The sequence below is a fragment of the Aquarana catesbeiana genome, linkage group LG01 (genome assembly GCF_042186555.1).
Source record: "Aquarana catesbeiana isolate 2022-GZ linkage group LG01, ASM4218655v1, whole genome shotgun sequence".
NCBI classification, from domain to species: Eukaryota; Metazoa; Chordata; class Amphibia; order Anura; family Ranidae; genus Aquarana; species Aquarana catesbeiana.
Genome location: NC_133324.1, coordinates 85,959,309 through 86,399,183, shown reverse-complemented (window position 1 = coordinate 86,399,183; position 439,875 = coordinate 85,959,309). Strand labels below are relative to the sequence as shown.

The window sequence follows — 439,875 nt, the reverse complement described above, 5'->3', positions numbered from 1 at the left end:
GAACATGCCACATAGTTTAGACTGGTCGCATATTATCCTCTTATTGGGTGTTCCAAGATTGCAACTAGGACTTTCTACTATACTTACCTTGGGTTTGTGTGCTTTGGTCAACCTACCACTAATGCCCCCAATACTACCCTCTGGAATATGTTCCGCGCTCTCTCTACCTCTGGACCCCCCCCCATCGCCTAGTTGAAGAAAAACCCCTCTAACTTTTTGGCCATCTTCATTCCCAGCTGATCTGCACCCTCCTCTTTTAGGTGTAGTCCGTCCCTTCTATAGTACCGGTTATCGACTGAGAAGTCGGCCCAGTCCTCCAGGAACCCAAACCCCTCCTTACCACACCAGCTCTTCAGCCACTTGTTTACTTCCCTAATCTCCCTCTGCCTTTCTGGTGTGGCTCGATGTACCGGTAGTATTCCTGAGAATACTACCTTGGAGGTCCTTTTCCTCAATTTAGCTCCTAAGTCAGTAAAATCGTTCTTTAGGACACTCCATCTGCCTCTAACTTTGTCATTGGTGCCAAAGTGCACCATGACAGCTGGGTCTTCCCCAGCCCCTCCCAGTAATCTGTCCACCAGATCCGTGATGTGCCGAACCTGAGGGCCCGGTAGACATCATACTGTTCGGCGCTTCAGGTCTTTGTTACAGATTGGCCTCTGTCCTTCTAAGAATTGAGTCCCCTACCACCAGAATCTGTCTTTCCTTTCCCCCCTCACTGAGGAGTTCTTCTCCTGGCAGCTAGGAGAGTCCTTCAGCTCCAGCAGTGCTGGTCCCTGACTGGTTTCACCAATGTCACTCAATGGAGCATACTTATTGGGATGCTCCAGCCCTGGATCGGCCTCCCTGGCACTTCCCCCTCTACCCTTCCTGATTGTCACCCATCTAATCTTTGCAGGTGCCTGCACCTCTTTGTCTCCACCCGCCTCTGTGCTGGCCCCAGCCGGCACCTGCCGTGTACGTTCCTGGCTCTCCTTTAGTATGGAGGGACTTCTCAGTGCTGACAGTGGCTTCCCCAGATTCAGAACCTGGGCTTCCAGGGAAACAATGCATTTACATTTTGCACAGCAGTATTCACCCTCGATTGGATGATCAAGGAACGCATACATGCCGCAAGATGTACAAGTCGCCTCTCCACACCCGCCGGGCATCGTACCTGTTACATTTTTTTTTTTTCCAAAACAAAGTGGTGTTTTATTAGAAGAGTAGGTTGTATACAGTACATATTCAGACAGCGGTACATTAACAGATTGATCGATATACACTTAATGTCAATATACAGGAAAGAGTAGTAGGTGAGACATGTAGACACAATATGTGGTATTGAGTGAGACAATATGTTGTGCAGTAAATCTATATTACGTATTCACTATCCATTATGTCTAGTGGTGTATATTAATTTGCATATTTTGGGTATTTTATTCAGATATTGCATTACAAGTCGAGGCATTACCTATCCAGGTGTCCCAAATTTTACCATATTTTGCAGGGCAACCCCTATGAACATATATTTCTTTCTTATACGGTAAGACATTATTTATAGCTGAGATCCATTCCTGAAGTGTCGGAGATACAGGTTGAAGCCATTTCCTGGCTATCAATAGTCTGGCCATGAAGAGTGTTTCTTGAAGAAAGATCTTATGGAACTTATCTGAGTCAGGGTCTGGGAATATCCCCAGCAGACATTGTTTGGGGCATAGTGTGAGAGGGGACCCCATTTCATCGTGGATGAATTTCACTATTTTGGACCAATAATCCTGTATTATTGGACACGACCAGAGAAGGTGGAAAAACGTGCTAGAGGGGCTGTCACACCTGGGACATCGCGGGTTCTGGTTGGGTTTATATTTAGCCAGACGGAGGGGGGTCACATATGTCCTGTGCATAATGTAAAGTTGTGTAAGGCGGTCTGATAGCTTTGTAGAGACTTTTTTGCAGGTATCTAAGGCATCTTCCCATTCATCATCCTCCAACCCACCTACATCTTCAGACCAGGGGATTTTTAGCCTATATGCAATGTGCACCGCTGTAGGTCGTAGTAAAGAATTGTAAAATCCTGAAATCAGTTTACAATGATCTGAGTCTAGCATAATATAGAGTACATCTAGCTGTTCCAGTTCTGGGGGGCCATCACTGAATTGCGCTCTTAGGGCGTGTCGGAGTTGCAGGTAACGGAAATGCATATTGTTAGGGAGGTTGAATTCCTCCTTAAGTTGTTGGAATGATTTAAGTATATTGTCAACATAAACATCTGACAAAAACCCCACTCCATGGTCCAACCACAGTTCGTGATCTGGCACCTCCAGCAGTTCCCTTAAGCTCGGATTATTCCATAGAGGGGTATGAGAATGTATAGCTGGTGTTTTGAGTTTTCGTTGTACCACTTCCCATATTCTGCAATGGTGATATAGTAACCCTTTCTTGTTATCTATTTTACTGGTGCCACGGAATATAATCTGGAAGGGGTGTGTGAATCTATGTCCCAAGGGGGAGTTCATTAAGGATAAATATCGTTCCTTATCATGCTTATCTAGATGGAAGAAATGGGACAGTTGTGCCGCTAAATAGTACAAATTAAAGTCAGGTAATGCCAGTCCTCCCAACTCCGAGGGATTTTTCAGAACTTGCCAGGACAATTTGTGACGACCCGATCCCCAAACAAAGGAATTAAGAATAGTCTCAATGGATTTAAATATCCTTAGCGGAATATATTGCGGGGTGTGCCATAGGACGTATAGGAATTTGGGAAGGAGTACCATCTTAATTAGGTTCACACGACCCATCACCCCAAGTGGTAATTTAGCCCAACTTTGCGTTTTCGATTTCAAGGTAATTATTAAGGGTTCTATGTTAAGACGGATGTAGTCTTCCGGGGAACGGGTCACCACAATTCCCAGATATGTCATGGCGCTGACCCTGACGAGTGGGGAGCTGGCCTGTAGTTCAGTGGGGGCACTTATGTCTAATGGGAGGATTTGGGATTTATCCCAATTTATCTTTAAGCCCGAGTATCTACCAAATTTTTTAATCACTTCCAAAGCCACCTGTAGAGAAGGGCCAGCGTCCGACAAGTATAGTAACATGTCGTCCGCGTACAGACTAATTTTTTCCAGTATATTTCCTCTGCTCAATCCCTGAATGCCCGGATGGGTCCTAAGGGACGAGGCGAGGGGTTCCACCGCGAGTGCGTATAGTAGGGGGGAAAGTGGGCATCCCTGCCTCGTGCCCCTGGATAGTGGGAAAAGATTGGAGGTTTTACCATTAACCAAGACCCTGGCGCGTGGGTTCTGGTACAACAACTTGATCCATTTAATGAACCTGGGCCCAAAACCAAATTTAGCAAGGCATTCCCAAAGGTATGTCCACTCAACAGAGTCGAACGCCTTTGCGGCGTCTAAGGAAACCACAACTCTGGAGCCTAGGGAGTCATGATTGGCCTGGATGTTCATATGAAGCCTACGTAGGTTATATGCCGTATTCTTAGCTGGCATGAACCCAGTTTGATCTGGGTGGATCAATGTGTGGATAACGTTATTCAGGCGGAGCGCCAGGGCCTTGGCCAAAATTTTGATGTCCAATTGAAGGAGAGAAATTGGGCGGTAGGATTCTGGGCATTCTAGGTTCTTACCTGGTTTGGGGATTAATACAATATTTGCCTCTGACATAGAAGGGGGCAGACTCTCGGATTCAAATATGTGTTGAAATAATTCATGAAGTTTGGGAATTAGGCATTCACTATACGCTGTGTAAAATTCCAGAGGTAGCCCATCTGCACCCGGAGCCTTGGATGGACTGAGCAGAGATATCGCTTTAGTTATCTCTATTTCAGTAATGGGGGCCTCAAGTATTTCTACCTGGGCTGGGGTTAGGGTAGGTAGTTCTATGTCTGACAGTAATGAGGTAATTTCCTCTATGGGGTTATTCACAGTGGATGAATATAAAGATTCGAAGAATAAACGGAATTCTCCAGATACCTGCCCAGGGTCTGTCACTAGGTTGCCATCAGTGGTCCGAAGTGAAACTACCGTAGGGGGCCTGTGATCTAAGTGTGCTAAGTATGCCAATAAGCGGCCTGCCCTTTCCCCACATTCATAGTGTCTTTGTTTGCTATAATATATTTTCCTATCAGCTTTTTCAAAGTGCAGGTTGTTTACGACCCTAGCCTGTAGCTTCATTTGATCTGCCGTGAGCGGCGAAGGGTTGTCTGTGAAGTTCTTTTCTGCTTCTATTAGGGATTGTTCAGCTTGTTGGAGGATTTGGGAAGACGCCTTGCGGTAACGTGAGATGCGGTGGGACAGGACAAGGCGAGCATGGGACTTAAAAGCGTCCCATACTGTGCCAAAGGGTGCCGTACCCCTATTTGTCTGGAAAAAAAACTCCCACTCAGTGACAACCTCCTCCAAGTCCGGAACTGCCGTCAGCCAAAAGGGATTCAGCCGCCAGTTGTATGTTGATGGGGGTGAATCAATTTTGAGTTTGATCCAGTAGGGGGCATGGTCTGATAGGATACGGGGACTGAAACCCACCTCTCCTAGTAAGGGGGAGATGGTGCGGGATATCAGGATTAGGTCTATACGAGACATGGCATTGTGCGATGCAGAGAAGCATGAGTACGCCCTAGAAAGCGGGTTGCGACATCTCCACGTGTCCACAAGTGCCAGGTCCGTAAGGGTTCTACCAAATCTAGTATCTGCTTGAGGGGGTTCAGTGTGAGATAATGTAGACACACGATCTAGTTCTTTATTCATAACGTTATTAAAGTCACCAAGCCACATGGCAGGCACAGTAGGGAATTGGGACATGAACGCTAGTCCCTCGTGTATTGCACCAAATTGAAAGGGGGGGGGTATATAAAACGCCAGTATCAGTATTTCTAACCCATTCAGCTTGGCATGCAAAAATAAAAATCTACCCTGGGGGTCAGACCTAAGGGTTAGTAGTACAAACTGCATTGTTTTTGCTATCAATATTGCTATACCTCTGGAGTTGGCCGTAAAGGGAGCTTGGTATAACCATCCCACCCAGGGTTTCTTGAGTGACATCTGCAGTTGACCTGTAAGGTGAGTTTCTACTAGTACCATGAGACCTGCCGACTGTGACTTGAGGAAAGCGAGGACTGCAGTCCGTTTAGCCTTAGCTCTAATACCCCTCACATTCCAAGTGATACATTTAATCTCCGGCATATTATTTACCCCGGTAGAAGCTTGTACCAGGAATTCGCCGTCCAGAGCGTCGCGGACTGCCCCAAAATCGGGGGAGTCCGCGTCGTCTCCCAGCGACCCTCAACTGTGGGCCCTGCAGGGTGGGACAGCCAATTCCATACAGGATGACAAACTTCTAGGTTGGACATATCTCCAGCCAGCTGTAGTGCAATTGCATTTACATATAAACACCTGTTACCGTTACTCTTCAATATGTAATTCATGTAATGAACACCAACCCAATCAGAACAAGCTGATTGAAACTGTAACAACGCACCAGAATGCCCGGGTAAACAATGCATCCAGTATATAACAAATGCAGTTTGTTGAAACCAGGCAGACCAGGGAAACCAACTTGCAATTATGAGAAAATAAACGTTGCATTGAAAGTGAAAAACAGCGGGTTCCATACAGATACCCGTATCTAGTGGGGCGAAACTTCGCTGTAAAACAAACAGTAGCAGCAAGGGGGGGGACTACTGGAATAGGAAACCTAGTGTCCAGAGTCCTCTTTTTTAAGTGTCACCTCGGGTTAACCCCTGCCATAAGGATTTGGATAATTAAGTTCAGTCGCTTGTTCACGCGCTGGGTATCTGATCAAATCTCTCCAAAGTGGGGGGGGGGACATTGCACTCCTGGCGAGGGATATGTACGCACCCAGTGTTTAAATTCAAGCGCAGGTTCTGAAGTCAGGAGCGACAGTGGGACAAAAAGCAGGGGGGTCAGCGGAACTTGTGGGGAGGAGGGACAGGTGCACGGATGGCATGACAGCAAGGTAGAGATTGATATCAATATTATAGTACCTGAGTGAGGCAGTTGTTCCGAGTGCTGTTAGTATTGCAACTGGCAGATGTCCCTCTGTGCATGTGGTGGCGTGGGAAGGGGTTTGGAATAGGTCGAATAGGGTCAGGTGGGCCCGCGGTCCGGCACTGCTTTATCCTCCAGCCAGGCAAACACCGCTTCTGGTGTGTCGAAAAAATGAGCGCGATCCTCACCGACCACTCGCAGTCTCGCAGGGAAGAGCATCGCGTAGGTGTAATGGCGAAGCCGGAGTTGACGTTTGGCTTCAGTGAACAAGGCCCTCTTCTTCTGAACGTCTGCAGAAAAGTCCGGGAACACTTTGATCTCGGTGTTCTTGAAGGGAATATTGCCTTTTAGCCTGGTGAGCCTGAGGACCGCGTCCCGGTCTCTAAAGTTAAGCAGCTTGGCGATGAGTGTTCTCGGCGGTGCACCCTGGGGAGGAGGTTTCGCCGCCAGCCTGTGCGCCCGCTCCACCACGAATGATGTGGAAAACTCGGTCCTCCCAAAGGTGTTGATTAGGAGGTTTTCCAGAAAGGAAGGTGGATCGGGGCCCTCCGACCCCTCTGGTAGGCCGACGAACCGCAAGTTACACCGTCGTAAGCGGTTCTCCATGTCGTCTTGTTTGGCAAGAACCATGGTAAGCTGGTGTTGTAGACGCTCAGTGTGGATTTGTAGGGGCGGTATCTCATCCTCCATATTGCTGATTCGGGTTTCCGTCTCAGTGACCCGGTCTCTCAGTTTTTGCAAATCCTGGCGGATTAAAGAGACATCCACTTTTACCTCCTCTATTTTGCTCGTAAGCGTGCTCTTACAATCCGAGATGGCCTCGAGCACACGTGCCGTGTCTTCTGCAGCCGCATCTGTGTGAGAGGAGGATCCGGCGCCATTTTCCCCTCCCGGCTCCTTGTCCGTGTTGCGGTATTTAGCCAATTTGGCGGCGGGGTCTGTCTTCTGCTTCGGCGGCGACATGATCCCTATATGCAGGAGACTGAACGGAATCCAGCGGTAACCGAGAAAGAGGTAATTTTAAGCTAGGATGTTTAGAAGCGGATTATGGGCAAGCGGAGCTCCCGATTCTCACTCCTTACGCCATGCCAGTCCAGGCCACGCCCGTACCTGTTACATTTAATGAGGATTGGGGATTATACCCTGTCCAAATTACCTAACAACTAGCTTCCTGACACTAATACTCAAGACAATACACAAGTACTCAACAAGACAATACCCAGAACTCACAGACCTACGTGCACTCGCAGAACTACATGCAGTCGCAGATAAAGTAGGTAAAGTAGAAGGAAGATTAAAAAAAACAGTATCTACACCACAAATCTATCCATTAACCATATAGGGGGTGGTGTGGAGAGAGGGGGCGGCGCCCAGGCCACCACTGACTACCTCTCTTGAAGCAGCAAGATCTCCTGTTCCTCCTAAATGGTTGAGGCATACTGAAGACATGGGGGTTTATTTACTAAAGGCAAATCTACTTTGCACTGGAAGTGCACTTGGAAAATAAACAGCATTTTTGCTTGTACATGATTGAATGACAAAATCAGCAGAGCTTCCCCTCATTTCAGATCTTCCCCTCAGATCTACAGCGACTGCACTTCCAAGTGCACTTGTAGTGCAAAGTTGATTTGCCTTTAGTAAATTAACCCCATGGTGTTGTCCAACCAGATCAGAAGGCCCACCAAGAAGATGATCTAGCGATGAAGGATTCACAGCTCCTGAAATGCTAGGATGTTGACTGGAAGATGAAAACTGTACTATGATGGTAGGATCTTCCAGAAGGAGGGAAGGGGAGACCTATCCACCATAACAGAACTACCTGATCCTTAGGGGCAGTCCATTTTGTCTGCTCAGAAACACAGCCAACTTGTCCCAAAACAACAGTGTATTGCTGAGACAGTCTGGGAAGATACTAAAGGGGCTGCTTTGAAGCTGGAAATGAATGTTCAGTCTTGTAGCCCCAGAGAAACACTCTGCACCTCGGTGCCTGAAGTTACTTTGCAGGTAGCTAGAGAAAGTTTGAGGCCTAGACATACACCTCAGGAGTAAAACAAGTAAAAGGGGGAAGACGCAGTAGACTTTTGCATTCTTACACCAAGGAAGGCGAGTGCTCTTACCTCCAGTGACATCCATAATAAAATATCAAAGGTCTGTCTGAAGAGACATCCTTGGAGGACTATGCATATTAGGCGCTACTTGAATGTAGAGTGCACAAACCAGCACTTTACCTCCTAAAAAAATATTCCATGCATGTGTATTCAAAAAAAGTCTAATATAAGAGATGCTCCTAGCAGGCCATCGCAGCTGAAGCTCAAGGTTCCAGCCATATTGTTCTACATGCCTCATCAGTGAAGGGTCTACTACTGCAGTGGGGAGATCTCTTTTAAAGCAGTATTAAACCCAAAACCAAAAAATGAATACATTGCAGCTTACCACTCATTAGATGTGGTGGCTCCATTAGTTTTCTTTTAGGCTTTTTTTTTTTTTTCTGATGATGATCTGGCCAGTAACAAACCTATTATATTAAAGTGCCCCCACTCTGGATGCATGAGCTCAGCAAACAGCAGCATTGTCAGTCTGGGGGGAGGGTAGTGTTAAATGTGCTAGAAGATTTAAATACACTATCAATTTGAAGCCAAACTCCAGCTCACACTTTATAATCGGTTACAGCAAACAGTTGCTTCTTTGTGGAATAAAGGTTTTACATGAATAACTAAAAGCTGATCATTGCATGCACCCTGTCAGTGTTAAATGATTTATCCCATCCCTGGAAACTGATGCATCTGGAGCTTGTTCTGTTGAAAAACAACAGATTTACCGGCTGCATCACCAGATGAAAATAGAAGAAAGCAAGCCGAAAAAAGAAAACGAACGCAGACATCACATCTAAGAATTGGTAAGTTAGAATATAATACAGGAAAAAGTCCTGTATTGAATTGTCTCGTCGCTATACTGTCTGCCCTCATGTTGTAATGCAATGCACAAACTGCTGGCGCTATATAAATCCTCTATAATAATCTAAGTTCGCTTTCGGGTTTAAAGTAGTTGTAAATGCAGGAGTGATGTCATCGCGGCTCCGGCCAGTCACAGCACCGGAGCACGTGATACCTGGAAGTAACGCCGGCCGGAGCGGTGCACGAGGATTGCTGCGGGGGCTTCAATCTAAGGTAAGTAATTCATAATGAGCTAGTATGCACTTTGCATACTAGCTCACTATGCCTTTGTTTTGCAGGGTTTTTTTTTTTTTTTTTTCGGGGGTGGGGGGTTTACAACCACTTCAATACTGCTTTAAAACGGATTTTAAACATTCTGCCTTGGTTTAACACAGGGGTCTCCAAAGTACGGCCCGCTGGGGCGTTTTTACCGTCCCCCAGGTTGAGTCATCAGACTCACTGCATGGTCAGTTCCTGCTCAAGTTATGTCGGGTAGCAGGAACTGTGCTTCATAATCACCTCTAATAGTATGCAGCGCAGATCCCGCAGCCCGACAGAGCCTGTCCAACCTGGCGCCTCACTAGTTGTTGATTGCTAGGACCTACTGCACCTCCCGGGGTCACGCCCCTCTGTTAGCATCAGTGTCCTTTACGGCTGTGCTTTTGGCTACAACGTGTCCGTAACAGCCGGGCGGGAGCCGGGAGGTGCAGCAGAACAGCACTGAACTCGGACACAGATTTGACTGCTGGTGGTGATGGGGACACAAATGTGCGGCGGGGGCTCTTTTGAAGGACACAAATGTGGAAGGGGGGCTCTAAGTGGGACACAATTGTGTAGGGTGCTCTAAGGGGGACGACGCAATTGTGCTGGGGTCTCTGATGGGGGCATAAATGTGGAAGGGGGGCTCTAAGGGGGATACAATTGTGCAGGGGTCTCTGATGAGGCATAAATGTGGAAGGGGGGGCTCTCTGATGGTGAGGGACACAAATATGGAAGGGGGGCTCTGATGGGGACACAAATATGGAAGGAAGGCTCTGATGGGGACACAAACGTGTCAGGGGGCTCTGATGGGAATACAAATATGCAGGGGGTTCTTATTCGGGCACAAATATTCAGGGGAGGCGCTCTGATGGGGACACAAATATGAAAGGGGGCTCTAAGGGGGACACAATTATGCAGGGGGGGTTTTGATGAGGACACAAATGTGCAGCGAAGGATCTGATGAGGACCAAATGTATGGAGGTGTGTGTTGACGGTAATACAGATGTAAGACCCTGTGCACATTGGAAGTTTAGCCCCCGTGCATGAGGTTACAGCTTTTAGGTGCGGGCGGAGGATACAGGTGCACCATCAAGCTCTACTGCTGTCAGCCTGTCAAATTCTATTTTATTCTGCTGCAGATTCATTAAAAAATTGATTTTTTTTTTATCGGCCCGCTAATATGTGAAAAATGCATAATGTGGCCCCCGAAGTGAAAAGTTTGGAGACCCGGGGTTTAACAAATTAAAGTCACAGGCAGAACAGGGTGAAGGGCAAGGTCTACCAGCAGTAGGTGTAGTCCACTGTTTAACAAAATCCATTACAAACGGCAATGTCAAGGGAAACTCAGAGAGCATGTGCAATGAGGTTTTTAGCCAAGAGGCACCTCCAGATTCAGAGTAGTGCGCACCCCATGAATCGGAACCGAAACCGTCTAAGGCCACATTAACATCTTTGCTTAGCGGGAAATCATGTTTCTGCTCGCATTATTTTGGGCATAGTGCATAAGGCAGCCTAATCACTTGAATGGGCTGCCCTATGCTAAAAAAAAAAAAACTCTCCAAAGAAGCTCCAGAACCTTTTCGAACGCAGAGCGTTTTTTTCAGCGCGTGGCAAACCATAAGCTTGCAAGGCACCCCAAGCATGATGCAGGTTTGCAGCACATTTGCCAACTGCCCTGCAAAATGTGCATTTTCTGTGCACTTCATCACGCATTCTGGAAATGCGGAAACGTGTGAATGAAGCCCTAATTCTGGAGAAATAGCAGAAGACTTTTTTTAAGCATAATCTCACTGGGGAGACAAGAGCGACTCAAAGTCACTACGACAAATGGTTCAGAAGGCCATAGGCAGATCAGCTATAGACTCTGTGGGGGAAGGAATGGGAGTGAACTTGGAACCCAGAAATCATTTATATTAAAGTAGAACTATAGGCAAAACATTATTTTTCATTTTGGGTAGAGCAAGTGTGGGTTATAACCCATCAGATTTCTTTTTTTTTGTCATCTGTGTCCCTATGCAGAGATTTCCCTTTACTTCCTGTCCCATAGCCAAACAGGAAATCCATGCAAATTAAGGGAATTCCTTGGGGACCCCAAGGTCACCACAACTAGTGTACCCATTGGAAGATTTCCCCTCTATTACTTTTCCGCTGACAACACAAAATTTGGGATTTTCTTTTGCTTTCACTTTCAATTGTAATAGTAAACAGGACAAATAGAGAGGGTGAATCTTCCCAACAGGAGCACAGACAGCAAAAAAAAAAAACTGACAAGCGTTCTAACCCCTCTCCACTCTATCCAAATCTAAAAAAAGAAAGTTTTGCCTTTAGTTATACGTTAAGCCCTTTTGCAGTAGAAGCTGCCATAAAAGCAGGAATTTTAAATGTGCCCAACTAACCAAACAAATGAGATAGCCCAGTACTCAGCTCAATCTGCCTACTCACAAAGCGAGTCTGAGACAGGGCAAGTGCTGGGGCAATGCCAAGGACTCTGGACCTGGAAAGCACTGCATGGCTAACTTGTTACAAGGGGGTCTGGCAAGTGCCTCATACGAAACCCAGTGCCTGAAAGTTACTTCCAGGCTAGCCCAGCAACATCCAGTTAAATCCAGGCATGGCACTCCAAAACCTAAGCTAAGTAAAGGTTGCTCAGGTTAGCTGCACTAGCAGTTACCAACTCTAGTAGCAACAATTAAAGTAAAAAGTACTAGCAAAAATAGTCCCCACCAGGATATGAACAAAAAAAAAATAAAGCATGCTGGTAGTAATAAAGGTTATCCTGAGCTGCTGTACGACTTTGTTTGCCGTGACCAATGCTCTTATATGGAGTGGGGCATAAAAGCACAGTAATATATTCCTTTAGAGTGTAATCTCTATGATGAGTTCCCTTATCCTGAAAGCAAGGGTATATTTTTAAACAGGATATCCCTTGCAAGGTCCTGAGGATAGGACAAATAGGGAGTCTGTCTTCCCGGAATAAACTGTTGCCTCGAGGTAGACTGATTGTATTTCATTGCCTGGACATAGTAAGAGCCATTTCCTTTGGGTGCTTTGTAGCAGGGCACAAGGCTGGAAGAACTATGTCTTCATTGCAGTGGAAGACTGATACAACCTTAGGAAGAACAGATGGGGTCTTGGGAGAAAGACTACCTTGCCTTTGTAAAGAATGATGAATGGCTCCCAACAACAAAGAGCTGCCAGCTCAGAGACACATCTGACAGACATGACAACACCAAGAAGGCCACTTTTCAGTAGGGGGTAATCTAGGAGGATATCCTTGATGTATTGAAAGGATGTTTTTTTTTTTTTTGTAAAGTCTTTATTTTAGTAACATTTTGGTACAAAAGACTACACACATTATACAAATGTTACGCCGAACATGTAAAAAAAAGCATTTCAGGTACGGTCTAGAGCTAAAAGGTTAAGGTGGACCCAAGGTGCCAGTGGGGTCAGGAGCATCTAATGAGTTCCTGAATATAAATGGTCATGAGACCTTAAACCGGTCAGATTTTGGCCTTAAACCTCCAGAAGAGGTATATGAGTTGGAGTGGTTACATGGGGGGGTCATCCTCCATCAGCAAACCAGGCAGAGGGGGGCAATAGCCTCCTACAACCTCGCCCTTCTCGCTGTTTCTAGGAGGACATCTCTCCCCCTGCCCCGTCCGACAGGAAGCGGAAGAAGTATGCCTCCGCCTCTGTGTGACGAGGCAGTTCTCTTGTTGCCAATCATCTTCACCTTGAGTTCAAACAAACAGGAAGTATCGTAAATGAGAACCGCCTGATATCAGAGACGTTAAGTAGTCCTTTAAACAAAAATATGAATAGTAATAAAAGGTGGAAAAGAAGTAAGAGTAAAGGAATAGCGGGTAGAAAAGGGTCAGAGGGGGAGAAAGGTAGAGGGGAACGGATATGGAGCATACCTCTTAGCCTAAGAAGGCTCTTTTGGTCTGTGCCGGGCGAGTCTCCCAATAATATATCTTCTTTATAGCAAATAAAGTTAAAGTATGTCTTTCAATGGCTCTTGTTTACGTTATCTAAGCGGGATCGTAAGGAGGGTTCTGCTAACTCTAGTAGTGCCATGTCTAAGCTTGAAGACATATGATTCGGATCGAACACATAATCTTTCCATGGGCCCCATATAATTTCAAAACGTTCTGTCCTTCCTTTACATGATGCTATCCAATATTCTGCTTCCCTAATATCGTTCACTTTTTTTATCCAATCTTCTTTTGTAGGAACCCTAGATTGTTTCCAATAAATTGGAACAAGGCGTCTAGACGCGTTTAGTAGATGTGGAAGTACACTCTTTTTATATCTACCAATCGGTGTCAAGGGGACATGCAGGAGGAAATAGGCTGGGGACAGAGGAATATCTAGATCTAGGATTTCTTTCACACTAGACTTGATGTCTTTCCAATATGACTTGATCAGAGGGCACTCCCACCAAATGTGTAGGAGTGTGCCCCTGTGGCCACATCCCCTCCAACACTGATCCGACACCGAAGGGTAGATACGAGCCAAATCAGCCGGTACTCTGTACCAGCGTGATAGAATCTTATAGTTTGTTTCTTGGGTTTTGGATTCCATAGTGCTCGAATGAGTAAGTTGGTATAGGTGCGTGAGTTGGGTTGTGGAAAAGTCTAACTGTAAATCCCTCTCCCACGCCCGTATGTAAGTTGTTCTGAGGTTGTCAGTGGTACCTAGTAAGCGATACATTTCTGAGATCAGGTGCGGGATCGGGTCTTCCTCAATAAAGAGTTGTTCAAATGGAGTAAGAGTGGAAATGTCTCTTATGGAACGTCCATGAATTTAAAAAAAGTGGTGGAGCTGCCTATATCTCCAAAAATTCATTTTGGAACCTCCATGTTCACGTTATAGTGTTTCATAACTCATCAGTTTGCCATCTTTCATTAATTTTCCGCAACTGGCATCTCCATCATCCACCCATGGGCCGAAAAAGGCCATTTGTTCGCCTGGCGGGAACCAAAGGAACCCTCCTAACGGAGCAAGCGGGGATATTGGTGGAGATAATTTTAGAGCTATGTTCACTGTGTCCCAAACAGAAAGAACATGGGTCGTCAACGGGGAGGTAGTATCTGACAACCCTCGGTATTCACGTGGTAGCCAAGGAGCAAAGGCCAGGTTCCTGCCGGCTAACCACTTTTCCAGGGAGACCCATAATTTGGACCGGGTGTGGAATCGCCAGTTGAGGATCCTCTGGAGAGCGATGGCTCTATAGTATTTTAAGATGTCTGGAATCCCCAAGCCCCCTGTTAGTTTAGAGCGCTTCAGGATGTGCATAGCTATTCTAGGCTTTTTTGCATCCCACACAAATCCAGTTATGCTATTAATTTGAGAAAAGAAATGTTTGGGCAGGGGAATTGGTATCATTTGTAGAAAAAAAAGTATTCGGGGCAAAATATTCATTTTTATGATGTTGATGCGACCTATCCATGTAAACGCGGTCTTTGTCCAGATGGACAGATCTTTTTTAATTGTGTTAAGTAACGGTGGGAAATTTGCAGCATATAGGGTGTCAAGACTATCTGTTAATTGTATACCCAAGTACCGAAAGGAGGTTTTGGCCCAGGTGAAGGGGAACGAAGCTTGTAAGCTGTTAGTCAATGCGAGGGTCAGGTGGATCGGCAGAATTTCAGACTTGGAGAAATTAATTTTAAAATTAGAAAGTGATCCAAATAGTTTTAATTCTTTCATCAGGACTGGCAACGAGATCAGGGGTTCTGAGAGGTGAAATAATACGTCATCTGCGTATGCGGACAATTTATGTTCATTATTTCCTACCTTCAGGTCCCTAATGTCAGCATTTGCTCTGATGGTACTCAGTAACGGTTCCAGCACTAGAGCGAAGAGTAGTGGGGAAAGGGGGCACCCCTGTCTCGTGCCATTTCGAATCGCGAATTGGGGGGAAAGCACTCCATTCACCTTGACCTGTGCACAGGGGGTAGAATATAGGGCTAAGATAGACGACATCATGCGTGTTCTCAGCCCTAAGGCCTCCAACTCTGCTTTGAGGTATGACCAATCGACCCGGTCGAAGGCCTTTTCGGCGTCTGTGGAGAGGATGATGTAAGGTTTAGGGTTAGGGTCTGAGCGGGCCCAATGGATAAGTTGTATTGCTCTTATTGAATTGTCTCTCGCTTCTCTTCCTTTAATGAACCCGGTTTGGTCCGGATGGATAATGTGGGGCAGAAGACTCCCAAGTCTATCTGCTAAAACTTTTGCCAGAATCTTAATATCAATATTAAGGAGGGATATGGGACGGTAACTTTGGGGGAGCGTCGGATCTTTACCATCTGTTGGTAACACAGTGATGTGTGCCAAAAGGGCTCCTGGAGGGATGGGTGACCCCTCTGCTGTGGAATTAAAGTAGGTGCACATGTAGGGTAATAGGAGAGGCAGGAAGGTTTTATAATATGACCCAGTATATCCATCCGGCCCAGGGCTTTTTCCTGTGGGAAGGGACTTCACCACCAATTCAATCTCCCTAGAGGAAATTGGAAGTTCGAGGTCAGTACATTGGTCTGCACTTAGGGGTGGGACGCCAGCTGAGGTTAAGTAGTCTATTATGGCAGTGGTTCTGGGTTTCTGAGTATCTGAAGGGTAATCAGGATTTAGGTTATATAAGCCCGAATAGTAATCTCGGAACCCCGAGGCACTTTTGGAGGACTGGATCAGAATGTCTCCGGATGGAGAGCGAAGCTTTTGTACATAGGTTTGAGCATGTTTCTTGCGGATAGCCCTCGCAAGCATACGGCCGCACTTATTGCCATGTTCGTAATATTTGTGCGATAAGTGTCTGGCTTTCTTGCGAGTCTGCCGATCAAGCTAACGCAGGAACAAGTCTCTCAAATCATTCCGTCTCTGCAATGCCTCGGGGCTCCCATTTTGTTTGTGTTTGAGTTCAGCGTCTTGTAGAGCTGCTAACACTCTGTCAAAGTCTGCCTGAAGCATCTTTTTAAGTTTTGCACCAAGGGATATGAACTCCCCTCTGATCACAGCTTTATGGCCTTCCCACACTATGCCCGCGCTAAGGTCATCTGTGACATTTTCTTTGAAGTAATTTGTGATAGTTTCTGACACTTTGGCTACTGCTGCTGTGTCATCTAGCAGATTTTCATTCAACCTCCATGTCCAAGCCCCACGGGAGCCGGAGGGGAGGGTGAGAATCACTCCCACTGGTGCATGATCAGATATGGTAATATTCCCAATGGTGGCCGATTGCACGAGCTCTAGTGTGGGGCGGTCCACGTAGATGTGGTCTATGCGAGTGTACACATCATGTACAGCAGAATGGTAGCTAAAGTCTTTCTCTCTAGGGTGAAGAACCCTCCAGCTATCAAGTAACAAATGAGAGTGAAGGGATTTTCTAAAATGTTTCAAGAATGCATACGAATGTGTTTGACTGGAGCTAGAGGTATCCATTGAAGGGTCTGGGCTAACGTTAAAGTCCCCTCCTAAAATGACAAAGCCTTCTTTAAATTCTGTCAGCATTTCAAGGGTGTTATCTATGAAAGTGATTTGGTCCGTGTTGGGTGCATAAATTGAGGCAAAGGTAAACTTTCTTCCTGCTATATTACCTTTCAGGAAAATGTAACGGCCCAGTGGGTCTATTTTGCTGTCTGAGAGTTGAACGGGGCAGGTCCTATGAATTGCGATCGTACTGCCTTTAGATTTAGAGGAAGGGGAGGTACTATGGAACCATTGATTAAATATGTGGGTAGGAAGCCTAGGTATGGAATGATGGGTGAAGTGGGTTTCCTGTAGGAAAACCACTTGAGCTTTTAACTTTTTAAGTTCCCACCAGAGTTTATTTCTTTTCCCGGGGGAGCAGAGGCCTCTAATGTTGTATGATATTACCTTAATTGTAGACATATTGACGTAGGTAGCAGGGAGGTCGCTGGGTGATCAGACTCGCCCGACACAGGATCCAAAGCAGTAGAATGCTCCTAGGGAGAAAAGAGGAGGGTGGACAGATGGGGAGAGACAAGAAAAACAGATGGTTAAAGGAACGTAAGAAAAAAACTGATAGATTAACAACAACGATCCAATACAGTAGTAACGAAGTCTGTAAACAAAACCTCGGTGTGTTAGGTGGGGGGTCTCCCCTTCTAAGAGGGAGGACCCCAGACCCAAACCTAGTGTCCCGAAAAGGGACCATACCCAATTGAGGGTGGCCTACGTGGGGAAACGTGAGCCTGTACATAAAGGAGAGGGAAGAGACCTCATCTCCCATCACCGCATCTGAAAAGAGGCTGGAGAATGGGGAAGGGGGGTATATTCTGCTAGGCAGCTCATAGTCTACTATATCCTAAATGGGACCAAAGTATTCATCAGATAAAAATACATGAAAGGGGGAAAATTGGGAACGGTGAAGAAAAAAAAAAAAAAAAAACAAAAAGGGAAAAAGAAAAATCAAAAATTAAAAGAAAAACTGTGTTTCCTGTCCCTCTCTTTTCTTCTCTCTTTCCTTCTCTTTCAAAGACTGTGAGTCCCATCATAGTCATGAGTTGCCATGTTCAGCAGACTGGGTTGAGAGATAGAAACAGACCATCTCGGAAGGATTTCAGCTCTAATATATGTAGGGTCAAAGTTCAGCTAGGAAGAGCTCTTCATTCCAGTTATAGCTTGTAGAGGGGACGCACATCAGGGGTATCTGATGATGCTTCTGAGTCAAAAACAGGAGGTGACGGTGGTCTCCAAAGGGGTCTGGAGGGGTCTCTACTTCAATCAGGAGTCCTGGTTCAGGTGCTGCCTGTCTCTCCATCTGTTTTTGCGTGCGACTGTCGACCAGGTTTGCGAGAGATGTTGCACTGGTGCATCAGATGGTCCTCTCCAATCTGGAAAATCAATAGGACCCAAACCAAGAGTTGAGAGAAAGTGGGGTAGGTCATCCTTATTACGTAAAGTGACTTGTCTGCCATCTTTAGTCACTTGCAGGTAAAAGGGGAAGCCCCAACGATACGAAAGTCCTGCTTCCTGGATCACTGTCAAAAGGGGGCGCAGAGCCCTGCGTTGCATTAAGGTGCGCCTAGATATGTCTTGGTAGAAGAATAAACGTGCTTCGTCGAAGTCATAAAATGGCCTGTTGCGCATTTTCTGCATGATGCTGTCCTTGAGAGTGTACTTGTGAAGCTTGCAAATTATGTCTCTGGGATTATCAGCATCTTGAGATGGAGGTCTTAACGCTCTGTGTGCCCTATCTATTTCGATGGGTGCAGAGGCCGGTAAACCCAGAATGTCTCTGAAGATGTCTGTTAGTGTAGGAATAATATCTCTGGAAGCTGTGGCCTCCGGCAGACCCTTGATCCTGATATTAGCCCTCCTACTACGATTTTCAACGTCATCCAATTGACATAGCAATGTTTCAATTTGCTGGTCTTGTATTCTGCACCTAGATTGCAGTAGAGCAATGGTGGGGAGAGCCTCCTCTAGTTTCTCTTCCAGAGATTCCACTCTGTTGCCCAAGTGTGAGGTATCGGCCTTAAGCTGGGCTATGTCCTCAGTGAATGCTTTCTCCACTCTAGATGTGAAGCGTTCTAGGTCTTCTCTGGTAGGGAGGGACATAATATGGCGTCTAATGTCCTCTTCACTTAAGAAGTCTGACACTTCAGAGCGACCATCCAGGGATACAGGGGACGTCGGGGGGACAGATTCACTCACCGAGCTTGGGGATGGAGCTTGTGAGGCCGGAGAAGCCATTGCTTTTGATGTCCGACTTGTAGCTGCAGCTGGCTGGGAAGATTTGACTGCCTTCTGTGTTTTCCCGGCCGGCGCCATCTTGGAAGCAGCGCGGCCTTGTCCTCGGGTCCCGGGAAAGTAGGATTCTAGCTGTCCCTGCCGGTATTTGTCCGTCCGCTGTGGCTCAGAAGACTGCTGAGCCCGCTGTGACATGTGGGGAGCCGTTAAACACCGGTATTCCCCGTTTTAGCTGTGATTTCTGCGGCGGTGAGACGGAGCTGAGGTGAAACACAACCTCACTCCTCCATAGCCAGGACACGCCCCCCGAAAGGATGGTTTTCTGCAAGGCAGAGACAAACAAGTTGAGGTCCCAAGGTAGCAGAGGGTGCTGTAAGGGGCTCCTAATCCAGGATACACCTTGAATAAAAGTAATGACAAAGAAGAGCAAGGCCAGAGGTTTTTGGAAAAAGAATGTACAAAGCTCAAAACCTGTCAATATCCTGGGAGCACAGTATGAGCTAATGGCAGTGAAACAAACTGGAAATGATTGTCACCTACTGCAAAGTATAGAAAACGCTGATGAGGTAGATAAATGGGAATATCCATATAGGCACCTTGGATGTCCATGGATGCCAAGTATCTTTCTTGTATCAGAGGTAATAACTGTCCTTGAGGATTACAATACAAAATTTTAGAAACTGAAGGTATTTATTAGAGGATTTTATGTCCATGATAGGACAAATACACCCATTGGACTATGGTACTGTGAACAGTATTGGACAAAATCCAATGAACCTGTCCTGTAGGGGTACTGGCACAAGGTTTCCTTTGGACAAGAAAAGGTTCAGGGCATTTTGCAAATCTAGCCGCCCTTGGGCAAGTTTTGGTGGTTTTGAAAGAATACAGTAAGGGGGTAGAATTTTGAACATTACTTTGTACCCCTTTGAAACCACCAATTGATAACACAGGTTCGGGACATCTATGACCTAGAGAGAAGCAAACTAACAGACATCCTCCTCACTCTTAGGAGTGAGGGTGTCCCTTGATTGGGAAAGGGTTTTAGGGAAGACTTGATGGGATTTATGACCCAAGCCCTCTGCAGATGATTCTATGCTGAGGTGCTCAGCATTTTGAGGTAGAGGCTTCTGAAGGGGGGGGGGGGGGACATATTCCACTGTATGAGAGTCTTTCCTCTTGTGACATCTTTGCTGAATTTGTCAAGTGACTCATCAAAAAAAAACATCCCTCTTCAAATGGCATGTGTGTGAAGCATCTTTTACAAGCAGCTTCAGTTGATCATGGCTTTGAGTCACAATATTCTGCGCATGTGAATAAGCGATTAGAACATTTCTCAAATTTGTTGTCATTTAATGTTCTAGGGCATCACACAAAAGAGTAGAGCAGGAGTTAATTGCTGTAATTGCACAGTTAAAGCACGGCCCTGAAATACAGGCTCATGTTGGTTGTTCGCTGCCCTAGTCCAGTTACAGTGGATATAAAAATCTACACACCCCTGGTAAAACGTCAGGTTTCTGTGATGTAAAAAAAATGATACAAAGAAATTATTTCAGAACTTTTTCCACCTGTTTAATGTGACCTATAAACTGTACAACTCAATTGAACAACAAACTAAAATCCTTTAGGTGGAGGGAAGTAAAAATAAAAAACTAAAATAATATGGTTGCATAAGTGTATAAACCCTTAAACTAATAATTTGTTGAAGCACCTTTTGATTTTATTACAGCACTCAGTCTTTTTGGGTATGAGTCTATCAGCATGGCACTTCTTGACTTGGCAATATTTGCCCACGCTTCTTTGCAAAAATACTCAAAATCTGTCATATTGCAGGGGGCATCTCCTGTGCACAGCCCTCATCAGATCACCTCACAGATTTTCAATCAGATTCAAGTCTAGGCCATTCCAAAACTCTTCTTCTGCTGAAGCCATTCCTTTGTTAATTTGGATGTATGCTTTGGGTCGTTGTCATACTGAAAGATGAAGTTCCTCTTTATGTTCAGCTTTCTAGCAGAAGCCTGAAGATTTTGTGCCAATATTCACTAGTATTTGGAACTGTTCATCATTCCCTCTACCTTGACTAAGGCCCCTGTTCCAGCTGAAGAAAAACAGCCCCAAAGCATGATGCTGCCACCCCCATGCTTCACGGTGGGTGTGGTGTTCTTTTAGTAATGTGCAGTGTTTTCGTGCCAAACCTTTCTTTTGGAATTATAGCCCAAAAAGTTCAACCTTGGTTTTATCAGACTATAACACATTTTCCCATGCTTTTAGGAGACTTTAGATGTGTTTTTGCAAAATTTAGCCAGGCTTGGATGTTTTTCTTCATAAGAAAAGGCTTCAGTCTTGCCACTCTACACCATAGTCCAGACAAATGAAGAATAAAAGAGATTGTTGTCACATATACCACCCAGCCAGTACTTGCCAGATATTCCTGCAGCTCCTTTAAAGGGGTTGTAAAGGTGTTTTTTTTTTTTTTTTAAAATAACAAACATGTCATACTTACCTTCACTGTGCAGCTCGTTCTGCACAGAGTGGCCCCGAACCTGGTCTTCTGGGGTCCCTCGGCGGCTGTCTCAGCTCCTCCCCGCAAGCATTTACCACCTTCATGCGAGCTCTCTCGCACGGTGGTGAGTGCTTGCGGGCGCGCTCCCGTGATACAGCCGGCGGCCATAGCCGCTCGCTGTATCACTCGGCCCCGCCCCCCGGCGCGCCGCGTCATCGGATGTGATTGACAGCAGCGCGAGCCAATGGCTGCGCTGCTTTCAATCCATCCACTGCAGCCAATCAGCGGCCAGGGTGAGCGGAGGAACAGATGTCGGGAACGCGAAGCTGACTTTCGAGGCGTCAGGTAAGTAAAACGGGGGTGCTGGGGGCGGCGGTTCTGTCAGAAGTTTTTTCACCTTAATGCATAGAATGCATTAAGGTGAAAAAACTTTTACCTTTACAACCCCTTTAATGTTGCTGTAGGCCTCTTGGCAGCCTCCCTGATCAGTTTTCTTCTCGTTTTCATCAATTTTGGAGGGACGTCCAGTTCTTGGAAATGTCACTATTGTGCCATATTTTCTCCACTTGATGACTGTCTTCACTGTGTTCCACGGTATACCTAATGCCTTGGAAATTCTTTTGTACCCTTCTCCAGGCTGATACCTTTTAACAATGAGATCCCTCTGATGCTTTGGAAGCTCTCTGCGGACCATGGCTTTTGCTGTAGGATGCGACTAAGACCTACTGGAACAATTGAATTTTATTTGGGGTTAATCAGAGGCACTCTAAATGATGGCAGGTGTGTACTGACTCCTATTTAACATGAGTTTGAATGTGATTGCTTAATTCTGAACACAGCTACGTCCCCAGTTATAAGAGGGTGTGCACACTTATGCAACCACATTATTTTATTTTTACTTCCCCTCTCTAAAAGATATTGACATTTTAACAGGGGTGTGTAGACTTTTTATATCCACTGTAGATGCAGTTTGACAGAAATTGCAGTGATACCGGGTTTGAGAATCGGGCCAGCAAGTTTAGAGTTGCTTTTAAAGGGTCTCAAACTCTCCTATCTGCAGAATCTTTGAAAAAGGGAACATTTCCAATTGGAACAGTGAAATATTTAAGACTGGGACAGCAGGATCTACTACCAGGCAAATCACTTTTTGATGAACCAGTTCTACTAGCCAGAGAACTCCGCAAGGAGGAGTGAAAATCTTTCTGGATTGATCCAATCACCATAAATTGTCCATCCTATTTGTTCATAAAGATGAAATGTCTTTAGCATGTCTCTTTGTACTCACAAGGGGCATAGCGAGATGGAAGAGAATCACGTGCAACAATTGAGGCTTTTGCACACAGAAATGAGAATATCAACATTGGCAAGCATATTACATGGAGCTGCAACAGATATATAGGAGTCTGGGGGGTGAGAATCATGCACTGCCTCCGGGTCCTCTTCAATGTCCATCTCTTCTAGTTTGGGCATATTGGGATCCAACTCAGATATAGACAGTGGAGCTTGGGGGGGGGGGCTGCTCCTAAAGTGCCCCTGCCCATTGGTCCAACAAGCTATTGTAGGCATTTGTGTTGTGGTTTCAACAAACCAAAAGCACTCATCAAACATGCCGCAAACGTACATAGGGCATTTGGGGAAGCATTTTTAATGCTCATTAAAAGCTTATTAACTGCACCTATTAACGTGCTATCGGAGCGTTTGATAAGTGTCAGTGTGAATGAGCTCTTTCTGCTGTGGGTCCCCTTCAACTGGTTTCCGCCACAGCTATGGGTAAGGGTATTCTCTGTGGTGTACTTATGGAGTAAAGTGCAGAATATAGGGTAAGCGCATTCAAAGGGATATGCAGCAACCAAGGTGCAGACTCTCCTGTAGCAAAGACCTTACAACAAAATGGCAAGGAGAAGCGCCTGAGTACTTTATAAGGGCTCTAGGCAGAAGTGGTGGTAAAGTTTGAGACCTGTGGTGCGATGTAATAGTTGGTCATCCACCTGAGACTAAGCTCTAAATGGTTGAGTATTAGCAGTGTAAAAGGAACACATTTCAGAGTCCTGGTCTTTACAGTGATGGTCAAAGATACAGTGTAACCTTGTCTCACCTGTCCACTAGGGCCATGCATAGGGTCCAGGCTTTTCCCATTACAGTGGGCATACCCCTAAAGGGGACTCCAGGGTCTGTCCAATAGCCCATTAGTTACTAGCCCATTAGTTACTTTTTTAGGATCCTGTAATGCAGGGTCATACCCATGTCTATTGTGTATACAATGTAACTCCATGATAAAAGGCAAGAGCATGACCCAGCCACATAAGGGGTATGATATAAAAAAAAAGGTTATTACACTTGCCAATCATCATATGTAACATATGCAATAAAATGTCCAAGTGGGTTACTCGACATACGAGAGACCATTCAGAAAGTTAAAGATAGGATAGCAAGAGACAAATTGATCCGGTTGCCTTTATTTTTTAGAGAAAGGACATAGGATTTCCCAATTTAAATTTATGGTGCTGGAGGGAATTAATAACAATAGGAGGGGTGGTAAAGCAAGAGGTATATTGGATTAATTTTCTAGATACTATTGCCCCCTAAGGGGTTGAATACAGATCTGGATTTATATTTGTTTATTTAGGTGATAATTCATTCGATGTGATGGCTAGATAGTGATACATTGTGTACATGTTTCTTTTTGACAGATTAAAGAAGTTGAAGGCTTCTGTTGAAATATGGGAGGGTTCTACGCTTTGCTAACCATTTCCCCACCTGTGATATAAGGATGTATAAGAAAAGGATTTAATTTGTATTCAATTGATTACTAATCACATAATTGATTTCAAATGTGTAAATTTATGGTATTTAAGCCATGTAACTTTGACTTTAGCTGTGTGTTTGATCTGAGGAAGGGTGTAAGCTTGTGAGCCCAAAACATAATAAACTTACACATCATAGTTACATAGTAGGTGAGGTTGAAAAAAGACACAAGTCCAACCTATGTGTGTGATTATGTGTCAGTATTACATTATCTATCCCTGTATGTTGCGGTCATTCAGGTGGTTATCTAATAGTTTCTTGAAGCTATCAACGCTCCCCGCTGAGACCACTGCCTGTGGAAGGGAATTCCACATCCTTGCCGCTCTTACAGTAAAGAACCCTCTACGTAGTTTAAGGTTAAACCTCTTTTCTTCTAATTTTAATGAGTGGCCACGAGTCTTGTTAAACTCTCTTCTGCGAAAAAGTTTTATCCCTATTGTGGGGTCACCAGTACGGTATTTGTAAATTGAAACCTCTCAAGCGTCTTTTCTCCAGAGAGAATAAGTTCAGTGCTTGCAACCTTTCCTCATAACTAAGATCCTCCAGACCCTTTATTAGCTTTGTTGCCCTTCTTTGTACTCGCTCCATTTCCAGTACATCCTTCCCGAGGACTGGTGCCCAGAACTGGACAGCATACTCCAGGTGCGGCCAGACCAGAGTCTTGTAGAGTGGGAGAATTATCTTTTTATCTCTGGAGTTGATCCCCCTTTTAATGTATGCCAATATTCTGTTTGCTTTGTTAGCAGCAGCTTGGCATTGCATGCCATTGCTGAGCCTATCATCTCCTAGGACCCCCAGATCCTTTTCCATCCTAGATTCCCCCAGAGGTTCTCCCCCCAGTGTATAGATTGCATTCATATTTTTGCCACCCAAATGCATAATTTTACATTTTTCTACATTGAACCTCATTTGCCATGTAGTCGCCCACCCCAGTAATTTGTTCAGGTCTTTTTGCAAGGTTTCCACATCCTGCAGAGAAGTTACTGCCCTGCTTAGCTTGGTATCATCTGCAAATACAGAGATTGAACTGTTTATCCCATCCTCCAGATCGTTTATGAACAAATTAAATAGGATTGGTCCCAGCACAAAACCCTGGGGAACCCCACTACCCACCCCTGACCATTCTGAGTACTCCCCATTTATCACCACCCTCTGAACTCGCCCTTGTAGCCAGTTTTCAATCCATGTACTCACCCTATGGTCCATGCCAACTGACCTTATTTTGTACAGTAAACGTTTATGGGGAACTGTGTCAAATGCTTTTGCAAAATCCAGATATACCACGTCTATGGGCCTTCCTTTATCTAGATGGCAACTCACCTCCTCATAGAAGGTTAATAGATTGGTTTGGCAAGAACGATTCTTCATGAATCCATGCTGATTACTGCTAATGCTACCGTTCTTATTACTAAAATCTTGTATATCGTCCCTTATTATTCCCTCCAAGAGTTTACATACTATTGATGTTAGGCTAACTGGTCTGTAATTCCCAGGGATGTATTTTTGGCCCTTTTTAAATATTGGTGCTACATTGGCTTTTCTCCAATCAGCTGGTACTATTCCAGTCAGTAGACTATCTGTAAAAATTAGGAACAACGGTCTGGCAATCACTTGACTGAGTTCCCCAAGTATCCTCGGATGCATTACATCATGTAATGTTTGTTTGAAATTTGGTTCAATAAAGAAATTTTAAGTGCAGCTATCCTCTGTACTTTTTTTTATATATACCGTATTTCTCGGCGTATAACACGCACCCCAAATTTAGGAGGGAATCTTAAGGAAAAAAAACTTTTAGGAGGGAAGTTTAAGGAAAAAAATAAACTTACATTTAAATGCCCATTAATGCAGCCTTATCAGTATCCATCTGCAGCCTTGTCCATCATTGCATAATAATCAGTGACCATTTGCAGCCATTTGCCCAGTGCCATTTGCAGCCATTTGCCCAGTGTCATTTTAAGCCATTTGCCCTGTGTCATTTGCAGCATGTAATTTAAAATTACCGCCGCCGCCGAGATAGACAGAGCCTGTGTACTCGGCTTGTCTATGATGGACATAGCGCAGGTCCAATAGCGGGACTGGGCGGGACTGCGAGCGGAGCCAAGCCTAACTGAGTACACAGTATGGCTCAGTCTTTTTCAGCAGCGCTCGCAGTCCCCTCAGAGACAGCAGGGAGGCGGGACTACGAGCGGAGCCAAGTACACTCGGCTGTCTTTTTTATGGTATTTAAGCTCGCTACTCTTCCCCTCACAGTGGGGATCGGCGTATAACACGCACGCACGATTTTCCCCTGATTTTAAGGGATAAAAAAAGTGTATGTTCTACGCCAATACGGTATATATATATATATATATATATATTATTTTTTTTGGGGACATTTGCTGTGTAACAATACAGTGTAAACTAACAATTGGATTTTTTGTACTTACCTGTAAAATCGATTTCCTGAAGTGATCATGGGACACAGAGGAGGCTATAATCATGACCATCTGGGTTATGTGCCACCTATAGGTGGATGGACACTGGCAAACAAAAACAGACAGGAGGTCCTCCCATACAGAAAGCACTTCAGTTTTGTAGAAAGCAATTAGCCTCTAGAAAGCGGGAAGGGACCTCTGTCCTGTGACGTACTCTAAGAAATGGATTTTACAGGCAAGTACAAAAAACCCAAATTTTCTTTATTGTACATTATGGGAAACAGAGCATGTTATAAATCATGACCATTTAGGATGTCCCAAAGCAATGCCTCAAGGGGGAGGGAGAGGCAGACAAAAAAACCCCCAAAAAAATAACTATTTTGCCACCAGCAATACGCTGTGGTCAAACACAGTATCTTCTGCACCTCCAACATCCACTTGGTAAAACATTGTAAAGGTATGTACTAAAGATCAAGTTGCAGCCTTGCAGACCTGAGACACTGATACTGGATAGCCCAAAAGGGCTCCCACACTCCTAGTAGAGTGTGCTTTTATATGAAAAGGCAGTCTTACTCTTGAAGCCACAAGCTTGAGTAATTAAAGTGGTTGTAAAGCCACTTCGATAAAATGCTCTCATCCCCTCTGTATTAGAATAAGTTCCCCTTGTGTCTGTGTTATATAAGAAATATGCTTATCTGTACAGATAACACAGTGTCTTCCTGCGCTCAGCTGCCTCTTCTCTCCTCTGCCCAGCTGCCAGTGCCAGCGGGCGGAGCCGAGCAGAGCACTGCTGCTGACGACAGCCGGGGAGGAGAGACAGAGCCAAGGAGTCACATGATCGCAGGAAGACACTGTTATTGGTAGAGATAAGCATATTTATTATACAACGCAGACACAGGGGAACTTATTGTTATAATACAGAGGGGATGGATGCTTTTAATATTGAATATGAAAGCAGCAAGAACAGGGAGCGGGTACTGACACAAGCAGACAGGGGAGGGGAGAGAGGACACAAGAGACAGATAGCATCCTGTGGCTGACGGAGGCAAGTATGCTGACAATAACAATAGTCTCTAGCTTAAACCAGAGGAGGGGCGGTTCAACAGCCCTGGAAAGGGGACAGTCCCCACTCTCACCTTCTGGATACCAGCCACCGGGTCCCAGCCTAGGTCCCGAACCAAGCACCGCTTCAACTACAGAGAAATGGCAGCAGACGGGCCACCTGAAGGAACAGCTCAAGCGGGACAGAGATCCCTGAATCTGGCACCAGCAAGACTCCAGCCACAGAGGGGGCAAGTCAAATTTGTTACCACAAATTTATTGTAGGACTGTAATTGGAATGTAATTCACCCCGGAAGATAAGCTTGGTCCCTGATATTAAGCAGTCTGTAAGAGAGATTGGCTTAGAGGAGCGATTGCTGGAGACAGTGAGAGGGGTCTTATTCACTTACCTAACTGTTCCTCACACGCCCCGAAATACCTCTAACATACCAGAAGAGGGCCTCTGAAGTAGCTGGACTGTAAGTCTTGGCAAAAAGAAAAAAAAATTTTTTTTTTGGGAGTCAGGCCATAGTAAAATTCTAACAGTGTCTTAATAATATCCTTATTGGAACTGTAAAAAACCCCTAAAAGAAATATCCCGGATATACCCAGGCAACCCCAAGGAACAGCCTGTGAGGGACTGACCGGAAGGAGGGTTTTATGCTGGAACCAAAATATACATATAAAGGTTAGACCCTGTTATGAATAAAACACAGTCCATGAGAGAGACTGACAAAAAGGAGAGACCCGGAGAGCTGTGAAAGGGGCTAGGGAGGCTTGGAGTCTGTAAAATACCTTAAACATCTCAAATGCTACAATGATACAAAAATGATACAAAAAGCAGGCAAGGAAAGTCCGGGAAAACAAATGGGCGCTGCAAAAATGGAACATGGCAGATTATCCGCTGGAATAGATAATTCAATGATAATAAACGAAGATCAAGAGAACGACACAGAATCAAGAACAAAAAGACAACTTTCGAAAGGGAAGCCAAGGGCGAAATTGGCAGAAATGTTTTCCAGACCGGAACTATCCTTAAAAGGGAAATGGCAACCTTACATGGAGACCTGAATAAGATCCTAAAAAGAATGGAAGAAACAGAGGAAAAACTAGATAAACAAGGGGCAGAAATGAAAGAACTTAGGGAACAGATGGAGGAGTTGCAGCGTGAGCAGAGACATACGAGGTATAAAACAGAAGATCAGGAAAATCGCAACCGAAAGGAAAAACTTAAGAATTCGGGGCCTACCTGAAACACAGGGAGAAGTTTTACAAGATAAAATGGACAAAGTATTTGGCCCCTTGCTCGGAAGATCTTTGACAGAAAAAATTATGTTTGAAAGAGTACACAGAATAAGAAAACCAGCGGACATGGCAGCGAGATTCCCTAATTCTAAAGAACAGATATTGGAGGGCCTAAAAACCAACCACCCCGTAAAACATGAAGAAACAGCATTAAAGGTCTTCCCAGATCTGGCAGCAGAAACAGTGAGGAGAAGAGTATTTATGTATAAAACCCTTACTAGAACAAATGAAGAATCACTGGATCCAGTACTCATGGGGCTTCTCGGCCTGTTTAATAGGGCGTGAGGAAGTTCGTTCAGCAACCTTAAGGTTCCCAGAAGAAACGGATAAATTCTGTAAAAGACTGGACATGCCAATTATAGAGGTCCCCGGTTGGTGAGAGAAAACTGAGAAAACAGTAGACAGTGTGGTACAGCAACAGTGGAACTCGGTAATAAAAAAGAAAGCCTCAACAAAGAAGAAAACAAATAATGAAAAGAAGAGCATGGACAGAGGGGGGAGAAGAAAAACAGGAATGGGGAAGCTGGGTGGGCTTGGGAGCGCCCCTAAATATAGGCGGTAGCGGCTCTGACCATAGGTGCTAACTCGGAGCTCAACCTCAAGGGGAGAGAATCGCAAGGCAGGAGGGAGTGGAAGGCCTTGGATCATTGGTCAAGAGATGACTAAAATTCCTCAAAGAGGGGGTGGGGGGGGGGGGTGGGAAAGGGAGGGGGGATAGAAGAACCACCTCTCAGAACCAAATAAAGAAACGCCGTGAAGCCGTTGACTCCTCTTTGCTGGCTGAACCCCCATCAAAACTAAAACCTTCGGTAAGTGGTCATAACTACACCAACCTAGGAGTAGGGAGGAGTAAAGAAAACAGGAGCAGGAGAGGGGAACTCAGCAAGCAAAGATGAAAGTGAACTTTCTGACGTACGATGTGCGTGGGCTAAATACATATATAAAAATAAACATATTAAGAGAAATTAACCAACTCTCTGGAGAGGTAATTGTAATGACACCACAAGTATGAAAGGGGTTAAAGCCGTTTAGGACATTCCTTTTTCGAACACAAAGGCAGCTAACGAACACTCCTATCAGCCGAACAAGAAACCCATACGAATAATTCCCCCCCCCCCAAAGTACGAGTCGAGGCTCTGTACGGAGGGTCAAACAGGAATCAGACTCATTATTAGAACCAGAATACAGTCTTATATACAGTAGAAGAGGAGATCTCCCCTCCTGCTCATATTACTCTAACAATACAACTGTAACCAGAAACAGAATTAACATGAACTAATTAACTAACCCCTTAAAGCAGCCGATGTGACTCCGTGCCCTCCTGGGCATTGTATGATTAATCAGGATTTCACTACAGGGTCAGACTTGCTTCACACATTAATATAAACACATAACACCTTCTCACAATAGCAGGAGCTAATTACAATTAACAATACAAACAGTATATCCTCTAGTGCACTAGAGGAGAGGTTGGTGGACCCGGCGGGGCGGTATTTGGCTCTGAGGGGAAGACTAAATGAGATGAACTTTACCCTGGCAAATATCTATTGCCCAAATAAGAAATCAATAAAATATTTAAAAGCAGTTATGGAGAAATTAATGGAGTTTAAGAAAGGTGGATTAATAATAGCAGGGGATTTTAATTGTACTATGGAACCTGAGATTGATGGTACATCCCGGGTACAGGAGACTAGGAATGCCCAACGGAGGATATTAAAAATGAAACTGCATCAGAACCAGCTGATGGATGTATGGAGGATGCAGCATGCTAAAATATGAGACTATACATTCCGCTCCCCTGTACACGGGATGTACTCAAGAATTGATTATTTCCTGATAGAACATAGGCTATTGGAGTCAGTGATTAGTACAAATATAGAAGTTACATCCTTTTCAGAACATGCCCCAGTGACAAAGAAAATGAAGATAAGCGGGGCCCAAAACAGGGCAAACATATGGAGATTGAACGAAGAACTAATCCAGGGAAAAGAAGTGGAAGATAGGATTAAAAAAAAAGTTATATTATTTTAAAACGAATGACACTGGAGAAGTATCAGCGGCAACACTGTGGGAGGCCTATATACAAGGAATCCTGATAGCAATGGAAGGGGGGGGAAAAGAGAGAGTAAGAAAAAGGGAAGTACTAATGAAGGAAATCTATGACTTAGACCAGGAACATAAAAAAAAAGGAGAGAAAGAAGTATACCATGTGCTCACCCTAAAAAGAGATGAATAGGGATAAAAGAACTAATAGAACAGGAACCTGTTAGATCTTTAACCACTTACCGACCGCCGCACGACAATGTACGTCCAAACTTTGAACGGGGATATCGTTGTTATGGCAGCAACTAGCTGCCATAACCTCGGTATCCCCATTTTCGTGCGGCGGCCGGCTTTCAGATAAAAGTGGTCCCTGCGGCGGATTCGCCGCGAGATCACTTTTATCGGTGGTGGGAGGAGCAGCCCCCCTCCTGCCGCAATCCGGTGCCCTTACCGGAGCCGTCGGTAGCGGCTGAGGCAATTGCGTCCTTCCCTGTGGTGTGCCTGGAGACGAGTGAGGCTAAGATGACGCCCACTCGTCTCCATGACACTGTTGGGCGGAAGCGACGTCAAAACGTCACTTCCGGAGGGAGGAGTCTGCTAATGGCGCTGTGCAAGGGAGCGCCGTAAGATCCCTGTGAGCCCTCGCTGATGAAGTAGCAGCTGTCTAGCAGGCTGGAACCTCCAGCTGGTCGGCGTCAAACCCCTTCCTCCCCCCCATGGATATCAGACCCTTCCGAGTGGCAAGGTAAGAAAGTTTTTCCCTGGGATGACTGAGAAGGGGAGAGGACTGAAGTGACAGAGGCAGTGATCCGAAAACACAGCGGCGGACTCCGGCGGCAGCGTGGATGGTCAGAGCAGTGTCTCTCCACCTCCCTCCGGAGATCCCGGACAAACCACACAGCCGGCAGGCATCGGCTTAACCCCACCGCACCACTGATTCAAATTGCTTGGAGCAGTGAGAAAAGAGAGGATTAAACAGATACAGAGATCCTGCTGGGAGATCACCTCTAAACACAACAGAAGAGAGAAGAGAAATCTGATAAAGGAAGAAGATTCCACCCCCCCCCCCCTCAAGATAGGTAAACTAGTAGATCTAAGTGAGATGTGATTTATTTCTGTTGGATTGAAATGTATGAATCATATGAGGGTGGGATGTGGTAGGGGGGGACCCTGAATCCCCCCCCCCTTCTGGATCGCAGTCTCAGTGGTTTTTTGGAACCGCACTGTTGTCAGTTACCAGATAAGCAATAAGCTGTATCTTAATGCTGCGAAGGAAGAACACCAAGGCTTCCCCAGATCTACTCCTGTCAATTGATGCAGAAAAAGCATTTGACAGGGTAGACTGGGGATTTATGATGACCACATTACAACATCTGGGTCTAGGGCCTAAAATAATGAAATGGATCAAGAACCTCTATAAAAGGGCCTACAGCTTGTGTAAAGGTAAATGGTAAGATGTCGCCAGTGTTTGAAATGCTAAATGGAACGCGGCAAGGCTGTCCGCTCTCGCGTCTTCTATATGTTCTGTCACTGGAGCCTTTCCTCGCGACTCTGCGAAACAACCGAGGAATAGAGGGGGTGAGAGTTGGGGGAAAAGAACACAAAGTCGTGGCCTATGCCGACGATATTCTTGTCTACGTAACTAAGCCTAGAGAAACCTTGTTAAATCTCCTGAAAGAAGTCGATAAATATGGCGAACTCTCAAATTTCAAAATAAATCCCATTAAAACAGAAATACCATTGAGATGAACTATAAATTCCTGACTAGGTGGTATATGACCCGGAGAGACTCCACAAAATCAACCAAACGGGATCATCATTATGTTGGAGAAATTGCGGACAAAAAGCCACAATGATACATATATGGTGGGATTGCCCGAAAACTAGTGCATTCTGGCAAGAAGTAATCATAAGCATAAAGGAAATTACGGGTGAGAAGATATAGAAAAAAATAGACTGACCTGCCTGTTCCATGACACCGATTCTTCTAGAAAGAAATACATGGAAAAAATAACGCCAAAACTGTTAAATTCAGCAAAGGGTATGATCCCAAAAAATTGGTTAAAGAGACAAGGTCCAGCTTTAAGAGAATGGTTTAGACAAGTGGAGTACTACCACAAAATGGAATTACTTTGTTGTAAGGATAAAGGGCAATTAGATAAATGTAACTCGGTCTGGAATGGATGGGAAAGATACAAAACCTCGGACAGTTATTGGCAGAAGAAGTTAGAAGGCATAGATAGTAAGTAGAAATAACATTAGGGGAAAGAGGGAAGGATCAGGGAGTAAGGTAAGGGGGGTGGGGGTGGAATTAGAGACGGAGGGGAGTAAGGTAAGGGGGGTGGGGGTGGAATTAGAGACGGAGGGTAGTAGGTGGGGGGTGTAGGTTGGGAAAAAAAAAAAAATTTTGTTACGGTTTTTGGTATTAATAAAAGGAAGGAACTATTGTTTCTCCTGTTCTCTTCAGTGCTTGTGTATAGATACCACAATGATGTAAACTTGAGAAGGGACGGGTTTTGAACGTTAAGTTGAAATAAGTCTCTCAAAGAGAAACACTGAAGTGGTAAAAAAAAAAAAAAAAAAAAAAAAAAAAAAAAAAAAAAAGAAAAGAAAAAGTAACTTCCGTCCACGCCTCTTAAAGGCACATTTTTTCAAATGTCATTTTTTTTAACTACTTTAGCCCCGGACCATTATGCTGCCTAAGGACCAGAGGACTTTTTCCAATATGGCACTGCTTCGCTTTAACTGCTAATTGCGCGGTCATGCAATGCTGTACCCAAACAAAATTTGCATCCTTTTCCTCCCACAAATAGAGCTTTCTTTTGATGGTATTTGATCACCTCTACCGTTTTTATTTTTTGCGCTATAAATGGAAAAAGACCAAAAATTTTGAAAAAAAAAATAATATTTTCTACTTTATGTTATAAAAAAAAAATCCAATAAACTCAATTTTAGTCATACATTTAGGCCAAAATGTATTCGGCCACATGTCTTTGGTAAAAAAAAAAAATGTCAATAAGCGTATATTTATTGGTTTGCGCAAAAGTTTTAGCGTCTACAAACTAGGGTACATTTTCTGGAATTTACACAGCTTTTAGTTTATGACTGCCTATGTCATTTCTTGAGGTGCTAAAATGGCAGGGCAGTACAACCCCCCCCCCCAAATGACCCCATTTTGGAAAGTAGACACCCCAAGGAAATTGCTGAGAGGCATGTTGAACCCATTGAATATTTATTTTTTTGTCCCAAGTGATTGAATAATGACAAAAAAAATATATATATTTACAAAAAGTTGTCACTAAATGATATATTGCTCACATAGGCCATGGGCCTATGTGAAATTGCACCCCAAAATACATTCAGCTGCTTCTCCTGAGTACGGGGATACCACATGTGTGGGACTTTTTGGGAGCCTAGCCGCGTACGGGGCCCCGAAAACCAATCACTGCCTTCAGGATTTCTAAGGGCATACATTTTTCATTTCACTCCTCACTACCTATCACAGTTTTGAAGTCCATAAAATGCCCAGATGGCACAACCCCCCCCCCCAAATGACCCCATTTTGGAAAGTAGACACCCCAAGCTATTTGTTGAGAGGCATGTTGAGTCCATGGAATATTTTATTTTTTGACACAAGTTGCGGGAAAGTGACAATTTTTTTTTTTTTTGCACAAAGTTGTCACTAAATGATATATTGCTCACACAGGCCATGGGCATATGTGGAATTGCACCCCAAAATACATTTAGCTGCTTCTACTGAGTATGGGGATATCACATGTGAGGGACTTTTTGGGAGCCTAGCCGCGTACGGGGCCCCGAAAACCAAGCACCTCCTTCATGATTTCTAAGGGCGTAAATTTTTTATTTCACTCCTCACTACCTATCACAGTTTTGAAGGCCATAAAATGCCAAGATGGAACAAACCCCCCCAAATGACCCCATTTTGGAAAGTAGACACCCCAAGCTATTTGCTGAGAGGCATGGTGCGTATTTTGCAGCTCTCATTTGTTTTTGAAAATGAAGAAAGACCAGAAAATTTTTTTTTTTTTGTCTTTTTTCAACTTTCAAAAGTTTGTGACAAAAAGTGAGGTCTGCTAAATACTCACTATACCACTCAGCAAATAGCTTGGGGTGTCTATTTTCCAAAATGGGGTAATTTGGGGGGGGGTTGTGCCATCTGGGCATTCCATGGCCTCCAAAACTGTGATAGGCAGTGAAGAGTGAAATCAAAAATTTACGCCCTTAGAAAGCCTGAAGGCGGTGCTTGGTTTTCGGGGTCCCGTACGCGGATAGGCTCCCAAAAAGTCTCACACATGTGGTATCCCCGTACTCAGGAGAAGCAACAGAATTTTGGGGTGTAATTTCACATATCCCCATGGCATGTTTGAGCAATATATCATTTAGTGACAACTTTGTGCATTAAAAAAAAAAAAATTGTCTTTTTCCCGCAACTTGTGTCACAATATAAAATATTCCATGGACTCGACATGCCTCTCAGCAAATAGCTTGGGGTGTCTACTTTCCAAAATGGGGTCATTTGGGGGGGGTTTGAACTGTCCTGGCATTTTATGCACAACATTTAGAAGCTTATGTCACACATCACCCACTCTTCTAACCACTTGAAGACAAAGCCCTTTCTGACACTTTTTGTTTACATGAAAAAATTATTTTTTTTTGCAAGAAAATTACTTTAAACCCCCAAACATTATATATTTTTTTAAAGCAAATGCCCTACAGATTAAAATGGTGGGTGTTTCATTTTTTTTTCCACACAGTAATTGCGCAGCGATTTTTCAAACGCATTTTTTGGGGAAAAAACACACTTTTTTAAATTTTAATGCACTAAAACACACTATATTGCCAAAATGTTTGATGAAATAAAAAAGATAATCTTAGGCCGAGTACATGGATACCAAACATGACATGCTTTAAAATTGCGCACAAACGTGCAGTGGCGTCAAATTAAATACATTTTTAAAAGCATTTAAAAGCCTTTACAGGTTACCACTTTAGATTTACAGAGGAGGTCTACTGCTAAAATTACTGCCCTCGATCTGACCTCCGCGGGGATACCTCACATGCATGGTGCAATTGCTGTTTACATTTGACGCCAGACCGACGCTTGCGTTCGCCTTTGCGCGAGAGCAGGGGGGGACAGGGGTGCTTTTTTTTTTTTTCTTTTTGATTTTTATGTTTTCCTTTCATTTTTATGTTTTTTAATCATTTTTATTGTTATCTCAGGGAATGTAAATATCCCCTATGATAGCAATAGGTAGTGACAGGTACTCTTTTAAAAAAAAATTGGGGTCTATTAGACCCTAGATCTCTCCTCTGCCCTCAAAGCATCTGACCACACCAAGATCGGTGTGATAAAATGCTTTCCCAATGGCGCTGTTTACATCCGGCGAAATCTAAGTCATGAAATGCTCATAGCTTCCGGTTTCTTAGGCCATAGAGATGTTTGGAGCCATTCTGGTCTCTGATCAGCTCTATGGTCAGCTGGCTGAATCACCGGGTGCATTTTCAGGTTCCCTGTTGGGACAGGAGAGCCAGAGAAAAACATGGAAGACGGTGGGGGCATTCCCTCCCACTGCTTGTAAAAGCAGTCTAGAGGCTAATTAGCCACTAGGATTGCTTTTACATGAAAGCCGACAACTGGCTGAAAAGAATGATACCAAGATGATACCTAAACCTGCAGGCATCATTCTGGTATAACCACTCAAAGTCCAGCAACATACCAGTACGTTGCTGGTCCTTGTTGGGCATATATTGTAAACTTTGTTTTCATGCAGCCTGTGGGCTGAACGAAAAAAAAGATATTGATCGGTGGGTATGCCCACCATTAGAATACCTCCCTTCATCCACCCACTTCTAATGATGGGCATACATGCACCATTTATATATGCCGAAGCATGGGGGCATCCTCCCGCAAAAGGCAGGAGCAAATCGCTCCTCCACCCACTGCTACCCCCACGCTTCGGCATATATGCTGAAGTATGTAACTGTGGTGGTGAAATCACCTCCGACAGCGCTGGAGTCACGGCTTTATGTATCGTGGGAGCAAACGCTGTTGCTGTCAAGATAAATAAATCCGCTCTGCAGCTGAATGGCGTACCTGAAAACAATAAAATGGTTACCAACTTGTAAAGTATAAAAAAATTGCATATCTGAAAAGCAAACATGGTAAAACATAATAACAATAAAACATTGCAGAATAGAATACAGTAAAAAAGAGCAGAACAATAGAGAGAATAGAGAGAGAGAGAACAATAAAACAACTATTTTTGTGTTTTTTATTTTATATTTTTTTTTGTGTTTTTATTTTTTTTATTTACACGTTTTTTAGTAACTTTTAACTTTTGTAACTGGTACCAGGTTTGGGTCTCTCAAAATGCAATGGCATCTTGGGAGACCCTGTGAAAGTGTGTCCTAGTCTGTGCAGTGCTGTACCCTACGCGAATACTCAACTAGTGAATGGTAGCGTTCAAAACATTCACCCATGCAAAGACCAGGATTGCCAGGACAGGAGGGACAATAACACCGGGTGTCACGCCTAAATCCGCGCTTGCTGCAGACACGACATCTTTTTTGGGGGGCTTTTTGGGTAGGGGTACTCGGGAGGGCATAAGGAAAATGCCTCTCATACAGCCGGCTTACTGCATTTGGTTGGGGATGGTGAGGTGGAGCACCGTCTGGATACAGAAGGGCTCTGACAATCTCTTCCTGGAATTTAAGGAAGGATCCAGTCTGTCCTGAAGCTCTGTATAGCACATAAGCATTCAGCAAAGCCAATTGAAATAAACAGACACTTTTTTTGTACCAGCGTCTGGCCTTACGGGCAACTAGGTACGGCGCCAACAACTGGTCGTTGAGGTCCACCCCTCCCATATTTTGGTTATATTCGTGGACACAGAGGGGTTTCTCCACAACACCAGTCGCCGTAGTAATTTGGACCGTCGTGTCTGCATGAAGGGAGGTGAGAACGAAAACATTCTTCTTATCCCTTCACTTCATAGCGAGCAAGTTATTACACTTCAAGCAGGCTCTCTCCCCCAGCCTAAGACAGGAATCTACAAGCCGCTGGGGAAAGCCCCGGCGATTAGGTCGCACGGTGCCACATGTTCCAATCTGCTGAGCAAACAAGTGACTAAAAAGTGGCACGCTCGTGTAATAATTGTCCACGTACAAGTGGTACCCCTTTCCGAATAAGGGTGACACCAAGTCCCACACTATCTTGCCAGCGCTTCCTATATGGTCAGGGCAGTTTGTCGGCTCTACGTGACTATCTTGCTGGGAAGGTACTGTTTGAATGACAAGCGGCCAGAAAATTTAATCAGGGACTCATCAACGCAGATAACTTGATGGGGAGTAAACAAGTCTGCAAAACGTTGAAGTGGTTTACGAGGGGCCGAATTTTGTAGAGCCGATCGTATCCAGGGTCTCCACGAGGACGACAGAGTTCATTGTCATTGAAGTGCATGAACCGCAAAATCTGCTCGTATCGTGCCCTGGCCATGGAGGCAGGGAACACAGGCGCATGGTAAATTGGGTCAGTGGACCAATATGACCTCAACTTACTCTTTTTATTCAAGCCCATGTTGAGGGAAAGGCCCAGAAAAGATCTTAAATTCGGAGACCGTAATTGGTCTCCAATCTCTGGCAAGGGAGGACTGGGGATTAGTGCGATGTGTTGACCAGCATATAAATTGCTTTGGTCCACAATAGATCTATAGAGATCCTCGGTGAAAAACAGCAAATAAAAATCCAGTGGTGTAAAATCAACTGTTTCCACCTGAATTCCGGGTTGGCCAGTGAATGGGGGAAGTACGGGTGCTGCAGAAGTGGTGGGTTCCCAATTCGGATTGGCGAATGCAGCAGGAAGGGCACTATGGGCACGATGGGCCTGTCTTTGTCTTCTTGGTGGCAGCGGGACACTACTTGTGCTTGCCACCTCGCCAGCTTGAACTGCACTTATGGGACTCGCCACGTCACCACGTGATACTGTAGTGCTGGATGTAAGACCAGGGTGTACTAGGCCGCTGGTGCTTGCCAGTTCACCAGAAGGAATAGTGGCACTAGTACTGCTCTGCTCCATACGAGAGCCCTGCGGTTCTTGCACTTCAAGGACAGAAGAAGAAGATTGGGGTCTGGTACGCCTGACCTTGGCAGGGACCACAACTCCATCGTCAGAGCTATCTGTCATGGAGCCGCTGTCCTCTACAGGATCGTATTCTGAGCCTGAATCTGACAGATGAGTGACTTCCTCTTCACTATCTGTCATGCTCAGAAACGTGTAGGCCTCTTCACTAGTGTACCTTCGATTTGCCATTTTGGGCTCTAAATTTAGGGGTACACTAGTGAGACTCACAGGCAAAAAAGCTCCTGACTGTCAGCGACTGTATCAAAACGCTACCAAAAAACTGTTAGCGATCGCAGGGATCAGGCCTGACTCTGCGAACGCTGCAGTTATGTGTGCTTAGTGTTTTGTAAGTGTCAGTGATCGATCGATACTGCACTTGGGTGGGCTGGGCCGAGGGGCAAAACGCAGGTGCTAGCAGGTATCTGGGCTGATCCCGCTAACACTGCGTTTTTGGGAACCCTAAACTGCTGGGGAGTATAGATCTGATCGGATCAGATATCGATCCGTTCAGATACTATAGCACTAAGGGAGGTGTATGCTGCGTGCATGGATGTTAGCGGTACTGGCGCTAACCTGACGCTGCCTGGGGCGACGCAGACCTTATCTGACCCTAAAAACTTAACTTATATCACCAATTAGGGGGTTAAACCTTTAAAGGTAATAAACGGCGGGTGCCCTAAAACTGTAAAAAACAAACTAACCAGCGTCACCCGTAACACTTATACGGTGATCGCTGGTGAAAGGGTTAACTAGGGGGCAATCAGGGGGTTAAAACCTTTATTAGGTAGTATATGGGGGTCCCTGTCACTATAAAACACTGACAGCAAACCTATATACTTACCTCCTTAACTAGCGTCACCTGTGTCACTAATACAGCGATCAGAAAAACGATCGCTTAGCGACACTGGCGACGGGGGGTGATCAAGGGGTTAACCTTTATTAGGGGGGGGTTAGTGGGGTACCCTGGACCTAAAGGGGGGCTAACCTAACTGCCCTAACACTTATAACTGTCACAAACTGACACCAATGCAAAAAAAAAAAAAAAACTGCTATTGGTGTCAGTGTGACAAGGGGTACAGGGGGGTGATCGGGGGGTGAAAAGTGTGCCTGGCGTGTTCTACTGTTAGTGTAGTGTTGGTGTAACTTACATTGATGTCTTCTCTCCTCGGCGCCGGATGGAAAAGACCGACTCGAGGAGGGATGACATCACTTCCTCTCCCTCTGTTTACATTACAGAGGGAAAGGAAGCTTTTCATTCGCCGGGAGCGATCGGGAGGGGGTGGCCACGAATGGATGGCCTCCCCCTCACCTCTCATCACCCGGGAAGAAATGGCGACCGCCTCGGGGGCACCGGGGGGGGGGGGGGGGTGTCCGATCGGACCCCCCACCCGCGGAAGGCAGATCACGTATATGTACGTGATTCTGCCTGTCCGTGCCACCTTGCCGACGTACATCGGCGTGAGGCGGTCGTCAAGTGGTTAAATAACTATTTTTATTGCATTTTAGTGTAAATATGAGATCTGAGGTCTTTTTGACACCAGATCTCATATTTAAGAAGTCCTGTCATGCTTTTTTTTCTATTACAAGGGATGTTTACATTTAAAACAGTGTAAAAATAAATAAAATAATGTAAAATAAATATAAAATTAAAAAAAAAAAAAACCCCGTCCCGACGAGCTCGCACGCAGAAGCGAACGCATACGCGAGTAGCGCCCGCATATGAAAACGGTGGTCAAACCACACATGTGAGGTATCGAATACGGTGCAAAAAAAGTATTGCAAAGACCGCCATTTTATTCTCTAGGGTGTTAGAAGAAAAACCATATATAATGTTTGGGGGTTCCAAGCAATTTTCTAGCAAAAAAAAACCTGTTTTAAACATGTAAACACCTAAAATCCAAAATGAGGCTGGTCCTTAAGTGGTTAATAGGATTAAGAAAGAAAGGTATCTAGGAGGAGACAAGACAATCCAAACTGGGGAAATGGTAGTTAAAACAAAGGATATAGCAGGAGTATTCCCCAAAATTTTATGGAGAACTGTACTCAATAAAACAGAAACTCCGGGTCATGAAAAGGTGAGGATAGAGAAAATGAAAATCTTTGAGAGAAGTGAGCCTAAATAAAATCCCAGAAGACAGACTAAGCGCCAAATAAGGTTTAATGTTGGGATACAAAAAACAGATACTTCCAGCACTAATAGGTCTTCAAAGGTGTGGAGTAATAGATGTCAGATGAAATGGTGGTGTGAAAGGTATAGATGGTATCCAAAACTGAGTGGATGCTGCTTTCCTCAGATGGGGTAATCCAAAAGGAACTACAAGAAAAACAGAAATGGAAGGCGCGCACACCTAGTGCATTACCAAAGATAATTTAATACGTTTTTATATAAAAGTGGGTACAAAATGCAACTGACAAAAGGCCATAAACAGTGCATGGACATGCACAGAACACGGGGTACAGCTAACGTGCTTCGGGGCACACCCCCTTCCTCAGAGCTAGAGAAAGCTAAATTATCTTTGGTAATGCACTAGGTGTGCGCGCCTTTCATTTCTGTTTTTCTTAAGGTTTAATGTTAATAAAAGTAAAGTTATGCACTTGGGGGCTAAGAATATACACGTATCATACATACTAGGGGGGGAGTACAACTGGGGAAATCCATAGTGGAGAAGGATCTGGGGGTTTTGGTAGATCACAAGTTCAATAATAGCATGCTGTGGTTTCCAAAGCGAGAAAAGTCCTTTCTTGTATTAAGAGAGGTATGGACTCCAGAGAGAGATATCATTTTGCCCCTGTACAAATCATTAGTAAGACCTCATCTGGAATATGCAGTTCAATTTTGGGCACCAGTTCTCAAAAAAGATAAATCGGGGAACTGGAGAAAGTGCAGAGAAGGACAACCAAACTGATAAGAGGCATGAAGGAGCTCAGCTATGAGGAACTAAATCTATTCCCTCTTGAGAAGATGAATTAAGGGGGGATATGATCAACATGTACAAATTAGGGATGCAACGAAATTTCGGCGGCCAAAACATATCGGCCAAAAATGGCGGTTTCGGCACTTTGCCGAAAGAGAAATCACGCCGATAATGGAGCCGAAAATGGGGCAGGGCCCCGTCCCTGGTGACGCCCATTACGGGGGTGTGCTTCTGGCGCTGCGCAGTCCTCTCCTTGCCACGATCTCCGTGTGTCACGGAGCTTAACTACACAGACCGCAGTAACAATGTCCCGCCTCCTGAGACAGACAGCACACTGATCAAATGGTGGGACATTGAATCGGTGGGACATTGAATCAGTGTGACGCGATTACAGGAGGCGGGACATTATTACTGCGACCCAGGCAATTCAAATGCAGCTCCGTGACACACGGAGATCGCCGCTCTGATTCGGGAACTGGCAGGCTACATGACGGCACTGGCAAGCTGCATGACGGGCACAGATGGGGCTGCATCTTATGGGCACACGCGGGCTGCATCTGAGGGGCACTGGGGAGGCTGCATTTATCTCTTGTATCATGTCCGCAGTCTCTGACCATCTCCTGTACCATGTCCCCAGTCTCTGACCATCTCCTGTACCATGTCCCCAGTCTCTGACCATCTCCTGTACCATGTCCCCAGTCTCTGACCAAATCCTGTACCATGTCCTCAGTCTCTGACCATCTCCTGTACCATGTCCGCAGTCTCTGACCAAATCCTGTACCATGTCCTCAGTCTCTGACCATCTCCTGTACCATGTCCCCAGTCTCTGACCATCTCCTGTACCATGTCCCCATTTCCTGCATCATATCTGCTAGAGGTGCACCGCATGGAAATTTTGCTAATACTATTAGCTATGAGTTATATAAAAATGTATACATTTTATTTAAAATATATAAAAATATTTTTTTTAACCACTTAAGGACCGCCTAACGCCGATTTACGTCGGCAAGGCGGCACGGGCAGGCAAAATCACGTACATGTACGTGATTTGCCTCTCGCGGGTGGGGGGTCCGATCGGACCCCCCCCCGGTGCCCGAAGCGGTCCCGTTCTGTTCCCCGGCGATCCGAGATGAGGGGGAGGCCATCCGTTCGTGGCCCCCCCCTCGCGATCGCCGCCGGCCAATGGGAACACTCCTTTGCTGCTGTATGCTAAACAGCAGCAAAGGAAATGATGTCATCTCCCCTCGGCTCGGTATTTTCCGTTCCAGCGCCGAGGGGAGAAGACATCAATGTGAGTGCACAACACACACACACACAGTAGAACATGCCAGGCATACAAAACACCCCGATCCCCCCCCCGATCGCCCCCCGATCCCCCCCCAATCACCCCCCCCCCCTGTCACAAACTGACACCAGCAGGTTTTTTTTTTTTTTTTTTTTTTTTTTTTCTGATTACTGCATAGTGTCAGTTTGTGACAGTTACAGTGTTGGGACAGTGAGTATCACCCCCCTTTAGGTCTAGGGTACCCCCCTAACCCCCCCTAATAAAGTTTTAACCCCTTGATCACCCCCTGTCACCAGTGTTGCTAAGCGATCATTTTTCTGATCGCTGTATTAGTGTCGCTGGTGACGCTAGTTAGTGAGGTAAATATTTAGGTTCGCCGTCAGCGTTTTATAGTGACAGGGACCCCCATATACTACCTAATAAATGTTTTAACCCCTTGATTGCCCCCTAGTTAACCCTTTCACCACTGATCACCGTATAACCGTTACGGGTGACGCAGGTTAGTTCGTTTATTTTTTATAGTGTCAGGGCACCCGCCGTTTATTACCTAATAAAGGTTTAGCCCCCTGATCGCCCGGCGGTGATATGCGTCGCCCCAGGCAGCGTCAGATTAGCGCCAGTACCACTAACACCCACGCACGCAGCATACGCCTCCCTTAGTGGTATAGTATCTGATCGGATCAATATCTGATCTGATCAGATCTATACTAGCGTCCCCAGCAGTTTAGGGTTCCCAAAAACACAGTGTTAGCGGGATCAGCCCAGATACCTGCTAGCACCTGCGTTTTGCCCCTCCGCCCAGCCCACCCAAGTGCAGTATCGATCGATCACTGTCACTTACAAAACACTAAACGCATAACTGCAGCGTTCACAGAGTCAGGCCTGATCCCTGCGATCGCTAACAGTTTTTTTGGTAGCATTTTGGTGAACTGGCAAGCAAGCACCAGGCAGCGTCAGGTTAGCGCCAGTACCGCTAACACCCACGCACGCACCGTACACCTCCCTTAGTGGTATAGTATCTGATCGGATCAATATCTGATCCGATCAGATCTATACTAGCGTCCCCAGCAGTTTAGGGTTCCCAAAAACGCAGTGTTAGCGGGATCAGCCCAGATACCTGCTAGCACCTGCGTTGTGCCCCTCCGCCCGGCCCAGCCCATCCCACCCAAGTGCAGTATCGATCGATCACTGACACTTACAAGGCACTAAACGCATAACTGCAGCGTTCGCAGAGTCAGGCCTGATCCCTGCGATCGCTAACAGTTTTTTTGGTAGCATTTTGGTGAACTAGCAAGCACCGGCCCCAGGCAGCGTCAGGTTAGCGCCAGTACCACTAACACCCACGCACGCAGCATACGCCTCCTTTAGTGGTATAGTATCTGAACGGATCAATATCTGATCCGATCAGATCAGATCTATACTAGCGTCCCCAGCAGTTTAGGGTTCCCAAAAACGCAGTGTTAGCGGGATCAACCCAGATACCTGCTAGCACCTGCGTTTTGCCCCTCCGCCCGGCCCAGTCCAGCCCACCCAAGTGCAGTATCGATCGATCACTGTCACTTACAAAACACTAAACGCATAACTGCAGCGTTTGCAGAGTCAGGCCTGATCCCTGCGATCGCTAACAGTTTTTTTGGAAGCTTTTTATTGAACTGGCAAGCACCAGCGGCCTAGTACACCCCGGTCGTAGTCAAACCAGCACTGCAGTAACACTTGGTGACGTGGCGAGTCCCATAAGTGCAGTTCAAGCTGGTGAGGTGACAAGCACAAGTAGTGTCCCGCTGCCACCAAAAAGACAAACACAGGCCCGTCGTGCCCATAGTGCCCTTCCTGCTGCATTCGCCAATCCTAATTGGGAACCCACCACTTCTGCAGCGCCCGTACTTCCCCCATTCACATCCCCCAACGAAATGCAGTCGGCTGCATGAGAGGCATTTTTATGTGCTCCCGAGTACCCCTACCCAACGAACCCCCCCCAAAAAGATGTTGTGTCTGCAGCAAACGCGGATATAGGCGTGACACCCGCTATTATTGTCCCTTCTGTCCTGACAATCCTGGTCTTTGCATTGGTGAATGTTTTGAACGCTACCATACACTAGTTGAGTATTAGCGTAGGGTACAGCATTGCACAGACTAGGCACACTTTCACAGGGTCTCCCAAGATGCCATCGCATTTTGAGAGACCCGAACCTGGAACCGGTTACAGTTATAAAAGTTAGTTACAAAAAAAGTGTAAAAAAAAAAAAAATATATATAAAATAAAAAAAAATAGTTGTCGTTTTATTGTTCTCTCTCTCTATTCTCTCTCTCTATTGTTCTGCTCTTTTTTTACTGTATTCTATTCTGCAGTGTTTTATTGTTATTGTTATTGTTATTGTTATTATGTTTTATCATGTTTGTTTTTCAGGTATGTAATTATTTATACTTTATTGTTTACTGTGCTTTATTGTTAACCATTTTTTTGTCTTCAGGTACGCCATTCACAACTTTGAGTGGTTATACCAGAATGATGCCTGCAGGTTTAGGTATCATCTTGGTATCATTCTTTTCAGCCAGCGGTCGGCTTTCATGTAAAAGCAATCCTAGCGGCTAATTAGCCTCTAGACTGCCTTTACAACCCGTGGGAGGGAATGCCCCCCCCCCCCCCACCGTCTTCCGTGTTTTTCTCTGGCTCTCCTGTCTCAACAGGGAACCTGAGAATGCAGCCGGTGATTCAGCCAGCTGACCATAGAGCTGATCAGAGACAAGAGTGGCTCCAAACATCTCTATGGCCTAAGAAACCGGAAGCTACGAGCATTTTATGACTTAGATTTCGCCGGATGTAAATAGCGCCATTGGGAAATTGGGGAAGCATTTTATCACACCGATCTTGGTGTGGTCAGATGCTTTGAGGGCAGAGGAGAGATCTAGGGTCTAATAGACCCCAATTTTTTCAAAAAAGAGTACCTGTCACTACCTATTGCTATCATAGGGGATATTTACATTCCCCGAGATAACAATAAAAATGATTTAAAAAAAAAAAAAATGAAAGGAACAGTTTAAAAATAAGATAAAAAAGCAAAAAAATAATAAAGAAAAAAAAAAAAAAAAAAAAAAGCACCCCTGTCGCCCCCTGCTCTTGCGCTAAGGCGAACGCAAGCGGCGGTCTGTCGTCAAACGTAAACAGCAATTGCACCATGCATGTGAGGTATCGCCGCGAAGGTCAGATCGAGGGCAGTAATTTTTGCAGTAGACCTCCTCTGTAGATCTAAAGTGGTAACCTGTAAAGGCTTTTAAAGGCTTTTAAAAATGTATTTATTTTGTTGCCACTGCACGTTTGTGCGCAATTGTAAAGCATGTCATGTTTGGTATCCATGTACTCGGTCTAAGATCATCTTTTTTATTTCATCAAACATTTGGGCAATATAGTGTGTTTTAGTGCATTAAAATTTAAAAAAGTGTGTTTTTTCCCCAAAAAATGCGTTTGAAAAATCGCTGCGCAAATACTGTGTGAAAAAAAAAAATGAAACACCCACCATTTTAATCTGTAGGGCATTTGCTTTAAAAAAATATATAATGTTTGGGGGTTCAAAGTAATTTTCTTGCAAAAAAAAAAAAACTTTTTCATGTAAAAAATAAGTGTCAGAAAGGGCTTTGTCTTCAAGTGGTTAGAAGAGTGGGTGATGTGTGACATAAGCTTCTAAATGTTGTGCATAAAATGCCAGGACAGTTCAAAACCCCCCCAAATGACCCCATTTTGGAAAGTAGACACCCCAAGCTATTTGCTGAGAGGCATGTCGAGTCCATGGAATATTTTATATTGCGACACAAGTTGCGGGAAAGAGACAAATTTTTTTTTTTTTTGCACAAAGTTGTCACTAAATGATATATTGCTCAAACATGCCATGGGAATATGTGAAATTACACCCCAAAATACATTCTGCTGCTTCTCCTGAGTACGGGGATACCATATGTGTGAGACTTTTTGGGAGCCTAGCCGTGTACGGGACCCCGAAAACCAAGCACCGCCTTCAGGCTTTCTAAGGGGCGTGAATTTTTGATTTCACTCTTCACTGCCTATCACAGTTTCGGAGGCCATGGAATGCCCAGGTGGCACAAAACCCCCCCAAATGACCCCATTTTGGAAAGTAGACACCCCAAGCTATTTGCTGAGAGGTATAGTGAGTATTTTGCAGACCTCACTTTTTGTCACAAAGTTTTGAAATTTGAAAAAAGAAAAAAAAAAAAAAGTTTTTTCTTGTCTTTCTTCATTTTCAAAAACAAATGAGAGCTGCAAAATACTCACCATGCCTCTCAGCAAATAGCTTGGGGTGTCTACTTTCCAAAATGGGGTCATTTGGGGGGGGTTTGTGCCACCTGGGCATTCCATGGCCTCCGAAACGGTGTTAGGCAGTGAAGAGTAAAATCAAAAATTCACGCCCTTAAAAACGCTGAAGGCGGTGATTGGTTTTCGGGGCCCCGTACGCGGCTAGGCTCCCAAAAAGTCCCACACATGTGGTATCCCCATACTCAGGAGAAGCAGCTAAATGTATTTTGGGGTGCAATTCCACATAGGCCCATGGCCTGTGTGAGCAATATATCATTTAGTGACAACTTTGTGCAAAAAAAAAAAAAAAAAAAAAAAAAAGTGTCACTTTCCCGCAACTTGTGTCAAAATATAAAATATTCCATGGACTCAATATGCCTCTCAGCAAATAGCTTGGGGTGTCTACTTTCCAAAATGGGGTCATTTGGGGGGGGGTTGTGCCACCTGGGCATTCCATGGCCTCCGAAACTGTGATAGGCAGTGAAGAGTGAAATCAAAAAGTTACACCCTTAGAAATCCTGAAGGCGGTGATTGGTTTTCGGGGTCCCATACGCGGCTAGGCTCCCAAAAAGTCCCACACATGTGGTATCCCCGTACTCAGGAGAAGTAGCTGAATATATTTTGGGGTGCAATTCCACATAGGCCCATGGCCTGTGTGAGCAATATATCATTTAGTGACAACTTTTTGTAAATATTTTTTTTTTTTTTTTTTTTTGTCATTATTCAATCACTTGGGACAAAAAAAATAAATATTCAATGGGTTCAACATGCCTATCAGCAATTTCCTTGGGGTGTCTACTTTCCAAAATGGGGTCATTTGGGGGGGTTTTGTACTGCCCTGCCATTTTAGCACCTCAAGAAATGACATAGGCAGTCATAAACTAAAAGCTGTGTAAATTCCAGAAAATGTACCCTAGTTTGTAGACGCTATAACTTTTGCGCAAACCAATAAATATACGCTTATTGACATTTTTTTTACCAAAGACATGTGGCCGAATACATTTTGGCCTAAATGTATGACTAAAATTGAGTTTATTGGATTTTTTTTATAACAAAAAGTAGAAAATATCATTTTTTTTCAAAATTTTCGGTCTTTTTCCGTTTATAGCGCAAAAAATAAAAACTGCAGAAGTGATCAAATACCATCAAAAGAAAGCTCTATTTGTGGGAAGAAAAGGACGCAAATTTCGTTTGGGTACAGCATTGCATAACCGCGCAATTAGCAGTTAAAGCGACGCAGTGCCAAATTGGAAAAAGACCTCTGGTCCTTAGGCAGCATAATGGTCCGGGGCTCAAGTGGTTAAACAGTCATTTTCGGTATCGGTTTTGGGCCTAGAGCATTTTTCATTTTCGGCACCAAAAAACCCATTCGATGCACCCCTAGTACAAATATATAAGTGGTCCATATAGTGAACTTGGTGTTGAGTTATTGACTTTAAGGTCATCAGAGGACAAGGGGGCATGCTTTACATCTAGAGAAAAAAAAAGATCTCCAAAGGTTTCTTCACAGTAAGAGCTGTGAAAATGTGGAATAGACTCCCTCCAGTGGTGGTTCTGGCCAGCTCAGTAGATTGCTTTAAAAAATCCTGGATTCTTTCCTAAATGTACATAATATAACTGGGTACTGACCTTTATAGGTAAAGTTGATCCAGGGAAAATCCGACCGCCTCCCGGGGGATCAGGAAGGAATTTTTTCCCCCTGCCGTAGCAAATTGGAGCATGCTTTGCTGGGGTTTTTCGCCTTCCTCTGGATCACCTGTGGGTGAAGGATTGTGTATATGGGATTGTTTTGGTTGAACTAGATGGACTTGTGTCTTTATTCAACCTGACTATGTAACTACGTACCACAAACGTTGACAGATTGCACTTAACACCTCTGGATGAAGGGACCATTCTTCCGAAATCAACCATTGGCAACTGTGAAAGCCCGCTTTTCAGGTTTCCACCCATGAAATATGCACAGCTGACAGAGCTAGAACATGATGTTCTGCCCATGTTGGACAGCCCGACTCCTGGTGTTGCCTTGATGACTAATGTATGCCACCGCCATGGCCTTTTCAGACTGGACCCTGACAGAGCCAACTGTACAGTACAAAGCTGCAGAATGTTGATGAAAAAGATCCTTTCCTGAGGAGATCAAGTTCCCTTAACCACTTCCCGCCCGTAGGACATTAGGTTGAAGTGGTAATATCTGGACAATGCGTGCAGCTACAGGCATTAACCAGATATCTTTGTTTTCATATGGCGATTTCCTCACTTGTAAAAGCCATCCCATCGGCTATTCAGCTGCTGCATTGCTTTTACAGGCAGCGAGAGTGGATGTCTCTCCCCCTCCCCCGGCGCCTCTTCCGTCTGATCGGGAAGCCGGAAATTCAATGTCGGCGCCGGTTTACCATAGAACTTACTACTGAGCTCTTATTGACCCCAGATGTCTCCATAAAGAGGACCTGTTATGCCTTATTCCTATTACAAGGGATGTTTACATTTCTTGTAATAGGAATAGAAGTGATAAAAAAAAAATAAAGGTATAGTGTAAAAAAACAAAACAAAAAAAACCTTTTTTCTTTTTTTTTTTTTAAAGCGCCCCCGAACGCATATGTAGGTCGCCCCCACAAACAGCATTTGCACCACACGTGAGGCTTCGCCGTGAACATTCCAGTAAGAGCAATAATTCTAGCACTAGACCTCCTCTGTACCTCTAAACTGGTAACCTGTAAAACATTTTAAAGCATAGCCTATGGAGATTTTAAGTACTGAAGTTTGGTGCCATTCCTCGAGCGTGAGCAATTTTAAAGCATGGCAGGTTAGGTATCTAATGTATCATATTGAGTATCTATGTACTCAATATGTAACATTTTATATCATACCAAAAAATAGGATTTTTTTAGTCATACTTACATGTAAAATCCTTTTCTTTGAGTACATCATGGGACACAGAGTCAGGCTAATATTCATTACCTGCTGGGTTATACTCCATCTCCAGGTGAATGGACACTGGTAGACCAAAGGTCTTTAGACAGTAAGTGATCCCCTATATAACCCCTCCCACACAGGAAGCACTTCAGTTTTGTAGCAAGCACTAAAATCTCAAAAAAGGAGGGGAGGGATCTCTGCATCTCATGATGTACTCAAAGAAAAGGATTTTACAGGTAAGTATCAAAGCCAATTTGATTTCCACAGCTGACTGTAGAAAAGAATTCTCCCAATCACGTATTTCCGCGGATGCCATTTTTTGGCTTCACACCAAGCAATAGAAGTCTTCCAGACATTATGATAGATCTTCCAAGTGACAGCTTTTCTAGCATTTACTATGGTAGACACCACTGGTGTCATGCCATGGTCCTTTAACACCCTGCCTTCAAAAGCCATGCCGTCAAATTTAGAGACTGTAAATTGGGGTGGAATATAGGACCTTGAGACAGTAGATCAGGGCGATGTGGAAGCGTCCATGGCCCGTCTATTGTCAGTCTCACAATCTCTGGGAACCAGGAGGGCCAGGCTGGTGCCACCAGAATGACTGGAACCCCCTCTCTCCGAATTCTGCGCAACAAATGTGGAAGGAGAGGGATCGGAGGGAAAGCATAAACCATGGAGTACTGTCTCCAGGGAACTACCAGAGCATCTGCTCCAATTGCCAGAGGAGCTCTTGTTCGGGACACAAACTGCTGTAGTTTGCTGTTGAACCTGGATGCCAGTAGGTCAACCTCTGGCCATCCCCAACGTTGGCAAATTTCCTGGAACACCTCTGGGTGTAGGGACCATTCCCCCGGGCAGATGTGCTGGCGGCTGAGATAATCTGCCTTCCAGTTCTCTACTCCCGTATCTAGGATCAGACCTAAATACTTTAGACTTTGAGCTGGTTTCAAGGCTGACTTTTCGGTATTTATGATCCAGCCTAAGCTTTTCAAATACCGCACATTGCATATTATGCTCTGTTCTAGAGCCTGTAATGAGTGATCTCTGAGCAGGAGGTCGTCCAGATACCTGAGCACCAAGATCCCTTGGGCACTTTAAAGACCCAGTATTGGGGCTTGGACCTTTGTGAACACCCAGGGAGCTGTAGCAAGCCCAAAGGGTAGAGCTGAAAATTACGTTCCTCTACTGCAAAAATGTAGAAACCTCTGATGAAGCTGAAAGATAGGTATGTGTAAATATGCGTCCTTTATATCGATGGAGGCCAAATGATCACCAAATAAATGTTCCCCACTTGCCAATAACTTTTTACAAGGAAGCTCGGCTGACCAGTTCTTAAGTCACAAAAGTCTGCGCATATGTACAGACAAGAGAGTCAAATAAGAAACCTGCTGTATTGAATGCTTTAAGGTGTCAACAGCAAAACACAGCGCTCGAGGAATATCTCTTACTTTCAGGCCGTTTGACCTGATCCTTTACGGACTGGCAGAACTAGCTGAACTGGCCAAAGAAAAGGAAGCCTTTAAAAATGACTCCAATTTCTTGTCAACAGGGTCTTTCAAGTCCTGTACGTTATCTACTAAGTTAAGTTAAGCAAGAGACTGCTGAATTAACGGCCGGCATGCTCCATTTTTTAACAAACTTTTCATCCATGGGATATAAAAGGGAAAACCTCTTCGGAGGAACAAAAATCCTGTCAGGATGTTCCCAATCAGCATACACCACCTGTTCCAACAGGGGGTGTAGGGGAAAAGCCTGTGCGGCCTGAAGAGGCCTCAGGGATCCCAAAGAGGACCAGGAGGGCTCAGTCACCTCTGCAAGAGGCAACTTTAAAGGCAGAACGAACCATTTCGGTCACAGTCAGGATTAAAAGCGTCTGCGCCTGAGAGGTAGTTATCAACTGAATATCTTCTCGTCCAGATTGCTCGGAAGCAGACTCATCTGCCGGGCCCTCCACAGAATCCTGAGCTTTAAGCTCTTCCCCATCCTCAACCCATTCCTGCTCCAAAATAGGAGGCTCCGGGGAGGGGGATCTGTCATGCTTCTTGCCACCCTGTGGGTATGGAGGCAATCATGCCAGCAATCCTGTGCTCTAACCTGGCTAGGGCCGAGGACAGTTCATCCTTGGTGATAAAGGGTGAAGCAGCAGCGTTGACTGTAGGCACAATACCAGATAGGCGCAGCGGCTCAGACTGCCCGGAAGCCTCTGGTCCTTCAAAGGATACGACTAGGTTCATCAGGAGCTACTGACATAGGTGTGCCCTTCCCTGTAGAGTTAGTCCTCTATTTTGAAGACATTTACCAGCCACAAAGGGAGTATTTGGGTGTAGTATTAAACACCTCAGAAGGGAGACCCTTTAATAGGGCTTACCAAGCCCCTATGTAACAATCCTGCTAAGCACCTTTAGCCTGCCAAGCAACAATTGGTGACTCACACGACCTGGGTAAGGAAAAAATGAACCGCTGCAAGTGTGTTCAGAGCCTGCTCTGTGTCCCACAGCTGCCTTCTGAAAGTACCGCATGCTTGGCCTACACAGCTTAAAAAAGCTGGGTGTGCGCCGGAACGTTCTGAACGTGCGAACGCGGGTCGACGAGCGGGCGTGGCTATATTCGTGTATGAAGCAAATCTTCCTGCGCCCAGATAAAGGCTACAGCGCATGTGCGGCGAAGCCATGTGCGCCATGGCCACCAAACTGCTAAGTCCAGCAGCGCTTTTGCGAATGCACATGCGCCATGGCCGCCAAACAACTGCTGAGCACAGCGGCACTCTTGCGAATGCATTTGTGCCATGGTGAACCAAGGCAAAATGGCACACCATTGTGCGCCATCATACAGGTAAAAAAAACAGCCAGATACAAGCAAAAAAAAAAAAAAAAAAAAAAAAAAAGGTACACTTCGCAAACCCCCACAGCTAGCCCAAAACTCCCCAATATGGTCACCGCACACAGGTGTCCAGCCTCTAGCTAGCTTGACTGATTGTTACACCCTACAATAATAAGTAAAGGGGTTTCACTTACCCACTTTTTCACTTACCCGTCCAGGCACAGCGCTGCTTAAAAAAACGAAGAGCCCAAACTTCACCCATCAGGGCGGGTTCCTGTCACTTGAGGACCTTCAAGGACTGGGTACTCTTTTCATGTTTAGGGTCCACTCCCTTGGACCTGTACAGCACCCTGCAGGAATGCATTAGCGCTGTAGTGTCCAGGATCCACTTCGCAAGGTCCAGTGTCCGGAGGCCGAATTACAGGCAAAACCTCACAGGATCTTGAGTCTTCTTTGCGAGGCTCAGGTACCATTTATTTAAGCCTATAAAGCCTGTGTCAAATGGATCCAGTCGTTCAATCCCTTGATTCATTTAAGAACTGTTTGTGGGACTAGAGACCTAGAGCTCAGAGAACTCAAACAAACCGTGCCATCCACCTTGCAGACACTGGTGAAAAAACTGAAGTGCTTCCTGGGATGGGTTATATAGGGGATCACTCCTGTATAAAGACCTTTGGTCTACCAGTGTCCATTCACCTGGAGATGGAGTATAACCCAGCAGGTAATGATTATTAGCCTGTGTCCCATGATGTATGAAAAAGAAAATATGTATATATATATATATATATATATATATATATATATATATGTGTGTTATGCGATACGGCACTGCGTTACTTTAGACAATTGCGCGGGCGTGCAACTCTGCACCCAGATAAAATTGATGTCCTTTTTTTCCCACAAATAGAGCTTTCCTTTGGTGGTATTTGATCACCTCTGCGGTTTACACTTTTTTGCGCTATAAACAAAAGGCCGACAATTTTGAAAAAACAAAAAACAAAAACAAAAACATTTTTAACTTTATGCTATAATACATTAAAAAAAATGTCTTAATCAAATTTAGGCCAGCATGTATTCTGCTACATATTTTTGGTAAAAAAAAAAATCCCAATAAAGTGTATATTTTGACTGGTTTGCGCAAAAGTTATAGCGTCTACAAACTACGGGATATATTTATGGACTTTTTATTTTTTTATTGATTTTACCAGTAATGTCAGTAATGATCCTAACAGCCCATATTGTGAGCCACAGCAAACCTACTGCCCCTAGTGGAGAAAAGGACGATGATACTTGGCATCCCAAATTTTCTTAGAGAGACCCTGCTAAAATGACTTACAAATCCTGCCGCAGGATCCTGTGTCTAAATAAAAACCAAAAAAAAAAAAACACAGGGATCCAAGCTTCAACAACCACAGTGGGTTTGGTCACCAAAGACTTTCAGGGACTCTGTCCTCCTAGCTCTGGGGTCCACTGTACAGCACAAAACTACCTTGGCCAGTGCTGAACTTCCCAAGGCTCCATAACAGAGAGACCAGCGCCTAAGGCCGTACTACAGGTAGGTCTTCCATCTTGTACTAGCATCCAGGCTATAAGAATGGATCCAGTCAACCAGTCCCTTGATCCCTATTGCAACCATTTTGAGATCACTAGTTATGTAAGGGGGGACATCCTGTCGGATTCTGCCAGTGTCCATTTACCTCTAGGTAGCACATAGCCCAGATGGTCATGATTATAGCCTGCTCTGTCCCATGATGTATGATAAAGAAAATACATTTCTCCTGTATCTTGTTAAATATACTACTGAAATTATTATTTTTTTAAAATAAATCTGTTAGCTTTTCATGTAGCCAGAAATTTTGTGTACTGATAACTTCCTGTGCTCAGTTTCTAGACTATCAGCATTGTTCCATCTTTGTGGACTACTAAAGATCTCCCCATTATGGAGAAGAGGTTTTATGCAGTTCTCACACTCTGCCTGTCCTAGGGAGACAAAGCTGATCAGTATGGTTGCCACTCCAAGACAGAAAATGTGGTAATGGCAGGATTACCAAGTATAATAAAGTGTGAAAAAAATTAAAATAATGCAGCCACTACATCTAAGGGCTGGTAAGATGCAATAATGGGATTTTTGTACTCACCGTAAAATCAATTTTGCAGAGTTCAACGGACACAGCGCCTCCTTAATCTTGACCATTGGGTTATATCGACTCTGCAGGAGTAGGACCAGGAGGAACATAAAAACTTGGCTATGCCCTATGGACTGTCCTCAGTCAGCAGGGAGGGGCCCTGCTCCAGGTATTTAGTTTAGTAGCAAGCAGTAAAAGAAGTATCAAAACTCCATAGTGGGGTGGGTGCTGTGTCTGTTGAACTCAGAGAAATGGATTTTACAGTGAGTACAAAAATCCCATTTTCTCCTTAGTTCGACAAACGCAGCACCACCTTAATCTTGACCATTGACACGTCCAAAAGCAGTGGCAAAGAAAAACGAGGGGTGGGGAAAATAACCCAAGGCTAACCACAAGAGCCCTAACCAGGACACAGGCACCCCATCTGAAAAAATACAAATTTGAAGAAAAACACCCCTCAAGATGGAACCCCACCTCTTAAACAGCAGCCTGCAAAACCTTGCGGCCAAAAGAAGCATTTGCAGATGCCAAAATATCTACTTTATAGAATTTAGTGAAGGTATGCACTAACGACCAAGTGGTCGCCTTGCAAACCTGTGATATTGACGCTTGATGACAGAAGGCCCATAACGTACTAAGTGCCCGAGTAGAATGTGCACTGACAGGGAAAGGAGGAAGCCGCCCTTTATTAGAATAGGCCGAGTCACCGTCTGTCTGATCCACCTGGAGATGGTTAGCCAAGGAAGCGGCCAGCCCTTTCCTTGGTCCCTGTGTAACCAAAAAAAGGGAGTTTGACCTCCAGAAGGACTCCGTGGCTGCCAAATACACCCAAATCGAATGAACCACATCCAAGGTATGCAAAACAAATGGGATGTGGGATGGTCCAGCTTGGCACACAAGAACGGAAACACAATGTCCTCATTCAAATGGAAGTCAGACAACCTTGGGCAGAACAGGGACAGGGACGAAGAACCACTTTATCCCTATGAAATACTAAATAGGGACTATGACAGGATAATGCCAACTCTGAAACCCAGGGGGCCAAGGTAATCACCACAAAGAATGCCACCTACGGGGACAACATAGGTAAAGGAATCTCCTAAATATTCTTGGTTTCTGGAGAACCGATAGTACCAAGTTTAAATCCCATGACGGCAAGAGAGACCGTACAGGCGGAGCCACATGCCGGACTCCTTGAATGAAGGTACAAACTAAAGTGAGTGGCTAGGGGTTGCTGAAAGAAGATTGCTAAGACAGACGCCTGGCCCTTGATGATACTCAAGGCCAACCTCTGCTCAACGCTCTGTTGCAGGAAGGCCAAGATCTGACCTATAGAGAAAAAGAACAAGGATGAGCGCCAATCGACTCACACAAAGAAATGTACGCTTTCCAAGTATGATGGTAGATCTTACTAAAAGTCGACTTCCTCGCCTTCAACATAGAAGGGATCTCTGATCTCGACAAACCTATCTCTCAGTACCTGGCTTTCAATAGTTAGGCCAATAAAACCATCTGTAAAGCAGGATGGTAAATCATCCCTTGGAAGAACTGGTCCTCTCAGATTTATCTCCCAAAGGATGTTTACAGCCAGCCACCAGAATGACCAGAAGACTTTCGCCCTTGGTTCTTCGCAGGCAAGGCAGAAGAGGAAGGTGTTGGCTCCGCAGTGGCACTAGAACGACTGCGGCGTCTACCAGAGGAACCTATGAGATTGAAACGGGTCTCGGTAACTTCCTGTTGAACTAAACCTGCTGAAGGAGCAGAAGTTTGAGTAGAAAAAAAATACTACTCTGGTCAATATTAAATCCAGAGTCCGACCCAGGTAATTCAATTTCCTGGACAGGGATAGAGGAGACTTTGGGTAGTTTGGACGTCACCTGAACCTTTGCAGGAACTACAGTATCTCACAAAAGTGATTACACCCCTCATATTTTTGTAAATATTTTATTATTTCTTTTTATGTGACAACGCTGAAGAAATTACACTTTGCTACAGTGTAAAGTAGTGAGTATACAGCTTGTATAACAGTGTAAATTTGCTGTCCCCTCAAAATAACACAGCCATTAATGTCTAAACCGCTGGCAACAAAAGTAAGTACACCCCTAAGTGAAAATGTCCAAATTGGGCCCAAATTGTCAATATTTTGTGTGGCCATCAATATTTTCCAGCACTATCTTAACACTCTTGGGCATGGAGTTCACCAGAGCTTCACAGGTTGCCACTGGAGTCCTCTTCCACTCCTTGGTGACATCACGGAGCTGGTGGATGTTAGAAACCTTGCGCTCCTCCACCTTCTATTTGAGGATGCCCCACAGTTGCTCAATAGGGTTTAGGTCTGGAGACATGCTTGGCTGGTCCATCACCTTTACCCTCAGCTTCTTTAACAAGGCAGTGGTCGTCTTGGAGGTTTGTTTTGGGTCGTGTTTGGGTATCATGTTGGAATGCTGGCCTGCAGCCCAGTCTCCAAAGGGAGGGGATCATGTTCTGCTTCAGTATGTCACAGTACATGTTGGCATTCATGGTTCCCTCAACAAACTGTAGGTCCTCAGCGCTCATGCAGCCCCAGACCATAACACTCCCACCACCCTGCTTGACTGTAGGCAAGACACACTTGTCTTTGTACTCCTTGCCTGGTTGCCCCTACAACACGCTTTACACCATCTGAACCAAATAAGTTTCCAGTAATCCATGTTCTTAGTCTGCTTGTCTTCAGCAAACTGTGGGCTTTCTTGTGCATCATCTTTAGAAAAGGCTTCCTTCTGGGACAACAGCCATGCAGACCAATTTGATGCAGTGTGCAGCATATGGTCTGAGCACTGACAGGCTGACCCCCCACCTCTTCAACCTCTGCAGCAATGCTGGCAGCACTTATACATCTATTTCCCAAAAGACAACCTCTGGATATGATGCTGAGCATGTGCAATCAGCTTCTTTGGTCGACCATGGCAAGGCCTGTTCTGAGTGGAACCTGTCCTGTTAAACAGCTGTATGGTCTTGGATACCATGCTGCAGCTCAGTTTCAGGGTCTTGGCAATCTTCCTATAGTCTAGGCCATCTTTATGTAGAACAATTCTTTGCCATCAGGTGCCATGTTGAAATTCCAGTGACCGGTAAGATCGTGAGAGCGATAACACCAAATGTAATACACCTGTTCCCCATTCACACCTGAGACCTTGTAACACTAACGAGTCACATGACACCGGGGAGGGAAAGACTAATTGGGCCCAATTTGAACATTTTCACTTAGGGGTGTACTCACTTTTGTTGCCAGCAGTTTGGACATTAATGGCAGTGTTATTTTGAGGGGACAGCAAATATACACTGTTATACAAGCTGTACACTCACTACTTTACGTTGTAGCAAAGTGTCATTTCTTCAGTGTTGTCACGTGAAAAAATTGAATAAAATATTTACAAAAATGTGAGGGGTGTACTCACTTTTTTGAGATACTGCATATCGACATAAGGAGACTTAGGGCCCCCTGAAATGGACAAACTCTCCCCCTCTTCTTTGGTACCCCCAAAAGGATCAATTCGTTGATCCCCTTGGACGCTAACGGAGGTCCACAAAGCTAGAAACCAGCGAAGATGTCACCCCACACCAATTATGGGTGAGGGCAGACCTTTATGCTGAACGGGTCTTGTCTGCAGGACTGGAGAAGCCAGCTTTAGGCTTACCAGACCAATATTGCTTGGAACCTCCCGGGAAAGGCTTGAGAGATTTGTTTCCCTTGTCTGCAAAAGAATTTCTTAGGGGCTGAGAAGGAAGGCCCACGTTTGCGAGGGCCCTTCCCTTTCTTAGACTGTGGCAGGAAGGTACTCTCCCCCCCGTGACACCCTTAATGATGTCATCCAGGGTAGCCCCAAACAGGCGATTGCCTTGAAAGGGCAGATCAATGAGAGCTTTCTTACAGGCTTGGTCTGCAGACCAGCTCTTAAGCCACAGCCCGGGTCTAATCACTACTGCTGAAAAGGAAAGTTTGGACAGCAGGGGAGTCCTATTCAAAGATGCATCACATATAATGCAGCCCTTGGACCAACTGATCCGCCAGATCAACATAAGCAGCAGAAACCTGTTAATTCCCCAGACGTTGGCGCAAAAGCTTGGCCCATTCGGTTAAAGTCTGAGACACCAGGGCCGAAGGCAGGACCAGTCGCATTGCCATCCTGCCACAGTAAACATGCTGCGCGCCACATACTCTGCTTTCCTATCGGCCGGGTCTTTAACCGCTTCCATACCGGGCCTAATTTGGCACTCCTCTCCTACATGTAAAAAAATAATCATTTTTTTTGTTAGAAAATTACTCAGAACCCCCAAACATTATATATGTTTTTTTAGCAGACACCTTAGGGGAAATAATGGCGGTTATTGCAACTTTTTATGTCGCACGGTATTTGCGCAACAATTTTTTAAACATTTTTTGGGGGGGGGGGGGGGGGGGGGAGTTTAATGTATTAAAAAAAAACAACAAAACAGTAGTTAGCCCATTTTTTTTGTATAATGTGAAAGATGATGTTACGCCGAGTAAATAGATACCCAATATGTCACGCTTGGAAACTGCGCACACTCATGGAATGGCGCCAAACTTCGGTCTTTAAAAATCTCCATAGGCGACACTTTAAATTATTTTACAGGTTACATGTTTAGAGTTACAGAGGTCTAGTGCTAGAATTGTTGCTCTCGCTCTAACACACGCGGCGATACCTCACGTGTGGTTTAAACGGTGTTTACATATGTGGGCGGGACTTACGTGTGCATTCGCTTCAGTGCGCGAGCACTTTAACTTTTTTTTATTTTACTTTATTTTTACACTTTCTCTTTAATGTTTTTTTCATCACTTTTATTCCTATTACAAGGAATGTAAACATCCCTTCTAATAGGAATGGTGCGTGACAGGTCCTCTTTTATGGAGAGATATGGGGTCTATAAGACCCCATAATATCTCTCCTCCAGGCTGAAAAGCATAAAAAAAAAAATTAAATTAAAGATTCCATCCTTTGCAGCCGCTTTGTTTACAATCGCGGCCCGGACGTGACATTAAAACGTCGCGCCCAGGCCTCCGACAGTCATAGAGTTGACTGACGACCATATGGTCACTGGAAATCCGTATGCTTGTCATCCAGCGGCGGCGGATTCTTTCTCTGGGTCCCCGATGGCACGGGAGAGACCGGAGAAGCACCGGAGGGGGGCATTATCCTGTTGTAGTCCCCATTTAGTACTCCATAGGGATAAAGTGGTTCTTCGTCCCTGTCCATTTCAGCCCAAGGTTGTCCGACTTCCATTTGAATGAGGACATTGTGTTGCCGACCTTGTGTGCCAAGCTGGCCCATGCCAAGGAATTTGCTTTGCATACCTTGGATGTGGTTCGTTCAATTCGGGTGTATTTGGCAGCCATGGAGTCCTTCCGGAGGTCAAACTCCCTTTTTTTGGTTACACAGGGACCAAGGAAAGGGCTGGCCGCTTCCTCGGCAACCATCTCTAAACTTATTTTTTGCTAACTAAAAAGACTGAAAACTAAGAAAAAAATAAAATGTTTTTCATAGTTTGTTACAAACTTTTGCAAATAGGTAATTTTTCTCTTTCACTGATGTGCGCTGATAAGGCTGCACTGATGGGTGACACTGATGAGGAGGCACTGGTGGGCACTGATAGGTTACACTGACAGGCAGCACTGATAGGTGACAGTGAGGAAGAGGCACTGGTGGGCACTAAGTGGCAGCACTGGTAGGCACTGTTGGGACTGCACTGATCATCAGGACACTGATTATCAATGTAGATGTCCCTTTCGCACAAGTCGGTTGCAGGCCCTCCTTTCCTCACACTGTCAGCGTGAGGAAAGGTATGCTGATAACCGGTTAGTGTTTACGCTGTGATTGGACACAGCTGATCACGTGGGTAAAGAGCCGCTGATTAGCTCTTTACCCCGATCTGTGAGCAGCTGTGTCCAGGGGACAACGTGATCACAGAGCGTGTTGCAGCGGGCACGATCACAGGAGATCATATGATGCCCTCCCAGAACTGGCTGGCCACGCTGTAGCCGTCATTCGACTATAGCACGGTTAGCAAATGGTTAAAGGGCTAGTCCAACCTTTAGCAAAAAAAGCCTATACAGTTAAGGGATGTCTGTACATGAAAACAAGCTGTGCCGTTTTGACCAAAATTGAATAATACCCTTGCGATAGGTGTAGGCCATTTATGTACCTCGAGCAGACAGACCTGAAAATACCCAGGACATTGCCAGGGCGTTGCTAAGCAAGGCCTACCTATTACAATTTACTTTCACCATCACAGAAGTGTGCTTTCTGATTTAAATCCCTTCACATTCCCCAAATGCAGTAGCTAAGAGTTTGGGAGATCACTCCTGTGATGAACAATAATAGGTCTTGCTTAGCAACATCCTGGGAGTTTTCTGGTCATGCTTCATGAGGCAAGTAAATGGCCTACACTTATAGGAAAGGCATTCAATTGTGGTCAAAGTTCCACGGTTTGTTTTTATCTACAGATGACCTAATATGAATAGGCAGTTTTTTTTGTAGAGGTGAACTAACCCTTTAATACAGACTGTTAAGTCACAAATTGAATGAGCAATATCTTGTAAGGTAATATCCTTGAAACAGGAGGAGGACAAACTTTGTACTATAAGATATTACATTACTTTGGAGTGGCAGATTCATGTTCTGAAATTATAAATTCTTTATTTAACATTTTTAGCAGAATGCAAAATACAGTATATTAATGTTCTGACATTAAAAAGAGGAATAACTTAAAAAAAAAAACATTCTTCAGGAAATGAACTCTAACGGCATTTCCATAAAACGTTTGCACTAGTGAATCTTGACAAGGCATAAAACTGTAGTGCTTTAAAACAGTGTTCTGCAGGTGCTAATATCAATTCTATGTGTACTGGTTCTACTCTACAGTTTCCAGATTAAGTAAAAAAAAAAAAAAAATTGGAAAAATCTTAAACCTTCAAGATGGTTGTACTTTCCAATACACACCAATAGATGTGTTGCAAATCGAAGTAGCAGTAGCTCAGTTCCAGGAGGTTTCTGGGCCCCTGAATGACTCAGCCAACAGTGGACATATGAGTCTAGAAGGATCTAAAACTTAATTCCTTTGGTAATTTACCCACAGCTCATAACTATACATGAGAAAATGTATCAATTATAACCAGTAATCAGATCACACAGAATCTTTAAACGTGCAGCCACTGACACAATCCATTTCGACCCAATGATGTAAAACGTCTTAACAGGGCCAAAAGGACATAATACGTGTAGAAGCATGACGTAAAACAGTAACCCATGTATACATTTTAGGACTTACCAAGCAAAAGGCCAGAAGTTAGTGTACCTGTTATTTTTAAACCTCTCCTCATTTCAAAGAAACTCTGTAGGTGAAAGAAAAGGGGAAACAAAAACAATCTGCAAAAGAACAGACTTCACAACTTACCTTTTGCTTTACCTGGCCCTTTCAAGAGCAAAGTTGTTCAAAGAATCTGACACACTGTTGGGCCTGTCAGGCGCCTGCATTTCCCTGCCACATGGTGTGGCTTCACTCACCGGCTCCTTTATCACTGCTGTGCATAATAATAAAGTGTTTGTTGGTGGAATCACAGTGAATGGACATGAGACACTCCTGGAAGTGTGTCAGATATGAATAATAGTTGGGTGCCTTTGCTCTTCAAGAAAGCAAAGATTCCATGAATAGAAGGCAAAGAGGCAAGTCTATACTTTTGCTGGGTGATTTTGTTTCCAGTTTTTTTTTTCTTTTTTTCTTTTTTTTTTTAGAAAGCATAGGTGATTTTCCCCCCTGAACTCAGAATCTGCAAGCAACCACCAGATCATTTTTTTTTCCACTCAGAAAGTTTTCATCAATGACATTCTGTGTGATCAAAAAATGAAAGAAATTCAAACATACAAGGAATAAACTAGTTTCTTTTTATATCAAACATTCTTGAAAAGGCGTTTGGCACAGTGCTAAATCATATAGTTAACACTAAATATTTCAAGATACAATAAAATCGGGAGTTAAATCGTGTCTATGCCCTTTAAAAGGGATGAAAATAAAGATACCGGTTATTTTCAGGCTATACAAAATGTATAAACAATATTTTATGTCTTGCGTCCAAAAACTTAACTTTTACATAAAAGACTGCAAAATAATATAATTGGTTCTTAAAACAGCTTTACATTTAAGAAATTCAAATGGAAACAGACAGGTAACAAAGAAGTAAAAAAATTTATTGCAGTATTGTCGCCAGCAGGTATTCTCGGGATCCCTTTTCGTGTATTATTTTCAGGGTGACCTTATACATCAAAATCTACATTTACAAAAAAAAAAAAAAAAAAAAAGAAAAAAAAAAAAAAAAAGAAAAATACAAAAGTAAAAAATAAAAAAAAAACTCCTGCAGATAGGTCATAGATACTGCATGCTTTTTTTAAACCCCAACAGAATAAATTATATACGTCCGAAATTCTGCCATTTTACAGCCTGGGAAGAAAAAAAAACCCCAAAAAGAAAAAAACAAAAACAAAAAATAAAATAAAATTTGATACTTCCCTTGAAACCGGGCTAAACTAAAGAAAGCCATCCGCTGCTAGGTTAAACTCCAAGAACACTTTATTAAGAACATTAACAGACTAATTTTCAACATTCACTTGTTTATTTTTTGTAATTTTTTTTGTTGGTTTGTTTTTTTTTAAACAGAAAGTATTTTTCAAGATATAAACAAATTTTTGTTAAACTATAATACAGTGGGAGTAAAAATGTACTGAGAAGTTTCTGCTGTACAACAGCGAAGGAAGCTCCCACAACAATGTTTACCAAACATTTCCTTCAGGCGGCTAAGCTCCATCCTTAACGCTCGATAAAATTGTTTTAATTCTTGTTTCTTTCTTTAAATTTTTGCCAGAATGTTGATATTTCAAGTTTTTTTGTCTGCTCTCCTGTAAATTTGGCTGCAAATATACAAACATATTATTAGCTGGAAGTTCCCTCCTTGGCTGCATACAGCGATCGTAAAGTCTGAACAACTTTATTAGTCAGCTTATTTCCGCTCGTTAGAGCAATTTTTTTGTAAATGATGTCCGACTCTTTGATAGTATCAACCCAAGGCACAAGCTTTCGTCCATCACGGCGTTTGGCCTCAGCCCAAGTGCCACTGTAAGAGCCCGCCATCCACTGAATACTGAATCCGTGGCTGGTTTTTTTAACAACTTTTGCAATTTGTGGTCGGTCTTTGTACTTCGGACAACAAATTGCAATAAGATCCTGGGCATCGACGGTTTCATTCATCTGCGCTGCCACGTCTGAAGAGTCTGATAATCTTTTTGATTTTCTTAACTGTGTCAGGAAGGGTGTGGCAATGGAAAAAAGAAAGAGGAAAGGTTTTGTTTAGCTGCAATGCCAACATCGTTGGAACAAAAAGCAAAAAAAATAAAAAATCTAAAAGTCGTAAAACCCCTGGCACCACGGTGAGACAGCCCACACAGACACCATCCAACCAATGGGATGCAGTTTAACCTTAACCACCAGTGCCTAAGGAGCGTCAGGTCTTAAAACGTGCGATTTACCAAGTTTTACTGCAATTGCATTCAAAATTAAAATCTATAAACGAGTTACAAAAAATTAGATATAAATATATATTTTATATATATATATATATATATATAGCAAGAAATAGGGACAGAATAGAAAAAGAGGAAATCTAAATTAAAATTACCTTTTACTTTGGATAAATCTCAATGTCTACGTTTTTTTTTGCCTTTTCCGCTAAACCCTTTCTACAAAAAAAGATGTATAAAAGGTTAAGTCTAGCTATGGAATCGCTTCTTACCCCCACAGCAAAATGTATTCAAATACTCCTGACTTAAAAAAAAAAAAAAAAAAAAAAAAGACCACAGCACAGGGACCAAACAATTAAAAATCACATGTCACTCCTAATAAAACACAAGCACAGTAAATATACATCAGGTTTTTGTTTTTTTTTTCCTTGACTAGATGGAAACCTTTTAAAAAATTCCCAGTTCAGTTAGGGAAAAAAAAAAACAATCATTGCTTTTAATAGGACATTTACATACTGATAATACATTACACCTGATGCAATGAAGACAAAAGGCTGGGTGCAACAGGAAAGTAGGTCACTGCTGTGTGATCGACATCCCTCCAGCACAAATTAAATTAATGTTAAGCTAATGGGAGCTTCGGAATAGCCAATCACATGGGGTCAAGAGTTTTATTCCTCTTAGCCCAAGAACATTTTATATGGCTTTCAATAAAGTAACCACGAAAGCTCTCATAAACCCTAACATAATCATGGCACAGAACACTACAGTCTAAAGCGATGGTATGGAACAGGCTGTTCTCGTGATCAATAAAGGCCTTCTATAAAATATAAGGAATACACTATTGAAAAAAGAAAAGCCAGTGGCAGACCAATAATTTGAAAAAAAAAAATGGATTTTAGTCCCCAATCTAGATTCTGATCAGTGCTGTGGCAAGGGAAGCGTTTGAAAAACAGCCTCTGTTGTTAGAAAACCCAGCCAAGAGACTGACCTAGCAACAGAGGCTTCAAACTAATCAGGAAGAGCCAGGTAAGAGGTAATTTGGAAGTAAATGTAAGCCTTGTCCATTGACCATGCATACAACATACTACAATTAGTAGGGAGAAAACACAAAAGGGTCTTTCAGGCAGCTGTTGGCAGAGGAGCAAGGAGGCTTATAGCTTAGGAGGTAAGAAGCTAGCAACAGACTAAAAGGTAGGAAGGACGAAGCGGAAAGAGCAAGGGTTTGTTTTCTTAAAGACCGAGACTCATACACTCAGGATACAGAGCAGCAAGGCATCCCAAAGGGCTTGAATTAATCCAAAAAATGTTCTGCATGCAAATCCTTAACCCAGCATTATCCATCATACAATTATTATATGGTGACGCTACAGATCAGTATGACATTTACATCAGAAGGATGCACAACTGGTGCAAACTCCAGCAACAATATTCAAAATGGAACTGTACTCAAATGTTAAAACGATGCTAAATGTCTTGCTGCAATGGAAAAAAAAATGATAATTAAAGGGCTGAGTTTTTTGCCTTTCTTGAACTGAAAATTTAACTGAATGGGAGGATCAGTCAAATGTGAACCATTACATCCTCATCAGCAGATACCATGACCACATAAACTGCATAAATATTACAAGCCCAATAATCTATCTGTTCCAACAAGACGAGCAACAAAAAGCTTTAGGTTATCACTTGAGTACAGATTTAGTAACTGAGGCACCACAACCACCAATCAGAAGCAAACCTTCACATTTTACTAGAGCTTTGAACAACAATGGTGGCTATAGGGATCAGACAGTCTTTACTGTAATGTTAAAAACAATAAGGCTCATTACGGAACCCAAGGTACTTACAGAGCAGACAGCCATCTTGTGAACAGCCCATATCTGGACAAACACTAATATACACAAACTAGCCAGCTACTCAAACATCACCAGCTTATATCATTTAGGAAATATGTTAGCACATGGGTACTTACCCCTGATGCGCCACCGGCTTTCTCCTCTCCCTCACTTTCTTCTTCCTCTGTCTCAGCCACATTATTTTTAGGGCTGTTACCCCCAAGCAAATTGGTAATGGCTTTATTTCGGGCATCTGTGCTTGCCGAGACCTCGCCTTCCTCCTCTTCTTCATCAGGGTCTAAGTGTTCCATTAACAGCTTGAACTAGAAGGATAAGCACAAAGAAGACCTGACATAAGACCACAAAACACCATCAGAAGGAAACAAAAGAAAATCGTTTCTATGCTGAGCTTGTGCTCTCATCAACTAAAGATCGCAGATCAGCAGGAGAAGACAGGAGGGGGTTACCTAGTTTTGACAGACACCCGCTCTTAGCTTCTGCTCCGACCACCTAGGCCAGGGGTCTCCAAACTATGGCCCTCCAGTTCAGGAACTACAGTTCCCATCATGCCTAGTCATGTCTGTGAATGTCAGAGTTTTACAATGTCTCATGGGACAGGTAGTTCCGCAACAGCCGGAGGGCCATAGTTTGGAGATCCCTGACTAGGCAATCGGTATTTGTAAAAGAGATTATAGATAGGGGTAAGTGGCGCTACCTTTATCAGGGTTCCTAATAAAAATAAATATAAAAGTAAATATAAAAGTAAATATAAAATAATCCGTACTCATATGTGCAGAGCGACATTCACTCAGCCAGAGACCATTATTTAGTGAATGTGAGTGTGCACCTCTTAAACCTAGTGAACCGTGCTAATGTTTGCAATCCCATACCATACCCTTAAATATATATAAGGTGTAGCTAACCATCCAAACCAATGTGGATACTATAGATAAATTAAAATAAAAATGGAAAATTCAGTAAACGCCACCATCTATAACATAGAGAGGAATCTGCCCAAATAGAAATCCCTGCCTCTTCTTGCCAAGATCGGGGGCTGTTGGCAGACAGAGTCCACGGAACCCGTGGACACGCTTCTGCGACGCGCGTGCCAGCGGCGAGCTCGCGCCCGCTATCCTGCTTTTGTGAACTGACGTACAGGTACGTCAGTTTGCGCAGGAGTGCCAGTCTGCCAACATATATCGGCGTGAGCCGGTCGGCAAGCGGCTAAGGGACCTCATTAAAAAGTAATTGGAGATGATTTAGTAAAGTAGTGCATGTTTACTTAACAAGTTTTCACTTTGCAAGTGAATTTTCATTTATTTTTTGAACGAGGTGAAGCTGTGCCAACGTCAATCGTCCAATTATGCACAAAATCCTGTGATTTTTTTTCCTTTTAATTTTCCTTGCATGTTATTGGGTATTCTTTGCACAGTGAAATATAATCAGATTTTATAAGTGAAAATTCCCTTTCAAAGTGAACATGCTATACGCCTGCAAGCCGCTCCCTGACCCACACAACTCTAGTGGCTCCACTACAAATTCTTTCTCCATCAGCAACTTCCATAGTTTCCAAAATACCTGGTTCAGAAGCCTAGAAGGCATGGCAACTGGGACTAAGAAGCATATTATAGGCGAAGTCACATATTGTAGTTCTCCATAGCCCTGTCGCACAAGATATTTTGCGTCAGCTACAATAAAGGAAGGAGCAGCTTTAGAACCCTTTCTTACTGAAGGCGCTTTTCAGGTGTTTAAAAATAGCGCTTGTAAAGCGCCTCTCAAGCCTTCCCAGTGTGAAAGCCTAAGTGCTTTCACACTGGGGTGGTGCACTTGCAGACGGGAAAACAAAGTCCTGCCAGCAGCATCTTTGGGGCGGTTTGGGAGTGGTGTATACGCCGCTATCCAAAACGCCCTGCCCATTGAAATGAATGAACAGCGCTGCCGAAGTGCCTGCAAAGCGTTTAGGCAGTGCTGAAACGGATGCTTTTAACTCTTTGTTCAGCCGCTAATGGGTTAAAAATACCCCACTAGCAGCCGAATATCGCCGCTAAAACTAGCGACGCTTTACCGCCAACGTGGTGCTGCCCCAGTGTGAAAGGGATCTTAGGGAATCACTGGAGAAGTTAGTATAAAAAGGACTGTGAGGGCCTTACACAGGCAACATTTTTACCCTGAGGGGCCAAAGTTTTTAGCTTCTCGAATGAACTTATAGTTTACGAACAAGTATTTTGATGCCATGTATAATGTAAACCTTGTCAATTTGAATGACTCCTTGTGCCATTGGTTGCCAAAGGAGAAAAGAAGATAACCTCCAAGTCCCAGTGCTTGCAATGCAGTAGAGATTGGACTTTCAAAGAGCACTTCACATTGCTAAAAGCAGGGAAAGATTGTTGCAATAGAAACTAGCTGATCACATAAAGATTACGTACAGTTAGGTTCATATATATTTGGACTGGTACAATTTTTACACTTTTGGCTCGGTTTGCCACCAGAAAAAAATTAAAACGAAACAATCCAAATTAATTTGAAGTGCAGACTTTCAAGGGGTTGAACATTATATTTTGTTGAGAATCCTTTACTGGCAATGACTGCCTGAAGTCTTGAACCCATGGAAATTACCAAAGACTGGGTTTCCTCCTGATTCTTTGCCAGGCTCTAACTGCAGCTGTCTTCAGCTCTTTGTTTGTGGGTCTTTCTGCCTTTAGTTTTGCCTTCAGCAAGTGAAATGCGTGCTCAATTGGGTTGGGATCAGGCGAATTGATTCGGGCCATTGCAGAATATTCCACTTTTCCTTCAAAGGCTCCAGAGTTGCTTTTGCAATGTGTTTTGGATCATTGTCCATCTGTACTGTGAAGCTCCGTCCAATCAACTTTGCTGAATTTGGCTGAATCTGGGCTGACAGTATATCTTTAAACACTGCAGAATTCATCCAGCTGGTTCTGTCTTCACATCATCAATAAAACATCAATGAACCAGTGCCACTGGAAGCCATGCATACCCATGCCATCATATTGCCTCCACCATGTTTAACAGATGACGTTGTGTGCTTTGGACCATAAGCTGTTTCCAAGCCTTCTCCACACTTGTTTCTTCCAGTCATTCTGGTACAAATTAATCTTAGTTTCATCCATCTAAATAATGCTTTTACAGAACAGGTCTAGCTTTTTTAGATGTTTTTTGGCAAAGTGTAATCTGGCTTATCTATTCTTCAGGCTTATGAATGGTTTGCACCTTGTGGTGAAGCCCCTGTGTATTTGCTCTCGTGAAGACTTCTCTTGATTGTAGACTTTGACAATGATACGCCCACGTCCTGGAGAGCGTCCTTCACTTGTCTGGATGTTGTGAATGGGTTTTTCTTTATAATAGAGTGGATCCTGTGATCATTCAACTAACAAAGGATTATACTAACGGCCAAAACCAATGGACATTATTCTGTACCTCTGCTCCTGGACCTCTCTGCTGCCTTGAATGCGGTTGACCACCCCCTCCTCAAAAAACTTCACGCCTTTGGTCTCCGTGACAGTACTTTTCGCTGGTTCTCTTCCTACTTATCCAACAGCACCTTTAGCGTTACTTACAATTCTACTACCTCCTTTCCTTCTCTGTTGGGGTCCCCCAAGGTTCTGTTCTTGGGCCTCTCCGATTTTCAATCTACACCTCAACCCTGGGTTAGCTGATAGCTTCCCATGACTTCCAATACAACCTCTACGCCAACGACACCCAAATCTATTTCTCTACCCCTCAGCTCATTCCTTCAGTCTCCTCAGGTATTACTAATTTACTATCAGATATATCAGTCTGGATGTCGCACCAATTCCTCAAACTTAATCTATCCAAAACCGAACTTATTTTTCCTCCCTCACATGCCTCTTCCCCCAATCTCTCTGTCAAAATCGATGGCACAACTATCAGCCCATCCCCGCATGCAAAGGTCCTTGGTGTAGTCCTGGATGCTAAACTCTCATTTTTAGCACCACGTCCAATCACTATCCAAATCTTGCCATCCCAACTTCTGCAACATCTCCAAAATACGCCCCTTTCTAACCAATGACACAACAAAGCTCTTAATTCACTCCCTGGTCATCTCTCGCCTTGACTACTGCAACTCCGTCCTCATTGGCTTACCTCTACATAGCCTATCCCCCTTCAATCCATCAAGGATGCTGCTGCCAGACTCATCCACCTTACCACTCTGTGTCTGCTACCCCCCTCTGTCAATCCTTCCACTGGCTTCCGCTCACCCAACAAAATAAATTCAAAATACTAACAACTCCTTACAAAGCCATCCACAACTCAGCACCCAGCAACATCACTGACCTAGTCTCAAAATACCAACCTAATCATTCTCTTCATTCTTCTCAAGACCTGCTGCTCTCTAGCTCCCTCACCAGCTCCTCCCATGCTCGCTTCAGGACTTTTCCAGAGCCTCTCCAATCCAATGGAACTCCTTACCCCAATCTGTGCGATTATCTCCTATTCTATTAGCTTTTAGATGATCCCTGAAAACCCTTCTCTTCAGAGAAGCCCATCCTACCCACACCTAGGAACTGTATTTTCATTTTCTCCATCTGATCATCCCCACAGCTATTACCTTTTGTTCCACTTGACCCTCCCTTCTAGATTGTAAGCTCTAATGAGCAGGTCCCTCTGATAGCTCCTGTATTGAATTGTATTGTAACTGTACGGTCGTAACGCGCTGCACAAACTGTTGGCGCTATATAAATCCTGTATAATAATAATCCACCACTGTTGTCTTCTGTGGACGTCCAGGCCTTTTTATGTTGCTGAGCTCACCAGTGCGTTCTTCTTTCTTCAGAATGTAACAAACCGTTGATTTGGCCACTCCTAATGTTGCTATCGCTCAGATGGATTTGTTTCGTTTTTGAAGCGTTACAATGGCCTGTTTCACTTGCATGGACAGCTCCTTTGAACACATGATGTAGGTTCACAGCAATAGATTCCAAATGCAAATACCACACTTAGAATCAACTACAGACCTTTTAGCTGCTAAATTAATGAAGAAATAACGAAGGAGTGGACCACACCTGGCCATGAAACAACTTGATTCAATTGTCCAAATACTTTTGGTCCCTTGAAAAAGGGGGGATGGCTATTAAGCGCGGTATATTCTAAACCCTTCCTCCGATTTGGATGTACATGCCCTCAAATTAAACCTGAGAGTGTGCACTTTTAACCTATCATATAACTATAGCTTGAATATGTTTTGGTAAATACCTGAAAAAACAAATTGTGCCTGTGTCCAAATATATATGGACCTGTGTACCAGTATCTGAAGCTGCTAGTAGCACAGTTGGCAGCTCATACTGTAGTGATCTGTTGCAGCAAGGCAAGAAAAAAAAATAACCCTTTACTGGAAATTGTTAGTACTGTAAAATCCTTAATCAGAGTCCTGATCGGGAACCGATCAGCAGACCTTTTTCGGACCAACTGCAGTACACACGGGCCGAATGTTGGCCAGTTTCTATTGAACAGGCCGATGCCGCCCAACATTCAGCCCGTTTGTACTAGGTTTAAGTGGTGGCCTTGCAAACTGGGAAAACTGTAGCTTGATGCCAAAAAGCACTTCTAATTCTAGTGTACCTTGACAGGAAAGGGCAGAACCCAATCCTTGAGATCTAGGATAATGGTCTACGTAAAACTGGCTGAACGAGAAGCTAATGTACTTTTACAGAGATAATCCAGTATGCCAACAAAGGGATTTGGTCTTCTAGAAAAAAGCACTGGCTGAGACACACGCTCAAAGCCCAGAACAACATGCAGACAATGGAAGTAAATTTCCTTCTGAAAACTGGAGCCAGATGTGAAAGAAAGAAACTACCTAGGCAAAGGAGGAAGTCCTGGGCTTTTAGCACCACCATGTCCCTACATAAAACCGGAAAAAGTGCCTTGTTGGAAACGGCAGCAAGTTCACAATATTGTCTTGCAGATGTGATGGCTACAAGCAATACCACCTGGTGGACAAGAACAGATAGGAATGTCTATAATGGGTTTAAATGGCTATTTCTGAAGCATAGAAAGAACCCGATTCTGACCCCATGGAGTCACAGGGGTGTGAACAAAGCTATATTGGAGACTCCCTGTACACAGATCAAGGAGTGGGAGGTCAATAGTCTTTGAAACAAGATTTTAAAGGTAGAAACCTGATTTTTGCTAGTGCTGAAAGTCAAACACTGGCCAAAATACAGCTGTAGGAAGAAGACGATTGGCAGCACAGAGAAACTCCTAGAATGGAAGCCCGAGAATTACATCAAGTGATGTATGCTTTTCATGTGGTATGATGAAACTTGTAGAAGGTAGACATTTGAGCTTTTATTGTTGTAGAAATCATTGATTCAGAGATGGCCCTGCCTCTCAGAACCTGGCCTTTAACAGCCACATCATTAAAGTCAGCAACGAGGAAGCAGGATGGTGAGAGAGTCCTTGAGACAGAAGACCCAAGGGGTCCGGATACAGCCCACAGTGTCTGCCAGGGGTCTTACAAGGGTGGAGTAACACAATCTGCCTGAGCAACCAGAAAAATGAGGAACACCGGAATTCCTTTCATCTCAATGTTGCAAAATATAGGCGGAAGTAGATTATGGGGAGGAAAGGCATAGATCAGAGTGTACTGATCCCATGTAGTCATGAGAGCATCCACTGCTTCCGTTAAAGGATCGCTTTGTCTGGAGACCAGACCTTACCAGCTGAGGAAGTCTGCCTGACAGTTGTCTACACCTAGAATTCAAACTGTGGACAAGGCTGGAACATGAAGTTTTGTCTGCGCCAAAATCCATTCTACCTTGCTTGCTGCGGTGAGACTTCTAGCTCCTCCATGATGATTGATGTATGCCACCGCCGTGGCGTCGTCCAACCAAATTCGGATTGGATGACCCTCGAGCAGGAGGATCCAATGATGCCAAACCATTCGACCCTCTAGGATAGTAATGAGGAGACAAGACACCTCTGATAACAAAAGTTCCCTGCACAGTCTGGGTGCTCAGGACACGTCCCCGGCCTAACAGGCTGGCTTCATTCTGAGGATCTTCCAAAATAGAGGAACAAAGGACTTAAGATTCAAGAGCTACCAATCCAGGGACAACTTGGTCATCGGTGTAAAAAAAAAAAAAAAAAATCGGTCTTGTTCAGGTACTGATCTGACTTAGAATGATACATTTTAAAGGTTTGTAATGAAACTGGACAAATGGAACTGCTTCAAAAGGAGGCTACCATCAGAGCGAATACTCAAGCAAAAGTGGAGAGTCAAACTACTCCTGCCCTGGAGAGCTTGAATCAAACTGGAGAGCCTGAAGTTTCTCCCATGGGGGAAACACTCTGGTGTGTGCTGTGTCTAGGTTTGAGACAGATTCTTCAGTTAGTTCAAATGACCATTTCAGACGTTTCAAAACCAAGCTGACAGAGTTCACGCCTCATCACCTAAATATTCCATAATGGGGATGTCACAAGAGCGCAGCGGGGCTAGTACTGAGACCAGCACCATGGTGACAATCCAAGGTGAAGGCAAAAGGCTGAAGGGCAGGACTACTAACCGGTAGTGTAGGGTCCCCAAAAGAAAGCAAAGCAGGAGACCCACTGGTAAAGGTGAGACAGCAAGACGTAATAATTCTAATTTAAAGCCACTTGCTCCAAAAGTTTTATGATCAAGGGATCAACCACAGCAGAGGCAAGAACCCTTTTAAGGGACTTTTACCAGTCAGTGAGGGTTTGGCAAAGCAAGGGATGAAGATAAGGGCCTCTCAGTGGTAAGAGAACAGAAAACAGATACGATACAGAATCTACAGGGAAAGTGCAGTGGCCCCTGAGCGCAGGCTCAGCATATAACTGGCTAATTTGGTCCATAAAGGCCAACTCACAAAGTGAGTCTTCAAAAACATGACAAGGGCAAAGGCAATGCCCTTGGAACTTGTTCAGTGGTAGCTTTTACCAGGGCAGAGTCTGGAAAGCGCCCTATGTGAAACCCAGTACATGAAGGTCACTTCCAGGCTAGCCCCACAAATTCCATTCCAGCGGGGTCCAGAAGTGCCACTCCTGGAGCCAGACTGAGGACAGATGTGCTGCATAGCTGCAAACAGGGAGAACTGCTCTAAAAGTGTAGAGAAGAGTCTTGATTGAAGAAAAAATGTTGAAGAAATATGGAGCTAGCAAAACAGGTTAATCTTTTATCTAACAGAGCTGAAGAAAATCCATCCTCCTGGGACACTAGCAATAAACTGAGGTCTGCTGCTACTCCGAGCAGGTAACCCGCACTGGCTTACAGTTTTTGCTGTTTGCCAGTGTCCAAAATGAAACAGTATAGTGAAAAAATGTCATGTGCTCCGCAATAGATGAGAAAGAAAGCTAGGCTGCTAGAAGAAGAAGAAGAAGAAAAAAAAATAAAATAAAAAATAATATATATATATATATATATATATATATATATATATACACACACACACACACACACACACACATACACACACTGTGCACCAAGAGCTTAACCTGCAAAATTTTCTTTATCTACAGCTAAATCAATTAATGATTTTATAATGCTCAGCTGAGGACACACTGTAGAATATCTTATAAGGTAGGCCCACACACTAGAGGACTGCAGTGCCTCCTATAGAATAAGCAATAAGGGGCTTTTATGATTAAATATGTTACTCTAGAATAAACCATGATCTCTTGAGCTGTGGCTTAATTTTTTTTAAGCTACAAACTCTTAGGGCAAGTTCAAGTGTTTTACATATTTCTGTGCAATAGTTGAAGCCCCTACACAGCGCTGCATATAAGCATGTAAAATAACTATTATTGTTAGACAGCAGGTTCAAAAAAATGAATAGCCAATTCCTAAGCATCAAAGAGATAGATCTTACATCCAGGTATTGTTTTGCAATACTCCTCTTGATGTCGTCATTAATCTTTGCAGTTGCCATATCCCGCTTTAGATACTCCAGCGTTTGCTTAGGGCTAAACTGGACCCCTGTTTTCCGGTTGATGGCCTTGTCATATACTTTTGCTGACTCCGATGGTGAATACTTCTGGATTTTACTAGGTAACAAAATAAAAAGAAAAGTATATTTAAAACTCATGAAATCATGTAAAAAATCTTTTAAATATTTCAATTTGGGAAAAAAATGAATTCCAAGCAAGCAGCTAAAGGGCTCAAATACCAACGTGAACTAGTTTATCTGCAAAGAGAAGTAAGTCTTGTGCTTCAGGACAGAAAACCCCCACCAGACAGCACAAATCATTGACTTCTTTTGCAGCACAGCAATGGTTAAGAACAAAACTCCAGCCTTCTCACAGGATAAAAATGGAGCAGCAGTCTAAAAAGAACATTGCTCTCTCCTTCAATTTACATGTTCATTGTCAGCACATGTGCATGCAGTAGAACGTGATTGGCTCAGAGCGCAAACTGCATTTAAAAGACAATATTTCTAATGAATGCATGACTATATTAAAGTAGAAGTACAGTCAAAGCTTGTTTGGCTGTACTTCTCCTGTGGATCACAGGAGTGCAGCCTGCTGACTTCGAAGAGCTGGTCCAGGCTCAAGAAAGATCGGGACCATATGGTTGGGATCTGCCCTTATGCTTGGACCAGCACCAGGCTCCACCTCTCAGCGACTCACTGTCACCAGCTCTCTGCTCAGGAAGCTCTGAGAACTTAGCGATCAGAGTTTGATTGCTCGGTTCTCGGTGTTTGTGCCGGCAGGGGGACCAGATGCTGCATCCACCTAGGCAAGTATGATTCCAAAAAAAAAAATAAAAAAAATAATTCCAATACATGTCATTAAACTAGTTGTTTGTACAAAAGCCTGGGGCTCAATTTTACACAAAAGCAATACATAATATAAACGCAGGCGAGATAAGTGCACAGACATCTAATGCAAATAGGGATTAAAGGAAAGCATAATGAACTAGAAAAGCTACAATTTCTGGGGAAATTGTGAAATGTGTTCTTGCCTCTACAACTGGAGTGGGCCGAGTAACTGGGTGGAGTGGCTTGAGTAATTGTGTGGTTGGAGTGGCAGGAGTAATAACTAGAAAAATCATGCTTTGGCTGATCATGTTGTGGTCATAATGTTTTGGCTGATCATGGGGGGGTCATAATGTTTTGGCTGATAATGGGGGGGTCATAATGTTTTGGCTGATAATGGGGTGGTCATAATGTTTTGGCTGATCATGGGGGGGGGGGGTCAGCTTTTGTCATACCTTCATCTAGCAGATGAAGGTATGACCACATGCAGTTGGGGGGTCTCAGCATCTTGTGTTTACAACCACTGTTTCCTAGCAACGCTCATGTCCTGTTTATGCTTCACAAATACTGCTCAATACACAGGACCATGATAGATGTAGTAACTGTGCAGTAATTCAAATGGCCGTATTTTAAAAACTATAAACCCTACAGCGAAGATCCTTATATTGTGAGAATCACGAGACCCAGACCTAGATTTTGATGTATAGTATGTCTCTGAAATATTAAAAATGGAGGCACGGTCGCAGTTTAGAAATTGCCCTTCAAATTTGAAAGGGCTAGAGTGTAGTTTCAATGAATGTCAATGGACGACGTGAGTTGCAAACAAATGGTCATATTGTGAAAACTATCAGGACTATGGCTTAGCTGTGGACATGTTTAGTGGCAGCAGGGATAGCTGAACGTTTTGATATAGGATTTGTGTAGGTGGGCTTGAAAATGAGGGAGTGGTGGTAATTTAGAAATCATGTTCTGATTTTTCAGCTTTTGTCACCTCCCACTCTAGTTTCCCCATTCATTCCTATGTGACCAATTTTGCCGCAAAAACGATGATATTTCGTGAACTATTCGGCGAAACGTTCCACAAAGTAATAGCACACCATTCGGGAACAATCCGCACGTTTCGGTATATTACTTGTCTATGTAGTGTAAAAACTGTGGGAGGAGTTAGGGTGGTAAATTTGGCTATAATAATAATAAGAAGAAGAAGAATAATATATATGTGAGATAACAGTAAGTGGTCTTGCTATGCAAGAACACTTAATTAAGGGGTGTTTTCCGGGACCTTAATTTTGTTTTGCACAAGAATATTAAATCTAAAAATCAGAGAAGACCATTTACACAGGTCACCAAAGGAAACTACTAAGGCAAACAGCATGGTAAGGAGCTGCCTTTTGAAAATGAAATGCCCTCAGAGACCAGAAATGTACCTTATTGGTGCGTTAAATACCTGTCTGAGAATCCACAGAGGTTTTTTAAATGCTGCTTCAGCATTAAAAGCAAAAGGATCCCTTGTGAAGCATTTGCAAACTCAATGAGAGGAGCAGGAGCGCTTGGCAGACAGCTGAGGATGTAATCTACATCATCCTCATCATCAGAATCTGAATTTGCTGCTGCTGCTGCTGCTGGTCGCCGCCTTGTTTTTCTCGGCCGAACAACTTCCTCTTCGCTTTCGCTGCCACTTTCTTCTTCTGATGATTGCGCTTTTGCTTTTTTCTTGTTCGTTCCTGCTTTTACCATTGACTGTGAAAAAAAAATATTGCTTAGTTGTGTGTTTAAAAAAGATCAGCCTTCATGAATGAAAGAAAAAATAATACTATCACAAAGTATAAGCATCCACTTGTGTTAAAATTTATCTAGAGAGAAAACGTTTTCTTTCTTTCTTTTGATAGGTGAAAGGTTAGAATGCTTGTTAGGTTTTGCTGCTATCTGGGGCTCAGAGAATCTTCCCCCTTTTTTGTACTACTAGATCGAAAATGGGAAAAAAACTGCAACAGGCCAACAGACATAAAAATCTTAGGAGTTCATGTATTCCCTGTGTTTACTTACCATAAAATCCACTTCTCGGAGGGACACAGGATGTCATATACTGTTGCCTACAAATTGACTCAATGGCAAAATTAGTAGGCTAGCCCAGGATTAAACCTGTATTGAACATACCTCAGTTTGTAGCAAGCAGCACTAAAAGAACATTTATAAAACACAGAAGAGTGGGAACCTATGTCCATCAATGAACTCAAAGAAAATAGAGACCTTTGGCTTGCCTGTAAAATTAATTTCCTTGAGTAAAGTACAGGACACTGGCAGACTCAGAGATAACTGGATTATAGGTCGATACCTGTAGGCCCTGCCATATAAGCCTCAGCCACACTCACAGAAATCCTCAATTCTTTATCAAGTAATCAAGGACATTAAAGAGGATGGCATCCTGTAATGTACTCCAAGAAATTGATTTTACAGGCAAGTAAAACATGGTAAAAACATGAACTGAAGACCATGTTGCAGCATGACAAATTTTAAATGCAGAAAATTGATGCTGAAAAGCCCAGGGTTCATCAACAGCTCTTGTAAAATGAGCCTTCACTGGAAAAAGAGGAACCTTATCTTTTTGCCCAGTAGGCTGGAACTACAAACTGATGGATCCACTTAGCAATGGTGGAACAAAGCACAAGGAGCCCCCTGCGAGATCCCTCTGGGAGTATAAAGAGGGAATCCGATTGTCGCAGCAAGGTAGTCTCCTAAAGATCAAACCACACCCAGCGAATGGAGGGCCACCTCCCAAGGGTGTTTAGGAGCAGGAGAAAAGGATGAAAGTACGATGTCCTGATTGAGGTGAAAAGGCTATACAACTTTAGGCTGAAGGACAACCTTGTGGGCTTATCAGGAAGGGCTCCTTACAAGATAAGGCATCCAGCTCTGAAACCCTCCTGGCAGATGTGATAGTGATCAGAAAAACCTCCTTGCGAATAAGGCCAAATAAATATATATATATATATATATATCCAATGGGTTCAAAAGGAAAATTTTGCATTGCCAAAGGTTTTCACCAGTGTGAGGACAGTGGCTGTTGAAAACAATTTGGAAGAGAAAAGGCACATAGGGACTAAAGCCATGTTGTCACCAGTGCATCCACAATGAAAAGTCTGCTTGCCAGTTTTCTACACCTGGAACATGTACAGATGACAAGGCCAGAATGTAATGTTTTGCCAAAAGTCTGCTTCCTCTTGAGCTGACCAAACTCATGTTGGTAGTCCCTAAAGGTAAATAAAAATAAAAAAGCCGCGCATTAAAGACATATAAAATAACAAAATATTGATTAACGATGAATAAATTCCTTGTGAGTAAATGTCCAACAGCCAAAAAAATATGAACACAAAAAAATCCTCAATAGTCCAATAACTGATAGTGGAGGTTCAGGTAAAGCAAGATTTCTGTTAGATGAAATGCTTACCAGATAGCAAGCCAAGTAGGGCAGATGGCTTTAAACCCAGCCTGGGCCTTTGGGGAACCAATCCCGGTTGTACTGAACGGGTCACACTTGTAAACCGAATTGGATTCACAAAGATTTTACCCCCAAAAAAATTATAACAACATAGCGTAATAAAGACACAGATTATGTGATATAAAAAAAAGGGGGGGGGGAATTTTTTTGTGACACTCCACCAGTGATAAAATCATGTAAAATCATAAACCACCCAGTGCCTATAGCTATAGGCACAAAATAGGGTTATTAAGTGAGTGGCATGCAATCCATGCAGTAAAGTGAATGATCTCCTATTTGGAGAACTAGTGCAAAAACCTTTCAAAAAAGCCGCTTACCAGATGTTAAAAACAAAGGAGCATATAATTAGCCACCGAATAATAAATAGAAAAGAGGATATCCAAAGCCGCTTACCAGAAGTTAAATAAAATGAGCATATAACTATCCACCGGATAATAAATGGAAAGGAATATCCAAAGTGCAGCAAACCACATAAAATTCCTGCTTACCAGATAACAAACTCAATATAGGCAGACTGTCACAACCACAGAAACAGCTTCCTGGCATGGGGCGGCGTGGATCCGTAATAACATCCATTTCTCAGGCTCCACGATACACATATTATAAAGAATGGTGGTCGTTTCAAACTGTTTTATTTTAAAAGAAGTAACACTTACAATAAGAGGAAATATAAAAAAGACACTGCCGGGCGGCATGCAAACGAACTCCCGTCCTCAATGGGGCGACGTGTCATGGTGGATCCACGCCGCCCCATGCCAGGAAGCTGTTTCTGTGGTTGTGACAGTCTTTCAATATAGAGTTTGTTATCTGGTAAGCAGGAATTTTATGTGGTTTGCTGCACTTTGGATATTACTTTCCATTTATTATCCGGTGGATAGTTATATGCTCATTTTATTTAACTTCTGGTAAGCGGCTTTGGATATCCTCTTTTCTATTTATTATTCGGTGGCTAATTATATGCTCCTTTATTTTTAACATCTGGTAAGCTGCTTTTTTGAAAGGTTTTTGCACTAGTTCTCCAAATAGGAGATCATTCACTTTACTGCATGGATTGCATGTCACTTAATAACCCTATTTTGTGCATATAGGCACTGGGTGGTTTATGATTTTACATGATTTTATCACTGGTGGAGTGTCATAAAAGGGGAAAAAAATTTTTTTTTTGTATCACATAATCTGTGTCAGTATTACGCTATGTTATTATAAATTTTTTTTGGGTAAAATCTTCGTGGATCCAATTCGGTTTACAAGTGTGACCCGTTCAGTACAACCGGGATTGGTTCCCCAAAGGCCCAGGCTGGGTTTAAAGCCATCTGCCCTACTTGACTTGCTATCTGGTAAACATTTCATCTAACAGAAATCTTGCTTTACCTGAACCTCCACTATCAGTTATTGGACTATTGAGGATTTTTTTGTATTCATATTTTTTTGGCTGTTGGACATTTACTCACAAGGAATTTATTCATCTTTAATTAATCAATATTTTGTTATTTTATATGTCTTTAATGCGCGGCTTTTTTATTTTTGTTGTTGGTGTGCTACACTTATAGCTGCAGCTTCACCTACTGATTTCTAGCGCAGTTTTTTTCTTTCTTTTTTGTAAGTCGGTAAAGGTAGCTTGTCACCATAAAGGGCGACTGAGTTCCAGGATGATAGGAAGTTGGGATTCATAAACTGACCAGTTCCCTGCACCATTTGCTTTTCCGAGCACACCTCCCCAGCCCGACAAGCTGGCATTCACTGTGATCACCACCCATTTTAATTGGAGAAAAGATTTGTCCACATCCAGTATCAGATTGTGTATTCACCACATTGAGAGTGTGGCCTTCAGGAACAGGTACATAGGGCGATCCAGTGAAGCAGGTTGCATGTCCTAAAATAAAAATGCAGTAAGGCAAGGACTGGGGCCAGGATTTTTGTGATCAGGAGGGGCCATGCACAGGCCAAAATGGAGCGTCACAAATTGAAAATGTTTACTGCCTACGGCAAAGCTGTCGAAAATATTGGTGCAGAGGATAAATGGGGACATGAAAATAAGCATCTTTAAGTCCAGTGAAGCCAGGAAGTCCCCCCCTGTTGAATACAGGCATTGACTAACCTGGTGGATTCCATGTGGAATTTTCTTATTTTCAATTTATTGATAAAAACCTTGAGATCCAAAATGAGGTGCACATTTCTGTGCAGTTTTGGAATTGTGAACAAACTAAGAGTAAAAACCCTGAAGCCTTTCTCCCACCAACACTGGTACACATACCCCTAAGGACAGCAGTTGATAAAGGGCAAGATGGAAAGCCTGGGCTAGCTGTGGCTAGGAAGGCAGGTTTGAAGTCATGAACCTAGGAGGAGGGGGGAAGGGGGAAACAAACTATCTTGTAGTCTTGGGTGACAACTGACTGAACACAAAAATCTGGAATGTCCTGAACCAAGATGGCCAAGAGGGTCAACTGACATCCACTACTCACAGAAGAGAGGGCACTCCTTTAAAGTGCAGCGTGTCTGGAGCCAGGCTTAGAAGCCCAAGGTTTGCATCAGAACCGCTTTCCTTATGTAGACTTGGAAGATGAGGTCTGTGAGGGACAAAAAGGAACCCTTCATCTGTGTAGAGGTTGGAGACCTTTAGGAATATTAGTCTTGCATTCGCTAGACAACAGGGTGTTCTTACTAAAAGTGATCTTTCTGATGACAGAGTTGAGTTCCTTACCAAAGAGCCATCCTCTCACAAAGGTAATTCGCTCCAGCTGCTTTCTATAAGACTGTTATGGTGACTAGTATTTTAGCCACAGGAGAATGCACATTTGGACAGAGAAGGCCTACTCTAGACATCTAATGCCAGCCAGCCTTATCTACGCAATACGTCAACATAGTCGACAGAAGAGCCAAGTGTTAAAGAACCTCAGCATCTGCAGAGCTGGATCCTGGTTCTTGATACATGCGTGTGGCCCATACCACCATATTAGCAATAATTGGTTGCATTGGTGAACCAATTAGAGCAGAAAGAGGATTTGAAGAGAACCTCAAGTTTCCAAATCATGGCAATCTTGACAGCCAGGAACGGAATGTAATCCATTAAGACAGGCAACAGCTGGATCAACCTTTGGGATCACCCATCTTTTCAGAAATGAGACCTCTTTAGGTACTGTATTTATTGGCGTATAACACACACTTTTTCACCCTGAAAATCAGGTGCAAATAATGTGTGTGTGTTCTATGTCGATACTGCAATTTAGGCTGCCTAGGAGGGAACAGGGAGGGGGAAGGGACGAGCACCGTCAGATCACATACAGCGAGAATCTCCTGTTTACTTAGCGGCCTCTGTAATAGGAAGTCCCATCTCCTGGGCCGGCATTGGACCAGTGTTCTGTCTATCATAGAAGCCGGGCCAGGAGGCGGGATGCCACCGAGTAAACAGGAGATTCTGTGTAACGTGATTCTGTGTAATCTGACGGCAATCGTCCTGCCCCCCTCCCTGTCCCCTCCGAGGCAGCAGTAATCTGAGGTGAGGCTGCAGATGTGTACTGATCAGGCTGCATTCATGGCAATGGTGAGGCTGCATATGGGCATTGATCAAGCTGCATTGATGGGCAATTGTGAGGTTGTAGATGGGCATTGATCAGGCTGCATTGATGGGCAATTGTGAGGTTGTAGATAGGCATTGATCAGGCTGCATTGATGGGCAATTGTGAGGCTGCAGATGGCATTGATCAGGCTGCAGATGGGCAATGGTGAGGCTGCATTGATGGGCACTGACCCTTATTTTGCTTCAAAGTTCTTTATTTAAATGCAAGTTTTTTTCCTGAAACTTCCCTCCTAAAATGAAGGTGCGTGTTGTACACCTGTGCGTGTTATATGACGATAAATATGGTAATTGTTGAGCAAAGCACTTAGGCAGAGCATGAACCTTTTCAGGGTTTTTGCAATGAAGGAAATCTAGAACGTAAAAGAACGTGTCCTGAAAATCTAGAATGTAGCCCCAGAGACAAAGTACCAACCCCAATAGGCAAGGGATAGTCTGTTAATCTATTCAGTGGCACGGGGAAATTGTTTGTGCCTACATTCAGGAAAAGCTAAAGGAGGTAGAAGGGACTTGCCCAACCAAGTTTTTAAGCAGAGGCTGGTCAATGCTCTGACCTCGAGTGATATCCATCATGGTTATGTCTGAAGAGACTGCATCTCTCAAAGACCAGATATGTAAGGCACTCCTTGAAAACAGCATACACCTCTCAGCATCTTAACCAGAGTTCTCTACATAGACAACATACCAACATGGGGCACAAGCGTACATGCTTCTAGCAAGCCTTCACAACTGAAGAATAGGGTTCCAGACATCTGCTCCACAAGCTTTATCAGGAAAGGGTCAATCGTGTCAGTGAACAGATCGAGTGTCTTCACCCATTCTGCCCAAATCTGACAAAGTGAGATCACCGCCATAACAGGACAAAGGGCAGAGCTTGCCAATGAAAACTGGATGTTAAGCAGGAATTCTAGCTGTTGGTCAATACAATCCTTAAAGCGGTATTAAACCCAAAACCATAAAATCTATTATATTGCAGCTTACTAATCAGATGGTTTCCACCTGGTGATCCGGCCAGGAACCCACCCTCTGTATTTGTGAGACACAACTCTGGAGGAATGAGCATAGGAGGCACAGCAGACCGTAGAAGTGTCAGTCAATGGGGAAGGTAGTGTTATTATAGCAGATTTAGATACACTAACAAATTGAAGCCAAATTCAGGCCCACATTTTACAGTTTTAAGAAAAAAGGCAGATAGAGAAGACTGTCAAAAGGATCATAATCCCAAGCCACCAGGGTATAGTGACAAGCATTCAAGAATAAAGGAAATGTGATAAGTCTACAAAAATAATTAAAAAAAATAAATGATCTTTATTAATACAAAAAATTCAAATAAGCAAAGGGTATAAACAGGAACCACCCACCATCACCAATAACAGACAACATGGTCTAAAAAAAAACTCAAAAAAAGGTGTGTCCACACGCCATTCTCACTTACATACAAGCTCATACATCCATTATAAGGTGAGACAACGTTATTAAACTAATGGTGGCTGTATATTAATTCCACCTGGGAAATCTCAGCATTGTAGTGCAGCAGCAAACAAATACTGCAACAGCACTTAAACACCTATAACATAAATCAAACTAACATAGGTCAATAGCTGAACATAACTGTTGCAACACCTATCGATGATAAACCACGGGTATAATGATATACCATGAAGTACAGGGCATACTGCTAACAACTCTGGGTTGCTGATCAATCCAATAATCAACTGGATCACGTATGGCTAAAACTGCCCAATAGTGTATTCCGGACTGGAGGTAAGTTCAGCATCAATCCTAAAGCAGAGCAGCTAGATTTCAACAGGGAGGCACCTGAAATGTATGATAGGTTTAAAGAAAGGGGTTACACCCATAGGGTCTTCAAAAAGGCTAAGAAAAATACCTCTGCGGGAGATCGATCTACATTATTGGAAGACGGGTCCACTTTCTCCTCTTCTCAGGAAGGTGCCCATGAAGGAGTCAATGGGCATCCGATTAGATTACTCAGTACAGGACGCAGTGGTCAAAAGTAAAGTAGGTCTTAATTTAATACTGGCCTACACTAGGTCGTTTCCCTCTACTTTCCAATATTGTGGGTGAATTTCCTCACATGGTCGCATGTGGGGCCCCCCCAATCTGCCAGATATGCTCACTCAGTCTGAGTATACGCAGTCTTCGGATGATTCTTGGTTGATTTCATTTCCCAGAAGAGTGGGGATGATCCCCTGCGGTCACTGTCAAATTTGTAAGTTTGTCGAACGCATTGGGGTCTTCACCTCTGCGGATGGTTCCAATGTCTACTCTATCAAAAGCCTTATTAATTGCGCTACCACTCGGGAAATTTATAGTATTCAATGAAATGTAAGAAAATATATATACACAGTTAGGTCCAAATATATTTGGACACAGGCACAATTTTAGTTTTTTCAGGTATTTACCAAAACATATTCAAAGCTATAGTTACATAATGGATATGGGGCTGAAAGTGCACTCTCTCGGGTTTAATTTGAGGGTATGTATTTACAGGAATTACAGCTCTTAAGAATACCACATCCCCCTTTTTCAAGGGACCAAAAGTAATTAGACAATTAAATCAAAAGCTATTTCATGGACAGGTGTGGGCTACTCCTTTGTTATATCTTCATCAACTAAGCAGGTAAAAGATCTGGAGTTGATTCTAACTGTGGTATTTGGAATCTATGGCTGTGAACCTACAGAAGAGGAGGATCCGGGCTGTTTTGTGCAAAACCACTGCACACAGCATGTAAGTATAACATGTTTGTTATTTTTATAGAAAATAAATTAGACTTTAGTATCACTTTAACTAACCATATGACTGCCTCTAGTTGCACAAATAATTACCTTTAAGGCCGGGTTCACATACAGTTAGGTCAATATATATTTGAATACAGGCACAATTTTACATTTTTTCAGATATTTACCAAAACATATTCAAGCTATAGTTATATAATGAATATGGGCTGAAAGTGTACTCTCTCAAGTTTAATTTGAGGGTATGTACATCCAAATCGGAGGAAGGGTTTAGGAATTACAGCTCTTAAGAATAGCCACCCCCTCCCTTTTTCAAGGGACCAAAAGTAATTGGACAATTGAATCAAAAGCTACTTCATAGCCAGGTGTGGGCTACTCCTTTGTTTTTGTTTTCTTCATTAAGCAGGTAAAAAAAGATCTGGAGTTGATTCTAAGTGTGGTTTTTGCATTTGGAATCTATTGCTGTACACTTACATCACGTGTTAAAAGGAGCTGTCCAAGCAAGTGAAACAGGCCATTGTAAGGCTTCAGAACAAATCAATCATAGAGACAGCAGCAACATTAGGAGTGGCCAAATCAACAGTTTGGTACATTCTGAGGAAAGAAGAACGAACTGGTGAGCTAAGCGGCATAAAAAGGCCTGGATGTCCACGGAAGACATCGCAGGATCCTCCCTATGGTAAAGAAAAACCTATTCACAACATCCTGACAAGTGAAGAACAATCTCTAGGAGGTGGGCGTATCATTGCCAAAGTCTACAATCAAGAGAAGACTTCATGAGAGCAAATACAGAGGGTTCATCACAAGATGCAAACCATTCATAAGCCTGAATAGAAAAGCCAGATTAGACTTTGAGAAGCATTCTTTGGACGGATTAAACTAAGATTAACCTGTTTCAGAATGATGGGAAGAAAAAGCTGTGTAGAAAGTTTGGAACAGTTCATGAACAAAAGCACACAACGTCCTCTGTAAAACATGGTGGCGTTTGCAATGTGTCGGCATGGGCATGCATGGCTTCCAGTGGCACTGGGTCATTGGTGTTTATTGATAATGTCACAGAAGACAGAAGCAGCCAGATGAATTCTGCAGTTTTTAGAGATATACTGTCAGCCCAGATTCAGCCAAATGCAGCAAAGTTGATTGAACGGCGCTTCACAGTACAGATGGACAATGATTCAAAACACACTGCAAAAGCAGAATATTTAAAATGCAAATGGTGCAGCACTAAACAAAAACAACCATGTAACCATGGAAGCAGATAACAAAAAAATGTAGAAAAAAAGACTAATGAAATTCCCAAATCAACAGTCCATATGTAGAAGGATGGAAACAGAAACCAGCATCCGTGAAGAGAGAGTGATATTCTTTCACACCAGAGAGAATCCTTCTCCACACCTGGTGAAAAGCATATCCTGCTTACCAGCTGCCTGTGACCACTAAAAAATTGTCTCGCCAAGCGCAGGGAATTGGGTCTCCCCAGAAACCTTATTACTTGCTGGAATACCCACTGCTCACATGGAACTCGGAAGTAAAAACAAAGTGCTCCCATAGTGCAGTACATCACATATCCAAATTTAATGGTAATAAAAGGTTGCACTGGTGTTATCTCAGATGTCCCACTTTAGCAGCTGCATCTGGGACAGCTTTTATTACCATTAAATTTGGATATGTGATGTAATGCACTATGGGAGCATTTTGTTTTTACTTCGGGTGGGAAGGAATTTCTATCTCCACGTTTAGCTCTTTACCCACACAGAGCACGGATGCTGGTTTCTGTTTCCATCCTTCTACATATGGACTGTTGATTTGGGACTTTCATTTATATATTATCTGTGGAGTCTGTATTTTGACTTTGGGTGCTGGCAGCTGAATTTCCATCTGTGTTTTTTTTTCTAGCGCAGCGTAGCCTCGGCTTGTCTTTGCATTACACTGCAAAAGCAACCCAGGAGCTTTTGAAGAAAAATAAGTGGAATATTCTGCAATGGCCGAGTCAATCACCTCATCTCAACCCAATTGAGCATGCATTTCACTCGCTGAAGGCAAAACATCAGAAAGGAGGTCTTTGGTAATGTCCATGGGTTGCAGACTTCAGGCAGTGATTGCCAGTAAAGGATTATTAAAAATGAACATTTTATGATTATATTCATTTGTCCAATTATATTTGAGCCCCTGAAAATGGTGGGGCTGTATAAAAAAAAGGTTGCAGTTCCTAAAATTTGTACTTGATATTTATGTTTAACCCCTTGAATTAAAGTTGAAAGTCCGCAATTCAAATTTATTTGGATGGTTTCGTTTTAAATTTTATTCTGGTGGCATACAGAGCCAAAAGTATGAAAATTGTGCCCGTGTCCAAATATATATGGACCGAACTGTAGGTAAGATTAAACGCCAATTACGCATCTGCATTGGTGAACACCTCAGAGACATTAGACAGAAGGAGCACGAGAGCCCCCCCCCCCGGCACATTTCCTCCATTACCATCAGGCCAAAACAGATGGCCTTAAAGTGGAGTTCCACACATTTGTTAGTTTATTAGAAGTCAGCAGCTACAAAAAGTTTAGCTGCTGACTTTTAATAAACAGACACTCACCTGTCCCACGCTCCAGCGATGCAGCCGCCCAAAGCCTCGCTCCTCTCCCCCTCCTCTCTGCCGGCGCCCTCATAGCCACTGTGGGCACCAGGCCGTGAAGTGCTCTGCTAGTGGCCAGGCAATCTTCTGTGACCTGTCACGTGTCCCAGAAGATTGCTGGCAGGGGGGAGAGGAGAAGTCTCCTAGGCGGCAAGGAGCAGGAAGAAGGAAGTGGAACAGGAAGTCCCACTCTAAACTAAGTATCCACTCACCACCCAAAAAAAATGACATGCCAAATGTGGCATGTCAGGGGGTGAGGAGTGCTTAAAGCGGAAGTTCCACTTTTGAGTGGAACTCCGCTTTAAGGTCAAAGGAATATTTGCCCTTAAATTGAGCACTAAACCAGGTGATTTTGACAGGATTCTTTTACAGAAAGAAAAAGTCTGGATTTATAAACTAAATACCCTTGTGAACAACAAATTGAATAAAGAATTGATTTTATAGGTCTTCCTAGATTAGGATTATGATATATGACAAAGTAAGGTGAGGCCTTGGGATATTGGTTCCTGTGGATCGGTTTCTTCCACCTTCGGCTTAATCTATGTATTTACCAACTTTTGACGAAGCAATTCCTTCTTTGCTGTCTTTTCACTTATGCACCAATGGACTGGTCCATGTAGAATGCTCTGGAAGCATGTTTATCCACTGATCGTATGTGTTTGGATGTTAATTTTTAATTTAGTGTACTCATTCAGTAGATTACCAAATTTGCTGCTTGTCCCCTTAAGGAATTCTGCAGTCTGGGTCATAAAGTGTATTTAAGCACATTCCAGCTAGGGGGCATTACATCCTAATTCGGGTTTTCCGGTGAAACACGTTGACGTCAAGCAGACGTGTGCCAGACGTCACTATTCACGCCCTTCACCTGGCCTGGGAGGCATTGCAGGATTCCCGCACAACCACGGCCAATGTTTGGCCATATAGAATACAGCGTGGCTATGGCAGGCAGCGGGGTGTAGAGTGATTACATTGAGCGGCACGCCCGGCAGGAACTGCATTCACCATCAGCAATGTATTGGGGCTGTACAAGGATGGGTGGTACACGTGAGCATAAAGCGGTTATCTCATACAGTGCATAGAGGTCGAGTTGCGAAGCGCGTGGAATGTTTTCCACATATGATACGATTTATACATCCTCTAATAACGCCCTCTGCTTCGCATATCTATATGTGCTCTGCTACGTGCTTTGGGTCCGGTGTTGGAATCTGCCATCCATCCCCTGCTGATGCTCAGCTGTGCCTTCTCTATGCTTCTGCTTTGCCTGCACTTGCAATAGTCACTTTATGTGGAAATCTGTGGATATATCTGTGCTCATGTGAGCAGTATATGGACACTAGCCGCTCTGCCTCCGCTCTGCCTTTAGGATTGGTGCTGAACTTACCTCCAGTCCGGAATACACTATTAGTTAGTTCTAGCCATACTTGATCCGGTTGATTATTGGATTGGTCAGCAACCCAAAGTTTTTAGCAGTATGCCCTATACTTTATGGTATATCATTATACCCAGGGCTTATTATCGATAGGTGTTGCAGCAGTTATGTTCAGCTCTTGACCTATGTTGGTTTGATTTATCTTATAGGTCCGTAAGTGCTGTTACTATATTCGTTTGCTGCTGCACCACCATGCTGATATTTCTCAGGTGGAATATACAGCCACCATTAGCTTAATAACTTTGTCTCACCTTATAATGGATGTATGGGCTGTATGTAGGGGTGCAACGGATCGTCATCAATCCGTGATCCGATCCGCGGAGGTTGATCCGTACGGGACACCCACGATCCGCGGAGCGCTCTGTGGCCCCAGCCATAGGAAAGGCCGCGGCTTTGGCCTAGCTCCGGCCATCTTGATACACCCGGCGGCCGTTTAGCAGTCAAATGATGGAGCGATCACTTGTAACAAACCGGCGTCATGTCATGACGCCGGTTCCTCTCTCCCCTCTGTGTACTGATCTGTACAGTGGAGGGGAGAGATCGGATGGCAGCAGTGCCAATACTCTGCAATGCCCTGCCAATACTCTGCAATGCCCTGCTGCAATACCCTGCCAATACTCGGCAATGCCCTGCCAATACTCGGCAATGCCCTGCTGCAATACCCTGACAATACCCTGCCAATACTCTGCCAATATACCCGCCAATACCCTGCCAATATACCCGGAAATACTCTGCCAATAGGGAGATTGTGGCTATTACAGTGGGGAACATTTTTTTTTGTTGATCCGAAAATGATCCGAACCGTGACTCCTGATCCGAACCGTGAGTTTTTTGATCCGTTGCACCCCTAGCTGTATGCAAGTGAGAATGGCACCTGGACGCACCTTTTTTGGGTTTTTTTTTTTTAGACAATGTTGTCAGATTTTTTTTTTGGTGATGGTGAGTGGTTCCTGTTTATAAACTTTGATCATTTGATTTTTTTATTAATTATTATTTATTAATAAAGATCATTTATACATTTTGGTAGATTTATCGCATTTCCTTCATTCTTGTATACTTGTCACTATACCCCGGTGGCTCGGGATTATGGTCCTTTTTGCAGTCTTCGCTATCTGCCTTTTTTTCTTACATGCTTATAGATTGGCCATAGAGCCCACTTTAAATATATAGTGAGTGGGTAGGTGACTGGTGGTATCTGTTTGATACACTGTATTTTTTGGCTTCCTTTTTTTGTTTCCACACTTTACAGTTACAGCATACAGTGTTTTGCCTTTTTGGATAAAAGGTTTTGCATGAACAAAAGCGAATAATTTTAATCACCCCTGCCAGCGCTAAGGAGTTTGTCTAATCCACGTAAACTTATTCTGCTGAATGAGAGCTTAAGCATGTGAAAAACAACAAAAACAACAGACTTGCTGACTGGATCACTAAATGAAAATAGAAAAAAGCAAGCCTAAAAAAGGAAACCAATGCAGTCACCCCATCCAAGAATTGGTAAGATGCAATACATTAAAGGTTTGCTTTTGGGTTTATTACAGTTTTAAAAGCAAGAACACCCTCTACTGGCCTAGTGGTTTCCTTGTTAAGATGGGTTACTGACAGATCCACAGTTGGTATAGAAGAAGGTTTACAAAAATACCTCCAAAGGGGAACAGATCCTACAAACAATCTGGTAGTCAGCATAAAATACATTAAATAGCAGGTGTAGTGAAAAGGTATTCTCACAGCTAGAGGGGTTCTAAAAGACCCCAGACTTGAGACAGGCTCCTCCTCCAGATGCAGTGTAGTACATACCCCAACAATATTGGCCAAAATGGTCTCTTGTATGTCTGACGTAATGGCAGGGTACAGCGATTCCTCAAAAGCAATCAGAGACTGTAGGGATCTGGAATCTGAATCAGATATCGTCACTGCAAATGGTGGCCTGGCCACCTCTAATGGGGAGAGCAAAGATGGACTCTTCAAGGCAAGGTGTAGGAGCCTCTGCAGTCAGCCTCTCACAAGAGATAGGGTGAATTTGGCCTGTGTCTTGTGTGACTGCAAGAGAGGACATTGATGACAAGGCCTTACCTGACAGGGCTAACGGTGACACTGATGAGATAGACCCTAAAACCATTGGGTCATAGAATTCCAGATGTCAGAGTCTTCAGAAGGCAAAGAGAAAGTACCAGAATCATTAGAAAAGTTTACACTAAAAGGTCATGCATTTCAGTGGGACTGAACCCCTACGTGTCTAGATACAGGCATGTCGTGATCACATGGCACTACTGCAACTAGCTCAGGGTATATAAGACAGAGCCTCAAGTTCTCACAAACCCAGGCAGCTAGTAGTCGATCAGGGACGGAAAGAAAGAGGTGAATAAGGTCACTGTAAATGGAAGATAGGAAAGGACTGGAGATTAGACTTCCATGTAGCTCTTTTGCAAAGCAACAGCAGGGTGATGCTTCCTCGATGCTTAACAGTGAAGAGCATGCATGCAAAAATCCACCCAATGGATGACATCAAAGCTCAGTCCTTTAGCATTAACCCCTTCCATAGTAAAGCATGCAGAAGTGGGAAATTCAAAGGCACCCAGCATTGCAAATAGTAAGATAGCTCCCGATGCCCAGCCTGATCAACCCAATTTAAGAGTGAGTGCTCAGAGATAGGGCAGGAGCAGAGGCAATATCTGTAGCTCTGCACCTGAAAAATAATCTGCAGGTGAAGAAAGAGTCCAGAAAGCTCCTAATGGGGAACTCGGGGCCCGAAGGTCACTTCCAGACTAGCCTGCAACATCCAGTCCAGCTAGATTTTCACGTTCCCTTGATTTTGATAGGATCAAGGCTTTGATTAAAAAAAATTATATATATAAGGTTCATTATATTTGTATATGCAATACTTTTGTTATGATTTTAGGCAAACTGCTTTTTTTTCCCTTTAGGGTTATGTAAGCTTGTTCTTTTTTTGTAGCCATAAACTGTATACATATTTTATGATTGTAAATATGTACATGTTTTTATGAAAGCCTTTGATTGCAAGATTTTAAAACAAACTTTCCAGTCAGGTACGGCACTTCAAAGCTAGGCTGAGAAAAATTTGATCCAGATAACTGCCATGTAGAGACCAGATCAAGCAGAGATGTAGCAAATCAATAAAAGAAAAGGAAAGATGGCGCAAAAACCAACTGACTAATAACTATACAAAAGAGGGATAAAATACAGTGAATATAAAAGGGGGTAAAAGTTAGTTCAAAATGAAAACAGTTTCAGTTCAAATTCCAGTTACACTGGCGGCTGCAACCCTGAGAGTGGAAGCACAACTCTGGAAGACAAAATAGAACAAAGACAAGGTGCGCCAGAACTTCTGGTTAGCTAACTCTCTGAAGAAAATGAGGGACGGGTTTCCGCGCTCACGGACCTGAAGGCTTGCAGCCTCCCCTTGCACTTACCCCCGAAGGAGTGAGTTAAATAGTAAAGGAAAGTTAATTAGGGTTAGATGGCGCTACCTTACCAGGGTACCTTGATTTATAATATAATGAACCTCAAAGGAAAAAGAAATCAGAAAAAATTAAATACAACCCCTTTATCACTCATTAGGTAGTGGATCTAAGTGTCCAGCATTACCTGAATGGACTGTACTAACAAGTCAGTCTCATACCTGCATGCAGGTGTACACCGTGTGGCTAATCATCATAGATTAATTAAGTGACAACTTGTAAAAGTTATTATATATGACAATCCAAGAAATAAATAAAATAAAGTAAAATAAAATAAAACACCACGGTTTAAAACCTATGTTGATCCCCAATTGTGTCCAAATGTGCTTTTATGCATAAGGTGAATTAAATAGTCCCAACATTAGGCATATAGTGCAGGACTGCACATTAAATTATATAAAAATGGTGAAAAATTAGTGAAAAAATTGGTGAGAGAGATATATATTAAAATGTAAAAAATTAGTGTATCAAAGTCCAGTATCAAGAAGTAAATACGTCTGTGGTAAGTGACTTTCGTGGAAACAGCTGATCAGATCCAGTGACTTGCGGTGCTCCCCCTCAAAGATCCCCACTCACCAGCTCCCTGCGCCCTTGCAGGGGTAGTAGGCATGTAGTACCAAGCAGCAATATGATGTGTATGGGTCCTCAGGGTCCACCGCTCCAGCTGTGAAGTATCCTTCAGTATATCCTCATATAGAAGAAACAGGGCTCCATAGTGTGATACGTTTTTAAATAGTTTATTTAGCTATCATAACAGCACAAAAAATAAGGCAAATAAAAGTAACTAAAATTAAAATAAAAATTAAATCCGGGCTATATCTAAAAGAGCCAAATAGTCACACAGCGTGTAATCTGTTTCGTATGGAGAGTGCAGTGCGTCTAGAACCATCAACGCCGCGCAGCTGATGGTTCTAGACGCACTGCACTCTCCATACGAAACAGATTACACGCTGTGTGACTATTTGGCTCTTTTAGATATAGCCCGGATTTAATTTTAATTACTTTTATTTGCCTTATTTTTTGTGCTGTTATAATAGCTAAATAAACTATTTAAAACGTATCACACTATGGAGCCCTGTTTCTTCTATATGAGGATATACTGAAGGATACTTCACAGCTGGAGCGGTGGACCCTGAGGACCCATACACATCATATTGCTGCTTGGTACTACATGCCTACTACCCCTGCAGGGGCGCAGGGAGCTGGTGAGTGGGGATCTTTGAGGGGGAGCACCGCAAGTCACTGGATCTGATCAGCTGTTTCCACGAAAGTCACTTACCACAGACGTATTTACTCCTTGATACTGGACTTTGATACACTAATTTTTTACATTTTAATATATATCTCTCTCACCAATTTTTTCACTAATTTTTCACCATTTTTATATAATTTAATGTGCAGTCCTGCACTATATGCCTAATGTTGGGACTATTTAATTCACCCTTTGCAAAAAAGCACATTTGGACACAATTGGGGATCAACATAGGTTTTAAACCGTGGTGTTTTATTTTATTTTATTTATTTCTTGGATTGTCATATATTAACTTTTACAAGTTGTCACTTAATTAATCTATGATGATTAGCCACACGGTGTACACCTGCATACAGGTATGAGACTGACTTGTTAGTACAGTCCATTCAGGTAATGCTGGACACTTAGATCCACTACCTAATGAGTGATAAAGGGGTTGTATTTAATTTTTTCTGATTTCTTTTTCCTTTGAGGTTCATTATATTATAAATCAAAGTACCCTGGTAAGGTAGCGCCATCTACCCCTAATTAACTTTCCTTAACTCTCTGAAGAAGCAGTGGAAATTGTGAAACGCGTTATCTGATTGGCTGCCCAAAAACGTCACTTCCAGTCCTCGTAGCTTGCGTTCCATGCTGACACGCACTTCCGATTCCGGTTGTCTTTCTATAGAGAACTTCAGCGTGCTGGTTTTCAAGCCTCCTGGATATCCACAGAGGCCTCATTGCCATTCCATCTTCCAGCGGCATACCACCCACTATATTGTGACCAAGCCAGCCATTTACTACACGGATAGTGGCTCGGACCACAGAGCGACCCAAACCCCGGACCATTTATTTGCTTGAGAATACTGTCTTTCTGTGAGTAGCCATTTGGCTTGTTTTGTCCTATTAAATGAACAACTTAATACTGCACTGAATCTGGCACACCTTGTCTTTGTTCTATTCTGTTCCAGAGATGTAGCAAAGAATCCAAATTGAAGAAAAAGCTTAAGAATAGGGGGAAAAAAAAAAAAAAAAGCTACCAAACATTTTTTCGATTTTTAAGGCTGAGCTGAAAGGAAAAAAAATCCAACCTCTTAGCACTAGCAAAAAACAAAAAAGTAACATTTTGGGTAGAGGAGAGAGTTTCCCTAAATGGACAAGAAAAAACATTTTTGCTTCTGTGTGGCTGTTAGAGAGAATTTCCCTCACTTCCTGGAGCCTCCAACGATAGTAAAATCTGACAGGCGTTCTAATCCTTATGCACTATGCCCATAACTAAAGAAAAATCATTTTGGTTACTAATACAAACTAAAATTGATTATAAAGATCCCCCCCATCCCCAAATAATAAACATGTTATCAATTACAAAAGGCAATCAGCGCAAACTATACTGTAATGAAAAATGCAAGCTGAACATTATAGGATTCACCAACCTAGATAGCAAATAATAAAACAATACTAGTGCAGCGCAAATGGTAAGAAGAAAAAGTCCATATGATAACACATATAATCAATTCCTATTGGCAAAGGGAGGCTGATCCATTTCCATAAGGCACCAATATTCATCAATTCAATCATAAGAATGCGCTTCTTATGATTGAATTGGACCAATTACAGGAGGTCATACAAGCCTGGGTTCCATACGGACTGGGTCTGTACAGCTATACTGGATCTGTGGTCAGCAACCTTCAGCTTGCAGCATCTGTACATCACAGAGGAGTTGACAGGCTGCACGGTGCTGAATGTACAGACGCTGCAAGCTGAAGGTTGCTGACCACAGGTGAGATCCAGTATAGCTGTACAGCATTTACCCAGTCCGTATGGAACCCAGGCTTGAATGACCTCCTGTAATTAAGAGGTCCACCTTTTCCGGTAAGCGCATTCTTATGATTGAATTGATGAATATTGGTGCCTTATGGAAACGGATCAGCCTCCCTTTGCCAAGAGGAATTGATATGTGTGATCATATGGACTTTTTCTTCTCACCATTTGCACTGCACTAGTATTGTTTTATTAATAAACATGTTATACTTACCTGCTCTGTGCAATGGTTTTGCACAGAGCGGACCCAAACCTCTTCTTCTGGGTTCCCTCACTGGGGATCTGGACTCCTTCTCCTCTGTGTCTGCCCCTGTAGCAAACCACTGGCTTTGGGGGCAGATGTGCAAGCCCATTCTTAAACTAGAAATTAGGCTGTGTACGTCTATTGACACACATAGCACAGCTTGGCCCTGACCCCCACCTCACAGGATTTTATCTGAGTCCTGTGAGCAAAGAGAGAAAGAGCATCACTGGATCAAGATCAGGCTCAGGTAAGATTTTAAGGGGGGGGGGGTGACATTTTAAAACCACTTAGTATCAGCCTTTAAAAAAAAAAATAAATCACAAGATTAACCTGGGAAAACCACTTACCTCTCTGAATGACTGCAGGAGGTTACTACCTGAAACCGATAATGTAATGTCTATGTGGTGCATAATGAACAGTGGCTCCTCTTGCGTTTGATATGGAAAACCAGCTAGATTGTCCGCTAAATACAAGAGCATATTCACTTCCGTTTTCTAAAGGGAAAAAAAACAAAACAAAACAAAAAAACAGAACTCATTAAATACACAGAGCATCACCACTGCCTCTTTAATTATGACACTTGCCATACATTTTCTGTTACGTCAAGCTTTCTGAAGGAAATAAAAGATGTCAGAAACTTTAGAATTTCTATTCCAGTTAGTTTTTTTTCCACTATGGGGCAATGTAATTAAAATTTAGGTCACAGGTGAACGGTTGTGGGGCAGTTAGCAGCATGTACCTCACTGGAGGTGAAGGAGTGAGAGGTTACAGACAAAGGCTACTCCATCTACAAACTGACCAGGGTGATGTTCAGCTACGGATGAGGCACACACACCAGTAGGGTGCTAGAGTTAGGAACCACTTTTATTCCTGCCAGGTGCAACATACAGAGATATGACAAAACCAAAGATGGAAATTCTAGCTGGTCTGATATAGACCTTCCATTTATCACTCTTTTAGCAACACATTCTGATGGGTGCAGAAGTGATCAAGACCTTTCGAGCAGTGCAAATCACCTTTTTGTTTGATAAAAAAACTAGCTAAAAACAAGCACTGTTGCAGAGCCTTAGAATATTGAATTTGCCCTTGGTAGTCAAAGGGTTAAACACAAACAAGTGACTAAAGGAAATCACTACAAAAAATATAAAGTAGGCACTAATTAAGCTACATGCATCCTAAAATTGACGTGCTGAGTAATAAAGATTACATCCACTGTAATAAATCACTATGCGCAATACCAAAAACAACAAAAAATGAACAAAAAAGTTGCACAAAAAAAAGCGTCTGTGAGCTGGAAAGGAGAAAACTTGGAACCCCATGCTGGGAGATTCATTACACATGCTTTGTGGTCTCTAGACTATACAAAATAAAAGGTTTGACTTTAGATACAATTTAACCTGTCGAGTGTCTCACATGCCTGGACCTTGGGCACTTCTAGCAGCTTGTAAATTTTCAGTAACAGATGGGCTAAAATTTTAACATGCTGCATATTGTCACAGTTTTATCTACAATTGTATTTTCACTGCAAATAGTGTAGTACAATTATCATGTTTTGACAGCTATACCTGATTAACTTATACACAATTCATATGAAGACTGATAGACTATTATTCTATCAGCTCTCTGTAAGTTAAAGTGATTGTAAAGTCTTCTTTTTCTATAAAAATAACAAACATGTTATACTTACTTGCTCTGTGCAGTGGATTGGCACAGAGCAGCCCAGATCCTCCTCTTCTTGGGTCCCTCTTCTCTGCTCTTGGCCCCTCCCTCCTGTTATGCCCCCACAGTAAGCAGCTTGCTATGGGGGACACCAAGCCAAGCTGCAGTTCGGCCATGCCCCCTCTCTCTCCTGATTGGCCAACTGACTTTGATTGACAGTAGTTAGGGAATATAGGTTCTCTTTAACAATAGGACACCTAAATAAAAGTACAGGTTGTTTTGCTTACCGCAGCATCATCAAATAGGTTAAGCAATGAGATCAGGAAAGCTCGCCGGTGCTGTCTGTTCCCCCGAATCATAGAATAGAGATGAGAGCACAGTGCACTGGTGGACTCGTCCTGCCGGAACCCACGCACTATACGCTTTGCATCAGAGATAATAGCTTGCTGGACCTGGTATGACATCTTTATGCCAGCCACCGCTTTCATCTAAGACAGAGAAGAGTGTTATAGAGCAGCCAATCACCCCACGACATTACTTCACAAGGCAATTGCATTGATTAGCACTTACATGAATGAATCCAGTGTATTTCTTGTCAATCTCTACCAGCTGCTGATCTGATTTGTTCCGCATGGACGGCTCAGGGTCTGTGCCCATAGCAATTAGGTACGGCACACACTAAAAAAAAAGTAACCAAAGGAAAGGTCAAGGGAAAGAAAAATATAATTCGGAGGGGTAGGATATCATGCTTTACTGTCACTGTCTATGCAGAAAATGTAACTAGGATTGAAAACTGCCGAATTTTGTCACAAGTCTGTTACAAGCAGGAGGACCAACATTCTCTCCTGTCCTCACTCTGTACACTGCAAATCAGAGGCATGCCCTGTGCAAGATATTTCTACATACATCAAGTCCATTGTGTATGCATATGACTGTCATCTCTGGACCATCTGGACATCTTAGCATAGAAATATAATAGACCAGGACATAATTCTGCACAAAAACAGAACTAGTTTTCTGGGGAGAAAGAAAGAATTGTCTATGGGATACTGTGATCTATGTGAGAAACAAATAGCTGTAAATGTTAAATGCAAATTATAGAATACATGCATTTAACATGGAAAAACAGATGCAACAATAGGTAACCTTTTAAAGAAAGAAATTTAGGCTGTCGCTGTCAACTTTCTTCACCTAGCTTGTGTCTACCCCTGATCTCTACATTGTTCCAAGTCAGTGACATTTTAGGGAGAGGTGAGCAATCGCAGCTTCTTCAGTACACACACACACATCTGGTTGTGTATATAAGATATCAGAAATCTCTGTTGCTTAGTGGCTAGAACCCTGGCATTCAGACACTGCCTCTAAAGAGTTGCAAGTTCCTTCCTTAGTTTGTGACTCCAAGTACTCCAATTTCCTTAAAGGATAAGTTCACCTTTTGCAACATGGTGCACCCATAGTTAAGATGTAACAAGTGTACCAACCCCCCCTCCCGAATCTTCTCCCCTGCTCGCTGCCACAATGACCAGGTCATTCATTCACAGTGTTCTATGAATGAATGACCTACAAATGGCCGCTGTTGAGCGCTGTGGTAGTTCATTCATTCTTCATGTCAGTGTAAAACTGCCTGCCTGTACTACAGGCACACATACACTGACAATCTGCCGGAGACCTGCATGGCATCAGCGACCTGCTGCTCGCTGGTGCAATGCTTTTTAGTCAACAAAAAAAAAAAAAAAAATGTATTTACCTCCAAAAATTTTGCATCATTTTTTTTTTTTTTTTAAAGTAGACCTATCCTTTAAAAAAAATTCAAATACACACTGAAAGGTGTATGGGATTTAAAATGAAGAAAACTGTCCCTAAAAAAACACAAGACAATGTGCTCTGCTGAAGAGAATGCAGCATGCAACATGCTGTATGTGTCACTTTGTAAATAAAGATGCTGGCATTTCTCACCTGCACAGGATGGATGAGGCCCTGGTTGAGCGTCAAGGCGATGACATTGAGAGCATAATGCCGCACACTAGACTGCTTGTGGAAGAAGGACTCCAAGACCTGTTTGAGGTAAAGCTGCATAATGGAGCTGCTCATCCCTGAGGAAATATCTCCCATCTCTTTCAAATCTTCCTGCTTTGAAACTTTTTTCCCTGAAATAAGAAGAGACAAGTTGTTGGAGAAGATGCCAACACCAGCCTTGTGTTGCTTTGGGAGAGCAGGTGCAATAGTCTTATTAGCACAAATGTCAGACCAGCCAGGGACTACTCACAGTCTCGGTCTGCTTGCTGCATTCGTGTGTCTTCCTCTTGCAGATAGGTCTGAAGATTCTTTAGAACTTGGATTCGAAGATTTACTGAGCTGCTTTTGTCAGACATTATGTTATTGTACAGGTTTTTTACATCTGCCTCAAACATGAGAATAGGATGCTGAATGAATGTAAACCCTGAAAGAACAATTAGGAACATTAGTGTACTAGAAATTAGGGCTTCAGAATGTAAATCACAGGTAACCGATTTATACCAAATTTACCACCAAGAACATAATGGGAAGAAATAGAGAAGGAACAACTGCTACTAACTCATGTTGTCAGGAAACCAATACCATGATTACCATTTTTCATAATCGAGGTCTGCTCGCGTTTCATTTAATACATACTAAAGCAGCACATTTTTCTTCACAACCATTTGTCCTACATGCTGCTTTTTCTACCTAAATCCCCTTCAGTTCCAGGGTGTTTATTTTTATTTGTGTGGGCAATGTCTCAGTTCTGCAAAATATATCTGCGTCTGTAGTATACCTGAAGGTACTTCGCATTGTTTTTTTGGGATAGATAGGACTTTAATTTGGAAGCAAATATGGATGCATTTATTATTTCTTTGTCTTTTATTGGGAATAAATAATTTAAAAAAAAGTATTTGCCTACAATTTTTCCAATGCTACATGTATGTATGTATGTATGTATGTATGTATGTATGTATGTAATTCGCACGCTATAATATATTTACTGCTATTCAGTCTGCTGATTAAAATATTCCAGTAGAAAGACTTCAGTAAAGTAGTGTAATGGAGTTCAAAGCGAACACATTAACTCAAAAAATTTGTTGTATGGAGTCCTTAAAGTGGGAGTAAACTCCCTTTGCTGATCTTTAACTATAGGTAAGCCTTTCATAAGGCTTACCTATAGGTACAGTAAATATCTCCCAAACATGCACCGTCTAGGAGATATTTACTTTAGAAACAGCCAGTGACTTCATTGCGACTAGGCTATTTATAAGGCCGAAGCCCATGAACTCGGAAGACCAGGTGAAGATGGAAGCGTCCACAGTGCACTGCTGGAGGACTTTGGGTTTTTTTTGCTGCAGTTTACTACCACTTTAAGATGTCCACTGAGAAGCTGAGAGCATGTGGAAAATCCTCCAGGTTTCTGCTTAAATCAGTATCTCCACTCCTCTCTCGTCATGCAACTAGCCCAGACCTTAAGGCTTTGACACACGTCAACAGCTGCAACTGCAAATTGTAAAGCTGCTCTCACCGGTGCAAATGAGGTCTTGCATTAAGCCTCCAGACCTTTGAGGTGTCTTTAACCACTTCCCACCCTCCATACGTGTATATATACACGTCTGCAGCAATGATCGAGATTCTGTATAATAAAATTATCACTTTTACAGGCGGCTGAAGAGAGCACTCGTGATTCTAGTTACAGTCGGAACAATGTATACACTGTGCCTGAGTGAGCACTCACTCACTGGCACAGCACTCCGCTCATTCCTCCAAGCAGCTCCATGTCGGGAGGAGGAAACTGGAGTGGATGAGAAAGTCAGCTGATCAGCTGACAGGCCAGTCTAGTGAAGGGGGGAGGAGCTCTCCCCTGTGTGAGGCGCAGACAGACCCCCATGTCATGAGATCAGTTACTGGAGGCACCGAGTTTGCAGACAGAGAGCACTGAGCAAGAAGGGGGACTCGACTGACACTGAAAGCAGGTGAGTGCCAGTGTCATCCCCCCCCCCCCCCACCCCTCTGTCTGATCTGATTCCTCCAGCACCACCCCTCTGCCCCGATCCCATCCCCCACAACCATCCCTCTGCCCCTGATACACCCCCCACCACCACCATCCCTCTTGCCCCCGATCCTATCCCCCCACCATCATTCCTCTGCCCCTGATCCCATTACCGACACTGATCCCACTCTGGAGGCATTAAGGGGGCACTCTGAAGGCACTGTTTTAGTACCTCCAGAGTGCTCCCTTACATCCTCCAAAATGTTCCCTACTAATAGTAAGGTCAGTGGCAGAACTACCAGGGTCTCAAAGATAGGACGGCAGTAGGATGCCTGAATCAGAACATGAGACAGTCGTAGTTACGCCTCTGGTATAACCTTATCCTCATGGATATGAAGATGTAATATGTCCCATGATGTACAATAAAGGAGAGGTTTAACCACTTGCTGACCAGCCGTCGCAGTTTTACTGCGGCAGAATGGCATGGTTGGGCAAAACAACGTTATGCAACGTCGCTTTGCCCTGTGGCCACTAGGTGCACGCCGGATGCTCGCACCCGGAGCCGATGCCAGTGCCCGGCAGTCTTGATCACTGGTGACACAGTGAGAATCGGGATCTGTGTGTGTAAATAGCTTCCAGTTCTCTGAGAGGAGACGAGACTGATCGTCTGTCCCCTCCTCCCTTCAGTTAGAACACAGAGAGGGAACACAATTAACCCCTTCCCCGCCATTTTTACAGTAATCAGTGCATTTTATAGCACTGATTGCTGTATAAATGCCAGTGGTCCCAAAAATGTGTCAAAAGTGTCCGATGTGTCCGCCATAATGTCCAGTCCTGATAAAAAAAACACAGATCGCTGCCATTACTAGTAAAAAAAATAAAATAAAAATGATATAACTCTATCCCCTATATTGTAGACGCTATAACTTTTGCGCAAACCAATCAATATACGCTTATTGTGATTTTTATTACCAAAAATATGTAGAAGAATACATATCGGCCTAAACTGAGAATCGCAAAAAATGGCCTTGTCATTCAGCAGCCAAATCTTCCGGGGCTGAAACGGTTTAACCTTAGATTGGGAAAAAGGATTCTTTTAAAGATGTGCAACACCCTCTCCCAGAAAGTGGTACAATCAGCATCTCTCCTGCTCTGCTCCTCCTCGCTTATACAGCGCTGAGTTCTTTCTGAACAGATTGTCAACACAGAGCTCTGGGCTGTGATTGTACACAGCCGATCAGCAGGTCCCAGCCATGAATCATTGGCTGGGACTTGAACAGAGATGCTACTCAAGGTAAAGCAGCACATAGTAAACAGATTTCTGTCATCAGATCAGGTAAAAAAATATTTTTTATTGGTCACCATGGGTCACTAATCACTGCTTCTCAATTTACAGAATAAAGAGACATCCTGCGGTGACACATTTTCAGGTTAGGGTTTTTTTTTTCGGTGGGATGTGAAAAAACATGTACATCAGTGGTTCCTCATTCTAGTGGCCAAATCAATTCTTTAAAAAAAAAAAAAGGATTATGGAGCAAATATGAATAAAAGTAGATGAATGAAAAATGTTGATCCCTTTAGCAACCAGAGGGTTTAATTTTCTATCCTGCCTTTTTTGAAGGCATTTTGTTATTCTTTTGCATGTTAACACAAACTCTAAATGGTAATTTAGCTCCCCGTTCACACTGGTGGGGCTTTGAAATTGTGCGATTTGCACTGCCGATTTTATTGCGACTTCATACAACAGAAGCCTATGCAAGTCGCAATGAAATTAATAAAAAGTAATGCAGAAACCTTTTTCATAATCATTGCGACATGAATTGCGGCGATATGAACTGTTCCATTGCCGGCAATGGGGTGCGACTTGTCATGCGATTTGGAACTATCAAGTCGCACCGGTGTGAACAGGGGCTTACAGACTAAGTTCAAAGTTACAGAATCACAACAGCAAAACTATATAAAACAAAAAAGCTACTGTGTACAAATATGAAAGGAACGCTTCGATATACAAAGAAAAGGAAATAAAATCCATTCTCTTTCTTACCAAGACCAATGAGGGCTTTTGTCTGCACTTCTTCATCCGAATGCTTTGTGAAATACAACAGCAGCTCCAGGACCTTGTCTTTTATGTTAACCTGCATGAAAATCCATACAGAGAGATTTAATATCAAGTGTTACAAAAAAAAAAAATGAACAAAAATTAAATTTGAAGAAAGTTGTGGATATTTAAATGTGAAGTGTTTTGTAAGGGGCTCAGAGCAAATAAAGAAAGAAAAAGACAAACAAAAGAAAAAAAAAAAAAATTTTACAAACCGCGATATTTACTTTGCTGCTACCCTTGAAGTCTTCTTGATCAAAGTCAAAATGGCGACAAAGTGCTCCAACAGTAAAAAGCGATCGCAGGAGAGCTGATTTGTTTGTGGTCAGAACCGTACTGTTTGGGTCCTCCTGATGTTCCGTTTTTAATTTCATAAGTGCACCTAGGAAAAAGACAAAAAAAAAAGGACAATATTTTAATGAAAATAAATTGAAGGAAAATGTCTGAATCCACACAAGAGGGCAAAGGGTAAAAAAAAAAAGCAAACATTAAAATGTTACACCGTTATCAAGCTTGTAAAGCAACAAAAACTGCTTCAGTTGCTATACTGCTCGAATCGCATCAATCTGCAGACTTGGCTTCAGGACTTAAAAATGCTTCACAAAAGAAAAATGGCGGGGCATTAATATTGATAGTTTTTTTTTTTCTACTGGTTGAACCAGAAAAATAGGATTTTTCACTTGCTCAGTTGTAGCATGCAGTCCAAGACAGAACGATAGCTCATAAGAGGTGCTGACCCAAAACGATCAGATTACAGCTTGTAGCTGAAGCTTGTATCAGAAGGAGCCTGGAGATCCACCCGGTAAAACTTTGAAAATGTAAGAACAGAAGACCTGGTTGCAGTCTTGCAAACATGTGAAATAAATGTTTGAGGGCCCAAGAAATGCTAACAGGTCTGATGGAATGAGCCCTGGCAGGGGAAGGAGGAACCCTTTTCCTTGAGGATATAAGCTCTGGAAATGAGCTGTGGAAGAGGAAGCAGGATACCCCATCTTGGGAACTTCGGCAAGGACAAAGAGGCACTAAGCTTTTCTTAAAATTGTTGAAAACCCTTACATATACCCAGTGACTAGCTTCAGGTGATACAGACATAACACAAATCCTCCTACATAAATTGTATTTGTTTATCTCCAGCCATTTCTTATCTACAGATTTTACACAGCATCAGCTCTGAAAAGCAGGGGGTGGGGATTTAAAGACACCCCTTTACACAACACAGGGAACAAGCACATATGAGGCTGTCCATCTCGGGCTGTGTGTTGGAGGTCTCCTCACACATCACCAGTTATCTCTTGGAGTTGGGTAAACTTGTCAGAAGGGAGTCATGCAGAAAATAAAGGAACCAGGCAGCAGAGAGAAATCACACTTAGTGCTTTGGATAGAGATACGTACACAGTATAGAATGATGTGTGTTTTTTTTTTCATTTTTCACGTCTGAGGTTTACAACTTCTTTAAGGAAGATGCTGGAAGTATACCCCAACCGCTCTGACCACATCCAGGCAGTGGAGTTGAATGTTCTTGGCATGTTTCAGGGCAGGACATAGGGAAAGGAGATTAAAATCACCAACGTGAAAGGAGACCATCTTTGTCTCAGAACCACCTTGCCTATATGCAAGATAAGAAAAGATTCCTTACAAGAAAGGGTCACCATCTCAACATGCTTGACGAGGGTAATGGCCACTTTTTGGTGAGATCCTCCAATGAGATATCCTGAAATGGTTTCAATATGGGAGGTTTTTGAAGAATCAATAGTACCAGATTGATATCCCAGTGAGACATAGAAGGTCTAAGTGGAGGATTGGCCTAAGCAACTCCTTGTACAAAGGTCCTGACCAGAGTTTGAGGCCAAAAGTTTCTGGGATAAAATGGACAAGGCAGAAACCTGCCTCTATAGGAGTACCTAGAGCCAGATGGTGGTTCAGGCCAGAATGGAGGAAATGTAGGATGCAAGGGATAGAATATTTCCAGGGACTGGAAGAGGCAGGGGCTAGTACCTATGTTTCAACAGTCATTCCATTAAAGCCAGCAACTGAAAAGCAGAATGGAACAGAAGGCCTTGTGACAGGAGGTCTGGCCTGCTTAGAAGAGGCCAAGGTTCATCCGACAGAAGCCTGGGTTTGTCTGTGTACCAAGTTCCCTAGGGGCAATTTGAGGCAATGAAGATCACAGGAATCCATGTTTCCTTTACTTTATGTTGTGCAGTAGTTGAACAATCCTCACTGGATTCACCACTACAACCCCAGCAAGAGCAAGCGTATCCACAAATCTGTCTAATTTTTTGATGAATCTAGAAGCCATGATGACCACATCTGGCATTCCGCATTTATGACAGAGAACCAAGATTTCTGGATGCATGGACCACTCCCCTGAGTCCACGTATTGCCAACTCAGGAAGTCTGCATTTCAATTTTCCATTCCCAGTATGTAGCTATCAGAAAGAGCTTAAAGGGTAAGTTCACCTTTACAGAAAATCTGTAAGGTGAACTTACACTGGATCCCCTCCCCATCACCTCCGGTCCCGTTGTACCTGAAGCCGGCGATCACGCGCTAGGAGACAACGGGCCGCCGCTTCATTGGACCAGGGATTTTAAATCCCTGTGGCTTAATCTCCTAAACGTGCCTCGTAAACAGGGATTTCAAATCCACCCACCGGCGACCCAATGTCTCCTAGCGGGTGAGCACCGGCATCAGGTACAGCCGAGGGGGGTGTTAGTTTAAGGAGTGGGTCCAGTGTAAGTTCATCTTACAAATTTTCTGTAAAGGTTAACTTACACTTTAAATGTGTTTCTCTGACCAGGGGAGAATGCGGCTTGCTTCCTTCAGGGTGAGGTGACTTCTGGTACCCCTTTGGTGATTTATGTAGGCCACATCTTTGCCATTGTCTGGCTGCATCCTGATTGGGTGACCATGTAGGAGAGGGGTCCAGTGTAGGAGAATCAGCCGTATTTCTCTCAACTCCAGCATGCTGATGGAAAAATTGACTCCTTGTGAGATTCAGGTTCTTTAGGACAGTCAGGGAATTGCAGACCCTGCCCCAGCCCATCAGGCTTGTGTCCAATGTTGCCACTCTTGAAAGAGATGAAAGGAGCGATTTCCTGGATTCTAGGGCAGAATTAGAAATCCACCATGCCAGGGAGAGTTTTGCCTGGCTAGAGAGCAGTAATGGGTAATCCAGAGAGGGGATTTGCTTGTCCTACCTGATGAGAATGTTGATCTGCAAGTGTCCAAAGTGAAACTGAGCAAAGAGGATTGCTTGCGGGGGTGGCTTGATGGGGCTGGCTATCATTAAGGCACAGAACCCTCGAGCAGAAGCGAGTCTTGGGATGTTTGGTTGACCCGAGAGTCTGGCAGCTGGACCTCAAAGAAACAATCTTGATAGGAAAAGAAAGGTTTTGCATGTACCATGTCCAAGATCAGCCTCAAATACTTAGGACAATGTGAAGGCCAAAGAGCAGACTCCTTCAAGCAGTTGTATACCTTGCTTTGTGATTTTTACCTACAGGTAAGCCTATAAATCAGGCTTACCTATAGGTAAAATGAATATCTCCTAAAGGTACACCGTTTAGGAGATATTCACTCTGCATGCAGCCGCTGACATCAGCCGTGCATGCGCTCTGAAGCTACGGTGTATCAAGCTTCTTGCTGGAACCGAGGGCGCCTGTGCGCATGCGCAGGAGTGACGGTATTGTGGCTCCAGCCACTCAGAGAACCGGAGCCCACAAACCCGAAAGAAGCGCCGGGGAACATGTCAGCCCCCTCAGAGGTGACTGGGCACCGCTGCGGGGGCTTTATTTTTAAGGTATTTCATAATGTGCTAGTATGCAATGCATACTAACACATTATGCCATTGCCTTGCAGAGTTTTTTTTTTTTTTTTTGGGGGGGGGGGGGGGGGGGGGGGGTTCCCAGCGGTTTACTAACGCTTTTACACATCTGAAAGTTCGAAGGAACTGCACTGTCCTTCGAATGTCAGAAAACAGGTCCATGGCTCAGGAATCTCTCAGTAGGTGGTCATGCCCTGAGAACTTGAAGCCAGTACTTTTGTGAAGACCCTTGGTGCAGAGCAAATGCTGAAAGGCAGGGTGACAAACTGAGCGTTGGTTTCCAATTCCTAATAATATAAAGCATTGAATGGGGAAAAGTTATGAGTGATCAAAGATTGCTTAACGCTCATTTCTCAGTCTCACTGGAGTGCTGGGCCTTGGAGGGAGTATGAGCAGCTGGCTCAGCCTGTCAGCAGTGTGCTGAGCTGCCAGTGAAGACATCTGGGTGGATTCCAACATTAATGTTTGGATCTCTCCCATGTAGCCCGCTTGTTGGTTGAATACGAGTCACATGGGTACAGAATGAATTGCACTCCTGTGATCCCCCACAACCAGGGACAAAAAAGTTTTAGCCATACTCCAATATTTCAGCTGTATTTATACTCTCTAGACTTCTTGCTCCATTCATGCAACTTTCTGTTCCATCCACCATGAATGATACATGAACTCCCCACAGAAAGCACAGGTTCTAACTCCTCCCCACACTATCAAATAATTAGGTTTTGGATGCCGTTTCACATTAATATTTACCAACTGATGTCACATAGTCTGTGTAAATTATAAAACACAGGTACTACCAAAGGCAGTAAAGTGATTTACAAAACAGCTTACTCTGAAAACACGGCAGCTTATGAGCTACTTTGCTTATTCATTGAATACTGAGACAACCTAACAAAGTATGTCCGGTCAATATTCCTCCTTCTCTTGAACTTGGATGTACATCTGCACATTTCAGGTAACAGTATTTATTTTGACCCAATGCTAGTTATCAGTATACTAGTGAAATTAGCAAAGAACTGTGACCTCTAGTTTCAGGGCTTATTCTTTGCAACATCTTATTTTAAAAGTAGATCCAAGATTCTCAGTACAAGCAATCTATATTAGTTTCAGCGATTACTATTCACTCTACAAAAGAGTTTTATCAAAACGAGCAGACTATTTCAAAAGTATTACATAAATGCCAACACAGAAAAAGAAAAAAAAAAACAAAAAAAAACTTACCATAATATCTATTAAAACACGCCCAGACAAACTTATAGTTTTGTGTTACTTTGTTTACGACAGCCCCTAGGCAGCTCACACAATGCTGCACCACCTAAAATAAATACAGAAGAGGGTTTAGAGTAGAGAATAGTAGCACATATTAACATGCTAGAAAAGTGATAGTCATGCTTTGGAATGGTGACAAATTCCGGTACTTAAAAATCTACATAGGCGATGCTTTAAAAATTTCTACTGGTTACCAGTTTAGAGTTGTATACAACCAATAAAAATGCGCAACCAAAAAGGGCATATATAAATGCAAACGTGCTGTGATTATTAAATGTGCTGAGACATGCTGAGATAAATCAAAAACAATATTTAAACTGTGTAGTCCAAAAAGTGCTTGACCCAATGTGAACAACCAGGACGAACTTTTCAGAAGAACAAACAATTTTTCTGTTCATCTAACAAAGTAAGTAAAACAGCGCCGCTTACCGAATGTGATGGATCTCAAATTATAGAGATAAAATAGGCACACACAGGAAGGATCACTTGGCCAAGACACAGACTCTTTCAATTGCGGCTTTCCTCTGCTGCGATGTTCCTCACAGAGCCTTTGGCAAGAAACTCCTCCAAGGGAAGTATTATGAAATGGAAAGAAGAGGCTTCACGGTGCAGTAATCGAATTAAAAGGTGTTTATTCTTAAATCATCATAAGCACTGACATCCAAACAAAATGGCATTCAGTGTATTCAAACCAACCGCGGCTCAAGCCAGCCAGCTGGTGCGTGGTGACGTCAAGACCTGTAGCTCCACCCAGCGCGTTTCCAGTACAAGGCTTCGACTGGGAAAGGAGGCTGTGTCTGGACATCACACGCCATCACATGCCTGACGAAGGGGTCCTGAGTGACTCCGAAACGATGCACCTTCTTGTGTTGTGATCATGCAATAAATTAAACCGTTTGGACGCCACCTTGTGCTGATCCTTGGTGTGCTGGCAAATATCTACGTTGGACACCACACCCCACGCTATTTATATATACACAAACAGGAGAGACACTGGAACCACCATTAAGCGCTACATATTAAGGTGTCATTAGCATATACTACACACACTAGTACCAATTGCTCTGCAAATTCCACAAAGGATTAGTTTGACATTTACACAACATAATGGAAACCAAATAGATATGTTAAACCATTACATGTACCTGTAACATATCTATTTGGTTTCCATTATGTTGTATAAATGCAAACTAATCCTTAATGGAATTTGCAGAGCATTTGGTACCAATTGGTACTAATGTGCGTAGTATATATTAATGACACCTTAGGCTTTAGCGCTTAATGGTGGTTTCCGGTGTCTCTCCTGTTTGTGTATATATAAATAGCGTGGGGTGTGACATCCAGACACAGCCTCCTTTTCACAGTCGAAGCCTTGTACTGGGAAACGCGTCGGCTGAAGCTACAGGTCTTGACGTCACCAAGCACCAGCTGGCTGGCTTGAGCCGCGGCTGGTTTGAATACACTGAATGCCATTTTGTTTGGATGTCAGTGCTTACGATGTTTTAAGAATAAATACCTTTTAATTCAAGTACTGCACCATGAAGCCTCTTCTTTCCATTTCATAATACATCCCTTGGAGAAGTTTATCTTGCCAAAGGCTCTGTGAGGAACATCGCAGCAGAGGAAAGCCACTACAGGAGGGATCTCGCTATTGGAAGAGTCTGTGGATACATCTTTTTTGGCCAAGTGAACCTTCCTTCCTGTGTATGTCTATCCGATCTCTATAATTTGAGATCCATCACATCTGGTAAGCGGCGCTGTTTTACTTACTTTATTTGATGAACAGAAAAATCGCTTGTTTTTCCGAGAAGTTCGTCCTGGTTGTTCACATCGGGTCAAGCACTTTTTGGACTACAGTTTAAATATTGTTTTTGATTTATCTCAGCACATTTATTAATCACAGCATGTTTGTATTTATATATGCCCTTTTTGGTTGCACATTTTTATTTGCTGAACACATTTATGGACTGAATATTCAGGTTTTTTTTTTTTTTGCAGCACCGTGTTCACATACATACATATATATATATATATATATATATATATATATATATATATATATATATATATATATATATATACACATATACACACACACTTATTCTTTTGGGTTTAGCGCAGATATCCTGCTATTACAGATCTTTACCAGTTTATAGTTACAGAGGAAGTCTTGTGCTATTGGCTCTCCCTCTAACGATCCCTCACATGTGTGGTTTGAACATTGGTAATGCACGAACATGGAGGGATGGGGCGCTTTCATATTTTTTTTTTTTTTTAATTTACCCTGTCTCTTTAAAAAAAAAAAATTCTCTGATCACTTTTATTGCTGTCACAAGGAATGTAAACATCCCTTGTGACAGTAATAGGCAGTGATAGGTACTCTTTAGGGAGAAATCTGGGGTCTATAAGACTCCAAATCCCTCCTTTGCACTTAAAAGCATTCAAAATGGCAAGTTTGGCTGTTCTGAATGTTGTCTTTTTTTAAAAATTTGGCGCCTTTAAGTCTTCCGACTTAAATGACATCGCTTCTGGGTTACTAGATTCGAGACCCGATCTAAGCCAATTACGGCTTTGCTCAGGTCTCCGGCCAGTCGGCGGACCTGCTGGCTGGTCGCTCAGGCCTCCCGGTGGGACGGGAGAGCCCGGGTGAGCTGTGGAAGGCGGGGGGAGGAGACATAATACATGTTATTAAGATTGAGTGGCTGCTTATCCGCATCGATTGTTATAAGAAAGCCGAGTGTCGGCTCTAAAAAAAAAAAAAAAAAAAAAGGTAACCGGGGTGATGCCTGCTGCGGGGGTACAAACCCTTCAAGCCGAAGGCCGCATATTTGCGTTACGTCGGTGTGAAGGGGATAAGTTACTAAAATAAATAGGACAAGATGCAAATACAAACACATGAATACTGGGCAACTTAAACACAAATAAGATAATCAGGAAATAAACCTGTTGTGGAACCCAAACAGTATAGCTGCTATTTATCTACAACTTGAAAGCTTAAATCTTATTGGCTGCTCCGGATACCTCAGCTTTTCTATTTCAATCCACTGTTATATGGAATTGTAAATTGGACCTTGCATGAATTGAACTGCGTAAAAGCGTACTCTTTAAAGGCTAAAACTGGCCACACACTGACTGAAATTTAATCACTGTCTGGGCGTCCCCACTCAACAGAAGTTGATCGTCTTCTGTCAGAGACAAGCTGGAAAACTTTTGTCGATCAGTGGTTGCATTCCCCCTCCAGGTTGTGGGGGATGTATTCCTCCATACACCTTACTTATGTGGCCTGACAAATCAGTTTTATATTTTTAGACTGGGCTGAAAGAGAAAAGCAAGTGAGGGAGGGTGTAGGGGAACGTGTATAGAACATGGATTATCAGGTGCCAGCAGCAGCATAGGATACAATAACGTTAGGTACGCCTTCTGCAACTGATCTAGGTGGGGTACATATACAAACAAAAAACAGCTTGTATGTCTGTATATTTGTGCTGTTCTTCTGGTTATTGTGTTGCCATTGTGCATGCTCCTCCAGCTCACAGGGAGGAAGCTTTTCATTTCCTCCTTTTACCTCTGGAAGCTTCCCCATGTGACTATCAGCCTGAGGAATTCCTCCAGCAGGGTGAATGGCTTCAGCTCCCTCTCCTCTGCCCACCTGATCTGTGTGTGCCTGTGGGGTGGCTCAAGCAGTAATTTATAGGTATCCAAACAAGACGACTCGCTGCTCTAAGTGAGGTTTTGAAAGCCTGATGATCTGGACACGTGCCTGCCTCCGTATATCATCAAAAGAAGAAATGGCCGCACTTTGTACTCAATCAAAATTCCTTTATTTAGAATATCCCAAAGTGTTGACAGAAAGCTGGTAGATGCATTTCACACACTCCAAGTGCGCTTAATCATTACTAATGATTCTTCTTTTAATGATTTATAGGTGACAACCGCTCCAAATGACACACACTGTTGTGAGGCTTAAGGGGAGGGTCTTCAGTGGGTCGAGTGATTGGCAGCAGCTCCTGCAGGGAAGCTTGATGCCAGCCTATCATAAGAATAGACAAAAAAGCTTCCAGAAGTGATGTCTCAGGCTTCATCCCAGCTTTCCAAACATATTTTTTTCATGCGTGCTATAAATTTTTGCTTTTAAATGTTAGATGTCATGAAGTTCCATATGTATTTGCTACAGTGGCTTTGCTGAAACTTTAAAAAAATAAGTTGACATTCTTACCTGTCCCTGCAAATTGCTCAGAAAAATAACCAGAGTCCATGGAGGGACACAGTTAGTTCGATACAGTGGGGTTTATAATGCCGCGGGACTGAACACCGGCATACAGCACCCATATAACAACCTTCTCTACCCAGTTTGCCTTCGTTTTGTGGTAAAGCGGTACCAAGAGAAGAAAACAGAGTGATGGGACTCCAAAAAAGGGATTTTACTGTAAGTACAAAAATCTTATTTTTTTTCCTGTCCATTGAAGTACACAGGGATTCAGTTACAGTTGGAATGATCAAAGCAATCACTATCAACTCTCACAAAGAGGATTGTGTACTGCTTGCAGCAAAAAAAAAAAAAATAGAAAAGGATGTGGACCTGGGAGCCCAATCTCAATAGAAAGTGTGAGGGGTGCCGCCTACAATTAAGGGGAGGGTGTCTCCGTGTACAAGTATACTGCAAAAACAAAAAAGAAATACGATTGACCACCCAAAGGCTACTTCCTCATAATTTATTCTATGGATAAAACAGCATCATGAAAAGAAAAAGGCTCCTACAACACACTAATTCCTCCCTCCTAGAAAAACACCACCATCTCCCCAATAACCTATACCCTCCCAAACCAAAACCCAGTGTACTGCTTGCAGCCCAGGATTTGCTTTAAGGACCAGTGAAAAACTATGAAACCAGATGAGGTGGAGTCTCCTACTAGATGGGGGAACCTATCAACAAAACCTAAGCAACAACATAGAGAATAAACCTGATGTACAAGACCAGAATAAATAAGGTCACCACCACAGGGGAATGACTCCACAAAAGGAAACACTCAACCAGAACCCATCGTAACAGAGGAAACAAAAAATTGGGGCAACTTCCAGAAGGAACTGGCCTCAAGAGGGAACCTAATGAATAATAAAAAAAACAAGTAAGTCCAGGTGAGAAAAACCAGCCAGTCTACATAAGGCCTGAGGCCTTAAATACATAACCCTTAAGACTAAGGGGATGGAAACTCCATGGCAAAAAATGGTTGCTTAGCTAGACAACCAATCCCGCTTAGCAATGTATACCAAAGGATTTATGGTACCAGCACAGAACAAAGCCTTATTCATTCCGACCACAAGCCATAAGTCTAAGTTGCTCTGGATCCCACGAGATCCAGCATAATGTCACCAGCCATGGAGCTAGGCACAAGTGTCTTGGCAAAAAAGGCCAGTGTAAGAAAGGGCATTGAGAAAAGGCATTGGGCCTTATTCACAAAGTGAGTCCTCAGAGACAGGGTCAAGTGCTGAGGCAGTGCCACAGCTTTGGACTAGAAAACTCTCAGGTTAACTTTTACCTGTACATAAAGGTTTAGAAAGCACCACAGTGCAGATTCCAGTGCACCAAGATCATGTTACAGGCTAGCCCTGCATGTTCAGTCCAGCAGGGGCTGACATGACAATCCAAAGTTAGGCTTAGGAAAGGCCAATTTGGATGGCTGCAATATAAAGAGCAGCATGTAGTGAAAAATCTTGATTGAAGTTAAAGTGGTTGTAAACCCTTACAGACCACTTTGACCTACAGGTAAGCCTAGATTAAATGTAGGTCCAAGAAATATCACCTAAACCTACACGGTTTAGGAGATATTTGCAAAAAGAAAGGCACCGCTGTCTACGGTGATATGCCATTAGTGGCAGCTCCCGTGCGCATGCGCGGGAGTAACATCATTGCGGCTCCGGCCAATCAAAGCGCCGGAGCCACGATACCCAGAAGAAGATGGACGTGCCGTACCAGAGAGGACAGCGGTGGCATTGCAGGCTCCTGTGTCAGGTAAGTGACACATAATGGGCTACTATGCGATGCATAGTAGCCCATTATGCTTTACCTTTGCAGGGAAACAAAGAGGAAGTAAACCCATCAGGATTTACTTCCTCTTTAACAGAAAAGGAAAAAACATTTAGAATGAAAAAATGCCAACAAAAATGCGGTTAGACTTTTCTCGACAGCTGAAAAAAAAAGGCTCATCCACCTAGGAAACTAGAAAAAGATTGAGGCTTGCTGGGTAGAGGAGCGTTATACAGGAGCTGACTTACTTTTCTATTTGCCAGTGTGCAATCCTCTTGTAGGCATCAGTATTACCTGACTGAATACCTGTGTCCCTCAATGAACGAGAAAAAAAAGTTGATTGCCAGGGGTGCCCATTTTGCTTATAACCAGGAATTTTAGACACAGGTCTTTCAGCCTTGAAGCAATGGGTTTACATCCTTTCTTCCTGCAACAGCTGCTCCTGATCACCAGTAAAGGAAGCTTTGTACTGGGTCTGCATTTGGATAAATTAAGTCAGTCGTCTTCACCTACAGTGGGGAAAGTTATTATTTGATCGCCTGCAGATTTTTTAAGTTTGCTCACTTACAAAAGAAATGAAGAGTCTGTAATTTTTATCATAGGTGAATTTTAAATGATAGAGACAGAATATCAACCAAAAATCAAGGAAAAAAAAAAAAAAACACACAATACAAATGCTATAAATTGAGTTGCAGTTCAGTGAGTAAAATAAATATTTGATCCCCAAGCAAAACATGACTTCGTACTTGGTGGAGAAACCCTTGTTGGCAAGCACAGAGGTAAGACGTTTCTTGCAGTTGGTTACCAGGTTTGCACACATCTCAGGAGGGATTTTGGTCCACTCTTCACAGATCTTCTCTAAATCCTTAAAGAAGAACTGCAGTCTGCTCACATAATTTGTGATAAAAACACCTTTGCCATTCTGAAGCTTCTCTCCAACCACTTTGCATATTATTTTATATATACTGTGATTCTGTACTTGCCAAATATGCTGCAGAAATCACCCTCCACTAAGTCACAAGGCACACCTCCAGCTCTGCAGCTCTAATTGGCCCTTTTATGACTCATCCTCCCTCCCTTCCTGGCAAACTCTCACAAGTGAGAGACAGAGCTGCATATGATGTCAAACCCCTAGGCATTTTACCAGACAAGAAACAGGAAGTGGGCTGCATAAGTTATTTACTGGCAGAAAAAAATGTTTTACTATCCAAAGTTAAAACAACAACATGGGCAGAAGATTTAATAGATGGAAAGATGAAAAAAATGACTGAAGTTCCGCTTTAAGGTTTCTTGGCTGTAGATTGGCAACTTGAAGTTTCTGCTTCCTCCATAAATTTTCTATAGGCTTAAGGTCTGAGGACTGGCTAGGCCACTCCATGACCTCTTCTTGAACCACTCCTTTGTTGGCTTGGCGGTATGTTTTGGGTGATTGTCATGCTGGAAGACACAGCCACAACCCATCTTCAGTGCTCTGGCTGAGGGAAGAAGGTTCTCAACCAAGATTTTACAATACATGACCCCATCCATTCGCCCCTCAATGTGACAAAGTCGGCCTGCATCTTTAACAGAGAAACAGCTTCAAAGCAAGTTTCCACCTCTGTGCTTGACTGTAGGGATGGTGCTCTTAGGGTCAAAGTCAGCATTTTTCGTCCTCCAAACGCAGCGAATCGAGTTATGGCCAAAGAGCGCAATTTTGGTCTCATCTGATCACAACACTTTCTCCCAATCCTTGTCAGAATCATTTAGATGTTCATTGGCAGACTTCAGATGGGCCTGTAGACGTGCTTTCTTGAGGAGGGTGACCTTGTGGGCGCTGCAGGATTTTAATCCATGGCGGCGCATTGAAACCAATAGTTTGTTTGGTGACTGTGGTACCAACTGCCTTGATTGAGATTATTCACAAGCTCCTCATGTGTAGTTCTGGGCTGATCCCTCACTTTTCTTATGATCATCCTTACCCCATGAGGCAAAACCATGCATGGAGATCCAGACCGAGAGCGATTGATGGTTATTTTGTATTTCCTCCATTTGCGAACAATCAATCCACCAGTTGCCTCCTCACCAAGCTTCTTGCTGATGGTCTTGTAGCCCATTCCAGCCTTGTGCAGGTCTACAATCTTGTTCCTGACGTCCTTTTGACAGATTTTTGGTCATGTCTATGATGGTGAGCTTTGAATAGAAGAAAGATTCTGAGGCCAGTTGTCTTTTAGACACATAACAAGTTGTCGTTATTTTAAATTTATAGGATTAATCTGTGCACCACATCAGCACATACAGTAGCCAGACTGAGATCCAGAATTAGGGTTGGTTGGTAGGGGATCAAATACTTATTTTACTCACTGAACCACAACTTAATTTCTAACTTTTGTATCGTGTTTTTTGGGGGGATTTTTGGTTGATATTCTGTCTTTATCATTTAAAATACATCTATAACAATTATAGACCCTTCGTAAGTGGGCAAACTTACAAAATCTGCAGGGGACCAAATTATTTTCCCCACTGTATTCAGCTCCCCTCTACTGATGGTCAGGAGAAGCTGTTGTGGAAAAAGAAGGATGTGTACACTTGTGCAAAGAGCCCCCCCCCCCCCCGTGCCTGAAACTCCAGGTAACAGCACACAGGATTCCCTTGCAACTGACTTTTTTAAACAAGCTGTAGCAACAAGTATGAATAAAGACCTGAATTGTACACCTTTAAAGTAAACCTTTGAGCACATTTTAACTGGTCTCTCCTGGTACCTGCATGCTGCCTCAAACATTGAAGTGCCCAAGTATCCCTGAAAACCAGGCACACTATATTATGCGGAAGTCAGAAAAAAGTCGCGCTGAAAACTAAAGTGACGAAAGGCAAATGCCTGAAAAGTGATGTGAATGTGGAGATTGAATGTGGGTCATTAAGTGAAAGTGTCAAACACTATGAAAGAAATTAAAAATGCTATTTAAGTGAATAAAATATAAATGAGAATAATTGTGTATATGACAAAAAAAAAAAACAGATATTGCATATCACAATCAGTAAACAATATGTACCTCTAGTGTCAATATGTACATTAATACAGCTTAACTGTAACCACAGAGCTAAACCATAATAGTGTAACAACATAAGAAACTGAAAAACTGAAGAAAGTCCGTGATTCAAAAAAGCAGTATTAAATAAAGTCCATCCATATTACATTGACATGCATAAGTTAAAACTGATCTCCAGGTGCTCTGTGAGGTAATGTAACAGGATCTCGCTGTGATAGGATATAAGGTGCGTAGATAAACCTCCACCTCCAAGAAAAATTGCTGCCTCTTACCAGATGGAAATGGTCTCTAAATTACAGGAGACCCAGGAGGCAGATGGCTGTACCCCAGCCAGGGATCCTTAAGCAGGCACTCAGCGTACGGGACCTAGGACTCACTCCACATAGCCTCAGCATTTATGGAAATATTGCCATGTAAAAGATAAATTGCTCCACATAGTGTAAAATCCAGCGATTTATTGTATAAAAAATATAAAGGTTGCACTTACAAAAGCATCGTAAATTGCAGGCATGTAAAATAGAAAGCCGGCCGGCTCCAAGAAAACTCGTGTCCTACGAGTCTGTGTATCGCGGTGTCGTCGGGACGTAGCTCCTCCTCCCTACGCCGTTTCGTCACAACACGTCCTGTTGTGACGAAACGGCGTAGGGAGGAGGAGCTACGTCCCGACGACACCGCGATACACAGACTCGTAGGACACGAGTTTTCTTGGAGCTGGCCGGCTTTCTATTTTACATGCCTGCAATTTACGATGCTTTTGTAAGTGCAACCTTTATATTTTTTATACAATAAATCGCTGGATTTTACACTATGTGGAGCAATTTATCTTTTACATGGCAATATTTCCATAAATGCTGAGGCTATGTGGAGTGAGTCCTAGGTCCCGTACGCTGAGTGCCTGCTTAAGGATCCCTGGCTGGGGTACAGCCATCTGCCTCCTGGGTCTCCTGTAATTTAGAGACCATTTCCATCTGGTAAGAGGCAGCAATTTTTCTTGGAGGTGGAGGTTTATCTACGCACCTTATATCCTATCACAGCGAGATCCTGTTACATTACCTCACAGAGCACCTGGAGATCAGTTTTAACTTATGCATGTCAATGTAATATGGATGGACTTTATTTAATACTGCTTTTTTGAATCACGGACTTTCTTTAGTTTTTCAGTTTCTTATGTTGTTACACTATTATGGTTTAGCTCTGTGGTTACAGTTAAGCTGTATTAATGTACATATTGACACTAGAGGTACATATTGTTTACTGATTGTGATATGCAATATCTGTTTTTTTTTTTTTTTGTCATATACACAATTATTCTCATTTATATTTTATTCACTTAAATAGCATTTTTAATTTCTTTCATAGTGTTTGACACTTTCACTTAATGACCCACATTCAATCTCCACATTCACATCACTTTTCAGGCATTTGCCTTTCGTCACTTTAGTTTTCAGCGCGACTTTTTTCTGACTTCCACTATTTTCAGCTTACTACTTTCTAGTCGCAGCTTTTCTCTAATCAGTGTAAGCGCAGTATTTACTTTTTACACTATATTATGCAAATAACCAACCACAGCTTCCACGATCAATATTTTACCCAACTCCTCTAAGTACCAGTGCCTTCCTAATGGCTGCCAAACATACTGGGTGATCTCACTAGGCTCTAGGTAGAAGCAAGGAGCAGAAGGTTGCAGGCCAAACATTAAGAGCACCTACATTTTAGGGATCCATGGGAGTTCTGAATATAAAATATGCATAATTCTAATGATCTGTTGCCATCTTACAAAGTTACTTGAACTGACAGGATTTTAAATCAAGCAACCTTTCCTGACTATCTAGTTTTTCCAGAAGAATTTTACTAAACTGCTTATTAATTAGATTTGCTTTAAACAGTTAGAAATAGTTTGCTAATCAATCCATTTGCAGGGAAAATGAGAATAAAGGACAGTTAAGCATCTTACAGTCATGCCATATTTGATGATGAGCTTCATTAGATCTTCTTCTATCGTAGCAAGGAAGGTCTCGCTTGGGTGCTCCATCAATGGCACAACTAGTTCCAAAATTTTTGCAACATTGCATATTACCATGAAATCATTCTGATTCTAAGGAAGAAAATTGAAGTACTGTCAGTAGAAGAACATTTCTTTCAACAAAGTACATGATATTGCTGTAAAGGATGCTGTCTGAATTAATAAAAGTGAAAGGTGGAGCCTGATCTTAAACTGTAGCCTGGAAAAAAATTAGAAGAATCAAAATGGAGAAGTTTGTTCAAAGGGAACTTTTAGGAAAAATTAAAAACCAGTGCCAGACTGGGACTTCACCTACTACAGACCCTATGGCTATGTCTTCTATTGCACCAATGCCTTAGGAACAGGTTAACTCTGGAAGGTGCAAAGTAGCACTGATGTTACTGAACTCCACTTCCTTTGTGCCCTCTAAGCAATGATAGCACCGCAACCTATGACATTTTATTGTGGTACCACAACTACAGCACATGAAGCTATTACCCTAACTCAGGGATATGCAATTAGCGGACTTCCAGCTGTTGCAGAACTACAAGTCCCATGAGGCATAGCAAGACTGACAGCCACAAGCATGACACCCAGAGGCAGAGGCATGATGGGACTTGTAGTTTTGCAATAGCTGGAGGTCCGCTAATTGCATATCCCTTCCCTAACTGATTCATGATTAGGGGGGCCTAATTGTACAAAAAAAAAAAAACACAGGTCTCAACATTCATGTCAGGGTAACGAATAACAGCTGTAATGTTTGTAATAACTTCCTCTAATATTCAATCCTGAAAACAGTCCCAATGACACTTGACAATGAGAATTAAAGAAGAATTCCAGGTAGGGGTATTTTATACATAGTTGCATTGGTCGAGCTTGGAGTAATGTAACTTTGAATATGCCATACCTGGCAGTTCTCTCAAAGCTGGAAATTAGTGAAGCAGACATCGCCACTTCCTGTGATTTCCATCTGCTTCTGGGCCCCCTGCCAAACAGCTGCTCTGCTGCATTCTGAACACAGGCGGTCAGCCACTTGGCAAGGGTGCCATTAAGTCAAAGCTTTGCATTTTCTGTATGAATGCAAAGCATTCCCCATTTGGACAAGGTGGACAGGCAGGTCGGTGTAATCAAAGAAAAAAAAACGGCATGGGGTCTCCCCAAAATTCATATTAGGCCCTTTACGTTCTGAAATAGAGGTTAGAGAGAGCCCATGAGAAAAAAAAAAAAAAAGGCATAGGATGGTCGCAAATTCCATACAAGACCATTCAAGTCTGCTATTAAGGGGGACACACACACACACAAAACTGTTGGAGAATGTTAATTTTGTTGTTAGGACTTTTTCTTAGCGAATGTTACATTCACCCTGCAAAAGGCAACTGAGAAACTATTAGACACGTATTAAAAAACATTACGGGCATTATTCATTACACTAGTAGGAATGTTGAGACATTCCAGAAAGCAAGTTTTTATAGACAGTCCCCTAAGTATCTGATTATCAGAAGCCTGCAGAGCAACACTACTGAGGTTAAATAGGTTGATTAGTAGAAATGATTATAGACAGAAATACACTTTGCCTTGGCTTCCACATTAAAGCTGTATTAAACTAAAATGTAATATATTGCTGCTTACCAATCAGAGCGGTGGCTACATTAGTTTTCTATTTTTAGGCTTTTTTTCAAAGCCGCACTAGTGTGAGTGGGGGCTAAAAGAGAACACTAAAACCAATTACTTCTGTCAACAACCCCACAGATCAAATTCCGATTTATTCTTGTCCTGCTAAAAATTTGCCAGGTAACTGGTTTAAGGCAATAGCTCCCATTGTCCATCACATCCATTGCCTGATAAACGTCTCCACTCTTATAAAATAACTTAAATTTTCATTCTCTCTTTATAGCTCCATGGAGACTTGTGTTATTATTTAACTGGAGGACATTAATCAAGTCAATTTGCATTCCCATAAAATATATAATATATGGTGGGTAAACAAAAGCAGAGGATATATACACCATTGAAACCTCTTTCAAAAACTTTTTTTTTTATTATGAAAGCCAGTCTGACCAGTCACAATCATATCATGACATGCGCAATATTCCACAATAAAAGGAATTATACAAGTTTAGCCATAATAATATGTAATTACCATGAAATACATATTTAAAATGAATACAATGCAAATTACTTACACTACACTTAGTGGTAAGGTATGGCTGCATGGTCATGGCGTGTTTTACCATCAGCTGGGGCCTGATTTTGCTGAATAAGAACAGAGTGGTAATACAAGCAACTAACAGACCCGAGTTCACACCCTTGTTGTCAGTCTCTGCAACAAGAGAAACAAGTTTAATTCTTCTGTTGGGCACGATTCTGTAACACGAAGCTGAAAGAAAAGCAAAAAACAAAACGTCTTTGTACCTGCCATGGATTCCTCATACTTTAGTATGTGTTCTACCAAATTGTCAACCAGCTGTGTACAGGCTTTTTTCACCGGTTTGTATGAGGCATCCTCTTCCGATTTTAAAAGCTGAAGAACACAAGATGACACATTAATGATATAGTGCAGAGGCAGGTGATGTTGAACATTTAGAACAAAACAGAAGTAATTTATACTCACATTTTGAAGAAGCTGTTCAAACCAATCATAGCCAGTGTCTTTGCAAGCTGCAACCTGCATAAGAGATCACACCATCAAACCTAATGTACATACTTGTACGAGGAAATACACAATATTTATTTTTTTTTTAAAAAAAAGCTCTCACCACATCTGTTATGTTGAGGATCTTTCTGGTCATTGCTACTTTATCATTTTGAGGGGTTGGAGAGAACCAGAGTTTCTGGAATGTTTCATTTACTAGTTTCTGAAAGGTAGATAAGGATGGGTAATGTAATATGAGGCTATAACGTTAAAGCAACCCTGTCGCTATTTTTTAAAAGTGGTAAAAAGTAGACACCTGAAAAGCAAAAATAAATTAAACTGTCCCACTGCAAGCAGCAATAAACTCTGAAATAACTTGTGCTGAACGATTGTCGAAACTTCTAGGTGTGTCGGATGGTAGTGTACCCCACTGCACTGTGGTTGCATCCCCTGGCCTCCTATGTCTCTAAGGAACCAGTAGCAGCAGCGCTTAGCAGGTGACGCTATTGGCAAGCAACACACTGCGCACAGCAAGATGTTCATGGCCAGACGGGATGGGGGAGCACTTTCACCAGTCTTACCTTAATGCCCTCTTCATCGTTGACTCTGCGGATCATCTTTACACACATCTCTGTGATTTTTGGAAACGTTGGTTGTTCCAAACAGATATCCCGCAAGATCTTTATTACCCTCTTTCTTACACTAATACCAGTGTCCTGTAAGATAGAAGAAAACAGGAACTGTTAAATTTTATGAAATGTAAAGTGATAAATGCATCTAATTTTGAAACCATTTGGAACCATAAAAACACTAAAAAAAAAAAAATCATGCTTAAAAGTTTGTGCACATAGGCACTTGATAGCAATATGAGCGTACAATGTTTTAGAAGATCCAAGCACACATTAAATTCCATGTCTGTGAAAATGCTTCACCAACTAACGTTATACGGTCCTTCCACATGGGACGGATCCGTGATGATGCGCCCCGTGAACATCCGCTTGCTCAGCGGGGATTGCTTCGTTGATTCCCACTGAGGCGGCGGATGACAGGGCGGTCCCTGCACACTGTGCAGGGACCGCCCTGTCAGATCTCCGCTCTTCCCTATGGGGGGATCGGATGAACACGGACCGTCTGTCCGTGATCATCCGATCCGCTCTGCAGACAGATAAAAAATAGGATTCTCCTCCGTCTGCAGAATAAGACCATAGCGTGGACGGATGATATGTTCATCCACTGACACCCACTATCACATAGGGATGCATGTATGTCCGTATTTCATCCGAAAACGGATGGATGAAATACTGACATACTGTCCGCACGTGTGAAAGGGGCCTAAAACAAAACACAAATGCCCATTAACTAACCGTAAAAAGATAAATTCACTTTGGAAACATGTTACATGTTCCACTCATTTTTTTAAAGTGAAACATGCAACATTGTTCCCAATGCAGCAGCTGCTGCCTCCACTCCCTGTGGCAGCAGTGTGGGGGGTGGGGGTTCCCCATACAAACTGTCACTTTTTAAAAACAGTGCGGCCATGCAGGGCTCCGCCCACATGGCCGTGTCATTCACTCACCCAGCCCTGTGTGTAAATGATCTACAAGCCCTAACATACTTTGCGGCTGTCAGGTACAGATACACCGACAGATAAGGTGATCTGCTGATTGCTGGTGCAATGCTTTACAGCAGTGGTCTCCAAACTGCCGCTCAGGGGCCAGATGCAGCCCTTTGCTTGCCTTTATTTGGCCCTTGAGACAGTGTTCTTCTCACTGATACAAGACACTATTACAACCACTGACACAAACGATGGGGCATAACTCCTCCCATACCAGGGATAGGGTATTATTCTTCCTATTGACACCAATAATGGGACATTATTCCTCCCACTGACCTCGATTGAGAATTATTCCACCCATTGACACCAATGTCTGCGCCCCCCCCCCCCCCCCCCAAAGACAGTAAACTGGTCCTTTGCTTAGAAAGATTTGTGACCCCTGCTTTATAGGCTCCCAAAAATAAATAATAATACTTTTTTTTAAAACTGCAAAAAAAAAAAAATGTGCATTTATTATTTTTCTCTAAAAGGTGAACTTCTCCTTTAAACTGAAGTTGTCAATCTAAAAAATGGCCAGGCTAGCAATGCTGCTAAAATGCAGGCACAATGTGCTGTATTTAAGTACCTGTGACAATCTCAACAGCAATCTCTGGGAAAGCCTGGTAATTTAGGATCTAGCTATATACAGAGCCTTTATTTTTCGCACGAAGACCCACTGCTTCCACAGGCAAGCCTCATTCTCACTATTCAACTGCCAAATGCCAAAATCTGAGTGGTCAGTAGGGGCTCTACCACTGGACTCTGACATGGTAGAAGGGGGCTTAATTATAGTAGGGGTCTTGGACAAAAAAAAAATGTAGGCCTTTTCTACAGCCTGAGCTTTGAATTCAGGGGCTCCACAGTAAAGTTCATCTCAGAGTACTGACAGGTTTGCTGTGTCTGCACTTTAACAGTACCGTTCGCTAAATCACATTTTTATATTTACCAAGTTCACTTTAAGCTTTGTTAATATGAATAAATGAGGATTTTTGGTTTACCTAAAAAAAAAAAACTTTATTTGGAGTACATCAGAAAACATAGGGTATTTCACATGCATGACACCTGGTTATGCTGCCACATTAAGGTGAATGGACACTTGTCAAAAAAAATAAAATAAAATAATAAAAAAAGCAGAAATTGCCAATCCAGGGTTTGGGAAAAAATTATGGCAACACAGTGCCCTGGTTCTGGTGGAATGAAGAAACCACCTGAATCAGGTTGTGTTGAGACTAAGGCCTCAATATCATACCTTGCCCCTTTTCTTCCGCAGCAACCTTTGGAGTCACCCCAGAATTGGGTTTCCCTACACTGAATACACAAAGAGAAACACACAGCCCAGTAATCTAGGACAACAAGACATTCTCTTAACCCCCTCCCTACTCCAAGCTAACAGACTGACTGGAGAATGCATTGTCCAGTGTGAAGACTGGAAGTTCAGGGAAGCAGCACTGAAAGAGCAGGAGCCAGCAGCATTGAAAATGTAAACTGCAAATGCTAGCATAAGAGTTTTAACAAATAGTTTACTGGGGAAAGTTTATTTTATTGCGCTCAATGTGTACAGTTGAAAAAAAAAAAAAACTTGGGGTTTAATACTACTTTAACCACTTAAGAACCGCCCCGTATATATTTACTGCGGCAAGGCGGCCCCTAAGCGCAAAATCAACAAGGCAGACCGCTGTTCTGTCACAGAGGGAGAGAGATCTTGTGTTCTTCCTCCAGTCAGTCCATCCCCCACACAGTTAAAAATCACTCCCTAGGAGCACACTTAACCCTATGATCGTCCCTGTTAATCCCTTCCCTGCCAGTGTCAATTATACAGTGACCGTGCATCTTTTTCACTTCACGCGTTTCACGTGTCAGATTTGTCCACCGCAATGTCGCAGTCCCGCTAAAAATCGCTGATCCCAATTACCAGTAAATACAAAAAAAATAAAAAGTCCATAAATCTATCCCATAGTTTGTTAGACGCTATAACTTTTGCGCAAACTAATCAATAAATGCTTTTTGGGATTTTTTTTTTTTTTTTTACCAACAATATGTAGCAGAATACAAATTGGCCTAAATTGATGAAGAATCTAGATTTAAAAAAAAAAAAAAAAATATTGGATACGTCTTATAGCAGAAAGAAAAAATATTGTTTTTTTTTCCTTTCAAAATCGGTCTTTTTTGTTTATAGCGCAAAAAATATAAACCGCAGAGATGATCAAATATCACCAAAAGAAAACTTTGTTTGTGGGGGGACATTAAATTTATTTGGGTACAGCATCGCACGACCACGCAATTGTCAGTTAAAGCAACGCAGGGCCGTAACGCAAAAAATGGCCTGGTCAGGAAGGGGGTAAAACCTTCCGGAGCTAAAGTGGTTACCCACTGCGTCTTTACAGACCAGGACCTCATCCACCAGGACTGTCAGGGTCTTGTTCAAGAGGAAAAATCACAGATCAAAGGACGCAAAACTGTATTGCTCCTCCAAGGGAACTGCTTTGGTGGTGAAAACTCCTACAAGTGAGCCCAATCAACATACATTAAGTGCCTGCAAGTAACGGTGCACAGGAAAAGATTTTGGATATTTTAGTGGCCGTTAGGACCCAAATCCAGTGACTTTAGCAGAAGAGGGCTTGGGAAGTAGCAACTTCAAGTTAGTTCCTCTCCACGTTGGCCAGGCAGCCTGCTGTGGTCTTCTGTGTCTGAGACAGCCCCAGACCCCATAATTTCTCCTGGAAGAACGCTACAGAGGATTCCCCTTCTTTGACAATTACCTTCTTTTCCTCACACTGAGGATGTTCTTCAGATGCCACCTGCAAAAGTGGAGGATGGGGAAGGAGAGCTTCCATGCTTCCACCCTATGTGTTCCAAACCATTAAGAACCCCTAAGGGTGTCCCCCACAAACCACAAATGGCTGCAGAACATTCCTCCCGCACCCCACAGAGGAATTGGAGGACTGTGCCCCCGGGACAGTGGAAATAACAGATAAGAGAAGGGATGCAGAGCTAACCTGGCCCTTAGGGGAGCCATTACAGGGCAACTATGCAGTGGATCCTCCTATGTGTCACTCCACACAAAGATAGCAGCCTGGATGACTCAAATGCACCAGGGAACTCTTTAAGGAGAAAATGTCACATGCGGTTTCACAGAGGCACTCACATTCCATTTTGCAGGGCAAGAGGGCTCATTCTTCAACCCACAGGGACTCAATAGCCCCCTACCAGAGAAGTCACCGGATACATTGTACTGTGGAGATGGCTGCCTGCAGGACCCAGTGCTAACATTACAGCATGTCTCTCTGTGATCCAGATAAAGCCTTTCCTTAACCCTGTGGGGATGTTCAGAAGAGGCCATAGAGATCTTCAGAGAGACATCAGCAGGCACATCCATCACCTAAGGACACTACCTAGAAGCTAAATCTTCTCTGACCTGGTAATAAAAACCACTTAACTGCCTGCTCTCCGCGTTCTCCAGCGCAGCTAAGCTTACAGTGCCAGTTTGCCCTGTGTGCCAGGATGACTGGCTCTTGCACATGTGTAGGAGCGATGTCATTCTGCGCCACCCAATGAAGCTGGCCAAAAACCAGCACACAGAAGAAGATGCTGGCACAGGATGGGACTGTTAGAGGAAAGGTAAGTAAAGCTCCCGTTTAGTTCCGCTTTAAAAAATGTAATTTTCCCTGAAGGCACATACATTTAATAATCTACCACTGGAAAAAATAAATAAAAATTATATATATATATATTTTTTTTTTTTAAAGTACAAATGTTATATACTGTATATCACTACCCAACTTAACATAAACTCAAGTGTAGGTTAAAAATTATTTATAAACAGCACAGCTGAGAAATGAATACCTACAAACAAGATATTATCACTCACCAGAATCCTCTCAACGAGCATCTCATAATACTGCTCAGCAAGCTGGGGTCTACAGAGTACAAACTTTCCAAGTAACTCCACAGCTGCTTCTCGCACACTAGTCGAGTTGTCCATCAGCCTCCCGTGCACACCTCTCTGCATATCAAGCTGCGGAAGTAAAAATGTATGTTATTTACAGCATTCAAGGAGTGGCCATGGCTTTGCACAGCTACAAGATGCAGAACTTACCCTGGCAAGAATGCTTGGATCTACAGCTACCACTTCAGACAAACACTTCATGGCTTTCGTACGGACTGCAATTGCATTCTCCCCAAGTACCCGCAGAATCTGAAAAAACAAAAAAGAATATAAAACACTGTTATTTGCTAAAGCAAAGACACCAAACTTTTTTTTAGCTTTTAATTCACTTTGTATGTACCGTATTTATCGGCGTATAACACGCACTTTTTTCCCCTTAAAATCAGGGGAAAATCGCGGGTGCGTGTTATACGCCGATGCCCGCCGATCCCCCGCTGACTGTGAGCGGAGGAGCGATCGCCGCCGACATTCATACATAGCCGAGTGTACTCGGCTAGGTTCGGCTAGCTCCGCTCACAGTCACGCCCAGTCCTGCCCTAAGATGGACATAACACAGGGACTGGGCGTGACTGAGCGGAGCTAGCCGAACCTAGCCGAGTACACTCAGCTATGTGTGTATGTCGGCGGCGCTCGGCTCCGCCCACAGGGCTCCGAGAGGTGCGAAAGCAGCCCAGAGCCGCCGAGAGTCTCTGCTGCGCCATATTTAAAAACGGCAGTGTCACTGGGCAAGGCTGCAGACGACACAACAAGGCTGCAGACGACACAACAAGGCTGCAAACGACACAACAAGGCTGCAAACGACACAACAAGGCTGCAAACGACACAACAAGGCTGCAAACGACACAACAAGGCTGCAAACGACACAACAAGGCTGCATTGATAGCAATTTAAATGTAAGTTTTTTTTTTTCCTTAAAATTCCCTCCTAAACTTGGGGTGCATGTTATACGCCGATAAATACGGTAATCCCTAAGAAAGGAAGAATTACACGTAGAATCACAAAGACCCTGAGCTTCTGGTTTTATACCAAATCAAAGGAAAAGCTATTATGAATAGCTTCTTGAGCTTCCATAGTGTGTGAAAGGACCAATGTTACTTCAATGTGCTTGTCAATAAATCTCCAATAACACCATTACGATCAGGTAAAGCTGAGGATTACTTCAGCAAAGCTAGATGTTGAAGACCACAAAAAAGTTGGCACTTGCTATAACCTTTATAAAAACTTTAAACAAACCAAAGATGGTATTTTAGAAGAACCTGTTATGGGCTCTTCATGTCACTATCAATTATATACATGTGGAATACTTCAAAGACCACTTGAGTGTGGAGTGCTGTAATCTATGAAGTGGAGGCAGTGAGCGCAGACAATATTCTTCATGTAGCCAGGTCCTAGACTGAATACTAACTACTCTTTCATTAAAAAGGGGGAATACATAATAATTGGTCCCTTTAGAGATTTCAAAAGCGTCTCATGTAAAAAAAAATCTGCTCTGACAATAGACTGAAGTTCCTGCGTGCAAAGCATAGATGTTCCCAAGATCAGTAAAAAAAAAAACAAATTATTAGAGAAGGATTTCTTATATTTACCTGGGTCAAATAAATATCAAAGCTCTGGGCAAACGGCCTCATAGAGGCCAAATAACGCACAATCAAACAAGCATCATCATAGTCGACTATGTCAGAACTTGACCTACAAGACAGAGATGAATGTGTTACAGCGTTGAAGTAAAAAGAATGCAGTAAAAGCCAACTACTATTTAGTTCTTACTTCAAAGTGCTAAACTGTGATGGTGCTGTTCTAATGATGCTACGGAGGAACTTTTTCCTTTTTTCCGCTCGTTGCATTATCTCTCCGGTGGATTCAACCTCTTTTGCATGATGTGCTCCATCGGAGTCCTCATCCTTCTGGGATTTCATGGCTTTCTCTGTCTCCATTGTAGTGTCACGAAACCACTGTGCTATATAAAACTTCCGAGAAAACTGAAGAGGAGACAGAAGGATATAAATAATAAGATGTAGGTTCAAAGCGGAGCTCCACCCAAAAAGGGGAAGCGCCGCTTGTTTGCACCCTCTCCCCTCCACACTGCCACATTTAGAACTTCTTTGGGGGAGCGGGTTCCTGTTTTTGACAGGGACCCGCTCCCACTTCTGGGTACATTTTCGGAGAAACCATTAAGTGCAGCGCAACTCACGCATGCGCAGTAGGAAACAGGCTGTAAAGCCGCAAGGCTTCACTTCCTGTTTCCCTTACTACAGATGCCGGCGCCTCAGGTTGGGGTGCAGACATCACAGGATCTATGGACAGGTAAGTGTCCTTAAATTAAAGTCAGCAGCTACAGTATTTGTAGCTGCTGACCTCATTTTTTCTTAAGGAGCCTGGAGCTCCTCTTTAACCGCTTCAGCCCCGGAAGAATTTACCCCCTTCCTGACCAGAGCGTTTTTTGCGATTCGGCACTGCGTCGCTTTAACTGAATTGGTCGTGCAACGTTGTACCCAAACAAAATTGACGTCCTTTTTTTCCCACAAATAGAGCTTTCTTTTGGTGGTATTTGATCGCCTCTGCGGTTTTTATTTTTTTGCGCTATAAACAAAGCGACAATTTTGAAAAAAAAAAGCAATATTTTTTACTTTTTGCTATAATAAATATCCCCAAAAAATAAATAAAAAAACATTTTTTTTTTATCTCAGTTTAGGCCGATACGTATTCTTCTACATATTTTTGGTAAAAAAAAAAATAATCGCAAGAGTTTATTGATTGGTTCGCGCAAAAGTTATAGCATCTACAAAATAGGGGATAGTTTTATGACATTTTTATTACTTTTACTTTTTTTTACTAGTAATGGCGGCGATCAGTGATTTTTATCGTGACTGCGACATTATAGTGGACAGATCGGACACTTTTGACACTATTTTGAGACCATTCACATTTTTACAGCGATCAGTGTAATTAAAAATGCACTGATTACTGTGTAAATGTGACTAGCAGTAAAGGGGTTAACCAGGAGGGGGCGCTGCAGGTGTTAAGTGTGTCCTAGGGAGTGATTCTAACTGTGGGGGGGCTGGGCTATGTGTGACACAACACTGATCACCGCTGATCACAGGGAGCTGTGATCAGTGTCACTAGGCAGAACGGGGAAATGCTCGTTTACATCAGCATTTCCCCATTCTTCCTCTCCGTGAGACGATCGCGGGTATCCCCGCGGACATCGAATCTGTGGGCGGACTCACGGAGCCCGCTGCGGCACGCGTGCGCCTGCTATCCGGACCTCACGAGTTCACGTACAATAACGTGATTTCGTGCAACGGAGCCAACCTGCCGCAGTAAAACTGCGGCGGCTGGTCCGCAACCGGTTAAACTTACCTCAAAACTTCTTTATGGGCCAGAGATGTCCCTATTAACATCAGAACACAAAGTGAAACTCACCACTAGTGATGGGTCGGTCTCTGTATTCTCCTCTAGATAATCTAGTAGAGCCTTTTGGAGCTGTTGGATCTCATCTTCTCCTTCAGGAGCCTGTAGAAAATAACAAGGGACACAACATACCGGTATTTAATGAAACAATATCTTCAAAAACACAATTATACAGATAATGAAAATCTTACTGACATGGATTAGGAATGAGAAATCCTACACTTCTTTACTAAGAATATTTTGGAGAGGAAGTGCTTTGCATAGCCATGACACTGTGGTAACATGGAAGGGAGGCTTAACAGATGGAAATGGACTCTAACCAGCTGAATGACATTTTCTAAATTCAGTTAAGCCACACCCTGGACCTAGGGTAAAGGCTATAAAAAAAATGGTTTCCTAGATCTTTTTCACAGTGCCAACATTGTGAAAGCTGTGAAGGGGGCGGGAGGCTGAGGGGCTGAGCTAGCTGCAGGTCCAGGCATCTGGGAGGAGCAACAGACAGCAGTGTGATGGCAGTGGACGGCAGGCTTTCCCTGTCAGCTGGAAACGAGTCATAGGAGTGCAGAACAAACTGCACTCCTGTGATCCATAGAAGTAGGGCCTAAAAAACTTTAGCCATACTTCTCTATTAAAAAGGCAGTGAACATTTGCTTCAAAACAAAACCTTAAGGTTTATGTGCCCACATAGCCATGTATTCATTAAAGAGTTGCTCCACTTTTGTTGAGGAAAAAAATATTCCCCTCTGGGTGGCCATTGCAGGGATATTACCAAAATTTGTTGCAGATTCCTACCTTTTCTTATTCTGAAGAAATAGCTGTTTATTTGTGCATGTGCAAAGTGGATGAGAACAGGAGTGACTTTATAATTACTGCTGCATTTGCAGGGTTCTAATGAGAAAACTAGTAGGGTCTGCATCCACTTTGACACGATTTCCCTTTGGGAGTCTCACCAGAATATACATTTTTGTTGCAGAGGAAGCCCAAAATCTGACTTGTATCTTAGTGCAGACTTCTGGGAAACCAAGTAAGCCAATCACACAAACAGGAAATTACATTTCTGTAATTGTAATTCTGGGCATTCTGTACACCATGGGTGCCCAACCGCATGTGGCCCACGGCGTCCTTTAATGTGGTTCGCGCCTCCTGCTCTGGGATGGCGGGTCGGCAAGCCCAGATTGCGGGATCCTGACCCGCCATCCCTGAGCATCAGTGGGAAAATACGAGGCGGCGCTTCCTCTATAGCGCCAGCTTCTGTCTCAGGCGGAGTGCCGCCTGCAACAGTTCTCATTGGGATACCGGAAGCATCGGCTCTGCTCTCTACTGCAGCCGCATGCTTCCTCCAGCGCCGCTCCTGTCACACTGATGGCAGGTATGGGGGATCAAGAACCAGCCAGCAGTGCCCACCAGTACCCAGAAATACCAGCCAGCAGTACCCACCAGTACCCAGAAATAGCAGTACACACCAGTACCAACCAGCAGTCCCCACCAGTACCCCACAGCCAGCAGTACACACCAGCCAGCAATACCATCCAGTACCAGCCAGCAGTACCCGCCAGCAGTACCCCAGCCAGCAGTACCCGCCAGGACCCCAGCCAGCAGTACCCGCCAGGACCCCAGCCAGCAGTACCCGCCAGGACCCCAGCCAGCAGTACCCGCCAGGACCCCAGCCAGCAGTACCCGCCAGGACCCCAGCCAGCAGTACCCGCCAGGACCCCAGCCAGCAGTACCCGCCAGTACCATCCAGCAGGACCCACCAGCCATACCCGTCCTGAAGGACAGCCAGCAGGACCCACCAGCCACACCCATCCGGAAGGACAGCCAGCAGGACCCACCAGCCATACCCGTCCTGAAGGACAGCCAGCAGCAGCCACCAGCCATACCCACCTGGGAGACCGCAGCAGCAATACCTGCAGGAATCCTGAGGAAGAAGTGAAGATTGAGGTCAGTTAAGGTGCAGGTAAACCGCAGTGGATCAGTGTGAAAGCAGCCATAGGCTGCTTTCACATGATCACCTCTATAACGTGGCAGATTTAAACTGACCTGCGTCCTTTTACACCTGCCCATTTCCAATCCGATCTGCTTAAAGAAATCAGAAGGGAATCTGTCCCCTTCTGTCTGGGCGGATCGGAAGGCCCATAGAGTAGAGTGGGCTTTGCCCCTGTCTGCTCTACATATGCAGAGTGGACACAGACCTGTCATCTGCCCACTCGCCTAATTGTGACCCACGACCAGCTGCCAAGTCGCTAAAGTGGCCCCCGCTGTTCAAAAGGTTGGGCACCCCTGCTTTACACAATCTGTGTACAGAATGCCTCCATATTGCATTTTACAGAAAATTACAGAGCTGCAGATTGAAAAGGAAAGATTTTTTTTAACAGCATTCAATTACAATATGACTTGTGTAGCAATTGTATATGCTATATTTTATTTTTTTGCTATTTTTTTCCCCCACGAAAGTTAAGTTACCCTTTAAGATTGCAGTTATATGAAACTCTGATTAGCCAAGTTGAAGAGTATTGCAATAGACAGACAATTAGTAAGCTGATGACACCTTACAATTATCATTTCCAACCAAATTCTCATTTCAAAAATGTTTTTGTATTATCACTCAAGCTTCATCTAAATAGATTAGTAGTACAGCCAAGGTCAAAAGTTTTGAGAATGACACAAATATTATTAATTTTCACAACATCTGCTGCTTCAGTATTTTTAGATCTTTTTGTCAGATGTTACTATGTGTTACCATAGTGAAGTAGAATTACAAGCATTTCATAAGTGTCAAAGGCTTTTATTGCCAATTACATTAAGTTTATGTAAAGAGTGTTGACCCTTCTTTTTCAAGACCTCTGCAATTCGCCCTGGCATGCTGGTAATCAACCTCTGGGCCACATCCTGACTGATGGCAGCTCGTTCTTGCATAATCAATGCTTGGAGTTTGTCAAAATTGTAGGGATTTTTTTTTTTCACCAGCCTCTTAAGGATTCAACACAAGTTCTCAATGGGATTAAGGTCTGGGGCCAGGCCATGGACCCAAAATGTCAATGCTTTGTTCCCCAAACCACTTCGTTATCAAATTTGCCTTATGGCAAGGCGCTCCACCATGCTGGAAAGGCATTGTACGTCAAACTGTTCTTGGATGGTTGGGAGAAGTTGCTCTCTGTTTTTGTACCATTCTTTATTCATGGCTGTGTTATTAGGCAAAAGTTGTGAGTGAGCCCACTCACTTGGCTGATAAGCAACCCCACACATGAATGGTCTCAGAATGCTTTACTGTTGAGATGAAACAGACCTCATGGTAGTGCTCACCTTTTCTTCTCAGGACAAGGTTTTCTCTGGATGCCCCAATTGGAAAAGGGATTTATCAGGGAAAATGACTTTACCCCGGTCGTCAGCAGTCCATTCCCTGTACCTTTTGCAGAATATCAATCTATCCCTGATATTTTTCCTGGAGAGAAGTAGCTTCTTTGTTGCCCTTTCTGAGCAAGCTTTGCACTGGTGGTGCCCAGATCCCGCAGCTGAAGCAACTGTAGGAGATGGTCCTGGTGCTTGCTGGACTTTCTTGAGAACCCTGAAGCCTTCTATACAAATGCACTGGAAATGCTTTTCATGTCATTAAGTTCATTTTCATGGCAAGGAAGGGCTTTGCAATTCATCTGATCACTCTTCATAACATTCTGGAGTATATGCAAATTGCCATCATAAAAAACTGAGGCAGCAGACTGTGAAAATTTATATTTGTGTCATTCTCAAAAATTTTGGCCACCGCTGTACTTTAATCAGACTGTGTATGGAACTGCATTGGTTTCACTCAGGTAGAATGACGTGACATCTGCATTTGTCAATGAAATATCACAACGTTATAGATGTAGTAAGGTATAGTAAGGAAAAGTAACTGGCCATGATGTCCATTCTTTCTGTACCTGTTTGAGTATTCTGTCTATTAAGCCTTGGTCCATTTTGCTGGTAACTGCATCCTTCCTGAGTCGTGCAGCCACAGTACCCAAGTAATCCAAAGAAGCCACACGAAGAGCCATCTCTGTTGACTTGTTGCTGAACTGATGAACCTAAAAAAAAAAAAAAAAAATGAAACACATAAAAGGTGTTATGGACACAATTAAAAAGGCCCCAAAGTGACCACATGGGACTTTCTTAAATGAGACTGCAAAGAAAACCCTATATAAGCAATAACAATTAACAAAACCCCAGAACTACCAGATACCACCAGCAGATGGCAGTGGTGAGCTCTGTAACTGCAGACCTGCCAGCGGGTAACCTGGAACCTACAGCATGGAGCTCATTCTTAGTGTAACTACACATGCAGGCCCCAAAAAAGGGTAACAATCTACCAGTTTTAGATCTGTTTACCACTTATTACCAATAAACATACTTAATAAATTAAAGATTCCTACCAACAATCTTCCCAACAAGCTAAGCAAGAGCTCAGCTGCTGGCCATTCAGGTTTGTTCACAGTAGACAGAAGGTCCTGGACAAAGTTCTCAAACAGCGGCCTGTAATCCTCCTCCGCTTGCTTGCTCCCGCACCTAAGAACAAGCATTGTTAGTTAATAGAACGAAAGCCAAAAAATTGATGCGCAGGAACAATTCATGTAATCAAATGAATAGGTCTACAAACTTTTTGAGGAAAATGGACAAAAAGTTCTGAGCAGTCCTCATGGCTGTTTCATATGAGTTGGTGACAAAAACATCCTGGTCAACCTGGAAAGAAAGGGGACACAAGAATTACCTACGCTATGGTATACCTTTTTGAAAACTGCATAGATCAGAAGTGCAAGATGGAAAATCTTACCTTTTTATTGGACTCTTCCTCTGCCTGATCTCTATCCGATGGTAAGTGGACCACACACTGTATTAACTGCAAGACCAGTGCTGTCACCATCTGAATGTACATAGCTTCTCCATCATCATCACTGCTGTTTAACCTGGTTGTCAACAGAGTTAATTGTAAGTAACCAGCATTCAACACAGGTTTACAACGGTACTTGAAAAACAGTTTTTAAAAAGAATATAGGGGAATACAATGCAAGAAGATACTTCCAACTGAAGGGGAACCTGTCAGTATAACTGGGAACTGTTACAGCCATGGATTCCCTTGCCCAAAACCCAGAGGGGGTGCAAGACCCACTGAATGTTACTGCGCATGATGCTGAAGAGTTGGACTCTGAATGCTGTAACTGCACTGATTCTGAGATCTGGGCAACTGCAGCTTCAAAACTGAATAAAAACTTTAGCTGTAACACAACCGTTGGGTCAGATTTTTAAAAAGTGGAACTAAAATCCAAAATACTTAACTCTGCTTAAACAGTCTGCCACCTGTGAGGTGGCGGTCTTTCGACATCTTGATTGGCTGGTGTGGGATGACATCGCTCCCGCACATGCACAGGAGGACAGTCAACCCGACATACAGGCACTGTTCTGGAATTTACACTGAGCTGTGCATGTGAAACTCAGCATATATTCTGCAGAAGACTATGGGCAGATAGGTTATTTCATTTCAGAAGAGACATTGCAGGTCTCTTCTGCAATAAAGAGCCTGCCTAGTCGAAGTTTTTTTTCTTTTTAGACTTTAGTTCCACACTTTAAGGCTACATGCCTACGGACATTTTAAAAAACAGGCTGTAAAGCCAGTACAGACACCAGGAAAAAAGCGGCATTAAAAACGTGATTTTATCTGCGTTTTGCATTGAATTCAATGCACGTTACTCCGCACTGGCTTTCAGTCGCGTTTCTCTGTCTATTCAAAATCAATGGTTCCCTATGGGAGACCATTGATTTGAATAGAGGTCGCACCAGAAGTCTGATCAAAGAGGATCCAACTTGCGTGCTGAGAATCTTGGAGGCAACCGAGTGAAAATTTAAAAAATAATTTGCGCGAGGTTCCCCCCCAAGATGATACCAGACCCTTAGGTCTGGTATGGATCTTAAGGGGAACCCCCACACCAAAAAAAAAAAATGTCGTGGGGGTCCCACCCAAGATCCATACCAGACCCTTATCGACCCTCATCTGAGCACGCAGCCCGGCAGGTCAGGAAAGGGGCGCGAGCGAGCGCCCCCCTGGACCATACCAAGCCACATGCCCTCAACATTGGGGTGGGGGGTTGGTGCTTTGGGGCAGGGGGCCCTGCGCCCCCCACCCCAAAGCACCTTGTCCCCATGTTGATGAGGACAAGGGCCTCTTCCCGACAACCCTGACCATTGGTTGTCGGGGTCTGCAGGCGGGGGGCTTATCAGAATCTGGGAGCCCCAATTAATAAGGTGGCCCCCAGATCACGGCCCCTCACCCTATGTGAATGAGTAGGGGTACATTGTACCCCTACTCATTCACCTGGAAAAAAAAAAAAAGTGTCAAAAAAAAAACAAAAAAAAAAAAACACACTACACAGGTTTTTAAAGTAATTTATTAGGCAGCTCCGGGGGTCTCTTCCGACTTCGCCGCACTCTCCAGTGTCTTCTGCTGGGCTCCTCCGCTATCTTCTGCTCTTTTGAATGCTCCTTTGCTAGCGGTTGCCCGTTCTTCTCAGTTATCGGAAGAAGAGACGAGGGAAGAAGACAACGGAGAAACCTCTAGCAAAAGAGCAGAAGACAGCGGGGGAGCCCGGCAGAAGACACCGGAGAGCGCGGAGAAGTCGGAAGAGAACCCCGAAGTCGGAAGAGACCCCCAGAGCTGCCTAATAAATTACTTTAAAAACCTGTGTAGTTCGTTTTTTTCCCCAGGTGAATGAGTAGGGGTACGATGGGTATGATGTACCCCTACTCATACACATAGGGTGGGGGGCCGGGATCTGGGGGCCCCTTATTAAAGGGGGCTCCCAGATTCCAATAAGCCCCCCGCCCGCAGACCCCGCCAACCAATGGCCAGGGTTGCCGAGAAAAGGCCCTTGTCCTCATCAACGTGGGGACAAGGTGCTTTGGGGGGGGGGGGCACGCCCCCCCCCCCCCCCCCCCCATGTTGAGGGCATGGGGGGGGGTATGGTTTAAGAGAGGGAGGTGTGACGTCATGAGGGGCGGGGTCACCAAATGACATCACACGGTGACCCCGCCCCATGACTATATAAGTCGTTGCACACCTCGCACACGGCATTACAGCGGGAGAGAACGTAGACTCACAGAGTCAACGGAAGAAGAGAAGAGGGAAGAAGAGGAGAAGAGGGAAGAAGAGGAGAAGAGGGAAGAAGAGGGAAGAAGAGGAGAAGAGGGAAGAAGAGGAGAAGAGGGAAGAAGAGGAGAAGAGGGAAGAAGAGGAGAAGAGGGAAGAAGAAGAGAAGAGGGAAGAAGAAGAGAAGAGGGAAGAAGAAGAGAAGAGGGAAGAAGAAGAGAAGAGGGAAGAAGACAACGGAGAAAACCGGGCAACCGCTAGCAAAAGAGCGCGCAATAGAGTAGAAGATAGCGGGGGAGCCCGACAGAAGACACCGGAGAGTGCGGAGAAGTCGGAAGAGACCCCCGGAGCTGCCTAATAAATTACTTTAAAAACCTGTGTAGTGTGTTTTTTTTATTGACACTTTTTTCCCCAGGTGAATGAGTAGGGGTACGATGTACCCTTACTCATTCACATAGGGTGGGGGGCCAGGATCTGGGGGCCACCTTATTAAAGGGGGCTCCCAGATTCCGATAAGCCCCCCGCCCGCAAACCCCGACAACCAATGGCCAGGGTTGTCAGGAAGAGGCCCTTGTCCTCATCAACATGGTGACAAGGTGCTTTGGGGTGGGGGGCGCAGGGCCCCCCCTGCCCCAAAGCACCAACCCTCCATGTTGAGGGCATGTGGCTTGGTCTGGTCCAGGAGAGGGGGGCGCTCGCTCGCCCCCCTTTCCTAACCTGCCAGACTGCGTGCTCGGATAACGGTCTGGTATGGATCTTGGGGGGGACCCCCACGCCGAAGGGTCTGGGCTCCCATAGGAAACCACTGATTTTGAATAGAGACAGAAACGCCGGACGAGGCTTTTAACACAGCGTTAAGCCTCGTTAAATCGCGTTTAACACCTTTTGCCGGCGTCTGATATTTTTTACAGCTCTAGTGCTGGAGCGTCAGAACGCACTGATCCAGCTTAAAAACGGCAATGCATTTACAGCTTAAAAAAGCCATGGTGGGCATGAGGCCCTAGGCTAACATGGAGAGGCGTTTTTAAGACGCAGAAAACACTCAAAAAAGCGGCTGTAAAAAAGTCGGTGGGCATGAGGCCTTAGGGTGAGGCAACAGCTTAATTGTATTGCAGAAAAAAACGGTTGTGCATTAGATCCGAATTTCTTTAAATTTCAAATCATAAATATTAACAAGTGATTGGTTGCTTTGTTGCTTTATCATTCATATATACAGTGCCATGAAAAAGTATTCATACCCCTTGAAATTTTTCACATTTTGTCATGTTACAACCAAAAATGTAAATGTATTTTATTGGGATTTTATGTGCTAGACCAACACAAAGCGGCACATAATTGTGAAGTGGAAGCAAAATGATAAATGGTTTTCAAATCTCTTTACAAAAAAATATCTGAAAAGTATGGCGTGCATTTGTATTCAGCCCCCTGTACTCGGATACCCCTAACTAAAATCTAATTGAAACCAATTGCCTTCAGAAGTCCCTAATTAGTAAACTGAGACCACCTGTGTGTAATTTAGTCTCAATATAATTACAGCTGTTCTGTGAAGCCCTCAGAGTTTTGTTAAGAGAACCTTAGAACACAAACAGCATCATGAAGGCCAAGGAACTCACCAGACAGGTCAGGGATAACGTTGTGCAGAAGTTTAAAGCAGGGTTAGGTTATAAAATAATATACAAAAGAGAAAATTGAATGACTCGCGCTATATGGATGTGTGTGTGGCCAAATTCGTCACACAAAGAGCACTAAATACAATATCAGTGAATATATAAACCATCTGTGTAGTGATATATCACAATCAGTGCAAACAGATCACAAAAATGATCAATAAAACATAAATCATCAGTGCAATAATATATCGCAATCAGTGCAAACAATTAAAAAAATAAAGTCCAAACAGAATACGCTGAAAAAAACCCATGTGAAAGAATCAAAAATAGTCCATAAAAGGAACTCAAGACAGCGTGAGTTGGCAATCACAGGTCTTGCAACCGCATGGAACCTCAAATGTGTAGAACCACCACCAAAAGTAAGAGCCTGGCCGCTTACCAGAACCCCATGACCCCCGTTACAGAGGGTCTAAAAGGGCTTTTGAGATCCTAGTAGTCCGGACTTCCCAGGGACGGAGATGGAGCAGAGATGGGAGTGGAAGCTGGAAAAGGGCGTCAGGTGCTGGAGTGGGAATGGATGGATCCACAAGAAGGGGGCTCAACCCTCAGCATAGTGGTGTCATCATAGGAGAGAAAAAAGGGAGGGCTCCCATAGTGTAAAATCAAATGGTAATTTATTGTAGAAAAAAACAAAAACACTCACATGTAGGTAAGACAATCAACATCATCAATCGGAAAAACGAACTGTGGCACCGGCCGGATGACCACAGATAGCTCGTCCTGTTGAGAATACAGCGACAGTGGGAGGTGGCGCGATGATGCCGCTCAGCCCTACGCTGCGTTTCGCAAAAGAATTGTGTCTTCCAGGGGCACCTGGAAGGGACACCACTATGCTGAGGGTTGAGCCCCCTTCTTGTGGATCCATCCATTCCCACTCCAGCACCTGACGCCCTTTTCCAGCTTCCACCCCCATCTCTGCTCCATCTCCATCCCTGGGAAGTCCGGACTACTAGGATCTCAAAAGCCCTTTTAGACCCTCTGTAACGGGGGGTCATGGGGTTCTGGTAAGCGGTCAGGCTCTTACTTTTGGTGGTGGTTCTACACATTTGAGGTTCCATGCGGTTGCAAGACCTGTGATTGCCAACTCACCTTGTCTTGAGTTCTTTTTATGGACTATCTTTGATTCTTTCACATGGGTTTTTTTCAGTGTATTCTGTTTGGAATTTATTTTTTTAAATGTTTGCACTGATTGCGATATATTATTGCACTAATGATTTATGTTTTTTATTGATCATTTTTGTGATCTGTTTGCACTGATTGTGATATATCACTACACAGATGGTTTATATATTCACTGATATTGTATTTAGTGCTCTTTGTGTGACGAATTTGGCCACACACACATCCATATAGCGCGAGTCATTCAATTTTCTCTTTTGTTCATTTATGTGTTTGTGTCACATTTAGACATCGCTGCTTTTTTATTATAATTTTAGACATTTTGAAGCGCAATTTTTTTATATATTTTTTCTATAAAAAAATATAGTATAAAAAGTGCAGCGCAAATTAAGTTCAATAGCCAGTGCGGTTCTTTTGCTTGATTCCGAGCATGCGTGGAATTCGATGTGTCGGAATTGTGTACACACGATCGGAATTTCCAACAAGTTTTGTTGTCGGAAAATTTGAGAACCAGCTCTCAAATTTTTGTTGTCGGAAATTCCGACAGCAAATGTCCGATGGAGCCTACACACGGTCGGAATTTCCAACAACAAGCTCACATCGAACATTTGTTGTCGGAAATTCCGACCGTGTGTATGCGGCATTAGAGTCCGCAAAAGACTTGAGAGGTGGGCAGAGGTTCACCTTCAAGCAGGACAACGACCCTAAACATACAGCCATAGCTACAATGGAATGATTTAGATCAATGCATATTCATGTATTAGATTGACCCAAAGTCCAGACCTAAATCCATTTGAGAATCTGTGGCAAGACTTGAAAATCGCTGTTCACAGATGCTCTCCATCCAATCTGACAGAGCTTGAGCTATTTTGCAAAGAAGAATGGGAAAAAAATTCACTCTCTAGATGTGCAAAGCTGGTAGAGAAATCCCCAAAAAGACTTGCAGCTGTAATTGCAGTGAAAGGTGGTTCTACAAAGTATAGATTCAGTGGCGCTGAATACAAATGCACGCCACAATTTTCAGAAAAAAAAAATGTAAAACCATTTATCGTTTTCCTGCCACTTGACAATTATGTACCACTTTGTGTTGGTCTATCAAATAAAATCCCAATAATACACATTTACGCTTTTGGTTGTAACATGACAAAATGTGGAAAATTTCAAGAGGTATGAATACTTGTTCAATGCACTGTACATTACCATTGGCTGAAAACACTTTGAAAAATGTGAACTGAAATGTGCATAATCTAAAACGTGGCACAAACATGAAATGAAGCAGGTGACTTGGGTTTCTGCAGATGAAATTGAATACCTAAAATTCCGCAGGCTTCTTTTACTTGTCGGCAGTCTGGCAAGTGAGGTGAAAAGCTCCTCCAGAATAAGCTGCCTGTGTTTCTCGTACCTGGAAAATACCTGTGAAGGAATGACATTATCCTAATGAGAGGTACAGGTACAACCAAAGATTGCAAGGTCTACATAAGCACGAGTATATCTCAGCCTCAAGAAGAACAATTACATATATTAAATTAAATGGAAGTTATTGTGAGCACAAAGCAAGTGTGGTAATGCCATTTTGTTGTTAGTTATCCTATAGACATGGCATATGCTGTGTGCAACTAATGAGCTAAGGATGACATGTTAGGATAGGTCTGAAGCTAGGGTCATGGTTTTCAAAAGTTGGAGGGTGTGGAAACAATTAATAAAGTTTAAGAAAACAGCAGTCATGCAAAACGGAAGACATATCAAATAAAAATGTAATTTTCTTACCGCAGTAACCAGCTTAATGCCACAAAGCTGCAACTCACTGACACTTTCTACAAAAAAAGGGGTTATTCCCATTGAAGAAACCTGCCAACAAAATGAAAAAGGTAACAATAACTGAAGGGTCAGCTACAAAAACAAGCATTGTAGAGATAGAGTTTGGGGCCACCTGCTAGCTACTGATAGTTTTGAGGAGCTCAGAGATAACACTACACCAAAATGTAGATCTTGCTACAAAAATCTCAATACTGTTGTTTTCTTAGCATTATAAAATAAAATAATCCAGCAGGAGAAAACTGAGAAACCCCCTCAGATTTGTCAAGTCTGGTGTGCAGACCTGGGAACTTGGGTACAGTGTGGAGAATCCATAAAAAGCTGCACCAGAGACAGCCAGCAGGTCATAAGTGATTAAACTCACTAGCACATAATAAAATTTGAAAAACCCACTTAGATGCAACTACTTTATAACGCAAATAGTCAGACAGTAAATCATGCTGCTGCAAAGCAATGACCAAAGCATGCACACCTGCTTTTGGTGGTTCAATACAACATGATTTGTGTACTCGCCGTAAATGCTTTGCATTTTCTCAACGAATGCAAAGTGTTCTCTGATTGGATGAGGTGACGTTACGCTTTCCAACATGTCCAATCAGAGAATGCTTTGCATTTGTTCAGAAAATGGGTAAGCTTATATGTCCTATGAGGCATGGGCAACATGGGTGAAAAGCTTGCCACCCAATCCTGTTCTCAGAAACAGCTTTATCCTATCAAATCATAGAATCCATGCCAGAAAGAATTCAAGTTCTGTTGCAGCCAAAATGACATCCCTATAACAAAGGTGTATAGGATCACCAAGAGTATATTAGGGAAAAATGAATTAAAAACATTCTAATGGTAACCTCTCTAGGATGGAGTGCATACTGTAGGTCTGTTACTTCACCTGCAGGATAGTTGTGTCTGTAAGCAGTTGAATTTCTAGCAGTTCAGACAAACTGGCCACAATATCACACACTTTGTTGTAGAGCATCACGATTACTCTCTGCTTATGAGTTGAGCACTTGGCGCGCTTAGCTTTTGAACTCATCAGTCCTCCTGCAAACAAACATAATATCATGAGGGATATTGAGAACAGTACTTCTAAACTGTAAACAAGCAACTAAAAGCAATTAGTACTTTATCTCTAAACTTCTTAGGCATGCAGAGATACCAAAAAAGTGTCGTATAATAAGAGTATGATGTATACCTGTGTGTCAAAATAGTATATGGGTAAAAAAGTAGTCAGTACTATACATGTCAGAACAAGGATTCTGAATTGTCCCTTGTATGCGGACATTCAGTTGTGGCCTAAATTCATTATATAGAGTCATGTGAAAAAGTATGTACACTCCATTGAAATTGCTGCATTGAATTTTTCAAAATATTAGGACAAACATTAAATCTTTATTAAAATGGTGCCTACAGACACAAGGTGATATATTTGAGCAAATTAAACATACAAATGGGATGTGTTCATTCTGACAATCTAAATTAACACCAATGCACATGAAAAAAAATATACACAATATCACATTTACAACTTCAAAAAACATGAAATTAGAATCAGGTATTCCAGATTAGGCGCTAATGATTAGTACCTCTTTGGTCCATTTCACACGGGGCAGACTCAGATAAGATCAGCAGGGGATCTGTCCGCTGATCTGAGCAGAGCCGGTGGATGATGGGTCCGTGTCCACTCAGTTTATGCAGAGCACACATGGACCGCGATTGTCATGATTTGAATTTTGTTGAAATGTTGTAGGGGAATTTAAAACTGAAATTTTTTGCAAGAAAACACACAAACATCTTTTGCAACTGCAGGAATTTTGTATATGAAGAGCAATCACAGATTTCAATATTTGAGAATGGTAAGCAACTAGAAGCAATTTATTTTAAGGGGAGCATTCCCAGCTTTTGGCGTCAAGGGTTTACTTACTTTTTCCACAGTACACAATTACCAGGACAGCTCTAGGATCGTTGGTTCAAATCCCAATCATGGTACTGTGTGGAGTTTGTATGATCTCCCTGTGCCTGTGAGAACTTCCTCTGGGTACTCTGGTATCCTTCCACACTCCAAAGACACGCTGGTAGGTTAATTGGCTCCTGTTTAAATTGGCCCTAGTATGTATGAGTTAAGGCCCTTAGATTGTACGCTCCTTGAGGGTAAGGGACTTATGTGAATGTACAATATATATAAAGCGCTATGTAAATTGACGCCACTATAGAAGTCCCTGTAATAATAATTACCATCTATTTAAATTTTTGTTGCACAAATAACTGAAAAGGCCTTGTGCTTGCATCCACCTTTAATTGTAGGCACTGTTCGAATGAAGCTCTAATGCTCGCCTGTGCAAATATGTTGAAATCAACAATTTCCATGAGATGTGTTTACTATTTCACATGACTGGGTGCAGAACATTTAGAAATGCTAACACTTTACTTTTATTAATGTATCAGACAGACTGAATAAAGCCGATTTTCCATGTATCTTATACCCTAATTTGGGACGTTCTTATTCAGAGATGCTATAACTATAATGCCTGAAACTGACAAAACACTAGCATGAGAAGCAGAAACACCCTGTTATGCAAACAAAAAAAAGCCACTTTGTAAATGGAGCTCCAGGAGCCACTGCTATCGGATACCTTTGGGTGTGTCAAATACAACGTCCAACCCCAGTAAGACCCTTTCACACTGGGGCCAGGGCCGCAGCTGCGATTAAAGCGCCGCTCGCTTTAGTATCTCTTTACTGCTGTTTAAGTGTTGCTTTTCAGCCGCTAGCAGGGCACTTTTGTCCCCAAAGGGGTTAAAAACAGAGCGGAGCTTCCAAAGCACTGCCTATTCATTGCAAAATGAACACGCCCCAAAAACGCTGCAAGCGCACCGCCTGGGTGTGAAAGCACCCATTGCAGAGAATGGGAGGCAGTTTTCAGGCGTTTTACAAGCGCTATAACTCCTGAAAACTGCCTCAGTGTGAAAGGGGTCTAAGAGCTGTGTTTTCTCTCATTGGCCGCTCCCTCATTACTCTTGTCCTGTAATGGAGCAGCGGCCAGTGGGATGACCCACAGAAGCCGATGAGAGATGCTCTGACACCCACAAGGAATGTTAGATAACTGTGGCACCTGGAACTCTTCAATAAAAGGATTTAATTTGCCACTTGATGGAGAATTCAAGTGGAACTGTAATAAAAAAAAAATAAGAAGAACAGGCAGGTTTTTTTAATGCAGATGAGACATGTTATGTCTCTTTTGCATTAAAGCTTCTTACCTGCCTATCCGCACTGTACACTGAACTGCGCAGCTTATAGTGTACAATTTCGTCATCTGCCGAGATGAATGAACTCCTGCGCATGCACGAGAGTGAGGTCATTTCAGTCCTGAAAATGCAAACGGCTGAAGATTGATACCCAGAAGTAGACTAACCAAAGATGTCAGCAGGGGCACCGGGACACTGCAGTGCAGGGGTTGAGAAGAGTATAGTGCTATTTTAAGTATTCAACCTTCATTTAAACAGGTAGGCTGTTATTTTATTTTTCATTGAGGGAACCATGAATGCCAACATGTACTGTGACATACTGAAGCAGAGCATGAACCCCCTCCCTTCGGAGACTGGGCCGCAGGGCAGTATTCCAACATGATAACAACCCCAAACACACCTCCAAGATGACCACTGTCTTGCTAAAGAAGCTGAGGGTAAAGGTGATGGACTGGCCAAGCAGGTCTCCATTTGAGGGGACAGCAAATTTACACAGTTATACAAGCTGTGCACTCACTACTTTACATTGTAGCAAAGTGTCATTTTTTCAGTGTTGTCACATTAAAGGATAGAATAAAATATTTACAAAAATGTGAGGGTGTAAAACTCACTTTTGTGAGATACTGTACAAAAAACTCAGACGACTCAAAAAAACAAAATGACACTCCAGATGATATTTTTAAACCCAAGATTATTCAATCCCACTACAAAGAAAACTACACAATACAAATGTCATAAAACTTGATTAAAGGCCAAATGTTAGCATAATACTGGTTCAAAGACCAATAGATTTCCAGCACAGATAGGCACCTTATATTCTAACTTTTGAATCTGCAAGTATTTGTAGTAAAGTTTACATAATATAGTATAAATAATCAAGGTAGAAATTTAAAACAACCCCCCAAAGATGATCATCATAAAACAGTAGCTCACCTCCATGAGGATCCACCCTATAGACAGGATCGTACTGTGGATATAGTGTGTTCTGTAGGTGGAATTTAGTGTACTGGAGAACACGCTCTATCACATCTTCGATATATACTGCCTTGGGCATGCTCGGAGATGTCATGATGTTAATGGCTGTTAAACAGGAATCAGCTGACTTTGTGACTCTCTCCATAATCAGATCCCGCCAGAGTTTTTCTTCATCTTCTGTGTCGTTCTATAGAGGCAAAAACAAAAGACCAAAAATGAGGACATTAAAAATAAACAGAACAAGTACTCTTCTGTTGATCCTCTAAAAATGTTTGCATCTTACAGATGGAGGACTTTCTATTATGTTGTCTGCACTGTATTGGAGCAATCTTGTAGCTTATTGGCAAGGAGAAATATTACAATAAAAGTAGTTCTAAAGGCTACACCTTTTTTTACTCTAATGTAATCATAACATTAAGGCAGAAAAGTCCCAGTACTTTTACAACCCCTCTACTGTCTCCAAACACTCACCTGGTGTCCTCATCGCGGCCGCCGGTTACAAGATTCACCAAGCATTGTTCCCTGGACTTTCTGTATCCTTAGCAGACATGGAGGGCAGTCAGCTCCTGCTGACTTGCCAGCGCTGTGTAGGTCTATGGACACACACAACTCAGCATGCACAGGTGTCTCCCTAGCACACGGCTAACTAAGGAGACACTCCTAAACAGACAGCAGCTACAGAATGACAGGGACATTTTAGTAGAGGATTACACATAATAAGTATGTGTGGACTTCCTCATTTGGCATAAAAAACCCCAGAGGTTTTAATATTACTTTCTAGAGATCCACCAAAATTTCGGGCCGCTGAAATTTTTTGCCCAAAAATTGGGTTATCTGCATTTTGCAGATAGAGAAAAAGGTGCCGATAATAGCACCAAAAACACACACAATTTTACTGTGCTTATGGTGTGTTTTCATAGGTCATGTGACTTTAAAATCGCATCAAAAAGGTAACTCTGTGAATTGATGCCATCATGCTGTGTTTTCAATGCATTTCAATGGGAGGTATGTTTTTGGTGCAGTTTTTTTAACTGACCAAAAAATGCAGCGCCACAAGGGAGGCGCAAAGGACCAGCGTGAAGACATACATAGAGTTTAAAGGAATGCATTTTTCTTGATCTTTTCTTGCACTAAAGGTGCCGATAATGGCCAACAAATTCATATTCATTTAAATTCATGATAATAATTAAAAAGTTGAATACAATTATATACATAAAAAAAATACGTTTTTTAAAAACAAATTTTCGGTTTCAGCCAAGTGCATCCTGAATTTTCGGTTTCTGCACCAACATTTTCATTTTGGTGCACCTTTATTACTTTCACTTATAAGCCAATAACTGTTCTAATTCTTCAAGAATAAATATTATAAGAAGCAACTTATTGTGATTTACCAAACTGTCTGGTATGGGCTACATTATCCCTCAAAAAACACAATTTTAGATGCCCAAATATTTTCAGGTTCAAAAGAAAAGCTGGAATGTGACCGTTTGCTATAGCCAACTCAAAAATCAGACACACCAAAAATGAGGTCCACAGCTACCCACTTAAACAATTTAGGAAGGATCCAGCTCCTAACACACATTTTTAACATAAAAACACACTAGGGGAGATTTACTAAAACTGGTGCACAAAGAATCTCATGTAGCTATGCATAGAAACCAATCAGCTTCTAACTTGAATAAAACCTGGAAGCTGATTGGTTACCATGCACAGCTGCACCAGATTCTGTGTGCAACAGTTTTAGTAAATCTCCTCTATTGTGGCAATTCTTTAGACTACACCAAAGTTCTACTATTTGAAACAAACAGATATGCATATACATATAACATACACTGAAATACAAACCATGTTAATTATGTATGCTTGTAGTACTGCTTCACAGATGTGTATACCATTGCAGAAGCAAGTCAAAAGCCTTTTGTGCTACAAGTAACGTTGTACTCTGAAGACGTTAGGAGCTTTACTGAGAACTAAACCTTTATTTCAGCTGTGTTGGATTCACAGTTCTAATATAAAAAAAAAAAAAAACTTACATGGTTTAGCATAGTTGACAGCTTTGCACCATCCTGGATATTCTTCTCAAGAATTCCCAGCAATTTGACCAGTTTTTCAGAAGAGATCTGTCATAATGATAAAGTACCAAAGTGTTACAACATATAAATTTGGTGGAAAAATTTTAAATCACACAAGTAACTTGGAGGTTTTATTTTACCTTATTCATGATGCCCATAGCTTTGATTTTAGCAGATTCACTGCCCAGTTCATTGAGCTGATGTTTGCCTAGAAGAAGGTCTGCAGGGATCTCATCATCATCGCCTGTAATAAGAGGAAACAGACATGTTACCTTAGATAATGCTGCTCTGATATCAGATCCTAACTAGTAATACTGGCTCCTCAATGTACCTGCTTTATTTAACTACTTAAAGCGGAGTTCTCCGCTTAACAAAAAATAAATAAATAAAAGTCAGCCGCTACAAATACTGCAGCTGCTGACTTTTAATAACCAGACACTTACCTGTCCCAGGGTCCAGCGATGAACGAAGCCCCGCTCGTCTCGCTCTCCTCTCTGCGGAGCTGGCATAGTCACTGTGGGTGCCCGGCTGTGGCTTCACAGCTGGGCACACGCTGCGCGAGCTGTGTGGTGCGACGTGACTGGCCAGGCAATCATCTGGGACCTGTGACATGTCCCAGATGATTGCCAAGGAGGGAGGTGGGGGTGGGGGGTGGGGGTGGGGGGGAGGTGATCTCCCTTCCTGTGCCGCGGTGCGCCGGGAGGAAGTGGGAGCTGGAACCTTCTAAAATGAGGGTACCCCCCCAAAAAAAAGACATGCCAAATGTGGCATGTCGGGGGGTCACCTTCCCTTAAAGCGGAAGTTCCATTTTTTGGTGGAACTTCGCTTTAACCTCCAGAAGATTTACCCCCTTCATGACCAGCCCATTTTTTTGAGAAAGGGCACTGCATTAGTTTAACTGACTATTGCGCGGGCCCTGTGACACTGTACACAAATAAAATGTATGTTTCTTTTCCCCCCACAAATAGAGTTTTCTTTTGGTGGTATTTGATCACCTCTGAAATTTTTATTTTTTGCATTATGAACAAAAAAAAAAAAAAAAAAAAAAAAAAAAACACAACAATTTTGAAGAAAACACATTTTTCACTTTCTGCTATAAACTATATCCAATAAAAAAAAAAAAAAAATATATATATAATATCGAATTTCTTCATCAATTTAGGCCAATATGTATTCTGCTACAGATTTTTGGTAAACCAATAAGCATACGGATTGGTTTGCACAAAAGTTATAGCGTCTACAAACTATGGGATGTATTTATGGAATTTATATATATATATATATATATATATATATATATATATATATATATATAAATTTATATTAATAATGGTGGCGATCAGCAACTTATAGCAGGACTGCGATATTGTGGCAGACAAAACGGACACTTTTGGGAACCAGTGACACCAACAGTGATCAGTGCTATAAAAAAAAAAAAAAAAAAAAAAATATGCACCGTCACTGTACTGACACTGTCTGGGAAGGGGTTATCAGGGGCAAGCAAAGGGTTAACTGTTTGGCTAGCCTGCGATTGTGTACTGTGGGAGGTGGTTTTACTCGGGGAAGGCATTGGTCCATGCTCCTGCTTTGCAGGAACACAGGATCAATGCCTTCCCTACTGACAGAACAGCAATCTGCCTTGCTTACATAGGCAGATCACCGTTCTGGTTCTCTGCCTAATGATCGGCGGATACTGGCATACATCGAGTCCGCAGTACCTGCAGATCAGCTCCCGTTGCAGCGCGCCCCAGACCCGAAAGTAGAGGATCATGTACTAGGTACGTAATCCTGCACAGCAGAGCTGCCTTATATGCAAGTTATATGGTCAGCAAGCGGTTAAAGAAAAAACTGCCATGAGAGAGACAAGAAAAAATTGCTACGAAAGACGTAGTAGCACTATAGTAGTTCTACAATACACCGCTCTAGATCTTACCAAATGTTGTGAAATCCATGTCTTCCAAGTTCTCCAAAATATTTTCTACTGCTGATGAAAATCTCTTGAAGGTTGAGGAATCCATCATTTCTGAAAGATGCCAAAGAAAAATAAAAAAAATGAAACCGCTCTCAGAAACACTGGTTACCTTGCCATATTACATCTGCAAATCAGTCTGTTTTTTAAAACTTTCATGCCCCATTATAGAACAGCATCACAGCTTAGACCTTGAGGCTTAGTTCACACTAGTGCGATGCAGGAAACCCTGCGAATCCAGTGCGGGTTCCCACATCGCACCCGAATAGCCGGCGGTTCACACTGCCCTCTGCGAACCACTGCCGGTGTCAATACAAAGTTAATGACACCTCCAGATCGGTTCGCAGATTGCAGTGCAATCAGATTCCAGTGCGGACCAATTTTCGTCTGAATGCGACGCAAATTCAGCCGTACAATCCGTATTGCTGAATTTGCATCGCACAGACATCGCATGTGATCTGCACAGCAGTGCAAATCACATGAGATGTCTGACATCGCTATAGTATGAACCGAGCCTAAAGGGAAAAGTTTTAAATTAGCACAGCACTAGATTTGAAGACTGGTGGGGATTCACAAAAGCTGTAAGCTGACTGCACCATCAACACATACCATCTGGAGAGCATCAGGTCTCCCTGAATATTTTTTGAAAATAGAGGTAACTGCACAATTACTATCAGAAGGTGTTGGTATTTCACGAATACAGCTGCATAATAGGGAATCCATTTCTAAACATGCAGGGCACCCCCGTTGCCCGATTATAAATGCTACATACAAATATTTAAATGCAGCTCAGAACACTGACTCTCACAAATTTTCAGAAAGCATGAACTGGTTTAAAAAAAAAAAAAAAACACAGTATAAAAACTTTGAAGAAAAAAAACCCAAAAAACTAGCATGTAAACAAATTCTCCATCTTTACCTTCAGGTGTTAGCTTGGGCTCATAAGCTTTCCTTTTTTTCTGTCGCTCTTTCTTCTTCATTCTCCGAGCCACTAAGAGGAAAATGATATTATTGGTATTATAATACAGATCTGGTCTCACTATAGACATTGGATTATCTATTTACTGGTCTAGAGTTATAAATACGTTTTGTTGAAATGTAAAGCCAAAACTATTGCTTGTTTTAGAGTAGGGAAGGGTTAAAACCACGGATTTAGCCCCCGTTCACACTGTGCGACTTGTCGCACCCCATCTCTGGCTATTGAACCGTTCAAATCAGTGCCACCCTGACTTGCACTGACTTTGTGACGGTTCTTGCACAATTTTTGGCAATTTCATGTACGACTTGCATTGGCACCTGTGCATAAAGTCACACAGATGTCGGCAATCCCCACATGAAATCGCACTGTCTGGCAGCTTTGAAATCGCACTGAAGTAGTTATTTGTGTACTACTGGGGAAACTTCCAATCACTTCCTGACCAATATACACAACATGTAAGTTATAGGAAACCTCTCAAAGTACGGTTTCCCCACTGAAAAATTGCTCCTTACCTTTTTTTCTGGGGACAATTCTAAAATTTATGATTTTCCTTACTCTGTTTTAGGGACAATAGTCGATCAGAACAGTTTATTTTCCCCAACAGGGACACAGCAATAAAAGAGTGAGAAGGTCTAACTCCCACAAAACAAACATTTTACCCTAGATACACTTTAAAGGGGTTGTAAACCCTCAAGGTTTTTCATCTTCTATGCTGAGGTGAAAAACCTCCTGCAATTTTCTAGCAAAAAATTATGATTTTTACATGTAGGAGCGAAGTGTCAGAATTGGCCTGGATGGCAAGTGGTTAATGCAACAGATTAATTTATCTCCACCATTGGTTATACAGAGATAAAAAGGAGTGTGAACATTATACAGAAAACATGCATGTAATCTTGCCTTCACTTAGACTTGGAGCTGGAGAGTCGTCCATGTCAGAATCTTCTGGACTCCGGTCCCTGTAGCGAGTACTGCGCCTTTCATTACCACCACGCCTATGATCACCAGAACTTCGCCTTTCACGTTCTTCGATTTTCCATTCCGTATCCACTTTTCCTTTTTTGTGTCTTTTTTTGGAGGCTGAAACAAATCAAAGTAAGAGTGCTTAATACATGTTGTGGATGATGGGAACAAACAATAGGCTCAATTGACAAAGCTAACACACCAGGATATGTATTAGGATTGCACCGATACAGATATCGGTATGATACTAAGCATTTGCACGAGTATCCGTACTTGTGCAATTGCTCCGATACCTTAATGATACTTTCAGGCTCGGTTCTTTCAGCTGTCAGCGGAACTCCCCCATTGACAGCTGAAATGTAAAAAAAAAAATTGACAATTTTCTGTTAAGGAGTGGGGGGGCGCCGCATCATTAACAACAGATGACTCATTCAGCTGTCAGTGGGGTTCCCCTGTTGACAGCTGAAGTGTAAACCAAGTCCTGGCAATTGCAGCTGTCAAAAAAAAAAAAAAAAAGCAGCCACCCAATGTTTATCAACAACATTGTTCAGCCACAGGAACAGAAAGGTAAAAAGAAAAATAGTTTCCTTTTGTACCTGTTTCTTCATCTACAGATCAAAGGGATGAACTTCCATCTGCAGATGAAGTCAGTTTAAAGGCGAAGTTCACTTTTTTTTTTCCAAATTCCTGCTCCCCCCATGTCCCAATATAGCATTAATGTACTTTTTTGCAAAAATAAAACACCTTTCCATTAATTCCACACAGACTTACCTCACTCTCTTCATAGCTGTTTAAACGCACTGCTCGATTACTTCTGCCTTACTTCCTGGACAGACTTTAAGTCATGACACAGGAGGGAGTTGACCAGCTGAGGGTAGATGATGCAGGGTGTGTGCTAATGAGATCAGCTGGTCAACTCCTTCCTGTGTCTTGACCTAAAGTCTGTCCAGGAAGTAAGACAGAAGTAATCAACCAGTGTGTTTAACCACTTCGCGCCCGCGCTATAGCCGAAAGACGGCTGCAGCGCGGACGCTATCTGCCGGGAGGGCGTCCCTGGACGTCCTCCTGTTTACTTCCGCGTTGCGCGCTCCCGCGGGCGCGCATCGGGGAAGTTTTGTGCTGGCCGTGTCCCTTGGACACAGCCAGTCACAGATCGCTGAAAACGGCCAATCATAGCGGCCGTTTTCAGCGCGATCGCTCTGCCAATGAGAGATGATCTCAAATGTAAACATTTGAGATCATCTCTCATTGCCGGCTCTCCCTCCTCACACAGAGACAGCGTGTGAGGAGGGAGAGCGATCTGTGTTACTGTTACTGAGCCTACTGTGAGTTACTGTGAGTAAAACACACACACTGTGCCAACATATCTGCCAGTGCCATCTGCCAGTGCCATCTGCCAGTGCCATCTGCCAGTGCCATCTGCCAGTGCCATCTACCAGTGCCATCTGCCAGTGCCATCTGCCCGTGCCATCTGCCTGTGCCATCTGCCAGTGCCAGTGCCATCTGCCAGTGCCAGTACCTCTGTCAGTCCCATCTGTCAGTCCCATCTGTCAGTCAGATCTGCCCGTGCCATCTGCCTGTGCCATCTGCCTGTGCCATCTGCCCGTGCCATCTGCCCGTGCCATCTGCCAGTGCCATCTGCCAGTGCCATCTGCCAGTGCCAGTGCCATCTGCCAGTGCCAGTGCCTCTGTCAGTCCCATCTGTCAGTCAGATCTGCCCGTGCCATCTGCCCGTGCCATCTGCCAGTGCCATCTGCCAGTGCCATCTGCCAGTGCCAGTGCCATCTGCCTGTGCCATCTGCCAGTGCCATCTGCCAGTGCCATCTGCCTGAGCCACCTGCCAGTGCCATCTGCCAGTGCCTCTGTCAGTCCCATCTGTCAGTCAGATCTGCCAGTGCCATCTGCCAGTGCCATCTGCCAGTACCATCTGCCAGTGCCACCTGCCGTCAGTGCCACCTGCCATCAGTGCCACCTGCCGTCAGTTCCACCTGCCGTCAGTTCCACCTGCCGTCAGTTCCACCTGCCGTCAGTGCTACCTGTCAGTGCTACCTGTCAGTGCTACCTGTCAATACCATCTGTCAGTACCACCCGTCAGTGCACGTGCTATCTGTTATCAGTGTCACCAGTGCCACGTAAGAGTGCCAGCTATCATCAGTGCCTTCTGTCATCACCAACAATGGCTAGAAGATTATATTCAGCTGAGGAGGCGTACAGTATTCTTGCGGGCGACGAGAGCAACGGGGAGCTCTCCGCTTCTGATTCCTCCTCATTTTCCGACTCTGAGTCTGACGTGGACTACGAGCCTGTCCTAACCAGTGGTACACTGACAGCCTCAGAGGAGGATGAGAGTCCGCCCGCCAGACGAAGGCGTACTGGTGAGGAGGCAGTGCCATCCACCAGCACCGCAGTGCCATCCACCAGCACCGCGGTGCCATCCACCAGCACCGCAGTACCTCGGCAAAGGCCACGTACCAGTGGGGTGTCACCTCAGGCCCAAAGGGTTAGGTCCCATGCCAGCCTTCCCTATTCCCTTCAAAACCCCTTGTGGCTGCCACCCAATTCAGGGGAAGCTAACGTTCCCCCTTTCACTGCCCAGCCAGGAGTCCAGGTGGACACAGAAAATTTTTCCCCGATAGACTTTTTCCACCTTATTTTTACTGAGGACATGCTTGCATCTATTGTTGCCCAGTGCAACCTATATGCCCAACAATTTATTGCAAGCAACCCAACGTCCTCTTATGCCCGTCCCTACGAATGGAGAGCCCTAACAGTGGAGGAGTTTAAAATTTTTTTGGGCCTCACGTTCTGTATGGGACTAAACAGAAAAAATCAAATACGTTCGTATTGGTCTACCCTCCCCATCTACCACATGCCCATCTTTTCCTCAATAATGCCCAGGACCAGATATCTCATGATTATGAGATTCCTTCACTATAACGACAATACCCAGTGCCCTCCTCGAAATCACCCAAATTTTGACAAGCTTTTTAAAATTCGCCCCCTAATAAATTATTTTTCAGAAATCTTCCCCCAGTTGTTTACCCCAGGACAACACATATGTGTGGATGAGTCCCTTATCAAATTTTCTGGCAGGCTGGGCTTGAAACAATTTATTCCCACCAAAAGGGCCCGCTATGGGGTGAAGATGTACAAGTTGTGCGATCGTGCTACAGGGTATACCTATGCCTTCATGGTATACGAAGGGAAGGACACCCAGCTACATCCCCCTAATTGCCCAGAATATATCGGATCGAGTGGGAAAGTTGTTTGGCAACTCATAAACCCACTTCTGGAGAAAGGCTACCATCTATATGTGGACAATTTTTATTCTAGTCTGCCCCTGTTCCGAAACCTTCATAGCAAGAAGACTCCAGCATGCGGCACCGTAAGGACGAATCGGAAGGGCTTTCCTCAAAGCCTCGTCAACAAAAAGTTAAGAAGAGGGGAGGCGGCGAGCTTACGGAATGAGGAAATTCTGGCTGTGAAGTGGAGGGACAGAAGGGATGTCTACATGCTTTCTTCAATCCACAACAACACATTTGTTGAGATCAGCAGGAGGAATGGCCCAATTCAAAAGCCGACGTGCATCTATGAATACAACATGTATATGGGGGGTGTCGACTTCAACGACCAGATGCTCGAGCCCTACCTTTCTACCAGAAGAACATTCCAGTGGTACAAAAAAGTTTCGATTTATTTATTTAATTTGGCCATTTACAACACCTATGTAATTTATCGCAACTCCACCGACAGACCCAAACCCTTCCTTGGCTACCAGGAGGAAATCACCACTGCCCTTATATACCCGAACGGCCCACCAGAAAACATTAGATCCGATGTAATTAGTAGACTCTCTGAACGCCACTTTCCCGATAAAATCCCTCCCAGACCAACAGGCCAAAAACGACAAAAAAAATGCCGGGTGTGCTCCAAACGAGGGGTGAGAAGAGACACCACTTATCATTGTGCCCAATGTCCTTCCCAACCAGGCCTCTGCATAGTTGACTGTTTCCGCCGTTACCATACTTCACTAAATTATTAGTGAAGTATGGTAAACATAACACTCACTTCCTGCCTTCACACCCCTTATGCCTCTGCTTGCTCTGTAACTGACCCTGGCTTGTTATTCAACCATGCTTCTGCCTACCGATTCTGTTTATATCTCTGCCTGATCTGGAACTGACCCTGGACTGTTATTCGACCATGCTTCTGCCTACCGATTCTGTTTATATCTCTGCCTGATCTGGAACTGACCCTGGACTGTTATTCGACCACGCTTCTGCCTACCGATTCTGTACATACCTCTGCCTGATCTGGAACCGACCCTGGACTGTTTGACCATGCCTCTTGCCTGCCTCTTGGACTGATCTTGTACCCTGCCAGTGGACTAGTGGGATTCAGAACACAGGGGTCTCACATATGTGAGGGGCTCCAGAATTGTTTTTCTGGATGAAGAAAACAATTTCATTTGTTTTCTCATTCCTAGATTAGGGTCTGGAGACTCGGAGGCTTCAAAGAGATTTGGGTGGGAGAAGCCTCTACCCCTGTCCCCATTCTGTCCTGAACGAGGCCCTACGTCTCCCTGCTGCCTGTAGGACCTATGCCATCATGCCTCTGCCTGTCGCATGAACTGACCACACCACATGGACCTGCCTACTACCAGGACCAATATATTGGCACTGCTGACAATCTCTGCCTGCACTGACCCTGGACTATATATGGACAGTATCCCTGCCTGCTGCCTGTACTGACTATGGACAGGATTCCTGCCTGTTGCCTGGAAGATTGCGTTTGCTTTTGCTGACCAAGTCCCTGTCTGCTGCCTGGACCAGTGCTATCCTCCTGTGTACAACTGCGCTATTACAACCACAGGTAATCTTTTGTTTACTCTTTGCTCAGCATAATGTATTTTGGGGTGTAATTCTTGGTATGTGAATGCTATGTGTCCATAGAACACCTGATGGTGTTCCTTGCATGTTGGGCCTCTGTATGTGGCCAGGCTGTGTAAAAGTCTCACACATGTTGTATCGCCGTACTCAGGAGGAGTAGCAGAATGTATTTTGGGGTGTCATTTTTGCTATGTACATGCTATGTGTTGGAAATATCTTATAAATGCACAACTTTGCGTAAAAAAAATGCGTTTATTTTTTTTCCACATTTTCCAAAAACTTTTGGGAAAAAAATGAACCGTTCAAAAGACTCATTATGCCTCATAGATTATACGTTGGGGTGTTAGCTTTCCAAAATGGGGTCACTTTGTGGGCGTTTCCATTGTCCTGGTGCTCCAGGGCCTTCAAAATTGTAATAGGTGGTTGAGAAATGAGATGTGTAATTTATGCTCCTAGAATGCCTGATGGTGCTATTTCAATATTGGGCCTCTGTATGTGGCCAGGCTGTGTAAAAGTCTCACACATTTGGTATCGAAATACTCAGGAGGAGTAGCAGAATGTATTTTGGGGTGTCATTTTTGCTATGTACATGCTATGTGTTGGAAATATCTTATAAATGCACAACTTTGCGTAAAAAAAATGCGTTTTCATTTTTTTTTCCACATTTTCCAAAAACTTTTGGAAAAAAATGAACCGTTCAAAAGACTCACTATGCCTCATAGATTATACGTTGGGGTGTTAGCTTTCCAAAATGGGGTCACTTTGTGGGCGTTTCCATTGTCCTGGTGCTCCAGGGCCTTCAAAGGTGTAATAGGTGGTTGAGAAATGAGATGTGTAATTTATGCTCCTAGAACGCCTGATGGTGCTATTTCAATATTGGGCCTCTGTATGTGGCCAGGCTGTATAAAAGTCTCACACATGTGGTATCGAAATACTCAGGAGGAGTAGCAGAATGTATTTTGGGGTGTCATTTTTGCTATGTACATGCTATGTGTTGGAAATATCTTATAAATGCACAACTTTGCGTAAAAAAAAATGCGTTTTCATTTTTTTGCCACATTTCCCAAAAACTTTTGGAAAAAAATGAACCGTTCAAAAGACTTATTATGCCTCATAGATTATACGTTGGGGTGTTAGCTTTCCAAAATGGGGTCACTTTGTGGGCGTTTCCATTGTCCTGGTGCTCCAGGGCCTTCAAAGGTGTAATAGGTGGTTGAGAAATGAGATGTGTAATTTATGCTTCTAGAACGCCTGATGGTGCTATTTCAATATTGGGCCTCTGTATGTGGCCAGGCTGTGTAAAAGTCTCACACATTTGGTATCGAAATACTCAGGAGTAGCAGCAGAATGTATTTTGGGGAGTCATTTGTGGTATACACATGCCATGTGAGAGAAATAACCTATTACAATGATAATTTTGTGGAAAAAAAAAAAAAAAAAAAAAATCTTCATTTTGCAAAGAATTGTGGGAAAAAAATGACAACATCAAAAACCTCACAATGCATCTTACTGAATACCTTGGAATGTCTACTTTCAAAAAAGGGGTCATTTGGGGGGTATTTGTACTTACCTGACTTGTTCGGGTCGCAAGAAATGAGATAGGCCGTCAGTACATCAGGTGTGATCAATTTTTTATGATTTGCACCATAACTTGTAAACTCTCTAACTTTCACAGAGACCAAATAATATTCACTAATTTGGGTTATTTTTACTAAAGATATGTAGCAGTATAAATTGTGGCCAAAATTTATGAAGAAAAATTACTAATTTGCAAAATTTTATCACAGAAACTAAGAAAAATTCGTTTTTTTTCAAAATTTTCGGTCTTTTTTCATTTATAGCGCAAAAAATAAAAAACCCAGAGGTGATCAAATACCACCAAAAGAAAGCTCTATTTGTATGAAAAAAAAGGACAAAAAATTCATTTGGGTACAGTGTTGCATGACTGAGTAATTGTCATTCAAAGTGTGACAGCGCTGAAAGCTGAAAATTGGTCTGGGCAGGAGGGGGGTTTAAGTGCCCAGTAAGCAAGTGGTTAAACAGCTATGAATAGAGTGAGGTAAGCCTGTGCAAAATTAAATGAAAGCTTTTTTAATTACATTAATGCTATATTGGCATATAGAGGAGCTGGAAATGAGTAAAAAAAAGAAAAAGTGAACAAAGGTGAACTTAGCGTTTAAAGAAACCTGTCAAGAAAAAAAAAAAATTAAATGTTTCTGTTTTAACCCCTTATTAACTGTAATCAGCCTTAATTACCTCCTTATTCTCCTTCTCCATTTTATTATTTTCCTGATTTTTTTTTTTTTGTTCACTTCACTATATTATAAACTATTAATAATTAAAACTTTTTTGTTCGTTAATATTTTTTCACCATTTCAATATTTTTTTTAAAGTATTTAATTTGTAAATAACTCTTCAAAGCTTTGTGCCATTGCTGACAGCTGAAGTGTAAACAAAGCAGTTGCACTAGGTATCGGTAACTGGTATCGGTAATCGTTATCGGTAACTGGTATCGGTAATCGTTATCGGTAATCGTTATCGGTAATCGTTATCGGTAATCGTTATCGGTAATCGTTATCGGTAATCGTTATCGGTAATCGTTATCGGTAATCGTTATCGGTAATCGTTATCGGTAATCGTTATCGGTAATCGTTATCGGTAAGTACCAAAAAAAAAAAAGAAAAAAATGGCAGTACTCGGAAAATAAAAATGCCATCGGTGCATCCCTAAGTATACATATTTTCCACAAAAAAGTAACCGTTATTTCCTGCTCAGTCCAGATAGATTTGTAAATTACAAACACATGACTGAATTAGGGAACCTTATTGTAGCGTTAAAGCAGAACTAACATCACTTCCGCAAACTCCCTAGTTGGTGCCAACATCTTTTCCCTGGGTTCTTCTGGACACGGGTCTTCAGCTGTCTTGGCCAGCATTGGATGACTTACATCACGTGTATTCATCCAAGCAGAGAATGTACACTGAGCTTGGCATGCCTTTTCTGCAGTAAAAGGAGTCTCCTGGCTTGTAATTCTTTTTTAAATTTTCATGTTGCTCTAAATCTTTGTGAATTTAACCTACTGCGTGATTAATATTTTCAGGCTGGGTGGGTAAAAGTTAAAACACCTCCCTTGATTATTACTGCCTGTGAAATCATTTGAAAGATTTTCACTCAATTTGTCTTGGGCTCTGTTCACATCTAGGTGTCCCAGATCACGGGCGAAATCGCCCGAATCACAGCAAATTGCAGGACGCCCTTGAGATCCCCGTCACTTCCAATGACACCCTGATCGCGGTGCGATTTTGCTGTGCTTGTCGCCCGACGAATCATGGTAAAATCGCGCAAACAGACTTGTGATACGCCTGTTGCCCAAAAGAGAACTTCCCTTTGGGCGACAGGCATACCGTGATTCTGTTTGCGTGATTTTACCGCAATTCATCGGGCAACAATCGTGGCAAAATTGCACCACGAACGGGGTGCCATTGGAAGTAATGGGGATCGCAAGGGCGTCTCGCGATTTGCTGATTCCACACGCCTATCAGCGACACCTAGATGTGAACGGAGTCTTGATGAAGATCAATACAGGAAACTTAAAAATCAGTCATCCAAGAGCAAGAAAAAACAGACCGCAAAATAAACACTGCCAGAATTTCTAGCCCGTCACCAATTTACTAAAAAAGTCTTCTTGTTTTCATCAGTTTCTGCCCTGTGAGGATGCAAGAGGAAATCTCAATAGGGACACAGACGCAAAAAATAAAATAGCTGATCAGCCCTTCCTGACTCTAGTCAACAGAAAAAGGAGGGACCAGTTCTGGTTTGTAAAAAGGTATATACACCAAATAGAAATGTCCACAAACTAAAAGGATAAATATTTCTGACTACAGAGCAAAAATTGCAGGGTAATGCAGTTTACTAGAACAAATGACCGAAAATATTTATAAAGAGTAACTAAGGGTTTAGAAAAAAAAACCATAGCAAAGAAAATGTGAATACAAGAAAAGACTTCTCTGTGCTGGCTGGTGTTTCATCAGATTTGGCGACTCGTCAATGTGTAATGGAAGTGACGTCGCCATCTTGCTACACCCCACGTTCTCCCACAGTAAGGATAGAGTGGGATGGGGCAAGCGGACATCTTGTTACGCCCACCGTAGTTTTGCATTTTACACTTATTTTTAACTGTAAACTGAGGTAATATAGTGAAATACAGCATTTAGAACTCAGTTTGACTGTTTAGATGTTGAATTTTTAAAAGCAGCGGCAAGCCTGCTGATCTCACAGATTTGCTAATCTGACAGACGTTCGCTGCTTTTCAAATTCGATATCTAAACTGTCAGACGGAGTTCTAAGTACTGTATTTCACTATAGAACCTCAGTTTACAGGTAAAAATAAGTGTAAAATGCAACACTTCTGTGGGTGTACAAAGATGTCCGCTTTCCCCCTTCTCAGTGTATCCTTACTGTGGGCGAGTGCGGGGTGTAGCAAGATGGCGGTGACTAAACATCACTTTCGTTACACACTGATGGGTCGCCAAATCTGACGAAACACCGGAACAATTATTTTTGGCGGTGTGAACACTTTGTTTACAAAAAAGGACTTTACAACCATTTGTGTTGGGAGGCAAAAATGGCAGCTTTATAGATTGGCATGGAAAATCCTCTTTAAGTTGATCCTATGGCTTGAATATTTTGAGCCAATGACTTAGAACAAGAATGCAGGAAGCAACCTCTGAGTTAAAGGAGAAGTACAGGCAAAGCTTGTTTGGCTGTTCTTCTCCTGTGGATCACAGGAGTGCAGTTCGTTCTGCACTCCTGTGACCCATTTTCAGCAGACAGCGAGCTGAAGCCCGCTATCAGCTGACATCACAGAGCCAGACCAGGCTTGGGAAAGATCGCGACCATATGGTCGGGATTTGCCCACATGTCTGGACTGGCGTCGGCCACCCCCTCCACAAGCCCAGCACTCCAGGGAGCATTGGAGTGGCAGAGCAGACAACGGTGACTGACAAGCACCAGCTCTCTGCTCAGTGAGCTCTTAGTGATCGGCGGTGTTTGAACGCTTTGTTCTCAGTCTTGGAGCAGACGGGGGACCGATGCTTCATCCACCTAGGTAAGTACGATTCTAAAAATAAAAAAAAAATCCCATACTTCTCTTTTAAAGTGCTTGCCAAATGAGAGAGTCAGGTACTAAAGCCAGCAAGTGAGTTAATATAACAACCAGGTAAATAGCAGAGGTAGTTCCACAGTGATGACCCCCATATCATCACTACATGTTTGCTTCTAATATGCACAATAAAGACCTGTTTGTGGCCATTCCTCTTGGATTAGTGGGATTTCAATCTAATGATGTAGTAACAGGTACCCTGTTTTTATGTCTAGGAAAGATGTGAGTTTAGTCATGTGTAAAGATGTGAACAGTTGTTTCATTGACAGCTCCATATTTTTTTTAATGAACATCCTGCCTTTCCATAAGATCACAATTTCCTTTAGGATCAAATACAGCAAATTACTCACGCTCAAAGTCGTCTTCGCTTTCATTGTCTTCTGAGCTAATTTCTGCATATTTAGGCTTCTCGTTTACAGTGCTGCGTTTGCGTTTGTTCATTTTTACGCGTTCACAAAGCGGCATCGATGACTCGATTTCTGCTACCAATTCAGGAGGAAGTTCCTTCAGGACAGACTGATCAATGCCCCCTACAGAATTAAAAAAAAGAGCCATTACTCAACCACATAACAGATACAAGAGAACTTCTACGACACATAAAATGCTACCTGTGAAAAAACTAACTGCATTAGTTCAACAATAGGAAAATTGTTTTTTTGTAACGTTTACAAAACCCCAAAACACTCACCAATTAGCTCTTCACCAAAAAGTAATGAAATTAGAAGGTTAGTTACTTAAAATATATGTAAACCATCATACCATTTTTTTTCCCTTTTTTTAAGTGATATTACCTCTGTTCTAAGCTGGATAAGGGGCTTGGAGAGATGGGGAGAGGAGAAACAGCAGACCCTTGCCAGTGAATGGCTGTTCAAGAGGGGCTTGTCAGGACTAGTCTGATCATTTAAGAAGAGCAGGCTGAGTTCCCAGCACAGTTAGAGAACTGATCCGCTGTGCTCTCATGCCTGGTGTGATCAGTTTTTAAAAAGGAAAGCAGAGGGACTGGTATGAATAACAGGGATTTCACACAAAGGAAGCAATACAAAAAACAGGATACATTTTCATACAAGTACATGGTACAGCAGGCACTTATTATGGCACCATTATGAAATGTTGGGTTTACTCCAATTCTTAAAACACTGAAATACTTGGCTAAACCAGCTAGTTTGATTGCCTTCAGCATTGGTCCTGGTGACCAATACCCTCAGTACAGAATGTGAAAGGAAATTCAAAAATGTACCAAGTAGTCACAGAAACAGGTTGTCAGAGACCACAGCTATTTGTGGCTCCCTGCACAGCCAGCGATTACCTGCGGTGATCACCTCAGGTAATTACTGGCTGTACAGACAGCTGTGTACAAATATATATATATATATATATATATATATATATATATATATATATATATATATATATATATATATATATATATATATATATATCTGCACTATGGGGCGAATTGTAACAAGGGAAAGAAAAGAAATGCTGATGCCTCCACTCAAAGCCGCATCTTAGGTTGCATTCACACATCGAAGGAAGGGTTTAGGAATTACAGCTTTTAAAAATAGCCAACCCCCCTTTTCAAGGGACCAAAAGTAATTGGACAATTCAATCAAAAGCCGTTTCATGGCCAGGTGTGGGCTACTCTTATTTCTTCATCAATTAAGCAGGTAAAAGGTCTGAAGTTAATTCTAAGTGTGGTATTTGGAATCTATTGCTGTGAACCTACATCATGCGTTCAAAGGAGCCACCATGCAAGTAAAACAGGCCATTGTAAGGCTTCAAAAATGAAACAAATCCATCAGAGATAGCAGCAACATTAGGAGTGGCCAAATCAACAGTTTGGTACATTCTGAGGATAGAAGAACGCATTGGTGAGCTCAGCAACATAAAAAGGCCTGGACGTCCATGGAAGACAACAGTGGTGGATGATCGCAGGATCCTCTCTATGGTAAGGAAAAACCCATTCACAACATCCAGACAAGTGAAGGACACTCTACAGGAGGTGGGCGTATCATTGTCAGTCTACAATCAAGAGAAGACCTCACGAGAGCAAATACAGAGGGTTCTCCACAAGGTGCAAACCATTCATAAGCCCATAAGGCCTGATTAGACTTTGTCAAAAAACAAATAAAAAAAACAGACCAGTTCTGGAAAAGAATTCTTTGGACGGATGAAACTAAGATTAATCTGTACCAGAATGACGGGAAGAATAAAAGTGTGGAGAAGGCTTGGAACAGCTCATGATTCAAAGCACACAACATCATCTGTTAATCATGGTGGAGCTTCCAGTGCGATGGCATGGGCATGCATGGCTTCCAGTGGCACTGGGTCATTGGTATTTATTGATGTGACAGAAGATAGAAGCAGCCGGATGAATTCTGCAGTGTTTAGAGATGTACTGTCAGACCAGATTCAGCCAAATGAAGCAAAGTTGATTGGACGGCACTTCACAGTACACAGATCGACAATGATCCAAAACACACTGCAAAAGGAACCCAGGAGCTTTTGAAGGCAAAGAAGTGGAATATTCTGCAATGGCTGAGTCAATCACCTCATCTCAACCCAATAAAGCATGCATTTCACTTTCTGAAGGCAAAACTAAAGGCAGAAAGACCCACAAAGAACAACTGAAGACAGCTGCAGTTAGAGCCTGGCAAAGCATCAGAAAAGAGGAAACCCGGTCTTTGGTAATGTCCATGGGTTGCAGACTTCAGGCAGTCATTGCCAGTAAAGGATTCTCAACAAAATATTAAAAATGAACATTTTATTTATGATTTATGATTATATTCATTTGTCCATTTACATTTGAGCCCCTAAAAGGGGGGGAGACCGTGTATAAAAATTATTGCAGTTCCTAAAATTTGTACTTGATATTTATGAATTAGCGCTGAAAGCCTTCACTTCAAATTCATTTGGATTGTTTTCTTTTAATATTATTCTGTTGGCATTCAGAGCCAAAAGTATGAAAATTGTGTCCAAATATATTAAGACCACATATTAAGGCCACTTTGGTTATTGGATTATGGACGTGTAAAGACTTATTATACCAAAGTTCTATGAGCACTCTGCACTTTGGGAATATTACATGAATTTCTGGTAGATTTATTTATGAAGGTTACATAGAGTATTCTGCACTTAGCATATTTGCACATGTCACTTCATGTATATTGTTTTTTTTATTATGAGGTAATGAATTGAGACACTTTCATTTTGCACACATTTTCAGTTGTGGTTTTCTTCAGACAGCACAAACAGTATTAGGACTTAAAGGGGAAGGGTATAAAACCACACTGATACATTATTTTCTAATAAAATAGGGGGCATTGGATCAGCCCTTATAGCTATCACTGTCCTTGCAGTGCCAGATCCACATTTGCAGACATTAGCCCACCATAGGACGCTTGCTAGATCACCAGGTGAAAATAAAAGAAAGTGTATAATAAATGTTTGCTTTTGACCTTGCTTTCTAAAGATGCCTGGCTGTCAAGCTAAACCCTTGCTTTAAAGTGTTACTAAACCCAGGACCCTGCATTCACTATATCTGGTCTCCCACAGTACATGGAAATGCAATTATTTTAGTAAATATAAAGTGCTAAAGACCTTTTCTCGTCAGCAGTATATAGCAGTCTTGTGACTTCTATCAGTGTCTGTTTAAAGCTTGTAGGAGGAGTATTCATTCTGCTCTGACTGTCCTATGAGGCTGCATGACCTCTGCCCCTCTGTCTGGACAGTGCTGATTGGCCTTGTGCCAATCACATGCACTCCCCCGGGGAGGGGAGGGGGCTCAAAAGCAATAAACACCAAACTGAGCATGTGCCGCGTGCCCTCAAGGTTCTGTTCTATAAGTGGATAGATTGGGGACTGTGGAAGAATGGGATGATCAGAGAAGGCATCATCAAACAGCCTTTACACAATGCAGAGGATTAACCCCTTAGGTTCCACCGTGATTATAACAAGCATGCTTTACTACATATACAGACTGATTTTACCGTTTGTGTTTAGTAACATTAAGTCCTGATATCACTGACCTGGGATATGAACACAGGTAAGCACTTTGACCAATACCTTGATCAGCATGCTTTCTCCAGTTTAGTGACTTACAAAATAGTGAAGCCAGCAAGCAAACAGAAGAGCAAGGCAACTAGCATTTGCAACCAGTAGCCAGCAATGGAACCCTCAGTATTTTCCACATGAAAAGTGTACTTTAATATAAAGCTGGCCATACATTATCAGGAAAAAAATTTAACAGATTCTGCCATCCACACTATAAAGTGTAGATGGACAAATCTGCCACTACAACTATTGTATTCTGAGAGCCCGTACTAGAAGCTGTCAGAATACTCAAAGAACAGCTGCATCTGATTGGATGCAGCTGCTGCTCAGTGGACAATTTCCATTTGATCCTTGATATTTTTTTTTTTTTAATTGAAGAGTATTGGGCAGGAGGATGTCAACAGGGTTACCCTATGGAGTGAATTTAGGCCAGCTCATCAGGACCAATGGATATTCACATCGCGTATATTGCCAACTTGAATGGCAGAAGATGAAGAAAAAAAAAAAAAAAAAAGCTTAGCAGGTTTAACGTGCAGGCACCAATAGATTTACCTGTTCTCTTTATGACCAAGTAACGGCCTGGCCTCAAAGCAGCACAGCCTCCTCACCCATGGGTTAGCACTAGCAGCCCATAATGGGGAGGTGGGAGGGAACAGCCAAGCTCTGACACTACTTAAAAGTGATGGAGCATTTTCCATTCAGATTACCCCTTCCATCCAGGCATGCAGTAAGCAATTAAAGCTGCTGCAGCACTGTACACTTTTCACCTGCTAGCAGCTTTTTTTTTCCAAAAAGTAGAATTATATGCAAAACTTGTTTTTTCATTTTGGATAGAGTAAGGGAGGGTTATAACTCCTGTTTTTTTTTTGTTTTGTTTTTTCCCCCACCATCTGTGTCCTACTGCAGATATTTCCCTTCACTTCCTGTCCCATAACCAAACAGGAAGTGAAAGGAAATCCATACAAGTTAATTCCTTGGGGACCCCCAGGTCACCAGAACTAGTGAACTCTTTGGAAGATTTTACCTCTATTTCTTTTCTGGGTATAACCCGAAATTTGGGATTTGCTTTTAGTTACACTTTCATTGATTATGGTAAACAGGACAAACAGAATCTCCTCAACAGGGACACAGGCAGTAATAAACAATATGAACACAAGTCTGGTGCTAGGGGACCAGGACAAGGACAAAGAATCCCTCCCTGGTGGTGTGTAGCGTTTTGCTTGAGAGACCATAAAGCAGTTCTGTACCAGGAGCAGTGCTGGAAGACAAACCAAAAACAGCCACCAAAAAAACCCCACAAAACAGCGCTAAATGGAATCTCTTCTAGAAAATGCAGGTGACCATTGTAAACACTGAAAGCAGATCTGATGCCAATAATGTTAAAAAACAAGAATAAGTTTATTTAAAAACAAAAATATAAGACTGACAAGCCAATAATTGCAGAGCTCTCCTCAGACAGATGGAAATATGTCAGAATCTAATCCCTCTGCACTCTATCCAAAAGAGTACATCAAATCTATGAAATATAAATGAAAATGTTTTGGCTTTTAATATGGCCGACTGAGGCTCAGATCTAGGCCTGGTTATCTGAGGGTTGTATGTAATATAATGATTCGGATCGAGGCTTGGATGTTTGTGTATTGTATAAAGTGTGGTGGACAACGTCAACCTATGACAAACCGCGTAGGGCGGAGCGACGCGCTGACATCACCAATCCCACATGTATCCTAGGACGACAAATTATTTTTGTGTGCTGGCCGACACACTAAACCAAAGGCGCACATTATCAGCGGATGTTGTAAATGCATTATTTTAGATTTCAATAAATTTTATAATTATTTTACACCTTGTGGTGCATTTTGTTTTCTAGGAGAAAAACACAGTGCCAAGGGGTGATCCTGTGTTGAACAATCAGATCTGGAGAAAGGTCTTGGCTGGGCTAAGGCCACAAACTTAAACAATCCCTTGTAATGAGGGGTCCACAGGAGCTGGTAAGCGTGTTTTTCAGCTGTTGGTGGAGGCACTGATGTTTAAGGTCACTACAAGCTGGTGAATGGTGAAGACTAACACAAGGAGTCTACATAATCTATTATCACATCACTGGTTGAGTGTATATAATTTACCAATATTTTTGATTAGCGCGATCCTATAATTTTTTTTATTTTTGTATTTGGTATAAAAAGTGCAAGGAAAAAAAATGCAAATAAAGGCTGTTGTCAAAAAATCATTGTTGTGCTATGTATAACCCGACAATTTTTTTTTTATTATTTTTTTAAGTTTGCCATCTGTGTCCCATTGCAGAGATTTTCCTTCGCTTCCCACAGCCAAACAGGAAGTGAGAGAAAATTCCTGCAAATTAAGGCAATTCCTTGGGGACCCCCAGGTCACTAGAACTAGCACTCCCATTGGAATATTTTCCAACTACCGTATTACTTTTTTCTTAGAACAACCCAAAATTTGGGATTTTCTTTTACTTTCAAGGATAATGGTAAAAAAAGTTTTGCCTTTTAGTTATACTTTAACCCACGCAGAAACCACAGAACATTCCATCATAATTTATATATGAAACTGAAATACAAAGTATTCTTTTTGAAAAATTTCTCAATATCAAACAGCCTCTAGGGAAAAGTGATGGCTGCATTAATTTTCTTATTTTATGCCAGGTACATTTTCTATAAGTACAGAAATGTACCTGTTAATAGAAATCTAGTGTTCTTGTAACTTTCGGCACACTGAAATCTCAAACTATGCTTTCTGCCTATCAAGCGATCTTCTGTGACCTACATAGCCAATGACACTAGTTCTGGTGACCTGCGGGGTCCACAAAGAATATCCTTAATTTGGAGGGATTTTAACTCACTTCCTGTTTTTGGCTATGGACAGGAAGTGAAGTTAAATCTCCCCAATGGGAAGCAGATGGCAAAAAAAAAGTTTTGCCTATAGTTCTTCTTTAATGTGTAGGATCACCTTTACAAATACAAGGTACTTCAGAGTAAAGATTCTCCTAAGGCCTTATTCACACAGGCACTCTTGTGTTTATCATTTCTTCTTCCAATAGTTTTTATTGGGTTTTATAAGAATTACAGGGAAAAAAAAGAGCACATAACACAATGATCATGCACTGGTCTATCAATATCAAACCAGATGATATAAGCAATAAGGCATTTAATGCATTGTGTGCAATAAACATTTTTGCACACAAATGGCTGAGCAGAGTAACAGCAACACTCAATTCTGGCACAAGAAAGTGCAACTAAGTGGTGGTTCTCTTTTGGTTTACACAGGAGTGCAAAGAGCATAAAATAAAAACAAACAAAAACAAGTAAACTAACTTGTACAGTCAGATGCATTTATCATTTCTAAATGCAGAAGTGATTTGGGAAGTTTAAACTTTTATGCTTCCCAGATCACTTTTCCCAGTATTTAGATGTTCCTGTTTTAAATCAGTTTTAGCCGCATTTACATGTGTTTAGCCACGCTTAGGCCCCATTTACATGTGTTTAGCCACGCTTAGGCCCCATTTACATGTGTTTAGCCACGCTTAGGCCCCATTTACATGTGTTTAGCCACGCTTAGGCCCCATTTACATGTGTTTAGCCACGCTTAGGCCCCATTTACATGTGTTTAGCCACGCTTAGGCCCCATTTACATGTGTTTAGCCACGCTTAGGCCCCATTTACATGTGTTTAGCCACGCTTAGGCCCCATTTACATGTGTTTAGCCACGCTTAGGCCCCATTTACATGTGTTTAGCCACGCTTAGGCCCCATTTACATGTGTTTAGCCACGCTTAGGCCCCATTTACATGTGTTTAGCCACGCTTAGGCCCCATTTACATGTGTTTAGCCACGCTTAGGCCCCATTTACATGTGTTTAGCCACGCTTAGGCCCCATTTACATGTGTTTAGCCACGCTTAGGCCCCATTTACATGTGTTTAGCTACGCTTAGGCCCCATTTACATGTGTTTAGCCACGCTTAGGCCCCATTTACATGTGTTTAGCCACGCTTAGGCCCCATTTACATGTGTTTAGCCACGCTTAGGCCACATTTACATGTGTTTAGCCACGCTTAGGCCCCATTTACATGTGTTTAGCCACGCTTAGGCCCCATTTACATGTGTTTAGCCACGCTTAGGCCCCATTTACATGTGTTTAGCCACGCTTAGGCCCCATTTACATGTGTTTAGCCACGCTTAGGCCCCATTTACATGTGTTTAGCCACGCTTAGGCCCCATTTACATATGTTTAGCCACGCTTAGGCCCCATTTACATGTGTTTAGCCACGCTTAGGCCGCATTTACATGTGTTTAGCCACGCTTAGGCCCCATTTACATGTGTTTAGCCACGCTTAGGCCCCATTTACATGTGTTTAGCCACGCTTAGGCCCCATTTACATGTGTTTAGCCACGCTTAGGCCACATTTACATGTGTTTAGCCACGCTTAGGCCCCATTTACATGTGTTTAGCCACGCTTAGGCCCCATTTACATGTGTTTAGCCACGCTTAGGCCCCATTTACATGTGTTTAGCCACGCTTAGGCCCCATTTACATGTGTTTAGCCACGCTTAGGCCGCATTTACATGTGTTTAGCCACGCTTAGGCCCCATTTACATGTGTTTAGCCACGCTTAGGCCCCATTTACATGTGTTTAGCCACGCTTAGGCCCCATTTACATGTGTTTAGCCACGCTTAGGCCCCATTTACATGTGTTTAGCCACGCTTAGGCCCCATTTACATGTGTTTAGCCACGCTTAGGCCCCATTTACATGTGTTTAGCCACGCTTAGGCCCCATTTACATGTGAGCAGTTTGTAGCTTGAAACACAAAGTTACAAAACTCTCAACAAAATGTAAACGACTGAAGTTCACAGATGAGCGCTCAGGTGCCTGTACTTCGACGCCAGAGGTTCCAAAACCTACATGAACTACTTTTTTGAGGCAGAATTGAACTTTTCTTTAGCCCAAAAGAATTGAATGGGAATGCCTGTAAATGCAATTCTGGTGTCAACTGTTCCTAAAAGTAGCTAAACTGAGGGTACCTAAATGTAGTAAATACCCAGTGTGAATGGCACCATTAAAAAAAAAAAAAAAAAGACTAAAAAAAGAATACATGCATTTATATGCCTTAAGATATGTCCTCTAAAGCAGCCTTAAACATTTTTTCCATCAACAGCACCCTTTGAGAATATGCAAAATCTTGATGAACACCAGACAAAATGGGGTCCCCTATATCACATCATAAGCCCCCCCCCCCCCCTTTTCTGATCAGAGTCCTCAGTCCACCCCCTTCTTTCACATACGTGTCCTAAAAACCCCATACTTTTTTTTGCAAGGGAGTCCTACCTTCTAATATTCACCACAGCATAGCAGTGGGTGGGAGGCGAAGCAGGATAAGTGGAGGCGGACTTCCACCCCCTTCTCAAGGCTGGGGCTGCCCTGAATGCCACCCCTGGGCCATGAATACACATTGTAAGTTTCCATGGTGCTGGAGGTCAGCAGATCTACATCATAAAAATACCTGATGCTCAGGGTGGATAAAAATCGATGATTTAAAAAAAATAAAAAATAAATAAAAATCTTTTTTTTTTTTTTTTTTAAATCGGATTCTTTTGATTATCAAATTTATTTTAATAAAATGCTTTTGGAGTAAAAACCTAAGTAAAGATAGTTTTCTATTTAAGATACATTAATCATTTTGTTTATTCAGCATGACATGGAGCTTGGTTATGTAGCATGAGGCTGTATATTCTGCAATATTTACATTTTTGGTAAACTCATTCAATGAATCCAAGCTCTGCAAACTGAGATAACACTGCACTGCATCGATGCATTCACACAATTTCACAGTAACCATGATAAAACAAAAAAAATCAGGAAAATTCCTTTATCCCATTGTTTTGCAAATCTATGTACACTAAAGTCTGTATGATTGAATCGGTTCTGATATCGCCGTTTTACTAACCTGACAGCTTATTATTCTAAAAAGGAAACCTTCATTTTGTTTGCAAATATTAAATATTCTAACTACCAGCAAGAATAAGTTCTCACATTAAAAGAGCACCTGTCATTTCAGATCCATCATGGCAGCGCCCGTTAGTGGCATCTACTCACCTGCTGCTGCCGCCACGTCCCTCACCTTGTTGTATCACTGCCGCATCACCAGCCGTCCCATTAAAGTGAATGGGACTGTCAATGCCTTAACAGCAGGTCAGAGATGACAGTTGCCAGTTAAAAATTATGATTTAATTCGAGTTGATTTAAATCAAATTCACCCTGCTGATGCTGTGTTAAAGCAAGACTGCACACCTCAGAACCCTGGATGAGAAACGCTGCTCTAAACGCATAAAATGCAGGTTTCCAAATGCAGGACGGTGACTGGGTTCTTTGCTACTATAGCACAGGTTTTCAGTTTAAAGCGGAGTTCCACCCAAAAATGGAACTTGTGCTTTTTGGACACCCCCCCCGGTGTCACATTTGGCACCTTTCAGGGGGGAGGCCGGAGCTGATACCTGTATAATCCAGGTATTTGCTCCCACTTCTGGGCATAGATAGCCGCAGTATCCATGGATATCTATGCCATATCCGGTGCCTTCTCCGCCACCCGCAGGCTTCTGGGAGACACACAGGTCACAGAAGACAGCAGGGACCAGTGGGATCGCACAGCGCTACTTGCGCATGCGCAGCAGGGAACCATGCTGTGAAGCAGCAAGGCTTCACTTCCTGATTCCCTTACCAAAGATGGTGGTGCCTCCACCCGAGAGCCAGATCGGCTTCGGGTGCAGACATTGCGGGTGCCCTGGACAGGTAAATGTCCATATTTTAAAAGTCAGCAGCTGCAGTATTTGTAGCTGCTGACTTATAGAAAAAAAAAAAAGGCGAAACTCCGCTTTAACTAAGTTACAATAGTTATCATGCACGCAGATTTTTATTCCAGTCCGACGCAATTGTAATTTGTTCACTGAATGACCATCTTAAAGGAAACTTGTACCAAAAAATATGGAGGCTTCCATAGGAAGAATTAGATTAAAGAGGCATGGCCAGGCAACAACTAAAAGGAGGAAATCTACAAAAAAATCAAATGCATTAGCCATGTTTTTATAGGATTAATAAAAAAAAAATAATAGTTTTGACTTAATTATCACTTCAAGTCACTCCCAAAATATTTTATGTATGCAAAGTGGTTCAAAAGTACATCCAGATACTGGGATACTTTGATAAATATAGCCTGAAAAGAAACTTAAAATAACAAACCTAAAGCTATCTCAAATATTACTTCCCCACAATCATTTGTTTACTAGAGTCTCTACAGAGGTGGCAGGGTGCCCAAAGTCATACAATGACCTCCCATTCTGACTGTAAATAGTCAACAGTCATTTTATATCAATGGGCACACATTTAGTCAGTGTGTACGGCAGTCGGGTCCGCTTGTGTCGAAGAGTCATGACCAAAAAAGGTCTGTTGACCGGTTTCAGATCTGCGCTCTGACCTGAGCTGTCAGTTTTTTCCATTCATAACGCACTGTATGGGGTTTGAACTATGGACACCAGGCTTAGAAGGGCCAAAAAGAAGGCTTTTGGACAAGCAAATCCTTTTACTATAGAAGCACAGAGCAGCCATAGGGGAAGATTTAAAAAGGCCTGGTTCACACCTATGAGTTTAGTGCTTTTTGCAGAAACGCACTACAGTCCATTTAACATGGTCTCCTACGGGACACGTTCACATCTGCACTTTTTCCAGCAGATGCATTTTTGGAAAGGGTCAGGGACTTCTTTAAAAGCAAAAACGGTGTGGTTTGGTACGATAGACTTCAATGGAGAAGCATGTAGTGAGTTTTTGTAGCGATTTGCATTTTTTAATTTGCCAAGTTAACAGCAAAATTGGCAAAAAACAAAAAAAAAACAAAAAAACAAAACACCCAAAAAGCACTGCATTAACAAATCAAAAGCAAACGCCATAGGTGTGAACCAGGCCAAAAACTTAAGTGTGTAAAATCTGTTACAGCTGTGCATGTAAGCCAATCAGCTTCTAACTTCAGCTTGTTCAATTAAAGTGGTTGTAAAGTCAGAAGGTTTTTTACCTTAATGTATTCTATGCATAAAGATAAAAAGCTTTCTGTGTGCAGCAGCCCCCCCCCCCCCTCACATTTACCTGAGCACCCCTCGATCTAGCGATGTCCACGAGTGTTTCGGCCGTCCGAGACTCTACTCCCTGATTGGCTGAGTCACAGCAGCGGCACCATTGGCTCCCACTGCTGTCAAAGTCAACTAGCCAATGGGGGGGCACGGTTGTGTCTGAACAGAAACGGGGAGCTGTGACTCGGCTCGGGTGCCCCCGTAGCAAGCTGTTTGCTGTGGGGGCACAGGAGCCAAGAGCACTGAAGAGGGACCTGAGAAGAGGAGGATCGAGGCTGCTCTGTGCAAATCCACTGCAACAGAGCAGGTGAATATAACATGTTTTTTTTTTTTTTTTAAATATATATTAAAATAACAGAGACCTTACCATAACTTTAAAGCATTTGTTAACCAAAAATAAAGATCCTGTTCCCTTAAAGCATGTTATACAGCACAGTTCCCCGTATCACCTGAAATACCCTCCCTTCTGCAAACAGACCTCGATAATCATGGCTGCTGTGCCCTGACATCGTGGTCCGTTTGCACGAGTCCGTCAGCCGCAGCCTGCTATCTGTCTCCTTCTCCCCCCTCTGCCTATCTCTGCTCTACCAGTGCCCGCCCCACTCCTGCTGCTCTCATCTCAGCTATTAAATGCTTCCATGCTCTCTGCACCATTATAATAATTGTCCCTGTGCCTGTGTTCTGTAAAAAAACAGCACAATTGTACCTGTATGAGCTTCGCTCCCGCCGCTCAGCTGATCAATGCTTGCTCTCTCCCCCCTCCTTCCCGGCTGACATCAGCAGGAGGGCTCGGCCCTGCCCACTGCAGCTGTGAGCCGGAGAGACAAGGGTGGGGAGGAATCAACTGAGCGCCAGGAGCGGAGCTCATACATCTACAATCATGTTTTTTTTTTGTTTTTTTTTACAGTACACAGGCACAGGGGCAATTATTTTAATGGTGCAGCATTTAATAAAAGTGGGTTAACAACCACTTAAGCTTTGTTAAAAAAAAACAAAAACTGGAAGCCAGTTTCTATGCAGAGCTGCACCAGTATTTGAACTGTAGTTTTCTTAAATCAACCCCTAAATGTGATCCTAACAACATTTATTCTTTGTAAGAATAAGACTTAGCTCTTACAAATATTATATGTTTCTATTCTAAGTTACATTTATCCTGATCCCATTCGGGATGTGAAGATTGTCTCGTGTGATATGAATAGATCTATCTTTTATCTCATTATGTTATGTTAAATATACACACGAAAAAAAGACCTACATGAACCTATTGTATCTGATATGACTGTACCTCATGTATCTGTTAATATTGTCTCTTTTTACTTTTATTCCTGATTGTTCATATGGTTTTGTTTCAATAAAATAAGATTGAACTAAATCAACCCCCAAAGTGTCAGTGTATTGGAAGCTGCTGTGCAGAAATCATAGGGAAAAGATGACAAACTCCACAGGGAAAGATTAGTCAGCCTTTTTCAACCCGTGGAACCCAGGAGATAATTTTCAGATCTCAGAGAACCCCTGCTAAAAATTATACCCACAGCTCTTGGTATATTAGCATGATATGCAAGTTGTGGACGTTTTACATGACAGAATAAAATACGTGGTGTATGTACCTAGAGTACGACACCCAGGGCAGATCTATTTCAACACCGCCTGATGGATATAAACCTTTTTCAGTAATAATCTTAAAATGAAATAAATAGTGGTATGATTAAAAGAACTGCAGTCAGTAAAACAACTCTGGATACTCCTAACATTAGTGGTCAGAAATGACCCCTTACATCGGTACTCAGAAGTATATTTCCCCCTATTGTTGGGTCAGTATAAGAGGGAGATCAATGCTCAAAGCAACACTAACAACCTCAAGAGGAGCCCTGGCTGAAAAATCCTGGTTTAGGGTCTGTTAGGAAACTGTACTCTAATTTTAGGTGCCCCCTTTGCTACCCTTTTTATTTTGTCTTTTATTCTATTTTGTGGTAGACTTAAGGTCAGCAGTCACTTTAAGCTGCTGTCCTGTTTTATCTTATACTTTGTTGGCAGCGACATCCTACATAAAAAGGTGTCCATACTGAATCTGAACTCATGCGAGAGTACATCCTTGAGCTGAAAACGCACTGTTGTTGCTCAGTCTAGACATGTAAACAAAAGTAAGTAGTCAGTGAATATATACTATGCCTTTAGTCACTGACTGAAGACAAAGGTCATTCATTTCAGGGCGGACATGTCAATACCAATAGGTGTGTAATGCGAGGCACTAGCCGCTTTAGTGATGTTGACAGGTCGACCAATAGAGCCCTCTGTAGACTATGCAGGTAAACATGAGCTTGAACTTCTATATACGCTCAGCAAAAAAACATGGTATGGCAAAAAAACTCTGTACTGTGGACACAGATTTTTCTATATGGTTTCCTCCTACACTCCAAAGACATGCTGGAAGGTTAATTGGCTCTTATCTAAATTGGCCCTACTATGTGTATGAATGTGTTAGGGACCTTTGAATGTAAGCTCCTTGAGAGCAGGGACTGGTGTGAATGTACAATATAGATGTAAAGCATTGCGTAAATTGATGGAGCTATACAAGTACCTGTAATAAAGGTTTGTGTTTTTTTTTTTGTTTTTTTAAGCAGCTCCAGATTACAGAGCTACTTTTACAGCTGTGTGTATGGGCCCCCATAGGATAGAACATAGCTGTGCTGCAATCCGTAAAACAAAATGCATTACAAATCGAAATGATGTTTTGGGGGTTTTTTTGTGCTGTGCACACAGGTCAAAGGATAGTATCAAAATATTCTAATGCAGAAAACATATGTCCTTATGACTAGAGACTGGTGAGGCGAAAAGGGTGTTGTCAGCAAAAAGGTGTCGATAAAGGCGCCAAAAACACACAATTTTACTGTGCTTATGGTGTGTTTTTCATTGGTCGTGTGATTCAAAAATCGCATCAAAAACTGATGCGTTCTTGGTGCGTTTTCAATGTATTTCAACAGGAATTTGCATTTTTTTTTTTTTGTTTTTTTAACTGAACATAAAAATGCTGCAAGCAAGATTGTTTAACACCACGACAGAAGCGCACCGGACTAGTGTGAAGACAAATAGAATTTAAAGGGGTGCATTTTTCTTGAGCTTTTCTTGCGCTAAAAGGTGCCGATTATGGCTGACAAAAAATACATATTCATTTAAATTCTTGATATTAAAAGGTCGAATGTAATACAATTATATATAAATACAGTATCTCACAAAAGTGAGTACACCCCTCACATTTTTGTAAATATTTTATTATATCTTTTCATGTGACAGCACTGAAGAAATGACACTTTGCTACATTGTGTAATGCGAGTGTAAATTTGCTGTCCCCTCAAAATAAATCAACACAGCCAACATCAACATATTAATGTATAAACCGCTGGTAACAAGAGTACACCCCTAAGTAAAAAATGTCCAAATTGGGCCCAATTAGCCATTTTCTCTCCCCAATGTCATGTGACTCATTAGTGTTACAAGGTCTCAGGTGTGAATGGTGAGCAGGTTTGTTACATTTGTTGCTATCGCTCTCACTCTCTCATACTGGTCACTGGAGGTCTCTGAGGATCTGAAAAAAAGAAGTGTTATTCTACATTAAGATGGCGGAGGCTCTAAGAAGATTGCCAAGACCCTGAAACTGAGCTACAGCACCATGGCCAAGACCATACAGCGGTTTAACAGGACAGGTTCCACTCAGAACAGGCCTTGCCAAGGTCGATCAAAGAAGTTGAGTGCACGTGCTCAGCATCATATCCAGAGGTTGTCTTAGGGAAATAGATGTATGAGTGCTGCCAGCATTGCTGCAGAGGTTGAAGGGGTGGGGGGCCAGCCTGTCAGTGCTCAGACCATACGCCGCACAATTGGTCTGTATGGCTGTCGTCCCAGAAGGAAGCCTCTTCTAAAGATGATGCAAAGAAAGCCCGCAAACAGTTTGCTGAAGACAAGCAGACTAAGGACATGGATTACTGGAACCATGTCCTGTGGTCTGATGAGACCAAGATAAACTTATTTGCTTCAGATGGTGTCAAGCGTGTGTGGCGGCAACCAGGTGAGGAGTACAAAGACAAGTGTGTCTTGCCTACAGTCAAGAATGGTGGTGGGAGTGTCATGGTCTGGGGCTGCCTGAGTGCTGCCGGCACTGGGGAGCTACAGTTCATTGAGGGAACCATGAATGCCAACATGTACTGTGACATACTGAAGCAGAGCATGAACCCCTCCCTTCGGAGACTGGGCCACAGGGAAAAATTCCAACATGATATCGACCCCAAACACACCTCCAAGACGACCACTGCCTTGCTAAAGAAGCTGAGGGTAAAGGTGGACTGGCCAAGCATGTCTCCAGACCTAAACCCTATTGAGCATCTGTGGGGCATCCTCAAACGGAAGGTGGAGAAGCACAAGGTCTCCAACAACCACCAGCTCTGTGATGTCGTCATGGAGGAGTGGAAAAGGACTCCAGTGGCAACCTGTGAAGCTCTGGTGAACTCCATGCCCAAGAGGGTTAAGGCAGTGCTGGAAAATAATGGTGGCCACTCACATTTTTTATACTTTGGGCCCAATTTGGATATTTTCACTTAGGGGTGTACTCACTTTTGTTGCCAGCGGTTTAGACATTAATGGCTGTGTGTTGAGTTATTTTGAGGGGACAGCAAATTTACACTGTTATACAAGCTGTACACTCACTATTTTACATTGTAGCAAAGTGTCATTTCTTCAGTGTTGTTACATGAAAAGATATAATAATATATTTACAAAAATGTGAGGGGTGTACTCACTTTTGTGAAATATTGTATATACATTTTTTTTTTTTTTAACTGACATTCTCGGTTTCGACCAAGTGCATCCTGAATTTTTGGTTTCGGCACCAAAATTTTTATTTCTGTGCATCTCTACTTACGACTGTCCTTGTGGAATAAGAAAGAAATCTCCCCATCAAGGAAAATGGATTACAGATACACAGGGCATTTGACGTTTGTCTTGCTTTGGAACAAACTTTATAGACACGTTGTTTTCCTAGGTAGATATGTGAGTGCAAATTTTGAACTTCCCACAAGCTAGTATATTTTAAACATTTTAGAACCAGTACAGAGAGAATATGAGATCCAAAGTAGTCTTCTAAACCGTGTGTATAATGTAACGATAATTCGAAAATGTGAAGCCGTTCAGCAATTCATTCAAGAAGACACAAACTGCTTGTTCATAATGGAGAGCCAGAAAAGTAATAAATTACAATGCATAAATCTTGATGTTGTACATTTTAAAGACAAACAATTCATGTATGCCCTGCAAGCAAAGTATTATCTTTAAGAATTTAAAAGAAAGACATTCTAAGCTTTTATGTGATTTAATTAAATAAGGAAAGCCCCCTGTGCTTTGTCCTCACTGAATACGATTACAGAAATGATTATGGTTATTGTCAAAATAAAAATGGTTACTTCAGCAAGATATGTGACCTGCAGCTAATACACCACTTGTGAAAGATGACAGCTGTTTTAGATGTGTCAGATTCATCCTGAGACGTAAGCTTAGAACTCACAAAATATATTACTGAATCACAATTTGCTCATCAATAAAAGCTCTCACAAACTGGTGATACCTAGGGCAAGCTGTGCTATTTTTACTTCCCTCTTATCTAATCAGTGGATGAACTGGTTGTGTTTTTATTTTTATCAATGAAAAGTACCAGACAGTTAAAACACGTGCTGCATGTGTTCTGCCATATCGCCACCTTGTGGCAGTTATTATAATCAAAACACTACAAGAAAGAGGGAAAAAAAAAAAAATTGTTTTCATTTTGCTTAACCCCTTGTTGACTGCAGATATCTTATGTTGCATTTTAGCATTATTTTACTTCTCAGGTTGCTAGGTTTTTAACAGTTCTGTGAAAACATTTAGGAAAAGACTATTTTTTTTCTTATCTTTAAATCTATTAAAAATATTTTCCTTTCAATAGCTAAAACAAAAATCATGGAAACACGTTTCACACAACAATGCACCAAGATGCCAATAATATTCATATTAAATAGCCCTAAAAATGACAAGTGTTTAGTATTTGATAAAACATAATATGGGTAGCAAAAAAATGGTAATAAAAAAAAAAAATAAGCTTGGCAAAGAAGAAATAAACTTGCAGTATGAAAATATGTGGACCTCTAGCACTTTTGTAGCAATATTTATTTTGGATAAGGTAGAGAAGGGGGTTATTAGCGCCAAAAACTTTTTTGGGGGCGACAATCTTCACACAATGCGGTTTATCAGCATTGCGGCCTGATTTATCATGTGACAATCGCGGCCCAACCGCACCACGTTTTAAGGTGCCATTAAAATGCATGGCATCTCAAATGCACATTGTGCGATTCATCATTTTGAAAACCGCAAGGCGGATTCAAAACACCCAGGTGTGAATGTTTCCTTATGGAGATTTCCATTAGCCAAAATAGGGAGAAGAAACCTGAAAGTGAGGCAAGTCCTAGCTGGCAACAGAAGTACAGGCAGTCCCCGGGTTACAAACATGATGGGGTCTGTAGGTTTGTTTTTAAAATGGAACTTCAGTCATTTTTTCATCTCTCTATCTATTAAATCTTCTACCCTTGCGTTGGATAGTAAAACTTTTTTTTTCTGCTAGTAAATACCTTATACAGCCCACTTCCTGTTTCTTGTCATTAGCCTAGGCTTATGACATTGTGCACAGCTCTCTCTTGTAAGAGTTTGCCAGGAAGGAAGGGAGATGAGTCATAAGAGGGCCAATGAGAGCTGTAGAGCTGGAGGTGTGTCTCTGTAAATCCAGGAAGTGAGCAGGCAGCAGCTTTAGCTGCCCACAGTTAAAGTGGTTGTAAACCCTTTTAAAAAAATTCCAAAACAAAAAAAAACAACCTGCAAGACAAAGGCATAATGAGCTAGTATGCATAGCATACTAGCTCATTATGAATTACTTACCCGAGATCGAAGCCCCCCGCAGTGGTCTTCTTTCACCACTCTGGCGGCCGACAGTACTCCCGGGAGCCGCCGGTAACGGCACAGTGCAACTGAAGCAACGGTACGTACATGGTCATTGCTTCAGTTTGCTTAAGGGAGCATGTGCCGATGTCGTTGGCACATGCAGATAACAGGGGATATCTCCTCAACCGTGCAGGTTGAGGAGATATCCAGTGTAGCTACAGGTAAGCCTAATTATAGACTTGCCTGTAGTTTAAAGTGGTTGTAAAGGGTTTACAACTACTTTAAAATGGTTGCAGCCAGTCTCAGTGGAGGGAGATTTCTGCAGCATATTTGGCAAGTAAATGATCACAGTATATATAAAATAATATGCAAAGTGGTTGGAGGGAAACTTCAGAATAGCGAAGATGTTTTTATTACAAATTATGTGAGCAGACTGCAGTTCCTCTTTAAGTTGAATTTATTTGTAAGTCGGAACAGGTACATTTTTTAATTGTAGTTCCAGCCAAAAAACTAATTTTTATGTTTTTGGATAGCATAGGGAAGGGTTAACACGCCTGTAACATTTGTTTTACTGTCTGTGCCCCTGTTCAGAAGATTTCACCTCACTTTCTGTCCCAATGACAATTGGATTTTGAAACTTTTGGGTTGTTGTGGAAACAAGGATTTTTTTCCATAATAACTCTTACAGGGGTGAATTTCCCTTCCTAGGGGTAGATCTCCTCTCACTACCTGTTGTCTCCCTTCGTTTGTAAGTAGGGGTCGTTTGAAAGTTGGATGTTTGTAACTCAGGGACCGCCTGTAGTAGCTGGATAATTTCTCCTCTATTACTGCTCTGGAAACAACCCAAATTTTTGATTTTCTTTCACTTTCAGTGATAACAGTAAACAGGACAAAAGAAACACAGACAGCAATAAATACCTGACAGGTGTTCCAATCCCTCTCCAAAACAAAAAAAACACATTGCCTTTAGTTTTTATACTTTAACACCAACTATGTAGAAGGCAAGAAGCTGCATCAGAGAGCTCATCTGTGTGAACACAACCAAGAACTGCACAGGCCCCAGTAATTACAGGTTTGTGTCATTTATGAGTTAGCGTCTCAGTCCAAGAAGTAGACACTGACCCTGTGCGATACCTTCATAAACATGGTGCCATCCTTAAGCTAAAGGGAAAACAACAAAAGGGGGGGGGACTGCGGTTTAGGTGTCAGGTAATACTTGTGTTTAGTCGGCCATACATGGACTGAAATTTGGCTGATTCAGCAGGCACCATCCGAATTATGATACTTGTACGAGCTCCCCATCACAACCATCGTGTCAGGTTTTTCCCAAGCGATTAGTGCAGCCGGCAAAACTAATCACTGTGTACTGCCAGCAGAACATAATAACGCTGTAGGGGGCAATTCCCCCATCAACACTGACTTGTTGATGGAGGAATCAAGCAATTTTCTTTCCCTCCACCTGTGGAGTTGTAGCAGTCCTGGGACTTAAAACCCCCGCTCTTCTTCCTGGGACGGAGCAGAGAGATTCTGATTGGTCAGTGCCAGCACAGAGCATCCATCCTGGAAGTGCTGCACAAATAACAGCAGGGATTTCAAATCTCTTCAACGCTATAACAGATGAATAGAAGACAAACACATCTCAAACAATCATGTACACTAGACCATTTGGTCACAATACCAATGCAGCTCATCCTGACACTGACATAGGAAAGGCACTTGTAGAGCCAGTATACAACACAAAATCAAGAGTAGATGTCTGGTTACAGCAACCAAGTCGCATTACAATTACAATAACGCATAACGTTACAATCCATAACCTTCCTGTCCAATACTGTGTGCCATAACTACATAACAGTAAAAGTTCTGTCTGCTGTAAAAAAAAAAAAAAAAAAACACCACCATAGCAAAAGTTTATAGAATCACCTGGAAAACTAATATAGTCTACTTACTGAAAGTTTTCAACCTTTCTGGTGACAGCTGAAGAGAAATAGGTTTACCTATCCTTAAATACTGCCATGGAGTGGTAACAATCATTTAGAGACCTGGGGCTTTCCAGCCATAGATACCTTATTAGTTACATGAAAACAAGCGAAGTGGATTACGTTTTTGCAGAAACCACACAATGGAAGAGATAACACAATATCAACACTGAGGCAGAGCAAAAGAATTATTACAAAAAAGCTCACAATTCGACTTTTGTTAACGATAATCAATATTAAAATAGGATACTGAAAAGTGTTGGTATAAAAAAAAATTCTATATAACCATTAGGCCAGATCTTCAGTGCCTAGCAACCAATGCTCAATGGTACCTCATCTTCTTTGCTATCACTCGGTAATTTAAAAAGACAATATAAGCTTTCCTACCTGCACCATTTGTTTTTCACCAACTTAAGATGGGCATTGATCATGTAGTTTCATGGGGTCAGTTTTTGCCTTGTATAAACAGCCTATAGTAGAGTCAACCTTCACATTTCTGTGCCAGTGGTTTCTGTTTGTATGTAAACATGGAGCATGCGGCATGGCACAGGATAAAGCATAACTAAAGGCAAAATAATTTTGTTTTTGGATAGAGTGGAGAGAGATTAGAACGCCTGTCAGATTTTTATTGCCGTCTCATTAGGGAGATTTGCCATCTCTATTTGTCCCGTTTACGATTATCATCAAAAGTAGAAATAACCAAAAAAAAACTCAAATTTTGGGTTGTCACTAGAAGAACAAAGGGAAAATCTTCCAATGGGGACACTAGTCCTGATGACTACCATGGATTCCCTCAATTTGGAGGGATTTCCTCTCACTTCCTGTTTTGGCAATGGGACAGGAAGTGAAGGGATATCACCTCTAAAATGAAATTCTGCCTTTAGTTCTACATTGATGCATGATCTCTGTAGTCTAAAAATGGACACTCCCTGTGAAAAAACTATATAGCCCACAATACCCGGGTCTCTTAAGCCAGTGTTCTGTCAAAATAGCCAATTCATCGAGATCTCCAATCATGTCACTTAGGGTTACTGCAAAGCATCAGTAATTGGAGATTTAGATGAGTTGCTGTTTTGACACAACACCGGAAAACTGTACACGAACAGTTTGCTGTTTTGACAGAATAGCGGCTAAGGAGGAAAAAACTTTTTGCCGCCTTGGAGGCGGCCATGTTGTTGGTTAGTATCGGGTGAACTAACAATGTCCGCTCATAATATCATGTATCGGAGTGTACACGCCACGGTTGTCGGTGTTGTGTCAAAACAGCAAGTCGTCTAAATCTCCAATTACTGATGCTTTACAGTAACCGGAAGTGACGTGATTGGAGATCTCAATGAATTGGCCATATATGGATCAAAATTTGGTTCAGCAGGGACCAGATGAACTTCAATCCATGTACGGGCAGGCTGTTTGTACAGCAGCCTATCTACCTCTGGGCAACCAGCCTGTCGGCTATAGTTGGCAGCGCTGACTAGTGTATTCTGATGGTGGGAAAAATCTTCCCATTGTCAAATTACAATAGATCAGCGGGGTGGGAATCCCCATCTACATTGAATGTGTGGATGGGGGAAGCAAATCTTTTTTTTTTTCTCTTCAACATGATGGCTGAGGAAAAAAGAAAAAAAAAAAAAAAGACTCATCTATGGGCTGCTGTGGTCTAGTTCTCTACAGGTGAGAGATAAACAGTAATTAGATCTGATTGACACAAACAGACAGAGCAATTAACAGAGATCACCATGCAGTCTTTCATCACATTAGCACCCACATATTTGTGGGGCAACGCGGAGGAAATAGCCAGGCATGGATTGGATGCTGTCTGACCCAGAAGTAGTAGTTGCCTGTCCGTTCAGCAAACAGGGATAAGTTAGGTGAATGAATATATGGACAGGGGAGAATCAATCAGTCAGTCATGACACTACAAACTGCAGCCACAACATGCAAGCCCATCAATACATGGTAAGATAAACAAACGACATACTGAATATAACTACACTAATACCTAGTTTAAAAAATAAAAAAATACATTTGAAAGTGTACAATGCCTTTAAACTTATATGGCTCCTTAAAATGCCTAAGTACTTGGAGGCAAAAACAGTAACATGGTTGTGATCCAGGTTACTGCAGTTTTTATGCACAGTTTTTCCACTTGTGCAAAGATTAGAATAACTGGTAAGGGCACATCTGACAGCTTACTTCTGTACATGAATGGATGAGCAGCCCTGCATGTAAACTCTCTGCAATGCATTCAGTCACTGACCTGGAACAAACATGCCGATTAGAAAGTCAGAACTGCAGATCTGTTCCAGATATGTGCCTCAAACCCTAAAATAGGTATTCGATCGTCATAACAGCCAAGCAATTAGCATTTTCAACAGTTTACAAACAATCATCCATACGCTCTCAGTACATGTTCCCAATCAGGGTGAATAAAAATCAATGATTTTTTTTTTTTTTTAAATATCGGATTTTTTTGATTTGCATCTCATTTATTTTCATAAAATGCTTTTGAAGTAAAAACCTAAAGAAAAAAAATCTAAAGAGTTTTCTATTAATGACATGGAGCTTAGTTATGTAGCATGAGGCTGTATATTCTGCAATATTTACATTTTTGTTAAAATCATTTCAATGAATCCAAGCTCTGCAAGCTGAGATAACATGCACTGCATTGATGCATTCACACAATTTCACAGTAACCATGAGATAAATCAAAGTTCGGGAATTTTCCTTTATCCCATTGTTTTGCAAATCTATGTACACTACAAACTGTATGATTGAAGAGAAATGCATCTGTATCAGGCTCTAAATCTAAGGAGGAAGGGCAAGCAGTAAAATGAAAGTGAAACCTAAGCAGCTTATAAACCCTGTGATCTTTCTGTACATAGCTTAAGATGCTTTATTCCTCCCTTGAGGAGCAAAATGGCAACAGGCCCTAAAGGAGACCCAGTTTGGGAATATTTACTAACCTGACATCTCACAATTCTAAATAGGAAACCTTAATTTGAAAATATTAAAGATTCTAACTACCAGCAATAATAAGTCCTTACATTTAAAGAGCACCTGGCATTTCAGATCCATCATGGCAGTGCCTGTTAGCGGACATCCACTCACCTGCTGCCGCCACGTCCCTCACCTTGTTCTGTCACTGCCACATCACCAGCCGTCCCATTAAAGTGAATGGGACGGGACTGTCGGTGAGTCAACAGCGGGTCAGAGGAGGAGCCACTGTTGAACAGAGATGACAGTTGCTCTTTAAAAATTATGATTTAATTCAAGTTGATTTAAATCAAGCCTTTTCACTAGGGATTTAAATCGACTTGATTTAAATCAAATCGATCCTGTTGCCAATAAACTTTTTTTTACTTAAAACAATGGATTACAAACAAACATGATTGATATCACTAGTAAAAAGGCTTGATATAAATAATAATTTTTTTAAAGAGCAACTGTCATCTCTGTCCCTCCTTCTCTGACCCGCTGTTGACTCACCGACAGTCCCATTCACTTTAATGGGATGGCTGGTGATGCGGCAGTGATACAACAAGGTGAGGGACGTGACGGCAGCAGGTGAGTGGATGCCCGCTAAGAAAAGTGCTACCATGATGGATCTGAAGTGACAGGTTCTCTTTAAATGTAAGGACTTATTCTTGCTGGTAGTTAGAATCTTTAATATTTGCAAAAAAAATGAAGGTTTCCTATTTAGAAAAATAAGCTGTCAGGTTAGTAAAACAGCGATATCAGAACAGATTCAATCATAGTTTGTAGTGTAGGCAAGGCAGAGACAGTGTTTCACCGCTCAGGTGGACACAGACCCAGGTGTGAGATTGATGTAAGATTTTCAGAGTAGAAGAGTTCCAGGTGCTGGCTGAATGCTAAGTGGAACAGGCTTGAAATGAGAAGATCTGGATGCCGCACACCGGATGTGCGGCATCCAGATCTTCTCACAGTTTGTAGTGTACATAGGTTTGCAAAGCAATGGGATAAAGCAATATTTCTGAACTTTGATTTATCTCATGGTTACTGTGAAATTGTGTGAATTTATCCATGCAGTGCATGTTATCTCAGCTTGCAGAGCTTGGATTCATTGAACGAGTTTCCCAAAAATGTAAAAATTGCAGAATATACAGCCTCATGCTACATAACTAAGCTCCATTTTATTACTATACAGGATTATATAGCGTCGACAGTTTGCGCAATGCTTTACATTAGGGCAGACAGTACAATTACAATACAATACAGGAGGATTCAGAGGGCCCTGCTCGTTAAGAGTTCACAATCTAGGAATTTCATGCTGAATAAGCTAAATTACTAAATCATCTTAAATAGAAAACTATCTTTAGACAGATTTTTACTCCAAAAGCAGTTTATTCAAATACATTTGATTTAAATAATAAAGATGTGATTTAAATAAAAAAGATCTGATTTAAAAAAAAAAAAAAAAAATCTGATTTAAATTAAAAAAAATCTGATTTTTTTTTTAAAAGACAAGGTTTTAAATCATTGATTTTTATCTACCCTGAGGCTACAGCAGGTCCCCTATAGTATGCACCAGTGCAGAATACGTTACAGCATTTTATCCAGAGATAAGTCTGTTGTATATAAGAGTGTGCAAATATCACGTTTCTTAGTCATAGCAAATAATCAGTTTCCAATTGTCACTTTTACAGTCCTGACCGGCAAATTACACAAAGTCATCATTTCGTTGCCAACAAATTAGAAACATCACCCTCAGAACATACATCAGGCTACAGAATCCAGCAACCAACCGGCCCATCTAGGACCCAGAAGAGGCACCTTTACAGGGCTGGAGATAAATCCTCCAATAACATTGTGTTAAATCACCAAGAATCTACCAGGTCATTTTGAAGCGCCATAATAACATTTTTGTGTTCGGGAAACAATGAGTTTTGCCAAAGGAAAAAAAAACGCTCATAAAGCAACATAACTTGAGATTCAGAAAAGACATCAATATTTCTACACGCTTCCATGCTACAACGCAGAGAAAGTAAAACAAGTGCTCAGAGTACACATTTGTGCTAAAATAAAATAAATGTTTCAGCAAGCACCTGAAAACCTGTAATCTTTAATGGCAATGTTTTTGAAAAGGACAAAGGCTGGACCACCACCTTCATATTGGAGGCAGTATGGGTAGGCAACTACACTACAAATACTGAAGATGAAAGTGAGAAGTTTTTTGGAGTCTTCAGCACTTACCAAGTTTTGATCAATCAAAGCCATGCAAACCAACATTTATACATGATGGAAACAAAACCTACAAGTAGAAATTTTTCTCATCATTAAAGCGGCATTAAACCCCAAAACAGAAACGCTTACCAATCATTAGATGTATTGGCTGCATTAGTAAATTTAGGCTTCCCCCCCGGTGATCTGTCCAGTAATACACCTCCTTTATTCCTTTATTATACAGACACCACTCTGGATGAAGGCATACAGGGGGCAGATTTAGACAGCAGCATTGTCAGACTGGGGTATGTTAGAAGTACTAGCAGATTTCAAGTAGAACTATAGGCAAATCTTTATTTTCCCCATTTTGGATAGAGTAAGGGATGGTTATAACCTGTCAGGTTTTTGTTTTTTTGTCATCTGTGTCCCATTGCTGAGACTTCCTTTCACTTCCTGTCCCATAGCCAAGAAGTGTGAGGAAATCCCTGCAAATATAAAAAGGGAATTTTTGGGGACTCCCAGGTCACCAGAACTAATGTCCCCATTGGAACTTTTAGGCTATGTTTCCACTATTGGGACCCAAAAGTCCTGCGACTGAGTGCAGCTTTGACCCAACTTTACACTCTCTGGATCAAAGTTGCATCAAAAGTCGCATCAAATTAGTGCAGGGACCTTTTCAAAGTCGCTGCAACTTTAAGTCACATAGATTGGAAAAGGTGCCATTAAAATCAATGGGATGTGACTTGTCATGCGACTGTGTCCAAAGTCACATGACAAGTTGCACTAGTGGATACGGAGCCTTACCCTCTGTTACTTTGTTGGGGACAACCCAAAATTTGGGGTTTTCTTCTTACTTTCACTGATCTTGGTAAACAGGACAAATAGTGAGGGTGAATCTTCCTAATAGGGGCACAGACATCAATAAAAACTGACAGGAGTTCTAATCCCTCTCCACTCTTTACAAAACTAAAAAAAAAAAAAAACTTTTGCCTTTAGTTATACTTTAAGTTTTTAGATCAGTTTTAGTTATACTTTAAATACAGTAACACAATAAAGTAAAATTCCAGCTAATACTTTATAAGTAGTTACGATATTTTTTTTCCTTTTTTGGGATAAAGGTTTTACATGATCATTTTAAGCACCTCTGCCAGTGTTCAATGATCCATCTCATCCCTGTAACTGCAAGAGAGCTCTTCTGTTGAAAAGATGAAAATAGAAAAAAGCCAGCCATAAAAAGGAAACAAATGCAGCCATCACATCTAAGAACTGGTAAGCTGAAATATAAAAGTTGCTTTTGGCTTGAATACTGCTTTAAACAATATATAAATACCAGCTTTACTTAGCACCCCATAAATATTTTGTTGGCTTACATTAATGCAGTTTGAGTAGGATGAAGATTTTACTGATTCAACAACATAAAAAAATGAATATACACCAAATCTCAAAGCAACATAGAACCATTGAAACTAAAAGACATACACAGTGCAATGCAACACAAAAGCAGTAGCAAGTATTGTATATATTCTTGGTTATTTTATGTGTATGTGAAACAGAAGATGGAGTGTCAGCATTTTGTACACACTGGACAAATCAACAGCCAAATAACTAGGTCTCAAAATCAGCTTGCCTCAGAATATGCATATCTAAATGCTGAAGTGGTACGGACCGTTATTTAAAGCAGAACTAAACCATCCGTCAAGGAAGCTGCCATTTTCGTCTGTGTGGTCTGCAGTTTCCATGGTGTTGCACATGTGATAAATTATGACGCCAGCCATTTGATAGATTGGCGGTTGTGAGCAGAAGCAGCTGTGACAGTTATTTATGGCATGCCTTGAATATAACGGTTTTGGGAAACCGCTAAAGTAGTAATCATGTTGGCAGCAGCACTGGCAGGTAAACAGAATCTCGGACACTATAGCAGCTAGAATTTGCATTTTTACTACGGGCTTTGTGAAGTGATTTGGGGCCAATCAATTTGAATACAAGATTTCCTCTGCTTGCAGACGTGGCGATAGGGGCAGATGATGTCCGGATCTCCACTTCAGGTGCCACCTTACATTCAATGATAAAAGTACAAGGCTTCTCCTGAATGGCAGAGATTAACTTAAAGTGGTTGTAAAGCCACTTAGTCATGATTAAACAATCGCCTCTGTTAGATAATAGGTGCCCCACTGTATGTGCTGTATTAAAAAAAAAAAAAAAAAAAATCTGATTTTTGCCTTATTTTAGAGCGCCTTCCAGCGCTCACGTGACTCCTCGCTGCTCTCCTCTCCCAGTCTGACAGCTACAGTGGAGGGGGGGAGTGGAGGGCTGAGAACTCCAGCTGTCGTCAGCCTGAAGGAGAGGAGGAGGAGAGAGGCGAGCAGTCACGTGAGGTAGAAATCGGCATATTTTTTATACAGCACATATAAAACAAATAAAACACACAACAAAGCAAAGGTTCTTCACAAAGTAGCACAATAAATTAAACGAGAAACATTCCCATAACAATTAAGGTAATGTAGGGAGCTCAATTCTTAAGGGCCTGGAAAAACACATTAATGCACAGAAAAATTTAAGACATTTTATAAATTACCTTTGCTGGATTTCGATGGCTTGTTTTTGTTGGACTTCAGTGAACCCTTGGATTTGTCCTCTCGTTCTTTAATTAGTTTTTGTACCTCATCCAAAGACAGCTTTTGAAGAACCACAACAGGCTTAGCACCTTTATTAATATCTTCCACAAAGCCCGCTTTATCCCCCTGGTTTTTCTGATCCCCTTTTAATTCCGATCGCTTGGACTCCTGGGTAACATTGCCATCCTTATCCCGTTTGAGTTTTGGAATGACAAAGTTTTTCAAGGAACCCTGATTCCCACCCAACAAATAACTTGGGAACCCAGCCTTGTTGTCACCATGGCCCTTATTGCCATCCACCTTACTTTTGTTACCATCGGTCCTTTTCTCATCTTTACCATCTTTACCAGAAGGCGATCTCAATGTAGGCTTATCAGATTTAGGTTTGTTTGGGTCTGGTTTGTCAGATTTAACCCGTGGGCTTCCCGATCTTGACTTCTGCTCTCCAGAAGAAAGTCTGTCCCTTGATTCATCTGAATCATGACGATGCTTTCTTTCACTTTTATCCGTTTTTGAAGGATCAGGTTTATTCCCATGCTTTGTATCCTGTTCATTTTTGTTGAAAGATCTTAGTGACTCAGGCTTCCTAACTTTTGAAGGATCCCCCTTGTCATCAGATTTTTGCTTTGGATTCTCAGAATCTCGCTTTGAAGACTCATGGCCTGGTCTTCCGTCTACTCTTGACTTTGTCCCATCATTGCGACTTTCAGATCTCACCCTGGGAGAATCAGGCTTAGAATCTGTTTTATGCTTGGATGAATCAGATTTCTTGTCGGAAGAAAGCCTGAGGGAGTCTCTCCTGTTTTCATGTTTGTGTTTTGGGGTCTCAGAGCGTCCTTCACTCCGCTGTCTAGTCAAGACATGGCGCTCATCACTTTTTTTGTGACTCTCTTGTCGGCTCTCACTCTTTTGCTTAGGTGTTTCAGGCCGGCCATCGTTCTTTTGCTTAGGTGTTTCAGGCCGGCCATCATTCTTTTGCTTAGGTGTTTCAGGCCGGCTTTCACTTTTATGTTTTGGCGTCTCTGGGCGCCCATCAGCCTTTTGTTTAGGAGTCTCTGGGCGCCCATCGGCCTTTTGTTTAGGAGTCTCTGGGCGTCCATCAGTCTTTTGTTTAGGATTATCAGTGCGTCCATCAGTCCTACTATCACTTTTCTGTTTAGATTGTTCAGACTTGCTCTCACTCTTTTGCTTTGCTTGTTCTTGTTTACTCTCATTCTTTTGTCTTGGTGTCTCTGGCTTTCCCTCGGTTTTTTGCTTAGGAGTGTCAGACTTTCCTTCACTACGCAGCTTTGGGGTACTTGGAGTCGGTTTCTCTTCCTTTTTCTTCTCATCCTCAATAGTCTCATTGCAACTTTCATTTTGCTTAACCTCCTCCTCCTCCTCCTCCTCCCCCTCCCCCTCCTGGTCGCATGGTTTGGATTCTTTAGCGATATCACCATGGTTTGCCTCCGCTTTTACATCCTCGCTTACACACTCTGCTGCTTTACTCTCTACCAGCTCCTCGTTCTGTTTACATACTTCAGGTTTGTCCTCACTTTTGCCATCTTCACAAATCATAGCCTCCTCCGTGCTCTCAGAAGGCTCGGCTTTGATGTCACACGGTTTACTTTCTCCCTGTATTTCCTCCTGCGTGTTTTCGCTGGAATGCACAGGTGTGCTCTTGACGGGCTTCTCAGTATTCTCAGTTTCAGACTCTGACTTCTTTTTCGGTGTCTCCGGATGGTTTTCCGGGACATTTTTTATAACTCCAGTAGGGTCGTCTGGTACGGCAGGAACAAATCCATCATTACATTTTGCTTCTTCTGGCTTCTTTACAAAGTCTGAATCCTGAGTTACATTTGCCTGAGAGTCCCCTCTGCCAGTGTGCAGAAGATCAATGCTAACCATTAAAGCTGGCCGTGACCCATTTCCTGCCACGCTTGCCTCCTGGGAAGCTGGTCTGTTTCCTCCAGTAGCACCTCCAGCTTCTAATGGGTAGGAATCTTGTTTCCTCTTTTTTAAGGGTTTATCTAAAATTGGAAACAGAAAAGATCACATGAGAATGTAGAACTATATGATGGTTATAATGTATTACTAGAACCTGGACATTAACTTTTTTTTAAATGAAATGTCAACACAATATATATATATATAATTTTTTTTTTGTCTTTTTTTTATTTGTTTAGCAGGAAATAAAAATCCCAAAGGTGATCAAATACCACCAAAAGGAAACTCTATTTGTGGGAACAAAATTATAAAAATTTTGTTTGGGTACAGTGTAGCATCACCGCACAATTGTCATTCAAAGTGAGACAGTGCTGAAAGCTGAAAATTGGTCTGGGCAGGAAGGTGTATAAGTGCCCTGTATTGAAGTGGTTAAAAATATAGCATCAGCCAGGTAAACAGCATTTTCTTTAGGAGGGCTTAGTAATGGCATCCTACATATTTCTTTCTTGATTTTATATAGCCGATTTGATATATTTAACAATAGTAAGGACCAAAAGTGTCAAATCCAGTGGTCATAAAAAAGGGTTTGATTATTTGGCAAATTTAAGATGGCATGCAGATTTTCCTATAATTTTTGCATTGACTTGTTCTAGGCTTTAAACAGCAGACCCGCAAAAACAGACAAAAACAAATATTTGACATTTGTATTTCAACCTATGCTAGCTAGCTTGATAGCTGGTAATAAGCCCCACTTAGCTGGAGATAGCATTGGAGTTTACAACCACATTATTATTTTGAAAATAATCACTGCATTTCATTACATGATCAATATCATACCTGCTGTATAATTTAAGATATACCCTAGAATTTATAAGCTTATTAGGATGCAGTGAAATAAATTTCACTTCAGTTGTGGCTTTTTACTTTTTTCAGCTAAACCATCGGTGCCCAACCAGCGGCCCATGTGGCCCGCAGGGCCCTCTGATGTGGCCTGCAATCTCCTGCTCTGGTATGGCTGGTCAGCAAGCCCAGATCGCGGGTTGCCGACCCATCATCCCAGACATCAGTGTTGTAGATTGAGCCGGTGGTAGAGGAAGCAGAGCCATATAAGTAACTACTTTCCCTATAGTGCCAACTCCTGTCCCAGGCGAAGTGATACCAAATGTACTATGCCTGGGACAGCAAGTCTACAGCTGGCAAAGCCTGCAGATCAGAAAGTGGAGGAATAAATGAAAAGTCAGCGTATGTACCATTCACAGTTTAGCAATGGGCATAATATCAATGTTGACAGTTCTGCAATAGTTATTAGCCTGCTTTCAAACTGATCCGCAGGTGCAGCGCAGTACACCTGCGGTTGAGCTGCACTGAGCCATAGATTTCTATTATGCGGGTTTGGTACACCAAAACTCCTGACTGCAGTAGTTTTGGTGAGCTTTCAGAGGGTGCACTACACCTGCAAGATATAACAGAAGTCTACAGCAAAGCACAGCTAACCCGCAGGTGTACTGCATTGCACCCCCAATGCGGGTAAACCGCAGCGTATCAGTGTGAAAGCAGCCTTATAGGGGGCTCAGGACAGCAAGAGCTTGTTTAAATTAAGGTGGGGGGCGGTAAAATCCAATCGTTCATTGTGGCCAGCGACTGGTTACCAAATCACTTAAGTGGCCCCCGCTCTTTAAAAGGTTGAGCACCCCTTAGATAAACAGTATCAGCAAAGTGATTAGCCCTAATCAGTACTACAAAAGAATTTCAGTCGGGAAGTTTATTTATAATTTAAAGCTGTTTTAATAAGTCTTGTATGCCTATTCAGTATGCAGACAGTGATTAATGGCAAGCAATCAGAACTCATTTCTTAACTACTGTAATTACAGTAAGCTGAAATCTGACTAGTGGCTGCTGCCGGAAACCGCTGTGAAGGGAGCAGTCTGATGTATTGTAAAATGAGTGTGTCCCACTTTTATAGTGCAAACCACAGTAGTGAAAGGTGTGAACTAAACTCACAGAGCCAAAAGGCAAATGATCTTGTCTATGCATAAGGCCTAATGTACACAGGATGTTTTACAACCTCCCCTGAACGATTTAAAACTTGACAGATAGTAAACGTTTAAAAACATCCGTTTTGCGTTTACATGCCGCGTTTAAAAGCTTTTTTTTTTTTTTTAAATCGTTAAAAATTAAAAAAAAAAAAAAGAAAAAAAAAAACGCCTGTAAACGAAACGTGGCTAAATGCGAGTTACCGCGTTGACAAGCTGTTACAGGCATTAGTCATTTCAAATGCCTCTGAATATCCGTCCTGAATGCTTTTTTTTGTTTTCCAAAAAATGCTTCTAAACTCAACTGCCTAAAAACCACTATAAATGACCCTGTGTACATGTACTGATAAGATAACAGAGGAGAATTCAGGGGAAGCTGAAAAAATGCCCAACTGCTCCTAAAAGTCCATTTACCAGCAGCAGTGTACATGAAGCCTTAGACAAGGCTGTGCAGCTCAATGTATATGGTGTGAATGGGCCCTTAAATTCCTGTGCTAAATAAGCCTGCAAGCTTTTTTTTTTTTTGCGTCTACCACAAATTCTGCAATAATATTGAGAATAATAAATGCAGCCAAATCACACACATCTCCATATATACAGACATTATTACGGCATGATACAGAAAGGGGCAACCAGGGTCACATCGTGGGAAATGCTGGGGCAACCCGAAAATGGACAGGCTCTACTCCTCTTTCTGGGATATAGGTACACTGCCAAACTACAAAAGCAGGGCAAAGTAAAGCCTAATACAAGCCTAGAGCTGCAGCATCCCCTGCAAACTGCTTTTAGTTTGCTGAAAATCCAACTGGTCATTTATATGGGTGCAAGCTGGCAACTGTCAACCCCACTACTGTCATACAGGAAGCATATCAACCCATTCAGGAAAATAAGGTTAGAAAAAAGGCAAAAGAGGTAAAAAATTATTTTGAAACATTAATTTTAGTATCTAAATTGGTGAGCATTAAAAATATGCTGCCTAGTTACTATTTTGGGTATCATATTTTGCTTATTCACAAGTGCACGCAATTCTATGTCTAGATTTACTAGGAGTCTTCTTTTGGAAAGCATGGAGTTTAAATTATACTATAATAGTGTAGGTCAAACTTTTTAACAACTTCAGCCCCATAAGAATTTGCCCCCTTCCTGACCAGGCAATTTTTTGCAATACGGCACTGCGTCGCTTTAACTGACAATTACGCGGTCGTGCGACGCTGTACCCAAACAAAATTGATGTCCTTTTTTCCCCACAAATAGAACTTTCTTTTGGTGGTATTTGATCACCTCTGCGTTTTCAATTTTTATCGATATAAATAAAAAAAGTGTGACAATTTTGAAAAAAAAAAAAAAAAAAAAACAATATTTTGTACTTTTTGCTATAATATCCAAATTTAAAAAAAAAAATTAAAAAAAAAACAAAAAACTAATTTCTCAGTTTAGGCCAATATGACCACCACCATTATAATGTAATTTAAACTCCATGCTTTCCAAAAGAAGATTATTTAATAATCTAGACACAGAATTGCGTGCCCTTGCTTATGCAGAGCAGACAGACACAGCCTACTGTCCTCTATGGGCAGTCAGAGGTAAATAGACCGCCTGTCCGTTTACATCCGATTGTCATCTGATCCCCCATACTTCCGTTTTTAGTGGACAGGATCAGACTGGATGTCGGCATTGTCCATTGACACCCACCGCTCAATAAAGTGCAATGGATGGTCCGATCGGGTGGGCCTAAAAAACTGGCAGGTGGACCCGATCAGTCTGCCCATGTGAAAAGGACCTTAGTGAATGTTATGCTACAGAAAGTTGCATACATGCAGCTGGAGATAGTTAAGGACTTTGAGCATGCTAGAAGAAATGGTCAGAGACTAAAACATGCTGTAGGAGTTGTTCGGAGGCTGGAGATATTTCAGAAGAATGTCACAAACTGGAGACACATTACATTAGACTGCTAGAGATGACGGCTTTTACGCCTTTTTACAATTCAGTAAATTCCACATTTGTGCTCCCTACCCCCCATTTAAAAATTAAAAATAAGAGCAGAGGGGGAAAAAAAAAAAAAAAAGCGAGAGAGAAAAGGTGATGGACATCAAAAGTGTGAAAAATATAAACCAAGCCATTTAACTACTACAAGCCAATCTCAATTTTTTATCACAAGCCTAAGAACCTAGGTAAGGAAAATACAAACGGCAGTCTGCAGGGGCCCTGAGGGTGGGTTGGGCACCCAGGTGTTTTATCTAATCAACATCCCCAGGCCACAGGTTGGGCGCCAGCGTTTTACAGCTTAAGGCCGGCCATACACTGTTCGAATTTCGGCCGGTTCAGCAGGATCCGGCCAAGACTCGAACCGTTAATGGGCAGGCTGAATGTACCAAAATTGATTGATCAACTTGGGTACAACCAGCCTGCCGGATTCTCTCGCGCTTATCGCAAGTGGCTGCTAGCGACAATCACTGTCTTTTCCCGGCGGGGACGGTGATCCTTGCCCGGCAGGAGGGATTGCTGCATCAACTTTCTTTATTAATGGGGAAAGTCAACTAAATTTCTTTCCTGCTAACCATGGTTGCTCCATGTATGGCCGGCCTTACTCAACATTTAAATGCAAAAGTATTGTAGGATGTACCCACTGTGTTTCTAAAGGACCTCTGCTTTCGAAAGGCATACGGTTGGGGGTAAAGGCTGGTCCAAAAACAGTTTAACATGCATGCTGGGAAAAGGAACTCTGTTGGCAGCAAAAGGGTTCATTCACACCTATTCATTTTAAACCTCACATATTTTATGTGCACTTTCAGGGTGTGTGCTTTCTAATGTGCCAAGCTGTGTGTTGCACAACATAAATGTAGATGCAACTGGCACTTGAATGAAAGAGGCCATTGGGCTGCCCATAAGCATTTAAGGGGTGGTTAACCGCTTGCTGACCGCCCTGTAGATGTTTTATTGCTACAGGGTGGCAGCTCAGCACAGGGTCACGTATATATATATGTGATCCTGCATGGAGGGGCGGACCACCTCTGCAGTGATAATTCTTATGTTACCAAAAAACATGTAGCAGAATACATATTGGCCTAATTTATAAAGATTTTTTTTTTTTTTTTTTTGTATTAGAAGTGTTTTATAGCAGAACGTAAAACATTGGTTTTTGTTTTTTTTTTTTTTTTTTTCAAAAGTTGTCGGTTTTTTTTTTTTTTTTTTTTGTTTATAGCGCAAAAAATAAAAAAAGTAGTGGTGATCAAATCCCACCAAAGGAAAGCTCTATTTGTGTGTGTGGGGTGGGGGAACGACAAATCTTCCGGAGGTCAAGTCGTTAACTATGCACGCATGATTTGGTCACATCTAGAGCAGCAGAGCTCTACATAAATGCACATGTTCAGCTCTGCCACCCTGGCAAGTTTATGTTTATGGAGAAAAGAAAGGGAAGAGGCAAGCAGTGCAGAAAGATGTAGCAAGCAATGTTTATCCCTGGGGTGGGGGGGGGTTTAGGGGGGTGGGGGGTGCGGGTGTAGAGATGGGGAGTATTTTTCCTGTCTGAATCACCAATTTTCTCCCCAGAGCTACTAAGTAGCTACCTGAGCAGAGCTGTTTTTGTAGCCTCTGAAAACCCCCCAGATCAAGCAATTATTATATCGTGATTAGAGACTGGCTAATGTAGCCTAGAAATGTTCTGGATAGTCAAAGAAAGTGCATGGGTTTATAGCTCTGCAAAGTCTAAGCTTCACAAAGGAGCACTGTACAGAAGATAAAAATTCAACTACATGCACTATTTGTTATCAGTTGTGGCATAACCATCCTATGCTATTTATGATTATTAAAACACACTAACATTAGGACTTGGCAACAAGGGATTTCTCACGCTAGTGAGTGATTAAAAAAAAAAAAACCTCTAAAGTAGGGAATCTCCAGCTGTATAAAACATAATAGAAAATAACCCCACACTACCTTTATCCTGAACTTCTTTAGAAAAGCGCTCCCTCTCAATAGCAGATTCCCGTTCTATCCTTTCTATCTCCGCCAGAGCATCCAGTTCCACTTCGTCGTATGGCGTTATGTTTCCTGTTGGTTGAGTTTGTGACTGAGCCACGGGAGGTTGAGACGGTTTTGCAGACATGTTGGGCTGTAGGACGGGCACTTGTTGTACTTGCAGGAACTCAGTCTGCTCTTGAAAACAAGCAGCAGCATTCAAAGGGCGACTTATGTCCTGTGGAGTGACTGGAGTTTTTGATGGGTGCCCAGGGTACTGATCATTGAATGAGGGGTCGCTTTCACTGACATTACTGTTCTCCATGCCAGGAAGCATGTCTCCTTGCTGGTCCATTTCATTAGATCTCACACGAGACAGTCTTAAAGTAAGCTTGGTGGAGTCTTTAGAAGGAGAGCTAATAATATCATACATAGCTGACTTTTCACTTGGCTCCTTCTCATCTTTACTCATCTTTAACTTTTTCTGTCTTTTCAACTTTCTGTCGGGTGAGTCCAGCAGTATGTCAGGAGGAGCATCCCGTGGGGAGGCATAGGGAGGAGGCTGGGATTGAAGAATTAATGGCCGTGATCCTACAGAAAGGAGAACAGGTATAAGAACAGATTTTTTTTTTTTTTTTTTTTAATTGTGAAGGCAGTTTTATTTAAAAACTGATCTAAAACTTAAAGTATAACGAATGGCAAAACATTTTTTTAGTTTTGGATAGAGGGGATAGGGATTAGAATGCTTGTCAGTTTTTATTGCTGTCTGTGCCCCCCCCCCCCCCCCCCCCCCCCCGTTAAGGAGATTCACCCTCTCTATTTTTCCTGTGCACCATTATCATTAAGGCCTCATGCACACTGGACGTTAAAATAACATAATAAAAACGCCAGCAGCTTTGCAGTGAGTTTTTCAACAATTTTCAACGTTTTTGCAATAGCGTTTTTCCCGTTAGTGGTTTTTAGCGCTTTTGGTTTTTTTTAGTTTTTTTTTTTTTTGAATGGATCAAAAAGTCAAGAAAAGCTGGTGAGCTGCGTTTTTGAGCATTTATCAGCATTTGACGCTAGAGCGTTTTTAAACGCTGAAAACAGCTGAAAAACTCCTCTCAGAACCCACTAGTTTTGGGGGTTTTTTTAAAGCCAAAAAAACGCCCCAACAAAAACTGCTGATAACAGCCTATGTGTGTATGGACACCTAGGATATCATGATGGGGAGTTTATTGACTGTAGAAAAAAACATCTGAAGCCAAAAACAGCTGCTGTAAAAACGTCCAAAAACGTCCAGTGTGCATGAGGCCTAAAAGTGAAAGAAAATTCCAAATTTAGGGCTGTCCCCAGAAAAGTAATAGAGGGGAAATCTTCCAATGGGGACATTGGTTCTGGTGACCTGGTGGTCCCCAAGGTTATTCCCTTAATTGGCAGGGATTTCCTCTCACTTCCTGTTTGGCTACGGGACAGGAAGTGAAGAAACATCTCCGCAATGGGACAGAATCAGACGGGTTGCAACGCTCTCTTACTCTATCCAAAATGAAAACAAAACAAAAAAAAAAAGGTTGTTGGCTATTTCTCTACTTTATAGCCAACCTGGTCAGGTTATGAACATTCATATATTTAGAACTACATTTAAGTATCTTTGAAAACCCAAAACCTGTCTTGCCATTTTTCTGAAAGGGACATAAACATGAATTAAAGTGCAATTTACTCGCATTTAGTGGATGCATATATTTTCGTATGTCTTTCCCAATGCAAAAGTGCTACAGCCTTAATTTTCAATGTACATGACAATCCCTGATCGGGCAAAGGGGTGGGTGAATGCCCTGCCTCTTTACCGGACTGTGGAAATTTATTGGGTGTCAGGATTCCTTTTCCTGAATGATCTTTAATTCTGCATAAGCTCCTACATGAAAACTATGCAAACTAATTTTTTTTTTTTTAAATTAGGATGTAATGTTCTTTGCATGTTTCCAGAGTAAAGAATGTTTCATAGGAAATGAAAGGTTGGAGAAGTCCAACGGAGAGAATGCAGTAGGCCCTACAAAGAACCAGCGGGTGATCAAAATCCACCCAAATTGGAAATATCAGCTTTGGGTAGTTTTTGGTTCGCTAACCAAAAGTACCTTGTATAATTAAAAATGTCCTGCTGTTTTGCCTGTACACAGGGCATGCATTCATACCACTGACTGGGATTTCTTTTGTAGTCTTGATGAGTGTATCTATACTTGGCATGCCACAGTGCTCACTTCCAAACCCTTGTTACAGCACTGTCAAAAGCCAAATAGAAGCATGTGGCATTTTGACACGCCTCTCTTATTAACCTACTCTTTTTATCAACAAAGAGGAGAATGTTGAACACTGCTAATTCCATAAATACAAACCTCTGAAGGTACACAAAAAAAAAAAAAATGGAGAAAAAATGGACAATATTTACCCATTTCCTGACAAGTCTGCTCTACAAACACAGTAACCGTTTGCTTACAAAGCTCAATAGTACAACTGCTCTTATTCCCTTTGGCAAGATGTGAAACAGCCTTTAGACATTAGTGTTGAATTGTAGGCCGTTTACTTATATTGTTAACTTTAACAGCTTCTCATTCACTGTACCTATATAGACGTCCTCAGATGGGAGTGGTGATATGAGGATCATAGCTGCAGCCATGGTCCTGGTATCATTCTTTTCAGCCAGTGATTCTCTACAAAGCAAAAGTGATCTAATTTTACAGCCCCATTCCGCCACTTATCCTGGTCTCTCTTGTCCCTGCAGGGGGCCTGGGACTGATGCGACCTGTCGCATCAGATGCACTAGAAAGAGTGGGAGGAATTTCCATTGTTCTTCCCCTGTGACGTCAGAACAATGCGACAAGGACTTTGTCACTTCTGGTTTGTTTACAAGGCCTAACCAGATTGTAAAGCAGTCGATCAAAGAGGATCTGTCTTGGCCCATGCTATCACAAGGGAAGTTGTTAATCCCTTGTGATATCAGTAAAGTTCAATGAAAAAAAAACAAAAAAACACAATGTAAAACAATAAAATAAATTACAGGAGGCCTCCCTCCCCTTGTGCTCACACGCAAATGCAAACGCATACATAGGTCTCGCATGCATATGTAAATGGTGACCACAACACACATCGCTGTGAACATCATAGTGAGAGCAATAATTCTAGTGCCAGACCTCCTGTGTAACTCTAAACTGGTAACCTGTAAAGGCTTTTAAAGTGTTACCTATGGATAATTTAATGTGCCGTAGTTTCTTACCATTACATGGACAAACGTAATTCTAAAGTGTGACATGGGTATTTATTTACTTGGTGTAACACCATCTTTTTAATTTTACCCAAAAAATTGGCATTATATTGTGTTTGTGTGCACTAAAATTCATTAAAGTCCATTTTTTTCTTGAAAATTTGTGTTTGATAAAACAAATACTGTTTAACATAAAAAAAATAAATAAATAAAATCACAACATCCAGCACTTTATTCTACAGGGACTTTGCTTTCAGAATATATATATATATTGTTTGGGGCTTCTAAGTAACTTTCTAGCAAATAAATTGCATATTTCATGTGTGAGATAAATATCAGAATTGGCCCAGAGGACAGGTGGTTAATATAGCCACTATAAAAAAATTTGAAAGGGGTTGATAAAAATTATTCCTGCTACACACTGATAGAGTAATCTGAAAAGAATTTGGGTAATTTGTTCAAGGGGAGTATTTAAATTGGTTGGAAGAATTAGACAATCGTTTTTTTTTATGTTTCAATGAATTAAAAAAAGAATAAAAAAGGCATCTAGTACCCATTTAATTATTCTACTGATAGAAGGCCCTATTTGTCTTGAAAAAAATATTCAAATTATTACAGAATATAAGTGTTTTTAATGTCTGAAGCATCACTTAAAGGCAAAAATTGCTGTGGTGCTGATGGGGTTAAAGTCCACGAATACATCTTTGCCATAGAAGAGGGAACTGGAGCACAGCAGAAAAGAAAGCCCACTCAAACACTGAACATGTGCATAACCCATACAGAGTATGTGATGACTGCAATCTAACCAAAGCTAATATACCACAGTTCTAAGCAACTGTTTCCCTACCAGCGATAAGCTTAGGCATATTCAAATTCTGGTTCAAACTCACCTGAGCTATCCTACCAGTAAGCTTGCCAGTGCATACCACTAATCATTAAAGCGTTAGTAGACCCAACATTTCATATTCCTGATATGTGGCTGCTGTACCATGCACTTGTATGAGAAAGTATCCTGTTCTCTTTGTATTGCTTCCTTTGTGTAAAATATCTGGCCCTCCTGCCAGTCCCTCTGCTTTCATATTACAAACTGACCATACTAAGCAGGAGAACACACCATGGTCAGTTCTCTAGCTATGCTGGGAGCTCAACCTGCTCTCCTCCAATGCCCAGTCTTGTCCTAACAACTCCCCCTGCACAGCCTTTCATTGGGAAGACTAGTGGTGCTGCTGCTTCTCCTCCCACAGCTCTTATGCAGCTGAGAACAGAGGGAATGTGATCACTTATAAAGGGGGGGGGGGGGTTATATCTATACCCAAATGTTTTACCCTTCATTTCTATTTTAAAGTGAATGGCTTGATAATCACTTTAAGCCCACCCAGCAGCTGAACATATACACGCCCTAGAACACATGTGCAGCTGCAGGGCGGGGAATGCCTCGGCTGCTTATAATTGGCTCAGTACAGTGACAGCTTCCTGGCAGGATAGCTCAGGTGGGTTTGGACTATGAACCAAACATGACCGAGTTCATTCCCATTCCCTACCATGTCAAGAAAAATGTATATCAAATATTAAACTAAGTAGAGTGAAATATATTTAGTAAAATAACATACCTTTTGGAGTCCCATCACTACCAGCAGGGGAACATACTGACTGTGGGGATCGTAGGGAAAAAGAGGCAGCATTTCTTATTGAAGAATCACTATCCTGTAATCACATAAAAACATGCATGAGCAAAAATACATAGCTCACCGTAACACAAAAAAGCATTATAAATCTTTTTTTTTTTTTTTAATCTTGAATCCACTTGGGCTGCAGTAGTGCTTAAACCTCACAATCTTCTACCTTCATAAATGTATCTAGAAATCTCTGTATAGATTTTAATTCCAGGTTTTAATGAAACACAAAATAGAAAAAGTATTGATGGAAGTGCAAAACTTTACACACGTGTACATGCATCAGAATCATACCAAACAAGTGTTTAAAGCGGGAGTCCAGCTACCAATTTTTTATTTTTTTTAGGTCATTGAGACACTTTGCTAATCCCAAAATAATATTTACAGTTTGGGTGTAATATTGCCGCCTCTGTCTGTTTTCGTACTGAAGAATAACTTAAAAAATGTGATGCTGGCTGTTTCCATCTTGCTTGTGGGCATGTGAAGCCCACAAGCATTGATTTCCTGGATGCAGTGAATGCTGTTCATTCACAGCTTGTTCACACGCATGATCATTGTTTCCGCATTGAATCTTGGGAAGCCTGACACTAAGCTCCCAGGAGACAGTGCGGCACCGGGGAAAGGCAATATACACGCCTACTCCCATGGGAGGAGAGACAGGAAGTGCCACAATAAAGTACAATATAAAGGTAATTACAGCGATAAAAAAAATTTTGTGCAGCATTTCAACATCTATGCAATTAACTGAAGAGGGTAAGTTAAAAATTTGAGTGGAACCCCGCTTTAATTTTAGTAGGCAGATAAAGAATAATTCAGGTTTTTTTTGTTACACACTTAATGTATGCTCTGCATTCAGGTAATTAAAACCACACTAAGAGCCCCCCCTCCCCTTTGCTCCATAGGCTCCTGCTGATGTCAAACTCCTGTGAGGAGGGAACAAGGTCGTGGCTTTTCAGCACTGTGGGGTTGATTTACTAAAATTGGAGACTGCAAAATCTGATGCAGCACTGCATAGAAACCAGTCAGCTTCCATTTGTTAAAGCTTAATTGAACAAGCTGAAATTAGAAGAGGATTGGCTACCATGCACAGCTGCACCAAATTGTGCACTCTCCAGTTAAATAAACCACTGTGTGTGTCTATGGACACAGACCACTCTGCGTGGCGCCTGGCTTGCAACAGGAGACACCCAAAAGAGGGTAAGAGCAACGTTTCTGTGCAATATGGTTGCACGGAGCAGGTGTTTTTTTTGTTTTATTTAAAACCCAACTCTAAGCCTTGAGGCGATTCAGTTTATATTTGCAGCGCTTTACAAATCATTCATTCAAGTAGGGAGTTGTCCATGAAAGAAGAGAAAGCCTTATACACCCAACCCTCCTCTTCACTGGCAAACAGCAGTCCCCCATGATCCAGCGGTGGACTGTTCCTGGCGTCCTCACATCCACAGCAGGTCTATGGGCCTCCTTGACATAAGGAACAGTCCACCGCTCAAGATCACTAAAACGAGGGGGTGCAGGAGCTGCAGGGACCAGTGTTGTGTGAAGAGGATCAGAGGATCATCTTTCCTGTAGACATAAAAAAAAAAATAAAAACAAAAACAATCATTCAACCCTTGCACCGTGATCACAGCCCAACTGCAAAAACAAACTTTTTCGGCAACACGTTTGTCACAAGTGTGGCAAGCAGTTCAAGTCTACACTGGGAGACTTGTAAAGATGACATTTTCTCTAAATGCTGCAAGTCGCACACAAACATTTCACAGTAACAAATAAGGCATACAGGAAAGAAACCTTTTCTCGTGGAGAGAAAGTAACAGAATCAGGTTTTCTTTACATACATGCTATGTAACCAAGCCATGATATAGCATTCATATGCTTTAAAATAAAGATACAGTCTGTTGAAAGCTAAATATTAATAGTAACTTTTGTCACAAAAGCATACCTCACTGCCCAGCCTATGTACCATCTGCAGATAGTCCTCACTGGTGCTGTGCCTGGAGTTATCTGCATGGTGGTTTGCAGAGTTGCCTGCTAACTGACCAGAGACTTTGTTTTCATGTAGGTTTCTCAGCCCTCCCGCTACGATAGGACTGGACACAGAAGCTGCAAAAAGAAAAAATTGTAAGGATCATAAAGTCACAAAGTGTTCATCTTTACAGCTGTAACCAAAGTACAACTGAACTGAAAGCACGACCCTTACATACCTTGCTGCATTTGCTGATGTTGTGTGTAGCTTCCAGGATGGGCATAGGGCATATAGCCCGCAGGACTTTGGGGAGCATAAGGGCTAGGAACAGGGCTGTTTTGCTGGCCAATAAACCGATTTGTTGAACTGGTCTGAGGTGGTACAAATCGACTGCAAGGGGAAAACAAAAATATTTAGGTATATGTAGAAACCCAAACATCTGTTTAGGCATCTTCACCACTGTTCAATTTTTGGAAATGAAGCAGAAAACCCATACATACAGTATACATACATACATATGGTACAGCTTTTATTTTGCATGTGCAGAATACAAGTGTTTATGAAACCTAGTAAAAATATGTGCAGAAACGATCAGTTCACTTTCAGACTTCTGAATTACAACTATAAATTTTCATCCACAACTGACACTACATATTTCTTGGTAAACTATGCTGATCTCACAGATGAGAATAAATATCTAACTGGTATGCGGCCAGCTTCAAAGGGAAACTTATTTGAACTAAAATGTGTTTTTATAGGTTATAGAATATGTTACCCCAACATTTCATATTCCTGCTATGTGCCTGCCGTACCATGTACTTGTATGAAAAATGATCCTATTCTCTTTATATTGCTTCCTTGGTGTGAAATCCCTGGTGTTCCTGTCACTCCCTCTGCTTTCATATTATAAAGTGACCACACTAAGCAGAAGAACACACAGTGGTCAGTTCTCTAGCTGTGCTGGGAACTCAGCCTGCTCACCTACAATGATCAGACAGGACCCGACACATCATGCTGTTCAATTCCTCTGTCCAAACTACGGCCCTCCAGCTGTTGCGGAACTACACTTCCCATGAGGCATTGTAAAACTCTGACATTCACAGACATGACTAGGTATGATGGGAGTTGTAGTTCCTTAACAACTGGAGGGCCATAGTTTGGACACCACTGAGTCTAGCCAATCCGCTATCGGGAGGGGACAAGAAAGTGATCTGTGAACTGCGAGGAATCTGTACACATCCAAAAAGGAGTCATGGAAGTACCCCAGGATACATATTAAGGGATCAATACTGAGTGAGGACACCATTACAATAGTGATCGTTGAAATAAGCAATATCATCTGAGCTTGGGGCAGCACCACAGAAGATGTATCAGGTTTCCCTTGGTTGGTTACACTTACAACAGGAATGTTGGTGCAAACCTATGCCGTCAAGAAAATTTGGGGTGCAATATGCTCTATTCATAATAAATAATTGTGTGAACCTGTGAGAGGGAAGGAGCGAGACATAAGTGACTGTTTATAGGATCTCACTCAGATTCATTTGCTGATATACATTATATGACAATTCGGCCGATAAAATACTAAAAGGTCTACAGGTACCAGAAGACAAAGCTGAATGGACATGTCATTGACAGAGCAGACTGACAGATTGTAAAACCTTATTCTTATTACTAACTTAACGGGGGGGATTCTGATGTGAATGTACAATATATATGTAAAGCGTTGTGTACATTGATGCCGCTATACAAGTACCTGTAATAAATAATGATATGCCTAACTATGGCATATAAGAACTATGTTGATCTTTTGCCGGGCTCAAAGATCATAGTGTGAAGGCGGCTCATAAAGCACCCAGGTTTAAAACACAAACCACAGAAATTCAAAGCTTTGCTTTACCTGGAAGGGCTATGAGAGATAGTGGTTGGTTGATAATTAGTAGATGCTGGGCTGCCATGCATGGAATTCTGGGGAAGCTTATACTGAGGCATCATCATCCCTAAGGAAAAAATAGATAACCGCTATTAAACAAGAACTGCACAGAAAAATAAGATTAAAAAAAATAACCGAGAAAACGAAACAAATTAAAACTCCAGAAGGGAAAAAAAAAACTATTTTCTTTTCAATATTGTAGAGAGGAAAAGGCTTAGAGGGTAGGAATTTATAAAAGCTGGAGCACACAGAATCCAGAGCAGCTGTGCATGGCAACCAATCAGCTTCTGTCTTCAGCTTGTTCAATTAAAGTGATTGTAAAAACATTTTTTTTTTTTTTTAAATAATGTCATACTTACCCGCTATGTGCAATAGTTTTGCATAGGGTGGCCCTGAACCCCCTCTTTTTGGGTCCCCTGCCGGCACAGTCTTCTCCTTCTCTTGTGTGTGCCCCCTAGCAAGCTGCTTGCTAGGGGGCAGACACGCTGGCTCGATTCCCGAGCCAGATCGAGCTCAGGTAAGTATTTGGGAGGGGGGGGCTAAAAAACTTTAAAGTGATTGTAAAGGCAGGAGTTTTTTTTATCTTAAGTCTATGCATTAAGATAAAAAGCCTTCTGTGTGCAGCAGCCTCCCTCAGCCTCCCCTAATACTTACCTGGGCCCCATCTCTAACCAGCAATGTCCACGAGTGCCTTGACTGTTCAGGACTCTCCCCCCCTGATTGGCTGAGACACATTAGCTCCCACTGCTGTCAAAGTCAGTTAGCCAATCAGGAGAGAGAGGGGGCCTAACCAGGGCTACATGTCTGAATGTACACACAGAGCTGTGGCTCGGTTTGGGTGCCCCCATAGCAAACTGCCTGCTGTGGGGGCACTCGACGGGAGGGGCCAGGAGCAGCGAAGAGGGACCTGAGAAGAGGAGGATACGGTCTGCCCGGTGTAAAATCACTGCACAGAGCAGTTAAGTGTAACATGTTTATTATTTTTATAGAAACAAGAATGAGACTTTACAATCACTTTAAGCTTTGAAAATGGGGAAGCTAATTAGTTGCCATGCACAGCTGCTCCACATTTCCCCTTCAAAATCCCTGTCAGTTTTACTGTCACCTAAGCCACTATTAAGGAAATTTGCCCTTACTTCCTGTCAGGTCAGTAAGACATGGAAAGTCTTTCCAACCTGATCACAGACAGTATCGGTTAGTAAGGGGTATATCTTTTAACAAAAGAACTTGGTGTGCGAATGCTGTAGTCCAAGATCAGGACCACAGTATAATGATGCTCATGATAGAATGCACAGAACAGGCACAGTTGGTGCATTACAGCAGTGTTTCTCAACTCCAGTCCTCAAGGCGCCCAAACAGGTCAAGTTTTCAGTCTTCCATTATTTTGCACAGGTGATTTGATCAGTTTCACAGCCTTAGTAATTACCACAGCCGTTTCATCTGAGGGAAATCCTGAAAACATGACCTGTTGGGGCACCTTGAGGACTGGAGTTGAAAAACACTGCATTACAGGATCACACAACCACATACCTTAAAGGTTGTGTAAGGTGGTCAATAGCTTGTGAACATCTGATCATCTCATCTTTATAAGCTTACTGGGCATCCCATTCCCACATGATGGGCATTAATATAGAGTCAAGGTGGACCAATGTAACTATGTAAAATATAACCATGCCATATTCTTTAAAGTGGTTGTAAACCTCAGACATGAACAAAGCATATCCCTCTAGTGTGTACTTGTCCTAATTAAGAGCACCAAGCATCATCTCTGTCAGCTGCTTCATTCCTCTGCTATCAGCACGAGTCACTTCTGAAAATTTCCTGACACCAAGAGAAAAATGGTGACGGGGAGGGAGCTTTAGATGATTGACAGCCTCAGCTCTGTTCCTGTGTGTGTGGGGGGGGCTGGGGGAGTCACATCCCTCCAATCAGCTCTCAGAGCTCTCCTCACTGAGCTCTGCAGATTGTAATTTCAGCACTCTGCTCCCTTTTTTCTGACGGCACAAACAACCTATGTAAGTTCTTTAATTTAAATAGCTGAAGAGAAGACTGCAGATAAACAGGCACAACTTATGTAGAAGGATTTGTTTCATCTTTGTGTATCACCTGAGGCCAGTCACTTCACTGGGAAAATGTAAGGGTGTGCAACCACTTTAAAGGGTTAGTTCACCTTTACAAAAAAATTGCAACTGTCTAAAGTTAAAAAATGCTAGAGATGCACCGAAATTTTGACAGTCGAAACATATCGGCGAAAAATTGGGTTTTCTGCATTTCGCCGAAAAGAAAAAAAGGTGCCGATAATGGCACTGAAACTGCATGTGATTTTACTGCACTTATGGTGTTCTTCATAGGTCAAGTGACGCAAAAACTGCATCAAAAGCGTAACACCAGATGTGTTCTTGCCGCATTTTCAATGCATTTCAATGGGGAAGTGCGTTTTTTTCTTAACTGACCAAAAATGCAGCAATCAGAATTTATCACCACAACCAACCGGTGTGTGAAGATGTACATTGAATTTAAAGGGATGCATTTTTTTAGCTTTTCTTGAGCTAATAATACCAATAACGGCTGACAATAAATTCATATTCATTTAAATCCATGATATTAATAAAAAAGTTGAATAAAATTATACATAAAAATATATAGATTTTTTAAAAACTAATTTTCAGTTTTCAGCCAAGTGCATCCTGCATTTTCAGTTTTGGCACCAAAATTTCTATTCGGTGCAACTCTACAAAAAATGCCCTTGCTTTAGGCATATGCTATTTACATACCTGTGAATCCCCCCCCCTCCCCAAAAAACATTTTATTGAAATTTGAGTTATTTCCATACAGAAGTTAGCCATATGTCAATTACAGAATAGAGAGAGAAGTCCTATCTGCAAATACAATAGTGATATATAGTATTCAGTATACAATTTACAGCAAAAATCTACAGCTTATGGTAAGAGGTAATTACCATCATTACAAACATAGTAGAAGTATAATTTAGCGAGTAATCCAGCATCCAACGTATGATGCCTTGTAAGGGAACACAACATTAGAGAGGGAATGGGGGGATGGCGGAAGGGGGTGAAAAGGAATGGGGAGTCAAGGGAAGAGAGGGCATCATGTTTCAAGCTCCTGGATAATAGAGGTGATGCATAATGATGAATCAGGGAGAGCATGTTAAAAGTTCAGTGAGGGGTAGAAAATGAACACAGTGGCCAATGTGGTTCTCCCTCCAGGAGGAAGTATTGTTTCTGCCATGTATGGGGGAGGGGAGACGGATGGGGGTATGGTATGGTATGAGCACGGAAGGGGGGGGGACTCATCAGGAGGCCCCTCCGGCAGGTTATTTTGATAAGGTGTTCGATTACCTGCAAATCCTGACTGAAAAACTCCCAGAGACAGCATCATCCCATCCTGCCTTGTTGCTAGAACATTGCTATAAGACTCTTGGCTGTTACTGTTCACTTCTAGCATCACTGGATGTGCCCGTTTACACAGGCAGTATTCAACTTTGGTCAAAGCTGCACAGTTTTGTTTTTATCTACAGACACCACTCATCACTGCAGAGTTGCTACCAAAAAACAGGAAGCCAGGAGCCTTCTAGCTGATTGTTCCTTACCACTCTGCACTGCATATCTGTTCTGCATACTTTTCTCCCTGAAGACATTGGGATTTCTGGCCAGGGTGGCCTGCAACAGGACTGGTATATCTCCTTCGGGGTCATCGCTGCCCAGGTTATCTTTCAGCTCTCTGTGAATAATGATTCAAAGAAAAAAACAAAATAAGTAAAAGAAACACAAGGTACAGATACATAATGAGAACATCTAGCAACCACCCATCTAATATCTCTCTTATATCTACAAATATACACACACATATAATATATAAATATATATATATATATATATATATATATATATATACACACATATACACACACATACACACACACACATACATATATATATATATATATATATATATATATATATATATATATATATATACACACACACATACATACACACACATATACAGCCTTTTGTGTAGATTTTCTTTTAATTGCATTTTCAACATTGCATCTGAACATGTATAGCACGGAATTACTGCACAGATCTGACTGGCTATGGGCTGTCCATTATTTAAAGTATTTAGTTTAATCACTCTGCATTGCCTATGCGTCCCAAAAAGAAGAGACAAAGTGAGAGTGACCGAGAATGACACCGACACAAAACTGAGACCTGCTGGGAGTGGAAGGAGTTATAAAGGGGGATATCGCTGCAGCTTTTGCCAGTACCAAATTACTTGTAGTAGCTGCATAAGACTAAAATCCTGTGTCCTATACTGTATCACTAGGGGGGAAAGAAAGTTTACATTTCATATGCAGAGTCTCTATCCATATAGGATCTTTATTCCCAGAAATAAGATCATGCAATTTGAATGTAAACCATTCAATTATTCAGATTTCTCCAGTTCCACAAGCAAAAAAACAACTGAAAACTTCTCGGAAGAGTAAAGGAAGTCAAACTGTGGCATTCTTCAATTGACAATGTATATTATTCAGCAATAATACAGAGTACAACCACGCCTAAACAGTGCTGCCCAACAGTGCACCAACTATTATTATTAGTCAGCAAAATATCCAACATGTGCCCAATTGATTTATTCACTTTATCTGGGTATGGGCTTCTATGATTAGCCACACTCACCCACATCTTGCCCAATAAGCATGTCCCTAAATGGTCATTAAGTGCTTTCACTGAATAGGAGTGTGTTAGTTGCCTGGGAGCAGGGTGGAAATAAATCAAAGATCAAAGCGATTTTTTTTTTTTAATTTAAATCAGATTTTTTTTATTTTTATCAAATTTATTTGAATAAAATGCTTTTGTAGTAAAAATGTATCTAAAGATAGTTTTAAATTTAGGATACATTAATAATTTTGTTTATTCAGCATGAAATGGAGGTTAGTTATGTAGCATGAGGCTGTATATTCTGCAATATTTACATTTTTGGTAAACTCATTCAATGAATCCAAGCTCTGCAAACTGAGATAACATGCACTGCATTGATGCATTCACACAATTTCACAACCATGAGAGAAACCAAAGTTCAGGAATATTCCTTTATCCCATTGTTTTGCAAATCTATGTACACTACAAACTAGGGCTGAAACAACTAATCGATTAATCGACAACTAATCGATTATGAAATTAATCGATTACTATTTTCATAATCGATTAATCGGCCAGTAACATAATGGGGTTGAAAAAAACCTAAAATGAGCCCTTTATGGTACAAAAAGAACAAATAATTGCTACTGTAAATATTACTTTCACAGTTCTACAGTAAAAAAAAATTAACCCTTACAGTAGTGATTTTTTGCTTTTTTTGTACTATGAAGGGCTAATTTTAGTTTTTTTAACCCCATTATGTTACTAAACTTCTTAGACCTGGTTCACATCTATGTGTTTTATGGTGCTTTTTGCAGAAACGCACTACAATTCATTCACGCGGTTTCCTATGGGACACGTTCACGCAAAACGTGATTTTTTTTGGTTCAATATACTTCAATAGAGAAGCTGCAGAAAAGCATGTAATGTGTTTTTGCAGCAATATGTGTTTTTTAATCTGCCCAACAACAAATTGGCCAAAAAAAATGCAGAAACGCAAATTGCAGCAAAATCACGTGCACAAAAATCAAAACGCACAGCGAAAAGCACTGCAGAAACAGATGAAACGCAAACTGCATAGGTGTGTACCGAGCCTTATGCTGGCCACACGGATCAATTTTCAGATGTGAATATTCAGACAAAAAATCTTTGTACATTCACTGAATGAAAGAACAAACGTTCTTAAAACGACTTTTTTTGAAGGAAGACATTGTTTTTGTTTTTAATAAAAAAAATTTGATTACTGAGTCTGATGATATTTACCAGATTCACCCTTTAATAGTATATACACAGTATATATCCTCTAATAGTATATACAGTATATCTCTTCTAATAGTTTATACAGTATATCTCTTCTAATAGTATATACAATATATCTCTCCTCTAATAGTATATACAGTATATCTCTTCTGTCTGTTATGCTCAGAGTGGATTCGATATTTTGCTCCCTAACCATATAGTTATTTATATTTACCACTGCATAGAGATATTTAAGAATAAATTACCTTTTTTTTAAAACTGTACACATTAACTAAATTATACACCACACTTTAAGGTTATTAACCGAATAATCGATTAATCGAAACAATAATCGGCCAACTAATCGATTATGAAAATAATCGTTAGTTGCAGCCCTACTACAAACTGTATGATTGAATTTGTTCTGATATCGCTGTTTTAATAACCTCACAGCTTATTATTCTAAATAGGAAACCTTCATTTTGTTGGTAAATATTAAAGATTCTAACTACCAGCAAGAATGAGTCCTTACATTTAAAGAGCACCTGTCATTTCAGATCCATCATGGCAGCGCCTGTTAGCGGGCATCCACTCACCTGCTGCCGCCACGTCCCTCACCTTGTTGTGTCACTGCCACATCACCAGCCGTCCCATTAAAGTGAATGGGACTGTCGGTGAGTTAACGGCGGGTCAGAGGAGGAGCCTCTGTGGGACAGAGATGACAGTTGCTCTTTAAAAAAATTTTGATTTAAATAGAGTTGATTTAAATCAAGCCTTTTTACTAGTGATTTAAATCATGATTTAAATCAAATCCACCCTGCTCAGGAGTTTTGGAAGTTAAGCCCCTATAACCAGTGAACAGGGTGTTCTCTGGGTAATAAAGTAAATACAAGCACCTAGTGGTATCTTCTCTTTGGTGGAGCTTTAATATTTAAGTGGTGTACTTGTTCCACTTTGAGTAATGACTTCTGCTTGGGCAGCCTAGGTTAACACTATTAAAGGCCAAGGCCACCTTTTATGAAAGGAAATACACAACGAATGCACATATATTTGCAGGAAAGAAATGTGGTAGAGCTGCGTGATTAATAGTTAAGAATCAAGATCGCAATTTTTTCCCCCTTGCGATCTTGACAAAGCTTTTTCCCTATTCTATGCAGAGAATTCTCTGCTGAAGCCGACAACTGTCAACAAAAAAACAGGCATTCTGCCAAGTATCACAACATTCCTCAGCAGCTGAGCCAACTATAAACATTGTAATGTTTTGTCCTTTAGAATAGATCAAAGGAATGAACTTCGGTGTGTAAATGAGGGAAGTATAACCACTTAAGCAGGGGCCTCAAACTGGCGGACCTTCAGCTGTTGTGGAACTACAAGTCCCATCATGCCTCTGCCTATGGGAGTCATACTTGTAACTGTCAGCCTTGCAATGCCTCATGGGAATCGTAGTTTTGCAACAACTGGAGGGCCACCAGTTTGAGACCTCTGACTTAAAGACTAAATCTTTTTCTGACGCTTGTTGCTTTTAAGTTAAAATCTTTTTTTTTTTTTTTTGCTAGAAAATTACTTAGAACCCCCAAACATTATATGTATTTATTAGCAGAGACCCTAGAGAATAAAAGGGTGGTTGTTGCAATATTTTATGTCGCACATTCTTATTTTTTTTCAAACCAGCCAGCAAAGCACTGCAACCACAGCCAGTGGATCGTGTGCGCCAAGGGAAACTGGCATTGCGGCTTCACCGCCAGTTCCCCACTGCGCTTTGTTAATGGCCCGGTTGTAGGGGCAGGAGGAGAGGGGCCGAACGTCCGACTGAGTTCGCCGTGGCAAAGTCAGTCTGAAGTGGGAGCAGGCACCTGCTCCTCACTTTCCCCAAAAGGTACCAAAGGTGGCAGCAGAGGGGGGGGGGGGAGCAAACAAGCAGAGCTTCCCCTTTTGGGTGGAGCTCCGCTTTAAGTTGTCTTAAAACTGTGGCCTGTTGGCTGGCTGTGGCCCTTTGTTTGCCTTAATCTGACCAGTGCGTTGCTATTTCTCCCACCAAAATAAGCCACTAATCTTTCAACTGACACCAATAATGGGGCACAAACCATCCCATGACACCAACAATGGGGCACAAACCATCCCACTGACACCAACAGGGTGGCACAATTTCTTCCACCAACACCAAGCATAGGCACAGCTCATCCTCCCGAAAATGAAGGCCACAATTTCTCCTACGGATATAATTGATGGAGTTCTAATCCCCCTACTGACATCAACAAAAGCACAATCTTCCTCCCACTAACACCAAGGGTGTGGTACTATTCCTCCCAATTATAGGATAATATTTCTCCCCTCCACTGAACACATGCACTAGGTCAATTTTTTTAGTACCATTGTCCACTGAGCCTGATGCATTGTTTACGCTCACCGGCACCAGGGCATATACTATTGGCTACAGTCTGACCCCTAAATTCTTAAAGTGGAGGTTCACACAAAAATTGAACCTCCGCTTTTCGGAACCCTCCCCCCCTCCGGTGTCACATTTGGCACCTTTCAGGGGGGAGGGGGGTGCAGATACCTAAGACAGGTATTTGCACCCACTTCCGGGCAAAGACCCCCACGGGAGTCTATGCCTCTTCCTGTCCCGCCGCCCTGTCTGCTGGGACACACACAGGTCCCAGAGACAGCACGGACCATTCAGATTGCGCTGCGCGATTCGCGCATGCGCAGTAGGGAACCGGGAAGTGTAGCCGCAAGGCTTCATTTCCTGATTTCCATACCGAAGATGGCGGCGGCAGCATCCGAGGACAGAGGAACGGTTCGGCCTTGGGTGCCGACATCGCTGGACCCTGTGACAGGTAAGTGTCCATATTTTAAAAGTCAGCAGCTGCAGTTATTGTAGCTGCTGACTTTTAAAAAAAAAAATTTCGCAGGATCCCCTCTTTAAGGACAGAGAACTGGCCCTTTTAGAAAGTTTGGAGACCCCTACCTCAGCAATAAACCATAAGTGGAAAGTTATTACACCAAAATACTATAACGCTAGCAATATACTAGTAGAATTTCATTCAAACATTTTCAAAAGTTCATACCATTTAATAACAGTTAGTATTGTCAATTCAACATTTGTTTTCAAAACGCAGTCATGAGAAATTTCAAAGAAGCACGATAGAATTTTTTTCTCAAACAAGTAAATTTTTAATAGTGTGTAATTTTTTATTCGAAAAAATCAATTCATATAAAAATCGAATGTTAAATGCAAGCAAAATTCAAACTAAAGGACTTTTGACCACCCTTCGTCAAGTCTCTGTTGGCATAATTGAATGTACCACCTTCCCACACTATTGTTCTGGGAGGACGTTTTATGACCAGCCGCCAACGTGTCCATCACTGTACCAGCTCGCTGCCAGTGTCATGCGATCACCGTGACCAATCACAGCAGATCGCATGACAAATGTAAACAATGGATGGCTTCCTTTCATGCCATCCATTGCATACAAATGGGTTGCTAGCTGCGATTGGTCACAGTGATCACATGGTACAGATGGGGCCAAATACAGCCCATATGTACCATGTGATTAGTTTTGGCCAATCACAGCTTATCACAACAAAACAAACTGAATAAACTGATTTAATTTAGTAATATGCTTGCTTATAGCCATGAAATTCACTGCTATAAACTATCATAATGTGTTAAAAAAAAAATCCTGATCACTTCCACCAAAGTAAAGAAACCTTTAAATTGCGAAAAAAATGGAATCTGCCTTTTATTTGAGCTTGTCTTCTAAAATGCTAGCTATCATGCTGAACCACTGTTGAGCCTTTAACCTGGCAAAGAGTAGCACAAAGACTTTTCTTATACTTGTTTCAGGTCAGTATCCTAGTAGTGAAGGCAATATGTGTATGAGGAATACATCATACGTGACTGCGGCATTAAATACATACACAAAAATGCATCTGCGTTTACATGAGTAAAAGTGCATACAGCTGTTCACCTCTATGAGCAGTTTTTACGCCCCACCTGCTGCTCCAAACGGTGGAAAACCGCAGGAATGTTTACACCAGACCCTGCCTGCGCTTCCAAATGTCAATGTAATTGAGGCCTTCCACTACAGGTGCACTTGAACAAACATCAAATACGTAAGGCAAACCCCTTAAAATTTCCAACTTTCCAAAAAGTTCAGGTGAACATATCATTTAATCGAAAAAAAAAAAAAATTCCGCCTTCACCACCAATTTTCATATTCTCTAACAACATTCCAGTTCTTAGACTGCTATTCATTCCAGTGAAACCTTATTGCTGCCCAAACCTTGATATATTTTTATAAGCCAAGCAACATATTGCAGAAAAGACATGTATAGAAATCAGTGTGGCAGTGTCACCACCACATCAACAGATCCATTATGTACCAACTGGATAAAAAGACAGGCAATCAAGCAGGTATCCCAAATTATATAAAGTTTATTTTCGATTGTTAATTTTCATACATACATGTGATCTGTTGACACCTGGTTGAGACTATGGACAAGCTGTGACACCAGAGGTTCATCCCTGCATGCCAGAAGGCAGTTGACCTCTTCTGCTATTCGTCCATTAAAGAGGAGGCTCTTTGTCGTTGTAGCGGGTAAAGGGGATGGAAGAGGCAGCTGGTTCAACACTGTCAAAAAAGGGAGAAAAAAAAAAAAATCAGAATCAGAACAGTCAAATGCAAGTTGGGAGAATGCAGAAAAATATGGCTATGTGCATTTTAATACATTATCCAAATAATGTACACATGTACTGTCCTATCACACTGACATCTCAATAATGATTGTTCACCATCCAAAGCTATAATGTACATAACTGCCCTGATTGTTTTTTTATTTTAAACGGAAAATGTAAATTTTGCTTCAAATAAGAAAGATCCATTACAATGCGATATCTACCCAATAAATATTAGATAGAACTAACTTGTATCTCTTAAAGAACTCCTCCCCAAAAGAGATGCATTGTGCATGTAAATGAATCACAACCCCACTGTCAGTTTGTGTGCAACTTCCCTCATTTAGATGTACACAGCAGGTTTGTGTCTGTGATGGCACTCCTCTTGAATTTCTAAGTTCTGACTTCCTGTTTCCTTCCTTTTCCAGTCCTAATACTACATCTCCCATGATCCTTTGAGCCTCTGTAGTTTCAGGGCGGGCTATGGGAGTCACTTGTACCGGTTTTGGGAGTTGAAGTGGGTTGTTCCTAGGGTTATTATGGGTGTTTCTGGGCCTTCATGTGGGGGGTGAAAGGTGTAAATGTGTCATACCTCCTCCTAGGTCATTCCTGTCTTGCAGCATGCCAAAGAATAATGGATTACTACAAGACTACAGAGGAAGGGATATGGTAGGTTATGATAAAGGCGTTTCCTTCATATGTATATGAATCACTTCACAGAGAGCAGGGCTCTTGGAGGGCGGGGTCTGAGGGGTGGGACTCTCCTCGTTTGGCAGATTTAAATGCTAATCGTGATCTATTCAATCCTGCCCAGCAGCAGCACTGCTAGCTTCCATAACAGGCTGTATATGAAGGGGTTTCCTTTTTGAATAATGCTGTGATCTGTGAGGCAGATCACAGCATTGGATCTGCATTGGGAGGATTGGACTCTTCCTGTAGGTGTGACCGGGAGGGAGTGAATGCCAATTAGGATTTTGTCAATCCAACCCACCATCAGAGCTGTGAAGGAAGTTACATCGTTTGCAGAGTCTGAAAGACTACAGAGGAGAGTGGTATAGACTCTGATCACTGCAGGAAGTGGCTGTGGAAGGGACAGTCTATCATCATGCTATACAGAGTGTTACACGATACAATGCCACAACTAAACCCAGAATATCAGGGGATCTGCAGACAACACAGCAACATGGTACCCAGGTATGCTCTAGGCTGGGATTAATCATTCCATTCAGTTCGAGTGAAAAGAAAGTTGGAGCTCAGCTTTAATAAACACCAATTCCTGGTACAGCAACTGGTAAAACTAGAAGAGCAAGGGCAGCGTTAGTCCTAGCACAATTTTGCTGGACAATTTTTAGCCGATTTTTAATTTTCAGTTTTGGATAGAGTAGAGAGGGATTTGAACACCTGTCAGGCTTTTATTGCCTTCTGTGCCCCCCTTAGAGTGATTCACCCTCTATGCATGTCCTGTTTATTGTTATAACAAAGTGAAATAAATTCAGGTTTATCCGCAGCACAGTAGTAGAGGGGTAATCTTCAAATGGGACCACACTAGTTATAGACCTTAGTGACAAACAAGGATTCCTTGAATTTGGGAGAGATTTCCCTTCACTTTCTGTTTTGGCTATGGGACAGGAAGTTAAGGCAAATTTCCCCTATGGGACACAGATGGCAAAAAAAAAAACCACAGGGGTTATAAACCTTCCTTACACTATCCAAAATGTAAATTTAAAAAAAAAAAAAGTTTTGCCTTCGGGCCAAGTTTACACTGCGATACGATTTTGAGTCGACTTTCAGTGCAATTATGCGATGCAACTTTGATAAGGTTTGAACTTTCTATGAGGCCAAAATTGCACTTGAATCACACTAAAGTAGTACAGTAATCACTTGCAAAATTGCTTCGTGCTGAGTCACATTGATGTGAACAAACTATTGAAAACAATGTGATTTCCATTGTCATGAAATTCTGTGCAGCTCAAGTCACATCTGAAATCAGGCCTTAGTTCTACTTTAAACTACCAGACAGATTCTTACACCTTTTTTGATGAGATTTCTGCACACCTACTGTGGCCATTATGAGTGGCTGTTGCTCCAACTGCTGTAACTTTTCTATTTTCTATAATGAGAAAGCTGGAGAAGCTGGCAATAACCAACCCTCCAGGTGGATAAGTTCAGAGGGGAGAGAGAGAAAGAAAGCATGAGAGGGTGTGTGTGTGTACTGCCCCTTTGGGGGAAGAGTTAGAACCTCACTGGGAGACAGACATATAACCCGTAACAATGGCACAACAGGGCTGTGCTATGTGTGATGAGGCCGAGTACATTTCAGGATTGGATGGACAAAAATACAAATCCTTTGGAAGGGAGGGGCTGAGCGGCCACATGACCTCCCCATCTGACAGAGGGAGATCTCGGCCCCCTCCTGCAGTATCCATGTATCGGAGCTGTAAAGCGGCCACGAGTCATGTGACCGGCCTGAAGTTAGCTCTAAATAGGTATTTACAATCCTTGTTTTTTATAAAAGAGATGTACAGTGTAGTATGCCTGCCTATAATAAAGGGGCTGCCAGTGATTTCTACTTTTGAGTTAACACTTTAAATGAACCTCCATATGAACAGCATAGATTAAAGTAGAACTAAAGGCAAAACTTTTCATTTTAGATAGTATAGGAGGGCTACAACCCCTGTCAGGTTTTTGTTTTTTTTGCCATTTCTGTCCCATTGTGGAGATTTCCCTTCTCTTGTCCAATAGCCAAAACAAAAAGTGAGAAGAAATCCCTCCATATAAGGGAATTCCTCATCAATAGAACTAGTATCTTCACAAGAAGATTTCCCCTCTATTACTGAGGACAACCTGAAAATTTGGGATTTTGTTTTACTTTTAGTGATAACGGTAAACAGGACAAATAGAGAGGGCGAATTCTCCCTAATGGAGGTAGGGACATCAATAAATACTTGACAGATGGTCTAATCCCTCTTCATTTTATCCAAATCTAAAACAAGAAAAGTTTTGCCTCTTGTTCTATTTTAAAACATATCTGTAATGTACGAGCAAACTGTGAAGTGTATGACAGCGGGTAGTATGTGCAGGGGAGGAGTGCGGAATATTTGACCAGGGGTAGTATGTACAGTAGAGAAATGCTGAGTGTATTATGGCAGGCAGTATGTGCAGGAAAGGAGATAGCAAGATATGACAGTGTTCAGTATATGCAAGAGGAAGCTGAGCAAGATATGACAGTGTGTGCAGGTGAGGAGTGCGAAGGGTACGATGGTGGATATGTGCAAAGAGCAGAGTGGAGGGTATAATGGTGGGAAGAACGTACAGGAGAGGAGCTATAGTGATTGAGCAAGAGGATTGAAGTGACTGGAAAGGACTGCATGCTGGGTGGAAGCGTTGCGAGCTGTAAAGTTTTGTTTGGAGTGAAATAAGGCTAGGTGGCCAAAGAGCGATGAACTGTTAGCCGGGGGTGTTGTAAAAAAAACTGCCTGCTCCTCATGTAATAGAGAACATTATCAAATATACTGCATTTAGAGTAGAATTGGTCAAGTAAAAAGTTGATGACAAATCATGATATAAGCAAAAAATTTCGTAGAGAAACTTACAGTCTGTGAGACTAGCAATTCCCGCTAGAGTCGTAATGGGAACATGAGGCATATCCCCATTCATCCTGAAGCTGTAGGATGGTGGAATCTATGTAGGTATTTCACTGGAGGTGCCACCTGTCATTACTTCCCATCTCCTACACACTGAAAAATAAAAGGAGAAAAGCACCGTTAGGGAGATATTGAACATCCATAGCAAATTAAATAACCAGGAGATTAAACAGTAGTGTGTTTCTTATATTGATGTTTGAATAACTGTCAGTAATACATGTGCCGAAAAACCAACCAGAATTCAAAAGTAAAACAGTCTAGTTTGGAAGGCCGCAAGCTCTATTCAAGGAATCAGGTAAAGTGTTGCCACCAAAACAAGAAAGGCTACTAGCTGCACATATGGGGGGGTGGGGGGGGTGGGGGGGGTGGCTACCTCATGATATAATCTGTCAGCAACAGACCGTGGAATACCTACAATAATTAGTCTGTAAGGAGACAGTAGATAAAGTTTTGTTTAAAGCTAACAATTAAACACACTAAGAAAACACAAATTAATCAAAGTGGTTCTAAAGACAGGACATTTTTTTTCCGGCATTGAGGTAAAAAAAAAAATAAATAAAATAATAGCCTATGGTCCCCTAACCTTCCTAAATACTTACCCGAGTCCTATCTCGATCCAGAGCTGTGCCCGAGTGCAGCAGAGTTTCTCTCTTTCTCTCGTCACAGGACTTAAACACCTTTCACACTTTCAGGCGTTTTAGCACAAAAAATAGTGCCTGTAAAGCGCCTCTCAAGCCACCCCAGTGTGAAAGCTAGAGTGATTTGACACTGGGGCGGTGCGCGCTTGCAGGATGGGAAAGAGTGGGGATGCACCGATACCATTTTTATTTTACAATGAGTAAAAGTACTGATACTTTTTTTTTTTTTTTAATACTCGCCGATACCAACTGCCGATACCTACCGCAACCGATTTGTTTTAACTTTAACTTTGATCTGCAGATGAAGAAACAGAAATATACAAAACAATGTTTCTTTTTAATAAACATTGCCAGTGTTCTGCTGAGAAAGTTCCCCTCGGCGGATAAGGACCCCCCTGTACTGCGCAGGCGCAGCGCTTGCACAGTAGGAACCACAAGGGAGCCGCTGAAAAGAGCCGAAGCTAAACACCTGAGTCAGCTGTACACGGCGCCTGCGTGCCAAGACTATTTTAATAAAAATACTTTGTAACAGGCCTCTCGCCACGCTTCGGGCACGGCCTCGCTGCGCTCGCCATGCTTCGGGCACGGCCTCACTGCGCTCGACATATTATTATTCTAACTCTATGTCCACTTGGATGGTGGGGCTTTAACGTGGACATAGGGTAGAATGTAGTGCGCAGGCGCCGTGTACAGCTGATGATCAGCTGTTCATCTTCGTCTATTTTCGGCGGCTCCATAGTCTGATGAAAATCAAGCGCAGCGCATGCGCAGTACAGGGGGGTCTTATCCGCCGGGGGAACTTTCTTGGCAAGACACCGGCTGCTTTTTTTTTTTTTTTTGACAGCTCCAATTACCGGACTTCTTTAAACACTGGGGAGACCCACTGACAGCTCAAAGAACAGAGCCTGAAAATATCAGTTTCAGGTATTGATGCATTTGCACGAGTACCGATACTTGTGCAAATACTCAGTATTGGCACCGATACCAATACTGGTACAAGTGCAACCCTAAAAAAGTCATGCAAGCATTATCTGAAGGGCTGAAATCAATGGGCAGCGCTGCCAAATCGCTTCAGCAGCGGCGCTTTTAACATTTCCTCGGCTGTTAGCGGGGGGGTTAAAAGCGCCCCGTTAACAGCCGAAAAGCGCCACTATAACAGCGGTAAAGCGTCGCTAAAACTAGTGGCGCTTTACCGCTATCGCGCGCGCGCCCCCACCCCAGTGTAAAAGTAGCCTTAGTGAGAGCAGTGGCAGCCATTTGCTTCTGCTGCAGGCATTTAAATCATGTGAGGAGGGAGTAGAGCCAAGCTGCGCCGTGTGTATCTATAGACGCACACAGCCCGGCTCAAGAAAGCCCACGAATACACCCCTACATGAAGCAGCTTCCCTATACTGACACAATGAGAAGATGAGGAGCCAAAAACACCAGCGGAGAACCTGAGAAGAGGAGGTTTACGGCCACTGTGCAATATCACTGCACAGAGCAGGCAAGTATAACATGTTAACTTTTTTTAATTAGAAAAAAAATTAAGCTTTACAATCATTGTAAATTATGCATTTACTCAAAATGAATTGATCACTTCCATAGCCCTAAGCTGACCATACAATGTTTTGACATTAACCCTGTCCCTGCTGAACCAGCTGAATATTGATCAGTTGGCCATCCCTGCTTGACAGAAGTTTATTTGATCAACACTGTCAGAATACAACGGCCTGTTGGGAAGAGATGGATGGGGGAGCAAAGCCCTGTCTGTACCAAGATGGCCACCACCACACAGACACAGTGCAGAACAAGGCACGGTAAAGCCTAATTGTATACGAGATGCTCAGGCAACCTCTTCTGAACGTTTTTCTTGACAGCTTGAAACCGGCGTTTAAAAACGTCAGTTTAGTCGCATTTAGTGGCGTTTTGCCGCGTTCGCGTCTAGGAGCATTTATTTAAGATATTAGACCTTCAAATAAAATAGGGCACCTTTAAAAATGCTGCTAAACAAAAACGCCAGTACCGTGTTTAGACGCATCTGGCGTCTGAAACGTCGAAGTCTGAACCCATTTTTTTTTGCCTTCAAAGAAAAGCCTCTAAACGCAACTGCATAAAAATGACATTAAACGACCCTGTGTAAATCTACACATAAGATAACATTGGATGAGTTCAGGGGCAGCTGAAAAAAAAGCATCCAACTGCCTCTGAACATCCATTTACCAGCAGCAGTGTACATGAGGCCTTAGTCAGCAATGGAGAAAAGATGAGCTGCAGGTATTCCACAGGGAATACTGGCGACTAATCCTTTGATATTTGCTCGCCTTTTTAGAGCACAGCTTCCAGAGTCCAGTTCCTCTAACAAAATTCAAATTATACATAAAAAATAAAAATCTGCCATCACCTGAAACAAATTATTCTCAAGTTGAAAATGTTCATCTTCAAATATACACTCCATTCTAAAATACATTTTTTAAAACACTTGCTAGAAATATTAGCAGTGCCATCATTTCATTTTAGGCTGGAGCTGGCCTTCAAATGATTGTTTCCTATGAATGGCTGTAATACATCCAGATTGCTGTAAAATAGCCAGCTAAAGTATTTGACAACTACTATAAAACTTTAACAGCTGCTAAAAAAAAAAAATATCAAACGTCGAGGTCTAAATACATTTTAAGAACTGCAAAGGCTGATGAGTCCCCAGAGAAACTACTATATAAATCTACATGGATCAAGAGATTAATTTAAAGCAACAGCACACTACCAGTTAAACAAGAGAAAAGAAATACATTTATGCACTCCTATACCGTACGAATTCTGACACTTCTCTCCTACATGTAAGAATCATCATTTTTTTGCTAGAAAATTACTCATAAGTTGAATCCCCAAACACACATATATATATATATTTTTTTTTTTTTTTTTTTTAGCAGACACCCTAGGGAGTAAAATGGCAGTCATCGGAACTTATGTCACACGGTATTTGTGCGGTAATTTTTCAAACGCAATGTTTTGGGAATTTTTTTTTTCCATGAATAAAAAAAAAAAAAAAAACACAGTAAAGTTAGCCCATTTTTTGGTATAATGTGACAGATGTTATGCTGATTAAATGGATACCTCACATGTCACGCTTTAAAATTGCGCACACTCGTGGTATGGCGCCAAACTTCGGTACTTCAAAATCTCCATAGGCGACGGTTTAAACATTTTTACAGGTTTAGAGTTACAGAGGTGGTCTAGTACTAAAATTCTTGTTCTCGCTCTAGGGTTCGCGGTGATACCTCACATGTGTGGTTTGCACGTGGTTTACATATGCGGGGACACTTAAAAAAAATGTACTTTTTATTGTTCATTTTATTTTTATACATTCTCTTTAACAAAATTTTTTTTGATCACTTTTATTCCTATTACAAGGAATGTAAACATCCCTTGTAATAAGAATGGTGCGCGACAGGTCCTCTTTATGGAGAGATGTGGGGTCTATAAAACCCCACATCTCTCCTCTAGGCTGGAAAGCATCAGATCAAAAAAAAAAAAAAAAATTTGACGATCTGATTCTTTTCTAACATGACACCATAACGTTGGCCCGGGCCTCCGAGGATAATAGAGATTGCTGGGGGATTATCTGTCCCTCGTAAATCTCTATGCCTCTCTTCCGGGGCCGGCTGATTCGGCCTCTGGGTCCCCGATCGCACGGGAGAGCCCGGAGAAGCACCGGAGGGTGGCGGGGGGAGGCGCATCCCCTTCCGTCGCCGCTAAGAACGAGCAAGCGGCTGAACAGCTGCTATGATCGTTTTTATTGTGCTCAGAATCGCCGGCTCTAAAAAACAATATCTGGATGATGCCTGTAACTGCAGGCATCATTCAGATATCTCCACTGAAAGCAAAGGACGTCATATGACGGCCTGCGGCATGGAAAAGTAGTTAAATATTCAAAACCTGGCTAAATTCTAACACTTCTCCCCGAGGATGTTGCCCTTTTCACTTCTATGAAGCAATGCATATATGCATTACATTTTTTCAATATTTTCACACCTATGACATTTTTCCAATAAGTGTATTACACTGTTTTTAAATCTGCACTTTCACTTTTCTCTTTCAGTATTTATACTTCTACAGAAACGGCAGCCGCCTAACCTGACCTCGTCTCCATTCACACTACAGTGATTTCAGAGGAGTACAGAATCTCGTGACAATGGAAAATCACATGGTTTTCAATGGTGCCCGTTCACATCAACTGCAACTCAACACGGCATGATTTTGGAAAAGGTCCCCCTACTGCTTTGGTGCGATTTGGGTGTGGTTTTGGCCCCCATAGAACAAGCAATGTTGCAATACATAATCACACTGAAAATCAGATCAAAATCAGATTGCAGCAGAGTGAACATACCCTAATGAGATAGTTTTAAATTTTGCTTTCTAGTTTGTGTTGCTATTGTTTTACCACGTGCTGAACAAAACCAGAGGAAGAAATGCTCTTCCACACTCTGTGTCAAACCTGGTTCCTCATCAATGAGAGTCCAAAGCTCTGGGTAAGCTCAGTCCCAGCAGCTGAAAGGAGCAGTGTATCGAAGAGTCCTTTTTGTGCACCAATAAGGCTTAAAACACAACTAAACTGTATCGAAGCACCAAAAACTGAAACTGCTATATAAAAGGGGAGTATGGGAATTAGGGTTTTTTCAGATTTATACTTGCCTAGCTAGATACAGCATCTGTCCCCGTCGGCTCCAAAACTGAGAACCAAGTGATCAAACACCACCAACCGCTCGGTTTCTTGGAGCTCCCTGAGCAGAGATCTGGTAAAGGGTCAGTCACCAGCTCTCTGCTCTGCCTCCCCGTGCTCATTGGTGCGCTGGGCTGTGGAGAGGGCGGGAGCAGCAGACTCAGGCTCTGAGGCTGAGCGGGCTCTGCAGGTCCAGGCATGTAGGCGGATCCCGACCATATGATCTTGCCCAAGTCTGGACCAGCTTTGTGACTTCAGCCCGCTGTCAGCTGAAACAGGCCATAGGGATGCAAAAACAGACTGTGATCCACAGGAGAAGTACAGCCAAACAAGCTTTGGATGAGGCCTTTGTCAACATGGGGACAATGTGCATTGGAGGGGGTCGGGGGGGGGGGGGAACTGGGGTAAACTATCCAAGCAAGTAAGACACCAAAAGATGGTTTAGAAAAATGTCAGATCCATGATTTATTTTTTTATGAATGAAGAAAAAGATAAGGCAGTAGAAAGCATCCCATAGACAGTAGTTCATGATCCTAACCGTACATGAGAAGCCCTTGGGTATGGGTACCCCGCTATGTACCAGTTAACCACACAAAGGAGGAAGCCGTATGGATGTCTATTTTTAACATAATAAAAGCCATATAAATTCATTGAAAACTGCAGAATGAGCTACAAAATGTTGGTGTCTATATGCTGTGCTCTGCAACACAGTTTTTCTGCTTTGGATAAAGCCAGCAGCTAACCCAAGAGAATTAATTTAGACGTCAACATCACTAGCATGGGTGATAGACAGTCTAGCTGAAGTCACAAGTCTCCAAAAGGTATACAAATCAAGAAAAAAAGAAAAAAGCTATACAGGATTTCTAAGGCAGAACTCTAGTAGATCAAAATCCTATGCTTTTGGCACCTAAAAAAAGATTTCTTGTGTGCACGTTAACCACTTCCAGACCGCCCTTTAGCGGATGTACTGCTAGAGTGCGGTCCTCCTGTTCAGGATCACATACCTGATTCTGCACTTGCACCTACAGGGAGGACGACGCGTGCCAGCGGTGTGCCACTTCTGCAGTGACTAATTACAGCAGAAGCCGATCTGTGTATGCCGGGCACTCGACGTCTGCCAGCACCCACCGATCGCCAGGCAGACACACAGAACGGAGCTCTGCCTATGTAAACAAAGCAGATCCTCGTTTTGACAGGGTGGGAAGGGATGGATTCTGTGTTCTTGCAAAGCAGGCAATAAAATCCCTCTCTTCCCCTAGCAAAAGCAGCACATACAGTACAGAAAAATAGCTAACCCTTTGATCTACCTAGGTGCTTAACCCTTCCCAGCCAGTGTCATTAGTACAGTGACAGTGCATATTTTTTAGCACTGATCACTGCATTAGTGTCACTGGTTCTCACAAAGTGTCAAAAATGCCAGGTAGTGTATGACTGGCTGGGAAGGGGTTATCAGGGGGGATCAAAGGGTTAAATGTATGCCTAGGTTGTGCTTATTCAGTGTGGGGGAGGTGCTTTGACTAGGTGAAGGAAAAGATCCGTGTTCCTGCTTAGCAGAAATACAGGATCAAAGCCTTCCTCCCGCTGACAGAACGACAATCTGCCTTGTTTACATACATACAGACTGCCATTCCGCTTGTGTCCCGAATGATCGGCAGGACCCGCTGATTGGCTCCCACTGTATTTAATCACAGTGGGAGCGGGTTGTTGGTGGTGCTCACGCCCCAGGGGTGTCAGATGACAACGTACTAGGTACATGATCTGGCACAGAGCAGTCGCCCTGTCACAGTAAATGTACGTGGGGGTGGTCGCTAAATGGTTAAAGTGGAACTTTAGTCAGAAAATTGCGTCCCGCTAGATCATGTCAGGCTGGCACTTCTACAGGTATAATTATGTAAAACACACAAAAAAAAAGTGCCTGTGCTGTTTAAAATCCAGTAATACACTGAATCACTCTGATCTGCACATGCTCAGTTGCTCTCCATTTTTAGGCACTGCTGAGTTTGTAGAGGCCGATCTGCTGACAGCCTTAGGACTCCATTCATACCTGAGCATAGCGATTTACTGGCGTTATTTGGGTGTCGTTTTTTAAGCATTTCTGCAGCTTTTTACAAGCATTTTTAACCACTTAAGGACCGGGCCTCTTTCTGAGATTTGTTGTTTACAAGTTAAAAACGTTTTTTGCTAGAAAATTACTTGGAACCCCCAAACATTATACTTTTTTTTCTAACACCCTAGAGAATAAAATGGCGGTCGTTGCAATACTCTGTCACACCTTATTTGCGCAGCGGTCTTACAAGCGCACTTTTTTGGGGGGAAAATACACTTTATTGAATTAAAAAAATAAGACACCAATAAAGTTAGCGCAATTTTTTTTGTATAAATTGATACCCAACATGTCATGCTTCAAAATTGCGCCCACTTGTGGAATGGCGACAAACTTTTACCCCTAAAAATCTCCATAGGCGACGTTTAAATAATTCTACAGGTTGCATGTTTTGAGTTACAGAGGAGGTCTAGGGCTAGAATTATCGCTCTACCGATCACGGCGATGGCTCACATGTGTGGTTTGAACACTGTTTTCATATAGGGCTCTACTCACATATGCATTCGCTTTTGCACACAAGCTCGTCGGGACGGGGCACGTTTTTTTTTTTTTTTTTCTGTCCTTATTTTACCTTTTATTTTTTCACTGTTCTTTAAAAAAAACAATTGTGTCACTAATTTCTATTACAAGGGATGTAAACATCCCTTGTAATAGAAAAAAAGCATGACAGGACCTCTTAAATATGAAATCTGGGGTCAAAAATACCTCAGATCTCATATTTACACTAAAATGCAATAAAAAAAAAAAATTTAATGTCATTTGAAAAAAAAAAAAAGTTGCTTTAAGAGCTATGGGCGGAAGTGACGTTTTGACGTTGCTCCCGCCCTGCAATGGTATGGAGACGGGTGGGGCCATCTTTCCCTCACTCGTGTCCATACCCAGGAAGGAGAGGGATTCGATGGCCTCCGCTGCTACAGACGGCTCCGGTAAGCGGCGGAGGGCACCGGTGAGCGGCGGGCCCCTCTCCTGCCGCCGATAAAAATGATCTTGTGGCAAATACGCCGCAGAGACCACTATTATCGGGAACCAGACCGCCCGCTGAAGAAGAAGATACCGGGGTTATGCAGCTAGCTGCTGCCATAACAACGATATTCCTCTTCAAAGACCGGACGTATATCAGCATGTGGAGGTCCGGAAGTGGTTAAAGCATTTTAGAAGCGTATTACAGCTTCAGGTGTTTTTGTTTAGCCAAGAGAAAGCAATAGAGGGAGGAGAGGGAGATGAAATTAAGGGTGAAGAGCTGCTGTTTAATCAGAAAATGAGCGACAAAACGCTCAAGTCAGGCGTTTCTATTTAAGTCTATGTGGCCAAAAATGCTTGTAATATGCCAAAAAAAAGCTCATGTACTTTTTTGAGCGACAGGCACTTTGCATCAGGCGACAGAACTGGGGCTGAAACAATGAATTGATTGACAATGAATCGATTATGAAAATAGTTGCCAACTATTTTCGTAATCGATTAATCAGCCAGCCGATTAGTTAGCATGCATGCAGGCTGCATTATTTGTTTACATATCAGGAAATACAGCGAAGCACACATACAGCTCAGTACACCATCCAATTATGTCAGTAAGTGCCTGAGAGCTTGTGAATGTGTGAGGAGCAATGCCTCATGGGACATGTAGTCCTGGGCAGGAAGTGAGTGATTCTAAAGGCAGAAGTTTTTACCTTGCTATAGGGGGGCTCTATACTGTTTTTGCAGCTTTCTTTTGGGGCACTCTGAAGGCAGGAGCAGCCAGAAGCATCGGTGGGGGACCCTAGAGGAGGAAATTCAGGGCTGCTCTGTGCAAACTACTTTATAGTAGTGATTATCTGCTCTTTGTGTACTATAAAAGGGCTAATTTTATTTTTTTTAACCCCATTATGACAGGTGATACATAAAAAAAAAAAAAAAAAAAAGCATGCTGCTGCTATTAGACGTCTTAGGCCTGGTTCACAGCTATGCGGTTTTTGGTGCTTTTTACAGAAACGCACTACAGTTCATTTAACATGGTTTCCTATGGGATACGTTCACATGTATGCTTTTTTCAGCCGCTGCGTACTTGGAAAGGGTCATGGACTTTTTTCAGCGCAAAACGTGATTTTTTTTTTTTTTTGGTTCAATAGACTTCTGCTGCAGAAAAGCATGTAGTGCGTTGTTGCCATGATTCGCAGTTCTTAATCTGCCCAACAACAAATTGTCCAAAAGAAAGCATAAAAACGCAAATCGCCGCAAAATCACATGTGCAAAAACGCACAGCAAAAAGCACTACAGAAACAGAAAAAAAGCAAATGGCATAGGTGTGAAATCGCATTGATTTTCAGACGAGAATATTCATTATGAAAAATCTTTGTACATTCGCTGAATGAAAGAATGTCGTTTGAAAATTTCTCTTGCTTTTAACATTCAGTTTTTAAATTTCCTTTGATCAAGAAGTTTTCTATTCTGCTCCTTCGAATTTTCCCATCACTATGGTCGAAAACGACCTTCGATTTGACCCCACTAACGATTAGAAAATTTGTTCTTAAAATTAAATTCTTTTTAATTAACATTGTTTTTGTATGGCTAGCATAAAATGACAGCAGGCGCAGGTAACTTTTATCAAGCCACCTGCCTATGACAAGGGAGTCTATCATACATAATATATTACAGTTCTGTCTGAAAATCTGCAAAACAGTCTTTTTTTTTCTTAAAATAAAAAAAAAAAATTGATCTCCGAGTCTGATGATATTTACCAGATTCAACTTCTAGTAGTATATACATTATATCTCTTCTGTCTGTTATTCTCCAAGTGGATTAGAGATTTTGCCTGTAGTTGGCTATTTATATTTACCACTGCATAGAGATATTTAAGAATAAATTGCCTCTTATTTTAAACCTTACATATTAACTAAATTATACACCACACGTTTGTTAAGCTTTTTATCCGATTAATCGAAATAAAATCAGCCAACTAATCAATTATGAAAATAATCGTTAGTTGCAGCCCTAGACAGAATGCTCATATGTGAACAGGGGCCATTGAAATGAATGGGATTTGGCTTGAGTGTTTTAACACTACAAGCTTCAAGCAGAAAATTGCACAGGTGTGAACGGGGCCTTAAGCAGAATAAAATCCTATCCTTTACAGTCAAGGAAGCTGCTTCTGTTAGATCTGTAACTGCCATGGTGCTGCACATGTGATCAATTATATCAACCATTTCATGGTTTGAAAGTTTGGTTGAGGACACAAGCAAATGTGGCAGTTAGCAATCCTGGCCTTTCAGAATCGTAACTTTTTTAAAACCGTTAAATCGATGAGTTTAGTTCCGCTTTACGATTTACTGCTGTTCAGGGGCTCTGGGCTTCAGTCAAACGGCAGCCTCCAGCAAAATGAAAGGAGCAATGCTGGAGGCAATTTATAGCACACTAATTTTGGTAGCATAATTATTAATGTGGAATGGATGTTCCTTGTTAAAGAACTATCAGGTTGTTATGAATTAAAGTTCCACTTTAAGTAAATTAGGCCCAAATAGTGGGGTTACCTATGGGAAGTCCTCCGTAGATTTGGGTTCGGTCCCAAATTCCTCCATTGGCTAGGCCTACTATATCAAGCCCCTAGAGCGAGGATTCGTGTGAATAAAGCCCTCTCGGATTCTTTTCTCCTCCAGAGGGGAACTCGCCAGGGGTGCCCATTATCCCCCAGCCTATTTGCTCTGGCCTTGGAGCCCCTGGCGATAGCGGTCAGAGAGTCGAGCCGCATTGTGGGACTCAGAGTTGGCCCTCTGGAGAAGATATTCCTATATGCGGATGACACTCTGTTATATCTGCATGATGCTGAATCCTCGCTGACTGCAGCACTTGAGACCTCTGCTGAATTTGGGAAGTATTCGGGAATCCGTATCAACTGGTCTAAATCCGCTCTGTTCCCATTGGATGACCAGGCCAGAATCTCGGGGGTGCAGACTCCCTTGTCAAGGGTGGAAGAGTTTGTTTACTTGGGGATCAAGGTGGCAAAGGACTTGCGGACCTTTCAGTGCCTTAATCTCCAACCGATAGTGGCGCAATTTAGAGATCATTGCTCTTGATGGGCGCAAAGATGATCTATCTCCCAAAGTTTAACTACATCTTTAGAAATTGCCCAGTGTGGATACACCCATCCTTTTTTAGAGACATAGATAGCTGCATTGGCGCTTTTCTCTGGTGAGGAGTCCCTAAGAAAGCCTCTTTCTGTTTTATACCTAGCTCTCCTTCAGACAGACTCACCTAAATTGGATGCTCTTTGGGAGAAATGGAAGGTAGACCTGCCTGACTTAGATAGAGAAACCTGGGAGGAGTGTTTTGAAAATAGTTCTAAACTAGTGATATCCTCTAGGGATAAATTGATACAAATCAAATTTTTGCATAAGGTGTACTATATGCCTCAGAGGCTGTACAGAATATATCCATCACGCTCCCCAAATTGCCCGCGGTGCCACTCTCCTGAAGGCACTTACCTCCATATGTTTTGGACCTGTCCCAGGCTATCGCCGTTCTGGGCTGCAGTGGGAGAGTGGCTTAAGGTTCGCCTTCAGCTGGAATCCCCCTTAACGGCGGAACTTGCACTGCTAGGTGTGCAGGACGATGAGCAAAGGCCTAGGTATATTAAGATACTGATCTCGCTTCTACTTTTTTATGCAAAAAAGGAGATCCTGTTAAAATGGACTTCTCGGTTACCACCCATGGTGGGAGCATGGGAAAAATCGGTTAATGCGACTCTCCCATTATATAAATTGACATATATAAGTAGAGGGTGCCCCATGAAATATGAAAAGATTTGGAGGCCGTGGACTGATCCCATGTAGTCTGATGCTTTTTGGAAATGGCTAATTCTGGTTAAGTTGACCTTGTTGTGTTTTCTCTTCCTTATGGGGGCCTGCCCTCCCTCCCCACCCTCCTGTGTACCTAAGGTCCTGCTGTATATTAACAGTGTATACTAAAGTAATGTGATGTCTACCAATGTTTAGTCATGAATATATTACTTGGATCTCCACTCTATGTTACTGTAAGTGATGTATCTGTTATACTTTTCAACATGAAGTGTATGTATCATGCCATGATTCTCTTTTTTTCAATAAAGACCAACCTTGTTGTTAAAAAAAAAAAAAAAAAATTAGGCCCAAATGCTGATCATGGGCTGACATCTCACCGACTCTGCACAACCTTTGAAGTACTACCACAACATCAGGTCTCTTGCAAATGTTCTTTATCACCAGGCCTACAAGCACCTACTATACAACCTCAGTGACAGTGTTCTCCTATTTTAGATCACCAAGAACCACTGACATCCACAAGTTGGGAAATCTGTGTACAATACAGGTAGAATTGTTTGAAACACTTGATATTGCTCCTAAGGAACTCTTACATGGATGCCTCCTAACACGCAGAAGTCTATTAGGATTGACTGCACAGGTAAACCAGCGGAAAGAAGACTGGCTGCGGGATGTGAAGCTGCAGCTGTGAGATGCAAGCAAATATACATTTGGGGAAGGCACAGAGTATGACTTTAGATCAGAAACTAAGCAGGAAGTATAGATACACAGATCGTTTAACATGCTGATAAGATGCAGGAAAAGAAAGCATACCTGGCATTTACACATTCAATTTTCAAACAAAAAATTAAAGTGGAAGTCCATGCAAAAACTAAAATCCCTGCATCTATAAACACCACTGATCTAACACTAACCTATCTAGCCCCATAAAGAAAAAAATGGAGTATACATACCTTTTTTTTTTTAAACCCAATCTGACCCGATCTCAAGCGGCGGAAGCTCTGCAGAGAACACGGACGACAACGGCTGGGAAATGAATGGGAAGTGACGTCACCCATAGACTTATTATCGGGCTTCCGTTGTCGTCCGCGTCTTCTGCACCCGCCTCCACAGAGAAGCCGCGGCTGACAGCTCAGCACAGGATATGGTCAGATCGTGTCAAAGCATCTTCAAAAAAGGTATGAATACTTATTTTTTTTCTTCACAGAGATAGATAGGTTTGTGTAAGATCGGTGGTGTCTATAGATGCAGGGATTTTAGTTTTTGCATGGACTTACACTTTAAATATGAAAAAGTTAACTTTTCCAATTACATTGAGATGCCAAAATGCACAGCCCTGTATTGTAAAATTAAAAAAAAAAAAAAAAAAAAAAAAAAAACAGGCATACTGTAAAACTGCTTTAAAAATTTGCATTCTGAATGGACACGTCCAAAGTACAGTTTTGCAACACCCGCATGTAATAAAATGCAAGATGCAATAAGTTTGTTGCAGGGTATTACTACAACAAAAAAAGACCAAACAACATAGAACAGCTTCAATTGACCATCTATAGAATACACGGGCAAAGGGGAGGAGAGAAACTGACAAAGAAACAAGTCATTGTTCTGTTTTTACTGTAGTCTGATGGGCACAGATTGCACAAGCTCTACACCGTACAACTAAAAACCAGCATCCACAGTGCTTGAGAAGAACGGGCAGATGTCTGTTATAAAAGGCTTATATTTTGACTATACGTATGGATTTTTCAGCCTTGACTAAAGTCATATAAGGACAGCAGTACTAAGAATCCTTCACAGCACTAATGTAATTGCTTTAAATCTTGCTGAAGCATTAACCACCGTCACTACTGTGCTAATCAAAACGTTTGTACCACAATTTAAGTAACCTAAGATTACAAATAACTTCAAAAAATTACACAGAAATCACACACATCACAAGAAACATTGAAAGACGACAGATGTCTTTAATAACTGAATTGTGAGCTTGCGAGTAATGTAAAGCAGGGCTTCCTGTGGCTGCACCTGTTACACTGGGCACATCACATCTGTGCGGACGACGGCATAAAGGAAGCACCCATCCTCCCAACGTTTAACAGTCCTACTTCACTGAAGTGTACTGTGCTTCCATTTCTGTCAACACAATCTCTCCAGACCTCATTCTTACACTTTTTTTTTTTTTTTTTTTTTAAAGAAAAACATCTAAAACAGATATTTTGATCTATTGCTTAAGATGAATTGGTCAGGATACAAATTGAGGGGGTACTCAAATGATACTTGATTGATGTGTGTAAATAGATTTTTCTTTAAAGCTCAACTCTGGTCAGCTAGGGAAAAAAAAAAAAAGAAAAAAAAAAGAAGATAGATTCCCAATTTGAAAAAAAAATAATCCTACATAAAAACAGAATTGGAAAGAAATGGCTGCACATCCAGAACTTCCAATTGCCTTTTATTTTGTTTCACAAAGATAACACCAAACTGTGGTCACGTAGACGCGTTTCACACATACATCTTGTGCTTAATCATTAAGGTAACGATTAAGCATAAGATGTATGTGTGAAACGCGTCTACGTGACCAGTTCGGCGTCATTGGTGTTATCTTTGTGAAACAAAAAAAAACGCAATCGGAAGTTTTGGATGTGCAGCCATTTCTTCTTTCCAAGTTTCCCACGGAGGCGGGCCGCGGGGCCAGCACTCTGCAAGATACTCCAATCAGCCTCATCTTTCTAAACCTGGAGCAGCGGTTCTTTTTCTTGTACAAAAACAGAATGCAATGATTTGAGAATCTCCTAAGCTTTTTCTCCACTTTCTGTTTCCAACATATCAAATGTTTAAACTGAGAAAACGTAGCATTTTAACCACTTGCTTACTGGGCACTTAAACCCCCCCTCCTGCCCAGACCAATTTTCAGCACTGATGCATTTTGAATGACAATTGTGCGGTTATACAACAGTGTACCCAAATTGGTATGGTATTTAATCACAGATTTGTTTTTTATTTTTTGCTGAAAAAAAAAAAAAAAAAAAAAAAATCATGTTTCATAGTTTGCTATAAAATTTTGAAAATGGGTAATTTTTCTCCTTCATTGATATACGCTGATGAGGCGGCATTGGTGGGCACTGATGGGCACGGATAAGGCGGTACTGAAGGCAACTGATGGGTGGCACTGATAGGTGTTACTGATGGTGACACTGATGGGTGGCACTGATAGGCGTTACTGATGGTGGCACTGATGGGTGGCACTAGCAGGTGGTACAGGTGGGCACAGATGAGCTGGCAGGAGCTCTCCTTGATCGGGACCGATGTCCCTCAGAGCCACCGGTGCTCTTTTTTTTTTTCTCCTCACGCTATCAGCGCAGGGAGAAAAAATAGCCGATTACCGGCTCTGTTTACATCACATGATCAGCTGTCATTGGCTGACAGCTGATCACGTGGTAAGGGGTCGGAATCAACCCCTTACTCCGATCAGCCGAGTCTCGGACTCGCTGATCACAGAGTGCGCCCTGCAGGGGGTGTGCAGGCCGCTCAGGTACAGGATGACGTCTATTGATCTACTCCCAGTAAAGTTGATCAGCACTGTAGCCGTCATTTGGCTATAGCGCAGACCTGAAGAAGTTAAGAGACCAGTTGCTGGAGTTTTGGGAGAGGAATGTTGCCCCATTCTTGCCTAATTTAAAATTCCAAGCTTACATTCACACCTGAGCGTATCGTTTTCAGGCAGAAAGTCGTGTGATTTTGCCGAGTTTACCACATTTTTTGCTTTGTTTTTGCACAGGTCAAAAAGGTCACCAATGTAAAAAGCAGAAAATCGCCCCAATCTGCCCGAATTGAGATACAAAAAAAAGCTCCAGAACTTTGAGCTTCAGGCGACATGGAGTGGAGATGTGAACCATTTCCATGGAGAATTGTTTTTTTTTTTTTTTCTCCTCCAGCGTTTTGGAGCTTCAGGTTTCAAGCTACAAAACGCTGAGGTGTGAACGGCGCCTGACTGCTCAACAGTGCTGGGTCTATGTTGCCGTATTTTTTGTTTCAAGATGCTGAAAATATTTTCAATAGGTGAAAGGTCTGGACTGCAGGCAGGCCAGTTAAGCACCTGGACCCTTCTACTATGAAGCCATGCTGTTGTGTAAGATGCAGAATGCATGTTTACCATTTACCTGCTGAAACATGCAAGGCCTTCCCTGAAAAAGACTGTCTAGATGGGAGCATTTGCTGCTCTAAAACCTGGATTGATGGTGCCTTTCCCAAGTTGTCCAAGCTGTTCATTCCATAGCCACTAATGCACCCAATTCCATCAGAGATGCAGACCTTTGAACTGAGCGCTGATAAGCCAAAAGGTTCCTCACCTTTTTAGCATGGAGGACACGACACCTACAGTTGCAAAAAAAGGAATGTCAAATTTTGATTCGTCTGACCACAGAAAGTTTTCCACAGAACATTATTAATGAGCTCTGTCCCAGTGAAGACGGCAGCATCTTTGGCTCAAGTTCAGATATAGTTCCTCTTTGCACTTTTATCTTGCATTTTTGGATGCAAGGTTTGTGTGCTCACAGTGATTTTTGGAAGTATTTCTGAGCCCATGCAGTGGTATCCATTGCCCGTTTTTAATGCAGTGCCGTCTGAGGGCCTGAAGATTTCAGGCATCCAATATTGCATTTCAGCCTTCTCCCTTATGCACAGAAATTTTTTTGGATTCTCAGAAACTTTTAATATAATGTACTTTAGATATATTTAAAGTCTGCAATTTAGGTTGAGGAACATTATTCTCTCACAATTTTTAGATTCAGCTTTTCAAAGATTGGTGAACCTCCCCCATCTTTATTTCTGAGACGCTTTGACTCTAAGATGCTCTTTTTATTTTCATTCACGTTACTGACCTGTTGCCAATTAACCTAATCAGCTACAAAATGTTGTTCCAGCTCTTGCTCATTTGTACCTCTTACTTTATTAAAAAAAAAAAAAAAAAAAAAAAAAAAAAAAAAAAAGCTGGTAGACGTGTTGCTGCCATCAATTTCAAAATTACCTTATTTTTTTAAATAAGCATGCCCTCAGTCAAGGACGTCACAACAAAATCACCAGGCAGCCCAGCCCCTTTATATAAGACCATGGTTGTGGGGAAGAGGCCCTTGACCGGGTGCTTTGGGGGGGGGGGGGGGGGGGGGGGGGGGGGCATGTGGCTCAGGAGGGGAGGAGGTGCCCCTCACTCGTTCCCCCCTCTTTTCTGACCTACCAGGCTGCATGGATTTTGAGGGGGTAGACCCCCCATGCCTTTTTTTTTATTACTAAATATATTTTTTTGACGGCCCCCCTTAAAATCCATACCAGACCCAAAGGGCCTGGGAGGGATGGGGGGGGTCACAGTGGGGAACCCGCTGACAGCTTATGAGTCATCGGTTGTTAAGAAAGCGGCAGCTAGCTTCCTGACCCACTCCTTAACAACCAGCTATTCCCCATTGTGCACACGTCTAGCGACTTTGTAGAAGCACAAAACAACCACATTGGTCACAACAAAGTTGCACTCATCCAAAGTCGCATCAAGTTGCAGGGTAAAGTCGCAATAGAAATCACATGATTTTTAAGTTGTAAAAGTGTGAATGGACTAATAGGGACACAGACAGCAATAAAAACTGACAGGTGTTCTAATCCATCTCCGTTCTACCCAAGATTTTAAAAAAGTTTTGCCTTTAGTTTTTTTTTTTTTTTTTTAAAGCTAAGAATTGTTGAAATATAAAACAAAAACCAGCAGCATTTTTACTGCATTAAAATTTTGTTTCCTTAATGGATAGTATATTCAAGTAAGGAATAATTTATAAAATGGCTTGCTACCTAAACAAGACTACAATCATCATATGGAAGATCTCACCTACTCCTTTCGAAAAAAATCTGAGTTATCCAAAAAAATATGGTCCTGCTGGTTTGCCTTTAAATTCTCCTCCACATATGCCGATATTATGTCTCAACCAATGTAAGATGTTGAATTGTCATCTATTGTATCAACCGATGCCATGCTGAGGCAGGATAACCCCCCCCCTTTCTTCTCTTTTACTTTTCTCACTCCCCTTTCCTATCTTATACAGTTTACATTACCTTCTACATGAGGTAAGTCTTGCCCCTTGTTGGCATATTATAGGTTTATAATTCCTTACTACGCCACTGAGCCCTATTGGCTTATGTTTACTGAATGGTTCTAAGTATCTAATGTTTCCATGTCTATGACTAATAATTTTCAGAGTTTTCCCTATGCAAGATGGCAACCCACGTTTCCTAAACTTGCCACCTGGGAAAACATACTGTTATTTCACTGTAAATTACTCTTCAATAAAAACTTATTGAAAAAAAAAAAACAAAAAAAAAAAAAAAAAAAGACTACAATCTAGCACCTTTATTAGGGTACCAAACAGGGTTAACAAGCCTTCTCCACAATATACTCACAAGTGAGGAGTCCCCTTCTCCTGCATTCCTACCAAGTGCACCTCACCCTCCCCATTACCAATGTAATGGCGCACACCAGGTTTCAGGGCTCCCTGGGGTGCTGTAGGAGTAAGCTAAACCAACATGGGGGCAACCTGGAAATGTCTGCTACGAAATGGAAGTTGCAGTTTACCATGACCACAGATGCACATTAAATCACTAAACCACCTAATTCAGCAATAATTGCACTAAGTACAGGAGCAGTCATTAATCCTGAAAAATTACAGTTGTCTGGCTGTCCCGGTCTTTAATATCCCTATTCTGAAAAAGTCTGCAGATCAGGAAAGTCTGAGTGAAATCAACATCCCCCTACTGCATACTTGTTCTGTATCGTGATCAACCATGATAACCAGGAAACTAGCATTTTCAGTAATGACAGACTACATACTTTCTCAGTATAGGTTGCTTTAAGGCTCGGTTCACAATGATGCGACAGTAACCTGACAAATCGCGCTCAATTCAGTGCAACGGAACCGTTCTAATTGGAGCGACTCAATTCGCTCTGACTTAAAAAAAAAAAATAGTTCCTGCACTACTTGGGGGCAATTTCAGAGCGGCTTGCATTGACTTCTATTAAAGAAGTCATTTGCATGCTGCACTGAAGTCGCGATGTGCGGGGCGGTTTCAAAGTCAGGTGAATTTGAAACCACCCCAGTGTGAACTGGGCCTTAAAGAGTACAAAAAGTGTATCCAAACCAAAAAAAGAAAACAAAACAAATCCTTTATTGTAGCCTACATAATACTAATGTAGTGGCTGCATTCAATTTTCTATTCCTGTCCTAGGGTGGAACGCTCACCAACTGTACCATGGACAGTGTTAACATTGTTTTCTAAATGGAAACACTCATTCAGAAAATAAAAGCATAACAACTCAAAAATTCTTTTGAAACTCAGTTAGTTTTGTTTTCCTGACAACTGTTCAGGGCTGTGTTATACATGAGAGATGGTTCTTCATCAAAAGAGGAAAAAAAAAAAAAAAAACCACACAAGCCAACAAAACTGAGATTAGTCACACTAACATTCGAAAAACCAAAACAATGAAGCATGCACTTACAACACATTGCATTGCAATTCTAAATATTAGATGCATGTCGAGTTTAACTATTTTTAAAATGCTTAATCTGCCTAGATTTTACATTCCCTGGATTCACCTTTACACCCTCAACATCATAACACTTTTTTTTTTTTTTTTTTTAATATAAACCTTTCCATATTCATCCACTTACAAAAAAAAAAAATAATAAATGCACATTTTTTTTGCAGGTAAAAAAAAAAATATATATATACATTTTAATTTTGTTGTTGTTCAGGACCAGTAAAGCATTGCACACACGATCAGCAGATTGTAGGAGTAATACCACTGTCCTCCAGACTGCCCGTGTGTCTCTCTGCCCGTACCTCCGATATGGGGAGGAATACACTGACAGGAAGCTCAATGAACTACCATGGAGCTGTTAAATCGCAGCACCGTGGTAGTTCATTGACAACTACAAGCGGAATGTCACAAAGGCTGCTGTACCTTGTAGTTTTCCCCATTCACAGAACAGATTGATCCCCTGCTAGCTATCAAAAAGGGGGATCAAGGACTTGCTAATGTAACATGTTATACTCTATGGGTGTAACATATTACAAAATGTGAACTTTTCCTTTGAATACCTTATTGTAGATCTACTGATGTCATCACCACTCTGTGCTTCTCAATGCAAGGCAGGCAGATAGTGGTTGGTGGGAGGAGCCAACAGGGTCCTGAAACCATCCCAGCGCCCTGCCTCAGTACTCCTCTCATAAGTCCTCAACCTTGATACAAGCAGTGGAATGGCTCCTGGGGGAGGTAAATATCAAAAAGCTCTTGACAGGTGGACATCAGTCTGGAGGAGTGGGGGGTTTCTAGGCAGCTTGCATTTGCATGCAACCCGCACTAGGTAATGCAAAACGTGTGATGCTGAGCATCCATGATTGAAAGAACTGAAAATTTAATGAAAGTAAGGGGCGGGCCAGGGACAACAAGGCCGGGGAGGAAAATGCTAGATGATGATGGACACCTTTCAGCCAGGAAATGATTGCTGCCTCTAAAGCACACAGAGTTGCAGTGTGCAGTGAAATCAGAGTAATCTATATCAGTATAAGAGACTAGCCTGTACAACTGTGCAAGACTTAAAGTGAAGGTTGGAGTTCAGTTCTGACAAGAATAAAAATCTTGACAAGCAGTAAATTTAGTCTGCAGTTTATACACACACATTACAATAACTCCAGGAAGGAAGCCGTGTTTATATCAAAACTGTCCTTTTACCTAAATCCCACTGCAGTTTTACAGAACCAACAAGCCCCTCTGTGGTGAAAACACATACTGTTTTTGACTGCACGTCTGTGTGGCTCTTACGCCTCCTGTGTATCCCGCTGCTGGCTGCTCCAAGCTATATAAAATATCTTTACAGGCAATTCTTGTAATGTTTTCTCAGCTCTCTCACTGTATAACCAGACAGGTGATAGATGCTGTGATTTTCAGTTTCACTTCACTCTCCATCTCCTCTCACTAAACTATGAATCAGCATCATCCCAAAGCTGTCAATATAAAGAACAGGAGCCGTGGCTCCCATTAACCTCACCCTTGGTTCAGCATTCAACAGACTTTATTAAGAACAAGAGATGTCTGCAGATACTTAGGGGCTATCCTAGGATTCTTTAGCCACTTAAGGACCAGCCTCGTTTTGGAATTTAGGTGTTTACATGTTTAAAACAGTTTTTTTTTTCTGCTAGAAAATTACTTAGAACCCCCAAACATTATATATTTTTTTTTCTAACACCCTAGAGAATAAAATGGTAGTCATTGCAATACTTTTCACACCGTATTTGCGCAGAGATCTAACAAGCGTGCTTTTTTGGAAAAAATTCACTTTTTTGAATAAAAAAAATACAACAGTAAAGTTAGCCCAATTTTTTTTTTTTTATATTGTGAATGATAATGGTACGCTGAGTAAATTGATACCCAACATGTCACGCTTCAAAATTGCTCCCGCTCGTGGAATGGCAAAATTTTACCCTCAAAAATCTTAGAGCTCTCGCTCTAACGATTGCAGCGATACCTCACATGTGTGGTTTGACCACCGTTTTCATATGCTGGCGCTACTCACGCATGCGTTCACTTCTGCGCGTGAGCTCGTCAGGACGGGGGGTATTAAAAAAAAAAAAACTTTTTTTTTTACTTATTTTACATGAATTTATTTTTACACGGTTTAAAAAAAAAATTGTGTCACTTTTATTCCTATTACAAGGCATGTAAACATGCCTTGTAATAGAAAAAAGTATGACAGGACCTCTTAAATATGAGATCTGGGGTCAAAAAGACCTCAGATCTCATATTTACACTAAAATGCAATTAAAAAAAAAAAAAAAAAGTCATTTAAAAAAAATGACATTGAAAAAAATGTGCCTTTAAGACGTATGGGCGGAAGTGACGTTTTGATGTCCCTTCCCCCCTGCAGTGTCATGGAGACGAGCGGGCACCATCTTCCCCTCACTCGTCTCCAGGCACAACAAGGGGACAGACGCGATTGCCTCCAAGGGGCCTTTCCCACCAACGATAAAAGTGATCTCACGGCGAATCCGCCGCAGAGACCACTTTTATCTGAAAGCCGACCGCCGCACGAAAACGGGGTTATGGCAGCTAGCATAACAACGATATCCGCCGCCAAACTTAGGACGTACATCGGCGCACGGCGGTCAGCAAGTGGTTAACAACCCGAGGACTGTACAGTACGTCTCCCTCCTCTCTGCACTCAACTTTGCAGCACACTCACTTGTAGAGAGAGCAGCAATAAGTGCCGATTGTCTTCTGTATGCAAACTATCTGCCTGACTCTGAGACTTAGGCTGGCCATAGACTATTCGAATCTGGGCCAGTTCAGTGGGAACCGGCCGATGTTTGAATCGAACGATCAAACGATTTGATTGAACGATCAACTTGGGTACAATCAGCCTGCTGGCTTCACCTGCGATTATCGCTAGCGGCTGCTATAGCCACTAGCAATTATCACTGTCTTCTAGCGGCGAGGACGCCTTACCCTGCCCACCCACATCGGGGAGAAGAACATTGTTCAGCAAGAGGGATTTCCCTGTCAGCACTGTCTGTGTTGATGAGGGAATCGTGAAAATTTCTTTCCTGCAACCCGTTTTTACCAGGATTATAGCGGAAAATATCAGTCATAACCTTGGTATCGTTTTTTTTACAGCCAGCAGCTGGCTTTCTCTTGAAAGCGATCGGCACATGAGCTGCTGGAATGCTTTCAGAAGCGCATGTCGCATATGTAAACTGTGTTCGCACCACACGTGAGATACCGCTGCAAACGTTAGAGCGAGAGCAATAATTCTAACACTAGACCTCCTCTGTAACTCGAAACAGGTAACTTGTAAAGGCATTTAAAACATCACCTACGTAGATTTTTAAGCACTGTAGTTTGTCGCCATTCCACGAGTGTGCGACATGTTGGGTATTTACTCGGCGTAACATATATTAAAAAAATTGGGGTATATATATTGTGTTTTTATTTTTTTTAACCACTTCTGGACCAGCTCACAACGATATACATCGGTACGTTTAAGGAGGATATCGTTATGGCAGCAGCTAGCTGCTATAACCCCAGTATCCTCCTCTTCAGTGAGTGGTCCGGTATGAGATAAAAGTGGTCTCTGCGGCGGATTCACCGCGAGATTACTTTTATCGGCGGCGGAAGAGGGGCTCTCCAGTCCCCTCCGCCGTTTATCGGAGCCGGTGACGGGGGCGATCGGACCTTTCCTATGGCCTGACATGTAGACGATTGAGGGGAAGATGGCCCCCACCCGTCTCCACATAATTGCAGGGCAGAAGCAACGTCAAAACGTCACTTCCGCCCATAGCTCTTAAAAGGGCCTTTTTTTATTGCATTTTAGTCTAAATATGAGATCTGAGGTCTTTTTGACTCCAGATTTCATATTTAAGGGGTCCTGCCATGCTTTTTTCCTATTACAAGGGATGTTTACATTTAAAAAAAAAAAAAAAAAAAAAAAAAGTGTAAAAATAAAAAAAATAAAAGGTAAAATAAGAGGGGGGTTCTAAGTAATTTTCTAGCAAAAAATAAATAAATTTTTTTACTTGTAAACAAATTTCAGAAGGAGGCTCAGTCCTTAAGTGGTTAATTCATTAAAAAAAAAATTTCCCCCAAAAATTTGCGTTTGAAAAACTGCTGTGCAAATACCGTGTGACACAAAAAATTGCAGCGATTGCCATTTATATATATATATATTTTTTTTTTTTTACAGAAAAGTTTATTTATCAAACATAATGCAACAAAAATACAATGGTACACAGTCCATCAATCCACATAGCAATAGTTACAATAGTGAGTGCTTACAGGGGTTCAAAAAAAAAAAAAAAAAAAATTATATATATATATATATATATATATATATATATATATATATATATATATATATATATATATATAAAATGTTAGAATGTTTAGGGGATTATAAGTAATTTTCTAGCAAAAAATAACGATTTAAACTGGTAAACAAAAAGTGCCAGAAAAAGCGCTTGAATACAAAACTTTATATTTCCAAATTTCATATAGTAGTAGTAGTCCTTTATGCATAGTGAAGTTTCCTTGTTAGATTGTCACCAAGAATAAGTAGGTTAAAACACCATTTGATCATTTAAAACGGATAATACAGGTCAATTTAGGCATTTTATATTTTCCTGAACCCTTTGATAGGAGCAGTTAAACAAGCTGCCTGCAGTGTCCTTCAATGGAAACACTGACTGCAGATATGCAGAGTACAAGAAAAGTACGCTGTCTCGCGGTTCCGTCTCTTTCTTCAGTTCCGCTAAGCTTTTGAATCCTTTACATAAAATATTCACATATGAATTACTAACATAAAACTTGCCTGGGTTTGGAAGTAAAAATATCTAGTAACCCAAAATAAAAGATGCACATAATCTATTGCCAATCCAGTGATTTCACCCACAAATCAAAGTCACCAAGTTCAGGGTGAAGCAGATGGAAGTACGGAAATATAAACACAGCAAGCATATATTGTGTAAGGTAAATTACAATATACCAAGCAGAATGAAGAAGGCAAAAAATATGAAAATTTTCCACCACAATCTACTAGGAATGTTGCAATATTACAGAAGCAGGGATGTCAGAAGCCAGCTAATACCACAGTAGTACAATACTGCCGCCCAAGGAAATATATCAACTGCACTACAAAGCTACATAAACGCTGCAACATGTCCCATAGGTGGATTTCTCAGTTCCTGCTGTTAGAAAACAATACAAGGGAATAGTTCAATTTACATAGAGAGATAAGTGAATCCCTCTCAGAGAAGACAAGCATACGGTAAAGATCATACGGCATGTAAAATTCAGTACACAGAAAAATATATATTGAAGGTCAATCAGCAAGTTTCTGGCCCTCAACATCTTCAGATAACAGATATCTACACAGGCATTCAATATGAGAATTTAAGTATTTAACATGACTGCATATAGGAGATCGAAGGGAACAAATTGTTTTGCAAATAATTTGTGTTAAACTGAAAAAAAAAAATAAAAATAAAAAAAAAAGCCAACAGAAGCTCATACAGGAAAAAATGTAAATTTTAAAGACATTAAACAAATTACAGACACACATCTACACAAAAATTATACAGCATCAAAAAAGCTCTATATAAAAATAATAGATAAGAAATATATTAGATCATGTAAAAAAATGAAAAGGAAAAACTAATAGGCTTCAGAAATTTGGGGCTGATCCAGGACATGAACAGGAGGAATGCATTTTATTCTCTGAAACAAACTATGACTCTATTAGCAGAGTCGCCTCTGACAAATTTGTTTGAAGCGCTGTCTTTACACTCTACACTATGCAAAAGCAAAAAGAAAAAGAAGGATGTTATGAGATCACTCATGTGATTGGCTCCTGAGCCAGGCTGTGTGCATCCAAAGACACGCACAATGTGGCTTGGCCCCACCCCCTCCTCGCATGATTTGACTGACAGCAGCAGGAACCAATGAGTATCACTGCTGTCTTTGTTTCATGAGAAGAGGAAGAGGGGAGAGCGCTGCTGCAGAAAAGCACAGCGCTGGATCAAGAGAGGACTCGGGTAAATGTTTAGGGACCTGGGGGACGATACAACTACTGGGACACTTTTTGCTTTAATGCATGAAAAGATTAAAAGGTGTGGAAAAAAAAAAAGAAGTCTTTACAAAAGCAGTTTTCAGATGCTAGAAAGGGCTTTGCTATTTGACACACCAATAGAACATAAGGAGAAATACTTTTTTCACGAAATTACGCTAACCAGAAACATGAAAAAAGCACATTAGCGAAAAGCAATGCTAAAAAAAAAAAAAAAAGTGATACCAGTGTATGTAAAAGTAAAACTATTTTTTACTTTTTAGGTCACATGCACACTGCAGCTCAAAAAAAAAAAAAAAAAAGGTTCTTCAGAAGTTTTTTTTTCTCTGGCTGTTAACTTCCCTCCGTGTTAGCCTGTTAGTCCATGCATTGCACACTAAACTCCCCTCCATGTTAGCCTGTGAAGAAGTAAAAGGACATCTCCCCAATAAATAAAACTGATGTGGTTTAATTATTCCTCTATATGCTATAAAAAAAAAAATCCAGTACGAAAAATGATTTACTAAAGCATTTAGACTGCGCACTTAAAGTGAATGTAAACCCAATGTCATCGTTTCTAAACTACTGCCATAGGGGTATCTATAAGGATATACACGCCTCCTGCATGTATCTTTACCTGTCAAATGTCTCCCCTCTGTCTGTTATTAGACCAGACAAACTGCAGATTCTGTGGGCGGGTCTGTTGTCTGGAGCTCGGTGGGTGGAGTCGTGATGTCAGTAGACTCCCCGCCCACCTCTACACTCCCCTTGTCAATATGCATTTTCTCCTGTGTATTTCTTACACTGAACTTCTGCTATGATCTCTAACATCCAGTGAAAAGACAGGAAAGTAACCACATGACTTCAGCATGACAAATCATGCTGAGGTGTGGAACAGCCAATCCTTGCAGAGCTGCTGAAGAAAGGAGTGGGGGAGGGAATTAAAAAATAATGCATGTCTTAGGCTAGTGCACAAGATATGTAAATCACCTGTCACTCACAGCAAGGGGGAGGATTTGACAAAGTTTTTCTCTGTTTGTCAAGTTTTATCTCACTGAACAATAAAAGAGGATTGCTCAGAGCTGGATTAACTCTTTGTGGCAAGACTGCGCTCAAATGATAGGAAATCTTATACTCTACAGTATGACATCTAAGAAAAAAAACAATTCGGGTTTACATCCACTTTAAAGTGAATTATTACTGAACTTCACAAATAAGAAGCCGTGTTCACAACCAAGCAAAATAAATCTGTTGTTTATATTTTTACTTGCACATGATCGGGTACAGTTCACCTTCTTTACCACCATTCACTCTGCTAAGTGAGCACAACTTTTACTGCTACAGCCCCGGGTTCACAATGCCGCGACTTTGAATACAGCATGACGGCGCGACTTCATTGCGGCTTGCATACGACTTCTAAGTCGCTCCTATTAGAATGGTTCCATTGCCGCTAATGGGGTGTGACTTGTCATGCGACTTTGAACTCTCAAGCCAGAGCAGTGTGAACCACGGCTAAGCAAGTTAACCCCACTGAATATACATTGAACAGGCCATGTAAAAGTTTATCTAAACCAAAATGCAATTTATTGCAGCTTGCTAGTTCTCAATGTGGTAAGTGCATTTGTTTATTTCTTTCAAGCTTCTTTTGCTTTATTTTCACCTATAATTAACAAAATTTCCTGTCCCTGGGTGGCTACATCACTCCAATTCATCTATGGAAGAAGCCATGGTTGTCACCCTGGGCTGCTCTCCTGATACGGACTACAAACATGACATTCTTTTCTGTAGGTGATATGGAAGTGACAAGGACACTGCATTAGGCTGTACACTGGCAGCTTCTAAACTTGAATTTGGGATCTTTTGGCGTTTTTTTTGCCAAAAATCCTAAACTCAAACTTCATAAAAACCTGTGCGTCAGGCTCCATGCACACTGGGTTTAAAAAAAAAAAAAAAAAAAACCTGTTCTCTTTGGAGCAAAACACACTCAAATAGGGCATTTTTTTGTACAAAATTTAGACGAGTTTAGGGGAGTTTCACGTCTTTTCTGCCAGTAAGCTCCAATCAGAAACAAGAATGAGAAGGGTTTTTTTTTTTTTTTTCCTTGCCTGTAAACGTTGATCTCAAAGTATGCCTGTAAACGTCCTAATGTGCATGGACACATAGGATAACACTGAGTTGCTTCTACAGGCCAGTGTGCATGGAGCCTCAATGTACACATCAGCTTTTACCAGAGAGTTTAAGAGCTGCTGCAGGTAGGTGGGGTTCAACCCCCCCCTCTCCTGAACATGGAAGAATCACATTCAGGATAGGAACATTTTGACCGCGTAAAATCACTGCGTGATTTTGCAGCATTTTTGGCAAGAGTTTGCAGCCTTACTGGCAAGAGCAACATTTTTTTTTTTTTTTAGCAAAAATAGAAAATATAAGTCACCACAGTTAAGGTGGTAAGCTGCACTATATTGCACTTTTTCATGGGTTTAATTATCCCCTAATTTCCAACCCTGCTGACAGAAAGCACTGAAAAAGAAAAAAAAAAGAAAAAAAAGAAAAAAGTGCTTGGCTGCACGTTTGCAATATCTATATAACAGAATAGCAAAACGAATGCTCTTGAATGTATGCGCCAGTTTCTACAAGTGTAGTATGTACACTGTGACATCAAACTGAATTGCAAATATTCTTTAGCAGATGGTCTTATATGTTGCTTAGTCAAATTCCAAACAATCTATTTGCTTCTTCTCTAACAGTGTCCCCGGGTCTATAATAAGGCATTGTACAATGATCACAAAAAGTCTGCATTTACTCATGTAGCGGAACACGATAGAAGCCTTTGTAATGCAGCACCATAATCGACAGCTAATAAAAAGTAAATCTCCACAGGCTCTACAAGAACACACTCACTAAACGACTGATCCTACCACTGCGCCAAAAATGCATGAATGTTAGACCTACTCAGGCTAATAAAAGAAAGCAACAGTGAAGTGTGGTAAAAACGCTTCAGCAACTGATTGTCCAAAAGAAAAGGAAAAAAACAAAAAAAAAAAAAAAAAAAAAAACAAGGAGTGTAAAAAGGGGCAGAGTGTATGGGATTTAGTTTGCACAACAGGTTTGCTTTAAGACCAGCCATTCCCATAATACGAAGAACACATCTATATACATAATCTCACAAAGCTAGTTCTCAGGAGATTGGCAAATGCCTCACAAGTAATGCCTTTGTTTCATGCTATTATTCTCACCCATAAGGACCCTTGCTATTAAAAATAGGTACTTCAAAAGGGCTATCTGGCTCCTAGATCTGATTTACTGGCTCATGATCTCTTAATAAATCTGTCTACCCGAGGCAAATCCACATAAAGCCAATTACTCAAACATGAGGATCCTGAAAGATCCAACTCAACAGATGTCTAGGTGACTAAAATCAGCCAAGTAAGTACATAGCCAGCGTACAGAGCCACCGATTTCATAGCCCAGGACTCAATCACACAAATGTCAGAATTATTTGGGTTTTTTTACACCTCAGATCACTGTAATCACCAGGGTGGATAAAGCAATGATTTAAATAAAAAATAAATAAATTGGATATTTTTGATTTAAATCAGATTTTTTGGATCAAATGTATTTTAATAAACTGCTTGTGGAGTAGAAATTTATCTAAAGATAGTTTTCCATTTAAGATAGATTCATAATTTTGTTTCTTTAGCATGAAATGTAGCATGTGGCTGCATATCAGGGGTAGGTAACCCCCCCCCCCCCCCCGGCACTGTTGCCGTAAGCGGCACGCAAAGCCTCTTTTGCCGGCACGCGACTCCCTTCCCATCAGCAGAGCAGCGCAGGGAAGTGTCAGTGAGACACTAATGCATTCCAATTCCAGAATTCCCCACACCGCACCTGCACTGAGGGGGGAGGCACTGTGCCCCCAAATATAGTAAAAGATGGGAAACATTGGTTCTCTAACTTTGCTGTAGCTGCAATCGTCAGCTTCTGTGATGGGGAAAAGATTGGGTGCAGGAGTAGGACTGTCATTGGCCACTGCTAAAGCCAATCACAATCCTGCTAGCCCCGTCCACCATCTGGAGGAAGATGTCTCGCTTGGTTGCCACTACTAATTTCAGAAAGAAGGGATTTCACTGATTGAGAAAAACCACAATCAGGTGACAGTTTGTGGAATTACTGTTGAGTTCCTGGGAGTTTTGTTGAAATTATTCCTAAACTTTTGCGTCACTCACTACTGAACCCCGGCACTCTGTGTCCCTTATTCAGTGCAATGAAAATCACACCCAACTTTTGCTGCGGCGCAGAAACTTTCTCAGCTGCAGGGGCCCAACTTATGATCCTGCACACAGGCCCACTGCTTTCAGAAAATACCCCCGACCTGAGCTCATCATTGCGCATCCATGTCAGATGCTTGTATGCGACATCACATACAAGCACGTGGGCTGGATGCGGGAGGTGGATCAGCAGGGTGAGTGTGCCAGGACAGGAAGATGTGTCTCATCTCTGCTTCCTTTCACACTCTTCATATCACGCATATCATAGGTGAGAGGAGGGTACAGAGGTGGAGCAGATGAGCAGGGGGGTTACAGTGCTGGGGTAGATGTGCAGTGGCGGGGCAGATGAGCAGGGGGGTTACAGTGCTGGGGCAGATGTACAGGGGGGACAGTGATCTGAAGTGTGGAGTTGCAGGAATTGGGGCTGATCTGAGGCGCGAGTGCGCAGGATGTTAAATTTCTCACTACTACTCAAGTAGTTTACAGCATTTACTTTTTTTTTTTTTTTAAATCCTTTTCATGATTGAGTGTGTGAAGTTGACATTTTTTTCGGCACGCTCAATTTCTTTGAAAACATTTTTTGGCACACTGTGCTCAAAAGGTTGCCTACCCCTGCTGTATATTCTGCAAGATTTACATTTTTGATAAACTCACTCAATGAATCCAAGCTCTGCAAGCTGAGATAACATGCACTGCATTGATGCATTCACACAATTTCACAGTAACCATGAGACACGGTAAAACAAAGTTCAGGAATATTCGTTTAATCCATTGTTTTGCAAATCTATGTACACTACAAACTGTATGATTGAATCGGTTCTGATATCGCTGTTTTACTAACCAGACCTTTTTTTTTATTCTGAACAGGAAACCTTAATTTTGTTTGCAAATATTAAAGATTCTAACTACAAGCAAGAATAAGTCCTTACGATTAAAGAGCACCTGTCATTTCAGATCCATCATGGCAGCGCCCGTTAGCGGGCATCCACTCACCTGCTGCCGCCACGTCCCTCACCTTGTTGGGTCACTGCCACATCACCAGTCCCAATAAAGTGAATGGGACTGTCGGTGAGTCAACAGCAGGTCAGAGGAGGAGCCTCTGCGGAACAGAGATGACAGCTGCTCTTTAAAAATTATGATTCGTACTTGTGCCACGGGGACACGCCGTCTCTGTCTGGGGTTCTCGGCTGTTGATTGGATAGATTGATCGAAGCGCAGCCATTGGCTCCCACTGCTGTCAATCAAATCCAATGACGCGGCCGCCGGGAGGTGGGGACGAGTCCAGCATTCGGTGTCTATGGACGCCAAATTCTGGACTCGGGAGCACGCCCGCAAGGTAACCCCCCGAGACAGCACTTCTCTCAGAGGGTTATCTGATGTGGGGAGGAGCCGAGAGAGCCGCCGAGGGACCCCAGAAGACTAGGTTCGGGGAGGCAAGTATGATATGTTTAAAAAAAACAAAAAAAAAAACAAAAAAAAAATTACCTTCAGTGTGACTTTAAATTGAGTCGATTTAAATCAAATCCACCCTGGTAATCACGCACACATTTTGCAGTGCGATTTTAATTTGTGCTTTCTGTTGCTTTGCATAAAAGCAAAAAAAGTGTGACAAAAAGCTGTCTAACAATTTAAAACACATCAGTAAATAAGTACACTTTTTTTTCCCAATAAAACACACTTTTCCTCACACTACAGAGCAAATTTATTCAAACCAGAGAAAAAAATTTACACAAAATTAGATTTGTTGTTCAAAGCAAGTTATATATAAAATAATTTCACATTAACATGTCTTTCAGTACTAATCCTCGAGAAAAAGCACAGCGCTTAACATGGAAAAAAGAAATAAGAAAACATAACCTGCTACAAAGACAAGTTGTCACCTTTGAGATCTCCAACATGCATACACAGGCACAGCCTGTTACCAAATTAATGTAACACTGACATACAACTTATCAGCAACACCCTAACTGCTGCAATACAAAAAAACAACATAACTGTCCTCTGTCTAGAAGGTCATAAAACTGAATTCAAAGGAACATAAACATTAGGAGACCCAGGACAAGTGAATCTCCCTTTAATTCTGCAGAGAGAGAAGACGCTGCTAAACAATGGTAAAGTAGATTAACAAGCAGATGAAATAAAAGCTGTCACCTCTCCACATTTTCCTATTTTATTAAACAAAACAAAGCGATTTATTTATGGCACCACTACGCTGCTAAGTATTTTCCAGTGGGAGAAGAAACATTTCCTCAAGGTGACAAGACTTTATTATTTTTTGCTGCTTATACTGGTTGTCTTCATTTTCTTTTAATTAAGTATATTTTTATTGACATTTTTTCATTAATATAAAGAAAAAGAAAATATACGAATATGGCAGTTTTCACACAATACAAGTATTCTAAAGATATTAGCACAACTCTCATGAAATGGAATATAAATAATCATTCTGGATAATTAAATCTTTATTGTTTTAACAAAGCTCCCAGAGAAACAAAAACAGACATACATAAAACCCATGTCCTTGTCAATTCCTGCATCTAGAGAAGAATGCAATGAAACAGCCTTTTGATCTTATATAGTCTTCTAGCAGCTCATGTGCACACACCTAATACAACAGGAGGAATCGTGTTCAGAACTATACCTAATAATTCCTTCACAATATACGGCCAGACTCTGAGGAATTCTTCCTTCTGATCATATTATTGCAAAAAACAATCAATCAATCAGTTATCAGCAATAGGTGGCTAGTGTCCCATATCGCCAACCAAGGATCCCATCATTTTTTGAATTTACGTGGACAACCTATCTCCATTTAACAAATGTGGGTGGATGTGCAGGCAATCATTCTTGTACTATATAAGCTTGCATTATTATTAAACAGGATTTTTATATGCGCAACATGAGGGCAGCCAGTACACTATCAATACAGGAGGAATCAGAGGGCCCTGCTAGTTAGAGCCTTGCATGACATAAAAAGGAATCTGATCACTGGGGTAAATACCCCTGGGTGGGATAGACGAGTCTTCATCCAGGGAACCAAGTAAAAACACAAGTGGATTCGGCGGGATTTTTAGGGATGCACCAAAATTTCAGCAGCCGATAATGGTGTTATTTGCAGATAGAGAAAAAGAGCAGATAATGTCCCCGAAAATGCACGCGATTTTATCACAATTTTGCTGCCATTTTACTGTATGTATGGCGGTTTTCATAGGTCATACGACTCACAAACCGCACCAAAAATGTAACATGGGTGTGTTATTGATGCGCTTTTGCTGCATTTTCAATGCATTTAAAGTGGATGTAAACCAGATTCATGAAATTTGAGCTGGCCACATATATATGCAGTGTTTTTGCATCTCTCTTCAGGCCCTTTTCACACTTATACGACTTGTCCCACGATTTTGTACTGCAAAATCGTATGACAAGTCATTCTCCATGATTTTCAATGACTACCATTCATACTGGCATGACTTTAAGTCGTGCCGATTTCAAAGTAGTCCCTGCACTACTTTGGTCCAACTTCCATGCGAGTTGATGTCCATAGACCTCAATGTTAAACCCTCAAGTAGCATGCAAATCGTACCTGAATAATATAGACACAATTTCAGTACGATTTTGTAAGCACAAGCTGAGAATGGTTAATGCCAAAATTGTGGCAAAGTCATACAAAGTAGTACTGCTCCCAAATCGCGGTAAAATCCCGCAACTTTGAAGTCGCACAAGTGTGAAAGGGGCCTTATCCTACTCCTTTCCTCTGTTATCAGCCATCAACTTTTGATAAGCTCTCCGAGGCGTGTCGGAGGAGGTTGCTATAGATTAGTAAATTGCTAAAATATACACAGGCAACCTCTGCATGTGTGGGGAGGGGGTGTGCCTTTTCTCCAATCAGCTCTCACAGTGTCTAGCAATGATCTCCACCTACAGGGGAACCAGGAAGTCAAAATGCTAAGGCCCCTTTCACACGGGTATCTGTTCTGCCGCTGTTAAAAGCGTGCTTTGTTATTTTGAACAGTCCTGGCACAGCGTTCACTTGTAGTTGTACATTGCGATTAGCTGCGTTTACGTGCATTTACATGCGGCTGCGTTTAGCTGCGTTGGAACATTCTTGCCATTTTTGATGTGCTTCTTGTTTTTCTTTCCTTGTTGCCACTGCTATCCGCAGGTGAAATCGTACACTGCGATTACCTGCAGTTACGTGTAGATAGCTGCAATAAAACGTTCCTGGATGCAGTCAAATTTATTTTTTCTAACCGCACCAAACCCCATGTAATGAAACCGTTGCTAAATGCAGTGTGTGAATGGGGCCATAGGAAAGCATTGTCTGAGTTTAGCTGCGGTAGATAACTTGATCTATCCGCAGCTAAAAGCTGAATTCTATCCACCCGTGTGAAAGGGGCCTAACAGAACGTGCGCTTTCTAAACAGTATATCAAGGTGAAGACTGAAGATATACATGTAAAATCTATATAGAGAGAGATTTGTTTCATCCCTGTGTATCATCTGAGGCTGTTCACTTCACTGTGTATATGGAAGGTTTACATCCACTTTAAAAACGGGGAGGTGCATTTCTGGTGCAATAAGAAAGTGAAATTCTTTTTTCACCTACATTTAGCCAAATCGCAAAGGGTTTCAATTGTGCTATGGCAACAAAATTCTATAGGATACTAGAGAAAGAAATCCATTGGTTAGGTGGAAAAAAAAGCAAGTAAAAAAAATGAAGACAACTTTTAAGGTATTTCATCTTATAATCGCTAGAGGTGCACCGAATGGAAACTTTGGTGTCGAGACCAAAAATGCAGGATGCACTTGGCCGAAAATAAAAATGACAGTTTAAAAAATACATTTTATATATTATTATTATACAGGATTTATACAGCGCCAACAGTTTACGCAGCGCTTTACAATATAAAAGGGAGACAATACAGTTATAATACAATAAAATACAAGAGGATTAAGAGGGCCCTGCTCAGAAAAAATACATATATATATATATATATATATCTATCTCCGTATTTATCGGCATATAACACGCACTTTCGTGTTATAGGCCGATCCCCGCCAATTTTGTTCTGATCGAAGCGATCGCGGCTATTGCCGCGATCACTGCCGACATACACAGCCGTGTGTAAATTCAAATATGGCGCCGAGACTGCAGGGACTCGTCGGAGCCGAGATACACATACCCGAGTATCTTCGGCTTTTCTCGGCGCCGCTCACAATCACGCCCAGTCCCGCCATTGGACCTGTGTTATGTCCATCATAGGGCGGGACTGGGCGTGACTGTGAGCAGCGCCAAAAAAAGCCGAGGATACTCGGGTATGTGTATCTCGGCACTGACGAGTCCCTGCAGTCTCGGCGCCATATTTGAATTTACACACAGCTGTGTATGTCAGCGGCAATCACGCAAGGCTGCACTGGGGCAAGGCTGCACTGGGGCAAGGCTGCACTGGGGCAAGGCTGCACTGGGGCAAGGCTGCACTGGGGCAAGGCTGCACTGGGGCAAGGCTGCACTGGGGCAAGGCTGCACTGGGGCAAGGCTGCACTGGGGCAAGGCTGCACTGGGGCAAGGCTGCACTGGGGCAAGGCTGCACTGGGGCAAGGCTGCACTGGGGCAAGGCTGCACTGGGGCAAGGCTGCACTGGGGCAAGGCTGCACTGGGGCAAGGCTGCACTGGGGCAAGGCTGCACTGGGGCAAGGCTGCACTGGGGCAAGGCTGCACTGACATGGCTGCACTGGGGCAAAGCTGCACTGACATGGCTGCACTGGGGCAAAGCTGCACTGACATGGCTGCACTGGGGCAAAGCTGCACTGACATGGCTGCACTGGGGCAAAGCTGCACTGACATGGCTGCACTGGGGCAAAGCTGCACTGACATGGCTGCACTGGGGCAAAGCTGCACTGACATGGCTGCACTGGGGCAAAGCTGCACTGACATGGCTGCACTGGGGCAAAGCTGCACTGACATGGCTGCACTGGGGCAAAGCTGCACTGACATGGCTGCACTGGGGCAAAGCTGCACTGACATGGCTGCACTGGGGCAAAGCTGCACTGACATGGCTGCACTGGGGCAAAGCTGCACTGACATGGCTGCACTGGGGCAAAGCTGCACTGACATGGCTGCACTGGGGCAAAGCTGCACTGACATGGCTGCACTGGGGCAAAGCTGCACTGACATGGCTGCACTGGGGCAAAGCTGCACTGACATGGCTGCACTGGGGCAAAGCTGCACTGACATGGCTGCACTGGGGCAAAGCTGCACTGACATGGCTGCACTGGGGCAAAGCTGCACTGACATGGCTGCACTGGGGCAAAGCTGCACTGACAAGGCTGCACTGGGGCAAAGCTGCACTGACATGGCTGCACTGGGGCAAAGCTGCACTGACAAGGCTGCAGATGGACACCGATAACGCTGCACTGATGGGCATTTTAATGTAAGTTTATCTTCCTTAAACTTTACTCCTAAAAGTTTTTTCCTTAAAATTCCCTCCTAAACTTGGGGTGCGTGTTATATGCCGGCGCGTGTTATACGCCGATGAATACGGTATATATTTGACTTTTTATTATCATGAATTTAAACTAATAAGAATTTGTCTGCCATTATCTGTCCCTTTAGCGTAAGAAAAGCTCAAGAAAAATGCATCCTTTAAATTCTATGTATGTCTTCACACTGGTCCGTTGCACTTCTGTTGTGGTGTTAAAAATCTTGCTTCTGCATTTTTTGGCAAGTCAAAAAAAATGCACCAAAAATACACACCTCCTCACTGAAATGCATTGAAAGTGCAGCAAGAACGCATCAATAACGCACCCATGTTATGTTTTTGATGCAGTTTGAGTCACAACCTATGAAAAACACCTCCTAAGCATGGTAAAAGCACAGCAAAATCGTGTGCGTTTTTTGCCCCATTATCAGCACCTTTTTCTCGATCAGCAAAATTTCGAAAACACTATGATCAGTCACCGAAATTTCGGTGCATCTATAATATGTAGTACTTGGAAATCAAAAATTAACCAAAGGAATAAGCACAGACGCAGCAGCAAAGCATGCTGGGAATCAAGGAAGATGTTGAAAGAGATGGCTAGCAGACAGACAGAACTGACAACCTGAAAGGAGATTTTTAAAGTAACTTTTATTGAATTGTAAAAAACAATTGTTAATATTACAGTGCTGATGTTGTAAAATTAAAATGCATGCTGTGACTATAGGTCTTCTATAAGTCTGCTCAAACAAATGTACATTCAAATAGACAATGTAAGCTCTGGAAGAGGAACATAATGTGTCCATACACAAGTTCCTATGGCAGGCCATATTCTGTTTGCTCCCACCTGTAACTACTGGTATCCTACCAATCCACCATTATCCACTACAAGATCCCCCCAAAAATAAAGCTAAGCACATCTCCTGGAACAAGACAGCACCAGACTGATAACTCAGGTTAACAAATAAAAAAAAAAAAAAAAGTTAACCAGAATTTTACAATATTTTTTATTTTTAGTCATCACTAATGAATACTAAACTTAGCGGCAACAATTTACGCAGCGCTTAAACAGTGGTATTGTCACTATACAAGAGCCAAAATGGTTTTAATCTGCTAGAGCAAAGCTAAACTGGCAAGTGAACAGCAGTGACACACCAAACAGATGCTGTAGAGAAGCAACTGAATGAAACAGAGTATTGAAAACATCATGACCATAAAAATGATTAGTTGCATAGAAATGACATCACATGTCAAGATGAGACAAAAGAACAAAAGAAACTATTGCCACACCTTCATATGTTCAGGACAATATGATTTGCAAACACCAGGTTCCATCTCAATAGTTGATTGCATTCTTGCCTTTTAATAAAAACATCATATAAAAATCATGTTGATTGCCATGGAAAATATATTCTGAACTGTAATAAGCAATAAAAATGCAACCTATTTTGTGGCTCAGACATGAAAACATTGGGGTACGCAGATGCAACAGCCAGTATGATAGAGGAAGGTCCTGAAAAACTGCAAATTGTGGCATTCACGACAGTGGATTGTGCTGTATGCATCAATTACTTTCTGTGAGACTCTACCGCTGCCTTCCTTCTCTATTGCTCATGAAAGTAAAGTTAGAAAAAAAAAAATAGATTCAGTACACCTATCCAATACATGCACATTTCCCCATTTGTCAACTTAAAATGCTACAATAATACTTTTAGATTGCCAAAAATCCAGCGAGCTTGTGCTGCACTGCAATCCAAAACAAAATTAACTTTTGACGTTTTGTTTACTACAAAACATCTCCCATCTGTTTAAAAAAAAAAAAAAAAAAAAGGATAGCGTGAGATATTCTGTAAATCCCAACACCTACTGTCCTAGGGTGACAACCCTGCTCCTTGATGAATGAGTGAGCGTTGTCACCCTAGGACAGGAAGTGCTCTACAGAAAGCATCACCAAGTGAAAAAAAGAAAGTCTTAAAAGCAGAACTAATGCAGCCACCAGTAAGTTACAGTTATTTAGAAACCCTTTAAAGAGTCAGGTGAATAGAAGTTCCCACTGACAACAGAAAACAGCTTCAAAAAATGTTTGATGCCCATCGATCGCATCAAACTATTTTTTTTTTTTCTTCCCAGCTTTGATGTACACAAGTGTCTTATTGCCAGGAATTTGATAACTGCTGACAAAACCTATGACTTTTATACTCTAACACACAGTGAAGCAAAGACATAAAACACTAAATACATAACACACAAAGAAAGGAAATGTAAAATGTTTACACATTGTCCCTATATCAATATGTAAGAGTGCAACATTTCTGCCCGGTTATTTTTATACATGATAATCTGGAAAGCATCAAAACATTTACACCAATTTAGCGAGCACAACAATCCAGCTCAGGAGATCTTTCTTTCCTTCAAATGAATGTATAATTACAACATTGTCCAGCCATCAAGTAATACAATTCTTTATATGAGGGATTAGCTTCTATTCAGAACATAGGAACTAAGACACTTATTGCAAGCAGAGAATAGGGCTTTTTTCACACTTGTGAGACCAAGTCGCATGACGTGAAATTCAATGCATTTCTGAGAGCTGTTCCTACTGATACTACAGAAGTAGCTGCAACTTTAGAAAAGGTTCCTGCGCTACCCTGGTCCGACCTTTGATGCAAACAATGTAAAGTCAGATCAAAGTTGCTCCAAAGTCGCACTGGAAATCAAACAACTTTGAAGACGCGCTAATAACAAAAAAAGCCTCAAGATAAACAAGATGAAACATACTGTGCACTTTCATTTTTTTCCACTGGCATTCTCTTGAAAACGTTCCTAGCTGCTCATGAGCCGCCGGTGTTTCTCGGGCAGTTTCCGCCAGCTCACCTGAGAAACGATCCGACGGTGCCGCCGCCTGGTCAGAGGCAATCAAAGAGTAAATCCACTTTGATCGCCTCTATGGCCTTAGAGGACCGGAGCAACGTCATGATGTCACTTTCGGTCAAGGATGGAAGTAAACAATTTTTTTTTTTTAAAGCCAAAGATAAAAAAAAAAAAAATAATGTTTTTGTTTTTAAAGTGGTTGTAAACCCTCCACTACAACTTATTCTCTTTTATCTATATAGCACAGGCAGCTAATCACTGCCTGTGAAAGTGCACTTACTGTTTTAGTTTCCATAGTAATCGTCCTGCAATGTTCAGTGACGTCAGCCGCGATTGCGCACTAGGTACATTATTTACTGGCACACTATATGTGCAGTTTCTGTCTTCTCTGCATGCCGGGTCATTAGCATTCACTATCATCCTCTCAGAACGGCACAGAGGGAAGTCTCGCGATGCTCCCCCCCCCCCCCCCCTTCGATTTGCCTTCAGCTATGGGTTTGCTCTTTAGCCGTAGTAACGGCAATCCAGATAGAGGCTTGGTTCCGACGCTACGGCGCATGCGCAAGATTTGTAAAGGCAATCATAGTAAGGCAGGAAATGACGTCCTGAATTGATTCAAGAAACAGCAGGAGAAATGGCACGGCCAATACCCGGAAGAGAAGAGAATATAAATATGATTTTAAAAAAAGGTATTTCCTAACCTCGTTTTTGGCCGATTTATAAGTGTTTTCATTTGCAATACCTAGCAGTATATATAAATTGAAAAAAAAAAAAAAAAAAAAAAAAAAGAAAGAAAAATCGTCCAGGATTTACTTCCTCTTTAAAGGGAAAGAAGAGATTTGGGGTCTTTGTGATCCCAGATCTCTTCATCAAGATGACCTGTCATCCTTTTTTTTATTATTACAAGGGATGTTTACCATCCTTATAGGAATAAAAGTGATCAAAAAAAATAATTTAGGGGACAATGTAAAAACAAAATATAGGAAAACAATTTAACGCACCCCATCCCTCCGTGCTCATGCGGAGAAGCAAACGCATACGTAGGTCGCGTCCGCATATGTAAACGATGTTCAAACCACACGTGAGGCATTAACCTGAACATTAGAGTGAGCAATAATTCTAGCACTAGACCTCCTCTAAACAGGTAACCTGAAAAGGTGTTTATTACGTAACCTTTGGAGATTATTTTCTGTACCACAGTTTGTCGCCATTCAACAAGCGACGCAGTGCCACATCGCAAAAAGTGCTCTGGTCTTTTACCAGCCAAATGTTCCAGGGCTTAAGTGGTTAAATAAAAAAAAAAAAAATAAATAAAAATTGGATTAATATTTATCCACCCTGCTTCAGTGTATCATTACTTTTTTCTTTTTACTTTCAATAAACTTTATTTATATCCCATACAGGACAAAAAGTCCCCTATGCAGTATACACTGATCAGCCATAACATTATGACCACTTACAGGCTCTTAATTTGTCACCTGCCTTCCGCTGAAGCAAATGAAGCACATAAGGTACTGTATTAGATTCTTCCCTGGCACATAGAAAACAATCAGAAAGGCTGTACAGCCACCGGATCACTTTCATTAGAAAGCTGACAGTTGGCTTGTGGAGTGAAAAATCACCTGCTGCCCCCAACTTAAGACATATGGTGGTGGAAGTAAAAGGGTTAAAGAATAACTCATGTAAACAGATCTATATTTTTCACTTTTCTGCCTACTGTGAAGTAGTCTGTCCTTCCTTTAACATCCCTCTCTAAACCCATAACTTAAAAATAGAAAGGAAAAAAGGTCTCAAGCATCCATGCTACTTTTTACTGGCAGGTGGGAAGAGTCAGGTGAAACCCGCACATCATTGTGCCCACAACAACAGAGATTACATTTTGCAGACATCAAGCATACCTAAGTTAAAATATACACAGCTCTGCCTAAATGTGAGCAGTACAAAGCAGGACACCAGATGCTGTGTGTGTGTTATGTGCGTTTGCAATTCAGATCACACTGCACAGTAGGGGGGCTTGCTGTCATTTATGGCACAAATTAAATGCTTGCCAAAGCGTTTTAAATGTGCCATTTTGAAAGCATTTTCTTGTGAATATTTAACACCTGTGACCGCCCCCAGTGGCTACAGCACAGAAACATCAGATCCCAGATGTGGGTCAGACACCCAGGGCACTGATGGCAGGATAAGTCTGCCTTCAATTTGCTCTCTGCCACCATATCCACAGCAGTCCAAAGTAGAAACTAAAGCCTCGTACACACGCTTTGATTTTTGGACGATGGAACGTCCATTGTTTTTTTTTTTGGTGGCATGCTAGTCTCAAGTCGAATGTGAAGAGGTTACTCACAATACGGACATTTTCAGATGACAGTATACAAAGTCAGAAGTGATGTAATGTGCTGAATAGTTTTGTATCTATTCTTTCGTTTCTGAGCGTGCGTAGTCTTGCTCTTGCGATTTTTTTCGCACAAAAACCGTACTAATGAAACGAAAATCAGACGTTGAGTTCACATCCGACAAAAAAATGTTATAGTCTGCAGATCCAGCTTTTGTCTGACGAAAAAGCAAAATCAGCTGTCGAGAGCCCCGTACTAACGATCAGACAGCTCGTCGTACAAATTTTTCCATCTGTTTTTCGTATCGTGTGTACGTGCCTTAAGAGGCAGAATCACGAGAGGCCATCAGTCCATGCTCACCAATGGTATGCACTATACCACTGGCAGTGGAGATATTTTATCATTCCAGGAACCTGTTATTTCTACAGAGACATTTATAAAGTTAAGGTCTTCACAGTAATGGCTGCCTCACTGAACGGACCACAGCTAGAGACAAATATAGGAGTTTTCTGCCCCAGTGGTCTGTTCTTAGCAACATGGGTGAGACTATAGGGAGCAGTGATCAGCTGGCACGACTCTTTCGGGAAAATTGAAAGGTTGCCCCCACTCGTGAATGTCACACCAGTGGAGACAACAAGCCCTAAGGCTCTAGCCTGAGCTCTCCTTCCATACTTCCTGCTGTTTCTGTATGAACAGATAATACAGCACATATTACCTAATAAGCAGGAAGGGTAAAAATCAATGATTTAAAAAAAAAAAAAAATTCTGATTTTTTTTTTTTTTTTTTAATTTAAAAATCAGATTTTTTGGATTATCAAATTTATTTGAATATAATGGTTTTGGAGTAAAAATCTATGTAAAGATAGTTCTCTATTTACGATACATTAATCATTCAGTTTATTCAGCATGAAATGGAGATTAGTTATGTAGCATGAGGCTGTATATTCTGCAATATTTACATTATTGGTAAACTCTTTCAATGAATCCAAGCTCTGCAAGCAGAGATAACATGCACTGCATTGATGCATTCACACAATTTTCCAGTAACCATGAGATAAAACAAAGTTCAGGAATATTCCTTTATCTCATTGTTTTGCAAATCTATCATATGTACACAACAAACTGTATGATTGAATCGGTTCTGCTATCACCATTTTACTAATCTGACAGCTTATTATTCTAAATAGGAAACCTTCATTTTGTTTGCAAATATTAAAGATTCTAACTACCAGCAAAAAGGAGTCCTAACATTTAAAGAGCACCTGTCATTTCAGATCCATCATGGCAGCGCCTGTTAGCGGGCATCCACTCACCTTGTTGTGTCACCTCTGCCTCACCAACCGTCCCATTAAAGTGAATGAGACTGTCGGTGAGTCAACAGCGGGTCAAAGGAGGAGCCACTGTGGAACAGAGATATCAGTTGCTCTTTAAAAAATTATGAATTAAATCGAGTTGATTTAAATCAAATCCACCCTAATTAGTAATACAGCAAGTCAGTCGTTCTCACTGAGAAACACTGAATTCACACACACAGAGCAACACAACTTCTTACAGTACACTGTCAGCTGCAGAGGAGTTCCTAAGCTCAGCACTTCATTGGGCACAGGAAGAGGGGGGGGGAGATCTCTGCAGATAACCTTTTATCATTCACTTTAAGGTGCTGATAAATGTGTTTGTATTTGGGATCACACTGCATGCCGAGAGAAGACAATGACCTGGCAGGAGGGATCCCTGCATTAACACTGTGTGTTGATGGGGGAATGGAGCGAACCACGGGTTGCAGGAAAGAAATTTGCTCAGTTTATGGCCAACCGCAGGCAGCCCATACATTATGTTTTTTTTTTTTTCCCCCATCCACACATTCAAGGTGGATGGGGGAAATCACTTGCACTAATGGCTAGTACACACAATGAGAAAATCGGAGGGAAAATACCCCTTTTGGAGCGATCGTCCAATAAGAGCCTATCACGACAGTTCATGCAAAATTATCTGAATCTGAAGGGACAAGCACGAAAATGTTTCTTGCATGATACCAGAACAAAGGATTTTTGTGTAATTTGTATGAAGAAAAAAAAAATTGGGTAACCAAGACCTCACATGCTCTGAGATTACAACACACTCCAAAGTTGTATTCTTTTGTATGAGAACTCTAGTAACCTATTGGTTTTCTAACCAGCATGCAGAAAAAAAAAAAAAAATCATCATTCGTCCAATAATTTTATCGTATGTACCAGGCATTAGTTATGGTATTCTGAAAGCGGGGAACTTCCATCAGAATACACTGATCAGCATTGTCGTCTACAGCCAGTGGCACTGATCTTGCGGAAATTTTCCAACAGGCTGGCTGTGCTAAAGTCAATCAGTAGATCGAATTCTGTACAAGCAGCCTGCACACATTCATGGATTGAAGTTTGGCCGGTCCATGCTGAATTGGCCAAATTTTGATCCATGTATGGCTGGCTTAAAATGATATTAAAAGGCAATGTATTATTTTTTTTTAAACAAACATGTCTATACTTACCTGCTCTGCAATGGTTTTGTACAGAGCAGCCCCGATCCTCCTCCTCAGGTCTCCCCTGCCGGTGCTCCTGGTCCCTCCCTCCTGCAAAGTACCCCCAGAGCAAGTATCTTGCAACGGGGGCACCCCCCAAGCAGGCTCTCCCCCTCTCTCTTCATTGGCTTACTGGCTGTGACTGAAAGCAGCGAAAGCCAATGGCTCCTGCTGCTGTCTCAGCCAATGAGGACGGAGAGTCCCTGGAGAGCCGAGGCTCTCGTACACATTGTTGGATCGGGATGGGGCTCAGGTAAGAATTGTGGAGGGGGGCTGCTGCCCAGAGGTTTTTACCTTCATGCATAGGATGCATTTGATGGTAGAAAGAAAACTTGAGCCTTTAGAACTATTTTAAAATACCAACTGCTGCAGATGAATTTCTCGGGTTGGGATTCAGTGAGAACAGGCAGTCCCAGCAGCTAACCCTTTCTCTCCTGATGAAAATGTTTTTTTTATGGAAGTTTTGTGCTCCACACAGGACAAAGCCTGTTGAATTAGCTGAAATTCAATTCTCATCTGAACAGTGACTGCATCCTATCAGATGCACTGTTCAGGTATTCACATAGCCACGAGTGCTGCGGCTGCCTGAATACATTAGCCTGCAATGGAGATTCCTCCATCCACGCTTTTAACATAGAGCCACAGACTAAACTGTGCCTACTGTATTGGTGACAACCATTGCAGAAGGGATTTCCCCACACTTTGGTGAGATTGCCACTCATTTTTCCAAAGCGTCTCCATGGGTTTTAACCATGCACAACTAAAACAGATTAAAAAAAAAATAAATAAATAAAATACTTTTGGCTTTTTATCCAAGAAAAAAAAAAATACCCTCCCCTATTACCCATTCTTTTTTTTAAATACCTTGTGTGCTTCTACACTGTTTCCAGATACAGGAGTGCCCATGCCTGCTCTCTTGCCCTTTTTGTAAACATTATCACTGTAAACTCCTCTTCTGAATCCTGACAGGACCACCCGCAAAATAACCAACAAAAAGTGTCCACATCATGCAGCCAATGACAAGGAGACCCAGCCCTCCTTATACACGGAAGATAGAACTCGGGCCCGAAATATCATGTAACCACAGATTTAAAGTGGATGTAAACCCGAAATTTTTTTTTTTATATATCATACTGTAGAGTATAAGATTTCCTATCATTTGAGCTCAGTCTTGCCACACAGAGTTAATCCATCTCTGAGCAATCCTCTTTTATTGTTCAGTGAGAAAAATCTTGACAAACAGAGAAAAACTTTGTCAAATCCTCCCCATTGCTGTGAGTGACAGCCTAACACACAGGCATTATTTTTTTAATTCCCTCCCCCACTCCTTTCTTCAGCAGCTCTGCAAGGATTGGATGTTCCACACCTCAGCATGATTTGGCATGCTGAAGTCATGTGGTTACTTTCCTGTCTTTTCACTGGATGTTAGAGATCATAGCAGAAGTTCAGTGTAAGAAATACACAGGAGAAAATGCATATTGACAAGGGGAGTGTAGAGGTGGGCGGGGAGTCTACTGACATCACGACTCCACCCACCGAGCTCCAGACAACAGACCCGCCCACAGAATCTGCAGTTTTTCGGGTCTAATAACAGACAGAGGGGAGACATTTGACAGGTAAAGATACATGCAGGAGGCGTGTATATCCTTATAGATAACCCCCTATGGCAGTAGTTTAGAAAGGATGACATTGGGTTTACATCCACTTTAAGCAAAAAGGGCATTTTTTATGAGGCTGTTCTGACAAAATGAGCAACCTGGCAGAACGTACAACCCGCGTCACTTGCTGTGACGTGGAATCAGCTGGCTAACGTCAGTACACGGAGAAATTTGCCTGACAAAAATGCTCGACCGACTACTGCGCATGCGCACGGCCATCTTGATCCATCTTGCACTCAACCTCAGCACACCTACTGTAAGCAGGCGGGGCAGCGGACATGTTGCTACACCAAACGCCGTTTTGAATTAGCAAACTACTTTCAGCAAGCGAGTGAGCTTATCTGTGGATAAGCTCACTCGCTTGCTGAAATTCGTTTGCTAATTAAAAACAGGATTTGGAGTAGCAACATGTCCGCTGCCCCGCCTGCTTACAGTAGGTGTGCTGAGGTTGAGTGCAAGATGGATCAAGATGGCCGTGCGCATGCGCAGTAGTCGGTCGAGCATTTTTGTCAGGCAAATTTCTCCGTGTACTGACGTTAGCCAGCTGTGCACATTGAGTGTAAGGAGTAGCAAGATGGCCTTAAAAACTTAAATTTCATAAGTCTTAGTTGATTTCCGCTGAACGCATACGCAGTAGTCGGTCAAGCATTTTTTCAGACAAATTCCTTTGACGTCAGCCAGTGAAGGGATGTATGATGCTTCGCGCCTGTGCAGTGCACGCGGTTTGGCGCCCCAGCTGATTCCACATCACAGGAAGTGACGCGGGTTTTACATTCTGCCAGCTTGCTCATTCTGTCAGAACAGGCCAATCTGTTAAAGTGCAACTTTAGTCAGAGAATTAAGTCCTGTTAGATTACTTCAGGCTGACCCCCTTTTGCAGGTATATCTATGCATGTACATTATAAATAAGTGCCTATACAGTTTAGCCAGTCTAAAAGTGGTTCTAAAGCCACTGTGCGATATTGCTACAATCCACTGTCTTACATTAGATAGGGGGGGGGGGGGGGGGGGCAGGCGACACGCAGTGGGGATGGGGGTGCTTTAATTTTCCTTTTTAGTTATTTATTTTTACACCGTTGCTTTAAAGTGATTATATTTAGCGGAAGAACTGGCTGATTGATAGGGACTCCTGATGGGATGGGAGATCCTGGGAAAGCCGTGGAAGGCTGCTTGTAAAATCAATCCACCGGCTAGTTAGCTGCTGTGTTGCTTTTACAAGAGAGCCAACTGTCGGTTCTAAAAAAAAAAAAAATATGAAATCCATTGATGACTCACCCTGCTCTGCACATGCTCAGTTTCTCTCTATATTTAGGTAACGTGTGAAAAATGTAGAGACCAATCTCTGCTGACAGCCAAAAGATTTACTGCTACTCTGGCTCTGGGCTTCAGCAAAATGGCGACATCCAGCAAGAAGAAACAAGAGCAAAGCTGGAGGCAACTCACAGCGCACACCAACACTAAGCATAATTATTAATGTGGAATGTATATTCTTGCTAAAAAAACTTTTTTTTATCAAGTTGTTACGGGTATAATTCCGCTTTAAGGGGGTGGTGGGGCTTGAGGGTTAGCTATAGCCTGTCCATAGACTGTCAGATCTGTCACCAAACAAGTGATAAGATGTCTGATTACCAGTCACTATGGTTACTGAATTCCAAGACAAATTATCTTCAAATCCAGCACACATAGTGAACAGCTCTTCTTGTTTCTACAGCATGCTGGAAAAAAAAAACTATGCACAATTTAAAAGACTTTTTTAAAGCTTGGGAGTGCTTCTAGTTAATCCTTCCAGTGAAACCGCTCACATTAACACTATGGCAAGCAGTGAAAATTTATCTTGAATGCCAATAGGCCAATCCACCAAAGATGCAGCAAGCTGGGTTTTTTTAAATGCTCTGCAAATACAATGTGCCAAAAGGTATAAAGTAGCAATGCTTCTAAACCCAAGTTGGAGAACAGAAACAATATTTTGACTAAACACAAAAGATTAGCTCAAGCACATACCTAAAAGGCAAGTAAGACGTGTAAAGACCGGTCCTAACCAAAATTAGGGATTAAGGAAAACAATGCTTCAAGAAGAAAAATGCAAGAGAAAACCTCACATAAAAAATAAAAAGGCAAACATAACTCCAAATCATCTTGTCCTAGAACTCAAAATGGTGCAAATCAGAAAAAAAAAAAAAATATCTCGCTATGACAAATGCATAAAGGCTACAACCCATTTCAGCAATTTTTAACACAATTGTCCATTTTTTTTTTTTTTTAAACAATGTTCCAAAGTAAACTTAAATCACAAACTATTAATAGCCCTTTATTAGTCTGCCAAGTAAACCGTCCCAGAAAAGTTTGTAGTCCGTACACCTCTTACAAAACAAAATAGTAAAATTCATATATGCTTTTTAAATGCTCTATTTTGCCATATACTCAATGAAAACAAATCCACAACCCTTGGGCCTATTCACATCAGTGTGCTGCAGAAATGCACATTCGTGGAATAAGGGGACGTTCATTCTGAACGGCACGGCAATGCATCTGTTTTGCAGTGAGCTGCTGATGATACACCAGGCGCTGGTCCATTGTAGTGGGTTAGGCAGTCTATTCAAATGGATGGGCTGCCTTGATTGTAAAGTCTCGTTTTCTTATTTTCTTTAAAAATAACAAACATGTTATACTTACCTGCTCTATGCGGTGATTTTGCACAGAGCAGCCCAGATCCTCCTCTTCTCTGGTCCCTGGCTGGAGCTCCTGACCCCTCCCACCTGTCGAGTGCCCTCACAGCAAGCAACTTGCTATGAGGTGCACCCAAGCCGCGCCGCTGCTCTGTGTGCCCATTCAGACAGGGAGACATGGTACGGCCCCGCCCCCTGATTGGCCGACTTAGATTGACAGCAGTGGGAGCCAATGGTGCCACTGCTGTGACTCCGCCAATCAGGAGGGAGAGTCCCAGATGGCCAAGGCACTCGTGGAGATCACTGAATCGAGAGGGGGGCTCAGGTAAGTATTAGGAGAGCTGCTGGACACTGAAGGTTTTTATCTTAAAGCATTAAAGGGGTTGTATGGGTTAGTTTGTTTTTTTTTATAACAAACATGGTATACTTACCTCCACTGTGCAGTACGTTTTGCACAGAGTGGCCCCAATCCTCCTGTTCTGGGGTCCCTCGGTGGCTGTTTTGGCTCTTTCCAGCAATAGCTAACCCCCCTCTGGGAAGCTCTATCCCGAGGGGGTTAGCTTGCGGGCGCGCTCACTGTCATACACGATGCGTCCATAGACACAGCGTGTATGACTCGTTCCCGACCCACCGGCGGCCGCGTCATTGGATGTGATTGACAGCAGCGCGAGCCAATGGCTGCGCTGCTATGAATCTATCCTATCTATCCAATCAACGGCCAGACTCCGTGGAGAAGAGGACGCCAGGGGACGCGCACAGCAGGTGAACGGGCTCAGGTAGGTAAACGGGAGGGGCTGGGGGAGCCGTCATTGCCAGGTGTTTTTTCACCTTGATGCATTAAAGTGAAAAAACACGAACCTTTACAACCCTTTTAAGATTAAAAAAAAGCTTCTGTCTTTAGAATCACTTTAATGCAACACATACATACATACATACAACACATTGCAGCAGATCAGGATGGTATGAAACAAAATAAGTAAAAAAATAAACAAAATACACTGATCAAACTGCATCATCACCCGGCTCATGGATAGTGAAAAGGCAACTTAGATCCCATTCCTAGAATGCATTAAAATGTATCTATTGAAGATGCGCTGGAAACAGCAACAAAGATTCCACCCTCATAAACCTATCAGGTCCAATAGAGATACATTAATGTGCATTATGTCATAGTTAAAGTGTATCTACGGTAAGAATCTAAAGCACATCTATGCTCACCTTCAGTCCAACAATGCCGCGTCCTGGAGCACCCCGGCGGCGGCCGGCTTCCGGGTATTGAGCACCGGCCACTTTCATTGGCTGGGCTGATACAATGCTACTCTCCTGCTTGTGTGGGAGTTCAGGCACCTTTGGCATTGTCAATTTTCTTTCTAACTTTAAAGTGGTTGTAAAGGCAGAAGGTTTTTTTTTTTTTTATCTTACTGCATGCAGCTTCCCCCACAGCCACTTTATCTCCTAAATACATACCCGAACCCAATCTCGGTCCAGGATCTCTTAGCTCTCTCCCTCCTCATTGGCTCAGATACAGCAATCACACCCAGTGAAGAGGGAGTGGGGAACACAGAGCGGGGCTCAGGAGTGAGTATGCATGAGTGCCCCCAAAGCAAGTGGCACTCAGCGGGGGTGGGGGTAAGAACCAAGAGCGCCAGCAGGAGACCTGAGAACAGGAGAATCAGGACTGCTCTGAGCAAAACCATTGCACAAAACAGGTAAGTATAACATGTTTTTTAAACAACCAAGGACTAGCCTTTACAATCACTTTAATGCACAAGAGATATATTTTTTCTGCATTAAAAATCCTGCCTGTTCATTTTTACATAAAGTTCCACTTTAAAATCATATTAATTTCCATACTTCATTTTAATTATAACCTACTCCAATCTTGAAGTATAAAGATTACTAGTTTAAGAATCCCACAATTGACTTAATTTAAAGTGGTTCTAGAGCCTAAACATTTTTTACCTTAATGCATTCCCTGTACTAAGGGAAAAAAAATGTTCCAGTACCTGTATCACCCGCTCAAACCCCCCCCCACACACACACACACACACACACAGGCAGCATGGCTGGGGATTAAGCCCACAGGTATGCCACAATAGGAAGCAGCTTCCTATGGTGGAGCACTGAGAAGAGGAGGAGCCTGGAGCTCTGGCAAGGGACCCCATAAGAGGAGGACTGGGGCAACTCTGTGCAATTCTTTTACAAAGAACTACTAATATATCAGGTTTGCGATTTTAAAAAATTTGACTTTACAGTCACTTTAAATATGTGACATGTAGTCACTATGCCCTGTGAGTAGGCACTGCTGTGTCACATTGCACAGAGCCTGCCTTCTGAACCACAGAGGTGCTGAGAGGACCCAAAGTCAATGTAGGAATCACTGCTTCCAGGAAGCAATGGACCATGGGCTATGTAGTTCTTATCAAAAGTAAGCCAAGATTTTTCAAGTAGCCTGTCTATGGATGCACATAGACTGGTTTAGGAGCACGTCCGAACACATGCCCCCATTAGCACACCACTTGCTATGAGGGCAGATGTGGAAGAGGAGCAGAGAGTGGTGGCAGAGGATCCCATATAAGGGGTCGCTCTTTACAATACTATTGCACAGAGCAGGAAAGTAGAACATGTTTATTATTTTCATTCGATTTTTTTTCTGCTTTTACAACTGCTTTTTAAGTGGTTGTAAAATCCTACATATACCCAGTGAAGCGACTCGCGTCCTACATATGTTGTACCCATTTATCTGCAGCCCTCTCTCCTCTACAGTCTTCCAAAACACACAGCATCTCTCGGCAGCAAAAAGCAGGGAGCGGGAAACTAATTTCACACACACTGCAGAGCTAGAAAACAGAGCTTCATGAAACCTGATTGGAGGGAAGGGAAACACCCCACCTCTAACAGGCTCATAGAGAAAAACACAGAACTATGTCTATGAGCCATCTGCTGTGTGCTGAGAAGGAGGGGGTGGGGGGTTGTATTGTATTGGGCTGTCTCATGGGAGGCTGAGGTGACAGCTTAGAGCAGCGTTTCTCAACTCCACTCCTCAAGGCGCCCCAACAGGTCATGTTTTCAATTATTTTGCACAGGCGATTTGATCAGTTTCACTGCCTTAGTAATTACCACAGCTGTTTCATCTGAGGGAAATCCTGAAAACATGACCTGTTGGGACGCCTTGAGGACTGGAGTTGAGAAACACTGGCTTAGAGTTCTATCAGTGACTCATGTCAATAGCATATGGATCAGAGAAGAACCAGACTTGGTGCCTTGAATTCAGGCTAGTATACACTCTAGATGAGTGCTCAAGCCCTCCAGTTGTTGCGGAACTACAAGTACCATGAGGTATTGGCAGGCTGATAGTTACAAGCATGACACCCAAAAGGCAGAGGCATGATGGAAGTTGTAGTTCCACAAAAGCTGGAAGGGCCACAGGTTGAATACCATTGATCTAGAGGGATATGCGGATAGGAAAAGTAAAGAGAACAATCCCAAGACAGCTTATAAAACTGAGAGACCTCAAGAGCCTGTTGCTACCCGTTTTGGGTACATTATTTGCACAATTGTTTTCAACAGGACAGCCACAACAGGTTGAGAGAAACAGGAATTCAGGGCTGGGATTTTAAGAGTGTTTACAAGCTAAACTCACATTTTGACAAATGGGCCCTTAAAAAGTGTTACTGTACCCTCAACAGTAAAATCAGTGTGTATATGCAGTAAAGCATGCTTGTTATAATCACTGTGGAACCTAAGGGGTTAATCCTCTGCATTGTGTAAAAATAATGCTTGATCCAGTCTTCTCTGATCCTCCTCTCCCTGCACTGTCCCCCTGGACAAGTCTGCGTAGTACAGAGCCTTTGGAGTCAGGCTGCACGTGCTCAGTTTGGTATGTATTGCTAGAGATGTTTTTGGGGTTTTTTCTTGGGAGAGTGCATGTGATCAGCACAGGACTAATCAGCACTGTGCAGACAGAGGGCCAGAAGCCCTGCAGCCTTATAGGACAGCTCAGTGCAATATGAAAACTCCTCCTACAAGCTTCACCAGGAACTGATAAAAGTCACAAGACTGCTATATACTGCTAATGAGAAAAGGTATTTAGCAGTTTATATTTACTAAAATAATTTCATTTTCGTGTACTGTGGGAGATCAGATATAGTGAATGCAGGTTCTGGGTTTAGTAACACTTTAAACTATGAAGGGAAATCCTTTTCAAACCAGATGTCTACAGCTGGCCATAGATGGATGAAAATTTATCCAGTTCAGCAGGACCCCTGGCCTAATTTCAATCCATCTGTGGCCATCTCTGTTCAAAAGAAGTCAACTGAACGCAATGTTGGAAAACTTCTGATGACCAGCGACTGCAGCTGCTAGTCATCATTCTGACTGTGGAGAGTCCCGCTGGGGGGGGTTAGTAGAGGAAACCCATAATCAACCCATCTATGGCCAGCAACATAAAAGGAAAAGGGGAAAAAAAAAAGGAAAGAAAGACAGTTACCCAATATGGCCGTGTCGGCAATGATCTCATCTGAGTCCTCCATGAGCCACCACTAGCTATTGTTGGAGGACCTTTCCCAATCACTAGATGAATAGCATCAACTGCCAGACACACTTTGCCCGTCGCCACTCTACATCAGGGGTAGGCAACCTCGGCACTCCAGCTGTAGTGAAACTACAAAACCCATCATGCCTCTGCCTCGAGGCGTCATCCCTGTCATTGTCAGGGTCTTGCAATGTCTCGTGGGACTTGTAGTTTCACCACAGCTGGAGGGCCAAGGTTGCCTACACCTGCTTTACATAGACCTACTAGGATGATGGAGGCAACCTAGCAAGCTTGCAAAGCACTTATCTACTCTACAAGCTGATGAATTGTACCCACTCTAAAACTGGCCATACAATATACAATTTTCTTTAGATTTACCTTCAACTGTGTAGTGCAAGGAGCTCCCCGATTGCATACAAACTGAAAGTCTTCAGCCATGACCTCATCTTATATGGTTTTAGTAAATCTGAAGGAAAAATGTACAAGAAAAATGTAGAATATAAGCCAGCCTAGACTTTTTTTTTGGTGAACACGCAAACCATACGAGTGCTAATTAGCTGTATCAGGCGGATAACACCAGAACACATTTCACTTATATTTTTCCTAACTATTCGAATTCCAATATGAATAGCAGCACTATTTCTAGTGGTGTATTATGTTTATTATTGTTAGCACTAAATATAACCACACATTTCCCTTTACAATTGCTCACTTCCGAAATGCTAAAAATCACCTCATATTAGACAAAAATAAAAAATTCACAAAAATGTTTACAATAAATATAAGTTAAAATAAAATACCTGTGAAACAACCAGCACAAGTTTCACTTTCAAAAGGATTTCCAGGGGAGAGCACTTTGAGAAGGAATAGGAAACCACAATAAACGGTTTCATGGTAACATCAGCAAACTAATCGTTTTCTAAAACAGACCCTCATGTCATGCTTGTGTACAAACCTCTGTCAACATTAGAAAAACGTGGTATCAGTACGTACACTTTCACTGCTGCAGAATATATCAGGCAAGGCAGATAAAAGTTGGATCAGACGTACAAATGTACAGGGACAGCCAGCAGCGCACACAAGCTGCATCCTTACAGTAGGCACAAAAGACGTCAAGGAGACGGAGAGATTGTAGTCACATACGCGAAGATCACGTGATTGTAAACAACAAGGGGCACAGAAAAAAACACCTTCTCCCAACGCACGACACATCATAGCCCCTTGTCGCTGCCTGATGATGAAAACAGCAGCGAGTTTCCACAGGAGGAGGCTGTGTAAAGGGGGAGGGCTTGCTTCTTTCCCAGGGCTTCCTTTTTTTTTTTTTTTTTTTTTATTCTGTTTTCGTCAACTTGGAGCCCAGCCAGGTCCTGATCTGGGAATGCACAAGAGGGTGGGAGGCAGGGAAGGGAGAGGCAGATCTAAGGACATGGGTGTGAATAGCGCTGTAACCCCTTGGTTACCGGCATAAATACAGGTTGTGCTGCTGTTCCCTCCTTCTGTCAGCAGTGGATGAGTTAAGGAGGTCGAGCTGCAGCTGCTGCTTTTTCTCTGGTCGCAGTTAAATGCATATTTAGGCCCCAGGCCTCAGCAAGCCCAGCTGGAGCAGGCACCACAAAAGACAAGCAGATTAGTGGGAAGAGAAGGAGGAGACCCAGACAGAGAGGCCGGGTTACAGGGGCGGAGAAGGGGGTCAGGCTGTGATCATTTCAAACCCAGGGAAAAAGAGGTAAAAACTGTCCAACAACGTGTGTGTACAGTTTACAAACGGCAGAGAGTATTCCCTCCGCACAGCACAAGGAGAACAATCGCAAGAAAACAAAAACTGTGTGGGTGGAGATTGCTTCCGAACCACTGACCGAGAGAGGCTGCCGATGGCAAACAATTCTTGTCCCCTCCATGCTAGCCGTGATTTATCAGCACTTCTAACAAGCAGCGCGCACACAATGAGACCTGCTCCGTGGCTTTACTGGCAGCTTTCATCCACAGATACGGATTAATCTGCATTGTCCACAGCTGTGTCCATAAAACAAGGGGCAGGAAAATAAAAATAATTTAAAAAAAAAAAAAAAAAAGGACATGCAAGGAAGAAAAAAAAATAAATAAAAAAGGTGCAACTGCCCAAAGAAGATTATGTAGCAACTCCTAGCCAACCAAAAACTATCCCATTGTTTTATGTACGCAACGGCACAGAGCGAAATTATTATTTATTAATATAGGATTTATAGCACCAACAGTTTGCACAGAGTTCAAACAAGATAAAAGGAGACAGTACAGTTACAACCGAAGACAAGAGGGCATTGCTGTCTCTACATCAAGTGATTGTATTATAGATAGAACACTGGCTATGCAGGACACAGACTACATAACAATGAGTATGGTGCACAGCTTGGTCATGCATGTAAAAGCTCCTTTATAACTTTGTTTTATACCATTTACAACAGTCTTGAATTCCTCCCCGTGTGTCATTTATTAACACAGAACAAATTAAATTGTCAAATTATAATGGCAAAATACAATATGTTACAGGAAAGACCACATTACTCATATTCCTAATGCATTTACAAAAGCAATTTAACTTAAACACAAATCCATTGCAAATAAATCTCTACATAAAAAGGTAAACACCACAAATATGGCCTTATCACACCTATTATAGACCATAATGGGAGCAATATGAATTACAAATTAAATGAACTGTTATAATTAGACTGGAAACCGTAGTCAGTTCCATATATAAATCCCACCAATTGGGTCCTTTCTATAATCTCAAGATGTCTCAACCTTTATATGCAGTAAATGTCAAGCTGTTTCATTTATACAATACGGCAGTAAAATAAAGCTAGTTTTCTGGTGAAATTAACCACAGTAAGTTATTGTCGTTACAGCGCAAAATAAAAAAGGTAAAACTACCATCAAAATGTATCCAGAAAAGGCAACTGAAATGAGAAGTTCACTAATCAGTCTCAAAGGATAAGTTCAACTTTGGGAACATGTTATACCCGTTTTTAGGGAGGAACATGTTACATGCTCCCAATGCTGCAGCCACTGCCCGATTCCCACACTCCGTGTGACAGCAGTACGGGGATAAGTTCCCCGTACTAGCAGTCAACTTTTGAAATCGGCGGCGCCCATAAGGCCATGTCATTCATTCACAGAGCTGTGTGTGTGTGAATGAACTACAAGTCCTGCCTTCGTTTGCGGCTGTCAGCTTGTAGCTCTCAATGAACTACCACGGTACTGTGAAGCGCTGTGGTAGTTCACTGTTTCTTCCTGTCAATGTATCTGCTTATCTGTACGGCATGCACAGATACACGGACAGATCTTCAGGAGACCTGCATGGTGATCACTGTTGCAAAGCTTTACAGGCTCCAAAATAAATGCACATTTAAACAAAACAAAAAATGCACAATTGTTTACAGTTAAGTGAACTTATCCTTTAAGCCGGACATAGATGGTTCGAACCTCAACCAGTTCAACATGGACCAGCCGAGATTCAACCCACCTATGGGCAGGCTGACTGTACGTCGGATTTCTACGATGCATTTTTTGCCAACTATTATAGCCGCTAGCAATAATCATTGTGTACTCCCGGCAGGGAAGGCTCCCAGTGCCTCCCCACTGGCAGAACTCTTAAAAGTGAAGTTTTTGACATACTGTGGCACAAGGCCTAAAACATAATGCAAAGATGACACTAGTGAAGGTTCAGCGATGCACCTCCATACAAATTTTGCCTAAAAGGCTGCACAAAAAGTGTGGGTTGAGTAAAACACGGCGGGAGCCATTACTAACCTTTCCTGCAACAAATGCAAGCTGCCTGGCTGTCAGGCTAATCTAGTGGCTTCAATAAATTCCAAAGCACTGATTTAGAGCAAGTATGCAGATCAAATGTTCTCATTTTAGTTGCTGCATATTTAGTCCATATCAGTGACCCAAAGTTCTGAAGCCAGAGGTTATTTATGACAGTCAGTCAACTAGCATTTTCAGAACGAGATGAAAAGCCCTATTACTCCAGTTTCTTAGCCTAGGTTCACACTGACAGCTAAAACCGCACAATTTAATTCCCGCAGGTCAGTCCCGACTTCAGGGGCGCATCTGTGCGGGTCTATGCACAGAGATGTCTACTGAAATTGCACCCGAAGTTGGCAAAAGTAGTACAGGAACTGCTTTTGGGATTCAGACGTGCCATTGCCGGATATAGCCGCCGATTTGACATTGCCAGCAATAGCCACCGATTTAACATGTCAAATCGCATGCCAAATTGTTGCAATGTGAATCAGGGCTTAAACACATTTTTATTATGTAATCACATTCTGTTGATACCAAGGGATGTAGCATATGTTATGTGTTAAAGCCACAGGCAGAATAGCCATACTTAGGAGGATAGAAATGGTTAAACTGCATGGATTTTATTTTAAGATATGGTATTGCAAATGAAAGAAGCATATCCTGTCCAGAAAACCCCATCCAACCAATAATACACCTGTATTGTGCGATCCACTAGCTATTGTAGAATATCCTGGAACTTGTAGTTCTACTACAGCTGCAGAGCGATGCATTCCACTCTACCACGACTATCCTCATAATCAGAAATGATTTGAAATAACACATTACAAAATAAAAAAAAAGTTTTCAGTAGAAATAATCTGAATAAATTGTTCTGTGTGGCTCTGGGCAATTTCAGAAAGTAGTGTAAATGGAAGGCTGATCAAAAAGCAACAGGATTACCTTTCAGTAACTAAAAATTATTCTTATCAGAACATGAGCATGACTAGTGACAATCAAGCAATCCATTTGGATTAAAGGACAAGAATCATTTGTAAATCTTCTGTGTGTAGTTTCAAGAGTCTCTCCAGCATGGTGAGAAATACCTGCAGCTAACTGAAGACCTCCAATCAATCTTCTCACACTACCAATGACTGTGGTTATCAGTTTCTCTTTTCTTTGCTACAGTTTTCAGAACTCTGCATCTTGTGCTTTACCATACTGGAGCAAAGGTCAATCAGCTGTCAGAGCAGCCAGAGATTCATTCCAATTTCACACAGCAGTCCAAATGGCTCCTATGTGCAAAACTTCTGCACCAGTATTCATAAATCTGCTGCCAAGAGATGTCATGCAGAGAAAAACAAAGCATAAAGTGCAGAGCCAATCCATACCAAAAAAAAAAAAAAACAAAATTCCCTTTCATCTTCAGACCATTGACATCGGATTATTGCAAGCAATGATTAGCAGCTCCGTATTTGCTCATATTTTTTTTTTTTGCTCAAATTTTCATTCAGGGCTTAAGAACATAGTAAATAAGGAGATAAACAAATCTGGACACCTTATAACTAATTCAATAAAACGTTCATAAATACTTAGATTCCACTTTTATAAAATGATGGTTACAATGGACACAAGGTATAGATCAATGCTGCACTGAACATTAACCACAAGGTGCACACAGGCGTTCTCCCCTATATGCTCATATACACGTTGCAGGACTAACCTGAGATTACAGGCTGCATTTACCAGAAATGTGAAGATAGGCTGCTTGGCTTAGGCCCTTTCCACACGGGCTGCCCTGATCAGGTCCGTCTGTCAGTTTTTCCAGTGGACCTGACGGACCCTCCATTCTCCCCTATGGACTGGCAGATATTAGCAGTGACATGTCCTCTGACATCCACTGCTATCCAATCCAATCCTGATGGCCAAATCCAGACAGATAGTGGTCCTATTTTTCATCCGTCTGGCAGATTGGGATGAAAACGGGCAGGCGGTCCATTTTCATCCAATTTCCCCATAGAAGAGAGCGGGACTCGAGACATGTCACCCGTCTGCTCAGCAGGGATCAATCAGCAGAGTGATTCTCCGCTCCTAAAGCGCTGCAAAGAAGCTGCTTGCAGGACTTTTTTTGACGCCCTGCCAGCGCAGCGCCTCAGTGTGAAAGCACTCAGGCTTTCACATTGGGATTGCAGATGAGGCTTCTTTCAGGCGCTTTACAGGTGCTTTTTTTAATGCTAAAGTGCCTGAAAAACGCCCCAGTGTGAAAGGGGTCTCAGCGTGAAAGCACTTGGGCTTTCACATTGGGATTGCAGATGAGGCTTCTTTCAGGCGCTTTACAGACGCTTTTAACACTAAAGCGCCTGAAAAATGCCCCAGTGTGAAAGGGGTCTAATAAAATGGGCAAAAAATAGGCTAATGCAAATGTAGAGCTGCTCCCCAAAAAAAAAACATCACCTAATGGCAATATTTTGCTTACTGACAGATTTCTGTGAAATGTTATAGCCTATTAGTTCCTCATATCTCCAGAGCAGCCAAGTAAATAGACTCACTGGAATGCAAAGCTCTGCCTACCAAGGCTTAAAGCGGGGGTCCACCTATCTATCGTTTTTTTTTTTTTTGAGTTCATTCACAAACTTTTCTTCTCAGCATTACATACTCACATATTGTGTGTAATATGTCCGCCTGTGTCAGATTTCGTCGGAAAGAATAACTTATATTATTCACTGCAGGCGGTTTCCATCTTCATTGTGGGCATTTGAAGCCCACAAGCATTTATTTCCTGGATGTGGTGAATGCTGTGCTCCCAGCATTCACCGCTCATTCCCGCACATGCTCAGTGGCATCCTGGGAAGCCTGAGACTAGCTCCCAGGAGTCTGGGAGAGGCTAGAAACACACCTACTCCCACAGGAGGAGAACCAGGAAGTGCAAAGAAGAATAGAAAAATAAAAGGTAATTACGGCGATTTAAATTTTTTTAAACGGCATGTCAGCATCTAGGCAAGGAAGAGAATACATACAGATATTGTTCAAAATTTGGGTGGAACCCCGCTTTAAAGTAGAACAATAGGCAAAACTCTTTCTTTTCATTTTGGATAAAGTAAGGGAGTGTTATAACTCCTGTCAAGTTTTTTTGTTTGCCATCTTTGTTCCATTGGGGGAGATTTCGCTTCACTTCCTGTCCCATAGTCAAACAGGAAGTTAGAGGAAATCCCTGCAAAATAAGGTAATTCCTTGGTGGGCCCCCAGTTCACCAGAACTAGTGTCCACATGGGAAGATTTCCCCTCTTTTACTTTGATGGGGACAGCCCGAAAACTTGGGACTTCTCTTTTACTTTCAATTTCAACGATAATGCCTAACATGACAAATAGGGTGAATCTCCTTAACAGGGGCACAGAAAGCAATAAAAACTGATAGGTGTTCTAATCACTCTCCACTCTATCCAAAACAAAAAAAAAAAGGTTTGCATTTAGTTACACTTTAATGCCTCCTTTCCTTGCAGAAAAGGAGAACACTATCCAAAACAACAACAAAAAAAAAAGATTTGCATTTAGTTATACTTTAATGCCTCCTTTCCTTGCAGAAAAGGAGAACAGAACTTTCGTATCCCTTTTTTAATTCGATACAAAAATGTCCTCTGTTCGAATCTCAACCAAGACACAATCTGCATGGAGTTTGCATGTTCTCCCTGTGCGAGTTTCCTCTGGGTACTCTAGTTTCCTCCAACACTCCAAAGACATGCTGGTAAGTTAATTGGCTCCTATCGAAGGCTGGCCATACATTATACAATTTTCCTTTAGATTTACCAAAACCACGAGGTCAAACCTAAACACTTTCAATGTGTATGCAATCAGGCAGGCCCTTGTACTACATAGTTGAAAGTAAATCTAAAGGGAATTGAAAAAGAAACTTGTATAATGCATGGGCCAGCCTTAGGACTCTTTCACACTGCCCGACAGACTCTGCTTTGCTCAGCGGGTGATCAATCCGCTGAGCAGACAGATGACAGATCCGTCTCCGCTCACTGTGCAGAGACGGACCTGTCAGAGCCCTGCTCTCCTCTATGGGGAGATCGGGTAAAAACGGACCACCCGATTGGTGGATCGGAAGAAAACAGATGGATGGAAAATAGGGTCTCCATCCGTCTGGATTTCATGGACAGGATTGGATTTAATAGCAACGGTTGTCGGCGCATATGTCACAGCTGACATCCGCCTATCCATAGGGCGTCCGATCAGGTCCGCTTGTCAGGCAGACTTGATCGGAAAGCCTGTGTGGAAGGGCCCTTAGATGGGTTTCACACGGGCGGTTCGATCAGGATCTTATCGGACCAGCGGCTGTTCTCTATGGACTGGCAAGTGTAAGCAGACATGTGTCCGCTGACACCCGCCGGCATCCAATCCGATCTCCCAAAAAACACACAGATGGGGGATCCATTCCCCAGCCATCTGGCAGATCGGATTATAGTCAGATGGAAAAAGGACAAACAGTCCGTTTCCATCCGACTGCCCTATTAAGAACAGCAGAGCTGTGTCCGTGTCCGCTCTGCATAGCGAAGTGCACACAGACCTGTCATCTGCCTGCTCAGCGGGAATTAATGGAGAGATCCCCTGCTTAGCAGGCAGATGTGCATTACAGAGTCCAACCTGTGTGAAAAGGGCCTATAGTATGTGCATGCATGAGCTAGGGTCCATTCACACTACAATGCACATAAAAATGCACCTGCAGTCAATTGCGTTTTAGCGCATTGTTGTGTGCTTGTTTCCATGCATTTTTATGCATAGATTTTATTTTTATTTTTTGTAAAGGTGCGTTGTGCTTATGCACTTTTACACGTTTATGTGCATTCCATTGCGATATAGTTACATAGTAGGTGAGGTTGAAAAAAAAGACACAAGTCCAACCTATGTGTGTGATTATATGTCAGTAAACCCCTTTTTAGAACTTGTACCTATAGGTAAGCCTAGAATAAGGCTTACCTATAGGTACTGTAAAGATCTCCTAAACGGTTCTTCCCAAGCGAGTGCCATGACTGGCGGCTCCCGCAAAAGATGGATGCGGCCACCAGCAGAAACAGTGCGGGCTTCGTTTGCAGGTCATTTCCACATAATGGGCTAGTATGCAATGCATACTAGCCCATTATGCTTTTACTTTCCAGGGTTTGCAGGGAACAAAAGAGGAAGTAAAACTCATCAGGGTTTACTTCCTCTTTAATATCACACTGCTCTGGCTCACAGAGAAACACTGCATTCTGGTGTGAACTATTGTTTTCTAGGCGTCATTGCAGTTACCTGTGTTTTTGCACGCAGGTAACTGCTCATAGCGGACACGGACCCTTTAGACTGCAAGCTTATTGATAGCAGGACTGATGTAAATGTATAGTATGCAAAGCACTGCGTAAAATGTTTGCATTATATAAATATCGGTAATAAACAAAAAAGTAATATCTCCTTGCAGGGGCCATATCAGGTGGTTGAAGCTGGGAAACCAGAGTCAGAAGATACATACAAAGCTGCAAGGCAATCACCTTTAACCAGAGTTCATCTGTCATTGTAAAACCTAAAAAACAAAGATTCCATCTTACTGCTAGAGCTGATAAATTCTACTTCAGCATTCTTTGCTGCAGTTTTCATAAGTCAGCCCTGTGCATGTGAGCATATGCAGTCTGCACCCCCACCACGTCCTGGGACAATAGTGACTCACAGAGGTGTGTTGACATGAGAAAGACGCGGCGTATCATCTTTCCCTCCAGTGAACACAACCATTGCTGGGAACTCTACATAACCTGAAGCTGAGATCCGCTTCCACAAGAGGCCACTTACATTGGCTAGGTATCAGTAGGGCTCCTCATGGGGATCACACAAGAAAATATTTGTTACATTTATTCTATGTCAACGGGGACTTCCCAAATAAAAGGGATACTTTACTTGACTCTGGAAACCTGCAATCGGTAGGTGTGGCATGCTAGCTTGAAAAAAAAAAAAAGACTACAGTAAATACAAAATACATTAGTATTGTATTAGATAGTATTTACTATCGCTTCCATCCCTATCTATTTATTAAGGCTGGGTTAACACCTATGCGAATTTTCCGTATCCAATTAGCATAGCAGGAGAATATGACCGGCTCTCTATGGATCTGGTTCACATGTCGCCGGGGCGGCTGCAAAGTGCACTGCACAGAAACGCTGTGCGTCTTTGCCTCCGTTTCAGGGCCGAATTCAAAAATAAAAAACTTCCATATTCACCTCAATGCAGCAACATTGGTGTGATCCTGCAGCTGTCCCCTGCTGGCTCTAAGCCCCAGAAGTGAGCCATCTAGTGAGTGATCTAATGACTGCTGATCGCTCAGTTCTCAGTCCGCTGAGCGGAGAGCAGTGACTGCCCACCCAGCGCTCACCTGAGTGCTGGGCTAGGAAGGAGGCGGTAGCGACTTGCTCACAGTGGCACAATGACAGGTTGAGCCAGCTACCGATCAGGCATCCGGTAGATCCCAATAATATGGTGAAGATCCTTCCGGGTCCTGGAGAAGCTCTGTGATGTTGAGTCTGGGTCACAGGAGAGCACAAGTGCACTCCTAGGATCCACAAGAGAAGATCAAAAAAAAAAAAAAAAAAAAAACTTTGGCTATACTTCACTTTTAACCTACCCCTGCTCTTTTTAGCAACCAAGTTCACCACTTAGAAACCTTTTAACTACCTTCTGCCACATCCATAACCTACCCACTATGCACATAGTTACACTTAACACAATCTATGCAACACCTGACAACACCTTGTCAAAATATAGTCTAGAAGAGAACATGCATTGACAATTCAGTGTCCACTACTTATCAAATACCAATGGATTTCACACAAGGGACTTGGATTTGTTTTTGTTATATTGTAAGAATGTTTCAAATTTTGTACAGTGTATATATTGGGGTTGATTTACTAAAGGAAAAACCACTTTGCATTACAAGTGCACTTGAAGGTGCAGTCGCTGTAGATCTGAGGGGGACAGCAAAGAAAATTAAAAACAGCATTTTAGCCTGCACATGATTGGATGATAAAATCAGCAGAGCTTCCCCTCATATCTACAGCGACTGCACTTCCAAGTGCACTTGTAGTGCAAAGTGGATTTGCCTTTAGTAAATAACCCCCAATGTTACACTTATTTCCTTCAATAAAGCCTTAAAGTAGGAGTAAACTCCCTTGTATGATTTTTACCTATAGGTAAGCCTATAATTATTATTATACAGGATTTATATACCGCCAACAGTTTACGTAGCGCTTTACAACTTGAGGGTAGACAGTACAAATACAATACACTGTAATACAGTAGGAATCAGAGGGCCCTGCTCCTAAGGCCTACCTATAGGTACTGTAAATATCTCCTAAACTATACTAGCACAGTATGATTTAAACTGCCCGTGACTATTTTTTTTTTTTTTTTTTTTTAGGTGGTTTACTACCGCTCTAAAAGAAAAAAAAAAAAAAAAAAAAAACTGCGTTAGTGCTGGCTCACCCTAGCTCGACTTCTGATGTGATGTACAGTCACATGAGAAGGGTAAACACTATGGGGGAGAGTTACTAAAACTGTAGCACTCAGAATCTGGTGCAGTGATGCATGGTAGCCAATCAGCTTCTAACTTCAGCTTGTTCAATTAAAGCAGAGTTCCCCCCTCAATTTTTTTTTTTTGCACAGGCCTTTAATAGTATTAAGAAACATTTTTTTTAGTGGCTCCTAATCTGCCACTTCCTGGTCCACAGAGCTCTTCGTCACTTCCTCCCTCACCTGTGCTCCTGGGAAATGCGAGCCATCATTTCCCAGGAGTCAGTGGGCAGTACTGTGAGCAAAAATTGCGTTATTTCCCGACAGGAAATGACGCGATTTAAGACGATTGCCATAACAGGACTGGTCCTTCCTCCGTCATCACCTGTTATGGCAACTTTCTAAACAATCGGCCCTACGGCCGTTGGAGCATCGAGCATGAGCAATCGAAAGGTGCATGCTGGTTACCCAGCATGCACCTCTCCATCAGTAATCCAGGAAGAGATTGCGATTGGGCTTCACATGCCCACAATCATCATGGCAATGGCTAGAAGAGGATTTACTAAGTTGTGAGTATAAAATTAATAATATCCATCAGCAAAGATATAAAATAGTTCTTTATGTTAATAATGCATTATGTTCGGATACCTGAAAAAAGGAAAAAAAAAAAAAAAAAAAAGTGGCCAGAACTCCGCTTTAAGCTTTTAAAATAAAACCTGGAAGCTGATTGGTTTCTATGCAGATAGAATTTGCACACTCCACTTTTAGTAAATCTCCCCCATTCTTTTCAATGGTGCCTGTTCCCATCAATGCGACTCAGCGCGGTGCGATTGTGGAAAAGGTTTCTATGCTACTTTAGTGCAAATCAGTCCCAAAAGATTATGCAAAAATGGCAATACACAATCACACTGAAAAACACGTAAAAAAAAAATCACACTGCGGCAGTATGAACCCAGCTTAAGCCCTGGTTCACATTGGTATAACTTGACATGCAATTTGAAATGTCAAATCGGCGGCAATTGCACCGTCCTAATCGGTGCGACGCTGCATTTGGGGCGCCGCACCGATTTCAAAAAGTAGTTTCTGTACTACCTTTTGCATTGACATCTGTGCAGAAAGCTGCACAGATGTATCTGAAATCGTGGCCGAAAGCGGGACTGACATGCGGGAGTGAAATAATGCGAGTTATGCTGAACTCGCACTGCTTCATTCCCGCAGCTCAGTGTGAACCTGGGCTTAAAGAGGTGTTCCATCCTTGGAAAAAAATAAAATAAGTCAGCAGCTACAAATACTGTAGCTGCTGACTTTTAATATATAGACCGTGCAGGTTTAGGAGATATTCTTTTTACCTACAGGTAAGCCTTTAGGCCAGTGATGGCAAACCTTGGCACCCCAGATGTTTTAGAACTACATTTCCCATGATGCTCATGCACTCTGAAATGTAGTTGAGCATCATGGGAAATGTAGTTCCAAAACATCTGGGGTGCCAAGGGTCGCTATCACTGCTATAGGTTTACCTGTAGGTAAAAATTATCAAGTGGGCAATAAAACCGCTTTAAGAAGTGTTCAGTATAGAACAGACTTGCTCAACCAAGGTTCCTTGACCATTGCTGAATTGATCTTCCACCTACACTGGCCACCAATGCTGGGGAGGGAGGGTCATGTTCTACACTAACGACTAATGTTAAGAGACCACAAATTTCAATGCTTGTATTGCTTTTCTGTTATTATTTATTTTAACACTATTAGTGATAATAAATGTATCATTTATGCCGCGTACACACGGTCGGACTTTTCGTCTACAAAAGTCCAACGGACGCTGACGGACTAAAGCTGGCTGGTAATCCGATCGTGTGTGGGCTTCTCCGGACTTTCAACTGACTTTTTTAGCCTCAAATCCGACGGACTTTAGATTTGAAACATGCTTCAAATCTTTACGTCGTAAGTACGACGGACCCCGAAATCCGCTCGTCTGTGTGCTAGTCCGACGGACAAAAACCCATGCTATGGCAGCTATTGGCTACTGGCTATGAACTTCCTTATTTTAGTCCGGTGTACATCATCACGTACGAATCCGTCGGACTTTTGTGTGGTCGTGTGTAGGCAAGTCCGTTCGTAAGAAAGTCTGCCGCAAGTCCGCTGAAGGTACGTCGGAAGTCTGTCGGACAGGCTGTCGGACTTTTGTAGACGAAAAGTCCGACCGTGTGTACGCGGCATTACAGTAGGCAATTATAAATACCTCATCTGTCCTAGGTATCAAATGCTCTTCCACATTCTTTTATTACTTTTACTTAAAAAAAAAAACTTTGCACAAGTTATTGATCGCACTTATGTACTATCCGTTGTAGGTATAACAACTTTTACCATAGGTTCCCCGAGACCTAGAATCTATGTCAAGGGCTCTTCCAAGTTAAAAAGTTTGAGAAGGGTTTTCATGGAACATCCAACTCATTAACAAGCTGACACTGGGGACACAAACAATGAGCTACACCTCCATGTCCTCAGTGCCACGGGTCAGTAGCAGAGCTGTGTGCGGTCTCCTCTAGGTAATGAGGTAAAATTACACGTTACACACAGGCTAAGCAAAATGTTGTTAAAAAGGAACAGTGCAAAATACGAGAACGTAATAAAAAAACAAAAATAAAGCGTTAATGGTAGAAGATCCATCTCGCTGACACTGGGGACAACGCAGCTATACATCGCATTTCTGGGTGTCGAGGCACTAAAGCTCCCTGGGGTCAGATCTTAGGGCTGTGTGGGCTCTGCTCTGGGTTATATATATATATCAGAATAACTCTGGGAAAGCTATAATGTGTACACACGGAAAAATAGAGCCATTTTCACTATGAAATATCCAACTCACTGACACTGGGGGACACAAACACACAACTATAACCCATAATATAGTGCTAGCTCCTCAGGGTCAGGGCTGAGAGCTGTGTGTGGTCCATTCTGGGTTGTATGCCACAATTACATTGGGAAAGCTATAATGAAAACCTAAAACACAATTAAAGTGCACTCACAGTAAACAATAATAAATTGTTAATAATAATAAAATCAGTGTTTACTATGAAATACCTAACTTACTGATCTTGGGGACATAAACACTGAGTTATAATCCCTTAGTTCAGGCCATTGGGAGTGTAAGCTCTGGGGTCTACTCTAGGCTATGTGTCTAAACTTCATTGGGGAAGCTATGACAACTAGTATGAAATATCCACTCACGGGTTTATAAAACAGACTATCAGAGTTTATGCTCTGGGGACAAGGACTGAGCTGCGTGCGGTCTGCTCTGGGTTATGTGCTAGATTGTAAGCTCTAACGAGCAGGGCCCTCTGATTATTGTATTGTACTTGTACTGTCTGCCCTAATGTTGTAAAGCGCTGCGTAAACTGTTGGTGCTATATAAATCCTGTATAATAATAATAATAATAATAATGTGTCAGTATTACATTTGAAAACCTATTAGAAGCATTAAACTGTACACACAGAACAAACAGCAATGTTCACTATGAAATCTCCAATTCACAGACACTAGGGAAATCCAAGATATATTCCCTGAGTACAAGTCATTAGAGTGTAAACTCTGGGGACAAGAACAAAGCTGTGTGTGGTCTATTCTGTGTTATGCATTGGAACTGCACTGGGCAAGCCTGTAATTGGAAGCTGTATAACAATATTGTACACACAGTGTTCACTATGCAACATCAAACTCACTGACACTGGGGAAACACCAATTTAGAATCCATGGGTGCAGGCTATCAGAGTGTAAGCTCTGGGGTCAAGGACGGAGGACTGTGTGCGATCTACTCTGAGTTATATATCATTAAGCTAGGAAAACTGAGGAGTGGAAAGGTGTATACAAACACACTGGGGTATATTTACTAAAACTGGAGCATGCAAAATTTGGTGCAGCTCTGCATAGAAACCAATCGGCTTCCAGTTTTTTTTTTTTTTTGGTGTTAAGCTTAATTGAACAAGCTGAAGTTAGATGCTGATTGGTTTCTATGCAGAGCTGAACCAGATTTTGCACGCTCCAGTTTTAGTAAATCAACCCCACTAAATGTGGAATAATAAGGCCGTGTTCACTTTGAAATACCCAGTTCACTGGCGGCGGGGACACACTGGGGTTTATTTACTAAAGCTAGAGAGGGCAAAATGTGTCACAATTCTGCAGAGAAACCAATCAGCTTCCAGGTTTTATTGCTAAAGCGTAATTAAACAAGCTGAGGTGAGAAACCAATTGGTTTCTTGGCAGAATTGTGACAAATTTTGCCCTCTCTAGCTTTAGTAAATAAATCCCACTGAGTTACAATATTACAATACAGGCCATTAAAGTGTAAGCTCCTGGGACAAGAACTGAGGATCCTGTTAGGTCTGCTCTGGGCTCTATATCAGAACTTTCCTTTAGATTTACAAAAACCATATAATAGGAGGTCAAACCTAAACACGTTCAATTTGTATGCAATCAGGCAGGCCCTTGCATTACATAGTTGAAGGTAAATATAAAGAAAATTGAATAAGAAAATTGTATTGTGTATGGCCAGCTTAAGCTCCTGAGACAAGGACCGAGGGCTGTGTGTGGACTGTTCTGGGGCTGAGTATCAAGCTATAATAAGTAGTGAAGTATACACACTAAATGTGGAAGATCAGAAGAGCTCACTGACACTGGGGACACACCGTGTTATAATCCCTGAGTGCATAACATTAGAGTATAAGCTCTGTGGGCAAGGACTGAGAGCTATTTGGGGTTATTTGGGATTGGGCTATTTTTTCTGGGTTGTGTATCAGTAATATACTGGGAAAGCTATGATGAGTAGTAAGGTGTATTCATACGATAAACAAAGAATAATAGAGGCGTGTTCATTGTGAAATAACCAACAAACACAGCTGACAGTGTTATAATATCTGAGTTTAGGCCATTAGAATGTAAGTTCCTGGGACAAGGACTGAGTGCGGTCTACTCTAGGTTGTGTAATAGTATTACACTGGAAAAGCGATGATGAGGCATTGTAAGGTGTATACACACCAAATTCAGAATAATAGAGCCGTGTTCATAATGAGTTATAATCTCTGAGTGCAGGACATTAGAGTGTAAGCTCTGGGGACAAGGACTGAGGGCTGCGATTTTGGTCCAATCTCGGATGTGTATCCGAATTAGGCTGGTAAAGCTATGATGAGAAGTAGTAAGGTGTACTCATACTATAAATACCGAGCCCTGTTGACTATGAAATAACCAACTCACCACAGCTGTCACAGTTATAATCAAAGAATTAAGGCCATATGAGTGTAAGCTCCTGGGACAAGAACTGAGGGCTGTGTGTATCCTGCTCCAGGTTGTGTATCAGTATTACACTAGGAAAGCTATGATGAGAATTAGTAAGGTGTACTCATACTATAAACACAGAATAATAGGAGCCGTGTTCACTATGAAATAACCAACTCACCACAGCTAAAACAGAGATATAATCAGTGAGCTTACCTCATTAGAATGCAAGCTCCTGGGACAAGGATGAAGGGATGTGTGCCGGTTGTGTTATCAGATTGGAAAAGCTATCATAGGAAGTAGCAGGGCGTACACAGACACTAAATAGAGTATAACAAAGCCGTGTTAACTATGAAATCTCCAACGCACACTCCGAGTTATATTACAGACCATCATTAAAGTGTTAACTCCTGGGGACAAGAACTCAGGACTGTGCTATCATGCTATGATAGGAAGTAATGATGTGTAGACACACAATAGAGTCTTACAAAGCCGCTTTCACTATGAAATCTCCAGGTCGCACTCTACGTCATGCTACAGACCATTAGAGTGTAAGCTCCTGGGATAAGAACTGAGGGCTGTGTGTGGTCTGTCCTGGGTTGTTAGACTGCAAAAAAAGCTGCGATAGGAAGCAGTGAAATATACACACACAGTGAATACAGAATAATTGGGCAGTGTTCAGTATGAAATCGCCAGCTGACACGCTGAGTTCTAACACAGTCCATTAGAGTGTAAGCTCCTGGGGACAAGGACCGAGGGCTGTTTTATCAGATTGGGAAAGTTATGATAGGAAGTAATGAAGTATACACACAATAAATAGAGTATAACTAAGCTGTCTTCACTATAAAATCTCCAGCTGATACTCCCAGTTATACTACAGACCATTAAAGTGTAAGCACCTGGGACAAGGACTGAGGGCTGTGTGTGGTCTGCCCTGGGTCGTGTTATCAGACTGGGAAAGCTATGATAGGAAGTAGTGGATTGTACAGGGCAGTGTTCCCTATGAAATCTCCGGCTGACACCGGGGAGTTCCAACACAGGCCATTAGAGTGTAAGCTCCTAGGACAAGGCTCTGGTTTGTATATCTGAATTAGACTGGTAAAGGTATGATAGGGTGAAGTGTACACACACTGTAAATACGTAAAAACAGGGTGGTGTTCAGAATGAAACCTCCAGCTGACACACAGTTCTAACACAAAGAGTGTAAGCTCCTGGGACGAGAACTGCAGGCTGTGTTATCAGACTTGGAAAACTTTGATAAGAAGTAGTGGATTGTACACACACAAAGCAGTGTTCACTATGGAATCTCCAGCTGACACAAGGGAGTTCTAACACAGGCCATTAGAGTGTAAGCTCCTGGGACAAGCCTCTGGTTTGTATATCAGAATCAGATTGGGATAGCAATTTAGGAAGTAGTGAAGTAAACACACACAATAGAGTATAACTAAGCTGTGTTCACTATGAAATCTCCAGCTGACACTATGGAATCTCCAGCTGAGTTACACTACAGACCATTAAAGTCTAAGCTCCTGGGACAAGGACTGAGGGCTGTGTGTGGTCTGTCCTGGGTTGTGTTAGACTAGGAAAGATAATAAGCAGTGAAGTGTGTGTATATACACACACACACAGTGAATACAGAATAACAGGGCAGTGTTCAGCGTTAGCGTGTAAGCTCCTGGGACAAGGACTGCAGGTTATGTGGGGTCTACTCTGGGTTGTGTTTTACATTGGGAAAGCTTTGACAGGAATAAGTGAATTGTACACACACGGGGCAGTGTTCACTATGAAATCTCCAGCTGACACTGGGAAGTTCTAACACAGGCCATTAGAGTGTAAGCTCCTGCGACAAGGACTGCGAGCTATGTGCGGTCTACTCTGGGTTGTGTATCACATGGGGAAAGTTTTTATAGGGTGTAGTGCATTATACACACACACAGGGCAGTGTTCACTATGAAATCTCCAACTGACACTGGGGAGTTCTAACACGGGCTTTTAGAGTGTAAGCTCCTGAGACAAGGACTGAGTGTTGTGTGTGTGGTCTGTCCTGGGTTGTTTTATCAGACTGGAAAAGCTATGACAGAAAGCAGTGAAGTGTACACTATAAAACCTTCAGCTGACACTGGGGAGTTTCTAACACAGGCCATTAGAGTGTAAGCTCCTGGGACGAGGACTGCAGGCTGTGTATCACATTGGTAAAAGCCATGATAGAAGGTAGTGAACTGTACACACACGGGGCAGTGTTCACTATGAAATCTCCAGCTGACACAAAACAGACCATTAGAGTGTAAGCTCCTGGGACGAGGACTAATGCCCCGTACACACGGTCGGACATTGATCGGACATTCCGACAACAAAATCCTAGGATTTTTTCCGACGGATGTTGGCTCAAACTTATCTTGCATACACATGGTCACACAAAATCCGATCGTTCTAAACGCGGTGACGTAAAACACGTACGTCGGGACTATAAACGGGGCAGTGGCCAATAGCTTTCATCTCTTTATTTATTCTGAGCATGCCTGGCACTTTGTCCGTCGGATTTGTGTACACACGATCGGAATTTCCGACAACGGATTTTGTTGTCAGAGAATTTTATATCCTGCTCTCAAACTTTGTGTGTCGGAAAATCCGATGGAAAATGTGTGATGGAGCCTACACACGGTCGGAATTTCCGACAACAAGGTCCTATCACACATTTTCCGTCGGAAAATCCGAGCGTGTGTACAGGGCATAAGGGTTGTGTCCGGTCTACTCTGGGTTGTGTATCGCATAGGGAAAGCAATAACAGGGAGTAGTGAATTGTACACACAGATCAGTGTTCACTATGAAATCTTCAACTGACACTGAGGATTTCAACCACACGTCGTTCGAGTGTAAGCTCCTGGGACAAGGCCCTGGTTTGCATATCAGAATTACACTGGGAAAGCAACGATAGTACAGCGAATTGTACAGAGTAATGTTCACTTTGAAATCTCCGGCTGACACTGGGGAGTTCTAACATAGGCTATTAGAGTGTAAGCTCCTGGGACGAGGACTAAGGGTTGTGTGCGGTCTACTCTGGGTTGTCTATCACATGGGGAAAGTTTTTATAGGGTGTAGTGCATTATACACACACGGGGCAGTGTTCACTATGAAATCTCCAACTGACACTGTGGAGTCCTAACACGGGCTATTAGAGTGTAAGCTCCTGGGACAAGGACTAAGGGCTGCGTGTGGTCTTGTTCTGGGTTGTGTATCACATTGGTAAAGCTATGATAGAAAGTAGTGAATTGTACACACAGGGGGCAATGTTCACTATGAAATCTCCAGCTGACACTGGGAAGTTCTAACACAGGCTATTAGAGTGTAAGCTCCGGGGACGAGGACTGCAGGCTGTGTGCGGTCTACTGTGGGTTGTGTATCACATGGAGAAAGTTTTTATAGGGTGTAGTAAAATATACACACACAGAGCAATGTTTACTATGAAATCTCCAACTGACACTGTGGAGTCCTAATATGGGCTATTAGAGTGTAAGCTCCTGAGACAAGGACTAAGGGCTGTGTGGGGTCTTGTTCTGGGTTGTGTATCACATGCCAAAAGTTTTTATAGGGTGTAGTGAAATATACACACACAGGGCAATGTTTAATATGAAATCTCCAGCTGACACTGCGGAGTCCTAACACGGGCTATTAGAGTGTAAGCTCCTGAGACAAGGACTAAGGGCTGCGTGGGGTCTTGTTCTGGGTTGCGTATCACATTGGTAAAGCTATGATAGAAAGTAGTGAATTGTACACACAGGGGGCAATGTTCACTATGAAATCTCCAGCTGACACTGGGAAGTTCTAACACAGGCTATTAGAGTGTAAGCTCCTGGGACAAGGCTCTGGTTTGTATATGAGAATTAGTCTGGGATAGGTAGCAGTGAAGTGTACACACAGACACAGTGAATACAGTACAACAGAGGGAGTTCAGAGAGCGGCCACTGGAGTGTAAGCTCCTGGGCCCAGGCCAGGCCGCAGTGTCCCGGGACAATAGGACGCGGAGTGGCGCCTGTCCTCCAGCCGCCGTGGAGGTGACCTCTCCCCCGGGGCGGGTTGTAGGAGAGCCCCCGGTCCCGTCACAGGTCGGGCCGCCCCCGCAGCTCTTCCCCTAATCCCGGGCCTAGCGCGGCCTGCGCTCTCCTCTCCGTCCCCAGATACACACACAGCACGGCCTTCAACCTCCCTCCCCACCGTCCATTACCACTCCTCCCCGAACCCCGGCCCTGTGTTTACCTGAGCGGCGGGCTTTGGCGGCGGCCTCCAGTCCGGGCCGCTGGGGGGAGCCGATCCTCAATGTCTCCGGGCCGAGCAGGATAATCCGGACATGAGGGGGAGCGGGAGGGGAAGGATCGGTTCTCCTCCTCCTCCTTCCCCGGGCCTGCCCCCCTCCCTCGCTCGCTCACCCTCTGCCCGGACACAGAGCAGGCCCCGAGCGCCCGACACAAGCTGAGGAGGAGGCGCCGCCTTCCCCGCCCCGGGAAGCAGCCAGTCAGCGCAGGCCGAGAGCCCTCCGGGGCCTGGGGGGAGAGAACCAACACGGCTGGCCGAGCGGTCACGGGAGGGAAGGGGGGGACGAGTCCGCTCCGGGCTGGCGCGCCACTCCGGCGATATTCGGGAATCCGCTTCTCCCTCACAGAACAAAATGCCGACCGGAAGTGCAGCTGCACGAAAGGACTCCCTCCACCGGCGCCAAACCGCCGAGCACCCCTCAGCCAGGGCCACTTCCGGTGTGTGTGTGTGACACAACACAGACTCAGCCAGGGACACTTCCGGTGTGTGTGCGTCTGCCTGTGACACCCTACAGGCCGGGCTTCTCCACACACAACTAGGTCATCATTGGGCCGCCCTGTGTGTGAGAGGACCGGACACTTCCGGTGTGGGTCTGTGCCACGGCCGAACCGCCGCCAGGTCCTGTCAGAGACAGGAAATCACATCCACAGTGTGAAGTACATCCATAAAAACATTCACAGTGTTCACTACATCTTCATCATAAACTGTACAGTGTTCACTACGTCTTCATCATAAACTGTACAGTGTATACTACATTCCCCATAAACTGTACAGTGTACACTACATCTTCATCATAAACTGTACAGTGTGCACTACATCCATCATAAACTGTACAGTGTACACTACATTCCTCATAAACTGTACAGTGTGCACTACATTCCTCATAAACTGTACAGTGTGCACTACATTCCTCATAAACTGTACAGCGTGCACTACATTCCTCATGAACTGTACAGCGTACACTACATTCCTCATGAACTGTACAGTGTGCACTACATTCCTCATAAACTACAGTGTGCACTACATCCCTCATAAACTTTACAGCATCCACTACATCCCTCATGAACTGTACAGTGTGCACTACATCCCTCATAAACTTTACAGTGTGCACTACATCCCTCATAAACTTTACAGCATCCACTACATCCCTCATGAACTGTACAGTGTGCACTACATCCCTCATAAACTTTACAGTGTGCACTACATCCCTCATAAACTGTACAGTGTGCACTACATTCCTCATAAACTGTACAGTGTACACTACATCCCTCATAAACTGTACAGTGTACACTACATCCCTCAAAAACTGTACAGTGTGCACTACATCCCCCATAAACTGTACAGTGTACACTACATCCCTCATAAACTGTACAGAGTACACTACATACCTCATGAACTGTACAGCATGCACTACATTCCTCATAAACTGTACAGTGTACACTACATCCCTCATAAACTGTACAGTGAATACTACATCTTCATCATAAACTGTACAGTGTACACTAAATTCCTCATAAGCTGTACAGCGTGCACTACATCTCTCATGAACTGTACAGTGTGCACTACATCCCTCATAAACTTTACAGTGTGCACTACATCCCTCATAAACTGTACAGTGTACACTACATCCCCCATAAACTGTACAGTGTACACTACATTCCTCATAAACTGTACAGTGTACACTACATCCCTCATGAACTGTACAGTGTGCACTACATCCCCCACAAACTGTACAGTGAACACTACATCCCTTATAAACTATACAGTGTCCACTACATTCCTTATAAACTGTACAGTGTGCACTGCATTCATTAAAAAAAACATCCACAGTGCACTACATCCATTATAAACTGTACAGTGTGCACTGCATTCCCCATAAACTGTACAGTGTACACTATATTCCTCATAAACTGTACAGTGTACACTACATCCCTCATACACTGTACAGTGTGCACTACATCCCTCATAAACTGTACAGTGTACACTACATCCCTTATAAACTGTACAGTGTACACTGCATTCCTTATAAACTGTACAGTGTGCACTATCTCATCCATAAAAAATCCACAGTGTGCACTACTTCCCTCAAACTGTACAGTGTACACTACATCTTCATCATAAACTGTACAGTGTGTACTACATTCCTCATAAACCGTGCAGTGTACACTATATTCCTCATAAACTGTACAGTGTACACTACATCTTCATCATAAACTGTACAGTGTACACTACATTCCTCATAAACTGTACAGTGTGCACTACATCCCTCATAAACTGTACAGTGTACACTACATCTTCATCATAAATTGTACAGTGTTCACTACATCTTCATCATAAACTGTACAGTGTACACTACATCCCTCATAAACTGTACAGTGTACACTACATCCCTCATAAACTGTACAGTATGTACTACATTCATAAAAAAAAACACCCACAGTGTGCAGTACATCCTTCGTGAACTGTACAGTGTGCACTACATCCCTCATAAACTGTACAATGTACACTACATCCCCCATAAAATGTACAGTGTACACTACATTCCTCATAAACTGTACAGTGTGCACTACATTCCTCATAAACTGTACAATGTGCACTACATTCCTCATAAACTGTACAGTGTGCACTACAACCACCATGAACTATACAGTGTGCCCTACATCCCTCATAAACTGTACAGTGTACACTAAATGCTCCAAAAACTGTACAGTGTGCACTACATCCCTCATAAACTGTACAGTGTGCACTACATCCCTCATAAACTGTACAGTGTGCACTACATCCCCCATAAACTGTACATTGTTTACTACATCTTCATCATATAATGTACATTGTACACTGCATTCCTCATAAACTGTACAGTGTGCACAGCATTAATAAAAAAACATCCACAGTGTGCACTACATCCCTCATAAACTGTACAGTGTGCACCTCATCCATAAAAAAAATCCACAGTGTGCACTACATTCCTCAAACCATACAGTGTACACTACATCCCCCATAAACTGTACAGTGTACACTAAATCCCCCATAAACTGTACAGTGTGCACTACATCCCCCATAAACTGTACAGTGTGCGCTACATCCCTCGTAAACTGTATAGTGTGCACTACATCCCCCATAAACTGTACAGTGTGCACTACATCCCCCATAAACTGTACAGTGTGCGCTACATCCCTCGTAAACTGTATAGTGTGCACTACATCCCCCATAAACTGTACAGTGTGCACTACATCCCTCGTAAACTGTATAGTGTGCACTACATCCCCCATAAACTGTACAGTGTGCACTACATCCCCCCGTAAACTGTACAGTGTACACTAGTACTACAGTGTACACCCGGGCAATGAAGGAGTGGCTTCGTAAGAAGCATTTTAAGGTCCTGGAGTGGCCTAGCCAGTCTCCAGATCTCAACCCCATAGAAAACCTTTTGATGGAGTTGAAAGTCCGTGTTGCCCAGCGACAGCCCCAAAACATCACTGCTCTAGAGGAGATCTGCATGGAGGAATGGGCCAACATACCAGCAACAGTGTGTGACAACCTTGTGAAGACTTACAGAAAACGTTTGACCTCTGTCATTGCCAACAAAGGATATGTAACAAATGTAGCGCTGGTAGATTTTCATCTACTGCTTATAGGTAAATTTAGTGGGTTATCTGTTTCATACATAGTCAGATTTAGCCTCTGTTCCAGTTTGGCTGTGTTGCATGTAGTTTCACACTGTGCCTGTGGGTGTCATTGTCGCCATGGGTGAGTGTTGGAAAGGCAACGCGTTGAAGCGCATGGGTGCTCTTATGTCCCGGATATAACTCGGTGGAGGTGGTCCTCCGAGTTGCATTCTGGGAGAGGGTATTTATGGGACAGACGCCATGTTTTAGGGTTTGTTTCGTTCCACCTGCTGGCCCTCCTGGCCGACAGGTATGTGTTAGGAGTACTACTGCGTGGTTCTCCGACCGGGAGGACCACGTTGCTGCAGCGTGTGGGTGGGCCCAGAAGCCTGTCTGGGGCCCACCACAGCAGTGAGGAAATGGTCCAGTGCTGTCTGTCCTACGGGAAGAAGCTGGACAACTGAGAAGATCCCAGGGGAGAACATATCATGGAAGGATCATGCAGAATGCTGGTCTGGAGAGGGCTGGTGACTCAGTTGGAGGACGCATCCTAAAGTTAACCTACCGCATAGTACTGCCGGGTCGGCTTAAAGGTTCTAGTGCTGTGTTTGCTGTCCATCGTAAACCATTACATCCTGTGGCAGAGGATCGTACGGGGTTCTATTCCATTCAAGTCTGTGGCAGAGACTTTTGTTCGTGCTGCATGCCGGTTGCTAGGTTAGTGAGAGAAACCTATCCGGGCGAGCAAAGATTCAACTCTAAAAGGAGAGTACATTCATCTACCATTTTCCAATTCATAATACTACAGCAAGGAAAGGTATTTAAACTTCCCTGCAACTCTTCTTCTACCTCTTTCCTGCTACTTCCTTCAGTTACTCTTTATTAAAGCATTGGAAAAGATACTCAAGTGTCTGGTGTCTACACTGTCTGGCATTAAACTCAACGGGACCCTAGACCCGGTTTTGGTGAAATTGAGGTAACAAAGGTGACGGCAACAGCCCGCTATAAACCAGCAGCTCCACCGTGAGTTAGTGCTACATGTGGGGGCGTCGATTGTTAGCCGTCAACCTCCCGCAACCCCGAGAAGAATTTCACCGGGAGTTTATGTTAAAAGAGGTTTCTGGACTTTGTCACTTTTTTCCAGGAAAAGAAGGGGTTAAATTGCAGGACTTTATTTCTGACTGCGTAGGCTGTGGGTGAGAAGTAAAAGCCCGGGAGCTACGTGATCAGAAGAACAAGTGGGAGGAGCTTAACCTACTTGTTACCGCGTGGGACGCGCGTATGTGTGTTGGCGCCAAAGGAGAAGAGAGGCCTCGTGATCGTGCTGAGAGGATCAGAGTACAGCCATGTCTTCTTTTCCATTGGTACAGTCGACTGTGGGGTCTAAGATGTTCCCTACAAGTACCGCTGCGGGTGCTATGCTGACCGGAACCCTGCTGACAGATACCGGCATTTGTTTGAAGCCGCAGGGGAGGTTTGTGCTATACACTGTTGGAGATATCGAAGGGCTGGGTATGCTTTGCCACAAGTGTGAAGGACTGGCCATACATATCTGTCCATTTGTTCGCTGTTTGCAGTGCGGAGAATATTTGTTCACGGTGGAGCAACCTACCATGTCGCCCCGTGCTTATCGTGTGGATTGGGCTACAGGAATTGCCACAGTGGAAACTACTGCCATTGCTGCTGGAGAGCAACAGGCCGCGATCTCATCTACTACCATGAGTGCTTCCAAGGAAGATGTTGCTGTTACTGCTTCCTCAACGGACATCACCTATATTTCCACGTCGACTACACCTATCCCCGTTGCACCTGTTCCAAGGAAGGTGGGATATGTGAAGGCTTCCCGCGGCCGTGGTCGAGGCCTACCCCAGAGACTACCCGAACCAGAGCCGGAGAAATACATGGATCCGGAGAAGTCCACGTCAGAAACGGGTGAGAGTTCAAAGGGGAGCATATCTGGGACTCTTTGTAAATATTTACCAGCAGAAGAGTTGAGAGACTCGGAGATAGATTCTATGTCGGATCTCTCCGGTGATGATGATGTGTTTGAAACAATGTCACAGGAACTGTTGTGGGCCCAGGGTGAAGATGTTGCTTCTGTTTTAACCTTCCCAGAGTGGACAGCCCTGAATTCTGGGAAGAGATCACCTTGTGTGGAGCCGCACAGTACTACCAAAGAGACATTGTCTAAAGTTGCTAGTTTGCTTTCGACACCCGTCGGATCTATGGTGAGTAAATCACCAAATTCTTGTGTGCCTCCTAGTTTGGGGAAAAATAGACCTTTGCCTAAACTTGCCCGTTTACAGAGAGTGCTCACCAAGCGCGTTGCTACAGAATGTGGTCTGGAATTTCCCTATGTTGCTCAGGACATTATGCAGGAAATTGAGGCCAACCGGGAACAGTGGTACCGTGAAGCTGTTTGGGACTATTTGTCTGTGCCAAAACCTTTCCAGAGAACTAGGTATTCTGTTGCCATAGATGAACGCTTCAATGGATGTTTCCTACATTGGAACTATGGTCGGCACATTTATGCTGACAAATTGGTCATTTGCAGACCCGGAAAAGATGATGTTGTGTACTTTATCACTACCATGGATAAACTAGGAAAGAAACTGACATTGCCAGATCCTCGGTTTTATTGGTGATTATAAAAAGGAACTCTGGGGTGTGTAGTTAGAAAGTGTCAGTGTCTAGAGATCTCCGTGGTCAAGAGATAATATTCACCTCAGCATTTTCAAATCCAAAGATTCTTTGTTAGCTGGACTTTCTTTATTGAAAGGATTTAATCCACTCAGAGACATGGATGGACTTTTCAAGTTACTTTAGCTTGTTTCCATTAAAAGGAAAATATGTGGGAAGAGAGTGTCATTCTTCTTCTGGAATGAGGCTTTGCTCCTAAACTGTTTGGTGATGATACTGTACATATCTAGAGTGTGTTTAACTTTGGGTTTTTTTCAGGAACAATTGGATCTCCTATCAAGCTGTTAGGCTTTTCAGCTAGATAGATAGTGGGGTTTGTGACAGTTCTAATGTGATTTCTTTTGCGGATGTGAACATGTTGTTGTATATAGTGTAAATGTTGAAACTGTAATATTTCTATACTGTCTTTTCTTCTCCCTTATCCAAGTTCTAAGTTCAAATACCTACTCTCAGGCTTGGGAGTTATTTGATAGACGTTGAGGACAACGTCTATTATAGTGGGGGGGGGGGGGGGGGTATGTAGCGCTGGTAGATTTTCATCTACCGCTTATAGGTAAATTTAGTGGGTTATCTGTTTTATACATAGTCAGATTTAGCCTCTGTTCCAGTTTGGCTGTGTTGCATGTAGTTTCACACTGTGCCTGTGGGTGTCATTGTCGCCATGGGTCAGTGTTGGAAAGGCAACGCGCTAAAGCGTATGAGTGCTCTTCTGTCCCGAAGATAAGTACGGGTATTTATGGGACAGACGCCATGTTTTAGGGTTCGTTTCGTTCCACCTGCTGGCCCTCCTGGCCGACAGGTATGTGTTAGGAGTACTACTGCGTAGTCCTCCGACCAGGAGGACCACGTTGCTGCAGCGTGTGGGTGGGCCCAGAAGCCTGTCTGGGGCCTACCACAGCAGCGAGGGAATGGTCCTGTGCTGTCTGTCCTACGGGAAGATGCTGGACAACTGAGAAGATCCCAGGGGAGGACCCGTCATGGAAAGATCATGCAGAGTGCTGGTCTGGAGAGGGGCCTACCGCATAGTACTGCTGGGTCGGCTTAAAGGTTCTAGTGCTGTGTTTGCTGTCCATCGTAAACCATTACATCCTGTGGCAGAGGATCGTACGGGTTTCTATTCCATTCAAGTCTGTGGCAGAGACTTTTGTTCGTGCTGCGTGCCGGTTGCTAGGTTAGTGAGAGAAACCTATCCGGGCGGGCAAAGATTCAACTCTAAAAGGAGAGTACATTCATCTACAAGATTCCAGTTCATTCAAGGTATTTGAACTTCCCTGCAACTCTTCTTCTACCTCTTTCCTGCTACTTCCTTCAGTTACTCTTTATTAACGCATTGGAAAAGATACTCAAGTGTCTGGCGTCTCCACTGTCTGGCATTAAACTCAACGGGACCCTAGACCCAGTTCTGGTGAAATTGAGGTAACAAAGGTGACGGCAACAGCCCGCTATAAACCAGCAGCACCACCGTGAGTTAGTGCTACACAAAGTATTGAGATGAATTTTTGATATTGACCAAGTACTTATTTTCCACCATAATTTGCAAATAAATGATTTAAAAAATCAGACAATGTGATTGTCAGGATTTGTTTCCACATTTTGTCTCTCATAGTTGAGGTATACCAATACTTACCAACTGTCCCGAATTTCTTGGGACATTCCCCGGATTTAGACTTTTTTCCCCATTTTATTAATTCCCGGGAAATGTCCAGAGAAATCCACTTTTTCCCGATTTTTCGCCGCCGCCGCTAGAGGTCCGCGGCCATTGGAGACAATGTCTCCACCGGCCGCCATTTTTGAGAAGACCAGAAGTGGAGTGGAGCTGGGTGGCTTCAATAGAAACCGAGCTGCTGCGGCTCTGCCCACCCCAGCCCCGCTCCGCCCACCCTCCGCTCCGCCCTTCCCTGCTCCGCCCTATTCCTCCCCGCTTCCAGTCTGTTATGGAAAGGGGCAGGGGTGGGCGGTGGTTCTATTGTAACTACGCGGCCGGCAGAGACATTATGTTGTTCCCCCTTGGCCTTCTGTTATGGCGGCGGATTCACCGCTGGGGACTCCTGATGTGAGGGGGGCTCCGCTGGGGACTCCTGATGTGAGGAGGGGCTCCTCTGGAGACTCCTGATGTGAGGGGGGCTCCGCTGGGGACTCCTGGTGTGAGGGGGGGCTCCGCTGGGGACTCCTGGTGTGAGGGGGGCTCCGCTGGGGACTCCTGATGTGAGGGGGGGCTCCGCTGGGGACTCCTGATGTGAGGGGGGATCCGCTGGAGACTCCTGGTGTGAAGGGGGGCTCCGCTGGGGACTCCTGATGTGAGGGGGGCTTCGCTGGGGACTCCTGGTGTGAGGGGGGGGATCCGCTGGGGACTCCTGATGTGAGGGGGGCTCCGCTGGGGACTCCTGATGTGAGGGGGGGCTCCGCTGGGGACTCCTGATGTGAGAGGGGGCTCTGCTGGGGACTCCTCATGTGAGGGGGGCTCCGCTGGGGACTCCTGGTATGAGGGGGGCTCCGCTGGGGACTCCTGATGTGAGGGGGGCCCTGCTGGGGACTCCTGGTGTGTAGGGGGCTCCGCTGGGGACTCCTAATGTGAGGGGGGATCCGCAGGGGACTATCCTGATGTGAGGGGTCTCCGCTGGGGGCTCCTGATGTGAGGGGGGCTCCGCTGGGGACTCCTGATGTGAGGGAGGGATCTGCTGGGGACTCCTGATATGAGGAGGGGCTCCGCTGGGGACTCCTGGTGTGAGGGGGGCTCTGCTGGGGACTCCTGGTGTGAGGGGGGGCTCCGCTGGGGACTCCTCATGTGAGGGGGGCTCCGCTGGGGACTCCTGGTGTGAGGGGGGCTCCGCTGGGGACTCCTGATGTGAGGGGGGGCCTGCTGGGGACTCCTAATGTGAGGGGGGCTCAGCTGGGGACTCCTGATATGAGGAGGGGCTCCGCTGGGGAGTCCTGATGTGAGGGGGGGCTCCGCTGGGGAGTCCTGATGTGAGGGGGGCTCCACTGGAGACTCCTGATGCGAGGGGGGCTCCGCTGGGGACTCCTGATGTGAGGGGGGGCTCCGCTGGGGACTCCTGATGTAAGGGGGGCTCCGCTGGGGACATCTGATGTAAGGGGGGGCTTCGCTGGGGACAATGTAATAATAGAAATAATGCACTTCAATCATCCTGACACCATAACAACCATGGTGTCGGGATGATTGAAGTGCTAACACCAGGTGTTTGGAGTATCTTTATCTGCTGATTGTTAAACTTTGTAGAATACACATATTTCCATTGTTGTGTAGGATCTAGGGCTGCTGTCCCTCCATCCCTCTCCCCCCCTTTCCCTCTCCATCCCTCATTCATCTCAGACTCTAACCACACCCCTATGAGCCATGCCTATTTAAGACACACCCACTATTTTGCATAAACCATGCCCATTTTTGCCGAGTCGCGCTTTGAGCGTCACAGTTTTTCCTTTTCCCCTGTGCCACGCCCACAAACGCATGCCCTGCCCCCTAATTATAACAAGACTCCGCCTACAGACAAAAAAGTGTCCCTAAAATTTTTTTTACAATGTTGGCAACTATGTATACCTATGATGACAATTACAGGCCTCTCTCATCTTTTTAAGTGGGAGAACTTGCACAATTGGTGGCTGACTAAATACTTTTTTGCCCCACTGTATATAGGGACTGAGTACAGAGATTCCCCATTGCCTTTCTCTGCAGCCTCAGCTGCACTACAGATGAATGAATAGAAGTCTGTGTACAGAGGATCCTGTTCATTCACAAACTGAAGTACAGTTTATTATGCTAAAGCAATAAATGAATGAACACAGGAGTGGTAACCATCCCTCATTGTGTGTTCATTCAAGAGGGGGCTGGTAAACATGACACACCTATTTGCAAAGTAAAACCCTTCTGTGTCTCCCTTGCAGCACCTGCAGCCACACCTCCCAACTTTTTGAGATGAGAATGAGGGACACCTATCAGCAAAAGTATGCTAGCATAGGACACACCCATTGTCATGCCCCCTTAAAGGAGAATTGTACAAAAAATAAAAGATTGGTTAAACCCACAAGTGATTTTTTTACCACTACTATTCATTTATATTGGCTTTTGGAATTTACAAATGCAGTAATTTAGAAATCAGATGAAAGGTTTAGCGCTGGAAAACACTTTTTGATAGATAAAAAGTGCATTTTATATACATCTATAAAGATCAGACCAAAATGAGGGACAAATGAGGAGGAATGAGGGACAGAGGTACATTGCTCCAAATCAGGGACAGTCCCTCGAAATCAGGGACAGTTGGGAGCTATGCCGGCAGCTGGTGGGAGGGGAGAGGAGGAGAAGCCAGTAGCTGCAGGGGAACCACAGGATATCAGTGCTAAGAGGGCAAGGGGAATCTATGTGCAGTGTGTCTGTGACAGGGCACAGTGGGCACCCCTTTCCTTGGGTCCCATGTGCTCCTCACACACTTGCACACTCGATGATACACCACCGGTACAGTGTGCACTACATTTATGACTAGGGAATAATATGTCATTCTTCCCTCTTCTTACCCAGAAGACGGAAATACAGTGAACACTACATTCATAACTAGGAAATAATATGTACTTCTTCCCCCTTCTCACCAAAGTGTGGAACATACAGTGTGCACTACATTCATAGCTAGAAAATAAAATGTCATTCGTCCCTCTTCTCACCTTGGAGAGGGATGCACAGTATGCACTACATTCATAACTAGGAAAGAAATGTAATTCCTCCCCCTTCTCAAATACAAGAGGGATGTACAGTGTACATTTCTATCTAAATTTGCCTGTATGTTCACACACACACATTTTCAGTTACCCCTATAATATATTTTATATAAATATATATATCCCCTTCCCGTGGACCGTACGCAGATGTGCGTACTCAGCTTTCGGGGGTTATACCGGGATGATGCCCGCAGCTGCAGGCATCATCCCGGTACCGTTGTTTACAGAGTCGGCTATCCGTATATAACAACCGATGCGGCTAAAAGCCGCTCGGCTGTTATACCGGAGGAGCGGGAGGGGACGTCCCCCCTTCCCGCTGCCTCCCGCCGCTCTTACCGGGCCTCCCATGCGATCGGGAGGCCCGGTGTCCAATCGGCTGCCTCCGGCGGCTGGGGGCAGGCTGGAACGAAGCCATGAATGGCTTCGTTCCAGCCTTCTAATTGTAAACGCGGAAGCGACGTCATGACGTCACTTCCCATTTACTCGGCTGCCAATGGCGCAGAATTGAAAAAAATTCACAGTATTCAGAATCGCGATCTGAATACTTTGAAGTGCAGAGGAGGGATCGGGGGGTCTTTTAGACCCCCGATCCCTCCATAAAGAGTACCTGTCACCACCTATTACTGTCCCAAGGGATGTTTACATTCCTTGTGACAGCAATAAAAGTAAAAAAAAAACTTTTTTTTTTTTTTTAAACACAATTTATAAGTATAAAAATAAATAAAATGAATTAAAAAACATTTTTTTTTTAAAGCGCCCCCGTCCTCACGAGCTCGTGCAGCGAAGATAACGCATACGGAAGTCGCGCCCGCATATGTAAACGGTGTTCAAATCACACATGTGAGGTATCGCCGCGACCGTCAGAGCGAGAGCAATAATTCTAGCCCTAGACCTGCTCTGTAATGCTAACCTGGTAACCGTAAAAAAAATTTAAAGCGTCACCTATGGAAATTCATAGCTACCATAGTTTGTCGCCATTCCACGAGTGCGTGCAATTATAAAGCGTGACATGTTTGGTATCTATTTACTCAGCGTAACATCATCTTTCACATTATACAAAAAAATTGGGGTAACCTTACTGTTTGGATTTTTTAAAATTCATGAAAGTGTCCCTTTTCCAAAAATTTGCGTTTAAAACACCGCTGCACAAATACCGTGTGATATAAAATATTGCAACAATCTCCATTTTATTCTCTAGATTCTCTGCTAAAAGATATATATATATAATGTTTGGGGGTTCTAAGTAATTTTCTAGCAAAAAAATATGGATTTTAACTTGTAAACACCAAATTTCAAAAATAGGCTTAGTCATGAAAGGGTTAAATATATACACACACAGATACAAAAGATCAGTTCAGCAGTTCAGATTAATATTTAGATGCTTGTGTGTTGCTGTGTGATCTTTCACCATGGTTGCTATTGATATGCACTCACCAGATTCGTAGGCACGTCAACTCACCCTAAAATCCAAGGAGTCACCCTGTTTTTTACTCCTGCCACCCTGTCATCCTGCATTCATTCACCAAAGACCCGACTCTCTTCCCTACATAGCTGCCAGCTGTCCCATATTTCACAAGACAGTCCTGAAATGTTCATATGTGTAAAGGCAGTAAATGTGTATTTTACAGTTTTGACTACTGTTTCTAAAAGTTTGAGGCTGGGTTCACACCGTTGCGCTGCATTAATGCACGCATGCTGACACTCTTTGTGCCACATGTTAAATCAAAACTAAAGGGTTAATACTCACCTTTCCACAGACCATCGCCAGCATCTTCTCCTGTGTGCCAGGTCTCAGCCATCTTTATTGGCAGGCATGGTATGACATTCCTCCTGCCCATGCGCAGGAGCTAATCATCCCTGCACACAGCTGGCCAGCTGCTGTTAACTGAGCTGCGCATGAAGTGCACTCCTGTGATCCACAAGAGATGTATGGCCAAGAAAGCTTGGGACATACTTCTCTTTTAAGTCTGTGGGGGTAGGAGAAAAGACTGTAATACTTACCTTATTCATCCCACCCTGGGCCCCCCAGGCCCCCCAGGCCCCAGCACTCTTCTCTCCAATGTTCCAGGTTATGGGCAGGCCATCATTGTCCTCACATATAAGACTAGTGGCCCTCAATTGCATGTTATGACATTGGTATGCTATAGCCAGTCAGAGATGAAGGCCTACTGGGGCCTGGGCATGCAGCGTGGAGAAAGGTGTAAGGTAAGTATTATAGTAAGAAAAAAGGTAGGTATTACAGCTTATTCTTCTACCCCTATCCTTAACATACTGTGCATTTAACCCTTGCAGTGCAGGTATTGTTTTTCTTTTACCCGGAGTTGGGCTATAAAAGCACTTAAACTGCCTCTATAATAGTGCTGCATACAAATTACTCCTTTTGTAAAGAGCTCAGCGTACCTAAAAAGCAATCACTGTGTTACAAGTAAACATAGTCCAAGTCCCTTGAATGGACAAAGTGACAGATTCTCTTTGAAGCAGACCATCACTCAATTAATGCATTAGGCATCACTGTACTCCCCCCCCCCCCCACTGTGCGAACAAAAATGGGTTAAAAAAAATGTTTTTTTGTTTGGTACTTCTTTTATTTATTTTTTATTGTTAGCCCAGCCATTTACAGATTATTAGGCTGGCCATACGCAGATTTCGTTTAGTTGGATTCCAGCTGAAATTGACCAGCTGGCTCAACAAAAATCAACATTTGTAGAAGGAGCCAAGTGGAAATTTCTTACCCGAACAGCACCTGTATCCAATCAGATGCAGTCAATGTTCGGGTGTTCTGACAGCCACAGGTCCAGGCTGTCAGAATACAATAGCAGGCACTGCATATTCATCCATTCATGGGGAATCAAGTTGTTTCCTTCATTCAGCCTGTGGAACTGAACCAGAGAAACCTTAAAGTGGTTGTAAACGCTAAAGGTTTTTTTACCTTCACGGATTCTATGCATGAAGGTAAACCTTCTGGGTGCAGCTTCCCCCACAGCCCCCCTAATACTCAGCTGAGCTTCCTCTCGATCAAATGATGTGCAGGAGAGACTCTGTTGTCCAGGGGCTCCCTCTCCTCATTGGCTGAGACAGCAGCGGGAGCCATTGGGGTGGGGCCGAGCCGCAGCTCTGTGTCTTATGGAGCACTCACCACTGCCCGCATAGCAAGTGGCTTGCTATTGGGGGCATTGGTCAAGGGGGAGGAGCCAGGACTACCAGCGGGGGACCCCAGAAGAAGGATCAGGGCTGCTCTGTGCAAAGCCACTGCACAGGTACCTAAGTATTAAATGTTTCTTTTTTTTTTAAAGCCGAGCCTTTAATACCACTTTAATAACACCACAAGAAGTGCACTTCTTTACTTATGGATTAACTGCTCATTTTTGTCTAGGGGTGAGGAAAGCGGAGCTATACTTACCTAATCCTCCAAACACAAGACCAGTCCCTGCTGCTCCTGACGTCATCCAGAGGCTGGCCCAAGAGGCTGATGGGAAAGGAGTGTGGAGTTTTGCCAGGCAGCTGAATTATAGGCCCAAGACAGGAAGCCGGCCCGCGGCGGCAGCCACTACATACATTGCCTTGCAGAGAAGGCTGCGCTGCATACCCTCTGTACTAGTGCGCAGAGGCTGAGCGAGCTCCTCCCCTTGACGTCCTGGGTGGCATGACGTCACCCAGAGGCCAGCCCGAGAGGTTGGTGGGAAAGGAGTGTGGGTGGCACATAATCTGGCAAGGGTTATAACCCCCCCTCCCTTACTCTAACTAAAATGAAAAAAGTTTTGTCTATAATTTTACTTTAATGTGTATGGCCAGCTTTAGTTATGAGAGCATAAGCTTACAAATGAATAGTTTCCATGTATGTGTGCTCTATTGTAGTTGCCAATATTTAAAAATGATTTTAACAATACAGTCTCAGAGGACCTTGGTACACCATGTACCTCATTATGACAATGTTTATTTAATTGAAACACAAATTGCCTTTTGCATATTTGAATATTACTTCTCAATATTTGTTTCATTAAAAAGCATAGAAATAATAGATGATTAAGATTGCCTCTAACATGCACTAAAAGATGTGAATTATTTTTCAGTTACTTGCATTGAACACCAGGGACATTTGCAGAGACAACACTTTTTATGGACAAATGCATGTGCCTTGATGTCAAGGACAGTTAGTTACAAAAGAGGAGCCAGGGGAGCATTCTTAAAACATTTTGTTCTCCCAGTTTCACCTCTTGGGCTGAAGTCACTGCCTGTGTTTTTGCTCCCATGAGACTGAATCCTCAAAAAAAATAAAATAAAAAAAACACTCAATAGGGAAATAAATGTTGGCATCCTGTCTATATCCCTGTCCCATCTATCACTCAACTATGAGGAAGGGCTGCTAGGCCAGAGTTTGGGCCTATTCCGGGTACATCTGGCTGTTAGGCTGTTCAAGGGCCTATCCAGAAGCAAGAGAGCTGCGTAGGGTTGGGACTGAGGCTTGCAGTCCAACCAGAAGTGACGGTTCTGCCAGCCAGAGAACCTGTTGTGGTCGGAGGTAGAGGGGAAGCTTTCGCCACTAAGGGACCAACCACCCTATTACCAGGGACCACAGTGAGTAGCTGAAGCAAGTACTGGAGCAGTATTCTCACCAACCGGGGACGGTGAAGAATCAGGAAACTTCAGCAGGTGCCAAGCCAGGGACCCAGACAGTGGGGTGACATTTGAGGAGTATCTGGAGTGTCAAGCCAGGGTCCCAGCAGGGAAGCGGGGGTAACACTTCAGGAAGATGCTAAGTAAGACGATTGGAAGTGATGTTCCATCAGCTGTGCATGCGTTCCACGGGTTCACTAATATGACAGAACAGCGACAGCTACGGCTTGAATTTCTGAGTAATTTTAGCAATAAAGTGAGTATATATATATATATATATATATATATATATATAGTGGGGCAAAAAAGTATTTAGTCAGCCACCAATTGTGCAAGTTCTCCCACTTAAAAAGATGAGAGAGGCCTGTAATTGTCGTCATAGGTATACCTCAACTATGAGAGACAAAATGTGGAAACAAATCCAAACAATCACATTGTCTGATTTTTGAAAGAATTTATTTGCAAATTATGGTGGAAAATAAGTATTTGGTCAATATCAAAAGTTCATCTCAGTACTTTGTTATATATCCTTTGTTGGCAATGACAAGTCTTCACAAGGTTGTCACACACTGTTGCTGGTATGTTGGCCCATTCCTCCATGGAGATCTCCTATAGAGCAGTGATGTTTTGGGGCTGTCGCTGGGCAACACGGACATTCAACTCCCTCCAAAGGTTTTCTATGGGGTTGAGATCTGGAGACTGGCTAGGCCACTCCAGGACCTTGAAATGCTTCTTACGAAGCCACTCCTTCGTTGCCCGGGTGGTGTGTTTGGGATCATTGTCATGCTGAAAGACCCAGACACGTTTCATCTTTAATGCCCTTGCTGATGTGAGGAGGTTTGCACTCAAAATCTTATGATTCATTCTTTCATGTACATGGATCAGTCGTCCTATTCCCTTTGCAGAGAACCAGCCCCAAAGCATGATGTTGCCACCCCCATGCTTCACAGTAGGTATGGTGTTCTTTGGTTGCAACTCAGCATTCTCTCTCCTCCAAACACGACGAGTTGTGTTTCTACCAAACAGTTCTACTTTGGGGGCTGTCGCTGGGCAACACGGACATTCAACTCCCTCCAAAGGTTTTCTATGGGGTTGAGATCTGGAGACTGGCTAGGCCACTCCAGGACCTTGAAATGCTTCTTACGAAGCCACTCCTTTTTTGCCCAGGTGGTGTGTTTGGGATCATTGTCAGCTTGAAAGACCCAGACACGTTTCATCTTTAATGCCCTTGCTGATGTGAGGAGGTTTGCACTCAAAATCTTATGATTCATTCTTTCATGTACACGGATCAGTCGTCCTATTCCCTTTGCAGAGAACCACCCCCAAAGCATGATGTTGCCACCCCCATGCTTCACAGTAGGTATGGTGTTCTTTGGTTGCAACTCAGCATTCTCTCTCCTCCAAACACGACGAGTTGTGTTTCTACCAAACAGTTCTACTTTGGTTTCATCTGACCATATGACATTCTCCCAATCCTCTTCTGGATCATCCAATTGCTCTCTAGCAAAACTCAGACGGGACATCCCGGGTCAGCCCGGACATGTACTGGCTTAAGCAGGGGGACACGTCTGGCACTGCAGGATCTGAGTCCCTGGCGGTGTAGTGTGTTACTGATGGTAGCCTTTGTTACGTTGGTCCCAGCTCTCTGCAGGTCATTCACTAGGTCCCCCCCGTGTGGTTCTGGGATTTTTGCTCACCGTTCTTGTGATCATTTTGACCCCACGGGGTAAGATCTTGCATGCAGCCCCAGATCGAGGGAGATTTTCAGTGGTCTTGTATGTCTTCCATTTTCTAATTATTGCTCCCACAGTTGATTTCTTCACACCAAGCTGCTTGCCTATTGCAGATTCAGTCTTCCCAGCCTGGTGCAGGTCTACAATTTTGTTTCTGGTGTCCTTCGACAGCTCTTTGGTCTTCACAATAGTGGAGTTTGGAGTGTGACTGTTTGAGGTTGTGGACAGGTGTCTTTTATACTGATAACAAGTTCAAACAGGTGCCATTAATAGAGGTAATGAGTGGAGGACAGAAGAGCCTCTTAAAGAAGAAGATACAGGTCTGTGAGAGCCAGAAATCTTGTTTGTTTGTAGGTGACCAAATACTTATTTTCCATCATAATTTGCAAATAAATTCTTTCAAAAAGCAGACAATGTGATTGTCTAGATTTGTTTCCACATTTTGTCTCTCATAGTTAAGGTATACCTATGATGACAATTACAGGCCTCTCTCATATTTTTAAGTGGGAGAACATGCACAATTGGTGGCTGACTAAATACTTTTTTGCCCCACTGTGTGTGTGTGTGTGTATATGTATATATATATATATATATATATATCTATATATATATATATATATATATATATAGATATATATATATAGATAGATAGATATATAGATATCTATATATCTGTATATAGATATATATATATATATATCTCTATATATATATCTCTATATATATATATAGAGATATATATATATATATATTATATATATATGGCTTTTTTTTTTCAGCGGGAACGCGGGGGAATGCAGTTCTGGCACCTCCTGGACTGACTGCATGTAATGGTAAGGGATGCTGGGGTGTGCTGCAGGGTATTGATGCTCACTGCTGGGGGATCTATTCTAGCTGGAGGGGATATATTTTTGCAGGGCGGGTCTATTGTTGCTAAGGAGGTCTATTGTTGCTGGTGGGGGACCTATTGTTGCTGGGGGTGGGTCTTATGTTGCTGGGGGTCAGTTGCTGAAAGAGATCTACTGTTGGGGGGAGGGGTCCACTGTTGATGGCTGCTGGAGAGTCTATTAATGCTGGCTGTGCAGAGATCTGTTGATGCTGCCGGGAATCTATTGTTGCTGGGGGGGGGACATTTTGTTGTGGGTTGCTCCATTGCTGTTAGGGGGATCTATTGTTGCTGGCTGCAGGGGATCTATTTTACTGCTTTTCTTGATATCATTACCAAATTCTATTCAAATTACTTAGCAACACAAAATGATACTTGGTTCTGTATTGTCTAAAAGGGGCGGTACTGGGAGGTGGGTAGGGGATGGAACCAAGGGATGGTGCTCGGAGGTGGGTAGGGACGGAGAAAAGCGGTGACTCGGAAAGGGGGAGTTCCTGCACCTACTGTCCTAGAAAAAAAGCCCTGTATGTATGTGTGTGTATATATATATATATATATATATATATATATATATATATATATATATATATATATGACATCTGTGATGCCGTTTCGATTTTTAATTTTGAAAGCCTAAAAGGTTTAGCGCAGAATAATGCGGGGTGTACCAACATGGCCTCTACCACATTCCTACTGGTGACCCAGCTTCTTTCAAAATTCTTTCAAAATTGAACATCAAAACAGCATCACAGATGTCAGTATACTATATTTATTCATATATGCTCACTATATATTACTCTGAAATTCAAGACGTAGCTGGGTGTAGTAAAATGTCCGCTGCCGCCTTCTGACTTTAGGTGTTCTGTCAGATTAGCAAACCTGGTAGCAGTGGAACGCATGTGTAACTGACAGAACGTCACTTCTGTTCGCTGATTTAATGGGTTCACTAATCTGATAGAACACAGGCACAAGGGTGTTTGTAGTTGAGAAAACTCCTCCCCCCCTTTTCCAGGTGAAAAAAAAAAAAATACCCAAACTTTTGAGATGGATGACATCACTTTGGCCTTGGCCAGGAACCAGGAAGCAACTGAAGAAATGTAAAAAAAGTTTACAGCAAGTAAATCTAATATAAAATTTTAACTATTTACTAAGGCTAGCAACATGAAAAAATAGTTAATGTTGTTTGAGAGAGTTTAGTTCAGCTTTAATGATGTAATAGTATAAAGATCTGCATTATTATGTGTCCTGGAGTTCAACTTTATATTTACCTTTTGGTTTGCTTGCAGGATCTTCCAAGCTCTGCTGTTTCATTGCAGATCTGAAAGAAAAAAGAAAGAACCCGATACCATCAGTGACAGTTATATCTAGCGATCGGACTTCCTTTCATTTTTAAATGTAATTCTTTGTCAGAATTGCAAAGAAGTCGAAGACATAAAATGATGGTTTTCAAAGAACTGCAAGGACATGGAATCAAAATTACCCTGATCGAATGGCAATGAAAATCTAAATACATTTTCCATAGTTTTTTAGCATTTCGATTTTGTTTCAGTTTGTTTGCAATTTTCTTTCAACCTTTCCTTTGATAAAATTTATCGAAGTTGTCATTTCAATTGTATAAGCAGAAATATTGTTGCAATGTGAAATTTAAAAAAAAACTGTTGCATGTACATTTTGCGCTTTGAAAGGCATATTAGATCGATACAAGCCCAGTTTCACTTCATAGTTGACCAAATTCTAGTAGTTGATTGAACTTGTGGATTGCAGGTTAATATGTTTCTGGTGATTACTCGAATTGTCTTTGTGATTCCTGGAATCAAAAGTGGTGAAATGTGACTAGAAATTGCCACATGAATTTCCTCTTAGGATAGGTTGATGCAGGTAAAAATCTGCCCAGAGGCTGCATGGTATCTATCCTGAGAGGTCCGTGGACTGCACTCCTTGTGGGGGAGATGTTGGTACATATTTTCACATGTTCTGGAATTGCCCGGGAGTAGCCCGCTTTTGGACGAAGGTGGTTGATCTTATGAACCTCAGCCTCCAGTAGACCCTCCGGATTACTCCCGAAGTTTTGCTCTTAAGTATCCATGATGACGACCAAAGGCCCAGATGCACCAAACTGCTAATCTAATTTCTGTTGTACTATGCTAGGAGAGAGATAATACTAAGGCGGAACTCCCGATCCCATCCCTCCGTAGTCTCTTGGGAAAAATCAATTAATTCTGCTCTTCCTATGTATAAATTGACATATATCAATAGAAATTGCTCCAAGAAATACGAAAGAGTTTGGTAGCCCTGGACTGCATAGAGAGGGAATATCCCTATAGGTTCTTATCCTCACAGGTTGGATGCCATGACTTCTCACGTTGATCCCCGCCTATGTATGCTGTTGGGTTTTGTTGTAGTGCTCTATATGTCATAATCTGTTAATGTACACTTTTGTTATGATGACTATGCCTCACACTCAGTGTAAGTGTTTCTCATGTCACTTTGCTTATTTCCATGCTGTATTTGACCGTTGTACCATACCTATGTTCAATAAAGGAACATTCTGTTTTTTGTTAAAAAAATAAATTGCCACATGTATGGTCAGCTTGAGGGCCTAAGGGTACTCTGTAAGGCTGGCCATAGATGGATACAACCTCAAATGAAAATTCTTAGAAAAAAGCTTAGGAAAAATCATACAAAAATTCTCAGAACATTTGCTTGCCTTTCAAAAGATTTTGTTGCTTTTAATATTTGGTTTTGGAATGAATGGACTTTACCAATTGAAAACCACATACACTGTTAGAAATTCATTTGTTCAAGAAAAAACTTCCATCCCGCTCCTTCGAATTTTTGTATCACTGTGGTTGACGATGAATGTCGATGTGACCCCACTAATGATTATAAAAATGAAAAACTTTCTTAGAATCTCCTTTCCCAAAGAATTTCCTTTCAAAATGTCACCCATCTATGGCCATCTCTAGACTTCACATACTGTTGCTATATGTCAGGCTTTGATAAAACTTTATTGATCCAAGCTGGTGGTGATCCCAATCAAACTTCAGTCAAAGAAAAAGTGGAATCTGGCAGAGGTCACCAGACTTTTATGAATAAGCTAATGGAAGGGCACCCTCTTTCCCCTCTGTTAGCAGAGGCAGCCTAGCAAAAAGCATAAAGACAGTGCTGAGCGTTCTTATTAAAAAGCCCAGTATGCTTTCAGCAAGCATTGCTTGGTTTGTCCTTACAATGATGTAATGGCTAAAGGGTAGAACCAAACAGCACCATGGGGAGATGGAGATACGTAACACACCTAAGAGCAAAAATCAGCTCAAAGGGAGGCATTACTGGTAAGAATTATTATTATTATTATACAGGATTTATATAGCGCCAACAGTTTGTGCAGCGCTTTACAACATCAGGGCAGACAGTATAGTTACAACACAATTCAATACAGGAGGAATCAGAGGGCCATGTATTTTTTTTTATGTTTTGTTTCTTTACAAAATTTTCCTAATCAAAAAAATTTTTCTAAATTAAAGAAATTGTCCTAGTATCAGGTTGTTGTATCATACAATAAGAACCCAGGAAAATTAACACTTCAAACCATATCAAAATGACCCTCTGACCTTACTTTTCCACAACACTCATCCTTCAGTTGAATCATACAAGAACAGTTTGTCCCCAAATCTTTTGCTTTTTTGCCCCAATGTAGGAAATACCTTACCTGTAGAAGCAAGAAAAATTATAATGAACTGAAAGGCCAGGGTCAACAGGGTTGCCAATCGTCAATAAATTTACTGACGATTTGTAAAAATCAATGACTTTTACAATTGTCTGTACATATCAGGGGCTGATAATTTGTCATGCTGTGTTGACTTTTGCAAGTGTAAACCATGCAAATTACTTGTTATGTGTATTTGCACTGTGTTCCATATCATGTTTGTAGTGTTTAAATATTGATTGTCTTCGTTTTTAATAGGAGTTCTGTCCTTTTTCAGGTTGTCAGTAAAAAAATGTGCTTCGTCTGTAAATTTCCAAAGTTTTGTCAGTAAAAAATTCTGCAGGAGGTTGGCAACCCTGAGGGTCAACAACATAATGGAGTCAGAAAAGGGGTATTAGTTACCAGAGACAAATATGAAAAGTGCTATACCTTATGGGCCAACTGGATCCACCATACAAGGCACCTGACCCCACTACTCAGTCCAAATACATATTTACACATTGTTCTCTCCCTCTTAATGTATGAAGCAGTCTCAGGTATTGGGAAGGGCAATGACATCTAGAATGTTATCTTATTGATTTATACAGTATCTCACAAAAGTGAGTACACCCCTCACATTTTTGTAGATGTTTTATTATATCTTTTCATGTAACAGCACTGAAGAAATAACACTCTGCTACAATGTAAATGTCACGGAGGACAAGTCACCTCCGTTCGCCGGGCTGCGGGGCGCATGCGCAGGGGGTTGTTGTTGAGACGTGCACCCGTGCGCGGCCTGATGGTGCGGCGCGCGCGGGTGCACGGCGGCCCGCGTGTGCGCGCCGTCGCCCGTGCGGGTGCCCGGTAGCGCGTCACGCTGACGCGCTCACTGGGAGGTTACTTTAGACGACACCAGCACCCAGTCGGGTTGCTGGTTTGTCGTCAGCTTTCCCTGCCTGTGTTTGAACTCCTGCGTACTGTATCTCGTGAAACCGACCCTCTGCCTGAATAAACGACCCCTCTTGTCTGCTGGATACCCTGACCCTCTGCCTGGATAAACGACCACTCTTTGTCTGCTGGATACCCTGACTCTCTGCCTGGATAAACGACCACTCTTTGTTTGCTGAATACCCTGACCCTCTGCCTGAATAAACGACCACTCTCTGCTTGCTGGATACCCTGACCTTCTGTCTATTAAAGGATCACCCTAGACCTGTTGGATTTCCTGCTCTCTGCCTGTGCCTCCAACCATACTTCCCACGGGGCTGCTACCCCCTTGACCCCCTCAGTTATAAGGACTTCCTAACCATCAGTCTGATTTCTCTTAACCTTTGCCCTTTGCACCTCCAGGCACTCCTTCAGAGGACTTCCCGCCATCCAGGCCATCCTGAGTCTTCCTCCAGTTTACCGGAGACCCGTGCCTCCGCGTGCTCCCGATCCCCTGTCTCACTCCCGGGGGTTCGGGTGCGCGTGGTCGTAAGGGCAAGCCGCTCTCGGCATCTCGGCCTCGGTGAGTATTGACGTGACAGTACAAACCAGCCAGATGTCCGAGGCCGATTCAGTACAGAGGCTACAAGAGGGATACACACAAGTGGATAGCCGCCTCCAACAACTGACGGGGGCACTTCCCCCCTGCCGCCGCAGCTCCTGCACCTAGCAATGAAGGCCCGCTCCCTCAGGCCTCTGCCAGCCCTACAGTAATGGCACTTCCGGAACCTAGGGTCCCCACTCCGGAACGGTTCTCAGGGGACCGTAAGAAGTTCAGGGCTTTCAAGAATGCATGCACCCTTTACTTCGCGTTGCAACCCCGAACCTTTGCATCAGAAGTGGTCAAGGTGGGATTTGCGATTTCCTTGCTGTCAGAGGAACCTCAGGCCTGGGCACACGGCCTGATGGAGTCAGGGAGTCCGGTGCTTAACACCATTGATACATTTTTTGAAAGTATGGCTCAGCTGTATGACGATCCACAGCGTATGGTCACCGCCGAAGCTATTTTGCACCATCTAGTCCAGGGAAGGAGACCAATTGAGGATTACACGGTGGAATTCCGCAAATGGGCGGCCGACACTAACTGGAATGAGCCAGCCTTACGCTACCAGTACCGCCAAGGTCTGTCAGAGCTCCTCAAGGATGAGTTAGCCAGGATGGAGACCCCCACATCTTTGGAGGAGCTAATTCAGGCAGCTACCAAATTAGATCGGCGCTTGAGGGAACGTCGGTCAGAGCGATTCCAAAATCCTCGCCCGGCATGGGCAACTCCAAGACTCCAACCCGTTCCAGTGTCTTCACCCATCACAGCTGGGTCTACTGCGCTTCCCGATTCCGAACCGATGCAGCTGGGTTTAGTACGACCACCGCTAACCTCAGAAGAGAGACAACGTAGACGGCAGTCCAACTTGTGTCTCTATTGCGGGGGTGCCGGCCACTTCCTGCGCAACTGCCCGATAAGGCCTAGTAAGTCTTTTTTACCCAAAACAATGACTTACCAAGATAACAATACCTCTAAGTTTTACGTGATGTTGTTTATCTCGTTACAGCTACCGGAAGGGGAATCCCGCCTGCCGGCGATCATTGACTCAGGCGCATGTAGCTGCTTTATGGACGCTGCCCTGGCCCGAACCTTGCATGTGCCTTTACAACCTAAAACACAACACTTACAAGTCCACTTGGCAGATGGGTCCCTTCCCAGTTCAGGCCCAATCACTCAGGAGACTCAACCTATTCTAGCCATCACCGATTCAGGACACCAAGAACTTCTGTGCCTAGACCTTATCCACTCTCCCATGTTCCCAGTCATTCTAGGTCTGCCTTGGCTACAAGCCCATGACCCTCTTATCCAATGGAGTTCGAAGATGGTCTCATTTCCTTCCTCCTACTGTTCTCAGCACTGCCGCCCTCAGAGATCCAAGATCTGTGCTACGATCTCGGCTCCTTCGGTTGACCTCCAGCATGTCCCCCAGGAGTATCACGAGTTTCAGGAGGTCTTCAGCAAACAAATGGCCGATTGTCTTCCACCTCATCGACCATATGATTGCCCAATCGACCTATTGCCAGGATCAGAAATCCCTTTTGGGCGTATCTTTCCTCTTTCCGAAACAGAGCTGGAGGCTCTCAAACAATATATAGATGAGAACCTGAAAAAGGGGTTCATCCGTCCCTCATCTTCACCTGCCGGAGCAGGTATCTTCTTTGTTGGCAAGAAGGACGGTTCCCTTAGGCCCTGTGTGGATTACCGGCAGTTGAATAACATTACTATCAAAAATCGGTATCCGTTGCCGCTCATTCCAGAGTTATTCCAACGCTTCAGGTCAGCCAGAATCTTCTCCAAATTGGATCTCCGAGGGGCATACAATCTTATCCGAATCAGAGCTGGAGATGAGTGGAAGACAGCTTTCAGATCGAGGTTCGGACACTTCGAATACTTGGTGATGCCCTTTGGGCTCTGCAACGCTCCGGCTACGTTCCAACACCTGGTGAATGACATTTTCCGCAAATACCTAGATGACTTCCTCGTAGTCTACCTGGATGATATCTTAATTTTTTCTTCTACACTGGAACTGCACAGGGATCACGTCAAAACAGTTCTGACCATTTTGAGACAGCACAAGCTTTACCTTAAAATGGAAAAGTGCGAATTTGAGAGATCAGTTGTGCAATTTTTAGGGTTCATCATTTCGGCAAATGGAGTAGAGATGGATCCTCAAAAGATACAGGCTATTCAGGAGTGGCCAGCTCCTTCTGATAAAAAGGGGGTTCAACGCTTTATAGGGTTCGCTAACTTCTATCGGAAGTTCATCGTCGGATTCTCTGCCATAGTGGCACCCATCACTCAGTTAACACGCCGGCACGGATCATTCCAGTGGTCCCAAGCAGCACAGGAAGCTTTCATGAAGCTAAAGGATCTGTTCAGTTCCGCCCCTATTCTCCGGCATCCTGATCCTTCCCATCCGTTCGTATTGGAAGTGGATGCATCGGAAATAGCCACGGGAGCAATCCTTTCTCAGAGACAAGGACCCAAGGCCATCTTACATCCAGTTGCATTTGCTTCTCGGAAACTCAATGCGGCAGAATTAAACTACGACGTAGGTGACAGGGAGCTGTTGGCCATAAAGTTTGCCCTGGAAGAATGGAGGTACTTACTTGAGGGGGCACTTCATCCAGTGATGATTTTCACAGATCACAAGAATCTTGAGTACCTCCGAACAGCAAAGCGCCTCAAACCCAGACAAGCTCGTTGGGCCCTGTTCTTTTCGCGCTTCAATTTCCATATCTCCTACAGACCTGGCATAAAGAATGGAAAAGCAGACGCCCTTTCCCGGATGTTCTCAGCAGAACTCCAGACTCCAGAACCAAGTACAATTCTTGCGCCTCACAATTTTCTTGGGCTGACACAGACAGACCTGATATCTTCGATCAAGAGATCATCCAATACATGTACCGATCCGGAGGTACAATCCCTGAGGAAGGACGAAGGTCTCTTTTGGGTCCGAGGCAAAATTTTTGTGCCCCAACAAACCCGGTTAATCGCTCTCAAGATGTGTCACGACCATAAATTGGCCGGCCACTTCGGGGTTAGGAAGACAGCTGACCTGATCTCCCGCTCTTTCTGGTGGCCGGGTTGGAGACGAGATTGCAGTGAATATGTGGCCTCTTGTCTCCGTTGTCAACGCAACAAGGGCCAGAACACCAGATCTTGGGGTTTACTTAAACCACTACCTATTCCAGAACGACCATGGTCCGACGTGTCTATGGATTTCATTGTGGATCTGCCAGCCTCAGAGGGCTACACTACCATTTTCGTTGTGGTCGACCGTTTGTCCAAAATGGCCCACTTCCTACCTATGATAGGTATTCCCTCCGCAGTAGAAACAGCCAACGCTTTTCTGAAAGAGGTCATAAGGCTTCACGGGGTACCAAAGAATATAGTGTCTGACAGAGGCGTGCAATTCACGTCCAAATTCTGGAAGGAACTTTGTAAGGCCCTGGATATTAAAGTATGCCTCTCATCAGCCTATCACCCTCAGAGCAATGGCCAAACGGAGAGGACAAATCAAACTTTGGAGCAGTATCTCCGTTGCTTCTGTTCAGGATCTCAGGATGATTGGGCAAAACTTCTTCCATACGCAGAATTTGCGTATAATAACTCAGTTCACGCGGCTACCAACCAAACGCCCTTTTGGGCCAACTGCGGGTTTCATCCCACGTTCCTGACTAAGGACACTCCTGAGGTAACAGTTCCTGCAGTACAGGACAGAATAATATCCTTACAAACCAACTTTCAAGAAATCCAAAACATGTTACAGAAAGCTCAAAGGGCCTACAAGGAGCAGTATGACCGAGGCAGGAAGGAGAATCCAACATTTAACATAGGGGAAGAGGTTTGGTTGTCCACCTCTAATCTCAAGCTACAGTTGCCATCCCGAAAACTAGGACCTAAATTTATTGGTCCTTTCCCTATCAAAAGGATCATCAATCCCGTGGCCATGGAGTTAGCCCTGCCTAAGACGTACAGGATCCATCCTGTCTTTCATGTATCTTTATTGAAGCCTGTTGTACCCAGTCCATTTCCAGAAAGAGGAGAGGTTCCTCCCCCACCAATCAGGGTGGACGGTGAGAACGAGTTCGAGGTGGAGGCTATCTTGGGTTGTAGAAGGAGAGGCAGACAACTACAGTACCTAATCCAATGGAAGGGATACCCACCTGAAGACAATTCATGGGAACCTGCGAAGAACCTACACGCCCCTCGCTTGATTCAAGCCTTTCATCAAGACCATCTGGAGTTGATGTCTAGCCTGGGCGTCCGGTGTCCGCCCTTAGGAGGGGGGCACTGTCACGGAGGACAAGTCACCTCCGTTCGCCGGGCTGCGGGGCGCATGCGCAGGGGGTTGTTGTTGAGACGTGCACCCGTGCGCGGCCTGATGGTGCGGCGCGCGCGGGTGCACGGCGGCCCGCGTGTGCGCGCCGTCGCCCGTGCGGGTGCCCAGGAGCGCGTCACGCTGACGCGCTCACTGGGAGGTTACTTTAGACGACACCAGCACCCAGTCGGGTTGCTGGTTTGTCGTCAGCTTTCCCTGCCTGTGTTTGAACTCCTGCGTACTGTATCTCGTGAAACCGACCCTCTGCCTGAATAAACGACCCCTCTTGTCTGCTGGATACCCTGACCCTCTGCCTGGATAAACGACCACTCTTTGTCTGCTGGATACCCTGACCCTCTGCCTGGATAAACGACCACTCTTTGTTTGCTGAATACCCTGACCCTCTGCCTGAATAAACGACCACTCTCTGCTTGCTGGATACCCTGACCTTCTGTCTATTAAAGGATCACCCTAGACCTGTTGGATTTCATGCTCTCTGCCTGTGCCTCCAACCATACTTCCCACGGGGCTGCTACCCCCTTGACCCCCTCAGTTATAAGGACTTCCTAACCATCAGTCTGATTTCTCTTAACCTTTGCCCTTTGCACCTCCAGGCACTCCTTCAGAGGACTTCCCGCCATCCAGGCCATCCTGAGTCTTCCTCCAGTTTACCGGAGACCCGTGCCTCCGCGTGCTCCCGATCCCCTGTCTCACTCCCGGGGGTTCGGGTGCGCGTGGTCGTAAGGGCAAGTCGCTCTCGGCATCTCGGCCTCGGTGAGTATTGACGTGACAGTAAAGTAGAGAGTGTACAACTTGTATAACAGTGTAAATTTGCTGTCCGCTCAAAATAACTCAACACAGCCATTACTGTCTAAACCGCTGGCAACAAAAGTGAGTAAACCCCTAAGCGAAAATGTCCAAATTGGCCATTTTCCCTCCCCAGTGTTATGTGACTCATTATGTCACGTACCTTCAGCAGAGTCTGAATGTAGAGGGAGGCCTCTCGCACGGTCCTGGTCCTGACACCCCTGGTAGTAGGAACAGGGAGTGCCGGGGCACAGAAGGGTGCAGGTGCCTGCGGCTGGAGAACTGGAACTTGGAGATTCGGAATCCTCCGGAGGCTAGATGAAAGATAGGTCACCAGAACTGTTAGTAGAAGCCGGGCAGGCGTAGGTTCAGGGGCAACTGCAACGTCAGGTCAGGCAAAGGTCGGCAACGGGCTGGCAGCGAGGTATCCAAAACAAAAGACAGTTCGTGGTCAAGGTCAGGCAGAGGTCGGCAACGGGCAGGCAGCGAGGTACAAAGTCAGGAGGCAGAGCCGTAGAAGATAGTCCAAGCCAGGGTCAGTATAATCCGTAAGGTAGGTAGCAGACAAGGGAGATCCGAGAGAGTGGTCAGGAAGCCAGGTAATCAGGAGCAAGTAACAGGTCACACGAACGTCAGGAAATCAGGAACTAGCTGAAGACGATCCAGCACTAGTGTCAGGCACGAACCTTGTTTATATATGGCGCCGAGCGCCAGGATTGGTGGACGTGAACGTGCGTGCGTGAGAACGTACACCCGCTCGTATGGCTGTGCGGGTGCGTGCATACGTTCGTACGGATGCGCGGTTGTGCACGTCCGATCCGGAACTCGCTCGTATCTGTCGGGGACACCGCGCATGGCCGTTAGACGCTGCTGCATGGAGACGGGAGCTAGCGTTGTGAGTTCTCTGACATTGCCCCCTCCTTACGGGCAGCCTCTGGATGCCTCTAGACACCGAACCCTCTGAGCGGGAGCGGTGAAAGGCCCGTATGAGTCTTTGAGCATGGAGATTTGTTTCAGGTTCCCAGGAATTCTCTTCTGGGCCAAAGCCTCTCCATTTGATTAAATACTGGTTTTGCCCTTGCCGTTTCCTATGGTCCAAAATGGCTTCAACTTCGAATTCTTCTTCCCCATTCACAATTATAGCTTCAGGGGGTCCTACCTCCCGATCTGGAAAGGAATTTGGTACATCGACCTTGAGTAGTGAAACATGGAAAACAGGGTGGATCCTGAATGAATTGGGAAGTTCGAGTTCATAGGCGACTGAATTAATCTTCTTCTTGACTGGGAAGGGCCCTAAGTATCTAGGTCCCAGTTTTTTAGAAGGGCATGCCAACTTCAGATTCTTAGTAGCCAGCCACACACGATCACCAACCTTTAGCTCCAACTCTCCCCTCTTTTTCTTGTCGAAGAATTTTTTATTATCTTCCTGTGCCTTAGAGATAGTTTCTTTAAGCAACTTATTGTTTGCAGCAAAGAAATTGAGTCTGTCCTGGACAGCAGGTACAGGAGAGTCTGGTATGAGCGCTGGCAAAAAGGAAGGGTGAAACCCGTAGTTGGAGAAGAAGGGTGACTGGTTTGTGGTAGAGTGCGTAGCATTGTTGAATGCAAATTCCGCCAAGGGTAGCAATGAGGCCCAATCTTCCTGAGAAAAAGAAGAAAAACAACGTAGGTACTGTTCCAATGTTTGGTTGGTGCGTTCAGTTTGCCCGTTGGTCTGGGGGTGATATGCTGAAGAAAAGTTCAGTTTGATGCCTAGTGTCTCACACAATGACTTCCAAAACTTAGACGTGAATTGTACTCCACGGTCAGAAACAATGTCACTGGGAATTCCGTGGAGTCTAACAATCTCTTTAATAAACACTCTGGCAGTCTCGGTTGCCGACGGAGTCCCTTTCATAGGGATAAAATGTGCCATCCTGGAAAAACGGTCAACGACCACAAAGACGGATGAGAATCCATCAGAAGGAGGAAGCTCGACAATGAAGTCCATTGCGATTTTATCCCAAGGTCTTTCGGGGATGGGCAGTGGTCTCAGTAGTCCCCAGGCTTTGTTCTTGTTACTTTTATTCCTGAGGCAGGTCAAGCAAGAGTTTACATAAATTCTACAGTCCTTTGCAAGGTTGGGCCACCAAAAATGCCTTTGAATTAAGTCCATGGTCTTGTGACCCCCAAAATGGCCCGCTAAGGGATAATCATGACAGACCTGTAGAATGGTGGTACGTAGACCTTGGGGAACAAAAATCTTACTCCCTTGCCAGAAGAGCCCATCTTTTTCTTGGAGGTTAGTTCCTGGGGGTATCGTTGTCCCTAAAGATGCCTGACGGATCTGTGATATCACACTGGATTGGGTCAATAAGAAATTTCCAGCTTGCAGGATCGTATCTGGTGGGGAAGGATCCACAGTTTCCGTGAACATGCGGGATAGCGCGTCGGGTTTGATGTTTTTAGATCCTGGCCGATAGGTAAGGTGGAAATTGAAACGGGAAAAGAAGAGGGCCCATCTTGCTTGTCTGGGTCTGAGGCGTTTGGCAGTCCTGAGATACTCGAGATTTTTATGATCAGTGAAGATCAAGATGGGATGTGCTGCCCCCTCTAGGAGATACCGCCATTCTTCCAAGGCTGCTTTTATCGCCAAGAGCTCTCGGTCCCCAACGTCATAATTTCTCTCGGAGGCACCTAATTTCTTGGAGAAGAAAGCCACAGGGTGCATTAAAGATTTTGGCCCTTGGCGCTGGGACAGGATGGCCCCCACAGCATTCTCTGATGCATCCACTTCCAGGGTATAAGGTAGGGCAGGATCAGGGTGTTTCAACACCGGAGCAGAGGTAAATAGCTCCTTTAATTTGTCGAATGCAGCTTGGGCTGCTGTGGTCCACTGAAAACGGCTTTGCTTCCTTGTAAGATGTGTGATGGGTGCTATAATACTGGAGAAATTTTTAATAAATTTTCTATAAAAGTTAGAGAATCCAATAAAACGTTGCACCCCTTTCTTATCGGTTGGGGGTGGCCAGGACATGATGGCTGAGACTTTCTGAGGATCCATTGCTACACCCCGAGTTGATATTACCAGGCCAAGAAAGTGAATGGTCTGGCGCTCAAACTCACATTTCTCGGCTTTGGCAAAGAGTCCGTTTTGTCTCAATCTCAGAAGAACTTGCCTCACATGGTCACGGTGTGTTTCTAAGGAGTCTGAGAATATCAGGATATCGTCCAGGTAGACAATTACGAATGAGTCCAGGAAATCTCTAAAAATGTTATTCACAAAATGTTGGAAGGTGGCTGGTGCATTGCAGAGTCCGAATGGCATAACTAGGTACTCGAAGTGGCCGAAGCGTGTCCGGAAAGCTGTCTTCCACTCATCACCCTCACGGATTCGAACCAAATTATAGGCACCTCGCAAATCCAATTTTGTGAATATCCGGGCCGAGCGAAGTCTCTGAAACAGTTCTGGGATCAAGGGAAGAGGATAGCGGTTCTTAACTGTTATTTTATTTAGGTCTCTGTAGTCCACACACGGGCGGAGGGAATGATCTTTCTTCTCCACAAAAAATATTCCAGCGCCAGCTGGAGAAGAGGAATGTCTGATGAAACCTTTTTTGAGGTTTTCATTAATGTACTCCTTAAGGACCAGGAGTTCGGGTTCCGACAGGGGAAAGATTCTTCCAAACGGGATTTCTGCCCCTGGTAACAGTTCAATTGGGCAGTCATAAACCCGGTGGGGAGGAAGAGTATCTGCTTTATGCTTATCAAACACATCCAGGAAACTATGGTAGACAGATGGAACCAGTTCTTGGGACTCTGACGTAGATTTTAAACAGCCGAGGACTGGGGTTACATGGTGGAGGACCTTGAGGCAGTTCTGGAGGCAATAGCTGGACTGGAACACTACTTCGCCCGTAACCCAGTTGATTTGGGGATTATGGGCTTGTAGCCACGGCATTCCCAGAATAATTGGAAACAATGGGGATGAGATGACGTCCAGGCACAATAGTTCCTGATGGTTGGGTAATATGCTGGCGGGCAGTGGTTGGGTTTCATGCGTAATAGGCCCGGATTTAATGTTTGACCCATCTGCAAGTCGTATGGAAAGTTGCTGTTGCTTGGGTGTTAATGGGATGTCATGTTGTAGGGCAAAGGTACGGTCTATGAAGCAGCTGCAGGCGCCAGAGTCAATTATGGCCCGGACCCGGAGTGTTCCTTCTGGAAGCTGTAAGGAAACAGGGACAGCAATGTGAGCAGATCTTGTTACAGTTAGTGTTCTAGGTTCATGAGGTAGATAGTTAAACTTACGAGCTTTATTTGGGCACATATTTGCGTAGTGGCCGGCCTCCCCACAATAGAGGCAGAGGTTGTTCTGACGTCGACGCTGTTTCTCTTCAAGTGACAGTGGTGAGCGGAGCAACCCTATCTGCATTGGTTCCGGAGCTTCGGAGGTGGCAGCAGGTACATGGGAGGTGGACATAGTAGGGTTGCTAGGAACTTTGGGTAGCATCCAGGTGGGTCGCATCTGACTGGTTCTTTCAGATCTCCGTTCCCTTAGGCGACGGTCTATCTGGATGGACAATTGGATCAGGTCTTCCAAAGAGTCTGGAAGTCCAACTCGGGCCAACTCATCTTTCAGTGCCTCAGAGAGTCCCATGCGGAACTGATAGCGGAGGGCGGCGGCGTTCCACTGAGTATCGGAACTCCATCGCCTAAAGTCAGTTACGTAATCTTCTACTGGCCTACGTCCCTGCTGGAGAGCATGAAGACTGGCCTCTGCAGTGGTGGCTCGTTGAGGGTCGTCATACATTTTGGCCATTTCATTCATGAAAGAGTCCATAGTATCTAATAGTGGACTGGCTTGCTCCAATAAGCGGTGAGCCCAGGTTTGAGGTTCCCCCTGGAGTAGTGAAATGATGAACCCTACCTTGGTGCTCTCCAAAGAGAAGGTACGGGGCTGTAGCAGGAAGTATAGCTGGCAGGCATTTTTAAAGGCACGGAACTTGCTGCGATCTCCGAAAAACCTCTCTGGAGTGGGGACTCGAGGCTCTAGGGGTGGCACCATTATTGCAGGTGCTGCTGCTGCGGCCACTGGACCGGGAGACCGAGCGGCTGTAGCTGCCTGGTGAGTTGAAGGATTTGGAGACAATGACTCCACTCTTTGCTCAAGTTGCCGGTAGCCATCTTGTAGGCCCTGGACTGCCTGGGTAAGGGCCGAAATCTGTTGGCACAGAGTGTCTAGAGGTGAGGTCCCCCTTTCAGACTCCATCTGGCTGGATCGTACTGTCACGTACCTTCAGCAGAGTCTGAATGTAGAGGGAGGCCTCTCGCACGGTCCTGGTCCTGACACCCCTGGTAGTAGGAACAGGGAGTGCCGGGGCACAGAAGGGTGCAGGTGCCTGCGGCTGGAGAACTGGAACTTGGAGATTCGGAATCCTCCGGAGGCTAGATGAAAGATAGGTCACCAGAACTGTTAGTAGAAGCCGGGCAGGCGTAGGTTCAGGGGCAACTGCAACGTCAGGTCAGGCAAAGGTCGGCAACGGGCTGGCAGCGAGGTATCCAAAACAAAAGACAGTTCGTGGTCAAGGTCAGGCAGAGGTCGGCAACGGGCAGGCAGCGAGGTACAAAGTCAGGAGGCAGAGCCGTAGAAGATAGTCCAAGCCAGGGTCAGTATAATCCGTAAGGTAGGTAGCAGACAAGGGAGATCCGAGAGAGTGGTCAGGAAGCCAGGTAATCAGGAGCAAGTAACAGGTCACACGAACGTCAGGAAATCAGGAACTAGCTGAAGACGATCCAGCACTAGTGTCAGGCACGAACCTTGTTTATATATGGCGCCGAGCGCCAGGATTGGTGGACGTGAACGTGCGTGCGTGAGAACGTACACCCGCTCGTATGGCTGTGCGGGTGCGTGCATACGTTCGTACGGATGCGCGGTTGTGCACGTCCGATCCGGAACTCGCTCGTATCTGTCGGGGACACCGCGCATGGCCGTTAGACGCTGCTGCATGGAGACGGGAGCTAGCGTTGTGAGTTCTCTGACACATTAGTGTTACAAGGTCTCAGGTGTGAATAAATTTGGTGTTATCGCTCTCACTCTCTCATACTAGTCACTGGAAGTTCAACATGGCACCTCATGGCAAAGAACTCTCTGAGGATCTGAAAAAAAAATTGTTGCTCTACATAAAGATGGCCTAGGCTATAAGAAGATTGCCAAGACCCTGAAACTAAGCTGCAGCACAGTGGCCAAGACCATACAGCGGTTTAACAGGACAGGTTCCACTCAGAACAGGCCTTGCCAAAGTCGACCAAAGAAGTTGCATGCACGAGGAGTGCAAGGTCTCTAACATCCACAAGCTCCATGATGCCGTCATGGAGGAATGGAAGAGGACAACCTGTGAAACTCTGGTGAACTCCATGCCTAAGAGGGTTAAGGCAGTGCTGGAAAATAATGGTGGACACACAAAATATTGACACTTTGGGCCCCATTTGGACATTTTCACTTATTACATTTTTTTTTCCATGTATGCAAAATGTTATATTTAAAGGAGTTGTAAAGGCAGAAGTTTTTTTTATCGTAATGCATTCCATGCTTTACGATAAAATAAACCTTCTGTGTGTAGCAGCCTCCTCAGTACCCCCTAATTACTTACCTGAGCCCCATCTCTCTTCAGCAATGTCCACGAGTGTCTTAGCCATCTAGGACTCTGCTCCTGATTGGCTGAGACACAGCAGCGGCATCATTGGCCCCAGCGGCTGTCAATCAAAGTTAGTTAGCCAATCAGGGGAGAGAGGGGGTGCGGTCAGGGCTCTGTGTCTGAATGGACACAGGGAGCTGTGACTCGGCTCAGGCGCCCCCAAGGAAAGCTCCTTGCTGTGGGGGCACTTGACAGGAGGGAGGGGCCAGGAGAAGCGAAGAGGGACCTGAGAAGAGGAGGATCCGGGCTGCTCTGTGCAAAACCAACTGCACAGAGGAGGTAAGTATAACATGTTTGTTATTTTTATTTTTTTAAACAAGACTTTACAATCATTTTAAGAACTTAAAGTGGAACTTCACCCAGAAGTTCCACTCCTCCTACCCCCTCCTCTACCATATTTGGCACCTATTATTTGGGGGAGGACCTGCTGTGGGACCATTCACAATGTGAAGCAGCTCACATATAGCTGTTATGTTATAGCTGCTGACTTTTAATTTTTGCACAACTGAATGAAGAACCGCTTAAAGAGGTTGCAAACCTATCTGTGTAAGTTGTAATTATAGGTAAGCCAAGAATAAGGCTTACCTATAGCTACTGTAAATATCTTCTAAACGTGCACCATTTAGGAGATATTTACTGTTTACTGTGCTGATGATGTCATCGGCGCATGCGCTCTGAAGGAACGGCCGCCCGTTCCGTTTCCTCAGGCGAGTGTGCTGTCACCGAGGGCTTCCACGCGCATGCGCGGGAGTGACATCACGTGGCTCCGGCCAGTCACAGAGCTTCCCCGGAAGGAAGACGGGCGAAGATGGATGCGGCCTGCAACAGGGACGATGCAGGCTTCGTTTGCAGGTAAGTGTCACATAATGTGCTAGTATGCAATGCATACTAGCACATTATGTCTTTACTTTGCAGGGGAGAAGAAAAGAAGAAAAAACCACCAGGGTTTACTTCCTCTTTAAGGCCTGGTTCACACCTATGCCTTTTTAAATGCTTTTTGAAGAGATACACTACAGTCCATTTAACATGGTTTCCTATGGGACAGGTTCACATCTATGCTCTTTCAGCTGCTGTGTTTTTGGAAATGGTCGGGGACTTATTAAACGCAAACCGGTGCTTTTTGGTTCAATAGACTTCAATTTTTTTAATCTGCCCAACAACAAATTGCCCCCCCAAAAAAAGGCAGAACGCAAAACACATGAAAAATGCGTCAAAAAATGTGTGTGCAAAAAAACAGAATGCACCGCAAAAAGCACTGCAGAAACAGGTCAAAAGCAAACTGCATTGGTGTGGACCAGGCCTTAAGGGGTATTTCCATTTTTGCAGCCAAATTAGGACTTTATACTTTTCACATGTCCCTATTTACATAGCATAACTTAAAAAAAAATATTTAAAATTTTACTTTTTAAGATGCTCTTTTTAGAACAAAATCTTATGTACTTTTCTTTGTTCATGAAGGGGCTGGGCAGCTGTGCTTACCATAATTAACCCTGTCTGTACTGTGCAGGCGAATCTTCATTATCAACTGTAGCTACATTTGAACACTGTTTGCCCTAACAAAGAGTTACAGTACTAGAGGCTGGGCTTCTTGCATTGCATGTTAATGAGGACAGACTTGGGGCAAGCTCGCTCTAATGCCCCGTACACGCGGTCGGATTTTCCGACGGAAAATGTGTGATAGGACCTTGTTGTCGGAAATTCCGACCGTGTGTAGGCTCCATCACACATTTTCCATCGGATTTTCCGACACACAAAGTTTGAGAGCAGGATATAAAATTTTCCGACAACAAAATCCGTTGTCGGAAATTCCGATCGTGTGTACACAAATTCGATGGACAAAGTGCCACGCATGCTCAGAATAAATAAAGAGATGAAAGCTATTGGCCACTGCCCCGTTTATAGTCCCAACGTACGTGTTTTACGTCACCGCGTTTAGAACGATCGGATTTTCCGACAACTTTGTGCGACCGTGTGTATGCAAGACAAGTTTGAGCCAACATCCGTCGGAAAAAATCCTAGGATTTTGTTGTCGGAATGTCCGAACAAAGTCCGACCGTGTGTATGGGGCATTACATTGTTCAAACCTTGCATGCCATGATACTTTCTCCTAAGAAACATCTAATAAGTAAGAAATATATATAAAAAAAAATTCTGTGTGAATGGGAAGACATAACAAGCATATAGTGGAGTTTTCTCAAATTTGATTGCAAAAGTGGAAATACACTGTAAATAAATACAAAAATCAATAAGAAACAAAAGTGCTGTATGTTGTTTTTTAAACTTGCATTTTCTTTTATAATTTGTAAGTTTGTATGTATATAACCCATTGACCATTACACATAAAAGAAAAATCTACCAATTTAATTGAATCCTTCACAAAAAATGTAGAGTGCACTTCCTGGCATGTGAGGGTTCCTTGGCCTCCTCTGCTGCCTCCTGACTGCTAGTCTAGATTTGGAGTGCGGTTTGGTGATGTCACACCTGTGCTCTACACCTGGGCACCTGTTGGAAGCCCACATAAACACAGGGGAAACATGCCAACTTCATGCAGATTACCTCCAACGTTGGAGTCATTACCAGGACTCGGTGTGGGGAGGGCTACACTGCAGTTTAAAGTTGAACTCCAGACAAACAGCTAAATACACATATAAAATACATATACAGTATGGAAGCTGTTTTACCTCCCAAATGATCTGTATTTCTGTCCATCCAGTCCTACAATTTACACGGCTTTGTCACATAGCCCAGTTCTATATGGCAGGGCAGGTGACCTGATCTTTCTCACCTTCCCAGTCTCCTCCCTACCATGTGACAGTGAAAGGAGAAGCAGCGGACTAATGAGCTTATCTCTATGTCACTCTACTCTCTCCTCCTATCAGCATACTCCTTGCATTGCAGCTGTCAGGAAGGCACTATCTATAATACCTGTGAAGCCTCAAGATGTACATGAGTGCCCAGGCGCAGATGTGTGGTTGCCCATTCACGAATGCATAATCGTTCGCGAATGCATATGCACATGCACAAACGTGCGCACGTGCACTTGCATGCGCCCGTCGCTAATGTTGCCACCAATGGGACTATTTAAACTGCAGAAGTTGAGTTCTATTAGCCAGTGCTGTCTGATCTACAGCTATTACCTTTGTTACTTCTGTGATTGACCCGGCTTGCCCTGACCTCGCTTGAATGCTACCTGCCCTCACCTTGGCCTGTCTCTGGATTTGCTCTGCGTTCTGCTCATCTGCCTGATTCTACATTGCTGACTTCTGCTTGTATCCTATCTATTCTCTGCCTTCCATTTATGCCTGTATATGACCGTCTGTTGCTGACCTGGCTCATCTGACCTTGCATCCAGTTATCCATCCATCCTGCTCTGCATGCTACCTGGTCCCTGCTGGTTCTGCATCTGCTACCTGCCAGCTGCCTGTCAAGCACCTGCCGCCTGTTGTCTGCCCAATCCAGGGTCTGCTGTCTCTGCTGCCATCTGCTATTCCAGTGATCTGACCCCTGTCTAGCGACGCACTTGCTACCAACTGCTGATGGACATCTTACAGGCACTCATACCTCGCTGTACTTTTGCGGCCACTGTCACAACATCAGTGGTCTCAGAGCCGGGGCTTTACAAGAGGCCTCCCTCTACACGTCAGGCTCTGCTACAAGGTACTGTACATGACAGAAGCACACCTGATTGGCTCCTTGTGCTGCTTCTCCCCCAAACCTGGCTAAGCTCTGCTGCAAATTAGACTCCAAGAGGCTGATTCAGGTACTTACACTTCTTCCATTAGAAAAGTAAATTTAATGGAATGCTGTATTAAAATTTGATCTTATTTTTCAGCCTTGGTTGGATGATCCTAGTCTTGCCCCACCGCACTTAGTCATAGATAGGCTACTACGGCTCTAAACCATTATGAGTCGTATGAAAGAATAGGCAGAAAGAGAAAAGCAGTTAACACGTGTTCCAGTTTTGCTCTGTTAGATACTTGGTTTCTTGAAATTCCATAGCTTAAAAAAAAAAGTTTCCTACTGATTTAATGGATGCTATACCAAGTGTTAGATTTTTTTTTCTAGTTGTTATGCCAATGTGAATTGTATTCTATATGCTTTAATCTGCTGATGTTTAATCGGTATGCTTGACGGATAGTATTCATTATAGGCTTTGTTTATCTATGGAATAAGTTTGTATGATCACTTTGTGCAATAACAAATAAAAAAGATTTGATAAAAAAAAAAAAAAAAAGAAAAGTAGATTTAATGACGTATTAATGCTGCATTAATTTGTGCCTTTTAAATCAGCCTGGAGTTAGCTTTATTATTGCTTCTCATTTGTTTGCTCTTTATTTTGGGTCTTCAGTACTTCCATTATTTGAATGTACAACATCTTGCAGGAAATTGAGTGTCAGTGTTTAAGTGCTCGGGAACTGTACTTAAAATGAGTCGATTTTACATTTCTAGGCACACATAAAAGTATAACTGTCAGAGAGCTCTTGTGTTATTATAGAGTCCTCCATGGTAAGTAATATTACAGTATTGGAGTAAATTGTTTTCTGTAATAACTAAACCATTTAACACTAAACGGCTTAATAAAAATGTGCTAGGCAACGTTTTCCTTTATTTCCCCACTCATACATCACATGCCTTTTCAATTTATTTTAATGTCTTAGGATAAGAAATACACTTCATCTTTGTGTTACCTTCTTGTCTGGAAAGATTAGAGATGGTGTGGAAAGGAAGATATATTGGGTGTATACTCATACATTCAAATAAAAGGAGATTGCATTGGGATAGCAATTTAGTAAATCAAACATCTGTTTATTTTTTAAAGAACATGACAGGCTGCATATCTGGTGCCACAGTGGAGTTCAAAAACCAAATGTATTGTCAGTTAAAGAGAACCTGTCACCAACTTAAACATTGTAGGTATAAGCACATAAAAAGAATTATTTTAAATGCTTACTTGCAAAGCTTTTCCTTTCCATGAATTTTTTTTTTTTATTCACTTAAAATGTGCCTTTGAACTTACGAGAAAATGTGATTGCTACATTAAGTGTCAATTACCCTCCTTGTATGCCTTCTCCTCTTCTGGGAGTTTCCAATTACTGTCTGTGCTGGCCCAGCTCCTTCAACCCTCTTTTCACCCCCCCCCACATAGTCTTTTATGTAGCTGCAGGTGGAGAAGCAAAGTGGAATATAATAGAGTGTCAGCTTTGAGTCTGTTGGGGCCTCTGATATTACATCCAAGAGGGTCGCACCCAACAGCAGTCTTAAGGCTTTTGAATGTCTACTAAAGGGTAGCTTTTTAAAAGTGCATAATATGCACAAAATGCATTACGTGCGCATATAATCTTATAATATTTTTTTTTATAATTAATTAATGATTTTTTTTTTATTACATCAGACCTTAAAATGGACAAATGTATATTTAAAATTAAAAGAAACAATAGCAAAGAGTTAGGCATGACCAGCCTCTTCTAATTCTATTTACTTATATAAATATATCTTGAAAGCTTCATAGGCATTAAACGTAAGCATCTACATAGATATCACCCAAAGCGTTATATACAGATCATTCCTTATTCTGTAGCATTTTATCTACAGCTATAAAATGTAAAATAGCTGCAAATCCCACTGAAACCTTATGTGCAAGGAAAAAATTAATCATAATGTCACTGTCTCAGTAGAACTGCTGAGATTTTTTGATATGTTACTATTTGGGGACTGAAAAGCTCTTACATTTGTGTCCCCATTAGAAATGTAAAATTTCCAGAAATTTTGAAGACATTAAAAAAAAAAAAGTTTTTTCCCTGTTTTTTTCCAAAAAATAAATGAATGAAAAATTAGTGTGGAATAGTTTTACAAATTGAAAGTAACTTTTAATTTTAACTTTAGTCTCACCATTTTACTGAGAGGAGGAAAAGAAAAAACGATTTACTGACCAGACTATAGGGAAACACTTATGCTGTGATGATGGAGAACATTAATAGGAAACATTTAAAGGTTTTAAAGATAAACTAATTTGTCAGACAAATTCTCTCTCTTACCTGTCAATTATTGCCTGAGAGGACAGAAACTATCATCTACTGTATCCCAATAATCACCCAAATGTATGAGATACAAAAAAGAGCCCACAAGCAAACTAAACTGGAGCCTTTCTCCTGCAGTGCCCCCCTAGTCTCACCATTTTACTGAGAGGAGGAAAAGAAAAAACGATTTACTGACCAGACTATAGGGAAACACTTATGCTGTGATGATGGAGAACATTAATAGGAAACATTTAAAGGTTTTAAAGATAAACTAATTTGTCAGACAAATTCTCTCTCTTACCTGTCAATTATTGCCTGAGAGGACAGAAACTATCATCTACTGTACCCCAATAATCACCCAAATGTATGAGATACGAAAAAGAGCCCACAAGCAAACTAAACTGGAGCCTTTCTCCTGCAGTGCCCCCTAGTGGCAGAAATGCATATTTCTCTTATTTGAGAAATGCATTGAGAAGTACAGTGTTACTTGAATTGTATTCCAGGATTTGCTTGTCTTTTTGAGAGAACTTGCAATAATTTAAGACTTGACATAAAGTCTCAGAAATCTTTCAAAAAGGTCTTCATGTTATATAGTTTGAATATCATATCATAGATATATTATTTATCACTGTAAAAGAACATATTCCACATGACTTTTTTCTTTATTTTTCTGGGAAAAAAAAAAAACGCTTTGAAAAAACACAGAAAAAAAAAGTTTTCCCCAAAGATTTATACATTTTTATTCCCATTAGTTTGCTGTAGGCTTCCTTTCCCTCTGTGTGGTCTATTTCCTAGTTGCTTTTTACAATATCTGTCATCTGATACATCAATTTTCCCACTTTAAATTCAATAACAATTCAAGAATTCAGGCCACACTCCCATTCTTTTGTTCCTATACCCTGGTTAAAGAAGAAGCTCAGGTATGGATATTTTGACATAGTTACATTGGTCCAGCTCGTACCATACCTGTGGGATCTCTCTAAAGAAGCTTTTTTCAACTAAAGTTCCACCAGATATTCCTAGTGGTTCCTTGAGAAACCCCTGTCACTTGGATAAATTCCCACTGACAGCTACTTGTAATGGTGGTTCTTCCCAATGACCACAAATGTAAGAAGCCTTCTTCCTAGTAATTATCAAACTAATGCGCCGTGAGTTTTAGATATAATAATTATTATCAGGAGTTCCCTGAGAAAACATTATTTCAAAGCTTCCCCCGAGTTAAAAAAGTTGAGAAAGGCGGCTCTAGAAGCTGGAATCCACTGTAGTAAAGACGACTTCTAGAGGGATCCTGATGGTATGACATTAGCATAGTTACAATGGTCCAGCTGGACCAAAGCTAGAATTCTTTTTTTAGAACCCCTACACTAATACTTTATGTAAGTGTTAAAGGTATATTAGATACATCTTTTAATACCCTCCTTGATGAGCTTGCTCTTGCAGGTGTAGTTGCTGGTACTGCCCGTCAGATTTGCAGCAATTGTTCTGGTTTCTGTGTAGGGATAACAGTCAATGTTCCCTGCCTCAGCGACAGTATAACAGCCCATTAAACTGATCACTACTAGATACAATGCAATGAGTTTATCATATTGTAATTAGCTGCACCTGTCAGGAACAATTTATCACAGTATAACCATTCTGTTACAATGCAATTAACTGCAATCCTCTGAAAATTATTTCCTATTTAACCCCTGATTAACTTTGAATTAACCCCAAATTGCTCTCATGACCACCTTCTCCCCCTTCTATTTTTTTTGTAGCGTTGTGTAGAAAAAAAGTAAAATAAAAAAAAAAAGAATTTTAATTATAACTTCACAACACCCTGCCAAAAACATAACTTTAATGTCCTGATAAACAATGCAAAAAGCAGAATACTACTGGCACATGACAATATTTATTGTCATGGTTCTGTGTACATTGATCCAGCGCTGGGTTTTATCCCCTGTCCGATCTGCTCGAGTTCCTGCCAATCCGCCCTGAACCTAGGTATTATTGAGCCTTTGCACCTGTGGGTTAGCGTTCGAGCAACGTGTCTCCACGTTGAAGCCGGGCCTCCCTGTTCCTCTGCCACTTGCTGTTCCTCCAGTACACTGGTATTCTGTGTGTTTGTTCAGTCTTGTTATTTTTCCCAGTGTTTTTCAGTGCACTCTTGTATTTCCTTTGGTTTCTGTCCGTGTATCCCTTCATTTTCTGTTGATGTGGGTGCTCTTCACAGTATTGTTTCTTGTTGTTTGGCTTTGTCCTTAATTCCTGCTTGCTGTGTCCATCTCTCTCTCTCTCTCCGATATTGCCAAGCTTCCCCCGCTCTCCTGTGCTTCACGCTTGTTCTCTGCGTTCTCCCCCTAGTGTCCCTCCTTGCTAGCTGCCATAGTGTTTCCTTTGGTCCTTGTATCCTGTGTGTCCCCTGAGTCCATTCTGCTGGCACTGGGCCTTCACGGGGGTATTACAGAGACCCAACCTGGGTGCCGCCTCCATACCTCCAGTGGCTCTGGTGAAGACCTTAGATCCTACGACTCTGACACCCTCCCCTATCTGCCATCCTCTGCCACTTGGATTGCCACCTCATTCCTTTTAAACCAAACACATATTAATTACACAGGTTCTGAGGCTGATTAAGGTGGTAACTAAACTCACTTGGTGCCTTATCTGCATTCAATTAGCCTCAGAACCTGTGTAATTCATATACCTTTAGGTTTAAAGGGATGGGGTGGCAATCCTACCTGGCACACCTGTTTAGCCACCTCTACCACTCCTCTACACCCAGAGTTTTAAAGTCCCAGGTGTTTCAGTTCTCAGATTGTGACATTTATTTCATAAATAACATTGGTTAAGTTGCTAAAATGTTTTTATTATTAACCACTTTACGTCCGCCCTATATCAGTTTTGCTGTTACAGGGTGGCAGCTGTGCACCAAATCACGTATGTATACGTGATCTGACACTTCCAGGTAGGGGGCGGGCATGCTCGCTTTTGTTGTCATTACACACAGCGAAAGCTCATCGGTGGGTGCCAGGTACTCGATGTCTGCTGGCACCCGCAGATCATTGGGCAGAGAGACAGAACTGCGATCTGCCTATGTAAACAATAAATTCCATGTCTTCTCCAAGTAAAAGCACCTCACACAGTTTAGTAAAACAATGGCTAGGCACATCGCCCCTAATGCTAACCCCTTCCAAGCCTGTGTCATTAGTATAGTGATAGTGCATATTTTTTAGCACTGATCACTGTATTAACCAGTTCCGGACCAGTCGCCGCAGTTATACTGTGGCAGGTTGGCTTGGGCTGGGTGAATCGTCGTAGCTGTACGGCGGCCGCGACGATCTAATTTGCTTCAGTACTAATCAGTCCCCAGGCCCAGGCCAATGATTTCTGGCCTGGACCTGGTGATCGGTTCTGGCAAATGAAATCCTCCCCTGCCTGTGTAAGTGTAAAGACAGGCAGAAGAAGTGATGTCATCTCCCCTCGTGGAACTCTTTTCCGTTCCAGAGAGAGGACATCTCAGAGTAAGTTGCACCAACACTATACTAACACAGTACACATAGGCACACTTGTCACGCCCCGATGCCCCCCCCCCCCACAGTTAACCCCTTCGCTCCCCGTCACTGTGTCGCCCAGTGCAGTGTTAATTTTTTTTTTTGATCACTGTACTGGTGTCATTTGTGACAATAATCAGTGTTAGGGTACTTAGTGGTAGACCCCCCTAAACCCTCCTAATAAAGGTTTAACCCCTTGATCACCCCCTGTCACCAGTGATCACCGTATTAGTGTCACGGGTGATGCTGGTTAGCTAGTTATTTTGTTATAGCATCAGGGCACCCGCCGTATATTACCTAAATAAAGGTTTAACCCCCTGATCACCCAATATTCTCTTAGATTGTAAGCTCTAAGGAGCAGGGCCCTCTGATTCCTACTGTATCAAATTGTATTGTACTTGTACTGTCTACCCTCAAGTTGTAAAGCGCTACGTAAACTGTTGGCGCTATATAAATACTGTATAATAATAATAATAATAATGGGTGAAATCAGTTAGGTTTTAACATCAGTCAGGGTCTACACCCACACACGCACTATACACCTCCCTTAGTAGTATAGTGTCTGAACAGATCAATATCTGATCTGATCAGATCTATACTAGCTTCGCCAGTAGTTTAGGGTTCCCAAAAATGCAGTGTTAGCGGGATCAGCCCAGATACCTACTAGCCCCTCCATCCAGCTCATCCCAGCCCAGCCCACCCAAGTGTAGTATCAATCGATCACTGTCACTTACAAAACACAAAACACAAAACACATAACTGCAGCATTCACAGTCAGGCCTTACCCTGCGAAGGCTAACAGTTTTTTTGGCAGCGTTTGAAGCAGTCGCTGGCAGTCAGGTGCTCTTTTTCCTTTGAGTCTCACTAGTGTACCACTAAATTTAGAGGCCAAAATGTCCAATCGAAGGTACACTAGTTAAGAGGCCTACATGTTTCTGAGCCTGACAGATGAGAGTGAAGAGGAAGTCACCCATCTGTCCGATTCTGGCTCAGAATACGAACCAGTAGACAGCAGTGGCACCCTGACAGATAGCTCTGACGATGGAGTAAAGGTCCTTACCAAGGTCAGACGTACCTGACCCCATTCTTCTGCTGTTGTTGAGGTGCAAGAACCATAGGGCTCTCGTATGGAGCAGAGCCAGTACTAGTGCCACTCATCCTTCTGGTGAACTGGCAAGCATCAGCGGCCTAGTACATCCTGGTCATACATCCAGCACTGCAGTAACACCTGGTGACGTGACGAGTCCCATAAGTGCAGTTCAAGCTGGTGAGGTGACTTCATATTGTGAAGTGAGTTGTGGTCATATTGGTCCACTGACCCAATTCACCATATGCCCGTGTTCTCTGCCTCCATGACCAGGACACGATACGAGCATATCTTGCAGTTCATGCACTTCAATGACAATGAACTCTGTCGTCCTCGGGGTGACCCTGGATATGATTGGCTTCACAAAATTCGGCCCCTCATAAACCACTTCAAGCAACAGTTTGCAGCCTTGTTTACTCCCGATCAAGTTGTCTGCATTGATGAGTCCCTGATTAAGTTTTCTGGCCGCTTGTCTATCAAACAGTATCTTCCCAGCAAGCGTGCCAGATATGAGGTCAAGATGTATAAGCTCTGTGACAGGACAACAGGTTATACGTATAGTTTTATGGTTTACGAGGGAAGAGATAGTCACGTGGAGCCGGAGAACTGCCTAGACTACATAGGGAGCGCTGGAAAGATTGTGTCGGACATGGTCTCACTCTTATTTGGAAAGGGGTACCACCACTTACACGGGGTCTCGAAAGATGAGATGGTCATCACATTTTGAGAGACTCTAATCTGGAAAGTTTACAGTTTACAGTTTATATAAAAACACAAAAAAAGAAATAAAAAAAAAGCCAAAAATAGTTGTGGTTTTATTTTTCTTCTCTCTCTATTGTTCTCTCTTATATGTTCGCTCTCTATTGTCCGTTCTATTGTTCGCTCTCTATTGTTCTCTCTCTATTGTTCCTGTATTTTAGAACTGTAATGTTTTATTTTTACTATGGTTTATTGTATTTGCTTTGCAGGTATGGTATGTCTTACTGTTATACTGTAATGTTACTTTGTTTTATTGTTAACCATCATTTGCTTAGCAGGTATGCAATTCAACTGCAGCACGGGTTTATTTATTCTGACAGCAACAGTGTTTGCTCTCATGATACGTAAATCAGCGACTCCAGTGCTGTAGGAGGTGATTTCACCACCACAGTTAAAAAAACATGGTGCATGTATGCCCATCATTAGAAGTAGGTGGATGAAGGGCAGTATTCTAATAGTGGGCATACCCACCGATCAACCTCTTTTTATCGTTCAGCCCACAGGCTGCATAAAAAAAGAACATTACAATATATGCCCAGCAAGGACCAGCAACATTATGTTGCTGGACTTTGAGAGTGGTTATACCAGAATGATGCCTGCAGGTTTAGGTATCATCTTGGTATCATTCTTTTCAGCCAGCGGTCAGCTTTCATGTAAAAGAAATCCTAGCAGCTAATTAGCCTCTAGACTTTACAAGCACTGGGAGGGAACGCCCCCCACCTTCTTTCATGGTTTTCTCGGGCTCTCCTGTCCCAACAGGGAACCCGAAAATGCAGCTGGTGGTTCCGCCAGCTGACCATAGAGCTGATCGGAGACCAGAATGGCTCCAATCACCTCTATGGCCTAAGAAACCGGAAGCTACGCGCATTTCATTACTTTTTCGCCGGATATAAACAGTGTCATTGGGAAATTGGGAAAGTATTTTATCACACTGATCTTGGTGTGGTCAGATGCTTTGAAGGCAGAGGAGAGATCTATGGTCTAATGGACCCCAATTTTCCAATTTTTTCAAAAAAGAGTACCTGTCACTACCTATTGCTATCATAGGGGATATTTACATTCCCTGAGATAACCATACAAATGATTAAAAAGAAAATGAAAGAAACAGTTTAAAAATAAATTATAAAAGTTAAATTGAATAATTAAAAAAAAAAAAAAAAGCACCCATGCCACCCCCCCGTGCTCACGCACACAGGCAAACTCAATCGTCGGTCTGGTGTCATATGTAACCAGCAATTGCACCATTCATGTGAGGTATCACCGAGAAGGTCAGATTGAGGGCAGTAATTTTAGCAGTAGACCTCCTCTGTAAATCCTAAGGGGTAACCTGAAAAAGATTTTAAAGGCTTTTAAAAATGTATATAGTTTGTCGCCAAACTACCGTACTCGGCATAACATCATTTTTTTTATTTCATCAAACATTTGGGCAATATAGTGTGTTTTAGTGCATTAAAATTAAAAAAAGTTTTTTTTTCCAAGAAAATTGTGTTTGAAAATCACTGCGCAAATACTGTGTAAAAAAAAAAAATGCAACACCCACCATTTTAATCTGTGGGGCCTTTGCTTTAAAAAATATATATATAAAATGTTTGGGGGTTCAAAGTAATTTTATAGCAAAAAAAAAAGTTTTTTCATGTAAACAAAAAAAGGGCTGTGTCTTCAAGTGGTTAGAAGAGTGGATGATGTGTGACATAAGCTTTTAATGTTGTGCATAAAATGCCAGGAAAGTTCAACCCCCCCCCCCCAAAAATGACCCATTTTTTGGAAAGTAGACACCCCAAGCTATTTGCTGATAGGCATGTTGAGTCCACGGAATGTTTTGTATTTTAATACAAGTTTTGGGAAAATTACAAACTTTTTTTTCTTTTGTACAAAGTTGTCACTAAATGATGTATTGCTGATACATGCCATGGGCATATGTGGAATTACACCCCAAAATGCTTCTCCTGAGTACGGGGATACCACAAGTGTGAGACTACTTGGGAGGTTAGCCGTGTACAGGACCCCGAAAACCAAGCACCGCCTTCAGGCTTTCTAAGGGCGTAAAATGGTGATTTTACTTCCTCACTACCTATCACAGTAACGGAGGCCCTGAAATGTCAAGATAGCACAACCCCCCCACAAATGACCCCATTTTGGAATGTAGACAAGGTATTTGCTAAGAGGCATGGTGAGTATTTTGCAGCTCTCATTTGTTTTTGAAAATGAAGAAAGAAAAAAAAAAAAATTATTTTTTTATTTTTTCAATTTTTAAAACTTTGTGACAGAAAGCGAGATCTGCAAAATACTCAACATGCCTCTCAGCAAATAGCTTGGTGTCTACTTTCCAAAATAGGGTCATTTGGGGGGGGGGGTTGTGCTATCTGGGCATTTCATGGCCTCCGAAACTGTGATAGGCAGTGAAGTGTGAAATCAAAAATTTACGCCCTTAGAAATCCTGAAGGTGGTGATTGGTTTTTGGGGTCCTGAACGCGGTTAGATTGCCAAAAAGTCCAACACATGTGGTATCCCCGTACTCAGGAGAAGCAGCAGAATGTATTTTGGGGTGTAATTCCACATATAATCATGGCATGTGTGAGCAATATATCATTTAGAGAAACAACTTTGTGTAATTTTTTTTTTTTTTGTCATTTTTCAATCACGTGACAAAAAAATACAATATTCAATGGGCTCAAATAAGTTTCCTTGGGGTATCTACTTTCCAAAATGGGGTCATGGGGGGGCAATTGTACTGTCCTGCCATTTTAGCACCTAAAGAAATTAGATAGGCAGTCATAAACTAAAAACTGCGTACATTCCAGAAAATTTACCCTAGTTTGTAGACGCTATAACTTTTGCGCAAACCAATAAATATACGCTTATTGGCACTTTTTTTTACCAAATAGGGTCATTTGGGGGGGGTTGTGCTATCTGGGCATTTCATGGCCTCCGAAACTGTGATAGGCAGTGAAGAGTGAAATCAAAAATTTACGCCCTTAGAAACCCTGAAGGTGGTGATTGGTTTTTGGGGTCCTGAACGCGGTTAGATTGCCAAAAAGTCCAACACATGTGGTATCTCCGTACTCAGGAGAAGCAGCAGAATGTATTTTGGGGTGTAATTCCACATATAATCATGGCATGTGTGAGCAATATATCATTTAGAGAAACAACTTTGTGTAATTTTTTTTTTTTTTGTCATTTTTCAATCAATATTCAATGGTCTCAAATAAGTTTCCTTGGGGTATCTACTTTCCAAAATGGGGTCATTGGGGGGGGGCAATTGTACTGTCCTGCCATTTTAGCACCTAAAGAAATGAGATAGGCAGTCATAAACTAAAAACTGCGTACATTCCAGAAAATTTACCCTAGTTTGTAGACGCTATAACTTTTGCGCAAACCAATAAATATACGCTTATTGGCACTTTTTTTTACCAAAGACATGTGGCTAAATACATTTTGGCCTAAATGTATGACTAAAATTATGTTTATTGGATTTTTTTAATAACAAAATGTAGAAAATATAATCTTTTTTCAAAATTTTTTTTCCGTTTATATCGCAAAAAATAAAAATCGCAGAGGCAATCAAATACCAACAAAAGAAAGCTCTGTTTATGGAAAAAGAAAAGACGCAAATTTTGTTTGGGTACAACATTGCATAACTGTGCAATTACCAGTTAAAGCAAGTGCTTTAATTAATTAAGTGCCAAATTATAAAAGGTGCTCTGGTCATTGAGCAGCCAAATCTTCCGGGGCTGAAGTGGTTAAGCCCCGTACACACAGGCTGAACGTTGCGAGACACCGGTACTCCGGTAGGGTAAAAAAAAAATGGCTGACATTCAGCCTGTGTGTATTTCAGCCGGTCCGACAGAAGCTGGCTGCTTGGCAAGCCCCTCGGTTGAACGAAAAAAAAAAAACTATTAGTATGTACCAGGCTTAAGTGTCACTGGTTCCCAAAAAGTGTCAGTTAGTATCAGAATGTCCACCGCAATATCGCAGTCCTGCTATAAGTTGATGATCGCCGCCATTACTAATTAAAAAAATAAAATATCCCATAGTTTATTGACGTTATAACTTTTGCGCAAACCAATAAATACAGGCTTATTGGGATTTTTTACCAAAAATATGTAGCAGAAAACATATATAACAAGACACGTCCTCTCTCTGGCTGGGGTTCTCGGCTGTTGATTGGATAGATTGATAGCAGCGCAGCCATTGGCTCCCGCTGCTGTCAATCAAATCCAATGACGCGGGCACCGGGGGGAGGGGCTGAGTCCTGCATTCGGCGTCTATGGACACCGAATGCTGGACTCGGGACCACGCCCGCAAGCTAACCCCCCCGGGAGAGCGCTTCTCCCAGGGCGTTATCTGATGTGGGGAGGAGCCGAGAGAGCCGCCGAGGGACCCCAGAAGAGCAGGTTCGGGGCCACTCAGTGCGAAACGAGCTGCACAGTGGAGGTAAGTATAATATGTTTGTTATTTTTTTTTTTAAAAAACCCCGAACCTTTAGTGTCACTTTAGGTGAGGAGTACCTGTATAGCGCAAGGAATTAAAACTGCAGAGGTGATCAAATACCACCAAAAGAAAGCTCTATTTGTGGGAAATAAAGACATACATTTTATTTGGGTACAGCGTCTCACAAATGGCCTGGTCATGAAGGCGGGTAAATCTTCCGGAGCTGAAGTGGTTAATAATTTTTTTTTATAAGTTTCAGGCGCACGTTCCTAGTTTTCTGTTGCATAGGTAAAATGATTGTAAACCTTTTTGTTTTCTTTAAAATAATAAACATGTCATACTTGCTATGGTTTTGCACAAAGCAGCCCTGATCCTCCTTTTCTGGGGTCCCCCCTCTGCAATCTACTTAGAGAAAACAAGTACCCCCGTTACTGTGGAACTTTAAGGGCGAACTTTTGAAGACACAGTATTTTAGAAATATAAAAAAATGTATTATTTCATAAAACAGTATGACGGTGTGAAACAGCACCAAACAGCACCAAACAGCACCCCTCTGCAACCTGGACCAGTGAGCAAGCTTTCAGAAAATATAATGAAAGACATAAAATCTGGTTTGTGGAACTACCTTAAACATTGTTTTAGTTATTTTGCTTGCATAGCTGGATGGACTGGTGCCTTTATGCAACCTTACCTATTATGTAACTATGTATAGAGCATATACTGTATCTTTCTTGTAGTTTGAGAAGTGTAACCCCAATACTGGAGGACATACTATTACTACACAGGATCTTTGATATCAGCGGAGCTGACCTGAGCTCTGCATTGTTAGTAGAGACCTCTGCTGGACATTTTTAGTATTGACGTGACAGCTATGTACATAGAAGACACTCATTCTTGAGGAAGCATTGATGACATGACCACTGTTTTCCAATGTTGAAATGTCCTTCTTGTCATATTTCATATTGTTTTATTATTTTTTTTCGCTAATAAAATGTTAAAGTACCTAATCCAATCAATATTTTTTTTTCTTATAAATTCAAAAGTAATTTTCAATATGTTTAAATCTGCAGCTTCCATTAAAATATTACATGGTGGTCCTTGTTGAGATACTTCCTGTTATAGGGTGACAATATAGGGCACTGATGGTGAACCTTGGCACCCCAGATGTTTTGGAACTACATTTCCCATGATGCTCTTGCACTCTGCAGTGTAGTTGAGCATCATGGGAAATGTAGTTCCAAAACATCTGGGGTGCCAAGGTTCGCCATCACTGATATAGGGTGACAACGCTTCACTTGTGCTCCTGCTTCGTCACCCTGTCACAGGGGTTTCCACAGGAAATACAAGTAGTTGTGTCTTTACACATTACACATTACACAGGCACCATCAGGAAACCCACCCTGGGAAATTTATATGCAGCCAAGGGTGAAATGCAAGTAGACAGGAAGTGTCTGCAAAAGGCTGGAGAAGACCAGCAGTACTGAGATGCAACAAAGGATAAAACAGGTGGAAAAATATAGCTACATACACACAATAAACAGTCCTTTAGCAAACGAAATGTCATCTAGATACGTTAAAACTACATACTGCTACTGTTAATACTGTTACTTTAATACTACATTTAAAAATACATTAAATTAGTGCTGGAAACTAAAAGAACACAAAGACTTTAGAGAAACATAGTGGTCCATATCTGGGAATAGAGTTGACAGATACGAATAATATTGTGTACCTAATCTGGACACCCATGTGTACAACTAATGCTGGCCATACACTATACAGAAAATCGGCCGAACCCATTTTCGAAAAACGAACGTTCGACCGTGACCGCAAACGATCGTGCCATCATATAATGTCCGATAATCTGTTCAGTGGACATGAATAAATAATTTTGTGTTCGTTTTTTTACATATACCTAGTGCAGGCAGTTCGGACGGGAAACACATTAACCTTGCAATTTATCGTACGTTCGGCAGAAATTTTCCAAACATGCCGTTCGTTTTTTTTCCACAAAAACGTCACAAACGATTATCGATTTGTACCCACTAACTTGCCGAAAAACGAACGAAGTGTCCATACGAACGATTTTTCGGCCGATTTTTCGTATAGTGTATGGCCAGCTTTAAACTCACTGCAGTTGTATTCCTCTCCAGTACAATGAAGGCAGGTAAATCCAGCGCTCTCATTGGTCCAGAAACATTTTAGTTTTTTTAGGTTATACCCTCTCGCAGGTTTTAATTCTGTGCCCCTTTGAAGAGATTTCTATGCACATACTGTCCAACCTGGTACCAATTATTTGAATAGAAAGTGAGAATAGCAAAAACCTGACAGGGGTTCTAACCCTTTCTATTAAACCATTTTCTTGCTGCTGTCTGAATCCTTCTTAGAAAGATTTAAATTCTGGACTGGATTAGTAATGCCCTATCATTGGTATCAGTGGGAGAAATAGTGGCCCATCATTGGTATCAGTGGGAGGAATAGAGCCCCATCATTGGTATCAGTGGGAGGAATAGAGCCCCATCATTGGTATCAGTGGGAGGAATAGTGCCCCATCGTTGGTATCAGTGGGAGGAATAGTGCCCCATCGTTGGTATCAGCAAGAGGAATTGTGCCTCATCATTGGTATCAGTGGGAGGAATAGAGCCCCATCATTGGTATCAGTGGGAGGAATAGTGCCCCATCATTGGTATCAGTGGGAGGAATAGTGCCCCATCGTTGCTATCAGTGGGGAGGACTAGTACCCCATCATTAGTATTAGTAGGAATAGTGCCCTATCATTTGTATTAGTGGGAAGAACAGTGCCCCATAGTTGGTATCAGTAGGAGGAATAGTACCCCATCATTAGTAATAATGGGAGGAATAGTACCCCATCTTTGGTATCGGTGGGAGGAATGGTGCCCCATCCTTGGTATTAGTGGGAGGAATAGTGCCCCATCGTTGATATCAGTGGGGAAGACTAGTATCCGATCATTAGTATTAGTAGGAGGAATAGTGCCCTATTATTGGTATTAGTGGGGAGAACAGTGCCCCATAGTTGGTATCAGTGGGAGGAATAGTACCCCATCATTAGTATTAATGGGAGGAATAGTACCCCATCTTTGGTATTGGTGGGAGGAATAGTGCCCCATCATTGGTATTAGTGGGAAGAATAGTGCCCCATCATTGGTATCAGTGGGGAGGAATAGTGCTCCATCATTAGTATTAGTAGGAGGAATAGTGCCCCATCTTTGGTATCGGTGGGAGGAATAGTGCCCCATCATTATTATCAGTGGCAGACATAGTGCCCCATCACTGGTATTAATGTTGGGGGGATATTGTCCCATCATTAGTATCAGTGGGAAGAATCAAGACCCATCATTGGTGTCACTAGAAGGCATAGTGCCCAGACATTGTTGTCACTAGAAGAAATAGTGCCCCATCATCGGTGTGACTAGAAGTAATAACGCCCCATCGATGGTGTCTGTGGGAGCAATAGTGTCCCATCATTGGTATCAGTGGGAAGAATAGTGCCCCATTATTGGAATGGTGTCTCATCACTGGTGTCAGTGGAAGGAATAGTGCCCCCTAGGGCCAGAACTGGAAAAGAGGCTGCATCTGGCCTGCGAGCCGCAGTTTGGAGACTACTGGTATAGATTCACCCCATCCGGGAGGTTTGCCTTTACTTCCTGTCCTGATGACTCTTATCACTGGGGCAGGAAGTGGGTGGAAATGTATCTACTGGGGACACAGGCAGCCATAAAAACTTGACAAGGGCTCTGAACCTTCACCACTCTGTTCAAAACCTTAGAGAAAATGTTTTGTTATTTCCAAACATACTTTGCTTCTAAAGCGGTATATCAATAAGTTAGTCATGATGACCAATACCATTTTAGACTCTGGCCTATTGTCCAGTAGTGGGGTGTGGGGTATCAGTGGGACATTGGAGGGGGGCCGCTTTGAACAAAAACTGTCACTTTGCTTAGAATTGGGCACCGCCAGTCAAGTTTGCCTATTGAGTTCAATGGAATCATGCTGCAACTTTTTGAAACGCACACGACTGCGGCATGGTAGTGTGGCATTGCGGGGGGTTAAAGCCACACGTGGGGTACAAGAAGGTCATTTACAAGATGAAGATTCACCAGTGGGTGCTGATTGAGAAGGGATGATGGAAACCTGCACATATGAACAATTGCACAAATAAGGACACGGAGCTCTTTTCAGACACTTTATTGATTCTTGTATGTGGAGGAGGAAGATTTAACCAATAGTGAGACTGGTGAGGAGGGATGGTGGAAACCTCCATATATGAACTGTTGCATATATAAGCATGTTGAGCACTTTATTTTATATTGCACGTGTTGTTTATTTGTTATTTTGTATATTGTATAGTTTAAAGCACATTGCACTTTACTTTATTATTACAGAAAAAGTATATATTTGCTTATAGTGCTGTATTTGTATTAACTCATTAGTGGGTCATTTATCGACTAGCTACAGCTGCTTGATAGGGTGTGCCATAGTGCGGGTCTGCATGTAAATAGGTGGTCAAATGCCCTCGGAAAAGTGATTTAAACGTGGATCGCTATTCCGAGGGCACTGCAAGTGTGAAAGAGCCCTTAGTGTTTTAGAATGATCAAATGCAACACCGTACATTCTATATAGGTATGGTAAAGTGACACTAAAGGTTCGTTTAAAAAAAAACAAAAAAAAACCAAACATATCATTCTTACCTCCACTGTGCAGCTCATTTTGCACAGAGTGGCCCCGATCCTCAACTTCTGGGGTCCCTTAGTGGCTCTCGCGGCTCCTCTCCGCATCAGATAACCCCCTAGGAGAAGCGTTCTCCCAGGGGGGTTACCTTGCGAGCGAGCTCCCGACTCCAGCATTCGGCGTCTATAGAGGCAAAATTCAGGACTCGACCCCGCCCCCCGGCGCCCAAGTAATTAGATTTGATCGACAGCAGCGGGAGCCAATGGCTGCGCTGCTATCAATCTATCCAATCAAGAGCTGAGAACCCCGGGCAGAGAGACAGCGCGTCCCCATCGGGTCAAGTTCGAGGGCTCAGGTAAGTAAAACGGGGGGGGCTGGGGGGCCGGTCACTGCCAGAAGTTTTTTCACCTTAATGCATAGGATACATTAAGGTGAAAAAACACGAGGGTTTACAACCCCTTTAAAGTATAACTTGCATCACTGGACTTCTAGCGGTTGCATACTGTATACTTAATCCAGAGGAGTACTTATTGGAATACATTTAAATCAATTATGCTTTTCATTACATAACAATTCTATAAAATTAAATAATAAAAAGTATAATGATGTTAATTATGAAGGCAGACGTTCTATAGAATTAGATGTTAGGGATAATGAATCTCCTTTAGAGTGAAATGATTTTATAGACTCTTCAGTGGTGGTGTTGATCACACACAGCATTAGACAATGAAGGAGGGTGAACTGTAGTGGATGTGAAGTTTGATGAGTGCGGATCCATTCTATACAAGCTGCAAATTTTATATCTACTGGGATTAAAGCTTATATTACATTTATCTTGTTTCTTATCAAGTAGACGGACTAATGATTCATTAGAATTACAATGATTAGCTATAATGATCTATTTGACCTGAATCAGCTGCAGCAGCGATGCGTTTAAATAATGTTCAGCAGTTTGTACTGTATGCAAATGTCATATTTACTGTATAACAGATATGATTTCAGGGTATTTGCAGTAGTGTATGCACACAGAGCTGCATGGGGCCCCATACAGCCCACCTGCCAGCCCCCCCCCCCCACGGCCAAAAGTGACTGAAGACATAGATTTACCATTCCCTTCCTCTACAGCCTCAGCTGCACAGATGAATGAATAGGAAGTGCTCTGAGGCTTCCTGCTCATTCACAAACTGAAGCATAGCAAACGCAGTTTACTATGCTTCAGTGATTGGTACTGATTGCTCACTGTGTTAATTCAGCAAAGGAAGGGGCCAGTAAGTGACATTCCCCTGTGTGCCTGAGAGTAGGGAAGCTGACAGTTCTGCGGGGGAAAGTGGCACACAGGGGGACCTGGACAGCAGATGGAAGGGGTGCATGTGCTAGAAATAACCCCCCTTGCAGTGCAGCCAGAGGAAGGGAGAGGAGGAGAATTCAGCAGCGCTGCAGAGGGAGACAGGAAAGGATCAGTGTCTGCAATAAGACAGTACAGCCTGCCCTCCTGCTTAGCAGGTACCTGGGCCCCCCTTTTAATCTGATGGAGCCCTGGCCCATTACAGGAGGGCTAGATGTACTGCCTTATCAGCGGCCCTGGATGCACAGCATGGGGTACATTTTTAGAAATTCTGATGCTAGTAGTTGTGATTAAAGGTGAACTCCAGACACATAAACTTACAATTAAATGTATTCCTTAATAGCTACAAAGCTATTAACACTTTGTGTTCACCAAATGCCTTTGCAAACCAAGTTATTACCTTGTAAAAGTAGCAGCGACATCATCACTATGCTGTATATAGCCTGTGCAGAGAGCAGAGCTGTGGGAGGGACCCAGAGGGCTCCACCCACTACAGACTACATGCAGAAAACTACAGGAGGGGGGCGGAGACAAGACCAGTCACCCTGCACAAGTTGAGAGCAGCAGTGACCAGTCTTTATCACAGGAAGCTCCTGCACAGAGACAAAGGGGTTAATTTACTAAAACTGGAGAACACACAATCTGGTGCAGCTGTGCATGGCAGCCAATCAGCTTCTAACTAGCTTGTTTAATTAAGCTTTTACAATAAAACCTGGAAGCTTATTGGTTTCTATGCAGAGCTAAACCAGATTTTGCACTCTCCAGTTTCAGTAAATCAACCCCAAAGTTTCAAATCCAAAGAGTGTACAAGTACACAGTACATACAGCGCTCCTAGGAGAAGTGGAAAGTCCCTTAGTCCATTGGAACTTTCACCTGTATCTGTAGACCATCAAGAGAGTAGAGGAATGAATGAGGCAACTAGATGGATGGCTGAACAGGAGAAATGACCGAGACTGAAACCTCTGCAGCTCCCGCAGAAGATCTGGGATCACCTCAATGTAAAAGAAAACGAAGAGCAGGATGCTGAGGTCAATATCAATATTTATTGTACTGTATTTTATTCGCAGACACATTTCCTGATGAAGCGGGTTCCCCGCGAAACTAGTCGAATTACATGTCATCTGTGCATATTTTAATATAGTTTGTATTATTATTATTATTATTATTATTATTTGATTATTGTATAGTTAAATTTTGTTTTTTATATATATTTTTCTACTTTTGCTGTATATCCTTTTCTACGTGTATCGAAATAGTCCGCTTGCACTTTACATTGGTGAGTTTGGAGTTGGGGTCCTTGCTCCCAAAATTTCTGTTTCAACTAAACTCGGATGATGGTACAGTTTCATTTAACCCACCTTGAGGCCAGCAAACCCTTTTATACATTGAAGTTAGCATGAAACAGCATGGATAGGGAACACCTGAGACCAAGCAGCTGTGATCAGTGTGAGGCTGTAGACATCACTGAGCAAACAGAGACTGAGGAGGGCAGGGAGCCAGCCAGCTCAAAGTATGGATATTAGTGGCGGCGTTCTAGGCTGCACACGAGGATGACAGCTGTCAAAATGCACGGTGGATGTCGGGAGAGGGGGATGTGCATGACGCGTTTCCAGGGACTTTGTCCTCTTTTTAAAAGAGGGCAAAGTCCCTGGAAACGCGTCATGCACATTATGTCCATGGAAACGTGTCATGCACACCCCCTCTCCATCCACATCCACCAGGCATTTTGACAGCTGTCATCCTCATGTGCAGCCTAGAACGCTGCTCCTGACATCCATAATTTGAGCTGGCCAACTCTCTGTCATCCTTGGTCTCTGTTTGCTCAGTGAAGCCTACAGCCTCACACTGATCACAGTTGCTTGGTCTCAGGTGTTCCCTATTCATGTTGTTTCATGCTAACATCAATGTAAGTGTGCTACTCATTTTAATAAAGTGTTTTTTATTTGATACTGACCTCAGCACCCTGCAACTCCAAAGTTTCACACTGTATTAATGTATAGATCTGGAAGAAATTAACAAGGCACACAAAGATTTAATAAAAATACACACTCCTTGGTTATCCTTGAGTTCAGCTATATAATTATAGATTTAAAGCTGAACTGCAGGCAAATACAACAAAAAAAACATTACATCAAGTTAAAGTCCATTTAAACCCAATTAATAAACTCTCAATTGAATTTGAACATGGTGCAGTCATTTACAAAGCAATTTTAATATTTTTAATTCTTTTATTAAAATAATACCTGATTATCCTGCAACGATAGTCCTTATTTAGACATTTCCGTTCTTTTTTCTCAACTGTGTTTCTAAACTGTAAAATGAGCGTGTGATGGAGACATTTTTAATACAGATTACGCAGGCTTGGTCCGCTGTTGTCATTGTCAGGAATGCCATGCAGCCATTGATGAAGTGCATGAAGAGAGGAAGTGGCTTCAAAGAAGCTGCAGGGGATCGGCATCAGCACTTGGATGCAACAAAAGGATGATAAAAAGGGGAGAAAAAGTATTTTAGTAAAAACGATTACATTTTTTTAAATTAAATGTTACAATTATTTTTTTTAAAAAACACAGTACTTTTGCAAACAATAAGTCATTCAGTTAGGGTTCACATGTAATTTAAGTATTAAAAAATTGAGATCATCCAGCCATCTATTGTTTGCTATTGTTGCTTTAGGAATGTTCATTCGATCAGTGAGGTGAAATCAACATCTGTTTTCAACTGCAGTGATGAGAAATTTGAAGGAGCAGGATGGATTTTTTTTTTCAAACTAACAGATTTTTAACAGTGAATGTGGTTTAATTAATGATGTATTAAAACAGTATTAAACCTACCAAAAATGTAATATATTGCAGCTTATCAATTCTTAGATATAGTGGCTACGTTCCTTTTTTTAGGCTTTTTTCCTTGATTTTAACCTGATGAACCAGCCAGTAAGTCTGTTATTTTTCTGGTACAATCATTTTTATTGAAAGATGCACGAAAGCAGATCAACAGTTAATCCATGCAGTGGGATCAGGTGAGAAACATAGAATTACACAGAACATCAAATCATTAACCAGAAACAGGTCCATTTTGTAGAGTAGGTGCTCAGAGTATGTAAGTCTGTTATTTTTCAACTTCCTTAACAGAACAAGCTATCCTGCAGATGTAGCAGTTATAGGGTTGACAAAAAACATTTCCCATTGACAAGGGTGTTTACAATGATCAGCTTTAGTTTATTTATGTAAAACCTTTAGGGGTGGTTCACACCACAAAAATGCACTTCTGATCCATTCCTCATGCATTTCTGCATTCACATTTTTAACACGTTTTCGGCGCATTCCAATGCATTTTTAATTTGATTTTGATGCCTTTTCAGATGCATTCCAGATACTTTTTTTTTCTCCTGTTGTTTGCACTGTTCTGGGGCCCAGTGCGGTTTTGATGCGTTCCAGAGCATTTGGTGCGTTTTTGATGCTTTTTACTGTGTTCCAGTACAGGAAAAATGCAGCATGTTCTATTTTTTTTTCTGGAACTGAAAAGCCCTGGAGCTGACTGCACCGATGAGAACTATGCCATTGGAAACCATATAACCTACTTTCCATGCATTTTTGATGCAGAACAAAACGCACTGGACTGCATGTCGAGTGAACTGGCCCTTATCGCAAAGGGAAAAGGAAAGCTGTTGTTTTCTACTTTCACCTATTCGTCCTTTTCTACACCCACTCTTCTTGGCACTCCTCTTTTCTTTTTTATCTTCTTGGTTTTTGTATGCTTATTAACTACTTCAAGACCAGGCCTATTTCTGACACTTGTTGTTCATAACTTAAAATTAGTATTTTTTTTTTGCTAGAAAATTACTTAGAACCCCAAACATTATATATCACTTTTTAGCAGAGACCCTAGAGAATAAAATGACGGTTGTTGCAATATTTTATGTCACACTGTATTTGCGCAGCGATCTTTCAAACACATTTTTTTTTTTTTTTTTAAAATACACTTCAATGATTTAAAAAAAAAAATGAAACAGTAAAGTTAGCTTAATTTTTTTTTATAATGTGAAAGATGATGTTACACTGAGTAAATAGATACCTAACATGTCATGATTTAAAATTGCACACGTTCGTGGAATGGCAAAAAACTACGGTACGTAAAAAATCTCCATACACAACGATTTAAACATTTTTAACGGTTACCTGTTTAGAGTTACAGAGATGGTTTTGTGCTACAATTATTGCTCTCGCACTAATGATCACAGCGATACCTCACATGTGTAATTTGAACACCATTTTCATATGCGGGTGTGACTTACGTATGCATTTTCTTTGCTCGTGCACGGAGGGATGGGGAGCTTTAAAAAAAAAAAAAATGTTTTCTTATTTATTTATTTATTTTTTACACTGTCCCTTTAAAAAATAAAAATTCCTGATCACTTTTATTGCTGTCACAAGGAATGTAAACATCCCTTGTGACAGTAATAGGCAGTGACAGGTACTCTTTATGGAGAGATCTGGGGACTAAAAGACCCCAAACCCCTCCTCTGCACTTCAAAGTATTCCAGGTTACTACATCGGAGACCTGATCAAAGCCGAATCTGGCTCTGTTCGGGACTCCGGTCAGCCGGCAGACGTGCTGGTTGGTCGCTCAGGCCTCCCGGTGGGACGGGACACCCGGGCAGAGCGGCGGGAGGGGGTGACGGAGACGTCCCCTCCAGCTGCTTGTAATAACAGCTGATTAGCCCCATCAGTTGTTATCACAAGAAAGCTGACCGTCGGCTCTAAAAAACGGCACCAGGGCGATATCTGTAGCTGCAGGCATCACCCCGGTACAACCCCTTCAACAAAATGACGTACAGGTAAGTGATTTTACGTGAAGTGGGTAAAATTGGAAGTACGTACCTGTTTTCCATGTAGGATGGGAAGTTGTGATATTTAAAGGGGATTGCAATCATTTTACTGAATACCTATAATAATCAGATATCAGTATGTATCACTTTTATATTGTAAACTCCATGAGCAGGGCCCTCCTATTCCTCCTGTATTGAACTGTATTGTAATTGTATACTGTCCCCCCTCTACATTGTAAAGCGCTGTGTAAACTGTTGGCGCTCTATAAATCCTATATGATAATAATAATAATGTATCTGAATGGCAGATTGTTTTTATGGTATTTCTGCACTATATCCTATGAAGATTTCATCTATATTGTTTTAGCCTAGGTTAACACTAATGTGTTAAATGCATTTCCTGCACCGCATTTAAATCGCACCGCCCTTGCAATCTGCAGCAGGGTGTCAGTGCAATCTCAACGACACCCCAAATTTAGGTCGTAGTAGCAGTGTGTTTATATGCACCGGATTGCACGGTCCAAAAATACCATGCAACCCAGTTGTAGTGTGGTTCTAAAATTGGTGCATGCATGACTTTGGTACAATGTGGTAAGATTTGAGCCCATTCAAATTGAATAAGCTCAAATCGCACCACACAGAATAGCACAGTGCGGTTCCTGTGTGATTCACATGCGGTTCATAGTGTGAACCAAGGCTGACTCTGTATATGCAATGTATTCTTATGCACGCATATGCTTGAATCCTTTTTTTTATAAATAAGGGCCGGTTCCCACTGCTGCTGTGTCCGAGATCAGATGTGATTCGCACTGCACTGCAGTGCAAATCACATCCGATCTCTGTGCGATGCGATTTCAGCCATACAGATAGTATGGCTGAATTTGCATCGCATTCGGACCAAACTCGTACAGGACCCTTTTTTTGGTCCACAGCAGAATGTTCACACCCATGCGATTCGATTCCTGTTCGAGTTTGCAGATCGCACTGCGATATACGAACTGATTTGGGGGTCTCGTTAACTTTTAACTGACACTCCCAGCAGTTCACATAGGGCAGTGTGAACTGCCGCCGGGCGACATGCGATGCGGGAACCCGCAGTAGATTTGCAGCGTTCCCGCATCGCAGCAGTGGGAACCTAGCCTAAAGAACTAGCTGTACCTGCTTATGAAGTGTTCAGCTTCAATTTGTTGGTCAAATCCATCTAAATCTGCTAGTCCAACACTACCCTCTCCACAGACTGACAATGCTGCTGTCCAAAGGTGTCTCCATTGCTCCCCCATCTAGGATGAAGACAGATAGAGTGTTACTGGCCAAATCACCAGGTGAAAAAAAATAACGTAAAAATAAATAAATAAATACAATTGAAGACTAATGCAGGCACCACATCTAAGGATTCATTAAAGAGGAAGTAAACCCTGATGGGTTTTACTTCCTCTTTTCCTTGCTGCAAAGCCTGCAAATGAAAAGCATAATGGGCTAGTATGCATCGCATACTAGCCCATTATGTGCCACTTACCTGCAAAAGAATCCAGCGATGTCCCCTGTGTAGGCAGCGTCCATCTTCTGGCCCCTCTTCCTTCTGGGGGCCGCGGACTCCGGCTCTGTGATTTGCCAGAGCTGCGTGACGTCACTCCCGCGCATGCGGCACTTAGTTTTTCGTATGCGCAGTTGGAATTTTCGGCAGACTACAAGCGAAATATCTCCTAAACGGCGCACGTTTAGGAGATATTTCCACTACCTATAGGTAAGCCTTATTCTAGGCTTACCTGTAGGTAGAAGTCCAAAAATTGGGTTTACAACCACTATAACTGCAATATATTACTTTTTTATTTTTGTGTTTAATACTGGGCTGAGCAAGAGCAGAAGAGCAGTTCTTTAGGACGAGGGGAGTTCCTCAGGTGTAACAACACTTGTATTGCTCATTTACAGATTCCCCCATTAAAGTCTATGGGGCCAAAAATCCCTGAAATTAAAAAAAAAAAAAAAAAAAAAAAAAAAGCTAGCATACTTTTTGAGTGTAGGGCATAGAGCATAGGGAGACTGGGTGTCAATTAGAAAGAATGGGATTCTGCATGTTGAGCGTAGTCAGGCGTAGGGAAATGAGCAGAAAAACGCTAAAGTGCGAATGGGAGCTTAATGAATACAGAGCTGCAATAATCTGAGTCTTTTATTATCTGCCTGGAGGTCAGATTTAATGGTTCACTAGCTAAACTGTTGAACCCGTATATGTTGTACAGTTACAGACAACCAGCATATTCTTCTAACATTTTCAGTACCATGGACAGGAGACATGGGAACGGACTGTGATTTTGCAGGGGCAAGATTATTTGAAATACTGAATGGTGAAAATGTAGAAAGAAAATATAAATAAAAGGATCCACTCATTTTTAACATATTTTATTTTTATACTCTGCATAATTTGCTTTATTTTATTATAACAGATTATGTTTAGAATTCAATCGTTTATTGCAAAGCACAATTTAACACATAAACTTTTTATTATTATTTTTGCAGTATTTTCTATAAAAAAAGGCAATTTGCTATGATTATCATGTGTATAGCTAGCTCCTGACTGGTGTTAAGAATGAGAAGAGAGGTTGGGACTTTATATGAAGCATACTGCTACATAGCATACTAAGAACCAATGAATGTAAACATAATTTATTAAGTACAAAAGGCATACAGGACATTGTAACATAATAGAAAATTGATAAAATAGCATAGTCGATAATAGGTCACATAAAAAACCTTATAATTCATACATATTGCACTTACAAAAGATAACAAAATAGTAAACCTAGGGTATGCAAGCCAAATTGTAATGGTAGCATATGAATGTATAAACAACAATAAATTGGTTCATAATGGTATTGTAATAATAATCAGGTGAGATGGTAAGACATGGGAGACTGCGACCTCACATCATAGGGAAGCTCTACGCCTTTCGTGGTTAGTATACCACTCATCAGGAGCAGATGCAGGGGTTGGGAATATCTAGAAAAAATTAACAAAATTATATATATATATATATATAGTAAAAAAAAAAACAATATATAAAAATAAAACATAGAAGGAAAGAGGGGGAGCAAAAAGGATCCCAAACACTCTTACCTAGTTGTAGTATATAGGTAAAATTGTGAATGGTGACCATAATGGAATAATGCTAGATATAGCGTCATCCCCGGGAACTGAGGCAGTACGACCCTAAGGCATGGCGGCATCACCAACAACCAGAAGGAAAACGTGTAGATAAAGATCTCCAGTACTTCAGCTATATTCTGTGTAAGTGGTAATGTATAGTATTCATATTGCAGATAGTTCCAATGAATATCTGTAAAAATAGATAGTTGCACAATAAGCTGATGGTGAAAACTGAATGCTGGAGAGAGAGATCACAGTGAGCATAAAAACGAGTGGGATGGAAAGATAGTTGTGTGAGTAACATGGATCAGACCAAAAGTAGTAAGACAAAGCTCCATATATAAAGTGATAGCTAAGCAAGGTAGCCCGTGGAGTGGGGAAGTTAAAGCATTTCTAAGAAAACAAAAAACAAAAACTGGTGTAGCGCCCTCCTAGTTAGACTGCTAGGTAAATTTAGCCCTACTATAGTGAGTGGAGTGGTTGTTAATTGGTTTTGTCTGATCAGGGTTTCTGAGCTGAGAGTTTGATTGCTTCCCACTGCCTCTGGAAGATGCTTCTTGAGCATAGGGAGGGAAATTCAAATGATCAATTGAATATTTATCATGCCCAAGCCAATCCTTGGGAGGGGGCACCCAGAAGGTGGCTGGGGAGGTGATAAATGAGCAGGAGACCTAAGTTTTTTCTCTTGCCAGGCAGGATTCCAGAACTCCTGGCGCTGCAGCCCCTGGGAAAAGAATCACAGAGACAAGAGACTGATGTTTGGACCTCAGCAGCTGCTTCTGGGTCAATTGCCAAAGAAAGACACTTGCTGTATGACACCGTTTGAGGGTCTTGATCTGGAAAAAGGTTTTTGTGATCCCCCCACTGAGGATCTACCTGTGGAGGCTGGATAGCAGACAGCTCTTGGGTAGGGTTGCCATCTCATCCCTTTAAACCTGAACACATATGAATTACACAGGTTCTGAGGCTAATTTAATGCAGATAAGGTACCAAGTGAGGTTAATTACATCCTTAATCAGCCACAGAACCTGTGTAATTATTTTGTGTTCGGATTTAAAGGGATGAGGTGGCAACTCTACTCTTGGGACACTATGGGGGTTATTTACTAAAGGCAAAGCCACTTTGCACTACAAGTGCACTGCAAGTGCACTTGGAAGTGCAGTCGCTGTAGATCCGAGGGGGACATGCAAGGAAAATAAAAAAACAGCATTTTACCTTGCACGTGATTGGATGATAAAATCAGCAGAGCTTCCCCTCATTTCAGATCTTCCCCTCAGATTTACAGCGACTCCACTTCCAAGTGCACTTGCAGTGCAAAGTAGATTTGCCTTTCGTAAATATCCCCCAATGAGTAAGGATCTTACTGGGGACTGATAATCATGTAAATGTCAGAAGGGAATCAGCGGCCAGCGATGATCTGCAGCTGGCAGGGCCCTAGATACACTGCCAATTGCCCGGCACCTCAAGGAAAGCTGCTACTGAGAGTCTAGAGAGAACTTTGTCCTCTTGTGTTGTTGCTGCTTATTTTTTATTATCCCGTGACCCTAACTCCTCTCTCCTGTTAAAGTCTCTCCGCAATAAATCCTAAAAAAGGACATCCCCCTAGACTGAGCCTTGGTGTTGGTGTGCTTGGGTGACTGACAGCCTCTGTACTGGGAGTACCTGTCTAATTCGAGCAACGCCTTTAGGGGGTAAGCGCTACACTAAAATGTAATATATTGCTGCTTACCAGTCCTTAGATGTGTTGGCTGCATTCATTTTCATCTTTCCAGGCTTTTCTCTTTATACTCACCAGGTAATTCTGGGTATAACACACTTCCTGTGCCTGGGTGGCTTGGTTCACTCTTCCGCTGTATCTATAGAGGGAGCCATGGTTGTCACACAGACCGCACTTCCGCCTTTGTTCATCTATATTACATGAGGGGTGAGTGGATTAGTACTTTACAGAGTGAAGATTACATTGTTTTTCTTTCCAGTTAATCTCCCAGGAAGTGACAAGGACTTTGCATTTTTCTGGCAACATCAACAGGTATTTTCTGTAATTGCTGAAAATGTTCTTAGGCTGCCCATAGATACCCTGTTTTTCTTTTGATCAGCCAGAGGGCTGATTGAAAAACAAAATGAATGGTTTCCCCCATCCACACAATTGAGATCAATGGGGAATCCTCCCTGCTGTGCTATTGGTATCTTACAGCAAAGGCTCATCCTTTGTCAAAATACAAGGATCAGCTCTATAGGTGATTGGCTGCAGCCGTTGATCGAATGAAAACTTTCTAACATTACCATTTGAAAAAAGTCAATCTTTAGATTGACTTCTGTCTAACAGGAACGGCCATAAATGGATGGAAATTTGTTCGGTCCTTGCTGCACCAGCTGGATCTCAGTACTTGAATAACCAGCTTTAGCTTGTTAAAAGAAAACGAATGCACCCACCACATCTAAGGACAGGTAAGCTGAAATATATTTGTTTTTTTTCTTTTATTTATACTTTAATCGTGATGTTCTATTAGGTGTCTATGGGATACAAAGAATATAGATAAAAGAAGATGCACAAAGCTCCAGGTACAATAGAATTATATTTTACTTGATATACACTAATGCCCTGTACACGCGATCGGACAGTCCGACAACAAAATCCTGGATTTATTTCCGACTGATGTTGGCTCAGACTTGTCTTGCATACACACGGTCGCACAAATGTTGTCGGAAATTCCGATCGGCAAGAACGCGGTGACGTACAACACGTATGACGAGCCGAGAAAAATGAAGTTCAACAGCCAGTGCGGCTCTTCTACTTGATTCCAAGCATGCGTGGAACTGTGTGCGTTGGAATTGTGTACACACGATCGGAATTTCCAACAACGGATTTTGTTGTCGGAAAATTTGAGAACCAGCTCTCAAATTTTTGTTGTCGGAAATTCCGACAACAAATGTCCGATGGAACCTACACACGGTCGGAATTTCGGACAACAAGCTCCCATCAAACATTTGTTGTCGGAAGTTCCGACTGCATGTACGGGGCATTAGTAGCACCCCCCCCTGATTTACTCCCCAGTGCCAATGTCTTCTCCTGGACCTTTTTTGAGTTTAGGATCTTTGACTATCTTGATTGGTCGTGCCAGGATATCATAACTCCTCCTCACATGTGGGAGTTTATTCATCTTGGCAAATGTTAAAATTGTACACTGTCAAGAAATATGTGAACAGGCAGATAAGAGTCCTTTATTGTAGAAGAGACAGCATTTCTCTTCTGCAATAATAGGCTTGTCTGGCCACTATTTTTTAAATTCGTATTTCATTTGCAAGTTGTTCTAAATTTTATGCCCTGACAAAATCAATTTTTTGTTTTTGTTTTATAATATGGGGAAGGATTAAAACCTCTGTCTGTAGACTGTCTAAAATAATAATAATAATAATAATAATTAAAAAATATAAATAATAAAAAATAAATAATAACGGATATTGTGAATTAAAACCTCTGTTGGGTTTTTAATGCTGTCCAGGGCTCCACTAGAGAATGTTTCCCTCACTGTGTTGGTAATTGTGGAGGTTTTACCAGACAGAAGGTGAAAATCTGGAGCAGGGACCCTTTCGCTGCCACCACCATAAGTTATAAAGCAGAACAGAACTGCATCTGGCCAGCTGAACTACCTCTTAGGTTAGCTGCATTCCACACTCTGATCATGGTAATTACAGTAACATCTATAGTGGGAAAGAAGCCCAGACTGTGTGTGCACATCCTAGCAAATCATGTACAACTATGAACAGAATATGTGGTCATGGACTTTGTGTGGACAAATAGAAGAGAAATTGAGTACTATAAAAACACCTTTATTATGTGCCATTAAACATCTATTACACAACATTAAAAATTACTCTCTGCATAGGGGTTCACAACATGCAAATATTCCGATTACAGTTCACATGAGGACTCAACGAGTTTCAGGAATCCTTCTTTGAGAGCACACGTGACAGAATCAGTACACTGGAACCCACTCCTAAGTGAAGCATTGCAAAATTAGTGGAAAAGTTTCCCCAGGGGGCTTTTAAGCAGCAAAATATTTCTGAAACAATGTTTAGTAACCATGTTTAGTAAAAATATTTTCACCATCACACATCACTAGCCTTCTTAGTTCTTTTCCCTTTTTTACATGTTTGTTATATATATATATATATATATATATATATATATATATATATATATATATATATATATATATATATATATATATATATATATATATATATATTTTACACGTTTTTGTTTTTGTTTTTGGCACACATCAATAACACTTTACTTATGCTATATTTCATTACACAGACCCCATGCTTTTGGCACTTATCAACAACGTTCTATTTATGTTACACTTTATCACATAGATCCCATCACTTAGTTTTTTCACATACTACTCCACCACTCAGTATCATCATCTTTGTAAGGTGAGGCATGAAAATATAGAGCTTGTTGAAAGTGATTTTTTTCATCAAGTACTCTATACACTTAGTTCAACATATCATATACTCACATATCACAATTTAGATCCAAAAATTATTAAAATATGAGCAAAGGGACAATATTAGTCGAGACCACCCTATTAATTGTTTTAAATATTAAACAGTCTGGCTATATAGGACAATACGGAACACTCACCCAACACCCGCTGACTACATACTAATTTTTACAAATATCAAATTACAGGTGCCTCGCGCTGCACCTTCCCCACTGGGTCCAAATGCATGGCTCCTTGCAAGCCCCGTGGACTATGGACGCGCCCAGAGGTGACAGAGGGAATGAGCAAACATTGTGGGACCACCGCACGCAACGTTTTTTATTAATTCAAACTATGCGACACAAGCCCACTTTCCTATTCCCAAATGGTAAGTACTTCGCCATATGTATGGAGATGTACTTTCAAAACCTTCAAAATATCACGAAATGATCTATCATGTTTTGTATATTGTAGAAAATCCTAATGGAATTTTTTGATGTATCTCTTTAGAATTTAAAACCCCCCTGAAGAAGACCAGAAAAGGAAAAAGGGTTGAAATGCATTGGGGTATTCATGGGGATTCATATGGATAGTATTGATACAATGTAACCGTACAATTAGAACGTTTTGAATGCGATCCCTCCAAAAAAATAGCTGACATGTTACTATTGCTGTTTACATCCCTTGTGACAGCAGTAAAAGCGATCAAGAAAAAAAAATACAGGGACAGTGTAAAAATAAAAAGTAAAATAAATAAGAAAACTAAAATTGAAAGCGCCCCATCCCTCCGTGCTCGAGCGCAGAAGTGAGCGCATACGTAAGTCACGATTGCAAATGTAAACAGTGTTCAAACCACATATCTGAGGTATCGCCCCAAACATTAGAGCAAGAGCAATAATTCTAGCGATAGACCTCCTCTGTAACCCTAAACAGGTAACCTGTAAAAAAATTTTAAGCGTCGCCTATGGAGATTTTTAAGTACCAACGTTTTTCGCCATTCCACGAGCGTGCGCAATTTTAAAGCATGACATGTTAGGTATTTATTTACTCGGAGTAACATCATCTTTCACATTATATAAAACAATTGGGCTAACTTTACTGTTTCATTCCTTTCTAGTTCATTAAAGTGTATTTTTTCCAAAAAAATTGCGTTTGTAGGACCACTGTGCAGAAAATTGCGTTTGCAGGACTGTTGTGACATAAAATATTGCAATGACTGCCATTTTATTCTATAGGTTCTCTCCTAAAAAAAAAATTATATATATATATAATGTTTGGGGGTTCTAAGTCATTTTCTAGCAAAAAATACAGATTTTAATTAGTAAGCAACAAATGTCAGAAAAAGGCCTAGTTTTCAAGTTAAAAATTAAATTTTAAAAACTTATATAGTGCTGTCAATTTACATATACAGTATATTGTAGAATCACATCAGTCCGTGCCCTCAAGGAGCTTACAATCTAAGGTCCCTAACTCACGTTCATACATACACATACTAAGATCAATTGACCTACCAGCATAGGCGTGCACAGGGGGTGTGCTGGGTGTGCCTAGGCACACCTTAATCACCACCGTGCGGCACAGATTCCACCTGCTGCCCCTCCCTCCCCCCCAACCCAGCAGCTCTAATATGTCCACAATTAACACATAGATGTCCACTCACATTTGTCTGTGCCTGAGCAGGCTCTAGCAGGATCCAGCAGTGTGTTAAGCCTCGTACACATGATCGTATTTTCCGACGGGAACTGTGTGTTGACAGACTGTTGGCCTAAAATCCGACCATTTGTATGCTCCATCGGACAATTGTTGCTGGATTTTCCGCGCAGACAAATGTTGGATGGCAGGCTTATAAATTTTCCGCAGAAAACGGTCTGCTGTCAGATTTTCCGATCGTGTGTACACAAGTCCGTCAGACAAAAGTCCAAAGTACAAACACGCATGCTCGGAATCAATGCTCACCAAACAAAACCTTAGCAAAAGGTGCCCAAAGGGTGGTGCTAAAGAGATGAAGCTGAAAAGCTCTGTTCGTGTTTGACAATTGTGTGCTGTTTGTATGCAAGACAAGTTCATGGCACACCATGCCCTTTGGACAAAAGTCTGGCACTTTGTCTGCGAAAAATCGATTGTGTGTACGAGGCTTTACTCTCTCTGATTCACCGTCCACCCCAACACCACACTCTTGCCTTAACTTATCAATAGGTTATAGGAAATAGGTTAAGGCAAGAGTATGGTACTGGGGTGGACGGTGAATCAGAGAGAGTACCACACTGCTGGATCCTGCTGGTGCCGGCTCAGGCACAGACAAATGTGAGTGGACATCTATGTGTTTTTTTGTGGACATATTATTTAGAATAAAAGCGGGTTGAACTATGATTTTGTCTTTTTTGGTTTACTTCTGTCTATGAGGAAACATGGAGCAAGATAGCTGAAAAATTGGTTTCACCATGACCCACCTTCTAGACCCCCACCCCCCAAAAAAAGCGTTACTAGACCCACTTAACATTTGGTTTAGGAATCGCGTGAGTTGTAATCACAAAGGGGTGTGCACAGCCAAAACCACATCAGTTTTTTTTTTTTATACAGTGTATGGACTTTTGGGCCCAAATTATAGATTTTTTATTGTTTATGCACTTTATTTGAGGATGTTAATACAGCTGTATGCACTTCAATTGACATCAGAAGCAGGTGGTATCACGTTTACTGTTTGCACTGTGTAAAGAGTTTACTGTATAGCATAACGTGGCATAGATTCATTTTTATGTGTGATTCATATTACTTAGGATTGAGGCTGGGTTTAAACATGTGCAGTGTGAATTGAAGCTCTGTTTCCACAGCTAATTGACAAAGTAGTTGTTCAGCATTTCAGGTCAGTTTTTGATCAGGATCAGGTCAGGATTTTATCCTGTTCACAATTGAATGACATATGCGATTCAGAAGCATTCCCATAGAAGTCAATGGACCTCAATTCACACCTGAGCCCAGGTCCATCTTTAATATTGATTGGACCCTGGGAAAACATTTCCTTGCAATTTTGCAATTTTGCTCCCTACCTGCTCTGAGGCATACAATAAATAGCAGCTAGACTCAAAATCAGTTTATTGAATCAGATCAGGCAGTGATTGCGATTGGTTGCCAGAGGTGTCATTACCGCTCACTGACTGGCTACTAGAGGTTGCAGCACACATTTTGGCTCACTGATTATTTGCTAGAGGTTACAGCACATGACTTGTGCTTGTTGATTGGTTGCTAGAGATTACTGTACATCAGTACTGCTCACTGATTGGTTGCTAGAGGTAACTGGACAGCCTTACCACTCACTAATTGGTCGCTAGAGGTTACTGCACATTATTACTGCTCTGTGATTGGTTGCTAGAGGTTACTTCCAGTCTGTGTCTATTTATATATCAATGATGCTGATCCGCGGTTATTTGCATATTAATGCTGTCTATATTTACATATCAATACGGGTTATTTACATGTAAACACAGGGTCTGCAAGTGAGTCATCTGTACATGGCTGTAGGGCAGAGCTGGGCAGCATTAGTAACAGAACTTCACACTGAGATATCAGGACACATCACGGGACTAAAACTTCAAGGGACAAGGGAATTTAAACTGGGTTAGTTGGCAAGTATGAAGCAGCTGCTTTGGGCCCCACAACGATGGGCCCAGGGCAGCTGCCCCTTTTGCCCCGCCCAGAAAACTGACAGGACTCTTGTTCAATTTGCACTGAATCTGCACTCCGGCTGCACCAGACATACACTAAATTGTCAAAAGTATTGGGACACCTCTACGCACACATGAACTTTAATGGCATCCCAGTCTTAGTCCCTAGGGTTCAATATTGAGTTGGCCTACTCTTTGCACATATAAAAGCTTCATCTCTTCTGGGAAGGCTGTTCACAAGGTTTAGGAGTGTGTCTTTGGGAATGTCTGACCATTCTTCTAGAAGCACATTTGTGAGATCAGGCACTGATGTTGGATGAGAAGGCCTGGCTCGCAGCCTCCGCTCTAACGTCAGGACTCTAGGGTTGAGGCCAGTCAAGTTCCTCCATCCCAAACCTCATCCATGTCTTTATGGACCTTGCTTTGTGCACTGGTCCAAATCATTTGCTGGAGGGGGAATTAGGGTGTGGAGTTGTTTTTCAGGGGTTAGGCTTGGCCCCTTAGTACCAGTGAAGGGAACTCTTAAGGCATCAGCATACCAAGACATTTTTGGACAATTCCATGCATCCAACTTTGTGGGAAGGGTTTGGGGATGGCCCCTTCCTGTTCCAACATGACTGCGCACCAGTGGACAAAGCAAAGTCCATAAATACATGGATGAGCAAGTTTGGGGTAGAGGAACTTGACCGGCCTGCACAGAGTCCTGACCTCAACCCGATAGAACACGTTTGGGATGAATAATGCTATGTACACACAATAGGATTTTCCGACAACAAATGTTTGATGTGAGCTTGTTATCGGAAATTCCGACCCTGTGTAGGCTTCATCGGATATTTGTTGTCGGAATTTCCGAAAACAAAAATTTAAAAGCTGGTTCTCAAATTTTCCGACAACAAAATCCGTTGTCGGAAATTCCGATCGTGTGTACACAATTCCAATGTACAAAATTCCACGCATGCTCGGAATCAAGCAGAAGAGCCGCACTGGCTATTGAACTTAATTTTTCTTGGCTCGTCGTATATGTTGTACGTCACCGTGTTCTTGATGTTCAGAATTTCCGACAACATTTGTGCGACCATGTGTATGCAGGACAAGTTTCAGCCAACATCCGTCGGAAATAAATCCACGGTTTTGTTGTCGGAAAATCCTATCGTTTGTACATAGCATTAGGGTGGAGACTGCCAGCCAGGCCTTCTCGTCCAACATCAGTGCCTGACCTCACAAATGCGCTTCTGAAAGAATGGTCAAACATTCCCACAGACACACTCCTAAACCTTGTGGACAGCCTTCTCAGAAGAGTTGAAGCTGTTATAGCTGCAAAGGGTGAGCCAACTCAATATTGAACCCTACGGACTAAGACTGGGAAGCCATTAAAGTTCCTGTGTGTGTAAAGACAGGCGTCCCAATACTTTTGGTAATATAGTGTATGTTAACAGGCACAATTGAAAGCAATGTTCTTTCACATGTCATGCAAATTGGATGCGGTTCAAAACGCATATGTGTGAACCTAGCCCAACAGTTCTCAATAACACCTAACGCTCACTTTAAAGTTCTATACCATTTGTTAGTCCTGTGTATATTACACAGGAAGTGTGTAGAGCAGCATGACCCCATAAATAATTTTTATATATAGGAGCACCTGTGGAGCAGTATACAGACTTGTTTTCATACAATAACAATAGCAGTCTGTGACATTGTGGGACATCAAAGGGCGAGGTAAATACAAAAGTCCATACAGAGGTTCAGCTGGCAAGATAGTGAACATACAAAAGCATATACCAAACGAGGGCATTTAAATCAGTGGCCACATAAAGACTTAGCTCGCAGCTAGTCGATCATTCTGGAAGGAAAAGTGGAAGACATTCACAAGGCCACCACACTCTCTACCCTATAGGATTACTCACATGTACCTGGATGTACCTGGATGCTGGAGCCATCCATCCCAGATTTGATTGTACTTAAATGGGCAACCCCTATGAACATAGATTCATGTTTTGTATGACAGGGTTAGCTTCTGAGCAGTAAATAAAGTTTCATGTAAAAAAAGTTTTAGTGAAATTATCCATGTCGGGATTGTGGAGCAGCCCCGATAGGCATTGCTTGGGGTGTAGTAGACATGTGTGATTCATTTCGTTCCAAATCGAAATTCGAACACATTTTTTGTTATTCGGAAATTCGGATGTCCGAACTAACGAAACTAAAATTTTGGATGAAATTCAAATCATTTTTGAATCAAATTCAAACAGTTTCAGATTCTAATTTGAATTTCAGAAGAGAATAAAATAAAAAAAAAAGGAATAGAATAGAAAAGAATATAACAGAATAGAAAAGAATAGAAAATAAAGGAAAATAGAAAATAAAAATAGAATTGAATAGAAAAGAATAGAGTAAACAGAACAAAATAGAATAGAAAATAAAAGAACACACTAAAATAGAATAAAAAAAATAAAGGAATAGAATAGAATAAAAAAACAGACTAGAATAGATTAAAATAGAAAGAATATAACCATCTTCTGAAATATGAATTTTAAATAGAATAAAATGTTATTTCAAATAGAATAGAAAAGAATAGAATAGAAATAAAATAAAAAAATTGAAAAGAACAGAATAGAAAACAATATAATAGAATAGAATAAAATAGAAAGAATATAACCTATTTCTGAATTTCGAATTTTGAATAGAATAGAAAAAGAATAGATTAGAATAGAAAATAAAAGAATAGAATAAAATAGAAAAAAAAAACAATAGAATAGAATAAAATAAAATATAACCATCTTCTGGAATTCGAATAGAATAAATTTGAATAGAAAAGAATCAAAAATGTATTAATAGAAAAGAATAGAAAAAAACAATATAACAATATAACCATCTTCCGAAATTTTAATTTAGAAAAAAATTTTATTTGAAAATAATTGAATATAATAGAGAATTAAAGCATAAAACAGAAAAAGAAAATAAAAAGAATAGAAAATAATAGAATAGTGAAAACAATAGAATAGAAAAACTATAACCATCTTCCAAAATTCGAATTTCTAATAGAATAAATTCGATTGAGTTCAATTCGACCAAATTCTGAAAAGTCGAATTGATTTAAACTCGAATAAACAAAACAAATTTATGTAAATAATGAATCGAAACTAAACAAATTTTTTCGCTCTGCACATGTCTAGGGTGTAGTAGTAATGGGCATCCTATGGTGTCTGAATGTTTTTTTTAAAGCAGTTTTAAACCCAAGTTGCAGCTTACCGGTTGTTAGATGTGTTAGCTGCATTCGTTTTCATTTTTATAGGCTTTCATTTCTTTCTTTTCACCTAGCAATCTGGCCAGTAAGTCTGTGTTTTTTTCAATAGAACAAGCTGTCCTGCAGATGCAGAAGTTAGAGGGATGAGACAAAACATGACTGGTGTGCTTAATTTTATTCATTTATGTAAAACCTTTATCCCAAAAAGATTAAAAAAAAAAAAAACTGTTGCTGTAACTGCTTAGGGTAAATTCACGCCGGTCGCTGCATTACAAAGCAGTGGTTGGTGAGCTGTGCGATGCGGCGGGTCAACTGCAGTGCTGATGCGCCAATCCCAGCACATCGCACTGTTCACTTTTTTTTTTCACCAACTTTATTTAAAGGTTGCACAGTGACATTTCATTAGGTTTCACTGGCCGACGCACAGTACGAGGTGGTGGATTGCCTTGCAATGTGACGGAGTAAAAAGTACGGAGATGGTGTCACCACCCGCCACTGCAACGACCAAAGACGAAAGCTTGTGTGAACGAGCCCTAAAGGCTTCTAGAAAGCTGCTCAAAATTTGCTGAAAGCTTTACAAATGTTTTGCAAAAACTCGCTGAAAGCTCGATCTTCATACTGCTTTGATACAAGTAGAAGCACAAATGAACTAGGCTTAAAAGGTTGCGTTAGTTGTTACAAACACATTCAGTGTAAGATAAGTGGCTGGCCATGCTGCAATGCTAACAATACATATTCCTTAAATACACCAGGAACAGTAATTTCATACAGGGATAAGTTATTTTTGCAGTTGTTGCCCTCTAGTGGTAAACATTGGTACTTGTTTGAAATGCCCAGGTCTGTCTACTAGAAAGATATTACAGCACAATGTTGCTGGTAGACTTTCAAAATTGTTTGCGCTGTAAGGCTCCGTTCACATCGTGACATACCATCAGGGAGGCGTGTGATTGGCCCCAAATTTTTTCTTCAGCAGGAGAACAACCCCAAACATACAGCCAATGTCATTAAAGCGGAGTTCCACCCAAAAATGGAACTACCGCTTTTCCGGTTCCTCCCCCCCTCCAGTGTCACCATTTGGCACCTTTCAGGGGGAGGGGGGAGCAGATACCTGTCTAATACAGGTATTTTGCTCCCACTTCTGGGCAGGTATAGATACCCGAGCCACCCGCGGGTATCTACGTCACTCCCCCCTGCTGTATTCTGGGAGACACAGGGGACCGAGAAAACAGCAGGGACCAGTGGATTAGCGCAGCGCAAGTCGCGCATGCGCAGTAGGGAACCAGGAAGTGAAGCTGCAAGGCTTCACTTTCTGATTTCTCTACCGAGGATGGCGGGGGCAGCACCCGACAGCCGAGGGATAGATTGGCTTCGGGTGCCGACATCGCGGGCACCCTGGATAGCTAAGTGTCCATATTTTAAAAGTCAGCAGCTGCAGTATTTGTAGCTGCTGACTTTAAAAAAAAAAAAAACAGCGGAACTCCGCTTTAAGTATAAATAAGAACAAGGAGTCCTGGAAGTGATGGTTTGGCCCACACAGAGCCCTGATCTCAACATCATGGAGTCTGTCTGGGATTACATGAAGAGACAGAAGGATTTGAGGCAACCTACATCCACAGATCTGTGGTTAGTTCTCCAAAATGTTTGGAACAACTTACCCGCTGAGTTCTTGTGTCCAAGTGAACCTAGAAGAATTTATGCTGTTTTGAAGGCAAAGGGTGGTCCCCAGTGGCGGCCTGTCCATACGGGGTGCAGGGGCGCTGCCCCCCTAATGTACTTGCAGGACGCTGGATGCATGGATTACAGTGGGAGTTTTTTTCTTTCAAAAGAACATGTTTAGAGCTGGAAGCCGGAGCCTGCGACCTAGATGGGGGGAGTGCGGGGACCAGGGCTGTGTTTTGGCCTAGGCCGACAAGGCCTAGGCCTAGGGCGGCACTTTGCGGGGGGGCGGCAAAATAGGCCGCCCCCCCGCATGAGAGAAAGTCCCCCCACCCGTCTGACTGATTCCCGGCTCCCGCTGCCGGTTCCCGCTGCCGCCTCCCGCACACTTGCAGCCCACGGCGGCCGGCTTTCTGTAGTGGCGCCGCGGTGTATGGGCGTGCTTGGCAGAGGGTGGGGGCGTGTATCTCACACCCCCTACTCTCTGACAAGCACGCCCATACACCGCGGCGCCGCTACAGAAAGCCGGCCGCCGTGGGCTGCAAGTGTGCGGGAGGAGGCAGCGGGAGCCGGGAATCAGTCAGACGGGTGGGGGGGCTTTCTCTCATGCGGGGGGGGCGGCGTGTGTCACTCGCGCCCCCCATATGCAACAGGTGACAGGTGGAGCCTTAAGCTCCACCTACCCTCCCCTGCACTGCTTTCCTGCAGTGAATCTTCTCCTCGGCCCTGGGGCTGTGACGTCAGGAGGAGAGAGAGGAGCACGAGGGAAACCCCCAGGACAGCAGGTACAGTGATTTAATAAAGTATATCAATGTTATGGGCACTGGCAGCGTTCGATGGGCACAGTGGTAGCGTTCGATGGGCACAGTGGCAGCGTTCGATGGGCACAGTGGCAGCGTTCGATGGGCACAGTGGCTGCGTTTGATGGGCACAGTGGCTGCGTTTGATGGGCACAGTGGCTGCGTTTGATGGGCACAGTGGCTGCGTTTGATGGGCACAGTGGCTGCGTTTGATGGCACAATGGCTACGTTTGATGGGGCACAGTGGCTGCGTTTGATGGGGCACAGTGGCTGCGTTTGATGGGGCACAGTGGCTGCGTTTGATGGGGCACAGTGGCTGCGTTTGATGGGGCACAGTGGCTGCGTTTGATGGGGCACAGTGGCTGCGTTTGATGGGGCACAGTGGCTGCATTTGATAGCACAGTGGCTGCATTTGATAGGCACAGTGGCTGCATTTGATGGGCACAGTGGCTGCGTTTGATGGGCACAGTGGCTGCGTTTGATGGGCACAGTGGCTGCGTTTGATGGGCACAGTGGCTGCGTTTGATGGGCACAGTGGCTGCATTTGATGGCACAGTGGCTGCGTTTGAGGGCACAGTGGCTGCATTTGATGGGCACAGTGGCTGCATTTGATGGGCACAGTGACTGCGTTTGATGGGGCACAGTGAGACCCCCCCCCCCCCCCGTGATAGCATTAAAACTCAGCAGCTAAAAATACTGTAGCTGCTGACTTTTAATATTAGGACACTTACCTGTCCAGGGATCCAGCGATGTCGACACCTCAGCCGATTTTCGGATTGGCTCTCGGGTTTTGCCACTATCATTCATGGTAAGGGAAACCGACCGGTTCCCTACTGCACATGTGCGAAGCGCGTTGCACTTTCTGAATGGCCCAGCGGAGGAAGGAGGAGGGGGGCAAACTTCAGAGGGGACAGCGCAGTCTCCCGGAAGTGGGGAAGGGTACCTGTCAGAAACAGGTACCCGTTCCCCCCTGAAAGGTGCCAAATGAGCCTAAAGAGGAAGGGGTGTTGTTTACAGATGATAGGGTGGGTCTTAAACAGGAAGGGGTGTGGCCTCGGCAGGATGGGGTGGGTCGTATTTAAATTAGGGGATGCATGCGTTTAGTCAGGCCTAGGGCAGCACAAAACCTAAATACACCACTGGCGGGGACCCATCGACCGACCGGGGGAGGGAGGTTTGTGGGTTTGTGTAGGAGACCTGACCGAATACCCGGGGGAGGGGGGGAGGGGGGTGTTTTCGGTCACACCAAATATTGATTTGAATTGGATTTTTCTTCTGTTCATTTACTGCCTTTTTTAGTCATTTTGTTAATTGGTAAACTATTAGCACTTCTATCTCTGAAAACTTTCTTAAAGTAGAACTAAAGACAAACCTTTTTTTTTTTTTTATTTTGGATAGAGTGGAGACGGATTAGAACACCTGTCAGTTTTTATTGCTGTCTTTGCCCCTGTTAGGGAGATTTATTGTCCCGTTTATCATTATCTTTAAAAGTCAAAGTAAAGTAAGTTGTCCCCAGAAAAGTAGAGGGGAAATATTCTAATGGAGACGCTAGTTCTGTTGACCTGGGGGTCCCCAAGGAATTCCTATAATTTGCAGGGATTTCCTCCCACTTCCTGTTTTGTTATGGGACAGGAAGTGAAGTGAAATCTCTGCAATGGGACACAGATGGCACAAAAAAAAATCTTACAGGGGTTATAACCCTCCCTTGCTCTATCCAACTTTTTAAAAAAAAAATTGCTTATAGTTCTATTTAATTTACATCATTTTGTCACACCTGCCTAAAACTTTTGCACAGTACTTTATCAATCTATCTATAAAGAAGCAATGGTAGCCAGCCTGATAGTTTGAAATGGAAAAATGGAATGTGCACATCACCAGGGCAATGTGAAAAACAGTACAAATGGTTGTTAACACACTTTCATAAACGAAAAGTGATCTATGTCATTTTTTTGACAGCTAGTGACAGATGCTGTGCTTAGTTACTAGAAGCCAGCCTGAGCTTTCAATGACAGCTCTGGTCTTCACCATTGGTGTGTGCAGCCTATTGCATTAGGGTGTGCACCTCAATGCTCAAACACATATGAGTGTGTGCATGTGTAAATATACTGACGGTGTCAGTAGGGCAGTGATTGGTGTCAGTAGGGCAGTGATTGGTGTCAGTAGTTTTTATTTGTATTATTTGTATTTTTTATGATTTTATTTTATTTGATGTTTTACAATTTTTTTTTAGGAACCCCGTTAGGAGGTTTTGATGAACTATCAGGGGTTTAAACAGGGGAATCTGTGCCACACAGGGTGAATAGAGTGTGCCTAGGAACGCCTGACACACCCCGTGCACACGGCTATGGTCTCCACTAATGATCAGGAACTAATTGATCATAGCTGACATGGCAAAGTGCACATGACGTTCTTGAGTCCGGTCTACAAATCCGTTCGTTTGTATGCCAGTCCGACGGACAAAAAAAGGACGCCAGGGCAGCTATTGGCTACTGGCTATGAACTTCCTTATTCTAGTCCAGCCGTACGTCATCACATTCAAACCAATGGACTTTTCGAACTTTAGTCCATTCATGTGTGGGCAAGTCCGGTCGTTCCAAAGTCCGGTCGTTCCAAACTCCGACTGATGCTGAAAAGTCCGCTCGTGTGTACGCGGCATTAGATGTGATAGCTATATCATTTTTTTTTCAGGCTTTTATCCTTTATTTTCACCTAATAATCTGTCTAGTTAGGCCTCGTTTACACCGGTGTTGCTCTTTGAAGAGCGATCTGCTGAGCTGAGCTCTTCACACACAGGGTTTTATGAAGGAGGAATACATGTCCAGGAGATTGGCTGAAGCAGGTTATTCAGGGACAATGGAGGTGAAGGTGAATTAGCAGTACTGTGGATTGTGGTGGTGGTAGGAAGCATGCTGAAACTAATGCATGATTAGTTTGCCAGTGAAATAAGGGACAATAGAGGTTAAAAAGAACAAACCGATATTAAAGCAAATTTAGCTAGTGTTCTAAAACTAGGAACAAAATGTTTTTTTTCACAGATTAAATGATTAGTCGCAATTTGCACAGCTCTAACACAAGGAGAAGCCGATCTATTTTTAATTAACCACTTGCCGACCGGGCCATTGCTGAAAGACGGCAACAGCGTGGTCAGCTAGTTCTGGGTGGACGTCCATGGACGTCATTCCAGAATGTTGCTCCCGCGCGCCCCCGGGAGCATCACGGATCACGGTAAATAGCCGCTGATCGCGGCCGTTTACCACGTGATCGTTCCATCAAATGACGGAGCGATCACATGTAAACAAACCGGCGTCACGTCATGACGCCAGTTCCTCCCTCCCCTCTCTGTACCGATCGGTGCAGTGCGGAGGGAGAGGGGGAGAGATGGTAGCGCTGTGGGCTGGATGTTTAGTGCCCACAGCGCTGCTCAATATACATAATGCCAATAATCTGCAATACTCTGCATCACTGTGCTATACTCTGCATCACTGTGCTATACTCACCAATACTCGCCAATACTCGCCAATACTCGCCAATACTCTGCCAATACTAGCCAATACTAGCCAATACTCTGCCAATACTAGCCAATACTCTGCAACACTGTGCAATACTCTGCAACACTGTAAAACTCTGCCAATACTCGCCAATACTTGCCAATACTTGCCAATACTCTGCATCACTGTGCTATACTCTGCATCACTGTGCTATACTCTGCAACACTATGCTATACTCTGCAACACTGCAAAACTCTGCCAATACTCGCCAATACTCTGCCAATACTAGCCAATACTCTGCAATAAATTTTTAACAGAAACGAAGAATTTTTTTTTATCGAATTTTCAGTCTTTTTTGATTTATAGCGCAAAAAATAAAAAACCCAGCGGTGATTAAATACCACCAAAAGAAAGCTCTATTTGTGTGAAAAAAAGGACATACATTTCATATAGGTGCAGTGTTGCATGACTGAGTAATTGTCATTCAAAGTGTGAGAGCACCAAAAGCTGAAAATTGGTCTGGTTAGGAAGGGGGTTTAAGTGCCCAGTTGTCAAGTGATTAAACATGTAATGGTCAAATGTCTAGAAAACCGATTTGGGACTTTACTGGTATCAAGAGAGGAATGGCCACACATTTAAATCAAAAATAACAATATTTATTACAAAAATATATAAAAAGCATGAATAAAACCATGTACAGTAAAACCTTGGATTGCAAGAATAATTTGTTCCGGAAACATGTTTGTAATCCAAAGCATTTGAATATCAAAGCAAATTTCCCCATAAGAAATAATGGAAACTCAGATGATTTGTTCCACAACCATTTATTCATAGGTCCTTCAGTTTATAGTCCATATAAAAAGATTATAGCAATGTGACCAGGTTGTGTAACCATAAAATGTCCATCCACAAATGGAAGCCTCCACAAGGTGATTAGAAGCAAAATCCATCAGGAGCTACAGAGTATAAAAGAGAAGAGAGGCGCCTCTAAGTGTAGCAATATGGTTACATTTAATGAAGGTACAACATTTAGCAACTAACATGGTTGATGATTAAAAGAGGCACATCTAAGTATGCAGGCATCCAGGGTAAAGCTGTCCACATAGACCATCCTCTGCACCGCCGGCTCTCACCGCTGTCAGTCTGAAGTCATGACCGGAAAGACTACCCTGCAGTAGAGCGATCTGAAAGCGAGGCTTGTAGCGCTCCTGGAGCGCAGAGTGGAAGGGATGACGTCGGTGGCGGTGTGGAGGATGGTCTATGTGGTCTATGTTTACCCCGGATCCCTGCATAGTTAGATGTGCCTGTTTTAATCATCAACCATGTGAGTTAAATGTAACCATATTGCTACACTAAGAGGTGCCTCTCTTCTCTTTTATACTCAGTTGTGACATGACGCTACTTGTAGATCAAGTCAAAATTTATTTAAATATTTTGCTTGTCTTGCAAAACGCTCTCAAACCAAATTACTCTCAAACCAAGGTTTTACTGTATTTATATTTTCATAGGACAATCTTTGCCATATAGTGACCTCTTGCAATATTTGGCAAAGACATGTTGGTGTTTCAATATATGGCGAATATTGACTTATGAAAATATGAATACATGGTTTTATTGATGCTTTTTATATATTTATGTAATAAATATTGTTATTTTTACTATAAATGTGTGGCTGTTCCTCTCTTGGTACCAGTAGTCCAAAATCTGTTAAGTTTTCTAGTAATAATTCATATGGATGAGGTACCCCACTTATAGCCTGTTCTCTTTTTTAATAAACTGTCAAATGTCATTGGACTCAGCTGAAAATAAAAAGCTTCTTATTCTGTTGCTTTAGCTTTTTCAGTTGAGCCTCTTGCTATCAGAACCGGTTATCACAAATGTCATCTATATTGTATATATTATAATGCATATCCTTATTAGGCCCCATGCACCCTGGGCGTTTGGCCTCCAGTATGCTGGGATCAAATCTGCGATAGAAATCTGGTTAAACGGTAACTGTAGAAAATTGCTATGTGTGTGCCCTGTATTAGGGATTCTGGGGGAGTCCCTCACTCTGCACATCTGTGACAGTGGTTACAGAGGGGGGTTTATTCTCCATTTTAAAATATTGAATATATTTTATATTATGTAGCATGCAATAGGGGGATATTCTCCCTGTCCCTACTGCTGCTGAGGATGAGGTCCCAGGATCTCAGCTGTGATTTAATAGTTATAAAAAAAAAAAATGAAATTTAGGCCTAAAAAAGAAAACGAATGCAGCCGCCCCATCTAAGAATTGGTAAGCTGCAATATATTAAATGTTTGCTTTTGATTTTAATACCACTTTAGGGACGTGTCTCATATTTATCATCTTTTCTCTAACTTTTACTATTGCTTAGGAAAATGTGAATAATTTAGAATTACACAGGATCTGGCTGGCAGAAAGACCCTGAAAAAAAAACACTAGCTATGCTCCATAATTACTTTGCATGTACATGCGTAAATGTCTTCTTCGTCCTCTTCTAGCTACCAGCGTTGCAATCTACTCATATACACGTGTATGTACTTGCGTACACATGCAAATTATTGGACTCAAATGTAAAATTCTCTCTTTTTATTTTTAAAAAAGGAACACAAGGGGGCGCCAGCTAAGTGCAGCATCAATGGGTTTATTACGCTAAACCGCTTGCCGACTGTATAACTTACATATATGGTGGTTTTGCTGCGCAGGATCATGTACCTATTACATAATCCTGCAGTTCCGGGTCTTGGGCGCGCATGTGCGCCGCCGCTGGCCCTTTCCTGCTGTGATTATACACAGAGGGAGCTAATCTGTGGGTACCATGGACTCGATGTCCACCGACACATGCTGATCTTTCAGCACAGAGGCAGAACGGCGATTTTCTTATGTAAACAAGGCAGATCGCCGTTCTGTCAGTAGGGAAGGCATGGATCCTGCAGTGTTACAAAGCAGGAACATGGATCAATGCCTTCCCCTTCTACAGTACACAAACACTGGCTAGGCACACAGTTAACCTTTTGATCGCCCCTGATGTTAACCCCTTCTCAGCCAGTGTCATTAGTACAGTGACAGTGCATATTTTTATCACTGATCACTGTATTAGTGTCACTGGTCCCCAAAAAGTGTCAAAAGTGTCAGTTAGGTGTCCGATTCGTCTGCCGCTATATCGCAGTGCCGCTATAAGTCGCTGATCGCCACCATTACTAGTAAAAATAAATAACTAAATAAAAATTCTACAAAAATATCCCATAGTTTGTAGACACTATAACTTTTGTGCAAACCAATCAATATACACTTTTTGGGATTTTTTTAACCAAAAATATGTAACAAGATACATATTGGCCTACATTGATGAAGAAATTAGATTTTTTACCATTTTTTTATTGGATATGTTTTTATAGCAGAAAGTAAAAAATGCATTTTTTTTTTCAAAATTGTCAGTCTTTTTTTGTTTATATAAAAAACACAGAGGTGATCAAATACCACCAAAAGAAAGCTCTTTTTGTGGGAAAAGTAGGACATACATTTTATTTGGGTACATTGTCACATGACCACACAATTGTCAGTTACATGTCACAGAATTCAAGGAGGTAAATGTGTTGGGATCCTGACAATGTAAGTTTACAAATTTCAAGATTTTTCATATTAAAGCGGAGTTCCGCTTAATTTTTTTTTTTTTTTCCAAAAGTCAGCAGATACAAATACTGCAGCTGCTGACTTGTAAAATAAGGACACTTACCTGTCCAGGGCGCCCGCGATGTCGGCACCCGAAGCCGATCTATCCCTCGGCTGTTGTTGCTGCCACTGCCATCCTCGGTAAGAGAATCAGGAAGTGAAGCCTTGCGGCTTCACTTCCTGGTTCCCTCATGTGCATGCGCGACTCGCGCTGCGCTATCCCACTGGTCCCTGCTTTTTTCTAGCACCCGTGTGTCTCCCATAAGATAGCGGGGTGGGGGGGGGGGGAGTGGTGTAGATACCTGTGGGTGGCTCGGGTATCTATGCCTGGAAGTGGGAGCAAAATACCTGTATTACACAGGTATCTGCTCCCCCCCCCCCACCGAAAGGTGCCAAATGTGACACCGGAGGGGGGGGGGACCAGAAAAGCGTAAGTTCCATTTTTGGGTGGAACTCCGCTTTAATAGAAGTAGGTTAGAAATAATTATAATACAATGGATAGCATGGCTATAGGATACATAGGTATAGCTTGACTCTATAATAGTGCCCATAATTTGGGCATGAGTCACCCAATAAGCTCATATAGGTGTGATAATGAGATGTCCACAAGCTATTGGCCATATAGTGTATTTATACATATTATTTCTGCTAAGGCTGCTAAGCTGTGCTGTGTCCCACTTTACTCAACCTTTTTTAAGATATGTAATGCACCAACCGTGCCTAGTCTGTACAAGAGTAGCACATTCCTGTGGTCCTGAGCTCAGACTACAATGATCACATACCAAGCTCTATTTCTACTCTTTTCTTTGTTTACGAAATATGGTATCAACTAAAGGTTGAAGGCCTTTTAAAGTGTAACTGAAAGAATTTTTTTTTTAAATTTTAAATAGAGTAAGGGATGGTAGAAGGGGGTATAATGCTCCTCAGTTTTTCTTTTTGTGACATCTGCGTCCCATTGGAAAGATTTCCCTTCATATCCTGTCCCATAGCCAAAACAGGAAGTTAAAGGAAATTAGGGAATCCTGGTGTGTCACCGGGGTCACCAGAGCTAGTATCCGCATTGGAAGATTTCCCCTCTATTAGTGTTCTGATGCCAACCCAAAATGTGTAATTTTCTTTTACTTTCATTTTCGATGATAACGGTAAACAAGACAAATAGAGAGGGCAAATCCCCTTAATGTGAGCACAGACAGCAATAAAAACCCGACGGATGTTCTAATCCATCTCCACTCTATCCAAAACTAATGCCGCGTACACACGAGCGGACTTTACGGCAGACTTTGCCCGGCGGACTTTTCGATGGACTTTATGACGGACTTTCTGAATGAACGGACTTGCCTACACACAATCTACCAAAGTCCGTCGAATTCGTACACGATGACGTACGACCGGACTAAAACAAGGAGGTTCATAGCCAGTAGCCAATAGCTGCCCTAGCGTGGCTTTTTGTCTGTCGAACTAGCATGCAGACGAGCGGACTTTTCGACCGGACTCGAGTTTGACGAATAGATTTAAAACATGTTTCAAATCTAAGTCTGTCCAACTTTTGAGAAAACAAAGTCCGCTGGAGCCCACACACGATCGAATTGTCCGACGAAATCCCGTCCGCCGGGCAAAGTCTGCCGTAAAGTCCGCTCGTGTGAACGCGGCATAAGTTTGCCTTTAGTTATACTTTAAAGCAGTGTTAGTCAACCAGGGTTCCTCCAGAGGTTGCTAGGGGTTCCTTGAGCAATGAGAAATTTCTGCCTCTGAGATTCCCATTGACATCATTGATCCTTTTAGCTATCTGTAATGGGGTAATTCTTCCCACTGACCATCACACCAATGTATCATGACTTGTAGGTAAAGTAATTTTTAGCAGAGATTCCTGAGATTGGAAAGTTATTTAAAGGGTTCCTCTGTGTTGAAAAGGTTGAGAAAGGCTGCTTTATACTAAACAGAGAAGTGATAATTGCCAGAATTCATTCACATAAATCATATATACAGCGCCTTGAGAAAGTATTCATTCCCCTTGAAATGTTCCACATTTTGTCATGTTACAACCAAAAACACAAATGTATTTTATTGGTAATTATGTGATAGACCAACACAAAGTGGCACATGATTGTGAAGTGGAAGGAAAATGATAAATGGGTTTCAATTTTTTTTTACAAATAAATATGTGAAAAGTGTGGTGTGCGTTTGTATTCAGCCCCCTTTACTCTGATACCTCTAACTAAAATCTAGTGGAACCAATCGCCTCCAGAAGTCACCTAATTAGTAAATAGACTCCACCTGTGTGTAATTTAATCTCAGTATAAATGCAGCTGTTCTGTGAAGCCCTCAGAGGTTTGTTAGAGAACCTTAGTGAACAAACAGCATCATGAAGGCCAAGGAACACACCAGACAGGTCAGGGGTAAAGTTGTGGAGAAGTTTAAAGCAGGGTTAGGTTATAGAAAAATATGCCAAGCTTTGAACATCTCACGGAGCACTGTTCAATCCATCATCCGAAAATGGAAATAGTATGGCACAACTGCATACCTACCAAGACATGGCCATCCACCTAAACTGACAGGCCGGGCAAGGAGAGCAAAAATCAGAGCAGCAGCCAAGAGGCCCATGGTAACTCTGGAGGAGCTACAGAGATCCACAGCTCAGGTTGGAGAATCTGTCCACAGGACAACTATTAGTCATGCATAGGGATGAGCCGAACACCCCCGGTTGGGTTGGTAGCAGAACATGCGAACAGGACATTTGTGCGAACCCCGTTAAAGTCTATGGGACGCGAATGTGAAAAATCAGAAGTGCTCATTTTAAAGGCTTATATGCAAGTTATTGCCATAAAAAGTGTTTGGGGACCCGGGTCCTGCCCCAGGGGACATGTATCAATGCAAAAAAAAGTTGTAAAAACATTTTTTCGGGAGCAGTGATTTTAATAATGCTTAAAGCGGAGTTCCGCTTAGAAAAGAAAAAATTAAAAGTCAGCAGCTGCAAATACTGCAGCTGCTGAATTTTAATAATCGGACACTTACCTGTCCCAGGGTCCAGCGATGTGGGGGATCGTCTCCCCCTCCGCTCAGCGGCGCCAGCATTGTAACTGTGGGCGCCCGGCTGTGGCTTCACAGCCGGGCACCCACTGCGCATGCGCGCGCCACGCGCCATGACTGGCTGCGCAATCATCTGGGACCAGTGACGTGTCCCAGATGATTGCCTAGAGGGAGGGGGCAGAGCTTATCTCCCTTCCTGTGCCGAGGGAAGTGACGTAAGGAGCCAAGGTGAGTAAGAAGGCAGAATACGAGGGACCCCCTAGCAACAGGCATTAAGAGGTGAGTAAAAAAAATTTTCTCCAAAGGTTTTTTTTAAAATTTATTTCATGCACATTAATAAATTTTTTTTTTTTTTGGGTGGAACTCCACTTTAAAGTAAAACAATAAAAATGAAATATTCCTTTAACTATCGTGCCTGGGGGTGTCCTTAATATGCCTGTAAAGTAGTGCATCTTCCCCATGTTTATAACAGTGCCACAGTAAAATGACATTTCTAAAGGAAAAAATGTAATTTAAAACTGCTTGCGGCTGTAATGTATTGTCGGATCCCGACAATATAGATAAAACAACCAAAATACCAAAAAAAATAAATTGGCGTGGGTGTCCCCCCCAAAATCCATACCAGGCCCTTCAGGTATGGATATTAAGGGGAACCCTGCATCAAAATTTAAAAAAAAAATGGCGTGGGGGTCCCCCAGGCACTATACAGTATATTCTGAACAGCAGTGTCATGGTTATGCAATAGTGTTATTATTATTATTATTATTCAGGATTTATATAGCGCCAACAGTTTACGCAGCGCTTTACAATATAAAAGGGGGTGTTGTCCATCAGCTTACCTGTTTCCATGTGTTCATCTCTAAAGACCAGCTGACTCTCACCTGACTGCTTTTATTAACTCTCCTCTAGCACGGCTCCACCCCAGCTCCTATCAGAGAACTCTATATTAACCTCTGCACTGCAGGCCAGCCCTGCTGATCAACCTTTGTGTGTTTGGCTTCCTGTTCCTGCCTGCCGTGTGCTCTACGTTTGTTTCTGTTACCGACCTTGGCGTGTTCTCTACTATTCCCGTCTGCTCGTGACCCTGACCTCTGGCGTGTCCCCGACTATTCCTGTCTGCTCGTGACCCTGACCTCTGGCGTGTCCCAGACTATCCCTGTTTGCCTGTGACCCTGAACCTTTGGTGTGTACTCTGTTGTCCTTGTCTGCTTGTGGCCCTGACCTTGGCGTATTCCTTTACTATCCCTATCCTCCTGTTGCCTACTGTGGGTGTGAGCTGAGGGACTCTGGGGGTCGCGACCTGGAGCCAGTTGCAGCCCAGTCCATCCTCACCTCTAGAGGCTCTGGTGAACACCTGCTGGCTCTTAGACTCCGCGCCACAGGGAATCCTATGCTCTAACCCCGGTGGGATCAGTGTTGGTGTCCCAGCGGCCCTGCCTTCCCTACCACCCACACTCCCATCCGCAGCAGTCAGCCATAGGGTCCACTGCCTTGTGGTGCACTCCTCATCCCAACGGTGTGCATCTGTCACCCAACCTCTAGGTGACCTGACAAGCAGTATATATACTATACGGCCTGCCCTATATACTCTGCAGAAAATTGGGCCTTAGGTGTTGGTGGTACCACAATACTGTAGCCCCTCACAGATACTCTTGTTGGGCGCAGGAACGGGCCCTACATTGAAATATTATGTCATAAATTGTAATTACATGCCCCTGTTAAATAGGGGCAGAAAAATTGGGCCTTGGGTGGTGGTGGTGCCCTAAACCAAAAATATTGTTGGAAGCTAGCATCATCAAGATTGCGGAGGAATAGGATAGTCAGCATAGGCAGTCTTCATGAGATCCCACATCCATAGCAAATTCAATCAGTTACATCAGCATCAGGTGCTGGATAGCTGCTGATCCAAGACTGATTCATTTTTATGAATGTGAGCCTATCAACGGAGTCTGTGGACAGGCGCACTCTTTGATCCATTACAAACCCTCCAGCAGCACTGAATGTGCTCTCAGAAAGCACGCTGGATGCAGGACAGGCCAGTAGCTCAATTGCATATTGAGCAAGTTCTGGCCAGTGGTCCATCCTCAAGACCCAGTAACCCAGTGGATGCTCTGTTGTAAAGGTCTCCAAGTCTGCTCTTGCCCCTACATATTCCTGCACCATATAATGCAGACACTGGCGATGGTTGCTTGAACCGATCAGACCTTGGCACTGAGGACTAAAAAATTGTCAGACGGCCACCTTCTCCACAGTTCTTCCTCTGACTGAACGAAGCCTCAGCAACACGTTGTCCAGCACCAGGAAATGGTAACCTCCCAGGGTCTGGAAATGCATTGCACAAACCGTTCTTCAAGGCCTCCTGAAGATGTTTCATCCTTTGCTCCCTCTGCAAAGGCAAGATGAGTTCTGCAACCTTACCCTTGTAACGTGGATTAAGAAGGGTTGCCAGCCAGTAATGATCCCTCTCCTTGATATCACGAATCCTAGGGTCCTTTCACAGGCTTTGCAGAATCAGGGAGGCCATGCAGCATAAGTTTGCAGAGGTATTCGATTCTGAGTCTTCTGGGTCACTAAGGATCACATGATCTGTAACTACCTCCTCCCAGCCACGTACAATTCCTTGGGACTGAAAACCATCCCTGCCGAGTGTTATCCTCTACATCCATGTTGACACAATCCTCCTCCTCCTTCTCCTCCTCTTCTTCCTGTGTGTTTGGCGGGACCGCAGGAATGCTATCTGGATAAAGGGGGCCTTGAGAGGAAAGGAAGTCCTCCCCTTCCTCCCGCTGTTCTGCCTCAAGTGCCCTGTGCATGATTCCACGAAGCGTGTGCTCCAGCAGGAAGATTAGAGGGACAGTGTCACTGCATGCATTGTCGCTGCTCACCATCCTTGTGGCCTCCTCAAATGGTGACAGGAAAGTGCATGCATCCTTGATCAGTAGCCACTGGCATGGCGAAAAGAAGCCAAGCTCCCCTGACCCTGTCCTGGTGCCATACTCTCACAGGTACTCATTGATGGCTCTCTGCTGTGTGTGCAGCCGCTGCAGCATTGCCAACGTTGAGTTCCACCTGGTGGGCATGTCACGAATAAGGCGGTTCTTGGGCAGGTTGCATTCCCTTTGAATGTCAGCCAGCCGAGCACTGGCATTGTATGACCGGCGGAAATGACCACATACTTTTCAGGACTGCCTCAGGAGATCCTGTAAGCCTGGGTACCTGCTCAAGAACCGCTGCACCACCAAATTCAGGACGTGTGCCAAACATGGGTCAAGTGTCCCTGTCAGAGGGCGAAGAGAAGGTTGGTGCCATTGTCGCATGCAACCATTCCTGGCTGAAGCTGGCGTGGCGTCAACCACCTCTGAGCCTGCCCCTGCAGAGCTGACAGAATCTCTGCCCCAGTGTGGCTCCTGTCCCCTAGGCAGACCAACTCAAGCACCGCATGGCATCTTTTAGCCTCACTGCATGAACGCTTACGGAGCACCGCTGGTTCAGAGGACAAATCTGCAGAAGAGGTTATAGAGGAAGAAGAAAGAAGAGGAGGGGGTGGAAGAGAGAGCTGTGGCAGAGTCACCACTAGCATTTTGGAGGCGTGGTGGCGGAACAAGCTCCAACAACACTGAACCCTGTCCTGCATCCTTCCCAGCTGCCAGCAGAGTTACCCAGTGCGCCGTGAAGGAAAGGTAACGTCCCTGCCCATGCCTGCCAGACCATGAGTCAGCGGTAATATGAACCTTACTGCTGACTGCCCTGTCCAACGAGTCCAAAATAATGCCTTCCACATGCCGGTAGAGAGTTTTGGAACCTGCCACTGAGGTACAGCACATTTCACAAATTCACCAAAGGGGGCAGAGTCTACCAGCTGAAAAGGCAGCAGTTGCAGTGCTAGCAATTTGGCCAAGCTAGCATTTAGATGCGGTGGATGGCTGGGACCGAATTTCTTTTTACGGTTCAGCAACTGGGGTAGGGAAATTTGCCTGCCATAATCAGTTGGTGGTATAATTGGTGGTGTACTGCTAGCAGATTGGCTGCAAGTACTTGGGACACCTATTGCTATACCTTCATTCATACGGAGCATGCGCCGTAGACAACGACCGAAAGCCGGAGAATTCCAAGGCCCCTCGCAAACCATGTCTACCATGTGACCGCAGGCCTCGTACAACAAATGATCGAGGACGAACAGAGGATCATGAGCCTTAACTGGACCAGTCTCCATTCCACACAGATGTACTTGGTTTTAACCATGGAGCACGTATGTTTGTCTTTCCTTTCTCATAGGTTTTACTAGTTTTTCCTTCCAAGCTCCTAGTTAGGTTTGAGCTGTGAGCTGATCCTCAGGAGTGGGAATTCTTCCACCATTATCTCCTCAGCCAGTGGAAAACGGGCGATGGATGACATTTTTACCTGCGCAGTATCAACAGACATGCTGTACTTCAGTGCCTGAGGAAGGGTTTTCTGGCTGACAATGGGTGGGCTAGAACCAGTGAACTGTATGCCAATCCGGGATTCGATACTAGGAAAGCTGTGAATATGACTCGCTTAAATGTGACTTCTTACAATGTGAAAGGACTTAATAGTCCAGAGAAATGTACTAAATTGTTAACAGAGTTGTGGAGATTCCGATCTCATAGTGTTCCTACAGGAAACTCATTTCAAAAAGGATAAAAATCCCAGATTGAGTAATCGCAGGTTCCCCACAGTCTACCACAGTGCCTCTCTGGACTCCAAGTCTAAAGGGATCTCGATTCTATTTTCTAGCCAACTCCCGTGGAAGGAGATCCAGGTCATTACCGATGCAACGGGTCACTTCCTAATAGTTAAGGGACACATCTGGGAACATAAGGTCACCTTAGCGTGTCTGTACCTACCGAATCACGGACAAATCCCTGCTCTGATCCCATGCTTATAATTGTTGGAGTAACACAAGGAGGGTGTAACGACACCCTGTGTATGAAAGGGGTTAAAGTCGTTTAGGACATTCCATACCCAAACACAAAGGCAGCTACCGAACACTTCAATCAGCCGAACAAGGAACCCATACAAATAATCCACCCCAAAAGAGACAAGATGCTCTGTCTTCAGGTTTCAAGCAGGAATCAATTCATTTATTATAACACATGGACACAACAGATAAAATAACTCAGAGTCTCTTCCCCCCCCCACCCTTGGAAAAGAGGGCGGGTTAAACTGTCCAATGACAATGGACACACAGGTCAGGTATGTTTAACGTCTCATCAGTACACAGTCTTAGCAGGGAGAGCTGTTGGAAGAATCCCCCCTCCAATGCAATACACATCCTGTGATCCAAGGCAGACAAACACAATAGAACATTGGAATACAGCCCCACCCAAAACTAGCACAGCAAACAGTACACAACACAATGAGACAGCACACATTATATATACACACATATACAGCATTGAGTCTCCGACTAGCACAGATCATAGTGGGGTTCTCATTTACCTTGTGCCCCCTATTAGTGACTCCCATCACTATGGCACATCCAGGGTCCCCAGAGTCTGTGTGTCTTGGGGGACATGGACCTGAATCTAAAGTAATGCCAACTCAAGGGTCCCCAGGCATACAGCTCACAAAGAGCACCATTCCACCAAATGCCAGGGCCCATAATCGGCCGGCAGGAGGCTGGCATTCAGTCCCCTCCAAAAGCCTCTATCCCCCCAATGCCGGTATCCACAAAGTACCCCAAATAAATGGTTCCAAACAGAGAATTACTCACCCAGCCAACCTCTGCATCTCTCAGAGAACATGCCCACCGCTGGGGAGAGGCCTGGACTGGCCCTTCTCCCTGGAGTCTTTTCACCCGCTGGAGAGAAGACAGGGTGACTGGGCTCACTCCGTCAGGCTGTTGGGGATCTGGGCCGACCGCCCAGCATCCCTGGGGTATACAAGTGGGGACTGAAGTCCCATCCACTTTTGGTAGGTGAAAATCACCCAGTGCTTGCAAAGCATGGCTGACATCCTCCTGTCCCAGGGCCGCACCAATTTTTGGGGTTGTGTCAGTAAAGACCGAAGTCCCTTCCACTACCACAAGAACTCCCTCTTCTGTTAGGTGAAGGCAGAGGCTTGCAGCACTCTGCTCTGTTGCCAGCTCTTCTGGTGGATTGGTGGCATCATTCTGGGGTGCCATATGCTGCTGGGAAGGGACCATCTCCTTCTCACCCTGGGTCTCCAGAAACGCCACAGGTGTAGGGCAGAGGTCTTGGACCCTCTGTCCGGTGGCCAGCGCTTCAGCTGGGGAAGTTCCTTGTAACTGCACAGATACTGCTGTTGGTGCTGGGCAGAGCACAGTGAAGCCCGGCCTTAACACCAGCTCCCCCACCGGAGGCTCACCCGGCTGTTCCTCCCCAGCAGAAAAGTCCATCAAATCCCCTGTGTCTGCAACTGGTGTCTGGGGATAGAAGTTCACAATCTCATGTCCGTGGAACCCTGAAGATGCCATCAGTGCTGGGCAGAGGTTAGCAGAACTCTGCCCTGTTGTCAGCACTTCAGCTTTGGAGATGGCAATCTCCAGAGTTTCCACTGCGGATTCTCTGGCATGCAGCTGAACGCATTCTAGCAGTTTCCTGTATGCCCTTTCCAGATGCTGTTCCTTCCTTAGCAAATAGTCTAGATCAGGTTTAAGCTCTGAGACCCCTGCAAGACTGAACATAGCCTCTCTGTATTCTCGCAGGTCCTCCAGGGTAGGTTCCCCTTCATCGTCATACACAAAACAATCTGAAAGGCTCTCCCACATTAATCCAGGGCCACCAAAGTCATATCCCTCCGGAGAGCATTCTGTTGTCTCCCCTAAATATTCCTCCTCCACGTGCCATTGCAGAGCCCGATACAGATTGTCCAGCTCTATTTCTTGCTGGACCAGCCTGTCCAACTCAGTCACCCATTGCTCCTGGGGCCGCTCTCCCAGGAATTGCATCCGTAACTCCCGTTGTTCACTGGCCTGCTGCTCTGGGGTTGGAAAGCACTTGCCCAGTTGCGTTGCAGCAACCTGGAGGGCTCTAATCCAGTGTCTTACCCGGATCTTCTGCCTGAGCTCCAGGTATTCATCCACGTACAATGACGTACAATGACGGCGATTCGTGCAGGGGAGCCAACCTGCTGCAGTACATCTGTGGCGGCTGGTCCTTAAGTGGTTAATCAGCATACTATATCCTGCCCCCATAATGTTTAGCAATAGGAGGACATAGAGGAGGAGGGAAGGAAATTAGTGTAATTTACTACTGTGTAAACACCCACATGTGTGATTCTATAGTCACGTGGTCTACACAGATAGGAAAAAGAAGGAAATGAAGAGCTTAGATGGAACTGAAATTGAGCATGCTTCGTAGAGGACACCAGCCGGTCTACAAACTCTCAGTCTGCAATGTGGACACAGAGAAGATGGGAGGGACAGCTGCAGGCAGGATCAACCAGGTATATTTCACTCTACACAAAACAAATGCTTTAGTGGCTTTGGGAGTATGAACACTCTGTTATATAGCATGTGATGAGAGTTTTTCAAAGTCTGGGTTTAAAAGAGAAGTAAGGCTTTGAAAAACCAAACATTTTATTCTCTAGGTGGATGCTGCATCTGTCCCCCGTTGGCTCTGCTGTGAGAACTAAGTGATCAAACACAGCCGATCGCTTAGTTCTCCCTCTCCACTCCGTGTGGAGAGCCGTGACTGTCAGTCACTGGCTCTCTGCTCTGCCACTCCGGCACTCACTGGAGCACCGGGCTGTGGGGGCAGGAGGGGCTGGCTCAAGCTCTCGGCAGATCACTGAGAGGCTGAGCCAGGTGCAGGTTCAGGCATCTGGGTGGATCCCGACTATAGGTTTTGGCTCTTTCCCGAGCCTGGACCACTGAGTGATGTCAGCCGTCAGCAGACTTTAGCGAGCTGCACTCCTGTGACCTACAGCAGAAGTACAGCTAAAAAAAGCTTTGCCTATACTTCTCCTTTAATGATACATTAAAGCGGAACTTCACGCAGAAGGGGAAGTTCTGCTTGTTTGCATCCTGTCCCCCTCCACTGCCACATTTGTCACTTTTTGGGGGGAGCAGGTACCTGGTTTTGACAGGTACCCGCTCCGACTTCTGATCTGAACCGGACGTACGATCCCCCCCTCCTTCCCCCATAGCTTTCTGGGACAGATCACAGATCCCAGAGGACTACAGGCCCATTCACAAAGTGCAACAAGTCTCGTGCATGCGCAGTAGGAAACTGACTGTGAAGGAGGTAGCCTGGAGCTCCTCTTTAACTATGATTTTGGCTCTCTGCATGGAGCTGTGTAATCATGCTTTGTCAAATGTCAGTTAATATCTTGGCCACAAGATGGTGCTGTCACACCACATATTTATCTGTAACCATACTTTGCTTATTTATAATTTAGTTTTATTTCCACTCGCTTATAAATTGTAACTAGATATATGATTTGGCATTTACTTATATCCATATTATACCATGATGTATACATCAATACTCAATAGCAATAATACATTCCCAAAGAATAACCAAAATCAAATCATATTGTTTTAAAGGGGGTTAGAAGACAAAATACGATTTAGTAAGAGAGCAGATAAGGGGAAACTTTCTACTCCACCTTTGTTATTTGGGGATCTCCTAAAAATTGAAGTTTTACTGAAGTTTTATTTTAAATACCCATGTGCAAAGGAAATTTAAAAAAATGTTCTTGCAAATCACACATTTTCCGCTAATTCACTAATGCCTCGTTTCCACTGAGCGGATCGGTTCGGGTCAGTACAGTTTTATTGGCCTAGAATGGTCCGGTCTATTCTGGTGAGCGTTTCCACTGCAAGTGGGACCACAAGGGGCCGTACAGGGTTTAGCATAGCACAGCAGAGGGTTTTCTGTCAGCCAATCAGTGGAATGTATCGTAGCTCCGCCCTAACCGAACCTTTCCATTTTCTATGGCCCCACATCTGAAGCAGGACCCTGAATGGAATGGTACGGTTTGGTTGTATGGGCCACTTTCATAATGGAAACACCCAAAATAGCGTACTGTACCGTACCGAACCGTACCGATCAGACCCGCTCAGTGAAAACGAGGCATAAGTGAACATTCACTTTGCCAGCCAAACAGCTACTATTCCATTCCCACTGACATTTATATTATACATTGTAGCACAATCTAGCACGCTGCTAACTGTCAAACAGGGAACATATCTATTTTCCTTCACTAAGGAGCATCATGTGGAGAAATGTTAAGGTAGAATTCCAGGTTAAACCTAACTAGTCTTAAAATTGCTTCCCCCTCCTAACTAGACATGTGCAGTGCGTTTCCTTTCAAATAAATATTCAGACAAATTTTTCATTATTCGTAGATTCAGATATGTCCGAATACCCAAATTACAGTATAAACGAAGTTTACCGAATGCTCCAAATAACGAAACGAAATATGCCCGAAATTCGAATTGAAATTTGCATCGAATTTTACATCAAATTCCATTTGAATTCGAACTGTAAACATATTTCTGAAATCAAAGACTGTGTGTGTTAGAGTACCATTTCAAAACAATGCTGTTTTTGTTAAGCCACAGGTAATTTAAAGAGTCATTGTAATCATATGATGAAGATTTTTCTTTTTTTTGTTCACATTGCCGCATTTGAATCGAAAACCAAATTATAAAATTTTCGATTCAACTGATTCAAAATTTATCAATTTGAACGTTCCGAAACGAAAAAATCTGTAAATTCGAAGAAAAGTCGAAAGAGACATAAAACATTATGACATCTAACCTCAAGAATTGTCTATAAATGAGGTTAGGTTAGATGTCATATTGTTTGTTTTATGTTGAATATAGAAATGTGTTCTGTAAACCTGGTTTGAATCTCGGGTAAGAGTTTTCAGTTTGCCTATCCACTTAGTAATATTCAATATGGCACAGGGTCAATGCTGCTAGATTGTATATTGTAAGGTGACCATTAGGGATCACCTTCCATGTATTTAGATGAGGTTCCTGATACATCGCCTTCTCTGAGGTTCCTATATACATACTCCAAATAAGTGTATTTGGATGTAATATAGACATATTCCAGCAGGGGTCGCTATCCCCTTTATTTCCGTCTTGGGAAATGTGGCTCCATATATGAGATTCCCGCATTTCCTCATTACTGTCACTATATATTTGGAGGTGGTTTTCTATAGCCAACCCTTTTTCTTAGTTTTGCCTATTGGTTTTATACACAGTTATATAGATAGAATTTAGATGTTGTATATGTAGATTCCTGTAGGGGCTGCTCTTTACTTCCTATTTTGTACAATGTGTCCCCATTCAAGAAATTATACTTCCTGGATGAGATTGGATTTATACTTTGATAATATTTGACAATAAGGCTTTTTTTGGTGCTTTTTCTATGAACTCTGGTTATTTTAAACAGATGTCATGGTAGTATAGAGTGTGAGCATTATACTAACTTGCTTGCTCTTTTTATTGGGAAACAATTAAAACATTTTTTAGTTAAATTTATATTAGGTCACTGGGATAATTACCATTTTTGAGTCACATTATTCTGTGTTCTTATTTTCAATATTAACATTCAGGGTTTTTTAGTTAACCTGTTTGTATTCGCTCTTTGGTTTGCAGCGACTTATTTTGTAGCAATAAGGTTTGCCTCGAACTGACATTAATAGTATACAAGGCCACCATAGGTTTATGAGATCTTTTACAAGTGGTTTCATGCTGCGTTAATATGAGGGAGGTGTAACAGCTTACCCAGGAAGTTACATTATCCAGCATTGACAATCATGATGTGCCTTTTTAGTTAGGGAAAGGGCATACCCTTTCTCAAGATGGCCGATCCCAGTTTGAAGATTACCCGAAGCTCAGACCGAGGTGTGGTTGTTCAGTGTTGCCTATATAAAGCGGTGAGTCAGTACGCCGCCTGTGCCCCAGGACGATGTCAGATTGTGGTGAAACGCGTCGGATGGAGCGGCGTGCTGACGTCACCGCGTACGCAATTTCCGGAAGGACGGGCTGCTGTTTTGAAGCCAGCCGGCTTTTTAGTTTGTGCGAGTTTCCAAACCATTTGATGTAAATGCAGTCATTACATTTTACAATAAACATACTAAGGATTTTATACCATGGCAAGTTTTAATACTTTTGCATGGGGAGTTTCTATGATGGAGTACCCATAAGAGGTGGATCTCCATCCGTTTCCCGGAAAGACAAAGGCCTTGGCTGGGTTATGAGCCGCAAGCGAGATTGTCCTTCTGTAATAGGAGGTCAATACATTCTGGTAAGCAGGCACTTTGTATGTTGGAGGTCTGTACCCAAAATACACAGCAGCAGCTTTCCTGTGAGACACACACATTACTAAATCACTTTTTCAATAAAGCTGAGCTTATCGTGACACAAATAAACATTAGAAAGAAACATAGAAAAAAAAACACACACATACATACATACACCCTAAAATGTATTAAAACATGGACAGTGTCAGTAGGGCAGAGGACCGTGTCATGAGAGCAGAGATTTGTGTCAGTAGGGCAGTGAATGGTGTCAGTAGTTTTTATTTTTATTAATGTATTTTTGTATTTTTTTTTTTTACAATTTAATCAGGGGGAACCTGGGCAGCAGGGTCTTTTTAGGGTGTGCCCAGGCACACCCGCCACACACCCTGCGCACGTCTATGGATATAGTCATATAATTATCTCAAAGTTCTATCATCCTAACATGGTATTGAAGAAAAAAGAATATATAAGGGGAATTTTAATGGTAGCACTCAAGAGATAATAAATCACTGATAAATAGAAAACCTCACACTCAGACTCGGGTTAGGTTTACATCTCTTTGGCTGGGGAACACATGCAAAATTGTGTGTGTTCCCAAATCCACAGAGAAACATGTTGCATTTTAGAATATGCACAGGGGTGCCATTAATTTTTAATGGCACCCCCACACAAATCGCTACCTGTGGTGCATTTACTCTCGAGTTAAACCGCATGGTGCAGAGCATTAAAAAAAAAAGTGTTAGGGACTTCTTTCCCCGTGTCTTTGTAGGTAGGATAGCCCCTTGAAATGAATGTGCTGCCCTACATGCAGACCACAGCCACACAAGTCTGATTGGAACCTTGGCTGAAAAAAATCTCACTTTTTTAAAATAAGAATCCTTATCCTGCTGGGTTAGCTTTGAGAATTGAGCTTAATGCAACAGCTTTATTTTAGCATCTGTTGAAATGTACACCACCAGATGGCAGTGTTGACCAACAAAACAGCAGGTAAGGCATACTAATGATACAAAGGTTAGAAGTGACAGCAAAGTAATAACAGTAACATCATTATAATGCACAATGGGAGGGTAAACATACACTTTACATTTATGTTAAATCACAGTCTTGTTTGCCACAATCTTCGTTGCGCCAGATAAAACTAGTGTTCAGACGCAAACATTTGTTCTGCTTTCCTTGGCTGGAGCTTTCTCAGAGCCTCCCTATAATAATTTATACCTCCCAGTTCTTCAGATGGGCAGAAGAGGGTCACTTTGTTTGAAAAATACATGCTTTCTATTATGTATATAAACTGGAGGCTTGATTATTTTTGCAGAGGTCAGTGTCCCATAGAAAGTATGGACTATGGGATGTTATTTTGAGCTGCCATGGCACTGCCCACAGCTGTAGTGCTGTACATTAACATACTTGAATTTAGGCTTTGCATTTGGTAGTGCTTTCTCTGGGTCACTGTACAGATTAACCCGGATAGAGGATGTTGCGTTTAGGAGGGTGTTTAAATGTAACTGTGTCTTCTTAAAGAATTGAAATTATAGCTAAAGTTATCCAAAGCAAGTGCACCCAAATGCAAAGAATATTTAAAGCAAAACTTTACCCATAACAATTATGTTCTTCAGCAAGGAACACACCTTCCTCATTATTAATTATGCTACCAAAATTAGTGTGTGATGTAAATTGCCTCCAGCATTTTTTCTTCTTGCTGGAGGCCGCCATTTTTCTGAAGCCCAGAGCCCTTCAGCAGCAGTAAATCTTTAAGCCTTCAGCAGATCGGCCGCTACAATTTCCTCACAGTGACGAAAAATAGAGAGCAATTGAGCATGTGCAGAACAGGATGAGACAGTGTTACTGGATTTTAAACAGTATAGGGACTTATTTTTAAAGTTTTACATAGCCATACCTTCAAATGTGATCTCTCAGGAGCAGTGGCGGCTGGTGGGTTCTACTTCTGGGGTGGCGGCAAACATGCACCAACCCCCCCTCCGCGACACCTGCCGGACCACCCACGGCACTGACCACAGCGGCACCTGTCAGACCACCCGGGGCACTGACCAACTTCGGCATGGACCACCAGCCAGACCACCCGCATGTTGTTCGGCGGCACTTATCCACTGTGTGGCGGGGCTCTCCTCCTCTCCTGAATTGGCGGGGCTTCCTCCTCCTCTCCTGCAGTGGTGGGGCTGTCCTCCTCCTCCCCTCCAGTGCAGGCAGCGGCAGCTAACGTGTGGGCTCCTCAGGCTTCCTCCCCTGTGTGTCTCCTCTTCTGCCAAAACGCTAGGCGTCCAATAGGGTCGCCTGGCGCTTTGGCCGAATGGGAAACATGTCTCACAGACCTGCCTCCTAAATGGGGGGGAGAAACTATAGTGTGGCCATAGCGAAAATTCATTTGAAAATGTATTTGCTATTGTCACACAATAGGGTGGGATCGGGACGCAGTGCTCTGCGCTCCGTGCCCACACTATTTTGAAGCCTATTAGAACCTCTGGCTCTAATCATGTGCTTCAAAAAGGACACCCCCGCCTATCCCCGCCTTAGTAATTCATGTGTCCGGCGTCCTGAAAGGGGCCGGGCACATGTATAGGGAGGGTGGCAGAGGTGTTAGGGGGGTAGCGCCCATGAGCCCACAATGCACGGGCCGCCACTACTCAGGAGTTAATCTTCTAGCTAAAGTTCCACTTTAATGCATATGTAGTCCAGGTAACACTTTGCACATACCCTGCATATTTACGTCTCTGACAGAGACCAGCTACTGCTGGCCCCTATTGATTCCCCTAGCAGAGCCAAATTTTTGATAAGGTGACCTTGGCAGGTGGCTGGGGCCCATTATAATGGGGACAATTCAACCATGACAAATAGGCCTATAAGTATTTTATTTTTTTATCTTCTTTTTTTTTTTTTTGGAGCTCCACAACGTGATGTTTCTCAAACCCCTGTGAACAAAAAAGTGATCCATGAAATCACAGCAGAGAAAAAACATGCCCAAGAATACAGAAATGGGCAAATCACTGAAAAGGAAAGGCCTCAAACCATGAACCCCCTCGGGTGCAAGGCTCCTGGCGGGACAAGGTACTCCATGGTCTACCTAGGCCGAAGCTAGGTGGACACCACTCCTTAGGGAACTGCTGAAGCTGGCCCTTCAAGTTCTTAGTGGGGGGCTCTCCCGAAGGCTCATTGCGAGCCCTGATAAACTGCACCCTCTGTCTGTGCATAAATGAAAACTAACAAACACATGTGCAGTGCCCGTGAATAAACAATGAAATAAAAAAGTGCTATGCACAGTATACATAGCAGGCCTTTCAGAAGGTATAAAAATTGCTCTAAGCTGCCCAAAAAGGCCCACCCAAGAGGCGTGTGCAAGAAAAGCAAAAAGTGACATGACCAAGTGCCACGGTTCACTTTCATTTTGTAAGTATGGGTGTGATTTTTAAATAGGATGACCGTCGGGGCCTGCTGATCAGCGAGGTAAAAGACAGGACAGAGCTCTGTCGTGTCAATTTTGGTTCTCTACAAATCAGGGAATAAAAACCAGCACATTCCGTAGTAAAAGCACCACATAGTACACACATAAACACTAGTTAGGCACACATTTAGTCCTTTGATCGCCCTAGATGTTTAACCCCTTCCCATCATGAGTACAGTGACAGTGTATATTTTTAGCACTGATCACTGTATTAGTGTCACCGGTTCCCACAAAGTGTTAAAAGTGTCAGTTAGTGTCAGATTTGCCGCCGCAATATTGCAATCCCGTTATAATTTGCGGATTGCTGCAATTACTAGTATTAAAACAAGCAATAAATAAAAATTCCAGTATATATATCACATATTTTGTAGGCGCTATAATTTTTGCCTAAACCAATCAATATATTTTTTTTTACCAGGAATATGTAGCAGGATACATATTGGCCTAAATTGAAGAAGAATCTAGTTTTTTTTACATTTTTCTTACTGGATATGTTTTATAGTGGAAAATAAAAAAAATTATAGTTTTTTTTTTTCAAAATAGTTGAATTTTTTTGGCTTATAGTGCAAAAAAAAAAAAAACAGTGGTGATACCACCAAAAGAAAGCTCCATTTGTGGGTAAAAAAATTATATAAATGTAATTTATGTACAGCGTTGCATGACCGCACAATTGCCAGCTAACGTACTGCAGTGTCGTATAGCAAATAATTGCCTGGTCATGAAGGGGGGTAAATCTTCCGGAGGTCAAGTGGATACAGTATGCGTGTTTGTGCATGGTTTCATGTGACATAGTTACATAGTTACATAGTTACATAGTAAACAAAGCCTGGGGAATGCCCAGGAAAAAACCAAAGCCTACTTACCACCAGCTCGCAGACAACCAAACTGACCTGTCTAACAGTAGGCGTTAAAAACAGAGATTTAGTCCGCACGCATTTGCAAATGCATGCGTAAGCCACAGTGCCTCATCACGGCACCCTGATATCTGTGGTCCTAACACTAAAATATGTGTGTCCCCACAGTGGAGGCACATGCATTCTAATGGATAAATGCTGGCAGGTGGACTGAAGGGCAGCCCATCCCTTCTTAAAGGTACAGAAGCACACCAAAACACCCAGCAATAGCACTATGGCTGCAAAGGTGCTGGTGGATTTCTGGACCAATAAACACACCAAGGTGATCTCAAACATAGTTACATAGTAGGTGAGGTTGAAAAAAGACACAAGTCCATCAAGTCCAACCTATGTGTGTGATTATATGTCAGTATTACATTGTATATCCCTGTATGTTGTGGTCATTCAGGTGCTTATCTAATAGTTTCTTGAAACTATCGATGCTCCCCGCTGCGAAAAAGTTTTATCCCTATTGTGGGGTCACCAGTACGGTATTTGTATATTGAAATCATATCCCCTCTCAAGCGTCTCTTCTCCAGAGAGAATAAGTTCAGTGCTCGCAACCTTTCCTCATAACGAAGATCCTCCAGACCCTTTATTAGCTTTGTTGCCCTTCTTTGTACTCGTTCCAATTCCAGTACATCCTTCCTGAGGACTGGTGCCCAGAACTAGACAGCATACTCTAGGTGCGGCCGGACCAGAGTCTTGTAGAGCGGGAGAATTATCGTTTTATCTCTGGAGTTGATCCCCTGTTTAATGCATGCCAATATTCTGTTTGCTTTGTTAGCAGCATCTTGGCATTGCATGCCATTGCTGAGCCTATCATCTACTAGGACCCCCAGGCAGAGGTGTATTTAGGTTTTGTGCTGCCCTAGGCCTGACTGAGCTTGCGCACCCCCTAATTTAAATATGACCCACCCCTTCCTGTCAAGGCCACACCCCTTTCTTTTAAAGATCCGCCCTGTCATCTTCATTGGAGGAGGACAGAGGGACGCCGCGGGAAGAGGACAGAGAGGTATGCAGCATCTTTTCATTTGGTGGGTAAGGGGATATGTGCTGGTTGCTTTGGGAGGGGAGGATCAGACCCCTTCCAAAGCACCCAGCACATATCCCCTTACCCCCCTTCCCCTTATCCATGTGTGCATTTGTTATCTGCCCCCTTCCCGGTTACTGTGTCCCCCTCCACTGTAAACTATACACAGACCTCAGAGCAGAAGCGCGGCTCTTGCACTGAAGTCGTGTCCCTCCTCTGTGGCTCCTTCTCCTCCTGGCTGTGTACACTAGAACATTGGAGCTGAGAAGGAGGAGGAGCTGAGGAGTGTGTGTGGCTGACAGTGGGGAGAGAGGTGGCGGCTGCTACGGAAAGCCGATCGCCGCTTGTGGGACCCTGAGTGGCAGATGTCCTGGGTGCCCACGCTAGCGCACTCTGGCTGCCAGTTACCGAAGCTCAGTGCCGGAACTTGTTGTGGGCTCCGGGACAGTGGCGTCACTAGGTTTGGTGTCACCTGGAGCTGTAAAAATTGTGTCATCCCCCTTAATTTTTTGACTGGAGGTCCAGTGTTGGAGCTCATTGTGGCGGTCAACAAGGCCCAGAGGATATCAGGTTAGGCATTTCCTAATGGCTCAGTCCCTGGGAACAGTAATGGATAATGGCCAACAGGCTATCTTACCAGACCCGGTGAAACCGCAACAGTGATCCCTCCGGCTGGACGTTCGCTCACTCTGGGTTGCCCAGGCTGACTCTGGTCAGTAGTGTAGCATGTCTGTACCCCGGCAGTGGCTTCATCTTTCTCCCCCTCTGGTGGTGCGGGTACAGCGTGGCTCTCTGGTGGTGCGGGTACAGCGTGGCTCTCTGGTGATGCGGGTACAGCGTGGCTCTCTGGTGATGCGGGTACAGCGTGGCTCTCTGGTGGTGCGGGTACAGCGTGGCTCTCTGGTGGTGCGGGTACAGCGTGGCTCTCTGGTGGTGCGGGTACAGCGTGGCTCTCTGGTGGTGCGGGTACAGCGTGGCTCTCTGGTGGTGCGGGTACAGCGTGGCTCTCTGGTGGTGCGGGTACAGCGTGGCTCTCTGGTGGTGCGGGTACAGCGTGGCTCTATGGTGGTGCGGGTACAGCGTGGCTCTCTGGTGGTGCGGGTACAGCGTGGCTCTCTGGTGGTGCGGGTACAGCGTGGCTCTCTGGTGGTGCGGGTACAGCGTGGCTCTCTGGTGGTGCGGGTACAGTGTGGCTCTCTGGTGGTGCGGGTACAGTGTGGCTCTCTGGTGGTGCGGGTACAGTGTGGCTCTCTGGTGGTGCGGGTACAGTGTGGCTCTCTGGTGGTGCGGGTACAGCGTGGCTCTCTGGTGGTGCGGGTACAGCGTGGCTCTCTGGTGGTGCGGGTACAGCGTGGCTCCCTCTTTGGCTTCCCCCAGCACAGTACTCTCTTTTTCTCCTCTAACACCCCCCCTCAGAAGAGTGCATGCATGCTGGGGGCTGTAGCATGTCTGTGGACACACAGGGGCCGCCACTCTTCAGGGACTACTTTTCCCATGATGCCCCCCAGAGTCTTCTGATTGGCCCTCTGCTGTGGCCAATCATGGGGAGGAAAACAGCGGTCAGGAAGCTGGGCGACGGCGCAGGGAAACCAATTAGAGCCACTCTCTCTTCTCCCTTAGGCTGACAGAAAGGGGAGGGGGGGCGAGCGGGGGAGTTCTCTGGCAAATTGAGCAGCAGATCTGTGACAGGGAGAGGAGAGATGCGGGCTGTCTGTGTATCTCCCCCACTCGCCCCCCCTCCCCTGACAGCCCGCATCTCTCCTCTCCCTGTCACAGATCTGCTGCTCAATTTGCCAGAGAACTCCCCCGCTCGCCCCCCTCCCCTTTCCGTCAGCCGAAGGGAGGAGAGAGAGAGCGGCTCTAATTGGTTTTACCGTGCCGCCGCCCAGCTTCCTCCCCGCTGTTTTCCTCCCCATGATTGGCCACAGCAGAGGGCCAATCAGAGACAGAATCACAGCTTTACGGAGGGGCGGCTTGACGGCACCCGGGACGCCACTGCACTGCACTGCTAAGCTGTACCCCCTGCTGTGCGGGAGTCGGGAAGAGGGCGCTGCTGCCATTTTTGGGGGGGGGGGGGCGGCTTTTTGCCGCCCCCCCGCACAGTGCCGCCCTAGGCCTGGGCCTTGTTGGCCTAGGCCAAGACACAGCACTGCTCCCAGGTCCTTTTCCATCTTAGATTCCCCCAGAGGTTCAGTGTATAGATTGCAATCATATTTTTGCCACCCAAATGCATTATTTTACATTTTTCTACATTGAACCTCATTTTCCATGTAGTTGCCCACCCCATTAATTTGTTCAGGTCTTTTTGCAAGGTTTCCACATCCTGCGGAGAAGTTTTCGCCCTGCTTAGCTTAGTATCGTCTGCAAATGCAGAGATTGAACTGTTTACCCCATCCTCCAGGTCGTTTATAAACAAATTAAACAGGATTGGTCCCAGCACAGAACCCTGGGGGATCCCACTACCCACCCGTGACCATTCTGAGTACTCCCCATTTATCACCACCCTCTGAACTTGCCCTTGTAGCCAGTTTTCAATCCATGTACTCACCCTATGGTCCATGCCAATGGACCTTATTTTGTACAGTAAACGTTTATGGGAAACTGTGTCAAATGCTTTTGCAAAATCCAGATACACCACGTCTACGGGCCTTCCTTTATCTAGCTGGCAACTTACCTCCTCATAGAAGGTTAGTAGATTGGTTTGGCAAGAACGATTCTTCATAAATCCATGCTGATTACTGCTAATGATACCGTTCTCATTACTAAAATCTTGTATATAGTCCCTTATCATCCCCTCCAAGAGTTTACATACTATTGATGTTAGGCTAACTGGTCTTTGGTAATTCCTGGGGATGTATTTTGGGCCCTTTTAAATATTGGTGCTACATTGGCTTTTCTCCAATCAGATGGTACCATTCCAGTCAGTAGACTGTCTGTAAAAATTAGAAACAACGGTCTGGCATTCACTTGACATTTGATGCTTTATGCAGAAAGTATACTGGAAGTAGAGATTATTAATTGAATGCTTGAGAAGCACTACACTATTTTTTTAAAGTTTTTAGTTCACTGTATGTGTTTTGTGAAGGCGCGTTAGTGTGAGCTGCTCATTAGGTAGTGGTGATATTTACTTATTTATACTTAGTAAATCTGTATTGCGGCTCTGTGTGTGACTCTAAAGACTAGTACACACTATAAGAAAATCAGACGAACAATCGTCCGGTCTTCCTTGAGGTTTCACAGCAGGTCGAAACCGAGGATGGTACTAATTGGATGAAAATTCTCAAACGTCAAAGGCTATTTTTTTGTTGTTTATTGTTTCTGATCATGCGCAGTCTTTTGTATCCAATTTTTCTCGTACAAAAACAGTACACATTAAACGAAAATCGGTAGTTCTGTTCACACATGAGAAAAATGTTGGCGTTTGTCCCTTCAGAAATTTTTCTTTGTAAAGTCTGAATTGGATGTCAAAAGTTGTGCACACACTATACAGTACAGCCGTGGCCAAAAGTTTTGAGAATGACACAAATATTTATTTTCACAAAGTCTGCTGCCTCAGTTTTTATGATGGCAATTTGCATATACTCCAGAATGCTATGAAGAGTGATCAGATGAATTGAAATTAATTGCAAAGTCCCTCTTTGCCATGAAAATGAACATAATCTCATAAAAAAACATTTCCATTGCATTTGTGAAGAAGGGCGCTCAAGAAAGTCCAGCAAGCGCCAGGACCTACAGTTGATTCAGCTGCGGGATCGGGGTACCACCAGTGCAGAGCTTGCTCAGAAACGGCAGCAGGCAGGTGTGAGTGCATCTGAACGCACAGTGAGGAGAAGACTTTTGGAGGATGGCCTGGTGTCAAGAAGTGCAGCAAAGAAGCCACTTTTCTCCATGAAAAACCTTAGGGACAGACTGATATTCTGCAAAGGGTACAGGGTTTGGACTTCTGAGGACCGGGGTAAAGTCATTTTCTCTGATGAATCCCCTTTCCAATTGTTTGGGGCATCCGGAAAAAAACCTTGTCCGGAGAAGAAAAGGTGAGCGCTACCATCAGTCCTGTATCATGCCAACAGTAAAGCATCCTGAGACCATTCATGTGTGGGGTTGCTTCTCAGCCAAGGGAGTGGGCTCCCTCACAATTGTGCCTAAGAATACAGCCATGAATAAAAAATCGTACAAAAACATCCTCTGGGTGCAACTTCTCCCAACCATCCAAGAACAGTTTGGTGATGAACAATGCCTTTTCCAGCATGATGGAGCACCTTGCCATAAGGCAAAAGTGATAAGTGGCTTGGGGAACAAAATTTCGAAATTTTGGGTCCATGACCAGGAAACTTCCCAAACCTTAATCCTATTGAGAACTTGTGGTCAATCCTCAAGATGCGGGTGAACAAAAAAAAAAAACCCCACGAATTCTGACAAACTCCAAGCATTAATTATGCAAAAACTGGCTGCCATCAGTCAGGATGTGGCTCAGAAGTTGATTGACAGCATGCCAGGGCGAATTGCAGAGGTCTTGAAAAAGAAGGGTCAATGCTGCAAATATTGACTCTTTGCATAAACTTTAAAGTAGTTGTAAACCCTTGCAGACCACTTTTGACAACAGGTAAGCCTAAATTAAGGCTTACCTGTAGCTACTGTGGATATCTCCTAAACCTACAAGGTTTAGGGGATATCCCCTGTATCAGCATGTGGCAACGTCATCGACGAGCATGCTGTTTCTTCAGCTGATGTGCCGTTAACGGCGGCTCCCGCACGGTAGTGACATCATTGCAGCTCCGGGCCAATCACAGCGCCGGAGCCCGCGATAACCGTAAATAACTCTGGGAGACATGTCGCCAGCTAGAGCAGTGTGCCAGGACCACGGCGGGGGCTTTGTTCTAAGGTAAGTATTTCATAATGAGCTAGTATGCTATGCATACTAGCTCATTATGCCTTTGTTTTGCAGGTTTTTTTTGTTTTCGTTTTTTTTTTTCATGGGTTTACAACCACTTCAATGTAATTGTCAATAAAAGCCTTTTGACACTTATGAAATGCTTGTAATTATACTTCAGTATACCATAATAACATCTGACAAAAAGATCTAAAAACACTGAAGCAACAGACTTTGTGAAAATTTATATTTGTGTAATTCTGAAAACTTTTGGCCATTGCTGTATTAAAATCGATTGATCGTTCCTCGTAATTTCTTAAATAAAAAAGTTCAAACCTTCACTGGTTGTTTGGAAGCAATGTGTTATAAACTGATATTCCCCTTTCATAGACATTAAAAGGGGTTGTAAACCCTCATGTTTTTTCACCCAAATGCATCCTATGCAGTGGCAGTGACCGGCCCCCAGCCACCCCGTTTTACTTACCTGAGCCCCATATTTCCCTCGGCGAGGATGCGCTGTCCCTCTCTCCACGGGGTCCCGCCTCTTGATTGGATAGATTGATAGCAGCGCAGCCATTGGCTCCCGCTGCTGTCAATCAAATCCAATGACGCGGGCGCCGGTAGGCGGGGCTGGGTCCGCCATTCGTGTCTATGGACGCAAATGCTGGACTCGGGAACATGCCCGCAAGGTAACCCCCCCCCCGGGAGAACGCTTCTCCTAGGGGGTTATCTGAGGCGGGGAGGAGCCGCAAGACCTGCCAGGGGACCCCAGAAATGGACGATCAGGGCCACACTGTTCTGCACAGTGGAGGTAAGTATGATATGTTTGTTATTAAAAAAAAGAGGAAGGCACTGGTGTATTAGAATATTAACAATAGTGACCGCATGTGGAGGAATGTATGAGGTCATCTCATTGTGGGAAAAAAGTGGGTTATTATAAATTCTATAGAAACGGTCACAGTCTGTGTAAAATGTGCTCAGCAGGTAGCCATGAGATCACAGTGTGACTTGTGCTTGACAAAAATACACACTGCACTCATATGACCCTCAGCATTGCAGATCTCACATCAATTACTATACAGCATCTCACAAAAGTGAGTACACCCCTCACATTTTTGTAAATATTTCATTATATCTTTTCATGTGACAACACTGAAGAAATTACACTTTGCTACAATGTAAAGTAGTGAGTGTACAGCTTGTATAACAGTGTAAATTTGCTGTCCCCTCAAAATAACTCAACACACAGCCATTAATGTCTAAACTGCTGGCAACAAAAGTGAGTACACCCCTAAGTGAAAATGTCCAAATAGGTCCCAAAGTGTCAATATTTTGTGTGGCCACCATTATTTTCCAGCATTGCCTTAACCCTCTTGGGCATGGAGTTCACCAGAGCTTCACAGGTTGCCACTGGAGTCCTCTTCCACTCCTCCATGATGACATCATGGAGCTAGTGGATGTTAGAGACCTTGCGCTCTTCCACCTTCCGTTTGAGGATGCCCCACAGATGCTCAATAGAGTTTTGGTCTGGAGACATGCTTGGCCAGTCCATCACCTTTACCCTCAGCTTCTATAGCAAGGCAGTGGTCGTCTTGGAGATGTGTTTGGGGTCGTTATCATGCTGGAATCCTGCCATGCGGCCCAGTCTCCGAAGGGAGGGGATCATGCTCTGCTTCAGTATGTCACAGTACATGTTGGTATTCATGGTTCCCTCAATGAACTGTAGCTCCCCAGTGTCGGCAGCACTCATGCAGCCCCAGACCATGAAACTCCCACCACCATGCTTGACTGTAGGCAAGACACACTTGTCTTTGTACTCCTCAACTGGTTGCCACCACACACGCCTGACACCAGCTGAACCAAATAAGTTTATCTTGGTCTCATCGGAACACAGGACATGGTTCCAGTAATCTATGTCCTTAGTCTGCTTGTCTTTAGCAAACTGTTTGTGGGCTTTTCCTGTGCATCATCTTTAGAAGAGGCTTCCTTCTGGGATGACAGCCATGAAGACCAATATAGTGTGTGGTGTATGGTCTGAGCACTGACAGGCTGACCCCCCACCAATTCAACCTCTGCAGCAAATGCTGGCAGCACTCATACGTGTATTTCCCAAAGACAACCTCTGGATATGATGCTGAGCACGTGCACTTAACTTCTTTGGTCGACCATGGTGAGGCCTGTTCTGAGTGGAACCTGTCCTGTTAAACCGCTGTATGGTCTTGGCCACTGTGCTCCAGCTCAGTTTCAGGGTCTTGGCAATCTTCTTATAGCCTAGGCCATCTTTACGTAAAGCAACAATTCTTTTTTTCAGATCCTCAGAGAGTTCTTTGCCATGAGGTACCATTTTGAACTTCCAGTGACCAGTATGAGAGAGTGAGAGCGACAACACCAAATTTAACACACCTGAGACCTTGTAACACTAACGAGTCACATGACACCGGGGAGTGAAAATGGCTAATTGGGCCCAATTGGGACATTTTCACTTAGGGGTGTACTCACTTTTGTTGCCAGCGGTTTAGACATTAACGGCTGTGTGTTGAGTTATTTTGAGGGGACACCAAATTTACACTGTTATACAAGCTGTACACTCACTACTTTACATTGTAGCAAAGTGTCATTTCTTCAGTGTTGTCACATGAAAAGATAGAATAAAATATTTACAAAAATGTGAGGGGTGTACTCATTTTGTGAGATACTGTATATATATATATATATATATATACACACAGGTCATATGCTGCATATGTACATTGTATACAATAAACACACAAGTCAATTACTATATGTACACAAAAGTCATATATGTACAATGTATATAAACTCAAGTCACATACACCAATCAGCCATAACATTATGACCACTGACTAACCATCTGTGACTAATACTGTTTATCTTATTACAATGGCATCTGAAAGTCGGTGGGATTTATTAGGCAGCAAGTGAACATGTTGTCCCTGAAGTTCATGTGCTGAGATTTTTTAAGTGTCAGGGACTTCTTTCCTGCGTTTCTTTGGGTAGGACAGTCCTACAACCAGCACACAGATACACAGATGTGATCCAAGCCTAGGGGCTCATCCACACAGGAGGTTTGGGGACAGTGAAACCATGTGGTTGAGTTATGTTTTTATCACCCCCATCTGCACCACCTTTAGCTGCAGAAGCAGTGGCTGACGTCGTACACATGCTTCAGTCACAGCAGGAAATATACCCCTTCACATTCAACAGCACAATCAGTTAAAAGTAACATACATACATATACATACATAGGCACATACATAAACTCACAAACTTTCACTTACGCACATAGACTCACATACACACATACAGTATACACACACATATTCATACATAAGGTCACATACATATACACACACACATATACACACACATATTCACATACATACAAACACACATACATAACACATAAGCTCACATACACATATTTACATACATACATACTCACACATACATACATGCATACATACTCACACATATATAAACTCACATACATACATATACATACATGCACACACATCTATACATACACACACACATACAGTACATACATAAAGCCATTTTAAAAACTGTAGTACTGTACCCATACCTGCACACATATTAACCACATTACAACCCCAGCAAAAATCCAGTCACACTTCATGAAAGGCAATTAGTTCCAGCATGTACAGCAAACCTCTGAACATGACATGCCAAGGGAGAGCTCACACTATTCTATAGGAAATGTTATCTGCATACAGCAAGTCTTCTAACCTATAGAGCATAGCTATGCTCTGCTACTGACATTCCTGCCTGCTGGGTGTATGGCTCTCATATGGGACAGCTGGACTGGTCATAGACATATGCTATAGGGCTTCTGCACTGGTCACAGACTCATCCTATAGGGCCACAGGCTATTGTGCTGGTCGGACTGATGCTATAGGGCTGCTGTGTCCGTCACCCACTTATCCTAAGGGCTGAGGTACTGGTCTCACATTAATTCTATAAGGTTGTTGTACTGGTCACTAGGGATAAGCTTTATGTTCGGGTCGAACATGAGTTTGACTCTAACATCGGGTTTACGCCCGTTCGCCGAAAAACGAACATTATGGGGCGTTCGCGGCAAATTCGAGCGCCGCATAACGCCCCATAATGCACTGCGACATCGCGGCACATTGCTGTATGATGATTGGCCAAAGCATGCACACCATGACCTGCATGCTTTGGCCAGTCCCAGCGCCCTCAGCTAAGAGAGCCATAATTGGCCAAAGGCAGGGTGCCTTTGGCCAATTATGGCTCAGGGGAACTAAGTCCACGAAGTCCAAATGCAGCGCTAAAATAAAATAAATGTCCAAATAATGATAATAGTCCATAGAACTCAATCAGCAATAAAAGATGATGTGAAACCTCCACCAAGCTTCAGTGTGTAAAAGGAAAGCACACCACACCCACGTGCTATCAGTCTGCTTACCAGAAAGATATAAAAAATAGGCGATGTACTCATATATTGCAGAGAGTCAGCAGCAAATCCAAATGGCACACTCCATCATGGGCAGGCACAGCATGGAAACAATCAGGTCACCACATATCAGAAAGCTCAGGACTCGTATTAACGATGGACAGGTTGGTGCAGTCATCAGCAGGAACAAACCAGCAAACAGAAAGCAACAAATAGTGAAGCCCGTAAGGTAAAACAGTAGTAGTTTATTGTAGTCTACTTACAGGTATGAAGTAAAAATCATCACAGAAAACAGGAACAATCCGCGGTTCTCAGCGTACTTGTATTGACCAGCCTAAGGCTGGTCAATGCAAGTACGCTGAGAACCGCGGATTGTTCCTGTTTTCTGTGATGATTTTTACTTCATACCTGTAAGTAGACTACAATAAACTACTACTGTTTTACCTTACGGGCTTCACTATTTGTTGCTTTCTGTTTGCTGGTTTGTTCCTGCTGATGACTGCACCAACCTGTCCATCGTTAATACGAGTCCTGAGCTTTCTGATATGTGGTGACCTGATTGTTTCCATGCTGTGCCTGCCCATGATGGAGTGTGCCATTTGGATTTGCTGCTGACTCTCTGCAATATATGAGTACATCGCCTATTTTTTATATCTTTCTGGTAAGCAGACTGATAGCACGTGGGTGTGGTGTGCTTTCCTTTTACACACTGAAGCTTGGTGGAGGTTTCACATCATCTTTTATTGCTGATTGAGTTCTATGGACTATTATCATTATTTGGACATTTATTTTATTTTAGCGCTGCATTTGGACTTTTATACTTATGTTTGATGCAATCTACAAACTATGCTAGCTGCTTTTTGTGTTCTTTTCAGTTAGCGCAGATATTTACTTGTTTTTTGAACTAAGTCCACGCCCACACTGTATAAGGCTGCCTGCACGTCGGCCTTGTGTAGTGTGTTGTTGGCGTGGACGGAGAGAGAGTGTGATTTAGATTGAGCAGGCAGGCAGGCGGGTTATTCAGTTAGCTGCAGTGTATTTTATATATATATATATATACACATATACATATACACACATATACAGTCAGTCTTATATATATATATATATATATATATATATATATATATATATATATATATATAAATATACACTGCATACAGTGTAGCTATATCTGACTGCAGGCCATTTCTGGTGTACTTTTTCTAACATACTTAAGACAGGCAGGTTATTCAGTTAGCTGCAGTGTATTTATATATATATATATATATATATATATATATATATATATATATCGGTGGTGTACTTTTGCTAATATACTTCAGGCAGGCAAGTTATTCAATCAGCTGCAGTGTATTTAAAAAAAAAAAAAAAAAATTTATATATATATGTACTGCATCCAGTGTAGCCAAGCCTAAATCTGACCTGCAGGCCATTCCTGGTGTAGTTTTTCTAATATACTTCAGGTGGTGTACACAATACCGTGCACCCATAGTGCAGTTGCTACTACTTTTCTGGAGGTGTACACAGTACACAATACAGTGTACCCATAGTTGCTATTAGACTTCTGGTGGTGTACATAGTACCGTGCACCCATAGTGCAGTTGCTACTACTTTTTTGGTGGTGTAAACAGTACACAATACAGTGCTATTATAGTTGCTATTATACTTCTGGTGGTGCACACAGTACCGTGCAACCCTAGTGCAGTTGCTACTACTTTTCTGGTAGTGTACACACTACACAATACAGTGCACCCATAGTTGCTATTACACTTCTGGTGGTGTACACAGTACCGTGCACCCCTAGTGCAGTTGCTACTACTTTTCTGGTGGTGTACACACTACACAATACAGTGCACCCATAGTTGCTATTAGACTTCTGTTGGTGTACACAGTACGGTGCACCCATATTGCAGTTGCTACTACTTTTCTGGTGGTGTACACAGTACACAATACAGTGCACCCATAGTTGCTATTACACTTCTGGTGGTGTACACAGTACCGTGCACCCCTAGTGCAGTTGCTACTACTTTTCTGGTGGTGTACACACTACACAATACAGTGCACCCATAGTTGCTATTAGACTTCTGGTGGTGTACACAGTATCGTGCACCCATAGTGCAGCTGCTACTACTTTTCTGGTATGTACACAGTACACAATACAGTGCACCTATAGTTGCTATTAGACTTCTGGTAGTGTACACAGTACCGAGCACCCATAGTGCAATTGCTACTACTTTTCTGGTGGTGTATACGGTACACAATACTGTGTAGTGTGGTTTTGCTAAACAAAATTTACAGCATGTCTGGAAGGCCACCAAGGAGAGGCAGAAACTCACTGGCCACTAAAAGAGGGCAAGCAGGCTCTGTGTCTACAGTCAACAGTGCTGGTCATGGACACGGTGCATCCTCAGCACGTGGCCGTGGGGCACGCTTGTCCTTTTTTTCTGCAGCTGGCCATGTTATTGAGCCACAACATGCAGAAGAGTTGGTGGAATGGATAACAAAGCTGTCCTCATCCTCCTCATCCTCTGTCACCCAGCCTCAGAGTAGTTTGCCTGCCAATGCAGCTGCCAAAGCGGCCTATTCCATCGTCTCCATGTCAACAGTCACTCCTTCCCTAGCCCCACCATCATGCACGGAGGAGTCCCCTAAACTTTTCGACCACAGTGTCAGGTACATGCTGCAGGAGGCTCCGATGATGGTACCCAGGTTGAGGAAGGGAGTAACGTGAGCCTAGAGAGAGGGGGTGCCCAAGAAGGACAAGAAACTGGCAGTCATGTTTCCCCAGCTGCAGCATACTGCCAAGTTTGCTCCAGTGACGAGGAGGGACGGGATGATGAGGTCACTGACTCTACTTGGGTGCCTGATAGAAGTTAGGAGGAGGAGGCACATCTCCAATGAGGCAGGATGCCCTCTAGGGGGCAGCCACCCTATTGCATCACACCGCAGAACTAAGCAGGTGCAGGGCGCCGCTGACTCCCCGCATATTTTGAAAAGTTCTTTGGTGTGGGCCTTTTTTGACAGGTGTGCAGCAGATTGCACTGTTGCTGTTTACAATATATGTCTGAAGTGTATCAAGCGTGGCCAAAACAGCAGCCTCTTGGGCACCACATGCTTGACCAGACATATAACGACCTCCCATGCAGTCCATTGGCAACAGCATTTAAAAGACCCACATCAAAGAACAAGGCAGACCTCTCCTTTCTCCTCATCAGCTGGGATCTCCAACCCCACTATACCTGCACTGAGAAGGTATAGAAATAGGTGTCCCAAGTACTTGCGGGCAATCTGCTAGCGGTACACCAACATCCGATTTTAGCAGGCAAATTTCCATACCCCAATTGCTAAACCGTCCAAAGAAATTTGGTCCCAGCCATCCACATACTCAGCGTCTGAATGCCAGCTTGGCCAAATTGCTAGCACTGCAACTGCTGCCTTTTCAGCTGGTAGACTCTGCCCCCTTTTGTGAATTTGTGGAATGTGTGGTACCTCAGTGGCAGGTTCCCAAACACCATTTCTTTTCACGGAAGTCCATTCCGGCTCTCTACCAGCATGTGGAAGGCAATGTCTTGGCCTCGTTGGACAGGGCGGTCAGCAGTAAGGTGCATATTACCACTGACTCATGGTCCAGCAGGCATGGACAGGGATGTTACCTTTCTTTGACGGCACACTGGGTAACTCTGCTGGCAGTTGGGAATGATGCAGGACATGGTTCAGTATTGTTGGAGCTTGTTCCGCCACCACGCCTCCAAAATGCTAGTGGTGATTCTGCCACAGCTCTCTCCTCCACCCCCTCCTTTTCTTCTTCCACTATGGCCTCTTCCTCTGCAGATTTGTCCTCTGAACCAGTGGTGCTCCATAGGCGTTCAAGGGGCTATACAAGCACTCATGCAAAAAGATGCCATGTGACACTTGAGTTGGTCTGCTTAGGGGACAAGAGCCACACTAGGGCAGAGATTCTGTCAGCTCTGCAGGGGCAGGCTCAGAGGTGGTTGACTCCACGCCAGCTTCAGCCAGGAATGGTTGTATGCGACAATGGCACCAACCTTCTCTCCGCCCTCCGACAGGAACACTTGACCCATGTTCCCTGTTTGGCTCACGTCCTGAATTTGGTGGTGCAGTGGTTCTTGAGCAGGTACCCGGGCTTACGGGATCTCCTGATCAGGTCAGGAAAGTCTGTGGGGTCATATAATGCCATTGCTCGGCTGGCTGACATTCAAAGGGAATGCAACCTGCCCAAGAACCGCCTCATTTGTGACGTGCCCACCAGGTGGAACTCAACTTTGGCAATGCTGCAGTGGCTTCACATGCAGCAGAGGGCCATCAATGAGTACCTGTGTGAGTATGGCACCAGGACAGGGTCAGGGGAGCTTGGCTTTTTTTCACCACGCCAGTGGCTACTGATCAAGGATGCATGCACTGTCCTGTCACCATTTGAGGAGGCCACGAGGATGGTGAGCAGTGACAGTGCATGCATCAGTGATACTGTTCCTCTTGTCTTACTGATGGGGAACACTATTCGTGGAATGATGGACAGGGCACTTGAGGCAGAACAGTGGGAGGAAGAGGAGGACTTCCTTACCTCTCAAGGCCCCCTTTATCCAGATAGTATTCCTGCGGGCCCGCCGATCACACAGGAAGAAGAAGAGGAGGAGGAGGATTGTGTCAGCATGGAAGTGGAGGATAACACTTAGCATCAGTAGCAGTCTTCAAGGGATCGTTTTCAGTCCCCAGAAACCCATGGAGTTGTAAGTGGCAGGGAGGAGGTGGTTGCGGATCATGTGATCCTTAGTGACCTAGAGAACTCAGGATCGAATGACTCTGCAAACTTACGCTGCATGGCCTCCCTGATCCTGCAAAGCCTGCGAAAGGATCCTAGGATTTGTGGTATCAAGGAGAGGGATCATTACTGGCTGGCAACCCTTCTTGATCCATGTTACAAGGGTAAGGTTGCAGAACTTATCCAGCCTTCGCAGAGGGAGCAAAGGATGAAACTTCTTCAGGAGGCCTTGCAGAAAGGTTTGTGCAATGTGCTTCCAGAGCCTGGGAGGTTAGAATTTCCTGGTGCTGGACAACGTGTTGCTGAGGCTTCGTTCAGTCACAGAAAGAGCGGTGGAGAAGGTGGCAGGCTGACTGATGCCTTCAGACAATTCTTCAGTCCTCAGCTCCAAGGTCTGATCGGTTCCAGCAACTATCGCCAGTGTCTGAATTACATGGTGCAGGAATATCTAGGGGCAAGATCAGACTTGGAGACCTTTCCAACAGAACATCCACTGGGTTACTGGGTCTTGAGGATGGACCACTGACCAGAGCTTGTTCAATATACAGTTAAGCTACTGGCCTGTCCTGCATCCAGCGTTCTTTCTGAACGCACATTCAGTGCTGCTGGAGGCTTTGTAACCGATCACAGAGTGCACTTGTCCACAGACTCTGTTGATCGGCTCACATTCATAAAAATGAATCAGTCTTGGATCCCAAGCTACCAAGCACCTGATGCTGATGTAACCGATTGATTTTTCTATGGATGTGGGATCCCTTGAAGACTGCCTATTCCGAGTGACTATCCTATTCCTTCTCAATCCTCATGATGATAGCTTCTAAGAATATTTTTGGTTCAGGGCACCACCACCACTGCCTAAGGCCCAATTTTTCTGCCCCTGTTTAACAGGGGTGTGAAATTACAATTTCTGATCAAATATTTCACAGCAGGGCTCGTTCCTGTGCTCAACAAGAGTATCTGTGAGGGGTTGCAGTGTTGTGGCCCCACCACCACTGCCTAAGGCCCAATTTTTCTGCCCCTGTTTCACAGGGGCGCGTAATTACAATTTTTGATCTAATATTTCACAGCAGGGCCTGTTCCTGTGCTCAACAAGAGTATCAGTGAGGCTTTACAGTGTTGTACCACCGCCTAAGGCCCAATTTTTCTGCCCCTGTTTAACAGGGGCATGTAATTACAATTTTTGCTCTAATATTTCACAGCAGGGCTCGTTCCTGCGCTCAACAAGAGTAACTGTGAGGGCTTACAGTGTTTTGGCACCACAACCACCACCACCAAAGGCCCAATTTTTCTGCCCCTGTTTAACAGTGGCATGTAATTACAATTCTTGATATAATATTTCACAGCAGGGCCCGTTCCAGCTCCCACCAAGAGTAACTGTGAGGGCTTACAGTGTTCTGGTACCACCAACACCTAAGACCCAAATTTCCACAGAGTATATAGGGCAGGCTGTATAGTATATACAGGCGGTCCCCTATTTTCAAACATCCGACTTACAAACGACTCCTACTTACAAACGGAGGGAGACAACAAAAAGTGAGAGGAAATCTATCCCTAGGAAGGGAAATTCTCTCCTGAAGGGGTTAATATGGGAAAAAAGGTGTCTCCACTGATGCTTTATCACCAATCCTTGTTTCCCTAATAACCCAAAATGTTCAAAATCCAATTGTCATTGGGACAAAAAGTGAGGTGAAATCTTCTGAACAGGGACACAGACAGCAAAACAAATGTTACAGGGGTGATAACCCTTCCCAATGTTATCCAAAAAGCTTAAAAATAGATTTTTTGGCTGGAGCTACACTTAAAAAAAGTACCTGTTCCAAATTACAAACAGATTCAACGTAAGAACAAACCTACAGTCCCTATCTTGTTTGGCCTCACCCCTTTTTTAATGGGCTGGGGGGAGAGGCCCATGCCGTTTTTCTCAATGATTTTCATCTATATTTCCGGGACCCGATAATACATTACAGCCCCAAGCAGTTTTAAAGGACTTTCATTCCTTTAGAAATGCCATTTTGCTGCAGGGACTGTTCTAAACACGTAAAAAATGCGCCACTCTACAGGCATACTATAGTCACCCCCCCAGGCATGATATTTAAAGAAATATTTCACTTTTATTGTTTCACTTTAAGCATTATTAAAATCACTGCTCCCAAAAAAAATGGCCGTTTTTAAAACTTTTTTTTGCTTTGATACATGTCCCCTGGGGCAGGACCCGGGTTCCCAAACACTTTTTATGACAATAACTTGCATATTGGCCTTTAAAATTAGCACTTTTGATTTTTCATGTTCGGGTCCCATAGACTTTAACGGTGTTCGCATGTTCGCACAAAGTTTTTGTCAGTTTGCATGTTCTGCCGCAAACAGAACCGGGAGGTGTTCGGCTCATCCCTACTGGTCACATAATAATACTATAGAACTGAGGTTCTGGTCACAGACTCATACTATAGGACTAAGGTTCTGGTCATACAATTATACTATAGAGCGTAGGTGCCGGTTGCCTACTCATACTACACACTGAGAGTGCACTGCAGACACATGGCTTACCAAAATAGCTCTGCTCGGGCCATGCGTTCCACGGAGCTGCTGACGTCACTTCTGGTTTATCACTGGCACAGGGAAACCGGAAGTGATGTCATAACTCGGAGGGAAAGCACCGCCCATGTCCTAGGGCGGTGTCAAGTTAGAACAAAGCACCCGTAGTGATACTACAGGTAGAAGTATTCCGGCGCAATCCATTGCGCCACAAGGCAGGTCAAACCCTGCAAACGAAGCGTCTCGTCTGCAATCTCGTGATTGCATAGACGTCACGCTTTCTATAGTGCACTGTGTTCGGTGCCCAAACTTAAAGCACCTTTTTTTCTATTTTTTTATGACTTCCCGGGGGGGGGGGCGTCCACTATGGACGGGCCGCCACTGGTGTTTTCTACATTTTCTTCACACATTTTAAGATGGGGTTAGGAGGCCGGATGTGTTAAACAGGCCATGCCTTTTGATTAAGGCTTGATTTAACAAGTAAGATGTAAGGAAAGGGGAGGTAAAACGGTGCTGCCTAAATCTAGTTGTGTTAAAAAGTTGGAAAAATAAAATAAACCGTCTAATAATGTGTCCTATCTCTTAAAATTACAAACCACATCAGTTTTGATTGGAAACAGTCGTTCCTTTTAACACATAAAATGTCCTTATCAACTAGACATCAAGAAAGAAATGATAAAACTTTAGCAAGATGGTACCGATGTCCGCTGGATATGAATAAAGATTATAAAAAACAAAAAAAAATTACAAACCACACAAACATTACTAGTGTTAAATTGTATGAGTGCTCAATATAATATTTGCAATCCTGGATGGCTACTGGCTAATAAAAAGTTCCATAAACCAAATACACATATAAAGGGCTCAGTGTGCTTATTGTGCAACAAGTCCATACAAAATATTTGTCCATAAAAACTGGATTATACTACATACAAATATATATACCATATATACTCGAGTATAAGTCGTTCCGAGTATAAGTCGAGGCCCTAATTTACCACAAAAAAATGGGAAAAACACATTGACCCAAGTATACGACGAGGGAGAGAAATGCACAGCTACTGTAAGTGGAAAAAGATGGTCAACAATGCCCATCTGCAGCTGTATACCTCCCTGTGTCCTGTGCATATGTGCATATGTGTCATGTATGCTGTGGATATGTGTCATGTGTCCTGTGTATATATGTGCATGTGTATATGTACCTGTGTCAAGTGTATATGTGCATGTGTATATGAACCTGTGTCCTGTGTATATGTACCTGTGTGCATGTGTCTGTGTGCATGTATGTGCATCCTACCTGTGTCCTGTGCATCCTCCGTGCGCCGCTCTGCACCAATCACCATGTAGTATTCGGCGGCCATTCACTGTTCAAAAGCCGCGCCTTCTTCTCGTCCAAAAAACTGCATTTCCCAGCAGACAGCGGTCAGCCTATCACAGACATTCTCTCATTCTCATACCACGGACGGGGATGAGAGAATGTCCGTGATAGGCTGTACACTGACTGCCTATCACAGACGAGGAGGCGCGGCTTTTGAACAGTGAGAGCCGCTGCCGAGTGCTATGTAGCACACGCTGGCTGCTGTCTGCCTGCATGACACGCTGATCATGTAGGCAGAAGGCGGTGACTCGTGTATAAGTCGAAGGGGGCACTTTCAGCCCTAAAAAAGGGGCTGAAAAATTTGACTTATACACGACTATATATGGTATATGTAAGAATCCAGTGGTGTAAACCAAAAAAATCACAGTTCAAAAAATATAATAAGGGGGGGGGGAGTCAACCACGGAAGTTGATAGCCGCATTGTGAGGGAGCTCCGCAATCACAGACATCCCTGAGCAACTTACCAAGCGACTTATGAGCCCTGAGGACACAAACACCATAAGTGGTGGTGGCTGAGAGAGAATGTCAGTGAAGCGTAAATCCAGAGAGGGTCCCCGCAAATTGAGTGCATTCCATAGCCCAGCTGGGACACCTAGGAAAAAAGATGGCGCCAGCTCCTCCCCTCACTCCAGTGCAGAACAGGCTGCTCATTCAGGGAATTAAAGAGGGGACATACACTGGGCTGCAGGCTCAAAACAGCAATGACAACCAGGCTGATGTAACAAGCCCAGGCAAACAGAGGAGAAGGCTCTCTTCTACTGAAGGTAATAGAAAGACCTCCCAACATGATTATATCTGCCTATTAGAAAATAACTCCTATGATGAGAAACTAAATGCAATTCCCACAGCAGGGCAGCCCATACTTGACTCAACAATTAAAGACATGATAATGTCTCTAAGAGGTACATTGCAACATGACATGATAAATCTCATGCAAAAATCTAAAATGGAGATTGATGCAATCGGAGAGTGGATTATGTTGAGAATAAAATGTGTGATTTTACGACTATGCATAACTAATTGGTTGATTCTCACTTTGACTTGGAGGACGAGGTCAAACAACTCAGAATGAAGGTGGCGGACCTAGAAGATAGGTCTAGATGTAATAATGTTAAATTTTGTGGTATACCTGAAACTGTAAAAGCATCAGATTTGAAACATTTTATTAAGGGTATGATCTCAGAGCTAATACCTTCAATTCTGCAACCCGTCCCCTCCCCTGTCAGCTGAACGGGAGAAGAGAGCGGCTCTAATGTGGTAGATCCGCCGCAATTCCGCCCACCTTCCTGCCCGCTCTCCCCATTGGTCACAGCAGAGGGCCAATCAGAAGACACTGGGGAAGCATCATGGGAAATGTGGTCCCTGAAGATTGGTGGCCCCAGGTGTGTCCACAGACAGCAGGCTACAGCTCCCAGCATGCATGAACTCTGCTGGGGGAAAGAGAGAGCCTAGAACCCGTAAAAAGCTGAGGAATTGAGTGCTACAAAAGAAGAGAAAAGGAGAGGACTGTGCTGGGGGAAGCCAGAGAGGGAGTCACGCCGTACCCCTTTACCTGCACCACCAGTGAGGGAGCCATGCTGTATCCCTGTACCCGCACCACCAGAGAGGGAGCCACGCTGTACCCCTGTACCTGCACCACCAGAGAGGGAGTCACGCTGTATCCCTGTACCCACACCACCAGAGAGGGAGCCACGCTGTACCCCTGTACCTGCACCACCAGAGAGGGAGCCACGCCGTACCCCTTTACCTGCACCACCAGTAAGGGAGCCATGCTGTATCCCTGTACCCGCACCACCAGAGAGGGAGCCACGCTGTACCCCTGTACCTGACCCACCAGAGAGGGAGCCATGCTGTACCCCTGTACCCACACCACCAGAGAGGGAGCCACACTGTACCCACACCACCAGAGTGGGAGCCACACTGTACCCACACCACCAGAGTGGGAGCCACGCTGTACCCACACCACCAGAGTGGGAGCCACGCTGTACCCACACTACCAGAGTGGGAGCCACGCTGTACCCACACTACCAGAGTGGGAGCCACGCTGTACCCACACTACCAGAGAGGCAGCCAGGCTGTACCCACACCACCAGAGAGAGAGCCACGCTGTACCCACAACACCAGACTGGGAGCCATGCCATACCCATACCACCAGAGTGGGAGCAACGCTGTACCCACACCACCAGAGAGGGAGCCATGCTGTACCTTAACCACCAGAGAGGAAGCCACGTTGTACCCACACCACCAGAGCGGGATCCACGCTGTACCCACACCACCAGAGAGGGAGCCACGCTGTACTCACACCACCAGAGAGGGAGCCACACTGTAACCGCACCAGCAGAGCAGGAGTCACGCTGTATCCCTGTACCCACACCACCAGAGAGGGAGCCACACTGTACCCCTGTACCTGCACCACCAGAGAGGGAGCCACGCCGTACCCCTTTACCTGCACCACCAGTAAGGGAGCCATGCTGTATCCCTGTACCCGCACCACCAGAGAGGGAGCCACGCTGTACCCCTGTACCTGCACCACCAGAGAGGGAGCCATGCTGTACCCCTGTACCCACACCACCAGAGAGGGAGCCACACTGTACCCACACCACCAGAGTGGGAGCCACACTGTACCCACACCACCAGAGTGGGAGCCACGCTGTACCCACACTACCAGAGAGGGAGCCACGCTGTACTCACACCACCAGAGAGGGAGCCACACTGTACCCGCACCAGCAGAGCAGGAGCCACGCTGTACCCCTGTACTCGCACCACCGGAGTGGGAGCCATGCTGTACCCACACCACCAGAGTGGGAGCCACGCTGTACCCACACTACCAGAGAGGGAGCCATGCTGTACCCGCACAACCAGAGCGGGAGCCATGCTGTACTCGCACCACCAGAGTGGGAGCCACGTGTATCCACACCACCAGAGTGGGAGCAACGCTGTACCCACACCACCAGAGAGGGAACCACCCTGTACCCGAACCACCAGAGAGGGAGCCACGTTGTACCCACACCACCAGAGCGGGATCCACGCTGTACCCACACCACCAGAGAGGGACCATGCTGTACTCACACCACCAGAGAGGGAGCCACACTGTACCCGCACCAGCAGAGAGGGAGCCGCGCTGTACCCCTGTACTTGCACCACCAGAGCGGGAGCCATGCTGTACCCACACCGCTAGAGACGGAGCCATGCTGTACCCACACCACCAGAGTGGGAGCCCCGCTGTACCCACACTACCAGAGAGGGAGCCATGCTGTACCCACTCCACCAGAGAGGGAGCCACGCTGTACTCACACCACCAGAGAGGGAGCCACACTGTACCCGCACCAGCAGAGTGGGAGCCACGCTGTACCCCTGTACTCACACCACCGGAGTGGGAGCCATGCTGTACCCACACCACCAGAGTGGGAGCCACGCTGTACCCACACTACCAGAGAGGGAGCCATGCTGTACCCGCACAACCAGAGTGGGAGCCATGCTGTACCCACACCACCAGAGCGGGAGCCACGCTGTACTCGCACCACCAGGGCGGGAGCCATGCTGCACCCACACCACCAGAGCGGGAGCCACGCTGTACCCACACCACCAGAGAAGGAGCAACGCTGTACCCGCACCACCAGAGAGGGAGCCACATTGTACCCACACCAACAGAGTGGGCGCCATGCTGTACCCACACCACCAGAGTGGGAGCCACGCTGTACCCACAACACCAGAGTGGGAGCCATGCTGTACCCACACCACCAGAGCGGGAGTCACGCTGTACTCGCACCACCAGGGCGGGAGCCATGCTGCACCCACACCACCAGAGCGGGAGCCACGCTGTACCCACACCACCAGAGAAGGAGCAACGCTGTACCCACACCACCAGAGTGGGAGCCACATTGTACCCACACCACCAGAGTGGGAGCCATGCTGTACCCACACCACCAGAGAGGGAGCAACGCTGTACTCGCACCACCAGACAGGGAGCCACGTTGTACCCACACCACCAGAGTGGGAGCCACTCTGTACCGGCACCACCAGAGAGGGAGCTGCGCTGTACCCACACCACCAGAGTGGGAGCCACGCTGTACCCACACCACCAGAGTGGGAGCCACGCTGTACCCACACCACCAGAGTGGGAGCCACGCTGTACCCACACCACTAGAGTGGGAGCCACACTGTACTCACATGACCAGAGAGGGAGCCATGCTGTACCTACACCACCAGAGTGGTAGCCATGTTGTACCCGCGCCACCAAGGGGGAGAAAGATGGAGCCACTGCCAGGGTACAGACCTCTAGCCCAAAAATAGAGGGATGACACCATTTTTATCACACCAGGTGAAACCAACCCTAGTGGCACCTTTCAATGGATAAATCCACACCTGGAAAAATGCCCTAAGACTGGCAAACAAGCCATAGATGATTGTACTTCCCAAAATAAAAGGATCCTCTTCTTTCTACAAAATGGTCCTGTTGCTGCTTTCTGGAATCTCAAGTCCCATCAACAATAATATCTCAGGGTCTTCTGAAGCTCAGGGAACCTGGAGCTTGGTTCGTCTCGTGTTATTCCCTATAACCCCTGATAATTAGTTTAAGTTCACTGTACACTGGAGTGGGGACTGTGCTGATAATCAATGTGCTGATTATCAGCAAGGACCCCCCCTGACAGGGAGAGCTGCCGCTCGGCTCTTCCTGGTTCATGCAATGATCAGCTGTGATTGGTCACAGCTGATTATGTGGTAAGGAGCCTCCGTCAGAAGCTCTTTATCATGATCAGAGATGCGGCGTGTCAGACTGACATGCCACACTTGCGATTGCTGCGCTGTTCGCCCCCACGGGTCATATAACGCCCAGTCAGGATAACAGAACCACTGCCCGGCCGTCATTCTGCTATATATATTCTGCTGGGTGGGAAGTGGTTAAAAAATATATATAATAACTTACTTTTAATACTTTTGGTTTACATCAGTGGATTCCTATGCCGCGTACACACGACCGGACTTTCCGTCAGAATAAACTCTGAAATGGACTTGCCTACACACGATCACACCAAAGTCCGATCGTTTAGAATGCGATGACGTACGACGGGACTAGAAGAAGGAAGTTCAATAGCTAGTAGCCAATAGCTGCCCTTGCGTCATTTTTGGTCCCTCGGAACAGCATACAGACGAACGGTTTTCCCAATAGGAACTGATTCCGTCGGAAAGATTTGAAACATGTTCTATTTCTAGGTCTGTCAGAATTTTCGGAAGAAAAAGTCAGATGAAACCCACACACGATCAGAATGTCCAACGGAATGATTCCGTCGGACCTTTTCTGCCGGAAAGTCCGGTCGTGTGTACGCGGCATTACATATATATATATATTGTAACATCGGGGGTTCATTTAGCTTAAAGGTAGAGCTTACCAGTGAGCTGAGTCCACGCCAGATATGCAGTTTTAAGGGCTTGTAGGCCCACTTTTATTAAAGAAAGAAAATGTCCGATAACAGAAGAGTTGCCCACGCAGGGGTTTCAGCTTTCCACAGCAACAATGTAAGTTCAATCAAAAATACCAAGCCACCTGGCTCTCTTTAGCAGCACTGCTGCTCAGACTTATGCTTCAGCCCTCTCGGCTCTATAACAGATTTCCTGTACACATGCTTCAGCCCTCTCGGCTCTATAACAGATTTCCTGTACACCCAGTACCTCAGCACTCTTTTCCAGCCCACAGGCTTAGACCCTCTGTCTGCTCTGACAGACAGACCTGTGCAGACATGCACACTTCTCCCTTGCTTGCCTGGACTCCTCGGGAGGGTGGAGCCCAGAACTATGGTCAGGTGTCTACAAATAGCCCAACACACACCTGACCAGTCAATCTGCTGGTGGATCTCAAAACCTGGAGAAAGCTGCAACAGCAGTTTTCTCCAGTCCACATTTATGCTCTGAAGCCTTGCCTCAAGCAAATGTGCATACCCTATGTCCACTTTAACCCCCTTTTTATAGCGACAGGGACTCTCACTATTACATATCCCCCCCCTTTGTTTCGATCCGGAGGGAGGAACACCAGCACCCGTCATGGTTGGGACACCTCTGTGCTGGCTGTCAGCCACGTAGGCCCAACCTTTTTTTCGGGTGCGCTTCCAGGTACGTCCCACCCTGGATCTTAACAGGGTCCTACATTTCCCTATACTCAGCCTTCTCCCTCTTCTTTTTGGGTGCCTGGGCTTATTTATCTTTCTCTGGTTGTCTACGGCAACCACGTCATTAACAGCACCAATCATCAGATCACCAATTTTGAGATTCCAACTTCTGATACCACCAGTGCTTTTTTCCGAGTTTGTTAGGACCTGTCCTGAGGAGGGACCACACACAGGCGAGTGACTATGCTCCATGGAACTATCACCAAGCTCCACCTCACCTGCTGTCCAACGCTCCATGGGCGGCTGTCCTAACAAACACAGACCCAAGCACAAATCATTCCTTACTGCGATAATGCCAACTGGTGTACACATTACATTGCTACAGCAACCTTCAGCACTTTCTCCTACAGTGTCTCCGGGTACCTTAACCTGTACCTCTTGGCCAGTGACAGAAAGCATCTCGACTACTGCCGCGTCCATTCTGGGCCCTTCCTTTTCATGAGGTCTAGCAGGTGAGACAGTGTCTGCGCCCTCTACTGACCACTGCTCAGCCGCACCTCGGACTGCACCAGCAAAGATGTTCTCAGTCACTGCACCAGGCGGAGAGACCTCTGATATCTCCAACAGTTCCCCCGAGCGACCTCCATACCAATCAACAACTGGAAGTACTCTCACCGGAAATCGAGAGATCCTGTGCCAAATGGTTAATAAACATTGGTTCCACCAATTCCACTCTTGGGCAAGGTTTTCCAGCACCGCCTGTATCACCTGGCTCCACCCATTGGTACTACGCAGCACCACCTGGTCCGACCACGATGGAGACACCAAAGTGTACAGTGAGCGTGTTTTTGCCAACTCCAGCATTTCAAGTAAAGTTTCTGTCATTTCAATACATTCCAAGTCTAAATTTGTGACCTCTTTAGGGACCTTTCCCTCCTCCGAGACATGGAGGGGCTCATCCACTGTAGTCTGAGAGGTTGAGACCTTGGAAGAGACCTCCACCTCTTTGGAGGTACTCACCATCACTGCCTGTTGCTCCCCTGGAGCACTGTCAGCCACATGTCTCCTCTTCCCCTCCAACTCAACAATGAGCCTCTGCAGGTCAACAATAGTCACATTGTCACCTTGACACTTGCTATTACTTAGTTGCTGGGCTGTGGACAACCCATCTGCCATGCCTGCGCCCAGAACCGTTCCTTCAGACTGGAGGGCCTCAGTCTTTACAGGGGCTAGCGTACCCATGAGCATCGGCCATTCTGTGACCCCTCCAATGGGCATAGCAGGTGTTCTGTCCACACCGTTGTTACACATCATTGTTTCATAATTCTTTGTCACTTGGCCTAGCGCCGCAAGTGTTTCCTTGCACCAATCATCCCAGTCCCTTGTGGTTCCATCACCATTGCTCCACAGCGCTGCATCAACTGCTCTAGAAGGCCCCACAGGAACCTGGGATTCACTAGCCAAAACAGCACACTTGTCACTTCTATCTACCTCACATTGTGACAATATTTTTTTACTCATATCAACTTGAGAAATTGCATCCTCAACCAAGGCAATGTGCAATGCCTTATTTTGACCACCTTGCTCTGGTGGCGCTACAAACACATCTAGCTTTGAACTCTCAGCTTTTACAGGCTGAATTAACCCCTTGCCAACTGGGCTACACTTAGGGTTGTCAGGTTGTGCCCACACACACTCACTGTGTGACTCAGTCCAACCTTGTTCCACCAGAGTAGGACCAGAACCATCCTGGACAGACTCTGGCTTCATCACATGGAGACCCCCTGAGACCTCCATGGACAATCCTATGCCTCTGCCTGTCACGTGAGATCTACTCTCATCATTGGTAGTGAACACATTACCAACCTCACTCTCAGATATGACATTACAAGAAATACATGTTTCAATGTCATTACAATCCACACCACTTTTACCCATAGTAACACTTTTGTCAGCACAATCATTAGCATTTTCATTGCATGTAGACACAACTGCCGTTTTTATGGGTTGTCTATGAGCTACCATAACCTCTGAGTGACTCTTCACAGCGCCTGCTCTCTGTAAAGGGGCACTCTTACCTATTTGGGCAGCTCCATAGCTGACCTGGGAAACTCTCTGCTCCGTCACTGCGAGCTCCTTGGAAGTTTCCCTGGGCAACCCTGCAGCACCTGTAACTAGGGAACATGGCACCAACACTGTTTTGGTCACCCCTAGCTCAATTTTTCCAGCCATCTGCTGGATTATAGCAGGCACTTGCAGAGTCCCCATGTCCTTTCCAGTCTTTAGCCCTGCAGCTACTTGGGCTTTACGCTGTGCCTCCCCACTGCTCTGGGTAGCACACTGCAGCAAGTCTATGTCCATTTGTACTGCGGATCTCCCCACTGGACATACTCCCACTTCACCGGGTTCAGCATCATAAACTGAAACAGTCTTACCAGTTCCTGCAGCTGGTGTCATAGCCTTCACTTGAGTGCGATGTCTTTCATCTGTGGTGTCTCCACAGGCTGACGCCCCCATGTGGTCACGGAGCAATACTGCAGCCTTTCTAGACCCACTGATGCCCCCTGTAGGCAACACACGATTCCTGTTGCTAGGGATAACAGCAGACTTGCACTCCAAAACTGGTTGGCTATACCTCATGCAGGATGTAGACTGTTGCACCCTCCTTTCTGGGCTGACCACTTTCCCTAAGCGGCCATGACACGAAACTTTGCGTTTCTCTGCATTTCCAAAACCTTGGTCTTCCGGTGACACCTCTCCCATCCTGGAGCATTGCTGGTGGCCCATGATACGCTGGAACACTCCTCTAAGAAGAATTTCCTCTTTAAACTTGCAGTAGTCATCCTGTTCCCAATCCATAAAATGGTAAACCGACCGGAACTCTATCCGTAACAAGGGTTGCAGCAATTTTGGCCACCGATCCCTAGGCCATTTTCTCCTTACAGCAACTTTTTCAAATTTTTTCAGGAATTCCCCAACCTCCTCTGTAGGTAGCATGGGTTGCACATAGTCAGAGGCCACAATCTCAGCCCCTTGCACTGCGGCCCACTCTTTGCGATTCCGCTTGAACCATTCATTTACTGCATCGCACATCACTAGGCCTTCTGGACTGGCCCTCCTAGGTGGCGACATCTTCTCAGGCCACGCTGAGCTCACTTCCACCACACTTTTGCGCTTTCCAGCAAAAAAAAAAAAAAATGAAGCACTGTTACTTTAAAGCAAGTTGCTTTTCACTTCATGCAAGATTTCCTCACCTGCACAGTGCACACACAGATTGTGCTGTCTCATGCACACAAACACAGTTCATAGCAGGAAAAAAAAAAAATAAGTTTGACTTTTCATTCACAGGTACACCACCTGCAACACACAATGCCTTTTGCCTGGCTGCACTTCCACACACAGCCAATAGTTCCTGACTTGAACTCACTGTGGAGCAAGGACCCGGATTCCACCGTCTTCTGCCCGCATCCAACAACCACTTGTAACATCGGGGGTTCATTTAGCTTAAAGGTAGAGCTTACCAGTGAGCTGAGTCCACGCCAGATATGCAGTTTTAAGGGCTTGTAGGCCCACTTTTATTAAAGAAAGAAAATGTCCGATAACAGAAGAGTTGCCCACGCAGGGGTTTCAGCTTTCCACAGCAACAATGTAAGTTCAATCAAAAATACCAAGCCACCTGGCTCTCTTTAGCAGCACTGCTGCTCAGACTTATGCTTCAGCCCTCTCGGCTCTATAACAGATTTCCTGTACACATGCTTCAGCCCTCTCAGCTCTATAACAGATTTCCTGTACACATGCTTCAGCCCTCTAGGCTCTATAACAGATTTCCTGTACACCCAGTACCTCAGCACTCTTTTCCAGCCCACAGGCTTAGACCCTCTGTCTGCTCTGACAGACAGACCTGTGCAGACATGCACACTTCTCCCTTGCTTGCCTGGACTCCTCGGGAGGGTGGAGCCCAGAACTATGGTCAGGTGTCTACAAATAGCCCAACACACACCTGACCAGTCAATCTGCTGGTGGATCTCAAAACCTGGAGAAAGCTGCAACAGCAGTTTTCTCCAGTCCACATTTATGCTCTGAAGCCTTGCCTCAAGCAAATGTGCATACCCTATGTCCACTTTAACCCCCTTTTTATAGCGACAGGGACTCTCACTATTACAATATATATATATATATATATATATATATATATATATATATATATATATATATATATATATATATATATATATATATTCATACTGAGTATAATGAAGAGATATTAGACACAACCACTTATTAAATTTAGGCAGCACCATTTTACCTCCCATTTCCTTATATCTTTCTTACCAACTCCACTCTGTGGAGCTTTGGGGGTAGGCAGCAGCCACGCCTGTTTTATCATAGCACGGACAATAACAACTTGTTTCAGTTGATTTAACAAGTGTCTTAAGGCTTCAGCCAAAAAAAAAAACTGGATTAGTGAGGTGGCCAGGGAACCCAGCCAAACTTCCCCTCACCCAACTCCAAGGCCCCAACAAACATGAATCCAGTTTTCTGTTTCCTCTCTGTCTCCTCAGGAGCCTGTTATCAGCAAAAATGCCCCTAATTTGGCCCAAAATGTGTTTCGTCCCCAAAAACCGATTGCAAACTGATTGCCACAAAATGCAAAAACACAAAGTTAAAGGCCACAGGAATTCAGACAACCTGTAATACCAGTAGGCCCCTGCCTTGTACACTGCTTGCTACCACGAAAACCTAAATAATGCCCCATGTAACTATCTGTGGCCAAAAAAGTCTACCTCCATCATAGCATCTCAAGAGAGGCAAATGCAGCAAAGAGTGGATACCTCTCCCCTGAATACTGTAGTGTTTACGACACACTATGCCCACATTTTACCTTCATAATATGGGGCCTGCCGTGTGGGGCCTGAAGTGTCCCATGGACTTCTCTCTACAAAAGTTGTAAGGAGAACTCCATGTCTGGAGGAGATCCCAGTCACTTGACCAGGCTCTCATGGCTTTTTTATTGTACATTCTTTATTTAAAGTTTTTAGCAAAATACAAAATATTGTATGAGGATACCATTCAAAACTAAATCAAAACGACTTCAGGAAAAACGCCCTGTACAAATAGTACTAAAAGAAAAACAAAAGCCGTGGCTACACCGGAACATAGCTGTACATTTCAGGGAAATGTATCGGAATATATCAATCAACTGCAAGAGGGTTTCTAACCACAGAGAAAGCAGGGGCCCCTCTTCCACCATCAGGGTTTACGGAAACCAATCAATATCCGCTTATTGGGATTTTTTTACCAAAGACATGTAGCAGAATTCATATGTATAAAGCTATATTTCTGGGCCACTGGAGTACATAAAAAAGAAAAGAAAAAATTTGTGTGTAGGAGGGGGAAGCAAGTGGGTTAGGAAAAGTAAAAAGCAAGCAGGGGCATGACCCTAGAGGTCCTGCACAATGGACTTTGCAGGCAGAGGCAGCCTCCTAGAATGTACTCGTCAAGGCACCAAGAGCGGGAGCTATAAACTGGCCAAAATTAGGTGGCAAGGTCTGCGATATAACTAGCAGAAAAGGTATAGTCGATCCAGTGGAACCATGTTTTACGAAACTTCTCTTCTTTGTGATTAGCAGAGAAAGGATACCATCCATTCTGTAAATTTCCTCAATTTTTTTGGGGGGGGAGCAATAGGTTGCTTCCAGAAAAGCGAGATGCAGTCCTAGATTATTTTTTTTCAATTCATTAATTTGAATGGTGCTTGAGTTCTGAAGTACTGTACGTGGACCATAATTCACATTCATAAAGCACAGAGCTGTTCTTTATAAATGTGACTGTTCATTTTCTTTTTGAAACATCAGTATGGCCATTGTAAGAAGACCATACCCTATTTTATAAATGGGGCCCTGAATGTTTTCGAATATATATTTCAATAGCCAAGGAAAAGGTATTACCCCACATTTGTGCTTTCCTGTAGAACATCTATTTAAATTCTATAATTGTTCATTTTCCCAATGCATGATGATTTGCCATTTATTAAAGACATGACATGCATGAGTGTTATGGTAATTAAAGCGCAGAACTGAAAATCTGATTCATGAGCAGGAATACTGATATCCTTCTGCTTCAGAAATTCTTGTAGACCTGTGGTTTTATTCCCCAGTCTAATATCCTGTTCTGGGAAATGTCTTTGTTTCTCAATCCTCTCCTCATGCCTTGACCTGCTATAAGGAAATCACATCACAAGGAGAGATGTTAGAAATGTACATAACAGGTATATTTATCTCATCTCCAAATTGAAAAATTATCTAATCTCTCTTCAGGTAAGTAGACTGTTCTTACTTTTTACTCAAGGTTTACAGTTCTTTGTAAAGCTTGTGATTGTGAATTGTGACTGTTGAGTAGCGCGTTTTTTTTAAATATATATAGATATGTGAGTTGTGCCTGTGTTGTGGTTTCACGTGAGCACTTGAATGGCTTAAATAATATACTAAATAATGGATGCATGTACTGTAAGCACACCGTGGTAATCACTGCAAACCACGTGCTATTTCTTCACCAGTGTTTTTTGCACTCACCTTTAGAGATATCAATGTGTGCTTCAGGATTTATTGTTGCTACATAAAAATCAAATGCAAACAGACTTACATTGGAGAAAATAAAACCTTGTATTGCAGATAAGCCACCACTTAGCTGGTGTTCACTTACCAGAGAGGATAATATTTAGCAAACCCAAAGTGAATAACTGTATACATGTTATGGTCAAAGAATACTGAGATCAGGTGTTTCTGGTACTGCTACAGAATACAAAGACATTTTAGATCCATTGTGGGCTTTCAGCCTTCTGATAACAGTTTGGGAAGGTCATTTTCTGTTCCAGCATGACAGGACCACTGTGTACAAAGCAAGCTCCATAAAAATATGGCTTGATGAACGTGGTCTGGAGGAACTCCAGTGTCCTGCAGAGAGCCCTGACTTCAACCCTACTGAACACCTTATAGATGAATTGAAACGCCAATTGTGGACCAGGTCTTTTCATTCCAAATCAGTACCTGACCTCACAAATGCTCTATTGGCAGGATGGGCACCAATTCCCATAGACACACTCCAAAATCTTGTGGAAATCCTTTCAAGTGTGGAGGCTATTATAGTCGAGAATGGAAGGCCAACTCCATTTTATTGCCCATGGTTTTGATATCCAACAAACTCATGTACTGTAGGTGTACAGGCTCATTTACACTTGCTTTGATTTCAACATGCATCAAAGCGCCTACCACTTCAACATGCCTTTTGATGTGTTTTTGATGCTTCAGTGATTCTCCCGTGGTGCTTCGATGATGCTTTGGTGATGCTTTTATGAAGCTTTGATAGAACTTGGCAAATGCCCTGTGTGTGTGTGTTGAATTTCTATTTCTTTTAAAGGGGCCCAGGAGAACCCCAGCTCAGTAGTACCCTCACTCAACAGATCCCCAGCTCATTGGTACCCTTGTTCAGCAGATCTCCTGCTCAGTATAGTATTCCAAACTCTGCTGATGTCCCACTCAGTAATATGCCCAGCTTTGCTGATCCCACGCTCAAAAGTAACCCCCAGCTCTACTGATCCCCCCGGGTTTGCTGATCCTCTGGTTTGCTGATCCTCCCCTCTCTCTGGTCCCAACTCACCTCCCACTATTCTGCTCCTACACTGTGCACCACATGTGAAATTGCTAGTTTCTCCGGCTTCTGCTGATCCTCTCACTCAGTCCTCTCAGCTTCCGCTATAGCGCTCCCATGGTGCACAGCATGCGTGTCTTCTGCTAGTTGCTTCTCTCTAATCCGGACCCCGCTTACCTTCCTGCTGCTCCTTACTGCACACCAGATGTGATGTCTGCACCAGACACTTCCAGAATATATACACATGAACCGGAAGTGACTACTTTTGGCGTATTTCTATTTCTATTTCGTATTTGTTACTTTCCTAGTGCATCAAGGGATTACCTCATACCTGCAATACCTCCAAAACAAACTGTAGCTGAAGCTGAAGCCTCTCAAAAGCTGCAGGTGCTGCTAGCGAGCTTTGTCTTAGATCTTGGCTTTTGAAGTGAATCAAATGCTATATGTAAACAATAAGTGTGAGGTGATTTGATTAGCATTCAAAGCCCTTTAAAAAAGCATGTCCAATTACGCTTTTTGAAGCAAGTGTAAACGAGCCCTAATGGTCAGGTGTGTGCAAATATTGAGAATGCTCACTGCATACAGTGGGGAAAATAATTGTTTGATCCCCTTCAGATTTTGTTAGTTTTTCCGCTTATAAAGAAATTAAGGGTCATACTTGTTTTTATCAAAGGTGTGTTTTAAATGATAAAGACAGAATATCAACCAATAATCCAGAAACAACACGATGCAAATGTTATACACCGAGTTGCAGTTCAATGAGTAAAATAAGTATTTGATCCCCTACCAACCAGCAATAATTCTGGCTCCCACAGACTGTCCACAGTATGTGCTCATGTAGTACACAGATTAGTCCTGTCAATTTAAGAAGGTGCTCCTAATGACAACTTGTTATGTGTATATGTAGCACCCTCTACATAGGTAGGTGCTAGAGGTTAGGATTTTTGTAAGTAGAGGGAAATTTAGGCAGGCCTAGACTAGGCCTGTTTGTTTTGGATTGTATTGGCTGGGGGTGGTTCAAAGCAGCAGCTGGTAATTCACAGGCAGCTTAACTAAGACCTCCCTCTTCTTTCTAGAGCCTTCTGGAAGGTACTAGAAAAAGAGTAGGAGAGGAGAGGTGGAGCTGCCTGAGGTATGTTAAGGAGCCCTGCACCAATCTCCAAGCTGGATTGGCAGGGGGGCAGGCCTCCTTAAATACCTAGAGTCAGCCCAGCTGGGGAGGAGTTGTCGGGTGGAAGAACTGAGGATGGAGTACTAGGCTGTCGGGACCTTTGAGGGAGTTCCCCAGTCTGGGGGGGTGACCTTGGGCCTGGGACTCAGGTGCAGAATGGAGACCTTTAAGAATTCATGAGGGATCCGAACAGGAGGCACAAGAGGATTCAGAGAGGACAGCAGGAGCTAGTATTGCCGGACAAGTCTTCAGGAGGGAACCACCGGTTGCAGCCAGGAGGGCTGGTGATTGACATGTGTAGTTGCAAGGCCTGGAGATACATGCCAGGGAGGACTGAGAGTTGGGTGTGGAGTTGGGTGTGGAGCCAGTAGAGAGGATTGCAATGTCATGAGCAGTGGAGTTGGGCAGCTGCAGCCAGGATGGCTGGTAGGACCTGAAGAGGGCTGACTGGGAGCAGTAGTCCATATATAGGACAGCTAGCACTAAGGACTTTCTACCTCTGTTACACTATAGAAGCCCACGGTCCTTGCCTGCAAAAACCTAATGCTAAGGCCTGGCTGAGCCAGTGTCAGGCCTAACACCATGTGCTAGCTGTTCCTGGAACCACTAAATAGGAAGTGACATTCAGGAGGAATGGAGCAAACCACCAGATAGGAAGTGATGTGCAGGAGGAGGAATGGAGCGAATCTTCTGGACTGTACATAGTTTTGTCCCAACCAAATTTCTATGCTCTTTACTGGGCATTCCATATTTCTCATACCCCATCCAAGTTATATTCCCTCAATAAAACAACAAAACAAAGCCAATGGACTGTTCATTGCCTTGGAGTTTCTGGGAAGTGAATGCTGTGCCGGGCAAGATGACAGGTGGGCCACATCACTTAGCAGCCTCTACGGGGTTACCGCTACATATAAAAAACACCTGTCAACAGAATCTCTTTCTTCCATTCAAACCTCACCATCATGGGCAAGACCAAAGAGCTGTCAAAGGATATTAGGGACATAATTGTAGATCTGCACAAGGCTGGAGTGGTCTACAAGACCATCAGTAAGAAGCTTTGTGAGAAGGAGACAACTGTTGGAGCGATTATTTGCAAGAGGAAGAAAAACAAAATAACCATCAATTGCCCTCTGTCTGGAGCTCCATGCAAGATTTCACCTCATGGGGTAAGGATAATCATGAGAAAAGTGAGGGATCAGCCCAGAACTAAACAGGAAGAGCTTGTGAATGATCTCAAGGCAGTTGTCACTACAGTCACCAAACAAACCATTGGTAACACAATACGCCACCATGGATTGAAATCCTGCTGCGTCCGCAAGGTCCTCCTTCTCAAGAAGGTACATGTACAGGCCTGTTGAAGTTTGCTAATAAACATCTAAATGATTCAGAGAAGGATTGGGAGAAAGAGCTGTGGTAAAAGGAGACCAAAATTGAGCTCTTTGGCATTAACTCAACCTATTTGGAGGAAAAATAAATGCTGACTATGACCCTAAGAACACCATCCCTACATTCAAGCACAGAGGTGGAAACATTATGCTTTAAGGCTCTTTCTCTGCAAAAGGTACAGGCCGACTTTGCTACATTGAGGGGCCAATGGATGGGGCCATGCATTGTAAAATCTTGGATGAGAACCTTCTTCCCTCAGCCAGAACACTGAAGATGGGTTGTGGATGGGTTTTCCAGCATGACAATGACCCTAAACATACCACCAAGGCAACAAAGGAGTGGCTCAAGAAGAAGCACATTAAGGTCATGAAGTGGCCTAGCCAGTCTCCAGACCTTAATTGTAAATACAATTTATGGAGGGAGCTGAAAATTTGAGTTGCCAAGCGACATCCAAGAAACCTTACGGATTTAGAGAAAATCTGTAAAGAAGAGAGGACCAAATCCCTCCTGAGATGTGTGCAAGCCAACCAACTACAAGAAACGTCTTACCTCTGTGCTTGCCAACAAGAGTTTTTCCACCAAGTACTAAGTCATGTTTTGCTTGGAGATCAAATACCTATTTTACTTACTAAATTGCTACTCATTTTCTAACATTTGTATCATGTCTTTTTCTGGATTTTTGATTGATATTCTGTCTCTATCATTTAAAATACACCTATGATAACAATTATAGACCCTTCATTTCTTTGTAAGTGGGCAAACTTACAAGATCAGCAGGCGATCAAATAATTATTTTCCCCTCTGTAGTTTGTGGGCCCATTGATGCAATTGCTGACATGCATATCCTTTAGTAAATCAGGCTCAGTTATCATATCCCTGCAAGAATGCGACCTTTATACAATCTAATTTCTTTTATTGAAAATACACCTACAAATACAGATGTTCAATTCACACTGGGTACATGAGACTAGAATCAGTAACATAGAAAAGACTTTCTATTGTACCCGATACTCATGAAAATAGTTAGTCAAAATCAGGTACATGCAACACAGATGATTTTTTTTTAATAAACATTCAACAA

The 439,875-nt window shown here is 43.1% G+C and overlaps 1 protein-coding gene across 6 annotated transcripts; it reads right to left on the bottom strand.

The window, feature by feature from the left end:
* Positions 1 to 63,458: 63,458 nt before the first annotated feature.
* Positions 63,459 to 299,142, bottom strand: NIPBL (NIPBL cohesin loading factor). Of its 6 annotated transcripts, none has more exons than XM_073621328.1 (48): positions 298,637 to 299,142; positions 224,589 to 224,732; positions 220,786 to 220,951; positions 214,028 to 214,158; positions 210,385 to 210,484; positions 208,726 to 208,877; positions 208,464 to 208,624; positions 206,462 to 206,555; positions 201,593 to 202,204; positions 193,658 to 195,706; positions 165,136 to 165,315; positions 154,673 to 154,852; positions 153,716 to 153,787; positions 152,761 to 152,850; positions 150,968 to 151,071; positions 150,789 to 150,875; positions 148,714 to 148,942; positions 145,430 to 145,581; positions 144,496 to 144,576; positions 144,041 to 144,141; positions 137,633 to 137,765; positions 137,459 to 137,541; positions 137,235 to 137,367; positions 136,746 to 136,889; positions 132,841 to 132,930; positions 131,185 to 131,396; positions 131,004 to 131,106; positions 129,568 to 129,666; positions 129,340 to 129,486; positions 124,459 to 124,593; positions 124,002 to 124,100; positions 123,857 to 123,910; positions 123,658 to 123,766; positions 123,429 to 123,565; positions 121,198 to 121,338; positions 110,145 to 110,238; positions 105,315 to 105,481; positions 105,046 to 105,136; positions 101,274 to 101,447; positions 100,964 to 101,154; positions 99,578 to 99,685; positions 99,295 to 99,495; positions 97,696 to 97,842; positions 78,133 to 78,425; positions 75,801 to 75,975; positions 67,071 to 67,256; positions 65,257 to 65,317; positions 63,459 to 64,877 (listed from the first exon to the last, which is right to left on the bottom strand). In XM_073621328.1, the coding sequence occupies exons 2-47, from the start codon at positions 224,650 to 224,652 to the stop codon at positions 65,276 to 65,278; spliced, it is 8,493 nt and encodes a 2,830-aa protein (XP_073477429.1). In that variant the 5' UTR covers positions 224,653 to 224,732; positions 298,637 to 299,142; the 3' UTR covers positions 63,459 to 64,877; positions 65,257 to 65,275. The 6 variants fall into 6 exon arrangements, with proteins under 6 accessions (XP_073477429.1, XP_073477419.1, XP_073477392.1 ...); XM_073621318.1 differs by lacking the exon at positions 65,257 to 65,317 and having other exon boundaries at positions 193,658 to 194,614; positions 194,681 to 195,706; positions 298,637 to 299,140; XM_073621291.1 differs by lacking the exon at positions 65,257 to 65,317 and having other exon boundaries at positions 298,637 to 299,140.
* Between the last annotated feature and the right edge of the window lie 140,733 nt (positions 299,143 to 439,875).

What these genes read in the sequence shown, in the direction of transcription:
- NIPBL (XM_073621291.1), bottom strand. Translation starts at nt 224,652, where the DNA reads ATGAATGGGGATATGCCTCATGTTCCCATTACGACTCTAGCGGGAATT. An exon ending in CAGATATGCAGTGCAGAGTG is followed by an intron (nt 210,485 to 214,027) that starts GTAAGGAACAAT and finishes TTTTTTCCTTAG; the next exon opens with GGATGATGATGCCTCAGTAT. An exon ending in CTCTGTGGATTCTCAGACAG is followed by an intron (nt 75,976 to 78,132) that starts GTATTTAACGCA and finishes TTTGTTACCTAG; the next exon opens with TAAAATCCAGAAGTATTCAC.